This window comes from Ornithorhynchus anatinus, chromosome 13 (genome assembly GCF_004115215.2).
Source record: "Ornithorhynchus anatinus isolate Pmale09 chromosome 13, mOrnAna1.pri.v4, whole genome shotgun sequence".
Taxonomy (NCBI): Eukaryota; Metazoa; Chordata; class Mammalia; order Monotremata; family Ornithorhynchidae; genus Ornithorhynchus; species Ornithorhynchus anatinus.
This window is the reverse complement of record NC_041740.1, coordinates 24890767-25423400: the sequence shown is the minus strand read 5'-3', so window position 1 is coordinate 25423400 and position 532634 is coordinate 24890767. Positions and strand designations below refer to the sequence as shown.

Genomic DNA, 532634 nt, shown 5'->3' with positions numbered 1-532634 from the left:
TCTATGACAAGGGTATGGTCCCAGTGGGTGACACCAGATGTACAGACCCAGAGGGGGATAACGGAGATGAAACTGCCATATGGTAAAACCAAGATAGAGTCAGCAGGGTGGGGCGTCAAACCCATGATCCCTTTTTCGAACTAGCTTGGACCCCAAGGCCACACAACCCCTCTAAGGCCTCTTTAATATCGGCGCGCGAGTGCTTATTGAATGCTAGCTGCTGCGATTAGATTGTACGCCCCAAGTATCCAGCCAATGGAGAAATGGGGTTAGTTGGTGGGAGGATATGCGTTAGGGCTATAAAAAACGGCTTTGCACAACTAACGGACGCACTCCCTGGCGTGCACTCCCTGGTGGACGCCGCTTGAGCAACGGGGGTGGTGCCCTTTCTCATGAGAAAGAATAAAGACTCCTTCTGCTCCTGACTCGGACTGTGATTTCGATGAAGAGGGAGACATCCCACGTAACTCCCACTGTCCCCCCAGAAGCCCCTCTTTAACCTGCCTTTCCAGCCCCTGCTGTTCCCTTAGAATACCCCCCAAATCTGCTTCTCTGCAGCCCTCTGACCCCCTGAACATTCTCCCCCTCTTTTAGACTGTGAGCCCATTGTTGGGTAGGGATTGTTTCTAATTGTTGCTGAATTGTACTTTCCCCAAGCCCTTAGTACAGTGCTCTGCACCCAGTAAGTGCTCAGTATATATGATTGAATGAGTACCCCCACAAACCTGCCTCTCCAACCCCAACTGTTCCCCTAGAACACCTCCTTACCTGCCTCTCCAGCCCCCACTGTCCCCCTCCTGACCTCACTGTCACTGTCCCCATTTTCATCCTCATCCTAGTTCTCACTGTCACCCATACATCTCCCCAACCCACCACCGCTTTTCCCTACAGACAGATGGAGGGTATTTCGCTGCCCTAATCTCTTCAAAACTGCTGAGATTTTTGAGCAGTTCGGGCACTTTGTCCTGATTAGGACTCTCCCGGCCCTTCTGTGAGGAGTTTAGAGGCTGGGAGCTGCCATGGTTATTTGGGCATGCGTCTTATTCATTCAATTGTATTTATTGAGTGCTTACTGTGTGCAGAGCACTGTACTAGGTGCTTGGGAGAGTACACTGTAACAATATGACACATTCCCTGCTCACAAGGAGGGCCAACAACAAGGTTATTCCTGTTGACAACACCGGACTGCTTTTCCATTTTACCTCCTGTGATGTCACCACCCAGGTAAGTTTCTGAAGAGTCTCAAAACCCAGGTACTGTGCTGATTTATTCCCTAACCTGTAAGCTCAGTTGCAAAGGGACCATGCCCATTTTAATATATTTGTACAATGTGATAAATTACAGATGTGCATTAACTGTTAATGGTAATGACCAATGATGGCATATTTGACACCATTTTGTTTTTCGTAAATGTGAGGTCCTTGTGGTCAGGGAACATGGTAACCATGGCTGTTATAGTGTACTCTCCTTAGTGCTAAGTACAGTGCTCTGCACACAATAAGCAATCAGTAAATACCATTGATTTTTTTTTCAGTGTGGTAACCCCATAGCACAGTGCTTTACAAATTTCCCCTGATGGAGAGCCTTTAGAAGTGCTAAGGTCGTTCTGGGTGTCTGTTATCCAGTAGAGGATAACAGTTGTAGACTGTAAACTCGTGAATGTGTCTAATTCTTGTGGTAGTGTACCCTCCCAAGCACCGGCACACAAACTGGTGTCTGTTTGCACTGTGTAAGTGATGGTGATTGTGTGCTTTGAAGACTGATGATTATTTCAGGAAGCTGCAAAAGAAACCACCCTAGGCAAGTCTGAGATGTTCCCTGAGAATTACTCACACTCCTTTTGCTAAAGAGAAAAAAACAATGACACACAAAAATTTGCAATTTAAAGTACACACACACACACTGGCTGACTTCAAAGACCACCCCACCTATAGATGATGCCTTCAGACAGACATGCTTTGGAACACCATGTGAGAATTAGAAGAGCAGGTGTATTCAAATAAACGTCGATTTAAACCACTGAGCTTCTGTAAAGTGACCTGAATGGAACAAATATTCTTTCAATACATACTGAAAAATGATATGCGTAATGCATCATGAGCTCCACTTTCTGAACTCTGGTCCATCTGCAGAATAAAGAAAGGGGAAAAACTATTTCATGGGTATGTCCTCTAACTTCTGAAAAATGCTGATGCATGTGACCATATAATGGCCCTGGACAAATTCTCTATCTTGAGTCCCACTGTACATTGAAGCAGGCATATTGCAATCTGCATTTTATCCGTCGGAATGGCAATCAGTAGTTTTTACTGAGCAGTTAACTGTGTGCAGAGCACAGTACTAAGTACTTGGGAGAGTACAGTACAACAAAGTTGGTAAACAAGTTCTCTGTCTACAAGGAGCTTATAATTTTAACCCTGCTTAAACTGTTCTTGTACTTTTACACTGTATATGCAGCACTAAAAACATGGTAATTACTGTAGGTGTCATTGTTTTCTTCCAAAGAAAAGAGTTATTTTCACAAAAAAACCCAGTGTTAAACCTACTACATTCTATTATTCAGTGCAAAAGTGAAGGAAACCTAAACAGAGATGAGAATCAGCAAATAGTTGAGGAGGAATCCTCCTAAACCAATTAAGCCCTGTGTCCAAAAGGAGTAAATATTTGAGCCAACTGCCTCAAAGTTCCTGCTAATATAAGAGCAGTTAATCATTCAGTGGTATTTATTGAGTGCTTAATGTGTGCAGAGCGCTGTACTGAGCGTTTGGTAGAGTATAACAATATACCAGACACATTCCCTGCCCACAGTGAGCTAAGAGTCTAGAGCAAGGACAGGCAAAATCAGGCCCCACAGACTAGTTCCAATCAGCAGATTATGGAGTCGGGGCCACCTCTGACTAGAGAAAGGTTGCCGCATTTTCTCCAGCGATGGTTCCCAACTGCCTCTCAGCCTATCATCCCAGTTGATCCTCAGAGTGACGGAGGCAGGAAAAAGCCTCAGCTGTTGTTAGTACAGTCTTCCCTTTCATTCATTCATTGTCAGATTTATTGAGCACTTACTGGGTGCAGAGCACTGTACTAAGCTCTTGAAAGAGTACAATGTAACAATAAACACACATTCCCTGCCCACAATGAGGTTACAGTCTAGAGGGGGAGACAGACATTAATAGAAATAAATGTGACAGATGATATGGGCATAAGAGCTGTGGGGTTGGGAGGTAGGGCGATGAATAAAGGGAGCAAGTCAGGGCGGCACAGAAGGGAGTTGCAGTACCTTGAAGACTAAATCTTGCCTTTCTGATTAGACCAGCGATGTTGGATGAATTATGCTTTAAATTTCCCTAGGATTCTCTAACACAGCTTTTTTTTGGATCCCACTGGTCAGTTAATGCTTACTTTTATGTGAGCATCAGAATAATAGAAAAAATAAATAATGCATAAATAGAATAAATAAATAGAACAAATCAGAATGTTAGTCGACACGTATTTATTGAACACCCAGCATGTGCATGAGTTCTTTCTTAGATAAGTTTTATTCGTATGTAATAATATATACATGTTCTCATACATAGTTGTGTATTATTAGGTATGTCTTGTGCCCCCTCCCCCTGCCACTGTGAATACAGCCATCATTGATCTGAATCAGGATATGGGGCATATCTCTGCCCAGCTGATATCTTAGGTCCAGAGTGTTTTTGCATTTTCAAGTCGAATCAGAATCTATTATTCTTCTGTCTTAGTCTGAATCAGCCTATTGTCTGTGATCTGGATAGTCTTTGTTTACCAAAAATGCTGCATGTACTTGTGTGTGTGTGTGTGTGATGTTATTTTGGGAGTTGGAGAATTAGAACAACCTTTATGTTGCAACTTCAACTCGCTAGGTATGAGATGTGGGCAGCTCAATGCGGCGGTTTATTCAAAAAGGACAGGTTTGCCATTCATTGGGATTTACTGTAGAGAAATTTGTGACTTTAGATTGCAACATTAAAGAGCATCATAGAGCTATGCTAGCATGTGTCATAGTCAACCCTCAATCTAGGCACAAAATTGACAGTTGAAAAGTGAATTTTACCCAAGATTTACAAATCTTGCATGAGATTGCTATGGTCAGTACATTTTCATGGGGCAAGGTTTGTAAGGGATGAGGCACAACCAGAGGCAAAAAGGCTGGTTAGAAAGGACAGCTAAAGAGGGGCTCTAGATTGGAAGCTCCTTGTGGACAGGGAGTGTGTCTGCCAACTCTGTACTATTGTACTCTTTCAAGCACTTAGTACAGTACTCTGCACACAGTAAGCTCTCAAATACCATTGATTGATTAACTGGGGCTCTTTACCCTGTTACCCTCTCCACCACTTGTCTGCTCTGTGACTTTGGACAAGTCATTTCACTTCTTTGTGCTCAGTTACCTCATCTGTAAAACAGGTTAAGACTGTGAGACATGGACTGTGTCAACCTGATTAGTTTATACCTACCCCAGCGCTTAGTATATGGTGTGGCACATTGTAAGCGCTTAACAAATACCATAGAAAGGTGAAAGTCAATCTGCTTCATGAGGAAATACAGATAGAAGACTTAATTTTTGTTGTTAATGTTGAAATGAGCTTTATTCTCTTCCAAAGTGCTAAATATAATAAGGGTGGGAAAGAGGGGAGATCACACTACTTGGGTTGTAGGATCAGGTTTCCTGAAATGGGTGAATAGTCATGAATTTCATCTACCGGCCAAAAAGCCTAAGATTACCTAATACGTAAGCTGCTGAATCATTTCCATTAGTTTATTTTACAAATGTTGGTTCTAAGCCAGCAAAACCACACAAGGTTGAGAATATTTCTGTTTGATTGGTGGTACGAATTAAATACTTTTGAAAGGGAGCTGGCTGGCTGAGTTATTATTCCAAGAAGCAGAACTTTTCTGTTTCTACAAAGCACTAAAGACAGATTAATGTGCCTCCTAGATACCAGTAGCAGTAATAGCAGTAGTAATGGTATTAAGACTTACTGTGTGCAGATCACTGAACGAAGCACTGAGGAGTAACAGGAGAGAATTAGACATAGACCTTGGGATCGGAAGTTTGAGAAGGACGGCAACAACAAAAAGTATCGCCTTCCCTGCCCAGATGGAGCTTACCCTCTCTATAGAAATAAAGTAAAAAATAAATAAGTGTATAATTAAATGTAATCAGTCAGTCGATCGTGAGTGCTTACTGTGTGCACAGCACTGTACAAAGCGCTTGGGAGAGTACAGTACAACAATGTAACAAACACAATCCCTGTCCCCTACCAGCTTACAGTCTAGAAAGGGAGACAGACATCAATATAAATAAAAAAAATTACAGATATATACATAGGTGAAGCAGCATGACGTAGTGGCTAGAGCATGGGCATGGGAGTCAGAAGGTCATAGGTTCTAAACCTGGCTCCACCATTAGTCTGCTCTGTGACCTTGGGCAAGGCACTTCACTTCCCTGGGCCTCAATTCTCTCATCTATAAAATGGGGATTAAGACTATGAGCCCCATGTGGGACAGGGACCGTGTCCAACCTGATTAGCTTTTATCTACCCTAGTGTTTAATTCAGTACCTGACACATAGTAAGTGCTTAACAAACACTGTAATTATTATTATTATTCCCATCCCCTTTGACCCCACAGCCTGCTCCAGTTATCACCCCATTCCCCCTCCTGTCTCCCCCCTTCTAGTCTGTGAGTCTATTGTACACAAGGATTGTTTCTCTTTGTTGCTGAAATGTACTTTCCAAGCGCTTCTTAGTACAGTGCTCTGCACACAGTAAGTGCTCAATAAATACGATTGAATGATTTAATCCCCATTTTACAGATCCGGTAACTGAGGCCCAGAGAAGTTCAGTGACTTGCCCAAGATCACACAGCAGACAAGTGGTGGAGCTGGGATTAGAACCCATGACCTCTGACTCCCAAGCCCATACTCTTTCCGCTAAGCCACGTGTGGGATATGGCTTGTGTCCAACCTGATTATGCGGCGCTTAATACAGTCCCTGGCACTTACGAAGAGATGACAGCTTCAGCCAGAAGCTCAGGCTTAGGCACAGACCCGGGGCTCAGGAGTGGGAGTTCACTCAGGTGTGAATTCATTCTGGAAGTCAGAGGGATCTGGGTTCTAATCCCGGCTCCATCACTCATCTGCTGCGTGACCTTGGGCAAGTCACTTTGCTTCTCTGGGCATCAGTCCCTTATGTGTAAAACAGAGATTAAGACTATGAACCCCATGTGGGGCAGGAAATGTGCCCAATCTGATTACCTTGTATCTACCCCAGTGCTTAGTATGGTGCTTGGCACATAGTGTTTAACAAATGCCATAAAAGAAAAAAATCAGAGGGAAGGCTAGCACTGTAAAGGAGAAGTGCCAGATGGAGCACGGAGCTGAAGTGGGATTTTAATGATTTGAAAATTAAAGCTGGACAGGGCAGGAGCCCAGGAAACCACCAGTTTCCCTACTGCAGGTGGTTGCAGGGCTTAATTTTGTAATGAAGTAATGAAAGAGATGCTGGAGCCCAAACAATTATGTCATTGGTTATGATTTTGAACGTACTGCAGTGGCAACATCATCGTTACCAAGGAAGGTGACCCGGCATTAATATACGTTGCCATAAACAGTTTACAGTATTAGAAAGAACAGTCCGCAAGCATAATATATACCCAGCTGTCTTTTGTGTTTCTAGTCGATGCATGGCTGAAAAGGCCTCATTCCATCAGTTGTATTTATTAAGCGCTGACTGTGTGCAGAGCACTGTACTAAGTGCTTGGGAAGGACTGTAAACATTCATTCAATAGTATTTATTCAATAGTATTTATTGAGCACTTACTATGTGCAGAGCACTGTACTAAGCGCTTGGGATGAACAAGTCGGCAACAGATAGAGACAGTCCCTGCCGTTTGACGGGCTTACAGTGTAATCGGGGGAGATGGACAGACAAGAACAATGGCAATAAATAGAGTCAAGGGGAAGAACATCTCCTAAAAACAATGGCAACTAAACAGTCCCTCCTGCATTGCTTTCCCCGTAAAGACAGGTCCTTGCTGGGCTAATGGGTTTATCCTACTGAGGGCCTGTCCTGCCTCTTGCAAGCCACTAGATTGTAAGCTCCTTGAGGGCAGGGATTGTGTCTACTTACTCTTTTGGACTTTCCGAAATGCTCCGTACAGTACTCTGCACACAGTAAATGCTCAGTAAATGCAAATAAATGAATAATTGATCCATATCCAGATTTTTATGGAGCTTTTGCTGGAGAACAACCCCTCTTTCCAGTTGCTGCCTCTCAGTCTGGTCTGTGTACTGTGATGGTCTTCCGGTAGTCCACTGCCCTGTCCCAGTGCATGAATGTTAGATGATTTTTCCATATGTACATTTAATCTTTTGGCTTCAAAATAGGTTTGGAAGGCCTTGAGAAGCAGCATGGCCTAGTGGAAAAAGCAGAGAGGTTTGGAAAGTCATTTAATTAAATCTGTGCCTCAGTTTCCTAATCAGGGATTAAATACCCGTTCTCAATCAATCAGTGAGTCGTATTTATTGAGTGTAGTGTGTAGAGCGTTGTACTAAGAACTTGGGGGAGTACAATACAATAACGGACACATTCCCTGACCACAAAGAGCTTAAGTCTAGAGGGGGAGACAGACATTAACATAAATAAATAAAATTACAGTTATGTACAAAAGTACTGTGGGGCTGGGGGGGGGGGGGGATGAATAAGGGAGTAAATCAGGGTGACCCGGAAGAGAGTGGAAGAAAATCAATCAGGAATCCATCAATCGTATTTATTGAGTGCTTACTGCACGCAGGGCACTGTACTGAGCACTCAGGAGAGTACAATCCAATAAAATAACAGACACATTCCCTGTCCACGTCAGTCTCTTAGACTGTGAAACCCCATGTAGGACAGGGACTGGGTCTGATGGGATGGCACTGTAAATATCTCAGGGCTTGGCACATAGTAAACGTATAATGAGTACCATTATTATTATTCATTTATTCAGTCATATTTATTGAGTGCTTACTGTGTGCAGAGCACTGTACTAACTGCTTGGAAAGGACAATTCAGCAGCAAAGAGAGACAATGCCTGCCCAAAACGGGCTCACAATCTAGAAGAGGGGAGGCAGACATCAAAACAAGTAAACAGGTATCAATATAAAGAAATAGAATTAGAGATATATATACACATCAGAACAAGTCAAACAGGCATTAATATAAATAAACAGAATTTTAGAGATGTATTAGTGCTGTGGGGCGGGGAGGGTGTAGAGAAAAGGGAGTGAGTCGGAGCGATAAGGAGGGGAAGGGGAGCTGAGGAAAAGGAGGGCTTAGTCTGAGAAGGCCTCCTGGAGGAGGTGAGCCTTCAGTAGGTCTTTGATAATAATTATGGCATATGTTAAGCGATTACTATGTGTCGGACACTGTACTAAGCGCTGGCGTGGATATAAGCAAACTGGGTTGGACACAGACCCTGTCCCACGTGGGGCTCACAGTCTGAATCCCCATTTTACAGATGAGGGTACTGAGGGCCAGAGAAGTGAAGTGACTTGCTCAAGGTCACACAGCAGACAAGTGGTGGAGCTGGGATGTTATTATTAATTTTATTGGTTGATTAATTATTATTATAATAAGCAGCGTGTCTCAGTGGAAAGAGCTCGGGTTTGGGAGTCAGAGGTCATAGGTTCAACTGCTGACTCCACTTAGAACAATGCTTGCACATAGTAAGTGCTTAACAAGTGGCATCATTATTATTATTGTATCGCCATTATTCTATATTATTATTATTATTTCGGATCCAGAAAGACCTGAAATAGGCCCTGTGTTTAGCACTGTGGCAACCTTCTCACCTTATATCCTCTCCAGCGCTTAGAATAGTGCTTTGCACGTAGTAAGGGCTTAACAAATGCCATTATTATTATTATTATATCGTTATTTTTCTTTTAATTATATAATTATAGTTATTATTATTTCGGATCCAGAAAGCCCTGAAATAGGCCCTGGGCTTAGCACTGTGGCAACCTGATCACCTTATATCCTCTCCAGCGCTTAGAATAGTGCTTTGCACGTAGTAAGCGCTTAACAAATCCCATCATCATTATTATTATTATATCGTTATTATTCTCTTAATTATAGAATTATAATCATTATTATTTCGGATCCAGAAAGCCCCGAAATAGGCCCTGGGCTTAGCACTGCACCGCCCTGGCCTTCCCTCGGTGCTATCGTCCCTCCTGGCCAGCAGGGGGAGCCGTTGGAGGCGGCAGGGCGCGCGGCCTCTCTTTCCTCCCCCACGCCGGCCACTCGCAGGCTCCAACATGGCGGCGGCGACAGCCATGGCGGCGGCCACGGCGTTGTCCCGGTCCTTGCTGCTGCCCGGGCGGCGGCCGCTGTGGCGTTCAGCAGAGGCGTTTGTCGGCGGCGTCGGCAGGCGGGTAAGTGACCCCCCCTCCCCCCCGGCGGGCAGGTTCGGAGGGCCTTTCCTGTCCGGGCGCGGAGCGCTGAAGGCAGGCTAAACCGGCGGCTCCCGGCAGCCTTTGCGGCCGCGCTGCCTGCCGGGACTTGGCCTGGCTCCGCCCGCCCGACCTCCTTGGCCCCTTTTGCCCAGCGTGGGAACGTAGATTCAAGGGGAGAAATGAGTTCTAATCCCGCGCCATCCCTTGCCTGCTAGTGACCGTGGTCAGGTGCCTTGACTCCGTGCCACAGTTTTCTCATCTGTAAAAATAATAATGTTGGTATTTGTTAAGCGCTTACTATGTACAGAGCACTGTTCTAAGTGCTGGGGTAGATACAGGGGAATCAGGTTGTCCCTTTTGAGGCTCACCGTTTTCATCCCCATTTTACAGATGAGGGAACTGATGCACAGAGAAGTGAAGTGACTTGCCCACAGTCTCCCCCAGTGCTTCAGTAGTGCTTGGCACAAAGCGCTTAACAAATAGCATTGTTATTATGGAAAGGACCACCTCTAAGGACCACTGGTGGTCTCCTTGTTGCTACATCCAACGGCCTCTTCTCCATCCCGATCTTCCTCGACCTCTCAGCTGCCTTCAACACTGTCAGCCACCCACTTTCTCTTGGAAATACACCTAACCTTGGCCGGCCTCACCAATACTTTCCTCTCCGGGTTCTTTTATCTCTCTGGCCATTCATTCCCAGTCCCTTTTGCCGGCACCTCCCCTGCTTCCCACTTGTTAACTGTGGGAATCCCTTAAGGCTCAGTCCTCCTTCCCCTGTGATTCTCCGTCTACACACAGTCCCTTAGAGAACTCATTTGCTCCTGCAACTTTGACTACTATCTTCTACTGTACTAGTATTAATATTGTAGTTTACCCTCATCAGACATTAACTTATGTGCACTTGTAGAAGAATTAACTAAAGCTTCCTCTTGAGTATGAGAATTACCTGCAGAAGAATTGGAATGGAGAATGATTAAAACTTCAGACTACTCTTAATTTCCCCCATTAGATGACAAGCTCTTTGAGGGCAAGAATCATATCTTTCATTTCTACTACGTACTCCAATTCAGCAGTGTTGCAGAATAAGCTTTATTGGGTGATTTGAAGGAAATGAATGGTTGAGTGAGCATGAACATCAGAACGGAGCCAGCTGTTTATTGTATCATGTTGTTGCCTTTCTAGCCGATAAACGTGGGAGAGAAGAGATTCAGAAGTGCTCAGGCAGCTGCACAAGTGGTTTTAAATGTTCCCGAGACACGGGTCACATCTCTGGAAAATGGACTCCGAGTAGCTTCAGAAGACTCCGGGCTCTCAACTTGCACAGTAGGTAACATTGGGGCAGATGCCATTTTTAAATCTGTGGGTGACTGAAAGACCTCATTTTGGGCTGCAGATCTCCTGGTTGGTCTCTTGCAAATGCCTAATTTTGCATTCTGTGGGGAAAAGGAAGTAAGCTCATCATGAGTAGACAGCATGTCTGCTCACTCTGTTGTATTTTTCCAAGCGCTTAGTACAGTACTCTGCACAGAGTCTGAGCAGGTGGTCCTGGAAGTCAGGTATTTTCACAATCCTGGATCGTTCACTGTCCTCCACTCTGAGGTAGGTTCCTGTTTCCTCACCAATTTCATGATTGAAACGGCAGCTACTCAATCCTGACTGGAGGGAAGTGAAAATTGCCAATATGAGAATAGCACGGGAAAGCGGTGTGGCCTAGTGGAAAGAGCATGGGCCTGGGAGTCAAAGTACTTGGGTCCTATCCTCCACTCTGCCATTTGTGTGCTGTAGGACCTTGGACAAGTCACTTAACTTCTCTGGGCCTCAGTTCCATCACCTGTCAGATGGGGATTAAATCCTCCCCCCTCTGATTTAGACTGTGAGCCTCATGTGGGAGAAACTCATTACCTTGTGTCCACCCTAGTGCTTAGTGCAGTTCCTGGAGCGTAGTAAGTACTGAGCAAATACCATTGAAAAAATGGGCGGGAGGCAGTGAGCCAGTATACTCTAGTGGAAAGACAGGCTACTGGGAGCCAAGAGCCTTAGTTTCTGATCCCATCTCTGCCACTGGCCTGCTGTATGACGTAACCTTTTGAGCCTTTGGTTCCTAATCTAAGAAAAGGGATAGTGTACTACTCTCCCGTCTTGTAGACTGAGAGCCACGTAAGGGACAGAGACTCTGTGTCAGATCTAATTAATGTGTATCTGCCTCAGTACTTTGCATTTGACCCAGGAGAAGTGCTTAATAAATTCCCAAACGGATAGATACCGTAATTAAGATTAGGCCAGGTATAGTAGTTTTGAAAAGGCAGTCAGCCAGTCACTTGTATTTATTGAGTGTTTACTATGTGTAGAGCTCTGTAGTTAGTATAAACAGACACATTCCCTGCCCCCAGTACAGTCTAGCGGGAGAAGTGTTATTAACCTCCCCCCAAATAAACTTTGATTCAAGTGTCATTTGTTTTTCCTTTTGGAGGTCGGGCTTTGGATTGATGCGGGAAGCCGATACGAGAATGAGAAGAATAACGGGACGGCTCATTTTCTGGAGCACATGGCTTTCAAGGCAAGTACCGCCCACACGTGACTCATTCCTTCCCTGCAGAAGGGCCTTGAGCATGAGAGCACACTCCCTCCCCTGCTCCCTCATCTCCAAGGTTCCTCACTGAGTTTCTCTGGGATGACTTCAGCCATAGTTCCAGGAGTACACAATGGCCAGTCTGCATATTAGCTCCCAGGCGGAAAGGATGGGATTCATCTGTCTGTGTTTGGTTCAGTGCTGACCAGAGGAGAGGGGCAAGACCGAATAGGGTCCTCATTCCAGTTTATCAGAAGAAAACAGTGGCTGAATGGGAATGGTAAATTGAGCTGCAGTAGCATCGAGAAATGATTCTGTTTTCTACTGGAGCTGAGGAAGTGCAACATAGGATGTGAGAGGGAGGGAAAAGAGAAACAAACCGCCATTAATCTGACCCCAGAGCTCGTGGCTTGGGATAGCTGAGCATCTGCTGTCTGACCTTGGGCAAGATGTTTCACTTCTCTGGGCCTCAGTCACCTCATCTGGGAAATGGGAATGAAATCCTCCTCCCAGATTAGAGTGTGAGCCGCAGGTGGGGCAGGGACTGTGTCCAACCTGATGAGCTTTTATCTTTCCCACCACTTAGTACCGTGCCTGACACATAGTAAGTACGTAATAAGTACCGTTGAAAAAAGAGCGTGGGAGAAGAAAAAAAACATTTTTTCCATTAGGTGAAGATAATTATAAATTACTCAAGGACAGAACTGGGTCCTTTATTCATTCATTCAATCGTATTTTTTTGAGTGCTTAACTGTATACAAAGCATTGTATCCTATCCTACTTTCTCCAGTACCTAGTACAGTGTTCTGCACAAGGGAATCACTTAATAAATACTCTTTAATGTCATTCATTCATTCAGTTGTATTTATTGAGCGCTTACTGGATGGAGAGCACTGTTCTAAGCGCTTGGAAAGTACAATTTGGCTGTGTGGCTAATGTCTGTCTCCCTGCTTTAGACTGTAAACTTGTTGTGGGCAAGGAAACTGTCTACCAACTCTGGTGGACTGTACTCTCCCAACTGCTGAGTACAGTTCTCTGCACACAGCAAGCGCTCAGATAAATACCATTGATAATGATGATAATGATTCAAGACTGCCATTTTAGGGAATTCAGAGCAGTTGAAGGCTAAGATGTGTATAAATGGCTTTTTTCCAACCCTTTGATCTCAGGGCACGAAGAAGAGGTCCCAGCTGGATTTGGAGCTTGAGATTGAGAACATGGGTGCCCACCTCAACGCCTACACCTCCAGAGAGCAAACGGTGTACTATGCAAAAGCCTTCTCCAGGGATTTACCAAGAGGTATTGCCATCGGCACTCGGGCTTGGGCCACACTGGCTGAGAGAAGGGGATCCCAGAAGGACAGTGTGTAGCATGGAGTTCGGAGCAATTTTTATTTTAAATGGTATTTAAGTGCTTAATATGGGCCAGGCACTGTTCAAAGTGCCAGGGTTGGACACAGTCCACACCCCACATGGGACTCACAGTCTTAGTCCCCATTTTACAGATGTGCAGCCTCGTCCCCATTGCTAAGCTCAGCTCATCCTTGGAAGGTTTGTTTTCTTGTCTGCATCCGGGGCTGTGCCAGTCAGCTTCTGACCTGATTTCTTCCCTAAATTTCCTCCCTGGACTCCTGTGGAAAAGTGGTGATGTAGCAGGAGGAGCTGGAGTTAGGAGGATGGGTACTCGGTATCTGGTTTACATCCTACAGCGGACCAGCTCTGTGGAATCATTCCAGGTTTATTTAGGCAACTGGACGGAATTACCCAAATTTCCAGGATCGGAATTGTCCAGTCAGGCTACTTTGTATCAACCCAAACTGCCCTTGCTCTCTTCAGTGCTCCAACTCCTCTTCCGGGCTAGGTCATGCTCAACAAGCTTGAGAAACAGCGTGGTCTAGTGGATAGAGCACGGGCCTGGGAGTCAGAGGATCTGGGTTCTAATCCTGGCTCCACCACTTGTCTGCTGTGTAACCTTGGGCAGGCCACTTAATTTTTCTGTGCCTCAATTCTCCTGTTCTCCCTTGTACTTAGATTTGGTAGCCCCATGTGGGTCATGGACTGTGTCCAACCTGATTAATTTGTATCTACACCACGGCACTTAAAATAGTGCTTGACACACAGTAAGTGCTTAACAGATACCATAAAAATGAAACAAAAATCAGACCAGATAGTTTTTAGGATTCTTGAATTCCTTAATGAAAACTGGAGCCACGACTCCATTGATTCTGCCTTGCTTTTAATATCATGTGGTCTACAAACAGTAATAATAATAATTGGGGTATTTGTTAAGCTCTCATAATATTATGTGCCAAGCACTGCACTAAACGCTGGGGTAGATACAAGATAAGCGGGTCCCTTCATGGGGCTCACAGTCTAAGTAGGAGGGAAAACGGGTATTGAGTCCTCATTTTGTAGATGAGGGAACTGAGATACAGTGAAGTGACTTGCCCAAGGTCACCCAACAGACGAGTGGCGAAGCAGGATTGGAACCCACGTCCTCGGACTCCCAGACCTACGCTCTGTCCAATAGGCCATGCTGTTTATTGATTGGTAGTGGGATCAAGCAGTGGTTTGACCTACCCAATGGGTAGATTCATTCTAGACCCTAAGCTCCTTGTGGGCAGAGAACCTGTATACCAAAACCTTTGCATTGTGCTCTCCTAAGCCTGTACAGTGTTCTGCAGACAGTAAGCGCTCAGTAAATACCATTGGTGGGTCGATTGATCAATTCTCAGTTGATCAAGTGGCCATCGGATCTGCAGCACCGTCCCGGGTGTTAGTTTGGTAGCCCAGTGATTTCAGAGTCATGCTAGGCAACTCAGTTCTTTTTTCTTACATTTTCTTTCCCATCAGCCGTGGAAATCCTGGCCGATATCATACAGAACAGCACGCTGGGAGAAGCCGAGATTGAGCGGGAGAGGGGCGTTATCCTCCGGGAGATGCAGGAAGTGGAAACCAATTTACAAGAAGTTGTCTTTGACTATCTTCACGCTACAGCCTATCAAAACACCGCCCTGGGCCGGACGATTTTAGGGCCGACCGAAAACATCAAGTGAGCACGACCCCTCTTCCCCCGGGGTTCGTGGTGGGTTCCTGTGACAGGCAGCCACAAGGGAAATCATTTCAGAAATGGAAGTTTGTAAAGGAAGATGATTGTTGCTCACGAGCATCCTTCCTCTGCTTACAGGTCTATAAACCGCAATGACTTAGTGGAGTACATCACCACACATTACAAAGGATCGAGAATAGTCCTTGCTGCAGCTGGAGGTGGGTGATTCTGAAAGACGTACGCGGTGCATTCTGATTCTCATTCATTCATTCATTCATTGAGCGCTTATCAGTGGTTTTCCCCTGACACTGGAAGTACCCAGGAGAACAACTGACCGTGCTGGTTTACCTTCCAACGATTATGTTGCCACATAGTAATTCTTGATTTTGTGTTGAAAGCGTAATTTCAGACTATGACATCAGCATGTTTAGCTATGTAGACTGCAGTTGATCCAAACTCTAGGGTGAAAAACTATCACAGACCTCATGGGGCTCAAAGCGCTCAAAAGAGTTGGAACGTGAAGTCCGAATTCTGTCACATGGCCGTGGCGAAGTGAGTACCGATGATTGAATAAGGAAATGGAGTTGGCAGCACCACCGATGGTAGTGGAAATAGTAGTATTCAGCGGTCACTTAGTACATTGCTCTGTATTAGATGCTTGGGAAGTATAGAATAAAGAAGTGCCAGGTTTCCTGCTCATAAGAAACTTACACTCTAATGGGAGAAGCAAACATAAAAATATGGACAAGAGTAGTCAAAATTAAATCTTTGAGTGTCCAATTGAATAGGCGTATATATTCAAGAAAGCTCAGGGTGAGTATAGATAAGTAGATTTGGCTGATGGGCTTATAAAGTATAGAGTACTGGGAAATTAAGCAGGGAAGGCTTAATAGATGGGGTGGGATTTTTTGAGGGCCTTGTGTGGTGGTTTGGGAAAGGAGAGAGTTATAAGCCAGGAGACTGTCATGAGCAAAGGGATGGAAGTGAGAGAGCCAAGAGCAAGGGACAACTTGAAGGTTGCTTCAGAGGAGGGAAGAGCAGGTGAAGAGAGGACATGGGTACAGTGGGGTAAGATGGGGGAGAGCCTTTTTTTTATTAGGCGCTTGCTATGGGTCAAGCACTGTTTTAAAGCACTGGGGTAGATACAAGTTAATTAGGTTAGACATGGTTTAATGTCCTACATAGGACTCACAGTCCAAGTAGGAGACAGGATAATTGAGGCACAGAGAAGTTAAGTTGCTTTCCCGAGGCTTGCCAGGATTAGAACCCAGGTCCTCTGACTCCCAGGACCCTGCTCTTTCCACTAGACCACACTGCTTCTCTTGAGGCCTATTGTGAAGAGTTTTTGCCACGGAGAAACATAGGAAGCCATTGGAAAGTTTGGAGGAGAGGAGAGAGATGGACTGGACAATGTTTCAGGATGATCCAAGGAGCATGGCGCAGTATAGATCGGAACGGGGAGAGGCAGGAGGAACACCAGTGAGGCTGTTTGAAATGTAGAGCTTTCCATTGCACCGACAGAAAAATTGAATTCACGTCTGTTTTGGGTTTTTTTAAAATGGTATTAAGTAAAGCACTTACTATGTGCCAGGCACCGTATTCAGCTCCGTGGTAGCTACAAGATGGTACTTAAAGTTTCCTTTTCCCTTTTCTATAGGAGTGTGTCATAATGAGCTGCTCGACCTGGCCAAGTTTCACTTCGGTAACTTGCTGCCTGCACATGAAGGAGGAACTCCAGCCCTCCCGGGGTGCAAGTTCACTGGGAGCGAGGTAAGCCGCTCCCTTGCGGTCAAGCGACAGCATCTGTTGAGCGCCCACTGTTTGCGGAGCACTGAACGAAGTACTTGGGCGAGTCTAGTAAAATTAGAGAACGTGATCCCTGCCCTCAAGCAACTTACACCGGAAAATCCTCTTAGTCCGTGAGGGTGTTGTGGGGGGATGTCTAGACTGTAAACTCATCGAGGGCAGGGAACATATCTACCAACTCTGTTATGATGTTATATTGTACTCTCCCAAGTGCTTACTACAGGGCTCTGCACACGGCAGGTGCTCAGTAAATGCGATTGGTTGATTGATTGATTTCCTGTGAGGAGAGAAGAAATTTGCCAGCCCGCTTGCTTTAGTGGTGCAAGTGGAGGCGGCCTCCTTTCTGACCCAGCCCAAAGGACATTTTCAACAAGCAACTACTGTGGTATTTGTTAAGTGCTTACTGTATACCAGGCACTATACTAAGTGCCGGGGTAGATGTAGGCAAGTTGGATTGGACACAGTCCCTGTCCCACATGGAGTTCACAGTCTTAATCCCCATTTTACAGATGAGGGAACTGAGTCCCAGAGAAGTGAAGTGACTTGCCCAAGGTCCCACAACGAGCAGTTGTTAGAGCTGGGATTAGAACCAGGTCCTTCTGGCTTCCGGGCCCGGGCTCTGTCCAGTAGGCCATGGGCCCAGTTCCCACGTAACCCTTGTCTTCTGGGTTCCTTTCCCTATTCTTCCATGCTCAGCCTGCTTGAGGCCGGGAAAGCGATCGTCAGGTGGCTCCTGCCACCCCCGTCTCCCCCAATCCCAGTTTAATGGCGAGGACTTGGGTTAGGTGTCCCATTTGAGCAGGTCCACGGAAATTTCCCGGGGGGGATGAACCGGTTCCCAAATGCCCAGTTTTCTGTAACAGGGCCTCTCGGCGAACTTGCGCCCAAACTGAAACCACATCCATTTGTTTCCCACCAGATTCGCGTGAACGGTGACAAGATGCCCCTGGCCCACATTGCGGTAGCCGTCGAGGCTGTGGGTTGGTCTCACCCCGACACCATCCCACTGATGGTCGCCAACACCCTGATTGGGAACTGGGACCGTTCTTTCGGAGGAGGAGTGGTAAGTGGAGAGTGAGAGAGAATTCAGAGACCTGATTCCTCGGTGCTGGCAATCTAGCAAGACAGCCAGATATTAAAAAGTCAGAGACTATAAAGAAATGGGCACGAGCAGCATGAGAGTCGTGGGTAGCCATGCGGTTAGGTGGCATCGAAGTACTGCAGTAGCAGCGGTGGGTTGATGAGGTAGAAATTTAAATCAGAGAAGATCTCCTGGAGGTGCCGTGTTTTCTGAAACATGGGAGAAAACAGTCGTCTGCCAGATGTGAAGGGGGGGAGAGGGGTTTTTTTTAACGGTGTTAGGCGCTCTGGTGAGTACAAGTTAATTCAGTCTTTATGGGGTCCACGGTCTAAGTAGTGGGGAGAAAAGGTATCCCCATTTTACATTTGGAGGAACGGAAGCACAGAGATGTGAAGTGACTTGCCCAAGATCATTCAGTGAGCAGTTGACAGAGCCAGGATTCCTTTCATTTCTCGCCACAGAATTTGTCCAGCAGACTTGCTCAGATCACCTGTCACGGCAACCTGTGTCACAGCTTCCAGTCATTTAACACTTGCTACACAGACACGGGACTTTGGGGACTCTATATGGTCTGTGAACCCACCACCGTGGCTGACATGCTGGACTGCATCCAAAAAGAATGGTAAGAAAGTGAGCCCGGTTTGGGACGTAGTGGGGTTCCTCGGTTACATTAGCCGTCTATATTCCTTATGGCCAATCCAGAAAGAAGAGGTCTTTGCCTTTTTCTGATCTTTGCCCTGGTCCTTTTCAGTGGATTTTTATTTATTTTATGTATTTGCTAAGCACTTACGTGCCAGGCACTGTACTATGTGCTGGGGTAGAAACAGGCTAATCAGGTTGGACACCATGTCCCACATGGGACTCACCGTCTTAACCCCATTTTACAGATGAGGTAACTGAGGCCCAGAGAAGCCAAGTAACCTTTCCATATTCAGACAGCAGACAAATGCCGGAGCTGGGATTTCAAATTCCGGTCCATTTTACACCCAGGCCCGTGGTCTGTCCACCAGCCCACATTGCTTCTGTGCTTGTTTCTTCACTTTCACACTATCTCCATCTCTAACCTCCCTAACCTCCCCCCTCCCACTGGGAGATAGCGATCTTAAATCTCCCAAACTACTCTTTCCAGTTGTCTCTGTAGGCTTCTTGTGGGCAGGGAACATGCCTACCAACTCTGTTTTACTGTAATTTCCCAAGTGCTTAGAGTACAGTGCTCTACAAATAAGAAGCAGTCAATAAATACCACTAGGGTTTTCCCCCATTTTGGCAGATTTGAGGGGGAATGAAGAGGAGTGGGAAAATGGAACAATTGAGCCTGCTCAGTAGAACAGGAAACACTGGTGGTTACCACTGCCTTTCCACCTGTAGAGAATCTTTGGTGTGACACTTTTGAGTTGATTTACCTCCTCTCCCTTGTTAGGAAACATGAGTTTCTAGCTGAGGCATGAGATGTTTTCTTTCAATAACTGTGGGGTTCATCCTGAACAAAATGTATTGAGGGTCTACTCAGCTTGGTGACTTAAGCTGAATGCTTGCAGGTACTTGTGAGAATAGAAAACTTGGAGTCACAGGCTCTTTTAGAAGTCTAGAACTGATAATACTTGACAAGGGTGATTTCCGATTCAGTGTGCTCTGCAGGGTTGGACTTAATGGCATCATGCACTGATCCAGTTTGTTTTATTCAGTGCATATCCTCTTAATAAAAGGCATCTTGAATAGAGACACATTTGTACCCCATGTCATGATGCATTACTGGTTTAAATTGAATATCTTTCACTATGCTGAACACAGAAAATACAATGCGACAGCAAAGGATTTTACAGCTCTCTCCAAACTGCCTTTCAGGATTCGACTCTGCACAAATGTCACTGAAAATGAAGTTGCTCGAGCCAAGAACCTTTTAAAAACAAATATGCTGTTGCAGCTTGATGGTGAGGATCGGGACTGTGAGTTTTATTTTTTCTGTGGACATACCGGTATCTGGAATGTTCTTCATTTCAATTAGGTTCCACTCCTATCTGTGAGGACATTGGCCGGCAAATGTTGTGTTACAACCGGAGAATCCCCATACCTGAACTGGAAGCGAGAATTGAAGTAAGAGCACACCTTCTCTCCCTGCAGCTCTGCCATGACATCAATGTGATTATTTGGTGTTTTCACCTTCATTAATCGTTATTTTAAGCTGAAAGCATGGAAGCAGATTAGCTTTCTTTACCCTCAAGGTATCAGAGGCAATCGGATGATACAAAATGTAAACCAAGCTTATGCATGAATCTCTCCACTTCTAGGCTATCGATGCCCAAAATGTACGAGACGTGTGCACCAGATACATTTATGATAAGAGCCCCGCCATTGCTGCTGTTGGTAAGACCTCTCTGCCCCCTCCTCCTGGGAACAGTGAAATGGGTGTGGGTTTTTTTTGTCCCCCATCTAGTGTATTAATATATTTTTTCTTAATGTTTAGGTCCCATTGAACAGCTACCAGATTATGACCGAATTCGTAGCGGCCTGGTCTGGCTTCGTGACTAAGATAGTGAAGGAAATCTATAATTTAAGAAACAAATGGGGTCTAGTGAGTCTTCATAAAACATATCCCCTCCCTCCCTCTGCCCCCTACCAAAAGACCAGCAGCCCTGTTTCTTCAAGTTTCAGGATAATTATAAATATCAATAAACCTTTAAAGACTTGAGGGTCTTGCTTGTATATAAAAGAGAATGCATGATTTCTGCCTGTAGAGATAAAAAGGACAAATACTCAACCCGGGTATGCAGAGGCTTAAGTTGAAAAATGAAAATTTGTACAGTATTTGCAGTTTTATTATAAAACAACAAAAAAAACCCACAACGGAGATTGTCAATCGAGAGTCATTTCCTGGCTTTAGCAGCATTCATCACTTGTTCTTGGGCCGCTTTCTTGGCTTTCACCATTTCAACGAGTTCCTGAAGGGCAAAGACAGGCTGATTAAATGTGAGCTGAAAACCGTGCTTCCTTTCAAGGCATTCACAACAGAACAAGGGCTTCCTTCGATCCCGCTTTTGCCTTTCTTGCGGGTAGGTGTTGCAAACCTTGAAGGGCCCATAAGGTCCTGTTGGGTCTTGTAAGAGACCATCAAGAGAGCTTTCTCCCTACCCCTAGATGAGTCCCTATTCCCCCTTTGCTTAAGTGGCCCTGCACTCTTCACGTAAAATGAGGAGTTAATGAAATAGAGGTTAAAAAACTTAGTGAGGAATTTTTCTGAATGCTCAAAATGGTTCCTTTGGAATCTACTAAAATTGTCTTGCACCTGAACCAGCACCTTACCCTGAACCAGATCCTGGCCCTCCAAGCTGGACAAACGCCAGGGCCCAGGTGAGCTACCCCAAGTTGCGCTTGAGAAGGAGCGAATCCTATCCTCAACTCACTGCTGACCCGAGCCCTTTTGAATTAAACAAACAGTGCTCACCTTTCAAATCCTACACCTCACTTTTCAATAAGCTTGTTTCTATTACTTCCCAAGGCAAAAAAAAGAGCACACTGAATAAGCCAAGTACTCAACCTTATAACGTTTCATGCAGTCTTTCTTTGATCTGCCAGGAACAGCCGCTGCTATTTTTTCCCATCTCTCTGGCGTATTTACTGGGTAAGTCTTCAGGGCTTGTTCTAAAAGCTTTTGCTCTTCGGTGGTCCAAGGAGTGGAATCTGTACACGGTCCTGCATTTTCCCCCCGAAAAAGACAATGGCTCTCATTTAAACAGAAAAACAAACCTTATGACTTACTGCGTAGATACTGTGAAGGGCTACGCAGGGGGCATCATTTTGAGCTGGGTAATTCTGCCAGTCAGAGAGCAGGGCCTGGTAAACACAGTGTTCTCACCCTCCCTGGGCATTGTAACAAATTTTAAAGTGACCAACACCACCTGCCAGGCACTTGGGTCAAGGGGGTATCACAATTTTGAGATGATTTTATTTAAGACTAAGTTCATTGTGGGCAGGGAAGGTGCCTGTTTGTTGTATTGTACTCTCCCAAGTGCTTAGTACAGTTCTGCACAAAGTAAGCGCTCAAATATGACAATGAATGAACTCCCATTTCTAGTCCGTTGACCGTAAACCCTTTTTTCCGATCATGTATGATAGGCAAGAAACTGACCCCCAGTTTGGACAGAACAGAGTCCCAGTAGTAGATGTTAAGTGATAGGGAAGCAGCATGGTCTAGTGGTCAGAGCACGGGCCAGGGAATCAGAGGACCTGGGTTATAATCCTGGTTCCACCATTCGTCTACTGGGGTGACCTTGGGCAGGTCTCCATAGGCTTACCCCAGTTTCGGTTTTAGGACCACCTCTACCTGGACTCTCCGCCATCACCTCTAACTTAACATATCTAAAACAGAACTTATCTTCCCCATCACAGCAGCGTCACCAGCCTCCATCTCACAAGCCTATTACCTTGGCATCAGACTCATTTCTCTCTCTCAACCCACACGTTCAATCTGTTACCAAATCCTGTTAGTTGGACCTTCACAGTATCATTAAAATCCACCTTTTTGTCTCAATCCAAGCACTTACCACATCCAGCCTAGACTACCACATTAGCCTTCTTGCTGACCTCCTCATTCCAGGCCCCTGCTGCCTGGATTGTTTTTCTAAAAAGATGATGAGCAGCCCATGTCTCCTTAAAGAAGCAGCGTGGCTCAGTGGAAAGAGCACGGGCTTTGGAGTCAGGGCTCATGAGTTCGAATCCCAGCTCTGCCACTTGGCTGTGTGACTGTGGGCAAGTCACTTAACTTCTCTGTGCCTCAGTTCCCTCATCTGTAAAATGGGGATTAAGACTGTGAGCCCCACGTGGGACAACCTGATTCCCCTATGTCTACCCCAGCGCTTAGAACAGTGCTCGGCACATAGTAAGCGCTTAACAAATACCAACATTATTATTAAAAGGATCTAGAGTAGTTACCAATCCACCTCCGTATCAGAAAGAAACTCATTGGCTTTAAAAGCACTCCTATCAGCTCACCCCTTCTACCTTTACCTCGTTATTTCCTACAACCCAGCACGCACAGCTCACTGCTCTAATGCCTTGATCTCGTCTATCTCACTACCGACCCCTGGCCCATGTCCTCCCTCTGGCCTGGAACTCCCTTTGTATCTGCCAGACCATCACTCTTCCCACCTTCACAGCCATATTAAAATCACTTTCCAAGAGGCCTTTCCCAATGAAGCCCTCATTTCATCTATTCCCTTTAAGCACTTGAATCCACCCCACCCCCACAACCCTTATGTATATATCCAGAATTAATTTTAATGTCCATATCCCCCTCTAGACTAAGTTCCTTGGAGGCAGGGAATGTGCCTATCAACTCTCCTAAATGCTTAGTACAGTGCTCTGCACCCAGTAAGTGCTCAATAAATACCACTGATTGACAGCTGTGCCCCAGTTCCCCCATCCGTAAAATGGGGGTTAGGTCCCACTCCCTCCGACTTCTACTGTGAGCCCCATGTGAGACTGGGTCCAACCTGACTCTCTTGCCTCCATTTCAGTGCTTAGTACAATGCTTGGCATATAGTTAAGCACTTTGCAAGTACCATAGTTATAATTACCATAATTGTTAGATCTAAGATCGGAGGTGGGGAGGGATGGTGTGGTCGGCTACTTTTCTTCCCCAACCCGATCTCCTGCTACAATCTCCTAAACCCATCCAGCTAGGCTTCAGTAGGTTATCTCTACTAAGTGAGCAATGAGACCAACCGTCAACTCTTGGGCAGAGCAAAATGGAGAGAATCTTCCCTCCCGCACTTAACTGCAAGAGCTCTTAAACTGTGTTGGGGACTGCTCTAGATTTGCAAAGTAGTGTTATGGGTATGAAAGGAAGACAGGCACCTTTTGCCTTTCCATCCCTGGGGAGAACGGAACCTTCTGGTGCCTACTTTCTGACTATTTGGAAAATCTATTACAGTATTTTTTTTAAAAAAAAAGCCCAGCTGGAAAACTGAACTACCAGAAAGGACTTACTGATGCTCCTCCTAAGGCTCTGCCTCTTAATCAAGCCAAGTGAGCTTGCTCTGTGACCCTACTGGGCATCTCCTGTTCTGCTCTGCCCTTTCCCCTCTGCTCTCCGGTGGTCAATCAGAGGGCCGCATAGACTACCTCATTTTTCTGTGAGAAAAATCTCCAGTTGCTGATGTCCACCCATGTTGGGTTGGGGGAGTTGCAAGGAACTAGGTGCATTTCTCACATAGGTGGCTGGTCAACAGCGGAGCCACCTGAGGTGCCACCAGCAGAGGAGTACTGGCAGGTGGTGGAGATGGAGTGGGGGAGGCAGGCCTCCAAGTTGGATGACGACGGGACCACTATTGCCGATGGCACTCTCCCCACCAGCACTCTCCCCGCCACTCCCGGCAAAAATAACGAGCCCGGCTTACCTTCGAACCGTTCTGAGGGGGCGGCGCTGTCCGACTGAGGCACCACTCCATGCTCCTTCTTAAATTTATCGAACGCTTTTTTATTTATGTCATCTTTCTGATGGGGATCTGAGTGGAATAAAAGACAGTTGAAGTTGGCAATTCAGCACCCAGATCTGGGAAGACTTCAAGGGTTACTGTATGTTCCATGTCTGGGCAACAGGGATTAACTTGAGAATCTTAAAACAACAAGACAGGGACATAAACTAGGAGAGAAGAGAAGTACCAAGCTTTTGGAGGCTCTTTGCCTTGCCAATGACATCCTTTGCTGTTCTCTTTGTTCCAGAAGTAGAGTGCAAATTCATATAATTGGCAATCACTTCCCACCTGCAGCAACAAAAGACGTGCACAGTACCGTCTGGTTAAAAAAAGCCAAAAAGGATGGTCTTATCTGCCACAAATCTAATTTGAAAAACATATAGGACTGGCAACAAACTAGCTTCCACTGCCCCAAATACGCTGTCTCAAAGATAGATTTTTATTTTAAAGTTTGGTCAAGACTCCCCCAAATAATCTGACATAAATTATGATCCATATCCAATAGGGTCTTTTCTAGAAGAAAAATATTTCTATGAAATGGGCCTATCCCATGAACTACTTTGGGCTACCTGGATGAACAGTGGAAAGCCTCAATCTGGCAAGTCGAACATCCCTGAAAGGATTTTCAACAACAAAGTGAAACAGAGGTCAGAGGGGCTTCGAAATTCAATCGATCAGTGGTATTTCTCGAGGACTTACTGCGTGCAGAGCACGGTACCGGCCCCGGTTAGACAGCAACACAGTAGAGTTGGTAGACATGATCCCTGCCCTCAAGGAGCTTACAATCTAGGTTGAGGAGAATGAACAGTTAAAGGCTCCAAATTTTCAGTCAGTCAATTCTATTTATTAAGCCCTTCCTGTGAGCAGAGCACTGTACTAAGCACTTGGGAGAGGACAACTGAATGATGTAACAGACACATTCCCTGCCCTTGGCAAGCTCACAGTCTTTGCAGAATCCTGGCTTATCTGCAAAGAGTGTGTCTTTCTGGAACAAAGTTGGATTTTCCCATTTGTCCAAACAGTGGGAAACAAGGGCTATTTCACCAAATTTTCCACAAGACTGAATCCAAAGTAAATCTCGCTGATACTGTCTTCCCAGAATTATGAAGATTTAGAAAACAATAATAATAATTTTAAACACAGTACCTTGAATTAGTGCCAGCAGGGAAAAGGTTCACAGCTTTAATCAACAGCTGTAAGTCATCTTCGGACCAATTTTTTCCACCCCCTCCACCTCCGCCGGTTGACTTTTCGGTACTCTTAGATGCCTGTCGCATTCGAGCCTCATCTTCTTCCTTCTCTTTCCTTATTTGCTCGTTGACTTCTTCTATCTACACGAACAAGGTGAACAAACCTGTTAATTAAAACCCCGGCATTCATTTATCTGGGACAGGTAGTCCTAGGAGATGAGCTGCTAGGCAAAGCCATCCAGATTGGCCTTGACAGGCCCCATGGAGAAAAACTGGGACCCCTTATAATCAAATTAGGTTCTTTCCATCCGAAAATGGAAGCATCCTCCTATGCCAATTACACGATCCCCATAGCAACTGAAAAAGGCAAAAGGTCCTCTGAGCTAAAGCCAGATTTTCTCCTCAAATAGCCCCATGGCACTGCATCGGGAACCCAATCTACTACTCTTGTTCCTTGGCATGAAGCCCCCTGCTCGCCTCGGGGAGGCAAAAAGATGGCCTTTTTTTACCCTGACAGCTTGGGGGTAGGGGGAGGGAGGCTACTGCTATGCACACCCATCTTTCCACTGCTTGTATCAGCCTGAAATGTAAAAGAGAATACAATATAAAGCCGCAAAGTACCACAGGAAAAGCCAACGTCATTCAGAGGGTCACGGGAAAACCAATCTAGTAATAATCTTAGGTGACTTCCTGAAACTCAGCTCTCTGGAGGGCCCCAAAAGATCCATTACTGCCCTTGGTCCCTTTTTCCTTTAAAACCCACTTGGGTCATTGACCGTGGAGAAACTTACTGAGCCCTGGCTGCAGTTGAGCCCTAAGGACCAGGCTGAAAAGCCAATATAAAAGGGAAGGCCTTGCCAGCCTTGGGATGCTTGTGCCATTTAAAATGGAGCCAGCCTCCTTCCCAAGGGCCTCTGTCTGTCTCTTTTTGTCTATTTGCCACTCTAGGGTGCAGAGGGAGGAGACGTTTTAAGATTACTTTCCATTAACTTGTATCTGCCCCAGAGCTCAGAAGAGTACTTGGCATATAGCGAGCGCTTAACAAGTACCATAATTATTATTATTATTATGGAATACAAGGAAAGGAGATGGGAGAGAGCTGTTCTCTACAACCTAGGATAACTAGGTTTTGGAAAACCAGAGAATCTCGCTCCCTCTTCACTAGGATCCCATGAGCTGGCAGGGTGAGGCAGTCCAAAACATGAACCTCCCAAAGGCCTAGTTACTGGATCAATCGATCAATGGTATTTATTGAATGCTTACGGCAGGCAGAGCATTCTACTGAGTGCTTGAGAGACTACAACACGACTTGGTAGACATGTTCCTTGTCCACACAGAGAGGGAGACAGACCTTAAAATAAGCAACTGATAGGAATAATAAGTTGGGGCTGAGTCTTGGGTGAATATCAAGCACTTAAAGGGGACAAATCCAAGCACGTAGGCCATGTAGAAGGAAGAGGGAGTAGGGGAAATGAAAGCTTGATGAGGGAAGGCTTCTTGGAGGAGATGTGTGTGATTTGAATAAGGCTTTGGAAGTGGGGAGAGTGATGGTCTGTCATATATGAAAGAGGAGGAAGTTCCAGGCCAGAGGGAGGACGTGGGCAAAGGGCTGGCGGGCGAAATAGATGAAATTCAAGTACCCTGAGTAGGCTGGCATTGAAGAAGTGAAGTGTGCAGGCTGGACGTAGTAGGAAATCGGCAAGGTAAGATTGGAGGGAGTGAACTAGATGACCCCAAAACTTTACAGATCCTGGCTCGGGGTCTTGGACACAATACACATGGAGAAGCAGTGTGGTCTAGTGGATAGAGCCCGGGCCTGGGATTCAGAAAGACTTGGGCTCTAATCCCGGCTCCGCCACACGTCTGCTGTGTGACCCTGGGCAGGTCACTTCACTTTTCTGGGCCTCATCTGTAAAATGGGGATTAAGATTGTGAGCCCCAAGTGGGACAGGGACTGTGTCCAACCTGATTATCTTGTATCTCCTCCAGCGCTTAGAACAGTGCCTGGCACATAGTAAGCACTTAAATGTCATAAAACCCAAACAAAACCACACTGTAACAATGGTCACCTAGAATTAGTTACCTGTTTTTCCACAGCAGCCTTTCCTCCTTCCTTGGAAGTCGAGGTCAGTGTTTCATTCAAGCATTGCAGGCTACAAACAAATGATAAAATTTCATCCAAAATCCAATAGGAGGACAGATTGCAAGAGGTAGTGAAGAAGGCAGTAACCATACCTTGCTAATTCAAGGCGATCACACAGCTTTTCCACCTCCTCCATCATTTTAACACACTCCGCCTCATTGTCCGAAAAGTAATTCCAGTTCTAAAAGCATAAACACAAGTGAGTCTCTCAATTTTAGTGTATTGTACTCTCCCAAGAGCTTAGTACAGGGTTCTGTACAAAATAAGTGCTCAATAAATACCACTGATTGATTAAACAGAATCAATACTTTTACATTTATAAACCATGTTCTAGTTTTCAATATTCTCTAGTACATCTTAGAGAACTGAATCACACTCTGGAGAGGGACTGAAGGGAATGTGTGTTATACTGTTGTATTGTACTCTCCCAAGCGCTTAATACAGTGCTCTGTACACAGAAAGCAATCAATTAATACAACTGACTGACCCTGGCCTCACAACCATCTTAGGTGGCAAAAGATGATTTTATTTCACAAAGAATTGAACGGGAGTGGCCAGAGCAAGTCCTTAACTCTCAGCTAGCTTCCTAGAAGATTCCTTTCTCAATCACACCCTCCCCAGCCTGAATGCCTAAAGCACCAGGGATAATAAATTTCTACTCTTAACCCCAACCTGAAGTTTCAAAATCAACTTACCATTTCCACCTGCATTGTTTAGGATTCAAATTAATGAGTCTCAATGAGAGGACAATCTCAAATATTTTCATCTTTTTGCTATGTACTGAAAACCAGCTGAGTCCCATGGAAAAAGAATAAGCTCATTTTTGCTTTCCCCTCTTCCTGTCTCTTTTGATCAAGCTGTTCTCTCTTTTCCACTTGCCTGCTGGGTAACCTTGGGCAAGTCAAAACTTTTTGACTCAGGTTCTTCATCTGGAAAATGGGGATTAAATATCTTTTCTCCCTCCTAATTAGGGACAGAGACTTTCTGACCTGATTAACTTGTATCTCCCCCAGCACTTAACAAATACCAAATTACTACTCCCTCCTCCATCGTTACCTGTTTACCTCTCCTGTTCCTCCCCTTTCATCTTCAGTGCATCCTCCTGTTCTTAGCCTCCCTCTTTTTTTTTAATGTTATCTGTTAAGCACTTACTGTGTGCCAGGCACGGTTCCATGTCCCACATGGGGCTCGCGGTCTTAATCCCCATTTTCCAGATGAGGTAACTGAGGTCCAGCAAAGTGAAGTGACTTGTCCAAGGTCACATAACAGAACTCTTGCAGTGACTTAAGGAGCAACTGGGACCTAATTTCAAAGGTTTCCCCAGCTTCCCCCTCAACACATCCTGGCTCCTTCCCTCCTCCCATTTTCCCGGCCCAGATGCCCTCAAACTGATTACACAGAGCCATCTGTCTCAGATGCAACTATCCCCAGGATACCAGGGCCCAGAGTTGCTTCTGCACGTGGGCGAAGAGGATTCAAGCAGCTACCTCTGAATTGGCAGCCCAGCTCTCATTCACACCAACACCCACAACTAACGCTGCTGAGATTCCTCAAGTACTTCCTGGCCCTTGGGAGCAAGATTGGAAGCAGAGTGTCAAGCCCTCCTCCAGAGGCAGGAATTTCCACTGGAGCCACTGCAACTGAAGCAGAAGAGTCTGCGAGGGTTTTTGGGGCTCTTTGTTTTTTTTTAAACGGTACTTGCTTACTATGTGCCAGGCTCTGTACTAAGCGCTGGGGTAGAGGCAAGCTAATAAGGTTGAACTCTGGAACTGAGGCCCAGAGAAGTGAGGTGACTTGCCCGAGGTCACACAGCAGCAGACAAGTGGTGAAGCTGGGATTAGAACCCAGGTCCTTCTGCCTCCCAGGCCCGTGCTCTAGCCTCTAGACCATGCTGAATTCTCCAGATAGCTCCCTGCTGAAAGAAGCAGAGTCCTGACAGTGGGGGCTGAGTTCGGCCCCGCCCCGCCCTGCCTTCTGTCCCATCATCTCTCCTCAGCCAGAGCCTCCCTTTTTTTCTGCCCTTTGGGACTGTCTCATACATACATGCGCAACTCCAACTGCACACGCATTTTGTCCAGATGCCCAGAGATTCTTTGTGGTTTAAAAGTACATCCCAGGATCTACTTCATCAATCAATGGTATTTGTTGAGTGCTTACTATGTGCAAAGCACCATACTAAGCACTTGGAGGAGTAGGATACAACAGAGTTCTTAAGACACTTTCCCTGCCCACAACGAATTTACAAGTCTTACTGTCTAAAGAAACACTGTGCTAAGTTAAAGTGATAGTCTATCCTTGGAATACGACAGTGTCCTCTACTTAAATACCTTAATTATTATAGAGATTAAATATAGAGTGAATATTTTTTCCAGTTAGTTTGTCAACAAATGCCACCTAGAATGACGCTGTGAAAGGGAATGTCTGCGGTACAGATTCTCTAAAGGTGGCAATACATTTTAAATCAGTTGTTTGTTCAACCACAATCTGACATACCTTGCATGAAGTGCGCAGTTTTTGCCTTTCTTTTTTAATCGCCTTCTTCTGAATCTCCTTCTCTTTCTTCGCCAGCAACGCTTGCTGTCTGACTTCCTCCTCTTCCTTCTCTTTTGCTAACCGAGCCGCTTCCAATTCTGCTTGTCTTTGCTACAATTAAGGGAAAATAGAAATGCCGCAACTCAAGGATGGGTGCTGTCACCGTTCATCTTGAGTGCAGTTTATTAAAATCTTTTCAGGTGGAGTTTCAGCTGAAAAAGTTGTTTGACATCACAGAACAACCTTCAGAAAAATGCTATTTGGTTTATCAAATACAGAAGAAAGAAACTGCCTGTGGAAATATTCGGGGCAGGAATGTGACAGAAGGGTTTTGCTGTTTAGCAAGCGCTGTGATTCCATGAGGTTCTCACTCAAGACTGGTGGTTTATAAGCAAGAGGTCTGCAGGCAGAACCTGACCTTAGAGTTTGCTCATTCATTCAGTTGTATTTATTGAGCACTTACTGTGTGCAAAGTGCTGTACTATGTGCTTGGGAGAGTACACTATAACAGTAATCTCCCAACTGACTTTTATATCTATCACCGTATCCCAGTGAATGCTTACTTTCTCTTTTGCTTCTTGCTCCTTGCGTTTTGCTTCCATTTTTGCTTTCTTCTCTGCTTCTTTCTTAGCTTTTTCCTCTTCCTTGAATTTTTTGATGCGAGGGTCACAGCTGTAGGCATTGTCTACCAAGAGGAAGTAACCATTAGGCCTGACCTGGAACAAATGGAAGCTCTCCCATTTAAAAGACAAACTTTCCGCTTACCGACCAGGGTTCTGATCCTGTTCATTTCTTCTTTCTTCCTCTGGGCCCTTGCTGCTCGATTCTGCTTTTCGATCCACCTCCTCTCATCCCGACTAGGAAATGAACAAGAAACACTGAAACCCTCACTTCTGAGGGCCTTCGCTTCCATATTTCCAAAACGGTCTGCAGGGTTTCTGGGACCGGGGACGGGCGATGCTATTTCAGGCGACGATGCTCAGTGCCGGTTGGCTGGTAAAGAGCACCGATTCGCCAGTGCCGGGTGGTGACGGAGCTTCCCTAAGGCTTGGGGTGGTGACGGGAGTTCTCCAGAATGGAGGTATTTTGGCTGTTCAATGATGCCCAGAGTCAAACCAACACGCTGGAACCCTCACATGTTTTTCCTACCCAAGTTCTGCCCAGGCCCTCCAACTTGGGCTTGATTTTACTAGGAGTTTGTGAGGTAATAATAGCAACTGTGATATTTGTTAAGCACTTACTATGTGCCAGGCATTGTACTAAGTGCTGGGGTAGATACAAGGTGACTGGGTTGGACATAGTCCCTTATCCCACACAGGCTCACAGTCTTAATCCTTATTTTAGGATTAGGCACTTGAGGTCCAGAGAAGTGAAGTGACTTGCCCAAGGTCATAAGTGGCGGAGTTGGGATCAGAAATCAGGTCCCTTTGACTCCCAGGCCCGGGCTCTATCCCAGTAGGCCACACAAGAGATTGATAAAAGACATGGAAAATGCAGATACAAATGAAGGGCATTTTGGAAGTGTAATTAGTCATCTCTGAACAGTTAATGGCTAATTAAAGAGAAATGATCAAATAGCCTTCCCTGTTCAAGACTTTTTACTTACATACCATTCTGCCTTCTCTTTTTCTTCTTCGTCCAAATAAGAAAATTCTCGCCAAGAATCAAAATTATACCTAAGGCATAAATGAAAACCAAAAATGAGACTCAGATGCAAAATGATTTGATTTTACGATGGGAATATTTATTCTTCTGTATGGGCTTACCAGAAGGAATAAAATGCATCCACATCTTCAAACGATGAGTGCATATCCCCGAGTTTAGGAACATTTTTCTTACTTGACCACCTGAAACAGTGGAGCAAAAAATAAAATGCACACAACAGTGACAAAACTCTCCCAACCACTTTGGACTCCCTTGGATTATTCAAACTGAACGGGAGAGCATAGTCCCAAAATATCAGGGGAGTAGGTGGATGGAACTCCTTCCCTCTCCCCCGTTTGAAAAAAATCTGCCAAAGAGCAGCAGACTGGCAGATGTGGTGACGATTGTAAGGAGTTTTGACTTGGTTACGAGGGGACCCTGGAAGCTGGTGGAGGGTTCTGAGGGGTGGGGAGGGCCGAGCGGTGTATCAGGAAGATGATCTGGGCAGCCACACACAAGGTGGATTGGAGGTGGGAGGGGCTGGGCGGTCAGCAGAAACACAACAACGGCTCACACGGTGGTCGTTTGCGAGAACAAGAAGGCTGGGGGCAAATTCAGGAGGTGCTTTTGTAGGAAGAACTGGTGTGCTTCTGGTCCAGATTGAATGTGCGAGCTGAAGGAGTATGAGGCGTCATGGAAGATGACAAGATCGTGGGATTCTGGGTCAGGGAGGACAGTAAGAATACCTGTGGTATTGTTCAGTGCTAGAAACAAATAAGCCCACATGGGGCTCACAGTCTGAGTAGAGGGGAGAACTCTCATTGAATCCCCATTTTACAGAGGAGGAAACTGAGGCCCAGAGAAATTAAGCATCTTGTCTGAGGTCACAGAGCAGGTAAGTGGTGGAGCTGGGATTAGAACTCAGCTCCTCTGACTTCCAGGCCCATGCTCTTGCCACTAGGCTGGTATTATTGACTGAGACAGGAAAGACAGGAGAAGGAATAGATTTAGGAGGGAAGATGGGTAGTTCAGGTTTGGAGAGTTTGTTGTACCTAAGTGGTTTGAGGGCTGGGGAGGGGGAGCAGCGGCAGTGAGTATGAAAGCTCTTAGGTAGTGAGGAAATGCTAAAGAGGCTGTCTGAGGGGGATATAAAATGGGGAGATTAGAAACTATATCAGGAAAAGCCTCCTAGAGATGTGATTCCAGAAGGGTTTTTGAAGATGGACAGCACAATGGTCTGCCAGATGAGAAGTGGGAGGGAGTTCAAGGGAGGAGGGAAGGAAGAAGGTGTGAGGAAGAGGTTGGGAAGCAGCAGAGCCCAATGTGTACAGCAAGAACCTGGGAATCAGAAGGACCTAGGTTCTAATCCCGGATCTGCCACCTGTCTTCTGCATGACCTTAGGCAAATCACTCCACTTTTCTGTGCCTCAGTTGCCTCATGAATAAATTGGGGATTAAGATTGTGAGCCCCATGTGGGACTTGGACTGCCTCCAACCTGAATATCTTGTAACTACCCCAGTGCTTAAGTATAGTGCCTGGCACAAAGTAAGCACTTAAATACCATAAAAAAAAGAAAAACACCAAAAGGCTGGCAGCAGGAGAGATGAGAATGAGGCACAGAAAGTAGGTTAGCTTATCGGGAATGAAGAGGACCAACTGGGGAGTAGGAGGAGGAGAACATGAATAAGTAGGAGGGAGAGTGCTGAGTTCTGGCTGAAGGTCAAGTGTTTCTGTTTGATGTGGAGAGGAATGGGCAGCCATTCGAGGATTTTGAAGGGAAGGGAGGTATGTGCAGAACATTTTACGAAAATGATCCTCCCAACTGGATTAAAAAAGCCATTTGCCTTAACGGTTACCGAAAAAGGAGAGAATTTTGAGGACTGTTTTGTAAACATGCCTGGAACTCACAGCTCACCTGGAATTCCTTTCAAACACAGGAGAAAACACTTCAAAGAAACTGTCCTTTGCTTCACTTTTAGAAGGAACTGAATTATCAAAAGTGGGATCTATACTGTTGAATGCTCGTCTTTTCACAGGGTCAGATAGCATTTCATAAGCTGGGGGGGGAGAATGACAAAGACACAAAAACCATCAAGGTTAACCAAAGTTATGAGTCATATGATACGACAAGAAATACTGTGGCAAAATCTCTTGTTCCTTACATAGCAAAAATCCCAACCCAGTGAAAGTATTTCCTTGAAAATCCTTACCTTTAGTTATGCATGTAAAATAGTCGTTTTCCCCTTCCGCTATTGGTTCTCCAGCTGCTTTCCGTTTGTCTGGATGGTGTTTCAAAACCATTGCCTTATCTAACAGAAAATGAGTCAAGTTTACTACATATTTTCTCCCACTTAAATGTTCCAACTTGAAAAGAACGATGAACTGATCCTAATTTCTGGAAGCACTGTTATTTTTGAACAACACTGAAAATTTAAAACACGGAGTAGATTTGCCCAGCTTTTCTAAAATCCTGAGGCTTTTCAAACATCAGCTGAGCGCTGAAACTCTGAAATTTCGTATCTTGAGAGACTTTGCTTGAGCAAAAGCTCACAACCGAACTCCTGTGGATGGTTTTCCCAAGAGCCAGCTTCAGCTTAACCCAGCAGCATCTGCCTTAAAGGCAACAATCAATGGTATCTATTGAGCACTTGCTATGTTTTAGAGCACTGTACTAAGCGGTTGGGAGAGTATAATACAGCAGAATTAGCAGACACCTTCCCCGCCTAAAATGATCTTACAGACTGGGAGGGGAGGCAGACATTAACATGAACAGAGAAGCAGCATGGTCTAGTGGATAGAGCCCGGGCCAGGGAGTCAGAAGGACCTGGGTTCTAATCCCAGCTTGCCACTTGTCTGCTGGGTGACCTTGGGCCAGTTACTTCACTTCTCTGTGTCTCAATTACCTCAGCTGTCAAATGGGACTGTCTAAGATTGTGAGCCCCTTGTGGGGCATGGACTGTGTCCAGCCTGATTTGCTTGTATCCACCCCAGTGCTTAGAACAGTGGCTACCACAAAATAAGTGCTTAACGAAAGCCAAAGTAATCATAATAATGAATAATTTATAACATATAATTCAAAAATATGCATGTAATTTCTGTGGTTAGGGAGATGTGAATATCACATGTCCAGAGTTCACAGACACAAGCGCATAGATGAGGCAGAAGGGAGAGCCAGCCGGGGAAAAGAGGGCTTAATCGGAGAGATGGAGATGTGACCTTAGTAATGCTTCGAAGATGGACAGAAGTGAAGGTCTGGCGTATACAGATGGGTGGGGCTGAGTTCTAATCCCAGCCCTGCCACCTGTCTGTGTGACCTTGGGCAAGTCTTTACTTCTCTGTGCCTCAGTTACCTCATCTGTACAATGGGGATTAAGATTATGAGTCTTATGTGAGACATGAGCTGTGTCCAAACTGATTAGCTTGGTATCTACCCCAGTAATTAGTACGGTGCCTGGCACACAGTAAGCCCTTAACTGCAAAAACACACAAAAAAACCTGTGGGAGTCCCTCAAGGCTCAGTTCTGGGTCCCCTTCTATTCTCCATCTCCATCCACTCCCTTAGATAACTCATTTGCTCCCACAGCTTCAACTACCACCTGTACATGGATGATTCCCCAAACTACCTTTCCAGCTCTGACCTCTCTCCTTCTCTGCAGTCTTGCATTTTCTCCTGCCTTCAGGACATCTCTGTTTGGATGTCCCGCTGACACCTCAAACTTAACAGGCCCAAAACAGAACTCATGTTCCCACCCAAACCCTGTCTTCCCCAACCTTCCCATCACTGTAGACACCAACACCACCACCATCCTTCCAATCTCAAGCCCGTAAATTTGGCATTATCCTCAACTCAGCTCTAACATTCAATCGGTCACCAAATCCTGTTAGTTCTTCCTTCGGACCATCACTAACATCCACCCTTTCCTCTCCACCTAAACTGCCACCTCATTAATCCAAGCCCTTATCTTATGCTGCCTCGATTACTGCATCAGCCTCCTCGCTGTCCTCCCTGTCTCCTGTCTCTACCTACTCCACTCGTGATTTCACTCTTCTGCCTGGATCATTTTTCTAAAAAAAAACCCCACATCTTCCATGTATTCCCACTTCCCAGGGATCTCCAGTGGTTGCCCACCACCTCGGCATCGAAAAGGAACGCCTTACCATAGGCTTTAAAACACTCAATTACCTTCCCCCTTGCCTCCCTTGATTTCCTACTACAACCCAGCCCACACACTTTGCTCCTCTTAACACCAACCTACTCACTGTACCTCAATCTCATCGATCTTACTGTCATCTCTTTGCCCACGTCCTTCCTCTGGCCCGAAATTCCCTTCCTCTTCAAGTATGTCAGATCACCACACTTCAAAGCCTTATTATAATCACATCTCCTCCCAGAGGCCTTACCCAACTAAGCCCTCATTTCCCTTACTCCCCCTCCCCCCACCCATGTCACCTACACACTTGGATCTGTACCCTTTAGGCACTTGACAGATATCTTTAATAAAGCAGTGGACCCAGGTTTAAAAGAAATCTAATGGTCTTCCTCACCTTTCCCAACCTTTTTGTTCATTTTTATGGAAATTGGTTTCTTGGCAAAAACTTTGAGACTACCTACTACAAAACACTGTCCTTTTTTTTGGCCTAGTTTGGGGCAACAGGTGAATACAGAGGGCAGCATTTGAGAGGGGAGACCATAAATTTTATAAACCTATTAGACTATGTTCTTTCAAACATAACGAGGCCTCTGAATTCATCCTTTATTGAGAGGGCTGGGAGCTTGTTGTGGGCAGGGAATGTGTTTGTTGTTATATTGTACTCTCCCAAGTGCTTAGTACAGTGCTTTGCACACAGTAAGCACTCAATAAATATGACTGAATGGACAGGGAATAGATTATACAGTTGGCATCATCCTGAGCCCGCCACAAAAAGGAAAAATACATTCAAGCACTGCAGTACTTCTGGCTCCAGCAAGCCTGTCTGCATTATCAAAAAATTCTAGAAACTTTGTTTCTCTAAAAAAAGTTTGCCTTCTGAAGAATGTTGTTTGTACTGGTGGGAAACCCCCCAGTCACTGGATGGCACTCCTCCTCCCCCCCTAGCCTGCTTAGACATAAAGAGTCTATGACAATGAATGAGTTGAGTGAGATATACACTGATCAATCCCCTCTAGACTGTAAGCTTATTGTGGGCAGGGAATGTGTCTATTATTGTATTATACTCTCCCAGGTGCTTAGAATGGTGCTCCGTATACTGTAGGAACTGAATAAATATGACTGAATGAAAGTTTTCCTTGTTTCCTGGTTTAGAAGGGTGGACGACACTGAAAATACAATTTGTCTTTCCAGAGTGCATAATTTGCTAGGAATTTTTTAAATTCCCCTCCTGGAAGAACTGTAGGCAGTCAGTTTCCACCTGTACCAGGCCCCATTGGCAATCCTTGGCACCCAAGTCTGCCAAGGGAAGCTAAGAATCCCCGCACGACGCAGCCACGTACAGAGAAAATATTCTATGAGCGGGATTTCCTCTTGTGCTGAACTGCACTGCACACTTCTGGGGCCAAATCCCTCAAATCGTGTTGGCAGATATCATTGATTCTCTTCAGTCAGACATTAGATTCGTCCCTTCCCAGATCTGCTTCTAGCTTTTGCCTTGGGAAAGGTCAGGCTGTTAGGATCTGACGGTCCAAATGGCGATAAACATAAAATACTTACGAGCTGCTTTGATCTGCTTCTGAGTAGCTCTGTATCTTACATGTCCAAGACCAAGAACAGCATAGTGATCCTGATTCTGAGAAGTGACAAGGAGATAGAAGTTAAGGAAAGGACTTAGTTCCTCTATTTGATGCCATGAGAATACCTTTAAAAGAGGATTCTCCCCCTATGTACAAAAGACCTTTATTTCTTCGTATGATGCTAACATTATCTTTAAAAAAAATTATTGCCAGGGATGTGTTCTAATGTTTTACATTTCAAAGAAAGGTGTAGTTCTTAGAAAGAAAGGTCGGAGTAAGAAAACGCCTGGAATTACTTAAGTGAGACCAGTATTTCTACTAAAATAACAACTGGCACTCTACCTTAAAAACAGTATATTTACAGTACCTTCCAATCTTTTGGATCAAGGGTTTTCAACATAGGAAATTCCTCTAACTGCAGTTCTTCATCTTCTGACTCTTCGGACAGTTCTTTCTTCTCCTCCAGTTCCTGAAAAGAGGCTGAAACATTCCTACTTCTCCTCTTAATAAATGCTTCAAACCATCTTCCCACAGGTTCCACCCGACAGAGTGCAGAAGCTGTAAATAATAAAAGCAAAAAAGTATATTGATTTTATCTTATGCTGTAGCATTTCAAAGGAACACTGCAAGGTCACTCACTGGGGGTATCGGAAGAAATGGCAACTTAAGAGTGCTATCTATAAAAATAAATTCCCAAATCAAGTCCTCTTAGCTCAACTGCTAGTTGAGCTTTACAAATGGAATGCCCTGGTATTTGCTGATTCCACTGCTACCACCTGCCAATCTATTCTAAACTTATTACTGGGCAGGGCCACAGGTGAGTTTGGGACTTGCTGAGTTTGGGACGATGGAGAGATATCCAGTAGAGAAGGCCGAAAGAGACGGTAGTAATGTATGTAGATGATGATGGAAATAATGAATATGTTCTCAAATGAGAGAGAGAGAGACAGTACATCCTGAAGTAGCCTGTAGGAAAGTGAATATTCAAAACTGAGGGACTGAGCTTTGTTTCACTGGTCGACTTATCCTACTTCATTTAAAGAGATTTTTGGGAATTAGAGCTTTTAGGAAGAAAAGTTATATAGAGTCTTGGGATGTAAGCAAGCAAATTATGTATTATGCTTGGTAACACACAGCAAACAGTGGGGTTTTGGTTTTTTTTTTTTTAATGACATTTGTTAAGCACTAAGACCCAGGCCCTGTAGTAAGCACATATGTATATATCTATGTATGTAGATATATACATGTGTGTTTTATCTGTATTATTTATATTAATGCAGGTCTCCCCTCTAGACTGTGAGCTCGTTGGGGGCAGGAATGTGTGTTGTTATATTGCACTCTCTCAAGTGCTTAGTACAGTGCTTTGCACACAGTAAGCACTCAATAAATACAACTGAATAAGCACTGCAGTAGATACAAGCTATTCTTCAGTCTATATGACTCCCTGGCCCGTGCTCTACACACTAGACCACTGACAACTGAACCCCACGAACACTGTGGAAAATGGGAATTCTTTCCCATTTCACGGAGAATATCATTCTATCCACTCGGTAAGTGGTAGCAGGGCTTCCTGAATAATGTGAGTGGGGCTTTTAGAGAAACAGCGTGGCTCAGTGGAAAGAGCACGGGCTTTGGAGTCAGAGGTCATGAGTTCGAATCCCAGCTCCACCAGTTGTCAGCTGTGTGACTGTGGGCAAGTCACTTAACTTCTCTGTGCCTCAGTTACCTCATCTGTAAAATGGGGATTAAGACTGTGAGTCCCACGTGGGACAACCTGATTCCCTTGTGTCTACCCCAGTGCTTAGAACAGTGCTCGGCACATAGTAAGTGCTTAACAAATACCAACATTATTATTATTATTTTAAGCACAGTACAGAATGTTGAACAATTCTGGAGTTTTCAACATGTGTCAGCACAATTTCAATCGATCGATGAGTGATGTGTACTGAGCATTACCTGCGTGCTGAGCACTGTACTTAGTGCTTGGTAGGGTACAACACCACATTCCCTGTCCAATCTCCCAACACACTCCTGCCCGGTTTCCCATAAGTTGTTTTCCCCCGATACATCCTTAGGGGAGTTTGGTGAAGACTCCTAGGCCCCTTTGGGGAACGCCCAAGCCTGTAAGCCCCCAAACTGTGTCTCTGGCAAAGGGAGCTAAGTCCACCTGGCCTTGCTGGGTCATCTCTGGGGACTCTTGCTGGTCCAGCCTCGACTGAACCCTGCCGGTCAGCAGAGCTCTGGGAGACAGTGAGGCCGGAGGCTACCCCGGGGAAGAGAAGCCGTGTGGCCTGCTGGATAGAGCATAGGGCCTGGGACCTATGGAGGAGTCAGAGGACCTGGGTCCCAATCCCGCTGCCACTTGTCTGCTGTGTGACCCTGGGCAAGTCACTTCACTGGGCCTCCGTTACCTCATCTGTAAAATAGGGATTAAGACTGTGAGTCCCCATGGGGGATGGGGACGGTGTCCAACCTGATTAACTTGTATCGACCCCAGCGCTCAGAACGGTGCCTGGCACGTAGTAAGCGCTTAACGAGTGCCATAAGTATTATTCTTAGGGGGAGGCCGTGGGGGTGGGAGCCCCAGCCGGGGTCGGGGGGGTGGGGGTTCGGGTGGTTGGGGGTCCCGAGGCCCTGTCCGTCGGTGGCTGGGGAGGTGGGGTCAGGGGGTGCTGGTGATTCAGCACAGGGTGGCGGGGCAGCCAAGCTCCCGGTCAAATCGGGTCCCCAGTGGGTCCGGGCCAAGAGGAGGAGGAGGAGGAGGAGGAGTAGCAGCAGCAGGAGGAGGAAGAGGAGCAGGAGGAAAAGGACGAAGAGGAGGAGGTGGAGGAAGAGGAAATGGAGGAACAGGAGGAAGAGGAGGTGGGGAAGGAGGAGGAGGAAAGGAAGGAGGAGGTGGGGGGCGAGGAGGTGGGGGGCGAGGAGGAGGTGGGGGAGGAGGAGGAGGTGGGGGAGGAGGAGGAGGAGAAAGAGGAGATGGGGGAGGAGGAGGAGGAAAAGGGGAAGGAAGAGGAGGTGGAGGAGAAGGAGGAAAAGGAGGTGGAGAAGGAGGAGGTGGGGGAGAAGGAGAAGAAAGGGGAGGTGGAGAAGGAGAAGGTGGGGGAGGAGGAGAAGAAGGAAAATGAGGAGGTTGGGGAGGAGGAACAGGAGGTGGAGGAGGAGGTGGGGAAGGAGGAGAAAGAGAAGGTGGGGGAGGAGGAAAAGGAGGTGAAGGAGGAGGTGGGGAAGGGGAAGGAGAAAGAGAAGGTGGGGGAGGAGGAAAAGGAGGTGATGGAGGAGGAGAAAGAGGAGGAAAAGGAGAGGAAAGGGGAGGTGGAGAAGGAGGTGGTGGGGGACCAAGAGGAGAAGGAGGTGGAGGAGGAAGAGGAGGTTGGGGGGAGAAGGAGGAAAAGGAGAAGGAAGGGGTGAGGGACGAGAAGAAGGAAAAGGAGGAAGAGGAGGTGGAGGACGAGAAGAAGAAGGAAAAGGAGGAGGTGGAGGACAAGGAGCAGGGAAAGGAGGAAGAGGAGGTGGAAGTCGAGGAGAAGGGAAAAGAGGAAGAAGAGGTGGAGGAGGAGGAAGAAAAGGAGGAGGAGAAGCAGGAGGACGAGGAGGAAAAGGGAGGAAGAGGAGGAGGAGAGGCGACTACTTACCGGCGGAGAGGGCTCGGGTGACGGCCGTGCACTGCCCGTCCGGGGCGCCCGGCAACAGCAGCATTATAGCCCCGGCTCCGGCTCCGGCTCCGGACGAACGATCCTCTCTAGGGCTCCGGTTGAGGCCTCTTCCTCCTCGTCCTCTTCTCCCGGAGCCGGCGCATGGAGGGCCCCGACAAGTCCTTCCGGGTCGGCGCGCTCGGCCGGTCCCGCACACGACGGGGAATCCCACCCCCAACAACCTCTGACCCGCAACGACAACACTCGGGAAAACGTTCCGCCCCCAAGGCCTCGGCCCGGGACCCGCCGACCCTCCTGACGGCCCTCCCTCGTGGGGCTCCACCCCGCAGCCCGACACTGCCTCCACGCCCAAACCTCCACACTTGGCCGTTTACTCCAGTGCTCGGCACCCCGTAAGCGCTCCATTAAATACGGTTGAATTAACGAATAATAATAACGATGTTGGAATTTGTTAAGCCCTCACGGGGTGCCGAGCACTGTGCCAAGCGCAGGGGGAGATGCGGGGTCATCAGGTTGTCCCACGTGGGGCTCACGGTCTTCATCCCCATTTTACAGAGGAGGGCACTGAGGCCCAGAGAAGAGAAACGACTTGCCCACGGTCACACAGCTGACAGATGTTGGAGTCGGGATTTGAACCCATGGTTGAATAGGCCCTGAAATTTCCCGAGACCCGTACCTCACGGAGGAGCCCCATGCAATTCCTCCTCTAAATAGTAATGACTATGATGAGGGGAAGAATCCCCTTCAATTCCTCCTCTGTAGACTGATGATGATCATAATTGTAATAATAATTGTGGCTTTAGACTGATGATCATAATAATTGTAATAATAATTGTGGCTTTAGACTGATGATGATCATAATAATTGTAATAATAATTGTGGCATTTAAGCGCTTACTCTGTGTCAAGCACTGTTCTAATCACCGGGGGCAGATACAAGTTAATTAGGTCAGACGTAGGCCCAAACGGGGCTCACGTCGGAGGAAGAGGGCTATAAGCCCATTTTACAGATGAGGTAACTGAGGCAGAATGAAGTGACTTGCCCCAAGCCTCACACAGCAAAATGGGGATTAGAATCCACATCCTCTGACTTCTAGGCCGGTGCTCTTTCCACTAGGCCACGCTGAACACTCTATAGAGTCTGATCAGAGTGAACTAAGCATCAGGGAGCCCTCGGGATTCTGTGCTGTTTTTTGGTTTTTTGTTGTTGTTTTGATCTGGGCAGCAGGGAAAAGTAAGGACCGGAGGGGGGGAGAGGCTAGATCCAGGGAGGCCGGTGAAGGGAACGAAGCAGTAGTCGAGGCAGGAAATGACAGACAAGAGCTTGAACCAGTGTGGTAACAGAATGGGTGGAGAGGAAGGAGTGAATTCAGATGTGATGAAGATAGAATCCGCAGGATGGAATGGCTGACATTCAGTGTGCAAATTGAAATAATAATAATGTTGGTATTTGATAAGCGCTTACTATGTGCAGAGCACTGTTCTAAGCGCTGGGATAGACACAGGGGAATCAGGTTGCCCCACATGGGGCTCACAGTCTTCATCCCCATTTTACAGATGAGGGAACTGAAGCACAGAGAAGTGAAGTGACTTGCCCAGTCACCCAGCTGACAAGGGGCAGAGCCGGGAGTCGAACCCTTGACCTCTGACTCCAAAGCCCGTGCTCTTTCCACTGAGCCACGCTGCTTCTCCACCCCCCCCCTTGACAGGGGAGGTCACTGAGGCCCGGAGGAGGGAAACGACTTGCCCAAGGTCACCCAGCAGGCGGGATGTGGGGGGGAGCCGGGGGCTCCGACTCCGCCCACAGAGGAGGAGGAGGAGGAGGAAGCGCCAGGTCCGCCATTTTAACTCAGGGCAGGCGGCCGGGCGGGTGACGTCACTTCCGGCGGGCAACCGGAAGTGGGCCAGGTGCTGTGTAATCGCCCTCGGGCTCCAAGGCCTCGACCAGGCCCCAAGATGCCGGATTATCTGGGCGCCGATCAGCGCAAAACCAAGGAGGAGGAGAAGGAGGACAAGCCCATCCGCGGTGAGGAGGCCGGGGCGGCCGGAGGGGCTCGGCCTGGTGGTGCTGGGCGGGGGGGGGGGTCCCAGGGTTGCCCCCCCCCCCCCCCAGGCAGCCAGTCCTGTTCATCCAGCGCCTACTCTACTGTAGTCTACTGGATGAGACTACAGTCATAATGGTAATGTTGCTATTTGTTAAGCGCTTACTACGTGCAGAGCACTGTTCTAAGCGCTGGGGGAGATACGGGGGAAGGAGCTGGTCCCACGTGAGACTCACAGGCTTCACCCCCATTTTACAGAGGAGGGAACTGAGGCACGGAGGAGCGAAGTGACTTGCCCACAGTCACACAGCTGACAAGGGGGCAGAGTCGGGATAATTATGCTATCTATGGGGCGCCTCCTCCGGCTATTTGTTAAGCGCTTACTCTGTGCAGAGCACTGTTCTGAGCGCTGCGGGAGATACAGGGTCATCAGGTTGTCCCACGGGAGGCTCACAGTTAATCCCCATTTTCCAGATGAGGGAATTGAAGCCCAGAGAAGTGAAGTGACTGGCCCACAGTCACACAGCTGGCAAGCGGCAGAGCTGGGAGTCGAACCCATGACCTCTGACTCCGAAGCCCAGGCTCTTTCCAGTGATTTGTCAAGCGCTTGCTATGTGCAAAGCACTGTCCCAAGCGCTGGGGAGGATACAGGGTGATCAGGTGGCCCCCCCGTGGGGCTCTCAGTCTTAACGCCGTTTTACAGATGAGGCCCAGAGAGGTGAAGTGACTTGCCCGGAGCCGCACAGCTGACAAGCGGCGGAGGTGGGATTAGAACCCATGACCTCTGACTCCCCAGCCCGGGCCCTTTCCACGGAGCCGCGCTGCTTCTCAAGCGCTGGCCTCGATCGAAGGTAATTAATTCATGCAATAGTATTTGAGCGCTTACTATGTGCAGAGCACTGTACTAAGCGCTTGGAATGTAATGGAGCTCACCGTCTGCACCCCCCAGTTTAGAGGTGAGGCACGGAGAAGGGAAGGGACCTGCCCAAGGGCACGCAGCAGGATTAGCACCCACGTCCTCCGACTCCCAGGCTCCACCCACGGGGCCACGCTGCTTCCCTTCGTTGAACAAGGGGAGGGACGCATTCCCTGCCCAAAGCAGCGAGTTTAGAGGCAGACGGTAATGGGAATAAATCGGGAAATTAGAAATATGGGCATAAAGCGGTGGGCTGTCTTGTTTTTGTTCGCTTTGGCTTTGCTGTCCCCCCCGTTTAGACGGTGAGCCCGTCGTGGGGCAGGGATGGTCTCTCTCTGTGGCCGAATTGTCCGTTCCGAGCGCTTAGTACAGTGCATAGTAAGCGCTCAATAAATACTAGTGAAGGGGGATGACTAGAAGCAGCGCGGCTCAGTGGCAAGAGCACGGGTTGGGGAGTCAGAGCTCGTGGCTTCTAATTCATTCATTCAGTAGTATTGAGCGCTTACTATGTGCAGAGCACTGGACTAAGCGCTTGGAATGGTCAGTTCGGCAACAGAGACCATCCCTGCCCAGTGACGGGCTCACCCTCTAAACGGGGGAGAGGGACGGCAAAGAAAAACAGAGCAAAACAAAAACAAGACAACCGCATCAAGATAAATAGAATCAAGGGGATGTACAACTCATTAACAAAATAAATAGGCTAATAAATAATCTATACAAATGAGCACAGTGGAGGGGAAGGGGGAAGAGCAGAGGGTGGCCCCGCCACTTGTGACTTTGGGCAAGCCACTTCACTGGGCCTCGGTTCCCTCATCTGCAAAATGGGGATTAAGGCGGTGAGCCCCACGTGGGGCAACCCGATAACCTGGTATCTGCCCCAGCGTTTAGAACGGTGCTTGGCACAGAGTAAGCGTTTAACAAATACCATCATCATTATTATTATTATTAGGAATAAAGGGAGCAAATCAGGACGACAAAGGAGGGGCCTGGATCTGCCTGGGGGTGGGTGGGGGGTCTTTGCCTGGTCGAGAGCTGCTTGGGCTGGGGGGTGGAGGTCAACTCGTCCTGGTCAGAAGCAGTGGCAGGCCCCGGAGGTGGGTGGGGGATCCTCTTTTCCCCCGATACCTTCAACTTAATAATGAATAGTGATTATGTTTGCTAAGTGATTGTCTCTATCTGTTGCCGAGTTGACCATTCCAAGCGCTTAGTACAGTGCTCTGCACATAGTAAGCGCTCAATAAATACGATCAAATAAGTGCTTACTAAGTGTCGACCACTGTTGTTCATTCAGTCGTATTTATTAAGCACTTACTATTCTAAGGGCTGGGCTAGTGCAAGGCTCCCTCTGCTCTTCCCCCTTCCCCTCCCCACAGCACTTGTGTGTGTTTGTATATATCTATGACTCTATTAATTTTGTTAAAGATGTGTATCAATGATTCTGTTTCTCTTGATGATATTGATGCCAGACTACTTGTTTTGTCTTGTTTTGTTGTCCATCTCCCCCGTTTGGACTATGAGCCTGTTGTTGGGCAGGGATGGTCTCTAGCTGTTGCCGAATTGTACATTCCAAGCGCTTAGTACAGTGCCCTGCACATAGTAAGCGCTCAATAAATACGATCAAATAAGTGCTTACTAGGTGTCGACCACTGTTGTTCATTCAGTCGTATTTATTAAGCACTTACTATTCTAAGGGCTGGGCTAGTGCAAGGCTCCCTCTGCTCTTCCCCCTTCCCCTCCCCACAGCACTTGTGCACGTTTGTATGTATTATCTATGACTCTATTAATTTTGTTAATGATGTGTATATATGATTCTGTTTCTCTTGATGATATTGATGCCAGACTACTTGTTTTGTCTTGTTTTGTTGTCTGTCTCCCCCATTTTGACTGTGAGCTCGTTGTTGGGCAGGGATAGTCTCTAGCTGTTGCCGAATTATACATTCCAAGCACTTAGTACAGTGCTCTGCACATAGTAAGCGCTCAATAAATGCGATTGAATGAATGGAAGGTAATTAATAATAATGATGGCATTTGTTAAGTGCTTACTGTGTGCCAAGCCCTGTTCTAAGCGCTGAGCACTACAAAGTCCCTGTTCTACATGGGGCTCACAATCTAAATTGGAGAGTGAAGGATTTAACCCCATTTTTAATGATATAATAATGACATTTGTTAAGCCCTTACTATGTGCCAGGCACTGTTCTACGCCCTGGAGTAAATATAAGGTAATCAGCTTGGACCCAGTCCCTATCTCTCCATGGTGTACCCCCCCCAAAAAAAAACACCTAAAGGAATAGTATTTGGGGTACTGGGTGCAGTTTGGTTAAATCTCCTGCCTAGGGGATTGTAACTGTAACTTATTTGCCCTCTAGGGCAAGTTGTCCTAAATCACAGGTATTTATCGAGCATGTACAAAGACAAATCCATTCTGTCATTGCTCTGTGGAATTCCAAGTTATATTCAAAGAGTGGAATATTTTCTTCTCTGCCTTTCTGTATGGGATATGTTCTTTAAAGGGAAAAATGAGGTTGTTATAGTTTCTCTGCGATAAATCTCATGTGTTATGTCTCTGTCTTTTAGCTTTGGATGAAGGAGATATTGCCTTGCTGAAAACCTATGTAAGTGCTTTGCTTTTAAATAGTAGTTTTTGTGTAAATTTAATTTGCCTGACCCTGCCTTGACACCAACCCAGGAAATTCACGTGATCGTATCGGGTTCGTTTGAAGCTACTGTACTGTTTTTTAAGTCACTTCAGATCTTTGCTGTGAAGACTTAGAAAGGTTAGCTCAGTAACTTGATTGTGTTTCAGGTAGTTGATATGGATCCTTTAAAATAACTATGGAATACACAATACTTTGGCAGCCCCTAACTCGTAGATTGTGAGCCCCATGTCAGGCTGTAAGCTCTATGTGGGCGGGGAGTGTGTATGTGTATTGTTACATTGTACTCTCCCAAGTCTGTAGTATAGTGCTCTGCGCACAGTTAGCATTTAATAAATACAGTTGACTGACTAGGACTGTTATCCAATCTGATTGTTTCATATGCTGCCCAGTGCCTGGCCCTCCCTAAGTGTTTAATAAATAACATCATAGTCAGTCAATCAGTGGCATTTGTTGAGCACTTACCATGTGCAGAGCACTTTGCCGATGGTTAGGGCATTAGAAGCAAGAGATGTAGGGATAGAGGACCAGGGAGTTTGAAGAGGGAGTTAAAAGGCTGAAGCAACTGGCCCGGGCAATGGGCATGGAAGGCAGTAAGGATGGCGAAGGGTGGAAGGGGCAGAGTAAGACAATTGAGGGTGGGCTTGAGATGGATAAGGTAGGCCTGGTATCTGGGTTTCCTCCACAGTGTACGTGCAGGTTAGCAAGATCAACGAAGGGATAGGGAAGCGAGGGAATTGGGTTCAGTGGAGAAGGCAGAGTGGAGGGCTTGGACAAGGTAGGTTGGGTAAGGACAGCAGTGGGGCAAGATGGCTTTTAGAAAACTGGGTGGGGTCAAAAGATCAGAGCTTTCTGGAAAAACAGATTTGGGGGGTGGGGGGGTGGGAGAGAAGGCAGCTCAGGAACTTGTGGTCATGGGGGATATTTCAGAGTTGATGGGAGATTGTACAGTGAATAGAGATGATGAGATGAAGTGTGGGTCCAAGTTGGCGAGGTGGAGTGGAGCGAGGGGCCGGTGGAGTAGGGGAGTGAGAGGAAGCAGGCAGCAGAAACGTTGTTGGGAACATCCACAGGTTTATTGAAGTCCTCAAGGATCAGTGTAGAGGCGAGAAAGAGAGAAGGAAAGGGGTCAAAATGGTTCCATAAATTGGAGGTGGGACCTGGTAATGAGTAATTGGAGATGTCGGTTAGAGGAGGATAATTCAAATGCTTTTGCCGTTCCAGGGCCAGAGTACCTACTCAAGGCAGATCAAGCAGGTGGAAGATGACATCCAGCAGCTCCTCAAGAAGATCAATGAGCTCACTGGTATGTCTATGTTCCTTGTCAAAGTGAACTGTGTGGGTGACGTATGCACGATTTGGATTGACCCTCTTTGGTGGTAGTTCTATTTAATAATAGTGGTATTTGTTCAGCGCTTACTATGTGTCAAGCAGTGTCCTAAGCACTGAGGTGATATGTCTATTAATAATGATGGCACTTAAGTACTTATAATGTATCAAGCACTGTTCTAAGCACTGAGGTGGCATTTCTATTATTATGATAATGGCATGTGATAAGTGCTTACTATGTGTCAAGCACCGTTCTAAGCATTGAGGTAGATATAAGGCATTCAGGTTGGATGCAGTCCATGTCCCACACGGGACTCGAAGTATGTACAAGCAGTGTGATCTAGTCTCACCGTCCATCCTCATGCATCCATTTTGTGCATGAGTGAAACGGCTTCTGTGCCCAGCTGAATTGAAACGTATTTAGGTGGGATGTAAATAAAAAAGCCCTTCTCTGAATTGACTGTTGTTCTCCAACAGAAGAGGAGTCCTCTGTCTCAGTGTTTAATGAATGTGCTTTCTACCCGCCCCTCCCTCCAGGTATTAAGGAGTCAGATACGGGCCTGGCCCCCCCGGCCCTCTGGGATTTGGCCGCAGACAAGCAGACCCTACAGAGCGAGCAGCCCTTACAGGTCGCAAGGTACGGTCAGAGGGCTGTTGGACGTGATTTCCTGGCATCCCTGGGTTGGATTGGACTCCCTAAGGTCCTCCAGTATTGCCGCATTTTCCAGTGTAAATCTCAAATTGATTGGTATTTTAATTTTGCTTGGGAAAGTTTTTTGTATTTGGGCAGTTAACAGGCGTGAAACATTTCCCTGGTGCCATGAGGAGGGTGAAGAGCTTTTCCATAGGGAGGGTTGGAAGAGAAGAGTTCTTCAAATAAAGCTCTTTCACTGTCATTATTTTAGCATCTATTTTTTTGTTTGTTTCTTTGAATGGTATTTGTTAAGCCCTTACTGTGTGCCAGGCACTTTACTAAGCCGCTAGGGAACATGCAAGTTAGTCAGGTTGGACACAGTCTCTGTCCAACCAGGGCTCAGTCTTAATCCCCATTTTATGGATGAGGAAACTGAGGCCGTTATCCTAGTTCCTACTTGCACAGTTCACATGGGGTAGGGGTGGTTATTTAGTGTTTGCAGTGAGGTGAGAGTGATTGATTGAGACAATATTGTGTTCTATAACTTTCCTCTTGTAAATAACTTTCCTCACGGGATGGTGTGTGATCAACCAACTGAAGGATATGGTTGCTTTAGTATGGCAGCAGCATATTTTTAAGCTTTATTTTGGCTGTAGCCATGGTGACGAAAGTACAGCAAAGTACTAGTACTAGTATTTTCGTTACCCTATTTATTTTGTTAATGAATTGTACATCGCCTTGATTCTGTTTAGTTGCCATTGTTTTTACGAGATGTTCTTCCCCTTGACTCTATTTATTGCCATTGTTCTTGTCTGTCCGTCTCCCCCGATTAGACTGTAAGCCCGTCAAACGGCAGGGACTGTCTCTATCTGTTGCCGACTTGTTCATCCCAAGCGCATAGTACAGTGCTCTGCACAAAGTAAGCGCTCAATAAATACTATTGAATGAATGAAAGTGGTAAGGTCAAGTTATGAGAAGCAGCGTGGTTCATTGGAAAGAGCACGGGCTTTGGAGTCAGGGCTCATGAGTTCGAATCCCAGCTCTGCCACTTGGCTGTGTGACTGTGGGCAAGTCACTTAACTTCTCTGTGCCTCAGTTCCCTCATCTGTAAAATGGGGATTAAGACTGTGAGCCCCACGTGGGACAACCTGATTCCCCTATGTCTACCCCAGTGCTTAGAACAGTGCTCGGCACATAGTAAGCGCTTAACAAATACCAACAAATACCAACATTAAGTTCTTGAAATGGCAGTTGGAATTCTCGTAATTGTGCCTTTGAATTACTGCTCTTCCAACAGAATTTAGTAGTCCTTGGAGATAAAAGGTCCCCCGTCCAGGGATATAGTGTAGAAAAATGGATTCTTTTCTATGCTGCTTTTAGGGAGGAGGGGAGAAGGAAGGCAAGCCAGGTCCAGGTGTTGGTTTCCTAGAGTGCATTCCAGATTTGGCTTTGCCTGACTTATACAGGAGAGAAAGTGGAAAAAGGGGACAAGCATTAGTGAGCTGGTAGGACTAATCTATTGAGAGGAAGGAATGCTTATTGACTGAGAGAGACATGAGTTGACTGCTATCTCGTTAGGGGTTTCTTGAGACATAAGATTCATTCATTCAGTCATATTTACTGAGCACTTACTGTGTGCGGAGCACTGATGTTCCAAAGTGCATATTTTATAGATAGGGAACTTCATTATAGTAAGATGTTCAATCATACTAATTTTTCATACGGAAGGTATGGAAACTGCACCTTCGAGACATTTAAGACTAGCTGGGCCAGAACTTTTGTGAAACAAATTTGACTCCCCCTAAGGAGGAGAAACGTGGTCTATTGGATAGAGCATGGGCCCGGGAGTCAGAGGAATTGGGTTCTAGTCCTGGCTCCACCAGTTGTCTGCTCTGTGACCTTGGGCAAGTCACTTCACTTCTCTGGGACTCAGTTCCCTCTTCTGTAAAATGGGGATGAAGACTGTGAGCCCCTCATGGGAAATGGTTGGAGTCCAATCCGATTAGCTTGTATCTATCCCGGAGCTTGGTACAGTGCCTGGCACCTAGTAAGCACTTAATGAATACCATTAAAAAAAAAAAAAAAGACAAAACTCGTTAGGTGTCTTCCCTTGCTGTCTGAGACCCCGTTTATCTTTTCCAAAGCTTCCTTGAATAACCATTTAACAGATGTGGGGCACAGCTTGTTCTGGGGGAGACAAAGAAGTATGTGCACTGTGAAATCTCCCGTTACCTGGCTCATTCATTCTATTGTATTTATTGAGCGCTTATTGTGTACAAAGCACTGTACTAAGTGCTTGGAAAAATACAAGAATCACAGTCCTTGCCCACAACCATCTTACAAGTCTAGAGGAGACAGTAATATAAATTAATAATGGTTGACCAGAAGTTGTACTCTCTCCTTCTAATCAGACCCATTACTGTGCTAGGTGTACAAAGATAATCAACGCCGACTCCGAGGACCCAAAGTACATCATCAACGTGAAGCAGTTTGCCAAGTTTGTGGTGGACCTCAGCGACCAGGTGGCGCCTACTGACATCGAAGAAGGAATGAGAGTTGGGTAAGGTGTCTGTGATGGTCTCATGTTTCTTGAAGAAGCCGGGATCCAATTGCACATTTGGGTTTGGATTGGATTAATTTATTCCTCGACCATTAGGTCCGGGTCATAGCATGGGTGGTGAACTGTGCTGAACTTCCTCTTCTGCCCCCTTTCCCACACAGCTGACTTCTGTAGAGGTCATGTGTCAATTAACAGGTGAGGGCCTTTTCCATTTAGTCCACTGGCCCCGTTTCTGGATTCCACTTTCCCTTTCATCAATCGGTCAGTAAATTGTATTCATTGAGCACTTACTGTGTGCAGAGCACTGTACTAAGCACTTGGATGAGTACCGTATAAGGATATAACAGACACGTTCCCTGCCCACAAAGAGCTTAGGGTCTATAGGAAGAGACAGGCATTAATATAAATAAGTAAATTATTATACTAAATATACTTAGTATTATATTTACTAAATATAATTAGTAAATTATGGGTAGGTACATAAGTGCTGTGGGGTTTGGATGGGGGGAATGAATAAAGGGAGCAAGTCAAGATGACACAGAAGGGAGTGAGAAGAGGAAAGGAGGGCTTAGGGAAGGCCTCTTGGAGGAGGTGTGCCTTCATTAAGGCTTTGAAGTTGAGGGAGTGTCATTGTCTGTTGGCTATGAGGAGGGAGGACATTCCAGGCCAGAGGCAGGACATGGGCAAGAGGTCAGCGGCCCAGCACCCCCTGCACTATAAAAATATCATCATCATCAGTTGTATTTATTGAGTACTTCCTGTGTGCAGAGCACTGTACTAAGTGCTTGGGAGAATACAATACACCAGAATTGATTAGACACTTTCCCTGTCCATAATAAGTTTATATTCTAGAGGGGGTAATACTTTTGTGAAGTTGACCCTGTGGAGATGCCTGTGAATTACAAGTAAAATGAGCCAAGTGCCCATAAAATTATACTATTTCTCATTAATGTTGGCTCACTGTAATTCTGGGGTAAAACTATTATTACTCATTTTTATTTGTTCACATTGTTTTTTGACTGCTGTAAAAGTGAATGTTTTTATGTGTATCTTCCCTGTTCTTGTAAGTTCTTTTGTGGACAGGGTTCATGTCATTTGGTTATCCTGTATTTCCCAAGCGCCTAGTACCATCCACAGTACCAAGCAGGGACTCGGCGAATGCCACTGCTATGTTAATGATTGGGCTTTTCCAAACTGTGTTCATCTCAAGAAACCCTTGTACAAGACCTTGTGTGTAGGTGGGGGATGGCAAAAAAGGATGCTGACTTACCCAATTCACAGATTCAGGACCTAATCCATCTTGAAAATTTCTAGACCTGATCAGAGTGTGTCACATTGCTTGAGTTGTCACTTGGCTCTGACCTTTTGCCCCCACCTCTCCCACAACAGTGAGATCCCGATCTGCCAAGAGACGGTACTACAATCCGTGGTGTTTATTGAATGCTTACTGGGTGCAGAGTACTGTATTAAGTATTTGGGAGGTAGAGTTGGTAGACAAGATCCCTGTCCCCAAGGAATTTTACGATTTAGGGGGTAAGGGATCATATCACTAAATGACATCTTTTGTGCTTCCCCTTCAGGGTGGACAGAAACAAGTATCAAATTCATATTCCTCTGCCTCCCAAGATTGACCCAACCGTTACTATGATGCAGGTGAGTTATCTGGAGGAGGTAGAAGGAAGGGGTTTGCTTCCCATTATCACATTCCTTCCCTCGTGATAGGAATTTAAAATTGATGGCAGATGTATGATTCACTGAGCTCAAACCCATGCGTACCTGTGAAACGGTTTGGGGAGAGTTTTATTGGTTTAGAAAAGTGTTTTTTTTCATCAGTTCTTTCCCCACTACCAATTTTGGTGTTCAGTTATCTGATGGCTGTGGAAGTGCTAAGGGTAATTTTCATTTTTATCCAAATCTGAATGGGCCTCCAACTTGTTTCTTTCAGGAAGTGGGTCCATTTGTTAGTGGTTAGAGCCACTGAACTGGAAGCCAACTGCCTTCTTTGTTTTCTCCCTCAGGTGGAGGAAAAACCAGATGTCACATACAGTGATGTCGGTGGTTGCAAGGAACAGATTGAGAAACTGAGAGAAGTGGTTGAAACCCCTTTGCTTCATGTAAGTGATATTCTAGTGTACTTTCAGTTGGTAGGGGCGGGTGTTTATTGACTCCTGAATGTCAGGGTAGCAATCTACATTAGAATACGGTACTTTGGGGCCTAAACAACACGGCATCATTTGAGTTTGATTTCCAAACAAATTAGGTGCTCAACAAACTTGAAAACTAGATCCAGGAGGAAAGATTAGAATAAATTTATTTAATCCAACGGCGAGAAAAAAGAGGTGACATGTAATTGAGAGTGGTAACAGCTATTTTAATGCAGAACAATTGAAGATGAGCCAATTTTGCCACAGAAAGTTAGTTGCTATAAAAAGATGACTCTTCTTTTGGCATTAACTGCATAGAATTGTTAAAAAAAAGTTTCTACAGAAATGGGCCATCTGAAAGGACGCAGGACTTTATTATGAGAAACTTCAGGCCCTTTTTGATACTTCATTGATCAAGGACAGCTCACTTTTGGGTATAAGAGATGTGTAAAAATTTCATAGATGACAGGAGTAGACCCCTTCAAATTGGTTTCAAAGTGTAGTGTAGACCACAGAATTTAAGATTTGTATATAAGAAGGGTGTGTACAAAATTCACTTGTGTGCAGAAATAGTGAATGTTTACCTTTTCCTTTCCTCACAGCCCGAGAGGTTTGTTAACCTGGGGATTGAACCCCCAAAAGGCGTGCTTCTCTTTGGTCCCCCGGGCACGGGCAAAACTCTCTGCGCTCGAGCTGTGGCAAACAGGACTGATGCTTGCTTCATCCGGGTTATCGGATCCGAACTTGTGCAGAAATACGTGGGCGAGGTAAGGTTTGTCATCTTCTCCCATGATAGTGGCAAAAGGGGCGTAAAACCTCTCATTGGGGGACTGTACCCTGGGTCTGGGAAACAGCAACGAGGGCCATCGAACTTGAAGCCACATTGCATTTACTCACCTATTTTGAGAGGTGGTGCTTTGTTTTAAACCAACCTCCAACCTTTTTTTCCACCCCCCAACAATGGCCTTTGCCCCCAAAGGAGAATTTGTGTACAAGTCTAGTGTGTGAAGAGAACAAGCCAGAAAGTAACCAGACAGTAGACATGTAGAAAAATGAAAAAGGTTTTGTCCCAGGTTAGCAGGTCTGCCCAGCCGGATATTGCCAATCCAAACCTGTAAGACTGGTTCTGAATGCCGATTGGCGTGGACCAGTCACGCTGGTCACTGGTGATTGGAGACATGCTGAATGAGGAACTTTTCAAGCTCAGTAGCAATATAAGTATTTATTGAGTGCTTATTTGGTGCAGTGGGCTCTATTAGAAGAAAACCAAATAGTAATCTCCCAGCAACATGCAGCCTACTAAAGGGGTAATCATGGGAACTTGGTTCTATTGAATCGATTTACTGCTCATTCCTGGAGAGAGGACTTTGTGAATTGGATTAATGGTATTCAGGTGGAGTGAGCTATATATTTTAATATATAATAAACCAATTTTTCACCTACATTTCATGTGACAAATTGCTCTCGTTCTCCTCAGGGGGCCCGGATGGTTCGCGAACTCTTTGAAATGGCCCGAACCAAAAAGGCTTGCCTCATATTCTTCGATGAAATCGATGCCATCGGAGGTAAGTGCATGTACATTTTGGGGGAGTCATTCTCAGCTGTCCCAACATTCAACATAAAACCTCACCAGTTATGCTGTTCCTTATTCATGTTAGCAGAGGTGAGTCACTGAAATTGAGGGAACAATTCCCTCACTAGACAGTGTTCTGTCTAGTAACCAAAAACTAGATTTTAAATTTCAAGGACTGAGTAACCTTACCTTAGTATCTACAACATAGTGTTGATTGTGGGAATGTAAAGGGCTTGGATAAGATTCCAAACCATTTTTAAAAGATGCTTTAACCAACTTAGGCTGGAAGTACCATGTTTTCTTAACTTTCAGCCCTTTGCTAGGTAATTAACTTGTATTCTCTTCCAACTTAAGAGGTCCTCACTCTAGCCTTTTGGGATAGCTTTAGACTGTGATCTAAATGGTAAACTCGTGGGCAAGGAAGGTGTCTGTTATATTGTACTCTCCCAAGCAGTGCTCTGCATACAGTAAGTGCTCTATACTTACAACTGATTCGATGGAAAGGATGCATGCATACAGGCCTTGAGTTGGTCGTCTTATCTCTCGGTTGGTTTTTGTCCCGATTGAATTGTGACTACAGACTTGAAAGTGCTAGAGTCACAGCTCCCTGTCACAATGGGGCCTAGGTCATTCTGATTGTTGCCCGCCCCTTGTGTGACATTTCTGGCAACTCGACTTTACTTTCTAGGAGCCCGTTTCGATGATGGGGCCGGGGGCGACAATGAGGTGCAGCGTACCATGCTGGAACTGATCAACCAGCTGGACGGATTTGATCCCCGTGGCAACATTAAAGTCCTCATGGCCACCAACAGACCCGATACCCTGGACCCAGCCCTGATGAGGCCAGGGAGGCTGGATAGGAAGATTGAATTCAGCTTGCCCGATCTCGAGGTAAGCAAAGCAGCAGCATTGTCTAGGGAAAGAGCCCGGGCCTGGGAGTCGGAGGACCTGACCTGCTCTGTCACTTTGGGCAAGGCACTCAACTTCTGTGCCTCAGTTACCTCACCTTTAAAATGGGGGTTAAAGCCATGAGCCCTAGCTGGGACATGAACTGTGTCCACCCTGACTAGCTTGTATCTACCCCACCACTTAGTACAGTGCCTGGCACACGTTAAGTGCTTAACAAAGCAAGTGGAGGAGGATGCTCTCCCCTTCTCAGAAGTGGCTCACGTCATGACACGGCCATTATCCGTTGCCTTTAGGGTCGGACTCACATCTTCAAGATCCACGCCCGCTCAATGAGCGTCGAGAGGGACATAAGGTTTGAGCTGTTGGCACGCCTGTGCCCGAACAGCACTGGTGAGTAAAACGGGAGGACACGCCTCTCACGGGAACCTGCTGCTAAAGCCCTGCTGAAACTGACACACGTCCCCCACCCCTATCTCTCCCTCCTCAGGTGCTGAGATCCGCAGCGTCTGCACCGAAGCGGGGATGTTCGCCATAAGAGCCCGGCGAAAAATTGCCACAGAGAAGGACTTCTTGGAAGCTGTGAATAAGGTCATCAAATCATATGCCAAATTCAGCGCGACACCTCGCTACATGACATACAACTGACTTTCAGGCCAAAGGTGGGCTTTGTGGATTGGATTAATGGTGGGAATCTTAAAAAAAAAAAAAAATAGAACTCCCAATTTCTTGTGGTCACATTTTAACCATTAGGGGTTGGGGTAATAAAATGAGACTTTTGTGGCACGTGCCTCTTTGCTCCATTATTTTTTCAACACTTTTAGCTAGAGGAAATGGCCCCAATCAGGTGATAGGCAACTTAAAAGTTGACTGAGGCAAAAGCGTAGCTACTTTTTCTCTGAAATCACCACCAGTACAGGAGTTGGTCTTTTCAGACTAGGGTGAGTCACAGGAATAGCTTCCACTCAACATTATTACCTTTGCAGTTCTCCTCTGCCCACCACAGAGTGTTCTCAGCCCCTACTAAATGCTTCGGGACTTGAAAGGGAGCAGATAAACAACCATGAGGCAGAGGCTAGTTGAGAAGTGTGAGATTACCTGTGTAGTACCCAAAAAAAAATCAGATGGGTCTGCATATGCCCAAGTTTCCTCTTTGGCAAATCAATCAATGGTATTTGAGTACTTACTGTATGCAGATCACTGCCTTAAGTGCTTGGGAGAGTACAAGTTGGTAGGCTCCTGCCTGCTACACCACAAAGTGTCCAGGGCCTGGCAGCGGTTGAATGGCTGTGGATGAATTGGAGGAGGGAGGGAGGGTGATAGGTCTCAAGAAAATAAAGTCACTCACCCTCCCTGGATTTGTGACAGCCATGGAGAGGTGGAGACATGGGCCTCAGTGTCTCCCCAGTTTGGGTTCACCTGTGAAAATAACCTCAGCTAATCCAGGTGAACTGCCAGTCCGTTTGCAGGTAGAACTGCCTTTTCTTCCTGTCTCCCTGGACTGTTCTGGTGGGCAAAGCAACAGGTGGTTTAGCATCATTCACAAATAGTTGACAAATAACGGTGTTAGCAGTGTGAGAGCTCAATGTCCCATTAACAGAATCCCCTAAAAGGTGGGAGATGGGCGTGAGTGATATTCCCTGCTCGATACACTCAAGGGAACAAAAGGCCTATGGAACAACATTTATTTTAATGGAAGATGCACACTTGTTAAGAATAGCAGAACCGCAGCATTGACCGGACTGTTGGTGCATAATAGAGCAGGAAAGTAGAAAAAAATTTTCAGAAATACACTGTAAACCATTGTGAAATTTACAAAAGGTATCAAAAGTGTTCTATGCCCAGATTGCCCCCAGAAATTAAATAAAAGCCCCAACTTCCATGCTCTCCACCCAATCTTTCACTCCTACACCTTCCCACCCCACCCCTTTAAACCCTCCCTGCTCCCCCCCAACTGTAACTGGGGAGGTGTAAAACAATCAAACATGAACTAAACATACTTGACAGGTGCCTTGAAGCAGGTTGCTGGAGTCAGTAGCACACACCAGGCTAAATCACCTTAAATAGATCAGAACCCGTGCTCTCTGCACTACACACAGTCACATTTGAGCAGCAAAGAAATTGAGTTCCAAACACTGTAGTTTGGCTACATTAAGAGAGCTGACACCTGAAATGGAAAGAGCAAGAGGTTTGTTAAGGCAGAAGAGGCTCTAAATGTACCTTGACAATTTTAGCAAACTGGTATTCCTATTAAACAGTAGCTGCTAGCCTTTCTGGTCCAGTAATAAACAACATGGCCAAAACACTGTTCTTCAACAGAAAGATTGGCAAGCCACTCTAATGGGGCCTTAAGGATTGCTGCATTAATTTGGGTGTCATGAACAAAGGCCTTACTTTCAAGTCCTCAGCAAACAGATAAACCCCATAGATAATCCTGGCTTTTTTTTCCCTTGAAGTTACCAATTTACCAGGAGGGTTTGGATCAGAGATGTTCCAAAAGGTAGTGAAGTGACTGGACATTTCCAGAGGTCCATCTGGCATCTAGCGGAAGGCATCCTCTCAGGGATTGTGACGGTCACTTCTATTTACTGAGTGCTTACTGTGTGTAGAGCACTGTACTAAGCACTTGGGAGAGTACAATACAACAGTATTAACAGACACACATTCCCTGACCACCTCTAGTGAGGAAGACCCTTGGTCAGGAGACTAGTAATGTTTCTCACTTGCCTGTGTCTGAAGCACCCGATCAGGAGCATCCAAAGGGTCCTGGGCATACCTGTGTTTTCTATGGCTAATAAAGGCAAATGTTATGTGGCCTAAAGTGTTTTGAAGGAAGGTGTTCTGGGTACAGAGAAGCAGCAAGGTGTGGTGGATAGAGCACAGGCCCGGGAATTAGAAGGTCATGGCTTCTAATAGCTCTGCCACTTGTCTGCTGTGTGACTTTGGGCAAGTCACTTCACTTCTCTGGGCCTCAGTTACCTCATCTGTAAAACGGAGATCAAGACTGTGAGTGGAACTGTGTCCAACCCAATTTGCTTGTATCCACCCCACTGCTTAGTACAGTGCCTGGCACATAGTAAGCACTTAATACCATTATTATTATTACCTCAGAGAGGTGGCCATATGCACACTCTCCCATCCCCACACAGGGGCAAACACAGAAATACAATACTCCCCTCCTTCAGCACACAGGGGCACACGCTTTTCACCCCCACACAAGGGCACAACCCCTCCCCCCCAACCCCATCATTCATACACTAAGGGGCAACCATACCCTCCTCATATACACACACACACACACAGAAAAGGGTGGACACTGCCATCTATACCCCATGTAAGAGGCAGCCACTTTCCCAGACCAGAGGCTGAGGCTTGGAAAGCATCAAGCTGGCCACCTGAGAGTAGCCGGGGACCACCTGGACTGGAAACCCTGTCCCCAGCTACGCAGTCAATCACACAGAGCCACAACTTGGAAGTCCTGTGGGAAACAGGATGAGGGGAGGACACTTCGGGGACCAGGAGTGGTGGAGCTGGCCGGAGGAGACTCAGGGCAGGCTGGAGGGCTGCTCAAGGGCTGAGCCTTCGTCGGTGTGTGCTCCCAAAGCAGCATAGGGCAAGGGGATGGTGGGCTGCTCCTCTTCCCCCCCTACAATGTGGTAATCAGCCCAGGACTGGGGCCTCTACATCTGCATCAATCAGTGGTATTTATTGAGCACTTACTACTAGTGATGCAGCGTGGCTTAGCAGATAGAGGACAGGCCTGGGAAGTCAGAAGGACCTCCCAACTCCGCAGCTTGTCTGCTGGGTGACCTTTGGTGAGTCACTTCATTTTGCCTCAGTTACTTCATCTGGAACATGGGGATTAAGACTATGAGCCCCATGTGGGACAGGGACTGCCTAACCTGATTTGCTCGTATCCATCCCAGTGCTTAATACCACAAATATCACAATTATTAGTATGTGCAGGGTAGCAAATATAAAGTCACTGCTGCAGGAAAGTGTCCCTCTCCTCACCAAAACACCCCATTTAAGTGGGAAATAGGTTCATTCTGTCCTCCCACCATCCTAAGATTCTCGGGTCCAACATGGCGTTTGCTGGAATAAAAACATACAGTAGGAACCCATTTCTCCCCTCTCCCGGGCCTGCCAAAAACAATTCATTTCTCAACACACAAGAGAGGATGGCAGCACCAAGGAGACCGATCGGTTTAAACTAGAGACTCAGATCGGGGTTTCTTAACCCGGTTTCAACCCTGGAGCCGGACTAAAGCCATCAACCCCGAGGAGGGGCAGTGGGAAATCACCCCAGAAATACTCAGGTTGAGCAGAAAACACAGGGGAAAGGAAACTGATTGGCTTCATCTGCCCTCCGGATACAGTAAGTATTCCCATGCTCAGACTTAAGCCACAGGTGGAAAAACTCTCCGGCCCCCACCCAGCCCCTCAGCTCCGTCTCCAAAGCCCCTTCCGAGCCACCCCGCGCTCTCGGCGAGCCGTTACTCATCTACGGCTCCGGGCTGTCCAGCTGGTCCGTGGTCTCCTGGGGAGGGGGTGCCAGGGCTGCTTGCTGAGCCAGGGCTTCACGGACTTTGCAGCCCAGGACTGCATCATAGATGCTGTGGAAGAGCATTTCCTTCATGGAGGGCTTCTCGAAAAACTTATTTCGTGTGAGGTCCTCCACCACTTGTTCTGGGAAAGAGGAAATGGTATATGAGCATATTTAGAGGAACCCAAAGGCCCCTAACGTTGAAAAGCACAACCACTGCATACAGGCCGGGACTTCAAAGCCTCTCGGATGGAAAAGACTGATCTGATGGTAAGGTCTTTGACAGCAAGGATGTCTACTAAATTCTGTACGCTCCCACGGCACTGTTCTATGTGTTAGGGTAGATATAAGGTGGGATACAGTCTATGTCCCTCATGGGGCTCACAGTCTTAATCCCCATTTTTACAGATGAGGGAACTGAGGCACAGAGAAGTGAAGTGACTTGCCCAAAGTCACACGGCAGAGGAATGGCAGAGCTAGGATTAGAATTCAGGTCCCAGAGAAAAGTGTGCAATAAGAACCATTGTTTGACGTGCCTTCGTGAGGCAACTATTAGGGGTAAAAAGCAGACCTGTGGCCAACTTCCATAGAATAACCGACAGAGCATCATTTGAAGCCCTTGGCCCACATGGGGCTCGCAATGGCCGTATGGAGATGGCTGCACCCTAAAAAACCTCATCCAAGGTGACTAAAATGATCAAGAAGCAGCATGGCCTAGTGAATAGAGCTCGGGCCTAGGAGTCAAAGGACCTGGGTTCTAATCCCCACTTTGCCACTTGTCTACTGTGTGACCCTGGACAAGTCGCTTTTCTGGATCTCAGTAACTTCATCGGTAAAATAAAAACAATAATGATGGTATTTGTTAGGCACCTACTATGCGTCAAGCACTGTTTCAAAGCTCTGAGGTAGATAGAAACTAATCGGTGGACACAGTCCATGTCTCAAATGGGGCTCACAGTCAATCTCCATTTTACAAATGAGGGAACTGAGGCACAGAGAAGGTAAGTGACTTGTCAAGGTCACACAGCAGACAGGTGGTGGAGCTGGAAGTAGAACCCAGGTCCTTTTGACTCGCAGGCCCATGCTCTATCCACTAGGCCACATTGCTTCTCTAAAATTGGGATTAAGGCTGTGACCCTCATGTGGGACAACTTGATTAGCTTATCTACCCCAGCTGCTCAGTTCGGGACCTGGCACATAGCAAGTGCTTAATAAATACAATAGAGAAAAAAATGCTTTGATGAATCCAGGCATTGCAGAATGACAGTAACATGAAGAATACCTAGATCATTTATCAGTCTGCATCAGGGAAGTTGAACACAACCAAAAAAATCTATTTTGGCAACTCAGTACTAAGTGCAGCCCCCAAATTCTGTTACCTAGGCAACACAATAACCTATGATGCAAGATGAAGCAGAGAACAGAAACAAGAAGATTGGAGGATTAGCCAGTGGAGAGTAGCAGCGGCATGTGGTATCAGGCTCCAGACCAAACTAAAGATAACTGTGGTATTTCTTAAGTGCTTATTATGTGCCAGGCACTATACTAAGCACGGGGGGTAAATGCAAGTTTATCAGGTTGGACACAGATCCTGTCCCACATGAGGCTCACAGCCTCAATCCCCACTTTGTAAAAAGGTCACACAGCAGACAAGTGGCAGAGCTGGGAGTCTACATGGCTGTAGGGGAGTCCTCCCTCCTTTAGGCTCCCCACTTCCAGGCATACTCAACATTAAATGGCATGAAAGACCCATAAATAATGAAGTCAGTGGTATTTATTGAGCGCTTCCTGGGTGCGGAGCACTGTACTATGCTCTTGAGAGCGTACACCATACACTAAGCTCTTGGGAAGCGGCATGGCCTAGTGGATAGAGCACGGGCCTGGAAGTCAGAAGGTCCTGGGTTCTGACTCCGCCACTTGTCTGCTGTGTGATGTTGGGCAATTTATGCACTTCATTTCTCTGCCTCAGTCACCTCATCTGCAAAATGGGGATTAAGACTGTGAGTCCCATATGGGACACGGACTGTGTCCAACCTGATTAGCCTGTATCTATCTCAGGCTTAGAGCAGTGCTTGACACACAGTAAGCACTTAACAAACACCAATATTATTATTATTACAAGCTTACAGGCTAGAGGGGGAGATAGATATTCATTTGAATAAATTACAATGTACTATCCCAAGCGCCTAGTACAATGCTCTGTACCCAATAAGCACTCAACAAATACCACTGATTAATTTTAAGGGTGATTTTCAGAGTCCTAACTAGCACCCTGCGACCTAAAACTGAAGAGAGTTATGATATAAAGTTTCCTTGAATAGACAAGTTCACACAAAGTCAAAGGTCAGAGCAATTTTCTCCATCACAGCAGCCTACTCACCACTGCACCCTGCTACATACACGTAGATACCGACGTCTCCATATTCTTTTATGATCTGAAATGGGTGGAATAAAGTTTCCATTAGGTTGCCTTATGGATAAAATATTTTTTCAGGGACTTATGTCTATAGTGAAAGTGGATTTAAAATGTTCCCATTCCTTCCCTCCTAAGTTTCCCATGAATAATTAAGACTTTGCTTAGCCATTTTTAGTATACTTTAGCCTTCTTTTACATTTTTCATGGTATTCGTCAAGTGCTTACTCTGTGCCAGGCACTGTGCTAAATTCTGGGTGAGATATAAGATAATCAGGTTGAAGACAGTCCCTGTCCCCCATGGGACTCACACTCTTAATGCCTGTTTTACAGATGAAGTAACTGAGGCACACAGAAGTGAAGTGACTTGCCCAAAGTCACATAGCAGACAAGTGGTGGAGCTGGGATTAGAACCCAAGTCCTTTTGACTCCTAGGCCTGGGCCCTATCTACTAGGCCACACTACTTCTCCATAAGTAGCAGCATTACTGATTTTATCCAGTCCACTATCCCGTTTCCCACTCTCTATGAATCATAATAGTAAGTGCTTAACAAATACCATCATTATTATTATAATAATCGTGGTATTTGTTAAGCACTTACTCTGTGCTAAGCACTGTACTAAACACTGGGGTAAATAAAAGCAGCAGGGCCTAGTGACAAGAGCATGGGGCTGGGAGTCAGAGGACCAGGGTTCTAATCCTGGCTCCACCACTTTGCTGTGTGACTTTGGACAGTCACTTCACTTTTTGGGGCCTCAGTTTCCTCATCTGTAAAATGTGGATTAAGACTGTGAGCTCCATGTGGAACAGGATTGTGTTCAACCTGATTATCTTGTATTTATCCCAGGGCTTAGTAAAGTGTCTGGCACAAAGTAAGGGCTTAACAAATACCACACAAATACTTCAAAATGATCAGATCCCACATGGGCCTCACAGTCTAAGTAACAATAATAATAATAGTAATGATGGTATTTGTTAAATGCTTACTATGTGTCAAGCACTGTTCTAAGCACTGGGGTAGATACAAGGGAATCAGGATGAGGGAGAACTAGTACTGAATCCCCATTCTGCAGATGAGGGAACTGAGGCACAGAGAAGTTATGTGTCTTGCCAAGGTCACACAGCAGGCAAGTGGTAGAGCCAGGATTAGAACTCCAGTCTTCTGACTCCCAGGCCTGTGCTCTTTCCACTAGGCCATGCTGCTTCTCATGGCTGGAGGAGACTAGAAAACAATTCATATTTTCTAGGCATGAATGCTCAAAGACCTGGTTCTAGGCTTAACTCTCCTGAGTGTCCTTGGCAAAGTCACTTATCCTCTAACTGAGCCTTGGTTTCTTTCCCTGTAAAACAGAGATGGCAATTCCCACCTCTCCCTCACAGGGCCCGTGAAAGTGCTTTCAAATGATAAAAATTTAACAGCAAGTCAAAGTTTTATCATCAGAACCAGGTTTGCAGGTTGTTCCACTTAAAAGGCAAAGACCCAATCACCCAGGACTGGATAAAATCTAAATTTCGATTTAGGAAGGGATTAAATGTGAAATTAAATACTTACACCTTTTAGAGTTTTTACTCCAACTGAATCTATAAAATTCACTTGCGTGAAATCCAAAATTATAGTGTGAACGTTAGCCCCTGGTGGCATAAACCTTTCCAGTTCTTCTGGAAACGTGTTCTGGACAATCGGTTCAGCTGGGCCTTTTCCACTTTGCTCATCGTTCTGGATTTCCTGTTTTGCCCCACCTTCCCCGCCTCCTTCTGAATCATGAACCTAAAAATCAAATCAAACCACATATCTACAATCAATCAACCAATCGTACTTATCGAGCACTTACTGTGTGCAGAGTATTGTATTAACAGCTTGGGAGAGTACGGCATATAGCTGGTATCAATCAGTCGTATTTACTAAGTGCTTAATGTGTGAAGAGCACTGTACTAAGCACTTAGTACACTATAGCAGAGTTGGTAGAAACGTTCCCTGCCCAAAATGAGTCTAGAGGGGAAGGCAGACATTAAAATAAATAAATTAGGGATATGTACATAAGTGCTGTGGGGCTGAGGGAGGGGTGAAAAAAGGGCGCAAATCCAAGTATAAGGGTGACGCAGAAGGGAGTGGGAGAAGAGGAAATGAGGCCTTGGTGGGTGAATCTACAAATGGGTCAGCCCTAACGCAGCCATTTTCAACAAGACCGATCTACTCTCTAGGCAGGATTTTAACTGCAAAACACTAAACACTCCAGGGAAGACATTCTGAAAATGGTGATGTCCACAGGCCATCCTTAAGGGACAGAGTCAGGAGCATAATTCCCCACTTCCCTTGGAAAAAGGCCCAGGGAAAAGTGTGCAGCTTCCCGGCCCCTGGGCCGAGCAAATAAAGTTATTCCTAAGGTAGTGCCAACCTTGCACTGCACTCTCTCAGGCTTCTTGGATAAAAGAACCTGGTCTACTTAAAACTTTGTTCCACTCCGCAGCCTGGGGTAAAGCTCCGCTATTTCTTCTCAGTTCATCATCATCTATCAGCACCCCTTAGAATAGTTACACAGCATATTAGGGGTTAGAGAGTCTCAAATGGGGAAAAAAAAGGACACTTATGACTTTCACTTGTCAGCTGGGGAAGTGAGGAAAGATAGCTAACCCACCTGGTAAAAGTCTCTGGATACTGACAGTATCCAAGATCTTGTCATTTACAATTGTTTTACAGACTATCAGTGTAAATTACTTCAAAGTCAATCCATCCTTCCACCACTCCCTTCATTAAATAAATTAAATATCATTAAAAAAGGGCTAAGAAATATTCCCACCTGTGGAAATGGGTAGGGAAATATTACCGTTGGAGAATGATATGGTGAGAGAAAAATCTTAGACAGAAAAAGGCCAACTAGTCACAACTCACAACTTTGACAACTGTCGACTTGGGCTTGTTTGTCCGCTTCATTTCCCTGGCGTGCTTCTTCAGGATTTTCCTTCTGGCCGCCATTATGACTGCTGCATTCACTCCGGTCTCATGTGAGGAGATGCAAGAGTATCATGTTATGTGCACAGTAGGATACTAGTGTATGACAATGGTATTTGTTAAGCACTTCTTATATGTGTCAAGCACTGAGGTAGATAATGCGGGCTCTCCCGCTTGTCTGCTTTGTGTCCTTGGACAAGTTAACTTCTCTGTCTCTCAGTTCCCTCATCTATAAAATGGTAGTTAAGACTGTGAACCCTATGTGGGACAGGGACTGTGTCCAACCTGATGAACTTGTACCTACCCAAGAGCTCAGTATAGTACATAGTAAAGCACTTAATAAATACCACAATTATTATTATTATTATTACACAAGTTAATCGGGTTAGACACAGTCCCTGTCCCACATGGGGCTTAGCAGGAGGGAGAAGTGCTACCTACAGTTCAGCTTCTTGGTTTCCCATCTGACTCCCAGGCTTTTCTCTTCATCCCCTCATAATTCCAGGTGTGCCCCGTCTACTCCTTCCATTCCAATCAGGATACTTTTCTTTAGCCTGTCTCTGGATCTTTGTCCAATCTGTCTCCTAACCCTGCATCACCTCCCTCTTTCAAACACCTTCCTTCCTCCTGTCGGTCTCCCTCTCGTCTAAATCCCGGCCACCTCTTCCAGGAAACTGCCCGAGATTATTCCCCCGGCCCTCTCTAACTGTTAGTCCAATTCGGGAGCCACTCACTCATGTAATGTTTATATCTACTTGAAACTATTCGTGTTGGTTGTCTGTTAGCCTTTTTTGGTTCCACTCTTGGTTTACAGGCTCCTTGAGAACATGGACCAAGCCTATTCTTTTAAAATCTGTCCTGGAACAAGCTCAAACAGTATACCTACTCAACTTGGTGAATGACTCCAATATTCTAAATGGTCCCCAATGGTAGAGAAAGAGGAAGTACAGAAATATAAAAGGAAAAGTCGTCAGAGTTCACCTTATTTTTTCAATGCCCGCTGGGAGGGGCAGGGTGGGAAGGTGGAAGGGGGGGAGTGATGGAGGTTAGGAGGGATACTGCACTGGAATTTGTGAGAAATTATAAAAGGTAAAATGACATATTCTCTCCCCATTAGGGGCAAACGAGGCAGATGGCAGAAAACAAGACTGATGCACAAATTAATGTATTAGAAGTGATTGAAAAGCACTGACTTGATGCTCAGAGAGCATACCAAACAACTAAAAGACATGCTACCTGTCTGCAAAGAACTTACAATCTAATGGAGGTAGTAGGCATATATAAGGCAGAGTGACAAGTGAACCAACAAAAGATATGACTGACCCAATGATTGCGAAGGGAAGGGGCTTAATCAAGGAATGCCTCCTGGAAGAGGTGACTTCTAGGAGGGATTCAAATTCACACAGGTCCCAAGGGACCTGCTGGGGTGTCTGCAGCCATGTGGGGTTTACAGCAGGAACACTTTACAGTGCAAACGAGTTGTGAATGAGAGCTGGAATTTGTTTCAGAGGGTGGGGGTGGGATGAAAAAGCATTCCAGACAATAGGAAAGGCAGGGGATGAGGTGGGTGGGTGAATTGGGAGAGGGGAATAGAGGGGGCAAAAACTGGGGGTGGGGGCAGTCAGAGAGGGATGGAAGCTGGCCAGGAGTTTCAATTTAGCTTGAGTCCCATTTGCAGGTTCTCTAGCTCCTAAGGCTCTGACAAAATTAATGTGGGAAGATGATCATTCTTACTGCTATGTGTGTGTATACGTCCACACATGCATACACCCCCTGATCTGAAGGAAGAGGCTGAAGCAGAGAGGACATATAGAAGAATATTACAGTAGTCCAGAAATGAGGGAGGGAGGGATTTGAGCTTGTGCTGACACAATGCAGGACAAGCAACAGGTTCTGGAAACTTCGAGAAAGAATTGGGACAAGCTGGATGTGTGGTTTGAGGGAGAGAGGGGTGCTGGAGATAACTTGGAGGCTTGGGAAGATGGTGATGGGGAAGGGGAAGACAAGATGGGAAGTCATTTTTAGGAGGCAATGGAGATGTCCTTCAGCCAGGAAGAAACTTAGGAACTGGAGTGAATTTGAGTGTTTTAGGTGAGAGACTGAAGATTGGGAGGGGGTCACCTGGAGAGAGACTCATGAAATGGGAGAAAAATCAGGGTCTAGGAAGCAGGCTTGGAAAGCAGTCTCAGATAACTGCCAGGAGGGAGATGCCCTTCCACCCCAACCCTCTGCGGAAACTAACCCAAGACCAGGTTACTCCATTAACTTTTGGAATCCATTTTGTTTGCTGTAACTTAACCTTGCAAAAACCCCTCCTCTGCCCAAGCCTCTCATCTGTGAAGATGAGAAAAGCAGAAAGACATACATCATCGTTATCAACTAGACAGGCAGAATACCAAGGGCAGAGAGTCATTCACTGGTCCCTGTCACAAGTGGGGAAGCAGAAATGTTGGAACAATGTCAGAGAACGTCAGCAATGTTGTAGCCCATTTGCTCTCCTGCCATGACCAGCAAGTGGTGGGAAAAGAAACGCTCTGTCTACCCTGAACTATACTAGACTGCTCTTTACATCTTTAGGGCAATGAGGCCAAGCTCTCTTTTAGAGTGACACACTCTGTCTTTCCTCACCCATACAGATCTGTATTACTATCGCAATAATAAACCCCTTGTGCCGTGTTGCTGTGACTCAATGCTTTTGTAGAACCCAGCACTTCCAAACCTTCCTGCTGCGGACACAGCAGACACAGCAAGAAAGAGTGGGGAAAGCCAAGGAATTAGAATAGAGAAGCATCTTGAAGCAGCATAGTTTAGTGGATAGAACCCAGGCCTGGGAGTCAGAAAGACCTGGGTTCTAATCCGGCTCTGCCACGGCTGCTGTGTGATCTTGGGCAAGTCACTTCACTTTTCTGGGCCTCAGTTTTCTCCTCATGTGAGTCCCATGTGGGTCAGGGACTGTGTCCAACCTCATTAACTTTTATCTACCCAGTGTTAAGAACTGCACTTGGCACATAGTAAGCTCTTAACAAGTACCCTGATTATGAAAGAAGCAACCAGGAGAGAGAGCCAGAAGGACACCATTGTGATGGTCTTCCGCCTAGAGTTTGAATAGAGGCTAGGAATGGGGTCAAAGGAAGGGCAGTTGGAAGAAAAAGGGAGCCGGAGTGAAGCGACATGGCCAAATGGAAAGAGTATAGGCCTGGGTGTCAGAAGACCTGGGTTCTAATCCCAGATTCATCACTTGTCTGTTGCGTGACCTTAGGGAAGCCACTCCACTAGGCCTCAGTTACCTCATCTGTAAAATGGGGATAAAGACTGGGAACCCAGTGTGGGACAGGGACTTTGTCCGATCCGATTACCTTGTATCTACCCCAGCGCTTAGTATACCGCCTGACACATAGTAAGTGCTTAACAAATTCCAAAAGAAAAACACACAATGCTTGTTCCCTTGGTAATGGCTTCTGATGTGCAGGTTAGTTAGGGAAGCAGGGGCTGGCCATTGGCAAAGGCTAGGGAGACCTCTGATCACAGCAAGAGGAGTGCGCTCTAAAGAGGCAAAATAAGACTCTTGTCCACTCACCTTTCTCCGCAGAGCATTATTATACAAGTCGCTGTTGGCATAGTAGATGGGGGCATTGATCTGGAATATTTTAATCCCTGGGTGTTCTCTCACCTGTAGAAGGGGGAAGGGGGTGAGGAGGAGGACAAAGAGGAGTGGCATGCTTCAGCGCTTCAATCAAAAAGCCGTTCCCTCTCCCTCTGTGGATCAGGACGACCCTCAAAAGTCCCTCCTAGGCTTTGGGCTGTAGAATGCAAGCTGTGCCCTTTATCCTTCGTTGGCTGAACCTCTGTGCTCTGGGGATTTGACGCTGCCTCCTGGGCCTTGTTCTAGCTGCCGGGCACCAAGCGGGTGCTTGAAAAAAGGGATGTGTGGCTTGAGTCGTTCCCTGGTTGTGAAAGTTCCCCACTCCAGGCAGGGCATTTGAGAAAGGAAGGGAAAGGAGGAAGTCCTCTTTCCCGAAGAAGAACTAGGCAAGGCAGGAGGCTCAAAGCTGGAGGAGCAGATGGGGAAAGAGAAGAGGGTCACTGTGTGCCCTAATCCCTCCCTGACCTCCTCAGCCTCGGCAGCAAGCAGAGGGAGATGAAGAACAAGCCAAGAGACTGGAGGAGACTTCTCCAGGCACCAGGCCCGCAGGGTGGATGTGGAGGGGGGTCAAACTCTCTCCTGGCTCTCCAAGAGATATCAGAAGAGAGGGAGAAATGCTGTGGTATCATCGCGGTAGATTGCCATGACAGAGAAGTAGCATGTCCTAGTGGAAAGAGCAAGGACCTGGGTTTTAATCCCACCTCCGCCACTTCTCTGCTGCGTGGCCTGCGGCAAGTCACTTCACTTCTCTGTGCCTCCGTTTCCTCATCTGTAAAATGGGGATTAGGACTGGGAGCCCTATGTGGGACAGGGACTGTGTCCAACCTGATTAGCCTGTACCCAGCACTCAGCACTGTATCTGGAACATAGTGCTTAGCGAACAACTTTTTAAAAAAAAAAAAACCGGAGCCAGGGGAAACACCGTCTTGGGTTTAGTTCCATGGTCTTTGGAACACTTATAAGTGTGGACTCCTTAAATCCTCTCATTCACCTCTGAGAGTAATAAGAGAGTAATTCCCATGCTTTCCACAAAAAGTGCAGCATAAAGTAGTAGTAATAAACAGCACTAGTAATAACAGTAGTGGAGTTATTGCACTTATTGAGCACCTGACCGCAGGGCACTATATTAAGCACTTGGGTTCTTAGTATCATTTCCTGCCTGCTAGGAGCTTATGTTCTAACACTGGGGACCGACCAATTGATCAATGGCCTTTTTTGAGTGCTTACTCTTCACTGAGTGCTTACTTTGTACAGAGCACTGTACTAAGCATTGGGGAGAGTACAATATAATGGAGTTGGTAGACATGTACCAGTTTGCAGTCTAGCAGGGGTTTACAGATATAGGAATACCAAATATGCATATTTAGGCAATTCTGAGGATGGGCAAAAAGAAAATAAATTCAAGAGGTGGCTACTGGGTTGTTAAAAATTGGGGTATTAATAATTGGTTGGGACAGGATTGTTGGAAGAGGCGGGGTTTCAGTTGGGCTGTGAAGGAGGGGAAGGCTAAGGTCCTGGGGCATATTGGCAGGGTAAGAAAATGCACATCCTGAGCAATGGGTCCGAGGCAGCCAAAGTGTGAAAAGGGCTTTAAAGATGACATCAACCCACATCCTGAAACATTGGATGATCGTTACACTGCATCTTTAGAAGGGTCCCACAAGGTTTTCAGATAACTAAAAGTTCCCCAAAACAGCACTGTCGAGAAGATGCTAAGACAGGTTTTGAGATCCTCAGGAGAAGGGCGACATTCAATTCAAGGAAATGAAAAACGCACCATCTCCAAAGCTTTCCATAAGAGGCAGCACGAAGACAGCTAGTTTTCTGCCCCAGGATCCTCATTCATTGTGCCTTTCCAATCCCAGGTGACTGCACTGTGACTGCTTTCTGAATACAAAAGGACTTTTTTTTTAAAATGGTATTTGTTAAGCGCTTACTATGTGCCAGGCCCTGTACTAAGCACTGGGGTAGATACCACCTAATAAGATTGGACACAGTCCATGAACCACTTGGGGTTCACAGTCTCAATCCCTATTTTACAGATGAAGGAACTGAGGCCCAGAGAAGTGAAGTGACTTCCCCAAGGCCACACGGTAGACATGTGGCGGAGCTGGGATTAGAACCCAGGTCCTGACTCCCAGGCCTGTGTACTATCTATTAAAACACACTGCATCTCTTTTCACCCTGGCCACTGCCCTGTGGGAGAGGTGGGATCGGTACCAAGAACACTCCCCAGTCAATCAGTGGTGTTTACTGAGGGCTTACTATGTGCAGAGCACTGAACACTTGAGAGAGTACCTTACTACAGAATTAGTATATATGTCCTCTGCCCATAGGGAGCAGAAATTTTCCCTATTTGGAAGGGGGAAAAATCAGTCTTCTGAAGAGGGCACTGAGAGTTTCTGAAGACCAATAAATCTTCAAAAAAGAACAAGTTTGAAGGGCTGGTTTAAGTTAGTTCAGCCAGAGTATCAGTTAATCAATGGCATTTGAGCTTTAAGTACAGTACTCTGCACATAGTAAATGCTTGGGAGAACACAATAATATAACAGACCTATCCCCTGCCCACAACGGGATTATGGTCTAGAGGATGAGTTTACAATGTAGAGAAGTAGAAATAGAACTGCAAACTCCTCGATTTGATCATCTCATCACCCTTACCCCTACCAGCAGAGACTTTCAGCAACAAAATCGCATCATCCTCAGCCTCAACTGCTTTCCCGATCGCTCAAAGGATCAGAAGAAAAAAGAGGTTTACCTCTTCATAGGCATCAACGTCACAATAAACATCCGTGTTAGGGATCTGTCCAAGGACCCTGTACCTTGGGCTGGAGAGAAACAGATGGGAAGGTTAAGATTACCCAATCAGAGGTACTTATTGAACATTGTGTATGGAGCACTGTACTAAACACTTGGAAGAGTACAATATAACAGAGTTGGTAGACATGTTCCCTGTCTAAAGGAGCTCACAAGACAATCAGGAAGCCCACCTGGCTCTGGGAAGAGAGGAGTTAGAATACAATCAATGGTATTTATTGACCTCATACTATGTGCTGAGCACTGTACTAAGCACTTGGGAGAGTACAATACAACAGGTACATAATAATCATAATCATAATAAATAATAAAGATTATATTTGTTAAGCGCTTACTACGTGCCAAGCACTTTTCTAAACTCTGGGACAGATACAAGTTTTCAGGTTGTTCCAGGTGGGGCTCACAGTCTTAATCCCCATTTTATAAATGAGGAAACTGAGGCCCAGGGAAGTTAAGTGACTTGCCCAAAGTCACACAGCTGACAAGTGGCGGAGGTGGGATTAGACTCACGTCCTCTAACTCCCAAGCCCTGGCTCTTTCCATTAAGCCATGCTGCTTCTCTAATCCCAGCTCTGCCACTTGTCTGCTGGGTGACCTTGGGCAATTCACTTCACTTCTCTGGGTCTCAGTTACCTCATCTGTAAAATGGGGATGAAGACAGTGAACCTCATGTGGGTCAGGGATTGTGTTCAACCCCATTTTCTTGTCCATCCCGGTGCTTAGTACAGTGCCTGGAGCTTAACAAATATCACTACTATTATTATTGTTATTATTAAATCAGTTTTTCTAGCTGGCCAGCACCACTCCAAACCCCGGGATTCTGGAAAGACAGGCTAGAAGAAGGCACCCCAATCTGGTGATGCCTCTGGCTGTATTCACACCTTTCCTCAACTCCTGGTGACTGTCAAGTTTCAATTCCTGGAGTGGGTTTGGCGGTGTTAAAATTACATCCAGTTTTAACTGGGAAAGTCTCTAGACTGTAAGCTCGTTTGTGGACAAGGAATTTGTCAGTTTGTTGTTGTACATACTCTCCAAAGCACTTAGTACAGTGCCCTGTGCACAATAAGCACAGCATGGCTTAGTGGAAAGAGCATGGGCTTAGGAGTCAGAGGACATGGGTTCTAATCCCACCTCTGCCACTTGTCTGCTGTGTGACCTTGGGCAAGTCACGTGTGCCTGTTACCTCATCTGTAAAATAGGGATTAAAAATGAGACCCCCCCCATGTGGGAAAACCTGATTACCCTCTATCTACCCCACTGCTCAGAACAGTGCTTGACACATAGTAAGTACTTAACAAATACAATAATAATAATAATGAGTACGATTGACTGAGTGACCGGGAAAGGCGCAGTGCTCTGGCAGCTGGCCGCGTGCTTACCTCTGGGTCCGGTAGATGACTGTCATTAGTGCGATGATGACCGCCGTGATCAGACCATAGTCCAGGCCCAGGAACAGGGAGGAGACAAAGGTAGTGAGCCAGATCGTCTAAACCACAGGCAGAAAGCTCCAGGTTACAATGGCACCTTTCCTCTTCCTGTCTGACAGGTAGGATGCATTCTCCTTGCTTCAAATCCTCATTAAAAGTACACCTCCTCCAAGAGGTCTTCCCCAACTAAGCCCCCTTTCCTCTTCTCCTACTCCCTTCTGTGTCATCCTGACGCCTCCTTTATCTCTCCTCCCAGCCCCACAACACTTACGTTTATATCTGTCATTTATTTATTTCTACAGATATCTGTCTGCCCTTCTAGACTGTAAGCTCGTTGTGGGAAGGGAAAATATGCCTGTTTGTTGTTACACTGTATTTTCCCAAGCACTCAGTACAGTGCTCTGCACAGAGTAAGCGCTCAACAAGTACGACTGAATGAATGAATAGTTGGTTGATCGAACACGGCTGCCCGTGTGGTTCAGTGTGGTTGGAGCAGAGCGAGGCTCTTCGACTGGGGTCCGGTCACTCACCAGCTCGATTTTACTGGTTCTCCAGAAATGTGGGAGATCGGTGAACTGCATCATCATGCCTTTCAGATTCACGATCACGATGGCTGCCAGCACAGCCTGCAACCCGCCACGACATGTTGGAGTTCCACGCGACCTCTCCCTCCGGCTCCCAGCCCCGCCACCCTCCATTCGTGCGGGAGGGTTTCCGCCACAGCCACAGAACCCACCTGAGGCAGCGACTCGAAGAGGAAGCCGGCGGCCAAGATGACCAACAGGATCATTAAAGAGGCTAAGCAACCTGCCAGCTGAAGGGGGCAGAGAACGTTTAGCGGGCAAAATGGGCTTCCGGCTCAGTGCAGGGAGGGCGGAATCAGGGAAAGGGGTGGGTGGTGGGGTGGGTCCCTTTGGAAAGCCATTCCAAAAACTCAGCCAAGTCATCGTTTGGTGTCAAAGCCAATGCTACTTCCCCAGTGCCTTGGCTCCTGAGTTCTCAGCCCTCTCCTCTTCTCTGTGCCTCAGTTACCTTATCTGTAAAGTGGAGACTACGACTGTGAACCCCAAGTAGGACAAGGACTGTATTCAACCTGATTAGCTTGATAAGCCCCAGTGTTCAGTATAGTGCCTGGCATATAATAAGCGCTTAGTCAGTGCCAGGCACAAGTGCTTAACAAATGTCATCATTTTTATTATTAACAAATACCTAAAAAAAAAACCCAAAACAAAACCAACAAAACAAACTCCTCCACTTCCTTCCGACCTCAATCCTCTACCTGGTGGGAGGACAACCTCAGACGCACTGTTGCCTCCCCGCACCCTCCCCGGCTGGCTGCATACACACCTGAGTCTTCCCCCCGGTGCCTTCCTGCACGAGACTCCGTGAAATGGCGCATGAGATGGAGAAGGTTTGGAAGAGAGATCCAAAGAAATTGCAAATTCCCAGGGCAATGAGCTCCTTTCCAGGAAAAAACAGAGAGAGAAAGCAGTAAGGCAATTCTGCAAAACAAAGGGGTGGGTGTGGGTGTGTGATGGGGGGAGAGAGGAAAGGGACGTATGGTGTCTGTTTTCCTGTCCCAGTCCCTCCCTTAATCTGCTGCTGAGGGAGATGCAGAAAAGGTCAGCAGGAGCTGAGGAAATCAATAATATTTACTGAGCACTTACTATATGCAGAGCACTGGCCTAAGCACTGGGAGAGTACAATCCCACAGAATAAGCAGACACGTCCCCTGCCCAAAACGAGGTTACAGTCTAGAGGAGAGTCACAGTAGTGACTTGTGCCCATCAGCCCCCTCTCCCAGCAAGGCTGGGCCCACCAGCAAGCCAAAGCCACTGGACCCAGTTCGATCCAGTTCCTTCCAGCTCCCTGTTCTTAGTGGGGGCCAAGGCACAAGGCCAAGTGGCATGGGCTTTTCTCCTGGACCCAGGAGGGAGAGAGGCCGAGGTGGTATCTCAGCAACACCCATGTCTGCTTGGCACAGAGGAATATCTATTTCCAAGGGAGAAGACTGTACCCTCTTGTGAGGCTACTGACAGCAGCCACGGAAAGAACCTCCAGTGGTTGCCCACCCACCTCTGCATCAAACAGAAACTCCATATCATTGGCTTTAAAGCACTCAATCGCACACACTGCCCCCTCCTACCTTACTTCACTACTCCTCTATTACATCCTAGTCTGCTCACTTCACTCTAATGCCAACCTACTCACTGTACTTCGATCTCGTCTATCTTGCCTCCGACCTCTCACCCACGTCCTACCTCTGGCTTGGAACACCCACCCTCTTCATATCTGACAGATAACTCTTCCCCACTTCAAAGCTTCATTGGAGGCACATCTCCTCCAAAAGGCCTTCCCTGACTAAACCCTCATTTCCTCTTCTCCTATTCCCTTCTATGTCACCCTTGAACTTGGATTTGCTCTGTTTATTCATCATTCCCTTAGCCCCACAGCACTTACGTCCATAGCCGTAATTTACTTATATTAACCTCTAGACTGCAAGCTCATTGTGGGCAGGGAATGTGTCCACTGACTCAATTGTTACATTCATTCTACTCTCCCAAGCGCCTAGTACAGCGCTCTGCACCCAGTAGGCACTCAATAAATGTGATTAATTGACTGGAAAGTCCAGACACCTGCCCACCTGTTTCAGACAAGGGGTGAACATCCCGGAAAAGGAAGCTTCCAGAAAATGCTATCAATTGACTACTGGCATTAATTGACCGCTTACTAGGTGCAGAGCATTGTACTAAGCGCTTGGGAGAGTTGGCTTCAACAGAATTAGCAGACACGTTTCCTGTTCATAACGAGCTTACGTTCTAGAGGGGGAGACAGATATTAATATGAATTAATAAGTAATTTATAAGATAGAATTTAAAGATATGTATAGAAGTTCTGGGGGGTTGGGGCGAATATCAGACGTCCAAAGGTCACAGATCCAAGTGCATTAAGTGCACTGTATGTCGTCCAGCCCCTACACAACACGAGAGGCGATCCTTCAAATGAATTCTGGCCACAATCACGGCCTTCTGCGGGCACGGCTGCTCAGCTAAGCCTGAGACTCCTGCAATGGGTTTGGGCCCAGTTCTCTTCCAGGAGAAGAGGGTGAGGCTCCAAGAGCTGAAAACAAAGAAGATTGGTGCTCGGGATCGCTGAGCACCAAGCCTCATTGGCTGCTCCCCGCATCCAGTCAGTCAGTTGTATGTTCTGAGCATTTACTGTGTGCAGAGCACTGTACTAAGTGCTTGGGAGAGTACATTCTAACAATAAAGATTTTCTGCCCACAACAAGCTTATAGTCTAGAAGGGGAAACAGAGATTAACGTAGCCTAGTGGACAGATCATGGTCCTGGGAGTCAGAAGGGCAGGGGTTCTAATTCCCGGCTCTGCCATTTGTCTTCTGTATGACCTTGGGCAAATCAATTCACTGGGCATCTATAAAATGGGGATGGGGACTGTGAGCCCCTCCTGGGACAGGGACCATGCCCAACCCGATTCGCTAGTATCCGTTCCAGTGCTTAATATAATGTCTGGCACATAGTAAATGCTTAATAAATACCATTATTAAATAAATTGAAGATATAATATATAAATTGCAGATATATGTCCGGACTCGGCTTTCTTTTCATTAATGTGCAGAACAGCTCTGGGCCCTTGGGTTGGGAGTTGGGGACGGTCTTACCTGGTTCCCATCCACCTGGTAGCCGTGCTTAATGGCGAAGATCTTGGCCATCGAGATGGTCACCGAGAAGCCGACGATGGCGATAGCGATGGCATCCACGTAGACCAGGTGGAAGAGGCTGGCGTCCGGGACCGCCGGAGTCCCCAGCCTGCAATGGGACAGCCAGAGAGATCACTCCACGGGAACCCGGGAGACGGACTGCGAGGGGTCGGGCCCGAGGTCCGGCTTTACTGACCGCAGCAGGCTCTGGCCCTTCTCAAACTGGGTGTGCCCACCTCGGGCGGCAGGGGGTTGGGGAGCACTGAAACGAAGGTAAAGGCCAGCAACTTGGCCTCGGGATTAGAGCCCAGGCCTGGAAGTCAGAAGGATCTGGGTTCTAATACTTTCTCTGCCACTTGTCTACTGCTGTGTCACCTTGGGAAAGTCACTTGGCTTCCCTGGGCCTCAGCTGCCTTATCATAATGGGGATAAAGCCTGAAAGCCCCATGTGGGACATGGACTGTGTCCATCCTGATTAGCATGTATCTACCCCAGTACTCAGTACAGTGCCTGGCACACAATAAGTACTTAGATATATTTTTTTTTTTTTTTAACAAGTGTTGTTTCTCAGAATATTTGAGCCCCTTGGATTTTGCTAATAGCCCAAGCCGAGGCACACAAATAATAATAATTGTGGTATTTGTTAAGCACTTATTGTGTGCCAGGAACTGTACTAAGTGTTGGGGTGGATTCAAGAAATCAGGTTGCACGCAGTCCCTGTCCCGCCTGGAGCTCACAGTCTTAATACCCATTTTACAGATGAGGTAGCTGAGGCAGAGAGAAGTAAAGCAGACAAGTGGCAGAACTGGGATTAGAATCCTTGACCTTCTGACTCCCAGTCCTCTGCTCTATCCACTACACCACGCTGCTTCCCCAAAATTCCAACCCTCAGCCTGGGAGTGGCCATCTTGACCGACAGGTCTGTCTTGATTGACCAACCCGAGGCCAAGCCCACAGGAGGGTCGGCGGCTCCCCAGTCCTCACTGGCCCCGGTCACCCGATGGGCGAGGAGGAGACGGGGCCCCAGAGGTGGTTGGAGGAAAAGAGAGAGGGAGGCACCACGGTGCCAAGCGATGATACGAAACCCACTACCCCATGAGAAGACTACACCGGGGCAGCGGCAAGAGAGGAGTTTCTGGAAATCCGGTGCTAGAGGAAAAGGGAGGAAGAAGCACAGACAATCTGGCCAGTCAAAATACAGTATCTGGAGAGTGGACCCGCGTTCTCCCTACCCCAAGGGAAGGCTGCCGACTACATCCAACTTGTAGGACTCCTTCAGATCCAGCCCCGCCGAAACTCCTGTTCCAATCACCACCTAGGAGCAGACATGGAGGCAGCTGAGAGGCTGTAACCTTGTGTCTAGACTGAAAGCTCTTTACAGGCAGGGAATGTGTCCACTAGTTCTGTTGGACTGTCTTCTCCCAAGTGCTTAGTACAGTGTTTAGCACACAGTTAGTGCTCAATAAACACCACTGATTGACTGATAGGGTCACTCACTGAATGTGATCTTTACCCTCAAGGAGTTTACAATCTAGAGAGGGAAGACGGACACTAAAATTAATCACAGGTCAGGGAAGCAACCCACTCCCAACTCTTGGGGTCAATCCCTGAAAGTCTCAGGATTTGCCAGACTGTAAAGCTTGTTGTGGGTAGGGAATATGTCCATTTATTGTTATCTGTACTCTCCCAAGCGCTTAGTACAATGCTCCACACACAGTAAGCACTGAATAAATACGATTGAATGAATGAATAAATGAATTCTCCTTCAGAGAGGAAAGTCCCAGGAGACTCCCAGGAATGACCAGGACCACTCTTCATTTACCATCTGTGGCTGAGGCCAAGACTCTCCCCTTTTGATGGGGCTGGTGGTCTTCCCTCCCTCCCTCTCCCACACTGGCCTTTGACCTCCTCAGATTTGAGGGCTGGCTTCCTGGGCCTGAGGCCAGTATAAGGCTTAGGGACTTGATCTGTGAAGGGCAGCCCCTCTCTGAAAACCTCTAGACTGTAAACTCATGTGGGTAGGGAATGTGTCTGCTAATTCTGTTGTATGGTACTCTCCCAAGTTCCAGGACGGTGCTTTGCACATAGTAAGCGCCCAATAAATACCACTGAAGTGCTAGAGAGCTGGGACAGAGCATATCTGTCTGGGTAGCAGAGCCCTGAGCTGGACTAAGACCCTGCAGCCCTTGGGATAAGCTGGCTATTCGGGGCAGGAGATGGTCAAGGTGGGTGTTAGGGGAGGGGCTCGCAGCACAGCGAAGAAAGCAAAGGGGAGGGAGATTCAGGGATTCCCCCAACCTCTTCCAAACCAACTTACCGCAAAGAATTCCAAAGGAATGGGGGCGGGTAGCTTCTTTTTAAACCGTTCGTTGAACTCCTTGCCACCCAGCAAAATGCCAAAGCAGAGCACCCCCACAACTAAGGAAGCGATATTCAGCTTTTTGATGTTGGTCACCACAGCAACCGTACTCTGAAACGTAACAGAGGACCTGGGTTTTAATCCTGCCTCTGCCACTTGTCTGCTGTGTGACCTCGAGCAATTCACGTCACTTCTCTGTGCCTCAGTTACCTCATCTGTAAAATGGGCATTAAATCCTACTTTATTATTATTATTTTTATGGTATTTATTAAGCCCTTACTATGTGCCAAGCACTGTTTTAAGCGCTGGGGTAGATACAAGGTATTCAGGTTGTGCCATGTGGGGCTCACAGTCTTAATCCCCATTTGACAGATGAGGGAATTGAGGCAAAGAGAAGTGGCTTGCCCAAGGTCACACGGCAGACAAGTGGTGGAGCCGGGATAATCAACCTCTGTTTGAACGGATAAATCAATTTCAATTTCTTCAGCTCCTGAGACTCTCTGTCTGTCCTCAAGGGGTGGGGGGTTGGGGGGGAGCGCTAATCCAAGGTTCAATAGGGTCACAGCTGAGATACTTGAACGACCATTTTTACTAGCAACTGAGTTTGGGAGAACTCAGAACAAGATTTCCAGAGTCCCGCATACTTGTGGGCCCTTAACACCTGATAAGCAAAATCTACAGTACCAGCATACCCAGTTGCAAAGCTCAGAGGATTTCCAATTAAAGGACCAAGCACAAGTAAATTAGTCAACAAATAATCCTTCCAGCTGCCACCCCCTTTCTCAGAATATCTTCACCCTTTCCAGTTTGTAAAGACTTACAAAGAAAACCTGCAAATTGGCTTGGCTCCTTCAGAAGTCAAATCCTCCATCAGAAGGCTCCGACTTTGCAAATCTCTGAGTGAGGCAGAAAAATACTGCAAACAACTGAGAAGCATTTCATGCCTCAGAGAGATTCCTTTTTTGCTTTTCTATGTGTTGGTAAGATACCAGCCTGTGAGCCCCAAGTGGACGGCAACTGTGTCCAACCTGAATATCTTGTACCAACCCCAGAGCTTAGAGCAGTGCTTGGCACACAAAAAAAGCACTTAACAGATATCATAATTATTCATTATGCCATCCTCACTCTCAAGGAGTTTGCAATCTAGAGTGGAGAGATGGACACTAAAATTAATCACAGGTGGGAGAAGCAACCGAATATGGAATGCCGGGGTTGCGGAGGGTATTCAAACTGGGGTGAAATGTTCCTATTCTCTTTGTAGGCAGGGAACGTACTGACCAACTCTGTCAAACTCTACTCTCCAGGTGCTCAGTTTGGTGCTCTGCGTACCATAAGCGCTCAATAAATCCTCCTGATTGATAAGGGGCATTTGCTTAGATTACAAATGTGCCTGACCATCCTATCAGACCTACCAAGGCATTTAGAAAAATGCTGAGGGGCTGAGGTGAGTAACAAAGTGTTTAAGGGGTGCACATCTGAGTTCATATGGATGCAGAGGGGAGGGCAGATGGGAGAGAGGTCTCCCACACACCCAGGTTTCCTTCAGGCCTGGAATTTCCCCCAGCCCCCGCCCCCTCCCCCAGGCACAGACCCCATGGGCTGGATGGGCTGGATAGTGGATCCAGAAGGCTGAGCTCTGAAGTGGACCCACAGTTGCCAAAGATGACATCATCCTCCACCCAGGCCTTCCGATTTATAATAATAATAATAACAAAAAATAATAATTCTGGTATTTGTTAAGCACTTACTATGTGCCAGGCACTGTACTAAGCACTGAGGTGGATACAAGCAAATCGGATTGGACACAGTCCTGGTCCCATGTGGAGTGCTCAGTCTCCATCCCCATTTTACAGATGAAGTAACTGAGGCACAGAAAAGTGAAGTGACTTGTCCAAAGTCACACAACAATGTGAACCCATGACCTTGTGACTTCCAGGCTCGCCCTCTATCCACTACGCCATGCTTCTTCTCAAGCACATATAGTATAGTGCTCTGAACATAGCAGGAGCTCAGTAAATACCACTAATTAATGGACTGATTGATGGATACAGTACAATCAGGTCTGAGACGGTTCCTGCCGCACACGGGGCTTAGCATCTAGTGGGGAGGGAGAATAGGCAGTTTAGCTCCATTTTACAGATGAGGAAACTGAGTCCCAGAGAAGTGAAGTGACTTGCCTAAGGTCACACCCAGCAGGCAGGCAGGTAAGCAGGTCTCCTGGCTCCCAGGCCCAACCTCTTTCCGCTAGGCCACATCACTATTGGGCAAGCATCAGTATTACGGGGGGTGGGATTTTGAAGGGCATTTTGGGATCCTGCTCGCCTGTCTTTATCGCATGATTTCCCTCTCAGGCGATGCCCCTTTCCACACTTTTTTCTGGGCCTCACATGCTCCGAGGTGGGCAAAGGAGGAGAGGGGGGAAGGCAGGCCAGGCGCCAGAGACTTACATAGACTACGGAGAGGGGGCCGCTGTGGCGCTTGGTCTTCACCCCGAGCAGGTACTTGAGCTGGGAGGTGAAGACGTGCACCGCAGCCGCCGTGGTGAACCCGCGGACCAGCGGCTCCGTCAGGTAGATGGCCACGAAGCCGAACCGCAGCACGCCCAGGAAGAACTGCCCAAAAAGAACGCCCAGGGAGACACGTGGGCCTCGCGACCGGCCACGGGCCACGCCACCCACTCCCTCCCGCACCCACCCGCTTCCCACACTCCCAACCCGCTCTTCCGGCCTCGTGCCCCCAAGGGAGTCAGCCGGGCCACATCTCAGGCCGCAAGGGATGGTTGGAGGTCGGTCTCTCTGCCTGCTGCTACTGTGTGAGGACAGATGGGGAGGGAAAGAGGGAAAGGGAACAGGGCACAGAGACAGATGGAGAGAGATGAGCAGGGACTGAGGGAGAGAGAAGGGCAGAGGCAGAGAAAGACAGAAGAGCAGAGACAGAGGGAGAGCAAAGAGCACAGAGAGATAAAGAGCAAAGAGCAGAGACAGAGGGAGAGAAAGGCAGACAGAAGGACAGCGAATGGCACAGATAAAGGGAGCAAAGGGCAGAGACAGAGAAAGAGTGAAGGGCAGAGTCAGAGAGAGCAAAGGAAAGGGCAGAGATTGAGGGAGTGAAGGGCAGAGACAGAGCGAGAGCAAAAGGCACCTAGAGAGGGGGAAGGCCAGAGAGAGAGAGAGAGAGAGACAGAGTGTGTGTGTCTCTGTTTATGTGTTTATGTGTGAGTGTGTGTGTGTATAGTTTCCTCCTCCCAGAATTGCTGTGCTCAAGATGTCCTGCCACAGCTGGGGTGGGGTAGCAAGCTGGCATCTGGGCCTTTACCCACTGTGGCCATCTCAGACGGAATTCCAGCTCCAGTGTTCCCCTCCTCACTCCCCATCCCAAGGACCACCCTCCACCCCACCGCCGGTGACATACCTGGATGATCCCCGACAGCAGTGTGACAGACATGGCCACCTTGACCCGAAGGTGGTCCCTCTCCTCCGTGCTGTTGGTGGAGTTCATCCCTCCGGCGAACATGTCGTCGGGGACCAAGCGCACCGCCACCCCGCCGATCATCAGGCTGATCACCGCAAATGGGCCTGCAACCCAATCGATTGTCAATCGATCCTATTTATAGAGTGCTTACTCTGCACACAGCATTATAGTAAATGCTTAGGAGAACACGAAACAACAAACAGACGCCATTCCCTGCCCATAGAGAGCTGAGTTAAGCACTTACTATGTGCCAGGTACTGTACTAAGCGCTGGGGTAGGTACAAGCTAATCAGGTTGGACACAGTTCATGTCCCACTCGGGACTCTCGGCTTCAACTCCCATTTTCCAGAGAAGGAAACTGAGGCCCAGATAAGTGAAGTGATTTGGCCAAGGTCCCACAGCAGCAGACAAGTGGTGGACCGGGATTAGTACCCAGGTCCTCTGCCTTTCAGGACCATGCTCCATCCACTAGGCCACACTGCTTCTCTGACTGATTTCACATGGTCACCGAATTGTCTTTCTGTAGGACTAACCTAGCCTTCTCTGAGGTAACCCCAGAACTACAGGATCAGGCGGTGTCCGGTGGGGAAAATTCCAATCCAAATAAGCTTCAGGCAGAAGGCTGTGGGACCGTCGACAGGGCGAGAGAGGAGCCTCCCCACCCCCATTACAAGGCAGGAGTCCCAAAGGCCAAGCGGGAGCTTTACCTATGGATATGTGCCGGGAGGTCCCAAAGACGGTGTACATGATGACGGGGTAGAAGGAGGAATACAGACCGAAAATGGGAGGCACAGCGGCCAACAGGGCGTAAGCTATACCTGCAATGACACAAAGTGGGATGTCAGCAAGAACCAGATACTGCAAGAGGGAGGACACTGACACATTTAAGGGGTTTCCTTCTCCTTCCTGGGCCCGACCCTGGCCCCTCGCCACACAGAGACTCAGCCCGGTACCCACGGAATTGACCAGGTGCCAACCATCTGGGAGAGGCAGCATGGCGCACTGGATAGAGCACGGGCCAGAAAGGCAGAGGACCTGAATTCTAATCCTGTCTCCGTTACATGTCTGCCGTTTGAACTCAGGCAAGTCACTTCACTTCTCTGGGCCTCAGTTACGTCATCTGTAAAATGGGGATTGAGATTGTGAGCTCCACATGGGCCAGAGACTGTGTCCAACCCAATTTGCTTGTAATAATAATTATGGTATTTGTTAAGTGCTTACTATGTGCAGAGCACTGTTCTAAGCGCTGGGGTAGATACAGGATAATCAGATTGTCCCACGTGGGGCTCACATTTTTTAATCCCCATTTTTACAGATGCGGTAACTGAGGCACAGATAAGTTAAGTGACTTGCCCAAGGTCATACAGCAGACAAGTGGCGGAGCCGGAATTAGAACCCATGACCTCGGACTCCCAAGCCCGGGCACTTTCCACTAAGCCACGCTGCTTCTCACTCCAGCATCCACCCCAGTGCCCAGTATGGGGCCTGGCTTAACAAATACCACAACTATTATTATTATTAGGAGGGAGACCCAGGTCCCTGACCCAAGTCCAGCAGAGAGGGAAGGAGAGAACGATGGAGAAGGTGAGGCCAAGAGAGCCGGATATTCGGCAAACGAGGAAGGCCCCAGACAGACCAAAATTGGGGAAGGGAGACGGTGGACCAGAGAGACCGACCTTGAGGGAGCTGAAGGACCCCTGTGCTGATGCCCGAGACGATGTCGCCCACGATGTATTCCCTTGGCTTGTAGGCAGGCAGCCATTTGCAGATGGGCAGGAACCGATAGATGATGTGCTTAACCTTCTTCGGAGTGCAGCTGAAGGGAGAAGACAAAGGGGTCTGTTATGGTAATAATAATGGCTGTATTTGTTAAGCACTTACTGTGTGTCAGTCACTGTATTAAGCGCTGGGGTGGAGACAAGCAAATGCCCCTTCACCACTCACATTCCTAAGAGGGGGTGATGGGGACTCTTGTTGAGGGTAATTCCTTCAGATCTCAGCCTCAGAATTAGCTAAATGACCAGTCAGTTGTTTGGACAGTCAGTCAACCGTATTTGCTGAGCACTTACTCTGTGCAGAGCACTATACTAACCGCTCTGGAGAGCACCATATAACAATACACAGACACATTCCCTGCCTACAAGGAGCTTACAGTCTGGGCTGGGGGGAGAGAGACACTAATATAGATAAATTACAGATACATACATAAATGCTGTGGGGCTGGGAAGGGGGTAGGGGAATGAATAAAGGGATTAGGAAGCTAATTGGGTCCCAACTCCAATTCTACCCCTGTTTCCCTTCTCCTTTGAATCCAGAACACCTCTCTATAGCTGGATTTAACACTGCTCAGTGCTGAAGCTCCCTGGAAGATCTCACAGCATCATTACAATTGGAAGACAATTATCTGAGCCAAGCGCACCTGCATTTATAGTACTTACTAAGCACTTACTACATGCTGATAAGAGATAATCACATCAATAGCCCCCGTATCACAAGGGGCCCACGATCTAGGTACGGAGAGGCAGGTAGAGGGTGTTATCCCCATTTTACAGATGAGGAAATGAGGCCCGAAGAAGTTAAGTGACTCACCCAAAGCCACACAGCAGGCCTCTGGGAGATCTGGGATTAGAACTCAGGTTTCTTGACTCTTTAGTCTCAAAATCGGATACTAACAGCAACCAAAAACGGTTCAAAAGGTCAATAAAACCGTCCAAGATTTAGTAATCAGTCGATAAATGTAATTTACCAAGCATTTACTACGTGCAGAGCACTGTAATAGGCTCTTGGCAGAGTACACAGAATTAGCATACACGTTCCCTGCCCACAACGAGCATACAGTCTAGAGGGGATGTTAATATGAATAAATAAGTAATTTATAATACATAAGTAATGTGAACCTTCACCAATCCAAGACCCAGGAGTTCAGGTAATTAATTTTATAGCACCAAGCCCCACTGACAATTTTTACTTTTCATACAGTACCATCTAGTGGCCGGGTCTGGATTTGAACCTGGGACAGTATTACCCAATCAATTGTATTTATTGAGTGCTGAGTGCAATGCACTGTGCTAAGCGCTTGGGAGAGTACACTATTACAGTGTGTAGTCATGCTTCCTCCCACAATGAGCTTACAGTTTAAAGAGACTGAAAGAAGTTTTCATTATCAAATGAAGACATCTCACATTCTCTGTATGCTCTTAGTTCTGCGCTTACCCATTCTTTCAAGGGTTTGAAACAGGCCTTCCTAATTAATCAAAGGAACAGTAATAATCCCTTGACTTTGTGCATCTGACCTTGTCTTTCATGCTGTTTTAGTGGTTAATTGTTTCGTTGCTTGGTTCTACCTTCCCGACATCTCTAAAATCCGCCCTTTCCTCTTCATCCAAACTGCTACCACACTGATCCAAACATCTATTATAATAATAATAATAATATTAATGGTACTTGTTAAGCACTTACTATGTGTCGGGCACTGTTCCAAGCACTGGGTGGATATAAGCAAATCAGATTGAGCACAGTTCCTGTCCCACGTGGGGCTCACAGTCTTCATTCCCATTTTACAGATGAGGGAACTGAGGCCCAGAGAAGTGAAGTGTCTTGCCCAAGGTCACACAGCAGACAAGTGGTGGAGCCAGGATTAGAACCCATGGCCTTCTCACTTCCAGGCCCATTCTCTATCCATGATGTCATGCTGCTTCTTACATCTTGACTACTATTATTATTATTACTGCATCACTTCCTTGCTGACCTCCCTGCTTCTTGTGTCTCCCCAATCCACTCCTTACTTCACTCTGCTACCCGGATCACTTTTCCCAAAAAATGTGCAGCCATCTCCCCTCTCTTCAAGAAGCACCAGTGGTTGCCTATCCACCTCCAGACAAAACAGAAACTCCTTACCACCAGCTTTAAAGCACCCAATCAGCCCACCCTGCCTACCTTACCTTGCTGATTTCCCTACTCCAACGCAGCCACACACTGCACTCTTCTAAAGACAAGCTGTTCACTGTACCTTGATCTCCAACCCCTTGCCCACATCCTGCCTCGGGGCTGGAACTCCTTCTCCTTTCACATGCAACAGACCACCACTCTTCCCACCTTCAGAGCCTTTTAAAAAATCTTATCTCCTCCAAAAGGCCTTGCCTTGACTAAGCCCTCATTTCCCCTACTCCCTCCCCCTTTTACATTGCTTCTGCTCTTGGATCTGTCCCCTTTAAGCCCCTCATAATCACCCCAGTTCCAGCCCCACAGCACTTATGTACATATCCATAAGCCAGAGTTTATGGGAGCCAGAGAAACTGGATTCTAGTTCTGGCTCTACCACTTGCCTGTGTGATCTTGAGCAAGTTGTTTCACTTCTCTGTGCCTCAGGTACCTCATCTATAAAATGGGGATTAGGACTGTGAGGCCCACGTGGGACAGGGACTGTGTCCAACAGGATTAGTTTGTCTCTAACCCAGAACTTAGAACAATGGCTTGCCCACAGCTACCACTTAATACCATTAAAAAAAAAAAGGTCCACAATATCAGCCGCCTCCCTGGTCTCCCCAGTTTCCAGCCACTTCCTTCCTCGGTCTACCCTCTGTAACATGTAAGATTAACTTTATAAGATGCCATGTTTGGCATGTATTTCTCGTTAAAACCCCTCAGTGATTCCACATCTTCCTCCACATCAAGAAAAGTTTCCTGACCATTGGCTTTAACACTCTTTAACAGCTCTCTCCTCTCTTCACCCACCAACGTGTCACAGCAGACATGTGGTGAAGCTGGGATTAGAACCCAGGTCCTTCCAGCTCTATCCACTAAACCATGCTGCTTCTCAGTCTAGAGGGGAAGGCAGACCCTAAAACAAATCCACAGTTTACTTCCGTGAAGACATCCCTCCACTCCGCCTTCCCTCCCGGGCTACGTACCTCAAGGCTTGTTTGATCTTGTCCCCGATGGGCTCTGAAACCTTCTCCTTCTTATGTAGCCTCCCGTGGAGTACCTGGTGGCTGAAGATGGGGCGCTCCACACAGTACCTCTGGGTCGCGGCCAGGACCTCATGCTCCGGGCCGTGGTCCATGGTGCCGACGGGCTTCAGAACCAGCAGCAGGCACGCATGGCCCGAGGGGCGTCACCAGACAAGTGGGGATCCCACCGGCTGGTCACCTCACCAACTCTCCGACTACCGGTCGTCAAACCGGCCTGACCCCAGGTGACCACGTCCGTCTCGGGCCCCCGACTTCTCGCAGTCTTGATGGGTGTGGGCTGGGGGGGACCGGGATTGAAGTTTAGAGAACAGTAATAGTAATCATGGTATTTGTTAAGCACTTACTATATGCCAGATGCTGTACTAAGCATGGGGCACATATAAGCTAATCAGGTTGGGCACAATCCACGTCCTGCATGGGGCTCACAGTCTTAATCCCCATTTTAACGAGAGGTAATAGGCACAAAAATAATGATAATATTCATTCAATCGTGTTTCATTCATTCATTCAATCATATTTATTGAGCGATTACTGTGTGCAGAGCACTAAGCACTTTATAAAGTACAATATAACAGTAAACAGACACATTCCTTGCCCACAACGAGCTGACAGCCTAGAGGAGGGGGGACAGGCATTATTATAAATAAATGACAGATAGGTACATAGGTGCTGTGAGGCTGGTGGGGGGAGAAGAACAAAGTGAGCAAGTCAGTGCAACTCAGAAGGGAGTGGGAGAAGAGGAAAGGGTGGACTTAGTCAGGGAAGGCCTCCTGGAGGAGATGTGCCTACAATAAGGCTTTGAAGGTAGGGCAAGTAATTGTCTGTTGGATTTGAGGAGGGAGGGCGTTCTGGGCCAGAGGAGGGACATGAGCGAGGGGTCGGTGGCGAGAGAGGCGAGATGAGGCACAGGTTGGCAATAGATAAGCAAAGTGTGTGGGCTGGGTTGTAGTAAGAGAAAAACAAGGTGAGATAGGAAGGGCAAGGTCCTTTAAAGCCAGTGGTGAGGAGTTTTTGTTTCATGTGGAGGTGGATGGGCAACCACTAGAGCTCTATAATGTCTTTAAAAGATCTACAAATTCTCTGCAAGAAGAATGTTACCTAAGACAGAAAATACTTCTGCTTGCATTGGAAAACTCTTGTAGTCTCCCATGCCCTTAGTACAGTGCTCTGCACACAGTAAGCGATAAATACCACTGATGATGATGATGCAAAAGCCAGGCGGGAGAAAAATTGCACAGCACTGTACTAAGCACTTGGGAAAGAACAATATAACAATAAACAGACACATTCCCTGCCCACAACAAGCTTAAAGTCTAGAGGACTGTAGTAGTAATAATAATAATTGTGGCATTTGTTAAGCCCTTACTATGTGCCAGGCACTGTACAAAGCAATGGGGTAGATTCAAGGCTCAGAGAAGTGAAGTGACTTGTCCAAGGTCACACAGCACACAAGTGGCAGAGCCAGGATTAGAACCCAGGTCCTCCTGACTCCCAGACCTCTATCTACTTGGTCCCACAGCTTCCTGGAAAGATGTGGGCAGGGCCAACAGAATGGTGATTCTCCAAATCCCCCCAGCTACAAAGTAGGGGATTCCCATTGTGAGCGGGAGGGAGGTCACCTTCACAATCAATAGCAAGGGACCCTCGTTTTCGGAGAGGGGGAGTAAGAGGTTTGCCATTGGTCCAAGTGAGAGCCCAGGATGGGTACCAGATTGAGCAGCAATACCCAGCCCAACCCATAATTTTGCCCCAAGGACCTATGGCTAGATTCTCACTAGCTCTGACCATTCCCTTTCTCTGCCACCTCACATTTCCACCTGCTTCCAGGACATCTCCTCATGGATGTCTCTTCTGCATCATCTAAGCACTTGAATCTGTGACCTTTATGCATTTGATATTCGCTTCACCCCCCAACCCACTTACGTACATACCTTTAAATTCTACATATTATAAATTATTTAACATCTGTCTCCCCACTCTAGATTGCAAGTTGTTTTGGGTAAGTGCTCATTCTGCTGCTAATTCTGCTGTGTGATACTTTCCCAAGCTCCCAGTACAGTGCTCTGCACATAAGCACTCAATAAATACCATCAACTGAATCCTTTTGCAGATGAGGAAACTGGGGCCCACAGCAGTAACTTGCCCAAGGTCATACCCCATGCCAGTGTTGGAGTCGAGACTAGAACCCAGGTCCTCTGACTCTCAAGACTTTAAAAGACCCAGCTGAAGGAGATCTTAATTGGAAGGCAACCTCTGTTCAGTGAGATAGGGTTTGGAGAGAAGAAAGAAAGAGGATAACAGAAAGGGTTGTTATCACTAAACCCGCTGCAAGGTAGGTTAAATAATTAAGCCTTAAAGAGGATCGGTGAAGCTTCTTATCAGCCAGACAGGGGTCTAATGCTGCCGAGAGATTGAATGACCAGAGGCTTCTCACCCATAGCAAAGCTTTCAGTGAGTTGATTGCAATCGGCCAAAGGTGCAAAACTCCCAAAGAAGCCGGACCAAGGGCCTGCTGCTTTAACACCTTTAAGCCGCTCAGCCTAAAATCAGTTTGGGGTGGTTTCCTCAAACCAAATTCCACCAAGTCGGCAGGAGTAAATCCTGGAGGGAACAGCTCAGTGCCCCTGTCCATTGATACCCCATTAATCAGTCAGTCATTTACTGAGCACTTGTGTGCAGAGCACTATACTAAGCACTTGGGAGAGTACAATAGAACAGAGGTTTGGGGGGGGTGGCATTTAGATGCTTATTATATGTCCGGCACTGTATTAAGTAGTTACTAGCTAAGCAGGTTGGACACAGTCCATGTCCCATGTGAGGCTCATTGTCTCAATCCCCATTTTACAGATAGGGGAACTGAGGCCCTAAGAAATAAAGTGATTAGCCCCAAGTCACCCAGCAGATAAGTGGCAGAGCCGCGATTAGAACCCACGAGCTTCTGACTCCTAGTCCATGCTCAATCCACTACACCAGGCTGCTTCCCAGTTTACAGCCTAGAGGAGTATACAGAGATCAGTATAAATACACGAATTACAGATCTGCACATTAGTGCTGTGGCAAAAGACTAACTGTACCTATGCCTGCAAACACACTGTGCTTTGCTCTTTCAATTAGTTTCTTATTTTAGCCTATTAAGGATTAAAAACGCAGGGTACTTCAGAGGTGCAGCCCACTGAGGAGGAGAAAAAGAACCTTGGGGAGCCTCAGCTTGGCAAAATCCCCGGTGAAATTCTTGACCTTATATAGCTGTGCATTCTAGACAACTCAAGGGGTTTTGCAGCCTTATCGCTCAGAGCAAGGCAGGCTGTGGCAGGTCCCGTTACCCCCATTATGCAGATGAGGAAACTGAGACTCCCCAAGATTGTGCGATTGGTACAAGGACACCCAACAGAGTCAAGGGCACAGACAGGACCAACCCAAGTTCCAGGCAGGGGTGGCTATCTGATGCTCCTTAAACTAAAGTGCTCTGACTGCGGTAGAGTTGAAGTTGAGGTCAACTTCAATCCTGCACCCTGGGTCACTGAAGAGCCAGGGTAGCTGATGCCTTAGAGAAGTCTTTGTCCCCTAAGGACAGCAGGTGGGTTACCCAACCACTAAGACTCTGTCCTAAATGTAATAGCAACAACTGATCTCTTTGTTAAGCACTTATGAGCTGAGTGCTGGGGTGATCGGAAGAGAATCAGACACAAGTCAGACACAGTCATTGTACCACACGGGACTCACGGTCTAGACTATAAGCTTGTTGGGGGCAGGAAATGTGTCTGTCAGTGCTGTACTGTACTCTCCCATGCGCTCATTGAGTAAGTACTCAGTAAACAGGATTAAGTAGGAGGGAGAACAGGTATTGAATCTTTGTTTTTTTAGACATGGAAACCGAGGCACTGAGAAAATAAGTTGGTTTTTGTTTGTTTTATGGTTCTTGTTAAGTGCCGAGCCCTGCACTAAGGGTTGGGGTAGGTAATAATAATAATTTAGGTGTCTTAAGCGCTAACTGTGTGCCAGGAACTGTGCTAAGCACTAGGATAGATACAAGATAATTGGGTGAGTCACAGTCCCTGTCCCACATAGGCTCAATCCCCATTTTACAGATGAGGGAACTGAGGCCCAGAGATGTGAAATGACTTGCTGCCTAAGGTCAAACGACAGGCAAGTGGCCGAGATGAAAGAGAATCAGCTCAGACGCAGTCCCTGTCCCACATGGGGCTCAGAGCCTACACAGAAGGGAGAGCATGTATTGAGTCTCCATTTTAGAGAAGAAATTGACACACTGAGAAATTGAGCTTGTTTCGTTTATGACTCTTGTTAGACCCTTACTGTATGCCAGGCACTGTACTAAGCCCTGGGGTAGATACAAAATAATCAGGTTGGGCACAGTCCCTGTCCCACATGGAGGTCACAGTCTAAGTAAGAGGGAGAAAAGGTAATGAATTTCTATTTGAAAAATGAGTTTATTGAGGCATGGAGATGTTAAGTGACTTGCCCAAGGTCACACAGCAAACGAGTGGTGGAGCAGGAATTAGAACCCAGGTCCTCTGACTCCCTAGCCCATGCTCTTTCCACTACGCCACAAAGTCCCTTCTTGGCCTTGGTGTATTGGGGCTCAGAGCATGGTGTGGTAGAGCTGTGGGAAGTTTCCAAAGAACTGTTCTGTTACATGTGGATCTGTTCTGGGCCTTTAAATTCCACAACCCTTCCCTCTTACTGTCATGTTGGGAGCAGATGGGGAGACTTGAGGGGACTCCCTGCTAGACTGTAAACCGCTTGAAGGCGGGATCTGGGTCTACCAATTTGACTGAACTCTTCCAAGAGCCTAGTACAGTGCTTTAGGCAGGGTAAGAACTTAATAAATGCTCCTGATTGACTGAGTTTTGACTTGGAGCTCAACTAGAACCATTTCCTCACTGATCGGGCACCCTTTCTTTTTTCCATCAAACCCCTTGGATTTAGAAGAGAGACACTAAGACTTTTTAAAAAAAATGGTATTAAATAATTATAAATAATAATAATTGTGGTATTCGTTAAGCACTTACTCTGTGCCAGGCTCAAACCCACTTCTCATTCACACTCACCAGTCTGATTCTCCCCTTACAAACCCATGTAGGAGGAATGGTGTGGACTAACACTGACCTTGGAGTCAGAGGTTCTGGGTTCTAATTCTGACTCTGTTGCCAGCCTGCCGTGTGACCCTGGACAAGTCACTCTGCCTTACTGTCCTCATCTGTAAAATGGGGATTCAAGTGCTGGGGTAGATGCAAGATAATCAGGTTGGACACAGTCCTTTTCCACATGGGACTCACAATCTTAATCCCCATTTTACAGATAACAGAGGTACAGAGAAGTAAAGTGACTTGCTCAAGGTCACACAGAACTCAAGGGGAAGAGCTGGGATTAGAACTCAGGTTCTCTAACACCCAGGTCCAAGCTCTTCCCATGAGGCCACACTACTTCTGAGAGGAAAACGGTCAGGGACGAAGCCAGGAACAACTACGGACTCCATTCCAAACTGAGATGGGGAAGAGTCCATAATGAATAAAGATAACAAGGGAGACCACAATTTTCGTCAAAACTGCGGGGGGGGGGGGGTTCTTATCGTTTCTTATCTGCTTTAAAACCTGTTTAATATGGGAGATTAAAACCCCAGATTTTTTTTTCCCATCAAAGCTTGTTGTCAGTGTATAAAGCTCTGAGAAGGCAGGAAGCAGTTTAGATTTCTGGTGAGTGAGGTCAGAGAATAGAGGTCTCTCAGTTCAGTCAGACACTCATGACAAACGTTTTATTGAAACTATTTCTCCCCTAGAGATGGCAAACAACAAAGTGTATGGAGGCTTAGAAAGATCAATGGCCCACCTAGCTAAGGATTTTGTCTCCGACACTGTCAACCAGTCAGTGGGGCAATCGTATTTATTGAGCGCTTACTATATTAAGCGTTTGGGAGAGTACACTATAACAACACAGACACATTCCCTGCCCTCAGCGAGACATTAGGAAACATTGTGTGCTGGTGGCCAACTGTGCATCCATCCTAATGAGCTCCCACAGACTATGTCAATGCCCTTCAATCAATCACTGGTATTTACTGAGCGCCTACTCTGTGAAGAGCGCTGCATTAAACACTTGGGAGAATTCCTCAGAATTAGTAGACATGATCCCTGCCCTTGAAGAGTTTATCTATACCCTCAACATTTCCGTTTAGATCCTTAATTTGCCCACTATTGATCCCTTCAGAATAGCCCACCCAAACACCTCTCTTGAACCAGTGGCCACTTTCAGTTGCACAACTTCTTGTGAGGATAGATTTCCTGTGCTTACCACCTGCTGGGTGAGGGACCATTCCCTTAAGCTTCCACAGGTGTTGCGGGATTTGGTGAACAATAATTCTGTGTAGGTCCTGGCCCCATCCTTCATGATTTTGTAAATTTCAACCACATCCCTCCTCTCGGGTCATGTCTTTTCAGACAGAAGGGCCCTGATCCTTTTAGCCTGACCTCGACAGAATAATCTCTCTGATGATCGTGGATTTACCCAGTAGTTTGGGGGATCTGAGAGGTCAGAAGGAAATTCAGAAATATAGATTTGAATGTCCATCACTTTCAATCAATTGAATGTATCGAGCGCTTACTGTGTACAGAGCACTGCACTAAGCACTTGGAAGAGTACAATACAGAGTTGGTAGGCATGTTCCCTGCCCACAATGAGCTTTCCTTTGCTAACATCTTCTCTCTTCTCAAAGTCCTTCAGAAAGGCATTCCAGAAGGCATTCCTCAGTGAAGCCCTCTGTCTCCTTTAGTCACACCATCCCCATCCCTCCCACCCCCCCGCCCATCTTAATACTCATCTGATGATGGTGAGGATCTACACTAAACTCGGGGATTTGCCTGACAAAGAGTGAGATGTCAAAGATGAAAATGAGGCAGGTTTAAACCACACCTAGGTTAACTCCACATCAAGGAGACATCATGGACCCCAAAACTTCACCTCAATATCTCTGAAGAGTAGAGATGATTCCCCCTCACTACAAACACTTAATTTTAAGGAGGTGCCATTCACACTCCAAAGCTCTGCTTATATGCCCCTTCCATCATTCTCTCTAGAGAATACTTGGCCTGCAAGAAGCAGGATGGTGTAGTGGATAGAGCACGGGCACGGGAGTCAGAAGGTCATGGATTCTAATTCTGGCTCCGCCATCTGTCTGCTGGGTGACCTTGGTCACGTCACTTCATCAGAGCCAACAAAAAATCCCTGCCTTAACCCAAGGCTCCCTCCAGTTATCGCTATATGTCTCGCATACCACTCCTTTTCAAACTCCTCCAGTGACCTCTTCACACCTGCTGCCTCCACTTCCTCCATCTCCACCATGCGGAAACTGCCCTCTCTAAGGTCAAAACAGTCCTTCTAGCCAAATCCAATGGTCTCTACTTCATCCTAATCTTCCCTGACCTATCAGCTGCTTTTGGCAGAGGGAGCCACCCCCTTCTCCTGGAAACATGATCTAACCTCGGCTTCACTGACACTGTCCTCTCTTGGTTCTCCTTCTCTCTCTCAGGCTGTTCCGTCTCAGTCTCTTTCGCGGGCTCCTCCTCTGCTTTCCAACCCCTAATGGTGGGAGTTTCTCACGCCTCAATTCTGGGTCTCCTATCCTCCAACTACATTCACTCCCTTGGAGAACTTATTCACTCCCATGGCTTCATGCCAGGCCCAGACTCTATCCATTAGGCCATGCTGCTTCCTGGGGAATGTCACTTAAAATGCCATAACAAAAGTTAAGCCCTTACTATGAGCCAGGCATTGTACTAACCAAAAGGAGAGATGCAAGATAAATGGGTTAGACAATAGTCCCTGTCCCATATAGCATTCACAGTCTAAATCCCCATTTTACAGATGGGGGAACTGAGGCACAGAGAAGTGGAATGACCTGCCCAAGGGCACCAATGGACGAGTGGCATGCTCTTTCCACTAGGCCATGCTGCTTCTCCACTTCTGCGTGCCTCAGTTTTCTCATCTGTAAAATGGGGATTCGATACCTGCCCTCTTCCTTCCTTAGAGGGGCAGAGACTGCCTCCAATATAATTTTCTGGTATCTATCCCAGCACTTTCTTCAGTGCTTAGCATACAGTAACTATTAAACCATAGTTATAGAACCATACTTATTTGTATTATGACCACCACCTAGGCTAGCTAAAAGTGTGAGGATAGATATAAGTTAATTTGGAAGTCAATGACAGATAAAGAGCTCAGAGAGGTGGCAGACAAGATCGAGATGATGGGGAAATGAATCGCTTCCAAAGTCTGCAGGAAGGAAAGGAGTAAGGGGAGACCATAAAGTCACTCAGGCTCCAAGAAAAAAATCCAGAAAACCCATGTCGATAGCACCACCTTTTTGAAGCAGCTCAGAAAATGTAGCGCTAATGGTTCCGAGACATTAAAGTATTTATTAATCACCAAAGCTTTGTCCAACACTGTACTACACACTGGGGATAAATTAAAAACACAACAGATCAGGCCCAGTCCTTGTCCCACAGGGGGTTCGCAATCTAGGTGTCGACACACAGACAATGGTGACAAAAGTTGGAAATATGCAGTGTGGCCTAGTGGAAAGAACACAGGTCTAGGAGTCAGAGGACCTGGGTCTTAATTCCAGCTCTGCCAAATGTTTGCTGCGAGACCTTTGGCAAGTCATTTCACTTCATTCAATCATATTTATTGAGCTTTTAAATGTGTGCAGAGCACGGTACTAAGCACTTGGGAGATGTTTCAATTCTCTTGTTCTCTCTCCTACTTACACTGTGAGCCCCCTGTGGGACAGGGACTGTATCCAACCTAATTCACTTGTATCTACCCCAGCAAGCTTAGAACAGTGTCTGACACATACTAAGCGCTTGACAAATACCAATTAAAAAAACACCACCATAACAAGTCACTGAGTTAACAAGCTAAAGGTATAATATGCAAACGGGGGAAAGAATGGATCACTGGTGGTAAGGGGTAATCAAACTCACTGCTTCTTCAGATAGACTGTACCAAGCCCAGGGTGCTCTGAGGCCTTCTTTGGCAATCCAGCCCCAGTAATCCAATCTTCCCTCACCCCTGATAAAGTGTGAGGATCATCGCTTAAATTGGCTGGAAGGGGAGCTCCTCTTTCCGTGGCCATTAAAGCCAACGGGCTCCCTCTCCTCACGCAGCCGGGTTCTTCATTAAGAAAATTTCCTGGATGAAAAGGCTGCTAGCAGCTGGCTCAGGTGACCGACCCGGGGGACGGCTACAAGATCGCTGGCATGGCTCCGGAGGCCTATGACAACAGCCTAAATAGCCATCAGTCAGGGAAGGCCAGGGGTGCCCCAGGCTCGGACTGATGATGCCCTTGGAGTTCCTTTGTTTTGTTTTTTTAATGGTATTTTTAAGTGCTTAACTCTATGCCAGGCTATGTACCAAGCACTGGGGTAGATACAAGCTAATCAAGTTGAACGCAGTCCATGTCCCACGTGGGGCTCACAGTTTCAATCCCCATTTTACAGATGAGGGAACTGAGCCCCAGAGAAGTGAACTGACTTGCCCATGGTCACACGGCAGACAAGTGGTGGAACCAGAATTAGAACCCAAGTCCTTTGGACTTCCAGGCTGGTGCTCTATCCACTAGGCCACACTACTTCTAATGGATGGTTGGGATCACTCTGCTTCACCCACTAGGAGGATGGGCCAGAGCTTACTGTGTGCAGAACACTGTACTAAATGCTTGGGAGAACATGCCTCAGTCATAAACAGATATGTTCCCTGACCAAATGAGCTGGTCTAGACAGGGAGATGGATATTAATATCAATAAATAAATTACAGATATGGACATAAGTGCTGTGGGGCTGGAGGGTGTGAATAAAGGGAGCAAGTCAGGGTGATGCAGAAGGAGGTGGGAGAAGAGGAAAGGAGGGCTTAGTCAAGGAAGGCCTCTTGGAGGAAATGTGCTTTCAATAGGAGAAGCAGCATGAACTAGTGACAAGAGCACGTGTTTGGGAGTCAGAGGACAAGGGTTCTAATCCTGGCTCTGCCACTTGTCTGCTGTGTAACCTGGGTAAGTCATTTAATTTCTCTGTGTCTCAGTTTCCTTATCTGTAAAATGGGGATTAAGAGTGTGAACCCTATGTGGGACAGGGACTGTGTCCAACCTGATTAACTTGTATCCACCCTAGGACTTAGAACAGTGCTTTGCACATAATAAGTGTTTAATACCATACTTATTATTACGTATTAGTAAGAGTTTGAAAGGGGGCAGGGGAGAAGAGTCATTGTCAGATATGAGGGAGGACTACTATTTCCCCTATTCTTAGTCTCTCCCCTATAGACGGTGAGGTCCTTCTGGGCAGGAAGTGCATTTACCAAGTGCTTTGCAACCAGTAAGCACTTAATAAATGCCACTGATGAACTGATTGCCTAAGGCTGGGTTCTGTGGGGCTGGGGCCCTGAGGGTAATCTCTCAGGTTTGGTAGGGCTGTTTGCCTTTTCAGAGATGTAGAAATTTCGCACAGCAGGGCACCCTATCCCATATGTTCTCAATTAGCAGACAAATATTTAGGATTTCTCTGGCTCCGTACAAAGCCCTAAGTCTTGCACATTCTAAACTTTTCAGGTCCACTTGGAGAAAGGTTTTATCCTCTTTCCTGATCTTAAAGCCACCAGCCCAGAAAAGCCCGGGCCTGGGAGTCAGAAAGACCTGGGTTCTACTCCCTTCTCCACCACTTGTCCACTGCGTGAACTTGGGCAAGTCACATCACTTCTCCATGTCTCAGTAACCTCACCTGTAAAATGGGGATGAAGACTATGAGCCTTCATATGGGCGTGGACATCTTCTAGACTGTAAGCCCGTTGTTGGGTAGGGATTGTCTCTATTTGTCAAAAACTGTATTTTCCAAGTGCTTAGTACAGTGCTCTGCACAAAGTAAGCACTCAATAAATACGATTGAATGAATGAACCTGGGCTGTGTCCAACCTTGTATCTTTCTCAGAGCTTAGTACAGTGCCTAGTGCATAGTAAGCACTTAACAGATATTAAAAAAAACAAACACCCAACAAACTACATTGACCCAGTAATCACAGAAAACTCCATGTAACTTCCTGGGAAGACTCGTCACACCGGGAGGAACCCTTCCTCCGTGCTCTGGCTCCAAGCCCAACGGCACCCACAACTCTTCACCTTCACCCCACTGGGTGTTTCTGATTTAATAACGGCATTTAAGCACTTACTATATGCAAAGCACTGTTCTAAGCACTGGAGGGGATATAGAAGGTGATCAGGTTGTCCCACCTGGGGCTCAGTCTTAGAACAGTACTTAGAACTAAGTACTTAGTAACACAAAGGTTAAGAAATACCATTCAAAAATTGTAAAATGACTCACCTTGCTTGTGTAGACGGAAGAAGTTAATAAGCAAATAAGGAAGAAGATAAGGCTTGAATGTGACAGCTATCTAACTGTACTGAAGAGTCAGTTTAATGGAGGCGGAGAGGATGGTAAAAATCAGCCTGAAGATGACTTACAGCTGCTGATTAGAGCCATTAACATTTCCCTGCCGGTGCTAATTCAAGGTACTGCGTTTAAAACAATTCCCTCCCCTGCCCCCCCCCAAAATCATGTTCATAATTCTGGAAAATGAGTATCAGCAAGATACACTTTGGGATCAATTCTGTGGGAAATTTGGTGAAATGGTCTTTACTCCCACTGCTTGAAAAAATGGGCAAATCCAACTTGTTCCAGAAAGACAGACAGCCTCTTTGCCGATAGGCCAGGCTTTCGAAAAGTCTGTAAACTCGTTGTGGGCAGGGACTGTCTGTTATATTGTTCTACTGCCCTCTCCTCTGCACCCAGTAACTATTGTGTGCCTCCCTCTACCTTATATGCATGTTTACAGGTGGGAAGGCATTTTGGCCAACACACACAGAGGGGGTCTACCAAGGGGATGAATACTTACTGGCCTGCTAATTCTGTGGTATTGTCCTCTCAAGGGCTCAGTACAGTGCTCTACACATTCATTCAATTGTATTTATTGAGCGCTTACTGTGTGTAGAGCAGTTGGAAAGTACAATTCAGCAACAGATAGAGACAATCCCTACCCAACAACGGCCTCACAGTCTAAAAGGGGGGGAGACAGGCAACAAAACAATTGGACAGGCATCAATAGCATAAAAATAAATAGAATTAGATATATACACATCACTAATAAAATAAATAGAATAATAAATATGTACAGATATACACCAGTGCTGTGGGGCGGGGAGGGGCATAGAGCATAGGGAGGGCATAGGGGCGAGGGGGAAAGGAGAAGGAGCAGAGGAAAAGGGGAGCTCAGTCTGGGAAGGCCTCCTGGAGGAGATGAGCTTTCAACATCACGAGTGCGCAATAAATCCTGGGGATGGATTCTTACCTGGCCTAATTCTATGGTATTGTTCTCTCCCAAGCGCTCAGCACAGTGCTCTACACACCGTAAGCCCTCAATAAATCCCACGGATTGATGGCCTGGCAGAGGCGGGCGTGAGCCCCTGCAGCCCAGGGCAGGGGGGCGTCCAGGACAGTGCCGGCATAATGCTGAACCCAATGTGGCCTTGGACCTCCCCTCCATAATGCTGAACCCAATGTGGCCTTGGACCTCCCCTCCCTACCCGGAGACCCGCAGGGTCAACAAACAGGGCCGGGTTGCGGGTGGGAGCGGGGGAAATGGGGGGCGAGAGGGACTGGTCTGTGCTGCTGGGCCGGGGTCAGGGGTCAGAGGTCGGGGGGGAGAGGGTTTCTGGGTTCAAGACCCTGCCCCCGTCTTTGGGTGCGGGGAGGGGAGGGCGCTCTGGGGCCTAGTGGCCCGACCCCGGGGCCTGGGAGTCCGAAGGTCCTGGGTTCTAATCTTGCTCCCCTCCCCCCGCCTGCTGGGTGTCCCTGGGCAAGGGACTTGACTTCTCTGAGCTTCAGTTTATCTGGGAAAAGGGGACGGAGACCGTCAGCCCCACGGGGGACAGGCACTGGGTGCAACCTAATTGGCCTGTCCCCGCCCCAGCGCTCAGTACAGTGGCCGGCACGTGGGCGGCGCTGAAGCAACGCCAGGCTTATTGTGATGCGAGTTATCATCCCCCCCGCCCCCGACTCACCTGTGCGGAGCGACCCCGGTCCGGCCGGCGGGGGGGCTCTCAGCGGCCCCGCACCGGCCCCGCACGGGCCCCGCAGCCGTCTGACTCTCCACCTGCCGGCCCGGCCCGGCCCGGCCCCACCCCAAGCCCCGCCCCAAGCCCCGCCCCGCCCGCACGAGGAAAGCCTGCACGTGCACAAACACATACACCCAACCCCCCCTCCCCCAGACCCCTCGCTTCCTCCCTCCCATCCCCTTCCCAATCCCTCCTTCCCCCTTCCCCATCTCCTTCCCCCTTCCTCCCTACCCTTTCCATTTCTTCCCTCCCTTCCTCCCATTCCCTTCCCATTTCTTCCCTCTCCCTTCCATTATCTTCCCACTTCCTCCTCCCCCTTCCCACATGTTTCCTCTCCCTTCTTCCCCCCCTTCCTTCCCACACCCTCCCTCCCTTTTCCTCCCTCCCCCTTCCTTCTTCTTCTCTCTCCCTCCTATCCCCTTCCCACTTCGCTCCCTCTTCCTTCACCCTCCCTTTCCCACTCCCTCTCTCCCTCCCCTTTCCCTCTCCCCCTTCTCACTCCTCCCTCCCTTTCCCCCATCCTCCCCATCTCCTTCCTCTCTCTTGCCCCCCCCCCACCTTCTCCCTCTCCTCCCTGCCCTCCCCATTCCTTCTCTCCCGGATGAACTGTGCGGGCCTTATCCACTTGGAGAACCAAACCCAGTCTCAACCTTGGCAACCCTCAGTCTCGCCACCCATCTCGATCCTTGATCTGGTAGGTCAGGTCTTTACACGAAAGAAGAATTAAAGGTCCACCACTGCTCGGGGGTTCTGGACATGTTCTTTATTGAAGCGGGGGTCCGGAAACAGGGTCACCCTAAAGGAAACATTTTTGTTCACGACCGGTCGATTCGAGGCTACGGAGCCATTGCGATGTGGCTGGTGCGGGGACGACTTCATCGGGAGATACAAACGGGGGCCGCAATCCAAACGAACCACAGGGAGAACACGATGAAAACGTTCACTGTTTTACAAATCACTCCGTTACCACAGACACCGAATGGCAGGTACTGGTAGTTAATCGGCCACAGAAAACCATTACTTTAGACAAGGCGTGGGGCCTTTGTGGCGGTGGGGGCGAGTGCGTTATCCACAGCTGCTTGGTAGGAAAAAAAAAATCCGAGGTCAAGCATTCCTCATCCATAAAATGCTATCCAACAGACGTATCGAAGTGTGATATCGAAGGAGATAGAATGTCTTTACATCTGCTTGGCTACTCTTTTCGGGATTAGGTATCTCAGTTGACTTTCGGCAGGGTGAGTAGCCCCCAGAATCGACAGTAAAATATCACAACAACATAATGGGTGAAATACAGTGCCAGTGTGCCATGGCGTCGAAGAGGACGCATAAAGGACGAACAGTGGTAACTTAATCGAATAAATTGTGTTACAGAGCAGGGATACAGCACATTTACATCGCTAAGTGACCGAGAATGGTAAGTCCAGGACTAAGTGTCATTCTTAAACATAAAATCTCATACGTCTCTTGTGCTTAAACTTTTTCTTTTTTTCTTTCCCCCGGTTGAACAGAGTTTGTTGCTTATTCCCAATACTGCCACGGTAACCGATATCACAACAGATCACACGATTTTCACAGACACATCGACACTGAAACGTTTACCTAGGAGACAGGCAGTCACTCCTCATGAGTTCACAGTGTGAGAAAAAGCGGTGCTCGCTCCGGGGTCATATTGCCCGCCATGGGCCTGAGGCAGACGAGTCCCGAGACCAGATGCAGTGCTGGGTTGGAAAAGGGTGGAAAGCACAACACATGGCATGTTGGGAGGAAAAATAAACTTTTCGTTTCTTCACGGGTGTCGCCTGAGTGACCTCCGTCTCCTGTTGTAGAAATGCCGGAACCCGTGTTGCCGTGAAAAATTCATCATGTAATTTTGTTTGCGAGTGCTGTTGGAATCAGAGGGGGAGGGGGAAAAGGACAGGGTGAATCTTCACTCTTTCAGATCAAATGTCTTCTCAGCCCTGTTTTGCTGGGATGTTATTCATTCATTCAATCATATTTCTTGAGTGCTTACTGTGTGAAAACCACTGTATTGAGTGCCTAAATGGATGGAGCAGCTGTTTGGTCAGTGGGGCCTGCTGCGGTGGACTGAGCGTCCGATGCCGCTGGGGCCCTGGACCCAACTTGGATCACTGTGGTGTGATTTTGGGGACCAAAGTCTGACCCGTGGGAAATTCACACTGCCTTGGGGGAACGGCAGAAATGGCTGAAGCTACATCCGGATTTTCTGAGTCACCTTCCTTCTCATCCCTCCCATTCTCCCATCCCTCTGCAGAAGTGAAGTAGATTCTATCCTTCAGCTCATGGTAAAGAGCTTGAATCGAGTGACGTAAGGTAGGGCAAAGCTGGGCCCAGTGAGGGAGGGAGAATCACAATCAATGGTTCGTATTGAGCATTCACTGTGTACTAAGCGCTTGGGAGAGTGCAACATAGCAGGGTTGGTAGAAACCATCCCTGCCCACAACAAGCTTACAGTTTAGAATATAGCAGCATGCCCCGATTCCTTCTCCCGGATGTGCTCAACTCCCCGGCTCAAAGGGTCGAGGGGTTACAATGTTCCTTCCATTGTTTTTAGGATATTCGTTAAGCTCTTACCATGTGTCAGGCACAGTTCTAAGCACCGGCGCAGATAAAAGCTAATCGGGTTAGGCAGAGTCCCTGTTCTACATGGGGCTCACAGTTTTAAGCCCCCATTTTACAGAGGCAGTAATTTAGGCCCAGAGAAGTGAAGTGACTTGCCCAGGGTCACACAGCAGACAAGTGGTGGAGCTGGGATTAGAACCCAGGTCCTTCTGACTCCCCTACACCAGTGCTCTATCCACTAGGCCATGCTACTTTGTGCGTTGTTGGTGACTCCAGGCACCGTTCTCATCACCTTCTGAGGCCAGTATGGCACTCTGGAGTCGAGGCCAATAGCCGGCTAGTTAAGGAGCATTTGGAACTGGGGTGGAGGCTGGGAGAGGGCTAGGAAAAGCCTAAGAGCCCTTAGAGCACATTCTTTCCAAAAAACAGAAGCCAAATAGAAGGGGGGGGGCATTCTGGGTGACGTTGGCTGCCAACGCCTCACCTGGAATCAGCGGGCCCGGAAACGCTTTCTCCCTTCCATTCTATCTTTGGCCTGGCCTCCAGTGGCAAGCCGATGCTTCTGAAATGTTACCGACCGCCTCACTGCCCAGGAACATCCCTCTTGGGCCCACTGACCGAAGCGGCAAGAATCAGATCCAGGATGTCATGTGCCAGGTTGCTTCCTGGCTCAGTGCGTCTCCACCACTCTTTCCTTCAATCTCAGTTATTGAGCACTTACTGTGTGCAGAGCACTATACTAAGAGCTTGGGAGAGTACACTGTAACAGAATAGGTAGACATGTTCCCTGTCCACATTTAGGTGACAGTCTAGATGGGGAGACAGACATTAATATTGATAAATAGATTATGGATACATCCATAAGTGCTGAGGGGCTGAGGGAAGGATGAATAAAGGGTGCAAATCCAAGTAAGGGAGATGCAGAAGGGAGCGGGGAAGAGGAAATGAGGGGGAAGAGGAAGTGTGCCTTCGAAAAAGTTTTGAGGGTGGGGAGAGTGATCATTGGCTGGATAGGAAGAGAGAGGTGTTCCAGGCCAGAGGTAAGTTCATTGTGGGCAGGGAATATGTCTACTGACAGTATTATATTGTACTCTCCCAAGTACGTAGTACAGTGCTCTGCACATAGCATACGCTCAATTGATGGACTTACTACCTGATTAATGGTAAAAATCAATATGATTGATTGATTGAAATGTCCCATAATCTTCAGTTATCTTTCTTCTACTTCCTGCTTGGCCTTACTTTTTATTATGTCTTTCATTTCTGTTGTACTGTACTCTTCCAAGAACTTAGTACAGTGCTCAGTGCTTATTAATGGTAAGAAACAGTACCAGCCAAAGCAATCAACAAAATATACCAAGGAAGTTGAAACCATAGTGGAATTCAATAGAGTTCCCCAGGTTACAGCTACACAAACAGTCGGGGCCAGAATGCATTCATTCTGCCTCAGATGACTTGGGCTACTTTAGAGCTTAAAACTTTCACTTTCAGATGTTCAAAACGAAGCAACACGTTCAATTTTTTTTTTTTTTTTTACAATGGGACTAAATAACAAGGTCTACTCTCCTTGGAAAGAATTTCACTGTTAGGACACTGCTCCAAACCCTCAGGGGCTAGAAACCTCAAAGCTCAAGTTGTAAAACTACTCTGAGCAACCCAAATCCTCCCTTATTCGATTTTGTGGCTTTAAAACACTTGAGAAGGTAAATGGTTTACCACTGGCTGTTTCTTGGCAGCTTGAAAATAATAATTTTTATGATATTTGTTAAGCGCTTACTATGTGCTAAGCACTATTCTAAGTGCTGAGGTGGATGCAAGGTAATCAGGTTGGGACACAGTCCCTGTCCCAAATGGGGCTCATTCTTCATCCCCATTTTACATATGAGGTAACTGAGGCACAGTAAAGTTATGCGACTTGCCCGAGGTCACACAGTAGCAAATCTGTGCCCAAGAATGAGACCCCTTCACAGCTATCTTCAATTTTCAAAGGTGCCAAACCTGGAAAGTGGTCTTGTTGCCAGAAAGTGGCATCAGAAGCCTTCTGCCTCATATTATGGAAGCCCAATAATATTAATTATAATGATAATAGTGTCATTTGTTTAATGTTTTATGCCAATCCCTATGCTAAAGACGGGGCTAGATATAATGAAAAAAAGACCAGATACAGTCACTGTTCTATCTGGCATTTCAGTCTAAAGGGGAGGGAGAACAGATGAGGAAACTGAGGCAAAGAGAAGCAAAGTGTCTTTCCCACAGCAAGTAAGTGGTGCAACAGCGATTAGAACCCAGGTCTCCCGACGCCCAAACAACCTTCTGTAGGTTTAAGGATCGGAGGCTCCTCTCACAGATCTCTCCCGGGCTGCTATTGTGCTGAGTTTAATTCCTGAGTTTAAGTCCTAGAAGGAATCAGATGAATGAAATAGGCAAGGAGATGACTGGGCCTTTGCACTCTGGTCTTCATTACTAGTTCAAATGAAGGAGAAATTCCAGCATGTATGAGGGTGCAGCTCCCTCAGTTGGGGCCAAAAGGGAGAATTCCACAGTCTTCAAGTTATCCCTGACTGGTTGGCAGAGGGCAGATTAAATCACCTGCACCCTCCAAAACAATTCCTGAGGGATTTGGGGGTAGGGCACTTTGGACAGTTTGATGGCACGAGGACGTGCCATGGTGCAAGGACAGTAAGCATGAGATGGACTGTGTATAAGCACTCCCACCCCTCCCCTGCCCCATCAACTCTTGTTCATCAGATTGAGTCAGATTCAATTCATTTCTGAGGGGGTCTAGACTGGGGGAGTCAGAAGGTCCTGGGTTCTAATCCCTGCTCCACTAGTCTGCTGTGTGACCTTGGGTTAGTCACTTCACTTCTCTGTGCTACCTCATCTGTAAAATGGGGATTAAGACAATAAATTCCAGGTGGGACACGTACTGCATCCAACATGATTTCCCTGCATTCACCGCAGAGCTTAGTACATGCGCCTGGCATATAGTAAGCACTTAACAAATACCATCATTATTATTATTGTTGTTGTTATTATTATTTCTAATGGAACTGAGGGGAAAGACCCAGGTAGGAGAAAGGGTCTCTCTCCTGCTGAGGGATCTAGACATTGGTCGAGATTGGTCATTAACTTCCCCAGATGACTCACGCTCAGAGACTCAGAGAGTTCAGGGTTAAATGCGAGGCTGAGGACATTAAGTATGGCAAAGAGTATCTGGTGAAGGGAATCTCAAAATATCTACCAGGCTTCGATCCTGATGGGAACCACCACGGTTTAGCAGTACCTTGGAAATGCCACGGCATAAAGTCTAAGTTTGAAGCAATGGCAAAACCTGGCACAGGGTGTTTTCTTGACTGTCTTCCCCTCTAGGCTGAAAGCTCATTATGGGCAGGGAACTTGCCTGCCAATTCTGCTGGACTGAACCCTCCCAATTGCTTAGTACAGTGCTCTGCACATAGTGAACAATCAGTAAGTACAACTGATTGATTGGGCCCAATTGTTAGTTGCATTTCTTTCTGATTAAGCTGCAAAATATCCAAACTCACAGTTTCACCTGCGATGTCATATGGAAAAGCCCATCCCCAATCCAAGAGTACCACCTCTTATCCACCAGTTTGGGGCAGAACTAAACCCCAAATGAGTTACTACTTTGGCTTTTTTGGGCTCTAGTCATACAGTTACCTTAATCAATTGTAATCAATCATCGTGCTTATTGAATGCTTACTGTATGCAGACCATTGCGCGCTAAGCGCTTGGGAGAGTACAGTATAACAGAGTCAGTAGACTCTGCCCACAGTGAATTTACAGCCTACCATCTACCAAAGTGCCAGATTAAGGAAGGTCAAATGGTTGAGGCTTTACAACTGATCGATATTTCACTGATTTACGAGGGCACTTACCTTACTCTAGTGTAAAACCAATGACAGCAAATAATGAAATACAACACAAGTTAAAAAATGCCTTTCAATGCATGCAGCACTGTGATTAGTCATAAAAGTCTGATGAGGTTTAGAGGCAATATAGGATTTTTCATCTCTTTTGAAAATAAAAATGGAAGAAATTATTTCTTGTTCTTTGGAAACCAATATATATAGATATTTCTTTTCCATGAAATGTAACATGCAATATTTGCTCGCAACCACGTTGCGGAAATACATACAGCTACCGTTCTCGTTTGGCATAAATGTTGTGACCAAATGTGAACACTGCATTAAGGCAATAATCAATCTATTCACTGAAGCTATCATTTTGATTGGTTGTTTTGTCGGTGGGGTATCGATGCGCTTCTCCTAACACACGCTAACAAATGGATTCTTGAAAACCGGAAGTTCTTTATATTAGGCCGTTTGACTCAGATTTCAATATAGGGCCAAGATGTTTACGACAAATGCAATGCCGCCATCTCTACCAATCATTTGTGCCAAAAACGCAACATTGCTTGGAAATGGAGAGCGTGATGGATTAGCTATGGTGGGACCAACATTCTTATCGAAAGCCTATTAATGCATTCCGAATTCCCATTAGCAATACATTGGTCTTCACAGAGCATTTACTAGCTGTCCAATTGGAAAAATCAGAGTTTGCCAAGGGCTCATTATTGATAAAGAAACTAGTTTTCAAGATTGCACACTCAAAACCAGAGTCACCATTGAATGCTGCTGGAGAGCTGTGCCTGACTTATACCCAAAGGGAAATTGGAAGGGCAAATGAAATGTGTTATTGCATTATTGGATGTGGGCAGTTCTTAGGATGTAAGTACCGGGACCCAGCAAATATTTGTGGTGGAGAATCCTTTTGTATCTTAAGAAGAACCACCAGCATGAATCTTGGGAGGGATCCATCCAAAATGGCTTCACCAATGTTTCCTAGACAGCAAATGCCCTGCCCTGGCAGTGCATCCTGAGGAAGCTGGGTTCTGGGCCGGAAATGGCATAGGGACAGATCTGCTTTCCATCATCTAAACTAAGTAGGAGGGAGAGTAAGCACTGAATCCCTACTTGCCAATGAGGGAACTGAGGCACCGAGAAGGGAAGGTGTTTGGCCCAGGTCACCCGGCCGGCAAGTGGGGAAGCTGATATTAGAAGCCAGGTCTCCTGACTCCCAGTACTGTGCTCTTTCTACTAGACCATTCTGCTTCTCTGTCCAGCACCTCACTACCCCTGTGGCCCCTACAGAGTTGACGCCAGGTGTAGACCCTATATTGAGTCATTGAGCCTTTGTCCTTTAATTCCTCCCTTGTCACTGAGTCTGGATGCAAAGCCAACTGTGTTTGTTGTATGATATAAAGGCTCCTTTAACAATAATACCATTAATAATGATATTAATAATGATATTTGTTAAGCACTTATTATGTGTCAAGCATTGCTCTAAACACTTGGGCAGATGTAAGCTAATCAGGTTGGACACAGTCCCTGTCCCACATGGGACTCGCTCATAACCTTTAATTCCCATTTTACATATGAGGTAAGTGAGGCCCAGATAAGTTAAATGTCTTGCCCAAGGTCAAGCAGCAGACAAATGGCAGAGCTGGGATTAGAACCCACGTTCTTCTGACTCCCGGGCCCAGGATCTATCCACTAGGCCACATTGAACCTTTGCAAAAAGTGGTTCACCAAGTGCTTGATGGGGTGAAACTAACACCATTGTCTGTCCAGGAAGAATTGGAAACAGTGATACCTGCCTTGAAAACGCTGTATTTCCCTTCAAAACTGAATGTCCGAAACAATTTACCTCTGGGCTTAGTCTCTCTCCTTTGAGAATGGGCCAACTGGCAGACATGAAACCTTAAGTACGTAATCCTGTTTTTTGCTCTTTTCAAAGGGGATTTTGGGGGAGTTTTGGTACCACATGCCAGGTGATCTTGGTTGGGATCAAGGGTGGATGGGTTGTGGCTACACACGTGGGCCTCTGAGGATCAGGGCTCTGGGGGGACCTTAGCTAATCTGCCTTGGAAGCCTAGAGCAGCAGGAAACAATGGATAGTTTGCAGTCTCTAATGGGTTTAATGGGTTGTCTTTCCTGGAAGCAGTGGTTTGATTCTCAGAGAGCTGTGAGGGTCAGGGGGTTGGGCCCCTCAGCCCTAGGGGACGTGATGATAAAGGCCTCCTGTCTCCCTCTTATGGGATTTTCCCCGGGCTTGGTCCACACAGCCTCTCTTCCTCTCTTACTGTCTGCTGTCTTACTGCTTTGGAAGAGCAGTACAGTAGTACAGTTCTGGAAGGCCAGGGTAGGAGTGAAGGAGATACGATGATTTGAAGGAGCAGGAGGCCAGAAGAAAAAAAAATCTCATAAAAGGCTTTCTGCTCTAATAATTGTGGTCGTCGGTAAGCACTTAATATGTGCTAAGCATTGTGCTAGTCGCTGGGGTCAAGATGGTTGGAAGCAGTGGGGCAACAGGTGTGGCTGTTTGCCCCGAACTGGCTCGGACGGGCTCGGGTCTGGCAACAAGGAGGGCAGTAGTTTAGCCGGCCAAGGCGTAGTTAGCTTGGCAGGGAAGATGGGGGATTCGTGTCTGAAGGTGGGAGGTGTTTTGCTGGCCTCTTGTGATTGCCCAGAGGGAAGTGTGAGGGGTTTGGCTCCAGGAGGCAGGTCTGGTACTCTTTCCATCCCACAGCCCTTCAGTTCCTGCCCTAAAATTCGGGCTACTAGGGCCACGGCCTACTAAACAAAATCTGTGTCTGAGTCATAGTCGGCCAGCCTCGCCTCTCATCCCAAGATGAACTGCGGAAGGACGCCCCTCCCTCCGTTTCCTCCGACTTCGGTTTGAGTTTGTGGCGGCAGAACCCAGCAAGGTGAGCGGAAGCAGCGGAGCGGAGCGGGGGGCGGAGGACGGGGGGTGGCTGGTGATGGGGCAAGTGCTGGGGCCGAGGGCGTTGGGGAAGGGGTGCGTGCCATGCAAGCAGGTGCCTCGGGCTGACGACCAGGGCGAAGGCTGGCTCTAGATTGAGTAATCCAGTTCATGGCTATGATTGAAAGGAAACAAGTCTGGTAGCATCCTACCAGTTCCTCATTGACACTTCACTTTCCAAAATGGCTGAAATCAGTCAAGCGAGGGCTGACTGGGTGAGGCGGGGATGGGAGGGGGGCGATCATCACTTGGCAAACAGAATGAACGTTTGAACCTATCTACCGGGAAGATTCGCCTCTCCTTGCCAACCTGGCCAACTGCCGGGTGATGCCCGTCCGAACCCGTCGAGGCCTTAGTTTTTCCGTTCTACAGGAACTAGATTGTTGGAGAAAAAGCAAGTCATCTCTCTGTGGGAACACAAGCAACCGGCTAACCGTAGAGGGAGACCCTCTTGCTCTCCTTGTGGGAGAGGACTGAGTGCGTGGAGAGTTGGGGGGCCAAAAAGAGGGGTGGGGCTCTGCTTGAGTCGGGGGTCGGAGGAGGGATCCTGGGGATTGAAGCTAGAACTCAGGCTTCAGTTCAGTTTCTGAACTGTATTCTTCCCACTAACAGGGAGACATGCATAGAGCATCAGGGGTTAAGGGCATTTTCCACAGCCTGATCCTCGGCCGCTCTGTACAAAGAATGGGAAGGCTCCTTAGTCTCGGCCTGTTTGTCAGCCTCTCTGTCTCTCTCTCACTTTGCCTGTCCGATGGGTGGAAAATCCATTTGAGGAAAACAGCAGAGTGACGGGGCCTAGTTTATCCACCCTGCTGTCTTATTCAAGTTAATCCATATTTTAAATGCCGAGGCCCTTGCACCACCTGTCGGAATCCTGCAAAGCTGCCTCTCTGACCTGCTACTCTCTTTCAGGTGGGCTTAAAATCGAGGGCTTCTGTAGCCGGTGAAGGACGGAAGCCAGAGTGAGTCGGGGGTGGGACCTCACGGGGACGGACCCTTATCGCGTTCCGGATCATGCCATGTTGAAGGGATTTCTGAGCTCTCTGAAATGGAGGTGGCGTGGCATGAGGCGAGATACTCACAGGACGACCTCTACGTGGTCCAGAGCCCACTGATCGTGGCCCGTTCCATTGTGGCGCGGCTGCCACCAGCGCAGCAGGACTCCTTTCATCCGAGCTTCCCTGGGATTCAAGCACAAGGATTGGGTCGGGTTAATGCTGGGAGAGGGAGAAGTTCTGGTTGTCAGGCCCTGAACCTCAGTACGAGGCTCCACCTGTCTTTTACCTCATCCATTTTGATCCTTTTGTCATTCTCATTAGATTGTGAGCTCCTTGAGAAGCAGCGTGGCCTGGTGGATAGAGACCTTGGGCAAATCACTTTCCTACCCTGGGCCTCAGTTACCCCATCTGTAAAACAGGGATTCAATCCTATTCCCTCCTACCCAGACCATGAGCCCATGAGGGACAGGGACTGTGTCCAACCTGATTAACTTGTACCTACCCCAGTGCTTAGAACAGTGCTTGACACATAATAAGTGCTTAACAACTACCATTATAATAATAAGAATAATAGTTGTGTGGCTTAGTGGATAGAGCCCGGGCCTGGGACCCAGAGGGACCTGGGTTCTAATCCTGGTTCCACCACAAGTCTGTTGTGTGCCCTTGGGCAAGTCACTTCACTTCTCCGGGCCTCAGTTACCTCATCTGTAAAATGGGGATTAAGAGTGTGAGCCCCATGTGGGACAGGGACCATGTTAAGTTGATTAACTTGTATCTTCCCCAGTGCTTAGAACGGTGCTTGGTATATAGTAAATGCTTAACAAGTACAATAATAATAATGGTAATTAATGATAATAGTAATAATAATGGTATTTGTTAAGCACGTAGTAGGTACTAGGTACTGTACTAAGCACTGGGTTGGATACAAGCAAATCAAGTTGGACACAGTCCCCATCCCATGTGGGGCTCATAGTCTGTCAATCCCCATTTTCCAGGTGAGGTAACTGAGGCCCAGAGAAGTGAAGTGACTTGCTCAAGGTCACACAGAAGACAAATGGCGGAGCCAGGATTATAACCCATGACTTTCTGACTCCCAGGCCCATGCCCTATCCACTGTGCCATGCTGCTTCTCATGATAATAATAATAATGATAATAAGAGTCCTGGAATACTCACAGCGGAACATTGTAGGACACCCTCTGGGCTTGGATGAAGTCCTTGGGCTGATGCTGGGCGATGACCTGCCAGGTGATCCCATTGTTGACGCTGTACTGGAGGAGCACAGCCCTGTCGACTGTGTTGGGGTCGCTCAGATTGGTGTTGCAACTGTCCGTCTGGGACGTGCTCCCAATTTGCAAGACGAACATGATTTTGCTGGAAGACATAGGGAAAATCATTTTGTCCACGAGAAAAGACAGAGTTAAAGGGTAATTTCTTTTGCCTCAGTTTCCTCGACTGTAAAATGGGGACTCCATCCAATTAATGGGCCAGACTTGGATAAAGAGGGAGTCAGATCTTTACAGAATCTTTCTCTCTTTTGGACAGTTTGTCAGTCTTGGGGCCTACGGTAGCCTGACGGTAGCCAAAGGCTTGGGACCGAGTCATAATCATTCTTTGAGTTTACTTTGACTTTTCAGGGGCTTGTGAGACTACCCACTGATGTTTACCGCTTCATCTTCCGAAAAGGGTAAGCGAGCAGGGCAAATGTCATCGGCAGTCCAATAACTATCTCTTCTGGTTCCTAGGGGGATTATTATTTTTTTCCAATCGTATATATTCAGCACTTACTGTGGGCAGAGGACTGTACTAAGCGAATGGGAGAATACAATTCAACAATAAACAGACACATCCCCTGCCCAAGATGAGTTTATAGTCTAGAGGGGGTGTTTGGCAGGGCTGCCTCTGCCCTCGAGAGCATGCCAAGATGACTCCTGGCCCAATTTTAGCTCTTGGGGGGGCATCACTCCCTACCCCCTGCGGGAACCCGGCCTCTCTGGGCTATTACCTGGCTCGCGTGAGGTCCAGCGGCTTGGTGACCGCTTGCCTTATCTGACAGCCGTCAAAGTAGAGCGAGTCTCCGTGAGCGTAGGGGGACAGCTGCCCACAGCCGTTTCCTATCACTCCGCCCTGTATGGTTTCCCAATTGCTTTCGGTGACTCTTCCCGACTCGAAGTTGTCCTTGATGGAACTGGGCAGGTCGTGGCTGAAGATAGAGCAGTCATCTCCTGCAGAAAAACAAGCAGACAGGTGACCTCTAGGACAGACTGGAAGGCCAAGGTTCCCTCCGCAGTCCAGGGAGGGTTGGGGATTCCTGATAAATGGTCACAAGGGGCAGCTAATCTGAGGATACAGGTGGAAGTTGTGGGGAAGCAGAATACTGCTTGATTCTGTAAATCGAAAATTTCTTCTCAGTGAAGAAAATCCCACAAAAAGCCCCAGCCTCCTTTCGGCCCCCTCCCGCCACCCGATTTCACCTCCTTGTCAACCACTGTCAGAGAGCCGGGTGGACGCTGCTGCTGGCCGGGCGGCCGGGCAGCTTTGGCCAGGTGGCCGCTCTTGGACAGGAGCGTTTCTATCAGACTTGGTGCGGAAACACTGTACCTTTCGGTGACTGATTCGGAGGGCCCCTCATAAATTGCCCCGGGAGAAGGAAAAAGAGAACACCTCTCTCTGGTTTTCAAGGCCCCAGAATGGCAGATAATGTATGTAACAGATGATCACTTCCCCGCTTTAAAGCCTTACTGAAGACACATCTCCTCCAAGAGGCCTTCCCTGGCTAAGCCCTCCTTTCCTCTTCTCCTATTCCCTTCTGTGTCGCCTGGACTTGCTCCCTTTATTCATTCCTGCTCCCAGTTCCATAGCATTTATGTCCAAATCTGTAATTTATTTACTGATATTAATGTCTGTCTCCCCCTCTAGACTGTAAACTCGTAGTGGCGACTCAGTTATACTGTACTCTCCCAAGTTCTTAGTACAATGCTCTGATTGATTACTGTAAATACCACTGATTGATTACTGTGTACAGAGCATTGAACTAAGAACTTGGGAGAGTACAGTATAACTGAGTAAGCACTCAGTAAATACCACTGATTGATTGCTAGGGCAACGCCTGCGACTCTTGGCCTGGAAAGAGAGGTGTTCCCACCCCTCAGTCTCCTCACCCCCAACCAGCTCCCCTCCAGCCTTGCAGCGGGAAAACAGGTTACAAGGCCAGAGGCTTAGCGGCGATGCAGGAATACAGCATGTGTCAGCACTCCCCGGGACCTCTTAATTCCTGCCTCCGGGTAGAAGATCCCTCCGTCTTCCCGGCCCGCAGCCACTTAACCACCTTATCACGCGGGAAAAGCTTCCCTCCCGTGAAACCTATTTCCCACTGGCTCTCTTGGGAGCAGGGCGAAGGAAGCGGAAGTCAGACCTTGGAATCCCTCATCACAGATGCAGATGGCTCCCGTGGTGCAGTAGCCGTGGCCGCCGCACAGCTTGGGGCAGGCCTCACCGATGTACACGTGATCGATGGCCCAGCTCTGCTTCTCGGCTTCTTCTCCTTTCTGGATCCAGCGAAACTGAGTGGCACTGCAAACACCCCACCGCCACAGGAAGAGAATAACTGTAATGTCTGCGCTCTCTCCTGGAGAGAGCAGGAAGTACCTGGCATCTCCGGAGAGGCCCTTGCACTAGGGAAATCAAGAAGGGCAGCCTTAGGATTTGAGGTGCAATAATCCCTCTGGAGCCATTGTGAAGATGGAGGCAGAGAAAGTTTGGGAACTTTAAAACCCTGCTGGACTTCGGGGATCATCACACTCAGAGAAAGCAGCCTAGTGGAGAGAATGTGGGCCTGGGAGTCAGAAGGACCTGGATTCTAATTCCGGTTCTGCCACTTGTCTGCTGCATGACTTTGGGCAAGTCACTTCACTTCTCTGCGCCTCAGTTACCTCACCTGGAAAATGGGGATTAAGACTGTGAGCCCCATGTGGGACATGGGCTATGTCCAACCTGATTAGCTGTATCTATCCTAGTGTTTAATATAGTGTCTGGCACATAGTAAGCACTTAACGAATACCATTAAAAAACCATTCAGCTTTAGACAGGGCCAGCCCTGATGGGAGATGGGATGGGGTGAAGGGTGCATTCTGGGATGATTCAGCCTGTGTGGGGGGTCCTTCCCCCTCTGGATGTCACCTGTGGGTGTCCCCTATGGGTGGCGAGTGGAAAGGGAGGTGGGAAACTGAGCCTGGGTTTTTTCCCTGGGAAAATGGGAGGCACTGGGAGAGCAACAGGGAGGGGGAACACGGATAGTTGAGAAGCAGCGTGGCTCAGTGGAAAGAGCCCGGGTTTGGGAGTCAGAGGTCATGAGTTCGAATCCTGGCTCTGCCACTTGTCAGCTGTGTGACCGTGGACAAGTCACTTAACTTCTCTGTGCCTCAGTTACCTCATCTGTAAAATGGGGATTAACTGTGAGCCTCATGTGGGACAATCTGAATACCCTGTATCTACCCCAGCGCTTAGAACAGTGCTCTGCACATAGTAAGTGCTTAACAAATATCAAAATACCAACATTATTATAGTGTGAGGAGAAGAGGGGAGAGAGGTTACGGGATAGCTTGCGCTTTTGCAGGGGGCAAAATGGAGGTTGTATGGCTAGTGATGTTTGACTAAAACATGTCTCCCCATGCAGGAGTGTGAGTTTTGAGGGGGGTGGTGTGGGGCAGTCTCTCTGTGTGCCCATATCTCAAGCCCTTTTGCAGGGGGCAAAATGGAGGTTGTATGGCTAGTGATGTTTGACTAAAACATGTCTCCCCATGCAGGAGTGTGAGTTTTGAGGGGGGTGGTGTGGGGCAGTCTCTCTGTGTGCCCATATCTCAAGCCCTTTTGCAGGGGGCAAAATGGAGGTTGTATGGCTAGTGATGTTTGACTAAAACATGTTTCCCCATGCAGGAGTGTGAGTTTTGAGGGGGGGGGGTGTGGGGCAGTCTCTCTGTGTGCCCATATCTCAAGCCCTGGCCTTATCTCCATGGTTTCCCTTACAGGCATATATTTTGGAGAACTGTTGAGGCCTTTTTCTCAAACTGAGTCTGAAAATGAAGGTGCTCTTCCTGCTCCCCTGCTGGTGATACAGCTGTTGTTCCCCACGGGGGCTCCCCTGCTGGTGATCCAGCCTCAGGCTGAGGTGACCCCCGGCCCGGCGCCTACCTAGAGGAGATGTGATCGGGCAGTTGGATGGTGGTCCTCTTCCAGCTGGAGCTGTTGACGGAGTTGTAGATGGTGGCTTCGTGGAACTGGAAAGGGGAGCAGCCAATGCTGTTGGAAGAGGAAGGCAGGCACTGGGTCTGCACTAGCTGCCAGGACTCCAACCTGCCGGGAAGAGAGGGAATGTCAGCTTGCCACATTCTGTATTGGACCCCCCCCAAGCACTCAGTACAGTGCTCTGTACATGGTAAGCACTCAATAAATACAACTGACTGATTGAATTGAATTGAGTAGCAGCGAGGCCTAGTGGAACAGCACGGGCCTGGGAGTCAGAAGGATCTGGGTTCTAATACCAGCTCCGCCACTTGTCTGCTGAGTGACCTTGGGCAAATCACTTCGCTTCTCTGGGCCTCAGTTCCCTCAACTGAAAAAGGGGGATTCAATACCTGTTCTCCCAGTTATCTCCTCAGTAAAATGGGGATTAAGAACTGTGAGCCCATGTGGGACAGGGACTGTGTCCAACCTGATTGGCTTGTATCTACTCCAGTGCTTAGTTCGGTGTTTGGCACACAGTAAGAGCTTAACAAATACCATAAAAAAAAAGAAAAACAGAGAGGAGTAGGGAGGTTTTGGGACTGTTATGTTAAGGGTCTGTCTCTGATCTGCTTAAATTGTATCTACTCCAGTACTAAGAACAGTGTTTGGCAGAGTAAGTGCTCACTGAATACAATAATAATAATAATAATGTCATCCTTGCTGGGTAGGGTGGCTCTAAAAAGACTTTCTAAAGTTGCTTTGACTTAGGTTATGGTTGGAGTTTCATGGCAGCCTATTACCATATTTGACAGTATAAAGCCATTCATCCAAAAGATCATTAATCAATACATTAAATGGCAGATTACCAGTGAGGTATAACTCCTACAATTTTCTCAGCACTTTTTAGCATGCTACACCTAGAATGTAGTGTCAGGGTCCCCCCACACCAATTCCAAATTTGATAATGATTTCAAACAAATCATACTTTTTACCAAAAAAACCACTTTCCATAATTTACAGAACATTTTCAGATGGCTTAATCAATAGAGAAAATGATATAAACATAAGCATTCATGTAAAAACTGTGCCTCACACTTTATGTTAAGTAAATATGAATTTCCAAGCCCAAATGAACATTTTGTTATTGAAAATAGTTGCCTTATTTTACGAGAATCTTGGACTTATATATTCCAATTTTCCACTGGAGTCACAAGACAGTATTTAAATTACCTGGTGTCCTTTGTGTATTCCAGCATGACCGAATGGAGATCGCCACACGAACTAGCTTCGCATCCAACCACGATCTGAAGCACAGTAAACTCATCAGAGACTTGACCAACACCGAGGACAAAATGGAGTTTTCAAGGAGATACAACGTTCCTGGCAATGCTTCTCATCCACAATCCCTTGCTCATTAAGCAGATTAAATAAGTAGGTGGCACAGAAGAGGTAGAAATGCTATTACCAAACAGAGCTGCTGTTAGTAAACTAAAGTTGAATCCCAGTCCTCCCCTCCATATGACAACCACCACTCTCCTCACCTTCAAAGCTTTATTAAAACCTCCAAAAGCCTTTCCCTGATTAAGCCCTCTTTTCTCCTACTTCTCCCTTCTTTGTTGCCTACATACTTGGATCTGTACCCTTTAAAGATGTGATCTTCTCCCTACCCTAGGTCCCACAACAATTATGTACATTTATCTAATTTATTTATTTATATCTACCCCTCTTGACCTTTAGCTTCCTGTGGACAGGGAATAGGTTTACCAACTCTGTTGCACAGTACCCTTCCAAATGCCCAAGTACAGTGCTCTGCACACAGTAAGTGCTCAATAAGTATGATTGATCAGTTGATTATTCATAGATAGAGAAGTCAGAAACATGGGGACAGTGGTGGCCCCAGAGTGGGAGTTACGAGATTTGGGTTGCAGCCCAACTCTGATTTTATGACGTGTCCTGGGCCCTGCCTCTCACCTTTTTCATCCTCCCACCGTAACCCCAAAGTCCCACCTCCCTCCTTTTCAGGATTGCCTCAGCAGCCAAAAGTGAGAAGGCGAGGATCTTGGGGGGCACTGCCTTCTGTCTCTCCAGGACTGGGTGATAGAAGGTTGGTGTAAACAAGAGTCCGGGCGTGGGAGAGAGGGAGCGAGTGGGTGGGGACCGTCAGGAAACTCCCTCCCCCGGCTTGATGGCCTTCTTACTTTAAACTGAATCATGTATCCTGGCTGAATGATCAGCTCCCGGGAAGACAGGATATTATGGGTCTTGTCTTTCTTCTTGTTAGGCCAGTAGAGGTGGAAAGATGGATTTCCACAGAATCCTGCCGTCCTGACAGCATTAGGATAAAAGCTCCAATTCTCTTCGTGGGAAACGCCCTCTGTGGGGATGAGGCAGAGATAGTTATTGACCTGCTGCTCCTAAACCTTGGGCGTTGTGGCTAGACTGAAAGCTTTCTGAGGGCAGGGTTCATGTCTACCAACTGTATTGTACTCTTCCAAGCGCGTAATTCAGTGCTCTGAGGGGGCTCAGTAAATCACATTAGTTGATTGAGGGGGACCTGGAGACTGTATTTTGGATTTGACAGACTATCACAAATCTCAAAATGAGGATGAAGAATCAAACTAACGAGAATTTTGAATGCTAACAATGCTTCCAAGCAACTCAAAAGGAGAGTTTCTATGTCCCAGTCATTTTGGCAGATAATTCTAACTCAAATACCAGCATTGATAGCTAGAAATATAATCAATGGCACCATGACCCCCAACGAAATAAATATGACTAGTGGATATTGCCAATGCAGAAACACATTAAAGATCAGAAACTTACTGAGGACAAGGACTCGGTTTACACATCTCCTCTGCCTTGCCTCCGACCTCTCATCCATGTCCTGCCTCTGGCCTGGAACACCCTCCCTCCACAAATCTGAGAGACAATGACTCTTTCTTCAAAGCCTTATTGAAGGCTCATCTCCTCCAAGAGGCCTTCCCTAACTTAGCCCTCCTTTCCTCTTCTCCCATTCCCTTCTGTGTCACTCTGACTTGCTCACCCCCACCCCAAACCCTCAGCACTTATGTACATATCTGTAATTTATTTATTTATTTCAATGTCTGTCTCCCCTTCTATACTGTAATCTCACTGTGGGCAGGGAATATGTCTGTTTATTGTTATACTGTATTCTCCCAAATGCTCAGTACAGTGCTCTGCACCCAGTAAGCGCTTGATAAATATGACTGATTATTAAAGAAAATGGTCTCCCTTGAGAGGTTATTAAAACCATTCATTCATTTGTATTTATTAAGTGCTTACTGTATGCAGAGTACTGTACTAAGTGCTTAAAACCAGATGCTTGAGAGGCAGAGGAATGGTTGTGGGGCCACCTTTCTTACCGTCATCAAAGGTGTCCACCAATTGACTGGGATTGATTTCTGCTCCTCCGATCAAAATGTTGTCTAGTGCCCACTGGGCCCGCCCCACTCCTGAAACCACAATCCCGTTGCTCAGGACAAACGGTTGCCACCACCGCAGGCGGGTGGTGTTGGTGAGCGCATGTTCCGGAAGCAGGATGTAATCGTGCCGGACTGAGATGTACTTCTGGTAATCCATCTCGTGGAGCAAAGTCCAAGTGATGCCTGTAACAAAAACCATACCAAAAACAGGACTTCGTAACTGGGAAAAAAAAAACCACGGCATGCCCTGCCACTGGAGCTGAAATGTCTGTCTCTGAGATCTCACTGGACACCTGCAGACTGGCCTCGTGGTTGTGGGGGTGGGAAAGTGAAACAAGTGTTATTTCATGATGACAATGAGTGGGTCTCTGCAAATGTTAGCATCATGTTAGCTTCTCAAGGGCAGGGATAGTGTCTACTAACTCCATTGTACTCTCCCGAATGTTTAGTACAGTGCCATGCACAGAATAAGCATGCAATAAACACTATTGATTGAACAATCATGAGGAAAATGGCTTTAACATGAATGTTTTCAGTGGGGAAAAAAGAAGACCAAAGGACTAAATTTTTATATAAAACAGTTCCTACAATTAAGAAATTTTAAATGGTGTACTACTCTCCCAAGCACTTGTTCAGTGATTTGCACAAAGTAGATGCTCACTAACTATGGCTGATTGATTGACTGATCTATCTGCATTTCCCTGGTGGATTCTGAGGGGCTAAGCCAGTGATCTGTTTTTGGATGGCAGAATTTTGAGGGAGGAAATGTTTCTGGAAAAGGACAAGAAGGACTGAAACAGGAGGAGACCCTTAAATCCTACAAAGGGATGGATTATTTGTTGGTAAATCAATTGGTGACCGCTCAGTTATTGAGGAGTAACAAAACTGTTGCCAAATTCTTGGAGGAAACAAGTTTACTGCTGACATATCCTCCAGTTACTACTAGCTTCTTTGAGGCTTTTAGAACCTTCTTATCATTTTGAATTTAGCTTTCTTCAAAAAATCGTCCCCACCAGTCTTTTTTCTCAGTTTTTCAAGGATACCCACTTCCTTTTCTGGTTTTTCTCTTGTTCTGCCCATTTTGGTTTACGTGGTGATCCATGAATTCCAGCCTGTAGAGTGTGTCACCTGGTGACCACATTAAGGCCTTGGGCTGGATTTTGGTGTTTTTGTGGGTCTGTTTCCCCTCCCAATTGCCTTGGGAGTGACTCGTGTGATAACCTGGGGGAGGATGCAGGAGGGGGGTTTCCCTGGCACTTTCAACCACCACGAGTGGCTCAGAAAAGGGGCCCTGAAACTTGCCTCCATCGGTGGAATAGTCCAGAAGAACGCCCTCCTTCCTGCAGGTTGGCCGGTGGCAAGAGGTCATGTTGTTCTCGCTCCCAATCCTTCCCCAGTACTGCAGAAATCTGAAAGGAAACAACCCGGAAGCTTTCCATAAGAGGAGCATTTCACAGCCAATCCCCATGCTCTAGATGATTATCTGACAGATTCGCAGAGACAGGCCCAGGGAGGGAGGCCCAGATCCCAAGAGAGAAAGAGAATGGTAGTGACAGAGACAAAGACCAAGAGATCTATACACGCCGCCTCCACTTCCTTTCCTTGACCCCTTCCAATCTGACTTCTGTCCCTTTCTATCTCTGGAAACTGCCCTCTCTAAGGTCACTAATGAAAGCCTTTTTGTCAAGTTCAGTGGCCTCTATTCCATCTCTTCGTCCTCTCAGCTGCCTTCCACACTGTGGATCACCCCCTTCTCCTGGAAATGGTATCCCACCTGGGCTTCACTGACACTGTACTCTCCTGGTTCTCCTCCTATCTCTCTGACCGCTCTTATTCGGTCAGACCCCGAATCCTCCCCACCCTGGCCCTGCACACCACCGTCCATGGCCATTTTTCTCTGGAAAAGAACTGTATCACAGGATCACGTACTTTGCGCCCCTTAAGTCCAAGTCTTGCGTGATGGCTTGCCTCACGGTGGAGCCTCCAAAATAGAGAGCCGTGTCCTCGGCCAGAATCCCACACTCCGTGCAGGCACTTCCGCCTTCCAGAGACATCCATAAATCAGGTTTGAGTTCTTCATTATCAAAGCGTTCCTTCAAGAAAGTCTGCAACAAACACAGAGACATTTGGAGAAAATGATTTCTGCCATGTTCTGGCCAGGCAATTTGGAACAGGGAGCAGGAATGGTAAAACCAACTTGGTGCCTGTTTTAGAGGTTCTCAGAAATGAACCTGGTTGGAATGACTTTTCTGAGGCCTTGGACCAAGCTTCTTTGTCCCCAACCACTTCCAACGGTGGAGACCATTGGGTTGTCTAGATGGCACCTTGACATGGTACAGTGGGTAGATCATGGACTGTGCTTTTCGCTAGTCAGTCAGTCAGTCAATTGTATTTAAAGAGGTCGTTCCTTGTGCAGAGCACTGTACTAAGTGCTTTGGAGAGGTTAATATACCAATGAACAGACACATTCCTTGCCCACAAAGAGCTTGCAGTCTAGTGGGGAAACAGACATTAATATAAATGAATAAATGACAGGTATAGACATAAGTGCTGTGGAGGCTGGGAATGAATAAAGGGAGCAAGTCAGGGTGATGCAGAAGTGAGTGGGAGAAGAGGAAAGAAGGGCTTAGTCAGGGAAGGCCTGACTTTAGACTCCCTCCTTTGGGGTTCTAGACCAGGAGCTGCTGCTCCTGCTACTACAGTCCAGAAAAATGACTGTTCTCCCCTGCATTAGTACGAGACTAGTACAAGATGCTCTGTTCCCTGGGCACAGAGATTTGGAGGGTCATTGGGCTTGTGTTGTGGTTTTGGATTATTGTCTGAGGGAATTGGGAAGGGTCCCTGTTCCTCCATGCTGGAGAGAAAACCAACAGAAGGATTGCCACTTGAGTTTGGTTTTGTGCTTCTAGTCACTAAGTCAATTGTATTTACTGAGCACTTATGTGTGTAGAGCACCGTACTAAGTGCTTGGAAGAGTACATTATAGCAATAAACAGATTCATTTCCTGTCCACAATAAGCTTACAAACTAGAGGAGTCGGTGAGTTGATTTTCAACTTTTAAACGGATGCCCACTGTCAAATGCATTGGCAATACCCATTTTTATGGTATTTGTTAAGCACTTCTATGTGTCAAACATTATAGAGACATGATAATCAGGTCAGACACAGTCTCTGTCCCACTAGCGGCTTCCAGTCTCAGTAGGAGGGTGTGGGATTTAATCCCTATTTTACAGACGAGGAAACTGAAGCGCAAAGAAGTGATTTGCTCAAGGTCACCCAGTAAACACGTGGCAGAGCCGGAATTAGAACCCAGATCCTCTGACTCCCAGGCCCGTGCTCTTTCCACTAGGCCGCACTGCTTCATACCTTCAGGGTGTGTGTCAGGTAGCAGTTGGGGCCCGAATATCCTGGATCGCAGATGCACTGTTCTTTCAGACAATCTCCATGGCCTCTGCAGTTGTCCAAGCAGCCGGGACCCAGGTAGAAATTGTCCAAGCCCCACTGCATATCCGAGTACTTCTGATAGAGCCGAAACCTCACTGGGCTGCAGACAGAACAGAGAATCAAATTAAGGTACAGTGGTGACTTTTTGCTGGTGAAACGCCAGGCCTGTTTATTTTTTACAGCGATTTTACAGTGAGGCATCGTCTCGAGGAAACACACAGGGCATTCTTCTGGGAAGTTATGTGTAAATGAAAAACATTTTGCAGAGGCCTCATTTCCTAACTATTGGTAGTTATGAAGTGTTAATACCTACTTTATTCATATTATTTAAATCCATTTTTAAAATAGAGCTATAGTACACCCATTTCTAAGTAGCTAGAAGATTTTGGTTTTTTTAATGGCATTTGTAAAGTGCTTTCTGTGTGCCAAATACTCTTCTAAGTGCTGGGATAGAAACAAGCTAAACAGGTTGGACACAGTCCATGTCCCACAAGGGGCTCACAGTCTTCATCCCTGTTTTACAGATGAGGTAACTGAGGCACAGGGAAATTAAGGTACCGGTCCATGGTCACACAGCAGACAAGTGTCAGGAGCCAGGACTAGGACCTCAGTCTTTCTGATTTGCAGACCTGGGCTCTATTCACTAGGCCATGCTACTCCTCATTAAAGGGTTCTTTACTGAAGAAAGTTCTTTAACCCTTATTAAAGAGTTCTTTAATCAGGTCCCTGAAGTTCAAAAATCAGGTTTCTTACGATCCAATGGTGAGCCACTTCTAGTCACCCACCCAATTTGGACTCATTAATAGTGCCATTTTGGAAATGGAACAGAATCCAATCTACTCCCTCATGCTAAAGCTCATCAAAACTCTTGCTTCTGGACACCCGGAAGACCATGGCCCCTGATTTCTGGTGAGTTAACTAACACTCCCCCTCTCAGGGAGGCACCTAGCGAATTTCCAATCCTCTACCAGTCTCGACTGAGGAAGGGAGAGTCAAGCAGAGGCATACCCATTCTTTTCCTAGCTTGGCCAGTGGCTAATCAGTGGAAGGCAATCTGCTACAAGTCAAAACTCCCTGGGCAGCAGTGGCATGAGAGAGTCGGGGACGGAGACTCAAGTTTACTGCATGGAAGGAGGCCATGGTAAACCACTTCTGTATTTTTACCAAGAAAACTCTATGGATACACTGCCAGAACGACTGCAGATGGAGGCAGGGTGTTCTGGGAGAGATGTGTCCATGCTGTCACTATGGGTCAGAGATGACTCGACAGCATAAGACCAGACAAGACAAACTAACACTCTCAGAAATCACCAAAAGGGTATTCTGGGAAAGTCCAAGTGAACAGCCCTTATGTTTCCAGAACAAAAACACCTTCCCGCTGCTCCTGAAGTTAGGTTGAAACCTACTCCTGAAGCCTGACTGCTTTCCTCACCCTTAGGATTTTTCAAACGTTCGCTGTCCTCTGCCACTGGAGGAAACCGTCTGCCTCAGGTGAGCCTTATTCTCAGCGGGTGGAGGACGGAGACCTGGTTCAGGCGGGGAGGGAGAGCTGGTGGAGGTTCAATCCAGTGGTAAAGAATGACTCCCGGCCCAGATCCCTCCTGGGAAAATGGCAGTGCAGTGGTTCTAACAGGATCAAAAACTTCCCTCTTTGACTGAAGTGCTGGGAAGTGGCACTGCTACTTTCAGGGTATCCCAAGGAACCTGAAGGAGGCTTAGATGGGAGTTGGACCTATGGTGCCCACATGCCCTGGAGATGTTAAATCGCAATGCCAGAGGGCAGTTTTACCCCAGGTCTGTTTCTCCAGCTGAAGACCAGTGAGTCAGCATTAGGGTGCTTTCTCCAGGTTAATCCCATGGCTTTTAAAAAAGGCCAGTTTCCTGAGGCTGCCCTGTAAATTCTTTAAGCAGGTAGTCCTCATTTTGAAGGTGAAATTCTCAAGTCCCTGAAATCGAAGGAAGCTAAATACAGGCCGAGGCCTGAGAAGGACAGTTCCCTCACCTTGGCTTCCTACTGAATGAGGCTAACCTCTGTTTCTCAGATGAAGAGACCGGGTTCCGGGTTAGACGAAGGTAAAACTCGAAAGAAACAAATACATCCCTGTCTCTCTGAACTCACAGGCGCAAAACAGAGGGTGGGAGGGAGGGTCGTGTGCTCTACAAGGGGAGGAACTCCTTGTTAGCTTTAGAGATGGAAGCCTTACTCCCTTGGAAGGAAATTCCAGGTTGAACCTGCTCACCTTGCTAAAATCTCAACAGCACAGCTGTAGGCTGGGGGATCAGAGTACAGGCCTGGGAATCAGAAGGTCATGGGTTTTAATCCCGACTCTGCCAGATGTCTGCTGTGTGACCTTGGACAAGTCACTTCACTTCTCTGTGCCTCAGTTACTTCATGTGGAAAATGGGGATAGGGACTGGGTCCAACCCGATTTGCACCCCAGCACATAATATAGTGCTTGGCACATAAGATGTGCTTAACAAATACCACAATTATTATTTATTATTGTTTATCATGTTGGCTTGGCAGAGTTGGGGAGGGAGGAAGGGAGGGAAGGGAAACATCCACTCCACTTAAATAAATGCCACTGATTGATGCATTGATTTCATGGCTCTTTCCTAGAGCCCTGCAGTGGGAGAGGTGAGGAGGCTGGAGTCTCTCCAGGTGACAGATGAAGAAATGGAGACCCATGGAGGCCTCCATGTTTGAAGTCCAGAAGGCTTCCATCAGCTCTCCAGTCTGAAAGGCTTTGTTTGGTAATAGGAATTATCTGAATAAATCTATCCCCCAAATAAATTTTGGCCCAAGTCATTTGAAAAATATGGCAGATGGAAGGGTCTCTTGGTCAAAGATAGTAGGGAAATTGGTGCCTAAATGGATTTTTGGACAACTTATCCAAATAAGCAGCCCATGCTACCATCTGGCCAGAATCCTGTGACTGGTCCTTTTGCCGGGCTAGGGCAGAAGGCAAGACCACTAGACTGTCAGCTCATTGTCTGTTTATTGTTAAACTGTACTCTCTCAAGTGCTTAGTACAGTGCTCTGCACATAGTACACACTCAATAAATATGATTGAATGAATGACCTGTACCTTGTCAGTAGGGCCAACCCCACCCTGGAAGCCCTCAGTTCAGCTCAGGCTGACTGGCCCCGGGCTCCATCCTCCCCTATACTCACTTGCCCAGCAGGCTGTCTGGGAGGAGGTAGGTGACTCTCTTCCATCCTTTTGTCGGAAAGAACACAGACGGCTGCGATACACCCCCAGAGCACTTGGGGTCAGCGGGAAGGCACTGAGGCACCAGGTAACTCCAGGTGACACCAAAGTCAGTGGAATACTGCACATGGACTTGATTCTGGGTAATCTTTTCTGATTCTCTACATCCAACCGAAATCTAGGCAGAGAGAGGAAGCACAACAGAGGGTAGAAATGAATCCCTGGGTAGGCAGGAAAGATGTTTCTGCCACAAACCTGTGGCTCGTAGAATCTATTTTTGGTTTCACGAATGACGTTTAAGTTCTCTTTTCCCGACTCCCTCTCCCTTCAGTGTCATCTCGGCAGCTGGACCTGTGACCTTTGGGTATTTGATGTTTACCCCACCCTCAGCTTCACAGCCCTTATGTATATGACTTGCAAACTCGTTGTGGGCAGGGAAGGTGTCTTCCAACTCTGTTTTACTGTACTGTTCCAAGTGCTTAGTACCATGCTCTGCATATAGTAAGTGCTCAATAAATACCGTTGATAATGATGATAGCTGTTACTTCTTTCTTTATATTAATGTCTGTCTCCCCCTCTAGACTATAGGCTCGTCATGTGCAGGGAACGTGTCTACCAACTCTATTGTACTGTACTCTCCCAAGCACTTAATACGCTGCTCTGCAAATAGTAAGCACTCAATAAATACTGATGATGATGATAAAGATAAAGAGTCACCTTGAATTGCATAATCCATCCTTCTGTGGGCGTTAGGTCATGAGTGACTGCATACACTTCTCGGCCATCGTGACTCCCACACATCATGACTCCATCCGGAGAGTCACAGAATCGTTCTACAGAGCAATCGTCATGGAACAGCCAATGCTCATTCACTGAAAGCCAAACACAGCAAAGTCACCAAGGAGAACAATGTGTAGGTGTGTGTGACAGCAGAGATGAGGTGAAGTTACCTTTGCTGTTCGGATCAGTCCCCCTAACTGATGAGTACCTGTATTATCAGCTGAATGTCCAAGGTGAAAATGACATTGAACAACTTTTCACACCACACTCACTCTAAGTGAGCAGAATATTCATTCATTCCTTCACACAACTGTATTAATTTAGTGCTTACTGTGTGCAAAGCACTTTGTTAAGCACTTGGGAAAGTACAACATAACAACAATAGACATATTTCCTTCCTACAATGAGCTCACAGTGTAGAGAGGGAGACAAGACATTAATATAGATTAATAAATAAATAAATTACAGATATGTACATAAGTGCAATGGAGCTGCGAGTGGGGATGAATAAAGGAAACAAGTCAGTGTGATGCAGAAGGGAACTGAAAAGAGCAAAGGAGATTTCAGTCAGGGAAGACCTCTAGGAGGAGACATGCCTTCAGTGAGGCTTTGAAGTGAGGAACAGATGGACAGGAAGTCAATTTCATGAACAGAGAGAATTCCCTCTGCAGTATCTACATTGGGATCCATGAGTTGAAAGTCAGTGACCTTTCCATAAATCCCTGGAATCTGAATTGATTTCACACAAGCTGAGGGGTCACTTGGATGTGTTTTACATTTTCTACTGAAAATTCATTTGGCTACAATGCAATGGGGCCAAACAAGAAGTGAAACAATCACAGTAAGCGCTCTTAATAAATATGAATAATTGATTGACTGATTGATTCAGAGGCAACACACTGCCCCTGCTCAGTTTGTTTGACAGCGTTCATTCTGCAGCCTGCATCAAAGACCAAGGGAGACTATAATTAAACAGGGATAATTAAAACAAGGAGAGAGATCAAACAATTCTGTATTAACCATTTACAGCTAAGGGATTAGCACAAATTAAGGTGTTAACTGGAGGCATGAGGCTGTTACCATTCTTACTGATGTGTGGGTTGGGCCCACGGAAGGGCATTTACCTTTTGCCAGAGGGACACTAATTTTGGAGCAGAACACCAAGAGCAGTGATCACGGGAGCACTGGCCACTCCTGGGAAGGTGTCATGATAACTTTTTTAAAATGGGCTCCAATAACCTAAATCATATAGTAATAATCATAATGATAATATAAAATAATCTATAGTATAGTTAAGAGTATTTGTTAAGAAGTTACTATGTGCCAATAGTTCCTGCCCGGGGAACACAAGGTGGTGGTGGCCAAGCCCCTCCCCGCCCCTGGCAATGAGCCTTAGTGAGTTGTGCCCTCATCTGCTACTGAAGGGCATGACTGTAAGATCATTGTGGGCAGGGAATGTGTCTGTTATATTGTCCTCTCCCAAGCTCTTAGTACAATGCTCTGCACACAATAAGTGCTCAGTAAATGTGATCGACTGACTGACTGAAACAGGCGAAGGTCAACCTGGAGTGACCCCAACTGGACTTTCTCTGGTCCCGGCCCCCAAGTGTCCCTTGGCTTCCCTGCCCCAGGGAAACAATTACCTGTGGTTTTGTCTTCCATGAACATGTCCAAGGCGATCCTGCCCGTGGGCCCGGCGTCGGCCGGGGTCCGTTCATGCTGGGGCACCGGGGCACTGCTGAAGGTGTCCAACATGACGGTCCGCTGGTCGGCCGAGCCCGAGATGAGCACGTTGTCGATGGCCCAGTCGTTCTGATCCAGCCCGTCGTGCTTCGGCTGCCACCAGCGGAAGCGGGCCACCGTCTCCTTGGCTTCGGAAGGGAGGAGGATGTTCACGAATCTGCAAGGGCGAGGGAGGCGATAAAGCTCTGGTCAGATCTGACTCTCCCCAGCAATATGGAGAGGTGAGAGGAATCACCCTGAGTGACTATGAACTAGACACACATAAGCATGGGGAGCTTGAGGAGTCTGTCAACTAGGGCCATCTATCTGCTCCAGGCCCAGAAATCAAGGTGGATAGGGGAGAAGAGGAACACCATTAGGGCTGATCAATCAATGGTATTTACTGAGCACTTACCATGTGCAGAGCACCGTTCTAAGCACTTGGGAGAATACAATGCAAGAGAAAAAGCAGACATATTCCCTGCCCATAATGACTTTACGGTCTAGGGATTATCAATAATCCCTATTATAAATACCCTATTGTGGTATTTGTTAAGCACTTACTATGTGCCAAGCACTGTTCTAAGCGCTGGGGTAGATTCAAGCTTATCAGGTTGGACACAGTCCCTGCCCCACATGGGGCTCACAGTTTTAATCCCCATTTTACAGATGAGGTAACTGAGGCACAGAGAAGTTAAGTGACTTTCCCAAGGTCACACAGAGACCGGTGGCAGAGCCAGGATTAGAACCCATGTCCTCTGAATCCCAAGCCCTTGCTCTTGCCACTAGGCCATGCTGCATGAATGCATGGAGCAAGGACAGCATAGCCATGCTTCACATTCAGTTACATTCCTGAGATAATAATGCAAAGTGGCATGCTCAGCTGCAGCATAATAATAATAATAATTGTGGTATTTGTTAAGGTCTTACTATGTGCCAGGAATTGAGAAGCAGTGGAGCCCAGTGGAAAGAGCACAGACCTACTAGGAGTCAGGGGACCTGGGTTCTAATCCCGGCTCTGTCACTTGCCTGCTGTGTGACCTTGGGCAAGTCACTTCACTTCTCTGGGCCTCAGTCCTCATCTATATGGGGGACAGGTTTCCTGCTGACCTCCAAACTAAGAGGAGCCTGGCCTGGCCTCTTTGGGAGCAGTCCTGGGGGTAATTTTGCATAACTGACCACACAGTACAAGGAGGCTCAAACTGACAGGCGGACTGGACCCTAGGATGGACAGAGTGGACTCTGTGATGGGCAGGGTGGACACTGGGACTTGGGCTGGACTGGTTCTAGAATCCAAAAATGCTTGCCAACCTCAGGGTTTCCCCATTCCTGCCGACCCTCAGGTTGGATTCTGAAAGCGCTGCAAGACAATCCAAGGGAGAAAGAAGGTTACAAACCCAGGCTTGCTAAACTGGTCGTAGAAAATTTCCATGAGGAGGTTCCATGTGATGCCCCCGTTCACAGAGAATTCCAAGAGAACCCCTTGGTTTCGGTTGTTGGGAGTTATCAGGCATCCGTACATGAAATAGAACTGGATGAACTCGGCATTGGTAAGGTTGAGATCCACAGTGACTAGCAAGCGACTGCAGCCCTAAAGAAGAGAAAGGGAAGATATCTTTAGCGTCGGAGATGTTGGCTAAGTAGGCTAACGTCCTCCCTGACAGGAGATGTAAGACCACATGAATATTTTCAAGGGAAGACGTTTAATTATTCCTGCTCCCTCATTTTGTAAGTAACTCTATAGCTGTCTGTCTCCTTGCTTAATTGAGGGCTGTGATCAGGTGCTCGTTTGTACTGCCCCATTTGCCTCCTGGCCCCACCCCTTCTAACCTTCTAAAACCTCTTGCACCCACTCTTCTTCAGCATGACCTAAGTGGCTAGCGCACCGGCCTGGGAGTCGGAAGGTTATGGGTTCTAATCCTGGCTCCACCTCTTGTCTGCTGAATGACCTTGGGCAAGTCACTTCAGTTCCTCTGTATCTCAGTTACCTCATCTGTAGAATGGGGATTGTGACTGTGAGCTCCACAAGGGACAGAGACTGTGTCCAACCTAATTTGCTTGTATCTAACCCAGCGCTTAATATAGTACCTGGCACATAGTAAGCGCTTAACAAGTTCAGAGGCACCATTATCAGTCATATTTATTGAGCACTTACTGTGTGCAGAGTGCTTGGGAGAGTACAATAGAACAATAAACAGACATCTCCTGCCCCAAATGAACATTGATTGCAGGAGCCATGATCCTCCCGGTCAGCCAAACTCTCTCCCAGTGATTTTCTGAAACTCTGGTTCTCGGCTCCCACTGGGGGTGGGGGCTATGGGCAGGTTCTTACCCCACTGAAATGCAGGGCCATTCCGGAAGCTACGGCACCACAGACTGTGCTCAGTTTCCCCCCATTCACAGTCAGCCAGTTCTGGCTGGAGGGCGCACGGTTGAAGTTGTCTTTGAGCTGGGTCGGGAGGGAACTTTCCGGCTCATCGCAGTACAACCCGCTCCACTGATCATCGCAGCTGAGAATGGGGAAAGACAAAGAAAGAAACAAGTCAGTATTCAGCAAACTTTCCGGATTGATTAGCCCCCTCCACATAGAGAGGGCAAGGCTGTTTTTTCTCAGGTGGATTGAAGTCTTTTCAAGTAGCCATCTTTACTGGGAGACATTCCCTTGGATGGACACCAAACTTACACACAGATCCCCTGCAGGCACCGTCCATGGCCGCTGCACATATCAATACAGCCGTCCCCGATGTACACGTTGTCCAGTGCCCATGTCTGCTGCTTGTCGAAAGGGGCTGGCTGATGCCAGCGGAAACGGGTGGCCTGGGACCTATGGGAGAGAGGGAATTGGAGTGAGAAAAGGTTTGGGCTCTGGTCCTTTGTGCAAGGAGACGATTTCTGGCTTAGGTGGAATCCAAGAACTGTTTTTCCAAGAGAAAGAGAAGAGAGCTCCCTGCCTTCGGCCTCTCTCTGCCAGGGCCAATTCATACTTCATTTTACTGCTTTGCTCATTATTCTAAAAAAAATTGCTCCTTGCATGCCTCCCCACACCACAGAAGCCTTCAGTGATTGTCCACCCACCTCTACATCAAGCAGGAACTCTTTTACCATTGGCTCTAAGCTACAGACTATTCTCTAGATTGTAATCTCCTTGTGGGCAAGAACGTGTCTACCCACTCTATTGTACCATTCTCTCCCAAGTGCTTAGTACAGTGCCCTGAATGCAGTAAGCATTCAATCAATATCACTGATTGATCAGCTTTGCAACCATCAGCTCTCCCTTCTACATATCCTTGCTACTCTCCTACTCCAACCCAGCCCATGCACTTCATTCCTCTAATACCAACCTTCTCACTTTATCTCTAGACTGTCAGCTCTGCCATCTGGCTAACTGCCAGGGTTCCTATCTTTAAAGCCCTTTGAAAATTGCACCTCCTCCAGCAGGCCTCCCCTGATTCACTCTCATTCTCCCTCCCTCTGCTGCCACTGTAGCACGTCTGTCTCACCAGACGTGCATGAAGGCCCTCAGCCAAGCACTGAACTTAGTGTCGGGATAGATACAAGATAATCAGATTGGTCAGAGTCCCTGTCCCACATAAGGCTCCCACTCTGAGTGGGAGGGCAAACAGGGATTGAATCCCCATCCACCTCCACATCAAACAGAAGCTCCTTACTATCGGTTTTTAAGCAATCAATCACCTTGCCCCCTCCTACCTCAACTTGCTGCTCTCCTAGTCCAAACCAACCCACCCACTTTGCTCCTCTAAGGCCAACCTACTCAATGAACCTCTATCTCTTCTGTCTCACAGCTGACTTCTCACCCACATCCTGTCTCTGGACTGGAATACCCTGCCTCTTCATATCCAACAGATACCTTCAAAGCCTGATCAAAGGCACATCTCCTCCAAAAGGCCTTCCCTGATTAATCCCCCATTTCCTCTTCTCCCATTCCCTTCTGTGTCACCCTTGCATTTGGATTTGCTCATTTTATTCATCCCCTCCCAGCCCCACAGCACTTATGTACATATCTGTAATTTATTCATTTATATTAATGTCTGTCTTCCCCTCTAGACTGTAAGCTCTTTGTGGGCAGGGAGGGTTTCTATCAATTCTGGTTATACTATACCAACTGCTTAATTCAGTGCCCTTTATGCAGTAACCTCTCAATAAATACGACTGACTGACTGATAGGAGTGAAAGCCACAAAATTGAAGGAGCCTAATTGATACAAGGTTCCATTCAATCAATCAATGGTACTTATTGAGCACTTACTGTGTACTAAGCACTTATCACTGTACTAGGCAAAGTATATTCTGCAGCTTGGTAGAGTAACATACATCAGAAAATACTCAGGTGCAGGGAATGTCATTTTTGTCCGGGAAGGACAAATAAACCCAAATGTTTCTTTCCACAAGCACTAGATGGCAGCATTATCTTTCCATTGATGGGCAGGAACAAGTGCATTAACCTGGAAAAGTTCCACAGTGGGGAAAATTCCCCGAAATGATTTTTTGGGGGAAGAAATCCAATAAAAATGTCCAAAAGACTACATGAAATAATTGATGAGATGAAAACCCCTGAATGATATGAAACATTAGGCTGCCTGCTCTTGTTCTTCAGTATGATGTCATTGTGTTATGCTGTGCACACCTGCAGGCTTCTGTGTGATGTCATTACATCATGCTGTGTGCACACATGGTCTAATTTAATGACATCATTTGAAAGTCTGCTCTAGCAATCCAAACCTAGAGCGTTTCTATGGGGGTGCCCTGGTCCCCGACCAAGGCTTCAGATCTATTGCATTTCCACCTCGGCCACTTGTCTTCCATGTGTTCTTGGGCAAATCCCTTTAGCCTCTTCAGGCCTCAATTCCCACATCTACAAATTGAAGATTCAAGACTTGTTCTCCCTCTTACTTTAAATGTGAGCCCCATATGGGACCTGATGATCTTGTATCTCTCCCAGCACTTAGTAGGGTGCTCGGCAAATAGTGAGAACTAAACAAATGCCACAATAATGATCATGTTTATGTCTGTTCACACAGGCACTGCTTCCAATGGAAAGGCTCTTTATAATTTTAAATTGCCACTACCCTGCCTGACATCCTGCCATCTCCCCACTGCCGCTGCCTCACATACTTATGTCTGAAGCCAGCCCTGGAAAGACACAACAATAACAGAGCATAAAAACACCGAGACCCTTCAGCTTCGAGTACAACTGAATCCAGGATGGTGCATTTTGAACTTTCTGAGTGAAACAGGTAAACTAAAGTAGCAGCATGGCCGACTGGATAGAGCATGGGCCTGGAAGTCAGAAAGTTATGGGTTCTAATCCCAGCTCTGCCACTTGTCTGCTGTGTGACCTCGGGCAAGTCACTTTACTTTTCTGTGCCTCAGTTACCTTATCTGTAAAATGGGGATTAAGGCTAGAAGCCCTACATGGGACATGGATTAGGTCCAACTAGATTAAGCTGTATTTACCCAGCACTTAGAACTGTGCTTGACACATAGTAAGTGCTTAACGAATACCATAATTATTATTATCATTACTAAGAATTCAGGAGAGTACAATACAACCAAGTTGGTAGACAGTTCCCTGACCACAAGGAGCTTTCCAAGAGAACTAAACACTCTAACCTGAGTTTTCATTAGAACTTTTGGATGTAGCACAATTGACGGAATTAGGGAGAGTTCTTCCAACAACATGAGCCTGTTCTAGGTATAAAAATATCTATCCATCGGTACAAGTAGATTCAGAGTAGGAAAGTGCCAGTGAGTATAGTGTTGGTCAAGGTTGGAATTAATAATGATAATAATAATAATAATCATAATAATAGCAAGAAAAAGAAATGCTAAGAGCTGTGTGCCCTAACCCTGTGCTAAGCACTGTGATAGATGCAAGGTAATCAAGTTGGACACAGTCCCTGTCCACATAAGGCTCCCACTCTAAGTAAAAGAGAGTTAAATTTAATCCCCATTTTACAGATGAGGAAACTGAGGCACAGAGAAGTGAAGTGACTTGCCCAGAGCCACCCAGCAGACAAGTGGAGGAGCCAGGATTAGAACCCAGATCCTCTGACTCCCAGGCTCGTGTTCTGAATGAAATTTAATTCTGAATTAAAGTTCTGGTCTTCCCAGGCTGATAAGAGGCTTCTTTTAGGAAGCCCTTCTGAGCTTCCTCAGTGGACAATGCAAGGAGCGCGTATTTGCCGATCCCATTTTCTTTGCTTCTTTTTTAGGAGCGATCCCTGGAGTAAACCTGGAGGGATTTGCTAGCCAGGTTGTTGCTGGGAAATGAACAGCTGGTGACTGGCTGGGTGCTAATCGGCATCGCTGGCCTCAGCAAACTGCAACTGCCATCTTGCTGAGCTCCTCGACCATGTGGAAAGTGAATGGGGGATCCTTCCTCTTGGGGAGTCATTCAACCCTCATTCAACCCACAAATTCTCATTCAACCCACAAAATTCAATCTGTCACCAAACCTGTCAGTCCAACCTTCGCAACGTTGCTCAAATCTGCCCTTTATTCTCCTTCCAGACTGCTACCACATTAATCCAAGTACTTATGCTATCCAGCCTTGATTAAGAGGAGGACAGCCTCCTCGCTGACCTCCCTGCCACCTGTTCCTCCCCAGTTCAGTCCATACTTCACTCTGCTGCCCGGATCATTTTTCTACAAAACATTCAACCAATATTTTTCCACCCTCAAGAACCTCCAATAACTGCCCACCCGCCTTCTCATCCAACAGAAATTCCTCATCATTGGCTTTTAAGCACTTAATCGCCTTGCCCCCTCCTACTTCATCTCATGCTCTTCTACTCCAATCCAGCCTGCACACTAGGCTCCTCTAATGCCGACCTACTCACTATACCTCAATCTCGTCTATCTCGCTGTCAACTTCATGCTCACTTCCTGCATCTGGTCTCCCTCCCTCCTCCTTATCTGACGGACAATTACTCTCCCTGCCTTCAAAGCTTTACTGAAGGCACAACTCCTCCAAGAGGCCTTCCTTGACTAAGCCCTCTTTTCCTTTTCTTCAATTCCCTTCTGTCTCACCTTTGCACCTGGATTTTCTCCCTTTATCCACCCTCCTTCTGCACCACAGCACTTATGTAAATATCTGCAATCCACTTATTTATATTAATATCTGTCTCCCACACTAGACTGTAAGCTCACTGTGAGTAGGGAATGTGTCTGTTATATTATCTTATGCTCTCCCAAGTGCTTAGTACAGTGCTCTGTCCATAATACATGCTTAATAAATACTATTGACTGATCAATTCTTGATTCACCTGGCCATTGCTTCAAAGCTCTCTGTAATTAGCTACTAGATGGACAGTGATAAGCATTCCTCCAGCAAGATTCATCCTTTGCAGAGGTCTTACTGGAAGACCAAAAAGTGAACAGCCCAAATAGTGAATACAAAACTGTGTTCTCAGAATCTCACTGATTTACTCCTTTAACTCCATTCTGCACAAATCCAAAAAAGTAAACAGCACAAGGAATAAGTATGTTCCATTAAAGAAGGATGTGGCCACCAATTCTCCGCTTCGCCCCCAAAGTACAATGCGTTCAATAATGTGATAAACATCAAGGCAGCTTTCCAAATACAGATTTTAGAATTCTTGAGGACAGTGGTCATGTCTATTAATAATCAATCAATACATCAATCAGTGGTATTTACTGAGTGCTGCCTGTATACATAGTGCTGTACTAAGCCCTTGAGAAAGTATAATTCAACATATAATTTGTACACCTGTATTAACTCTACTGTATGCTACCAAGCGTTTATTTAGGACTCTACAGGATTCTACAGAAGGATAGAGCACGGTCTGGAAATCAGAAGGTCATGGGTTCTAATCTCAGCTCCACTACTGGTCTGCTGTGTGAACTTGGGCAAGTCACTTGACTTCTCTGCACCTTAGTTACCTCATCTGTAAAGTGGGGATTGAGACTGTGAGCCCCACTTGGGACAGGGATTGAGTCCAAATCAATTTGCTTATATCTACCCTAGTGCTTGGTACAGTGCCTAGCACACAGTAAGTGCTTAACAAATACCATAAAAAAATACTCTGGATGAAGTAAGTGCTCAGTGAATACAACCAATTGATCAGTAGATTGCTACAATCAGTCAGGATGGTATTCTAGACCAGGCCAGACTATGGGACACTCCCGTCAAATAAACTCCATTTAAATGCATATCATGCTTCTGGTCAATATAGAGAAATCTCGCTTACATGCTTTTTCCTTATAGAACATCTCAGAAAATAAATGATACCAAGATCTAAAGAGCAACAGTATCCACAACAGAATGTTCTCACACTCAAGTTCCCAAGTTCCCATATACCATTGCAGGGTGCATTGCCTTTTTGATTTATTACATGCAGGGTTCTTTCATACCTGGTGTAAGGGGGAAGAGGTAAAGTGATTCTGGTCCATTTGTTGAATGTGTCTGACACCAGGATCCTCTGGAGATGGTATGTGTTGCATTCTACATTGGTCGGTAAACAGTCTCTCAACAATGGGTGCCAAGATAGTCCAAGGTCAACTGAATATTCCAGTTCAATAGCTAAAGGAGGCAAGATAGTGAATTAGTTTTTAGAATGTCTACAGCACATTTTAAAATTTATTTTTCAGATAACTCTACACATGGCAGTGAAAAATGCATGGTGGTTTCTTAGGACCAGAATGCTCGTTTTTTAATTTTACAATTTGTGAAATAGGGAGGATATAGCCCTGAGATTAAAGCACAGAGAGAGTGTATTAGCTTTTACTTCTGCATTCAAATCTATTGCATGAAAAAATTGTATAGGATTTAAAATATAAGGGCTTACTTTCTCATTTTTCCATCAATCTACTATATTTAAACTGTACTATGTCACCACTGCAAACTCTTTAGGGGCTGCACATATTTATCTCCCGTTCCCTGGTCGAGGCAGAACAAAACTCCCTAACTACCTTCTCTTTGATGGTTTCACTATTCTAAGTACAATGTCAGGATTATATTCTCAACCCTTGCTGGTCACCTGATCTTCCAACCAAAGGTTTTCTCTTAAATCCATGGACAGTTTACACAATTTTTATTCCAGTGATAACAAGATGAAGTTTTCTTGTCTAAATTATATGACACTTCAGATTGGAATATCAAGCTGATTGCTCTTGATTATTCTGAAAATTTAGTAGATTCCTACTGGCTAAATACTTGACACTTCCTGGGTAAAATGTGTTTGAGCCATATAAATCATTCATTAATGGTATTTATTGAAAGCTTTCTGTGTGCGTAACACTGTGCTAAGCACTTGGTAGAGTATAATCCGTCCAACCAGCCAACAATCAATCAATCAATCGTATTTACTCTTTACTCTCTATTTACTCTTATTGAGCTTGTTGTGGTCAGGTAATGTGTCTGTCATACTGTACTCTCCCTAGTGCTTAGTACTGTGCTCTGCACACAGTAAGTGCTCAATAAATATAATCGATTGATAGTTGGATGGGGCTCACAGTCTAAGTAGGAAGGAGAGAAAGTAATGAATCCCTACTTTACAGATGAGGAAAAGGAGGTCTAGGGAAGTCAAGTGACTTGCCCAAGGTAACACAACTGGCAAACGGCAGGGCCAGGATTGGAATCCTGGTCCTCTGACTCCCAGGCCCCCACTCTTTCCACTTGGCCATGCTGTTGTATGTTGAATCTTTAACCTGATCAGGGAGACAGAGGAGGAGAGCTGAGGGACTTTCACTGTAGACTTGAAAAATCATTAATCTATCACCGTCTTCAATTGTTAAAGTTGAGGGTCTTAGGCCCTTCCAGGGACTGTTAATTTCCTTTAGGGATTAGCTGAACATCATATCTTTTTGGAAAAGGAGTATCATTTCGCAGATAGAAGGGCTTCTGTTTCGTACCTGCTTTTAAAAAGGAGTTGAAATAATTGGCAAATTTCAATCAAAATCTTCCTAAACCCAACCTTACCAGTAGTTCGTCGGTCCACTGAGTCCTCTACCACCTCATTTTACTGCCACTGGTCTGGGGAATCTTTCATCAGTCCTAGTTCTAGTGGAGCTGATTTTGCTTCTGGGGCACACAGGCTGGACCAAAAAGTTCCCCACAGTGGTGCTGTTAATGAGTAGCTTAGCTAGATGCTTGTTTGGGCACGGAGAGTTTTTCTGGGGATTACTCCCTCGCTGTACCAATGTGGCTGTTCCACTGACTCCACCCTGTGCCCCTGAAGCACTGTGGGAGCCCCTGGGGCAACCCAGCAGTCGGTCTTCTGGACAATCAGTGGAGCAGGCGGTTATGGTCCTGGAGATGCAGATCCAGGATAAAGAGAACTTGAGGGAGGTTTGTCTGGTGGATATCATATCTGCATAGTGTACAGCAGCAGTGTGGCCGAGTGGATAGAGCTCTAGCCTGAGTTGGCTAGAAGGAGCTGGGTTCTAATCCCGGCTCCGCCACTTCCCTGTTGTGTGGACTTGGGCAAGACACTTCACTTCTCTGGCCCTCAGTTTCCTCATCTAGAAAATGAGGATAAGACTGTGAGCACTATGTGGGACAGGGACTGTGTGCAACCTGATTATTTTGTATCTACCCCAGGGATTAGTACAGTGCTTGGCACAGAGTAAGTGCTTAACAAATACCACAATAATTACTATTATTATTACTTTCCCAAGCGCTTAGTACAGTGCTCTGTGCCCAGTAAGCTCTCAATAAATACCATTGATGGTGCTGATGATCGAGACTGAAGGAGTGTGCATGGAAGCACGTTCAATCCTTATAAGTCTTACACGCTTAGAGAAGCAGCGTGGCTTAGTGGAAAGAGCCTGGGCTGGGAGTCAGAAGGTCCTGGTTCTAATCCCGGCTCCTCCACTTGTCTGCTGTGTTACCTTTGGCAAGTCACTTAACTTCTCTGTGCCTCAGTTACTTCATCTGTAAAATGGTGTGAGCATCATGTGGGACAACCTGATTATCCTCTATCTACCAGCGCTTAGAACGGTGCTTGGCAGATAGTAAGTGTTTAACAAAAACCATCATTATTCTTATTATTAATATCAATTAAATGTGTTTATTGAGCACTTACTGTACAAAGTGCTTGGGAGAGTACAATACAAGAAAGTTGGTAGATACGCTCCTTGCCCACAACAAGCTTACAGTACAGAAGGGGAGACAGACATTAATATAAATAAATTAAGGATATGTACATAAGTGTCTTGGGGCTGAGGGAGGGGTGAAAAAAAGGAGCAAATCCAAAAGCAAAGGTGAAGCAGAAGGGAGTGGGAGAAGACGAAATGAGGACTTAGTCAGGGAAGGCCTCTTGGAGGAAACTTGCCTTCAATTAGGCTTTGAAGGGGGAGAGAGTGATTGTCTGTCGGCTTTGAGGAGGGAGGGCATTCCAGGCCAGAGGCAGGACATGGGTGAGAGGTCAACGACGAGATAGACAAGACAGAGGTACAGTGAGAAGGTTGGCATTAGAGGAGTGAAGTATGCCGGTTGGGTTGGAGTAGGAGGGTAAGTCCTTACCGTAGCAGGAGTCCGTGACAGAGCAGGAGGCTGCGAAGTCCATCTGCAGGAAGGAGTCCTCATTCACAGCCACATCAGTGCTCACCACGTAGCGTGTGCTGGCCTTCTCGATGAACACCAGGGCATCCCCGGTAGAGCCACACACGGGCATTTTGGTCCCACCGGGGTGAAGCAGCCATTTCCTACTATCTAGGGTGGTGAAGTCATCCTCCAGGATGGTGTTCCCAGAAATATTCCCGCCAATGAGAATCTGAAAATGGATGGGAAGAGAGAGCTCAGCTTACAACTGGGAGAGGGAGGGGAGGGGGGGCATTCAACTCTTTCCGAGTTGGCTCAGAAACAGAACTGGCAAAAGGCCTTTGGCTCACTGAGCCCCCAGAAACCCACCACTCAATAATAATAATGGTGATGATAATAATAATTGTGGTATTTGTTAAGTGCTTACTAAGTGCCAGGCACTCTACTAAGCACTGGGGTGGATACAAGTGAATCGGGTTGGGGACAGTACCTGTCCTGCATGGGGCTCACAGTCTCATTCCCCATTTTACAGGTGAGGTAACTGAGGTACAAAGAAGTGAAGAGAGCACCCAAGGTCACACAGCAGACAAGTGGCGGGGCCACATTAGAACCCACAACCTCCTAACTCTCAGACCCCTTCTCTATCCACTATTCCAAGCCGCTTCTCCTCGCCGCGCTGCTTCCAGTCCAGTGCTCTACACGCAGGAAGCGCTCGATAAATATGATCGGGGGCTGATTGACCGAATGATGGGGAGAGGGCTAGGTCCGGAGGGCACTGACCTGATCGATGACCCACGGGCTGAAGAAGTGCCCGTTCTCGGACGGCTGCCACCAGCGCAGGCGAGTGGAGCTGGAACGGGCTTTCAGAGGGATCTCCAGGGCAATGTACCTGCCGACGTTGCTGGAGTTACTGAAGAGGAACTCCTGCATTAGGCTCCATGAGAGGCCGCCGGTGAGGGAATACTGTAAGAGCACAGGTTGGCTCCTGGGGTCTGGAACGCCTTTCCCACATCCCAGTCTCATGAAGAACTGCACAAACCTAACATGGGCGACAATTGCCAGAAAGCATTTCTTCAAAAGAGAATCCACGGAAATTCAGAAGCGGCGGGGAGGGGCATTCGGACCTCAGATGGAAAGGCAGGGGGTGTTTTTTTGTGAATATGATTTGTCGCTCATCAGAGGTTTCCTTTCTGAGTGTGAAGAATGATCGATCGACGGATCAATTAATGCTATTTATTGAGTGCTTAATGAACTCCCTCGGTGGACAGGATGAGAGTAACTGTGTCAGCTTCGGCAGTGACCCATTTCTATCTTTGGACAGCAAATTTGCCAAGAGTGATTTAGGTGCTGCGTTTAATAATTAATAATAATTGTGGTATTTTTTAAAGTGTTTGCTATGTGCCAAGTACTGTAATAGGAGTAGGGGGAGATTAAAAATGATCAGATTGGACACAGTCCCTGTCCCATATGAGGCTCAAGGTTTAAGTGGGAGGGAGAACAGTAATTGAATCCCCATTTTACAGATGAAGAAAATAAAGCCCAAGATCACACAACAGGCAAATGGCGGAGCCAGGATTAGAACACAGGTCCTCTCAATCTCAGGGCAACGTTCTTTCCACTAGACCATGCCATTCTCTGGATTTGGAATTGCAGCATTCCCTGCAATTCAGGCAATATGTCTGATTTGATGATCTTGTATCGACCCCTGCCCTTAGCACAGTGCTTGGCATGTAGTGAGCCCTTAATAAATACTACTGTTAATTCAAGATGCTGACTTCATCCTAGGAAGCCATACCTGGTTTTTTGCTCCATCACCTTATAATTATAATAACTGCGGTACTATGAGCCAAGTACTGAACTAAGCACTGACGTAGGTAGAAGATTATCAGGTCCCAAGGGGGGTTCACAGTCTAAGTAGTATGGAGAATGGGTATTGAAACCCCATTTTGCAAATGAAGAAACTGAGGCACAGAGAAGACTTGACCCAGGTCCCACAGCAGACAAAATGGTGGCAGTGGGATTAGAACTTTATGACTACAGTCCTCTAGACTGTAAACTCATTGTGGGAGGGGAATGTGTGTGTTTATTGTTGACTGTACTCTCCCAAGTGCTCAGAACAATGTTCCACACACAGTAAGCACTCAATAGATTCGACTGAATGATTATGACTAGAGAGCCATAACAGGTAGCTTGCTGTGTGCAAGGAATATGTCTGTTCATTGCTGTATGGTACTCTCTGCACACATTAAGCGCTTAATAAATATGATTGACTGATTGACATGAAGAGAGGTATGTAACAATTAGATTATGAACCAGCAGGTATCTCCTCTTAACAGCCCCCGGAAGAATAGAGAGACTGGACTTTTTCCCTGGAAGGTCCCATCTTGGGAATTCTCTCCTGTTCCTGCTTCCCCGAAATCACACTGAGACCCTGCCCAATGTGACATGTGTCCCTCTGGACTGGTGTTCCCTGAGGAAATTAGAAGTGAGTCAGAGGGCACTGAAAAAAACTCTGGAAAGGTTACCTGGCTTGGGACAAGTCCAGGTCCCGGGTCATCAGCATGCGCAAGCCGTCTTCATTGAAGAAGAGGTTGTTTCCACTGGAAAGGATTCCACACTTCCGGGATGCCTTGCCCCCACTCACCAACAGGAATCGATCGGACTCCAGCTGACCTGAGGGCACACGGTACACTGGTGCTCTGCCCTTTTTTTTTTTAAGAGGTACTTGTTAAGTGCTTACTAGGTGTTAAACACTCTTCTATGCGCTGGGGTAGGTACGAATTAATTAGGCCAGACACAGTCCTTGTCCCCCATGGGGCTCGCAGTCTCCATAGGAGGGAGAACAAGTATCCCAATTTTACAGTTGAGGAAACTGAGGGACAGAGAAGTGAAGTGACAGCGAGCAATTGACAGAGCCGGCATTCGAACCCAAGTCCTTCAGTCTCCCAGGCCCGTGCTCTCTCCACTAGGCCATGCTGATTCCCCAATACCATCTGGACTCTTAGTCCCTGGTAGGGTGTGTTTTTTCTTTCCAACCTTCTTTCCAGTTTACCAGATATGGATTAGCCCCACTCCAGAAAGCTCCTCAGAGCGTAGGCGGGCTGCCACAGGGCCGTACGTAGAGGCCTGAAAGAAGGCCATTCTTGAATGAAGGAGAGTCCCCTGATTCCTGGCTGATGGGGGGAGCTCTGGGGGGAGTTGTATGGGGTTGGTGGACATAGATGAGGTGTTGTGGAATATCTCTATGGAGATGTTTTCAGAGCGGGCTACTGCTCCTCCTGGCTGGAAAAGTGGAGGCCACCCAGGAGGGCACCGGGGATAGGTCATAATTCCCTCTGAGACAGTTAATAATTGTAGTAACTGTTAAGTGCTTACTCTGTGCCAAGCACTGTTCTAAGCGCTGTGGTAAATACAACTTAATTAGATTGGATACAGTTCCTGTCCCACATGGGGCTCACACTCTTACTCCCCATTTTACAGATGAGGTAACTGAGGCCCAGAGAAATGAAGTGACTGAAGTGACTCGTCCAAGATCACAGAGCAGACATGTTGGTGGAGGCGGGATTAGAACTGACTCCCAGGCCTGTGCTCTATCCACTATGCCAGGCTGCTTATCACTCCACCAAGGTGTGGACGGGCAAGGAGCAGAGGGGTTTTTGAAGGTCATTTCCTCTTGAAACTACCCCCTGACCTGCCATTTCCACCCACAGCGAACAAGGGGCCCACCCAAAAGTTGGGCAGGGACGTTCACGAGAGGTGAGTTTTGCATGCACCAGACTCAAACTCCCCTCTCATGTGGCTGGACCCAACAAGAAATCAGAGTGGCCTGAGGAATTTAAATCCTTCTTCTTAATTGGGACCAATCTCAGGATCCCAGGTCTCTACAGCCAAGGTCCAGAACGCTCAGCAATGATGACAGCCCATTCATGAAGTAATCTGTTCCTTTCACAGCTCTAAAGGGACACGATATTTTCCAGTTCAGAATCCCTGGCAGATAAATGAAATGAATGCTATAAAAGGAAAGATAATAACCTTCAAAATCATCCTTGAGGAAGTCAGGGTTTTTGGTGCTTATTTTGCAGGTAGGCCCCGAATATCCGGGATCACAGATACATTTTGTTCCATTGATGCAGCTGCCATGCCCATTACACATCTCCTCACACTGGGGGCCAATGTAGATGTTATCAATGGCCCAAGTCACGGGCTGGGAACCAGTGGGATAAAATCCCTGGTACCAGCGGAATCGGACAGATCTGGAAAAAAGATCCATATTAGCTGTCAGGTTTCAACTGAAAGGGCACCACCTTAAACAAAAGACTGGCTTTCCTCAAATCCCTATGGACAATTATCCCTCATCCTCATATTTATTAAGTGCTTACTGTGTGCACAGCACTGGACTAAGCACTTGGGAGAGTACATTATAACAATGTAACAGACACATTTCCCGCCCACAATGATCTTAGAGTCTAGAGGGGGAGAATTATGGATATGTACATAAGTGCTGCGGGGCTGGGAGGGGGGATGAATAAAGGGAGCAAGGTAGGGTGACCCAGAAGGGAGTGGAAGAAAAGGAAAAGAGAGCTTAGTCAGCGAAGGCCTTTTGGAGGAGATGTGCTTTCAATAAGGCTCTGAAATGGGGGGAGTCATTGTCTGCCGGATATGAAGAGGGTGGACATCCCAGGCCAGAGGCAGGAACTGGATGAAAGGATGAAGGCAAGGTAGATGGGATCGAGGTACAGTGTGTAGGTTGGCATTAGGGGAATGAAGTGTGCGGGCTGGTTTGGAGGAGAGCAACGAGGTGAGGTAGGAGTGGGCAAGGTGAATGCTTCAATCAATCAGTGTAGTATTTTAATCAAAGAGTTGGGAGAGTTCAATACAGTGGGTGGGTTTTAGCACCTTCATCACACTGATAGAAATACAAATAAATAATCTTGCCCTGATCTGCTGACTACCAAACTGCCTGCAGCAGCCCCACAAACGCCCATCTGGAATTAGAATTTTCTTTCCAATACCTGTCGCCATTTAGGCTTGGCAAGGGGAGTGCCTTCCCTGTTGAATTTCCAGAGTGCTGTACTGCGGGAAATGGATGGCTTTTCCTTTGAACGGAAGCCAACGTGGAGTTTTGCCTCCAACCCACTGTTTATTCAAATTTCTGAATACAAATGAGCTCCCTAGGTGGGCTGTTTATCGCCAGTTCACCTGGCTAGACATGAAACCAGAGAACGGTGGGACAAATGGACAGTGGGAAGGTCTCGGGTTGCTGGGACTTCCTCCGACTGAGATCTCCCCAGGGAATGCCAGAGTCTGCAGCAAGTGGGGGTATTATGGACCTGCAGAGGCAAGATCAGGCTTTTGGAGATCAAGGATGGGCCTGCAACACTGCCTCTGGGAAATTAGGCTTTTGTGAAAATAATTGTGGTACTTGTGGGCAAGGAATGTTCCTGCCAACTCTGTTATTTTTATGATTAAATGGTATTTGTTAAGTAGTTACTAAGTGTCAGGCACTGTTCTAAGCACTGGTTATTGTATCTCTCAATCAATCAATGGTATTTCCTGAGCACTTAATGTGTGAAGAGCACTGGACTAAGCATTTGAAAGAATACAACATAACAATAACAGACACATTCCTTGCTCAAAACAAGCTAACACAGTAAGTGCTCAATAAATACCACTAATGATGATGATAATGAATGTTTAACCGAAAGACCTTCCCCAACTAAGCCCTCAATTCCCCTACTCCCTCTCTCATCTGCATTGCCTGGCCTACAGGATAGAGCACTGGCCTGGGAGTCAGAAGGTCATGGGTTTTAATTCCGGCTCCACCACTTACTTGTCTGCTGTGTGACCCTGGGCAAGTCACTTCACTTCTCTGTGCCTCATTTACCCCATCTGTAAAATGGGGATTGAGACTGTGAGCCCCACGTGGGACGGGGACTGTGTCCAACCTGACTTGCTTGTATCCATCCCAGAGTTTAGAACAGTGCCTGGAACATAGTAAGTGCTTAACAAATACCATTATTATTATTATTATTATGTAAGCACTTGATATTCATCCCAGCTTCAGCTACACAGAACTTAAGTACCTACCCATAATTTATTTTAATGTCTGTCTCCCCCTCTCTCCCAAGTGCTTAATATAGTGCTTTGAACACAGTAAGTGATCAATAAATGCCACTGATTGATTAATTCTGCTTCCTATTTTTCCAGAATTTTTTTTTCAATGGTACTTCTTAAGTGCTAACTATGTGCCAGGGACTGTATAGAGCACTGGGGTAGATACAAGATAACCAGATCACATACAGTCACTGTCCTACACAGAGCTCACAGTCTTAATCCCCATTTTACAGATGAGGGACCTGAGGCCCAGAGAAGTGAAGTGACTTGTCCAAGGTCATATAGCAGACAAATGGTGGAGTCGGGATTGGAATCCAAATCCTCTGGCTTCCAGGTCTGGGCCCTTTCCATTAGGCCATGCTGCTTCTGATCCAATTTGAAAAAACCACTGCTCTGAAACAAGGGGACTCAGGCCGACGGCAGGCCCAGCAGTCGGTGACCAGGGGCTTTCCGGTGGGGTGAAGGGGACACCTGAAATATGCAGGCTGCAGGAGGTAGGGGGGTGGCAGGGAGGGGGTCGGGGCGGGGTCTTACCCGCAGAGGTGCAGTTTCCCAAAATGGAGGACCTCCCTCCTCCAGCCCTGCATGGTGCCGGGGTAGTAGGTGCTGCTGGGGTGGTGCTCTGTGGAGCAGAGAGAGCTGGCGTGGCTACTGCTGCTGCTATAGCACAGAGGCAGCAACTGGTGCCAGGTGGCCCCAAAATCCCTGGAGAACTCCAACCTCACCGGGTCCGCAGATGAGCTGTCAGTGGAGCAGCCCACATTGATCTGGAGAAAACAAGTGGTGACACGGATGAACCGAGAGCGACCTCGCTTTTCCTTGTGTCTCTCCCCTCCACACACACACAATGGCACTTGGCTGCTTCCACTGTTCGGAACGGTGAGATCAGTAGAGTTCCCCCATTATTTTTACTTTTGTTTGAGACTCCCAGAACCTCCCCCCCGGCCGGCAAACACACACACTCTTCCATTTTATATCTTGGAGGTCCAAAGCAAGATACAGGCAAGTGAGTGTTTCAGACTAGAAGAGTATCACCATTCTTGATTCTTAATTTTTCAATTCCAAGATTCATGCACACTCGCATGCTCTCCCTTCTTCCTGTTCTCCACAGCACCACATGTGCCCTGCAACACCTCTTCTCCCACAGAAGGTAGAGTTTCTCAAACTGCTGACATTTTTAGAGATTTGAAACAAAAATGAACAAAAATGAAAGAGAGGAAGAGAAAGGGAGAGGGGAAGAGGGAAAGAGGGAGGGAGAGAAAGGGAAAGAGGAAATAAAGGAAGTCGGGGGAGTGGTGAAGAGTTGGGGAGGAAGGAGGAAAGGGGGAGAGCTGAAGGGGGGAAAAGGGGAAAACAGGAAAAGGGGAGAAGTGAAGAGTAGGATGGGGAGTGGAGGAAACGGGGAGAGGTTTAAGAGGGAACAGGGGGAGGAAAGGGGGAGAGAGCAAGAGGAAGAGGTGGGGAGAGAGAAGTACTCAGGGAGGAAGAAGACATTGAAAGAGGGTGGTTTGAAAGATAGGAATTGAACGAGCCAGTGCGAAAAATTGCTCTGAGATGGAATTATAATAATGGCATCCTGTGATTTTGTCAAAGAGAAAGGGAATCCCTAGAAGTAGGTGTCCAGTAAAGTCAACAGGCAATTGTCAGAAAGCAAACAGTGGCCTTGGATGGGAATAGTAAGTGGAGGAGATGGCTTCCAGGTGCTGCCGTGTTCCCTTCAAGACCAAACTGTATGTCATGTTACTGAACGTGCCTTGCCCAGATCAGAGCTATAAGTCAATAGTTTGGCGGAGTCGTTCTCTAATTTCGGAAGAGTTGAAAATGATTAAGCAGATAAATGAAGTTAGACTCGGGGAAATCTCGTTTGCCTTTTCTGTCAGATAGAGACTGATCCTGGGCTGGCTTCAGATGGTCAGAGTGTGTCGGGAGGTGGGCATGCTGGCCCTTCTCAAAGACGGACAACATGAGGCATCTCTCAAAGATGGCTGCCACAGGGGTTCTCTCAACAGTACTTCCTCCTCTCCCACACTTCCCTATCACTGTGGATGGCATGACCATCCTTCCTGTCTCTCAGGCCCGCAGTCTCGGTGTCATCCTTGACTCGTCTCTCTCGTTCACCCCACACATCCTATCCGTTACCAAGATCTGCCGGTTTCACCTTTACAATATCGCCAAGATCTGCCCTTTCCTCTCCACCCAAATGGCTACCTTACTGCTACGGGCTCTCATCATATCCCGGCTAGACTACTGTGTCAGCCTTCTCTCTGATCTCCCTTCCTCCTCTCTCGCCCCGCTCCAGTCTATTCTTCACTCCTCTGCCCGGCTCATCTTCCTGCAGAAACGATCTGGGTGTGTCACTCCCCTTCTTAAACACCTCCAGTGGTTGCCTATCTACCTCCGCTCCAAACAAAAACTCCTCACTCTAGGCTTCGAGGCTCTACATCACCTTGCCCCTTCCTACCTCTCCTCCCTTCTCTCTTTCTACTGCCCACCCCGCACACTCCGCTCCTCTGCTGCCCCCCTCCTCACCGTCCCCCGGTCTCGCCTATCCCGCCGTCGACCCCTGGGCCACGTCCTCCTGCGGTCCCAGAACTCCCTCCCTCCTCACCTCTGCCAAACTAATTCTCTTCCCCTCTTCAAAACCCTACTTAAAACTCACCTCCTCCAAGAGGCCTTCCCAGACTGAGCTCCCCTTCTCCCTCTACTCCCTCTACCGCCCCCCTTCACCTCTCCGCAGCTTAACCCTCTTTTCCCCCCATTTGCCTCTGCTCCTCCCCCTCTCCCTTCCCATCCCCTCAGCACTGTACTCGTCTGCTCAACTGTATATATTTTCATTACCCTATTTATTGTGTTAATGAAATGTACATCACCTTGATTTTATTTAGTTGCCATTGTTCTCACGAGATGTTCTTCCCCTTGACTCTATTTATTGCCATTGTTCTTGTCTGTCCGTGTCCCCCGATTAGACTGTAAGCCCGTCAAAGGGCAGGGACTGTCTCTATCTGTTGCTGACTTGTTCATTCCAAGTGCTTAGTACAGTGCTCTGCACATAGTAAGCGCTCAATAAATACTATTGAATGAACAGTAGTAGCACCACTGCCCTTCTTGAAGATGGTGGTGGGTCAGAAATGGTCTGCTGGTCAGAGTCTTGGAGCTGAGAATTTCGAGATGCTCAGTCAAGGGGCAGTCATGAGGGTGGCATGGCTGAGGGGAAGTGGGTGGAGAAGAGCTCTGCCTCAAAATGTTGAACATGACATCATTATGCCACACTACTTAGGCAGCATCATGTGAGGCAAAGTTGGTGGCTGCTTTGACACTGCATGGGAGCCACCTAATTTCTGAACCTGAGCCCTGGCCTGGTCCCATTACTTTCTTTAATGGTAAGCCCTATGTGCCAGGCACTGTTCTAAGCACTGGCCAGGGATTGTCTCTATTTGTTGCTTTGTACTTTCCAACTGCTTAGTACAGTGCTCTGCACACAGTAAGTGCTTAAAAAATACAATTGAATGGGGTAGATATGAGGTAATCAAGTTGGAAACAGTCCATGTTCCACATGGACCTCACAATCTTCATCCCCATTTTACTGAGGTAACTGAGGTACAGAAAAGTTAAATGACATGCCAAAGGTCACACAGCAGACAAATAGCAGAGCTGGGACTAGAACTCAGGTCCTTCTCACTCTCAGGCCTGTACTCTGTCCACCAGGCTATGTTGCTTCTTATCTGGTTCCTGATTTTGGGGTTTGAAATCTAAAACTCAGCTGTATTTCAGCCAGGGGAGTTGCTTCAAACTCGCCATGGTCCTGGCCCATTTTAAATCAGCCTGGCCTAAAGGCGGCCTTAGCTACATTTCCTCTGGTCTTGTGAGGTTAATGATGAAGAATGCCAGTATAATGACGCCTCAGAAACTGGCTTTCATTGCTTGAAAACACAGTTATCTGCCTATATATTATTAATTAGATTTCCTGAAAAAAGTAAAAGGGCATCAATATTGATGAGACGAACTGAGCAAATTACTCAAAATAGCCCAGCACTCCCTGCATGAGCATTTTATCTCTCAAGCCCTCTGATTTATAAAGATGAATTTTCTACCCTCCAAGCAAAACTGGGCTCTGGCTCAATCCATATTTAGAGGAGTCAATGAAGGTGCCTGTCCTCTCTCTCTGTCTCTGCCTGAGGCCTTTACACCCCCGCCCCCCTTGTCTGCTCCCCAGTATCACGGGTGCCTTAGCTGTTTACTTTTCATTCATTCAACTGTATTTACTGAGCACTTTCTGTGTGCAGGGCACTATATTAAGTGCTTGGGAGAGGACGATATAACAATAAACAGACACGTTCCCTGCCCACCATGACCTTACGGTCTAGAGAGGGTAATATTAACTGTGGTATTTGTTAAGTGCTTACTATGTGCAGGGCACTGTACTTAGCCCTGGAGTGGATTCAAGCAAATAGGGTTTGAACACAGTCCCTGTCCCACATGGGGTGCACATTATTTACCCCCATTTTACATATGAGGTAACTGAGCACTAGAGAAGTGAAGTGACTTGCTCAATGTCACAGAGCAGACAAGGGGCAGAGCCGGGACAACAAACCAGGTCCTTCTGATTCCCGGGCCGGGTACTCTATCCACTAGGCCGTGCTGCTTCACATTTTGGGGTGGCAGGAGGCACCAACGGCACTCCCATGCTGTCGGCAGCCTGTGCCAGTTCCCTCCTCCTGGCATGCCCCTAAAGGTGCTGCCTGCCCTGGGCATGGAAACTGGCAAAGATGAATGCATCATTCTCATGCAGGGCACAGGTGACAACACATTCCTCCTCCCTACTAAGAAGCCCAAAGCTTTGTTCCTCCAGGAAATAAGAAAGTTCATTTGACCATTGGGTAAGGTGAATTGCCTGAATTTTTAGAGCCTTTTGCATTTCTCCAAATAGGGAAACTGGAGGCAAAGCATTACTATTCCCATTTCTCAGATGGAGAAACGGAGGCCTGGTGAAACTAAGTACCTTGCCCAAAGTCACTCAAGAAGCCAGCATCACAGGTAAATCTGGAACCCAGACTTCTCATCCCTTGAACCTGCCTTTTATGGTTATGGCTTTCCTCTTTGAATGTGTTACTGGAAACACTGATAGGTTTTAATTTTCTCACAGGTTAGCTGCGGGCTGTTCCATCCTCTGTATTTTCAGGGGACAGATTTCAAAACCCTGAAAATTTAGGTTGGCAACAGGCAGGTTTAAATGGATCCACATAGGGCACTGCGAAGCAAGCTAAAACAACCATCAAATCGGGGAGAAAATCAGAACCACAAATCAAGAAAGATCTCACAGTTACCAGGCAGAAAATAAGCAGAAACAAATCCCAGTCGGTCATTTGGTTATGGCCATCAAAAATGGGAGTGATGGTTAAGCTCTCTGCATCCGGGTACAAACATGGTACCTTCAGGCCATGCCCAATAGGCCGCCTCCCAACCTATCTAGCCCAGGCCTCCATTTCCAGCAGGGGACAGCAGAGAATTTGGTGGAGCTGTGGGGTTATTGCCCTCCTTGGACACCCGGCCTCCTGGTTTTGGGAAGATGGAATCCATTTTGAGTCCTTATCTGGGGCTTCATTCTAAGCATGATTTTGACTTACAAGCATAAAGTGCTCTCCAACAAGATAGAAGGGAGGGAGTACCTCAAACTGGATTACGGTGTCCTCATTCACACTCAGATCGCGGGTGGTGATGGAGTGTTCGCCAACTTCATTGGACACGAATACCATGGCCGAGTCTTCCTCACTGTCACAGAGAAAAAGCCGTGAAGAAGCCATTAACTCCCAACCCATGAGCAACTAGTTGTGGGGGTGGGGGGAGGCGAGCATTTGTGAGGCAAATTTGACTCGGTTACTCACGGGGCCCCCTTCGAAGAATATGGGCAGTAAAGTCCAATGTTTCCCCCAGGGTAGAAAAACCAGTTGTCCTCTTTGGGTCCAAAGTCAAATGTATCCAGGAGAATCGCGGGATTGTTGAGATTATTTCCATCAATAATGAAGTCGTCTACCAGCCAGATTTCTTCTTTCTTGCCTAAGGCAGTGTGAGAGGAGAGCATTTGCCATAATGAAAAGGGGTGGGCTAATTTGGCTCCTTAGGCAAAATGAAGGCCAGCCGGAACTAATAACCACAAGCCAAGCATATGCTCCCTGAACAAATAAGAAACACAGAATGCATGGCAGCTTATTTACACCCCTTAATGTGTGAAAAATTGTATTAAGAATCTCTCAACCATCCCAAATCGACCTAGCAAGAAACAGACACACTAATTCAGGAAGCTGCAATGTGAACACCACATTAAAACACCACGCCTAAGCCCAGTCTGAAGAACCAACAAAACTCGGGGTAGAAAATAAACACCTTACATTATTGAGGAAATGTGAGATTTGCTCCCCACTTTCAACCCCGACTTTGGCCAAGTCCTCTGCTTCGGGAAATACTGCACTGGGACCGGTGAGAAGGATATGACTTTAACCTGTCTCCATCCCAGAATTCCACGAGAGTCTTGGAACTTGAGTGGGTCAGACAAGGGGGAGGAGGTCAAGGCACAAACAGTAGGGAGGGAACAGTATGGCTGCTCAGGGAAAGAAATGGTGTTAGAAGAGGTGGACCAAGCCCAGGCCAGGTGAGAATTTGGAAATTCCCTGGCGGGACCAATAAGAAAGATTCTTCTCTCCAACCCTGTTGAATGGTGGTGGAGATTAGTAGAGGGCAGCAGATGGGAACCACCACTGAAATTTCAGGAGTTGCCTGGGGTTCAACCCTCTATCTTTCCTTCAGCTAGTGGGGATCTGGAGTTGGTGACTTCCACCAATATGAGCTTAGCCATGGAGAGAAAGGCCTGGAGTGTCTGGGGGAAGTGTTGCTTGATTCTGCTCCAGGTTGTGCCACTGGGAGTCAGCGAAAGCATTGGCCCGGGATTATCCCAAGGGAGCCAGGCTGCCATTAACTGACATAACACCTCAGCAGGAAGAAGCCTTTCTTGGCTTCTCTGGAAAACTAACTCTGAATACTCAGTTCTGTTATTGGGGAAGGTGACTTTTCTACTCCTCCTCACTAAATGTGTGGACTCGCTAGAAGCTTTTAAAATGAATTGGTGGAGAATCCAGAAAAGAGGAATAATTATCTTTGTTAGATGTGGACACCAGTAGACATTGATGGTGCTGATGTTTTCTTTTCCAGTCTCCTTAGAAGACTGGACACTCAAGGTGATGTTTTACATTGAGAGGAATGTCTTGTACATGTCTTTGATGGCTAAAGTAATTTTTATTTAGAGATGTCATTGTAGAGGTAATACTTCCCTAATTTGGGGGCTCATTTATTAACTGTCTACTTTTCAAAGGCCTCATATAATGTTGGTGGTGACTGTGTTTGATCTTTGCTATTTAAAGGTATAGGAAACATGAAATGATAGCAACTTAGGGAATCTGTTTTTCAAAAAACATTGGCACTCGAAGAGATGCGGCCATAAAAGAGGTTTTTCCTCAAACAAGGGCTGCCCTCATTTGTATACTTCATTTAATTACATTAAAGAAGAAAAAGGGTATTTCAACAGCATGGAATTAGTCACACCACATTGTGTGGGTATCTTTATAGACAGTTGCCCTGCCCTAAAATATTATACCATAGTCAAAGATATTCTTAAATCAGATAGACTGTGAGCCCATTATACTGTTATATTGTACTCTCCCAAGCATTTAGTACAGTGTTCTGCACAAAGAAAGCTCTCAATAAATACAATTGATGGACTGGTCGACTACTGGCCCCTGGAAATGCATGGGCTCCACCAGCTCCTGACCGAGGAACAATAGACTCCTTTTTACCGTTATTATATGGCTGCCAAAGCCTGAAACGGGTGGCGTTGGTTTGGGCTGTGCTTGGGAGTGGGACATTGATGAAGAGGACGTTGGTTGTCTGAGTAAAGTAGAACTCATCGATGAGGTGCCATGTGATTCCTCCACTTATAGAGAACTGTAACAGGATGGCGTGAGACCTCTCTGGGGTCCCTAGAATAAGAGAAAAGACATATGATATCATTCTGGTTGAGGAGATGCTGTTGATGAGAAGCAGTGTGGCCTAGTTGACAGAGCAAGGGTCTGGGAGTCAGTGGATGTGGGTTCTAAACCTGGCTCTGCCACATGTCTGCTATGTTATCTTGGGCAAGTCTTTTCAGTTCTCTGGGCCTCAGTTAACTTCATCTGTAAAATGGGGGTTAAGACTTTGAGCCCCATGTGAGACAGGGACTGTGTCCAACCTGATTTGCTTGTATCCACGCTAGCACTTTGTACAGTGCCTGGTAAATAGTAAGTGCTTAACAAATACCACGATTATTATTATTTTTGTGATTATGTCCCAACCTGTTGTGTTACTCTGGGATTTTACACCAGGGAACAGTCTTTATAGCTCAGCACAGTCAGCCTCCTGGCAGGGGCTTATTTTTAAACCAGACATTTCATCTGAACAGGAATGAAGGCTCTCCAAACCCTGGCCAACACTCTGACTCCATTAGAGAGAATGAGAGCTGCAGAACCTTTAATTTAGGCAGTGCCCAGTGAAATCCGTCTTTCAAATGGATCTTGCTATGGGCAGGGAATGTGTCTGCTTATTGTTACATCGTACTCCCCCAAGTGTTTAGTACACTGCTCTGCTCACAGGAAGTGCTCAATAAATACGACTGAAAGAATGAGACCTCAGCAGTTTTTGACAGGCTCGGCAAAGCTCGGGAACCTGAAAGCGGAACCAAAACATGGCCCCATGAGGCGAGAAATTGGTCTCGGTTGGATAAAGAGGGGAAGGGGGGAAGCTGTCCCCCTTTTGGGGAATGGTAGGAGTTTCAGCCTGAGAGGCATTTTGAGACTTGGAAATTGGAGGCCTTAGGAATTGGAGGAAATAGAAAAAACGCACAAACCCAGTTCTAGCAGCACTAGTTCCAGCTTTATAATTAACCTGAAAAAACAGAATGATTTGATTCTCAATCAGTAAGGCAGGATATGTACACTACTTAACAGTGCACGCTTTTCAGTCATCCCAAGCTAGTCTAGTTAGCAGTAGCAGCAGCAGCAGCAGCAGCAGCAGCAGTAGTAACGGTTGTAGTGGTAGAAATAGTATTAAGTACTAACTTTGTGCAGAGCACTGTACTAAGTGCTGGGAAGTAATAATGTTAATAATAACAGTGGCATTTGTTAAGCACTTATGTGCTAGGCACTGTAATAAGTAACTGGGTTGGATACAGTCCCTGTCCTTCATAGGCCTCATGGTCTTTATCCCCATTTTACAGATGAGGTAACTGAGGGACAGAGAAGTGAAGTGACTTGCCTAAGATCACACAGTAGACAAGCGGTGGAGCTGGGATTAGAACCTAGGTCCTTCTGACTCCCAGGCCCGTGCTCCATCCACAAGGCCACGCTGCTTCTCATACTGAGGTGTAATTAGACACAGATCCTGTTCCTTGAAGGACTCACAACCTTACTGTCCCTTAATTCCTTAATGTTCTTCGTTCCAGACTATCCTGTCTCCATCTTCCCTCTCACACCCTTTGCTCTTCCTGGAACTCCCTCCTTCCCAATTTACCATAGCCAGCATAACTAATAGGAAGAATAGGAGGGTGTCGTAAAATCCACCATCCCAATTTTTGAAACTTCCTGGTCACGTCACCCCCAAACTACTTTAAGTCCTCATGAATATATCAAATGATTTACTCAGTATATTGATTCCTATTAGCAGCTGTATCTCCTGTGTACAATTTCTGTCTGCTTCTCTCCCCCATTAGATTATAAATGTTCTGAAAGCAGAGACCTACTCTTTTGTTGTATTTTCTACCTACAATAAGTGTTCAGTTAATAGTATCGAATAACTGAATGATTTTGCATCAACATCAACAGCAACTGGAGAAGCAGCGTGGCTTAGAGGAAAGGGCATGGGCCTGGGAGTCAAAAGGACCTGGGTTCTAATCCTTACTGTGCCAATTGTCAGCTGTGTGACTGTGCTTCACTTCTCTGGGCCTCAGTTACCTCTCGTGTAAAATGAGCCCCATGTGGAACATGGACTCTGTCCAACCGGATTAGCTTTTATCTACCCCAGTTCTTAGCACAGTGCCTGGCCCACAGTAAGTGCTGAAATGCCATAAACAACACAAAACAAATAAAAACAAACTGGTGAACAGTAAGGTTACCACATGCCTCTTGGTGGCAGTCCTGTGGGAAAGCTGATCCTGGGGAGGTCTGCCAGGGAAGTTTTCTCCTGGGCACTTGCCAGGGGAAAAGGAAGAAATCAGCCCTGCCAAGTCACCTTACCTTTTGATATAAATCTTAGTGAAAACTGTATGAAGATGGTATTAGTGCAATCGAGATCTCTGGAAACCAGCATCCTCAGTCCTTCCTGGAAACGAACACATACACAGTAAGTGACCTGATTGCATTGATGACATCTTTTCCTACAGTTAGATTCAGCTGAATGGCTCTTAGTTCCGCTGGTACTTGTTGAAGCGCTTACAGAGTACCAAACACTGCTCTAAGCACTGCAGTAGATATGTTTAATCAGATTGGACAGAGTCCCTGACCCACATGGGGCTCACAATCTAAGTAGGAAGGAATATAATTTAATACCCCTTTTACAGATGAGGTAACTAAGGTACAGAGAAGTTAAGTGACTTGCAGAGTAGTCACAGAGTAGGCACGTGGCAGAGTCGGGATTAGAACCCAGGTCCTCTAACTCCCAGGTCTGGCTCTTTCCCATAGGTCAAGCTGCTTCTCGGCGTGATAAGACCCATTAATGGCCAAGGAATCGAGATGGGTGCTGGTAGGATACCCTCAGTTTTATCTGCCTCGATTCAAGGAACTCCACAATACAGGTTTCCCAAACTGTTGCTCTTCCCTTTCAATTGCCTCCTTTCTTCTAACCCGACATAATTTTTCTCTCCTAGAAATCACATACTAGCTGTGATTTAAAGAAAAAAAATTCACCACAAGAGCGGGAGACAGTGCATCTGAAGGCATAGGTACAACTAGTCTTCCTTTCGCCACAGCACTCAGGTCCACTTAACGTCTGTAACCCCTTCTAGAATGTAAGCTCACTGTGGGCAGGGGAACGTGTCTACCAACTCTGTTTTACCATACTCTCCCAAGCGCTTGTACAGTGTGCTGCATGCAGTAAGCGCTCAATTAATGACTGATTGGTTGAGTTCCCAGCCTGATGTGAGAGGAATAACCGTGGAGCAGATGGAGACTGCGCTGAGTGCTTAAACGAGGAGCCTGAAACTCTCTGGTAACTTGTCCTGGAGACTGAGGGCTTGACGGGGCTGACTTTTCTCTTGGTTCACAGGGGCGACTCGGTGGAACATCATCTTGGTGGCAACAGCCACCTGCTCCTCTGTCTAGTTAAATAAAGCGTAACCATGCAAGGCTCTTCCCACCCCGAGGGGTCACTACTTCCTGCAGAGGCGTTAGGGAGCTAGAGAGAGGGATGAAATGAGCTTGAATAATTTTTCCAGCTCCTCTGCTATTTTTGGTTGCTTTGGTCTGACGGCTCTGGGGAGCCTGTCACCACCACCAGAGTTGATTATCTCCAAGTTTAAAAGCCTCTCTGATCTTCTCAATCCATCAATTGTATTTATTGAGCACTCACTAAGTGCAGAGCATTTACTAAGCCCTTAGGAGAGTAACTGTAACAGAGCTGGTAGACACGTTCCCTGCCCACAAACAGCTTAACATTCTAGGGGGATGAGCTTGGGTATCGAACGTCTACTCAGGGGAGATTTCCAACCTAGGGAGGTAGATCGAGATCAGCTAGGAAGGAGTCTTGGGGGGATTCGTCCAGGTGCCTGCTAGCCACTGAACAATCCGTGGAACTGATTCCTTCCCTGAATCATCATGCTTAAGTGTTGATCGGATCAAGACACTCCCCTTCTTCCAGAAGCCTCCAATGCCTTCTGCTTGACATTCCATCAAACTAAAATTTAAACTTCAAGTCCTCAATCAACAGCCATATTTTCTCCAGGTGCTCTACTCTTCCAAGACACCCCCAACTCCTTAACGCCTAGTGAAAAGAGCACAGGTTTGGGAGTCAGAGGTCATGGGTTCAAATCCCACCTCCCCTACTTGTCAGCTCTTTGACTTTGGTCAAGTCACTTAACTTCTCTGTGCCTAAGTTACCTCATCTGTAAAATGGGGATTAAGACTGTGAGCCCCACAGTCCCACATGAGACAACCTGAGAACCTTGTATCTATCCCAGGGCTTACAACAATGCTTGGCACATAGTAAGTGCTTAACAAATACCATCATTATTATTATTCCTTCTGATTCCCGTAATTAATCAGTTAATCAGTGGAATGTATGGCATGCTTACTGCAAGCAGCGCACTGTACTACGCACTTGCGAGAGTATAATATAATAATTATTATTACACATTACCCCTTATGCATATATTATAACTCTTCCAGTGCTTAGTACAGTGCTCTGCACATAGTAAGTGCTTAACAAACACCAACATTATTATTATGTGCAAATCATTACTGTTTAGTGCACCATTATTTATGCTTCTCTTTTTTATGGTATTTGTTAAGCACATACTATATATCAGACACTGTTCTAAGCGCTGGCGAAGACACAAGCTAATTAGGCCGGATGCAGTCCCTGACCATATGGGACTCCCAGTCTAAAGAGGAGGAAGAACAGGTATTTAATCCCCATTTTACAGTTGAAGAAACTGAGGCACAGAGAAGAGAAGTGATTTGCCCAAGGTCACACAGTAAGCAATTGGCAGAGTCTGGATTAGAACTCATGTTCTCTGACTCCCAGGCCATGACTCTTTCCAATAAGCCAGACTGCTTCTCTTTTCTCCTCATCTGACTTTATGCTTCTAGAAGGCAAATTCTGTGCCTGTACAGTTTCCCTCAGGTGTTCTGTTCCGAACAAACACTCAGAAATGTTATTGACTATCCATGAAACTCACTCTTCTCCCCAAACCCTGTGTAACTCCTGATAACTTTTTTTTTCCCTTTCTCATCATCTAACATCTTCAAACTGTTCTGGAAGCCTACAAAGATGATTACAGGCTGCTGCTTGCCATAATTTAATAAAATTCTAGGACCAATCTCGTTTAGGCTGAAGGTGTTAATCATGTGAGGTTGGACAGAACTGTACACAACAGATCATTTAAAAAACTATCTCATTTACACACCTAGATTAATAACTCCCTCACCATGCTGAGAGGGGCCAGGAGCACCATGTGTTCAAAGCTTTAGAGTTGCCAGCTCAAAGAAGCTGTTTCCCCAATGACTGAGAAAGACAACACTGCTCCCAAATGTCTTTGCCACAGCACACAGATGGATTTCACAACTTGGAGGTTTGGTTCATCAACTAAATATCTGACTTCCTTATGCCTCCCGAGTGAATGCCCAGATTCCTACATTACAACCTCCCCCGCAAACAAAAAGTTTGACATTTTACATTAAATATTTAATTGCCTAGAAAATGTGGCTCCCCAGAAGTAAGATCAGGTCCCAAAACAAAATAGATTTATTTTCCTTCAGAGAGGAATGTAGGAGTTCTGACAGCTGATGCAGAGAAAAATATATTGCGCTTAAATATTTGTAAATAATGAATGGGCTAAACACCAAAGAAAACAGTGCAGGTTGGGGGCAATAATAAAGTAAAAGCAACATGCCCTCTCGTCTGAAACAATTCCAGACAAGTACTTTGGCAGTAAGCCAAGAGAGAAGAAGGGATTCTAATTTCACTATCCAATGCACTAGTCCACTAGACTGAAATCTCTCTGAAGGCAGAGATTGTATCTACTAACACTACAGTACTGTTCTTTCCCAAGCGCTTAATATAGTGCTGTGCACACAGTCGAACATGGCTCATATATTACGTATGAGTACCATGAGGGCAGGGAATGTGTCTGTCTATTGTTATACTGTTCTCCCCCAAGCGCTTAGTACAGTGCTCTGCACACAGTAAGTGCTCAATAAATGCAGATGAATGAATGAAATGATGAACGAATGAGGGACAGAGACTGTGTCTGCCATGACGGTCTTGAATCGTTTCCAGCACTTGGCCCAGTGTCTGGATCTTGTAAGCTCTTACTCTAGACCACCTTAACTGAAAACTCTGAAGCAGAATCTTATCTGACCCCTTTGAAGATGAGCGATGTCCCAGATTTGAGTGTTTCTCCGTTCAGGTTTCCCCTCTCGGCACCGTAGACCTCGGGCCACAGGTCCGGATGCAGGTTCCCGTTGAAATCATCTTTCAGAACAGAGGGCAGAGGGGTGATCGGGACACAGTAAGAACCGCCAAACCCTCTATCACACCTAAAGGGCACAGGCAAGGGGAAACAGGATCAGTTTAGTGAGGTCACACACAAAAATGGGCTTGTTTCATTTCTACAAAACTTGGTTTTTCAACTTACACACAGTGGCCCGAGTCACAGATTCCACGTCCAGAGCACATCCAGGGGCAACCAGATGCTAGAATGACATTATCGATCGCCCAGGAATCAGCACCAGGAGCATAGTCATTCTGAATCCACCTAAAACGGGTCCTGGGGGAACTGACAAGGAAGATATTTGGTTCAGCTTGGAAAGGCGTTGGAATTCAATTTTTCCTTTGACTTGACATTCCCATGGACTCAGCTCTCTGTTCTGCTTGACTGTGTAAGGCCCGGTATCTGAGAATCCAGAAACTTGGAGTCTCAGATTTTTCCAAAGAACCGGTGGTCTGAGAGCTCTACTGTGTCATTACAAGTGGGTTCAGCAAGAAGGCATGATTTGGGAGGTGTGAAACAGGAAGGTTTCTGGTATTTTTCCATTTGGTCCTTCAAAGGAGAAAATGTCACAGAGTTGTGACTCCTAAGATTCCTCCAGCCCACGAGAATACAGGGTGGGAGCAACTGAGTTATAAACCAAAGCTGTGTGACCTCAGAGGACCTGGGTTCTAGTCCCGGCTCCCCCTCCTGCCTGCTGCCTAACCCTGGACAAGTTACTTAATATCTCTGGGCCTCGGTTACCTCACCTGGAAAATGGGGATTAAAACTTTGAGCCCCATGTGGGACATGGCCTGTTTCCAACCCGATTATCTTGTCTCTACCCCAGCGCTCAGTACAGTGCCTGGCACATAATCAGCGCTTAACAAATACCATTAAAAAACTCTGAAAACCAGTTTACCAGGGGTCTGCTCATTTAACTCAGAAATTTTCTGAACCCACCAGTCAGTTACGTTTCACTCTCTGCCTCTAAAATGCAAAACAGAATCCTGGGGTACTCATCTTATCTTTAATTATCCTAAAATTCCCAAGCGGAGCCAGGCTTGCACAAATGAGATGGGAACCCCTTCTAGATTTGTCTGAAGAGCCAAGAGAGCAGTTCTCACATGGTGGAGAGGGGAAGGTAGACAGTGATTCTCTTCCAATTCTGGAACTTCTCCGAGGTGTACACGGAGCTTTCGGTGAAATGCAGGCACCCGATGATGGGCGGGATGCACTCCTTGGTGACGAGATGCCAGTCTCTCCCATTGTTTAGGGAATACTGAAGCTGGACACTGTAGGACTCGCTGAAAGGTTTGCTGCAGCCCATGCTCAGTTCAAACTGCAAGAAGGTGGAGGCAGACACGTGGAAATCCCAGGTTTCAGCATAACGAGGTTTGCCTGCTAAACACAAGGGGGAAAAGATGGTAGAAACCTGGGAAAAAAAATCTTTCCAACATCTCACATGGCGCTTAAACTGCTAAGCTGCGTTTCCAGTGGGAAAACATGCAAATTGTATCTGCTTTAAAGCTCCTTGCTGTAACTGTTTTCATTCACCCCGCTCACTAATTAATCTTTTACATAGAGCCACATAGTTAGTTCCAGCATGAACTAGTGGATAGAGCATGGGCCTGGGAGTCAGAAGGACCTGGGTTCTAATCCAGGCCCCGCCATTTGTCCGCTATGTGACCTTGGGCAAATCACTTCATTTATCTGGGCCTCAGTTACCTCACCTGTACAATGGGGATTAAGACTGTAAACCAAATCTTGGACAGGGACTGTGTCCAAACCCGGATTTACTTGTATTACTCCAGCTCTTAGTACAGTGACCTGGCACATAGTAAGCACTTAACAAATACATTATTATTATTATTCCAAATGCTCGGTGTGGGGAGGGTTGGGAGAAGCAGGCATTAGGCCTGAATCTAGAATTCTGCAAATGGAGTCTCTGCAATTCTAAAGACTTGGCCAGATCAACCCCTGCTCAATTGATTTCCCCCAATTACGTATCAACCATTGTGCGATCCAAATCCTGCTGCAGTGCTGCTTCTTGCTATCACACTTGTGTCTTCCACCCCATGTAACTAAGAAATAAGTTCAAATAAGCATTTGACAGCAGGTGACATGTTGCACAATGTTTTTCTTGAGGTTTGGAAAGCCACTGGCCTCCTCAGTAGCCAAGTAGCCTTTCAAATGAACTTTGATTTGGTGATTAGGCCTTCCCTGACTAAGCCCTCATTTCCTCTTTTCCCACTCCCTTCTGTGTCTTTGCCCCCTTTATTTCCCCCTCCCTCAACACCACAACACTTATGTCCATATCTGTAATTTATTTATTGATTTATTCATTTGTTAATGTTTGTCTGTTACCCCTTCTGAGTTTGGTGTGGGCAGAGAACATGCCTACCAACTCTGATGTACTGTAACCGCCCAAGCACTTAGTACGGTACTCTGCATGCAGTAAGTGCTCAACAAATATGATTGATTGATTGACTGATGGATCGAATGATGTGTACCTGTACTTTCAATGAATGTCAGGGCAGTATCCATGGAAAGGCAGTCGACGTCCACCTGGCCTCCTTGGATCCTGTACCAGTTGGCCTGCAGATCTAACGAGCCATCAAATTTATCCTGAAAGCCAGTCCGAGAGCTGTCGTTCATCCCGATGAGCACGTCGTCCAGGGCCCACTGGGCAGAGTGTTTACCTGAAATCGGGGCAGGGAGAGGGCAATGAGTGCACTGCCACTCGCCAGCACTCTGAATCATTCGACCGTGTGAAAAACCAAGAGCCAGACAGCAAATGTGGAAATTCTTTAGGCAAGTAGAGCGCCTTTTCGGAAGGAACGACTATTATTTGGTAGGTCAGTATGTGAGCCGGGAAGGACCTGGGCTCCCGGAAATATGGGGCAGGAGAAAGGTTACCTACCATGTTGGGGCTGCCACCATCGAAAAGCTGTTGAAGGTGTTTTGGCTTCACGTGGTAATTCTATGGAAATGATCTGAGGTTCCAGGAAAGACAGGAAGTCCAACTCTCGCAGTAAATGCCACACAATTCCATTGTCGTTTGAGTACTGAACCACGAGTCCTGCAGGAATGAAAGAGAAGGGTGACTGCTTAGATGGCTGCTCTCCAAGCCCCTCCAGGGCTGGGACACTTGGACCCACTTTGCCATGTGAAAAGAGGGGCCTGAGTCACCACCCTGATTTCAGAGGAATGAATGGGAAACCTGGATGGGGAAATGACTCGTCTGATAGTTTCCAATTCTCTGGTTTATAGGAAAGAGAGGAGGAGAAGCTCAGCATTTGGACATCAGGCGTATTAGAGGACTCATGCAGGAAGAATATTAATGTCATTTATAAAGAATATGCTGAATTTTTCAATTTCTTTCCTGAATTACTGCTGCATCTTGTGCAATGGAACGAGGAGTTTTAAAGTCTCCATATTTTGAGCACTTGAGATAGAACATCTGGCGGTTTCTGGATTGCTCTGAGTACTTTAGGAACAATAGCTAAAAAACTAATTGAAAATAAGAAAAGAAACATCAACAGCTTGATTGATTGACTGACACATTTATTGGGACTACTCTCCTAGAGGATGGGATATTTTATGCTCCTAGGGAGAACAGACAGGCATTGCACAAGAAGCTGAAAATAGCAATGACAACAGTAAACCTAGCAGGGGTAAACTGATATTTGTTAGGAAGAAATGACTGAAGGAAATGGTAGTTATTATCAAATTGAACAGGAAGCCAAAGGAAGTTGGGTATTTGCAGGGAAGGTGAAATTGGCAGTTTGGGATTACATGTGGTCTTTTTTTTACCTGTGCTCTACCCATCTACTCATTATTGCAACCAATCTGATTATCTAATACCTACCCAGTGCTTAGTTCAGTGCCTGGAATATAATAAGCACCTAACAAATACCATTAAAGAACAACAAAATCCCAGCCAATAGCGAATTGGATTTTTTGTGTGATTCCTTCTATTCTGGGCTTCACTCCCACTTCTTCACTGGATTTTGGATTCTGAAAATAGGGGAAAATGACTAGACAAACTTCAGGGTAAATCCCACATTCCACAAACATCTCACTTGAACCTAAGTCTACCAGCCCTTAGGTTCTTTTTGTGCTGTTTACCTGTTTTGAATTCAAGAAAGATTTACAGACTCTTTACAGATTGTGGTTTGTCTCAAATTTTCACTCCATTTCTCCTCTGTGAACTTCATGTGGGGCAGGGCCTGTGTCCTATCAGATTACTCTGTATCTACCTCAGCACTAAGTACAGTGCTTGGCACAAAGTAAGCACATAAACAAATATTACTGTGGTTATTATTACTATTATTAATAATTACTATTACTGGAAATCCAAATTGATATCTTTTTGCCTTATGGTCATTTAGTGGGAGAGAAAACTGCAGCTTTACCCAAATGCTAGCACCACGTACTGGTTTCCAAAGCCGCATCCTCACTTGAAAAAAAAGTGTTTTAATCTGTCTGGAGAGTGCATAAACCGAGAGACATTCAGCCGTGTAGTTTCTTAGCATCTGCGACGAACTAGCACTTGATTCTCTGGAAGTTCCCCCCTCCTGGCCTGCTGCCAATTAAATCTTGTCCCCAAATTCACGCTTGCTTGCTTTGCTGGGAGCTGCGTGGGCAGACTGGGCACAGCTGAGCTTTCTATTTCACTGCTGTCTGGGACCTGGGGCTTATGCCAAGGAAAAAGCAGAAAACTTCAGGAAGGCTACCAGGGGATGGCCCATCCAACTGATGAAATGTCAAGTTAAAATTGTTGAATCATGGGAAGAAATGCTCGTATCCACAGGACAGAGCGTTCTGCCTGTTCGGGAAAATCTCCAAGCTTCAAATAAGTTCCCGTAAAGGGTATCTACCCCGTGTACTGCAGGCAGGGCTTGGGAAAACGGACAATCAATGGTATTTATTAAACTTTTACTCTGTGCAGAGCACTGTATTAAGCGCTTGGGAGAGTACAATCCAGCTGAACTAGCAGACACAATTCTTGCCCGTAACGAGCTTACAGTTTAGAGTGGGAGAGAAAGCCTGGCCTGTTCAGGAGGTCACTGGCAGAGGCTGAGAAGCCGCTCGGCTCCTTGGGCTTGAAGGCCCTCAATCTGCTCTCCTCTTCCTACTCATTCATTCATTCATTCAATCATATTTATTGAGCACTTACTGTGTGCAGAGCACTGTACTAAGTGCTTGGAAAGTACAATTTGGCTACAGATAGAGACAATCCCTACCAAACAACGGGCTCACAGTCTAGAAGAGGGGAGACAGACAACAAAACAAAACAAGTAGATAGGCATCAATAGCATCAAAATATATAAATAGAATTATAGATATATATATATATAATTAATAAAATAAATTGAATAATAAATATGTACATATATACACAAGTGCTGGGGGGCGGAGAGGGGGAGTAGGGCAGAGGGAGGGAGTAAGGACGATGGAGAGGAGAGAAGGAGCGGAGGAAAAGGGGAGCTCAGTCTGGGAAGGCCTCCTGGAGGTTCCTATCTAACCTGGTTCCTCTCCCACTACAATCCAGCCAACACACGTTGTTCCTGTAACACCCAACTGCTCAAGGTACCTCGATCTCCTCTACCTCACCACTGACTCCTTGCTCATGACCTGCCTCCTTTCTAGAACTTCCTCGATCTTCACATCTGACAGAGCACCACTCAACCTTGACTCCTTGCTCATGTCCTTCTTCCTGCCCAGGACTCCCTCAATCTTCACCTTGACAGAACACCACTCTCTCCATCTTCAAAGCCCTACTAAAATCCCATATCCTCCAGGAAGCTTTCTCAGAGTGACCCCACCCCAATTCCCCACCTCTACTCCCTTCCTTCTGCTTCACCTATGCTCTCGGGTCCATTTCCCAAAAGCATTTTGTTACTCACTCCACTCCTACCCCTACCACGCTTACATATGTATCCTTATATTTTGCTACATCTCCTACCTGCAATTTAGGGGCAGGGCAATTGTCTACAAACTGCTGTATCTCTCCCAAGAACTCAGTAGGTGCTGTGCACATAGTAAGTGCTCAATAAATGCATTTGATTGACTGATGATTTATTTAATGTCTCCTTCCCCGACTAGATTAGAACACACAGAAAATACTTCTGATCGATTGAGAGATAGACACTGCTGAAATGCCATTTGTCTGCTGTGTGACCTTGGGAAAATCACCTAACTTCTCTATGCCTCAATTACCTAATCTATAAAATAGAGATTAAGACTGTGAACCCCATATGGGACAACCTGATTATTTAACATCTACTCCAACGCTTAGTACAGTGCTTGGTAGGCTGTGATTGGCACAGTGGTTCACAGTTCACCCAGGCACTTCTGGGTCACACCCACAGTCCATCCAGCCCAGAACTCTTTGTCAGATAGTAGCGAAGGATGTTTGCTGATGCTGCCCTCCTGGACCCATTCCTGTGATTGAATCTCCTTGAAGATCTCAATCTCTCCCCTCTCTGGTCCACACTTCACTCTCCTGCTTGGACAGTATCATTCCTACTCCTCAAAATGCTCTAGTGGTTGCCCATTTCCCTCTACATCAAGTACAAACTCCTGACAGTTGGCTTTAGTGGTACTCAATCAACTCCCTCTCTCCTACTTGCTTGCTTGCTCCTCTCTACTACACCTCAGCTCACACACTTCATTGCTCGCAAGCCAAACTACTTACTGTGCCTCATTCTTGTCTCTCACCTCTGACTCACACACTCCCTTCAGGCTAGAACTCCCTCTTCATTCACATTCAACAGACTACTACTCTCCCCAACTTCAAGGCCCTTTTGAAATCACATCTTCAAGAGGTCTCCCCTGATTTACCTCTCATCTCTCCACTCTTAAATCCCTCCCAATTGCGGCCTAGTGGAAAGAGTCCGGGCCATGGAGTCAGAGGACCTGGGTTCTAATCCCAGTTTTGCCACTTGTCTGCTGTGTGACCTTGGGCAAGTCACTTAACTTCTTTGTGCCTGTTACTCCATTTGTAAAATGGATATGAAAGCTGTGAGTCCTATGTGGGACATGACTATCTTGTATCTATCCCAACGCTTATTACTGTGCCTGGCACACAGTAAGCACTTAACATATACCATTAAAAAAACCACAAAACTTCAGCACTTCCACTTCAGCTAAACTCTTGGTTGCTCTCCCCTTCCCTGTTTGCACTTATTTACATAACCTTTTATTCTACTGTTTCCACCTACCTATAATTTATTTTTGTGTTTGTCTCCCTCGCTAAATCACAAGCTCCTAGAGGGCAGGGATCATGTCTACTAACTCTATTGAACTCTCCCCAAAGCTTACAGAGCTCTCGATCTCGATTTTGCAGACTAAAAAGGACTTGGGCATGTCGAAGAAACCAGTTGACAGTGACCAAGAAGACCGTACCTTCGTTCCGGGCTCTTGGCTTGCTGCAGGAGCCGCCAGCTGTCTTGCTTCCAATCTGGGTGTAAAACTGAACTAATCTGGGGAGGGAAACCAGAAATCTAATTAAGCAAAGAAAATCCACTTTTTCAATTTTTCTGTTTTTATTTTTTAAATAACAGTGGCTGCTGAGGGCTCAGGGCAATAATACTGCAATAGAATTGAGTTCAATTCTGTCAAAATTAAGCAGAGAGGGCTGACACATTTCACTGTGGGGTGTGTGTGTGTGTGTGCATGTGCATGCGTGTGTGTGTCCGTCCTCAGGCCATTGTGAAGAACTGAACACAATATTGGCCCTTTAAATCTGGAAGGATGGAACTCAAAACCTCTGTCCCTTGGAAATACAAACCATGTGTCAAGCATGGTAGATTGTACAACGCTGACTTCTGGAGGAATTGAGCACTTCATGAACTTCTGTTGGGACCTTCTTTTAGAAAATTTAACAAAATAAAACACCGAGAAACAAAAGTGAACAGAGATCATTGTGGGTACCACATCTGGTTGCTTTACAATAACCTTTGAAGGAGTCACCTGAAGCCAAAATAAGTGAAATTCATTGATACGAGTTTGTGGGAAACATTGGGTATGAACCAGACAGGTAGTGGTTCCAGGACTGACTTGGAAAAACCAACATGTCCTAATGAAAACAGCAGAGACTGGGGAGTCAGGAAGTCTAGGTTCCAATCCCAGGTCTACCACCTGCTTGCTGTTTATCCTTGGGGAAGTCACTTTACTTCTTGTGCCTTAGTTTCCTCATCTATAAAATAGGGTTAAATTGTCTAATCTGTTCATAATGTATTTTAGGAGTGTGGTCTAGTGGAAAGAGCATGGGCCTGAGAGATAGAGGATTCAGGTTCTAACCCACTTAACTTCTCTGTGTCTCAGTTCCCTCATCTGCAAAATGGGGGCTCAATATCTGTTCTATCTCCTACTGAGACTGAGCCCAATGTGGTTCCTGATTATCTCGTATCTACCTCAGCATTTAGTACAGTGCTTGGCACATAGTTAAGTGCTTAACATATACCACAATTATTATCCTAGACCTTAGCACAAAGCTCAATGTATACTACGCATTTTAAAAAAATCAGATCATTTGGGAAGTTGAAGCCTGTTTTGGGATTGGATTCACTTCTGAGGTAACCTGGAGTAAGTTTCTGAGGACCTCACAGGTTTAAGGGATCCGATTTAGAAAAAATACGAAGTATGCAAACTCAAGTCTTCCTCAGAGATATCTACACTCCAAGGTGAGCTGGGATTTGAGTCTGAGGATTAAGTCTGATGTGGCTGCCCTACGATTCTCAGTTTCAGATATGAATGTGGGAGGGAAAGGCTGGTAATTTTGAAGTACTTTGTGACTAAACATTCTGTTTTTTTCTGTCATGAAAAAAATGGACTCATTTTACCAGTTTTACCAGTAGGTGGTGCTGTAGCTATTTTAAATGATCAAAGGGCAATTTGAAAACCAGAATGAAAAGGTCCCACCGATGGGGCTAAGGAACTTTAGGTTCTGACGTGAGCAAGTCTTGTAACTGAGACAGTTTATTACATGTTGACAGAACCAGCCGGTAAGGACCCATGGGTTCACCACTCTGGGGCTCCCAGCTGATCCGGCTCAGTCTGAAATCCTGGGGTGTGTGTTTGGGTTACTTTGGCTGAGGCTCCCAGGGCAGAAAGACAGAGGGAGACAGTAGGGAGGAATAGAAGGAGGGGGAGAGGGGATGGAGAGGAGGTGATGGAGAAAAGGAGAGGAGATAAAAAGAGGCAGGGGGAGGAGGATGAGGGAGAGAAAGAGAGTGATAATGGGGCATAGAGAGGGAGAGGAGCGTGAGGGAGTGAAAGTGGGGATAGAGAGGGAGAGAAGGAGTTGGAGAGGGGGGAAAAAGAGAGGGAGAGGAAGAAGAGAGAGTGATGCCCTTGGATTCGGTTTGGTCTGACTGATCCTGAGGTGGCCACATTCTCTGAAGCTCAAAATGGGATTGGGGACAGAGCCAAAAGGGCAGGAGGGTCAGAAAAAGAGAGACAGAGGCAGAGAAGGGGAGACAGACCAGGAGGGGGCAGACACGGAAACCCACAAACAGAGACAGTGAGACACAGAGGAAAATATGGAGATATACACCCCCCACACACACATGCATACCCTCACAGCAAAGCCGACTCAGAGACATAAGACAAACACTGTGATAGTCGACTGGCATACAACAGGTTTGGGCACAAACACAGACTCAAAGAGGGGAAAAGTGAAAGAGGGAAAAGGGAGGGCGTAGGAGTGATCAAAGCACTCTCGCACAAACACACATACGTACACACACACACATGCAGAAATTTGCCCTCATCTACATCCACACACCCAAAACATTCCCATTCCCATCCAGAACCAAAGAATCATCCACCGCTCCCCAGGGCAGCAGCACAGAATAACAGCTGAATGTCCTGTTTCCTTTGACTTGCCGGAGCTACAACTAAGATCTGAAGCACTGCTATTGTCTTCCCTGATCATGGTCTGGAGGAAAGAGGTCTGGGGGTCGGGAGGCCTGAGTTCAAATCCTGACAGCCCTGTGAAGTTGGGCAAGCCTATTAACTTCACTGTACCTCAGTGTCCTCATTTGTAGAATAGAGATTCTACCTCCTCTGAAACTATGAGCCCAATGTGGAACTGTGTCTGACCTGAGTGCACTGTATGTACCCCAGCTTAAGGCTTGGCACATAGTAAACACTTAACAAATGGCACTATTGTTATTATTATTAATATTATTATGATTATCATCAACTCCTGGGGCTGATCTCTGGAGCTTTCCGAGAGGTGGAAGAGGATCTCAGAGGGTGGCATCTTTTGAGCTCTGGCCTCTCGGCCTGCTACCGTAGCTCCCCAGTCAGTCAGTCAATCTTAATATTGAGCACTTACTGTGTGCAGAGCGCTGTACTACGCGCTAGGGAGAGTACAATACAACAAATAACAGACATATTGAGCTTACACAATGAGCTTACTGTCTGAAGAACCCCAAGGCCCCCACAAGAGTCGCAATCCTCATGTCTTTTTCTCCTTTTCGTTTCTGGGGCTTGAACGTGTCCCAAAGTGGTCAGTGGAAAGGACCTTGAGATTTTGGGGTGTTGTCGCTGAAATAGGGACCTGTGATTCCCCTGAGTCTGGCCAAACCCTCGATTTTCCCAATTGAATCGGTTCGGGCTGGGCTCGGGCCGGGGAGGGCTTGGCCTGAAAAATCTAGCCTGGGCCGAGCTGGGCCGTCGTTATCAAACCTGCAGAAGGGATGGGAGAGTTCGCACCTGCGGTTCTCAGGGGTCGGATAAGCTTGATGTGGGCAGGGAATGTCTCTATACTGTACTCTCCCAAGGGCTTAGTACTGTGCTTTGCACACAATAAGTGCTCAATAAATATGACAGAATGAATGACAGAATGACAGAATGAATGAATGAATGAATGAATGAAAGAAAACTATAACTGACCGGATGCTGGTGGTGTCCAGGGGCACTGTCCTTGCCTCTCGCTTCCCAGGCCCGTTGAAGTACAGAGATTTCCCATCGCTGAGCATCCCGCAGCCTGTTCCAACCTGTCCGCCTGTTATCTTGTACCAGAGGGGGCTGAGTTTTCCCTCAAACCTGTCGAACATCTCACTGTGATTAGGTACATTAGAGACACAGGTCCCATGTGCGGCTTCAGAGAAAAGAAATATACGGGAGATGCTTTGTTGAAACCATGCTGAACACTCGAGGTCAGAATTAGCATCCTGGTAAACAGTGCTACTAGGCTTGGACCAGACTCGTCAGGCAAAGGGTCAGAACGGGATTCCCTCTTCACTGACTGATCAACCGGAAGGGAACTCTTCCCAGGAAGTGCTTCACAGGGGAGGCATGTGGAATGGCCCTCAGACACACAGTTTGGTTCGCTCTAATGTGGAGCTAAGAAGGAGAAGCAGCGTGGCTCAGTGGAAAGATCCCAGGCTTGGGAGTCAGAGGTCATGGGTTCGAATCCCACCTCTGCCACTTGTCAGCTGTGAGACTGTGGGCAAGTCATTTCACTTCTCTGTGCCTCAGTTACCTCATCTGTAAAATGGGGATTAACTGTGAGCCTCACATGGGACTACCTGATTACCCTGTATCTATCCCAGTGCTTAGAACAGTGCTCTGCACATAGTAAGAGCTTAACAAATACCAACATTATTATTACTATTATTATTATTACTCCAGGGTAGGTTGTAATCGCTCTCACTAGTTCTGTGGGCAGCTGCAGCAAGTGAGTATTCCTCCCAGGAAGCAGGTACAACCCACAGTGCCCAGGGCAAGGTAAATGCGGGCCTCCCCGCCAGCCCACAGTGTACCTGGGCAGCCCCGTGAGCACTGCGCTTTCTGCAGAAAGCCCATCGCCCACCACTCTTGCTTATTTTTAACCCCGGGCCAACCCCTAGAGGGCAAGGGACTGAAAACCATTTGCAACCTTGTCAAAATCCTCCTCAGAAACATGAAGCTTCTTTTTAGTCCAAGATATTTTCTCCAGTTTTCCTTTTGAATCTCATTTTAAACTCCCGGCCTTTGACCCAGGCAACTTCTGAAGCAGAGTGGTGTAGTGGAAAGAACACGGGCCTGGGAGTCAGAGGACACGGGTTCTAATACTGACTCCACCACATATCTGCTGTGTGACCTTAGGCAAGTCACTTAACTTCTCTGTGACTCAGTTCCTTCATCTTCAAAATGGGGATTCAATGCCCATTCTCCCTCCTACTTAGACTGGATTATCTTGCATCTACCTTAGCACTTTGTACAGTGTTTGGCACATTAATGAGCACTCAACAGATATTATTATTATTATTACTGTTCTGAAGAGGGTGTGAGCCCCATGAGGGGCAGGGACTATGACCTGACAACTTTGTATCTACCCCAATGCTTTGAACTGTTCTTGACATACAGTATTTAACAAATACCCTAATTAGTATTATTGCTTTATTATCATTAGTATTATTACCATCCTAGATGGAAACTACCACTCCTGGGTTCAATTCAGTAACCTTCCCTTTAAGCACTATAGACACTGTAGAGTCTATTAACTCATATAGCACATCTTTAAGTTAAAAACAAAATGAAAAACAAATCCAACAGCTAAATACATTTACGGGGTCAGGTCTTTCTCTTCCAGCCACTGGAAGATTCAACATCACCAAAGCAGGCTTTGAGGATTATATTTGTGGTTTGCTGTGGGTGCTAATTCCCATGAGCTTTAGGGGAGATGAGGAATGTCTGAACTCAGATCTGGGCAACAGGTAAATAGGATTTCTGTACCTCTCAAGTGCTTAGTACAGTGCTCTGCACACAGTAAGTGCTCCATAAATACCACTGATTGATTGATCTATTAATTGGAAAACAGTTCTCCCTTGGGGGCAACCATACCTGTGTAGCCCAAGTCGCAGAAACAGACGCCGGAGACACAGTCCCCGTGGCCATTGCAGTAACCAGGACAGGGCTCAGAAATATACACTCCGTCGAGGCCAAAAGGGGGTGCGTTCTTCTGTGAGCTGCTCTCTTGGATCCAACGGAACCTGGTCTTACTGCTGGGAAGACACAAAATCCGGTTTTCAGGATTATTTAGTGTGTTGATTGAACACTGGCTTTGTGCTAAGCATGTACTAAGCACAGGGTAAAGGTACACGGTTGATGATTCAAACTCAGTCCCTGGGCACCAGAGGCTCCCAACCTTCAAGAGAAGCAGCACGGCGTAGTGGATAGAGCACTGACCTGGGAGTTCTAAACCTGGATCTGACACTTTTCTGCTATGTGACCATGGGCAAGTCACTTCACTTCTCTGTGCCTCAGTTACCTCATCTGTAAAATGGGGATTGAGATTGTGAGCTCCACATGGGACAGGGACTGTGTCCAACCCGATTTCCTTGTATCCACCCCTGAGCTTAGCACAGTGCCTGGCACATAGTGAGCGCTTAACGAATACCAGAATAATAATAATTATTATTATTATGAGAGGGTGGAGAGGCTCCCTTTGGCCTGCCTTCCCTGTTTACATCCAACAAATAATCACTCTCCTCCCCCTCTAAATTTTAAGCTTGCTGAGGGCAGGGAAATGTGTCTGTTATGTTGTTATATTGTCCTCTCCCAAGCACTTAGTACAGTGCTCTGCACACGAGCGCTCAATAAATACCTCGACTGACTTATCTTCAAAGCCTTGTTAAAGTATATTTCCCCCAAGAGGTCTTCCCTGTTTAAGCTCTCATGTCCTCTTCTCCCATTCTCTCCCATGTCGCTCCTGAACTTGAATTTGTCCCCTTTATTCACCGCTCCCTCAGCCCCACCGAACTTTAGAACTTAGCCGTAATTTATTTATTTATATTAATGTCCGTCTCGCTCTCTAACTGTAAGCTCACTGTGGGCAGAGAATGTATCCATCAACTCTGTCATGTTCTCTTCCAAGTGCTTAGTACAGCAAGCACTCAATGAAAACCACTGAACCAATGATTGAGCTGGCCACGGACACACAAGAAAAAACACAATAAACACAGCCGAACCAATATGTCCACATCGGTGACAGTGACAACAAAAGCTGCGGAACATCCCTGCTGAAAGGAAGCTTCCAGGCCCCATGCCAGGCCCGGCAGGGCTGCTTTCAGACCGACATCACAACCCGCCCCCTCCACTCCATTGTAACGATCGTAACACGGTTGCCGCAGTGCCACCTGGGACCCAAGGGACGGGGCCTGACTCTGCCGATGACAGATGGGGAGAAGGGGGGCACCACAGACCCCGGGGTTCTGTCGGAGAAGGAGCCCCAGGCCACGGCTCTGAGCTCACGGGTTAGTGCGGTGGGATGGGACAGCTCCACTCCCGGAAAATTCCTACTGCTGAGGCTCTGGGAAACCAAGACCAATATGAGCTCGGAAGCCATGCCACTTCCCCATGCCAGCCAAGTTCACTCTTCTAATCGCTCTTCCCGGATTTTCCTCCCGTTTATCTTGGCCTCTTTCCTCACACACCAAAGCTTCAGCCCCACGAGGTCGGGGGTTAATGAGGGACTCTTGGTGGGTCAATTACTCTCTCCACTTTCAAAGCCTTTTTGAAGGCACATCTTCTCCAAGAGGCCTCCCCTGACTCTGCCCTCATCTTCTCTTTTCCCATTTCCTTCTGCATCGCCCTGATTTGCTCCCTTTATTCACATCCCCCATCCAGCTCCACAGCACTTATGTACCCATCTGTAATGTATTTATTTATATTAATGTCTGTCTTCCCCTGTAGTCCGTGAGCTCGTTATGGGCAGGGAACGTGTCTACCAACTCTGTTTTATTATACTCTCCCTGCGCACAGTAAGTGCTCAATAAATATGACTGATTGAGTGGGGACGGAGAAGACAGAGGTGTTGTGATAATCTGTCTCTGTTTAGGTCTTCTGCATGAACACAAGAGAAGCAGCGTGTCTTAGTGGACAGTGCACAGACCTGGACCTGGGAGTCAGAAGACGTGGTTTCTAATCCTGGCTCTAACATTTATCTGCTGTGTGAACTTGAGCAAGTCACTTCCCTTCTCTGGGCCTCAGTTTCCTCCTCTGCAATATGGGGATTCAATACTTGTTTCTCTCCTACTGAGACCATGAGCCCCATGTGGTACTTGATTATTTTGTATCCACTAAAGTGCTTGAAACTTAGTGACAGCTTAACAAATACCACAATTATTATTATTATGAGATGATTTTGCATCAGGGAATTTCTTCTGCTTCCGCCCTCATTTCTCCTGGAGGGGTTGCTTTGTTTTGTTTTTGAAAGGCATTTGTTAAGCGCTTACTAACAAATGCCTTTCAAATGCTACTTACTGCTTGGGAAGCAGCGTGGCTTAGTGGAAAGAGGCTGGGCTTCGGAGTCAGAGGTCATGGGTTCGACTCCCGGCTCTGCCACTTGTCAGCTGTGTGACTGTGGGCAAGTCACTTAACTTCTCTGTGCCTCAGTTACCTCATCTGTAAAATGGGGATTAACTGTGAGCCTCACGTGGGACGACCTGATTACCCTGTATCTCCCCCAGCGCTTAGAACAGTGCTCGGCACATAGTAAGCGCTTAACAAATACCAACATTATTACTATGTGTCAAACACTGTTCTAAGCAAAGTGGGGAGATACAAGTGAATGAGATTGGACACTGTCCCTGTCCAGCGTGGGGCTCACAGTCTAAGAAGGACAGAGAACCGAGGCACAGATTAACTAAGTGACTTGCCCAAGATCACAGAGCAAGCATTTGGCATTTGAGAAGCAAGCATCGCCAGTGAATACAACCTGGGCCTAGAAGTCAGAAAGATCTGGGTTCTAATCTCAGCTCGGCCACCTGTCTGCTGTGTGACCTTGGGAAAGTCACTTAACTTCTCTGTGCCTCAGTGACTTTATCTGTAAAATAAGGATTAAGACTTTGAGCCCTATGTGGAATATGGACTGTGCCCAGCCTGATTAGCTTGTATCTACTCCTGTGCTTAGTATAGTGACTGGCCTACAGAAGCACTTAGACACCATTTAAAAAAAAAGGCAGGATTACAACCCAGGCCCAAGCTCTTTCCACTAGGCCATGCTGCTTCTTAAGCATCTTAAGTTCCCTGCAGCGTGATAGCACAGTGACATTCCCTCTGCTCCCATAGTGTAGTAGATGTCGAACAGGCACTCAGAAAGGAATCATCTCTACCGTGAGGAAATTGGGCTCCATGATACCCAGGCCCCAGCCAACTCCAAGGGGACGAGAAGCAGCATGGCCTAGTGGAAAGAGCATGGGCCTGGGAGTCAGAAGGACCTGGGTCTGCATGGCTCTGCCACTTGTCTGCTGTGTGATCTTGGGCAAGTCACTTCACTTCTCTGTGCCTCAGTTACCTCACCTGTAAAATGGGGATTGAGACTTTGAGCCATATATGGGACAGGGACTATGTCCAACCCGATATCTCGTATCTATCCCAGTGCTTAGGTCAGTGCCTGGCACATAATGAGTGCTTAACAAATACCACAATCATTATAATTATTATTATTACTAATAACTTAGAAGGAGAAGATACCATCATTTTGACACTTAGGCTTCTCAGCTGCCCACCCTTTGAAGGGCCGGTCTGCGAGCTTCTCCACAACAGACCACATCCCTGGCTACAGGGGTGTGTGGCTTATGCCATGCTAGGAGCCAGTGCCATCCATCAACACACGGGCTGCTCTCAAGGAAATCTGGGCAAGTTTCAATGGGGCCCACCTCCAATCTAATAATGATAATAATAATAGTAATAAATGTGGTATTTGGTATGTTCCTACAGTGTGCCAGGCACTGTACTAAGCACTGGAGTCGATACAAGCAAATTGGGTTGGACACAGTCCCTGTCCCACATGGGGCTCACAGTCTCAAACCCCATTTTATAGTTGAGGCAACTGAGGCCTAGAGAAGTGAACTGACTTCCCCAAGGCCACAGAGCAGACAAGTGGTGGAGCGGGGATTAGAATCCAGGTCCTTCTGACTCCCAGGTCTGTGCTCTATCCACTAGGCCCTGCTGCTTCTCAGCAATCTACTCAGAACCCACAGTCGCTACTGTGTTGGGAACCTTGTGAATTTGGCTCGTTTTGTGGTGCTGAAAACAACCGTCTGTTCCTTCTGAAATGTGGCATCTCTCACCCACTCACTGCCCGACCCCTGAGCAGATTGCTGTTTCAGATTCCACCGGATAGAGTCGGCCTTGGAATGTTGAAACGGAAAGCACCAGACGTGTGTTGGTTGGCGCTGGCTTCTATTTACTCTCTACTGAGGAAACGTTCCCAACACTCCCACTGACATTCTCCTCCTTGATGCAAAACACCGGCATATCATGCTTCTTCTCTGCCAGGTCAGTCCATCAGTTAGTCGTATTTACTGAGTGCGTATCGTGTGGAAGCAGCGTGGGAAGCTGCTTTTGGGAAGCAGCGTGGCTCAGTGGAAAAGAGCCTGGGCTTCGGAGTCAGAGGTCATGAGTTCGACTCCCGGCTCTGCCACTTGTCAGCTGTGTGACTGTGGGCAAGTCACTTCACTTCTCTGTGCCTCAGTCACCTCATCTGTAAAATGGGGATTAACTGTGAGACCCACGTGGGACAACCTGATTCCCCTATGTCTACCCCAGCGCTTAGAACAGTGCTCTGCACATAGTAAGCGCTTAACAAATACCAACATTATTATTATTATTAAAGCATTGTACTAAGCGTTTGGGACAGTACAATGTAATAATGATGATATTTGTTACTATGTGTCAAGCACTGTTCTAAGGGCTGGGGTAGATACAAGGTTACCAGGCTGGATGCGGTCTCTGTCCCATGTGGGGCTAACTGCCTTAATCCACTCACTCAATCCAATTTATTGAGACCTTACTGTGTGCAGAGCACTGTACTAGGTGCATGGAAAGAACAATTCAGCAATAAAGAGACACAATCCCTGCCCACGCCTGTCTGTGAGCAGGACATTGTACTGGACTCAGAGAGGAAGGAGAGACATGGGGGTTGAAGGTGGAGGGGAGGGGAAGAGACGTCAAGCCCTCCAGCTTCCTCCAGGGTGATGGGAGACCCCTGAGGGAACTGAGGCCCAGAGGAGTGAAGTGACTTGCACTTACTGTGTGCTCAATAAATAAGATTGAATGAATTTACTAACCGCTGGGGAGAGTACAACAATAAACAGTCACATTCCCTGCCCACAACGGGCTTACAGGCTTATGTACCAGGCACTGAACTAAGCACTAGGGTGGATACTAGCAAATCGGGTTGGACACCGTCCCTGTCCCACTTGGAGCTCACAGTCTCAATTCCCATTTTACAGCTGAGGAAACTGAGGCCCAGAGAAGTGAACTCCTTTGCCCCAAATCACAAAGCAATAAGTGGCAGAGCCAGGAATCGAACCCATGACCTTCTGACTCCCAGGCACGTGCTTTATCCACTAGGCCACGCTTGGCCACATTCCCTGCCCACAGTGGTGTGTGTGTATGTGTGTGTGTGTGTGTGTGTGTGTGTGTGCTGGAGGGCCGGGGAGCGGGGCTGGGGGCGAGGCGGAGGTGTGGCCCCACTTTTCTACCCATTTTGTGGACTGTCTTGGGGAGAGGACAGAATAGCGGGGGAACTCTTGGTGGATAATGGGGCCACCAACCCGTATTTTACACGCACACACATACATGCACACCCCAAGAAAGCCTCCCTCCCCTTCCGTGGACATCCCATGGGCAGATGGCAGAAGGCGGTACCTGGCTGCGAGCGATCTGGGGACGACGACGGTGACCCTGGTCCAGTCTTCGAAGTCGCCGGTGTGGTAGATGGTGGGCTCCCGCAGCTCACGGGCGTTCCCCTCGCACCCCCGGCCCCCCGGGGAGGCCGGGTAGCAGCCTTCCCGCACCAGCGACCAGTAGAGACCCGCGTCGTGGGAGTACTGCAGCTGGACAGGAGCCAGGCTGCTGAATTGGCCCGTGCAGCCGATGTTCAGCTGTGGGAGAAAGGACACGGTTGGCCGGAGAATCTCGGGCCGGGTGGCCGGCTCCTCTGCGGAACCCTGAGGGAGACCGAGCTGGCCGGGGCCTGCAACTGATAATGATAATAATGATAATGGCATTTGGTATGCACTTACTGTGTGCCAAGCACTGTACTAAGTGCTGGGGTGGATACAAGCAAATCGGGTTGGACACAGTCCCTGTTCCATGTGGTGCTCACAGTCTCAAACTCCTTTTTCCAGATGAGGCAACTGAGGCACAGAGAAATGAAGTAACTTGCCCAGGGTCACACAGAAGACAAGTGGTGGAGTTGGCACTAGAACCCATGACCTTCTAACTCCCAGGTCCATGCTCTATACCCTATATCATACTGCTTCTCCATACTGCTTCTCCCTCCTCCCTGGCCCATGGCTCGGCTCAGCTCTAGAGCCTCCTTTCCCAAAAATCCTTTCTAGAGAGGGATAGGTAGCCCCGCTCCCTTCAAACCAGAATTACTGGGCATGTTTTTAGGTGGGAAGACCTAGGCAAAGCTGAAATTATAAGACAGAGAGGGAGGATGATAGAGGAGAGAGACCAAGATCCGCTCGGGCCTGTAGGAGATCTCCAGGGGTCACTTGAGTCACCCCCCTGAGGCAGATCTAAGTGCACATTCTGGGGCATGGACAGTGTCAGATCTGATGGGCAGGGCCTGGCCACCTCCAGATCTGCCAAATCCAGTTTACTACAGACTGGGGCTTCTCTCTCTCTCTCTTTAACATGCCATTTAACATTTTTGTATTCCATTTAAACATCTGACACACAGCTATAAGTTCTTAAGTGCAGACTTCTATCTTGAAGCTCCCAGGGAGGCCTTCAAACTCTTGCTATCTTTAGTTCTTTCTCCAGAAAAAAGAATGTGATCAACTACTGATAATTTTCCCAGCTAAACAGAACAGGTGTCACTGTGTTAATACCAACCAATAAAGAATAGGCATTGTTGCTGCTGCTGCTGCTGGGACAGGCAAACACGGATAGTTCATGATATCTTTCCGGTCGTTCGGAGACAGAAGCATTTATAAAGACTGTGAGTGATTTCTTTATTTAGATTCTACAGCAGGTAAAGATTCCTGTCGGGTGTAACACCTATCCAATCAGGCTTTTTGCACTCAAACAGAAAAGGGTGTCAAGATGAGAAATAGCAGGTATTTCTGAGAAGTGGTTTTTCCACCTTCAAGCTTTCTTGTTTACAGTTTTAGGAAGTGCTAACAAATGAAGATGTATTCATAGGTATTGATACTGATGACTTTTCCTAATATTTTGCTAATCCTTTTATTTGGATAGAGTCCCGATTTACAGATCGGTGAGACTTCCTCTGGAAATGAATTCCATGAACAGTTCAATCTGTGTGAAGAAATGTTTTCTTTTGTTTGTCTGCAGTGGCTGCTCCCTCAGCCTCGTGGTGTGGGATCTGGCGAACCCATCTGTATTCTCTAAAGCATCTCAAAGTGAGAGACTCTTTCCCTCTTGGGAGGATCTAGACTTACATCCCTTTTCCCAAATAAGCTGGCTTTAATGGAAAATGAATAAACTCTTAGGATCCAGGTGCCCCCTTCACTTGGGGTGTCTGGGGACCACTCCCTGCCAGAGCATGGGCCTGGGAGTCAGAAGGACCTGGGTTCTAATCTTGGCTGTGCTACATGATGGCTGTGTCACCTTGGGCAAGTCACTTCACTTCTCTGGACCTCAGTTATTTCATTTGTAAAATGGGGATAAGAGTGTGAGCCCCATGTGGGACAGGAACTGTGTCCAACCTGATTAACTTGCAGCTACTCCAGCGCTTAGAAACAGTGCCTGGCACATGGTAAGCGCTTGACAAGTAACATTATTATTATCATCATTATTATTACCCGGGGGGACAACCACATGGACGCAGATTTACCTTGAACTGCAGGACATAGCCGGGCTTCAAGGCTAAATCCCGTGTGACTGCAAAGCGATCTCCATCTGATTTTCCGAATATCATCGCCGACGGGGTGACTGAGCAGAAGCTTTCGTTTTTCACCATGCCTTCGTTCGCCAACATCAACCACACGCTGAGTTGGTTCATGGGGTAATCGAACGCTGGCTTTTCGTAGAAGTTCTGTTGGGAAGACAAGGCAATATCATTAAGGCCCTGACCTGGCCCCATGGAGGTCCTGCAACTTTGGAAGGGGAAAGGGACATTCTCATCTTGAGAGACGGATCTGAAGGTGCCATCGATCTTGGCTATCTACAAGAGAAGACCCACAAGGGTTATTTTAATTTTTCTTATGGTATTTGTTAAATTCTTGCTATGTGCTAGGCACTTTACTAAGTGCTGGGGTAGATACAATTAACCAGTTTGAACATAGTCCTTGTCCAACGATGGGCTGACGATCTTAATCCCCATTTAACAGATGAGGTAACTGAGGCACAGAGAGGTTCATTCAATCATATTTATTGAGTGCTTACTGTGTGCAGAGCACTGTACGAAGCACTTGGGATAGTACAATACAACAATAAACAGACACATTCTCTGCCCACAAAGAGTTTTTTTGTGGTATTTGTTAAGTGCTTCCTAAGTGCCAGGCACTGTTCTAAGAGTTTACATTCTTGAGAGGGGAGACAGACATCGATATAAATGAATAAAATTACAGATACGTTAATAAGTACTGTGAGGCTGGGAGAATTGACTTGATCAAGGCCACACAGCAGACAAATGGCAGAGCCAGGATTAAAACCCAGGTCCTTCTGATTCCCAGGCCCATGCTGTATCCACTAGGCCACTCTGCTTCTCCTAGGCCAAGCTGCTTCTGAGGTGTACTTTCATTGCCCTCCCCTATTGTCATAATAACCATATTAATGATATTTTACTTTTCTTGTAAATACATACCCATTTTTGCAATGTCACACCCTTCTGAAATACTTCCTCTGCTATGAACTAGTGAGCGAGCTAGCTAACTAACTAAGCTGAGCAGAATGGCCATAACTTTACCAACTACCCCAGAGTCAGATAAAAGATGTTTTAAGATCAAGGGGGAGGCCAGAGGGATCCAGTTGGTTACGGGCCTCATTCTCAACAGTGGCAAATGCAAGTCCAAAGTGCTGGATGACAGAAAACTTAAATTAAAAAATGAAAAACCAGATAACTTTAAAAACTGATTTAGACACAGTGGGCTGTAAGATCTAAAAAATATTCAGAGGTTGCAGGTGCCACCGGAAGGTAGAGAGAGCCCATTCCATCAGCCTTGATGCATTTAGAGAAGGAGAGTGGCCCAGTGGAAAGAGTGCAGGCCTGGGACACAGAGGACCAGGACAGAGGACCAAGACCAGGAGGTCACACATCTGCTGTGTGACCTTGGGCAAGTCACTTCACTTCTCTGGGCCTCAGTTACCACATCTGTAAAATGGTGATTAAGAACACGTGCCCTCTGCCGGACAGGTACCGTGTCCAACCAGATTAGCCTGTATCTACCTTTGTGCTAAATACAGTGCCTAACACACAGTTAAATGCTTAACAAATACCATACAAAAATCAAAAAATGCTCAGAACTGTGCAACACAACTCAACCAGTGCTGAGACCAGGATCATTCAGTTAGGCTCAACTGGCACTGCCATTTTGTCTAGCCATGGGCTCTGACCACAGAGGATTCAGCTGGATTGTAAACCGCTGTGATCATGCCTTTTACTTTTGTTGCATTCTCCCAGACACCCAGTACAGTGCTCTACACATAGTAGGTGCTCAACTAACACTACAGAACGGATGGGCTCCCAGTGCCACCGGTTGACAAATCTGGGCCCTTTGGGAATGGCTCAGCTGTTGAAACAACCTGTAAATTGGAGCAGGAAGTGCAGAAGTCAAGATGAAAGTGCAGAGGTCAAGCTCTCATCCCACCATGGCGTAGTGGGCAGAGCACGGGCCTGAGAGTTAGAAGGTCACGGGTTCTAATCCCAGCTCCACCACTTGTCTCCTGCGTGACCTTCGGTAAGTCACTTCACTTCTCTTGGCCTTAGTTACTTCATCTGGAAAATGGGGATCGAGGCTGTGAGCCCCACGTGGTACAGGGACTGTGTCCAACCCGATTTGCTTGCGTCCACCCCACCACTTAGTACAATGCCTGCCACTTAGTAAGAATTCAACAAATACCATAGTTATTATTATTATCCCTGGTCCTTGGAACGATTGATTACCTGGGGTAGAGTTGGGTTGACGACTGGGATGATCTGTTTCTGTTTTTCAGACAAAATGATGATGTCATCCACAGCCCACTGGTCATAGTCTTCCCCGGAGAACTTGGGCTGCCACCAACGGAGCCGGGTGCAGGGTGTTTTCGCAGCAGCAGGGAGCTCGAGGTAGACGAACCTGGACACAAGCAATTTGCTAAAATTTAATACTACTGGGAATCACGGCTGCCACAAGGCGGGAGATGGGAGGTTCTTCTATAATTCTGGCTCGGTCTGACTGGAGGACAGTTTTAAGAGGTGGACAGATGTTGTTTTTCACACGAGGGGGAACAATATCTCTCAGAGACATCTCTTGGCTATCGGGCCAAATGAAGCAAAATTAGCAGAGAGGGTGTGAAAACCATTTTCTGCTCCTTCATTTGGAACTCCTGTATGACCCTAACTATTTCATTCAGCACACCCCTAACAGCAGGTCATTCTCTCTAGACTAAACTGCCTCTAGTTTGAAAACTCCCTCTGGATTGTAAACTCCCTCGAGCCTGTAAACTCACAGTGGGCAGGGAATAGGTCTACCACCTCTGTTAGACTGTACTCTCCCAAGTGCTTATAATAATAATAATAATTATGGCATTTGTTAAGCACTTACTATGTGCTGAGCACTGTTCTAAGGGCTGGGGTAGATACAGGGTAATCAGATTGTCCCACCTGGGGCTCACAGTTTTTAATCCCCATTTTTACAGACGAGGTAACTGAGGCACAGAGAAGTTAAGTGACTTGCCCAAGGTCACACAGCAGACAAGTGGCAGAGCTGGGATTAGAAACCATGACATCTAACTCTCAAGCCTGTGCTCTTTCCACTAAGCCACGCTGCTTCTATGCTTAGTAAAATGCTCGATACATGGTAAGCACTCAATAAATACAAGCCCGAGAGGCCTTCCCTGATGAAATCCTCCTTTCCTCTTCTCCCACTCTCTTCTGCATCAACCTGACTGGCTCCCTTTTATTCATCCCTCATCCCAGCCCCACAGCACTTATGTTCATATCCATAACTTATTCATATCTATTAATATCAGTCTCGCCCTCTAGACTGTAAGCTAGCTGCGGGCAGGTAATGTGTCTATTTGTTATATTGTACGCTCCCAAGTGTTTAGTACAGTGCTTTGCACATAGTAAGTGCTCAATAAATACAAATGAATGAATGAAAGAATGACTAATTGTCTCAGACAAGACAGCTAGCCAACACCCAGAGAATTTGCTCTCCATCCAACAGGTGCCCCCGCAGTGGTTCCTGGGTGAAACCATACCTGGGCTTACTGAAGTCTGAGAAGTACATTTCAGCCAGCAGGTTCCAATGGATTCCACCGTTGTTGCTGTACTGAAGAAGGATGCCCTCCTCTCTGCTGTCTGGCTTGTTGCAGGCTGGGGTTTCTCCACCGATCTGGATGTAAAACTGGACAAAGTCCACCCATGAAGTGTCCAGATCCCAACTCACCAACAGCCTTTTCCCAGCCTACAAAGGGGACAGAGAAAAATCATATAAAAAAGTCAAGAGAGAACCCGTTGGTGTCTTTTCAATGGAATGCCATCAACTTCCCTTTAATTCCATGTTGAAAATGCACCTGGCTTAGCACAATGACTCATTCAATCAGTAGTACTTATCGAGCACTTTCTATTTCATATGAATAAATAAAAATGTTCCCAATGTTAAAAGATTCATACAAAACATACATCTGTAATTTTATTTATTTCTATTGATATCTGTCACCCCCTAGGTTGTAAGCTTGTTGTGGGCAGGGAATGTCACTGTTTTTTGTTGTGTTGTGCGTTTCCAAGCACTTAGAACAGTATTCCTCACACAGTAAGCATTCAATAAATACGACTGAATGAATGAATCATAATAGTCCTTACCAAAAGCTAGGCATATGTTCATCCAACGCTCTGGTGAGTTTGGGGAGCATCTTTCTAACAGCCAGTCAGCCAGTCAGTCAAGTAGCCGGGCCTTGTGCAGACAGTAGGTAAGCATGGCTTGCCTCGTTCCTGAGGCTGTGCTGTGTTGGGAGGATGTGAAGCCCCCGGAGACCAGAGCTCAGTTTCAATCTCGTAGACCCCCACACTCACTCCTGCTTTCCACCCCTCGCTCCCTATTTCCTTCACTTTCATCAACCATCCTCTTTTTGATGGAGTGGTGAAATTTGAAATGGCTGCCATGGAAGGGCAGTGTCGGAGGAGTCGGGTGGCAGGGATGCCGTGCATGAGCTGTGACCATTTTGGGAAGGTGCCGGTTTTATAGTACCCCAAGCAGCAGCCATGTTGGTAAGGTCGAAAGGGGACAGCCAGGCCCACCTAAGCCTGAGGGCCTTGGGAGGCAGCCCTGATAGCTTCCGTGCTAATCCAGCCCCACAGATGGGAAGACACCTTTAGAACTCTCCATTCTGGCTGGCCAACTGCTCCTGCTAGCTTTTCGGAATTACTACAGGAAGGATGGTCCCAAGAGGAAATGGCAGAACAAACAGGAGTTCCAATTTGGCAAATTACCCCGAGAAACTTGGTGCAAGGAAATGAGACAGAAGGAGAAGACTCTAACGGTGAAAACAATTATTTAACAAAATCCAATTATCACCACGAGCTGGTTGTCACGATTGATCCATTGTGAATTTCACAGTTCATCCTTGTTTTTCCAAGGGATTTGGGTGTTTGTCTATAGAGGGTTTCTTGAGAGGGTTGGGAGATGGAAAAATACTGAACAGAGGTTAGCATGGCTCCAACTGATTTTTCTTTCAAAAACCTGCACTCATAGCTTTCCCTGCTCTAGCAATGTGAATATTTGTAGTTAAAATAGAAAATGGCTACCGGTCAAGCTCTTCTGAATTTCAACTCTGCTTTACAGTTCTTCTGTGCTGAGAGTCAAAGTCTCTTGGTGCTTAGGACAATGGAAGTGAATCTTGCCTCTTGTTTGAGGTATGATAAAATGGAAATCTCGCCTCAGCTTGAACAGAGCAGCAGTTAGGAGCCACAGTAGGGCCCAGATAAAGAAATTGGTCCAAGCTATGCTTCCAATATTCTTTCTCACATTGCTAATTCTCACAGGACCCCCCTGAGGTTAGGGGAGAAACCTTCTAATTTTCACCAGCCTCCAAGTTTTCTCCCCTCCAGTCAATACAAAACACTGGACTGTGAGTCGCTGATCTGCCAATGTTGATTTTGTTTTAGTTTTCTGATGGGCCCAGTTGATCTCTCTGCTTGGCTTCTAATTAATTCTATCAATATTATTATTATTGCATTTATTAAAATGCCTATTAGGGGCAAAACACTGGTACTGGTACAAAATAAACAGGTCAGAAACAATTACTATCCAAAACAGAGCTCATAAGCAAAGAGGTATGAAAAGCTGATATCTTATCTCCATTTTACAGTTGGGTAAACTGGGTCACAGAAAGGTTAAATAGCTAGCCCAAGGAGGCCTGAGGCAGAGATTGGAGTAGAACTCATTGTGGGTGGGGAATGTGTCTGTTTATTGTTGTATTGTACTCTCCCAAGCACTTAGTACAGTGCTCTGCATATAGTGGGCACTCAATAAATACGATTGAATGAATAAACCAACCCAAGTCTCCTGACCCTGTGCTCCTTTAACTAGATCACATTTGTTCATTGGTCTTAGTCCCCATCCATTCTTGAGGAATCCCCAGTCCAAACAGTATAACACATCTTTAACAAACTACAAAGTAGCAGTAATAACAATAATAATAACAATGGTGATAGTAATAATGATAAGAGCAGTGGCAATTTTTCAGCACTTACTCTGTTCCAAGCAATGTGTTAAACACTTAGGTTAGATATAATACAATCAAATAATAACAATAATTATGGTATTTGTTAAGTGCTTACTTTGTGCCAGACACTGCTCTAAGTGGTGGGGTGGATACAAGCAAATTGATTTTATCAATTCCTGATTGGACTCAGTCCCTGTTTTATGCGGGGCTCAAGGTCTCAATCCCCATTTAACAGTAGAGGTAACTGAGGCATGGAGAAGTGAAGTGACTAGCTCAAGGTCCCACAGCAGAGAAGTGGCGGAGCTGGGATTAGAACCCATGATCAGGAACAATCAGACACAGTCCCTGTCCTTCATGGGGCTCACTGTCTAAGGAAGAGGGATAATGGGCACTTAATCCCCATTTTACTGGAAACGTAGAGAAGTTGTGACTTGCCCACGGTCACCCAGCAGGCAAGTGATGGAGTTAGGACTAAAGCAGAGGATAAAAACTAGTGTACAAGATTACTTCAGAATGTTTAAAAAACACATCTGATTACATGCATATATGAGTGTATGCATGTGGGGGGGTGTATTTCCACATCGTCTTTTTAGAGTATTGTACTTTTCTTTGCCTTGTAAACAATAAGGCCACTTACTTGATATCGATTGAGGATAATAACAATCGACAGAGGCTTAGATAGCAATGAATCTGAAATGTGGCTAAGTTTAATTAACAGCCCTCCCGTCTTATTTACTTTCCTCAAGATTGGGTTTCCTCGGCTTCGCTCCCAAGTCAGCACAAGAAATGTGTTTAAATCTCACCTTGGCTTTCCACGTAAATGGATTCTTTTATGCACCGGTATCCTGACCCAACCTCTTTTATCCACCAAATACGGTCAGAGCCTCACCTTGCTGAAATACAGAGACGATCCAGAGGAGATGACCCCACATCCCTGTTCCGGTTTGACCACCTCTCCACCAATCACTTCTTGCCAGTCCGCCTCCCAACCATTCTGGCTCTCAAAATCTGACATGATGGTTGAAGGGAGGGAAGCCTCTGGGTGACACTCGGTGCCTTGAAATCCTCTGTCACATCTAGGGAGAAAGTAGAGTAAGCAAAAGCCACTGACCGGCTCCTAAAGGATCCTAAAGGTTTGTCCTCCCTCCACCCCACCGGGGCATTTTTCCACTTGTAAACTGTCTCAGGAATGGTAACATTATGGTTATGATCTCTCAGATCACCTACTATGACCCAATCTAAACACTCTGCTCCTCTAACACCAACTACTCTCTGTATCTTGATCTCATCTGTCTTGCTGTAGATGCTTTGCCCATGTCCTTCCTCTGGCTGGGAAATCTCTCCTCTTTCATATCTTGAGAGCCCACCACTTTCCTCATCTTCCAAACCCTTCTAAAATCAGATCTCCACCAAGTGGCCTTCCCTGACTAAGCCCTCATTTCTCTTCTCTACCCTCCACTCTGTCGCATTCATTTGGCTGTGTATCCTTAAACACCCACCCCAGCTTCATAGCACTTAGGTACATATATATCTTTACAATCCACTGTTTTCCTTATCTGCCATTTATTTGACTGTCTGCCTCTCCTTGTAGAGTATAAGCTCTTTGGGGGCAGAGATTGTCTCTACCAACTCTATTATACTGTACTCGCTCTGCACAGAGTGAGTGCTCCCTCTGTGCAGGGCAAGTGCTCAGTAAATATCCTTGATTGATTGACTGCTCACTGTGGGCAGTGAATGTGTAAGTTATATTGTTATACTGTACTCATCCAAGCACTTGGTACAGTGCTCTGCACACAATAAGCACTCAATAAATATGATTTATTGATATGATTCTTCAGGAGGAACATTTCTATACTAATTTTGGCATGGGGGACAACATTGTGAGAGGACACTGAGGCTCTTTCTGCTAGGAAACACAGTCGTGGACTCGTTCCTGGAAATGGTTAGCCCTTGCTATTGGGAAGCTAGCCAGCCAGTCAACTGAAGAGACAATATTTCACTGGGTGACCAGCAGCAGGCCTGGGGTAGATCCCTACTTGTTGTGGGCAGGGAATGTATCTGTTTATTGTTATATTGCACTTTCCCAAGCACTTAGTACAGTGCTCTGCACACAGTAAGCCCTCAATAAATATGACTGACTGACTGAATGAATGAATGAATGAATGACTTCCGGCCAGGAGCCCTAAACTACCCAAACCCTGTAACATATAAGACTCGGGTGGCAGGGACAGGAGGGAAGGCGAGAAGGACCCGGAGGTAGAAGCCCTGTTTCCCCCTCTAGATGGTAAGCTCGTTGTCGGCAGGGAATGTGTCTATTGTTATATTGTACTCCCCCAAGAGCTTAGTACAGTGCTCTGCACAGAGTAAGAACTCAATAAATATGATTGACTGACTGACTTGAGAGCTAGAAATGGTTCCAGGGCCTAAACTCTGGTCAGGTGACAGGAATTTAATCTCTTTTATGAAAGTGTTACCCCTAGTGAGCTCAAAACCGTTAGAACTGTGTGTGGGGACGGGGGGAATGTTATGAACTCTGCTCTAAGGGTACTTGGCAGGTAGGAAGTTTGAAGGCAATGATCCTCAGAGGACAACAAATCATCTCCTGAATCATATATTGCAGAAATGTCTACTGCAGGCCTTTAACTCTTCCCAATTCAAAAACAGATAGGTACATAATTTCTGTGGGGCTGGGATTGGGGGATGAATAAAGGGAGCAAGTACAGTGCTTTGCACACATCAGTTGCTCAATAAATACAATTTTATGAATGACTGAATGCCTGAAGCAGAAGGAGGGAAAAAGCAGCGTAACCTGGTAGCTTATGGGATCAGTCCCTTTCTGAAACAATAGCAGACGTGATCCCAAACCTGGACGATTTTATAGTCTAGCAGGGGAGGCAGAAGTTAAAATGAATTACAGGTAGGGAATTACTGATATCCGTGAAAGATCTCTGCATGAAGATATGTCCCAGGTGGAGACAGTGCGAGCGTGCCCAAGTGTTTATTTGTGAGGAAGTGTTTGAAGTGGCAAGAAATAAGGTAGGGAGATGAGAGATTAATCAGGGAAGGCCTCCTGGAGGAGATGCAATTTCAGCAATGGGAGGATGCATCCAAACTGCTTCAGTTGGAGTTCAGTTTGTCTGGTGGGAATGCCAAACCTTTCTAATATTTGGGTCGACATCACCGCATTTCCTACTGAAAGCAGAACTGTAGGGCAAGCCTTCTCCTCACTAAACCTGCCCCTCACTCCCAGGGGTTCTGTATCCAAGAACTTCCCGGTGGGGAGGAACTTTTCAACCACCTGACGCACAAAATCTCCCCCCGGCCCCGTCTCCGACCGTGGGCAGAGCCTGTACCTGCACGATCCTCGATCGCACCAGCCGTGGCCACTGCACATGTTTGGGCAGTGCTGCCCGATGTAAATGCTGTCCAGCGCCCACTCATCTTGGGCTGTGTAATAACTCTGACTCCAGCGGAAGCGGGTGGCACTAGACCTAGATGGGGAACAGAAAGAGAAAACAACATCACCTCCTAACTCCAGCTGGCATTGGAGCCGGCCCAGTGAAACGTAAGGGAGGTAGGATTTCTGCGGTTTGCCTTGAGCCGCCGAATGCTTCCTTAGAAACTGTGAAATGCTAGTGCCTATGGTCTGTGGCATCAGACAGGATCTAAGTACTATGATGTGAGCTTCTTCAAGAGTACAACTTCTTGCATTTTTTAAAAATGGTGCTCATGGTACTTACTATGTGCCAGGCGCTGTACTATGCGCTGGGGTAGATACAAGCTAATCAGGTTGGACATAGTCCCTGTCCTACATAGGGTTCACAATCTTAATCCCCATTTTACAGATGAGGTAACTGAGGCCCAGAGAAGTGAAGTCACACAGCAGACACTTGAGAGAGCCAGGATTAGAACCCAGCTCTTCTGACTCCCAGTCTCGGGCTCTTTCCATGAGGCTATTTTGTGTTAGAAGATGACTAACTTTACAGCATAGAGGATTGGGGGTTTCTCCCTGTCTTCCTTATCTTCCCAGATTACATCTTGGGTTTTGGCCACTGAAGGTTGTGCTGTCATTGGGAAGGTACAGCTAATGATATTCTCCAGTATTCTGTCCGAAAGAACTCTTGAAGCTTGAAGCCTTGGAGCTTGATGGCAACAGGAAGCAGCAATAGATACCTGTAGCTTTGGCAGAAGACATGTTCACCTTCGCTGATGATGGCAAGTAAAGTGGCCTCTTGGAAGCCAGGTGGCATCTCGGTATTTTAAATGCTGGGGAAAGTAAATCTAATGAACTAAAAAGAGCTAATTAAAGGACAGTTATTTACAGTAGCCAAAGTGAGAAGCAGGGCCTAATGGAAAGAGTTTAGGCCTGGAAATCAGAAGAACTGGGTTCTAATCCAGCTCTGCCACTTTTCTGTTGTGTGACCCTGGAGAAATCACTTTACTTTTCTGTGTCTCAGTGCCCTAAAATGGTTACTGAGACCCATGTGGGACATGAACTTTGTCCAACCTGATTATCTTGCATCTATTCCAGCTCTTCATACAGCGCAGGGCCCAAAAAAAAGGCTTAACCCTCTGGGCTGTAAACGTGACTGCTAATTCTGTTGCACTGTACTCTCCCAAGTGCTTAGTATAGTGCTCTACACGTAGTAAGTACTCAATAAAAACCATTGATTGATGAACAAATACCATTACTTAATAAAGGAGTAAGCAGGATCGATATCCTGATTTCCCCTCTCTTTCTCTCCCCCTCCTTTTCCCACCTTGCTCCTCTCTTTTTCTCTTCTCCTCTCATATCTATCTCTCCCTTCTCCTAGAATTTGTGGTTTCTGTTCCTCAAAGTCCTCTTTTGCTCATTCTGCCCCATTTCAGTTATTTTCATTCCTCTCTCACCTCTCTATATCTCCTCTTTTCTTATTTCCCATCTTCCCAGGCTTCAAACCCTGCCATTCCTGTCTCTCACCGACATCACTCATCTTTGGGAAGATCTGGATTAATGAAGCTATAACCCTTACGTAACCATCTTCATTTGAGTTTCCCGCCAGCGCTTTGCTTTCTATGCCGTTTCTTTTCTAAAGATTAGCAAATAGACTTGCACTTGAATTTAAACACATCAATGTGATTGTCTAAATATTTACCCACATGCGCATTCGAAATTCTCCATTCTTAATAAAATAAATTCCCCTTGCCTCTTGTATGCTCTCCAAAACTGAATTACTTTCTTAAAGTAAAAGCAATTTAAGCAGATTATTTGACTGAAAACAGCAATCCACAGTTTTGTATGTGCGAGTTAATTATCAGAAAAGAAAAGAAAAAAAGGCAGAATGCTAGCTGCATTCTCAGTGATTTTTTTTAAAAAAGAAAGAAATTATGGGCAATCTCCACGTTAATGCACAAGGTGTGATTTTACTGATTCACAGCTGCAGTCCAACGACATTTCCTCAATAAAAAGGCTTAAACTTTCCACTTCTCCCCCTTCCTGCCTTCGGTCTTTGAAACTCTGAAGAAATTAAATAGGAGAATAATCAGATTCTTTCTTCTTGCCTGGAATGGATTAAGCCAGGGAATTTGGCATTTTCTGGGACCGTTAGACTGAATTTGTGTTAAGGCTTTCCATGGGACTGTTTTGATGTTCCAAATCCACACTGACAATTCATTCATTCATTCATTCAGTTGTATTTATTGAGTGCTTACTATGTAAAGAGCACTGTACTAAGCGCTTGGAATGTACAATGCGGCAACAGAGACAATCTCTGCCCAACAACAGGCTCACAGTCTAGACCACTGCAAACAAAAACTCTGTCCCCTTTTTGTATTGGATTTTTCTTACCCTGAATTTAAAATCAGAACTACAGTGATGTTGTGTCCCCTCCTGGTGGGTAGGAAACCTGAGGATTCCAGGCAAGTAAAGTCTGATAACATGATCTTTTTTGACTGCCAGAGTTCCTGTAATTACATTTACCCAATTATTCAGAAACTCTCATTCAGTCATTAGGGGTTGATTTGTTTACAAAGTCAGCTATGGGCAGCTGTTTGTATCTCATTAAGCCTTGTTCTTATGCAAATGTCCCTCATAAATGGAAATTCATTTTCACTGGGGTAACAAATATTGCATTCATGCATATACTCTTTGGGAGGGCAGGTGCATACACTCAATATTGACGATATAGAACATGGCACCGAGGCAAGGGCACGCTACCAGGGATATTCAGAATCTTTTTCCTAACATCACAAATCTTTATTATTGTGAGGCCCCCAGAAGATCCCAATTGGCTAGGCACACCACGTTTAGCGTTGCCTACGTTTGAATTAAATCATCGGATCCTGTCAGGGAATCCAGCTGTAGATTCACCTTTCCTTGAGGAACATCTGCAGAGAAAATTCTTGTCTTTCAAATGGTTTCAGTAAAGAGCCCAGGCAGAGTGTCAGAAAGAAATATGAGCCCACTTCTCCTAAAATGTAAAATGCTACTCCTTGTTCTGAAGATGGTGGACAGTGCTGGTGGAGTGAGAGTGGTTGAAAAGACCGAAGAGGAACAGGACAAGCCTTTCTAGAACATATGAAGTGGCTAATGACCATTCTTTTTGAATCATGAGCTTCTTTAAGTCTCTTCTCTAAGTCCTCCCACTTCTAACTGCTGCTTGTCAGAATGGTCTATCATTTGCTGGTGTCTCTCTGCTGTCCACAGCACTCCCACATCAAATGATAATTTGCTTTCCTACATCTTTAACACGTTTCTCCTATCCATTCAGGTCACAGTTTCCCTATTTCTGTTTGCCAGCTCTTTGAGTATCCTGCTGTGATCCATTTTCTGCAAATATCCTGCATATAGCCAGTGTCGGGAAGGGAGAAGTCAAGAGAAGTTGAAGAAGGTTAAGAGAAGTTTCACACGCATCTCTGTTTATGAGAAGCAGCATGGCCTAGTGGATAGAGCACGGGCTTGGGAGTCAGGACCTGGGTTCTAATCTCAGCTCTGCCACCTGTTGACTGTGTGACCTTGGGCAAGTCAATTCTCTGTGCTTCAGCTGCTCAACTGTAAAATGGGGATTAAGACAGTGAGCCCCATGTGGGACATGGACTGTGTCTGATCTGATGACCTTGTACCTACCCCAGTGCTTAGAAATAAGCGCTTAACAAATACTATTAAAAAATCCAAAAAACCAAAAGTTGTGAGAGTTAGTAACAACTAGAAATGTCATTTCTTACCAAGTTTTCTGGGGGAGAAGAACCGTGATTCTTCTCCACTGGGTGAATTCACTGGCGTGGTAGATACTTGCGGCGGTAAACTCTTGGCAGCTGGGCATGCTTGGAAGACATTCCTAAAAGCAACACATCTCCAGGTGAAGGTTAGCATGGCAGGAAAAACTCCATTCTTTTCAGAAGCTGGAATTCTCACATTTCCAGATGCAAACTGCCTCCCACACTAGACTTTAAGTTCCTTGTGGGCAGGGAGCCTGTCTACCAACTCTTGCTGTAGTGAACTCTCCCAAGCATTCAGTGCAGTGCTTTGCACACAGTAAGCACTCAAAGAGAAGCAGCATGGCTTAATAATAATAATAATGTTGGTATTTGTTAAGCACTTACTATGTGCAGAGCACTGTTCTAAGCGCTGGGGTAAATACAGGGTAATCAGGTTGTCCCTTGTGGGATTCACAGTCTTAATCCCCATTTTCCAGATGAGGGAACTGAGACCCAGAGAAGTTAAGTGACTTGCCCACAGTCACACAGCTGAAGAGTGGTGGAGCCGGGATTCAAACCCATGACCTCTGACTCCCAAACCCGGGCTCTTTCCACTGAGCCATGCTGCTTCTTAGTGGATAGAGCACAGGCCTAGGAGTCTGAAGGACCAGTGTCCTAATCCCGGTTCTGCCATTTGTCTGCTGTGTGACCCTGGGCAGTCCCTTTACTTCTCTATGCCTCAGTTACCACATCTGTAAAACGGGGATTATGACCGTGAGCCCCATGTGGGACGTGGACTGTGTTCAACCAGATTAGCTTGTTCCTACTCCAGTACTTAGTACAGTGCTTGGCCACATACATAATAAGCACTTAACAAATAGCATTAAAAAATTCCATTGATTGACTATAGAGCCTGTTTCAGGGTTAGAGCATCATTTTTTAGCACCTATTCTTCACTCTAATCTAATGATCTAAGACTATTTCCTCTTATTTTTTCTTCTGAGTGATGAAATCCCCCCGGGTGAGTGTTACCTTCCAAGAACCCTTCATATAATTGTATAGAGGTACTGTATTGGTTTATGATCAAGCTCTCTTTTCCTGACAATTAAATAACCCCACATGCTTTCAGTTTTCTTCACATATAGGAAGCAGCATGGCCTAGTGAAACAAGCAGGGGCCTGGGAGAAAGAGGACTGATTTCTAATCCCAGCTCTGTCACTTGCCTGCTGTGTGACCTTGGGCAAGTTACTTAATTTCTAGGTGCCTCAGTTCCATTATCTATAAAATGGGGATTAAGACCGTGAGCCCCACAATGGAACATGGACTGTGCTCAACCTGATTATCGTGTATCTACCCCAGTGCTTATTACAATGCCTGGAACATAGAAAGCACTTACCAAATGCCATTTAAAAAACCCCTATTTTCTACCCTGTGAATCCATTTTACGATTCTTCTTTGAATCTTTTCCATATCTCTCAAACTGTGGAGGACGTGATTCTATCATAGTGAAAAGTTATTTCTTGGCTCCTAAAATGCCCTATTTATTAATCCAACCCAGGGTCACTTTACAGGGGTGACCATATTGATTAGTTCTTTCTCAAAGAACTCACAAGGTGTTTCCAGATGAGGAATGTTCTAGTAGACCCAGGAAGTCCTGCATCTGAGGTCTCCAGGTACTGCACTGGGCATAAGCAGCAATAGAACAAGGCTTATCCTAGGGTTACTTGTAAATAGTTAAATTACACGAATAAATGAATGATTTGTTTCATAAAATATTCAATGACTGGTTTGCTTCTAGGGAAAACACATGGCAGAGGCCAGAGGTTCAAGAGAGACTAAAAGAATTTCCAGAAGACGGGCAGTCAATCAGAACTGTAGATTAGGAGTGAAGGCAGCTTCAGCCTTAGGTGACCCTTGAGGGTTCGGCTTCTAGGAGGAAATGGACATCTCTGAAGTTCCTCTGGGCTTGAAGCCTGGTTTGCAATATTTAGTTCAGCATTTAGCGAGTCAATTCGCGCAAACCAACGATGTCTTGGGCCCATGGTGGAAAGGGACTGCTCAAAAAAATGGTGCGAGGTCGGCTCAAGAGAAGCAACACTATCTAATGGAAAGAACGTGGACCTGGAAGTCTCAGGACCTGGGTTCTAATTCTGGCTCTGCTTCTTGCCTGCTGAGTGATCTTGGGCAAGTCACCTCATTTTTCTGGGCCTTGGTTTCTTTATCTGTAGAACGGTGATTCAATAGTCACTCTCCCTCCTATTATGACTGTGAGCCCCTTGTGGGGAAGGGACCGTGTCAGGCCTGATTCTCTTTTGCCTACCCCAATGCTTAGTACAGTGCTTGGCACACAGGAAGTGCCTAACAAATATCACAAGGATTATTTTTCAACGACCCTCCTGGTCCACTACAAAACACGGGGGCTGCAGGGAAAGAAACAGGAAAGGATTCCTCTGCCTTCATGGTGGATGATTTTTCATCTTCTGCACTTTAAAGTACACTACACATCTCCTTTCTTAATTTCAAAGGTGAGGGTGAAATTCCATTATAAGCCCGTCTTTTCCTTGCCTTCAGTCCCCTTGATTTATATGACGAAGCGATCCCTTTATGCCACCGAATTCTGGTTCAACCGCTTTATTCCTCTTCACGTTCACTCTGTTGAGTGCACTAATGGAGAGGCTCTTTGTAGACAGATATTTAAATTTTCATTTATATTCATTATCTCCCTTAATTCTCCTTGTGCAGAGAGCTGGGCTCCGAACTCCAGGTGTGGTTTTACTAGGCTACAGCATCGCACTAATCTCTTCACATTTGTACTCTATTTTTATTCCACTAATTATTCATCCAAGGGTTTTGTTTACCTCACTAACTCCTGCCAGACTCAGAGATGCGGGCTTCAAGTTTCTTGCCCATTATCGCCTCCCCCACAGACTCTTTTCTCATTTGTGGTCTAGCATGAATATCTTTCTTTCCTGGCTTCTAACTTTATCCAGGCAACTTAGAAAAAGCATTGTGGTGATTTGAGCTAGAGCTTGATTTACTTACTTCTGCCCCCAGATTATGGGCAAATCCCCCTAGGTGGATTTGGGGAAAGGGTTTTTACAGAGGATAAAAATCTGGTTTCCAACTGAATCTACATGTGGAGATTCTACATGTGGGTGGCTGCACACAGACAAAGGAATAACCACCGAAATGGGAGAGAGGAGCAGAGCAGAGTAACTCTCCCTGCTGTTGCTTTTCACCAATTTTCTCCAGAGTACATTGGTCTCCCTCATTTTGAAGTCTCCTTTCCCTTATTCTCTCTGGCTTAACTCTTTTGGAACAGATTTGATGGACTGATTTGATTTTACAGATTTTGTCAGGCACCAAAAATTCCTAGTGCCTGTAGGTAGTTTCATCACTCCGTGCTGCTGCTCGTGATTCCAGCAAAATCAACTCTACTTGGCTCAAGTTGGGAAGCAGCATGGCCTAGTGGATAGAGCACGAGCCTGCGAGTCAGCAGGACCTGGGTTCTAATGTCAGCTCCGCCACTTGTCTGCTGTGTGACCTTGGGCGAGTTACTTAATTTCTAGGTGCTTCAGTTACCTCATTTGTAAAATGCAGATTAACAGTGTGAGCCCCTTGTGGGATATGGACTGTATCTAGCCTGATTACCTTGTACCTACTCCGGCACTTAGTACAGTGCCTGGTACATGGTAAACACTTAACAACGACAACAACAAAAATGGTTCCGAGTTATTTACACACTGCTTGAGGGGCTTAGGCAGGGTGGATATTAAGAGTCCCTGATTCTTTTCTTTCTCAAAAAAGTGTACTTGCAACATTTTCGGGGCTGCTGCTATCCTCTCATCAGAACATATCCTCTCATCAGAACTCTGTTGTAATGTGCCATTTTCATCCTAAATTGTCCTGTGCTACCAGCCTGAGATGGAGAGTTCTCAGACATGATTGCTGGTCTGAAGGGACCATTAGCCCTCTTTAATGAGTCAAACAGGGTTCACTTTGCACTCTCTTTTTAGAGGAGTCAATCTGTAGCATTTACTGAGCACTCACAGTGGGCAGAGCACTGTACTAAGTGGTTGGGAGAGTACAACTGTGCATCCGTAGTAACTTGAGGGAGTAATTTGAGCCCTCCCTGACTAAGCCTTCCTCTCCTCTTCTCCCACTCCCTTCTGTTCCCCTCTTACTTGCCCCTTCATTCATCCTCCCTCCCATCCCACGGCAGATATGTATATATCTGTATGTATCTGCAATTTATGTATGTATTTATTTATTTATCTAGCTATCTATTTATTTATATTAATGTCTGTCTCCCCCTCTAGACTGTAAGCAAATTGTAGGCAGGAATGTGTCTCTTTGTTGTTATACTGTACTCTCCCAAGCACTTAGTACAGTGCTGTGCACATAGTATACGACTGAATGAATTAATCCAGCTCAGCTGTCTAATTCTGGTTTCAAAACGAACCCTTTGTTGAAGGCCCCGCAATGAGCAAATCACCCAGCCTTACCTCCTGAACAAGGTGCCATGTGAGCCCGTGATTGGTCGAATACTCCAGCTTCACCTGGTTGTCCATGTGAGGTGTGAATGGTTGCCCGCAGCCCATCACCAAACTGAACTGGATCATGTACGATGCTCCAATTTGCATGGATTGTGTTTCCACATACCGCATGCTGGGGGCCAGTTTAGAGTCGCCTGTAAAACTGAGAGGTACAGAACAGGAATCAGAACCCGAAGCAGAGAAGCAGTGAGGGCAAGTGGATAGAGCCTGGACCTGGGAGTCAGAAGGACCTGGGTTCTAAACCCAGCTCTGCCACGTTTCTGCTGTGTGACCTAGCGCAAGTTGCTTCACTTCTCTGGGCCTCAGTTACCTCAGAGAGAAAATGGGGATTAAGATGGTGAGCTCCATGTGGAATAGGGACTGTGTCCAACCTGATTACCTTGTACCTACCCCAGTGCTTAGAGCAGTACACATAGTAACTTAACAAATATTATTTTAAAAAAAGGAAAAAAAAAGGAAAAACCCTTCCCTCAGAAGTATCTCAAACAACACTTCGATTGTGGGGTGCCAAGAATAACACTTCCAGTTATCACCATGCTCAATTTCAACATCATTATCCTCACCATTCCATGCCTCATGAAAGCATGGGGGCTGGAGTGAGTGCTACCCTATTTCTAGTTGTGATCTAACTGGTCTAGCATTCATTAATTATTTAACCAGTGAGAAACAGCATGGCCTGGTGGATAGAGCATGGGTCTGGGAGTCAGAAGGACCTGGGTCCTAATGTTGGGCTCCACCACTTGTCTGCTGTGTGATCTTGGTGAAGTCACTTCACTTCTTTGGGCCTCAGTGCCCTCATCTCTAAAATGGGAATTAAGACCACAAACCCCGTGTGGGACAGGGACTGTGTCCAACTTGATTAGCTTGTATCTACCCCAGTGCTTAGTTCAGTGCCTGGTATATAGTAAGCATTTAATGACAAAAAAAAATTTCTTTAAATGGAAGAATGGGGGATAAAGATAGGGTAGCCACAGGGCTTGTGAATGCTGGCTACCTTGAATTAATCTGGATACTGAGGTTTATGGTGCTGCCTAAGGGGCAGAGATGGGAGGAATCTTTTACGAATTCTCCATTTTCTAATATAAATGCACATTCACGCAAACGTATATTTTGAAGCTACATCAGAGCCAGGTGGCAATCTGGCCCAAGCTTGAGTGATTCTGCCTCACGCTGATGTTGTGATTAACGTTTACAGGAGCCAATCCAGGCCCCTGCTGTGGGGTGCTGCTGTTCACCTATTACAGTCCAGAATGGGCAAGCTACGCAAGGGCAGAATGGGGAGCATGCATGGAGGGTTCCTTCTGGCCCGAAGCTCAGAAACAAAAAGTAATCTGTGCAGAAGAAACAAAAGATGCACAGATCTGGTCACAGACCCGACATCTTTTTCATTCATTCATTCATTCAATAGTATTTATTGAGCGCTTACTATGTGCAGAGCACTGTACTAAGCGCTTGGGATGAACAAGTCGGCAACAGATAGAGACAGTCCCTGCCGTTTGACGGGCTTACAGTCTAATCGGGGGAGACGGACAGACAAGAACAATGGCACTAAACAGCGTCAAGGGGAAGAACATCTCATAAAAACAATGGCAACTAAATAGAATCAAGGCGATGTACAATTCATTAACAAAATAAATAGGGTAACGAAAATATATACAGTTGAGCGGACGGGTACAGTGCTGTGGGGATGGGAAGGGAGAGGTGGAGGAGCAGAGGGAAAAGGGGAATCTTTTGAACGGGCCGACCCAAATGGGCCTTCTCATCCCGAGAAATCGATATTGCTTGTGACTCTATTGTTTGGTCACTGATTTCAAATGAAAGATTGGGTGGGAAGTTATGAGGTCATCATCATCATCATCATCATCAAAGACCTGGCCTCTAATAACTGCTCCGGTACTTGCCTACTGTTTGGCCTTAGACAAAGCACTTAGCTTCTCTGCGTTTCAGTTCTCTCATCTACTACTGCTAATAACTGTGGTATTTGTTAAGTGCTTACTATGTGCTGGGTATTATACTAAGCACTGGGGTACAGCCACGCTGCTTCTCTTCATCTGTACAATGGAGATTAAATACCTGTTCTCCCTTCCCCTTCGAATATGAACTCCATAGCTATAATAATAATAATTGTGACATTTGTTAAGCGCTCACTATGTGCCAGGCATTATGCCAAGAGCTGGGATGGATACAAGCAAATCACCTTGGACATAATCCCTGTCCCATGTGGGGTTCACGGTCTCAATCCCCATTTTCCAAATGAGAGGCACAGAGAAGGGAAGTGACTTGCCCAAGATCACAGAACAGACAAGTGGCAGAGCTGGAATTAGAACCCATGACCTTCTGATTCCCAGGTCTGCTGTGTCTGGTGTCTATGGATGGTATTTATTGAGCGTTTAATATGGGCAGAGCAGTGTACGAAGCACTTGGACGAGTACACTATAACACAGCTGGCAGGCACATTCCCTGCCCGCGACAAGTATGATTGTACTCCATCTATCCCAGAGCACAGCAAGTACCTGGTGCGTATAGTAAGCACTCAACAAATACCACTATCGATATCATTATTGCTATTGTTATTATCCCTAGAGATGGAGTCTCCGATGGAAACCACAGATAGGCCCGGGTCCTGAGATGTCAGTACAGAGAACCAAGAATTAGAAATTGATTGAACGCACTCTCTCTTCCCTGTCTGTCATTTTCCCTCAGGGATAAGGAGTGCGGTGAGCAAGAGCCAGATGGACTGGAGAGCTATCACTGTTCGGAGGCAACCGTAAAGAATGAATTTGTAAAGGGACCAATGAGCAATGAAGATTTTGGTGTAAGAAGCTTAAAAGCTGACTTTCTCTCCTCTTCTCTCACTCCCTTCCGCATTGCTTTGACTTGCTCCCTTTACTCCTCCCCTCTCCCAGCCCCACGGCATTTATGTTCCTATCTCCAGCACTTAGAACAGTGACTGGCACATAATAAGTGCTTAACAAATACCATAATTATTCATTATTATGATTATTATCTTCTTTATTTGTATTAGTGTCTGTCTCTTTTGACTTCCAGCTCGCTATGGGCAGGGAATGTATCTATTATACTGTACTCTCCCAAGAGCTTAGTACAGTGCTCTACATACAGTAAGCGCTCAATAAATATAATTGATTGACTGACTGAATAAAAGCAGTAATCAGAAGTAATGAAATGATTACTTACTTCATGGTCACCTAAGGACAATGTATCCTTTGAGGTATCAGGGTTGTGTCCTATTTAGTCAGGCGATGAGGATGATGGCATTTGATAAGCACTTACCATGTGCACTGAACTAAGCGCTGGGGCAGACATAGAATAATCTGAAAACTCGTTATGGGCAGGGAACATGTCAGCTAATTCTGCTAATTCCACCCTCGGGGACAGGGGCCCGGCACCACCGTGACATACTCGGGCACAACGGGAAGCAAAGTCATCCCTATCATTCTTTCTAAGAATTACCTAAAGGAGTAAGGCTAGCTTTATCTGGCTAGCTTTATTCTGGACCAGCTGGTTTTCAGCTGGGTAGTCCCCGGTCCGGTAGGGATTGGACACCAGACATTTTCATGTTCACTTTTTTCCCTTTGGTCCGTCGTCTCCCCTCTGTTTAGGCTCCTGACTCTGTATACCTTTGTTTGGATGCAGGAGCCTGGGAGAAGAACGGGGGAGTAATTGTCTGCCGGTTAGGAAGAGGGAGGGCGTTCCGGGCCGGAAGTGTGAGGTCTGCGGCGAGATTGATGGGATGTGGCGAGATAGATGCAGGTCATCTTGGTTACATTTACTATTAAAGATGGCAAGGCAGAGAGGCACACTACTTCATGGAGATCTGAGCCCTCTTCCTTCCCAGCGTGGCTCAGTGGAAAGAGCACAGGCTTGGGAGTCAGAGGTCAAGGGTTCGAATCCTGGCTCTGCCACTTGTCAGCTATGTGACTGTAGGCAAGTCACTTAACTTCTCTGTGCCTCAGTTACCTCATCTGTAAAATAGGGATTAAGACTGTGAGCCCCACGTGGGACAACCTGATTACCTTGAATCTACCCCAGTGCTTAGATCAATGCTTGGCACATAGCGCTTAACAAATACCATTATTATTATTATTATTACATCTCCAATCTGTAATTTACTTTAATGCCTGACTTACCGGGCAGACTGTAAGCTCAATGTGGGCAGGGCTTGCATCTATCAACTCTATTTTATTGTACTTTCCCTGGGGCTTGATACAGTGCTTTGTACACAGTTAGTGCTTAATATATACCATTGCTTGACTGATTGATTGGAAGCCTCTTCTCAGTTCTTGGTTAGAAGTTAGAATTTGAGTACTTACGACTCAAGCGCTTAGTACAATGCTCTGCACACAGTAAGCGCTCAGTAAAAATGATTAAATGAATGAATAAGTCCAAGGAGGAAGGGGGACTTAGTCCAAATTGAATACACTGTATCTATCTACCCCAGCCCTTAGTACAGTGCTTGGCACACAGTGCAAATACCACAATTATTATCATTTGGTTGACATAGGATTTTTAACAGAATAAAAAAAACTTGTATATGTTTCCTCGACCCTCACTGTCTTTCCCTCTAACTAGTCAAGAAACAGTTTTTCATTCACTTCCAACACAATTATTATTATATAATAATATTAGTGTGGCTTAGTGTAAAGAGCACAGGCTTGGAAGCCAGAGGTTGTGGGTTCTAATACTGCTTTTGCCACTTGTCAGCTGTGTGACTTTGGGCAAGCCACTTAACTTTTCTGGGCCTCAGTTCCCTCATCTGTAAAATGGGGATGAAGCCCGTGAACCCTATGTAAGACACCCTGATTACCTTGTATCTACCCCAGCGCTTAGAACAGTGCTTTGCACATAGTAAGCACTTAACAAATCCCATCATTATTATTAATAATAGCATTTGCTAAGGACTTACTATCTGCCAGGTACTACACTAAGCAGTGTACCTAAGGTAGGTATGAGATAAGTGGGCTGGACACAGTCCCTGACCTACACAGGGCTCAGAGACTTAATCCCCATTTTACAGATGAGTGAACTGAGGCCCAGAGAAGAGGAGTGACTTGCCCAAGGTCATACAGCAGACAAGTGGTGGAGCTAAGATTAGAAGAGTCAGGTCCTCTGATCTCAGGTCTGTGCTCTTTCCATTAGGCCATTCTGCTTCTCATTTGAACCCAAACCTGATTACTCTACAATGCACTCCAACCTCCCTTACCTACTGAGCCCTGGGTTTGAACCAGAAAGCCTGAATAATGCCTGTAAACACTGTCCCTAGCTGTTTGCTGGGTAAATTATTCTATTAACCAAAAACAAGAAACTCAAATATCATGTTGGGATTATTCCTGTCTTCAGGAAGAGCCCAAAAGAAATTATCTGCTTGGTGATCTCCAGAATCCTACATTCTGAATCACATGTAACAGTTTGTTATAAAGCTGTTCAAAACTTCGGGCCAAAATAGGCTCGATTTCCGGATTCACTGGAAGATATGAGAGCATCCCTGATAATTTTAAGCAATACTTTCCTTCATTGAAAGCAGGCTCTGGAATGACATGCTGAAAATGATTTATAGCATATTGACTCCAGTTTTTCTAATGAAAAAGCAATTGTCCAACTTTTCCCCGGAGGGCACCCTCCACGTCACTTGCAATCCTCGCTCTCGCAGAGTCAGGAGTAGGAAATGAGAACCAAATGGACTCACAGCTGGGACAAGCCAACAATAATTAATTTAACTACAGCCATTTGAACAGATCCTGTGGAAGTGAAAACAACACACCACCAAAACAAAAAAAACACTGTCCCTAGAGATCCAATGGCTCCAAATAGGGAGATTCACACCCTGAAGAATGAATCTAAACAATACTTTGATAATAGTGTAATACACTCCAAAGGTTTCCCTTCTAGATGTTGATATGCACGTGCTTCTGAATGGAAAGGCTGATTGATTCCCCAAAGGGCTTGGAAATCATTTCGACAATTTTATTTTGAATATTGTCATTTGAACGTCTCCGAAAAACAACGCCTAGTTGTTCTGTAGTCCTATTGATTCCCGAAATGCCTTTCTGGGCGATGAGTGACTCTTTAGCAAGGGAAAAACAATGTCATTAGAAGGGTTTTCACTCCAACTCACTGGTGAAGAAAATGGGCACAGTTTGTGTTCTGTCATGGTGTTTCATTTTAATGAGCACTGAGTACTTTCCTTGTCCCAATTAAAATGGTTAATGTGTAGTATTGCCTCATTATCCCTGTCAGGATAGCAGCTCCCAGTTCTCCCAACCAACTCAACTCTTTTTAACTTGAGAGATGATCAGAAAGTCATATTAAATCGCTCAAATGAACTTGTTAATAAAATTCTACAGTTCTATTCAAGGTGCCCAAGGGGAATCATACAATTATTTATATTTCCTTATGGTTTTCTATAATTACTCTGCACTTTCTCTGAGTAGAGTTATCTGTACCAATGAAAAGCACAGTGTTTTAAAGAGCGTTCATCAAACTTTGATGAAGCTATGCCATTCTTGGGGTTTTGATCAAATGAAAGGTATTGAACTGCTGTTAGCAGACATCAAACCTGACTGCTAAATCAGCCCACTGAACTTCGGAGTGATCTGGGAAAGTAAATATATTACTGTTGTCCATTGGAATACCGGTTATCTGAACTAATTGAGGCTGGGCCGCAAATGACTTAAAACTAAGCAGCGAAAGGGAAATTGTCAACAGGTCTCCAATTTTTTTTTTAATGGCATTTGTTAAGCACTTACTTTATGCCAGGCACCGTACTAAGCGCTGGGATAGATACAAGCTAATCAGGTTGGACAAAGTACCTGTCCCACAGGGGGCTCACCATCTTAACCCTCACTTCATAGATGAGTAACTGAGGACCAGAGAAGTAGAAGTGACTTGCCCATGATCACACAGTGGACAAGTGGCAGAGCTGGAAGTAGAATCCAGGTCCTTCTTGACTCCTAGGCCTGTGTCTATCTACTGAGCCAAGCTTCTTCTCAATTTCCCCAGTTTCGAAGCCAGGTAGGCCATGGTGGATAAGGTAAAGCCACTGACTTGCTTTCGTTGCGCAAGGAGAGTTACTCCCCATGCAGGTTCAGTCTTATAACAAAAGGTAGCTCACTGCTAGGTCATCATTACTCCCTTATGTAAATGCCAAAAGTCCCCAAAGCCATTCCAGACTCACGGCCCATGGAAGAAGACCTCCAAATCGGGTATGGCTTATGGCAAATGCTGGCCAACTCCAGAGCCTCCCCGTAATAAAAGCATTTTTTACTTTTCACTGAATCATTCCATTGTATTTATTGAGCACATACTGTGTGCAAAGAACTGTACTAAGCACTTGGGAGAGTACAAAATAGCAACAGACACATTCCCTAACTTCTCCCACCTCCCTCTGCCACCACCACAAGTTAACCTCCCTCCCCTGCCTTTTTTTTTATACACCAGACACTGTACTAAATGCTGAAATAGACAGAAGATAATTGGGTTGGACACAGTCCCTGCCCCACAAAGAGCTCATCATCTTAATTCCTATTTTAGAGATGAGGCAACTGAGGCAGAGAGCAGTTAAGTGAGTGGCCCAAGTTTGCCCAGCAGATAAGTGGTGGAGCCAGGATTAGAACCCATGTCCTCTGACTCCCAGGCCCAACCTCTTTCCACTAAGCCATGATGCTTCTCAGCATGGCCTTTGATCAGCACTGTGGCCTACCTGGAGAACCTTGGTCTCCTGACCAAGAAAGAAGAGAAGTGACTTGCCCATGGTCACACACCAGACATGTGGCAGCACCAGGACTGGAATCCAGGTCCTTCTGATTCCCAGGCCCGGGCTCTGTCCACTAGGACACGCTGGTTCTCAGCTGATTATTTTGCATCTACCCCAGCCCTTTCTACAGGTCTTGGCATCTCCAATAGAGCTGTATCATTAGGAGGGGCAGTGTCTGTGAGTCTTGAGTGCAGGATTGCTCAACTAGATAATAATAATAATGGTATTTTTAAAGTGCTTACTATGTGCCAGGCACTGTACTAAGCTCTGGGGTGGATACACACAAATTGGGTTGGGCACAGTTCCTGTCTCGCATGGGGTTCAAAGTCTTAATGATAATGATAAGGAAAGGAACTTAAAAGGAATATAAAAATCAAAGGCTCATAAAAGATATGAAGTTGACCTATTTTTGTGCCCTCTAATTCCTTTTGCCACAAAATCCAGAAACAACAGCCAGATAATCTAGCACTCCATTGTCTGTATCCAAGAAAGGGCTCTGCCACTTCATTTTTTTCCACAGAAGGCTCTCACTCTGTGAGACCGCAAAGCACTCACAGCCAAAGCGATTAGCTGTGTTTCCATTTCCATCAGCATTCATTCGGGAGCTAAAATTCCAGCCTGCTGGGTGTGGGAAGTTACTGTACATGTACAATTCCCATCATAGGTAATTCACCGTGCACTGGAGCGCAACATTTTGCCTCTAATTATGATTGGGTCACTGATTGAACATTTAGTGATGTGCACTCCTGGGACAATTACAGTGAAAAGCTTCCAGAGAGCTTCATGAGAAGAAGAAACCAAATAGGCCTGTCAGCGTTTCAATGGTGAACACAAAGAATTCACAGGACTAGAGAAAGCTGGAGCTAGAAAGGATTTTGAGAAATCATTGAGTCTTGCCCCCTGCCTTTGGGAGGAACAGCCCTCAAACCATACTCTTAAAAAAGGAGCATGGCATAGTGGATAGAGCACAAGCCTGGGACTCAAAAGGTCATGGGGTTTAATCCCGGCTCTGTCACTTGACTGCTGTGTGACCTTGGGAAATTCGCTTCTCTTTTCTGTGCTTTAGTTGCCTCATCTGTCAAATGGGGATTGAAACTGTGAGCCCCACATGGGACAGAAACTGTCTCTAACTCTATCTGCTTGTATCCTACTTGGCGCATAGTAAGTACTTAATGATAATAATAATAATTATGGCATTTGTTAAGCACTTACAATGTGCTGAGCGCTATTCTAAGAGCTGGGGTAGATACAAGTTAATCAGGTTGTCCCACGTGGGGCTCACAATCTTAATCCCCATTTTACAGATGAGTTAACTGAGGCACAGAGAAGGTAAGTGACTTGCCCAAAGTCACACAGCTGATAAGTGACAGAGCTGGGATTAGAACCCATGACCTCTGACTCCCAAGCCCGTGCTCTTTTCCACTAAGCCACGCTGCTCCTCTATAAATACCATTATTATTATTAAAGTATCTCCACAAAAGGCACCAGGTCTCTGTCATGTCTGTTGACGCCTCTAAGCGTGAGAAAGGTCCCTCTAAGTCTACCCCAAATCTCCCCAGTTAATCGACTCTCTAAAAGAAAATCTGCGTCTCACCAGAGGGTCCAGTCGTGGCTGCAGTAGGGTTGGACGTTGCCCAGGTAGAATCCGAGGGATTGAGTGACCTCTACCAGGTGGGTGAAGTCGAGGCTGATGCTGTTGAAGAGGACGGACGTCATGATGATCTCGTCGATGGCCCAGACATCTTCCCCCTGAGACGAGTGATAGGGCTGCCACCACCTGAACTGGATTCCAAACTGCTTCGCATCATCAGGTAACTCTACAGAGATGATTCTGAAAAAAGAAGGCCAAGGGGTTTTGAGCATAAAAATTCCCCCAAGCTTCAGGGGGTTTTTTGTTTTAATTTTTCCTAGTTTAAATAGTCCCAGTGAACTCGGAGATAGAGGGTATCATGTTTCTCCCTTGTGCTACTAGCCTGTCTATCTCGATCCTTTTCCTTTGGAAGAGAGAACAGCTTAAGAACAGGAATAGCTTAAACCTGGATCCCAGGGGAATGCAATGCAAAAATGCATCTCCTTTCCCCCATCCCGACTCTCTGGAAAAGCTATCCTAAGAGAAAGCTGGTTTCCCTTCGCAGGGAGGATTCACCTTGCTTTGGGAAGGGATTCCAAGTCACACGTTGGACACAGAATCCGCTTGGGCCTTGGGGCAGCAGGAGTGTCTGATCAGTCCCAGGAGATTAGCCTAAAGGGCAAGGGCCCCGATCATCCATGGCAGCTATGACAACGCACCTGAACCTGACAGACGGCATTGAAAATTAAGAATAATATCTAATTTCCAGCAGCGATTATTGTCCGCAGAGGCAGGGACCATACATTAATTGCTGAGGCAATGACATTTGGTTGAAAGCCCCATAAATCACCGGTACCCTGCTGCTCACACACACAAGGCAAGGTGAGGGGGAAGTGAACGCCAATGGGAGATTTCTCTTCACTGAGGCACAATTAAAACACTGGGAGAGGAGCTTTTAGGTAATACATGTTGGAGGAAGGCTTATTTTTTTTCCTTCACGTGCAAAGACTGGTGCACAGAAGAAAGTCACAAGCCTGGTGAGCTAGTCAGGGTTCGCTGATGGGATTGGGGGATGGGACTGAAACTGACTGAAAGCAGTCTCCTGGAGGTTAAACCTTGCCATCTCCTGATCAAACTGCCTGGAGATGATATCGTTTGTGCCTTGAAAGTTCAGGAGAAATGGGAGATTTAGGGAATTAAAACCAAAAAATACAGATGAGCAGAAAAAGAAGGAAAATTGACCTGACCAGCACCTGCCTTGATGCACACAGGGGGAAAATTAGTGACCTCCTACTGGGTACTTGTGCCCCATTGTTGACTAGGTTATAGCCTTCCAGGAGCCCACTCTGAAATGCAACAATGAGAAAGCTGGGAAGATTCTTACGGCAGTTGTACGGGAGGGGACCGTTCTTTCAAACCCTTTCGATCAGGGTTTGTGAGCCTCTGACCAACAGGTTCTTTCTGTCACGAAGGATCAGTGGCTAATCTGGAAGGAAGGGAGACTAATTTGGTGTTGGGCTTTAACCAAAATCCCAACTGGGGACAGGGAACATTTCCTTTCCTCTTCATGAAGTTTTCTCCATCTTTTACTCGGCCATCGGTAACTCTCTGGCCCATAATCTTGGGGGTCATCCTTGATTCCGCTCTCTCATTCACTCCACATACCGAATCCATCACCAAAACCTGCTGGTCTCACCTTCACAACATCGCCAAGATCTGCCCTTTCCTCTCTATCCAAACTGCTACCACATTAGTACAATTACTCATCCTATCCTGACTGGATTACTGCATCAGCCTCCTTTCTGACCTTCCAACCTCCTGTCTCTCCCCAGTTCAGTCTACAATTCATTCTGCTGCCCAGATTAGCTTTCTACAGAAACATTCTGGGCATGTCACCCCCTCCTCAAAAATCTCCAGTGGTTGCCTATCAACCTCCATATTAAGCAAAAACTTCTCACTGTTGATTTCAAAGCTCTACGTCACCTTGCTCCCTCCTTCTTCTCTTCTCTTCCCTCCTTCTCCATCCCAACCTGGGCAGCAGTGGCACGGGAGAGAGTCGAGGGAGGAGACTCAAGTTTACTGTGCGGAAGGAGGCCGTGGTAAACCACTTCTATATTTTCAACAAACTCTATGGATACACTACTGGAATGATGGCAGATGGAGGTGGGGCATTCTGGGAGAGATGTATCCATGGTGTCACTACGGGTCGGAGACGATTCGACAGCATAAGACAAGACCTCAATCCCAATCCAACTCTTCTAACTGTTTTCTTCGGCTTAGGTGGAGGTACTTGATTCTCCCAATAGTGTGTAAGCTCATTGAGAGAAGGGAACATGTGACTACATTATTCTGGACTTCCTAAGCACCCTGTACACAGCACCAAGTGGGTGTTCAATAAATGCTATTTCTACTACCACCTGGGAAGAGTATGCTGTGTCATTATGATTTTTTTAAATGCCTTCTCTGTCCTGGGTTTGTTATTATGGTATTATGATCATCATTATGTTTATTATCGTTATTATTATTATTGTATTTGTTAAGGGCTTACTACGTGTTAAGCTCTGTCCTAAGCGTTTGGGGAGACACAAGTTAATCAGGCTGACAGAGTGATTCATTCATTTGCTCAATTGCATTTATTGAGCGCTTACTGTGTGCAGAGCATTGTATTAAGCTCTTGGGAGAGTACAGTATAACAATAAACGGACACATTGCCTACCCACTTTTACATGCGGCTTGCTAACTAAGTATGAGGAAGAACAGGTTTTGATAGGGTTTCCTTTGTGCCTGGATGTCCTTGGACAAAAATTACTTCAAATACAACCAACCAAGTTCACATTTAGACCAGTCACAAGTTCCACCCCTTGCAAAAGCTCTTCAAATAACTTTGGCCTCGACAAGAGATTCAGTTGTGTTTCTTAGAAAAGGAGAACTAATTAGGCCCTAAAATATACTTCACTCGGTTTGATTAAAAAAATAATAGCCTCATGAATTCTCTGAACTTAGCTATGTTCAGCTCTTAATTTTTATAAATAGGAAGGAAATATATTTGTAAAATTACTTAATGAATCATGGAGAATTCATGAATGATTAAAAACTCATGGGAAGTCTCAGAGGTAAGCCAACCAGCAGAAATACTTTAGGGTACACATTTTGTTTCCACAGAAATGAAGACTCCGTGGGAAGGAATGATAGTGTTCATAACAATTATAGCCAGCCATTGATACTTTAATAATATAATCTGGTATTGGTCCTGCCTGCATTTAATTTCTTCAGGAAAAGCATATGTGGGATGTACTGTTATGGGCACTGCAAGTTAGTTTCCAGAAAGGCTGCTAAATTCCAAATAGATGCTTTCTTTCATTATTTCACTGAGCGGAGAGAAGGGCAAAAGGTCAAAGAATTCAAATCGACTGACTCATCCTCCTTAGTCAAGAGAGGTTCTCTGACCATCATCACTGCTTAGCTCAGTTCTGAGCTATATCCTTCAAACTAAGAGCAATACCGATCACTGAAGACCTTGACTGCTCTGCTTAGAAGAAAAATGTTGCTGTCAAATGGCAAGCAAGATTAAATCCACCTCTGCGGTAGAACATTAAGTGGGTAATTATTTTTTCATAAGATCAAAGATCAATTTCAATCGGTGATACAGATTGATCACTTAAAGAGGAGTCCAATTTCATCACATTCTATTAGTGGCTTGGGACGAATTAACGTACCAGTAACAACTTTCTATGTAGTTTCATCCTAATCTTCAGTGCCGTCACCATCAATTTATTCTAATATTCCATACATACTTGGCACATGCCATGAGAAATCCTTATGAAATACCTGTTCGTAACATTCATTCAGACCGCTTTGGGCCTCGCGATCTCTTCATATTATGGGATCCAAATTCTTCAAAAGGGAAAAGCTTATTCATTACATTTAGATATCTGAATTCCATAATTAAGCCAGAATGTTGGTTTTATATATCTCTGAGAAGTAGAAATCAGTACTTTCAGGTAGGAAATCCTAAGAGCGCAGGGTTTTTACCGGGGGTGGAATGTGAGGAGGCTAACAGAAGGCCCTGAGAGCCCTCCTCTGCCTAGTTCAGCTGAGGTAGTGAACCATAGCACCCACTTGCACAGCACTCTGGGTGGAAAAACAGTAAGAGTTCAGACCCTGTTACCTTCTACCTCACCTAAGTCTTGCTTACTTTATTACATTTTCCCCAAACTGTGAGCTTAAATGTCAGTCAAAGGAGAAGCATGGTCTGTCCCAGCTTTATTGTTAACAGGCCTTTGTGTTCCTTTTCCTAGGGGTAGGTTAGTGTGTCTGTCTGTCTCTCTCCAGCAAAGGATTTTAATCCCAAATGTATTTTGCAGTATAAAAATCTGCTGAAGTGAAATGGATTTGCAGAAATAGGGTTCATTTCCCACCTCCGCTTATTAGTCTCATCCCTATCTTGCCTTCTCCCCCGTCACCACCCCAATATTAAATCCTTTACAGTATATTGCAGGGAATAGTCTAATTCCACTAAGAAGCAACCGGCGTTTCCCTCTTTCTCCCCGGCCAACCTACCGAGGTTCATGGTAGTTGAGATAAGAATAATGTTCCAGCAGTTTCCATGTAATCCCATTATCATAAGAATAGTGCAATAAAACTCCTTCTCCGGGTTGGTCGGGGGCTTTGCAGGAACTCAGGACGGTCTTGCTGCCCAGCCTCAGCGTGAACTGGAGAAACCTGTATTGGAAATCGTTTCTACAGATTATGTCTGGGTAACATATGGGCTGCTCAGATGTGACTTATAGTATATCCTCCTGCAGGGTTTTCCTGATGGCGGGGAATGAATGGTGCTGATTATTCACAAATTCTGATTAACTGAGAGTAAAGGATGTTCCGGAAATAACTCCCAGAGGTGCGGTTTTGCATGGCTTCCCAGTGAAAGCCGCCAAATTGGGAATGAAGCCTGTCAGTCAATCCTATTTACTCGTTCGTTCGTTCAGTCACATTTATTGGGTGCTTACCGTGTACAAAGCACTGTACCGTCTAGAGGAGCTTACAGTTGAGAGGAGTGCTTACTGTGTGCAAAGCACTGTATTAAGCACTCGAGAGAGTACAAGATACCAATAGAACAGACACAGTCCCTGCCCAAAATGAACTTACAGCCTAGAGGGGGAGACAGACATTAATAGAAATAAATAAATGGCTAGCCTTCCTGTCCAAGACAGTCCTGCTGGATTTATGCATCAGGCCTTAGTGGGGTTGCATTTGGTTTGATTGTACTAGCCCTTCCTTGGCCTTGGGAATGGACTCTCTGTAACTCCTTTTGATCCCTGGAATCCCAATAGGCCAGACTGCACTCTTGGAGGAAATTGGGAATGTGTGTTATAAGAGCTTTCCAGTTGGTTAAGGGCTAGATAAGATAACATTCATTGTGGGCAGGGAATGTGTCTAATTGTTGTACTGTCCTCTCCCAAGCGCTTAGTACAGTGCTCTGCACACAGAAAGAGCTCCATAAATATGACTGAATGAATAACAGACATGTGGCGGAATCCCGGCTCTGCCACGTGTCTGCTATGTGACCTCAAGCAGACTTCACTTCACTTCTTGGGGTCTCAGTTACCTCATCTGTAAAATGGGGATTGAGACTGTGAGCCCTATGTGGGACAGGCACTGTGTTCAACCCGATTTGCTTGTATCCACTCCAGCCCTTAGCACAGTGCTTGGCAAATAGTAAGCTCTTGAATACTACAATTATTAACATTATAAGAATGATAATAATAATTGTGGCATTTGTTAAGTGTTTTCTATGTGCCGAGCATTGTGCTAAGTTCTAAGAGAGATACAATGGATGATCAGGTTAGACATAGTCCCTGTTCCACTTGGGGCTCAGTGTATAAGGGGGAGGAAGAACAAGTACTTAATTCCCATTTTACAAATGAGGAAACTGAGGCACAGAGAAGTGAAGTGAGTTACCCAAGGTTACCCAGCAGTCAGGTGGTGGAGCTGAAATTAGAACCCATGTCTTCTGACTCAAGGCCTGGGCTCTTTCTGCTAGGCCATACTGCCTCTCTGAGCAAAGTGATTTTACTGTAGTCATTTCTGATGTTGTGAGCAGGGAATGTGTCTATTATACTGTTATACTGTCATCTTCCTAATGCTTAGTACAGTGCTCTCCACAGAATAAGCGCTCAGTAAATATGATTGGATGACTTACTATTAGACATTTTTGCATGCCTTCAAGCCCACTGTGGGCTGTGAGAGTGGATGTTTGAAGATTCATAAATATATGTATATGTGCATAAATAGCCACGTGCAGAAACACCAACATGTATGGATTTTTAAAGTAGCAATCACATCAGTACATTATTTATTAGGCACCAAGGGAAGAAAGACACAAAATAAATCTAATCAGCTGCCACAAGCTGTCATATAAACAAAACAAGATAAATAATTAATTAGCGCTTGGCTCTGACACACATTTCAATGCTAACGTTACATGGTTTTTCACCTGAATGCCCCAAAATACTTGAAAGTCTGTGGAGCTTCCAAATTGCATACAGATTACAAGCGTTCAACATAAACGGGCACCCCAAAGTCAAAGTTTTGATTGGGTCAAACTACCAAATCATCAATTGCTAAGAAGCAGATGGTCCAGTGGATAGAACCTGGACCTGGGAGTAAGAAGGACCTGGGTTCTAATCCAAGTTTCACCACCTGTCTGCTGTGTAACCTTGGACAGGTCACTTCACTTCTCAGTTACCTCATCTGTAAAGCGGCTTTAATACTATGAGCTCCATGTGGGACATGGACTGTGTCCAAACTAATTAGCTTATATCTACCCCAGTGCTTAATACAGGGCCTGGCACATAGTAAGTGCTAAATAAGTACCGTAAAAAAAACAACATTAGAGGAAAAACTGGCCTAGGTAGGCAATCAAGGATATCTTTATTGAGTGCTTATTGTGTGCAGAGCACTGTACTAAGAGCTTTGGAGAATACAATATTATAGAGTTGGTAGATTCATGCCCTGACGACACTAAGCTTGCAGTCTAGAGAGAGCTTATGGTCTAGAAGGAAGCAGATAGGGGCTCCCAAAATCCTCCTTAATAATACTACTGCTAATAATGGTAATTATTAAGTGCTTACTTTGTGCCAGGCATTTTGCAAAGCGCTGGGGTGAATATAAGCAAATTGGGTTCCTGTCCCAAATGGGGCTCACCGTCTCAATCCCCATTTGAAAGTTGAGATAACTGAGGCCCAGAGAAGTGAAGTGACTTGCCCAAGGCCACAGAGCAGACAAGTGGCAGAGCCCACTCACGGAGTAACCTTCGTTACTCACGACCTACTGACTCCCAGGCCCATGCTCTATCCACTACGACAGCCTTATTACACCTGCCCCACCATGCCACCCTGCCCTTGTCCGCTTACCTGGACTGAGAGCTGTCAAGAAAAGATGTGATGAGCTGACGCCTTCCATCTTTGTTGAACACCAAAGCCTTCCCACTGGTCAGAACGCCACAGCCAAAGCTGACTTCAGCACCACGGATCGAGTAAAAATTCTGGTATGAAGAGAGCCGGGAGTTGCTAAAGCTTTCGGAGATGAACATCGGGAAGGTCTGTGAAGCCATTTCGCAGGCGGGGCCCGAAAAACCGGGGTCACACCTGCAAGCAGAACACATTCAAATGTCCCACTGAAGTCTCATGCTTTTTCAGAGAGCGCCCCATAGAGGGAGTGTGGGGTGTCTCAGCTGAGGGAAGGAGTTTTGCGGGTGTCGGGGAACACTAAATTTGAAGGATCACCAAGAGGAGTCTAACTGGGATGAATGCTACCAATATATTTTTTTTCCCAGCAATGTCGCACAGAGCAACTTCTGATTAAAACAATAATTCATAGCCCTTGTCCAGCAAATGCCATACAGTTGATCTGCTCCTATATATCTTGGATACATTTCCATTTTACAATAATTTAAATCTGGGAATATTCTGGCCTGCTCATAATTTGGTTCCAGGCCATTCATTCATTCATTCTTCAATCGTATTTATTGAGCATTTACCATGTGCAGAGCACTGTATTAAGCACTTGGGAGAGTACAATACAACAATAAACACATTCCCTGCCCACAGTGAGCTTTCAGTCTTGGGGAGCTTCGTACTGCAGCCTGGACAGGAGAGTTTCCACAGCCAATGTTTTCAGTGGAAACCTTGCCCTCTGCCAGGTATGAGAAGCAACTTGTTTTATGGCCATCTCTTGCAATGGTCACTCATGCTGGGCAGCAGCGGCATGGGAGAGAGTCAAGGGTGGAGACTCGAGGTTACTGTGTAGAAGGTGGCAATGGTAAACCACTTCTGGAATTTTACCAAGAAAACTCTAAGGATCCACTACCAAAATGATTGCAAATGGAGAGCGGGGCGTTCTGGGAGAGAGGTGCCCATGGTGCCGCTATGGTTTGGAAACAACGCAACAGCATAAGTCAAGACCTGCAATGGTGGTGAAATCTATTTTGGGAAGGTGGTGGAAAATTCATTTACATTAAGTTCTGTTCTTTTTCCTGTCTGAATCCAATCAACTATGATCTCACTCCTGCAGAAAGGGTGTTTTTTTTAAAGTTCCATCTTGTGGCTTTTCTGGGAGATCCTGGTGGGATCTTGCACTGGTTGGGATACCAAAGCCCACGTGGTGCTATGACCCAGCTAACTGTCCCCTCATTTTTCTTGGAACCAAGGCGACCCAGATTCCAGAAGCACCCCAGTTTCACAATGTGTCTCCCACTACCTCAAGAAATTTTTCACATCCAGACATATTTTGTTTTTTTCTGCAGGGGCAGCCTCCTTCCCCTCTCTCCATCCACTTTGTCTCGCCACCAACCAGCTGTGGATTCCTCAGTACTCACTTTGAGTCACTTAGATGAACTTGGGGCTAGCGGGAGAAAAATGGATTGTAAGGAATTGTCTCCCAATCCCAGAGAGAGCAAAAACAATGGTCCCCAACTTATTTCCCAGATGGCCTGAGACCTTTGTTGCTGATTTCTAAAATCAGGAGAATCCTCAAGGGGATGGGGTGTGGTGAGGAGACAGAAAAGAGGCTTAGTCTTCCCTCCCATTTTATGTGAGTGGCCAACAAGCCAATGCCTGCCAAACACGGAGGGGACCGCCACATCTAGGAAGGTTACTCTGTGAGTGGGCATTTAACTCAGCTCTGAGTCCACAGAGCCAGTGACTATTACATGAGGTGGGAGGAAAGAAGCTGAATAGTGGAGGTTCCACCTAGGAGGACTTTCTGTGTGAGGGCTTGGGAATGGACAGCCTCAGCCACTGGAGCAGTGCTAGAATTTGAGAAGAGCAGGACTGCAATGCCCGCTTCCATCAATCACAGCTGACGTGGATGGCTGTTGGAATAAAGTCCGATTAATGTAGAGAGGAAGCGTGGGTGCCAAATGGCTCCATCTGTACACCTTCGAGCTGTAGAGAGATTTACCGTGTGAAATAGCCTTCTCCAATACCCTGGAGGGCAATCTGGTAGTCATTTTAGGTCCTAAGTGAATTTTCCAACCATTTTAGGGACATTTCAGGGATCGCCAAATTGCCAACTTCCTTGAACAATCCTCGGGCCGCTTAACCACAGCCCTTCTGTTCATTTGCTTTCAAATGCAATGAGCACTTCAGAGGAGGATGAATTGTGCCAGAATGGGTGAGAGAGAAAACCTGACAATACGATTAGCATAATCCCTTGGAGGCAAAATCATTCACACGTACCAGGAAATAATATCTGTGCAAAAGTTAGTGAGATAGGAGTTGGAGCTTCATCACAGTGCAAATGTTGAGTCTCTGACTGGAAAATAGGGGGAGTCCTCCAGTTCGAAATCTGATGTGGATCCCCCCGAGACCTCCAAGAGTCCCCTTGTTTGGGAGGCTGATCCTAGGGTCTAATCCCCACCCTCAGAGACCAGCCATTCCACTGAGATCCCTTGGGGAACGATGGCCCCGCGGACCCCCCAACCCCCAACCAAAGATTGAATCAGGGATCGTTTTGTCAACTGTAGAAAATGGAAAAGGGAGGAGAAAGGATGCAGAAGTTGTAAGTGGAGATCCGAGAATGGGTGAGATAGTCTGATAAAAGCATCAGAAATGTAGCAGTGTAATTAACGTGCCCAACCTCTTGCATATACAGCCAACTTTCACTTGATTTCATTTTCCTTGCAAGATCAAATAGGCAGCCATTATTTATGACTTCAGTGGTATAACTGTAGGAGGTTCAATCACTTCTTACAGCTCTGGAAGAGCAGAAGTGTTCTCCAGGGCTCTGGAATAGGACAACCCTCTCCGTCTCTCACACAATCTCTCTTTCTCTCTCTTTCTTCTGGAGTCTCTGCTCAGGCCTGGTACCAGGAGAGCCATGGGCAGTACTGGTTTTGGCTGTCTCTTCTTCTTTCTCTAGTGGTCTTTGTTAAGTGTTTACTATGTGCCAGGAACTGTACTAAATTCTGGTGTTGATACAAGGTAATTGGGTTGGACACAGTCCCTGTCCCACATGGGGATTACAGTCTTAATCTCCATTTTACAGATAAGGTAAGTGAGGCCCAGAAAAATGAAATGACGTGACCAAGGTTACATAGTAGACAAATGGCATAGTCAGGACTAGAACCCAAGTCCTTCTGACTCCCAGACCTGTGCTCTATCCACTAGGCCAGGCTGTTTCTCATGCCTCCTGAGGTATCCCCCAATATCTGCCTCTCCCACCTGGATATGGGAAAGCCCTCTGGGGAGCAGAATAGCATTCTGGCAATGGTGGAGAGCCTCTGTTTTCCCACAGTGCTTAGCCTGGTCCGCAGGCCACCTGAAGGCCCAGGATTTTGGAAAGACCCAACTGCTCAGAGTATGAAGAGAAATCTCTCCCTAGCAAGCCTCCTGAAGTCACCAACCTACAGTGCCTCAGGGATTTATCACTGCTAGCTCTCCTCCTGCACAGATGTAGAAATCCTGCCCCTCATGGAGATAAAGAAAATTCTGATGTCCCTTGGGGTGATGTGCCTGATCTCTACTCCATGAAACAGCTGTGAGGATGGGGCGCTCTCTCCACCATTCAAACAGCCTTGAAATAGGCCTGAGAGAAACACCAGGCCACACGGTCCCCATTTTTCCTGCTGCAGCAGCCCCGATTCAATTGTATTTATTGAGTGCTTACTGTGTGCAAAGTACTGTACTAAGCACTTGGTAGCCACAGTGCTACCATGATGGACTTCAATTCTTTTCCTAGGTAATCCCATTTCTTTCTTCCCTGATCACACCATCTGACTTCCTCTGGGTATTTCAGAGGTCCCACCAGACAGATCTGTATACAGACTGGAAGAGGTGGGGAGTGAGAAAAATGCTATTAAGCATTTGACCCATTATATCCACCAATGGCTCTACAGATTAGATTTGTTCTGGTTTCTGAGGACTGGGGCTAATGAGCTGGTGTTTGTTTTCAAGGCTGGCTTAGAAAGCATTATTTCAGAATGATTGCTGTGCCTTGCGAGAATGTTCCATGGCAATGGGAAAGGGACAACCTATACCAGAAGAGTTGAGGAAGGAAGGATTCTGGGTCTGAACCTGGAAATCAGCACAGTGAGAATGGCTAGAATCCCTTCATGTTGGGTGTCAGAGAAAATGGTTAGGTGCTCCTCTGTTGACAAAACAGCCTCATACACTGAGCAGTTTCACACACATTTTACATTTAGATGGATCTTACACTTGTTTTTTGTAGGACTGCAGACGCTGAAATGAAAAGTGTTATATCTTGTAACATGCAAAAGGAATTTCATGACTACAAAAATGAACAAATTATTAGAGGTCTTACTTGCAGCCGTTTCTAGTGCACTGTCCTCTGCCGGAGCAGAATTTGAGGCAGGATGGGCCAATGTAAACTGCAGAGAAAAGAGATTTGGGTAAGCAACAGCTGTAACGTTCCGTCAACAAAACCCATCAACGTCATGTGGAATAATTTTGCATAATACTATACTTTCATATGTGCTGGACATTGGACCGTTATAAGGTCTCCAATTCCAGAACCCAAGAGGGTCCTCGTGTGATGAGCTAATTCTTCATGTTGCCTTCCTTCTGGAACTGCTCTACTATGCCAACTCTGTCAAGATTGACTCATATTTTGGTGAAAAGAATGGAGCCCCATCTAGGCCTTGGCTTGCTTTCTTTTCTATTTTTTTTTTAAATGGTATTTGTTAAGTGCTTACTATACGCCAAGCACTGTACTAAGCACTGAAGTTGAGTCAAGATAATTAAGATGTCTTAATCCCCATTTTATCGAAGAGGTAACTGAGGCAGGAAAGTGAAATGACTCCCCCTCTAAGATAGTTGTGGGCAGGGACTGTGCCTGCCAACTCTGTTGCACTGCAGCCTCTCAAGCTCTCTGCACATATCACTGATTGATTGATCATTTGACTTATCTGAGGTCACACAGCAGACAAGTGGCAGAGCCAGAATTAGAACCCAAGTCCTCTGGTTCCCAGGCCTGTGCTGTTTCCACTAGACCACACTGCTTCAAATGCTGCATTCTGGTACTCATCTTTGCCCCACCATTTACTGAGGCATGGGACTCGCGTTCTCTTATTCACAGATGAGGATGGATTACTGACCATTTTTTTTTAACAGGAGTGATAATGTCCTTTAAGTATTTTGCCAACTGTGGAGCACCTTTCATATGGGGAAAGCAGAATTTTTTAGCGGTCCTCTGGATGTACTCACAGGAGGAGGGAGATTGTAGACTGTGATTTGCAACCCAGCTCAGGGCAAAATCCTTGTGACCCCTGTTCACAACTCCTGCCCCAAATCTATTGAGGTTAAAAAACAAATCAAAGCACATGCGCACACGCGCACACACACACACACATATCCCACCCTCCAGGTAAGAGCAGGAAGGTAGATGTATCATGTAGACCAGGGCATACTAAATTATCCCATTTCAAATCATGGGTTTTTCCCTGCAGGCAGTGGACACCAAAATAAATTCCAGTTTCTGGAAGGAGGGAGAGGATGCAGTGTTCTAGAAACTTCGGTCCAACCTAAACGGATTTAGTCCCTAACAATTCATCGAGCGTCGGGATCCTTGGTACCTGGGGGAAAATGAAACCAGCCCTGAGTCAATCTCCTTGTTCCTTTCTTTCCTTAGAACGGAGGACAGAGCTCTGCACAAAATAAGCAGTCAACCAATGACCGTGCCATCGTCTCCTCCATGTGTCACACTTGCACTGTGCAACCCTTTAACGTTACGTTAGCCTAGGCCGATTTGGCCCCCCAGAATATATTTCCCCTTCTAGATTGTAATAAGCTCTTTGTGGGCAGGACAGTGTCGACCAACTCTTTTGGACTGCATTCTCTCGCAAGGGCTTAGTCAGTACGCTGCACAAAGTAAGCAGTCGATAAATACCATTAAGTGAATGATTTGCCAGCTTAGGCCCTGTCCTAGTTGCCACCAGCAACTATTCATCCTCTGGATTTCACTAACTGTAAATAATCTTGCTCAATCTTCTCCCCAAGATCGTGAGCTTCAGGGCAGGGAGCAAGTGTCTTCTTGTTGAAATCTCCCAAATGTTCAGTACAATGTTGAGCACTCCAGAGATGCTCAGTATATAATATTCATCATTTTTCCCCTGGGAGAAAAAACACATTTTGCAAAGGTCCTTTGTAAGTGCCTCTATTTTGTCAAATAACCCACTAAATCAGGAGGTCCTAAAAACCGGTTTCGGCCAAGGAAATTAGAAAACCACACGATAATTCAGGATCCGCTAAAATGGCTGGCAGATAAAAGTGTAAACCTGTGGCCTGAAACAAATATATGAATCTGCTCAGTGTGATAAGCACATCCTCATCCTTTTTTTTTCCCTCTATAGCAGGCACCTCCTCAATCAATTTTATATACAATGGATAAATTAGGAGATATATGAACACCATACACAAATCCCTAATGTACTGAGATTTTGAAAAATAAACATTATTTTTCTGCAACCCTCTGGTTGGGCTGTTAATTACTTCCAGTGGGTGATTTATAGCTACAGGACTTAGAATGCCTTCTGAAGCCCATCCTCTCTGTGCATTTATTGTGAGGAATGTTCATTTAAGAGAGAGGATGCCAATGTAGGGAAAATGGATAAAGGTTTGCAAAATAATTTGTTCAAAAAGTAAACCCATGAAATTGGAAATAGCACATCTGTGTATTGTGAAGCCATAATTTCCTCCCCCAGTATTGCATAGCATGGGAAAATGTCTCATTAGTGTTCTGGTGAGAACATTTCTTTCTGAGAGACTTCTGTTTCTAGCAGATATACATCCCAGCTGGTGGGCTAGCTACAAGGGGAAGAAGAGGCTTTATTTTGATAGCATAGTTTGCTACATATTTATGTTAATTGCATGAAAACAGTTGAAAGATTTTCCTCATCATCAAAACTGTGAGTTGTGGGATCCTTACATGGTTTTAATGACTGTTCATTTGAACACCCTGGGCTCTTTTATTGCTGATGTCGCTTCCTTTTTCAATTGTGCAGGCCTGGCTGTCTGGCCATTATGCCAAGGCAAAAAGAAACTCCTTACCATTGACTTTAAAGCATTCAATAGGCTTTTACCTTACCTCTCTGGTAAGTAAGTGCTGAATAAGTAAGTAAGCGCTCAGTAAATACCACTGATTAATTGATGGTTGAGGAATGGGTTTTTGATGAACTGGGAGACCAGAACTCCCTAATGACCTGATGCCCATGTAATAATAATGATTGTGGTATTCATTAAGCACTTAAAATGTGCCAGGCACTGCATTAAGCACTAGGGTAGATGCAAGGTAAGTGAGTTGAACATAGTCCCTGTCCCAGATAGAGTTCATAGTTAAAACCCCCATTTTCCTGTTGAGGGAACTGAGACCCAGAGAAGTGAAGTGACTTGTCCAAGGTCACACAGCAGACAAGTGGCAGAGCGGGGATGAGAAGCCTGGTCCTTCTGACTCCCAGGCCCATTTTCTATCAAGTAAACCCCGCTGCTTTCTGTGCAGGTGGAGGAGAGCGTGGACATGTCCTGCAGCAAATGGCTCACGATTGGGCGGGCTGAGGCACGCACTCACCGTTATCGACCGCCCACATGTTCCCGACGATCAGCCCCGTCTGTCTCCATCGAATCCTGGTGTCTCTGGTCAGGGCTGCATTGGGGAGGGGAGTAGTTATCCGGTTCCACCTGTGGGAACAGAAGGAGAGCTGTGTGGCCAGGTTCACGTGTTTTAGCACTTGCTCCTTTTCACTTTATAGCTGTGATTTCCGGATCTGTGGGGATTCTGGCAACGATGGGGAGAGAGCCCCATCTTATTGACCACTGTCAACTTCGGGTCTATTAACTCTGTTACAAATTAGTGACCTGAAGGACAGGGAGGGAAGGGAAGATTTACAGACCAGAAGAGCAGCCACTTCCATCTGCAATGTCTCCATCCAGCTGGGCAGACAGTCAGTAGCCCCTACTGACTGAGGGCTCCCACCTTTGGAACTCCTGGGCAGGTGCTTTACTTTCCCGGCACTACAGGTGCCAACAGTGAGAAGCAGCCTGGCCTAAAGAAAACAGCCCATCCCTGCAAGTCAGTGCTCTTGGGTTTTAATCCTGACTCTGCCACTTGCCTACTTTGTGACCTGGGGTAAGTCACTTCACATCTTTGTGCCTCAGTTTCCTCATGGATATTCAATACTTGTTCTCTCTACCCCTTAGACAGTGAACCCCAGGTGGGACAGGGATTATGTCTGACCTGATTACCTTGTATTGACCCCAGTGCTTGCTAATGTGCTTGACTCATAGCATTTAGCAAATACCACCATAATTATTATAATAATGACATTTATTATTGTTATTGATAATAATAATTATTATTATTAGTGAGAAGAAATGGGTTGGAAGCATCATCCAGAGGCCCTTCCATGAGGAAAAGGATGGATGGGTTGATGATGTTGCTGGCTCCCTGTAGGGAGCATCGTGGCCTAGTGGAAAGAGAACAGGCCCGGGAGTCAGCAGACCTGGATTCTAATCTCGGCTTTGCAACTTTCCTGCTGTATGACCTTGGGCAACTCACTGTCTTCTCAATTCCCTCATCTGCAAAATGGGGATTCCCTACCCGTTCTCCCTCCTATTTAGACTGTGAACCCCATATGGGACCTAATTATCTTGTACTTGCCCCAGCACTAAGTACCGTGAAGCAGAGCTCAGTACAGAGACGCAGCATGGCCTAGTGGATCGAGTACAAGCCTGGGAGTCAGGAGGATCTGGGTTTCAATACCGACTCCACCATTTGTCTGCTGTGCGACCTTGGGAAAGTCACTTCTCAGCCTCATCTGTCAAATGGGGATTGAGACTGTGAGCCCCATGTGGGAAAGGGACTGTGTCCAATCAGTTTTGCGTGTATCGATCCCAGTGCTTAGTACAGTTCCTAGCACATAGTAAGCGCTTAACAAATGCCCAGCGTGGCTCAGTGGAAAGAGCACGGGCTTTGGAGTCAGGGTTCATGAGTTCAAATCCCAGCTCTGCCACTTGTCGGCTGTGTGACTGTGGGCAAGTCACTTAACTTCTCTGTGCCTCAGTTCCCTCATCTGTAAAATGGGGATTAAGACTGTGAGCCCCACGTGGGACAACCTGATTCCCCTATGTCTACCCCAGCGCTTAGAACAGTGCTCAGCACATAGTAAGCGCTTAACAAATACCAACATTATTATTATTATTAAATGCCACTACCACAACCCTACAGTGCTTGGTATACAGTAAGTGCTGAAGAAATACCACAGTTATTCTTACTTATTGAAAAGGGCCTCTCTTTTCTTCCTTTGGTCGGCCCCCGAGGTGATAAAATGAGGGCCTTTGTGCTCCGTTCCCAGCATGCCTTGCCAGGCATGAACGAAGGATGGGTCAGTCAACTCCCTTCACTCACTCTCAGCGGCACCCCCTGCAAGCCCGCGACCCTTGTTAGATCCCACCGAGGATCCACTTACCCGCTGTAGTTTTCTGAGGAGTAGACGGTGCTGTGAGGGAGGTGGGGCCCGGCACAAAGTTCAGGCAGACACTCGGTGTGAAGCAAGGACCAGGAGCGGCCGTGGTTGGTCGAAAACTCCAAACTGACGCTGATGGCGGCCGAGGGAAAAGGGGCAGAGAAGAAAAAGTGAGGCTTGGCTCCCTGGGCTAGGCCCCTTAAAACCAGAATGGGGAAAGCTGATGTATACTAGGCACTGTGCCGCGGGCTGACAGTGGAAGCTGTGTGGCCTAGTCGATAGAGCATGTGCCTGGGTTCTAATCCCAGCTCCGCCACTTGTCTGCTATATGACCTCGGGCAAGTCACTTCTCTGTGCCTTAGCTACCTCATCTGTAAAATGAGTATTAAGACTGTGAGCCCCATGTGGGACCACCTGATTATCTTGGATCTAACCCAGCACTTAGAACAATGTCTGGCACAAATTAAGTGCTTAAAAAATACCATTAAAAAAAAGAAGTAACCAAGGATGGCTCAAGGAGGAGCTCTGAAAATTGACGGATGGGGAAGGCAGCTGTTGGAGCCCACCCTGCTGTTTCGCTGTGTGGCCACAACCCGGACGTTACCCTCCTCCCCCTCCCGTCCCAGGAAAGGGCGAGATCAGCACTAGAATCACCAGAGAGAGAGAGAGAGGGAAGAGGAGAAGGTTAGGCCCTTAGATTGCTAATTGATTTTTGGGGCCGTTGTTAGGGTCACTGGACTTGACATGAGGTCGAGGTCCGATCCCGTTATTTATTTTTCCTTCCCTCTAAGGAATCTGTCCCGGTGGGTGCCTGCTGAGGTCTGGGCTATTATTCTAAAGCCCCATGGCTCCCTTCCGTTAATATCGGAGGCCAGCTGTCGGGTTCCCAGGAAACACAAAGGGCTGTGTGATAGTGAGCCTTGCCCCTGTCTCAGTCTACATAGGCCCTCAAAGGAGAGGTACTTGCTGCGCTTCTAAACCATCACATTTACCTCCTAGCGCAGTTTTACTGAGGAAATACAAACAGCTGAAAAGGGTCTGGGCGGTGTTTTAGCTTAGTAAGTAAGCCTATCTCCAGAGAAGCAGCATGACAGAGTGGATGGAGCACAGGCCTGGGAGTCAGAAGGTCATGGGTTCTAATCTTGACTCCACCACTTGTTCTCTGTGGGACCTTGGGCAAGTCACTTCACTTCTCTGTGTCTCAGTTCCCTCTTCTGGAAAATGGGGATTGAGACTGTGAGCCCCACATAGGACAGGGATTGTGTTCAACCCGATTTGCTTGTATCAACCCCAGCGCTTAGTACAGTGCCTGGCACATAGTAAGTGCTTAAAAAATACCATCATCATCATCATCATCAGAGGCTGCCTACCCCACGAGCTAGCCCCTCTCCTCCCCTTTCTCTCCCACCCACTCCCAGCCCATACCTATTCCCAGGCTGGTGGGTTCCACAGCCCAGGTTAATGGAAAACTGAATCATGTGGGATGCCGTCGACGGAAGCACGGGCAGGATGTGGAAAAAGTCAACAGCCCAAACATTTTTACTGGGCCCCTTGTGGTTCCTCTGTCTTAGACAGAACTTGGTGGCCGGTGTCTGCAGCTCTGGGTTGATGACCACGGAAACCAAAGTGGGAACCTTTAAAACCAAGGAAATGAGCATCAGTCACCCTGAGGCCAATTTCCTCCAGATTTAACTGGGTGGCTTGTCGTCCAAACCTGGGGGAATTCCTGAAGGAGGGTCCACTCCAAACCCACAGGGTAACTAAGAGGTAATGGGCCCCCCCAACTATTTCTCTACCCTTGCACCCTATCCCAGTTTACAGTGGGAACTATTTGGGGGGAGGTAATCTAGGTGCAAATTCAGTCCAGCAAAAGTGTCATCAAGGCTAAGTGACAGCCAACTGATAGCCATTGTTGTCTGGGGAATGGGAGCAACAGGAAAGAAAGGTGTTTGAATTTGGAAGAGGTCTGAGTTCAGCCTAGAACCAACCCACTAAATCCAAAAGGCGCAGGGAAATGAGGCTGTCCTCAGGAGTGAACTATACTAAAGAATGAGCCCGAGAAAGAACAGATGAACAGATGGTGCTTCTCATCCTTAGGATACGGGTCCCTCACACAATTAGAGGAACACAGGAATCAAAAATGGCAATAGTGGACTGCCCAGAGAGACCTCTAGAAGGATCTGATTCAGCCTCTAGAGAGACCCAGGGCTTTCTTTTGGGATTGGGGAGAGGACGTGAAATTATCATTTCCCAGGGCATTGCCCCCATTGAATGTTTACCTTGTAGGATGAATAGGAGAGGGTTTCCAACGCAATGTGCTCCTTCCTCCCTTCGATCTTTGCATACAGCGTGAGATCATTGTCATGGGACTCACCAGGATCACACATTCCTCCTGTATGTTGCATGGTTTAAAGAGAATCAATCAGTCTGTGGTATTAATTGAGGGCCAACTGTGTGCAGAGCACTGGACTAAGTGCTTAGGAGAGTATAATATAACAGAGTTGGTAGACATGTTACCTGCCTACAATGAGCTTACATTCTAAAAGAAGACCTAAGTCGGCTTCATTGGTCTCTTCAAAGCCCGGGTTACTAAAGTATATTCTTGCCAAAATAATCCCTTATATTTCTGCAAAGATAATCCCACCCAGATACGGTTACACTGGAATCCAAACAAAGGAACCCTAGGAGCAGGGGTCAGTCAGAAAGGCGGTCGGGGCCGCTCAGCCGAGTCAGAGAATGAGGGCCCTGCCATCTAGGAAAGCCAATATAACTATTTGCTTAATGAGATGATTGGAATAATACGCCGAATAATGTTTATCTCGGTCCAGGTCAAACCGCATGAGAAACATGTCCTTTAAATTTCAATAATCAGTCTTTTCTTTATAATCCAGGTCTTCATTAATAAAGGCTCGGACCCGCCGATTCTACAGATACATTTAGGGATTGTCTCTATCTTCACAAAACCCAGGACAATATTTTGGATATCCCCAAAGATCCAAACAATAGCATCTCACTGACTAGTTGGGAGGCATCTCCAACCCTCAAAGCCGTCTGATCCTCGTGATCGGAGACCCCCGAGGAATCAGCGAGAGTGGGGGTTGGTGACGTGAAGAGGTCTGCAGGGAACAAGTATGCCAATTCTGTTGTATTGTACACTCCCAAGTGCTTAGTACAGTGCTCTGTACTTAGTAAGTGCTTGATAAATACTATTGATTGATTGATTGACACTCCAAACTGTATACCCAGGTAGTAGATAAAATGCCACTCAGAACTATGGATTCCTCAGGGTCATTCTTGTCTTATGCCGTCGAGTCGTCTCCGACCCATAGTGATGCCATGGACACATCTCTCCCAAAACACCCCGCCTCCATCTGCGATTGTTCCTGTAGCATATCCATACAGTTTTCTTGGTAAAAATATGGAAGTGGTTTACCATTGCCTCCTTCCACACAGTAAACTTGAGTCTCCACCCTTGACCCTCACCCGTGCCGCTGCTGCCCAGTACAGGTTTTGACTTGTAGCAGATTGCCTTCCACTCGCTAGCCACTGCCCAAGCTAGGAATGGAATGGACAGGTCTCTGCTTGACTCTCCCTCCCAAAGTTGAGACTGGAAGAGTACTGGAAACTTTCCAGGTGTGACCTGGAGGGGGGAATCAGGGTCATTACTCAAGGACAATGTGCTTGTTGTGGGCAGGAGGCATGTCTATCAATTCTGTTATACTGAACTCTCCCAAGTGCTTAGTACAGTGCTCTGCATACCACAAGCACTCAATAAAGATTGATTGATTCATATGTGATTCGACAGAAAAAGCTGTAAAGTTGATGGATAGATAGGGATTATTAAAGTCACATCTTGTCTAAGAGGACTTCTCCGATTAAGCCCTCTTTTCCCAGGCTCACTATCCCTTCTGCATTGTCCAGGCATTTCACTCTGTGGTCTTTGGATATTTGGTAGTCATCTCAAACCCACAGCACTTATGTACACATCTCCAAATTATACATTTTAAATTATTTATATTAATGTCTGTCTCCCCATCTAGACTGTAAGCCTGTCATGGGCAGAGAAGATCTCTGCTAACTCTGTTCTAGTGTAGTCTCCCGAGCATTTAGTACAGTGTCCTGCACATAGTAAGCGCTCAATAACTATGATTGATTGATTCATCTTGTGTGGAGGGGCTGTGGGTCCACCAATCCTTTTTACTGCTTGTGCTTCTGCGATTTGGCTCATCATTTGGTGTTAATCAGGGCTTGTAGGTGACACTAATGGAAAAGCTCAAGAAGGCAGATGGGAGGGCCGAGGCTGGCCCACTGCCAAATGGAGGATTGCCTTCAACCACTGCTTGGCTGTCTTTAACTTCAATCTGGAACTTGATACTACTTTGATGTTCTGTTGAAGCCTAGGCCCCTGAGAGGCTGGTTCATATTCTTATTTGAGTTTTCTAGTTTAGGCATCCATTTGTTGCTTTCCCAGTGTGCTAACCTATTAGTCAAATTTGGTGGGGGCTTTTAAGACCTGAACTTTTAAAGAGACTCATTTTCTCAGTGAAGAACTGGGGTGAGAATTTATTAGGTTTTTTTTTTAGAACACTGTAATTAATTAATTAATTAATGTTGGTATTTGTTAAGCGCTTACTATGTGCCGAGCACTGTTCTAAGCGCTGGGGTAGACATAGGGGAATCAGGATGTCCCACGTGGGGCTCACAGTCTTAATCCCCATTTTACAGATGAGGTAACTGAGGCACAGAGAAGTGAAGTGACTTGCCCACAGTCACACAGCTGACAAGTGACAGAGCTGGGATTCGAACCCATGACCTCTGACTCCAAAGCCCGTGCTCTTTCCACTGAGCCACGCTGCGCCACGCTGCTTCACTGTGTCCCTCTGGGACAGAGACTGTGTCTGATCTGATTATTTTGTATCTACCCCAGTTCTTACAATGGTGCTTGCCACATACAAAGTCCTTAATAAATACTATTATCATTATTATTATTATTATCCATACCCATACCCTTGAGCTGACTCTAATCTCCTCTTGCCAATGTGCTTTCTGGATACTGCCATCAGCCCAGAGCTTCTTTAGGAGGGCTCTCTCAAGAGCTTGGGATTTGATTTGAAGCCTTCTTAGATGGAAGGCTTCTTGGAGATGGATAAGAAGAAGGGAGACTTGTAAAATGTTTCTGTGTCATATAGTTGTGGTACCTCATCAATCAATCAATCACTGGTATTTATTGAGCACTTACTGTGTGCATAGCACTGTACTAAGCAATTGGGAGAGTACTTCAATATCAAAATGGGCCTCTTGAAGATCATAGATTCCCTCACAAACCCTCAAGTCCACCTTGCTAGGGTTTCATTTAGAGTGGAGGTTCCAATAACTAGGACCAGGCAATAATGAGAGTCTTATGGCTATTGATAAAGAATCATAAAATTATGGGGTGCCCCAAATCTTTCCTAGCACAGTAAAGGATCACATGACTACAGCCCCAATCTGGGGAGATGCTCCAAAATGGAAATCAGGCTGCTGGGGTTGTATTATCTCGGATTGGGCAAAGGAGGAAGAACAGGAGAAAGCAACCCTATTACTCCAGTGTCACTTTTCACAGATAGGTGATTGGGTAAAAATAACATTTTAACCCTGGTAGAGGGCTAAACATAGAAAAAAACCCCAAATTTACATTGCACAGAAGTAAATTCTTCCCTAGCAATTTTTAACTGAAACAGAGACAGAACTATTGTGAGGACAATCAGGGAGTTTGGGTTGGGGGCATGGGGTACTCCCAAATCCTAAAGAGTAGCTTCAGACACAGCCCTTACAAAAAGAAATGATCAGTGAGAAGAACAAGGTCAATGGCCACGTTTAATTCAAAAAGAACTGGTGAAAGATCCATTCTTGACACTTGCGGGATTGTGTCCTCATTCACACTGTTCATTTAGTCTGGAACTCCCTCTCCAGAACACAGCACTCTCCTTTGTTCAAAGCTGTCATAAAATCCCACCTTCTCCAAAAAGCCTTCCTTGCTTAATCCCAATTCCCAAGTCAGATCAGTCTGACAGCCATCTTGAGCACTTACGTATTTATTTTTGCCCTGCCTCAGTCCTTGCGATTACATGTACAGTTAAGTATTTCTTCTGGGTGCTTCATTTGTAAACATTAAAGGTTTTAAACATTCAATCAGCTCTCTCCCTTCTATCTAACCTCCTACATCCTAATCTGCACACTCTTCTCCCCTAATGCCAAACTATTCCCTGTACTTCAATCCCATCTACCCCACCACAGACTCCTTGTCCATGTTCTCCCCTCAGGCCTGGAACTCCCTCTCCCATTACTGTCTGACTTTCTACCACTCTCCTCACCTCCAAAACCCTCCTAACATCACTTCTCCAATGGCCCTCCTTGATTAAGCCTCTATTTCCCCTATCCACCTTTCCCTCTAGACTGTCTGGGCACTTGGCTTTGTATCCCTTAAGTACTCTGATACCCACTCCAGCCACTCTGCTCCTAAGATTCTTATTTACTCTATTACTTCCCCTATTTGTAATTTATTTTAATGTGTCTCCCCTGTAGACTGTGTGCTCCCTGTGGGTAGGGTTCGCATCTGCCAATTCTGTTGCACTGTACTTTCCCAAGCACTTAGTACAGTGCTGTGCACACAGTAAGTGCTCAATGAATACCCCTGAGTGATTAATTTTTATATATTATGTCTGTCTCCCCTCTTAGAGAATGAGTTCTTCTGTGCAAGGCATGAGTCTTATGCTACTGTTATACTTTCTCAAGTGTTTATTCTAGGGCATTGCATTTATTAGACAGTCAAAACATGCCATTACTATTATGCCTTGGATGAAGCTGGGAATCAATCAATAGTATTTACTGAGAGCATACTGTGTGCAGAATACTGAACTAAGTATTGAACTAAGCACTTGGGAGAGTGTAACCGAAACTCCAGTCTTTCTCCTCCCAGAAACCTTTGCAATACAGGTATTCAAGTCATAGGCATGGAAATTAGTATCCTACGGAATGCCAGATTTTTAAATGAAATAACCTCTGCCTTTGCACGCAAAAATTGTTTGTCATCAAAGCCGTGATACGTCAACCTTTTCCTTCTGGAGCCGCCCCTCCATTTCAGGAAGCAGACCGGATCTGGAAAGGCAAGAACCAATAGGAGGTGAAGGTAGGCCTGGCCTCTGGAGAAATCATCTGCTCCAAAGGTCGAGGCCGGCTCCAGAGTTCAGGAGGTGGATGTGGTACTTGTTTCCTGTTTCTCTTGCAGGTATTTCTGTGACCGGAAAGCCTGGGGAAAGGACATCCTCCCCTTCCTGTGCAGTTTGGATCACTCAACAGAGGAGCTGTGACACCAAGACCCCCATTCCAAAATGGTTCCCAATCAGTCTGAGGCATGTGAAATGGTGGTCAGCCTCAGTCTCCAAATTTAATTCCTACTTCCTCCCTGCATTTTGTTCCCATCATTTTCCAACCTGATTTCAGAAAACATCACGCATTCTTTGGAACCTGCCTTTACTCACATGTTTGCAGAGGCATGAAGACACACGATGTCAAAAAACACCCAGTGCCCCAACATCCCATCCAAGTCACCGTCCCTCTGCTTCCCATCCCAAAAAGACGCACAACAATGGGATGGGTGAGAACCAAATGACTCATCCTGGATGAAGTTTTTTGGGGAAACGAGGCGGGTGTAGTCGAGAGGGTGGACATCCTAGCTGTTCATGTCCCTTTTTTAAAAAAAATGGTATTTGTTAAGTGCTTACTGTGTCCCAGGCACTGTAGTAAGCACTGGAGATGATACAAGACAATCAAGTTGGACAGAGTTCCTGTCCCACATGGGGCTCACAGTCATAATCCCCATTTTGCAGATGAGGGAACTGAAGCCCAGAGACCTTCTTGGTCTGCTCCTGACCAATGGGTGAGGACAGTATTAAGAGTATTAGATCCCTGAGTGGAGTGACCAATCAAAGCTAGTATTTCTTAACGGTAATCAACCAATTGTATTTATTGAGCACTTATTGTGCACAGAGCACTGTACTAAGCGCTTGGGAGAATACAATATAACAGAGTTGGTAGGCTTTTTCCCTGCACACAGTGAGCTTATAGTCTAGAAAGGGAGATGGTATCTGTGAAGTGCTTACTATGTGCCAACCGCTATTCAGCACTGGGGTAGATAAAATAATCAGGTCGGACACAGTCCGTGTCCCACATAGGGCTCAAAGTCTTCATGCTCATTTTTTTTTTTTTTTGCAGATGAGATAACTGCCCCGTGTCAGCTGTGTGACTGTGGGCAAGTCACTTCACTTCTTTGTACCTCAGTTCCCTCATCTGTAAAATGGGGATGAAGACTGTGAGCCTCAGGTGGGACAACCTCATTCCCCTGTATCTACCCCAGCACTTAGAACAGTGCTCTGCACATAGTAAGCGCTTAACAAATACCACCATTATTATTATTATTATTGTTATTATTATTATAACTGAGACACAGAAAAGTTAAGTGACTTGCCCAAGGTCACAAAGTAGTGGAAACAGGATTGGAACCCTGGTCCTCTGACTCCCAGGCCCATGGTCTCTCCACTAGATCACCCAGCCAATATTTTCAGGAATATTAACAGTTGGCCAGGCCTGAGATGGATGTGGGCACCAGTTCCACCATGGGCTCAGGGAAAGCCTCATGTTATCAAAGGCACACCTGACCAACCTCTTCCACCATTTGGCTTCCCCAAGAGCCAGTTCTAGAATCTCATCCTAGTCCTGAATCCAAGTTTCACATGGAGGTCTCTTTTGTGGAAAGAGAGGTAACTTACCCATCATGAGGTAAAATCTGAGGTTCCCAAAACCCGTCGTGTCCATGTACGGAGTGCAGACTTTCCTCTCTCCATCCTTCAGGAAGACCAGCGAGGAGCCCGATTCCAGCATTCCGCATTCGGTGCCGATGACGGCTCCCAGGATGTCCCATCTTTAAATTCAGAACAAAACCCAAATTCACCGGGTGTGAGTGGCAGTCTGGAGACAAAGATGTACCAAACACATTCTGCCACTTGCTTTAACCAAAACCACTTGCTAAGTAGCTTGTCCTAGGGAAAAAGGTTTCTGGGAAAAGCCACTTTAAAGCGCAAACGGAACAGGTCCTTTCAAAGAAGCCTTCTCCATCTGGCCCATTTGCACCTCTTCCTGTATTGAACTAGCAGATTCAATAATTCTGGATCTGATAAAGTTTAAAAAGTACATATTTGTGCTCCCTCACCCCTGGCAGTAGAACCCCAAATCTTCCGACCTTCAGGTTATGGGGTAGGATGTCTCTCTGTAAATTGGCATTTTATGGCTGACATTCCAATATATTCCAGCTGATAAGGGCTCCTCCTATGTTCGGTTTATTTAACTAACCTTTTGAACTGGCTCTGTAGGTGATTTTATCACCAAGGGTGAGATGTAATTCACACAAAAATAAACATCCACTGATTTTTCAAAGCCCCTGTGGTAGTTAAACATTATTATCCTCACGAAACTGAAAATGCTTCAATGGCTTCCTAGAAACACCCCAAGTCAGACATCAGCCAAGGATTGGCTCTGAGAAGTGTATTTTGATCAGGAAAGGAGATGATATTTAACTTATCAGCAGAGGCAGATGAGCCTCAAACTACCCCAGGTAAAGGAGCCCAGAGTCCTTTCCTACCTGTCACCCTCCTCTGGAGGAGAACGGGGCAGCTACTAATGCTCCTTTGCCAATTCTAGCAAAGGAGGAGAACCACCCATTCAAGACACCAGGTTAAGAGCTGTATGTTCAACCCTGCCTACAGGGGGAATCTTGACTGACTGTGAAGCCATTTAGGGAGGAGGGTCACAAGTCAATCAGTGGTATTTATTGAGCGCTTACTTTGTGCAAGGCACTGCGCTAAGCACTTGGGAGAATAAAATACAACAAAGTTAGCAGAAATGTTCCCTGCTGACAACTAGCTTACAGTCTATTCTTATTTCTGCCAGGCAAGGCCAAATGGGTCACTGTGGACAATACTACTGGCGGGAAGATGGGACACAGCAAATTTAGGTGTCCATCCTGGCCACTCAGTCCAGCACTACTGGTCTTAGAACTGAGCTATCCTATATAGCTGGCTGCCCGGGGCTCAATCTAGTGGACACAGTTGAGGTATCCATCGCCAACTCACTCTGCCATACTGGAACAGTCAGACTCTAACAGATTTTTTCCCATCTTGCAGCGGGATTGCAAAAACTCTCATGTTTCACAGAAGCAAAACTGCCCTTCCTTAATAATAATAACAACAATAATAATAATAATTGTGGTACTTGTTAAGCACTTACTATGGGCCAGGCACTGTACTAAGTGTTGGGGTGGATATGAGCAAATCGGGTTGGATACAGTCCCTATCCCACGTGGGGCTCACAGTTTCAACCCCCATTTTACAGATGGGGAAGCAGGTTGTTATAGTGGATAGAGCATGGGCCTGGGAGTCAGAAGGTCATGGGTTTTAATCCTGGCTCTGCCACTTGTCTGCTTTGTGGCCTTGGGCAAGTCACTTCACTTCTCTGTGCCGTATTTTCCTCATCAGTAGAATGGGGATTAAGACTGTGAGTCCCACATGGGACAGGGACTGTGTCCAAGCCAATTTGCTTGTATCCACCCCAACACTTAGTACATTGCCTGGAACATAGTGCTTAACAAATACTACAATTATTATTATTATTATGAGGTAACTGAGGCACAGTGAAGTGAAGTGACTTGCCCAAGGTCATACAGCAGTTGAGTGGTTGGAGCCAGGATTAGAAACCATGACCTTCTGACTCTTAGGTCCGTGCTCTACCCATTATGCCATGCTGCTTTCTTGAAGAATGGGCTTTGAAAAAACATGTTAAAATGCTTGAGCCTCTTTTGGCTGATGGAAGGAAGTCTCATCCAGGTTCAATGGCCTTTGATACGCTCCGTTTTCCAATTAAAACACTCTGTTTACTGATCCTCAAAACCAGTGGGGCCATAAATGATGCAAAGCATGTCTGGCGCTGGGACGTTTCCCTGCTAGGACAAAATCAAAATGAAAAATTCAACAGTCCTAGCTGGAGCCTCGGGGGTCCATCCTACTGGATAATGCTGTCTTCTGGTTTGGGAAAGGGTCTGGGGGTCCCGTCTGGCTGGTCTTTGACCATCCGTCCATTTCCTCACCACTTTTCCAGAGGAGGTCTTTGGGAACTTTTCCAAAAAAAATGGGATTGGATGGGAATTTGGCACTCTCTACTTCAAATTCAGTTTTGGTTTAAAAGCTGACTGAAGCCCCCATTTTAACTCCATCAGCTCTCACTTATGAGTGATGAAAATTAATTAGCAATATCCCTTTCCTTAGGAGACAAGATATTTGAAATCCAGGAGCACCACAACCCCCCCCCCCCGTTGGCTGCTGGGTAGGCCAAGTTTTATGAATTTGGGGCTAAGAACTTTGAATGCCATCCTTGGTCCCCAAAAATCTGCCTGGGGGCAGGACTTTGATAGTGCTCCTCCTCTCCCTCCAACTGCTCTTTCTCACTCTCCTCTGTGGGCTTCCCTTTCTACTGTCATCTTTAACGTGGCCTAATGTCAACAGCACAGGTTTGGGAGTCAGAAGGTCATGGGTTCTAATCCTGGCTCCGTCACTTTTCTGATGTGTGACCTTGGGCAAGTCACTTCAATTCACTGGGTTTCAGTTACATCATCTTTAAAATGGGGATTAAGACCGTGATTCCCTCGTGGGACAACCTGATTACCTTGTATCTACCCCAGTGCTTAGAATAGTGTTTGGCACATAGTAAGTGCTTAACACATACCATAATTATTAATATCATTATTATTATTTTTCCATTTAGCCATGGGTGTTCTGCAAGGATCTTTTTTTGTGGTATTTGCTAAGCACTAGTTACATGTCAAGCACTATTCCAAGCACTGGAATAGAATTAAGCTAATCAGACTGGATACAGTCCCTATCCCACATGGGGTTCACTTCCTAAGTAGGAGGGAGAACAGGGATTGAATCCTCATTTTGTAGTTAGGGAAACCAAGGCAAGGAGAAGCTAGATAACTATCCCAAAGGCACATAGCAGACAAGTGGTGGAGCTGGGATTAGAGCCCGGGTTCTCTGGTTCCCAGGACCATGCTTAGTCTACTCTGCTATGCTGCTTCTTTCCTTGGACTTCTAATCTTTTTGTTCCACATTAGTTCTCTAGGTGAGGTTGGTCACTCACCTGGTTTCAGTTCCCCCTTCCATGGAGTTAACTTCTAAAACTACATATTTGCCCCTGACCTCTCACCTGCTCTACAATGTTGTCTCTCTTCTTGCCTCTGGAACATTTCCAGCTAGCAATGCAGAAACCATCTACCAAATGTGGCCTAAGCTTAAGACATCTTTCTTCCTAAACTCTCGCCTCCCCCTAACTTTCTTAACTGCCCACTAATCTCCCTGTCCCATAAGTCTTGCTGATTAATTTTGACTTCTAAATATCAGTTATCGTCCATATTTGACTTGGTGGTAATAGCAGCAGTAGAATTTATTCAACATTTACTAGGTGCAGAACTCTGTAATAAGAACTGGGAAAGACAATAGAGAAGCAGCATGGCCTTGTGGAAAGAGCACGGGCCTGGGAGTCAGCAGGACCTGGGTTCTAATCCTGGTTCTGCCACTTGTCTGTTGTGTGACCTTGGGTAAGTCACTGCACTTCTCTGGGCCTCAGATGCCTCATCTATAAAATGGGAATTAAGACTGTGAGCCCCATGTGGGACAGAGACCATCTCTGACCTGATTAGCTTGTATCTACCCCAGTGCTACAATAATTATTATTATCATTATCATTAGAGAAGACATCTGTCACTCTGCTTCCTATCCCAAACTTTTCTAATGAAGCAGTGTGGCCTACTGGAAAGAGTGGGGACCTGGGAGTCAGTAGGACCTGAGTTCTAATTCCAGCTCGGCCACTTGTCTGCTGCATGACCTTGGGCATGTCACTTGATTTCTCTGTGCCTGTTATCTCATCTGTAAAATGGGGATTAAAATTGGGAGTCCTATATGAGACAAGGACTGTGTCCAACCTGATTACCTTTTATCTACCTCAGTGCTTAATACAGTGCCTGGCACATAGTTAGTGCATAAGAAATACCATTTTAAAAAATGCCCTCTCTTCTGTTTCACTGTTTCGAGGTTGGACGGCTGCTAGTTAGTGTGAAGGTTAGTCTTGGGTCTGTCCCTGAATTGGATTCTTCCGACACTTTGAGTTTAATTAGTATTGCAGTTTTGTAAGCTGGTACTGATCAACTGCTTTCAGAAAACACATCAGCCACCTATTAGAATTTTGCTTCTAATGAGATTCCTGCTTCTCCCCTACTCCTTATAACAGAAGAATGCTAAAATGTTCCCACTGCTAGGAAGAAGCATTAAGGGATTCATAACCTTTAATATCTAAGCAATCAGTGGAGTTATTAAGCATCAACTCTGCAGTTCCTAGGGGTAAATAGCACCATATATTTTACAGAGGACATGTTAATTGCATAATATGCCAACAAATTACATTCATTTACAGACATATATTTTGATTATGTTCAAGGTGGAATCGTTTCTCCCCACTTCACCTCACATTTTAATAGTTTAAATAATTGTATATTGATTTTTCAAGCCAAGACGTAGATAAATGAGCCAGACCAGAGGAATGCACTTCCCCTGCAGACTATAGGCTTCTTATGGGCAGGGATCATGTCTACCAACTCTGTTGTACCAACTATCTCATGCTCAATAAATACCACTGATTGATTGATTGTTTCTGACCAGTGTTTAGGAATAGCGCATCCACTGAATCCATCTTTAACTCTACTAGAGAAGAAACATGAGCTCCATGCTGGGAAAGTTCCTCTTGCATGACACATTAAGATTAAATCTGATTTAAATCTATTTAAATAATGCTTTCCAAATGTGAGACTGAAGAATTCTGCCATACCAATCCTAATAGGTCCTAGCATTGATACAATGGCTCTTTCTTTTAGAGCCCATCAAAAGCTCATGGAAGATCTCCAGTATTTTGTAATGGACTCTTGGTGACCCGATGTACAGAGCTCTGCACACAGTAAGCACTCAATAAATATGATTGAATGAATGAATGATGTGCTCTGGTGTGCTTCTCCAGTGGAAAAGGCTTGTGCCATTTAATTCCACGAACCCCACCAGGAAAAGGATAGCCTCAAGGCCCCCCCAAACCCATTTTGGACCTAATCACCACAAGTCATTTTCCTTCTAAGAGTGTGTCAGCTGACTCACACTACCTAAGAGAATCAACATGGCCTTGTTGGATAGAGCACAGGCTGGGCAGTCAGAAGGACCTGGGCTCTAATCTCGATGCCGCCATTTGGGGATTTAATTCATTCATTCATTTGAATTTATTGAGCACTTACTGTGTGCAGAGCACTGTACTAAGCACTTGGGAGTGTAAGTTACAACAATAAACAGTCACATTCCCTGCCCACAACAAGCTTACGGTTTGAGGGGAGGAGGGGAGAGACGGACATCAATACAAATAAATAAAATAAAATGACAGATATGTACATAAGTGCTATGGGGCTGGGAGAGAGGAAGATCAAAGGGAGCAAGGGAGATGCAGAAGGGAGTGGGAGATGAGAAAAAGCGGGGCTTAGTGTGGGAAAGCCTCTTGGAGGAGATGAACCTTCAATAAGGCTTTGAAGAGGGGGACAGTGATTGTCTGTCAGATTTGAGGAGGGAGGGCATTCCAGGCCAGAGGTAGGTTGTGGGCTAGGGGTCAGTGACGGGACAGGCGAGATTGAGGCACAGTGAGAAGGTTAACACTCGAGGAGCTAAGTGTGCGGGCTGGGTTGCAGATGGAGAGAAACGAGGTGAGTGAGGGATTTAATACTGTTAGCCCGTGTGGGAAATGGATCAGATCCAACCTGACTGGCTTGTATCTTCCCCAGCACTTAGTAGAGAAGCAATGTGGCCTAGTGGATAGAACAAGGTCCTGTGAGTCAGAAGGACCTGGGTTCTAATCCCAGCTCTGCCACTTGTCTACTGTGTGACCTTGGGCAAGTCACTTAACTTAGTTAAGTTAACTAAGTTATAAATTAACTTAGATGTGCCTCAGTTCCCTCATCTGTAAAATGGGGATTAAGACTATGAGCCCTATGTGGGACAGGGACTAGGTCCAACCTGATTATCTTGTATCTACCCCAGCATTTAGAACAGTGTCTAGCACATAAAATGGTTAACAAATACCACAATTATTATGATTAGTACAGTGCCTGGCACCTACCCCTAAAACAACAAAAAAAACCCATAAAAAATACCACTTCAGTCCTTCTGCTAAGCACTTTACTTCCACTTTTGGGTGGGAGGGATGGGATTCTAGTCAGCGAAGACTTCCTGAAGGAGATAAAATTTTAGTAGGCCTTTCAAAATGGGGAAATTGCTGGTCTGTCGAATTTGTGAGAGGAGGGCATTTCAAGGAGGGGAGAGAGTGTGAACCAGGGTTGATGGCAGGTGAGATGAGAGTTAGAGACAGGGAATAGGTTGGTATTAGAGGAACAAAGTGTGCAGACTGAGTTTTAGTGGGAGAGGAGGGAGGATAACTAACAGAGAGCTGATTGAGTGCCCTGAATCAGAAGATGAGAGTTTCTGTTTGATGCAGAACTGGATGGGAAACCATCAGAAGTAAGTGAGGAGTGGGGAGATGTGCGCAGAAAAATGTTTCAGAAAAATGTGGGCTGGAGAGGGGAGAAGCTAGAAGCAGAGAAGTTAGAGAGGAGGCTGATGGTAGTAGTCAAGTCAGGAAATTACAAGTGATGGAGAGGAAGATGTAAATTCTGGAAGTGTTATGGAAACAGTACAGATTTAGTGACTGAATGTATATGAAGGTAGAAGGAGATCAGTCAAGGATAGTGCCGAGGTTGTGGGCTTGCTAGGGAGGATGGTGGTGTGGGATGGGAAATTCAGAGAGAGGAAAGGGTTTGGAGGAAGCAGAAGGGTCTAGAGGAAAGAGCAAGGGCCTGGGAGTCAGAGGACCTGGGTTCTAATCCCAGCTCCATCATTTACCTGCTGTGTGACCTTGGGCAAGTCAATTCACTTCTTCAGACCTCAGTCCCCTCATCTGCAAAATGGGATTCAACTCCTGTTCTCCCTCCTATTTAGACCTTAAGCCCCATGGGGGAAACTGATGATCTTGTATCTACCCCAGCGCTTAGTACAGTGTTTGGCACATAGAAAGCTCTTAATGAATACCACAGATATTATTATCCTGGTGGCTCTCGTTAAAATAAGGTAAGTATCAGGGATGGATCTGTCTGGGAGGATGACTGACTGATCCAGTCTTTTTGATCCCAACATGGATCCCACAGTCTTAATTTAATCCCCATTTTACAGATGAGGAAACAGAGGTACAGAGAAATTAAATGCCTTGCCCAAGGTCACACAGCAGACAACTAGTGAAGCAGGGATTAGAACTCAGGTCCTCTGACTCCCAGAACCATGCTCTTTCAACTAGGTCATGCTGCTTCCCAGTCGGTGAAAAATCTCCACCACACCCATCTCCAAGTTATGTGGCTGAAACTAAGTGACACATCCGGACTGTAGAAGGCATCTGCCATTTTGGATGAAACCATCCGGTTGAAAAGTGTGGTAACGAAAGAGCTGAAATGGGGTCCTTGGGCATTTCAGGATATGCAATCGCCCAATTTTTTAATCCAAGCTTGTTGCACTCTTTTAAAACCTGAAAATAATCCATGGGAAACATTCTCAGTCCTGACGAAGCAGCCGAATATAAAATAGGTCAGTCTGTCAGCCAGTCAACAAGCATTTCCTGCATTTCTGCCAGCTACAAAGAGCATTTATCCCGAAGCACTTTCCTGCACAGGGAATGAGGAATTCCATTTACTGGTAATGGTTCTTCATTCATTACCAAGCTCCATATGAACAGTGATGATGCGGACTCTAGGCCCTGAAAGCCTTTAGCTTGAGATGATCACAGAGGAATTGACTCTGCAGTCTGTCCGCGGGGTAATACCATTCAGAACACGCAGGGAATGGGGAAGACAAAGAAGGAAGTGAAGAACAGATGTAAGTAGAAAGTAGACTAGCCAAAAACCTTGTCAGAATAGGATCCTCATGGCCTAGTGAATGGAGCACAGGCCTGAGAGTCAGAAAGACCTGGGTTCCATCCTATATTCCCCTTACCGTCACTAAGTTTCCACTAAGCCATGCTGAGGTTGCTTTCTCCTCCCACGACACCTGAGGCGGAGATGCTGTAGTGCCTTGAGAAACTCTCCTGGGGGAATCATATTTACCTAAATGAGGACTTCGGTGGGGTTGTGCCCACTCCCATATTTTGTTACTGAGAAGGGATCAGGACCAACTAATGATGCCTAGAAGCAGCAGCTCTCTAGTAGATATCGCACTGGACTGAGAAGCAGCATGGCCTAGTGGGTAAGAGCATGGGCCTGAGAGTCAGAAGGTCATGGGTTCTAATCTCAGCTCTGTCAGTTGTCTGCTGCGTGACCTTGGGCAAGTCACTTCACTTCTATGGGCCTCAGGTACCTCATCTGTAAAATGGGGATTAAGACCCATGAGCCCTATGTAGGACAGGGACTGTGTCCAACTTGATTATCTTGCATGTGCCCCAGCACTTAGTACAGTGCCTGGCACACAGTAAGTGCTTAATAAATACCATTATTACTGTTATTATAGAGCACGGGCCTGGGAGTCAGAAGAATCCCAGGTACTAATTCCGGCTCCACTACTTGTCTCCTATGTGACCCTGGGGAAGTTACTTCACTTCTCTGGGCCTCAAGTTACCTAATCTGTAAAATGGGGATTAAGACTGTGAGCCCCACATGGGCATGGACTGCATCCAACCTGATTAGTTTGTATCTACCCCAGAGCTTAGTACAGTGCCTGACACATAATAAATGTTTAACAAACACCATTAAAAAAAAGAGTGACACAACTGCTCTGGGCTGCATCTATGAAACCAGTCAACAACATCCGCAGTGCGGCTGATTGAGTTTGGACTGGATAACTCATCTCTGTATTAGTCCAATGGGGAATCACAAAAGAAAAATAAGCTAGAATTTCTGACCTCAAGAAATTGACTACCTATTGAGAGGGGTAGGAACAAACATAAAATGAGATAAACACTCAAATCCCAGGAGTATAAGCACTATACAACTCAAACAGTTTGCAAGATTTCCAGAGTTATTTGGAGATGCTGCAGTAGCTTGAATGGCAGCCATAAATAGATGGGCAGGGTTCCTGGAGGAGGAATTAAAAGGGAAGGTGGAACCTGGCTTGGTGGAGTGGAGAGAGCAACTCATGGTGGGGATGACTATTCAGAGAGGAGAAGCTCACATGGTGGGGCTGGTTGATCAGCTGACCTTGGGAAAAGTGGAGGCAAGAACTAGGAACTAGGTGAAAGTAGGAGGAGAGGAATGTTTTAGTGATTTAAAAAAAGTGAAATCACTGATTTGAAACAAGAAATCTCTGCCTAGCCTTGTCAAAGCACTCATCATTAGCCTTGCTCCTCTGTAAATTGGGCACTAAAATTTCTAGTAGTAAAATGATCTTAAAACATACTTCTACTACATCATTTAATTACCAACACCACACCACTAAATACTGTGATAGTAAGCTCTTCAAGGGCAGGTCCTCTGCTTTTATTTTTATTGTAGTCTCTCAATCATTTAGTATAGTGTTCTGCCTACAGTAGGCACTCAATACATAATATTGAATGATAATGATAATAATGGTACTTGTTTAGTGCTTACTGTGTGTCAAGCACTGTTCTAAGTGCTGGGGTAGAAACAAGGTCATCCCACGTGGGGCTCACAGTCTTAATCCCCATTTTACCGATGAGGTAACTGAGGCACAGAGAGGATAAGAGACTTACCCAAAGTCACACAACTGACAAGTGGTAGAGCCGGGATTAGAATCCATGAGCTCTGATTCCTAAGCTTGTGCTCTTTCTAATAAGTCACGCTGCTAATCAGGTTAGACAAAATCCCTGTGCCATATGAGGTTCACAGTCTTAATCCCCATTTTACAGATGAGGTAACTGAGGCCCAGGGAAGTGAAGTTACTTGCCCAAGGTCACACAGCAGTGGCAGAGATGGGACTAGAACTCAGGTTCTTCTGACTTCCAGGCCCGTGCTCTATCCACTAAGCCATGCTGCTCCTCTTATTGAAGTGAATCAATGAATGAAACCCTTTATTCTTTAACTAAAATATCTTCCTAAAGTAAAACAAGAAAGAGGTCAGATCCTCAACTAAATTGTGAAAATGTAATGGAGAAGGCAGAGGAGGGAAGGAAGAAAAGAGAATAATGTGTACAAAGGCTTAATGTGCTTTCTTTCAAAACATTTTTCTCTCTGAGACAGCCTCAATGGTGTCAGAAATGGTAGCTGCTAATTAAATGAAGTGTTGTGTAGGTTGAAGCCAGAGTTCAGAAACACTCTATCACATAAATTATCAGTGTATCTGTTAAAGTTATTCAATGCTGAAATTACAAATGTGCCCTCATTTCAAAAGGCAAAAATATTCCGGTTAGAAAATACAAAAGGTTGGGGTTTCAGGGAGGTTGAAGGGGAGCCCTAGGTTCACTCTATAATTCTGGAACTGGCAAAAGACCCCAGAAATGAGAGAATGCTAATGAATATTGATGGTTGACTGATTGATAAATAACATCCCTGGGTCCACATGAAAGGGACTAACTAGCGTTTAGTACGGTGCTCTGTCCACAGTAAGGACTCAAATACCATCAAGTGATGAGATGATTGACAGACCCACAGCTAGCACTTACACATACATAATACCATTTCCTCTCTCTGTATTTTATTTTAATGTCTGTCTTCCCCTATAAACTAACAGCTCCTTGTGGGCAGGGATCGTGTGGGCAGGCCTCCGCACGCAGTACATGTTCAGCGAATTCGTTGATCGATTTATAGACCCTGACAATCCATTAACTGGAATCTTCAATTTGCTTAGCTCTTACTGCAAATAATTGTACAAGGGCAAGAGAAGCCATTTTTGAAGCAAGTTTGAACAGATTTGATGTTGCCTGGCATTCCGGAAGAGTACAATATGAGATAGTTGGCAGCCATGTTCTGAAGGTGATGATGATAAACCGGGGAAGGAAGGAGGGAGGTAAGAAGGATGGAGGCAAATCCCAAATAAAGAGTTGGAAAACCAAGCCGCAGAAGAATTTCCATCATTTTGCTAGAACACCTGATCAGTCCACATGGAAGCAAGGGGAACTGCCACCCTTACAGTGGTTTTGGTGTGAATTGGCCGAGACCAACCTGATTATCAAAGCAGCACGGCGTAGTGGCTAAAGCATGGGCCTGGGAGTCAAAAGGTCATGGGTTCTAACTCCAGCTCTGCCACTTGTCTGCTGTGTGGCCTTGGGTGAGTCGCTTAACTTCTCTGGGCTCAGCTGCCTCATCTGTAAAACGGGGATTGAGACTGTGAGCCCCACATGGGACAGGGACTGTATTCAACCCAGTGCTTAGTATAGAATCTGACACAAAGTAAGTGCTTAACAATTATTATTATTATTAGTAATAATAATAATAATAACTCTCTGCCACCCCACCTCTAAATGGAAAAACAGCATGGAAAGAGACTACGTGCTAAAGGTCAGGCCTGAAACCAGCTCCATCACGTTAATGGAAACTCAGGAAGTTGGGAGGCTTAGACTCAGGGCACTTCACCTTTCTGTGAATCTGACTCCACATCTGTAATAGGGAAATAATGATAACCACTCCTGTGGGTGTTAGGGACACTGGGAGGATGGAGGAAGGCATTTATATGAAAGTACTTTGGGCTTTTGGGAATTAGGGCATTTACTTGTATTCAGGTACAATGATGAGTTATCATTATTAATACACAAAGCCTCTCTCCTGGACTGTACTCTCCCTTTTTCCTCCTTCCCATTTGTATCAGCTGCTGGTTGGGATTCCCTCTGCTTTGGTCTATACTTAAATCTCCCGTCAAATTCCCAGATAGCCAAATGGGCAGCAAAAATGCCATAAAGTCCATCAGTGGACTGCCTTCTGCTTGGGGTGGTCTTGGGATTAGACGCCAGGAGAAAGGAGGCCTTGAGGAAAGCTTTTCTTTTTTAAAAAATAATATTTGTTAAGTGTTTGCTAAGTGCCAGGCACTGAACTAGGTGCTGGGGTTAGATACAAGCCAATCAGGTTGGACACAGGCCATGTCTCATAGCGGGTTCATAGTCTTAATCCCCATTTTACAGATGTGGTCACTGAGGTGCAGAGAAGTTAAGTTACTGGCCCAAGGCCATTCAGCAGACAAGTGGCAGAGCCAGGATTAGAAACCAAGTCCTCAGATTCCCAGGCCCGGGCTCTTTTCACCAGGCCACCTGCTTCATGCTGCTTTGTAACAGGGGATCCCCTCTCAGAGACCCAGTGGGCTCTTATGGCAGAAATCTCTGCTGTGCCTCTGTCCTCTCTCCTCCGGAGATGGCCACTGGGCCACTCTGAGTCAGGTGGGGACTCACAGGCTTTGAACAAAGATATGTTGTTTCCCTTAAGACACTATTTGGAGTGGCAATACATGGAGTTGATCTCATTCTTAACACCTTTCTAATTCTCTGCTGTGCTTCAGAAAACCCGTGTGCCAGTGGGAATTCAACTGGATTGCCCATCACTGTAAGATAGCATCACCATCCTCTCTATCATGCAAGCCTTACCGTTATCCTCGACTTATCACATTCTCAGTCAACCCACATATTCAATCTGTCACTGAATCTTGCCGGTTCAACCTTCACAACATTGCTAAAATATGCCCTCAGATGAGGAAACGGAGGCACAGACGAGTTTAAGTGACTTGTCCAACATCACACCACAGACAACTGACGGAGTCAGGATTAGAACCCAGGTCCTTCTGACTTCCAGGCCTGTCCTCGATCCACTAGGCCACACTGTGCCTCCGTTACCTCATCTGTAAAATGGAGATTAAGACTGTGATCCCCACGTGGGACATGGACCATGTCCAACCTGATTAGTTTATATCTACCCCAGAGATACTGTGCTACAGTGCCTGGCACACAGTAAGCGCTTTTCAAATACCATTAAAAAATAACCACTAGGAATAGAGACAAGGATCAAAGAAACCATCTCCCACATCACCTTCAGGCAGAATTTTAACAGAAGTTTTAGTCCAAAGCTATCTGCTCTTTAACTATTGTACTGTAGATAATTTTTATAATGTCATATGATCAGGGGAAGCCATTTGACTAGTACACAAGTGAAAAGATTTCTTTGGCATGATTTTCTCTTGAATAATACATCAAGCACATTCTTAGACTGTGAGCCCCACGTGGGACAGGGAATGTGTCTGACCAACCCGATTAACAGCGTTTGAACCATACTAAGCGCTTAACAAATACCATCAAAAACAAATAACCTTTGTGATTTTTCTAGCGTGCAATCAGAATAGAGGAGACGACTCTTGCCCAAATAGCTCTGGCAAGCACTCACCCCATAGGCTGGCTCTCGAACTCTTCTGTCCACTGAGCTTGGATATCCTCGGTTGAAAGATCGACATCACGAGTGGTGGCAAAGTTGAACTCGCTGCCCTCAGTTCCATGAAAATAAATGGCGTCTCCATCGGACTGGCAGCTATGCTATAAGGGGAAGGGGGGGGGGTACAAAGTGCCATGTTAGATCACTTTTGTCAAATGGCAGCTCTCTTAAGTGTGTACAACCGATGCCGGGAAATCATTTATCATCAGCTCACAAATGGTAACAAAGTACATTCATCCTCCCCACTTCTTGATCTGCTCCTAAAGTTGCGCGATTCTCTTAACAATTCATTTTATTTCCAACCCATTCAATGTTAATTCAGTTATTGCTCCTGCAGAGAGAAGCAGAGGACATATGAATGTGGCTATTTTTTATGGAGCTTAGTAAGCACTTACTATGTCCCAGACGTTGTTCTAAGCACTGGGGTAGGGATGAGCTAATCAGATTGGATACAGTCCACATCCCATGTGGGGCTCACATCTTAATCCCCACTTTACATATGAGGGAACTGAACCACAGAGAAGTTAAGTGGCTTGCCCAAGGTCACGCAGCAGACAAGTGGTGAAACTGGGATTAGAACCCAGAGCCTTTTGATGGCCAGGCCCATGCTCAATAGCCTTCAGTGTGAAGCAGGGCTTTGTACATTGGCTTTTAGTTGCTTGTTCCAGGTCCCGTCTTTATGGGAATGAGGTACAATGAGGTTGTGGCCTGTGGCTTTGGAATTACGGCTGTGAGCTAAATCACTCTGACCTTTTCAGTATTCCACACGCCATTGGCTTGCCATTCAAACCTTCCCCAACTGGTTCGTAAATGAGAGCTGAGGAGAACGGGCGGCTAATCAAAGCATGGAATAACAAAAAGGTCACGGCAGTCACCGAAGCAGCTATATTTCTTACACTCTGCTCTTGGGACAGGGCTGCTGGTGACAGCTATCAATTGCAGGAGATCCATTTACATTGGTGCTATGGTGCCCAGGTTGGAAAAATCACACCCTTTGGCACCTCCAGGGCAAGGTAAAGAATGAGAAATCTAAAAGGAAAATAAGTCGGGGGACAGGTTGCTTACACACATCTTCAGACTTAGTGCAACTGATTCAGAAGTTCACTGGTGGGTTTTTTTGTTGTTGTTGCTTTTTTTTTTTTTAATGGGATCTGTTAGCATTTCCTATGTATCAGGCACAGTTATAAACGCTGAGGTAGATACAAGCTATTCAGATTGGACACAGTCCCTGACCCACACGGGGCTCACAGTCTTAATCCCTGTTTTACAGATGAGGTAACTGAGGCACAGAGAAGAGAAGTGACATGCTCAAGATCACACAGCAGACAAATAGAGGAGCTGGGATTAGAACCCATGTCCTTTTGACTCCCAGGCCTGTACTCTGTCCACTAGGCCATGCTGCTTCTCCAACATGTTCAGGAGAAAGGTGAGAAACACTATCATACCAGTAATGTGAAGTAGCATAATTATTTTGAATCAAGATCCACTCTTGCCCCCTCCCATAAAATTGGCCTCCAGTCTTGAAGAAAGTGTGCCGTTCCTATCCAAGTCCTCTCCTCTCCAAGTCTGTCCAGGGTATCTGACACCCTGGTTTAGGATTTGTGAATCACTTCTCTGTGAGAATTTGCTCATCGATGAGTGCATATCATCAGTGCCTTTTTTTTTCCATTTAGAAAAGTCGGCTAGTAAATACTATTGCAGATAAGGAATAGCCATATACAGTTTAGTATTTGTGAGGTTCGGTCCAAGAGACAATGAATAAATTATATAATTGGAAATGAATTTAGCTCTTGAATGAACTTTGGGCTTTTTTATTAAAATCATGGGTTTATAACCAAATGATCTAGATTCTTCTGGTTTGGGAAAACTGTGCTAAATCCTTCAAGCCACATCCTGGACTTGCACCTTATTTCCCAAGCCATGCGCTGCCAAACCCTTACCCCCAGAAGTCGGCAATGCTAGTTATTAAGCCCTGATATCACAAGTTCTAGATTCTCTAAGCCTAGGCACATTGAAGCCTCTTTTTTTTTTTGACACCTGCATATAATGCCTCCCAGGGTCATCTTTGGTTAATTGCTTCACTCTCATTAAGGACATTCAATGACTATCTTCCCTCTAGACTAGAAGCTCCTTGTAGGCAGAGAACATGTCTACCAACTCTGTTGTACTGTACTCACCCAAGTGCTTAGTACAGTGCTCCTCACTCAGTAAATAACACTGATTGCTTGACGGGACATAGGGAGGGGTGAACCTGAACCTCCGACCTGTTACCTTTGTGGCCTGAAAATGCTAATGCCGTTTCTCAAAACAATCTCACTTGGAGAAGCTCAACTTCCTTAAAAACCTGCTTTAATAGCTGATGAACCAGAGTGGCTTAGTGGAGAGAGTACAGGCCTGGGAGTCAGAAGGACCTCAGTTCCAATTCTGGTTCCACCACATGCGTGCTGGGACTTTGGGCAAGTCATGACTACTCTATGCCTCAGTTACCTCATCTGTAAAATGGGGATTAAGAACATGAGCCCCTCGTGGGACAGAGATAGTGTCCAACCTAATTACCTCGTATCTACCCTAGTGCTTAGAGCAGCACTTGGCACATAGTAAGGACTTAACCAGTATAATAATAATAATAATTATTATAATAATAAATAGTTGTTTGAGAAGGTGGCCATAAGTGGCCTGTTTCAGTTGACTGACACTTTTGCCAACATTACTAATACAGCAGCTAGGGCTTCAATATCCTCGAAGTACCAGTAATTCAATAGCAATTGAGAGAGTTGCGCTTGTTCAGGTTACTTATTATCATCATTATTATCATTTTGGTATTCATTAAGTGCCTACTACATGACAAGTCCTATTTTAAACACTGAGGTAGATGCAAGTTAATCAGGTCAGACACCATCCTTGTCCTACATGGGGCTTACAGTCTACATTTGTGGGAGAAGAGCAGGAAGAACCAGTGGATTTTAAATCATTTGATGATGATGATGATGATGGTATTTGTTAAGCGTTTACTATGTGCCAAGTACTATTCTAAGTGCTGGGGTAGATACAAGCTAATCAGGTTGTCCCATGTGGGGCTCAGTCTTAATCCCCATTTTACAGATGAGATAGCTGAGGCCCAGAGAAGTTAAGTGACTTGCCCATGGTCACACAGCAGACAAGTGGCAGAGCTGGGATTAGAACCCATGACCTTTGACTCCCAAGGCCGTGCTCTTCCCACTAATCCACGCTGCTCCTCATTTCTAAATGTAAGCTCATCCTCAGGATGTAAGCTTGTCATGGGCAGGGAATGTGAGTTATATTGTCCTCTCCCAAGTGCTTCGTATAGGGCTCTGCACATAGTAAGCACTCAATAAATACCATTGCTTGATTGATTCAACTCATTCTATTCTAGTCTACTGACTGTTAGGTCTTTGATCCAATAGTGACTGAAAGTGGAGAAGAGAAAAGTTGTTAGTTATACAACAGTCAGTATTACGCATCTTTTGAAAGTAGAGATGTTATTAGTAAGGAAAAGAGAGACTCTGTTATAAAATTAGGAAAATTCTGTGACTACATAGAGTTCAAGAAAAAGGTCAAAGCAATTACCAAGAGATTCTGGGATCCTGTTCTGCCGTGGGCTATGTTTACCCTCGAAATAATAAGGACTCGACCATTAATGTGTCTTAACAGTTGAATGAGTAAGGGAGGTACCAAAGGACGCACTAAATCATTATCGGAGGAAATGGCACAGACAAAATATGCCCAGTCACTTAACAAGAAAAGAATTTCCATATAACCCTTCTGAGCTATAAAAGGTCACAAGTGAGGTTCCTAAATTGAAGACTGATGGGAAATTCTAAAGCATTTTTACTTTAGGACACCTGTACAGAACATCAGTTGAAGTTGGATCACGTGGTTAATATGGACAGAAAAACACAAGTAGGAAAAGCTCACTGGAGCCTAGGTGCCCTCTCCTGCCCAACTCTAACCTCTGCTTTTACCTTCATCTCCCTGTTTCTGACTCCACCGGCACTCTGGTTTTTTTGTTATTGTTGTTCATCTGTTTGTTTTTTTAATGGTATTTTTTAAGTACTTGCTATTGCCAAGCCTTTTCTAAGCACTGGGATAGATACAGGTTAATCAGACCAGATACAATCCCTGTCCCACATGGGCTCACAGTCTAAGTAGGAAGGAGAACAGGAATTGCTTCCCCCTTTCGCAGTTGAAATTTAGGCACAGAGAAGTTAAGTGACTTGCCTAAGGTCACACAGCAGGCAAAGAGTGGAGCCGGGATTAGAACCCCGGTCCTCTGACTTCCAGACATGTGCTTTAAGTGCTAGGCCATGCTGCTTCCCAGCTTCCCAGCCCACACTGCTTCCTTGTTCCTGTTCACCCCAGCGGCTTTTTTTTAAAACAGAATTTGTTAAGGCCATACTATGTGCCAAGCATTGTACTAAGTACTGGGGTACATAAAAGTTAATCAGGTTGGGCACAGTCCATGGTTAAACATGGGGCCCATAGTTTTAATCGTCATTTTAGAGATGAGGCAATGGAGGCACAGAGAAGTGAAGAGATTGCCCAAGTCACAGAGTGGGCAAGTGGCAGAGCCAGCATTAAAACCCAGGTCCTCCTGACTTCCAAGCCTGTGCTCTATCCACTAGTCCACAGTGCTCCTTCTTCACTCTCCCCTCCCTTATGGCTCCAGGATCCCAGGTCCAAACTCAGGACAAGGACTCAAGACTCAAACTCTTGTCCCAGGTTTCCTGGTTCCTGTCTCCTCTTTCCTCTGCTCTTCTCTCACCTCTCCCCTGCTCTTACTCATCCTGTAACTTCACCCTTCCAGCCAAACGTGGTCTTCTAGACTGTAAGATCCTTGAGGGCCAGGAACAAGCCTACTATGTTGTACTATACTCTCTCAAGTGCTTAGTAGAGTGCTCTGCGCATAGCAAGTGCTCCATTAATAACCACTGATTACCTGATTGATTGATTTGGAGTCCTCTCCCACCAAGATCATCAAAGCACTTTGTGGGGATTCAGGGAGAGGCAGGGTGGCCTAGTGGATAGACCCCCGCGCCTGGTAGTCAGAAGGACCGGGGTTCTAATTCTAACTCCGCCATTTGTCTGCTGTATGACCTGGGACAAGTCATTTTACTTCTCCGTGCCTCAGATACCTCATGGGGATTAAGACTGTGAGCCCCATGTGGGACATGGACTGTGTCCAATCTGATTAGCTTGTTTGTACACCAGCACTTAGAACAGTCCCTGGTACACAGTAAGTGCTTAACAAATACTATAGAAAAGAGAGATACTTTCTATTGTATGTAGCGATTGATAGTTAATTTACTTTTATCATAATTTTAGGTATTCTTGGAACATAAAATTGTCCTTTTCAAGTATAAATAACTAGTCAATCACCCTATTGCTAGTGTTTATATTGCTATTTCATTTTCAATAGATCGTGTATTAACCCATTTATATACCAATTTATACAAAATTATTTTTTCTTATCCAGAAAGAGCAAAGAGATGTAATTAAAAAAATACGAGTGTAGCTTCAAAATGTGCCAGTTTTTATGAAATATTAGCACTGCCTCTCGTCCGGACAAACTGAAAAATTGGGAGAATGATCTGCTGGAGTGAGGCAGGAGGAGTAAATCTTCTTAAGGGACTTCAATAATGAATCCAGGTTGCAAATCCCAGGAACACATCTTATAGCTGACTACACCATTTGTAATTGCACACTTGATAAAAGTCAGCTATTAAAATATACATTATGTAGACATTATCATATTATCCTCCAAGTGTTAGCATATTTTCAGCTGTCTAAAACAATGTTTATTATAGCAAGCATGGAGAAAGCCGTCTGAATAAACACTCAGTTTAACTAGAGGGCCAATGAAGAGTTATATAGAATAAATGATAACGTTTACTATCTAATAACTTGGTGCATAAAGCCTAGAAGATGTCCTATTCATTTTACAAAGTCGTGGGTATTATTAGATTGAGCCATGTACAATATGGTCTAATGCTCCTTCTAGAAGCTAATTTACCATCCAACGGCTGTACTGCCTTGTTAAGCTTAACTTTCTTCCCAATTTAAAGCTTTGGAAGATTGAAAAAGGAGTGCTGTTAGCTAAGGATTTGGGTACACTGTTACTTTACACTATAGGAAAAGTGTGGACTTTCATCAGTGGCCAGTAATTTATTCTTACTGGCCCTTGGGTTCACAGCATGAGAGAAGCAGCGTGTCTTAGAGCCTGGGCTTGGGAGTCAGAGGTCGTGGGTTTTAATCCCAGCTCTGCCATTTATCAGCTGTGACTTTGGGCAAGTCACTTAACTTATCTGAGCCTCGGTTACTTCATCTGAACAATCGGGATTAAGACTGTGAGCTCCACGTGGGACAACCTGATGACCTTAATTCAAGCTAATAATAATAATAATGATGATGATGATGGCATTTGTTAAGCGCTTACTATGTGCCAAGCACTGTTCTAAGCACTGGGGTAGATACAAGGTCATCTGACTCAACACAACCTCGTAGGACATCCAACCGGTTCAGAAAGCGGGGCCAGGGGCCGGGGAGTACCAACTCTGCTGATCCTGCCGGATGACCAGGTCTTCAGCCTAGTCCTCAAATGTCCCACATCCTGATCTTTCTCCCCTTAGCTCTGGTGTGGAGCCAGAAGACTCATGCCAACCGCTGGAAAAATCACTTGGGAGATGGCGCTGGGCATTTCAAACTCTTTAGGTTCAAAATAACAGTAATAATAATAATAGTAAGTAAAAACAATAATAGGTAAGAGCTTACTATGGGTCAAGCACTGAGGTAGGAACAAGATAATCAGTTCACACACAGGCTTCACATCCTAGGTAGCAGGAAGAACAAGTAACTGAATCCCCATTTTGCAGATGAGGGAACTGAGTCTAGACTATAAGCTTGTCATGGGCAGGGACACTGAGGGTAGGGAATGTATCTGTCATATTGTTATACTTTACTCTCCTGAGCGCTTAGCAGAGCCCTCTGCACATAGTAAGCAATCAATAAATACAACTGACTGACTGAGTCTCAGAGCAGTTAAGTCACTGGCCCAAGATCACATAGCATGCAAGTGGCAGAGCCGGGCTTAGAACCCAGGGCCTCTGATTCCCAGGCCTGGGCTCTTTCCATTAGGCCACACTGTTTCTCTAGAGAGAATATAGAGAGCTGAGACTGGGGACGGTCAGGGAGTTGAAAGTTCATGAGCCAAGGTGATAGGAACTGAAGGCCTACGTTTTTTAATATTTTTCATGCTTTTTCCCCTTTTAAAAATACATTTACAAAATCTGATCATTATTCACCACAGACTTCATAAGCAGAAATGAGGGGATACCTATAAAAGATATATGCTTCAACATTTTTCTATTGGATAGCAATCTTTTCGATTAAATCAGTCTCTTAAAATCCATCATATCCCCTAAAAGCCATTACTACTGGGAACTAGAATGAGCCACGCCACACAATAAGGTTCAAATTAATATAACCACCCATGTATTTCCAGAATGGATATGACCCTTAATTAGGATAGAAAACTCTGATCTGCATTCTGGCAGAACCCCAATATCCTTCTCAAAGAAAACTTAATAATCCAGGAAGATGTTTAATGTCGCTTCTCATACAGATGCCTTTCCATTGTGTGAAATCAAGCTCATATACTAGAAAGTGGAGTGCTGTGTTCCAATGATGAGACTGCCTTTGGGAAACAGCTGTGGAGAGCTTCCAAATCCAGTTGTTTGAGTCAAGAGTCTTCAACCAGGAGCCCATTTCTGTGCAATTACAAGTCGGACTTACTTTTCTTTACTGGTATGTGTTAAGTGCTTATTATGTGCCAGGCACTGTACTAAGCACTGGGGTAAATACAGGAGAGTTAGGTTGGACACAGTCCATGTCCCGCATGGGGCTCACATTTTTCATCCCCATTTTACAGAGGAAATGAAGTGACTTGCCCAAGGTCACACAGCAGACAAGCGGCAGAGTCGGGAATAGAACCCAGGTGCTTCTGATTCCCAGGCCAGTGCTCTATCCACTAGGCCAAGCTGCTTCTCTATGAGCTGAAGAGACTTACAAGGCTTATGAGCCTACACCTCTGAAACACAGATACAGTTTGGCTCTGAGAACTACCCATATGCAGAAAGGGCTTCACAACCACGTTTGGCTACTTGACTAATGGCTTCTGACTGTCTGCCAAGATCTATCCACCCATCAGGTGCATGAGCATATTTGCACTGGATCGCGAGCCTCGGTATGGGACTTGATTATCTTGTCTCTACCCCAGCACTCAGTACAGCTCACGGCACATAATAAACGCTCAACAGATACAGTGATTATTATGATTGCTGGATGAAGGCCTGGAGTCTGCACTCAGCACCCAAGTTGCCTCTCAGTAATTTTCCTCTCCCTTGGTCACCACCGATCCAAACGTTAACTAGCCCCTGTGTTTTTTCACCCACAGGATTCCTTATTTTTTTGTTGCCCAAATCATGTGCATCCCGAAGTCAAGCTTCCATTTTGACCCTGAAGTTAAAATTAATGTGGCATTCTGCCGTCCCATGTTAATCAAAAATGGTTTTCTGCTTTGACCGTTGGATGGGTTTCCTCTGTGGAACACGGGGTAGCCAAATGCCGGATGGGGCCATTCAGAAAAAGCATCAACAGGAAACATCGGGCTAAAATTCCTCCATCTTGCAGGGTTTTGGCCTCTGTCCAAGAGCCCATCTTCCCCAGGCTGCTCCCTCCTCTCCTCTGTAAATGTTAATGACTTCACCTCTGCACCGTGTGATTCCCAGTGGTCACCTCCACCATTGTTTAATTAGGTTTCCTTCAAAGACGAACATTAAGGCACCTCTTCATAGTCTCTCCCTGGGGCCTAATGGCTCTGATGATTCTTTCAGACAGCTGTACCCTCACAATTTATTTTTTGGCTAAATCCCTTTTCTCTGGAATGAGGAAGATGGGCATTTGGGCCGTGCCAGCTTGCAGAGAGCTGGTGGCAGATGGAAAGAAATCAGCCCAGCCTGCCTTCACCTCTCCATCAGCGAAGAGTCATCAATTTCTTCCATTAAGGAGTTGTCATTCAGCCCAACCAACTGGAAGCTTCTCTCAGAGAGCTGGTCTGCCTGGTGGTCTACCAGTCAAATACAAAGTACACTTTAAAGGGAGTTCAAACATCATTTGGAGGGAAATTGAAAATGCACGGCACCTACCTCAGCCAATTTTTTAATGACCGTAATATTTTAAGTGATTATTTTTGCCACTTCAGATTGCTCCTTAGAGATGAGAGGTTTTTTTTTAATTAAAATCTAGGCAATGCAAACAGATGAGATACGAGGAGCAGAGGAAAGAGAATTAGGATGAATAAAATTAATTAAAACGGCATTGTCAGCAGAGCCATAAATTAGACACTGTGTCTCGCTAGGAATGAATTATGTTGGCACTTCGGAGTTCTGAGATTTGACGCTTCTACAATATGGGACGGATCGATCTGGAGCTGGTGGGATCAGAGCCTGGAAGTCCGACCACTTCCATGGGGCTCCCGGTCTTAATCCTCATTTTACAGACGAGGGAACTGAAGCACAGAGAAGTGAAGTGATTTGAAGTGAGTCAAGGTCACCAGCTGCATGAGGCAGACCTGGAATTAGAACCCAGGTCCTCTGACTCCAAGCCCTGGCTCTTTCCACTGTGTCACACTGCTTCTCTGAGACTTCTGAGGCAGGGGTGTCTAAGTGTCAAGGAAGAGGCAGAAGAGGAGCAGGAAGATTTTCCCAGGAGGAAGACAGAAGGTCCCTCTTTATCCACATATCCAACTTTTAGGTTATTTAATGCTGGTTAAAAAACGGAAAACTTGGCTAGAACCTAGACCAGGTGCGTAGCAGGCCAGAGAGCACCTTTGCCTTTCCAAACAATGGCTTCAGCTCTGGTTAGAACCTGTTTCCAAAAATCTGCTTTCCCTTGTTTCCTGTCATCCTGAAAGACTCGCTTTTGAAATGCTGTATGCTGAGGATCATAAAAATTATTTTTTTTTCCATTTTGGGGAATATGATGAGACAAGTGTATAATGATTTGGCCACAGTTACAACAATAGCTCCAACATGGAACTGAACAGCATTTTTATAAACTACCTCATAAAGACCAACTTGGCTTTCAAAGGCTCCAGATTTTCAGACCTTTCTCCTCAAATTTAGATGAGGGTTGGAAGCAGGCTGCTTGTTCTCAGAAAAGCTTTGCAGGAACTCTAATGCCCAAACAAAGTAAGCAGACCACCCTCACTGGCAACTCATTGAAAGCCTTCCGCTATTTGCGGTTCCTGTACCTGAAAGGGAAAGGGGCTGAACAGATCCCGGAAGTCCTGTGGACTACCCGATCTCTGCTTTCTGACAGAGGACAAACCCATATTTTCACAGACCAGAGGATATCACAGATATGGGGACCGTCCCCTTCTGCACTAAGCTAAGGTGATTTTTGCTTACCTGTTGTAGTAAGTGGAAGAAAGATAATGTTATCATGATTATTATGGTATTTGTCAAGCACTGTTAATCAGGTCGGACACTGTCTCTGTTTCACATGGGGGTTATTTGAGCAAATCTCTTCTCACCCACTCATTATCCACCCCCCAGACTCCAAAGCCCTATAAAACCAATTCTCCCCGGGGATCTCTACACTGTGGATGAGCACGGAGAAGTAGCGAAGCGTAGTAGAAACAATAGAGGCCTGGAAGTCAGAAGGTCATGGGTTCTAATCCCTGCTCTGCCACTTGTCTGCTTTGTGGCCCTGGGAAAGTCACTTCACTTCCCTGTGCCTCAGTTCCCTACACTGCAAATGTGGATTAAAAATCCGCTCCCCCTCCTGCTTAGACTGTGAGCCACATTTGGGACCTGATTATCTTTTAGCTACCCCACCACATAGTACAGTGCTTGATGCATAGTAAGCAGTTAAATACCATGAGCATTATTATTATTATTATTGTTATTGTTACACAGCAGGGTGTAATATCAGTGATGCACAGTCGCACAAAGGAAAGAATGCCACCAAGCAGAGGGAATTAAGGTGGACAGGATGCAGTTACCCAAGTAGGCATTTGGCCGGGAAACCAGAGTTACCCTCCTATTGCTAATGAAAGGTGACGTGGGAATCTGAAATAAGCATGAGTCCCGTGGAGATTGGCTTTATTCAGGTGGAAAGGCAGCTCCTGTTCGGAGTCCAGACCTCCCGAACACCTGGCCGGGTCGCTTTTGGAAAATCCAAGGCTTGGAGCTTGGAATTCCTCCTACCGCAAAGCCAAGAATACATTTGTCATATTTCTCCAGCCCAAGAGGCCTCCTAGATTGCTGGAAGGCCAAGCCAGGTGCGGTTCTAGCTTTGCCCTGTGGAGGGCTGATTGGGCCAAATGCCCCAGGCCCCTTGCCCTCAGGACCCCTGCCCATTTTAATAATAATAATAATGTTGGTATTTGTTAAGCGCTTACTATGTGCCGAGCACTGTTCTAAGCGCTGGGGTAGACACAGGGGAATCAGGTTGTCCCACGTGGGGCTCACAGTCTTAATCCCCATTTTACAGATGAGGGAACTGAGGCACAGAGAAGTTAAGTGACCTGCCCACAGTCACACAGCTGACAAGTGGCAGAGCTGGGATTCAAACTCATGAGCCCTGACTCCAAAGCCCGTGCTCTTTCCAATGAGCCACGCTGCTTCTCATATTTTGGCTACAGGGACTCTGGAGAACTACTGTTGCATGGGCCATGGGGAAGCCTGGTAGTTGTTGAGTGACCACGCCCAAATCCACCACCACTCATGTAGCACTGGCTCTCCAGAATCTTAGTAGCAAGGAGGGGATGGGATGTGGGACCACTATAATAATTATGGTATTTATTAAGTGCTTACTATGTGCTGTACACAGCGCTGGGCTGGATACAAGCAAATCGGGTTGATCTGGAGTAATCCTCACTGGTTTGTTTAGTGTCATACATACTCTCAAGCCCTTGTCAGTTGTGCTCCCTCTGGAGCGTTGAGGGAGTCAAGGCAGGTCTGCTGTGCAACCTCGGGCAAGTCGCTTCACTTCTCTGTGCTTCAGTTCCCTCCTCTGTAAAATGGAGATTGGCAACTTGCGCCTCATGTGGGACATGGTTTGTGTCCAACCCGATTTGCTTGTATACAGCCCAGTGCTTAGTACAGTGCCTGGCACAAAGTAAGTACTTAACAAATACCATTGTTATTATTATTATATTAAGAGAAGTAGCAATGGTATTCATTAAGTGCTTACTGTGTGCAAAACACTGTAATCATGATAACAGTGGTATTTGTTAAGCCCTTACTGTTTGCTGAGCACCGTTCTAAGTGTTGGGGAAGATACAAGCTAATCAGATTGGACACAGTCCCTCTCCCACATGGACTCACAGTCTTAATCCCTGATTTACAGAAGAGATAACTGAAGTTTAGAGCCATGAAGAGACTTGCCTAAGGTCACAGAGTAGACAAGTGGTGGAGCCTGGATTAGAACCAAGGCCCTCCTGGCTCCCAAGCCATTGCTCTATCCACTAAGCCATGCTGCTACAAAGGGGTGAATTAGATGCGGTCCCTGTCCCTCAGAGATGCTTGGCGCCTGAGATGCTGGTGCCTGTCTGTGTTTCTCTGGTGACGTGGGGCCGCAGTATGGCATTTGCTCAGAGTGCCAGGCAGAGGGGGCAGAGGGAAGGCCAGCCGGGCAGGACCTGCAGGCAGCATCCACAGAACCGCTCAGCATAACGTCTGAGGAAGGGCAACTTCCCCTGAGCGCCGCCCATCGTCTGCAGATAAATCTGTGACAGGGCCAACTGAGCCAGGCACTCGAACCTCCAAGAGAGAAGTGTGTGTGACCGGGGTGGCGGGGGACAGAGGCCGGCTTGATCCCGCATGAGGAGGGAATGGCAGGAGAGCCACTCTTCCAGAAAGGGGAACGGAGAACTGCAGCTGGCACTGAGGCCTCTCAAAAGGGAAGCTCAAACACCTGTCTGACAAATGCACACAGTGGTGCTTATGTCCCCACTGAGCCTTTCTAAACCTGCTGGCTGTTCCATTTAAGGTGGTTATTAGGGGGTGGAAGAGAGAGAAGGAGGGAGAGGGAGAGAGAAAGAGAAAGAGGAGAAGGACAGAAAAAGGGAGAAACAGGGAAGGGAGAGAAGGGAGAGCAGGATAAGGGGAGTGGGAGAGACAAAGAAAGAGAGTGAAAGTGAAAGGGAGAAAAATAGATGGAGAGGGAAAGTGAGGGAGGGAAGAAAGGAGAGGAAGAGAGTGAAAGGGAGAAAGAGGGAAAGAGAAAGGAAGAGAGGGAGAGGCAGAAAGATGGAGAAAGTGACAGAGAGGGAGGGGAGAGAGGGAGAAAGGAAGAGAGTAAGAGGGAGAGAGAAAGGGAGAGAGGGAGAGGCAGAAAGAGGGAGAAAATGACGGGACAGAGAGAAAAAGGGACAGAGAGGGAAACAGAGCGAGGGAGAGAAGATGAGAGAGGGAGAGGAAGAGAGAGGAAAGCTATTGTGGGCAGTACCCTGCACTCAGTTAAGCCCTCAATAAATATGATTGATTGATTGAAGGTACAGAGAGAGGGAGAGGAAGGAAGAGAGAGGGGAAAAAGATGGAATGGAAGAGAGAAAGGGAGAGATAGGGAGAGAGAAAGGGAGAAAAGGAGAGAATAAAGAGGTAGAAAGTGATGGGGGAGAGAGAAGAGGGAGGAAGAGAGAGGGAAGAGAGGGGAAGATAGAAAGAGGGGAGAGAGGAGAAAGGGAGGAGAGATGGGGAAAAGAGTGGGGAGAAAAAGTGGGGGGGAGAAACAGAGAAATGGTGTGGCCTAGTGGAAAGAGCAAGGGTCCAGGAGTCAGAGGATCTGGGTTCTAATTCCAGCTCTGCCCCCTCCCAGGGCGTTGCGGGGAGGGGTGCGGGGGGAGTTTGAGGGGAAGGAGGAAAGTGGGTAAGGGGAGCTGTGAGTGGTCCACAAGGGCTGTCACATATCACCCTTGGATTGTGCGGGGGCCAAACACTTTCTTTCCAGCCCCTGAACCCACCCCTATGTGCAATCAAACCAGTCCCCTGGAAGCACCGGGAATACTAGGGATTTGTTTCTCCTGAGGCTGCACTGGGGAGCACAACCTTGCCCTCAGAAATTGTCAAGTGGGTTATAATCCTGATGTCCCCTTCCCCGATCCTCCAAATGAACCAGGGTCTTCCTTCCTTCCCACCCCCATTTCATTGGTGATTTCCTGGCCTGTCTTGGAGGATAACAAGATAGCCCTTTTCTGACTAACAGCTCCACCCTCTTGGCTGGGTTTCCAGCTAGTGCGGTGCAAGTTCCCCGTTGGATCCTCTGACCGGACATGCTAGGAGCTTAGTGGGGACTGGGCGGTTGTTCATAGCGACTGGTGCTCTAGGGGTAATTCGACCCAGGTGGGGTCAGTTCCCAGCCCTGGGGACAATCCGGGAGCAGGTGGGATAGTTAGGTGGCCCCACATAGGTTCACAGATGGGGAATATTTGGAGCCAGCAAACCCAATCGGTTTGTTTCATGATGATTTTTCTGGGACCGATGAGCAAGAGAAATCCAGTTGGATGATTGAAACTGGAAAGATCTTTGCCGCAAACCCCTCGCAGTCTCAAGAAATTCAGCAAATGCAATATGAGGGGATTATTCTGGAGTACCAAAGTGGCTCAAACTACAGAAACAATGCATGCCCGCCCCACCTTCACCGCCCCCCATCCCCCACCTCAGCCTCATTCCGGAGGGAGCAGGTTGAGCTAGAGCAAAACTCAAACCTTTGGTTTGGGGAATAAATCTATCATCCAGAGGAAGGGAGACCCAGATCAACAACAGACACAACTCATGATTCAAACTTGGAGGAGGACCAATAATTGAGTCACGATTTCTAGATAGACTGGGAAACATCAATAGCTTTGTAGATAACCTACTTTGTGGTAAAAACAGAGTTCTCCAAATCAATGGCTTTTGCACGAATTTATGCCTTTCGGGGCTAAGGAGATGGGGTACTGCAGCATCTCAGAACAATATCGGGGACTTCTTGACTTAAGGTTGGCACTTTGGCTAGAGAGAGAAAGAAGCAAATGGGAGAGGGATCCCTGCTGGGCTTGGGGAAGCTTTTTAGAAACTCTGAGAGCCCTTGAATTGGGGACACTGGGACTGAGGGAAGCCCCCAAGTCTGGTGGAAGATGACTCTCAAGTCAATGAGAGAGCAACTGCTCCTTGCTCATTTCCTGAATGCATCGTGACTTAGAGAAGCAGCAAGGCATAGTGGATAGAGCACAGGCCTGGGAGGCAGAAGGTTCTAATCCCAGCTTTGCCACTTGTCCGCTGTGTGATCTTGGGCAAGTAACATCACTTATCTGGGCCTCGGTTACCTCATCTGTAAATTGTAGGCCAGGGACCATGTCCAACTCGATTTGCTTGTATTCATGCCAGCTCTTAGCATAATGTCCAGCACACAGTAAGCGCTTAACAAATACCACAATTATTATTGCTATTATTATCAGACTGATAGGTGTGAATGTATTCAAATGAAAAATGACTATCTTCAGGCTACTGACAATTCTGTTTTTAAAGGAATTCCCTAGACTGAGTGAATAGTCCAGTCAGACAGAGAGGAATCGCCTTTACCCCAATAATGTTTCCTTTGGTTTTGGAGGATAAACTCATTCATGACGCTTGAAACAGACAAGCGAACTAGGAAGGGTAAATAATTATCCAGTGCCCAAGCAACTAAAGGTACTATCTGCTTTGCTCAGTAGGCTTTGCAGTGGGCGAGGCAAGGAGAGGATAAATGTGGGGTGGGCCCTCTCTACAGGGACTGGCAATCTCCGTACGAGAAGAACTCATGCAGCCAACCGGGAACAGGAATTTAGCTGTTGTGCCCATTATGTTATGTGTGAGTACCACTTCTCTGTTACTGAACATTCCTTGATTTGCGATATTAGGGAAGGGGGTGGCAAAGAAAATCAAACCTTAATGGTGGCCCCAGGAAAGAAGAGCCAGTTGCCCGTGTCCACTGGATCCAGATTGTCTTCTAAAACGACTTGTCTGTGAGCAGAATTGATGATTAAGATGTTGTCTAACGCCCAGCAAGCTTCGTAAACGTCCCCAGCGTGGACAGCTTCCTGTTTCCATCGGAACTGGACGTTCTCGCCTTTGGCATTTTGAGGGAGGTAGAGAATGTGGATGATGGTGCTGACATTGGAAGGAGCACTGCAAAACACAAAGAGAAGCTGCCTGAGACCCCGCCAGGCCAGGCCAGGCCAGGCCAGGCCAGGCCAGGCCCACCTGTGGCACTGGGGAATGTGTTTGTCACATGATTACACTGTAAATTCCTAAGCACTTAGTACAGTGCTCTGCACACAGTAGGCACTCAAAAAATATGATTGACTGACTGACTTGAATCTGGTGCCCTCTTCTACACGAAACAGTGCAAAGCTGCTTAGTACAGTGCTCTGCACACAGTAAGCACTCAATAAATACGATTGAATGAAGGATGCCCAATCAATCAGTCAATAGCATTGACTAGACTGTGAGCTCTTCAAGGGCTGGGAACGTGCCTACCAACTGTGTTACTCTGAATTCTCCTAAGCGCATAGTACAGGGCTCTGCACACAGTAAGCACTTAATAAAAGTATGACTGACTGATTAGGCTTTTCCGGCATACGGAACACTGTACTAAGAAGAAGCACGGCATAGTGGATAGAGCCCAGGCCAGGGAGTCACAAGGTCATGCTCTGCCACTTGCTTGCTGTGTTAGCTTGGGTAAATCACTTCACTTCTCTGTGCCTCTGTTACCTCATCTGTAAAATGGGGATTGAGACTGTGCGCCCCATATGGGACAGGGACTGTGTCCAACCTGATCTGCTTGTCTCCACACAGCAATTAGTGCAGTGCCTGGCACATAGTAATTGCTTAACAAATACAATAATAATAATAATTATTATTATTACTAAGGGCTTGGTAGAATATAATAGTGTTGGTAAGACACGATCCTTGCCCTCAAGGTTTTTATGACATAGCAGGGGAGACAGACACTAAAATGATGTACAGGCAGGGGGAAACAAACAATTTATCAGGGGCCATGCTGATTGGTGGAAATGGAACGTGCCTGCCAACACTGTTATATTGTACTCTCCCAAGCGCTTAGCACAGTGCTCTGCACACAGTAAGAGCTCAATGAATCCCATTGATCGATTGGTGGTGGCAGTTGTGGGGTGATGAGAGACTATTTAGGGATGGCTTCCTGGAAGAAATGTGGTGCCAGGAAGCCTTTGAAGATGGGGAGAAGAATGACCTGCCAACCACACACTTCTGTTGTATAGTATCAACTCTTATAACATTTTGAAAATGCCAAGAAAAGAAGCATTGCGGTAACTGATGAACAAAGGGTATGCTCCCAGATTATAAATATTATAATGGTGGTATTTGTTAAGCACTTACTATGTTTCAGGTACTGTACTAAGTGTTGGGTGGATACAAGCAAATAGGGTTGGACACAGTCCCTGTCCTACGTGGGGCTCACAGTCTCGCTCCCCATTTCGCAGATGAGGTAACCGAGGCATGGAGAAGTGAAGTGACTTGCCCAAGGTCACACAGCAGACAAGTGGAGGAGCCGGGATTAGAACCCATGACCTTCTGACTCCCAGGCCCATGCTCTATCCACTACGCCAAGTAATGAACTGTTGTTGGCTACTTTCAGCAGCGGGGAGAAGACGAGGTACAACTGATCACTCATTGATAACCTTGACTACCTAAATGAATCCAATGGAAGTGGGATCACAATCCAATGTTACGTGATGCCATTTTAGTTGTAGAAATCACTCGCTTCTTTGGCCATTTAAAACACGAGGATTACATTAAAATAGCTCAAAATTCTCATTTGTAATTCCTTGAGTCTTTGGTGTAAACCAATCTTTAAAACATTGTATAATTTAACACGATTTTATATTATATCTGTTTGAAGCTGACATTTTCCACTAGGTAATAAAATATTTTTATTGAACATTTTATCCTTCCAGAGTAGTACCCTGCCAGACTGAAAATTACTGCCTTCTCTGAGATTAAAAGTGCTACTAAAATGCAAACCAGTAGGACTTTTGGGTTTCAGTAAATCAGCTCTCAAAAGACCAGGGCAGACTGGTATTTCTTACTCTGCGGTGAAGCACATATATCTGTAAAAAAAAAAGGCAGCTACTATTATATATGACTGCCCTTCTTGGTGGTAATCAATTGGTACTTTGCTATAAAATATTTTATTGGGACTGTGCTCTCATTGTCAAAAATGGGTAAAAGTAGGTGAAAAAGAAAGTACATTCGTTGTTCAATGAAATCAGGAAAGGAAAAGTACTTTGATCAACAGTCAGGATTGAGGAACCAATAACCACTGAGTAAGAAGTAACAGCAACAATGTATTTTAAAAAAATACAATAGAATATGATTTTAACACAAGATTACTGTAAGTGTAATGTATTTACTGTTTAAAAATCCTTTGCATTTCTGCATAATGTATAGTTTTTCAGGCAGAGGATTTCTCCCCAGATGATAGGCAGTCACATGTTTAAATAAGAAAATGAGTACAAAACCACTAAAAATGCAAAAATAAAAACACATATCCTCAGGCACAAGCTCCAGTGTTTATTCTGCCTCCACTTTAAAGACTTCAATAAGAAGAAGCAATGAATGCAGATTTCTCTTGGGGCACAATGGAAAGCTGCGATCCACAAAATGCCAGTGCATAGTCTGGGACCTAGAGCCGATAGATTTCATTTTAGCCCAGGCCAGGGAGAGGCCCAAGACGATGAATTACAGCCACTCTTCTTGGCTTCTGGCTTGAATAAAGGCTCTTGTACCTCCTTTGGACTGAAGCACCACTGGAAAGCACAGACAAATGTGTTTCCTGGTACAGACCAGTAGCTATCTTTAAGGGCCAGACATTTCTTCTGTTCTGGGGAAGGAAATCTGGATCCTTTCCATACATCGACCAGGGTACGGAAAATGTTGATTTGCTAAAGAAAATGTCCCCCAAAGGGACTAGTACTGTTTCACTAATTCCATCATAGTTTCTTGTTTAAAAACTTAAATGGCTAAAGTATTTCTAAGTTGCTTAAACTTAACAAGAGATAATGATAATAACAATGATGGCACTCGTTAAGCGCTTTCTATGTGGGATATAACAGCCCCATTCCCTGGGGTACGGGGGTAGATACAAGTTGGGTTGGACACAGTCCCGGTCCAACATAAGGCTCACACTCTTAATCTCCATTTTACAGATGAGGAAACTGAGTCCCAGAGAAGTGAAGTGACTTGCCCGAGGTCATACAGCAGACATGGGGAGGAGCCGGATTAGAACCCATGGCCTTCTGACTCCCAAGCCAGTGCTCTATCCACTAAGCTGAGATATTTAGCGGTGATGGACTTGGAAAAACCCAAACGTCGAGGTGCTTTTTTCTAGGCATATAAAAAAGGGGGAGCAACATCTGGTTTCACTAGAAGACTCCAATGGTGGTCATCAGAGACCAATGGGATAGACGTTCCAAGGAATATGGGTAGCCACCTTCTTTATGGTGGATGATAGCCTCTTATCCACTCCCTAAATAAAAACCACTTGCCAAGAGGGGGTGAACCTGATCTCAGAGGTGCTTGATGCTCTTCTACTCCAGAAACCAATGGAGACAGAATCTGAATGGCTTGACATATACCATCAACACTAAACCACTGGGGCAGCAGGACAGCCCAAGTGGGAAATTACATCCTCAGCTGCAACCAGAGAGATCTGCTGTGTGAATCTACCTGGAGAAGCAGTATGACTTAGCGGATAGAGCACAGGCCTGGGAGTCAGAAGGACTTGGGTTCTAATCCTGGCTCCACTCTGGGTCTACTGTGTGACTTTCATCAGTCATTTCACTTCTCTGGGCCTCAGTGCCCTCCTTTGTAAAATGGGGATTAAGACTGTGAGCCCCATGGAGGACAGGGACTGTGTCCAACCTGATTAGCTTGTATCTACACCAGTGCTTTGCACATAGTAAGCGCTTAACAAGAACCTTAATTATTATTATTATTATTATCTGCCCCAAATCAAAGCACATAGATTTCTGAAAGCAAAAAGAATCACTCTGGTGATGACAGAAACAGTCAACCCGGGCAGCTGGGGGGAAACCGATCCCGGGGAAATACCCCAGAACTATAACTGACCTGAGCTTCTCAAGCTGAATCCAGTCGGCGGAACTATTCTTGGAGTACAAAACGACGATGCTGGGATCTGAATAACTAAACCGACAAGAACCTGACCCTGCAGAGAGAAATGGAATTAAAATATTAGAAACCAACCACCAGATCCATTGTCTTTTCATCCTAGGGGCCTAATTCATCTGAGCAACAGAATTTCAAGCTGGGGCACTCTCCCACGCTTAATATAGACCTTTGCTCTCAAGGAGGCCCTCCATAAATATTAGTTGGTTGATTCAATGCTTGGAGAAGAGACGGCTTTCCTTCACACACAGTTGTTTGGATTGCTCCCTTCTAGACTGTGAGCTCATTGTGGGCAGGGAATAGGGCTGTTTATTGTTGTACTGTCCTCTCCCAAGCCCTTACTACAGTGCTCTGCACGTAGTAAACAATCAATAAATACGACTGCCTGGTTGACTGACTTGCAGTCTTACTCTCAAGACCAGGCCTCTGAGCAAACCAAGAAGGGAGGGAAAATTAGGAGTTGCTGAGCAGAGATCCATTAGATTAATGCCACCTCCAAGTCTCATCCCACTTCTTCCCCAACAAAAGTGCCAACCATTTGACCCCGGTCTCCATCCGTAAGTGTGGCACTCAGGCACATCCTCCTCTCTCAACTGATTCCTCGTTGCCTTACTCGTTTTCTTGTATTCTATTACTTTTTATTTAAGATTCAATTCGCTGACCTGCTGAAGATGAACCCAAAATAATGCAAGTTTTATGAGTCAGAAATAATGTAAAAATGATAAATTGTAAAAGTGAAAAGGGCTCGGGTTGGGAGATGATACTAAATTATTCATCCTCCCCCACCGCCCCTGTGAAAAACAGGCATGTATTGGTTGCCGAGGCATGAGATCTAAATATTAGAATATGTCCAGGAGGCTAAAATAAACTTAAGTGACTACAGAGCAGAATAAGGAAGATAAAACACTGAATGGCATGTAAACTTTTTCATCTTCGTCGAAAGTATCATGTGATGTGGAAAATATACATTGGATTCAAAGAAAAGTCTCTTCCAACAGGAAGTTTTTATTGCATGGTTACTGTTTCAAAAAAACAACATGTTCTGTACACATTCCCAACTGTGTCCCTTTTCCTCTTCTCTCTCTCTCCATATATACATATACATATTTATGGTGAGAGAGAGAGAGAGTGAGGTGAAACCAGAGGTTTGGATTGTCGTTATCAATGCTGGGGGGATTTAGTTATCATTACTTGGTGCCTTTAAACTGGGAAATATGTAAGTAAAAGCAAGGTATTAACCCCAAAAGAATTTGCTCCAATGTATTCAACCAATTCATTTAATAAAGTACAAAATGGCAAGTCTGCAGAAAACTCCACAGAGAATTGCCCCCAATATCTTCCAAACAACAACAAAGCCATTGCCAGGAATTTCATTGCATTGACATAAAGGGTCCTTCACCCACGGTGTTAAAAACAAATGAAGCAAGAAACATAAAACATAAAAAACTGCCAATTCTGTTTAACTTTCCTCCATCTGCCGTAGTCGACTCTGTTTCAGCGTCGGCATCTGCTGACAGTTTTTCCCTTTCTCGTTCCTAAGCCTTAAGCAGAGTCATTTAATTTTCCTTCAGTGGAATTCAGTTCAGAACCAATGAATTTCAGAGAGTTTCTAATATCCAAAACTGGCAACTCAATGACAGGCCAAATACAGGGTGCTCAAATTTATTATGGTGGCAGAAAGGCATGAGATGGATACAGTCTGGAAGATTGGCATTCACGGAAAAGCATTTCATTCAATTCAGTCATATTTATTGAGCGTCTATTGTGCAGAGCACTATACTAACTGCTTAGGAGAGTACCACACAAGAAACAGGCACATTCCCTTCCCATAGCGAGCTTACTGCAACGTCGTTGTGGTTAGGGAATGTGTCTGTTTATTGTTATACTGTACTCTCCCAAGCGCTTAGTACAGTGCTCTGCACTCAGTATGTGCTCAATAAATATGACTGAATGAACATAGACCCTGTGCAGTTTTAATTACTGTGAAATACCCCACCTCGCTGCTACTTCTTTAAAAAGCCCTTCCAGCCAATTCTGGAGAAAAATGGCCTCAGGGTGGTTTATGTAGCGCTAACTTGAATACAAACAGGATGGGCCTCAACAGGAAATCAACCGGCTAGTTCTCAAGACTGCCAAAATAAAACTTCTAACCCCAAGATTCCGTAGGGTGTTTGTGGCGTTTTCCATGAGCCGCCCCAGACAAGAGCCAGTTCTTCTAAACTGCTGGATCCTGGTCAGGGTGGGATGTGGGGAGGGGGACTATGCTGAAGGCTAAGAAATGATAGAGAAGCAGCATGCCCTAGTGAAAAGAGCACAGGCTTGGTAGTCAATCAATCAACTGTATTTATTGTATGCTTACTGTGTGCAGAGCACCGTATTGATCGCTTGGGAGAGTACAGAGGACCCGAGTTCTAATTCTGACTCTGGCAATTGCTTGCTTTGTAACCTTGGGCAAGTCACTTAATTTCTCTGTGCCTCAGTTTCCTCAACTGTAAAATGGGGATCATCATCATCATTCTTAATAGTAGTAGTAATAATAGTAATAATATTTGTTAAGCACTTACTCTTGTGTCAAGCACTGTTCTAAATGTGGGGATGATATAAGATCTTCGGGTCAGACACAGTCCCTGTTCCACACAGGGCTCACGAGTACAGTTGGAAGGAAACAGGGATTGAATACTATTCCAGCCTACTTAGACTCTGAGCCCAGTGGAACAATATGATTAACTTGTATTTACCCCAGCACTTAGAACAGTGTTTGACACACAGTGTTTATAATACAAATACAATAATCATAATAATAATAATGATGATATGTGGGAATTTCCTAATATTCATTCATTCATTCATTCATTCATATTTATTGAGTGCTTACTGCGTTCAGAGCACTGTACTAAGCACTTGGAAAGTACAATTCAGCAACAAACAGAGACAATCCCTGCCCACAACGGGCTCACGGTCTAGAAGGAGGGAGTCGATCATCAAAATAAGTAAACAGGCAATGAAGAGCCTGGGCAAGGCTGTAAGCTCATTGTGGGCATGGAATGTGTCTGCTAACTCTGTTGTATTGAACTAAGGCCCAGAGAAGTGAAGTCACTTGCCCAAGGTCACACAGCAGACAAGTGGCGGAGCCAGAATTAGAACCCAGGTCCTTCTGACTCCCAGGCCTGTGTTATTTCTACTAGGCCATGTTGCTTCCTGCCAGGGTATGGGCTAGTGAGGAGGTAATATTAATTTCTCACTGCAGGATAAATCTGTCAACAATTTGGCTAACTCTGCAAGGTTTCTGATTCTGCCAGGGTTATCATCTCCAACTCACATGCAGTGTTCTAAGCGCTGGGGTAGATACAAAGTACTCAGCTTGTCCCACGTGGGGCTCACAGTCTCAATCCCCATTTTACAGATGAGGTAACTGAGGCACAGAGAAGTAAAGTGGCTTGCCCAAGATCACACAGCAAACAGGAGGCAGAGCTGGGATCTGAGCTCATGATCTTCTGACTCCCAGGCCGGTGCTCTATCCACCACATCATGATGCTTCTCAGGTGGAGAGAGTGGGGGTCTGGCGTCTATGGATGGGGAGGGAATTCCAGGCTATGGGGAGGACGTGGGAAAGGGATCGCTGATGAGACAGATGAAATCGGGGCACGGTGAGTAAGCTGGTACTAGAAGAGTGGAGTATGTGGGCTGGGCTCTAGTAGGATATCAGAGGGGTGAGGTAGGATGAGGAGAACTAATTGAGTACTTTAAAGTCAATGGTGAAGGCTTGCGTGGAGATGGATGGATTCTTGAGGAGTGGGGACACATGGACTGAACGCTTTTGTTGAAAAATGATCTTTGCAGCAGAGTACTATGGGAGCGGGGTGTTATGGAGTCTTACTTCAGCACGCAATATAAGTTTCTTCTAATGATCTTCCCATTCGCACAGATGTGCCCCAGCCCCCATCTGCCCCAATCCAGCCCCAGCTCCAAGCCCAGTCCAGCTCACTGCCCCCATCCACTTCTTCCTTTCTGCTAAGTCATACTACTAGGTGAGACCCAAGCCCTTAATACTGTGCTCTGCACATGGGAAGGGCTCAATAAATAACAATAATAATAATAATTATGGTATTTGTTTAGCACTTACTATGTGCCAAGCACTGTAAGCCCTTAGTACAGCGCTTTGCACACAGAAAGCAGTCAATAAATATGATGATGATGATTATTAATAATAATAATAATGATACTAATAAGCACTGGGATAGATACAAGCAAATTGGGTTGGACACAGTCCCTGTCCCAAATGAGAAAAAGTGTGATCTAATAGATAAAGCATGGGTTTGGGAGTCAGAACGACTTGGGTTTTAATACCAGTTTCGCTGTGTGACCTTGGGTAAGTCACTTAACGACTCTGGGCCTCAGTTCCCTCACCTGTAAAACGGGGAATAAGAAGGTGAGCCCATCTGGGGTATGGTCTGTGTCTGACCTGATTAGTTGGTATCTACTCCAAAACTTAGTAGAATGGCTGGCACATAGTAAGCACTTGACAAATACCATAAAAAGTAAAATAAATACTACTAACTGATTGATTACAGTGACCTTTTATTCACCTTTATATAGGCTCTCAGTTCTGCTTTATCATAGTTGTGGTGAGAAAGTTGATTAATAGCACCTAGATAAAATTACATTAGGGTTCTTGCTCAAGATTTTTTGTGGTTACACGGTGGTCAAACTGAGCCTATATTTGGTCGCTTCTGAGAGCTCCTGACTTGCTTAGCATGCCACTAAGGATTCTGGGTAAGAATTTCAGGACCACCCGATCGGTCTGTCATGAGGCCAAAGGAAGTCATTGCTCCAGAGGTTTCACCCAATAAAGGGACACTCTGGGGACCGTTTTATACAGAAGTGGGGGAAAAATCACCATGTGTGAAGTGAAACGAGAAAAACCCAGAGGGTAGTGATCATGGGAACTTACACTATTGCACTCTCCCGAGTTCTTAGTACAGTGTTGCTCATGGAATAAGCACTCAATAAATGCTAATGGCAGATTTGGTCAACTAATCTAATGGCAGATTTGGTCAACTAATCTATGGTATTTATTGAGGGTTCAATGTGTGCAGAATACCAGCGCGTAGAACAGTGCTTGGCACATAGTAAGCACTTAACAAATACCATTCTTCTTCTTCTTATTATTATAGTAAGTGCTTGGGAGAGTACAAAAGAGTAAATAGCCATGCTCGCCACTCTCGGACTTGTTTACCGACTCTATCATATTGTACTCTTATTATAGTATTATATAATTATTATTAGTCATAATAATATACAATAGTAATATAATAGTTTTATATTGTATCCCAGGTCTGCCACTTGTCTGCTGTGTGACCTTGGGCAAGCCACTTAACTTCTCTGTGCCTCAGTCACCTCATCTGTAAAATGGGGATTAAGATTGTGAACCCACGTGGGACAGCCTGATTACCTTATATCTACCCCAAGTGCTTGGAACAGTGCTTGGCACATAGTAAGCGCTCAACAAATACCATAATTATTATTATCATTATTACTCTCCCAAATGCCTATATTACTCTCCCAAATGCCTATTCAGTGCTCTGCATATGGCAAGCCTTCGATCAATAAAGCCGCATGCTCTACTAGATAGAGCAACAGGCCTGGGAGTCAGAAGGACCTGGGTTCTAAATCCCAGCTCCCACCACTTGTCTGCTGTGTGACCTTGGGTAAGTCTCTCCACATCTCTGTGTCTGGGGATTAAAACTTTGAACCCTATGTGGGACATGGACTGTGTCCAACCTGACTAGCTTGTATCTATCCCTGTGCCTGGCACATAGTAAGTGCTTAACAAATCCCTTTAAGGAAAATAAATATCACTGATTGATTAATTGATGCTGCTGTAAGAAAATCAAAACAGCCTCCAGCTTGAGAGAGGATAGCCCGGGGCAACTTCAGGACCGTTATGGGAAAGCCTTTGTCCTTGTGAAGCCTGGCAGGAGGGCTATTGCTACTATAACACTCTCCACATTTTTCTTCCCGGGGAACTGCTCTTACCAAAGTAGCTTGGTACCAAACTAACTGGGTTGCTCTCTGGAAAATTGGGGTGGGATCCCGTTAAATGGTATGAAAGTCTTCCGAGCACCTGCTTGCAGTCGGTGTGTCCCCGGGGCTTCCAGCACTTGTCAGGGTCTGAGGTCTCTGGCGGGTGGCAGGGAGAGGGAACTCGAGAGTGTGACTTTGGGTTCGCGGCCTAGAGGAAAGAGCTGGGGCCTGGGAATCAGAGGACGAGGGTTCTAATCCCAGCTCTGCCACAGGTTTACCGTGTGACTCTGGACATGTCACTTAGCTTCTCTGGGACTCAGTAGTCTCACCTGTAAAATGGGGAGTCACTATCTGTTGTCCCTCTCTAGACTGTGAGCCCCATGTGGAACGGGGACTGTCCTCAACCTCATTAACCTACCCCAGTGCTTAGCACCTAGTAAGGGCTTACCAAATACCATAATTATGATCGAAGATGCTTCCTCCAAGACACTGCACATATCTCTGCTCTAGGACATTACTCCTATTCCCATTCTAAGATCCCCCTAGAACAAAAGAGGTGCCATGACCTTGTAGGTAGCTGTATTCTGACCATTTGTCTCAACGAGGACATCATTTTAATCATCCAAACGTTTTCTCATGAGACTGGGTTGCAAGCAGGATTATGGTTAAGGCCTCCTTGTAATCCACATTTAATATCAGAAACAACTAATTCCATAATGTATGTGCATCTGCTTCCAGGGACTCCATTTTGCTCTCTGGAATCATTTATTCCTGATCTCCTAGAACAACAGCAGGGCTGGCTAGAGGTTCAAAGGGATAAATAAAGGCTAGAGAAACTTCCTCCAGTCCTTGTGATGAGCTCAGCCGAGGCTGCTGGTGCTCCTGTTCCTTGCATTTCCTTTTCCGCTCGATTGACCCCTTCACTGGGGCAGAAATGTGCATCCACTGGTGATCATTACCACAATTAAATGGAGCATGACAGATGTCGACAGCATAGAGATTTACTACCCACATACTGTTTGCAGAGCACTGTACTAGTATCTTTTATATCTGTTTTTTTGTACTCTCCCAAGCGCTTAGTATAGCGTACACCGCAAGCACTCAATAAATATGATTGACTGACTCGACTTGGAATTGACAGAACACAATGATGAAAAAAGTCCAGGTCCTGCCTTTGAGGGGCTTACAAGGGGGTGTTTCTTGTGTCAAGGGCTTAGAACAGTGCTCCACATACAGTAAGTGCTCAATAGCCTGTGAGCCCATTATTGGGCAGGGATTGTCTCTATCAGTTGCCGAATTGTACGTTCCAAGCACTTGGTACAGTGCTCTGCACATAGTAAGCGCTCAATAAATACCACTGAATGAATAAATAAAATTGAGGATTATTCCTGGCTGCATTTAAATAACCAGTGACTATCTGTGAGTTGGAAATGACATATTCAGGGGTGTATTCCCCAAATCTAACCCTATTTGTAGATGGCCCTTCTTCCCAATGGAAAAAAAAAAGTGTTCTTTGCTGATTAAAATGGGGCATAGGCAGGTAACTGTACAGCTGCTCAAAATAACACTTGTTTTATTGTTAACATATCCTGCCTTGACTACTGCATCAGCTTCCTCACTGACCTCCCTGCCTCCTGTCTCTCCCCACTCCAGTTCTTACTTCACCTTGCTGCCCAGATCAACTTCCTAAAAAAGGTTCAGTACAAGTTAAGGTCAACTACCATCTCTAAACAGATGATTCCCAAATGTACCTCTCCAGCCCTGCTCTCTCTCCTTCTCTGCAGTCTGGCATTTCCTCCTGCATTCAGGACGTCTTGATTGGGATGTCCCGCTGACATTTCAAACATGTCCAAAACAGAACTCCCTATCTCCCCACCCAAACCTTGTCCCCAACCGTCTTTCCCATCACTTTAGACAACACCACTATTCTCCCTGTCACAAGATCTTAATCTTGGCATGATCTTTGACTAGACTATGTCCAATTTGATTTGCTTGTATCCATCCCAGCGCTAAGCTTCTTCTGGGAATGGAACATGTCACTTCTTTATTCTGTACTTCCCAAGCCATTCTTACAGCACACTTTCTCAAATAGTCACTCAATAAATGCTACTACTAGTATTACTACTACACACATGTTAATTGCTCCTATCACGTAATAAAATCCCGCTTCGTGCCAGAATGTTAATTTGAGGCACTACATAACGTTAAAATCAATGGAGATCGGCGAGATGCAAAATTACAGTTAGAACATCCTCACCTTATTTCACCTCATTTGGCAAACAGGAAGAAAGAAAAAAGGGTTGCTTAATAATAACTGAATCCCTCTCAGCCAATTTATGAATAGAGAAAAAGAAACCCTTTCTCAAATTTCTCTCTTGGCCCTGGAGACTGATTCTACAAAATCACTCAGAGCAAGAACACAAAATCATTCATTTTCATTCCAATTTAAACCAAATAATATCTCCCATGGCTCTGGGGCAAAATTCCACAAGGCAGTCTGTCACCGAACACTGCTATAGAAATAGTATCAACATTAATATTTTTGACTGAGTGCCTACGTGCAGAGCAGGGTATAGTCAGTTGGGGAACATACAAAAGAGAAAGGAAAAAGAACTAAATTGATTAATATACCCTAGTAAGACACAGAAAATAGATCAGAATGATAAACACAAGTGAATAAATAAAAACAAACAGCTAAACATGGAGAACTGAGGTGGTTTGGGGGAATTCCATGATCCTGAAGGAAGCGAGATCAATCAGGGAATGCCTCCCGGAGGTAGTGTTGCTTTTAGGAGGGTTTTGAAGGATGGGAGGGAGATGCTTCGATGAAGCGGTGGGGGGAGGTGGGGGAAAAAGGGTAGTGATGAGTTCAAGGAAGGAGAGCTGAGAGTGAATATGAGGAAGAAGGCTCGTTTGGAAGATAGGGCTGCATGGGTGTAGCAGGAGATCATGGAAGGTCTCGAAGCCAAAACCATAGGGAAACCATAGGAAAACCATTAACCTTGAGCTGATACCATCCCCCCATTCATTCATTCAGTCCTCCCAGAAAGCCACCTCCACTCCGGTCATTCCAGGATTGAACGCTGATGATTTCTTAGGTAGCGCTCCACCCTTAGAACCATCTACAGAGCTTGTGAAGACAGCCTGAGGAGCTGAGAGGGATTGAAGGGACTGAACTCCTGGAAGCCCGGGAGCCCCTCCGGGCCAGAACTCAGCCTTGAGTTTCCAGCCCGGTGAGTTATTGGGGAGCAAGAGGATATACTTAGAAGATGCCAATTAGGGCCCAGTCATCCTGCACGGTCTCCCCAGACTGCAGTCAGAATAGACAGTGTGGAGCTGAGAAGACGGAGGAAGGCTTCTCAGCCTCAAAAGAATCAGCTTTTTGCTCAGCCTATGGGAGCTGTTTGCCCCATCCTCAACTCTGCCCTTGAAGGTGGGAAGCAGTTAGGCCTAGTGGAAAGAGCACGGGCCTGGGAGTCAGGCCAATTGTGTGCAGTGTGACAAGTTGCTTACCTAGTTGGTGCCTCAGTTTTCTCGCCTGTAAAATAGGGATTCAACGCCTGTTCTCCTTTCTACTTAGATTGTGACTCCAATGAGAGATAGGATTAAGACCGTGAGTCCCACATGGGACATGGACTGTGTGCAACCTGATTTGTGTTGTATCCACCCCAATACTCAGAACGGTGCATGGCACATACTAAGCATTTAACAAATATGACTAGTTGGACACAAGTTTGACACAGTCCACGTCCTAGCTGGGACTCACCGTCCCAGAAAATAATAGTAATACTACTAATAATTACTAATTACGGTACTTACTAAGTGCTTACTATGTGCCAAGCACTATTCTAAGCACTAGAGTAGATACAAGGTAATCAGGTTGGATACAGTCCCTGTTCCACATGGGGCTCCCAATCTTAATCCCCATTTTACAAAGGAGGTAACTGAGGAACAGAAAAGTGAAGCAACTTGCCCAAGGTCACACAGCAGACATGTGACAGAGCCGGGATTAGAACCCACATCCTCTAACCCCCAGGCCCAAGCTCTTGCCACTAGATCATGCTGCTTCTCAACTGGGCAAGTGAAGTGATTTGCCCAAGGTCACACAGAAGACAAGTGGCAGAACTGGGATTAGAATCCAGGTCCTTCTGACTCTCACGTCCATGCTCTATCCACTAGGCAACACTGTTTCTCTTCTTATCCTGTTTACTGGCCACCATGAATCCCGTGGCCACAGCAGCTACAACACTTGTGGGGATCTCCTCTCCTCCTTCACTGACTCACAGAGGTGGTTGTTTCTGCTTTGTTCAAGTTCGGAAGACACCCTCACGAGGCAATGATTGAGCGTAGGAGTGAGACACCGGGGAATGGAACAGGTTATTGAATCGTGATAACGCTTTGTGGCAACTCCTCTCAGAAGCTTTGTGATGTTCCACATGACAGGGTTAGGAACTCTGGCTGAACAGAGCCCAAATGTATTACTTTAATTAAGAAAAGCTCCATTCCACATGAGAAGAAATCTTAGAATACTCTTTCATCTGTCAAAAGTAAATGAATTCCAATTTAGAGCAGTACCGTAAAACATGATGAGAGTTTTGGAATGGATATTGTCAGTCTGCAAGAGGAGACATGCCCAAATTCTTTACTGTGTGGAGGTTAACAAGATATGAGCAAATCTGCATGTAGGTAGCTGTGAACAGAAATGGGAACTAGCATTCCCAGAATTCCCAGAGATCCCAGAAGTGCCGTAACTCACGGCCACCTGTGTGTAGGCCCCTGACTAGCTGTCCTCTTTCCAATCAGTATGACATCATTCAAGGTGGTAATGGCCATTTTGCATGATGTCCATCTCTCTGCTTGAGGAGAGCTCTAGGGAGGTCTCATGGAGCAATTGATAATGGACTTTTTTGCTTTTTTTAAAATGGCATTTGTTGAGCACATACTCTACGTCTGGCACTGTTCTGAGCACTGGGGTAGATACAAAGTAATCAGGTTGGACCCAGCCAATGACCCACAGGGGGCTCACAGTCTTAATCCCCATTTTACAGAGGAGGTGACTGAGGGACAGAGGAATGAAGTGATTTGCCCACAGTCACACAGCAGATAAGTGGCAGCGCTAGGATTAGAACCCAGGTCCTTCTGACTCCCAGGCTCGTGCTCTATCCACTAGGCCACGCTGCTTCTGATGGGGGGTTACACCCATCGAATGCACAGATGGCATGCCCCTAAGCTTGTCAGATTTCATCCACAAATCCCGGTGCCACTGTCAGAGACAGATTACTGGGATCGATGGAACATTGGTATGACTCAGGAATGACATGTCTTAAGATCGTATGACCTTATAAGCAATTCTTCCAAAAGAAAAATTGGCCTAATTTAAGGACTGTAACTTAAAGACCACTTTAAAAAAGATGATGCAATTATAATTTTCACTTGTCACCAAAAACTGGCTCTTGAGGTTTAAAATAGTTCCGATTGAAAAGAGAACACAACCTGATTAACTTATATCTACCCCAGTGTTTAGAACAGAGCTTGGCCCATAGTAAGTCCTTAACAAGTACGATAATTATTATTATTTTTATTATTGTTACTATGTGTTCTTGTTTGGAAACCAGGGACTACTTATGCTGCCTCTGACCACAGGGTTCCTAGTGCAGTACCCAGCACAATTTAGAACAGGGAAGGCCTGGGGGTTTGTCTCTGGAGGGGACCGCCTTGAATGAGCTGACCCCTCCCCATCTAGTCTTTCTGAACCTGAACATGGCCAAGGTTTGGTGGAACTCCTTGTGTTCAGGTCAATACTGGGCTGACCCTAAGATCCCCAAGAGTGTCGATTCCCCCAAAGAAAACATTTATTATATGTGAGAATGCAAGCGCTCAATACGAGAAGCAGCGTGACTCAGTGGAAAGAGCACTGGCTTTGGAGTCAGCGGTCATGGGTTCAAATCCCGGCTCGGCGCCTCAGTTACCTCATCTGTAAAATGGGGATTAAGACTGTGAGCCCCACGTGGGACAACCTGATTCCCCTTTGTCTACCCCAGTGCTTAGAACAGTGCTTGGCACATAGTAAGCGCTTAACAAATACCAACATTATTATTATTATTATTATTACTTACTATACTTACTTACTAACTTACTTACTTACTATACTTACATTATTATTACTTACTATCGACTGACTGTCGGAATGAGGTGCTTCATGCTACCTTCCCAGGTAAACATCCCTTAACCTTCTGCCATTTGATTAAGTTTGATGGAAGTGATACCTGCGAGATCTCCTACTGATAGCTTTCTTAATTCCCTGGAGAGGTTACCTCAGTGCCATTAAATGAAAACTCTATTCTGTTTGCTTTTTGTCTTTAAGAGAATCTATTTCAGAAATACCATTTGAGAAGAAATGCGTATAAATTCACAAAAGGACCTGAAAATTTCAAAATTCTCTTTCTTCTGTTTATCTCTGAATTAGATGAACTGAAGAAAAAGATAAAGGTCTTTTCATAATGAATCAGAAGGCTTTTTCACAGTGAATTAAAATCCCATGAAATTGAAATGTTAATGAGCCCCTGAGTTGGGGAATGACATTGCTGTCAATAGACTGTGAGCCTGTGGTTGGGTAGGGACTTTCTCTACCTGTTGCCGAATTGTACTTTCCAAGCGCTTAGTAACAGTGCTCTGCACTCAGTAAGCGCTCAATAAATACGATTGAATGAATGAGTCAAATAATCAATTGTATTTACTGAGTGCTTATTGTGTGCAAAGCACTGTATTAAGCGCTTGGAAGAGTACAATATAACGGAGTTGGTAGACGTATTTCCTGCTTGCAACAAGCTTTCAGTCTAGAGGGGGACTGTATATATATAAATAAATATAATAAATACATATAAATATAATTACAGATATGTACATAAGTGCTGTGGGTCTGAGTTCTTCGCTACAGTGTAAGCTTCTTGTCATTCTGTTGTACTTTTCCAAGTACAATGTATCAGTAAATGTTTAATCAATATCATTCTACTACTACTTCCACACTAGTATTGCTATTATTAATTTGCCCCATTTTGGCCCAGTTTTAACAAACAAAAGGTTCATAAAGTAGATTGAAAGTTGAGTTTGAATTTCCTCTTTATGGAATTGGTTAAGCTCTTGCTGTGTGCTGTACTAAGTGTACTTAGTGCAGCACTGTACTAAGCGCTGGCATAGAAACAGGATAATCAGGTTGGACACGGTCCCTGTCCCACATTAGGCTTATAGTCTTAATCCCCATTTTGCAAATGAGGGAACTGAGGCACAGAGAAGTAAAGTGACTTGCCCCAGGTCACACAACAGACAAGTGGCGGAGCTGGGATTAGATCCCAGATCCCCTGACTTCTAGTTTTGTTCTCTATCCACTAGGTCATGCTGCTGTTCCCTTCACTTCAGAGATCACACTCACTAACTCTGCCCCAGTGCCATCCTCCTCACCAGATCTAATGGACTCTATTCTCTCCTAATCCTCTCTCTCAAGAGCTTAATGCAGTTATCAGAACAGAGAAGGCGTTCAATAAGTACTATTTTTTATGGTATTTGTTAAGCAGTTACTATGCATAAAACACTGTTCTAAGCACTGGGGTAGATACAAGTTAATCAGGTTGGACAAAGTCCTTGTCCCATATGGAGCTCACAAGTCTTAATCCCCATTTTGCAGATGAGGGAACTGAAGCACAGAGAAGTTAAGTGACTTGCCCAAGGTCTCACAACAGACAAATGGAGGAGCTGGGATTAGAACCCAGTCCTTATGACTTTCAGGTCCGTGTTCTATCCATTAGATCTGAGTAAAGGGTTCAGAGTAGACCAAAACAGTAGGTGATATGAACCAGAAAATTTCTACAGCTCTTAGGAACTCTCCAGATTTTAGCACTGACCTACAGTTCAAGCATCATGGGAACAATGATGGTTCTCTTCCTTTGGTTAGGCGGTGTCCCTCAAATTGCCAGAAAGAACAGGTTTATATAACCCTGGAGCTACAATCCCAATCCATCACTTTCTTGAATGGAAATCAGGATTTGTCAGAGCCAAAATCTCCATGTGCCAACTCTCAGGAAGGACCAAAGTTCAAAATATGGCTTTGGAAACTTTGGGAAACGATTGGGCTAGTAGCCATCTGGTTAAATGTCTTCACTCTCTTTCCTTCCAGTCTCATTTGCCTGAAGGGTTACTTACAATCTTCAGTCAGAGCCAAAGCATATTCTGTTTAGAAAATGGCTTCATTTCAGGGACTTCCAAGGTAATCCCTGGACAAGTAACCTTTGGAAGTCCTAGGGTATGAAAGGAACTAGTTGAGTCAAAAGGTTTCCTATTCATCCTTCACTCTCATGGTCACAATGTAAGAGAATCCCGGTAATTACTCTTCTGTCCAAGTTCATAATTAATAAGTTGGCCAATCTTTAGGTCATGGATAAATAAGGAATACATTAAATAATCACCCTTAAAACCCTGAGTCTTGATAGCGCTCCGCTGAATATTTTTCTGCCTCAAGGGACTGCCCAAGATGAAGGGTATTATCTACCTGGAAACCCAACCCAACGTGGTCAATCTTATCTTGTCATGTACAATTAGCGCATTCAATATTTTCTCCTCAGAACAGCAGATGACCTAAACACCCAGAAGATAACATGCACCCTTCTTATTAATGCAAAGCATCCCGTTACATAAACTAAGCAACAGCTCCTTAGTTGTTTTTGCTACTTCAGTCTTGGGATAGGAAAGGTTTTTAAAGTTCATGAGATGGATAGTATACTGGAATTTGCCAACTGAATTTGCATCCACCTCTCAGTTCTTCCTGGCATATGGATAAAAACAGGATGGTAACGCCCCATATGGTGTAAACAAAAAGCTTCCCAGATGAGAGGTATTATGCATTCTGCTATATATGTTATGCATCTAATTGGGGCCTGTTAGCATTGCAGCTAAGTTCTCACGTTGCTCTACTTCATCCTTCCTCCCAGTAAAAAAATTATATTAAAATGAATCACACTCTGTCTTCCTTTCCTAAACTCATTTTTAATTAGTAATATAAATACAAATATATATATATATATGTATATATATATATTTTTTTCAGGGGTGGGAGAAGCTCTCTTATACTGATGGAATCAGAATTTCCATTTTGCTTCCAAATGGAAGCCTGATGGTAGTAGGATGAAAACAACAAAAGAAAGCACTTGTTCACAAGGCAGACAGTAAACATATGGCATGAGTTACCCCGGGAGGTTTGACCTGCCAAAAATATCAGTCATTTCACCAGGAGTTGGGATAAAATTGTGGACAAGAGGTCCATAAAGGGTCATTGGAAGGTAAGTTAGGATGGCAAAGGGAAACGTACAGATGGATGTGAGAATCCATCTCGAACCTTGGTGATGGATGTTCAGGAAGGCGACTATCACATGACTCCGCCAACTGCCTTGTTGCTGCTGTCAGCGGCAGATTCCTGGCCTGTACACATTGCCACTTGTCCACTGGGTGACCTTGAGCAAGTCACTTCCCTTCTCTGTGTCTCAGGTAAAATGAGGATTAAGACTGTGAGCCCCATGTGGGACAGGGACTGAGTCTAACCTGATTAGATTGTATGCAGCCCAGTGCTTAGAACAGTGCTTGACACGTAGTAAGAGCTTCACAAATACCATCAATATAGTGGTCTAAGCCTGATGTTCCTTATGTACCTATCTTCTTAACATCACTACCTGAATGAGAGTTCCTTAAAACTTCCTTCAGCTTTCATCAAAACAATCTATTTTTTTCCATTCTTTCCAGGCCCACGCTATGCTACCCTGCTGGGATTCATTCCTGGGAGTTAAACATTTGCATCACATATAGGGGCATCTTCTTGACACTGAAGATTCAACTGGAGGTTGGCTTTTTTGCCTGTGGGGGGAAGAAATGTGACATCTATAAAGCTGAGGAAAATATCATTCACCTCTATAAGAGATAATCAAATCTCAGACTCTGTTCTGGTCTTATTTTAACTTTAAAGAGTAACTATTTACCAGAATAGTCTGGTGAAAGGAGTGTAAAGCTCATTTTCCCCAAGTTTTTCCTCTTGAATTATTTTTATCAGTATCACATTTCTTCCAAAACCATTCTCAAGGGGCAAATGTGTAGTTTTATTCCCCAGAGTAAAAAAGCTGGTTTTCACTGGAAAACTGACAGAAAAACCAACATTTCTAGGTCCTACTTATCCTCATTCGTTAACTGCAACATCACTTTTGTTCCAGCCGAAGATGACTTTTCTGAAAGTCCTCCAGAGTTATTTACACTTTGAAAGGGTAGTTAGAGAATACGTGTTTTCTTCCGTCAGATGAGGAAAAGAGAAGCAGGATGGCCTAGTAGATAGAGTGCAAGACTTGGAGTCAGAAGGACTGAGTTTCTAATCCTGGCCCTGCCACTTGTGTGCTACGTGATCTTGGGCAAGTCACTTCACTTCTCTGTGCCTCAGTTACCTCATCTGTTAAATGGGGATTAAGACTGTGAGCCCCTTGTGGGACATAGGCTCTGTCCAACCTGATTACTTTGTATCTATCCCAGGACTTAGAACAGTCCCTGGCACATAGTACGTGCTTAGCAAATACCATTTAAAAAAAAATAGTTGTGCTGCCTGGAAATTAGTACAGTGCTCTGCATACAGTAAGCAATTAATAGGATTGATTGATGCATAGTTCATTCATTCATATTTATTGAGCATTTACTCTGTGCAGAGTACTATATTAAGTGCTTAAAAGTGTTTGCTCTAAGTGGTTACTAAAATTGGCAGAGCAGGCAATCTCATCGACAAGTTATCCTGATGTGAATGGGATCCCTTAGTGGCCAGGAGGACACCAACCATAGAGAACTCAACCCCTGATTTGCTGAGGAGAGAGGCCAGGCCTCCCAGACTTGCCTCCCAAAGCCACAGGAGGCTGGTGGAGACCTAAATGCACCTTTAGAGGAATAATAATAATAGTAATTATTATTATTATGGTACTTTTTAAGTGCTTCTATATGCCAAGCACTGTTTTAAGCACTGAGGTAGATACAAGTTTATCAGTTTGGACATAGTCCCTGTCCTACATGGGGCTCTCACTCTTAATTCCCATTTTACAGATAAGGTACAGAGAAGTGACTTGTCCAAGGTCAAACAGAAGACATGTGGCGGAGCCAGGATTAGCATCAGGTCCTTCTGACTCTCAGGCCCATGCTCTATCCACTAAGCCATGCTGCTTTTCCAGCAAAATAATAATAACAATAATAATTATAATAATACATTAAGCACTTATGGTGCACCAGGCACTGTACTGAGCATTTGGATAGATACAGGATAAATGAGTTGGACACAGTCTTTTCGAAAAGGGGCTCACAGTCTTAATCCCCATTTTCCAAATGAGGAAAGTGAGGCACAGAGAAGTGAGGTGACTCGAGCAAGATCACACAGCAGACAAGTGGTAGAGCCAGAACTAGAACCAAGGTCCAGGCTCTACCCTCTAGGTCATGCTGCATCAGAACTCTGGCCTCCAAGCTTGAGGTTCCCGTGGGTTTCCTGAGAGCGCGGAGGCAGGTGGAAATAGCGTGGCATTTCAGAGAGATTCAAGTCAGTCAGCAGCATATATTGAGTGCTGTGCAATTTGTGCAGAGCACTGTACAAAGGACTGGACGGAGATTAAGAGAAAGATTAAGGCAGGGTCCCTGTCCTTGAGTAATTTACAATCTAATGGAGGCAAGATAAAAATCAGTTCACAGATAATTATGCATACAGCATGAAGGATTAAGGCACAGAACATAAGAGAACCAATAGACACAAATACACGGAACAGGTGTGTGGGTTGGTTAAGCTTTCATGGGTTTGTGTGGGTGACCTTCAGGCCTGCAAAACCAATCCTAATTCTTATCTGAAGTCAATTCCCCATGTTCTCTATATTATATTATTATTTTCATTATGAAAACTCCCCCTGAAGTGTTGATTTTTAAAGACTCTCACAAGTGTTTAAAAAAGTAAGAAAAAGAAATAAAAGTCCATATTTAAATTACGTTAAAAACCCTCTTGCAAAACTGCACCCAGAATCTGCTAAATTTGTTCCAGTGCATCCTGATTTAACCAAAAAATAATTAACAAGAAAAGCCACAATTTGGTAGTTTGAGCTTTTCTAATTATATTTCAAATCTTCAGTGAAAAGCCAAAAACAAGAACACGAACATTTTCTTTCTCAAATGGATCCTTGAATCCTGCTCCCTCTTTGGATTACTTTTATGAAAATAACTTTTTCAAAAGCTAAATCTGTACAAATACTCACCAATAGAAAACTGAAGTGCAGAAGCTGTTGTCGTATTAAGGCCGGTGGTAGTCTAGAGGAATAAATGTGGTAGGAGGGGGAGAAGGAAAGGAAGAAAAAAAGAGAAAAAGAAAGGAGAACTATCAGTTGAAGAGTACATTTATCCCCTTTTCTACTTTTCTGGATAGGCCTGGTTTTTTTTATTTCTGGTTTAAAGAGACAGCTAGTTGTAAACGTATAATTGTGAGGAGACTTGAAACCCTTTTTTTTCCCTTTCATGCATGAAAGTACAGCACTTTTCCCTCAAACCATGGGAAGCAGCATGACCTAGTGGATAGACGAGCTTGTGAGTCAGAAAGATCTGGGTTCTAATCCCAACTCCACCACTTGTCTGCTCTGTTGATCTTGGGCAATTCTTTGTGCCTCCTTTATTCATCTGTTAAAAGGGGAGTAAAACTGTGAGGCCCATGGAGGACATGGACTGTGGCCAATCTGATTAGCTTATATTTACCCCAACACTTAGTAAAGTGCTTAGCACATAGTAAGTGCTTAAAAAATACCACAATTATTGCCATAGCTTCTCTGTGCCTTTGCTTATCCATAAGATTAAGACTGTGAGGCCCATGTGGGACGGTGCCTGTGTCCAACCTGATTACTGTGTACCTATCCCAGTGCTTAGTAGAGTGTCTGGCATATAGTAAGTGCTCAACAAATACCATTAAAAAAAAAACCCCAGAAGAGGCAATCCAGCAAAAGAGGAGGAATGTGGGCTTTAAAATCAGTTGCCTGAGAGAATTCTCACCTGCATTGCAAACTGAAGATAATAGCTCGGTTTGCTGTTCTTGTTCCACAGTTTGTTTTGCCCCAGAAAGTCCTTCTGGACATTCTTTAGGGAGCCTTGGGGAAGGTCCTTAAGTGCTGACTTGCCAAGGCGATGGGCTCGGGAGAGATTACTCAGAGTAATGGTGCATCTTGCAGCCAGGATACGCTCAGATACAAACAACCCAAGACTTCGAGTGCTGGCTTTTTCCACTCCCTGCCACATGCCGGGTTCTTTGAAGCCAAGAGCAGTAGCACTGAGGATTCCCCTCTTTTCCCAGCTGGTGATCACACTCTCGGAGGGATATTAAATGAGGGACAGAGATGGAGTTAGGAATGGAGAAGTAAAGGGAGAAGGGGATGCCTGGGGCCAGGATATCCCCCTGGAGGAATTCCACCCGGGATAACCAAGGGATACAGCAAAAACAGCAACACCATTTATGGCCTACTGAAAAGCGCACAGGGCTGAGAATCAGGAGACCTGGGTTGGAATCTCAACTTCTGCCCCTTGCCTGTCATGTGAACTTGGGGGGCAAGTCACTTTGACTTCTTTGTGCTTCAGTTTCCTCATTCTGTAATATTTGGATGAAAAATCTGTCCCTTCCCATTACATTATGAGTCCCATTCGTTCATTCATTCATTTATTCAATCTTATTTATTGAGGACTTACTGTGTGCAGAATAAGACTAAGCACTTGGGAGAGTACATGCAGTCAGTTGACAGTATTTACTGAGTGCTTACTGTGTGCAGAGCACCGTACTAAGCACTTGGAAGAATACAATATAACAATAAACAGACATCCCCTGCCTATAATGAGCTTACAGCCTAGGCGGGGTGGCACACATTAATATAAATAACTTACAGAGGGCAGAGAATGAACTGAGTGCCTTAAAGCCAATGGTAAGGAGTTTCTGTTTAATGTGGCAAAGGATGAGCAACTATTGAAGGTGGTTGTAGAGTGGGGAAATGTGCACAGAAAAATCATTTTAGAAAAATGACCTGGGCAGCAGAGTGAACTATGGAGTGGAGATGGGGGAGGCTGGAATCAGGGAGATCAGCAAGGAGACTGATGCCATCTAATAATGAGAACAGTTCAAGTTCTCTTTGGGCTGCTGGGGAGCTCAATAAATACCACTGACTGACTTTCCCAACTGGATCGATCAGCGAAGAACTCTCTAGTTGGGGAGACTGGGGGAGCTGATGACTGGAACTTTCTGGTTGACAGGGCTTTCCGGTTGGTAACGTTCTAGGACTCTCATGCTGTGGTGAAGGAGTACAATAAGAGCAGCGCTAAAGCTATGAGCTCTATAATTCTACCACTATACCCACAGCAGATGCAGAAAAATAAATGTTTTGCTCCAGGACAGAGGTTCTGAAATGAGGCCACTTGGCAAGGCTCTTCCAAGGTCAGGGCTGAATCAGATAGATGTGATTTCAAGATCCCTCAATATTTCGTGTAACTCACTGCAAAGATGACTAACTCCATCTATCTCCTAACCTGTAGACAATTCAGACAGTAGTGGAAAATTTACAATTGGTGCTTTTTTTTTGTTGTTGGACAGGTACATGTTTGGTGGATTCAGGTGCTTCTGTAAGGACAGCCTCAGTATGGGTATAACATTTGTCTCGGAAAATAAAAGAGTACCTTCTGAGGCTTGAGTTATGAGTGCCTATTATTTTAATTTGCATTCAATTAATTCTATTGCGTGAGCAGTAATTTCAACAAGAAACTCTTCAATTTATCAATGTTCTGCAGCTCAAATCTTCAATACATTAAATGTATCTATTGCTGGGAAAGAGGTACTCAAGCGGTACGAAACAAAGGCCACATTACAGAAAACTAATTGACTGGCACTTCTTGAAAGCTAAATCTTCTTTTAATTGCTTTCCCTTTTTTTAGCGTGGAACACCGTCTTTCAGGGCCCTTCTAGACTAATGATGACTATTAAAACAGCTTGCGTGGGTGTGCATAGGTGTCATGAGGCGATACAACTTGGAGCTGAATTCTGCCGTCTCTCTTTTTGTGTTCCAACATCCTGGCTCTGCAGGCATCACTCTACTTGGCTTTCCAAAGCTAGTTCAGGAAAGCAATCCAGTTCCGCAGTGTCAGGGGATAACATTTCCAGTGACCCATTAGACAAGCTTGTGGGAGGGTGGATATTGGGAATTCTGGTTCTTTCTGTAGCTTGGTCCACTGTCATCTCATAATAATAATAATGATTATGTTGGTATTTGTTAAGCGCTTACTATGTGCAGAGCACTGTTCTAAGCGCTGGGGTAGGTACAGGGTAATCAGGTTGTCCCACGTGAGGCTCATAGTCTTAATCCCCATTTTACAGATGAGGGAACTGAGGCACAGAGAAGTGAAGTGACTTGCCCACAGTCACACAGCTGACAAGTGGCAGAGCTTGGATTCAAACCCATGACCTCTGACTCCAAAGCCCGGGCTCTTTCCACTGAGCCACGCTGCTTCCCCTGCTTCATACCACCTGAAGAGATGTGATCTCTTTAGCTTTGATTTTCCAAAGCAGAATGGGCAGAAGATAAAATCTGCAACCTCCACCCATGGCCAATGGGGAGACATGGAGGAGGGAAAGAAAGAGCCAAGATTTTAGAGAAGCCTAAGGTGCACCGGTAGGAGAGGTGGAATTGGAGAGGAGCACTTGGGAGAACCAAGGAAGTGATAAAGGACGGGAATAATAGCTGGTGGACTAGAATCTCAAATATCCCTTAGATCAAGGAGGGAGGGTAATTGTGGTATTCGTAAAGCACTTATATATGCCAAGCATTATACTAAGCACTGGGCTAGATACAAGATAATCAGGTCCCACATGAGGCTCACGGCACAGTTTACAGAAGATTCAGAAGAGGTACTGAATCCCCATTTTGCAGTGAGGGAAATGAGGCACAGAGAAATGAAACAACTTGCCCAAGGTCACACAAGCAAGAATGTGATGGAGCCAGGATTAGAACCAGGTACTCTGACTCCAGGGCCCATGCTCTTCCCACTAGGCCATGCTGCTTCTCTAAGCAACACATTGCTTTCACCTTTAAGCAGAAAAGTTACAGAAAGAGAGAGGAACTCCAAGCTGAGGATGTTAGACATTTGTACAGAGCTGAATCTTGTAAGTAAACCAGTTGTGGTTAAAGAAACATGCAGTAACTGGCTCGATTTTAAGTTGGATTCACTTGCCGTTGGGGACGGCCTGGTGCCGGGGATGCTCCACTTTTGAAAAACCGTCACGGGGGGAAAGGTGGGGGCTTTCTGGAGTCCTCAAAATGGGGGATTGGACCTGCACTGACCCAGATCCACTGAAGATGTGCAACTTGGATGCAGTCACCTAAGGTCACTGCAGGCTATGGTGTTACTGTTAACAACTCCAAAAGACACACTAGGGCCATCTCACAGGGGTTCATCCCAATTACCGGGACACCCTCCCTCTTCACATAATAATTATGTATTTGTTAAGCGCTTACTATGTGCCAACACTGTTCTAAGTGCTCTAACTGACGATAACTCTCCCCATCTTCAAAACCTCACTGAAGGCACATCTCCTCCAAGAGGTCTTCCCTGATCAAGCTCTCTTTTCCTCTTCTCCCACCCCGGCATTGCCCTTGAACCTGGATTTGTTTCCTTTATTCACTCCTTCCTCGGTTCCACAGGACTTATGTACATATCTGTAATCTATTTATTTTTATATTTATGGCCATTCCCTCCTCTAAGTTCCTTGTGGACAGGGAATGTGTCTCCCACCTCAGTTGTACTGTACTCTCCCAAGTGCTTTGTACAGAGCTAAACCGATTGATTGATTGATTGATCAAATTGCTCTGTGCTACTAATTAATTAATGTTGGTATTTGTTAAGCGCTTACTATGTGCCGAGCACTGTTCTAAGCGCTGGGGTAGACATAGGGGAATCAGGTTGTCCCACGTGGGGCTCACAGTCTTAATCCCCATTTTACAGATGAGGGAACTGAGGCACAGAGAAGTTAAGTGACTTGCCCACAGTCACACAGCCAACAAGTGGCAGAGCTGGGATTCAAACTCATGAGCCCTGACTCCAAAGCCCATGCTCTTTCCGCTGAGCCACGCTGCTTTTCAGGGCCTAAAGCCCCATTCAAGCCTTGTTGTTCCTCAGCCAAGGCCCAAAATGTCACCGGGTTCGTCAGGAGTCCACCATGCTGAGGAACAGATCCATCTCATATCCTTACCCATCCCCATGAAGGACCCCTATGTGAAGTTTTTTTAAATTATTATTAAATTTAATAATTAATTATTAAATTAATCAATTAATTAATTATTTTTAAATTAACTTTTCAATATTTAACTTCCTGCCAAGTTCAGGAGTGCATCTGAACAATTAACTGAATTTTCTTTAAAATGGGAGCTGTGGGAGTTTTTTGCATTGGCCAATTGCTTGGTCTGGATGTGGCCTCCCAGCCAATCACAAGGCCAAAAAGATTGACCGCCTCTTTACATATAAAGATTGGTGGTAGCTTTTATTCAGGGCTAGATTTGTCACTGTGCCACCCTTGAGAGCTAGGCTTATTTCCTCCTTGCAGCTATAAAAAGGGGGGAAAAGAAAGCATCCTGTCTTGGTATTTGTTAAGCGCTTACTATGTGCCGAGCACTGTTCTAAGCGCTGGGGTAGACATAGGGGAATCAGGTTGTCCCACGTGGGGCTCACAGTCTTAATCCCCATTTTACAGATGAGGGAACTGAGGCACAGAGAAGTTAAGTGACTTGCCCACAGTCACACAGCCGACAAGTGGCAGAGTGGGATTCGAACTCATGAGCCCTGACTCCAAAGCCCGTGCTCTTTCCACTGAGCCATGCTGCCTGAGATGAGCTGACTGTCGGGCCCTGCAGTTGTGGAGGATAACTGGAAACAGAAACCACATGATCTAATAAGAAGGACACGGGTTTGGGAGTCAGAGGAACTGGGTTCTAATCCCGGCTCTGCTTGTCTGCTGTGTCCCCTTGGACAAGTCACTTCACTTCTCGATGCCTCAGTTTCCCCATCTATAAAATGGGGGATTAAATCTTACGCCCTCCTACTTGGACTTTTAGCTTCATGTGGGACATGGAATTTGTCCAACCTGATTATCTTGTATCTACTCTAGCACTTAGTACAGTGCTTGGCACATATTAGGTACATAACATATATCAGTATTATTAGTAGTAATACTATGCAATATATATATGTAATACTATATAATAATATAATATATACTAGTATATGAAATATATAATAATAATAATAATGATGATTTGGCCACACTGCTGTCTACAAATTGTCACCAAGACAGTGTGCGCTGAGTCTGTATGGTGCCGACTGCCACTGAAAATAATCTGTACAGCTGCCTTGTGCCATTAGCATCAAAAAGTTTTCAATTTTTTCCCATTTTTATTTTCTGGAAAACTTGTCACCCCCAAGAAAATTCACCGCTTGAGGCCAAGACCTTAAAGTCTATTGGGAAAACCACCCCTGCTCCTAGAAGGGTTTCCCCAGAAAGGGAGGCCTGGGATTTTATTTCTAGGAGGGATGAGGCATTCCATTCCCATGCTCTTAGGTCTTCCCTTGCTTCGGTCCCTGGCTCATAGGAAAAGAATTTTCCCTTATTTATCCAGGTCAATCTCAAAGCGTTTTCCTTGACTGACATCGATCCAGTCAGATTTTCCCAGAGTCGAAGTTAGGCACCTTTGAAAGGCACATTACCAAACCCTTTCCAGCCAATAAAAGGTCTTTTAATTATCGCTCTAGTAAAAATGAATGGTAGTTATTCCAGGGAGCCCACATAGCCTGGGGAAGGGGAAGGCGCTAAAAAGAGTTAGCACATCTCAAATGGGAGGCAATAATCTTCGCTTCCTGGGAGGTGTCCATCTCATGTAGATTCTTGCTGAATGGCAGGGATTAGTAATCACAGGCCTCACCGGATAAACCATCACACAGTTGGATTTTTAGCAGAGAAAAAATCTTTCAAAAACCACTCCATGCCCCGGATGGCAAAATCCAGGATTTGCATCTAGAGTAAACAAGTTCACTCACCAATTCTCTCGGCCCATACGGCTCACAGAAGGTGACTGCATTGCCGTGCATAATCACCCCACACTGCTCTCCCACCTCGCAGTTGCAACATTCAACCCTGTGAAAACATAGAACACAGTTTAAGTCACAGTCGGACCAAGAACCTAACCCAATATAGTGAGAAAAATCAGATAACATAAAGTGTTTTTTCCACCTTGGCTTCAACTATCACTCAGTACTTCAGTGGTATTGATTGAGTTCTTCTTATGTGCAGAGCACTGTACTACACACTTAGTAAAGTGCAAAATGACAGAGTTGGTGGACACGATCCCCGCCTACACAGAGCATTCAGTCTACAGGGGGAGACAATGAAATAAATTAAGGAGAGGGGAAATAATAGAGTAAAGGGATATTTACATAATGTTGCAAGCTGGGTGAGTGTCAAAGGGCTGAAGAGGTACCCAACCATGAACACAGTCAACACAGAGAAGCGGGCAGAAATGAGGGCTTAATAGAGGAAAGTTGTCAGTGGCTGTGTTTTTTTATGGTATTTGCTCAGCGCTTACTATATAGCAGGCTCTGTTCTAAGCACCGGGATAAATACAAAGCAATCAGGTGGTCACAGTCCCTGTCCCACACAGGGCTCACAATCTTAATCCCCATTTTACAGATGAGGTAACTGAGTCCCAGATAAGTGAAGTGACTTGCCCGAGGTCATCCAGCAGATAAGTGGCAGAGCCAGGGCTACAACCCAGGTCCTTCCGACTCCTGGGCCCATACTCTATCCACTAGGCTGCATTGTTCCCCAGGAAGCTGTTTTACCCAGGAAGCTATGCTGATGTATACTTGGGATACACTGGAAAAGTCTTATTTGCACATTAGTGAAAAAGGGTGCTCAAGCAAAAACAAAGCTATTTTACCCAGTTCAATCGGGTCTCAAAAGAGGAGTCATGGCCAAAGAATGTGTAAAATGCATTTCTAAATATACAGCAGAGTCTAGCCTACCATTGTACCATCGTATCGCTAGAGGGGGTGACTTAAAGGGTTGAACAAAGACAGGGCTCTCAGAGACCATGGAGCGAACAATTGCTAACCCCAACTCAACCTCTGATTTACTGGATTTTCTTGCAAGTTATTTTATATGGTATTTGTGAACCATCTACTATGTGCCAGGCACTGTACTATGCACTGGAGTAGATACAAGATAATCAGGGTGGACACAGTCCATGTCCCATGTGGGGCTCACAGTCTTAATTTACTGATGAGGTAACTGAGGCCCAGACAAATGAAGTTACTGGCCCAAGGTCACAAAGTGGACAAGTCGCAGAGCTGGGATTAGAATCTAGGTCCTCTTATGAGAAGAAGAAAGTCACGGGTTCTAATCCTTACTCCGCCATTTGTCTGTTGGGTGACCTTGGGCAAGTCACTTCACGTTTCTGGACCTCAGTTACCTCATCCATAAAATGGGGATTGAGACTGTGAGCTCCACATGGGAAAAAGACTGTGCAATCCGATTTGCTTGTAATAATAATAATAATGATAATGGCATTCATTAAGTACTTACTATGTGCCACGCACTGTTTTAAGCTCAGGGGTAGATACAAGGTTATCAGTTTGTCCCACATGGGGCTCAGAGGTAACAGACGCAGAGAAGTGAAGTGATTTGCCCAGCATCACACAGCAGACAAGTGGCAGAGCTGGGATTAGAATCCACGACCTCTGACTCCCAAGCCCATCTGCTTTCCTCTAAGCCATGCTGCTTCTCATCCACCCCAGTGCTTAGTATAGTGTGTGGTACATAGTAAGCACTTAACAAATACCATTATTATTATTATTCTTCCCAGATCCATGCTCTTTCCACTAGGCAGACTGTTTCTTAGTGTTAGTGACTGTGCTTTCCCCCTCTGATAAAGAGGCTAGTGCAAGTAGTTTCAGCAAAGGGTTTGGCAAATAACAGACCTCGAGAAGCAAATAATCAAGTTGATGGTGGCTGGAGCAAGCAGAAGAGGGTGCATCTGGGTATTTCTTAGCTGATGTCACTTGAGATGCATGCGTTTGTTTTGCTCCAAGACACTTCGACCTTCCTCTGAAGCACAACCCAACCAAAGGAAAAATAGAACTGTTTCCTTCTCAACACTCCCCAGGAGAGTTGTATCTCATGCAGAAAGAGCGGGAGCAAAGCAGAGGTACTTTCACCTCCTAAATGGCAAAGCTCGTGGAAAGGACATGATACCATCAATTTTGGGAGCTTTGAATTTTGCCCTTTTAGCCACTTAGCTAATGTCAAAAACAAGGTGACGGTGTGTGCAGAAAAATGGAGAAAGGGATTTTTCCTAATAATACTAATAACAATACTTGTTTAGCACTTGCGATGTGCCACCCACGCTGGGGTAGATACCCGATAACCAGGTCAGACACAAATCCTGTCCCACGTGGGGCTCACAGTCTAAGTAGGAAGGTGAAGAGGTATTTAATCCCCATTTTACTGATGAGGAAACGGAGGACCAGGGAAGTTAAATGACTTGCCTAAGGTCTCACAGCAGGCAAGTGATAGAGCTGGGATTAGAATCAAGGTCCTCTGACTTGAAGGCCTATGCTCGTTCCACCAGGCCATGCTGCTTCCTCTTGCGAAACAAGGAGGCAAGGCCACCTTCAGTGGCCAGGGCCAAAACATTGCCTACATCGTCTAGCATAAAGATGCACCCTGTTTGCACTATGGTGAAGTCTGCACTGTTCCTACATTGTCTTTTCAGCCTCAGTCTCACGTCCCACCCAAGGACAGGAGGATGATCAACAGGGCCTAATAGAGCACAGGCCTGGGAGCCAGAGGACCTGGGTTCCAGTCCTGTCTTCTCCACTTGCCTGCTGTGTGATCTCAGGCCTGGAATCTGGTGGCTGGAATCAGGATTCAAAAAACACCCAATGTTTTCTTGGAACCATTGTCAAATTAGTTCACTAGGTGAGTTGCATTAAAAGTGTTGATGGGACCATTCCCGGTGCCTTCTCCACACCTTCTGTTCTAAAAAGGGTCCAATGTGGGGGTCTTTGCTTCCATTTCCTTTTCTCTGTCTCTCTTTTGCAGCTGAAGAAAGCTCACCACAAGACCACTCAATGGGTAACCTCTTCGTCTCCCCCAAAATGAGAGGGCTAGAGACCACAGAATATTCCCAGGCAACCCCAACATTGACCAACTCTCACTCTGACAACCGCCAGGGACCTTCCGATCCTCAGAGCTGCTACTCTGTCCTGAACAATTCCAAACTCATCCAGTGTAAATGCCTTCATTCCTGGAGTCCTGAGGAATATCTTCCTACTATAAAGTGGATAAACAGATTAACTAAATTATTCTTAATTTAACCCCCACATGGTTAAATGAGCAAAGACTCAGCATGTCAGGGTGTTTTTTTTTTAATGGTACTTGTTAAGCACTTACTATAAGCACTGTACTAAAGTGGTGGGGTAGACATATGATAATCAGGTTGGACAAAGTCCCTGTTAGCATGAGACTCACAGTTTAATTAGGGTTTAATCCCCATTTTACAGATGAGGTAACTGAGGTACAGACTTGTCCAAAGTCACATAGCAGATAAGTGACAAGGCTGGGATTAGAACCCAGCTCTTCTGACTCCGACAAAGACCCAGAAAGAATTGGTCTTCCACCATTTCTGCCCTCTCTGTCTCTCCTGATCACATCTCAAAAAATGTCCCTCACCAAGTGTACACTCAGTAAGTGCTACTATTGCTACAACTCACTTTTCCTCTTCCTGGGCCTGCTGCACATCCCAATTTATCTGGGGCAGCCCTGGTGTTCTATAGACTGGCCTGGCCAATTATAGAAAAGTAACCAGATGCCCCAGTATGCTTTGTTGGTCGCCGGGGAGGGGGGAGTTGGTCCATAAGGTTTGGGTGGTGTCCCAGTGGTCCCGCTTTCAACCCACTATGATATGGTTAGCCTCCCCACCATGGAGTGAGTCAGAAATACATCTGAGAGTTTGAGATCCCACTCCTCCCGAAAGAAACAGTCCCACAGGACCCGACGAGTCAGAACAAGGATGAGACTGGAGGTGGTTTTCTTCAAATTTACGATTCAAGAGCTGTGGATTTTCTCAGTATTTAAATATTCCACTCTGCTTTGCTTTTCAACTATATTTCTTCCCCTCTCCCCTGATCATTAGACAGTGGTTTGGATGAACAAAGTGAATGAAAATACACTATTAAATATTGTGGCATGACTGATACAATTATTACTTGTTCCATTATTTGTTCAGCTGCTTCATCCTAATATGCTTGCCCTGACTGTAGCTTTATGCTTGTTCTTTCTCCAGGTTTCGCTATCTGAAAAGAATCTGTCTCCCCCTTTACATCAAAAACTCCTTGAGGGCAGGAAACTTGTGTCTTGTTACTGTTGTGCTTGCATAATCACCTAGTATATCGCTTAGCACTCAATGAGTGCAATTATTAGAGCTTGCAGGCTCCCTTTTTATTTTGCAATGTGCTGCCACAATTTTTAATCTCACTTTTGTCTACATAGCATCACTAAAAGGGAGGCAGAGGCAGTTTTCCCCATTTTACCAATGAAGAAACAGGCAGGGCAAGTAAGAAGCAGCATGGAGTAGTGGATAGACGACAGGCTTGGGAGTCAGAAGGTCACGGGTTCTAATCCCAGCTCTGCCATTTGTCTGCTGGGGGACCTTGGGCAAGTCACTTCACTTCTCTGTGCCTCGGTTACCTCATCTGTAAAATGGGGATCAAGCATGGGAGCTCCATTTGGTACAGTGACTGTGTCCAACCCCATCTGCTTGTATCCACCCTAGTGCTTAGTACAGTGCCTGGGACACAGTAAGTGCTTAGCAAATACCATAGTTATTAAGCACTAGCTCATTCTCAGCCTCTTTTGCAGGTTCCTCCTGGGTCCCCTACTATTCTCCATCTTCCCCCATCTCTACTGGAGAACTCAACTCAAATGACTTCAACTACCACCTCTATGTGGATGATACCCAAATCTACATCTTCCCCTACCTCTAAACTGCTTTAAACAATTTGGACCACACCCTTCTCCTGGAAACTTTATCCAACCTTGGATTCACAGACACTGTCCTCTCCCGGTTCTCCTCCTATCTCACTGGCCTCTCCTTCTCAGTCTTTTCTGTGGGCTCAATCAATTTTATTTGAGTGCTTACTGTGTGTAGGGTACTGTAATAATAATAATGTTGGTATTTATTAAGCGTTTACTATGTGCCGAGCACTGTTCTAAGCGCTGGGGTAGATACAGGGTCATCAGGTTGTCCCACGTGGGGCTCACAATCTTAATCCCCATTTTACAGATGAGGGAACTGAGGCACAGAGAAGTTAAGTGACTTGCCCATGGTCACACAGCTGACAAGCTGCGGAGCTGAGATTCAAACTCATGACCTCTGACTCCAAAGCCCGTGCTCTTTCCACTGAGCCACGCTGTTTCTGTACTGTAGTAAGTGCTTGGGGGAGCCCAACACAATATAATAGACATTCTCTTCCCACATCCCCCAACTGTGGGAGTCTCTCAAAGCTCAATTCTGGCTCCCCTTCTATTCTCAATCTACAACCACTCCTTTGGAGAAATTATTCACTCTCATGACTTTAACTACCATCCCTATGCAGATGATTCCCAAAACTCCAACTTCATCCCTAATCATCCCGTCAAACCCTATTTCCCCTCACTATTGTCTCACCAATGCATTTAGTTCCATTTCCTCAGCACTTACCCCAACTTCACATCACTTAATGGCTGGTATTTACTGAGCACTTACTGTGTGCAGAGCACTGTCCTAAGCTTTTGGGAGAGTACAGCAGAGTTCTTCATTTAGTTGTGTATATTGAGCATTTACTGTGTGTAGAGCACTGTACTAAGGGCTTGGGAGAGTACAATACAACAATAAACAAACACATTCCTTGTCCACTACGGTTATGTATATATAGTGTGCTCTGTTGCTGCCCTTACCTGTAATGTATTTTGAAGTCTCCCCCACTAGACTGTAAGCTCCTTAAAGGACTGTGTCTAACAACTGTACTTTCCTTAGTTTTAAGTACAATACTCTGCACACAGTAGGTGCCCAATAAATGCCACTGATTGATCGATTGGTGCCCTCCTGATGTCATGTCTGATGTGGGTGACCTTAGGGTACTTCAAAACAAGGTGAAACAATCTGCTGAATGTGCACAGGGAAGCCTGCTTGCACTTGATTTATACAACCTGCTCCGGTTTAATTGCTTGTTCCAGCTCTCTATGCCTCAATTTTAGCTTCTAATAGCTATTCTCAATAGGCTCGTGGGTGATATTTCCTCCTGAACATGTTTTGCCCTTGGCCTACTCCTCAGGCCAATGGGGAAATCTGCTCAGGGAATTTCACTCTACCCCACTGGGGACAAACACTAACAGCCTGGATTTCCCATTAGGCCCCTCTCCTGAGGCGGGAGAAAATTATCCTCCGGTCGCTCCTGTGAGGGAGGCGGAGGATTCTCTGGAGCCCAGGAAGGTGTTCAGAAATCAAGAGATTGAATCTGAAAGCTCACAGAGATGAATGTTATTTCTGGGTAAACACTGATCTTGTCCCTCATCAATGCAGCTACAGAATGGAAGTTCGGCACCTCCTACAATGGTGAATTCCATTTCCTCCTGGGGGAAGAAATGTTGGCTCTCATTTGTCTCAAATGAACAGCACGTTAATGTCCCTGCAATGAGCTCTTTTTTGTGTGACCCAAAGCAGAAATAAAAGGACAGAATGTTGGAGACACAGCTCTCTAACAGCCCTTCCTGGGGGACCCCGGCCTAGTGATGGCTGGCATTTTGAGTCCCGGACCCAAAGCAAAAGGGGCGAGCGTCCCGCCTCCCTATGGCATCTAGTTTCCCTGAAGGTCTGTGATGAAGGGTCTCATCGATATTCAACAAGAGCCCCATGGTACCAACATGTATTTCAGCCTGCAAGGTTCTGGTGGGGGCCTGCTCTGATTTTTTCAGCGACTGAGACGGGCACACCTGCTCTTGGACCCGATCTGTAGGACGGCAGGGACATAAATTGTGTCTCCCTGGTCACCTTTACCCTCCATCTTATTGACTTTGGCCAAAAGTGATGTTGAAAACAGGTCAGGGAAGCAGCGTGACTTAACAGGATGGCCAGATTTCTACACTGAAAAACCAGGTCAGCTAAGCCCCTATTCCTTGGCCAGTGCTGACAAATGAGCACAGTTTTTCACTCTGTCACTCAGCCCTGAGACTTTTGGGGTCTGTGCAGAAGAAAGGGCCAAGTGACAGAGAACTCACAAGGGCACTGAGGGAATGGAATGGAATCCTACCTGACATGTGGAACAATTTAAATGCTATACACATTTAGGAATATTTCAAGATACACATGCTGACAACTCACGAGAACTCGACTGGGAATTTTATGCAATTCCCAAAGATCAAACCATGGTCACATGAACTGAGAGTCCCTCCGGTATGAGAGCAGGCTCAATAGCACATCTCTTCTCCCTATTTTCCCTTCCTTTTTTACCACCTGTGCACTTGAATCCTCATCTCTTAAGCACTTTGATACTTACCCCATCCCCATAGCACTTATACTCAGTTGTTTTCCTTACCTGTATTTTATTTTCATCACCAATGGTATTGATCATTATTATGGGATTTTCTTAAGAGCTTACTATGTGCCAGGCACTGTACTAAGTGCTGGAGTAGATACAAGCAAATCGGATTGGACACAGTCTCTGACCCATGTGGGGCTCACAGTTTTAATCCCCATTTCACAGATGAGGTCACTGAGGCCCAGAGAAGTGAAGCGATTTACCCAAGGTCACACAGCAGACAAGTGGCAGAGTCAGGATTAGAACCCATGACCTTCAGACTCCCAGGCCTATTATGGTCTATGCACTGTGCCATGCTGCTTCTGCAGCTTATTGAGCACTTATTTTGTGCAGAGCACTGCCCTGAGCGCTTGGGAGAGTACAATCCAATAGAGTTGGTAGACACGTTCCCTGCCCACAATGAGAAATGACTGCCTTTCCTGCCATATTGTAAACTCACTGAGGGCAGAGACAGAGTCTACCTATTCTAATATACTTTCCCAACAGGTTCCAAGTACGGGGTTCTACCCACAGAAAGTGCTCAATAAATACTATTGATTGACTGGCTGTCAGCAACTTCACCACCTGCAGAAACAGCTAAAGAGCACCAGGGAATTAAGCCAAGTAAATGCAACTCTTTTATCCTGTCTTTCTCTGTCAAATTACGATTCTATTTGGGAACTAAAACATATCCTCTATGTCAATCAAGAGGATACTAATGAACCGGGCGCTCCAACCAGGACTCTGGTTGACTCAGGTAGGTTGTCCCTTGATATTGACATGGGATTTATGCTAAATAATAATAACTGTGGTATTTGTTAAGCACTTCCTGTGTGCCTGGCTCTGGAATAAGCACTGGGGTGGATACAAGCAAATCGGGTTGGACACAGGCCCTGTCCCAAATTAGGTTCACAGTCTCAATCCTCATTTTATAGATGCGGTAACTGAGGCACAGAGAAGTGAAATGACTTGCTAAAGGTGACGCAGCAGACAAATGGCAAGTGTGAAGCAGCATGGCCTAGTGGAAAGAACGGGGGTCTGGTAGTCAAAGGACCTGGGTTCTAATCCCAGGTGTATCACTTGACCTCTGCCTCACCTAGGGGAAATCATTTAGTTTCTCTGAGTCTCTGCTTCTTCATCTGCAAAATGGGGGTTAAATACCTGTTCTCCCCTCTATTTAGATTGTAAGCCGTGTGGGTTAGGCACTGCATCCAATCTGCATATACTGTATCTACTCCAGTGCTGAGTACAGTTGTTTGCACATAATAAGAGCCTAACAGCACAATTATTATCATTATTATTATTACTATTAGGTGAACCTGCCTGATGACGATGATGGTATTTACTAAGCACTTACTATGTGCCAGGCATTGTACTAAGCACTGGGGTAGATACAAGCAAATCAAGTTGAACACAATTCCTGTCTCTTGTGGGGCTCACTGTCTCAATCCTCATTTTAAAGATGAGGTAACTGAGGAACAGAAAAGTGAAGTAACTTTCCCAAAGTCACACAGCTAATAAGTGGCAGAGCAGGGATTAGGAATCATGATCTTCTGACTCCATCCATTACGCCATGCTGTTGTCTTGGGGCACGGGGCTAGGGACAATCCCCGGAAACGTAGATCATGATCCTCTCCTTGAGAGAGGGAGGCAGGAGGGGAACTAGTGACCCAGTCCAATTCGGAGGTTGAGATTATGTAGGGACTGGTTTGGATTTGGAGCCAAGAAGGTGCCTGGAATCTGCAACATCTCATCTTAAGTGAGGTGATTGGTTAATTCCCCATTTGATTTTTCCTCTTGAGCCCCGTGGTTCAATTGTTGAGTTGCTGCCTCTCTGCTGTTGCAGTGGGAGCAACAGGATAGCAAACAACTTTCCACGAGTGAGACTGCTTAGTCTCTTGGTTTTAGCCAACAACACTCAAAACTTAGGACCGGATTTTTTCTGGGCTGAATACTCTGTGTGCTCATCTCTTTGTTTTTGTTTTTTTTATTATCCTTATTGTTAGGCTATACGCACAAGATGTAGACTATAATGGGGCAGCCCGGTCCCAACTCTCTGTGCTTCCTTTCAAATCTGCCACTTCTCTACTGTGAGACCTTGGGCAAGTCACTTCACTTCTCTGTGCCTCAGTAACCGCCTCTGTAAAACGGAGTTTAAATCCTCCTCTGTGACTTAGACTGTGAGCCCATGTGGGGCAGGGACCGTGCCCAACCTGACTACCTCCTCCTACACTTAGTACAGTGCCTGATGCACAGTAAGGGCATAAAGAGAAACATTAAAAACAGAGAATGCCTTTAATCATCCTCTCATATAGATAGGAAGGCAAACCAGTTCTAGCATCCTGCTCCCTCTGATGCAAGCAGTATGCTAATTCCTTCTCTCCTCCATAAGGCCAGCAGTTGTTCTGCTTTAAATCCTCTCTAACGACTGCTTGGGGTAAACACCGCAAAGATGAGATATCTTCATGTTTTCCCTCATTTTGGATGTCTCCTATCCCTCCTGACTCCGCATCAACATTCATCGAGGCCTCCTTCCTTGAAGGGTTGCTGCGATTTTCACCACTCTCTCCTGCCTATCTCCTCTCTCACAGGAGCATCCCATGACCATGCTGGAGGGGAAGCATCTGTTGTTGTCGAGGCACCATTTGTCATCTCGTTTCCCAGCAGCCTCTTTGCCTCCCACTACAGTGACCCAGATTAGTGATAGACTCTATTGCCTGCTGTGATCTTTGGACTGGAAAGCATGAAAGGAACCTGTAAACTCTGAGCAAAATAGTTTGATTCTCAGCGTTTGAGCTGAATGGAGAGACAATGCCATGCCGTTGTTCCTTTTGTAAGAGTACTGACCCCCTTCCAAGCCCCTGGACTGTATCCCCACAGAGCTGAATTCTCCATCCCACCTGGATGGGAATAAGACAGATTCCACCTAGGGGGTGCAGTGCCCAGGCATCCACAGATACACAAGGAGGCAGAAAGGCGGAAGACGAAGACGAGAGTGATTTTGGGGGGAGCTGACAGAGGGAGGGTGGCATCAAGCCTCGGAGCAACTGGTGAGCTACGAAGCAGGAGTGGAATCCAACCTTGGCTATGGCTGTAATATGTGGATCTAAAGCCGACGCCATAATCAATGTTTAGAGCAGTTCCACTGGTGTCATCTGTGTCACTTTTGAGAAGTAGTATGGCCCAGTGGAAAGAGTACAGACCTGGGGGGTCAGGAGACTTGGGTTCTAATTCCAATTCGGCTGCTTGTCCGCTCTGTGACCTTAGACAAGTCACTTCACGTTTCTGGGCCTCAGTTTTCTCAAAATGGGGATGATATCTTTCTTCCCCTCTCCCTTAGACTGTGGAACAGGTGCTGTGTCTGATCTGCTTCTACTGTACCTCAGGGCTTAATGCATACCACAGTATTTACTATTCAATGCTATAACTAATAGAAAAGGGCAGGTCTGGATCTCAGACAACAGGGTCCTGGTAGGCAGTTAATCCACTAGAGAAGCAACGCTTTTCTCCTCACCCCTCACTAGGTGGGACAAACGAGAAGAAGAAACATCAATCAGATAGCCCAACAGTAGCTCTGTGCACTTGGGTTTGTGACTTCTGGCATTTGGTGATCACCCCACAGCACTTAAATTATATAGTATAAATGATTTATTTATAGTAATGTCTGCCTCCCCCACTAAACTATAAGCTCACTGTGGTCACGGAACGTGACTGCCAACTCTGGTGTATTGAACTCGCCCAAGTGCTTAGTATCATGCTCTGCACACAATAGGTGCTCAATAAATACCCCTGATGGATTGGTTGATTAATGGCAAGAATGGCCAGAAGCCCCTGTGCTGCTGTAGGATTTTCTGAGAGCCAACCTACAGTTCTACTCTGCACATAGAAGGGCTTAATAAATACCCCTGATTGATTAATTGATTCAACCTTTCAAATTACAATGATTTCAGGTCAACTAAACCGGTTCCACTTGCCTCTCAGCTTTATCACAAACTTACAAATCATAGGAAATTGAAGGTCTGCCCAGGAAATTGCTATTTTCCCTACTTTTATTCCAAGTGCTTGGCACATAGTAAGTGCTTAACTAATGCCATCATTATCTGTATCCACCTGGAGGAAGAGGAGCTCTGGTTCCTATCCCCGGCTCCATCTGCGATTGCTCCTCTAGGCTCCAGGTCTACAAGTCCCAGCAGCCCTGGGGACAACCATCCATGACTGGTAGCCCCTGGGCAGACAGGCAGAAGGTATGTGGAGACTGGGTTGGGTCATCAATCACAGGCCATTCAGAGTTCTGCTCTACTGACTCATTGCTAGATAATAATAATAATAATAAAATTAATAATTGTGGTATTTGTTAAGCACTTACTACATGCCAGGCACCATATTAAGTGCTGGGATGGATACAAGGTGATTGGGTTGGACACGGCTCCTGTTCCACATTAGGCTCCCAATCTTAATCCCCATTTTCCAGATGAGATAATAATAAAGGTATTTGTTAAGCACTTACTACATGCCAAGAACTGTTCTAAGCTCTGAACTGAGGCCCAGAGAAGTGACTGCCCAAAGTCACACCGCAGACCAGTGGCAGATCTGGGATTAGAACCCAGGTCTTTCTGACTCCCAGGCCCATGCTCTATCCACTAGGCCAAGCTGCTTCTGGATCCCCCAAGAGACATTGTAGCATGCAGTATTGGTGAACTTTCCGTTCTGTTTCTACATCTTTCAAGGGGGTTTCCAGAAAGGCCTGAGAAGTTTGGTAGGAATGTGATCATGGGCAAAGCATCAGAAATGAAAATGTCTTTTGCGATAAGCAGAAAATGGCATCAAGGATGTGCTGAATGATTTGCTTGGAAAGACAAAACCCTTTGAACCAGTTCCCATTAGACCCGCTTTCTCTTATCATTAAATCCCGTTTTCCCATTCCCGAAAGGAGCAACTCAGTAGGCCGGGGATCAGTGGGCTGAAGATATCATTTCATAATAATAATAATTATTATGGCATTTGTTAAGGGCTTACTATATGCCAAGCATTGTTCTAAGCACTGGGGTAGATACAAGTTAATCTGGTTGGACACAGCCCCTGACAACAGGCTCACAGTTTTAATCTCCATTTTACAAATGAGGTAAAGAGAAGTAAAGTGACAAGCGCAAGGTCCCAGTGCAGATGAGTGTCTGACTCCCCGTCCTCTGACTCCCAAACACATGCTCTTGCCACTAGGCCATGCTCCTTCCCATTTCATCTACAAATGGACATTGTAACCAGATTGTCTCGCTCTGTTACTAGACCTGTTGGGGCTGAGACCACTACTGGTCAGTCCTCATTTGAGTTAGACTTTTTTTAATGATATTCATTAAGTGCTTACTATGTGCCAGGTACTGTACTAAGCGCTGAGGTAGATCCAAGCTAATCAGGTTGGACAGAGTCCTTGTCCTTCATGGGACTCAATCTCCATTTTACAGATGAGGTAACTGAAGCATAGAGGAGTGAAGTGACTTGCCCAAGGTCACACAGCAGACAAGTGATGGAGCCAGAATTAGAACCCAGGTCCTTCTAAATTCTGGGCCCATGCTTTGGTGTCTGTTTACCCCTGGCAGAGAGAACTATCCAGATCAGGGGAGGTTGCTCAGCTACAGTCATCTCTCCCTGCTCTTTTCCAAAGTCCCCATACCATCCTCTCTCATCCTGCTCCCAATCGATGGTATTTATTGAGCATTTCTATGTGCAGAGCACTTTACTAAGTGTTTGGGAGAGTACAAGCAGCTCCCCTGCTAGTAATGAGAACTGAAGTCTTGGTTTGTGGGTGTGGTGCATGCAAAGAGCCAATTCCAAACCTCAGGCACACACTCAGAGGACAGTTGCATGAAAAACTTCTCGGGGCTCCTATTTTGCAGGCAAATGATCATGACAGTTAAATAGGCTACAGTAAGTAAAACCACAGGTGCAGGTAATTTCAGAAAAACAATGATCCGCTTTCCAGCCCTCATCCCTTTTTGCAGTCACTGAGTCACCTGTATTTACTGAGTGCTTACTGTGTGCAGAGCACTGTACTAAACACTTGGGAGAGTACAATATAGCAATACAACAGACACTTTCCCTATCATTATGTATTTTGTCTATACCTCATGGTCCTGCTTCTATTTCCAAATATCAAAGAGCTTCAGAAAGTGGACAAGGGCTATCTGGACAAGGCCCTGGCTCCCCAGCAGGGTTACCTGGAGACCACCCACAACTCATGCTGGTCTGTCTTTTCAATCAATCAATTGCATTTATTATTAATATATTATTAATAATGTTTTTTAAGTGCTTACTATTTGCCAAACACTGTTCTAAGAGCTGGGGTAAATTCAGGTTAATCAGTTTGGGTACAGTCCCTGTCCCACATGGAGTTCCCAATCTAAGTCAGAGGGAGTAGAATTTAATCTTCATTTTACAGATGAGGAAACTGAGGCACAGAGAAGTTAAGGGACTTGCCCAAGGTCACACAGCAGATACATGGCAGAGCCGGCATTAGAACTCAGGTCCTCTAACTCCCATTCATATGCTCTTTCCATCAGGCATGCTGCTTTTCGTAAGCTCTTTCCAAGTGCTCATTGAACTTACTGAATTTACTACATGCGGAGCACTGTACTAAGCATTTGGGAGAGTACAATGTAGCAGAGTTGATAGATACGTGCCCTGCCCACAAGGAATTTATGGTCTAGAGGGGGAGATCTCCAAGAACAGTCTAGGCACCCCAGGCCCAGCTTCAGGGAAAGACTATCAGTATTGTAAGCGCATTATGGGTAGGTAACATATCTGCCAATTCTGTTATATTATACTCTCCCAAGTGTTTAGTGCAGTGCTCTGCATATAGTAAGCACTCAATAAATACAATTGATTGATTGATGGATTGATTTAAGGGCCATTTGGCTCTAAATAAAGCACTCTTGATAATAATGGCAATCTTTGTTAAGTGCTTACTCTGTGTCAAGCACTGTTCTAAGCTCCCAGAAAAGTCAGTATGCAGAGCTCCATGGGAGAACACTTATCTGGGGAAACTTGGTCCTGGGACTTACCATATCTTCGGATTCAGAGTCAGCTGGAGGGATGAGTCAAAGTCGTCTCGTAAGATCAGGCCATCGCTATGGATTTCGGCTGAAAAGAGAAATGGAGAGGGGTAAAACCGACTGTCCCAGTGATTCATTTCCCTGCTTCTTGAAATGGAATCTCTACAGGGCAAATGAGTTTGTGGGATTGTAAACTCCTTGTGGGTAGAGAAGCAATGAGATCTCATGGATAGAGCACAGGCCTGGGAGTCAGAAAGACCTGGGTTCTAATCCCGGCTTCGCCACTTACCCGTTGTGTGACCTTGGGCAAGTTACTTCACTTTTCTGGGCCTCAGTTCCCCCATCTCTAAAATGAGGATTAAGAGATTGTGGAAAAGAGACAGGGACTATGTCCTACAGGATTAACTTGTATCTACCCCAGCGCTTAGTACAATGCCTGTCACAGAGTAAGGGTTTAACAAATCCTAAAAAAAAGAAAGTGCTTAATACACTGTTCTACACACAGTAAGCGCTCAATACATACCGCTGATTGACTGGGAGGCATTCAGGGTAGAAATACCCATCTGGGACCTAAATTTGTCCAAGGCAAAAGGAATTTCGAGATTACCAGATTACCAGTCATTATCTAAGTGTGCCCACCATCCACCAAATACAGTCTCCTTGTTCAGTCCTCTCTCTGCATTTCTGCCTGGGCCTGCCAGGCGGGTTGGCATGACTTTACTTCTCAGTCTCTCATTCTGCTCGCCTTCTGGCAATCTCTCAGTGCTTTGTGGGGTAGGAGAGGGGAAAGGCTTGAGGATGTAGAAAAGGGAGAATGACATCAGAGGGTGGGGAAGTGGAGAAATGATCTCCCAGAGGGGAAGGCGCAGAAATACCAAGGAAGTTATCTATATTGCAGATGTTTAAGCAGATGAAAGATTCACATGTCTTGTTGTGTAACTTGAAACTTGATTCCTCTAAATGACCTTCAGAAACAGAGGCAAAGGACAGCCAAATTTGAAAGAAAAAAGAACAAAAAAAGTTTTGCGTTTTGTAAAATTTTCTTTTTTAAAAGGGGAAGGGAGGCTGAAAGAGACAGACATAGAGAGGTAGCGACTCAGACCCTGGGGCCAATTGGCAGGTCAACAAATGTGCCTGGAGAAAATCTTCAGTTGACCTGCTCATAACAAATGACTTTCAGCCAAGTCATATAAGTCACCCTGGAAACCTCTTTGGCCATTCCACATTTGTTGCATTAACAACTGTTTGATTGTTCAGAAAGAGACCCCCGATTCACATCTGGGCACTCCCTGCTAGGACTATATTGTTGTCTTTGCACTTGGCTTTGCACCCTTTATTTACTTCTCCCTCAAGCCCATAGCACTGATATAAATAGCCGTAATTTATTTATTTTCATGTCTGTCTTCCCTTCTAGGCTTTAAACTCAAATGGTGAGCAAGGAACGTTTCTATCAACTCTGTTATGTTGTAATAATAATAACTATGGTACTTGTTAAGTGCTTACAATGTGCCAGACACTGTACTGAGAGCTGGGGTGGATAACAAGCAAATCGGGTTGGATGCAGTTCCTGTCCCACATAGAATTCACACTCTTAATCCCCATTTTACAGACGGAGTAACTGAGGCCCAGAAAAATGAAATGACTTGCCCAAGGGCACACAGCAGACAAGTGGCAGAGCAAGGATTAGAACCCATGACCTTCTCACTTCCAGGCCCATGCTCTGTCCACTATGCCACGCTGCTTCACACTGTGTCATGCTCTGGGATCGCGGGCTCCAGACAAAAGTCCTCAGACAAATTGGTGACCTATGTTGGGATGGCCCAGCACCAGAGGCCTAGGAAGGAACCCTCCTTAGCCAGATTTCTTCCTGCTCCCACATAACAAGGCGGTGGTCTGAAAGCCGACATACTCGCCCAACAGAAGAGGTGTGGAGAGCTAAGCAGTTTACGCTGATGGGATGGATGTCCAGCATCACTGCTAGTACTTGTGGCACTTCTGACAAGAGCCCCCGAAACATTCTGGATAGGACCGTGAACAGGAGGAGAAGGGGGCAGGGGGCAGAGAGAACAGTTCAGCCTTCATCGTTTCATTCCCCAGGCTTGACTCCAGACCGTCAATGCTCTGGGCGTAAAGAAGTTAATCAATGGAGTACTCACCAAGATGTACTTGCGTGGTGGCTTCCGTCGGACCTGGCGGGGGAAAAGAACAGATAAATCATTCATTCATTCATTCAATCGTATTTATTGAGCACTTGCTGTGTGCAGAGCAAATGTGTGTGTCCCCAAAAGACCAGCAAAATGTGGATTCACAAGACTAAACAACACACATCAAACTCAACATGAAGTGCAGAGAGCACAGCCCAATTCACTAAATATGAAAGGGGGGAAAGAAATACTAAGTTAGAGTATTCCGTTATTCCAGTATTCCATTCTTGATGATAAACAGGGACTTTTAAAAGTGAGGTGATACAGACAGTAATTATGTAAGGGGCTTGCTAATTCCTGAGCTGTGAATAGTTATTTAACTGAGGAAGCTTGAAAGACTTGGGATGAAATTGGAAAGATGATATCCAGAAGCACCATTTTCTGGTGGCTTGATCTGATGTGAGACAGAAGATCTGGGTTTTACCACCTCTGTCCCTGATGACACTGGGCAAATCACTTAACCATTCTGGGCCTCCATTTCCCCATCTATGTATGCAGTGATTGGCATACTCCATTTCTAAATTCACCTTTTCATTTTTCCTTGCTCTTGCTGCTATCATTTGCATCTGTGTTACATCTGAATTATTCTTCCTGCTTCCAGTTTCATACAATTTATGTTTGCTCATCTTTCCCATTTGATAGTAAGTTTCTTGATAGGACTGCCTTTAACTTTAACTGTACTCTCTCAAGTACCTAGTACAACGTTTTCTCTTCAGTAGGGGTATAAGTAAATACTACTGAATGAGTCAAAAAATGAATGAATCAATGAAACTGGAAGAATCACCCTGCTTCTCTCCCTCCAACCTCAGATAGATGTTGTAAGGTCAAATGAAAGAGTTTGGGAGCTAAAAGGGCTATAGAAATTAAGGTAATAATAATAATAATAATAATAATAATGGCATTTCTTAAGCGCTTACTATGTGCCAAACACTGTTCTAAGCACTGAGATAGATGCAAACAAATCAGGTTGGACCCAGTCCCTGCCCCACATGGAGCTCACAGTCTCAATCTCCATTTCACAGATGAGGGAATTGAGGCCCAGAGAAGTGACTTGCCAAAAGTTACACAGCCGACAAGTGGCGGATCCAGGATTAGAACCTACGACCTCTGACTCCTAAGCCAGTGTTTTTGCCACTAGGCCATGTTGCTTCTCTCTCTATGTTGTAGAGGTTAATTAGTCAAACAATCAATGGTATCTATTGAACCCTTAATGTGTGCAGGGTGCTGTACTAAATGCTTGGGATAGTACAATATAACAACCTGTATAACACTCTGCCCACAACAAGGTGTAGTCACTTTTGAGTTATGCTATTTATGTTTACTTTTGAAATCTAGGTAACCTAGGTAAGAATAGGGTCCCATGTATCAGCCATTCTGCTGATTATATTGTATTTGAGGGGATTACAAATCCCTCTAGACTGTAAACTCCTCAAGGGCAGGGAATCACATCTTCCAACTCTATTGTATTGTAGCCTGCCAAGTGCTTAGTACAGTGCTCTGCACATACTAAACAATCCATAAATCCCATTGATTGACTGATGGACCCACAGGTCTGGGAGTCAGAAGGTCCTGGCTTCTAGTCCTGGCTTTGCCATTTATCTATGTGACCTCAGCTAAGTCACTTCACTTCTCTGTGCCTTGGTTACCTTATGTCAGTTACTTTATCTGTAAAATGGGGATTAAGACTGTGAGCCCCTTGTGGTACATGGACTGTGTCCAACCTGATTAGCTTGTATCTACCACATCTCTTAGCACAGTGCCTGGCACATAGTAAGAGGTTAGCAAATACCATTAAAAAAATACCACCATTACTATTATTAATACCAGGACAACCAGGGAAGGATTCAATCTTCTCTCTCCCTGGTCTTCCCTTCATGCTGCCTTTAGGCTACATAAAATTAGAAGTGAAAAACAACTCCTCCATCATTCTAGCCTGTAGGCTAATTGTGGGCAGGGAACGTGTCTAACAACTCTGTTATACTGTACTCTCCCAAGTGCCCCTGGGCAAGTCACTTACCATCTTTGTGCTTCAGTTCCTCATCTACAAAATGGGAATTCAATACCCGATCTCCCTCCTACTTAAACTGTGAGCCCTGTGCTTAGTGCAGCGCTTGGCATTAGCAAGCACTTAACAAAAACCATAATTATTATTATTATTATATAGATTAAAAATTGGAAGTGAAGGGCCTCTTATCACAGGCAAAAAGGAGTGTGGATATATGGGAAAGGCTCAGAATGAATCAATCAGCATTGCCAAATATCCTCTAACAGACTTGAGTAGCAAAGGAGAAGCCTGGGAGGCATAACGCTGAAAGTAGGGTGCAGAATGTGTGAAGAAATGGTTTAATAATTTACAATATTTATATATACAAAGTGTGTGTGGCATACTAATGAATTTAAACTTCCCCAAATTGGGTTTAAGCATTAATTTACCCACAAAAAAAGAGAATCACATCTAACATTCGTGAAACTTAATGACTGGCAGCATATAGAATTCCCTGAAAATATACCACAAATGGAATTGTCCAGAGCCTAGTAATTTCACTTTAATTTCAGAATAACAGAGTTGGATAGGACATCAAGAAGGAGTGTGGCATACTAGACAGACTAAAGGTCTGTGAATCAGGGGATATGGGTTCTAATCTTCACTCCACCACTGGTCAGCTGTGAGCTCTTGGGCAAGTCACTTGATTTATCTGTACCTCCGATTTCTCATCTGTAAAATAGCTATAAAATACCCATTCTCCCTCCTCCTCAGACTGTGAACCTCATGAGGGCACAAGAACCGTATCTGATGTGATCATCCTGCATCTATATCAGCGCTTAGTTCGGTGCTTGGCGCATAGTGAGGGTTTAACAAATACCACAATCATTATAATTGCAACTTCCTGTCTCCAGGCAAGTGAAGGACTAAACTAATGAGGGCAGACTGGGGCTGGGGAGCGGGTGTTCTATTCTTTTTTCAATCCATAACCAGGGGATGGAGCTATAACCAGATGGGGGCAGAGGAAAAAGTTGGGACTCTGATCTGTAAAGGTACAGGACAAGGCGGGCCGTGACTGAAGGTGATAAAGTCTCAAAGGGTGTGGATAGGGTAAAGAAGGAATTGTTATTCACCAAGTCCCAGACCGAGGCTAAGGGCAAGCCCACTGGAGTTTGAGGATGGCAGATTCAAAACCGACAAGAGGAAACTCTAACCTAAGTGGGCAGCAAACATATGGAATTGGGTCTGACAGGAAGTTATGTGGGCAGAAAATATCTGCATATTCGTGAGGGGTTTGGAAACTTTCATGGGAAAGAAGTCCATGATGGGTTATTAGGGGAAAGGTAGGGATATATGATGGTTTCCAGGTAATGCAACCCAAACCACGAGGATGGGTGTCCAAGAGGACAATCCCTACACCTCCTCGAAGCAACCCTGGGCCATTGCCAGAAACAGAGTTTTCGGCTCAGTGGCCCATTGGCCTGAATCGGTACTGGTGTAATACTGGTAAGAGTGATATCTGTTAAACACTATGTCACCATAGGCAACAGCTTGGCCTACTGGATACAGCACGGAGTCAGAAGGACCTGGGTTCTAATCCCAGTCTGCCACCTGTCCGTTGTCACAACCTCAGGCAGGTCACTTAACTTCTCTGTAAAATGGGGATTAAGTCTATGAGCCCTATAGGGGACATGGACTGTGAACAGCCTGATTAGGTTGTATCTATCCCATTCATTCATTCATTCATTCAATAGTATTTATTGAGCGCTTACTATGTGCAGAGCACTGTACTAAGCGCTTGGGATGAACAAGTCGGCAACAGATAGAGACAGTCCCTGCCGTTTGACGGGCTTACAGTCTAATCGGGGGAGACGGACAGACAAGAACAATGGCACTAAACAGCGTCAAGGGGAAGAACATCTCGTAAAAACCGATGGCAACTAAATAGAATCAAGGCGATGTACAATTCATTAACCAAATAAATAGGGTAACGAAAATATATACAGTTGAGCGGACGGGTACAGTGCTGTGGGGATGGGAAGGGAGAGGTGGAGGAGCAGAGGGAAAAGGGGAAAATGAGGCTTTAGCTGCGGAGAGGTAAAGGGGGGATGGCAGAGGGAGTAGAGGGGGAAGAGGAGCTCAGTCTGGGAAGGCCTCTTGGAGGAGGTGATTTTTAAGTAAGGTTTTGAAGAGGGAAAGAGAATCAGTTTGGCGGAGGTGAGGAGGGAGGGCGTTCCAGGACCGCGGGAGGACGTGACCCAGGGGTCGACGGCGGGATAGGCGAGACCGAGGGACGGCGAGGAGGTGGGCGGCAGAGGAGCCGAGCGTGCGGGGTGGGCGGTAGAAAGAGAGAAGGGAGGAGAGGTAGGAAGGGGCAAGGTGATGGAGAGCCTTGAAGCCTAGAGTGAGGAGTTTTTGTTTGGAGCGGAGGTCGATAGGCAACCACTGGAGTTGTTTAAGAAGGGGAGTGACATGCCCAGATCGTTTCTGCAGGAAGATGAGCCGGGCAGCGGAGTGAAGAATAGACCGGAGCGGGGCGAGAGAGGAGGAAGGGAGGTCAGAGAGAAGGCTGACACAGTAGTCTAGCCGGGATATAACGAGAGCCCGTAACAGTAAGGTAGCCGTTTGGGTGGAGAGGAAAGGGCGGATCTTGGCGATATTGTAGAGGTGAAACCGGCAGGTCTTGGTAACGGATAGGATGTGTGGGGTGAACGAGAGGGACGAGTCAAGGATGACACCGAGATTGCGGGCCTGCGGGACGGGAAGGATGGTCGTGCCATCCACGGTGACGGAGAAGTCTGGGAGCGGACCGGGCTTGGGAGGGAAGATGAGGAGCTCAGTCTTGCTCATGTTGAGTTTTAGGTGGCGGGCCGACATCCAGGTGGAGACGTCCCGGAGGCAGGAGGAGATGCGAGCCTGAAGGGAGGGGGAGAGGACAGGGGCGGAGATGTAGATCTGCGTGTCATCTGCGTAGAGATGGTAGTCAAAGCCGTGAGAGCGGATGAGTTCACCGAGGGAGTGAGTGTAAATGGAGAACAGAAGAGGGCCAAGAACTGACCCTTGAGGAACTCCAACAGTTAAAGGATGGGAGGGGGAGGAGGCTCCAGCGTAGGAGACCGAGAATGATCGGCCAGAGAGGTAAGAGGAGAACCAGGAGAGGACAGAGTCCGTGAAGCCAAGGTGAGATAAGGTATGGAGGAGGAGGGGATGGTCGACAGTGTCAAAGGCAGCAGAGAGGTCAAGGAGGATCAGAATGGAGTAGGAGCCATTGGATTTGGCAAGAAGGAGGTCATGGGTGACCTTAGAGAGAGCAGTCTCGGTAGAGTGGAGGGGACGGAAGCCAGATCGGAGGGGGTCTAGGAGAGAATGGGAGTTAAGGAATTCTAGGCATCGATTGTAGACGACTCGTTCTAAAGATTTTGGAAAGGAAGGGTAGTAGGGAGATAGGACGATAACTGGAGGGGGAAGTGGGGTCAAGAGTGGGTTTTTTTAGGATGGGGGAGACGTGGGCGTGTTTGAAGGCAGAGGGGAAGGAGCCCTTGGAGATTGAGTGGTTAAAAATAGAAGTTAAGGAAGGGAGGAGGGCAGGGGCGATGGTTTTAAGAAGGTGAGAGGGAATGGGGTCCGAGGCGCAGGTGGAGGGGGTGGCACTTGCGAGGAGGGAGGAGATCTCCTCTGAGGATACTGCAGGGAAGGATGGGAAAGTAGGGGAGGGGGTTGTTGGGGGGGGAGGGGAGAGGCGGAGGGGTGACTTTGGGGAGCTCAGACCTGATCGTGTTGATTTTCGTGAGGAAATAGGTGGCCAGATCATTAGGGGTGAGAGATGGGGGAGGGGGAGGAACAGGGGGCCTAAGGAGAGAGTTAAAGGTCCGGAACAATCGGCGGGGGTGACGGGCCCAGTGCTTAGTACAGTGCTTGGCACATATTAAGTGCTTAAATATCACAAAAATATGCAAAGCACTGTCCTACATGCTAAGGTAGCTAGGGGGAAGGAGACAGGTATTTTATCCCTATTGTACAAATGAGGAACCTGAGGCACAGAGAAGTTACAGGATTTGTCCAGTGTCACACAGCAAGCAAGTGGTGGAGCTGGGATGAGAACCCAAATGTTCTAACACCCAATCCTGCATTCTTTCTGTGAGACCATACATCTTCTCTACTGGTGCTATGCATGCTGTCACATTTTCCCTTACTATTATGTTTCAGTGTTTCATCTCCCTCATTGACAAGAAGTGTTTCCTTATGCTCAACCTAAATTGCTTTTGATTTAATTTAAACCCATTTGGGATGTCAGAATGCATCCAGAAGTATAAGATCAAAATCAAATGCTATTATGATATTTTTCTTTACTCTGGGATATTTCACAATTCCCGACATTTCCTTCTAGAATGGAGAGCAAACATTCTCACTGGGCTTTCTGTTTCAGTATTCAGAATAAATATGAGATTAAAACTACATGGTGGATGATCTAATTATCCTGCTCTTGCTCCAGTACTTGGCACAGAGTAGGAGCTTAATAAATAACATTACTCTCAAGGGTTATTCCAAATGCTGGAGATTTCATGAGACTGAGGCATTATTATTACTATTAGTTTTGTCATTATCATTGTAGTTAAGCAGTTACTGTGTGTCAGCATTGTTGTAAATGCTGGGGCAGACACGAATTAATCAAGTTGGACATAGTCTTTGTTCCTGACGGGGCTCAAGGGAGGCAGGTATTTCCTATCACACAACTACAATTAGGCAGCTTCAGTTTGCCAAGGAATCCCATCAGATGTAGGAGGTGGTAGCTATTAAAAAAAAAAAACCCAAAACAATGTGGTAGATATGGAACCCTGTTTCATGAAGTTAGCTATTTTGTGACATTTTTTTTCTTGAATCATTTCATGCTTCTTATTTTTTAAAAGGTCCTGGTCATTCCCAAGGCCATATCTGCCCTGCATGTTGGCCCACCCAGTCATTCCCTCCTGGAAGTGGACAGGAAGTTGAGGTTGGCCAATTTGGAACTGGACAGCTGGTCTCCCTTCCTACAAGCAACCACTGCAATGGAGGTCAAACTGGTGGTCTGGTGATGGCTGCAGGTGTGCATAGGGAGTCCTGAGCTTTGGAGCAGAAGCAGAGGGACCCTTGGGTCTGCTAGTCGTCCAGATGCCCGGTTGGACCGTGGGTGCGGATGAGACCGCCCCCAGCTGGGCCATCAGGCGCCATCCAGCCCCTGACTCTGGGAAGGTTGCGTTGGTCAGAGCGCCCAGTGAAGGAGAGGTATGGTCTAGTTCTTGCTCACACAAGGGCCAGGAACAGCATGGTCTAATGGATAGAGCATGGGCCTGGAAGTCAGAAGGTCACGGGTTCTAATCCTGGCTCCACGACTGGTCTGCTGCATGACTTTGGGCAAGTCATTTCAGTTCTCTGTGCTTCCGTTCCCTCATCTATAAAATGGGGATTAAGACTGTAAGCGTCATATCGGACAGGGACAGTGTCCAACGCAATTATCTTGTATCTACCCCGGCACATAGTAAGCACCTAACAAAGACTATAATTATTAGTGAGGCTTAGTGGAAGGAGCATGGGCTTGGGAGTTAGAGGACATGGTTTCTAATCCTGGCTCTGCCACTAGTCTGCTGTGTGACCTTGGGCAAGCCATTTAACTTCTCTGTGCCTCAGTTACCTCATCTGTAAAATGGGGATTAAGACTGCGAGCCCCATGTGGGATAGGGACTGTGTCCACCCTGATTACCTCATATCTTCCCTAGCGCTTAGAAGAGTGTATGGTACACAGTAAGTGCAACAAATACCACAATTATCATTTTTTATTATTACTGTTATAAAGATACAACCCTGCTCTTTGGTGAAAGGGGCATTTTGCCTGTGTAGAATGACAGTCCAAAAAATGACCCAAAATTTTGGCATTTAATCAATTAGTGGTATTGCTTGAGTGCTTACTGTGTGCAGAGCCCTGTACTAAGTGCTCAGGAGAATACAATATAACAGAGGTGGGGGACCCTTTCCTTGCCCACAGAGAGCTAAATCTTCATCCCTTCATCCATATCTTTGGTACACGAGAGGGCCCAAAGGAACAGGTTTACAACGGAGTAAAGATCGATTCAGTGGGGATTAAGTAAAACAATGGACACTTCTGGGGAAAGCCCATGAAAATCTGTTTTGAAAAATATTTGGTAGCAACACTTCCTTTTTGTCCAGCTGGACTGCCCTTGAAAGGATTGGCAATTCACCATGAGGTGTGTGAGAAAGAGGGGGCTGAAGTGTTTCAATAAGTCAGTAGACTTACTGAAACAGAGTTAGTGTGGACCGAATAAAGGAAATCATTCTAGGGAAAGAGAGGAAGGGCAGGGTCAGTAAATGAAGCAGATGTGAAATGACCACACACAAGTTTTCATGAGTCAAATGAAGGCATGCCTTTTCTGGCCTCTTCAAGAGCTTAATACAGGACTCTGCACATGGTAAATGCTCAGTAAATACCATTAATTGACTGTTTCTACTTCTACTCACCCAGCCATTCACTCTTTCAAAAGGATATGGAAAAGGAACAGGGAAAAAGTGAAATGAAAGAGCTTTACTAGTCAGAGTTTGTGATGAATCACAGAAGAAAGATCTTTAACTGCTCTTGACTAATGGTACCTAATAGAAAACAAGAAGCTAAAGGCCCATACCTCTTTCTTTGAAATGGCTTCCCCTTCATCACCTCTGATGGGGGGCAAAATTACTTAATATACCATTTCTTCTCCACAGGTCTTATAAGAAAAAAGCCACAACCCCCTGCCTCTTCAGGGTCAAAACTGGGAGATTCATGATCAGTATGCAATTTAGTTTTACTTTTCCCAGAATTCCCCAGCATCATCCAATACAATAATCCGTTACATAACGCTGGCATGTGGTGGACAGCTGTTACCCCTGATTTGCAGAAAAAGAACCAACCTAAAAGAGCTTCAGTGAGTCTCCCAAGGGAACCCTCCTCCCTGAGCCCTTCCTTGATGATTCCATGCCGCTTCAATTTCATTATTTTGTTTGACTTCTGGGTCTTACAGTTACATTTTAGAAGATCAGATTGCAACAGTTCAGGCAGCTCACCCAGCGAAACTTTGGGTCGATACCAATACTAAATAGAAATATGGTTCGCTCAGTGGTGTGGGTATTTCCAGCATAAACAAAGTTCCGATGAAAAGCATATGGATTACTTTCTTCCCATGGATCAATTCATGTGGTAAAACTGCGCTTGAATGAGAATGATGATAATAATCATAATAACTGTGGTATTTGTTAAGCTTTATTCTATGTATCAGCAGTGCACTGAGCACTGGGCTAGATTCCATATAATCAGCTCAGATGCAGTCCTTGTCTCACATGGGGCCCACAGTCTGAACGAGTGAGAGAACAGGTATTTAATCCCCATTTTCAGATGAGGAAACTGAGGTATAGACAGATTAAATGACTTTTCCAAGATCCCAGAAGGTAAGTGGAAGAACCAGAATTGGAACCCAAGTCCTCTGACTCCCATGCCTGTGCTCTGTCCACTAGGCCACACTGCTTACCCATCAGAGCTGCCTAGAGGCCATGACCCTTTGGGAGGGTGAGAATACCCACATGGTCCAGTGGATGGGTAATTGCCTGACTCACGGTCAACAAGAAGAAGAAATTTTAAGCTCTGCCAAAAAGCATAAGATGAGAGGCTTAGTTTCTTTCAGAACTGACTAGCATTGGAGAAAAGCTGTTATTAAAATAGCACTAAGAAGAGGGAGAAGGAGAGAAGAAAGAGAAGGAGGAAAGAAAGAAGAGAAAGCTAAGGAAGAGGAGTTAGGAAATGTTTAACTTGCTGCATCCCACCACTGGAAGAAAGGAGAAGAGGAAAGTGAAGGAAGAGCAGGAGAAAGACACAGAAGAAAAGGAGGAGGAGGAGGAGTGAGAGGAAATGAAGAGGACAAAAAGGGAAAGTAGAAGGACAAGGAAGAGAAAGAGAAGAAAGAAGAATAGGAAAGAAAAAGGGGAGGAAGAGGGAAAAGAGTAGTGTAGGAGAAGGACGAGGAGGAAGAAGAGAGAAAAGGAGGAGGAGAAAATAGCAGTACACTCTTACATGTGGTGGAAACTTTGTTTTTGTTTTAATAGTACTTGTTAAGTGCTTACAAAGTGCCAGGCACTGTCTGAAGCTAATCAGGTTGGACACAGTCCTTGTGTAATTTTGCAGATGAGGTAACTGAGGCACAGAGAAGTGATGTGACTTGCTCAAGATCACACAGTAGACAAGTGGTGGAGCTGGGAATAGAACCCACTTTTTCTGGCTCCTGGAGCTGTGCTCTTTCCCGAAGGTCCAAGGTTCTCAATGAAAATGGCCTAGTTCTCTGTTTCATGGCATGATAAAATCTGCTCTAGAGGCATCCCAAGCTCAGGCAGCTGGCTTTAACCTTTTGAATATGTAAGCAGCTTTGACGTCAGGGATAGAGCCCAGGCCTGGCAGTCAGAAGGACCAGGTTCCAATCTCGGCTCTGCTCTTTGCCTGCTGTGTGTCCTTGGGCCAGTCACTTCACTTTTCTGGGCCTCAGTTATCTCATCTGTAAAATGGGGATTAAGACTGTGAGCCCCATGTGGGATAGGGACTGTGTCCAAAGCCCAATTTCCTTATATCCACTCCAGAGCTTAGTATAGTGTCTGGCATACAGTCAGTGCTTAACAAGCACCACAATTATTATTATTCTTTGGAACAATAATATTAATATTACTAACAATAAATTAATAATAAATTATTAAGAATAATATTGTTTGCATATTGTTTGCAACATTATTATTTGTAATAATAATATAATTAATGTGTGAGGGCATGTGTGAATATATCCCTCGGTGAACTCATTCGCTCTCACGGCTTTGACTACCATCTCTACGCAGATGACACGCAGATCTACATCTCCGCCCCTGTCCTCTCCCCCTCCCTTCAGGCTCGCATCTCCTCCTGCCTCCGGGACGTCTCCACCTGGATGTCGGCCCGCCACCTAAAACTCAACATGAGCAAGACTGAGCCCCTCATCTTCCCTCCCAAACCCGGTCCTCTCCCAGACTTCTCTATCACCGTGGATGGCACGACCATCCTTCCTGTCTCTCAGGCCCGCAATCTCGGTGTCATCCTTGACTCGTCTCTCTCCTTCACCCCACACATCCTATCCATTACCAAGACCTGCCGGTTTCACCTCTACAATATCGCCAAGATCTGCCCTTTCCTCTCCACCCAAACGGCTACCTTACTGTTACGGGCTCTCGTTATATCCCGGCTAGACTACTGTGTCAGCCTTCTCTCTGACCTCCCTTCCTCCTCTCTCGCCCTGCTCCGGTCTATTCTTCACTCCGCTGCCCGGCTCATCTTCCTGCAGAAACGATCTGGGCATGTCACTCCCCTTCTTAAACAACTCCAGTGGTTGCCTATCGACCTCCGCTCCAAACAAAAACTCCTCACTCTAGGCTTCAAGGCTCTCCATCACCTTGCCCCTTCCTACCTCTCCTCCCTTCTCTCTTTCTACCGCCCACCCCGCACGCTCCGCTCCTCTGCCGCCCACCTCCTCGCCGTCCCTCGGTCTCGCCTATCCCGCCGTCGTCCCCTGGGTCACGTCCTCCCGCGGTCCCGGAACGCCCTCCCTCCTCACCTCCGCCAAACTGATTCTCTTTCCCTCTTCAAAACCCTACTTAAAACTCACCTCCTCCAAGAGGCCTTCCCAGACTGAGCTCCTCTTCTCCCTCTACTCCCTCTACCATCCCCCCTTTACCTCTCTGCAGCTTAACCCTCTTTTTCCCCTTTTCCCTCTGCTCCTCCACCTCTCCCTTCCCATCCCCACAGCACTGTACTCGTCCGCTCAACTGTATATATTTTTCGTTACCCTATTTATTTTGTTAATGAACTGTACATCGCCTCGATTCTATTTAGTTGCCATTGTTTTTACGAGATGTTCTTCCCCTTGACTCTATTTATTGCCATTGTTCTTGTCTGTCCGTCTCCCCCGATTAGACTGTAAGCCCGTCAAACGGCAGGGACTGTCTCTATCTGTTGCCGACTTGTTCATCCCAAGCGCTTAGTACAGTGCTCTGCACATAGTAAGCGCTCAATAAATACTATTGAATGAATGAATGAATGAATCCCAGGTCAAGAAGCAAAGCAGTTAACCCATCTTTGGCTAAAAGTACTAACAACTTCTTCCCATACACAACTACAGGGTGAGACAGGCACTAAAGGTACTCTGCTGAGTAACTCTTAGCAATACGGGGATTGTGGTCAAGGCACCCTATCTCCAAAGAGCCGAGACATCCTTGCCTCAGGTATGCTGCCTTCTAATTTGTAATTCAAATGTATTAAACTTCTCGAGCTAAATATGACAAATTAGAGCGGCTCAGTGAAGTTCCTGTTTAATGAGCTAGGAACGTAGACTTTCATCACCCCAGGAATAATTTCCTTTATTACTTTTTATATTTTATTGCAGCACCGAATAGTTTTGACCTTCAAGTATGATAATGAAGGCCCCCAAATGTTATAAATTTAGAGCCGTGGTAGCTTTTTCTGTGCTCAAGGACTACTCCCCTTATGAGTACAAAGGATTATTTAGCATTTCAAGTGAGCCAAATGACACAGGAGCAAGCAGCAAATGAGAAAGCACCACACCACCCTTACTTAAGAGTTGTCCGCTGTGAAAGTGGAAGCAAAGCAAACCCTAAAAGCATGTTTAATTAGATGGAATACTAGTGGGGGAGACAGACATTAATTTAAATAAATAAATTACAGATAAGTACATAAGTGCTGTGGGGCTGGGAAGGGGGAAATGAATAAAGGGAGTAAGTCAGGGTGGTGCAGAAGGGAGAGGGAGAAGAGGAAAGGAGGGCCTAGACAGGGAAGGCCTCCTGGAGGAGATGTGCCTTCAATAATGCTTTGAAGTTTGTCACATAAGAAAAAGGAAGATATTCCAGGCCAGAGGCAGGACATTGGTGAGAGGCCAGCAGTGATAAGTTTTTTACTAGTTTATTTCAATTTCTGGCTTTCCAGTACACCCCCCCCCCCGCCCCAAGTGTTTATTAGGCAACTGCTGGGTGCAGAACTCACTCCTTAGGCACCTGGGAATATAAAATAGAAGTCTCAGTTCCCACCCTCAAGTAGCTTGCAATCTATGTCCCTAAACAGCTTGCCAGTCATACAAAGAGGTTGAAGAACAAGGATTCTGGGTCTGAAAGAATCAGAGTCCCCAAGAAGCCAGGTTGATGGAAGTAATATTTACAAACCATCCACAGCACTGTTACTCCACTTCTGCACTCTACATCTGAATGATAATTCCATCACTTGCCAACTGATATTTCTGAAAGGTTGTTTTTTGACTGGGAAAAAGTTCCCAGACTACCAGATTCTCTCAAATTGATCTCCATGAGGTATAAGAAACCAATTAGTCTATCTTTAGAATTGGTAAATGGGTTTGCTCTTCAAAATAAAAATGGCTTCACTCTATAAAATATCCACGGGTATTGGTTGGGGAATTTAAGCATGAGTATTTTTCTGCTCTGGGAATAGAGTACTTGTCAGACTTAAATTTCCAACATATGTGTAGCTCACACATGGGAAAAATATTTTTCATGGGAAAAATATTTTACCTTTACTCCATGGGATAATTGCCTTCCATATTGTTAATAGTTTCCTTCAGTGTGGGAAGCAGTGTGGCCTGGGAGTACATTAGGCAGCACATGGCCCTGGGAGTCAAAAGGACCTGAATTCTAATCCCAGCTCTACCACTTATCTGTTGTTTGATCCTGGGCAAACCACTCAATTTATCTGTGCCTAAGTTCCCTCATCTGTATAATGGGCATTAAGACTGGGAGCTCCATTTGAGATATGGTCTGTGCCCGACCTGATTAACTTGTATCTACCCCAGTGCTTAGTCTGGTGCCTGGCACAAAGTAAGTGCCTAACGTAATACCATAAAATTAAAGTCTCCATCTCTGTAACCCTCCCTTAAAAGAAATATAAGGTATGACCTGTCAGGAAGGCTCTAGGGTAGAGTAAAAGAACCTAATTCAAAGTTTCTCTTATTTTCCCTCTCAGTATTTACTAACACTCTTTCAAACACAGGTCACTGCTGTAGAGATTGAATAATCTGGATAGTTGCAAAACCTGCCTAGCACCGAGGGCATACAACAGTTCTTACCTCCTTGCTCACACAGCTGCTGGGCTAGGGCATCCTTGAATATAATTTGGCCTCTGTGAGTTGCCGTTGCCCTGGAAGTAGAAAGAGAGGAATGGGTTAGGCTAACCAAGCACTCATTTGAGACTTATTGGGCTCAACACGTTCTCAGAAAAAAATCTGTTTAAAATCAAAAGCAACAAGCAAATTGAGAAGCAGCTTGGCCTAGTGGGTACAGCCAGGGCCTGGGAGTCAGAAGGACCTGGGTTCCAGTCCCGGCTTCGCAACTTAACTTCTCTGTGACTCAGCTATCTTATCTGTAAAATGAGGATTAAGACTGTGAGCTCCAAGTGGGACAGGGACTGTGTCCAACCCGATTTACTTGCAACTACCCCAGAGCTTAGTACAGTGGCTGGAACATAGTAAGTGCTTAACAAATATCACAATTATTATTATTGTAATTGTTATTAATAACAATAGAGAAAGAGAGACAACTGTATTCTAGTAGCCATAGATGGGAATGGTTTGCTGGATAAGAATCAATCAATCAATTGTATTTATTGAGTGCTTACCGTGTGCAGAGCACTGTACTAAGCACTTGGGAGAGTACAGTATAACAGAGTTGGTAGACATGCTCCCTGCCCACAACAAGTTTATAATCCAAAAATTTTGGATATGTATAAAAGTATTGTGGGGCTGAGGGGTGAATTGAGGGAGCAAAGCTCCAGGGCTACAGAGAAAGGAGTGGGAGAAGAGGAAATGAAGGTTTAGGATGGGAATGTCTGTGCGCTTTGAAGTGAGTAAGAAAAAGTCCACACCTGCTGTGTGACCTTGGGCAAATCACTAACTCCTCTGTGCCTCAGTCACCTCATCTGTAAAATGGGGACTAAGACTGAGACCCCCATTTGGGACATGGACTGTGTCCAATCTGGTTAGCTTCAATCTACCTTGGCTGTTAGTACAGTGACTGGCGCATAGTAAGCGCTGAACAAATATCATAAAAAAAATGCATGGCTTTTACCTGGCAAAAGGTGCATTTCAAGGACTGCCCATGGAATCGAAAGGAAGGAAGTCACTGCTCTCTCATTAGCAGGCAGCACAGTGTTCCTCGCAGAGGAAATTCACTCTACCCACCCTCAAAATGAACACCATCTCCAGAGAAACGAGCTTTCCTGCTGGGTCTGACGGTCATTTGGAAGAGAACCATTTCCCCTTTTCTAAGGGGAGTTTTGCCTCCTAATTGTTTGAAAATGAAATACTCAATCAAATGGTTTGATGGGCTATGATTCCTCAGAGGGAAAGAAATAATACTTTCCAGATCAAGTATTAGCCCTTAGAAATGTGTTGTATTCTAGGTCTAAAATAATTAAAAACAGATAAACAATTTTTATCTCTTTTTAAGAATGAAATAGGCAGATATTTCTTACAATGACTGGGAACTATTTATGGATTAATCCGTAGGTTAAATATCCAAATAACTGTGGCATTTGTTAAATTGTTTACTAAGTGCCAGGATGGATAAAAGCAAATTGGTTTGGATACAGTCCCTGTCCCACATTGGGCTCGTAGTCTCAATTCCCATTTTACAGATGAGGTAACTGTGGCTCAGAAAAGTTAACAGACTTGCCCAAGGTCACACAGCAGACAAGTGGCAGAGGTAGAATTAAAACCCAAAGCCTTCTGAACCCAGGCTTGTGCTCTAGCCACTACGCCATGCTGCTTCGCAGGACTGAGGACCTGGGTTCCCCCTGGACTCTTAGCTCATTGTGGGCAGGGAATATGTCTGTTTATTGTTATAGTGTACTCTCCCAAACTCTCAGGAGAGTGGTCTGCAGATAGTAAGCACTCAATAAATACGATTGACTGATTAATCCCAGTTCCACCACTTGCCTACTGTATAACCGTGGGTGAATCACTTAGCCACACCCATGGATAAAATTCACCACTGGTGGGTGTCAGTTTGGAATAAGAAGAACAGTGATTCTCTAGGACAGATTTTTCTTTAGATGGATGCACAAAGGCTCTTTGTTCCATCAGTGAAGCAAACACACAAAGATGGAAGAAACCATTCCCGGAATAATGTTGGGAAACGGACTGATTAAAGTAACTAAGTGTTCAAGGAATATACTAGACTGTATTTTCTAAAATAATAATCAAGGGAAAATTAAAACAGAATACTGTGTGTCATCAGAAAGCAGATGGACTAGTTAAATTCTTGTTTTAAACAAACCATGCCCCATACAGAAATTTTCTTGATGGTTGATGAGTTTCAAAACTATGGGTCTTTAAAAGTAATCGTCAAATGAATTCTGTATAAACCACTGCTAGAATGCTTTCAGAAACTTGGTTGAATTCATTTTGGAAAATGAATTTGGGAGGTCGACAGGGGCTGGGGCTTGACTCTCACTTGTAGACACTGAATTTACAATTGTTTATTTGGTCAAACAGCATTACTAGGTTGCTAGGGATACTATAACATTGTTGAAAGGGTGTGAAATATGCCTGACATCTTTTGTGGGGTAAATATTCAGGTTTCTCTTTTTTACCAAACTAACAGAAACATAAACAAAGTGATATTTACTCTTACAGCTTTACCAGGTGGTAAAATTTGCTTGCCTGTGAGTTCTCTGAGGGGAGGGCCTGTGCTTTTTTTTCCCCTAAGTTAATAATAATGATAATTGTTAAGCACTTATTATATTCCAGGCAGTGTACTAAGCACTGGGGTGGATACAAGTCATTTGAGTTGGACACAGTCCCTTTCCTATGTGGGGGACATACTCTCAATTCCCATTTTATAGATGAGGGAACTGAGGCACAAGGAAGTGAAGTGACTTTCCCAAGGTCACATAGCAGACAAGTGGTGGAGCCAGGATTAGAACCCATGACCCTCTGACTCCCAGGGCCATGCTCTATCCACTATGCAAATTACTCTACCAATACAGTTCATTATACAGAGGGATACTCAGTGATCAATCAATTGTATTTATTCAGCGCCCTGTGTAGTGCACTGTACATGTCTTCCATCTTTGAATTTTTGCTTCACTGATGGAACAAAGAACTTTTGTGTACCCATCATCATCTCTGGGCCACAGTTAACTCATCTGTAAAATGGGGTTGAGACTGTGAGCCCAGTGTGGGAAAGGGACTGTGTCCACCCAATTTGCTTGTATCCATCCCAGCACTTAATACAGTGCCTGGCACATACTAAGCATTTAACAAATACTACAATTATTATTATCATTATTATTCCCAGTGACCCATGTGATCATGAAACATGGTGACCAGGGCAACTGCCCAGATCCCTGAACCCTACAATCTCTGAGCTGCTCCTGGAAAAACTAGTATTTATTATAAAATATAGGTTCAGGTCTTACAAACTTTAAGCTTTTTGCGGGCAGGGCACATGTCTACCAACTCTGTTGTACCATATACTTCCAAGCGCTTAGTACAATACTCTGTACACAATAAGCCCTCAAATACCACTGATGCAGAATATAGGATACCAAAACTTCCTTTATAGACCTATAGGTCAGTAAGGCGTAGCCAGGTGAATGATCTGGGAATCAAATGCCAAAGAACATCCAAATTTAATGATACCAGAAAACTCTATCTTCAATCACTGAAGAAGGGTTTTTTTCCGAACCAGCCCCCAAATAATTATTTACATACCTATGAATGAACAAACACAATTCTCATCTTTATCCCCTTAAACATAAAAGTAACGAGAAAGAGATCAATTCTATATGTTTCTCTGTGGTCCCTTCTCAAATTGGCAGATATTTTCACATATTCCATCTTCGCCTTGTCTGAGGATAACTTTAAGGCAGCATTATATTTCCCTACCTCTGTCCCTCTCCACCTCTATGCCCCTGAACCTCTGAACCTATGAACTTAGTATCTCTACAGTGGCTGGTTCATCTGCATGAACCAGCCAAACAACTAAAGTAGATTTCCTTGGATATTGTACTGAGGGAAAAGACTTCTTGGCAAGGGGATATTGTATTTCCTTTAGATCAGGGAGGTACCATATCTCTAAATAGTTCTCTTATTTGAGATTTTACTTCCATCCAGCTTGGGCGTGGACCAACATCAGGCTGCCACTGTCAGAAACAATCTTCTTAATTTTCCTGATATTTCTGAAATACTTCCTGTCTGTCACTGTTTTAAGCACTGGGGTAGATACAAATTAATTAGGTTGGACACGGTCCCCGTCTCACATGGGGCTCACAGTCCAAGTAGGAGGGTGAACAGGAGAAGTGAGGCATAGAGAAGTTAAGTGACTTGTCCAAGGTCACACAGAGGGTGAGTGGCAGAGCCAGGATTAGAACCCAGGTCCTCTGACTCCCAGGCCCATGCTCTTTTCACTATGCCATGCTGCCTCTCCAGCATGTTGCTTCTTGGGTGACTTCTGACTCAGTAATGCCTTCGCTCATGGCCTGATGCTCTGATTGCTGTTAATGGGGAGAAAAAACACATTGTCACTTTGTAATTCTTTTCTGTTAAGACAGCAACCACACTGTTCTCAGAGTTAATTACTGTCAATACCTTGGGAGTAGGTAATGTAAATTAGAGAATCAAGTCATAGCCTAAAAAAAAAACGCAACAACTCCCTTGTGCTAGAAAAGAGTATACCTTGAGTTCTGATGCCCTAATATTGACAGTGGCTACCTCATGTCCTCTATTCTTTAGATGCTCCCATGAGGGAAGTTGCACAACCTAGTGGATAGAGTCTGGACCTGGGAGTCAGAAGGACCTGGGTCTAATTCCAGCTCTCCCACTTGTCTGCTGTGTGACCTTGGGCAAGACGGTTAACTTCTCTGTGGCTCAGTTATCTCATCTGTGAAGTAGATATTATGACTAGAAGCCCCATGTGGGACAGGAACTGGCACAAAGTAAGTGCTTAAATACCACACAAAAAAAGTTGAGGGAGATTTATGTGCCTTCATTTTGGGGGTAACCTTACACTAAACCCTATTTCCCAGCTTTAAAATCTTTCAGGCAGTCCGAATTGCCTGATTTTGGATAATCAAATTCTTAGCCTAGCCCTGACATCTTGAACCTTAAAAGTCACCTTGCAAACCTCATCTTTAGCATTTTCTGTTGTGAAGAGCATTAAACTGAGACTGCTTATCAGCCTCTTTAAGTCACTCACTCAGCTCTCCCCATCCTACCTTGCCTCATTGATCACCTGCTGCAAGCCAGTCCACACACCTTGCTCCTCTAATGCCGACCTACTCACTGTACCTCCATCTCCTCTGTCTTGTCGCCAATCCCTCGCCCACATCCTCCCTCTGGCTGGAATTCCCTCTCTTCATAGCCAAAAGACCATCACTCTCTCTCTCCATCTTCAAAGTCCTCCTAAAAATCACATCTCCTCTGAGAGATCTTTCTCGAATAAGCCCTCATTTCCCCTACTCCCTCTCCCTCCTTTGGCATTCATTCATTCGCATTTATTGAGCGCTTACTATGTGCAGAGCACTGTACTAAGTGCTTGGAATGTACAATTCAGCAACAGATAGAAACAATCCCTGCCCAACAACAGGCTCACAGGCTAAGAGGAGGAGACAGACAGCAAAACAAAACAAACAGCAGTGTGGCCCAGTGGAAAGAGCATGGGCCTGGGAGTCAGAAGACCTGGGTTCTAATCTTGGCTCCACCACTTGTCTGCTGTGTGAACGTGGACAAGTCACTTAACTTCTCTGTGCCTCAGTTTCCTTAACTGTAAAATGATGATTAAATACCTGTCCTCCTTCCTACTTAGTCGGTGAGCCCAATGTGAGGTAGGGGCCGTGTCCAACCTCATTAATTTGCATCTACCCCGGAGCTTAGTACAATATATGGCACATAGTAAGTACTTAACAAATATTATTGTTCCCAGTCCTGGGCTCTCTTCATTAGGTCCTGCTGCTCCTTAAGTTACAAAACAGTCACGTAAATAAATAATACTATATACTGAGAAGCAGCGTGGCTCAGTGGAAAGAGCCCGGGCGTGGGAGTCAGAGGTCATGGGTTCTAATCCTGGCTCTGCTTGTCAGCTGTGTGACCTTGGGCAAATCACTTCACTTCTCTGGGCCTCAGTGACCTCATCTGTAAAATGGGGATGAAGACTGTGAGCCCTACATGGGCCCACCTGATGACCCACCAACGCTTAGAAGAGTGTTTAGCACATAGTAAGCAGTTCAGAAATGTCATCATTGTTACCCCAGCGCTTAGAAGAGTGTTTGGCACCTAGTAAGCGCTTAACAAATGTCATCAATATTACCCCAGCGTTTAAAAGAGGGGTAGGCACATAGTATGCACTTAACAAATACCAACGTTATTATTATTACTTATTATCAGTTTAAATATTGATTGTCTGACTGTCAAACTCTGGCCCGAGCCCAGCGTGGTTCAGTGGCAAGAACCCGGGCTTGGGAGTCAGAGGTCATGGGTTCTAATGCTGGCTCGGCCGCCTGTCAGCTGGGCGACCGTGGGCAAGTCACCTCACTTCTCTGGGCCTCCGTGACCTCGTCTGGAAAATGGGGATGAAAACTGAGCGGCTCATGGGATAACCTGTCCTTGTAGCTTCCCCCAGCGCTTAGAAGAGCGCTTTGCACATAGTATGTGCTTAAGAAATATCATCATTAAACCCCGGTTGGCCCCAGCGGCTGGGCTCCTGCCCTTCTCCTCACGTCTCAGCCGATGCCACGGGCAACACGACGCCCCTCACCTTGCCACGGCCGGGGTGCAGTATCCAACTGAAGCTCTCTCCTCAGCCGCTTCCTCCCCTTTGCCCGCCTGAGCCCCTCCTAACGCTTCTTTATCCATATCCCTGCAGCCTTATGTTGTAAGCGGGGAGCTGGCCGTCGAGGGCCCGGTGCAACTCACGGATCAAGCCGACCGCCTTCTCACAGGACATGGCCACCGGCACTTGACTCTGTGCTTTTTAAGTACTTAATAGCCACCTAATAGCCACTCCATCCTTAGCCCCACAGCACTTATGCATCTATCATTTGACCTGACATTTCCCCTCTGTCTCCCTCTCCAGACTAAAAGCTCCCTGTGGGCAGAGATCATACAGAGTTGTGCTTAGTAGCGAAGCAGCGTGGCTTGGTGGAAAAAGCACGGGCTTGGGAGTCAGAGGTGGTGGGTTTTAATCCCAGCTCCACCATTTGTCAGCTGTGTGACTTTTGGCAAGTCACCTAGCTTCCCTGTGCCTCAGTTACTGCTCCTCTAAAATGGGATTAAGACTGTGAGCCCCACGTGGGACCACCTGATAACCTTGTATTTACCCCAGCGCTTAGAACAATGCTTGGCACATAGTAAGCACTTAACACATACCATCTTTATTAGTGGTAGTAGTAGTACAGAGCTCGGCACACAGTAAACACTCACTGATTGATTTGTTTTTCCATTTGATCTACTAACTAATCCTAATTTCGATCATTTTCTAATTTGAGAGTCAGTCTCAGAATCAGGCAGAAGAGCTTGGCACCCAGGTTCCTGGGATAGACATAGCAAGACGATTAGAGGTTTCAAAAAAGCCGATTTTTGTTGGCAGGGCACTTTACCCAAAAACATTATGTTGGCAGGATTTCCCCTTACAGAGTTGGGTCATAAAATGTGGATTTCTAGGCTATTTATAGAAGGAGAAATAAAGCCTCCATGGGTATTTTAAACCCACATGAACTGTGCCCTGAATGTTTCTAGCAATATATATATAAATATATATGTACATTTACACCCCGCCCCCCACAAGCATTAGTATTTAAGTTAATCTATGTTTTATAAAGGTGAATGACCAATCTCCCAAGGCATCAATTAATCTGTATTTAATTCAAATTCCCAGAATCCACCCTCCGGGCTAGCGGGAAAAGTGGTTTCATGATTCTACATTTTTGAATTCCTTCCAAGTTTCTGGCAATCCTGCTTCTAGTGGCCTTTGCTCATGGAGAGCAAAGCACCTCTCACAACATATTTTTCCCACAGTGACTAATAAAGTTCCGTCCAAATGGCTGAGGGTCAGGACCCAGTCATTAACCTCAAGAATGACTCTACCTAACAGACGATAACACTTCAGCACCCCCACTACAGGTCAGAAGACGACCATGTTGGAGTTCAAGAAACCACTCAAACAGGAGCAGTATCTTGGAATCCATGACACCTACATATGGGCTAGAGAAGCAGTGTGGCTTAGAGGATAGAGCAAGGGCCTGAGCATCAAAAAGTCCTGGGTTCTAATCCCAGCTCCGCCATATGTCTGCTCTATGACTTGGGGAAGTCACTTCACTTTGCTGGGCCTTTGTTATGCCATCTATAAAGTGGGGATTAGGAGTGTGAGCCCCATGTGGGAAAGGGACTGTGCCCAACCTGATTAACTTCCATTTACCCCAGGACTTAGAACTGGGTTTGGCACATAGTAAGCCCTTAACAAGCACCATAATTTTTGTTATTATTATACTGAGGTCTTGGGTGCCCACAAGAATCCACTAGAATCGGCCCTAAGGCATTCAGACAGCTCTCTCCCGCTACATAGCCTCACTCCTCTCCCATTACGGCCCACCCCACACACACTGCTCCTTTTTTACCAACCTATTCGCTGTCCCTTGCTTCCGTCTCTCTTGCCGTCGACGACTTACCCCTCCCTCCCTGCTGCCTGGAACTCTTTCTCCCTTCAAATCCAAGAGACCTCCACTCCGCACATCTTCAAAACCTTACTAAAATCATATCTCCCCCAGGAAACCTTCCCTAACCTCACATCTCTCCACCCTAATTTCCCCATCCACTAGGTCACCTCTGCACTCGAGTCTGTATCCACTAAGCACTTAGGTATTTACCCTCTCTCCCCTCCATCCTTCATACACACACAAATTGGTATATTCCAAGAGATTAGTACAGTGCTCTGCTCATAATAAGCACTCAATAAATACTATTGAATGAATGAAAAACATGCTGTATGACCTAGTGGATAGAGTACAGGCCTGAGAATCAGAAGGTCCTGGGTTCTAATCCTGGCTCTGCCACTTGTCTGCTGTGTGACCTTGGACAAGTCATTTTAATTCTCTGGGCCTCAGTTCCTTCATCTGTAAAATGGGGATTGAGACTGGGACCCTGTGTGGGACAGGGACTGTGTCCAATCTGATTAGCTTGTATCTACAGGCTCTATCCACTATGCTATACTGCTTCTAGCCTTGAAAGATTTGGAGAAGTCAGTGAAAACGGGCTTGGTGCAAGTCGACTATTTCCAGCTACGCTGGAACTTGGAGATGAATGAATCGGGGAGGTTGGACAGCGCTACCTTCCGTTACTCCCGCCTCAGGGTCCGGGAGCCGATGTTGACAAGATGACGGGTTACTAATCAGAGAAAGGTTAGCCGCTTCCCCTCCGTGCACTAATATTTCAGCTGGACTTAGCTGCCAGGAGAGAGGTAGGCGTGGGTTTCCCGAGAACCATCAAACGGGGTGGGGAAATATTGCTGCTTTTGGGAAAATTGATGGTGCTGCATGGGTGGTGATGTAGATTTTTGCATAGAGGGCAGAACACTCCTGGGATCAGTCGGGTGTAGAGCCCTTAGTTCTCCCAAGGGGCTGTCACCTGGGAGATCACTGAATTGACACTGAGGAAGTTCACTCCAGCTCTTCCATTGAGGGACCCTGTATTCCCTTTTTACTGCATATTTCAAGTGCCAGTACAGTGCTCTGCATACAGGAGGTAATAATAACTGTGGTATTTGTTAAGCACTTTCTTTGTGCCAAACACGGTACTAACCGCTTGAGGGAGACACAAGAGCTCGCTGTGGGCAGAGAATGTGTCTGTTTATTGTTATATTGTACTCTCCCAAGTGCTTTGCACACAGAAAGTGTTCAATAAATACAACTGAATGAATGAAAAAATAATCTGGCTGGACAAAGTCTCTGTCCCACATGGGACTCACAGTATAAGTAATAATGTTGGTATTTATTAAGTGCTTACTATGTACAGAGCACTGTTCTAAGCACTGGGGTAGATACAGGGTAATCAGGTTGTCCCACGTGAGGCTCACAGTCTTAATCCCCATTTTACAGATGAGGTAACTGAGGCACAGAGAAGTTAAGTGACTTGCCCACAGTCACACAGCTGACAAGTGACAGAGCCGGGATATAAGTAGGAGGGAGAACAGGTATGTAATCCTCATTTTACAGTTGAGGAAACTGAGGCCTAGTGAAGTTACGTGTGAACCCAAGTTCAAACAGCAGGCAAATGGCAGAGCTGGGACTAGGACCCAGGTTCTCTGACTCCCAGGCCTGTGCTCTCTCCACTAGGCCACGCTGCTTCCCTCACTAAATATGGATGAGAATAATGTTCAGCAGCGCCATGCTAGTCTACCAGAACAACTCTGATTATCCTATATCTACCCCAGTAGTTTCCACAGAGTAAGGATTTAGCAAATACTATAGTTACTATTACTGCTAATATTAAATGTCTGTCAGATATGTGTGCTTTACTTTGCTTTACTATTCTTTACTTTTCCAGAGTCCACCCTGAATGTGTAAATATTATGTGATCTATGTAAAACTGGTATTGATACCGTACTACAGCAGAGAAGCAGAGAAGCAGAGAAGCAGCGTGGCTCAGTGGAAAGAGCACGGGCTTTGGAGTCAGGGCTCATGAGTTCGAATCCCACTCTGCCACTTGTCGGCTGTGTGACTGTGGGCAAGTCACTTAACTTCTCTGTGCCTCAGTTCCCTCATCTGTAAAATGGGGATTAAGACCGTGAGCCCCACGTGGGACAACCTGATTCCCCTATGTCTACCCCAGCGCTTAGAACAGTGCTCGGCACATAGTAAGCGCTTAACAAATACCAACATTATTATTATTATTATTACAGCCCAGCCCACACACTTTGCTCTTCTTGTGTGTCAGCTTTACTCACTGTGTCCGACCCCTTTCCCAAGTCTACTCCCTAACCTGGAACTTCTTCCCCTTCTATAGACACTAGACCACCACTATCCCCACTTTCAAAGCCTTATTAAGGTCACATCTCCTTCAAGAGGTCTTGCCCAATTAAGCCCTTATTTCCCCATCTGTGAATTTTGTCATTTGGTATTCACCCCTCCCTCAACCCCAAAGCACTTCTGTACATATTTTTAAATTATACATTGTAAATTATTTATGTTAATGTCTTCCCTGCCACTCCCTGCCCCATCCTCCCATCTAGACTGTAAGCTCATTGTGGGACAGGGGACGGGTCTGCTAACTTAGAGAAGCAGCATGGTGTAGTGGATACAGCATGGGTCTGGGAGTCAGAAGGTCAAGGGTTCTAATCCTGGCTCTGACTCTTGTCTGCTGTGTAACCTTCGGCGAGTCACTTCACTTCACCGTGTCTCAGTTACCTTATCTGTAAAATGGGAATTGACAAGGGACAAGGGACTGTGTCAATCACAATTTGCTTGTATCTATCCCAATGCTTAGTACAGTGCCTGACACATAGTAAGCACTTAAATACTATCATTATTATTATTAGTGTACTGTTCTCTCCCGGCTCAGTGGAAAGAGCACGGGTTTTGGAGTCAGGGTCATGGGTTCGAATCCCGGCTCGGCCATTTGTCAGCTGTGTGACTGTGGGCAAGTCACTTCACTTCTCGGTGCCTCAGTTCCCTCATCTGTAAAATGGGGATTAAGACTGTGAGCCCCACATGGGACCACCCGATTCCCCTGTGTCTACCCCAGTACTTAGAACAGTGCTCGGCACATAGTAAGCGCTTAACAAATACCAACATTATTATTATTATTAAGTGCTTAGTACAGTGCTATGCACGTAGTAAGTGCTCAATAAATGCCACTGATTGATTGACTGACTGGGAAGTTAGATGGTAACAGAAAAAAATACAGTATTATGAAGAACTTGGAAATTCTGAGCCCTTTTCTGGTTTGGCCCCACAAGAAAAAATTACTCTTAACAAACAAGAAATAAGATCCAGCAAGTGATCAAGTGATCAGGTGCTAGCCATCACTAAGAAATCAGATCTTGGAAGCAGAGAATTGCTTGAAAGAAACTTGGCTGATGCAACTGTAAAGTCGACACTGATTTAATTTGGATACAAAATAGCACGGTTTATAGATGTGCATGTGGCTGAATTTATACTTAGAATAGATAGCTTGCATGTTCTATGAAGGGGTTTTTGAAATCAGTCCCAAGCTGCACACCAAAGAAGTGCATCTGACTGCATTTAAATAACTGATCTGTACCGATAAGAAAAGGTCTGTTTCTATCGATAAGCTTTAGCCCATAACACACACTGATACCAAATGGTAAATCCAAATATTTTATTCAAATCAACATGCTTTTCTGCTGCTGACAGTTCACTAGAGATCAGCTGTCTTCTCTCACTCTCTGCAGGCTGTTGTGTTTTTATTTTTTTAAGATATTTGTTAAGCTTTGTTCTAAGAGATGGGATAGGTACATATCAGGTCAGACAGAGTTCCTGCCTGGCATGGGTCACAGTCTAAAGAGGCAGGAGAATGGGTGTTGAATCCCTATTTTACCAATGAGGAAACTGAGGCAATGAGAAGTTAAGTGACTTGCCAAAGGATACAGAACAGACAAGTGGCAGATGTGAGATTAGAACCCAGGTCCTCTGACTCCCAGGCCCGTGTTGGCCTTTTCACTAGGCCCCGCTGCTTTTCAGCATGAAGAGGTTATTCTGGAGAGGTTGTCTCAGCCAAGGAAGGATGTCAATCAATCAGTGGTGTTTATTGAGTGCTTACTGTGTGCAGAACACTGTCTGAAGTACTTGGGAGAGTAAGATGTAACAGAGTTGTCAGACATGATTCCCTGCTCTTAAGAAGCTCTTAAGAAGCTCACAGAGAGGTCAGAGAAGCCTGAAGGCATGAAAAGGTGTCCCCTGTGCTCCCATGGCATATCTCCCTTATCCCTATTTCCCGAACCCCCTTATCCTACCCAACTCTTCCTCTGGAGCAGTAATCAAATGCCTGCAAGTTTTCCCACAGATATCTCTAGAATATGCTCCTTCCTCACCATTCAATCTGCTACCATGCTGGTCTGAATGCTTTCCATATCCCACCTGAACTACTGCACTAGCCTCCTCAGTGACCTCCCTGCCTCCAGCCTCTCCCCACTCCAGGAGCCCCTTCACTCTGCACGTCTTTCTGCACCTCACAAACCTCCAGTGGTTGCTCATTCATCTCCACATTAGGCAGACATCCCTCAACAATGGTTTTAAGGCACTCTATCAGCTCTCCCCATCCTAATCTCATTCCTCTCCCACTTCAACGCAGCCTGAACACTTTGGGTCAAAGTTCTGTTTGCCTGCACAGATGATGGAGCACTCCTTCTCCCCTCTGCCTGGCCCAAGAATAATTAATAATCAGGGCAGTGATCAACAACAATCACGATAATCTCTTGTGCTTTCTGGTGAAGCCAGTCTTCCTCAAGGGTTTCAACCTGGCATGGACCTGGGCTCTTCTTACCAGTCCGATGGTGGAACTCGCAGACAGGCACCATCTTGTTGTGGGCAGGGAATGTGTCTATTTATTGTTATATTTTTCTCTCACAAATGCTTAGTACAGTGCTTTGCATACAGTAAGCGTTCAAGAAATATGATTGAATCTTGCTCATTTTTCTTCATGGCTTCCGGCTTCTGAGAGGAATTCACTGACATTGGCACCAGGTGCCTTGAGACCTTCTTCCCCATGAAATGGCTCTCCGGGGGCCCCTTTCCCTTCAGAAACCACTCTGGCTTTATGTGGTCATTATCAAGATGGGACATTTTGAAAAACTGCTCAGATTCACCTTATCATCAACTCCGGTGTCCAATTAGTGGGGTTCTTTTTTGAAACCTGTCATCCTAGCCTGTTTTTGGTTTTGGTTTTTTGCCTGTGACCTGGGGTTATCTGTGGGGAAGGAGGGTTGCAATCCCAGACTGCACATCCCGGTGCCTTCATTAAACCACGCTCAAGTGTATGGGTTCATCACAGCTACAAATCGGTCCTAAATAAATAAAAACCAATTGCATTCACTTGACAAACTCTGTGATTTATTTCTACCTGCAACAGAAAGACGGGTGGAGAGAGTCTGAGTGCAATCAGAAGAGGAACCGTAAACCAGATCTGTGACATCCCCAAACCTGACCCCCACCTCCGTGAGAGATCGGGGCCACCTCATGAATTAAACATAGCTCCTGATTTATGTTCTCTTCTCCCTTATATCAAAAGCTACAGTAGCAGAGCGGTGTCACTGGGAATTCGTTTAATGATATTGATGACACATCTAGCACAGAGAATGCAAAATAACGACCAGAGCCTAGCCGGGCCACATAAATCACTTCAACAGGGTGCGTCAGCCATAAATAACAAGTCATTAATTCACTGCAAGGTGTGCCAAGACATTCAAACTCCATGTGAGTCAGATCGTGAAAAACTTCCACTTTAATATAATGTTGGAGACGGGTAAGATCTGGCATGAAAATTATTTAATCTAAGGAAACTGGTGGGAAAAGGATGAAATCTCTTTGAAGTTTTCCTTTTCGAACATAAATGACTTCATTTAAAATAAGTGAATCCACTTGACTACAGAGCATCTAACCTGTACCCCCTTTCTGATATTCAGTCAAAACGGATTTACAGAATTGCTGCACTTGAATTCCCTCTCCTTGCACCAAACTGTGGGGACCATCTCCCCAGGGCTGTTGGAGGGCATGTTTGAAGAATGTAGAGATGATATTGGGTTTCAAGGTCCTTTTTGCTAAGCATTCAGATGCATTCATTCCTCAAACAACAATACACGTCAAGGGGACTGCACTTGGGTACGTAAAAGCTCTCCCTCTAGGCTCTGTGCTCACTGAGGAAAGGGAATGTGTCTGCTTACTGTTTTAGTGTACTCTCCCAAGTGCTTAGAACAGTGCTCTGCACACAGGAAGTAAATTTGAATGAATGAATCTATAATTTATTTATTTACTTATTTATTTATTGGCTTAGTGGATAGAGCACAGGCGTTGGGAGTCAGAAGGACTTGTGTTCTAATTTCGGTTCCACCATATGTCTGCTGTGTGACCTTGGGCAAGTCACTTCACTTCCCTGGGCCTCAGTTACCTCATCTGTAAAAAATGGGGATTAAGAGTGTGAGCCCTATGTGGGACAGGGACTGTATCCAACCTGATTAGCTTATATCTACCCCAGCGCTTTGAAGCACAGAGCGCTTAACAAGTACCATAATTATTAACTAATTCTTATTATTAGTAATCTCCACACTGCACTGGTCTGGTCCCTGGACTCAGAACAGCACTCTGCTCAAACTAAGTGCTCAATAAATATCATTGATTGGTTGAGCGATATGAAGACTGCAAATTTATTATGCAACTATGATGAGGGATGGGCAGATAAAATGGGTAATTGTGCAATGTTTTAGCTGGGTATGACTTTTTTAAAGGCCTTTTCTCAGTGGTCTGAATTGCTCTAGGTTCCCTTCAGTAACTGGTAATCGAAAAAGAGTTATTTGTTATCTCCACTGCCTTCCTAGGGCAGGATTATTAAGTCAAATAGCTTATTGTTCTGTCTTTGGATTTTCCAGACTCTCTCAAAGCATGGGATCTGGTAGGGAGGTGCTCAAGGGAGAAGGCAACACTCTGGGGCAGTTGGAAGATGGGAAAAAACAGCATTTCATCTCTTGCTCCGTTTTTCAGGCTTTCTGTTCTTATAGCCTCGCTGCCATTCTCTGTGGCCGTATCCAATTTGCTAATCCCTCCCAATTGACTCAGGCTGCTTGCCCTGTTATCACCTTCCAGTTGGATTTCAGCAAATAGCTGCCGTTCAGATTACTCCCTTTCCTCTCCCCTACCTCTTGTCACCCCCACCCCAATCCATTATTTTGTATTTCTGCGACTGAATTTCATTTCATTATTTCCTTCTCTAGGGACTTTTGGCCCTGGTTGTTGGATTGTACCACCTTCCCAATTAGTGTGATCTAAGAATGTAATTAAAGAGCAGGTTTCCCCTCATCTGGGTCACTAATGAGGGTGTTAAGTAAGTCTACCTAAACCCCAGTGCCTAGGATAACTGGCTAGAAGCCCTCTCCCTAATGAGACACAAAGCCATTTAACCTTTTGGGGTCCTCAGTCAGTCTCGACCACTGGGGGGTAATGCCCACATCCCGACCAATTGGAGCGGAGACTTCTGAGGAAGCTTGCATGAGACTGTGGCCCTGATAAACAGGGTGGACAACAAGCTGTCTTCCTACAAAGCCTCTCCAGAAATAGGGGCAACACTTTGCAAATGGCAGATCAGATCTCTCTTGCATCCAGATAAGCATTCTTAGGCTCAGATTCAGCCATATTAGCAGAGGTAGGCAGTTGAAAATTCAGCTAAAGACCTTCTCCCGGTCGATGGTTGATTTCATACACGATCAGGACTCATTTCTATAACATTCTCGGAAATAACTGAGCCTAAAACAAATAGGTGCAATTCTGACAAACTATGGGCATTCCTTTTTATATTTTATGGTACTTGTTGAGCACTACATGCCAAGCATTGTACAAAGCATGGGGTAGATGTGAACTAATCAGGTTGGACACAGTCCATGTCCCATATAGGCTTCACAGTCTAAATCCCCACTTTAGAGATGAGATAACTGCGCACAGGTAAGTTAAGTGGCTAGCCTAACGTGTCACAGCAGAGAAGTGGCAGAGTCAGGATTAGAACCCAGGTCCCCTTAGGCCTATGCTCTTTCCACAAGGCCATGCTGCTTCTCCATCCTGTTTGATGTAAGCCTTTTTGGATAGAGCAAAACATGCCAGAAGAAACAGTTTATGCAAGAACATAACTCCCATGTTAACTCTCTAAAGAAACAGAGTGCAATATTAAATAAGAACAAAACCCATTACTGAGGATACAATTAGTTGAAATTCAACTTTTTTAAAAAATAGTATTTGTAAAATGTTTACTATGTGCTAGCCATGAGCTCATTGTAGGTAGGAATGTCCTTGTTGTTATACTGTAGTAATAATAATAATAATAATGATGATGGTATTTGTTAAGCACTTACTATGTGCCAATCACTGTTTTAAGCGCTGCAGTAGAAACAAGGTAATCAGGTTGTCCCACCTGGGGCTCACAGTCTTAATCTTCATTTTACAGATAAGGTAACTGAGGCACAGAGAAGTTAAGTGACTTGCCCCAAGTCACACAGCTGATAAGTGGTGGAGTCAGGATTAGTACTTTCCCAAGCATTTAGTACAGTGCTTTGCACAGTAAGCACTCAATAAATACGATTGAATGAATTCAAGATAATCAGGTTGGACACTCTCCACGTCCCACATAGGGTTCACAGTCTTAATTCCCATTTTACAGATGAGGTAACTGAAGCACAGACAAGTGAAGTAACTTGTCCATAAAACAGACACGTGGGGGAGCCGGGATTAGAACCCAGGTACTTTTGACTCCCAGGACCATGCTCTATCCATTAGGCCACATTGCTTGTCTACCAAGAGCATGATGGAGACAGTGGTTCTTATACTGAGTTTCACACTAAAGATTCTTTCCACCTAAAAGGGTTAGACTTTTGCACATAGCTTAACATGGCAAGGGGAAGCAGCATGGCCTAGTGGAAAGAGTGTGATCTTGGGAGCCTGAGGACCTGGATTCTAATCCCAGTTCTGCCAACTGCTTGCTCTGTGACTTTGGGAAAGCCGCTTAACTGCTCTGTGCCTCAGTTCTCCTGTTTTCTCTCCTATTTAAACTGTAAGCCACATGCAGGACAGAGACTATAACCAACTAAAAAGAAGGGGAAACAGATCTGGAAGAGAACTATCTGCAAGGTCAGAGGAAGTATTATTAGCTCCTTGAGGGCAGGGATACCAAGATACCACCTCTACTGTATTGTACTCTCCCAAGCACTTAGTACAATGCTCAACGCATGGTAAGTGCTCGAATATGATTGATGGATCATTTCACTGGTTGTAAGAGGTTAGGAGGAGGAATTGGTTCAGAGGTAGTCTCCCACACAGACGACCGACAAGCATCGGTTCAGTTACGGAGATGTCAGAACAAAGACTCTGCATATAGGGATTGAATGATTGATTGATTAATTAGAATGCTAGTAGCTTCTCAGAAACCCTCACATTCTCTCGTGGCTCAGGGGAAAGAGCACGGGCTTTGGAGTCAGAGGTCATGGGTTCGAACCCCGGCTCGGCCACTTGTCAGCTGTGTGACTTTGGGCAAGTCACTTAACTTCTCGGTGCCTCAGTTACCTCATCTGTAAAATGAGGATTAAGACTGTGAGCCCCACGTGGGGCAACCTGATTCCCCTGTGTCTACCCCAGTGCTTAGAACAGTGCTCGGCACATAGTAAGCGCTTAACAAATACCAACATTATTATTATTATTACTCTCACAATCCCAGTCAGATATGATTCTGTGGAACCCTGGAGTGTGACTAGAAAGTAGAGAAGCAAGAGCACGGGCCTGGGAGTCAGAAGGTCATCGGTTCCAATCCCAGCTCTGCCACTTCCCTGCTGTGTGACCTTGGGCAAGTCACTTCACTTCCCTAGGCCTCAGTTCCCTCATTTGTAAAATGGGGATTGAGACCGGGAGGCCCATGTGGGACAGGGACCGTGTCCAACCCAATTTGCTGGTACCCACCCCAGTGCTTCGTACAGTGCCTGGCAAATAGTAAGCGCTTAACAAATATCATAATTATTATGATTATTAGAAACAGCATAGCCTAGTGGAAAGGACATGGTCCTGGTATTGATTCTACCACTGATCAAAATGACCTGGTTGCCTATCCATCTCCATGTCAAGCAGAAACTCCTCACCACTGGGTTCAAGACACAACATCAGCTCTCTCCTGCTCTGTATCCTTGCTCTTCTCTCACTACCACCCAGCCCACACACTCTACACCTCTAACACCAGTCCCTCACTCTCACCTCTACTAGTAATAATTATTAATAATAATAATGATATTTGTTAAGCACTTACTATATGCCAGGCACTGTACTAAGCACTGGGGTGGATACAAGCAAACTGGGTTGGACCCAGTCCCTGTCCCATGTGGGGCTCACAGTCTCAATCCCCATTTTACAGACGAGGGAACGGAGGCACAGAGAAGTTAAGTGACTTACCCAAGGTCACACACCAGAGAAGTGGCAGAGCCGTGATTGTCAACCCTCTGTTCAAACTCTCCCTCCTGCCTGGAACTCCCTCCCCCTACATATCAGTCAGACCAATGCCCTCTGATCTTCAAAGCCCTAGTGAAATCATATCTTCTCCAGGAAACCTTCCCGGACTAACCTCTCGGCCCCTAATTCTGTTTTCCCCTCCATACTGCCTCCCAGCCCATGCACTTAGTCTTACCTGCTAGGCATTTAGGTATGCCCCCTACCTTCATCCCCAAAGCACTTATGTGCTAATTATGAGGAGCGTGACCTAGTGGAAAGATCAGGGCCCTGGGAGTCAGAGAGCCTGGGTTCTAATCCCAGCTCTGCCACTTGCCTGCTGCGTGACCTTAAACTTCGTTTACCTTATCTGGGCCTCAACTGTAAAACGGGATTCCAATCCCTGTTCTCCCTCCTACTTAGATTGTGGAGCCCCATGTGGGACAGGGACTGTGTCCCACCTTATTATCTTGTACCTGCCCCAGCAATTAGTAAAGGGCTTGGCATCTAGGAAGAGCTTCACAAATACCTCAATTATTATTACAACTAGTAGTACTATGTACATAACCTTATATTCTGTTACTTCCCATACCTGTAATTTATTTTAATGTCTGTCTCCCAGTAGACTGTAAGGTCTTTGAAAGCAGAGGTCATGCCTACCACTGTACTGTACCCTCCCTAGTGCTTAGTACAGGGCTCTTCACAAAGTAACTACTCAATAAATACCTTTGATCAACTGACCTACTTAACACATTTCTCCTATTACAGATGAGGTCCTTCAAAAAATGGATAACTTGCCAATTTGTTCTTAATTCTATGCTCTCATTTCTGACTTTCGAGGAAGTCCTATGCAGATCTGTTTCCAAGCCTGCTGAGAATTACTAGCAGGGAGAGGGTGAATTAGTCTCAAACATCTGGAACATCAAGAAAATGACACAACATTTAAAAGATAGCAAATCATCTTTTTTCTCAAGACAAGAGAGAGGAGTGTGAATACTGTTGTGGTATCTCACTGATCTCCATTTCTGAAGAGATCCTAATTAATTAATGGTATTTATTAAGAGCTTACTGGGTGTAGAGCACCATACTACGCGCTTGGTCAATCAGTAGTTTATTGAGGGCTTACCATGTGTTGAGCACTGTACTAAGCACTTGGGAGAGTACAATACTACAGAGTGGAGAGACATATTTTCTGCCCACAAGGAGCTAACAGTCTAGAGACACAGACATTAATGTAAATATATAAATTAGGGATATGTACATAAGTGCTGTGGGGCTGAGGGAGGAATGAATAAAGGGAGCAAAATACAAGTTAATAATAATAATAATGTTGGTATTTGTTAAGCGCTTACTATGTGCCGAGCACTGTTCTAAGCGCTGGGGTAGACATAGGGGAATCAGGTTGTCCCATGTGGGGCTCACAGTCTTCATCCCCATTTTTACAGATGAGGGAACTGAGGCACAGAGAAGTTAAGTGACTTGCCCACAGTCACACAGCCGACAAGTGGCAGAGCTGGGATTCGAACTCATGAGCCCTGACTCCAAAGCCCATGCTCTTTCCACTGAGCCACGCTGCTTCTCTGTTCAAGGGGAATGCAGAAGGGAGTGGGAGATGAGGAAATGAGGACTTAGTCAGGGAAGTCCTCTTAGAGGAGATGTGCCTTCAATTACATTTTGAAAGACTTAGAATACAATACAATCAATTTCGTAGGCACATTCTGTGCCCACAAGGAGTTTATACGTTAATATGAATTGGCTTCAAAAGAATATACATTAGTCCACCATTCTCTCACCACGAGGCTTTAGACAACAGCACGCACAACTAGCATGTTATTTGCTTCTCTTTGGTTGCAAGAAATTTTCAGAGAATAATATCAAGCCCTTTATATTACATTTGTAGATGTTTAAAAGCACATGACTATCAGAAGACCCCGCTATCTATTAAGTAGGTTTGACTACCCAGGAGTATCCAGATTTACATAACCCAGAATTCTGTCACCTAGGCAGTACACTGACAATTATAGACAACAGAGCACACAACTAAATCAAGGAGGCCAGAAGGGAGACTTACAGATGGTGTATAGTGCCAAAATAGCATCAAGAATCAGACCATCTAGTCTTGCAGCCTCATGGGCACAATCATCAACACTGAACAGTTCTTGGATTACTGGCTCAAATTATTTTGATGATGTGCAAAGCTTGCTGGGTTAGAAGAGTTTCCTGGAAGATCCCAAGTCTCCTGGTGGGTCTCATTGTGGCTATCTCCTGGTTTGGAAAACATGCTCTCTCACTTTTGGGGAACTAGTTTGGTTGACTCTTCATAGGCTTCTCAGCAGAAATGGCTTATTTTGTATCCTCTAAACTGTAAACTCATTTTGGGCATGGAACATGTCCACTAATTCTGTTGCATTATAATAATAATGATGGTATTTGTTAAGTGCTTCTGTGTGCCAAGGACTGATTTACAGCAATAAACAGTGGCAATTCCTGCCCACAATGAGCTCACAGTCCAGAGGTGGGGAGACAGACATCAATACTGTACTAAGTACTTTCCTAAGCATTTAGTACAGTGCTCTGTACATAGTAAGCAGTCAATAAATACCACTGATTGATAGATTTGAGGTCTGCTACAAACTCTCCCCCCAATATAAGAACGGGAGGAGACCGATTTTGATATCCACATACACAAACATACACACTCTTCTCACTTTTACACACTGCATTTTCTGCCTGAGCCACATATACATAGCTCCTTCTCCCAGCATTTTGTCCAGATTTCCCTGGACATTCAGGACAGCTCTCTCCTCAACACTGCTCCCGTTAGCCTGTCATTTTCACTTTGCTTTTCTGGGGCACATGGTGGTCATGTAGACTTTCCTCTTTCCTTACTGATCAAACTCCAGTCCTGCTTCAAGATCCGGAGGGGTGGAATAGGAAGGGAACCCTAACTTCCTCCCTGTGGTCCAGAAAGATGTCCAGTAGGCTGAGTGTCTGACATTGCACATTCCCTGACACTGTGAGAAAGTGAGAAAGAACTAGGTGTGGGGACAGTCCCCAGATATCCAACTCCTGCATCTGGTGGTCCAGTTGGCTGGAATTCCACTCATTGCTCCTTGTAACAATAATAATAATAATGGTATTTATTAAGTGCTTAAGAACATGGGCCTGGGAGTCAGCAGGTCATGAGTTCTAATTGCGGCTCCCCCACTTGTTTGTTGTGTGACCTTGGGCAAGTCACTTAACTTCTCTGGGTCCAAGTTATCTCATTTGTAGAATGGAGATTAAGATTATGAGCTCCTTGTGGGACAGGGACTGTGCCTAACCTGACTAGGCTCTATCTACCTCAGTGCTTAGAACAGTGCTTGACACATAGTAAGCACTTAAGAAATATCATCATCATTACTAAGCACTGCTCTAAGTGCTGGGGTAGATACCAGGTAGTCAGGTTAGACACAGTCCCTGTCCCGCATTGGACTCACAGCCTTAATCCTCATTTTACAGATGAGGTAACTGAGTCACAGAGAAGTGTAGTGACTTGCCCAAGTTCACACAGCAGATATGTGGCAGGCCCACGGTCTTTCCACTAAACCTAAGACAGTGCTCTGAACCCAGTAGATACTCAGTAAAAACTTGAATGATTGAAATGTGATTGTCGTTGAATCCACTGTCCAGGAATTTAAGAAAAATCAGATGCTTTGTTCTGATATTCTGGAGCTTAATGCTTAACCATAATGCTGCTTTAAATACTTCCTTTAAGGTTTCAAAGTCATGATTGCCATTAGGTTAATGTATTAGTCTTCTCAAGCAGTCAGGGTGAATTCTGTTGGTAATGGGAGGGAAGAAATGCCATTTGGGTGGTATAATATGCTGATAATAATAACAAAATAGTAATACTTGGTAGGCACTTACTCTTTGCCATGCACTATTCTATGTGCTGGGGTAGATACAAGATAATTAGGTTGGATACAGTCCCTGTCCCACACAGGGCTCATATTCTAAATAGGAGGGAGTACGATTTAATCCCCATTTTACAGATGAGGAACCTGAGGCACAGAGAAGTTAAATGAGTTACCCAAAGTAACCCAGCAGACAAGGGACAGAGCCAGTCAGAAGACCCCCAGGTCTCGGCTCTTTCCACTAGGTCACACTGCTTCCCCAATGCTCAGAAACCACCTCAAGCTCACTATGAAATATTCCTTTCTTGTTCATAATTCCCCTTCCCCCCGAGAGCCAGATTGCTTGAATTTCCCCTTAGAAATCTAAAATAAATATCTTCAAATATTTTTCTATTCTTTTTCACCTCTTTATAGATGCTAGAAATGTTTAAACTGTAATTTTTTTAGATCAATATCCATGTTTCAGGTACCTTGAGCTGACTGGTTTGGGGCTACTGAAAGAAATACACTATCTCAAAAGCCATTGATCAAGGGGTCTAATTCTGAAATTAATAAGGACAAAGCAACCATTTACTTTAAGTACCTGTTAATAATGTTAAGTCAATGCTAAATTACAGGGAATTTCCGTGGAAATACCCATGACACCCGCATTAATACTAAATGAATTCAGTATGATCAGTGCCATTAAAGTGAATGGAAAATGAATTCTTAATGACAAGGCACTTGATGTGAGCAGCAGTTGACAAGAAAACCGCTTAGCTTCACTCTTCCAACACCATTACTTTAGAAGAGGATAAAGACTTAAAAAAAATATGTGAAAGAAAAGCACATATCCTTCCAACTCGAAGTGGCTTTTCCCAAACCCCAAACCACCGTTGGATGGGGATATGGAGAGAGAATTTCCTGACTTTTGTTTTCGAGTCAGATCCAAGATTCTCTTGTCCAAGTGTATTTTGCCAAGAGAAGTGTGCTTAACAGGTGCACGTATAATTAAAAACCCATCCCTGGAGGAATGTAAGAGCATGGGCCCGGGAGTCAGAGAACCCGGATTCAAATCCTGGCTCCACCACTTGTTTGCTGTGTGACCTTGGGCAGGTCATTTCACTTCTCTGTGCCTCAGTTCCCTCATCTGCAAAATGGGGATTCAAAATCTGTTCTCCCTCCTACTTAGATTGTGACCTTCTCAGGGACTGGATTACCTTGCATCTACCCCAGCGCTTAGTACAGTCCTTGGCCTACAGTAAGCGTTTAACAGGTACTACAGTGCATATTTCTGGAGAGATTTTCAGCAACTGCCTTCAGGAGTAGTGAGTTTTTAGTCCTTGCCTCACTTTTACAACCTCTTTGTGTTTGACTTGTAGGTGATGATGTGCATCACAACAGCCCTCTTCCCCGGAGCCTCTCTGGGGATCACTTGCGGAAAATAGGACATTGAGTCCATAATTAAAGTAATCTCTTTCCGGGCAGATGCTTCAGTTGGCCCTGTTATCACACATTACAAAAGGCATCTTGAGGGCTATAAAATGCACCGCAAATAGCTCTGGAGATGAGATACGGCAATTTTTCATCTAATTTTGATCCACAGACATGGAAGTACTGCATGGCCACTTTTTGGGTTGGAACCAAATAGCTATTGTGGATGCAGAAATGAAGCTGGCAGTCACCAGAATGAAAGGGTAGGCCTGCTTTTATCCTCAAAGTCAGAAAAGCCCTTCTGGAATCGTCTTTGCACTTAGCAAATAAGCCTGCCGGCTCAAATAAGAGAATTAATGCCTCTGTGCCGGTTTAGAAGAAAGGGTTTATGAGGCTTAAATCCACATCCATATTTTCTATTTGCTTAAGTTCAAAAAAGTCACATTTTAAAAAGCAGCCCGAGTCCGTTCTGTTGCTTTACAGCACACAGTGGGTGATATTAATTGGAAGGGATTCTACTGTTTATCTTTCGTATACCGTTTCAGAATGTTTGGGGCATTGCTCTTTGGAATGGGTAAATAGGGCCTCTTAAGTCATTTTTCCCGTTATTCATAATCCTTTCCATAAACACGGAGGCTGATAAGCACTTGGTGAGCTTTACCCGGCACGTTTTTGGTCTTGATTAAGGCTTGGGCCATGTGCAGTGAAATCTCCGGCCTCCAATTCATGGGAGCTGACAAAGGGGATAAAGACCGGCTTTGGATTTTGCATTTTTTTTAATAATATTTGTTAAGCACTTACTATGTGCCAGGCACTCTTCTAAGCACTGGAGTAGATATAAAGTAGTCAGGTTGGACACAGTCCCTTTCATTCATTCATTCATTCATTTATTCAAGAGTATTTATTGAGCACTTACTAGGTGCAGAGCACTGTACTAAGCGCTTGGAATGTACAATTTGGCAACAGATAGAGATAATCCCTGCCCACTGACGGGTTTACAGTCTAATTAGGGGAGACAGACAGACAAAAACAATAGCAGAAAATAGAATCAAGGGGATGTACATCTCATTAACAAAATAAATGGGGTAATAAAAATATATACAAATGAGCAAATGAGCACAGTGCTGAGGGGAGGGGAAAAGAGAGGGGGAGGAGCAAAGGGAAAGGGGGGAAAGGGAGCTTAGCTGAGGGGAGGTAAAGGGGAGGGACAGAGAGGCAGCAGAGGGAGCAGAGGGAGAAGGGGAAGCTCAGTCTGGGAAGGCCTCTTGGAGGAGGTGAGCTCTCAGTAGGGCTTTGAAGAGGGGAAGAGAGTTAGTTTGGCAGAGCTGAGGAGGGAGGGCATTCCAGGACAGAGGGAGGATGTGGGCCAGGGTTGACGGCGGGATACGTGAGAATGGGGATGGTGAGGAGGTGAGTGGCAGAAGAGCGGAGCATGCGGAGTGGGCAGTAGAAAGAGAGGAGGGAGGAGAGGTAGGATGGGGCAAGGTGATGGAGAGCCTTGAAGCCTAGTGTGAGAAGGTTTTTTTTGAGCGGAGGTTGATAGGCAACCACTGGAGGTTTCTAAGGAGGGGAGTGACATGCCCAGAGCATTTCTGCAGGAAGATGAGCTGGGCAGTGGAATGAAGAATAGACTGGAGTGGGGAGAGACAGGAGGAAGGGAGGTCAGAGAGAAGGCTGACACAATAATCCAGCCGGGATATTATGAGAGCCTGTACCAGTAAGATAGCGGTTTGGATGGAGAGGAAAGGGCGGATCTTGGTGATATTATAAAGGTGAGACCAGCAGGCCTTGGTGACGGATTGGATATGTGGGGTGAATGAGAGAGCTGAGTCCAGGATGACACCAAGGATGCAGGCTTGAGAGATGGGAAGGATGGTTGTACCATCCACAGTGATAGGGAAGTCAGGAAGAGGACAGGGCTTGGGAGGGAAGATAAAGAGCTCAGATTTGTCCCAAATAGGGGTCCCAGTCTTAATCTCCATTTACAGATGAGGCAACCGAGGCATGGAGAAGTGAAGTGACTTGCCCAAGATCACACAGCAGTCAAGAGGCAGAGCCGGGATTAGAACCCAGGTTGTCTGATTTTCAGGTCCGTGCTCTTTCCACTAGACCACTCTGCTCGGCTCGGCCACTTGTCAGCTGGGTGACTTTGGGCAGGTCACTTAACTTCTCGGTGCCTCAGTTACCTCATCTGTAAAATGGGGATTAAGACTGTGAGCCCCACGTGGGACAACCTGATTCCCCTGTGTCTACCCCAGCGCTTAGAACAGTGCTCGGCACATAGTAAGCGCTTAACAAATACCAACATTATTATTATTAGATTTGGTCATGCTGCTTCGATTAGGAAGGGAGGGAGTTCCAAGCGAGGGGAAGGGTGGGAAAGGAGTCAGAGGTGCACAAAGTGAGAGTGAGATACAGTCTCAAGGTTGACTTGGGTGGAACGAAGAGAGAAAGTTGGGGCACAGTGGTGAAGAAAGCAGAAAGGTAAAGTGAAGTTGTCGATGTTGAAAATGATGGTGAAAATAATGGGGTATTTCTGGTGGGAAACCAAAACCTAATATCAGCTCCCTGGAATCCCTAGTTATCTTCATTTCTGAAAAGTCTTTTTGAAAGCAGTTCAATGTCCTGAAAGAGTGACAAGAAGTGATTCATTTTTGTTTCCTCTCAGGCTCAAGGGGGTTCAGTCCATCATCCGGGGAAAGATGTGCTAGTCTTCCGAGAGAAGTCTAAGACCCAATGGCACCAAATCATCCTGTTATTACATTACCCAAATCCCATAAATTCTCACAAGGACTAGAGGTGTGTGTGTAGGGGTAGAGGGTGGTGGTAGAGGGAAAAGAAGGGGAGGGTTGCCTTCCTGTTTTCCAGACAACTTTGTCACATCTATTTTTGCGTGCGTGAGAAATCTGGAGGAAGAAAATAATTTTCTTGTATAGCTTCTCAAAATGGGGAAATGGATTCTGGTAATAGTAGGCTGTTCCAGACCTCTGCCTCAGTTTCTGACCTGAGCTTTGCCTCATACACACACCAACACACACACACACACACACACACATGCACCCCTGCGTCTCTGTCCTCTCCTTGGATATCCAATCTCATAGCTTTATGGTTACAAATAGTCCTCCTTATGAATTTCCAACTGATGGACCCAGGTGAGAAGCCATTTGTGTTGGTAATATGGGAGATATCCCTGCATCCTAAACATTTCAGACATTAATCAGTCAATGGCATTTATTGAGCGCTTACTGTGTGCAGAGCACTGTATTACACACTTGGGAGAGTACAATATATAACACAGTTGGTAGACACGCTCCTTGCCCACAACGATCTTACAGTCTAGAGGGGGAGACAGACATTAATAGGCAGTACTCAACACTGACCATCCTGAAGGCTGGACAAATGTTGACCCAAGCCAATCAATAAGGAGCCACTTCTGAATGGCCGACTGCATAAAATACCGATGCTTTGATCAAACAACCAGTCCATTACTCAATCCATCAGTGAGAAACTACTGTACACAAACACCAAACTAGGCCCAGAGGAGAGCACAATGCAGGTAAGGTAGGTTGATAGATACAACCCCTCTAAATATCGACCTATATGTAAGTGGTGAAGGTGATTGTTAGGTTGCTCTGATGTGGGAAAACACCCCATCTGTGTCCTACCTCAAAGACTTGGCAGAAAGGCAACTGGGAAGCAGCATGACCTAGTGGAAAGAGCGCAGGCCAAGGAGTTAGATGACCTGGGTTCTAATCCCCACTCTGCCAAACGTCTGCTGTGTGACCTTGGGCAAGTCACTTCACTTCTCTGTGCCTCAGTTACTCCACCTGTAAAACAGGAATTAAATCCTCCTCTCTCCTACCTAGACTGTGAGCCCTATATGGGACAGGGACCAAGTCCAACCTGATTAACTTGTATATACCCCAGTGCTAAGAAGAGTGGTTGGCACATAGTAAGCACTTAATGAGTATCACTAAAAAGAAAAAAAAGTACAAATGTCGACTTTTCATTTTAAGCACAGGACAAACTGAGTGGGGCTTCCAAGGTTCAGGGATTCTGCGGGAGGGAAGAAAGATGCAATCAGAGATTGCAGAGATGCAATCATATTTATTGAGCGCTTACTGTGCACAGAACACTGTACTTAGCGCTTGGGAGAGTTCAATATAACAACGTAACATGGGAGAAACATTTCCTGCCCACGACAAGCTTATAGCCTAGAAGGTAGACAGATACAGACCTTCAGAGCAGTGAGAGTTTTACAACATTCCCGGTATCATTATTTGTCATTTTTCCTCCACAACATTTCCCATATATTGATCTTCCTGTCCCCTGCTTCTCTCCTCTCTGGTCTGGATCACGTTTCTCAAAAGTCATTCCGCACACTTCTTCATTCCTCAAAGATCTCCAATGATTACCCGTTCTTCATCACATCAAGCAGAAATTTCTGACTACTGGCTTCAAAGCATTCTATCAGCTCTTTCCCACTCATCAGCTCTCCTTTTCTGCTTCACTCTCTGTTTCTCCCAAACTAACCTTCTCCATGGTATTTACTGAGAGCTTCTTGTGTGCAGAGCACCATACTAAGTGCATGGAAGAGTTGATTGACAAATTTCCTGCCCATAGCGGCTTTGTCAGGTATTTTTTTATTTCAAATGCCTGAGGATCACTCAACCTTGGCTACTGCCTATTTTCACAGCTCAGAACCAGCAAGTTCAGGCGGGTTCAGGTGGACTGCTGAAACATGAGCAGTGTGGGTAGAGCACAGGCCTGGGAGTCAGAAAGCGATGGGTTCTAATCCTGGCTCTGCCATTTGTTTGCTGTGTGACTTTGGGCAGGTCACTTCACTTCTCTGTGCCTCAGTTCACTCATCTGTACCCTTCCTTTCCAAAATCTTAGAACGAGTCGTCTACAATCGATGCCTAGAATTCCTTAACTCCCATTCTCTCCTAGACCCCCTCCAATCTGGCTTCCGTCCCCTCCACTCTACCGAGACTGCTCTCTCTAAGGTCACCCATGACCTCCTTCTTGCCAAATCCAATGGCTCTTACTCCATTCTGATCCTCCTTGACCTCTCTGCTGCCTTTGACACTGTCGACCATCCCCTCCTCCTCCATACCTTATCTCACCTTGGCTTCACGGACTCTGTCCTCTCCTGGTTCTCCTCTTACCTCTCTGGCCGATCATTCTCGGTCTCCTACGCTGGAGCCTCCTCCCCCTCCCATCCTTTAACTGTCGGAGTTCCTCAAGGGTCAGTTCTTGGCCCTCTTCTGTTCTCCATTTACACTCACTCCCTCGGTGAACTCATCCGCTCTCACGGCTTTGACTACCATCTCTACGCAGATGACACGCAGATCTACATCTCCGCCCCTGTCCTCTCCCCCTCCCTTCAGGCTCGCATCTCCTCCTGCCTCCGGGACGTCTCCACCTGGATGTCGGCCCGCCACCTAAAACTCAACATGAGCAAGACTGAGCTCCTCATCTTCCCTCCCAAGCCCGGTCCGCTCCCAGACTTCTCCATCACCGTGGATGGCACGACCATCCTTCCCGTCCCGCAGGCCCGCAATCTCGGTGTCATCCTTGACTCGTCCCTCTCGTTCACCCCACACATCCTATCCATTACCAAGACCTGCCGGTTTCACCTCTACAATATCGCCAAGATCCGCCCTTTCCTCTCCACCCAAACGGCTACCTTACTATTACGGGCTCTCGTTATACCCCGGCTAGACTACTGTGTCAGCCTTCTCTCTGACCTCCCTTCCTCCTCTCTCGCCCCGCTCCGGTCTATTCTTCACTCCGCTGCCCGGCTCATCTTCCCGCAGAAACGATCTGGGCATGTCACTCCCCTTCTTAAACAACTCCAGTGGTTGCCTATCGACCTCCGCTCCAAACAAAAACTCCTCACTCTAGGCTTCAAGGCTCTCCATCACCTTGCCCCTTCCTACCTCTCCTCCCTTCTCTCTTTCTACCGCCCACCCCGCACGCTCCGCTCCTCTGCCGCCCACCTCCTCGCCGTCCCTCGGTCTCGCCTATCCCGCCGTCGACCCCTGGGTCACGTCCTCCCGCGGTCCCGGAACGCCCTCCCTCCTCACCTCCGCCAAACTGATTCTCTTTCCCTCTTCAAAACCTTACTTAAAAATCACCTCCTCCAAGAGGCCTTCCCAGACTGAGCTCCTCTTCCCCCTCTACTCCCTCTGCCATCCCCCCTTTACCTCTCCACAGCTAAAGCCTCATTTTCCCCTTTTCCCTCTGCTCCTCCACCTCTCCCTTCCCATCCCCACAGCACTGTACTCGTCCGCTTAACTGTATATATTTTCGTTACCCTATTTATTTTGTTAATGAATTGTACATCGCCTTGATTCTATTTAGTTGCCATTGTTTTTACGAGATGTTCTTCCCCTTGACGCTGTTTAGTGCCATTGTTCTTGTCTGTCCGTCTCCCCCGATTAGACTGTAAGCCCGTCAAACGGCAGGGACTGTCTCTATCTGTTGCCGACTTGTTCATCCCAAGCACTTAGTACAGTGCTCTGCACATAGTAAGCGCTCAATAAATACTATTGAATTGAATGAATGAATAAAATGGGGATTAAGACTGTGAGCACTATGTGGGATATGGACTGTGTCCACCCTGATTAACTCACAGTGCAGCATAACTGCTTAGTACAGTGCTAAGTACTTAGTACAGTGCTTTGCACACAGTAAATACTCAATAAATACAATTGAATATCTACTCCAGTGCCTAGTTCAGTGCCTGGTACATAGTAAGCCCTAAAATACCATGAATGAACAAAAATGATGCTCATGGCATCATCACACTCTGCTTGCGCCCAGCATAATGCACTTGATGTCATTTCTTCTTGGATGTCTGGGCCAACCATGGCCACTTTCTGTTCAGGTCCAGCGTGGCTTAGTGGAAAGAGCCTGGGTTTGGAAGTCAGAGGTCATGGGTTCTAATCCCAGCTCCACCACTTGTCTGCTGTGTGACCTTAGGCAAGTCACTTCACTTCTCTGGGCCTCAGTTCCCTCATCTGTAAAATGCGGATTAAGACCCTGAGCTCCATGTGGGACAACCTGATTACCTTGAATCTACCCCAGTGCTTAGAACAGTGCCTGGCACATAGTAAGTACTTAACAAATACCATTATTATTATTATTATTATTACTTTAGTTGTCCATATTTTTAGGTCCATCTCCTCCATTAGAGTAGAAGCTCCATAAGGGCAAGGATCGTGGCATTTCTTAATTCTGTAATTCCCAAGCAACTGGTAAAGTCCACCATATCATTAAATGCTACATAATAATACCACAGCAGCTCCCAGGACCAACTCCAACTCCTAAGTAAAATGGACCTGGACAGGAGCTGCATTTTGAAGTCAGACTTAAAAACATGTGCCTGTACTAACTCACCAGACTGAATTCTATTTTCAACTCACTTCTGTTTACCGCACTGTATGTCTTCATGTTAATCAAAAAGCCCCTGTAGCCTTGCCGAGATCCCAGATAGAGCTTATTTATAGCATTAAACTATATGAAGGTGAAGTTTTCTCATTTTCTTCTGACTAACCTCTAGTTTCTCCATCTTATTCTCCCTTATGCTTCACCTATGCACCTAAAGACCCCCTAGTACTTTTACATGTATCCCCCCCACACACACCCAGAGTCTTAATGTACAGCTCCTTATACTCTGTTGCTTCCCCTAGTTGCAATTCATTTTAATGTCTGTCTCCCGCATTAGGTAATATGCTCTTTGTGGGCAGGGATCATGTCTACCAACTCTACCATACTCTTCCAAGCACTTAGTAGAGTTGCCAGTTATATGTCCATGTGGTCCACACCCCTACCCCTGAAAAGAAATCAGGCACACAAAGAGTTTCCCTTTGCCTGGTCACTCTGTCAAAAGGCTGAGGACTGGAAGATCAACAGAAGGTCTTGAAGTCAGCCAGACTCCATTTCCCTTTGCATTCTCTTCACCTTCAAAAGCCTACTAAAAATCACATCTCCTCCAAGAGGCCTTCCCTAAGCCATAATTTCGCTATTCCCTCTGCCTTCTGTGTCTCCTATGCACTTGATATCCATCCCACCCTCAGTTCCGCAGTACTTATGCACATATCCTTATACCCTGCCATTTTCTCAATTTGTAATTTATTTTCAGGTCTGACTCTCTCCCCCTGTAGATTGCAAGCTCCTTGCGGTTAAAGAGCAGGCTTACCATATCTGTTGTATCGCATTCTCCCAAGCGCTTAGTACAGGGCTCTCTGCATACTGGAAGCACTCAATCAATACCACTGATTAATCAAATGAATAATTTCCAAGACTAGTGGACATTTGCCCAGCAGTGAAACACTGAGGGACATGAAGAAAAACCCAAGCTGTCTGACCCCAACTAATGCTTCCCTTCCAGCAATCCTGGGTATTCTGGGAGTTACAGAACAGACTCCACTCAGTCCTTGAACTCTTTGCCTCCCACTAGAAAAGGGGATCAGGACAAAAGAACTGCATGACTAGACCTACGAAAGAATATGTGGGGCTCAGAGGGCATGAAATTGCTCCCGCGAAATGCAACATTTCCAATTTTCTCTAACGATTTACAAGCCAGCATTTCAGGCTTCCCCGGGGAGCAATTTATTTGCTCACTGAAACACTAATACCCTAAAAAGCCAAAATAATGTGTGTAAGCACCAAATATGGGCTCCCTTATCTGAAGATATGGAATAGGCTGATGATTATTATGTCATGGGATACTCAGGAACCTTATTTCAGATGGTTGAAGAGCAGACCAGTGTGGTTGTGATTTTTTTTTTGATAGGGTTTCCAGAAATACACACCTAAGCTTGTCTCCACCACTGAATTCTCTAGGCATTATAGAATTTCCCCCATCCAAAACTGAAGTCCTCTGAGTGTTCATACTCCACAGCTCTACAAATTCCACATCCGTATTGTTTCAAGCCCATCAGATGTCCAGGAACTTCCGGAGCCTTCCATTTTTAAGATAAATGATCCATCAATTTCAGATTACCATTTGGAAATGACTCTTCTGGGAGGATGGTCTTAAAAGTATCAAGGATCCAAACCCAGTTTCCCTCTTTTCTCCTTGGCAGCCTGAATCAATTAATCGATGTCCCTCCTATCTCAAAAGGCTCACTGCTTTCTTTACTTGGGGCACCCTCTCTTCATTTTAAGATCCATCAAATAATCATTCAAAAATTCTTGAGTGTTCACTGTGGGCAGAGCACTGCCCTAAGTGCCAGAAATAAAAAACATGGTCTTTGCCCCAGTGGACCATAATATATTCTTTCATTCATTAAATCATATTTATTGAGCACTTACTATGTGAAAAGCACTATACTAAGTGCTTGGGAGCATTCACTATAACAATAAACAGACAAATTCCCTGCCCACAATGAGATTACAGTGCAGAGATAATGAGTTTATAGTCTAGAGATGAATTTACAGTCTAGAAAATCATCAGATTTAACACAACCCTTTCAGTTTTCAATTGTCTTTTATAATCTTGACAAGTTACAAAGAAGGTTCTGAAGTTTCATTTGTAACATCAATCAGCTGTAGGCTTGGCCTCAAAAAGATCTGACCTGTGTATGGAAACTTAATCCTCATACACACCCTGCGCTCTACTTCAACCATTTAATTCACAGAAGAATTCTAAAGAGCTTTATAAGCATCAGTAAATCCTCTTGATAACTCGGCTGAAGTCACTAAATACTTAGACCCATTTCAAAGGCACACTAAAAAAAGGGGCATTACAACCTTCCCTGAGTCACATATTGAACCCAGTGGAATAATGAGGTTCCTAACACCACATTTCATTTTCTTTGGTGTCAGAGCCCCATATCCTTTGCTGGTTCTGGCTGTGGCCCTGTCAAACCTGAGTCAGAAGATAATTATCTCCCCCTCTGCCCTTCCACTTTGCCACTGTGCCACCAATTTCTCTTCAACTTCAAGGAGAAGTGACCAAGGATTATTTCTGAATTTATTTATTCTAATGTCTGTCTCCCCCTCTAGACTGCAATCTCGTTGTGGGCAAGGAACATGTCTGTTATATTGTCATACTGCACTCTCCCAAGTGCTTAGTACGGTGCTCTGCATACAGTAAGTGCTCAATAAATACAATTGACTGACTGAATTAGACTTGGACTCAAGAAGTTTAGATAACCGCCAACTCTTCCAGCTTGGTGAGGTTCGCCAATACTAATGACTCTGTAATTCAAAAGTCAAACCTCAGACACAATAGCCTTTCACTTCACTAGAATTCAAACCAGCTGCCTTGTCTACATGATGACTCAGGCCTGGTACAAACGAATTAAAATCGGAGAGCATCCCGAGTCAACATATTATTTTAATTAATGCATTTTATGTACCAGCAACAACTGCCTTGAGGCCAGCATGCTTACCTACATGGCCTTCTCTTTGAATAAACGGTCTCAACTCTGTCTCACGGTGATTATTTTTAACCAAGAAAGGCAGTAAACAGATTGGACCAAATGACTATTTAGTGGAGTGGTTTTTCACTCAGCTAGTAAGTTGCCTTCTCCTCAGTGGGAAGAACACATACAGAACACTGTGTAATTGTCTCCAATTCGGGTTCCTCGTTTCCATAATTCCAACTCTGGGGTTTGGATGGGGGTGACCAGGCTTAGAAATGACAGGCTTTGTGCTTCTTCTTGGCTGTTCACTATGATATTACAGGTTCATTGGCAGCGTTAATGTAGTTGCCAACTCTTACAACCAGCCTCATAGAGGAATGGGAATTGCATTTCAAGAATATATTGAATTTACCAGAATCTCAGGAGTTCCTTAAGTCTTTCCCAGCAAGGGAGTGGGGCTGGAAATGTGGGCAGGTTTCCTGCCAATCTACTTGGAATTCCAGGTTAGGGAATAATTCTCCCTGTAATGAGTGGGAAGCAGCAGTGGGAGTTTTCCCTTCCCCACGACTGCCGGAATATTTCTGGTGTCTGCTAATTCTGTTGTACTGTACTCTTTCAAGCTCTTAGTACATTCTCTGCACATAAGTGCTCAGTGAATATGAATGATTGACCAAGAGAGCTTGAAAGTGCAATTCTGGATCTTCCAGAAGCCCCCTGAAACTTTCCCTTCACCATGCAGGGAGAAACCTGTGCCTGCTATTAACACCCTCTCCGATCCACCCCGCCCTTGCCTTATTTCTCCCACTTTAAATATACTCAAATTTGCACACAATAAACTCTCAATAATTACCACTGACTGATTGATTGGTTTCCCTTTCAGTTCAAGCTGTGACTAAGTTATATGCAATGATAGTGTCTACCAACTGTATTGTACTCTCCCAAGCACTTAGAATTGTGTTCTGCATACAGTAAATGCTCAATAAATACTACTGATTGATTGAAAATGTCTTTAATCCAATTTATGGGCTATTCATTTTTTAAATAGGATTTGCTAAGAAGGTACTGTGTGCCAAGCATTGTACTAAGCCCTGGGATTGATACAGGCTAATCAGGTTGGGCACAGTCCATGTCCTCTGTGGGGCTCACAGTCTTAATCCCTATTTTACAGATTGGGAAATCAATCAATTTTATTTATGGAGAATTTACTGTACGCAGAGCATGGTACTAAGCACTTAAGGGAGTACAATATAACAATAAACAGGCACATACCCTGCCCACACAAGCTTACAATCTAGGGGGGAACAGACACCAATTAGACACAGTAAATGCTCAGTAACTATGACTGAGTGCTTGTTATATTCCCAAGTGCTAAAAAAAAGAGTTGTGACTACCATGGTCATTAGAAATACTAAAGCAGCAATTGGGAAATATTGTTTCTGGTTCAATTGTACATTCCTCACATAGAGTATTTTTCTTGAGTAGTCCTTGAAAATATCCTAGAAATTCTATATATTGTTTTTTCTCTATGACCAAATATATGCCATTTTCTGAACCTACTTACCGTTGTCAGTACCTCATTCATACCACTATTTTCTCTTATAAAGAGCATATATGCTGAGAAGCAGCTTGGCCCAGTGGGAAAGAGCACAGGCCTGCGTGCCAGCTCTGTCGATTGCTTTGTTGCATGACCTTGGGCAAGTCATTTAACTTCTCTGTGCTTCGGTTTCCCTAACTGCAAAATGGTGATTAAACTACCGCTCTCCCTCTTAAACAGTGAGCCACATGTGGGATGGGGCTGTGTCCCACCTGATTAATTGGTATATGCCCCAGCGCTTAGAACATTGCTTGATACATAACAGGCACTTAACAAATATAATGGTATACGCCACATGCAACCTGGGAGAAATAAAATTTTGCTCCCATAATGGAAACTCAGTATTCATTTCTATGTTGCCAAACTGGCAGCTGTAGTCATTTATAAAAACCTCAGGCACAACCCCTGTACCTTCACCCACCCCCATAACAAGTAGAGATTACACTAGGTTAATGGGAAAGTGAAGAAGCACAGATTATAACAGCAAAATCTCACTATGAGATATTAGGAGTGAAGTTATGCAGGGCTATTTCTTTACTTATGTAGTTTATCCCCACCCCCCCACACACACCTTTTAAACAGTGAGCCTCCTGTAGACCAAGAACCATGCCTGACTCCTCCCCAGCTTCAAAGTTCCTCCCCAAGCAAAAGCTTCACCCCTGAATCTACCTTCTTTGTACTTCGCCCCAGATCCAGTGCTCCTCCCAAAGTGAAGGCTCTGCCCCGAATCTCTCTGTTTGAACTTCTCCCCAGGCCCAGTTCTTCCTCCCAACGTAAAGGCTGCATTGAATCGCTCTCTTTGTACTTCTTCCCAGCTCCAATGCCCCTCCCAAAGTAACGGCTTCAAAAGCGCAATCAGTACTAAATCAAAATCAGAAAAATCCACAGGACAACTCGTTAGCTCAAGAACCAACCCCTCGGTCATTCTCTCCCTCCTACGCCCACACAGACAGACAGACACACACACAAATACACACCCCTCCCCTGGCTCTTGGTTCCAGGTTGGTACTCACATGAAATTCACACAGCCTGTGCCCGCTGGCGGAGCGATCCAAACGAAGCTGAGGTTGGTGGTGGGCAGGTGACTCACATGAGAGGCCACGACGCTGCACATGAATTGGTTCCCAAACTGGTGGTCCGACATGATGCCTGTGGAAGAAGGGCAGACACATGATCTCTACTAGCTCCATCCTCAGATGGCTTCCCTGGGGTCAGCATGAGTTCTCTCGCCGCCTCTTACCCTGATAAAAACCCCCACAGCATGGGCTTCAAAGGGGAAGCAGCGTGGCGTAGTGGATAGAGCACAGGCCTGGGAGTCAAAAGGTCATGTGTTCTAATCCTGGCTCCACCACCTGCCTGCTGTGGGACCTTGGGCAAGTCACTCAACTTCTCTGTGCCTCAGTTACCTCATCTGTAAAATGGGGATTGAGACTGCGAGCCCTACGTGGGACGACTGTGTCCAACCTGATTATCTTGCATCTACCCCAGCATTTAGAACAGTACCTGACCCATAGTAAGTGCTTAATAAGTACTATAATTATTGTAATTATTATTACTTTTATTAAATACAATTGAATGAATTGAAGTGACTGTAGACTGTGAGCTTACTGTGGGCAAGGAACGCATCTACCAACTCTGTTATACTCTGCCGAGAACTTAGTACAATGCTAAATAAATATAGGCAATTGACTGATTATTAGGGATTAAGGGTTCAGTCAAGGTGGCAAGAGGGGCCCTGTGAAAGAGACCTGGCACAGAGCCTGAATCTCTGAGCTGCCCACTGCCAAGTCTGTGGCCTTTGTGGGAGCCTCTTCCGTCTCCCCCTCCAAGGAGAACCCGGGGGGAGAAGCAGCCAGGGCTGATGACTCAGGCCTGGTCACACCCTCTGGGCCTGGCCAGACTCAGCCTGGACCGCCAGGAGTCTGGCCAGGGACACCTTCCTCTTTGGAGAGACGAGAAAACCCAAAGCCCCAACCACTGTCTTGTGGGAAGTTCGTCAACGGTGGGCCTAGAAGATACTGAGGGAGGCAGGGAGCGGTCCCCAGAGCCCTGCTTCTAAAGCAAGCTCTAGTCTGCTAGGGCTGTTTGATCCTGCCACCACCCTCCTCCACAATGGGCCCAGAAACTACCTGGATCATCGGGGCAAGCAGATCACTTAGAACTTAGGCCTACCTGGCCCACAACTGGCTGTGATTTGAGAGCCCAGGGTCCAGCCCAGTGCATCAGAGACCCCTACTCTGGGATTTGGGGTGATGCCCTCTTCTGAAGGGGGACCACAGGGTTTTGCTAACACCTAGGGCCCCATCAAAGCTCTGGAAGGACACAGAAACCATGGCAGATGCTGAGGACATGAACCTGCCTCAAGGAGCTTACAGTCTAGTTGGGGAGGTAGACATGGATACAAAAATCACAGATTGGGGAATAATGGCCTAGTGAAAAGAGGACTGAGTTGGGAGTCAAAAGAACTGGGTTCTAGCCCCACCTCCGTCACGTGCTTGCTGTGTGACTTTGAGAAAGTCACTTCACTTCTCGGTGTTTCAGTCTCTCCTTGACCCCCTCCAATCTGGCTTCCGTCCCCTTCACAGCATGGTAACTATCTCCTCTAAGGTCACCGATGATCTCCTTCTTGCCAAATCCAACAGCCTCTACTCCAACTTAATCCTCCTCGACCTCTAAGGTGCCTTTGACATAGCAAACCACTCCCTTCTCCTTAAAACTTAGCTAACCTTCAATGACTCTGTCCTCTCCCAATTCTCCTCCTATTTCCCTGGTTGTTTCTTCTCAGGCTCTTCCTATGCCTCCCACCCCCTAAATGAGGGAGTCTCAGTTAAGTTTGACAATTCTATTTCTGAAATGTAGATTAAAAAACCACAGGCTATCTGACCGCTCTTAATCGTAGAAGCTGATTCAATCATCACTGCTCATTAGAAGCCCTATTTTACTGCCTTTTGAAAGACCCCAAAAATCACGCCCTTGTAAATAGAAAAATCACTAACGTGCAAAAAACCCACCAGGTTTTCAATGTTCCTGCCCTCTGGAAAGGGATGGAATGAGATGGTCAGGGTTTCCATTTATTTCTTTTCATCACTTCAAACATCGTCTTCAAGCTTGGTCAGGGAGCGCTAGGAAGTTTATAAAATTGCTACATCATCTAAAGCAACTTGAGTGCTATGGAATCTAAAAAATGCAATTTAGAATCCTCTTAGAGATTTCCATTTCCCCTCTACAGGGATCGACTTTGTTCTTTCAAAATGGCAGGTTAAAAATGGGGATGATTTTCTAAAGCAGAGCAGGGATTTAAATGACCATGAGAAGCAATGTGGGCTCTACAGCCCAGAACACTGTTTCCATCAGCAGCACCAAGACATTTGAAGGAACCGTGAGATGATTGCCTTCCTTGATATTGATCTTCCTAATTTTGTTGGTCTTATCTTATGCCGTCGAGTCGTTTCTGACTCATAGCGACACCACGGACACATCTCTTCCTAGAACGTCCCGCTCTCCATCATTTACCTAATTTTCTGTGTGGTGGCCCATTGTGGAATTGTCACCTTTTCATTCATTCATTCATTCATTCATTCATTCAATCCATAGTATTCCTTAAGCACTTGCTATGTGTCAAGCAACTGTTCTAAGCACATGGGAGAGTACAATAAACAAACACATTCCCTGCTCACAACAAGCTTACATTTACCCAAACCCCTCTTGAGAAGCAGCATGGCCTACTGGAAAGAGCACTGGCCTGGGAGCCAGAGAACCTAGGTTCTAATTCCAGTTCTGCCACCTGCTCTGTGCCTCAGTTGACTCATTTGTAAAATGGGGATTAAATATAAGTTCTCCCTCCTACTTAAACTGAACCCCATGTGGAACAGGAACTGTGTCTCAACCTGATTAACTCGTATTTTCCCCAATGCTTAGAACATTGCTTGACACGTAGCAAACGCTTAATGAATACCATGAAATAGAAAGCAAGAGAGACAAAGAGACAGAGAATAAGAGAAAGGGAGACAGAGAGAGAGAAAGAGAACACACACTGCTTTTCCTGTCTGTGGACAAAGATTCCATGTACAGACCAACAGTGGGATTAAGGCATGTTTCTTTCTATTCAGTTTGAACCAATAGGTACCCCCTTGTCCTTGTATTCGTATTTATTGAGTGCTTACTATGTGCAGAGCACTTAGGCGAGTACAATGTAATAGTATAACAGATATATTCCCAGTCCACAATGGACTTAGAGTCTGGAAGGGGAGACAGACATTAACAGAAATATATAAAATGACAGATATGGACATAAGTGCTGTGGGTCTGGGAGGGGGGATGAATAAAGAGAGTGGGAGAGGAGAAAAGGGGGAGTGTTAATCAGGGAAGGCCTTTCAAAGGAGATAAGGCATTGCAGGCTGTCACGTTCAGGAGTCACCTTGCCAACTCCCTACATGCTTTTGTACATCTCCTTTATGTCCCCTGTCAGCCTTAGTGTTCCAAACTAAAGGGTCCTAAGCTTTTCAGTCCCTCTGCACTAGGAACGTGGGGATCTGTCAAATAGGGATTAAATACCTGCTCTACCTCTTCATTAAATGGTCAGCCCCATAGTGGTCAAGAACCGATAAACCGGATTAGATCGTATATATCCCAATGCTTAGTATATAGTAAGCATTTGACAAGTGCCATGATTATTATCATTATATCATAATCTCTTTCCAAATGATTCTTTGATGGATAGGTCCCAACTGTGCATACGTTCTTCCAAAGACACGACATAAGAATATTGCAGTAATGCGATCTTTTCTAATGAAACTATTAAGGGTCTTAAAAAAAACCCTTCAAGCTGAGGTTGATATAACTTCTGAGTGTGTAAAGTACAAAGTGAATGAGCTGGTCTATCTTAAGTTGTATTTTCCTGTCAACTGATCTTATGAGGGGGTTGGAGAGGGAGGATATTGTGGATATTGCCTGTCATCTGTTGATTTACCCAAACCCCTCTTGAGAAGCAACGTGGCCTAGTGGAAGGAGCACTGCCCTGGGTTCCAACTCCAGCTTCGCCAATTGTCTGCTATGTGACGACCTTGGGCAAGTCATTTACCTTCTCCTTGCTTCAGTGGTTTAATCTGTAAAATGGCAATTAAATATTTGTTTGCCTCCTACTTAGAGTAAGGGCATTAGTCACGTGTTAGTCAAAGGGTTAGTCAAGTTGTCACCTTGGCTGTTTGTCAGTATTGACTCACTTAGGAAATCAGTAGATTCTCATTGCAGTGAAACTTTATGATATTCCCCAAAATTCCCCCAGCCACAAGTGTTCAGTCTTTTTTTTTTAATGGTCAATCAACCAGTGTTATTGTGTTTACTGTGCAGAGCACTGTACTAAGTGCTTGGGCGAGTACAATAGTAGAGTGTTGGCAGACACGATCCCTGCCCACAGTGAACTTACAGTCTAGAGGGGGAGCAGACACTAATATAAATAAATAATTCGTAATATATAATTTTTAGGTTTTTGTTTAACACTTACTATGTGCCAGGTACTGTACTAAGCACTGAGATACATATAAGTTAATCAGGTGGGACACAGTCAGTGTCCCACGTGGAGTCTTAATCCCCACTTTACAGCGGAAGTGACTGAGGCACAGAGAGGTTAAGTGATTTTCCCAAGGTCACAAGGCAGACATGTGGCAGAGGGAGGATTAGAACCCAGGTCTTCTGACTCCCAGGCTCTTTCCACTAGGCCACGCTGTTTCTCTGTCTATCCAGGGATAAACCCTATGCCCTTGTTTTTCTTGCTGTAACAAGTTCCACTAGGGGCCACGTTGGGTATACTGAGCTCACGCCTGCTCTTCACTGATGAAAGATCACAGTAATATTATGAACCCTCATTTCCAATATTTATTCCACACCTACTAATGAGTAGAGCACTGTGCCAGGCTCCTGGGAGGGTAGGGTGAAGTAGGATACCCAGTCCCTGCCCACAAAGAGCTTGCAATCTAACAGAGGAGACAAGCAGAAAGAGGCATATTGATGCAATAAGGGCAAAAATTAATATATAGGTACAGCTGGTAGATGTAAAATTAAGCAAAAATAAATAAATGCACATCAGTTATCAGAGTGGCCTATGGGATGACTTGACCAGGGGAGAGTGGATTAAGCAGGGAAGATCTCCTGGTGAAGGGGGCTTTTCAAGAGGCTTTAGGTGGGGAGGGATGCAGTCGGCAGATTTGAAAGGGGAGGGAGTTCCAGGCATGGGAAAAGGTGTGCACAATGGACTGAAGATAGGAGAATCTAGATAGCTAGGAGGTTATTTGGGGAGGAACAAAGACTGTATGAGATGGGGTGAGGTGGGAGAAGAGAGCAGAAAGTTAAGAAAGAAGCAGCTGAAGCCAGTGGTCAGGAATTTCTGTTTAAGGCTATGAGAAATGGACATCTTTGGAGGCTTTTGAGTGTGGGATAAACTGAAGAGGAAAGAGGCTAGGCACAGGGAGATAAGTAGAGAGACTGATGTGATCACTGGAAGGGGGCCAGGGAGGGGGAGTAAGAGAAGGAAGATCCAGAAAAGGAGACCTAGAATGAGTTGTCAGAGAAGTAGAATGAGAGCTAGAAGAATTCAGTTTTGGAAAGGCTTTCTGGGACAAACTCTAGGAGAAACCTGTGGAGGGAGGGTAAGATACATATGGGCAGGCTACTAGTATTGTATTCCTGTGTACTTCCTACATACTAAATACTGTGTTTTGCACTCAGTGAGTGCTCAGTATATACTATGACTACTACAAGGAGGTGGAAATAGTCAATAGTGACAAGACAACCGAAAGGTCAAGGAGGATTAGGACAGGAGTTCAAAAGGGGGTCACTGGAGACCTTGGTGAGAGTAGCTTCAGGAGTTCCTGATCCTTGCACTACTGACGTCTTTACAGTCCTTCCCCAGATAGGGGAAGCAGTGTTGCCTAATGGAAAAACCACAGGACTGGGAGTCAGAAGGACCTGGGTTCTAATCCCAGTTCTGTCACTTGTCCACTGTGTGACCTTGGACAAGTCCCTTCACTTTTTTCTGCACCTCAGTTCCCTCACCTGTAAAATGGGGATGAAGACTGTGAGTCCCATGTGCAGCAGGGACTGTGTCCAACCTGATTTCCTTGTATCTACCCCAGTGTTTAGTAAAGTACTCTGCAAACAGAAAGCGCTCAATAAATACAGATGATTGATTTAAAACTATTTCACTGATCCTGAACCAGGTTTTTGCAAAGAAGTTATTTTGGAAAACTATTTCAACTGCAGAGCAAAAAAAACCCCATCTACTTGGGAAGAAGCACTTTAACCTAAACTTCCATTTTGAATGTTCTGCTTTTTCAGATTCATAATTAAGCTGCTATTTCTGGGGTTCTTCCTATCCCGGCAAGCTAGAGCATAGTGAATTCTCACTAAACTGGGGAGGGAGTTCAGCACCCGATCAGATCCAAGTATCAGGAGTTACACCCCGCTGCGGGAGAGTTCCCCTTCTAATTTGCAGCCTTCCCTCAGGGGCTTAAACGAGATTCTACTTGCATTCTGGTTTAGCTGTGGGAAACCAATGCCCAAGGCCAATCATCGGGGAGGATGAACAGATGATTTACAGCTGATGTCTTAAGACATCAGGTCTTAAGGATCCCTTAAGGGGACCTTGGCGACAGAATCTCCACAAGACTCAGTGCATCAGTTTAAGTAAGTTTGTTTGTATTTGGTTTTTAATGATGTTTGTTTAGCGCTTAGTATGTTCCAGGCACTTTACTAAGCACTGGAGTAGAGACAAGTTAATCAGGCTGGACCCAATCAAACCTGTCCCACGTGGGGCTCACAGTCCTCATCTCCATTTTACAGATGTGGGAACTGAGGCACAGAGAAAGTGAAGTGACTTGTCCACGGTCACATGCAGCAGGCAAGTGGTAGAGCTGGGATTAGAAACCAGGTCCTTCTGACTCCCAGGCCCATATTCTATGCACTGGGCCAGGCTGCTTTTCTTGCTAACAGCTCTTATATACAGATCCATAATTTCATTTATTTATATTAATGTCTGCCTCCTCCTCTAGAATGTTAGCTCGTTGTGATCAGAAATGTGTCTGTTGTTATAGTGTATTCTCCCAAGTGCTTAGTACAGTGCTTTGCATACAGTAAGCACTCAAAAAAATGACTGAATGAATGAATCATACGCTACCAAGCACTTAGTATAGTGCTCTGCACATAGTAAGTGCTCAATAAATACCACTGATTGATTGGTACATGTGTTCCTACTAACTCTGTTGTATTGGACTCTTCCGAGTGCTTAGTACAGTGCCCTGAAAACTGTAAGTGCTCAATGAAGACCCCTGACTAATTGATTGAAAAAATGCCACTGATTGATGGATTCTAAGGGATTCCCTGTACACCAAGTGAAATTCAGACTTGAGAAGCTACTCTAAACAGGAGTAGTTGTTTAGAGCCTATAGACAGCTATTAAGGCATAGCGTTAATAAGAAGAATAGCGGTATTTGTGAAGTGCATCCTCTGTGCCAAGCATTGTGTTTAGCACTGAGGTAGATACAGGATAAACGGACCCTCTGGAGAGCTGCTTGGCTGAACCTGGAGTGGGCAGTCTTCAAAGTGCTTTCTTTATCCAGAAAGGGAAGCCTTCCAAACACATAAGTAACACTATAGACAGGAAGACATTCCTGTTTTCAGGGTTTTTAAAATATTTAATAGATAGAAACTCTTCAGTGCCCATTAAATGAAAATGCAGGGCATCCATCACTCCTTTGCTCTGTCGCGCACTGTGGCAGGCCATTTCCGCTGGCTTCAAAGATGAAGCTTTAATGAAAAACAGTCATGAGGTTTGAGTGGTGCTTCTAAAGCTGCAGTCTGATCGTGAATATATCTGTGCCCCCGAGGAAGAGCAGCCTATAAATTCAAAGACTCCAACAGCCATTTGTACAGAGGCAAACTTACTCAAGAAGGGTTAGCACTTTTTCCTCAGGGAAGCAGTGAGGTCTAGTGGAAAGAGCCTAAGTCTGGGAGTTCTAATTCCACCTCTCATTTGCTTCCTGTGGCTTCAACTACCAACTCTCAGCAGGTGATTCCCAAATCTCTGCCTCCAGTCCTCAACTCCTTCCTTCTCTGCAGGCTCGTATTTCCTCCTGCCTTCAGGACATATCTAGTTGGTTGTCCCACCGACACCTCAAATTTAACATGTCCAAAACAGAACTCCTTATTTTCCCACACAAACCCACTCCTCCCACTGACTTTCCTATCACTGAAGACAGCACACCCATCCTCCTGACTCACAAGCCGAAAAATTTAGTGTTATCCTCGGCTCAACTCTCTCATTCAACCCACATATACAGTCTGTCACTAAATCCTGTCAGTTCTACCTTCACAACACTGCTAAAATTTGCCCTATTCTCTCCATCCAAACTGCTACTACATTGATTTAAGTACTTATCCTAGCCCGCCTTGATTACTGATCAGCCTCCTCACTGACTTCCCTGCCTCCTGTCTCTCCCCACTCCAGTCCATACATTTTTTTAATATATTTAAGTGGTTACTATGTGCCTCAATGGGATAGATACAAGCTAATAAGCTTGGACACAGTGTCTGTCCCACATGGGGCTCACAATTTTAATCCCCATTTTACCGATGTGGTAACTGAGGGGCAGAGAAATGAAGTGACTTGCCCAAGCTTACACAGCAGACAGGTGTCGGAGCTGGGATTAGAACTCAAGCCCTTCTGACACCCAGGCCCTGGGTTCTATCCACTATGCCATGCTGCTGTGGTTCACATAGCAGGGCAGGAAGATACTTTCTGGCTCAGTGTTCTATGGGTGAATCAGGAACCATGCACTAGGATCTACTCCTCCTCCCACTTCCCACCTGACCTCTGACCTCAGAGTTGGGCTGAGGGTTACAGGCTCCCTTAGTTGGGATGTGGGCTGTTGGGAAGCAAGGAGACCCTGAACCCCTACTCCCAGCTCTAGCTTGTCATGGCCTTTGTACATTCAATTACTTATTCTCACTCTTCCTGCTGTTCTCAAATTTCTTCTTGTTATATCCCCATACTCACACGTCTATTAGGTATTTTTTTTGTCACTCTCCCTTTCACGCCTAGATCACAAACGCCTTCTGGGCAGGGAAAGTGTGTCTTGTTTCTGGTGGGCTCTCCCAAGTGCTCATACAGCAGAAGTCGGAGGACATGTTCTTATCCCAGCTCCACCACTTGCCTGCTGTGTGAGCTTAGTAAGCGCTTAGTACAGTGCTCTGCACATAGTAAGCGCTCAATAAATACTATTGAATGAGTGTGACCCTGGCCAAGTCACTTATCTTCTTTGTCCTCAGTTTCCTCATCTGTAAAAGGGAGATCCAATACCTGTTCTCCCTCCTAACTTAGACTAGGAGACAGGCTATGTCCAACATGATTATTTTGCATCTACCCCAGTGCTTAGTGTCCGGCACATAGTAAGCACTTAAATACCTCATTTACAGTTGCTATTTAGTGACCAATGCAAACAGATTCTCTGGACAACTGCAGTAGAGCAGGACGCTGACCCCAGGAGCAATCGGGAAGCATTCCTGCCTAAAACGGGGATTTATTTCTGACAGAAGGGGTGGTCCTTAACGCAGGACTGAGTATGCTGTAAGCACCAACTGCATATTATCGATTGATCATCGATTGAGTGACACAGTGACAAACAGAGCCAGCAAGACTGCTGGCTCATATCTGGTGGTGCGTTATCAAACTCCTAGCGTCCCATCTCTCTCATACCTCAGGATGACCGCCTAGTTTCTGCCGGGTCCGATTTCTCCTGCTCTTGACCGTAAATAAGCCTGTTGTGGGCAGGGAATGCATCTGTTTTGTGTTGTACTGTATTCCCCCAAGTGCTTAGTACAGTGGTCTGCATAAAGTAAGTGCTCAATAAATACTATTGAATGAATGATTTCTGCCTCGAAGGTGAGGGAGCAGTCTGCACAATCTGTCCTAGAGCTGGTCACAAAAGGGAGCACTCCTCGGAGGAAGAGGGTGTCGCAGGATCACAGTTTCTGAGGCAAAGTGCAGAGCTGGAGTTACCTCAGAATGAGAAATTGCCACCCTATTTGCTGCCATCATTTCTAAGCTGTAATTACTTCAGAACACAAAAAAATTAATAGCCAGCTTTATGCTAAATGGTACAGACACTAAATCATGTTCAAGTAACCGAGAACTTCCTCCATTATCTAGCTGAGAATTAAGGGCAAGCAAGCAGAAAGCACTTAACAGGAGACTGAAGGCTGAATCATTACCTAGGGCTTTTTGTTTGTTTGTTTTCTAACTAATTTACTGCAATGGGTGAACCAATGCCTTTTTTGCAATCTATATTGTCCCAAGTCCTCATATCCCTGGAAGGAAGGAACGGGATCTAAGTGTGGAAGATTTCACTGGATGGCTGATCCAGGACCCGGGATCTGAGCCTCTTTACTGGAACAAGAAAATGGAAAACCTTTAGCAGACAATTGTATTTACTGAGTGTTACTATGTGGAGACCACTGTAGTATACACTTGGGAGAGTATAATACAATAGGATTGGTAGACAGGTCATTTTAATTGGGGAAGATTGTTGTGTCTTCGCAAGGTTGAATGAGAAAGAAGTGATAAGAAGTACTTTTTTATGGTATTTGTTAAGCACTTATTATGCAGCAGGTACTGTATTAAGCACTGGGGTAGATGAAAGTTAATCAGTTTGGGTACAGTTCATGGTCCTACATGGGGCTCACACTTTTAATCCCCCTTTTACAGTTTAGAGAACTGAGGCTCAGAGAAGTTAAGTGACTTGCCCAAAGTCACACAGCAGAAAACTGGCAGAGTAGAATTAGAACCCAGGTCCTTCTGACTCCCAAGCCCATGTCTGTCTAACAGACTATAGATTGTTGCTTTTCATCAAAGTAGGACCTGAACCACTGAACCTGGCTTGGAATTTCACCTGGTGGGTGTTTCCTCTTTTCACCCGGAGTCCATGCATAAACCAATGTCTATAAATTCCTACCAGTGCTCAGTACAGAGAATACAGTGAGAATACCAGTGCCGTACTGAGAGAAGCAGTATGGCCTGGTGGAAAGACTGCAGGCCTAGGAGATAGAGGACCTTATTTGTTTAGTTTTTACAGAATTTGTTAATTACTTACTATATAACAAACACTGTCTAAATGCTACTAGATACAAGTTAATTAGGTTGGACAGCCCCTGTCTTAAATAGTGCCCACAGTCTAAGTGGGAGAGAACAGGTATTTAATCCCCAATTTACAACTGAGGAAACTGAGGCACAGAGAAATTAAATGACTTTCCCAAGGGCACACAGCAGGCAATTGACAAAGCTGGGACTAGCCAGCTCCTCTGACTCCCAGGTCTGCGCTTTTTCCACTGTGCCACGCTGCTTCCTTAGGACCTGGGCCGGGGTTCTAATCCTGACTGCCACTGGTCTGTCGTGTGACCTTGGGCAAGTCACTTCACTAGACCTCAGTTTCCTCAACTGAGACATAGGGATTCAATTCCTGTTCTCCCTCCTACTTAGACTGTAAGCCCCATGTGGGGCAGGGACTATGTCCAACCTGATTACCTTGTATCTACCCCAGTGCTTATAACAGTGCTTGGCACATGGTAAGCACTTGTATATCATATTATTATCATCAATGTTATTATTACAGCAATCAATGGTATTTATTGAGCACTTACTGTGTGCAGAGCACTGTACTAAGCACTTGGGAAAATACAATAAAAGAGAGTTGGTAGAGGTGATCTCTGTCCACAGGGAGCTTGTTGTCTATGGCTGGGAGACAGACATTAAAATTGATTAGGAATAGGGACTATCCCTGTGTGCACTGTGAGATTTACACCTGCTACGCACTGACTGAATAGTATTATTGATGGAACCTTGACTGACTGAGCCCAAGAAACACAGATTCTCTGAGTCAGCTTTTCTGCACCTTTAAAGTTCACCGGAGCTGGGGATTCATTTGCTTTCAGATCTGGAAATTCTAGGTTCTAAGCAGATGGTGCTTTTTTAAGCCAGTGATTTTCACATACACCTCCAGCAGCCCAAGTGTGACACTTCACCTCTGAGCACAACAGCTCACACATTCTGAATGTCAGCAGGTAACTTTTATTTAGAAATAAATGTTAGCAGCTGAGGTTATTTACAGGACTGTAGGTTTACCCTTGTTTACCTGGCCTCTTCCAATCAATCAGTGGTATTCATTTAGTGCTTACTGTGTCCAAAGAGCTTTCCCAAGTGCTTGGGTGAGGACAATACAACAGAGTTACACATGCTAGAAGTCTGGGGTTTTGGCCACCATCATCAACCCCTTCATCTTTACTTGAAATTTGAAGAAATCAGGCCCAAACTTTATGGTGAGGCCCTGGTGGGATTAGAACTCACAGCCCTTAGAATCTAATCCAGTGATTGGCCAACAGAGCCAGTTGCTAGGAATCTGAATGCCCCATGCCCCTCTAAAACATTGGCTTGATCTACAGAATTAATGTCAGAAGCACCCAGTGACTGGATTTTCCTCCTTGGGAAGGATGAAGGAGGAAGGAAGAGATTCCAGAAGAGTAAAAAGGTATCCAGAGAAACCCCCAAGACTGAAATGTGCTAAGGGATTTTTTCCAACTACTCCAAAGAGACATGTGAAAGTCAAGGAATTACAAACCTGTTTTGAACTAACACCCACAGGTTGCTGAGATCAAACTTTGGTTTCTAGTTAGGATGGGAAATGTACACTTTTCAGCAAGCACAATGTGGAAAAGTTGATGTAATGAGAACTTCAGAATTTTTTTATGGTATTTGTTAAGCATTTACTATGTGCCAGGCACTGGACTAAGTGTTGGGTTGGACACAGTTCATGCCCCACATGGGACTCACAGTCTTAATCCCCATTTTGCAGAGGAGATAACTTGAGGCACAGTCAAGTGAAGTGACTTGCCCAAGGTCTCTCAGCAGACAAGTGGCAGTGCCAGGAATAGAGCCCAGGTCCTCTGACTCCCAAGCCCATGCTTTATCTACTAGATCACATTGCTTCTCTTAGGTTTTAAGGCTTTTGAATTAATAGAATTATTTGAGCACACCAAGAGTGCACTGTATTGGCCACCCTTGTCCTAAGAACTCTACTGAGCTCTTGGAACAGAGTAAATAGACCTGGTCTCTGCCCTCAAGGAGCTTACAGTCTCAGGGAGAAGACAGGCACCTAAATCATTTCCGGACAGAAAGATGGAAAGGGGGATATATAGACGTAGAGAAGCAGCGTGGTTTAGTGGAAAGAGCACGGGCTTGCAAGTCAACAGACGTGGGTTCTAATCCTGGCTCCACCACTTGTCTGCTGTGTGACCTTGGGCAAGTCACAACTTCTCGGTGCCTCAGTTACCTCATCTGGAAAATGGGGATTAAACTGTGAGCCTCATGTGGGACAACCTGATTATCTTGTATCTACCCCAGTGCTTAGAACAGTGCTCGGCACATAGTAAGCACGTAGCAAATACCATTATAATAATTACTATTATTAAGTAGTAGAAAATGTAAGATAGATGTGTACATACATGGTACTGGAGGGTGTGAGTACAACATAGGTGGTGACCAAGTTTGGAAGTGAATATTAAAAATTAGATATTAGAAATGAACTGAGGAACTCCTCATTTTGAGAAGCAGCATGGCTAAGTGGAAAGAACACAGGCCTGAGAGTCTGAGGACTTGGCTTCTAATCCTGATTCTGTGGGACCTTGGGCAAGTCAAAACTTCTCTGTAACTCAGTTTTCTCAAGAGTAAAATGGGGATTTAATACGTGTTCTCTCTCCTACTTATACTGAGTCAGGGGTCTGAGACTGCGTCCAACCTGATTAACTTGTACCTACTCCAGCACTTAGAACAGTGCTTGACATGTAGTAAGCACTTAAATACCATAATCATTACTGTCGTAGTAATGTAAGTCCAAAAAGGTTGCAGTGTCGAGTCCGATACTCTTTAGATACTTGTTTTAAAGCAACAATCAAAGAGCAAATCAACAACAAGACCTCCTGAAGGAAATGTGATTTCAGAAGTGGTTTGAAAATTGGGAGGGCTGCATTTGAAGGGAGAAACAGCGTGGCCTAGTGGATAGATAATGGACCTGAGAATCAGAAGGGTCTGGGTTCTAATTGCAGTTCTGCCACTTGTCTGCTATGTGACCTTGGGCAACTCACTTCACTATGAGCCCCATGTGGGACATGGGCTGTGTCCAACCTGACCAGCTGATATCTAGCCCAGTGCTTAGTATAGTGTTTGGGACATGGTAATATAATGGAATAACATGGAATATCATGTCTTTGGAAGTCTTTTAGCTAAATGCACGGAATTTCAAGACTTGAACCTGCCTTTACCACATAAAAAAAAATCCAAGGAAGAGTGTGTGCATTAAAGGGTGGAGGGGGAAAGAAAATCAAATTAGAACTCTGTCCTTTTTGTGATATCTGCAGGTTCTATTCTTGTATCAGGTGATGAAGGACAGGCCAATTTAGTATGGTAAAGGCTTAACAAATACCATAAAAGAGAGAGACAGAGAGAGATCAACGGGGGAAAAGGCATGAGTGGGAAGATGGAGGTGGGAGAGCCAAGAAAAAGCCTACCGTGTGCCAGGCATCTATGGTGTGCAGAATTTAGGGACATAACCTAAAGAAGTCCACAGAAGCCCACAGAAGTCCAAGAAAAATCTCTGCCCTTGAGGGATTGATTGCTGTGTGACCCTTAGCAAGTCACCCAAATTCTCTGTGCCTCCATTACTTCATCTGTAAAATGGGGATTAAGACTGTGAGCCCTATTTGGGACAGGTACTGTGACCAACCTGATTATCCCATATCTATCCCAGTGCTTAGTACAGTGCCAGGCACATCAATCAATCAATCAATCAATGGTATTTACTGAGCAGTTACTATATGCAGATCGTTGCAGTAAGCCCTTGGGAGAAGCCCCTGGGTTACAAATGTATGGGTTATCTCCCCTGCAGCCTTATCCATGCTAGAGTGCTATTACTTCCCCATTTCCTTGCACTAAATACAATATACGGATCACATTAATGTTTAAGAATTCCTAGAAAGGAGATTTGACCCCATTAGGGAATTGTGTAGACTTATATGGTAGAAGCCTTTCATGGAACAAAAATGCTCTCATTGTAAGAGTAGATTTCTAGGATTCCTTGCCAAGAGATGGTGGCCAAGTGAAATGGAAACACTGTGTTTGATATTTGGACAATCTGCACAAATGGATCCCACAGGGGCATGAGGTACTTTTAATAGTTAATGGATATTGCTTTGGAATACCATGTCTTTGGAAGTCTTTTGGCTAAATGCACTGGATTTCAAGACTTGAACTTGCCTTTACCACATTAAAAAAAAATCCAAGGAAGAGTATGTGCATCAAAGGACGAAGGGGGAAAAAATCTAATTGGAACTCTGTCCTGTTTGTGATATCTGCAAGTTCTGTTCTCATATCAGGCGATGAAGAACAGGCCAATTTATGCTTGATAAGATTTTCCTTTTTCAGCTCAATTCCTTAAAGAATATTGTGCGTATCTCACGGATATTCAGCATCATAGGGAGTTTAGGAATCTTTTTAATCCATACGTGAAAATCTTTCAAAGCTGATTCCTCAATTCAGTGCTAACAGCCGCTCACCTCAATTAACCTTTTTCAATCAAAGGATTATCTTTCATGTAAAAATTAATGCCTATCTTGATTTGCTGCTATGATGAATTATCTCTTTCAGGGAAACATGAAAATCATTCTGATATTTAGGCCAGGAAAATGTAATTCACATTGAACCTGCTCTAAAACATTGTAATCTTATCTAGCAAACAGCTTTAGGATGAGGAACCTATTTTCATATTAACCCTTGCAATGACAAAGACAACCCAGCTGTTCCTCCCAGGAACTATTCACATAGCTAAATTTGCCTCAAAAATGCACCTCTCCCTAGTCATCAGTGAAGTGACTTATGCTCTTTATTCCATCTGGTTTTCTAACCAAGATAAGCCACTGTTACCTCTTAACCTATCAGCTTCCTTGCTGATCTCCTCTTGCTTTAAACCCAAAGACCCTGCTTGTATCCGCACCTCTTTTTGTTTATTAAAATATTTAAGCACTTATTAGATCTTTTAATTATGTATTATAAATTAATGTATTAATGTCTGTCTCTCCCTCTAGATTATAAACTCATTTTGGGCAGGAAACACACCTACCAACTCTGTTGTACTGTATTCCTCTGTTGTACTGTATTCTACCAAGACTTAGTGCAATGCTCTGCATATACTAAGTGCTAAATAAATGCCATTGATGAATTGATATGCCAGGCACTGAACTAAGCACTGGGATAGATAGAGGATAATCAGGTTGGACATAGTCCTCATCCTACAAAGGGCTCACAGTCTTAATCCCCATTTTACAGATGAAGTAATGGAGGCACAGAGACTTTGAGTGATTTGCTAAAGGTCACACAGCAGTCAAGTGGCAGGGCCAGGATTAGAAACCGTGTCCTCTGACTCCTAATCTGTGCTCTTTCCACTAAGCCATTCTGCTTCTCTGTTTCCTGCCACCTCTATGCCCATTTTGAGCTCCCAGCCCAAAGTGAAGCTGCTTAAGCCGAGTACATAATGTAGGTTTCTCCTTGCCCACTTGAATAATAATAGTAACGATAGCATTTGTTAAGCACTTATGATGTGCCAAGCACTGTTCTAAGCACTGGGGAGATGCCAGGTAATCAGGTTGTCCCACATGGGACTCACAGTCTTAATCCCCATTTTACAGATGAGGTAACTGAGGCACAGAGAAGTTAAGTGACTTGCCCAAAGTCACACATCTGACAAGTGGCGGAGTCAGATTTAGAACCCAGGACCTCTGGCTCCCAAGCCCGTGCTCGTTCCATTAAGCCATGCTGCTTTTCTAAATGAGAGTGCACTAACTGAGCACTTACATTGTGCCAAGCACTGGGATAGATACAAGGTAATCGGATTGGACATAGTCCCTGTCCCACATTTGTTTCCCAGTCTAAAATGGTGTGAGAGAAGGTATTTAATCTCCATTTTACAAATGAGGAAACAGGCAGAGAGGTTAAGTGACTTTCCCAAGGATACGCAGCAAGAAAGAGGCAGAGCCAGGATTAGAACCCAGGTCTCCCAACTCCCAGTCCTATTCTCTTCAGAGTGGCAAAGAGCCCAAGTCCATGTGGTTTTATGGAGATTTTTATTGTTCTAGTATGGCAATCCTTTTAAATGTATTTCTACAGCTCCCCAAACATCAATGGCAAAAATTTAAATTGCCTTTGTTTACTCTTTTGCCCATACTAGAGAAATAGGGTGGCCTAATAGAATGAGCACAGGCCCGGGAGTTAGACGACCTGGGTTCTAATCACGGCTTTGCCACTTGGCTGCTCTATGACTTTGGGAGAATCACTTCATTTCTCTGTCCCTCAGTTTCCACATCTGTAAAAACAGGGTTAAATACCTGTTCTCCCTCCCACTTAGACCATGAGTCCCAGTTCCACATGTGGGACAAGGACTGTGTCCAATCAGACTATCTTGTATCCATCCCCGCGCTTGCACATAATAAACTCTTAAATACCACACTTGTTGCATATAAGAACAAAAACAAATGAAGCTTTGCTGTTCTTCGATAGATTCCCTTCCAGACATTGTCTTAGAGAAGGCAGTGGATAGAGCATGGGCCTGGGATGACTGGAAGTACCTGGGATCTAATCCCAGCTTTGCCACTTGTTAGCTGTGTGAGCTTGGGCAAATCTCATCATCTGTCTGCGCCTCAATTCCCTCATTTTTAAAGTGGGGATTGACTGTAAGCCCCATGTAGGCCAGGAATTGGGTCCAACCCGATTATCTTGCATCTCCCCCAGCGTTTAGAACAGTGCCTGCACATAGTAAGCTCTTAACAAATACCACAATTATTATTATTATTGTCATTGAGACTCCTGTAACAACATCAACGTTAAACATACTTTGTTCACCCTTTGGTACTCTCCAGCTACCCATTGCTGTCTGCAGGAGACTCACCGCTCTCAGTAAACAGGCAAACCAGTGAACACCATGGCTCTCTTTTATAAAGGGAATATGAAGGATGAGATATTTCACGCAATTGTGGGATTGAGAAAAGAGGGGATTAATGAAGCTGCAAACCTTAAGCATAACCACAAATGTGACAGTAAACACATTTAATTCAGAAGTCCGAGGAGATGATCAGTTGCTTTGGAGTCCCTCAATATGAGCTTTAGTCTTGAAACATCAGGCAGAAACTACTGCCACCCCGATATTTTCCGACTTCTGTCCCAGGACGGTGAATGTACTTTTGAAAGAAGAATTATCCCCGCCTTCCCGCCTGCCACAAACTAGACTCATTTGTAAACTTTCTTGACCAACATAAACTTGGCACCCACTCAACAGTTTAATTAACTGTTAACAGATTCTCCCAGATATGACTTCTAAGCTGATATTTTATCTTCCTGTTAATGAGTAATTATGCACTGGCAGGGCAAACAGTGTTTCTTTCCAATTACTCCAGAACTCAATGATTATTTAAACTTGGCTAATTAGTAGCGGAGGGCTGGTACATCTTCTAGGCAAATTGTATTTGATAATCCCTATTAAAATATACATGGCGGCTGTTGACATGAAATGGGAAGAAAAAATGGCAGTTCAAAGGGTATTAGATACTGCACAAAGCAAACAGTGGCCCATTAAAATTTTCTCAACTGTTCTAATGAGGATGCCGAGGGTCACCTCTTCCTCCTTTACCATCTGTTTGGTTTCTGATGGGGGTCTCTGGTGGGAAGGGGGAGAGTCCGCAAGTTCGTTTGGCTCAGGGTTCAGGAATTCAAGAGGCTGAGGCAATTTCAGGAGCTTATCATGCAGGACATGAAAGGGTCTTGTCTATTCATGTGAACCTGAAAATTCTGCTGTTAAGAAAGTAGCTGGTGGGTAGCAAGCTTTTCTGTGAAAAGCTCTGAAAATATGGGGAGGCAGTGTGGCCTAGTGAAAAGAGCAGAGGATTGGGAGTCAGGACACAGGTTCTGGTGCCGGCTCTGCCACTCACCTGCTATGCTGGCCTTGGGCAAGTCACTTTGCCCAATTTATTAAGCTCTTAGTTTGTTCGTCAAGTTGGACACACAGTCCCTGTCCCACATGGGGCTCACAGTTTAAGTAGGAGGGAAAGTTAAGTCGCTTAAACTTCTCTAGGACTCATTTTCCTCATCTTTTAAATGGGGTTAAAAATAATCTTCTGCTCCCTTAGACTGTGAACCTGGTGTGTGTCAGGAACTGGGTCTAATCTGATTGCCTCCATCTCATCTATCTCACTGCCAAACCCTAGCCCCCAACCGGTCTCTGGCCTGGAACACCCTCTGACTGATGGTCTGGCAGATATGAAGGGAGAGGGTGTTCCAGGCCAGACACCGGTTGGGGGCTAGGGTTTGGCACCTTCATATCTGCCAGACCATCAGTCTTCCCATCCTCATAGCCTTGTGAAAATCACATCTCCTCCAAGAGGCCTTCCCCGACTAAACTCTCGTTTCCCTTATACGCTCTCCCTTCTGTGCCACCCTTCTGGTTGGATTTGTGCTCTCTTGTCACCCCACCCTCAGCTCCACAGCACTTAGGTACATATCCCTAATTTATTTTAAAGTCTATCTCTCCTTTTAGACTGAAAGCTCTTTGTGAGCCAGGAATGTGTATCAATTCTGTTATATTGTACTCTCCCAAGCTATTAGTAAGTGCTTAATAAATACCACTGATTATCTTGTCTATGCAGCACCTGGCAAGCACCTATTATTAAAATAATAAGGACACTAAAGTCTTCCCTGGAAATTAATTTTTTCTGGCCTTCCCCCCCCCCCCCCTCCCCCCCCCCCATCCATGCTGAACGAGGCAAAATTCTCCTTTGAAGGTCCTATAATAAAACAGCAGCACTCCACACAATCTGTACTGAGGTTAAATCTGATTTGCCTGTATCTACCCCAGCACTTAGTTCTTGACACATAGTAAGTGCTTAATACAATTATTATTATATGTTTGAAATTAAATGTGCTAATTGCTGAGCTGCATACCACTCACACATATCAGAAGAAGCAGTGTGGCTTGGTGGAAAGAGCACGGGCTTGGAACTCAGAGGACATATGTTCTAATCCCACCTCTGCCACTTGTCTGCTGTTTGACCTTAGGCAAGCCACTTACCTTCTCTGTGCCTTAGTTTCCTCATCTGTAAAATGAAGATTAAGACTGTGAGCCCGACATGGGACAACATGATTACCTTGTATCTATCCCGGTGCTTCAAACAGTGCTTGGCACACAGTAAGCGCTTAACAAATACCATCATTATTATTATTATTACATCAGAAAATCAATCAACCATCACCAGACTGCAGCCCTTCCCTCACCAGCTCACTGTGAGGAGATGGGGGAAAAGAGGAGCTTCTGAGTCAAAACCAAAGATGTATAATTGCCCAGAAATAGAAGCAAGGAGCAGTTTGAAGTATGAAGTAGCAGTCTTACATCCACAAATGTCTTCTCATCCAACAGTCAAAGGTCTGGAAACAATCATTAGCTATCTCTTGGGCTCAGCTAAACAGCCTACCCTTTCTTTCACCATGGAGGGTGCAGGAATCCAGCTTGCCCGCTTCGCTCCTCTGATGCTAACCCTCTCACTGTACCTCGATCTCATCCTCTCGCCCATGTTCCGCCTCTGGCCTGGAACCCCCTCCCTCCTCATATCTGACAGATATTTACTCTCTCCTGCTTCAAAGTCTTTTGAAGACACACCTTCTCCAAGAGGCCTTCCCTGACTAAGTCCTCCTTTCCTCTTCTCCTACTCCCTTCTGCGTCACCCTGACTTGCTCCCTTTATTCACCCCCCAGCCCAGCCCCACAGCACTTATGCAGATATCTGTACTTTACTATTAATGTCTGTCTCCCCCTCTAGAGTGTAAGCTCACTGTGCGTATGGAATGTGTATGTTATATTGTACTCTCCAAGCGCTTAGTACAGTGCTCTACACACAATAAGCTCTGGATAAATACAATTGATGTCTGAGGGAGCAACATTCTAAGATGAAAACACAGAACTGGGCTCTCAGGAAGAGCATTTTGCCTTTAAAAAGCTCCCATGGCTATTCCAAATCCACTGTTCTCTCATTGCATTTAACAGAAAAAAAGAATCTCAGATAATCTACTTGGAACAAGGAGGGTTTTATGGCTTCTTGATTTTTAAGCTTGAAAAAAGACCGATTTCAGAATTATTCCCACGGATTGTTGGATTTAGGTAAAAACATTTTAAGAGTAGTTTCCACGTTTGCCTCTAGGAGTTGTGCCCTTATTGCAAGTAACATCCAAAGAGGAAAGCTACCACAGTAAACCCAGTTTGCGAAGCAGGGTGAGTGTGCGAGCTATGCACAAATGCACCTGATATATGTCATCACTCCTAGTTCTATAGCTCGAAGAGTGTGGGTAACATGGGGTAGAACTCACCCTACCTGGTACAACACAAAGGCCACATGTTCTACCACTTGAGTCTATGCCATTTTTTTTGATGCCGCAGTGCGCTGTACTCAAACAAGGTTGAGTACAACCTTAATTCCCTAACGGTTTTTTAGCCAAAATGTGCAATGAAAACACACTGGGCTGAACTGTGTGTTTCGGGCAGAGATCTTTGAAAAAAAATCTCATGGATCTAACACCAAAGAGAAGATCTTGTCTGCCATCTTGATATGTGGTTGAATTATGCTATGTGAAGGTCACCCAGAACTGGCTGACGGATTCACCATTTTTTTGAGGTCCTAATGGCCCTTAAGAAGCTTGTAGGTTTGACCAAGTTTGATTAATTAATATCTACCCCACTGCTTAGAACAATGTTCATCACATAATAAATGCAAATATCACCATCATAACAAAGTATACATAGAAGCATGCATATAGATTTGTATAAGCTTTAATTAATCAATGTATGTGCCTGTACATAGAATCCTGTACACTATAAGCTTCTTGTGGGCAGGGAACACATCCCTCATATCTGTCTTCCTGCATTCTCCCAAGCGCTCAGTACAGTGCTCTGAACAGTGCTTTGGAGTCAGAGGTCATGAGTTCGAATCCCAACTCTGCCACTTGTCAGCTGTGTGACTGTGGGCAAGTCACTTAACTTCTCTGTGCCTCAGTTCCCTCATCTGTAAAATGGGGATGAAGACTGTGAGCCCCATGTGGGACAACCTGATTCCCCTGTGTCTACCCCAGCGCTTAGAACAGTGCTCTGCACAAAGTAAGTACTTAACAAATACCAACATTATTATTATTAACACAGTAAGCACTCAATAAATACAATTGATTGATTGCATATGTCTGTGTTCAGAAGGTCCCCCCTTTCTCACCAAAATTGTAATTCTCTCGGGTTCAGAGGACAGTTCTCCTTCCCAAGTAAAACTGTAGAAGTTCTCTCGGGTTTAGAGGTGACCATCATCACCTATTAAAAAAAGGCCTTTACTGGAGAGACAGAGCGGAAAAAGAGAAAATAGCTCCAGGCACTGCCAACATTAACCAAACCACCACAATGATGGACAGCCTCTCTGTGGGTACAATGAAATAATAATAATAATTGTACTCTTTGTTAAGTGCTTACTATGTGCCAGGCACTGTACTAAGCACTGGGGTGGATACAAGCAAATAGGGTTGGACACAGTCCCTATCGCTCATGAGGTTCACAATCTCAATCTTCATTTTACAGATGAGGTAACTGAGGGACAGAGGAAGTGAAGTGACTTGTCTGAGGTGACACAGCAGGCAGGTGGCGGAGTCAGGATTACCGAGATTGTGATTTCCGCATTGGTCTTTTCAACCCCATGTATATTCATAGGTGAATTTCACCCATGCCCTTTAAATTCTAAAGGCAGAGACAGAGAGATTTTCATGTTTTAGAGATGCTCAAGTTTAGGATCCCTTGGTTGGCAGTGAAATTTAAGTCCTTTGAAAAACTGGGTGACTGTGAATCTAGTTCAACCTACTGCGGTCCCTCTGACACCCAGTGGTGACCCAGAACAAGCTTGGTTTGTTTGGGAGGTGTCTCCCAAACTTACATTCGATATGAAGTAGAATTAATGAACAGGTACTTACTCCAGTACTAAAATGACAAGAGAAAATGATCCAAAATGGTGACCTTCCATTCAGCTAACACTGTGAGGCTTGTTGGCTTGCAGGACTTTGCTGCGCTCCAAGTTTTTGGCAGGACAGGAAGGGGATCCATAACTGAATAACAGACCTCCCTAGAGAGCCAAGTTTTCAGACTCTATTGACAAGCCATCCGAGGTTTCCAAACTACACAGCGCTGGCCTGCTTCCCTCCTTCTCACAGCTTCTGTTTTCATTTCTTCCTGGTCATTAGGCATCTGTTTCCTTTTAACCAATGGGGCCTGCATTTTAGCGTGCCTGGATTTTTATGAAAAGTTGAAAGTCACTTGGATGCTTTGGATTAGATTTGGAAGCCAATCTCTCCCCCGCCCCGAGCCCTGTCAGTGAGAAGAACTCAACAACGATCCCAGCTGAGGGGCCAGAGCCAAGACCAACCAGACGGAGGAGAAAAAGCGGTTTCCTCGCTAACGCATTTATTCAATAAACTATTTTGCTCAGCCTACATGATTAGATTTGTCAAAGCGAGTTACACTTGACTTATCTTGTTTCCTTCTGTAATAGGTTGGAAATTAGCCAACATCTCACATTGGCTGGCTGAACTCAATACTCAACTGCCAGCTCTCCTCTAATTGTTGATGGGTAATTCCCAGGAACTCTCTTACGAATCGACATCTTATCGTGGCAGGAGAGTTTGCATACTACAATGAAGCTTAGAGCTATGACAAAGCTTTACTATTTAGGGTTACCCATAAAGGAATGGAAACCGAAGTGTCAAAGTTGTTTCACCTGTCCTGGGCAGCAGCGGCATGGGAAAGAATCAAAGGTAGATGATCAAGTGACCAAAATGTTGATTAAAGACAACGGCAGAGACTTGAGTTTTTACTGTGTGGAAGGTCATGGTAAACCACTTCCATACCCTTACCAAAAAAGCTCTATGGATTCACATACCAGAATGACCTTGTGACAGAAGACAGGACATTCCAAAGAGGGTGTGTCTGTGGAATCGCTATGGATTGGAAACGACTCGATGGCATTTGAAGAAGAATTCCTAGGAATCTCTTTCTTTCTGGAGGTGTTGCTCAGTACATGTCCTGATGGAACCTTTTCAACCTACAGATTTGGGGGCGGGGTGTTACGGTACTTGTTAAGCACTTACTATGTGCCAAACACTGTTCTAAACACTGGGTAGATACAAGTTAATCAGGGTGGACGTAGTTGTGGACTCCATCATCAATTCGTCAACAAGGTCCTGACTCATATAGAATCTCAGAGAGAGAATCAATTAGTAGTACTTATTGAGCACTTCCTGTGAAACTTCTGTAAGACCCCATTTAAATCTAAGGTTCAATAGGGGACTCAAAGGAACCTGATAAGCGTCTTTCCTGAATTCTACTCGGATTTTGATTACAAACCAAGGAGGAACATTCTCCACTTTAGTGTCCAGAGGGATGGGAGCAGGAGAGAGAGTTCTCATCTCCTCCCCCACTAGATTGTAAGGTCCTTTGGACAGGGATCAGTCTACCAATTTTATTTTATTGTTCTTATCCAAGCGCTTAGTACAGTGCTCTGCAAACACCAAGTGATTAACAAATACCATTGAGTGGACACAGGAAGTTGGGGTTCACTAGAAAGGCTGTAGACCAGCAAGGAGATCTGTCAAGGAATACTTGTGGATGGTGGGGGTTACAGAACAGCAATTAAGGGAACTAGAGCAGTAGCTTTCAGTGGGAAGCAGCTACTATTGACTGACTGATTGAGACCTCCTTAAACTGGCTGTTTCCTGGGCCATTTTAAGATGTCAGAACCTTAGTCTCTGAGACCCATGTGGGACAGGGACTGTGTCCGCCGTGACTAACTTGTATCTAACCTAGCGCTTGATACACAGTAAGCCCTTAAATCTAATAACCACAACAACCACAACAACAATGGTGGCCACATGCTTAGGGAATAGTATAGAGGGCCACCAAGGGTGTCCATCACTTGCCTGGAACTACCACTAACAACCCTGAAATAACCCTATCATGTCTAAACTCCAAGGTAGCAAAAATGGGTAGCCAAAGCCACTTACTGTCCCAGACAAGACTACGGCTTGCACAGGATGTGGGCACAGTGAACACAAAAAACTGTCCCTCACTGGATCCCCCAAAACAGAATAAGGGAAGTTTAAGGACAGCAAGTTCAAATCTAACTAAAAGGAAACGCTTCCTCTCCCAGCAGGAGCTTAGCACGGAGAAACTCTCCCCATGGGAAGCTGAGCAACAGAGAATATTAACAGATTCCAGAGGGTTTGGCTACCTACCTGATAGAAGGGTTCCACAACAGCCCAGCAGAAATCACTTCTTGTAGAAGTGACTTGTGCTTGGCTTTCCACTTCTGAGGATTCGACAGTACTGTTGTACCCTGGTTAGCATTCAACTGACTCCATGAATAGAGTAGAAAAAGCAAAAGAGAGCTAAACGTATAATTCCCCAGAGCATATAAAGTATAAATGCTTTCCCCAAGATAAAAAAAGGGATCAAAACAATATTTTTAAAGGGATTAAAAACTCAATACATATAATTACATGATCAGATAGCAATGTAAATATATATCAATAATGAGAAATTTCTCAATTAGTTCTCTTGGTGAACACAGTAATGCATTTTCAAAGTGTCATCCTTCACAGACTACTCAGCAAAAAGGCAGTTGTACCAACAGATCTGCCATTATCTATGCAAGAGGTCATTTTATAATACTAAGCTGAAAGATGTTTTAAATAACCCTATCAAGTCAGTCAAAATATTTTGAAGAGAGGAGGAAGTATTTAAACCAGGGTTCAGCATCATAGCATTTAAATAATAATAATAATTACTGTGGTATTTTAGCACTTACATCGTCATGAAGGATGTGGGCTCAGCAAACATAAAACTGTCACTCATCAGATCCCACAACAATAGGATAAAAGGAAGTTTGAGGTATGGGCAGTGAATGTCTGCTAATTCTGCTTACTAGACTCTCCCATGTGCTTAGTACAGTGCTCTGATCATAGTAAGCACTCAATAAATACCACTGACTAATTACTGTGTTCTAGGCACTGTACTAACTGCTGAAGTAGACACAAGTCATTTAGGTTGGACACAGTCCACGTCCCAAATAAGGCACATAGTCTTCATCTCCCTTTTCCAGATGAGGTAACTGAGGCACAGATAAATTAAGTGGCTTGCCCAAGGACACCCAATAGGTAAGTGGCAGAGCTGGAATTCATTCATTCATTCATTCAATAGTATTTATTGAGCGCTTACTATGTGCAGAGCACTGTACTAAGCGCTTGGGATGAACAAGTCGGCAACAGATAGAGACAGTCCCTGCCGTTTGACGGGCTTACAGTCTAATCGGGGGAGACGGACAGACAAGAACAATGGCACTAAACAGCGTCAAGGGGAAGAACATCTCATAAAAACAATGGCAACTAAATAGAATCAAGGCGATGTACAATTCATTAACAAAATAAATAGGGTAACGAAAATATATACAGTTGAGCGGACGGGTACAGTGCTGTGGGGATGGGAAGGGAGAGGTGGAGGAGCAGAGGGAAAAGGTGGAATTGGAACCCAGGGCCTGGGTGGCTCCTGCAGGTCATAGGCACCACAATCACACCCTAAAAGCTTCATTTTTACTACATGCCAAGCTTCTGGGAATCCCCTTTCTTGAAGAAGTGGCTAATGGAGCCTTCAACTTTACCCTTTTCTGGATCCAGCTGCTCCCTAAATCCCCAGCAGCCAGTCATCTCCATCTTTCTGAATCTTGTTCCCTCCTTTACCCTGTCACCCACATAGTCTTAGGAGCAAAATGGTCTTGCCATCGCTATGCAAATTTCCTTCTTCCTCATAGCCATGAATTTATAACCCCTCCGGCACACACACCTATTTACAGAACCAGGCAAATGAATGGCAAAGGGCTAGCCAATTCACTTTCCCATCATGCAATTTCTCATGCTGCTTCCCCCTCACAAAAGATAGCCAACACCAAACACCTGAAGATCCTTGGATCGCATTCAACTTACCAAATCCAAAAGCATTAGAACCCCCGATACTCTGGGAAGCTTGGATGCCTGTGGAGGTGTATAGTCCTGTCACCAGCAGGCCGTCAAAGAAGGTACTTGTGGAAACAGTCACTGAAAGGAAAGAAATAAAACTTGTATAAGCACCAGACTTTGAGATTTCTGTTAGGTTTGCTATTTCCCAAACAATACATGATAGTTATCAGGGAGTCATTCTTAGCGATGTCTGGAAGATAGGAATATTATTACTACTTTACTGTGTCCAAATTGACTTCCTTCTATCTGCCCCAATGCTTAGTACAGTGCCTGGCATGTAGTAAGCGCTTAACAAATACCTCAATTATTACTGTCCTTTCTACTTTGTTCCCACTGGAGTACTATGCACAGAGTGGCACTCCATGAAGAGCAAAGTCCCAGAAATAGAAGAACTGATGTCAAACACTGGCAAAGCCCATTTGTGTTTGGTCTTTAAATGAAAATCAATCCATCGACCACTCATTGTAAATATAACCCATTAAGGATAGGGCCAGAGCTAGGATTGAGTCAAGATTTAAGGCTGAGACAGAGGTTATAATCAAGAGAAGGTTTTAATGATTTGCTATGTCAACTGTAACTGGATTTAATTCAGCTGAAGGCAGCCTTGTCAGTTGACCTTCCTGTTTTGGCTTCACAATGTTTGTATAAAGCTCCTAAATGAATAGTGCAAAAGGCAGGAGGAGACAGAATCAGTTTTCAGCGGAAGAATATTACCTGAAGTCCAAGAAGACCTTTTTGAGGGCAAACTCAGCAGGCCACCCTGACTCTGAGTGAGAAATCAATCCTGGCCATCCCCAGTGGAATCTTTACTCTTTCTTAAAAAGAGTAAAGAGTAAATTCCAGAATCCTGCTGGAATTGAGTACATTGATTTGTGAAGAGATTTTTCAAGGGTTCTTTAAACCCTTACAAAGTAATCCCTCCCTGGCAGCTGGAACAGGAAACAATGTGGAATGGATTCCTTTCTTGAACATGTATCCTGGAGCAGAGGTCTCTGTTATTTTTTTGGCCAAAGGAAAGTTGGTTTGGGTTAAGACTCACACTCCACACAGCCCTTCCTAGATGTTACAACTCACTGGAAATACCATTCCATCCAGCCCTTCATAGATGTGACATTTTCTAAGGGCTTAGTGCCTCTAGACTGTAAGCTCGTACTGGGAAGGGTATGTATCTGTTTACTGTTGTATTGTACTCTCTGGGTACTCAGTAAGTGCTCAATAAATATGATTGAATGAATGTACGCTTCACTCGTTACTGGGGAAAGCTTTCTAATCATAATGAAAAGTAAGATACCCTGATAGTTGAGGGGGATCTGGGGGAAAAGAAGGAATGCTTTTCATTAAAGATGCCATGTGGACTTTGGCAATAACCACTTCCTCTCATTTTAGGGTAGAAATGCAGAGGAAAATACAAAAGAGAAGGTATTAATATATTGAGAAGCAGCATGGCCTTGTGGATAAAGCACAGGCCTGAGAATGAGAAGGACCTGGACTCTAATGCCAACTCCACCACCTCTCTGCTGTGTGTCCTTAGGCAAGTCACTTCAGTTCATCTGAAAAATGGGGATTCAGACTTTGAGCCCCATGTGGGACAGGGACGGTGTCCAACCTGATAAGCTTGTGTCTAGCCCAGCGCTTATTAAAGTGCTTGGCACACAGTAAGTGCTTAACAAATACCTTAAAAAATGAGATTGCATATAATAATAATAAGTAGGATTTGTTAAACACTTATGTGCCAAGCACTGGTGTAAATACAATACAGTTAGATCAGACAGTCCCTTCCGCCTCGTGGGGCTCACAGCCTAAGTCGGCTGGAGAACAGGTATTTCATCCCCATTTTACAGATGAAAAGACTGAGGCACAAAGAGTTAAGCGACTTGCCCAAGGTTTCATGGTAGGACTTGAACCCAGGTCTCCGGACTCTCAGCCCTGTGGTTTTCCTCCAGGCTATGCTGAAGCTCAATGAATTTGTTCCACTGCTCCATAATACCAAGCCCTCAAATAGTCCTCAGTAGTCCAGCCCAATTCCATTTAGCAGATTCAGGGGGAAGGGGAAGAAAGCAGTAACAAGTACTGGGGACAAAAATCTCCTAAAGAAAGACACCAAACTTAGTAATGATTAGCAACAGGGAAACAACAAGGCCTAATGGATGGAGCAAGGACCTGGGAATCAGAAGGACCTGGATTCTAATCCCAGCTCCACCACTTTTCTGCCATTTGACCTTGGGCAAGTCACTTCACTCCTCTGTGCCTCAGTTACCTCATCTGTACAATGGGGATTAGGACCATGAGCCCCATGTGGGACATGGATTGGGTCCAACCTGACCCCAGCATTCAGTACAGTGCTTGTCACAAAGTAAGCACTTAAATACCATAAAAAAAGGGGTTGCAGCACTTCATTCGCTTATAATCATGTCGGTGTCCCACTTGTAGACTGTAAACTCTGTGTGAGCAGGAACGTGGCTACCAACTGGGTTATAATGTACTTTATAGAAGCAGAGTGGCTCAGTGGAAAAGAGCCCGGGCTTGGGAGTCAGAGGTCATGGGTTCGAATCCCAGCTCTGCCACTTGTCAGCTGTGTGACTGTGGACAAGTCACTTAACTTCTCTGTGCCTCAGTTACCTCATCTGGAAAATGGGGATGAAGATTGTGAGCCTCACGTAGGACAACCTGATTACCCTGTATCTAACCAGCGCTTAGAACAGTGCTCTGCACATAGTAAACACTTAACAAATACCAACATTATTATTATTATTACTTTCCCAAGTACTTCAGATAGTGCTTGGTACATAGAAAACACTGAGAGAATACCACTGATTAAATGATCGATTTCATCAATCTGCCGAGTAACCCTGACCCAATTAGTAGGAGCGCCAGACCAAGACAGTACTTGGTTCGTTTTGAAAAGGAACAGACATGCATGCCGCAAGCCTGAAATGAGGTATTATAATAATGTTGGTGACATTATGTTGGTGAATAATGCTGACAAGTGGCAGAGCCGGGAGTCGAACCCATGACCTCGGATTCCGAAGCCCACGCTCTTTTCACTGAGCCACACTGCTTCTCCATTATGGGAAGTTGTTGTCGCACTTCATAATTCACCTGTATGGGTGAGCTAAGTCATTCAGTGACAAAGAAAGGGAAGACCCCGTAATATGTAACTCAGTTTTTGTCAGCAAATGGAGCAAGACAAGAGTGGAGGTTAACCCTGTTTAAAGACTAAACTGCAGAATTTGATGACAATTCTGACGTTTAGAATAAATGGGACTCAAATTCACCAAAGCTCTCCTAATAGCGGGCTGGGAAAACTGGCCGAGAAATTTGGTGCCTAGAACCAATCTCCCTTACTGCAGCAGACCTATTGTTTAGTCTGAACAGGGGGAAAATCAACAGCATATCTACCTTGAGTAATATTAGTGGAATATAAAATGTTCTTCAATAGAACTTACTGTAGATGCTCTGATGATGTTTACAATTTCCGTTCTAATTGCACAATGCCTCTTCTCCCAAAAAGCAAATGCTAACTCTGACACTAATTATCAATTGATCTTTAGGGTCCCCCAGCATAGAATTAATTTTCACTTTCCCAAATTCACATCTTTGGGGACATATGGCTATCCAGAAAGTTATGGTTCTCAAGAATTTGGGCTCAGCCATGCATAGGGAAGAGACTGATCAGGGGATGGGGAAAGGAAATGGTGAGCAGTCAATCAATCGATCAATCAATCAATGGTATTTATCGAGTGCTTACTGAGTGCAGAGCACTGGACTAAGCACTTGGGAGAGTAAGACAGAGTTGGTAGTCAATCACTCTTACTTATTAAGCTCTCATTGTTTCTAGTGCTCTGGAAACATATGTTCCCTGTCCATAAGGACTGTACAATCTAGAGGGAATCCTGCATTCTAGAGCAGTCCAGCATTCCTGCTGTTCTAGATTGGGCAGGAAGCGGTGGTGGGGAGAGTTTATCAGACTCTTTCCAGACTGAGCTGCCGATGAAAGCAAGACGGCACGATTTTTTAAATTAGTTAATTTATCAACAGCCTTTACTGAATGTCTACTCTATGCAGAGCACTGTAATAAGCAGAAGGGAGAGTACACTAGAGTTAGTAAGGACAATCCTTCCCATCATGGAGCTTCCAACCTAGGACAGGAGTCAGACATTAAATAAATTACAGATAGGAGGAATCGATAGAGCATAAAGATACTTTAGTGGCAGTAAGGAGGGAAATAGGGCGGGGTGATGACAGATTAACTGGGGAAAGCCTCCTGGAGGAGATGTAATTTCAGTAGGGCGTTAAAGATGGGGTGAGCTATACACTATGAAAAAATAGACGCAGCGAGGCCTAGTAGAAAGTACATGGGCTTAAGATCAGAGGCCTTGGGCTCTAGTCCTAGCTCTGCCAACTTGTCTCTTGTGTGACCTGAGGTAAATCTCTTAACTTCTCTGTGCCTCAGTCTCCTCTTCTTTAAAATGGGGATTCAAAATCAGTCTCCCTCCTACTTAGACGGCAAGTCCCATGTGACTAGTAACTGGATCCAACCTGAATATATTGAATCTACCACAGCGTTTAAATATAGTGCTTGCACATAGTGAACCCGGGAGAACATCACTGAGAGGAAAAGTCTGAAGGGGAAAGAATGTTACACTTTAAAAAAAAAATGGCATTTGTTAAGGTCTTACTGTGTGCTAGGCACTGTACTAAGTGCCAGGGTAGATACGAGATAATCATCTTGGATGCAGCCCATACCTCTCATAGGCTCAAAGTCTTAATCCACATTTTACAGAGACAGAGACATTAAATGACTTGCCCGAGGTCATACAGGGAAGCAGCATGGCATAGTGGATAGAGCACGGGCCTGGGAGTCAAAAGGTCATAGGCTCTAATCCCGGCTCTGCCACTTGTCTGCTGTGTGGCCTTGGGCAAATCACTTCTCTTCTCTCTGCCTCAGTTCCCTCATCTGTAAAATGGGGATTAAGACTGTGAGCCCCATGCGGGACAGGGGCTGTGTTCAACCGAATTTGCTTGTATCCACCCTCTTGCTTAGTACAGTGCTTGGCACAGAGTAAATGCTTAACGAATACCACAACACAAGGCCATGCTGCTTTTACACCCCACACTTTCAAATCTTACCAAATTTTTTTCCTTCTTTTCAGTGCTCTTCAAAAATAGTATGCTCAGAAATATCGTCAAAATGATTTCTCAAACCCTTTTAATCAATCAACTGAATATTCACATGTGCTGCCTATGTTCATAACCCATTTCATGATATTTCTAAGAGGCAACTTCCTTAATTGCTGGGAAGACAAAATGATTGCACCCTGAAAATAAGAAGAAATTAAACTTCATTTGTCCATACTAATGACTCCATTGGAAATATTTCCTATTGCTTAATTTTCTGGAGAGGAAACGAAGCGTTATGAATATGAAAAGCATTTGCAGGATAATTCTGAATGATGCTATTAAGATTCTACTACATTTCGGGTGCCTTTTTCATTAGAATATCGCCTCCCTTTTGAATATAGAGTAGATCAAATAGACTGAGGAATAAAAATGTAAACTCCTTGTGAGCAGGTAATGTATCTATCAATCTTACTCTTTTGCACTCTCCCAAGTCCCTAGTACATTGTTTAGCTCACAATAAGCACTCAATCATTCCCATTGATTGGTTGAGGCAAACTGAGATTATTTACCCCAAAATTTGATCAATCAAAAGTGTCCAGTGACTACTTCACTTCAGACAAACTGCTAGAAGCAGTAGATGCCCGAAGTGAAAACATTTGAATGTGTGATCATTTCATTCATTCAATTGCATTTACTGAGCACTTACTGTGTGCAGAGCACTGTACGAACTGCTTGGGAAAGTACAATAGAACAATAAACAGTGACACAACAAGCTTTGAAGCCAGTTACCACATGGTCCTGAGAATCCAGCTGTTACATGCATTGTACGCCAGTCTGTATGTGTTTCATTCATTCATTCAATTGTATTTACTGAGCACTTACTGTGTGCAGAGCACTGTACAAAGCCCTTGGAAAGTACAATTCAGCAATGAAGAGAGACAATGCCTGCCCACACCAGGTTTATGTATGTGTTTATATAGTTTGCAAGCCCAGAATGGCAGACATAGGGAACAAACCCCAGAAGTGACCAGCAAGAAGTAATAACCCTAATACATGTATAATAATAATAATAATGTATTCAATACTATGTGGCAAGCACTGCACTAAGCACTGGGGTACATACTAGATAACCACGTTACACAAGAGGCTAACAGTCAAAGTAGGAGGGAGAACAGGCATTGGAGCTCCATTTTGCAGGAGAGGGAACTGAGACACAGAAAAAGCTCCATGGTCGAATGGATAGAGCACAAGCCTGGGAGCCAGAGGACCTGAGTTCTAGTCCCAGCTCTGCCACTTGTTTGCTGTGTGACCTTGGACAATTCATTTAACTTCTCTATGCCTCAGTTACCTCATCTGTAAAATGGGGGTTAAGACTGTGAGTTCCATGTGGGACTCGGACTGTGTCCAAACTGATTACCTTGTATCTACCCCAGCACTTGCTACCGGGCCTCCTGGCACATAGTATGTGCTTAACAAATACCACACCCATAAAAAAAGAAGTTAAGTGACTTGCCCAAGAACACACAGCAGGCAAGTGGAAGAGTTGGGATTAGAACCCAGGTCCATGTTCTTTCTACTAGGTCATGCTACTATAACAAAATCAGTCAACCGTACATATTGAGTGCTTACTATTTATTACTGTTTATTGAGCTCAGAAAACTGTACCCTGGAAGCAAATAGAGAAATAGAGAATGTTACCTCTTTCCCTCCCACTCCACCCTATCACATTATCTCTTACTACTAAAGACCTTCTTAGTGTCTTTCCATCAGATGTCGGTCTGCAAGTTACTTTTTATTTGATGTTTCTTAAGAGCTTGTTGAATTTCAAGTGGAAATACTTTTAAAGGCTGAATTTTTGACTCTCTCTCGCACGCGTGTGCGTGTGCATGCATGCGCGCACGCACACACACACACACCACACCAAAAACACAGGAAAAAAAGAGATTTCTAAGAGACACTGACCCTTCAGGACAAAATCTCATTCTTTTTTATGCAGGTGAAACAACAATCAGAGGGCAGGCAGTTTCTCTGAGCATCAGTGGTACAGTACTGGGTCCTTAATGATAGAGTCTGGGCAGCAGTGGCTGGGATTATTTGAGACTGACCCCTTTACCCACGGAGACTAGCTAAATAAGAGCATCCATAGCAATCTGGGGATTTGTTAGTGACTTTGAATTCCCTGTACTTTTCTACCATTCTGTTGCCTTACTGCAGGAAAGGAGGGTTACCTTGGTTTTTCAGAATAATCATTAATACCACATTAAATCTAGCTTGTCCAAAATATCACTGAATAGGGATTCAATGTTCTAACCCCAGTTAAAGTCTGGTTTTCCCATTATTATAATTGACAATTCATTCCTGTCAGCTGGATACCCCAGTGCCCTGGGCAGCTGACCTCTGAGCTTAAAGTTGGACCCAAATTTCACATCTTTTACCTCATTGAGAGGATGGGTAAATGAAAATTTCATAATGTTGGCCCTGCCCTTGATAAATAATTGAAGAGATATGAATAAGAGCGCAGGGCTCATATTTTCAGCAGTTTTCTCCCTTTACTATCTTTACTCTACCCTTTACCCTTATGCCCTTCAATGATATTTATTGAGCTCTTATTCTCTGCAGAGCACTGTAAGAGGCACTTGGGAAAGTACAGTAGCATAGGTAGACAGGACCCTGCCTTCAACAGCTTACAGAAGAAAAGCTGATTAACTTGTATCTAGCCCAGCTCTTAGAACAGTCCTTGACACAGAGTAAGCGCTTAACAAATATAATAATCCATCAGTCGTTTTTACTGAGTACTTACTGTGTGCACAGCACTGTACTGAGTGCTTGGGAGAATACATTACAACAATAAACAAATACATTCCCTGCCCACAACGAGCTTCCAGTCTAGAGGGCTGTCACAATGGAATATATTAGGGGGAAGAGGGGACTGACAGACTCATAAGGAGCGATGAAACAAAACACTAAGATGACATAAAAAACACGGACAAATACGCAAAATAAAAGCAAGTAAAATGAAAGAAAACTCTAAGATAACATTAAAAAAATGGACAAATATGCAAAATTTGAGTGTCTTACTGTGAATCCCCCATTACATCTCCCCAGGCAACCACACCTTTGTGAACACCCCCAAAGAAGAACTGGCATTTCGGGGGGAAATTGGTAAGGGAGGCCTGCATCAAATGTTCTGTGATGTCTCTGAATTTGGTGAGGGGTGGTGTGTGAGGGGTTAGTAACAATACACAGACACATTCCCTGCCCACAGTGAGCTCAGAGTCTAGAGGGGGAGACCTTGGAGAACTCATGTGCTCCCATGGCTGCAACTACTATCTCTGTGTGGATGATTGCCAAATCTACATTCTCCAGGACTGATTTCTCTCCTTTGCAGTCTCGCATTTCCTCCTGCCTTCAGTACATCTCTATTTGGATGGCCGGCTGACACCTCAAACCTAGTATGTCCAAAACAGAACTTTTCATCTTCCCACCCAAACCCTGTTCTCCCCTTGACTTGGCCATCACTGTAGACAGCACCATCATTCTCATAATCTCACAAGCCCATATCCTTGGCTTTATCCTCAACTTATCTCATTCACTCCTCTCATTCTCATTCAGGCCTGGGGGTCAGAAGCACCTGGGTTCAAATCCGGGCTCCACCACTTCACTGCTATGTGAAGTTGGGTCAGCCACTTAACTTCTCTATGCCTCAGTTTCCTCAGCTGTAAAATGAGGATTAAATACCTGTTCTCCTGCCTACTTAGACTGTGAGCCTGATGTGAAAGAGGGACTGTGACTAACCTGATTAACTTGTACCTACCCCAATGCTCAGAACAGTGCTTGACACATAGTAAGAATTTAGCAAATATGATGATTATTATTACCTTAGTAGTATAGTAGCAGAGTGCTCAAGCACTTATTACAGTTCTCAGCATACAGTGAGCACTCAGTAAATACCATTGATTGATTGAGGGGTCACACCCCAATAGAGGAATTTTAGGCACTTCTCTTTACTTCTAAAAAAAGTCCTGCCTTTTGTACAGGTTGTTCTATGCAACAGCTGGCATAAACTCCTGAAGACAATTCTATAAACATCCTAAAGAAAAGTGTGCGTAACCATCTTCTGGTTACAAAGGCTATCTTTTCAACTTTAATTACGTTATGACATTTCTGGGTAATTCAGGGTGATCATTCATTACTACAGACTTCCCAGAGTACAGGATGAAGAATTTACTAACTTGGCATCTGAAGTGGATATCCTATAGCTAAATGAATTGAAAAAACAAAATTGCAAGGTGAAATAAAATGTGGGCGATGCATCAAAATAGTACACTGGAAATACGGATTCAATTAATTCTGTTCGGTTGTCAGGACATCACAAGAAATTAGCAGGCTGCAACTATCAGCTGGTCCAATCAATCAGTAATATGTATTGGGTACTTTCTGTGTGCAGAGCATTGTATCAATGAATCAATTAATGTTATTTATTGAGCACTTATTATGTGCAGAGCATTGTACTAAGCATTTGGGAGAGTACAAGTCTGGGAGTCCCCTTGAGGGATCTATGGACACAAGGAACCAATATATGCACACCTGAAGACTCTGTGAAGATCTGACCCTGGATCCACATTCCTTTAGGAGCAAGTTTAATAAAATGAATAACATCCCCTTGCCACATTCATTCATGGCCACTTCAAATCTTTTTTAATGGTATTTGTTAAGCACTTATTATGTCAAGCACTGAACTAAGCGATTAAGATGGAGACCTCATGTGGGAGAGGGACTGTGTCTAACCTGATTATCTTGTATCTACCTCAGAACTTAGTGCTTGGCACATAGTAAGCACTAAATACACACCACGATTATTATTAGTATTATTATAAAAATCATTCGCAAATACTGCAGCTGTTGATAACAAAAATATATAAGGCTAAATAGTACAAGTAAGATGAATGAAGATAACTAAACACTGCTGGTGTGTGGTTGAGCTCCTGGGGATTAATGACCACATCAAATGGGAAGAAAATAGGGAAGGACAAGAAAGTTCAAGTTAGAAGACAGCCTGAAAGACTAATCAAAACTGCTTCAATCGTTCAAAGGAAATGCTAATGCTTGAATGTGTAATGTGTGAATCATTATCATGCAAGAGAGGATGATCTGAGAACGTGTCTTTTGGAAAGGGAATGTTCTAGAGGGACTTAGGAAATTATTTTTTTTCCCTGGTACTCGGTAGGCATTTACTATGTAGCTGAGGTAGACTGATTGAAAGGCCAGTTGAATTAAATGGGGGTGGAAAAGTGGGAACATCTTCCTTCTCAGATCTGCCAAACCTTCCAGGTTCAGCATCGGCTGCTGCAGGTTTAGCTATCTCTTTCCAATCTCCAGAAGCAGCATGGCGCAGCGGCTAAAGCACAGGCCTGGGAGTCAGAAGGTCATGTGTTCTAATCCCAGTTCCGCCCCTTGTCTGCTGTGTGACCTTCGGCAAGTTGCTTCACTTCTCTGGGCCTCAGTTACCTCATATGTAAAATGGGGATTGAGACTGGGAGCTCCACATGGGACAGGGACAGCATTCAACTTGATTTGCCTGTATCTACCCCAGTGCTTAGTACAGTACCTGGCATATAGTAAGGGCTTAACAAATACCATCATTATTAGTAGTATTTTCTCCCAACTCTAAGTCATTTGGTATTTATCTCCCTCTGGAGGTTCGAAACTCCTTGGGGAAGGGATTTTGGCTTCCAACTCAAGGGCAACCTACCACGTGCTTAGTACAATGCTCTGCACAAAGTAGATGGACAATAAATACTATTGATCAATTGCTTGCTGCTTGCTTGACTGATTGGTAAGGCAAGACCCTTAATGGGATAACAACTGAGATGGGTCCAGAGGGGCTGGTGTTTGAATCACCGCAGCCTGGCTGGGGAAAGCAGCATGACCTAGTGGACAGAGCACTGGCCTGAGAGTCAGAAGGACATGGGTTCTAATCCCTGCTCTGCCACATGTCTGCTGAGAGACCTTGGGCAAATCACTTCACTTCTCTGTGCCTCAGTTCCCTCATTTGAAAATTGGGGATTAAGACTGTGGACATTGTGTTCAACCTGATTGACTCGCTTAGAGAGTGCTTAATACACAATAAGCGCTTAACAAATACCATCATTATTGCTATTATTATCCTAGGCCCAGTGACTTTCCTTAATAATTCCTTCCTTCATGCAGCCTTTTGACGGTATTTGTTGAGTACCTAAAGCAAGCATGCCCAGCATTATACCAAACACTTGGAAGAGTACAACTGAATAAGAGAAATGGTCCCTGACCTCAAGGAGCTTACAGATTAATGAGGGCAACTGACAGATCCAAGCCATTCATAAAGCACTCCAGTTCTTGACAGCTGAAGTATGGCTGGATAAAACATTACATAAATAAGGTTAAATTAACAGGAGTCAAGTGCTAAGTTGTTTATCTGATATTGCTAAGGGTAGCTGGCAAGGTGGAGCTTTTTCAGAGAAAGCTTCCTAGAAGAGGTTGGATTTGCAGAGGAGGTATTTACTGTGGAAAGAGCACTGGACTAGACTCTTTGGAAACTGCAATATGAGTTGGTAGAACTGATCCCCATTCTCATTCCTTTCCCAGGGGAGAAATTAGAGAAGGGCCAAACCTTGTTGTATTATACTTTCCCAAGCGCTTAGTATAGTGCCCTGCACACAGTAAGTCCTCAATAAATACGATTGAATGAATAAGCTGAGCTATCTTCCATCGCCCCCCACTCTCAGTGATGAGAACCACAGTAAAGTCCACCCCTCCTTGCAGACAGGCAAGCAGGCAGCCCCGCCAGGCTCCACAGGGGTGGATGCAGTTTGGCTACAGCAAAAATGAAAGGAGAAAGGCCAAAGTGGCCGGGAGCTGTTTGAGAGGCAAATCCATCATTTGAGACCCTGGCTTGTTTACGTACATAAATTTAGCCGGGGGAGGGTTGCTGGCCAGATTATTGTATTGCATGCTTTCCCCTTCTTGCCAAAGAATAGCCGAGCTTCACTCAGAATTGCAGTGGGGCCTCAGAATTGCAGTGGGGCCACCAGGGAGGAGGGGCTATAAATCTGAAAGGAAATCCATTCTAAGATGAATTCTTCGCCTGTGGGCATTCCACCACTGCCCCTCTCCTACTTCTGTAATCGTTCTCGTGCAGAGTGCTTTGCTACTCCCTCCCCCGCAATCCCAGGGCCCACCGGCCAAAGGCACAGCTTATTACTGAGGTTCCAGTGCGTGGCTTTTCAGAGGAGGGGGCTCCAGCCAGGCCCTCGGCTTGCAGGCACATCACAGAGTTTCACTCCATCACCTTCAGTCAGGAAGGTTTTCTCCATCCCGGGGGAGACAATTAATGGGCAGATATACCTTGCGGGCGTGGAAGGTGATGCTCATTGTTTTGCTAGCACATTCCAGGAAGGCGACAGGCAGTTGCTGTGGGGGAAGAAGCTGCTCTTTGTGCATTTGGACATGGCCTTGGAGGCTTCGATTGACAGCTCGACATCAGTCAGTAAATCATATTCATTATTAGTGGTAATAATAATAAAAATGGTATTTTTTGAATTCTTATTATGTGCCAGGAACTGTACTAAGCACTGGGGTGGATACAAGCAAATTGGGTTGGACACAGTCCCTGTCCCACGTGGGGCTCAGACTCACAATCCTCCTTTTACAGATGAGGTAAATGAGGCCCAGAGAAGTGAAGTGGCTTGCTCGAGGTCACACAGCAGACAAGTGGTGGAGTGAGGATTAGAACCCAGGCTTCCTACTCCCAGGCCCGTGCTCTATCCACTAAGCCACGCTGCTTCTCATAGCTCATCTAGAGTAGGTAGACCTAATCGGAGCATGTCACTCTCTGCCTCTAAACCTTCCACCTGTTCCTCGTTCTTCTCTCGGTAAACAAATCCATCCACTTTAAGGCTCTCTGTCTTTCACACTTTTCTCCCCTTCCCTCTATGCTTCCCTTCCCCAGTCTCTTATTGAGTGAGTGAGTGAGTGAATGGGGAGGGGGAGAGCGAAGTTTAAAGAGACCAGCCGTACCAAGCAAGGAGGAAGACATCCAAAATCTGACCCCCTGCCCTGCCACCCAAAAATCAGCTGATGAAAACCTCAAAGTCTCCAAGGGTGGTCAAAATGGCTGTGACGGGCCAAAGCGAGAGCTATGGACAGTGAAGAGGCCACCCACTCTCCCTCATGGTCACCACTAGCCCCCAAGGTCACTCCTGCTGTCCCAGCCACTTCTACCATCTGCTCCCCAGAGGACACCAGCCCATCCGGAACAGCGTTTGGGTCAGCCGGATCAGTAGCCTCGTAGGTGGCCAAGCTGGTGACCGGCGGAGGGGGCGGGGTAGTAGGAGTGGAAGATGGACAGTAGTCGCTGCCTCTCTTCTCTTTCGCTGCCACTTCTGGACACCCCCTGCTCAAGGCATCCCCTTGGGTGACTGTTTCCGGGTGTGTTTGTGGGCCCTGCCAGGGGTTGCTTCCAGTCTTCCTTCTTCTCTGTTTCTCAGTTTCTCTACCTCTCATTCTTTCCAACTCTGTCTCTCTGAATCTGTTTTTTCACTCCCTTACTCTCTCTGTCTTTTGTAATTTATCGATTTATATGTCTGTCTCTCCCTCTAGAGTAAGCTCACCGTGGAAAGGGAATGTGTCTGTTTTATTGTTATATTGTACTCTCCCAAGCACTTAGTAGAGTGTCCTGCACACAGTCAGTACTCAAATAAATATGATTGCCTGACTAACTTTTTCTATCTCTCTTTCCATTTTCTCTTTTCTGTCTTTTCTCCCCACAATCTTCTATCCCACTAATCTCGGGCCATTGGGCTATACCTAATGGAGGTCCCACCCTGGGGACCCAATCAGACAAGCAATAAATCAACCAATGGTATGTATTGAGCAGTCATAATAATGTTGGTATTTGTTAAGCACCTACTATGTGCCAAGCACTGTTCTAAGTTTGCCCTTTTGGACATCCTGCCCCCTACCCAACCTTGAAACCCTGAAAGGGGGCAGTTATCTGAAACCCAAAGTTCAAATCACCTCCGGTTCTTTTTAGTTCACTAAATCGGCACAAACTGCACTTTTACTGTTTCATTTAAAGATACTGATGATTAACAACTATTTAACAGCTGCCATCCACCATCTTTTGATTATTCATTCTGTCCAGTGCTTGATGAAACAGTGAATGAAAGCAGGGTATCAAAACATTAATAATAACCTCCCACGATAAGGATCACCGTTTAACCCGGACTTGGAAATAAAAGATAGGTTCTGGGTCCTGCAACTCTGAGAGTAGATGGAATAAGGCCTACAGTTTAAATGATATCCAATCAAGGCAAAATACAGATATTAAACATTCATGGATAACTCAGAACTATTATGAATTAATCAGCTCCTGCTCATTTGCATGCTTAATATTTAATGGCAGCGCCTTAAAGTCCCCCGGAATTATTAAACTTTACTCTGCCTCTTTTGGGATGAATAACAATGGGGCCGGCAATATAGTCGGCATATCTGAAAATTCTGGCAATAGAAGCGGTGGTGGCTTAGACTTTGTAGAGAGATGTGATTACTACACGTTAAACTGCAGAAGCAATTCCCCATACGTGCTCAGCTCAGATGCAATAGGAACAACAGGGCTAAATATGATGATAACAGCAATAATATTAAGCAGAGGGTTAGGAGGGTGTCTCGGCTGGGATTGTCTTTCATTCACGATGGATTACTCCTGAGGGCTTACTAAAAACTACACTTGCCTGAAATTGCCTCAACAAACCTAAGTGGTGTGCTATAGGCATTTCGGAAATCACAGAGTATTAGAGTTAGCATGTTAGCCTGGTAAATCTTCAAAACACCAGCTGGGGAAACAATAATAACACCGAAGCAGATTCATTCATGGTAAGTCATCTTAGACATTTCCCAACGCCTGCATTTTAAAGTATTATAATAACACTAGCAATAATGCTCTCTCTTCTAGAGAGACGATCGTCGGAAACCTTAAAAACCCAGTAATATCTCATTATCTCTCTCGCCATTTATTCGATTTGTTTTCCTCCCTCATCAATTAAACATCTTTACCAGAAGAGATTGATTGCAACAAATGAATAAAGGCTGTGTTATTAGTGAAACACAAAAAGTCAGGAAAGAGAAATCATTGTTTCCCAGTGCAACTGCAGCTTGACTACAAAGTGCATGAAAAATTAATATTTGGCATTATCGTGCACTGGATATTTCTGAATTTTATTCTTTTTAAAGTGAGGGTAGGTGGCAGAGATAGGCTTTCCGCTATTTGGAAAGTTTTAATGTCTTGACATGTCTAACCTTAGTGATGACATTGCCTTAATGTAGATTTTGGTCCTGGATTTCCTATTTTGAAAAACTGAAAAGAAAGATAGTCTTTGTTGACTATATGAATTGGAAGCAGTGTTGCCTACTGGATAGAACATGGGCTTGGGAATCATAATAACCTGGGTGCTAATCCCGGCTCAGACACTTGTCTGCTGTGTGACCTCGGGTGAGTCACTTGACTTCTCTGACTTCGTTATTTCATCTGTAAAAAGGGGTTTAAGAAAGTGAGCCCCAGGTGAGACAGGGACTGTGTCCAACCTGATGATCTTGTATCTACCCCAGCTTATAGTAATGTGCCTGGCCCATTGCAAGTGCTTTACAAATACCATAAATAATAAGTAGTGCATTGGATATGAAGTAGGAGGGACTTCTAGGCAGGGCAGGGAGGCTGTGAACAAGAGGTTGGCAGTGGGAGAGATGAGATCAAGGCACAGGGAGTAGGAGGGCTCGAAAGGAATGAAATGAGTGAGGTGGGGTGAAGTGAGGGAAGAGAGAGGACACATAGGGAGAGTGATGATTGAAAGCCTTGAAGCAGAAGGTTAGGAATTTCTGCTTAAGATGGAGAAAAATGAAAAACCATTGAAGATTTTGGAAGCATGATGAGATGTGTGCAGAACACATGATTGATTGATTAATAAATGCCACTAAAAAAGCACCAAAGGGAATGAGTGTCGATCGAGAAGAGAAGGGGACCCAGAACTGAGCCTTGAGGGACTCAGTTAGGGGGTGGGAGGCAGAAGAAAATTGGTGAAAGAGATTGAGAAGGATTGGCCAGGGGTAGGAGGAGAATCAGGAGAGGATTGAGTCACAGAAAGCAAAGTTAGCTGCTGTTTCTAGGAGAAGAATATGATCCACTCTGCCTGGAGTCCCTTAGGTTTGACAAGGAGCTCCTCAGTGACCTTGGGGACGGCCATCTCAGTGGAAGGAAGGAAGAGAAACCCACATTAGAGGGGATCAAGTAGGAGTTGGAAAGAGGAAGTGGAGGCAGTGGGTATATATACAGCACATCTGAGTTGGACAGGAATGGGAAATGGGGCGATGACTGGATGGTATAAACAATCAATTAAAGGTTTTCACTGAGCACTTACTATATGCAGAGCACCATACTAAGAGCTTGGGCGAGTACAACACAACAGAGTTAGGAGACACGTTCCCTGGTCACAGTGACTATGTGCAGAGTACCATACTAAGTGTCCGGTAGAGGCAGAAGACACAAACCAAACCCTCAAGAAGTTTAGGCTCTAACCGAAGACACAGACACAAAATCATTTATGGAGAGGGGGAACGAAGTGTTTAAAAAGTTGAGTATGAAAATCAGTACACAAACTCCTGCACTTACTGATAAATTCTCATCATCACTCTGGTTCTTTGAACATGAAGACAGGTACACAAACACACACACACTCTTCCCAATGGAAAGAGCATGGGCCAGGGAGTCAGAGGACCTGGATTCTAATTCTGGCTCTGCCACTTGCCCACTCTGCGACCTTGGGAAGTCACTTCACTTCTCTGTTCTACAGTTTCCTCCACTGTAAAATTTGAATTATTATTATTACACACGCATACACAGTTTCCTTTTATGGTGCTTGTCTAATCTAATAATAACACTTCACATGGAATAAAAGAACCTCCAAGTAATTAAAAAAAGCACAACCAATCTCTTAAAATGAATGTATTCTCCAAAGTCCAGATGGGGCAATTATCTGGATGAAATAACTGAAGTCAGACAAGTCTAAAGCCAAACTGGGTCCATATGGGGCATTATGAATCAATGCCGAATTTTCCAGGACCTCCAGACACCCAAACCACACCCCCCCGACTCCGATGAGACCCAGCCGATACCTAGAGAAGCAGTGTGGCTTAGTGGAAAGAGCACAGACTTGGGAGCCAGAGGATGTGGGTTCTAATCCCGCCTCTACCACTTGTCTGCTGTGTGACCTTGGGCAAGCCACTTAACTTCTCTGTTCTTCAGTTACCTCATTGGTAAAATGGGGATTAAAAGTGTGAAACCCACTTGGGACAACCTGATTATCCTGTATCTACCCCAGTGCTTAGAACAGGGCTTGGCACATAGACATAGTAAGCACTTAACAAATACCGTCATTATTATTACCTAATGGAAAGAGCATGAGCTTGGGAGTCAGAGGACCCGGGTTCTAATCCCAGCTCCTCCTGCATACCTGCTGTGTGACCTTGGGCAAGCCACTTCATTTCTCTGTGCCTCTGTTCCCTCTTCTGCAAACTGGGGATTCAATTCCTTTTCTCTCTCCGACTTAGAGTGTGAGCCCTGTGTGGGACCTATTATTTTATGTCTACCCCAGAGCGCAGTACAGTGCTTGGCACATAGTAAGGATCTACATAAAACACAATTAGTAGTATTATTATGATCATCAATATTATCATTAACAAGAAGAAGGGATGGGTGAGGGAACAACTCAAAGCTCCCATGTCCTTTGGCCTTAGGACATGTACAGTCCAAAATGGCATGGACATGTTTTTCATTCATTCAGTCATATTCATTGAGCGCTTACTGTATGTAGAGCACTGTACTAAGCGCTTGGGAGAGTACAATACAGCAATAACAGTCACATTCCTAGAAAACTGCCCTTTGGCTTCAGGCCTGGCATAGCGGGGTGCCCATCAGTTGTACGCCCCAATACCTCAAACATGACAACTTTCCACTAGACTATCAAATCTCAAAGAATTTGCCAAAAGAAGTTTCTTGTGATCATCTTTTAGAAAATAATTCTTCTTTAGGTGCTAATGTAAGGAAATAGATAATGACACTTTTCACTCTTGGATTCCTACAGCCATCAAAATAACATTGAGTAAGCCTGAAAATCTCAGCCTCTGATCTTATTTTTAGAGGCATCTGAAGACTTAATAAGTCAATCACATTTATTGAGTGCTTACTATGTACCAAGCACTCCTACTAAGTACTTGAGAGAGTACAAAGGGCAGAGTTGGTAGACTTGTCCCTTCCTCACAAGGAGCTTACAGTCCAAAGGCGAGATAGGCATTAGAATAAATTACAGGTATGTTCTTAAGTGCTGTAAGGTTAAGGGTGGGGTGAATAAAGGGTACAGATCCAAGTGCATGGGGAATGCAGAAGGGAGAGGGATTAGGGGAAATGAGGGCTCAGTTGGGGAAGACCTCTTGTAGGAAATGTGATTTTAATAAGGCTTTTAAGTAGGGGAGAGAGATGTTCTGTCAGATAAGAAAGGGGAGGGAGTTCCATACCTGGGGCAGGATCTGGGAAAGGAGTCGGTGGTGAGATAGATGAGATCAAGGTATAGTGAGTATGTTGGCATTAGAGGAGTGAAGTGTGTGGGCTGGGTTGCAATAAGAAGTCAGAGTGGTAAGGTAGGGGGGACAAGGTGATTGAAGGCTTTAAAGCCACTGGAATGATTTTCAGTTGGATGCAGAGATTGATGGGAAACAACTAAAGGTGCTTTCCTCTTACCTCTTGTTCTCCTTCTCTTTCCCTTTCTTCTCACTCTCATCCTTCCTTTTTTCTTTCTCCCTCCTTTGTTCCTTCCATCCTTCTTCAGTTTCTTCCTTTCTTCTTCCCTTCTCTTATCCCTTTCCCTTCTTTTCACTTCCCTTCTCTTTCCTTCCCTCCTCTCGGAACCCCAACCCCTCCCCACTGAGTCTTTTAAAGACCCAAGTCTGGGTCTTTATTGGGACTATTATCAATGCCTGGGGGAAAGTGCACTGGGGAGACTGTAGAAAACTCATCTTGGGGACAGTGCTACAAACACACACTTTAATAATCTGAGCTTTTTCTGTCTGATGGAAAAAGTGTGGAACACCACCATAAACCGTGTTGGAAAGGCAGGTGCTGTGCTCATTGTTATGCTAAAAAATTCCTGACACACTTCCCCAATAATTGCAGCTGTGTTCTTGCTCTTTTTTTTTAAAATTGGGCGGCAGCTATCAGTCATTAGAAACTGGAACCACCTGCCGCAAACCAGTTGACTATTTTAGCTACGTCTCAGATGAGATGTCTTTAAAATCAAACAAATTTGATCATGTGATGGCACCGTTTGAAAAATGAAATATTCAGGAAGTTGTTGTGGCATATTCAATGCAACCACAACTGAACATGCTGATAAAAGGATTTACTTTTTGTCTAGATATAGTGAGGCGGTCATAATTTTCGGGAGTTTGAATAGGGTAGTTAAGTGAAAAAAAATGATTACATAAATAAAGGTATCAGATCCCCAGTTTAAATACCTCAGCAAATGAATTACCATAGAATTACCATTTGTTACAATATTGCCAAAGAATACTCCTAACAGAGCATTTAAAGCTTTTATGCTCACATCCAGAATTGGTTAATTTGCAAAAATACTATCACTGACATCCCTAAACTTGTCATTTTTGCCCTCTTTTAACTCAATTTAGAAATGCCTCAGTAGGAGAATACTTTTCTCCCGTATTGCACCAGATGAAGGGAACTATCTGAAAATGGAAGCATTTCCATTGTGTTCTTTGCCTCCATGTAAGCTGCATCTCACAGTAATGCAGGCACTTGGCCTTTTTTGACCTTTGATCCCTTTCAGTTAGCTATTCCCCAAAAGAAAATACTCAAGGTGAAAACAGCAGCACAGCATTAGAGATGATATCTACTACGAAACTTCCATCTGTTTCCACAGAGACATTAAAGGAAGTACAATTAATATGAGTTGACTAGTTCATAGCAAGGTTTACTGCTGAAGTCTAGTGGAAGAAGGCTGAGACAGAGAGAGGTAGAAACCTGAATTCTGATTTCCCATTTAACTGTGGACATCTGACTCATTCTTAAATTATTTTCAATTCTCCTGATTTGTTCCTTTAATCAGTCATGAGTTTACTGTTCTGCTTCAGCTCTTCATGGTCTCCTGCTGATATAATTATACTTCTCGGACATGGTAATGTTCCTATAAAGCCCTAATTCACAGGCGTCGGGTTCAGATGTTACCTTGGCACTGTAGAATAGTCTCTGGGGTCTAGAAATAACCTTACTAAGAGTCAAAGAGAGCAGCTTAAATATCAGTGAGATTTAAATCCCCAAAAGATTAAGAAAATTAACTCCAAAGACAAATTCAGTGGCTGTTTCCACATGACAGTCTTCAAACTGTACCAGGGTTGTGGAGTAATAGAGAAGGAGAAAAGGCAGGATAGAAGATCCTATGGTTCACTGCTCTAAAAAGTACAGGGAATTTTTTTTCATGGTATCTGTTGAGCACTTACTATGTGTCAGGCACAGTACTAAGTGCTGGGTTAGACACAAGTTAATCAGGTTGGACACAGTCCATGTCCCACATGGAGCTCACAGTCTAAATTCCCATTTTGCAGATGACGAAAATGAGGCACAGAGAAGTTAAGTGATTTGCCCAAAGTCGCACAGGGGACAAATGTCGTAACTAGGATTAGAACCCAGATCTTTCTGACTCCCAGGCCTGGGCTCTATCCACAAAAGCCACACTGCTTCTTGTGGGGTTTTTTGGATTTTTTTTGTTTTTTTAATGGTATTTTTTAAGCCCTTACTATGTATCAGAAACTGTTCTAAGTGCTGGGGTGGATACAAGTTCATCAGGTGATTTACAGTTCCTGTCCCAAATGGGGCTCACAGTCAAGTAGGAAGGACAACAGGTATTTGGCAAAGCTGGGATTAGAACCCAGGTCCTGTCTCCCTGGTCCATGCCTTTATCCACTAGGCCACCATGCTTCCTGGAATGAACACAGGCTTGGGAGTGAGAAGACATGGGTTCTAATCCCGGCTCCACCACTTGCTCGCTGTGGGGCCCTGGGCAAGCCACTTAACTTCTCTGTGCCTCAGTTACCTCATCTGTACAATGGGGATTAAGATTGGGAGACCCACGTGGGACAATCTGATCACCTTGTATCTACTCAGTGCTTTGAACAGTGCTTGGCACATAGTAAGCGCTTAACAAATACCATCCTTATTATTATTATTACACTGCTTCACTTTAGTTTTTAAAGTCCTATTCCTAAAACATGGTTAGGAATTCCTCTCTAGTCCATTCCATCAGTCACGGATATGAAAAGCGGGACCCTGGCTTATAAGAAGGTTCCTTTCCCCTGGGGCTTATCGTTCAGATGAAGTCACGCTCCTCTGTGATGTCATAATCACGACAACCACCATCAATTTGGACTTCAGAGTTGGTGGGGGAGGTGTTAATCGTCAACGGTTGATTTCCCTTCCTCCCTCCTATCCCGTGGTGCTGATCCGAGCACGGAACAACCCGCTGACTTCAAAGGCTGCTCTGCTCTGCGAGACCACGGAGCAAGACAAGAAACAGGTTTCCAGGAAGAGGTTGGAATCTTCTGGCCTGAAAGTCCTGTTGTTTTGTCAAAGGTCCTGCTTCTGGGGCTAGGGAAAATACAGGCCCTTTCCACCCTCAGAGCCCACACTGTTCTTAAACTTACCTGTTTTTTGGTATTGATTCATTGATCCACTTGTCTTTATTATTTCTATCATCCCTCTTGGCCTAGTAACTATTGTAGAGTCATGATTTTTTTTCTTTCTCCTCCTCTATTAGACTATAAATTCTTAGAGCAAGACATGTGTCTGATACTTCTCTGATGTCTCCTAAGCAACCAGGTGTTTCATCCCCCCTCCCAGCCCCACAGAATTTATATCTGTAATTTAGTTCTATTAATGTCTGTCAACCCCTCTAGAATGTAAGCTCATTGTGGGCAGGGAATGTGTCTGTTATATTGTACTCTCCCAAGTGCTTAGTAGAGTGCTCTGAACACAGCAAGCACTCAATAAATACAGCTGACTGACTGACTTCACTCATAGTGAGTGCTCAGTAGAGTGTTAGACACAGAGCTCAGCACAGTGCCCTGCCTGACAAAAATGCTCAGTACAGTGCTTTGCACACGATAGGCTCCCAGTTCCATCAACTGCACATGATAGGGGCTTGGATGGTGCTCAGAATATATAGACGCCCAGGACAATGCCCTGTTTATTCATTCAGTCATATTTATTGAACAGTTATTGGGTACTATTGGGTACTATCAGATGTCCTGAACAATGCTCTACACATACTATGTGTTCAGTGTAGAACTCTGCACTTTCATTCATTCATTTGCTCATTCATTCATATTTCATAGCTCATTCATAGCACTTACTGAGTGCAAAGCAATGTACTAAGCACTTGGGAGAGTACAATATAACAACAAACACACATTCCCTGTTCACAATGAGCTCACGGTCTAGAGGGGGAAATAGACATTAATACACACAAATAGATAAATAAGTAAATTACAGGTATATACAGATAGCACATAGCCAGTTCTGCCAATGATGATTATTGAGAAGCAGTGTGGCCTAGTGGAAGGAGCATGGACCTGGGGTTCAGAGGATTTGGGTTCTAATCCTGGCTCTGCGACTTGTCTGCTCTATGACCTTGGGCAAGTGACATCACTTCTCTGCACCTTAGTTACCTCATCTGTAAAATGGAGATCGAGACTACGAGCCCCATGTGGGACATGCACTATGTTCAACCTGCTTGGCTTGTATCTACCAGGCTTAGTGCTGGCACATGCTAAGTGCTTAACAGACACCATGAAAAAAAAAAGATTTCAGTGATGGTGATGTTGATGAAGTTGGATTAAGTAGTAGTGTTTGGGTGTTTTTTTTTAACATAATATTTGGCAAAGTTTTCCTCAAAACATGAGTAGATCTGAAAAGACATAGGCTCCTAACTCTATTCCTAGGGATTTCCTGAGGATCCTCCCTGGTTTCAGAATTGTTCTTAGTGATTTCACTGGGGAAACCTGCTTTATACTTATTCTCCATCTGGTTTTCTACTTAAAGCATTGTAAGTTTGTCCTGTAGATCCTAAGTTCCTTGTGGGCAGGGAATGTGTCTATAAACTCTGTTATACTGTACTCTTCCAAGTGCTTAGTAAGCTCATTGTGGGCAGGGATTTTGTCTATTTATTGTTATATTGCACTCTCCCAAGCCCTTACTATAGTGATCTGTACACAGTAAGGGCTCAATAAATACGATTAACTGACTGCTCTGTGCTTGATTGAATGATTAGGGACTCGGGAACAGTCGACTCCACAAAAGGACAGGACATCCCTCCCATCCCGTCTGAGTCTTCTAAAGTGAGTTCAGGAGGACCCGGGGATGAGAGCTAGCAGGGGCTGAAGGACCATGCCATTTTTACCCACTCCCTCCTTCTGTGTCTCTGGTTTTCTGCGTCTCCAAGGGAAAGATGGGCATGCTACCAAACTATATACAGGTGGGTACTTTTTATCATTTTTCTCTGAGACAGCCTCCCATGCCACTTTCCTTTTTGGATATCAGAGACTGATTTCCAGGGTTCCCTCAGCAGTTTGGACTGAGACAAGCAACGTAGCCCTTTTGGAAGGATGATCCCACAGAAGAGCATCATGGTCTGGGATTAAGGAATGGGGTAAATAACATGAGAGAGGAAACATCTAGCTGTTTATCATTTCCTCATCTGTAAAATGGGGTTTAAGACTGGGATTAGAGTTAGTGGCTTAGATTAGGCCCCAAGTCAGTTAGTCAGTCTATCGTATTTAGTGAGCATTTACTGTGTGTAGAGCGCTGTACTAAGCGCTAAAGAGAGGACAACAATATAACAGACATGCTCCTTGCCCACAACAAGCTTACAGTGTACAGGGGAAGAAAGACATTAATAGAAATAAAGAAAGGATATGAAAGTGCTGTGGGACCAGGGAGAGGAGGGCGGCTGGTGATGAATAAAGGGAGGAAGTCAGGGTGATGCAGAAAGCAGTGGAAGAAGAGGAAAAAAGGGTTTAGTCAGGAAGGCCTCTTGGAGGAGATGTGCTTTCAAACAAGGCTTTGAAGTGGGGAAGAGTAATTGTCTGTCAGATATGAAGAGGTAGGATGTGGCGGCGAGATAGAAGAGATGGAGGTACAGTGAGAAGGTCTGCATTAGAGAAGCAAAGTGTGCGGGCTGGGTTGTAGTAGGAGAGTAGTGAGGTGAGGTAGGACGGGGAGGAAAAAGGGGGAGGAAACTGCTCAAAGGAAGGAAGAGAGCGAGGGAGGGGAGAAGGAAGATTAACTGTAGTCAAGTGTATTGTAATCAAACACAAATCGTCTTTCATCAACTAGTTGCCCACTCTTAATTGATCTATATTCTATTTCCTAAGTAACCAAACCTCCTTCCTCTTAATGATCTAAACAAATGAAGAGAAGACTATGAAATATAACTTGCAAATAGTTATTCTTTTAGCATGTCTTCCCCCTTCAATCATTTCCCTTCTCCCTCAACCGCATGCTGCGGACACATCCTGTTCCAGTTTGGGGATTAACTTTCTTTGGGGATTGTAGGTGTACATCAGTCCAGGCTTCTAGGGCGAGCCGAAGAGCAGAATGAATAAATCCTCCTGCTTCTCCAGGACTAAACGATTGTGAACATCCCGAATGGGAAGTGTGGTTAGGCTGGGCCGACACGATGCAATAATCATCTTACATCTCTCCTGTGGGAGCACAAGGCTCTCCTGCACTTGAAGTTTAAAATTGCCCCTATGAAATGGCAAATATCTATCTCCTCTTCCAAATCTTTCCATTTATCATCCACTTGACTTGCACATATTTTTCTTATCCTTTAAAAAAAGGCCTATTCCCTATTCCTCAACCCTTTGAAATAATCCAGTTCATTAGGCATCTCACTTGAAAGAGACCCACTACTTCCTTTCCATCAAACAAAAATAATGGCATTTGTTTTTGAATGGTATTGTTAAGTACTTACTATATGTCCAGGCACTGTACTAACCACTGGGGTAGATACACCATCCCTGTCCCACATGGTGCTCACAGTCTTCATCGCTATTTTATGGATGAGATAACTGAGGCACAGAGAAGTGAAACAAGTGAAGGAACCAGGATTAGAACCCAGGTCCTTCTGACTCCCAGGGCTCTATTTACTAGACAACACTGCTTCCCATTTCCCTAGCTTGGCAATTCTAGAGAGCATTACATTGGAGAAGCAGAACAAAGAGATTTTTCTTAGAATAACGTGACCTTAGAAAGAAAATCAGATCAAGATGTGGTAGAGGTTGGGGTTGCCAGGTACACAGTAAGTGTTTAGTAAATAAAACTGATTAATTGATTTCTGTCATTTTGGGGTATTTGTTTTTCATCATCATCCTCAATGGTAGTGATTAAGCGCTTACTCTTAGGGACTTGGGTGAGTACAGTAGAGTAAGTAGACATAACACCTGCCCTCAAGATGCTCGCGATCTATCAGGGGACACAGATGCAACTAAATCACAGGTAGGGGAAGTAACCGAGTGCAAGAATATGTACATAAATGCTGAGGTGGGTGGGAGGGTAGAGTGAGTACCAAAGTGCTTATGGAAAAGATTGCAGAGTGCAGGCCTGGGAGCTAGAGGACCTGGGTTCTAATCCTGGATCCTCCACCACTTGCCTGCTGTGTGACCTTGAGCAAGTCACTTCACTTCTCTGTGCCTCACTTTCCTTAACTGCAAAATGGACATTCAATACCTGTTTTTCCTCCTACTTAGACTGTGAGCCCCCTGAGGAACAGGGACTGTGTCCAACGTATTTATCTGATATTGACCGCAGCTCTTAGAAGAGTGTTTGACCCATATTAAGGGATAACACCACCTCCCAGTGTCACACCTGGAGAGCTTCCAGTACTCTGCCAGTCTTGACTACGGGAGGGAGAACCAAATAGAGGCATTCCCCATTCCATTCCAAGCTTGGGCAATGGTTAGCGAGTGGAAGGCCATCTGCTACAAGTCAAAACTCCCCCGTGCTGGGCAGCAGCGGCATGGGAGAGAGTCAAGGGTGGAGACTCAAGCTTACTGCCTGGAAGGAGGCAATGGTAAACCACTTCGTATTTTTACCTAGAAAACTTTATGGATCCACTACCAGAACGATTGCAGATGGAGGTGGGGCGTTCTGGGAGAGATGTGTCCATGATGTCTAGGGGTGGGAGACGACAGTATAAGATAAGGCAAGGGATAACAAAAACATAAACACTCCCTGTCCCCAAACTGAAGGTAACTTAATAATCATAATAATTATGGTACTTATTAAGCACTTACTATGTGCCAAGCACTGTTCTAAGTGCCATGGTAGATACAAGTTAATCAGGTTGGACACAGTCCCTGTCCCACAAGCAGCTCACTGTCTTAATCACCATTTTGCAGATGAGTAAGTGATCTGCCCAAGGTCACACAGCAGACATGGGATTAGAACCCAGGTCCTTCTGACTTCCAGGCCCGGGCTCCATCCACTAAGCCACAATCTAGCAGTAGTGCCCAGCAAAAAGCTTTTAAGAACCATCTAGGGATATTATCAGTTGCTAAAGGCTTCCATTAGATTATAAACTCCTTAAAGACAGGGATTGTCTACCAACTATTGTGCTCTCCCTAGAGCTTTGTACTGTGCTCTGCTCCCAGTAAGTGCTCAATAAATACATCTGACTGACTGAAAGATTGCAAGGAGCGCAGCAGGTACGTCAGGGAGGATTTCTGGATTAAATGAAACACTTTTAATTCTGACTCCGAAGATACAATTTCCTCGTTTGCAGTTGGTATGTGAAGCCACTGGAGAATAAAAATGGTAAAAGCAGGATTTATGTCATTTCAATAACAAGCTCAGAGCAGATCAGTATAAGAGATGTGAAATATGTTACAGGGGAAATGAAATATCTGCCGAAGAAAGGAAAATGTCTTAAAATGCCCCATTTTCGTAGTCATACAAGAGCAGTTCACAGCTGTGGTTCATTTTTTTCCCTTATTAATCTGACAGACGATTCTGGCAGTTTTTAAGAGCTACTTCCTGAAATCTGAGAGAGGATGTTCATTTTCTCCCAGTCAACGTCGGAGTTAACAATGCTGGGCTAGTAACTTAAAAACCTACATCTTAGAACTCGGTGAACAGAGCTGTTTGCAGTATTAGAGGCGCCGCGTCTGTAAGATGGGAATTAAACACCTGTTCTCCGCCCACTTAGGCTGCTACGCTATGTGGGACAGAGACTGTGTCAGACCTAATTTTACTGTTTCTAGCCCAGCTCTTGCTACCGTGCTTGACACACGGTAAGTGCTTAACAAATACCACAATTATTTTTTTTAATTCACGCTCAGCCCCACTACACTTACGCAAAGACCATTTCTTATTTTAACCTGTGTTTCTCTGACCAGACAGTGAGCTTCTTGAGGGGAGGCACTGTGTCTCTCCATTGTACTGAACTCTCCCTGCACACAGCATGTTCTCAAAAAATACCATTGATTGACTGATTCTAAGCTCATTCCCCCTTATCCATCACACCTGTGCTTGCCAGTTCACTGCTCTGCAAGCCCCCTTCATTTTTAATGGTATTTGTTCAGCACTTACTATGTACCGGGCACTGTAATAGACTGTAAGCTCTTTGTGGGCAGGGAATGTGACCGTTTATTGTTGAATTGTATTGTCCCGAGCTCTTAGTACAGTGCTCTGCACATGTAAATGCTCAATAAATATCACTGAGCTTCTGACTGAGTACTAGGCACTGTGATAGATACAAGCTAATCAGGTTGGACATAGACCACATCCCACATGAAGTTCACAGACGTAATCTCCATTTTACACATGAGGTAACTGAGGCACAGAGAAGTTAGGAGACTTGCCCAAGGTCACACAGCAGACAAGTGGTGGATCCGGGATCAGAACCCAGGTCCTTCTAACTCCCAGGTCCGTGGTCTATCCATTAGCCAAGGCCAGTCCTCTGAGAGAGTCACTTCTGCAGGTAGAAGTACATGCAGTAAGTGCTTAATAAATATCATCTATGGTGAAATATTTCACGGTATCGCCCAGTGGTGCCATTTGGGGTTCAAATGTGCACGGTGGTCGAAAGGAAGTTCATTTCCTATTTTCAGCAAGAATGGGTGGGAATGCTCTGGTATCTGGAAAACAGCACTCTGCCACAAAGAGAATTAACTCTTCTTCATCTGCTAAACTACTGGTAGCCAGTCAAAGGGGCCAGACCAGGTCATTTGGACTTTCAAATCACAAACAAACAATCATACGTGCCCCCTTCAAAGCCCTACTGCCTTCCCAGACGAAGCCCCCCTTTTCCTCAACTCCCCTTCCTCCCCCACCTCACCCTCACTTGCTCCCTGTGCTCCCACTGCAATTGTGTAATCCCTGCTTTACTTGTTCTGATGTGTATATATTATCTCTAATTCTATTTATTTTTGTTGATGCTCTTGATGCCTGCTTTCTTGTTTTAATGCCTGTTTCCCCCCTTCTAGACTGTGAACCTGTTGTGGGCAGGGATTATCTCTGAATTGTACTTTCCAAACGCTTAGTACAGTGCTCTGCGCATTGTAAACACTCAATAAATATGACTGAATGAATTTTCAATGTTGTGGGCAAGAATGAGTCTGCTGTATTGTTAGATTCTGCTCTCCTAAGCACTTAGGTCAGTGCTCTGCACATAGTAAGTGCTCAATAAATACCACTGATAGACTGATAGATTTAAGCTTGGCAATGAGGGGTGAAAGCATCTTAGACTGTGAGCCCCATGTGGGTCAGGGACTGTTTCCAATCTGATTATCTTGTATCTATCCGAGTGCTTAGCAAAGGGATTGGCTCATGGTAAGTGCTCAACAAATACCATTAATTATCATTGTTATTATTATTGTCAGTTAAATTGCATTTATTGAGCACTTACTATGTGTAGAGCACTGTTCTGAGCTCTTGGGAGAGTACAGTATAACTATATAGCAGACATTACTTGCCCACAATGAGTTTACAGTCTAGAGGGGGGCACCGACATTAAAATAAATAAATTACATAATAATTAATTATTATTGTCATTATTATGACATATCCAGAACACAATGTAGATGGGATCTCAGCAGAGCTTGGACCCAGCATTTCCTAATTTGTTTTTTTAATGGTATTTTCTAAGCATTTACTATGTGCCCGGCACGGTCCTGAATGCTGGGGTAGATGCAAGTTAATCACATTGGATACAGACCATGGCCCACATGGGGGTCAGTCTTCGTCCCCATTTTACAGATGAGGGAACTGCGACCCAGAGAAGTTGAAGTGGCCTACCCAAGGTCACACAGCAGACAAGTGGCAGAGCTGGGATCAGAACCCAGGCCTTTCTGATTCCCAGGCTTGTGCTCTATCTACGAGGCCACACTGTTTTTAAGTCTTCTGAATCCTCTAGACTGTAAACTCGTTGTGGGCAGGGAATGTGTCTGTTATATTGTACTCTCCTAAGGGCTTGGTGAAGTGCTCTGGACACAGTCAGTGCTCAATAAATATGACTGAATGACTGACCGACTGATCTGAAGAAGGATGGAATGTACGCAGACATCCCAAAGGTAGGAGGGAAGCAACTGTTTGGAACTCCATGGATCTCGAGGAATGATACAGGCCTCTGGCTTCGGATGGTGGGGGTAGGAAGGGAACAGGGAGGGAGAGCTAACATCTCCTCTCTTAAGTCTATGGCCACCTTGAAGCCAGCAAAGCCCACCCTCATTTTGCAGACAAATCTCCATCTCACCAGACCTAGGAGGCCTGCAACGGTTTCACAGGTGGAAAAAAATCAGTAAATTCTGTCCCATCATTTCGGGGTGGGCCCCAAGCTGTTGGGTTCAACCCCTGCAGACTTGGGTTTGTGCCCACGTGATTGTACTTACCGGGGGGCCTCCAATTGGCCTGGACATCTGTTTGATTGACAGTTGGGGCCCAGGGGTTCTGGCTGCCTCCTTTGCCTGCTGTCATCCTGCAGGTACACAGATGGGAGTGGCTCCTCCCCCCTCACCCCATAGAATAGTAGGAAGCAGGGGGCTGGAACCCCCAAAACGCTATCAATCTGCTCATCTAACTGACCCGCTGCTTCCGGCACGGATCGGGGTAGGGCCTGTTCCAGAGACGTTACCCTTCCCACTTTCTCCCAGCCTTTTGTTTTTTTTTGAGGGGGCAGGTAATGGTATTTGTTAAGCATTTACTATGTGCCAGGCACAGTACTAAGCACTGAGGTAGATACAAGCTAATCAGATTGGACACAGTCCCCATCCTACAATGGGGTTCACAGTCTTAATCCCCATTTTACAGATGAGGGAATTGAGGCCAGGAGAAGTGAAGTGACTTCCCCAGGGTCACGCAGCAGGCAAGCAGTGGAACTGGGATTAGACCCCAGGTCCTGACTCCCAGATCTGGCCTCTTTCCACTAGGCCACACTGCTTCTTGTTTGGCTCCAGGAATTAAGAGTTCCTAGTGCAAAGTTTTTTCACAAGAGGAATTTTCCACTAGAAAAATCACTCAAAACTACACCTGCTCATCGGCAAATGCAGCCAATAACACATCAAGCGCCCCATCAATTCTTGGTCAACACATTCCTCTCCAGTATTCTGGCAAAAAAATGGGACAGGGAACTTCCCCTGATCTCTGACACAGCTATGCCAGAAGACAATAAAGTTTAGGCTGAAAGGTCCAAGAAAGGAAGGCCGGAGCAAACTCAGATCCTTTTCCCTTTAAGGGAGAGTTTGGGAATTGGGAATTTTTTTCCAGTGGCATTTGTGAAACATTTACTCAGTGGACTGTACTAAACACTGGAGTAAGCACAAGCCAAACAGGTTGGACACAGTCCCAGATCTACATGGGGCTCACAGTCTTAATCCCCTATTTTACAGATGAGGTAACAAGCCCAGAGAAGCAGAGAGCCTTGCCCAAGGTCACACAGCAGACAAGTGACAAACTCCATTACAAGATGGAATTTGTGCAAGCTCCACAGAGCCCTGAGCACCGATTGCTGTTATTCTCCTGGGTGAGTGGAAGACGAACGGAGGCTTGGGAAGGGAAATTTCTGTGCCACTGCATGTGAAAAGCATACCTCTCTTCCCTTAGGGTCAAGGAATCGTAGGCTCTTACACTCTTGGTTCGCATTTTCTCCCTCCGTTTGAAAGCCATCCTCCCCATCCTGAGCAGGGGAGAACCTCTTCTTCCAACCCTTCTGCTGCCTCCTCTACCTCAAGACCGTAGGCTGGTTGTGCCTGTTATACTGTCATATTGTACTCAACCAAGAGCTTAGTACAGTGTTTGCATAAAGTCCTCAGTGATTACTGAAACTGAAGTACTCGTTAACTCGACAGACTCCACAGGTACCCGTTAAGCACTCTGTAAGTACCAATCCCTGACCTAAATGCTGGGGTAGGCACAAGTTAAGCAGATCAGACCAAATCCCTGTCCCACCTGGGGCTCACAGTCTAAAGGAGAGGGATGACAGATATTTAATCTCCATTTTACAGATGAGGAAGCTGAAGTAGAAAGAAGGTAAGCGATTTGCCCAAATTCACACTATGGGCAAGTGACAGAGCCGGCACTAAAATCCAAATCTCCCGACTCTGAGTTCTGCTCTTTTTCCATTAGGGCCCCCTCCCATTCCAAATAAATACTATTCTATTGACTGGTTGACTGATTGACAAGCAGACAATTCAAGCCAGCTGTCTTCCCAGGAGGACACTCTGGGTCACCCTCTCTTCTCATTGAGAGAATAGAAATACAAAGCCTCTTGGAGAAGATGCTCTTTGACTCTTTAAGCAAATACCGGGAACATCATGATGCTTGAAGTAAAGACTCGAAGAGCACTCCTACCGATCTCATTTTAAAATCAATCACTGGTATTTATTTAGCGCTTACTATATGCGGAGCACGGTACTCTGCGCTTGGAAGACACATTGGTAGTGGGTAGATATGTTCCCTGCCCTCACCCAGTTGAGGTTTTGCTGCCAAAGCATTAGGTTTTACAATTTTTCAAAAACTCTTTGACCGCCTTCTGGAGTTTAACAGAGACCCGGTAGATCGATATTTACCTTATGAAGTGCACGTTGGCTAGTAGGCTCTTTCTAAGCCTGTAAAAATAGAATCCCATTAGATTCCGTTTTAATCTGATGGTGGGGGAAAAAAAATCAAAAACCTAACTACTTTTCTCTCCCCAAATTAAAGTTTGATGTCCAATTCACTTGGGCCAGAAATTTCAGAGACTGAGCGTTGTAAGCAATCATCCTTCTGTTGTTCCTGGCTCTGTTTCAGACCGGGAAAACTGAAGGGACCGGAGAGACTCATCTTCAAAGTCCCCGGACGTGGGATACTGGCAAAGCCAAAGGGGCAGTTTAGCCTTTCTGGTACCGACCGGGTATCTGTTGCCCAGAAAATCAAATCATCAGACAAAGGAGAGAGAAGAGGGCAGTCCTCCGAAATAATTGACTCCAGGATTTTCAAGTCAGTGCCTGGAATCTGAACGCCCTCGACTGAGGCGGGGGTGGGGGTCATTTTGCCGGCACGGTAATGTTGTGCAGGAAGGGGGCCTGGGGTATTTTCGGGTTGAAACCGGGCCCCTTTATTTCACATTAGTTGGGATGATGCCATACTGGAGGGTGAAACCCAAATCCAGCTCCTGAAGTCAAGCAGAGAAGGTGTGTTCATTCATTCATTCATTCATTCATTCATTCAATCAATCATAATTTCTTGAGCACTTACTCAGAGCACTGTACAGAGCACTTGGAAGAGTCCAATATAACAATAAACAGACATGCCTTTCCCTCGCTTTCACCAGTTTAGCCTCTTCCTGGGTCCTTTCCGGGGGGGGGAGCAGAGCAAGAATCCGTCCTCCTCACAATGCCACCTTTCCTGAAGGCAGGATTCCTTGGTGGGGAGATCAAGCCGGAGCTCCACTTCCAAACCCCCCTCTCTTTCAGCTGCTCCAGGCAGACCCTTCCCAGAGGGTCGTGGGCCCCGTTTTAAGAACGTGAGCCCCAAGTGGGCTACTCCCCCCAGTGCTAAGTACCGTGCTCTAGACTGCTCTAGACTGTGAGCTCGTTGTGGACAGGGAATGCAATCTGTTTGTGGCTGTATTGTACTCTCCCAAGAGCTTAGTACAGGGCTCTGCACACAGTAAGCTCTCAATAAATATGACTGAATGAATAGGGACCGTGTCCGATCTGATTACCTTGGGTCTTCCCTGGTGCTCATCTTGGTGTGTGGCACACAGTAAGCGCTTTGCAGATTGCAGAATTCTAATTATTACAAGGGACGAACAATGTCTCTACCAGCACCTCAGGGCTCAGTACGACTCTACCCTCTCCCCGAGCACCAGGCAGTTTGACCCTCTGCCATTCAATCGATGGCATTTACTGAGCCTTTGCTTTGTGAGGAGAGCACTGTACTAAGCCCTGGGAGAGCGCAGTACAATGAGGAGAGCACTGTACTAAGCCCTGGGAGAGCACAATACAACAGAGTTGATAGACACGATCCTGGCCCACAGTGAACTTACAGGAAAGAGACCCCAGCTGAGCAGGCATTTCATTCATTCAATCGCACTTATCCAGCGCTTACTGTGTGCAGAACACCATAATGAGCACTTGAGTCCGTACAATGCAACAACAAACACATTCCCGGCCCACTACTAGCTGACGGTCTAGAGACCGGCTTTTCAAAGCCCCCTCCTTCCAAAAGAGAGAAGCGGTCCTGCTCTCTGGACCAGCGTCGCGTCGTGGGCCCCAAAAGTTGTGACAGGTTTTGTTAGTAGCTAAGACTGCCTCACTGGCATTAACAGGCTCTCGCTGCTGACAGCGAGGGGGTTTTAAAGGAAAATCCTCCAGGATTTCCATTTTACGCCTTTACTCGCTTGGACTGCCGGAACTTTGCTCAGGGGTCCCAGCGCTTCCAAGTCCAAAAGGAGGTGGACAGGAGGAAGAATCCCCCCTGCTGCTCACCCCCTAATTAGAGGAGTGGGTTGCGGGGAGGGGTGGTCACAGGCTCCGAAGCCTGTTTGCCAGGCTAAAAAGCTCCACCCTGCTCAAGCCCCGGGGCCCGGCAGCACCGACAAAAGGCCCCGTGAGCCCTCCGACGGCACCCGTTGAGCCAACTTGCTCGCGGGAAACGTCCAGAGCCGCCCAGAGGGGCTGCTTCCACTTAGGTCAATGCCCGGCCCGGCAGCTCCTCTCCCCTGGGTAGGATGAGGGGTTGGGGAGGAGGTCTCACGGCCAGAACCCCGCCTGCAGAGCTTGGCACGTGCAGAACAGGTCCCGGCTACCCCTCAGCTCAACTGGGCAGGGGGCACGAGGCAGGGACCACTAGACAGTGGACAAGCAGTGGGCAGGGGGAAGTGGGCAGGGAGCAGACACTTGGGCTGTGCAAGGGGCAGCTGACACTCGGGCAGCACCGGATGGGGCGGTGGGGAGGGGATGGCAGACACTCGGGGAGCATTGATCAGCGAGCGGTAGGCAGGGATCCCCATTCTCGGCACCGGGTCCCCCAACCCAACCCACCATCCTCCCACCACTTTCCCCTAGGACTCCCCGGACCCCGCTCCACTTCCCGGTGAGAAGGGGGAGCCAGGCTGGGGGTGGGGGGCGGCTGAGGAGGAGAGACTCCCCGGATCTGCTTTTGTCTCCATCGACTCGGTCTTTGTCGGTCGGCAGAGGACGGGGGAATCCCCTGCCTGCCTCTGGGGATGCCAGACCAGAGCACGGCGGGATGAGGCACAGCTGGACGGGGCACGGCTGGACAGGGCTGGGCAGGGCTCGGAGGATCGGGGGTGGAGCATGGCAGAACGGGGCAAGAGCACTTAGTCCAGAGCTTGGTACAGTGCCCGGCACATCGTAAGCGCTTAACAAATACCGTCATCATTCACGATTACTATCGAGCGGATGGGGATGGACAGGGCAGGAGTGGACAGGAGAGGGCAGGGTAAAGCAAGGTTGGACAAGACTGGGAAGAGGTGGGCAGGAGAGCACAGGGCAGGGATGGGTAGAAGAGGACAAAGATGGACAGGACAAGAGAGGGCAGGAGAGCACAGGACAGGGTTGGAGGTGGTGGAGGACAGGCACTTAAAGGGCAGGGCATGTACAGGACAGGAAAGCACAGGACAGGAAGGGACAGGTGTGAACGGGACAGGGTGAGAGTGGACAGGCATGTACGGGACGGGGGGACGGACGGACAGGAAAGCACAGGTCAGGGAGGGGGTGGACAGGAGAGCACAGGCAGAACAGAAAGGCAGAGGTGGACAGAGTGCACAGGATAAGGCGGAGGTGGACAGGTGTGGACAGGAAGAACGGGGCAGGGGTGGGTGGACAGGAGAGCGCAGGAAGAATAGGACAGGTGTGGACAGGAGCTCCAAAGACAGAGTGAGGAGGGACAGAACGACACGGGACCGGGCAGGGGTGGACAGGAGAGTACGGGACAGGGTGAGGGTGGACAGAAAGACAAGGGACCGGGCAGGGGTGGACAGGAGAGTACGGGACAGGGTGAGGGTGGACAGGAGCTCTCGGGACAGGGTGAGGGTGGACAGAAAGACAAGGGACCGGGCAGGGGTGGACAGGAGAGTACGGGACAGGGTGAGGGTGGACAGGAGCTCTCGGGACAGGGTGAGGGTGGACAGAAAGACAAGGGACCGGGCAGGGGTGGACAGAAGCTCACGGCACAGGACCGGGCGGGTCAGGAGCTCCCGGGCCAGGGTGGAGGTGGAAGGAGGGCACAGAGCGGGGCCGGGGGAGGGGGACGGGAGCCCACGGGCCAGGACGAGGGTGGCCGGGGGCGCCCAGTTGGGGCGGGGTGGGGCCCTACCTTGGTACTCGTGTCCGGGGGCGTAGCGCTTGGGGTTGCCGGCGATGTGCAGGGACATGAGGACTCGTCCCTGCTGGCCGTCGCCGTCCAGCTCCCCGTGGTGCGTGCAGAGGAAGAAGAAGGGCGAGAAGCGGGGCCGGTGGGGCGGGACGGGCCGGGCCCCCAGCGCCCAGCCCAGCAGCGGGGCCACGGCCACCAGCACCACCGGCACCGACCCCGCCCGCCGCCGCCCGAGGTCGCGGGGCTCCGGCCCGCGCCGCCGCCCGAGGTCGCGGGGCTCCATGCCGCCGCCCGCACGGGGGGCGCGGGGGGCGCGGAGGGCACGGGGGGCGCGGGGCGCACGGAGGGCACGGGGGGCAGCGGGGGCACGGGGGGCGCCGGGAAACTTGGGCGGGAGTTGGCTGGGCTTGTCCGTCCTTCTGTCCGTCCGCTCGTCGGGGCCACCTCCCGTGCGGCTGCTGTCAGGACTGTCCGTCCAGGAGGGAAAAAGCGGCTGCTCCACCCTCCCTCCCTCCCTCCCCGGCCCGGCCCCTCCCCCGACCCCCTCCCCTCTTCCTCGCCCTGCCCCCTCCCCTTTTCTTCTCTTCTCCCCCCCTCCCTGCCCCCTCCCCTTTTCTTCTCCCCCTCCTCTCCCTGCCCCCTCCCCTTTTCTTCTCCCCCTCCTCTCCCTGCCCCCTCCCCTTTTCTTCTCCCCCTCCTCTCCCTGCCCCCTCCCCTTGTCTTCTCCCCCTCCTCTCCTTGCCCCCTTCCCTTTTCTTCTCCCCCTCCTCTCCCTGGCCCCCTCTTTTCTTCTCCCCCTCCTCTCCCTGACCTCCTTTTTTCTTCTCCCCCTCCTCTCCCTGGCCCCCTCTTTTCTTCTCCCCGTCCTCTCCCCGACCCCCTCTTTTCTTCTCCCCCTCCTCCCCTTTGCCCCCTCCTCTTTTCTTCCCCCCCCCGCCCCATCCTCTTTTCTTCTCCGCCTCCACTCCCTGCCCTCCTCCCCTTTTCTTCTCCCCTTCCTCTCCCTGGCCCCCTCCCCTTGTCTTCTCCCCCTCCCCTCCTTACACCTTCCCCCCCTTACACCCTGCCCTCCTTACCCCCTCCTCCTTGCCCTCCTTTCCCTGCCCCCCTCCTCCTCTCCCCCTGCTTCTCCACCCCTGCCCTCCCCTGTCCTCCCTCCTTATCCCTTCCTCTTTTTCCTCCTCCTCCTCCCTACCCCTCACCCCAAAGGCTACTTCGGCAAGCTGCCCCTTGCCCCTCCCTCATTCATTTATTCGTTCAATCGTATTTATTGAGCGCTTACTGTGTGCAGAGCACTGTAATAAGCACTTGGGAAAGTACAATACAGCAATATAGACAACCCCTAACCGCAAGGCACTCACGGTCTAGTGCTGGGGAGTCAGGCATCAATACAAGTATAGAGATATCAACATAAATAAATGAAATAACAGTCATTCATTCATTCATTCAATAGTATTAATTGATCACTGTACTGAGCACTTGGAATGTACAATTCGGCAACAGAGACAGTCCCGGCCCAATGACGGGCTCACGGTCTAAACAGAAATGTACATAAGTGCTGTGGGGAAGGAGAGGGTGGAAGAGCAAAGGGAGCAAGTCAAGGCGATGCAGAAGTGCCCTCCCGAAGTTGGGTGGCGGGCCGACCCCCAGAGAGGGGCAGCGGCAGGGGCAGAGTGGCCAGACAGGGCAGAAACCTCCCGGTTCCAAGGCGGGACCATCCCGTTGAGGCCGGGCTTCCCCTTGAGGTCAGGGCCACAAAGGGGTGAAGGGACCCCGGAGACAGAAGCCGGAGACAGAGATAACCGGGGAGACACAAGGGCAGATGAACCGGAGACATCTGGCCCCGTCCACTGGTCCTCGTGGGGTTCCCAAACTTGTCCCCCATCCTTCCCAGACCCTCCCCACAGAACCCAAAGCCAGAGGATGGAGCTAAGTCCCCACCCCACAACCCGTTCTGTGCCCCAGCGGTGGGATGGGGTGAAGGGGGGATGAGAGGAGGCAAAAGGGAGAGGGACCTATAGTAATAGAACAAACACCTTCCCTGCCCACAGTGAGTTTAGAGCCCAGAGGGGGAGACACGCACTAATAGAAATAAAGAAATGACAGATGTGGACATAAGTGCCGTGGGCTGGGAGCAGGTGGTGGGTAAACGGAGCAAGCCAGGGTGACCCAGAAGCGAGTGAGAGAAGAGGAAAGGAGGGCTTAGTCAGGGAAGGTCTCTTGGAGGAGATGGGCCTTCAGTAAGGCTTTGAAGGGAGAGAGTGTCATCATCTGCTGGATGTGAGGAGGGAAGTTGTTCCAGGCTAGAGGCGGGATAATAATAATAATAATGGTACTTGCTAAGCGCTTACTATGTGCCGAGCACTATTCTAAGCTTTGAGGTAGATACAGGATTATCAGGTTGTCCCACGTTGGGCTCACAGTCTTAATTCCCATTTTCCAGATGAGGTAATTGAGGTACAGAGAAGTTAAGTGACTTGCCCAAAGTCACACAGCTGACAAGTGGCGGAGCCGGGATTGGAACACATGACCTCTGACTCCCAAACCCGTGCTCTTTCCACTAGGTGGGTGAGAAGTAGGTGGCAAGATAGGTGAGATGGAGGTACAGTGAGAATGACTGGCCTGTGAGGCCAGTGAGTCAGTCGATCGTATTTACTGAACGCTTACAGTGTGCAGAGCACTGTGATCAGAGCTTGGGAGAGTACAATATAACAGTATAAGAGAGGCATTCCCTGCCCTCAATGAGTTTACAGTGTAGAGGCTAGGCCATCTGACAAGAGCCAGCCCTCTAAGAACGTGGGCCTGGGAGTCAGAAGGTCTTGGGTTCTAATTCCGCCTCTGCCACTTGTCTGCTGTGTGATCTGAGGCAAGTTGCTTCACTTCTCTGGGCCTCAGTCCCTTCATCTGTAAAATGGGGATGAAGACTGTGGGACAGGGACTGTGTCCAACCTAATTAGCTTGTATCGACCCAGAGCTGAGAACAGTGCTTGACACATAGTAAGCACTTAACAAATACCATCATTATTATCATTATTATTAGTAGTAGTATTATCATTAGTTGGGGGTCTCTGATCCCCTGCACCCTCTCCGCCTCCACCCAGTCTTCTCAGACCTCTCAGGGGCCGGGTCCACGCCGGGCCGTCTTCCCGATCAATCCCCTTTTTGTGCGCTCTCCGTGTCAGCGTCCAGAGTGATGCCAGGGGGCTCGCCGGTTCACCGAACTCTGACCTCCGAGGGCCTTGTCACCCCCTAACAGAGCCCTAAATGTGAAGCGCCAGGGCAGCACCCGTGCCAATGCTATTACGATATTTCATTTCCTCCCTGGGGATACAATGGGATTTTTTTGTGCTTTCTCCTTGGCAGTCGGGAGCTATAAAGAGGGCATTGGTCCTGCAGGCCTGGCCTCCCGGCCCCTCCCGTTGGGCGAGGATGCCCTTTTCCTGGGTTTTTCCTAGGAAGTTTCAACGTTATCCGGGAACGCTAAAGAGGATACAGGGTGGGCTATGAACCAAATCCTTGCGGTGGGCCGGAGGCCCGGTCCGACCTCCGGGTTACACACCGGCTCCCCGCCGAACCGGGGTTCAAGCATTGATCCCTAATGTCGCAGGGTTGGAAGGAAAAGATATTTCCACATCGACGGATTCACACTCCCAGCAATATGACCTAATGATGCAAGTGCTAAATGTCACAGGTTTTACATTAAAAAGGGATCAAGGTGTCCAGGACAGATGAATGCTGCCGTTTTGCTAATCGGAACTGTTAGCTTTGTAAGAAGCTGGGCCCCGGTTTGTCCCGTTCTGAAGCAGTCAGTCCAGGGGTCGGGATGACTGACTCTGATCTCTGACCTCCAGTTCAGTCCAGACTTCGAGTGGATGCACGAGCAGAAGCAGGAGGTTTTAAACACGGCCCTTTGGATCGCCACAGGGGACTTGGCCTAACTAGCGGATCTCCACATCTACAGAAGGCTGCAGAAGGGAACTGTTTGACTTGCAGCAAGAGGGATTTGAGTTAGACTAGTGAAGTCCAGCTGCATCTACCGCCACGGTGGAGACTTCTAGCAGCCCAGAAACCACAGTGGAGGATGGTGGCCGGGTGGAGTCAATCTCCGATTGACAGGACATACAGAATGGGGGACAGCAAGGGAGCAGAGGAGAGAGGAGTGGGCTGATGGAGACTTGAAAGGACCAGGGAAACGTGGGGAGAGGAAGGAAAAAGAGAGAGAGAGAGAGAGTAAACAGAGCACTATACTGGACACTTGCTGCAGGCGGAGCACTGTACTACTGGGTTCATTTCATTCATTTGATCATATTTATTGAGTGCTTACTGCGTGCCGAGCACTGTACTGCTTGGGAGAGCACGGCAGAACAATGAATAGATTCCCTGCCCAAAACGAGTTTATAGTCTAGAGATATTTGCACTTGCTTGAAGGCAGGAGAGGACCAGATGACCCTTCGCAGTCTTTCCCACTTGCATTCTCGGGTTCTGTTTCACTTCCTGATAATGCCAATAAATAATTGGGCTATTCAAGGGCTTATTACTGTGCTAAATGCTGGAGTTGATACAAGATCATCAGATTGGACATAGTCCCTTTGACACAGGTGCCAGAGCAGGAATTAGAACCCAAGGCCTTCTGATTTCCAGGCCCGTGCTCTATCCACTAAATTCAATCGTACTTATTGAGCACGTACTGTGTGCCGAGCACTGAACTAAGCACTTGGAAGAGTACAATATAACAGTGAACAGACACATACAACAGGCTTACAGTCTAGAGGCAGGAGCAAGGACTAGATGACCCTTCATGATCTTTCCAGCTCGCATTCCTTCCACCTCTCTAGTCCTGGGGCTTGGCTTCTGCTCCACCTTAGCCTTCCTCCCTCCAACCATGCTCTCCCCACTCGGCCAGAACCCTTCCCCCCTCCCCACAGCCCATACCGTTAATCATTGAGCTGCACCCTCCCACCAGTCCTGGGGAGAGGCAGCGGTTCTGGCCCCGGCAGCTGAGATAAAGGGATTTTCCCTGCTCAGCTGACCTGACGGGCAGCCCCGGGACTCCCAGGTTAAAGGTCAACTGGAGCAGAACAGGGCTCCAGGCCTGGGCTGCTCTCACCGGACCCACGGACCCCCGACTCACCCAGACATCCATTCGACCCAGGCTGCGGCGGAGCGGGGGCAGGCACTGTCTGATGTCTGTCCGGATGCTCGTCACGGCCACCTGCGGGCCGAGCTGGCTTTGACTGGTGGGGCTGCCAGGCGAGTCAGAGGGGAGCCTCGACCGCCCTCCCTCCCACCCCTCCACCGCCCACCACCACGTTGGTCCTGGCCAACCCTGAGACCCCTCCAGAGATTTCTGCCATCAGTGACTACGCTGGCGCGGACAAGTTACCCAGGAAGCTAACGACGGCCTGGTCACACGGTCTACCCATTGTCCCGGTACCCAACGGACCCACCTCTCGGAGCCAAAGAGAGCTCAGGGGAAGCAGGGCTGCGAGGGATTGTGGATAGGGCAGCTCCTGCCTCGCAGGTGCAGGCCCTTACTAGGGATGGGATGGTGAGGGGAGGGGCCAGAGGATGTACGAGGAGATCGCTCTGAACACTGGAGCTCCGCGTTGCCGCAAAGATTCCATTGACGGGGCCATTTTCTCGGCTGGTTCCAGGGCCAGGGTCAGGGATAAGAAAGTCAGGGAAGATGGCGCCCAGGCACCCCCATTCCCAGGCACACGTTACATCCCAGAGCTCTCCACAGCAGCCTCAAACTGAAGCTGATTCAGAGCACTAATTTACCCTACAGAGCCTTTGGTTGGGAAATGGCTCTCCCATAACCATTGGCTGAGAAATGGTTTGCAGACAACCATTGGCTGGGAAATGGCTCCCACAAAGCCAATGGCTGGGAAACGGTTTCCAGATTGCCTTGGCTGGCAGATGGCTCCCAGCAGGCCATTGGCTGTGAAATGTTGACTGTTTTAACTGCAAAATCTCTAAAAGTACTACTCTTCCCTTGCCAGACAAATTCCTCCCCCAAGTCTCAGGCTTTAGTGAGACAGTGTTTCGACCTCCCATCTCTTCTCCCGCTCCTTGCCCTCTTTGCCAACACTAATGTGATAATGCTGAAGTTGTCAAAGGATCATCTGACTCGGTGCCCCTTGCTGGTGGTACCTATTAAATGCTTACTATATTCCAGGCACTGTACTAAACACCGGGGTGGATTCAAGCACATCAGGTTGGACACAGTCCCTGTCCCACGTGGGTCTCACAGTCTCAATCCCCATTTTACAACTGAGGTAACTGAGGCCCAGAGAAGTGAAGTGACTTGCCCAAGGTCACACAGCAGACAAGTGGCAGAGCCCAAATCAGAACCCATGATCTTCTGACTCCCAGGCCAGCTCTATCCACTACGCCATGCTGATTCAGAGACTCAGTCAGAGGGCGGATTTAATCCCCATTTTTTACAGAGGAGGTATCTGAAGCACAGGGAAGTTAAATATGATTGAATGAAAATGGCTTGCCCAAGGTCACACTGTAGATAACACCAAGGTCCTCTGGTTGCCAGGTCCATGACCTTTACACTGGTCTGGTAAAACAGCCCCTTGATGACATGGGTTTACTAAGTCTTGGTGGGGTGCACATGTAACACCGTATGACCCAAGGGAACCCTGCTCCTGCTTCTTAAACCAACAGGGCTCTGGTTAATAATACTTAATAATTATGGCACCGTTCTAAGCGCTGAGATAGATGCAAGTTAATCAGGTTGGACATGGGGCTCACAGTCTTAATCCCCATTTTACAGATGAGGAAACTGAAGTGAAGTGACTTACCCAAGGTCACACAGCAGACATGTGGCAGAGCTGGGATTAGAAAGCAGGTCCTTTTGACTCCCAAACCTTGTTCTATCCACTAAGCCATACTGTAAAACCCAGGTCTCTGGGTACAATCCCTTTGATGATTTTAATCCTCTGAGCATGTAGAACAGAGTTTGACACATAGTAAGTGCTTAACAAATACATTAAAAGAAACACAGGTTGGCTCACCTTTGTGAAGTGGGGGGAATTAGGGGTCTTCGTGTAATCACAGAAGGACAGGTTTGGTCTTCATTTTAGAGGAAGACACCACTGATGGTGAAGGCTTTATCTGTTGTTGTTTCCTAAGTGCTTACTATATGCCAGGTTCTGTACAAAGCCCTGGGGTGGACGCAAGCAAATCGGGTTGGATACAGTCCCTGTCCCACCTGAGGCTGATAGTCTCAATCTCAATTTACAGATGAGGTAACTGAGGCAAGAGAAGTGAAGTGACTTGCCTAAGGTCAGCCAGCAGACAGGGGGAAGAGCCGGATTAGAACGTGGGCCTGGGTGCTCCATTCACTAGGCCACACTGCTTCTCAAGTTCTCCTCCAAGTGCCAGGGAGGCTGAAAAGGCCACTGCAGGACTTTCAGAGCTCCCCCATCCCCTTCCCAAACTGGACACATGACATTATGCTTAATTTTGGGGATACAGGAGGGCCTGGTTGGGGATGTTCAGAGTCTGCTCGGGAGGGATCAAAAGGGGAGCGATTCCTTCTTCCGTCTCAGCTCCCGCAGGGCCAACTGCTCTGACAATAATGGATCTCTAAAATGACCATCTGAAGCCTCCAAAGTGATATTAATGTGTTAGGTGGAATTACGGTGGGCCGTTCCCAAAATAAAGCAAAACATCGCAGCTTCTGGGCCTCGAAAAGTATCTACTCTTCCAGCCCAATAGGTGGAAATTTCAGCACTTCATAAATCACGGTCTTCCCTTCTCCCTGAATGCACCATCCCGGTCAGGAAGGAGCCCTGGCAAGATGTGGACTTACCCGAGAAGTAAGAGCTGGGGCCTGAAACTGGGCCGGAAAGAGCAGAAAAAACAAGAAATGCGAAATGTAAAATGACCATTAATCAGGGGATTCTTCCAGAGGAAATCACTCTACCAACTTGAGAAACAGTGTGACCAAGTGGAAAAAGCACAGGAGTCAGAGGACCTGGGTTCTAATTCTGGCTTTGCCACTGCTCTGCTGTGTGACCTTGGGCAAGTCACTTCACTTCCCTGTGCCTCAGCCACCCCATCTGCCAAATGGGGATTAAGACTTAGAGCCCAATGTGGGACAACAACTGTGTCCAACCAGATTATCCCGTATCCACCTCAGCACTTAGTACGGAGGTCGACTGGTGGCTGGCTTTACAAATACCATTAAAAAACAAAACAAAACAAAATGCCTCCTGCCCCTCTCCTGGAGAAAAAAACTGTATAGATTAAAAACATAAAGGGAAAATTATTTGAAGGTCCTATTTAATGAGTAGAGTATTTCTCACTCCCGCTCATTCTCTCCCTATGACACTTCCATTCCACATCCCCTTTTATCGAAAGGTGTTTGTTACGTGCTCACAATGCCTGGGGTAAATCGAAGATAATCAGGACAGGGCTCACTTAATGAACTCCTTCCCTCCTTCCCTCCCTTCCTTCTGCTGTGTGCAGAACACTGTATTAAACAATTGGGAGAATACAATATAGTGATAAACAGACATGAAACTGGACCACTGGCCATCCTCTAAGCTCATGGGTGACAGCTGACTGTAATTTCCTTGAGGGCAGGGATTGTGCCTTCCATCCGATTATCTTGTAACTACCCTGCTTAACATATACCGCTATTACTATATATTATTATTACTAATTCTACTGTCCTCTCTGTACTTTGCATACAGTAAGACCTCTGTAAATACTACTGATTGACGGATTGACAGAGTACATAGGAGTAAACCCTCCTGGAGTATAGTCCAGACAAGGCTGCTGAGCTCCTCAAGGGGTTAAATATAAAGAACCCAGGGTTGGAAGTAAGAGAAAGTCCTCCTTCTGCTGAGGGGGATCAGGCAATAACTCTTTTGCCTCAAACAGGGTCCACTAGAAGAAGCCTGGAATAGAAACTCTCTCCCCTTTAAATCTGCCAAGCCTCATCCTTCTCCTCCTCTTCTTGAAAAACCACTTCCTCCAGGAGGTATTCCCTGGTTGATTCCCCACCTCCTTTGGTTGCACTTCTTCCATCAGCCATCACAGGTGCCACTCATGCAATCCTTGCTTACTTATTTTAAAATGATTCCTCTTCCTCCTCTTCCTCCTTCTCCTTTTCCTCTCCTCTATGGTATTTGTTAAGTGCTTACTGTGAGTCAGACACTGAACCAAGCACTGGGGCAGATACAAGCTAATCAGTTTGGATCCAGTCCCCGTCCCACACATCCCGTAGTCTTAATCCGCAGTTTTCAGATAAGGTAACAGAAGCACAGAAGTGGAGTGACTTGCCCAAGGTCACATAGCCGGCATTAGAACTCAGGTCCTTCTGACTCTGAGGCCTACGCTCTATCGACTAGGTCGCGCTGTTTCCCTCCTCCTCTTCTTCCTCTTCCCTATCCTCTCCTTTCTCTCCACGGCTCCCCGAGGGCTGGCAGTCTCCACGTTTCCCCAGGGCCCCGGGGGAAGGATGCGTCTGGTGGGCTGCCATCCCAGACCGGGAGAGGACATTGAACGAGCTCCAAGAGGAGAGGACCCAACTGCAGGAAAATGACAATTCCTTGGCCCCGCTTCTGGGGATTCCTCACACTTTGGGAAGGAAGGAGAGGCCTAATCCGGGAGCCCGAGGAGCTTTCAGGTGGCCACTAGATGTAGCTGCCAGAGCGCTGGCCCTTCCCAGGCCCCTGGACATCAGAGATAATAATAACGGTATCTGTTAGAGGATGGTCGATTTGGGCTGGGAGGGAACAGAGAGACTGGGCCCAGCCCGGCCCCCTCTCCTGCCACGGTCAGTCAGTCAGTCAATCCTATTTATTGAGCACTTACTATGTGCGGACCACTGAGCTAAGTGCCTGGGGGAATACGATATAAAAAATAAACTGACACATTCCCTGCCCACAATGAGCTTACTCTCTAGAGGGGGAGACGGACATTTATAGAAGTGAATAAATTACATGCATGTACATAACCATCACATAGGTGATTAACAGATCTCAGCTGTGGGACCATGGGCAAGTCACTTTACTTCTCTGGGCTTCAGTTTCCTCATCCGTAAAATGGGGTTTAAGACTGTGATTCCCACGTGGGACATAATAATAATATTACTGGAATTTGTTAAGCACTTACTATGTGCCAGGGACTCTATTAAGAACTGGGGAGGTACAAGCAAATTGAGTTGGATACAGTCCATGGACTGTGTCCAACCTCATATCTACCTCAGTGCTTAGTACAGGGACTAGCACATAGTAAGCGCTTAACAGATGCCATTAAAATATCATTAATAAGGAAAATAATATTGATTCAGACCCATGGTCCATTCAGTTTGGCATTGATATGAATAATGATAGTGCTAATAATAACTGTGATATTTGTTAGGTGCTTCCTATGTGCCAGGGACTGTACTAAGCATGGGGGTGGATACAAGCAAATCAAGTTGGACAAAGTCCCTGCCCCATGTGGGGCTCACAGTCTCAAATCCCGTTTCACAGATGAGGTAACTGAGGCCCAGAGAAGTGAACTGATTTGCCCAGGGTCACCCAGCAGACAGGTGGTGGAGCCTTGATTAGAACCCATGACCTTCTGACTCCCAGGCCCAGGCTCTATATACTAGTTCCGGACAGGGGCACCAGGATGCATGAAGGGATTGATTCCTGGTTAGTCCCCTGGACTCCAATCCTCTTAGAGATGGATCATTCAACATCTTTAACCTTTCTTCCCACACATCCAACATGGACCTATTGCTCTGCCTCAACTCTCCTGAGTGTCGAACGTACGTAACCCTATCCCTCTAGTGCGGGACGCTCACCATTAATTTAATCAATTAGCCTAACGATCCGTCATATGCGGCACAGTGGCCTACACAAAGGATTCATCCTATATCGAGTAGAAGGGATTTTACATCCATCCCGGCACTTACGGGTGTCAGCTCAATGGGGTTCTAAGGTGAAAATGCACTTCCCAAGTGCGCTGAAAAATGGCCAACCGGTTAGATGGGCCCAGCTGCTTTAGATAATCGTGTTTGACATCCCGGTTCAAGGATTTAGTAGATTTATTGATCCTGGGAAAAATGCCTGACCTGAATTTGACCTCTTCATTGTGCGCCGTGGTAGGGCAGCTGAGTGGTTTATAAACGCAATAAAATGGAGCTGTAATGGGGAACTGAACTTGGACAAATTTCCCTGGTGTTGCCAAAAGCCGGGGAAAAAGGAAATACTTTGGGGCAAGATTTTCTTCCTAATCCTCTGTGGAAATGTTGAGGAAATGTTGAGGAAACAGTGGATAGCCCTTCGTGAGGGTAGCCCTTTCCGTTGGGAAGACAAATATTGACCCGTATTGACTGGAACTCTGAGTCTCCTCCTCCCAAGCACAAGATGCATGCAAACCGACAAAGAGCCTGGCCCCCGTCGGAGGGCTGTGCAGGAGATAAAGGGGGGAATGATTAAGCCCCAAGGAAACAGGAATTGGATCTCAGGTTTATGCTCAGTTGGAGGGAAACGGCGGGCTGAGCACAGAGAAAAATAATTTTAAAAATCATTCTCTGCTGAGACTCTTGGGGCTAGTGCCGCCGGGCCTCGCCTTTGAGAATGGACTCTGGCCAACAGCTGAACGGAAGGGGTCCAGGCTGGCCAGAGTGAACCAAGGGGGGCAAGCTGAGATGAGAACCCCGGTCTTTTGGCTCCCAGGTGCCTGCATCCTTTCCACTAGGCCCCATTGCTGCTCAAATCAATCAATGTGTGACTGTGAGCCCCATGAGGGACAGGGACTGGTGTCCAACCCAATTAACTCGTATCTACCCCAGCTCTTAGAAGAGTGCCTGGATGCGAGCTCACTGTGGGCAGGGAATGTGTCTGTTTATTGTTATATTGTACTCACCTTAAAAAATGCTATTTATTGAGCACTTACTATGTGCAGAGCACTGTATTAAGCACTTAGAAGAGGACAACAGAATTAGCAGACACGTTGCGTGCCTGTAACCTCATCTGTAAAATGGGGGATTAAGACTGTGAGCCTCAAGTGGGACGTGGACTGTGTCCAACCTGATTAGCTTATATCCACCCCAGTGCTTAGTACAGTGCCTGACACATAATATGTGCTTAACACATACCACTAAAAAAAGCTTAACATGCTCTATGTGGGCAGGGAATGTGTCTTATTGTTATATTGTACTCTCCCAAGAGCTAGAACAGTGCTCTACACCCAGTAAGCGCTCTATAAATACGACCGAATGAATGAATAACAAATACCATCAAAAAAAAGCCAACAAAAAAAATGAGCTACAGTCTAGATGGGGAGACAGACATTAATATAAATAAATAAGTTTTTTATAACATATAAAATATCACACCCCTCGAGCGGCCCCTATAGGACCAGGGTCAGGACCTCCAGCAATGTTTGCCCCCAACGGTCTCATACTGAAACACTCCCCAGCTCCGGCGCTATGTCTTTTCCCAAATCACCTCACGAGTTGGCGAAGGGAAATCAGATGTGTGCACCATCTAATTTCATGCATAAAGATGTTTGCTGCCAAGCAATTGACAACACTCCTCATATCAGGAGCGGAAGCTCTTTAATCAGCAATTTCTAAAAAAGAACAATTTTGCAAAGTACTTTTTCCCTTTTAAAGGAATCTGATTGCCAATTATTAAAGTGCGGACGGGAGAATTCCCAAGAGCGAGGAGAAAAGGATGGAAAAGAAAGAAATCTCCCACCTCCTCATTGGAACAGCATAGCCTAGTGAAAAGAGCACGGGCCTGGGAGTCAGCAGACCTAAATTCTAATCCCGGCTCTGTTAGGTGTTTGCTGTGTACCCTGGGCAAATAACTTAACTTCTCTGGGCCTCAGTTACTTCATCTGTAAAATGGGGATTAAGACTGTGAACCCCATTCACTCAACTGTATTTATTGAGCTCTTACTGTGTGCAGAGCACTGTATTAAGCACTTGGGAGAATACAACACATTAATAAACTGACACATTCCTTGCTCACAGTGAGCTTACAGCTTAGAGGACAAGGACTGTGTCTGACCTGATTATGTTGTATCTATCTACCCCAGGGCTTGGCACATCCATTTAACAATTACCACAATTATTATTATTTATTATTATTAACTGGGTCCAATGAGATTATCTTGTAACTGCCCCAGTGCTTAGCACAGTCCTGTCTCACGACTTTATCTCAGTTATTTTCACTTTTAAAAAGCCCTAAAGCAAAGAGCACCAGGCCCTGTGGGTGGGTAATCACAGGACAGGGCAGGGCAGGGCAGGGGGTCTTGCTTTCGCCACAACTCGGAAGGGATGGTCAGCCTTGCATCGCTCTTACCCAGAGGGTGGCCGTTTGTCAGGTTTTCAACTGGACAGCCTGCTTTTTCAGCCAAGCTGTTTGCTGAACAGTAATGCTTTCATGCTCTGCATTATTTTCAGCCCCCACCTCTTTTCACCTTGACTCCTGCTGCCAAGTTCATCGGTGTGAAAACAGCAACGCCCATGTTCAGAAGGATCTAGGAGGGAAAGGAATTATGTCTGCATCCCCTCTAGACTGTAAACTCATTGTGGGGAGGGATGGGTCTGTTTTACTGTTGTGCTGTACTCTCCCAAGTGCTTAGTACAGTGCCTTGCACACAGTAAGCGCTCAATAAACGCAACTGATTGATTGGGCGCTTGGTTTTTACAACTAGGTATAACCCAATTTCTAGACTAGCAAAAACAGGGTAGTGGTAGGAGGAAGAAGAGGAGGAGGAGGAGTATTTATTGAGCGCTCATTTGGTGCAATGCACTGTACTAAGCACCTGGGAAGTGGAAAGTAATACATTCCCTGCCCACAAGGAACTTACACTCCATCAGAGGAGAGAGGCACAAAATTATTTACTAAAAGAATAGTCAAGATCAATAGTTTGGGGTTTGTTTTTATAAAAATGGTATTTGTTAAGGGTTTATTATGTGCCAGGCACTATACTAAGCGCTGGGATAGACAACAAGCTAATCAGGTTGTTATCAGTCCATGTCCCACGTGGGGCTCACAGTCTTAATCTCCATTTTACAGATGAGGTAACTTAGGCACAGAGAACCTAAGTGCCTTGCCCAAGGTCACACAGCAGAGAAGTAGCAGATCTGGAATTAGAACTCGGCTCCTCTGACACCCAAACCCGCACCCTTCCCCCTAGGCCACGTCGCTTCTCTAGTTGAAGGGAAAATCCTGAAAGGGTTTCAAAACTGCCCATTCCTCCAGAAGTTCTAGCCAACTTCCACTGCCCGAGAGTCCCCTTTCTTCCGTTACCACATCTCATTCCCGAAACAATATCCTGATGGGGTTTCTCTAATATTTGGGGGTTTGTTTTTGGTTCATACTCAGGCTTTTCCACAGAGGTGCATCTCATAAAGAGGTTTTCAATATCAGAACTGACAGGTGCTGCATGAAGTGCTTTAGGTTTAATTAACGCTATGACAACATCTGGACAACAACACTCCAGGGGAGCGCAGACATCTGAAGGTGGTGGGAAATGACAGGAAGCAGCCTGGCCTAGTGGATAGAGCATGGGTCTAGAAGGCAGAAGGACCTGGGTTCTACCCTGGCTCTGCCACTTGTCCTGTGTGTGACCCTGGACAAGTTGCTTAACTTCTCTGGGCCTCAGTCACCTCATCTGTACAATGGGGATTAAGACTGAGTCCCATGTGGGACACGGATTAGGTTCATCCACAGTGCCTGACACATAGTAAGCACTTAACAAATACTATAATTTAAAAAAAAAGCCAGTCTGGAATTCCCAGTGGCATCACAGACCCAAACTGCTACACGTTAATGATCATAATAACAATAATAATAACTAGGTGCCAAGCACTGTGATAGGTGTAAGATAATCAAGTTGGACTCATTCCCTGTCTCACATGGCACTCACAATGCAAACAGGAGGGAGAAGAGGTGAGCCCCATGAGGAGAAAGGGACTGTGTCCGATCTGATTAACTTGATACTTCCTCAGTGCTTCAAAAAGTGGAAGGAGGGAGAAGAGGAGGAGAAAGAGAAAGAAAAGGAAGAGGAAAAGGAGAAGGAGAAGAAGGAGCAGGAGGAGGAGAAGAAAGACTGAATCCCCATTTTACAGATGAGGAAATTGTGGCACAGAGCAGTTAAGCAACTGGCCCAAGGACACACACAGAAGGCAGGGGGTGGAGCTGGGTCCTCTGACTCCCAGGCCTGTATTCTTCCCGATAGACCAAGCTGCTTCTCTTAGAACAATAAAAACACAAACCAACATAAAAGATGAAGCCCTCTGTTAGCTAAGGTAAGCACCGGCAGCATCCAAACCCTGGCAGTCTATCGCAGCGGCCCACACCCTGCAGAGACTCACTAAGGACAGTTCCCCGACGCCCACAGATTTCGCCGGCTCTTCTGAACCAGGGCTTTGAAGCTGAGGGTCGGCATGTGAGTGCTGAAGGGAAGCCACGTCCATGTTGACGCATGAGGTTGGCTTCCTCCAATGCCCCCCCTCACCGCTCCTCACCAAGGGGACAGAGACCCCCGAGGAAAGTCCAAGCTGCCTCGACCTCCCCGTGGACTTGTCGCTTCCTCCAAGGGATCAATGCCATAACTGTGTGGGTGGCTGGGATCTGCAGACCACCTTTCTCCAGGAGATCCAGTGAGACAGAGACCGTGTCCGATCCAATCACCTTGTGTCTACCCCAGCGCTTAGTAGAGTGCCCGGCTCATAGTAAGCCCTTAACGGATACCACAATTATTATTACCATGTTTTTAATAGCATTTGCTAAGTGCTTACTATGTGCCAGGCACTATACGAAGACCTGGGGTAGATACAACCTAATCAGGTTGGACACAGTCCCTATCCCAAATGGTGGTCATAGTCTTAATCCCCATTTTACATCGAGGTAACTGGGGCACAGAGAAGTTTAGTGACCTGTCCAAGGTCACAGAGCAGACAAGTGGCAGAGCCAGACTCAGGTCCTCCGAGTCCCAGGCCCATGGTCTAGCCACTAGACCACGCTGCTTCCCAAGATGCCAAGGTCCATCTGTCGTTGTGCCCAAAGATTGGAGCGCTTCAAGAGGAGCTTAGAAATTGGGTTCACTTGGCACGTGGGTGAGGCTGGGCACCTTTATGCCCTTGTCATTCAAGGAGGGGATCGTATAGGAGATACACAGAGCATCCAGGACTTTAGTACCAAAGGCAAGAGCATTGGAAGGACAATGCCAATGTAGAAAAGCTCACCTGCAGTGCCACCTGCTAGCAGTGCCAGCACTGTGCCCAGAACCCAGTGGGCATCTGGTAATAAGAGTAACTGTGGTATTTGTTATGCTCTTACTACGTGCCCGGCACTGTTCTAAGCGCTGAAGGAGATACGAGATAATTAGGTTGGACAGAGTGCCAGTCCCACATGGGGCTCACAATTGTAACATCCATTTTACAAATGAGGTAACTGGGGCCCAGAGAAGTAAAATGTTTTGCCCAAGGTCACACAGCAGACAAGCAGTGGAGCTGGAATTAGAAGACAGGCCAGGTCCTTCTGTCTCCCAGGCCCAGGCTTTATCCTCTAGGCCACGAATGGTCAGCACACAGTGGGCAAACAGACTGAGTTTGTTATGGGCAGGGAATATGCCTGTTTATTGTTATATTATACTCTCCCAAGTGCTTAGGACAGTGTTCTAAACACAGTAAGCGCTCAGGAAGTATGATTGAATGAATACAGAGCCCGAGATCCAATGGGCATCTGGTAAAGTGGTCAGCACAAGGTGGGCATTCCAGTAAAGTGCTCAAGGTGGGCATTCCAGTAAAGTGCTCAACATCCAGCAGGCATCCAGCACTGTTCTCTATACACAGTAGAGAACTCCATAGAGCACCCAATGAATGGATGATGATGATGATGATCTCTCAAGTGTGGACTGCATTCCTCTTCTGCCTCCATCCTTCTTTTGAAAGTTTCTACCACCAAGAATGACTCTCTCCATCATGCAATGGGCCATACAGAATTTCAATGCCATCTGAAACTGCTGACACAATTTTGCTTAGAAAATGCTCGGTAGAGTACTAAAGCATCCTTCCTATTGAGACAGTAAATCTTCACTCAAGTTCCCGGTTAAATTCCTCAACTAAACAATCCACTGCTAATATGTTTCTTCCTTTCCGGCAGCGGCACGTTTGGGAGGCCTGGTATAGGAGGAAATGGGAATTCTGTCAAGCACAGAAGATCATAATCAAGACATTCATTCCCATCACTGTTTTGCATGTGGATGCGCAAGGCTGGGATTTCAGGAGGCTCACGGGAACTCCAACAAACCAGGGAGGTGTTAGAACAGCTGTGCCTGTTTCAAATCAGTCATCACCACCACCATCATCATCATCAACAGCAATGACTGAGGGCCTACTGGGAACACAGCTCTGTACTAGACACCTACAAAGTGCAGAGTGCTGTACTGGGCACCTACTGACCTACTGTTTTCAGACTGGGCAGCGTAATGATAGAGCACAGGCCTGGGAGTCAGAAGGTCATGGGCTCTAATTCCCGGCTCCACCACTTGTCTACTGTGTGTACTTGGCCAAGTCACTTCACTAGGCCTCAGTTACCTCATCTATAAAATGGGGATTGAGACTGTGAACCCCATGAGGGACAGGGGCTGTGTCCAACCCGATTTGCTTGTATCCACCCCAATGCTTTGTACAGTGCCTGGCACATAGCGCTTAAAAATATCACGGTTATTAATATTATTATTTTTGATATGGGGATTAAGACTGTGGTCCCCGTAGGGGACAATGACCGAGTCCAACCTGAGACTGTAAGCTCGTTGCGGGCAGGGAATGTGTCTGATGTTATAACATACCCTCCCAAGCACTCAGTACAAGTGCTTTGCACACAATAAGAACTCAGTAAATACGATTAATAATAATAATTTTGTATCTACCCCAGTGCTCCCAACTGTGCCCGGCACAGAGTAAGCTATTAACGAATACAGTTTCAAATATTAAAGACCTGAAACGTCCTTCAGGGGTGGACACATCAGAATCAGAGCCTGCAGCTGGCAGAGCAGGAAAAGTTGAAAGGACCCTGAAGAAGATAGCCGTGCCGATAATTCTGCCAAGAGTGAGTTGGAAGGGTAGACTATGAGTGGGTGGCCAGGGAAGGGAGTTCTGAGTTGGCTGAGTTTGGGCAGTGGGCCGGTTGGAGAGCTGATCTCCCGATGATCCAACCATCCCCCTTTCGGCCAGAGATGGGACGAAAAGAGGAGCACACCAGCTTGAATTTCAATACGCTCTGACATTTATTGTATTTTGCTAGTCCCAGGTCTGAACAAGGCAGCCCGAAGAAAAGCCGCTTCGGTGGGCAACCGCAGAGACTCTCCTATAGAGAGGAGGGGGAAGGGTCAGGCAGAGAAACGAGGGTCATCGGCACATTCCGGGCGCACGGGAGAGGTGGGAGAGCTGGGAGAACAAACTGCAGTCCTAAGGACATGGGTTTTGGGCTATTTCGGTGTTAAGATATCATTAAGAAGAGAACAGATTGTGCTCAAACCCCGCTGTTCGTAATGGACACGTCGCTTCCAAATCCTCCAGGGGCCCCGGGAGCTAGTCCTCTGGTCAACTCCACCTAGACCAATCAGAGGATCTTTATCGGGGCCCACGCTGGGCCGGCACCTGTTGGGACAAATCTGAAGCACCAGAACTCCTCCGACCCCAGCCAGCGACGGAGGTGGAGGGAGGCGGCCAGGTCCGGTGCTGGTCCCGGGGATGGGGGAGCTCGTGTTCACAAGAAATCGTACAAGTATTTTATTATGTCGAAGTTCACCGTCCTACAAACCGAAACAGAGAACACCCGTTAGGTTCCGTCGCCCGGCCTCGGCTGAGATCTCTATCCCCCCGGGGGGGACGGGCACGGAATTCTCCTCCGTCTGTGCAGAACCGCCCTGGCAGGGGGCGACGGACTTAGCCGCCGAGCAACACCGTCACGAGACTGACGGAGGCACGCTGAAACGCTGCACGACGGAACACCGACCAGAGTTTCTGGCCACGCGTGACGTCCTTTCACAAAGAGGAAGTTTAAAGACTCTCCGCTTCAATTATGCCATGGAAAATGTCGACCGAGTAGGGGGGCAATTTGCTTTTTTGTCTAATAAACTGGAGAGGGTAATTAGAGATGGAGAAGTATTTAAGCCTTTTGTGTTTCCGATCATTATTCCTCTTTCAAACCACCTGTTTTAGCATTACACACTGCATAACTCATCTGTAGTCTTTATTCTTTCAGTCTTTTAACACTGGTTGACCTGTGTGTGTATGGTAGCTAAATTTGTGAGATCCAAGAATGAGACTCAACAGATAGAGGCAGTGGATGTGTATTTTTGTACGCTGATGGCAGGCGGAACAAAATAGCAATGGAAAGAGACATATAATTATTTTCTTTTATCTTCAACTCACTCTTCCCTATAAACATTCAGTTTTGGAGGTTTATTATTTGAATAAATGATCAAAATAACTAGATATAATGATCTGAAAATAAGTATAAAATTAAAGGCTTCGACTAGTGAATGCGGCAAAAATAATCACCCGTGTGAGAGCGGCATGTTAAAGATCCGCTAATTGCAGGCCTTATTTATTAAGCCATCATCATCCAATGTTTTTGCCTATCATTTTGTAAATCGCTTTTTAAAAAGTTTCTAGCCAATGAACGATTATCGCATCGATATTACAAAATTCTAGAAATTGTGGGGAGTGGGGAGGACAAAAAAGAGAACTCGAGACACCCGTCTGGTGTCAACTAAAGGGAGGAGAAAGAAGTCTGAGCTTCTCAGGTGGGCTGCTGTAGTCCGAGACTTAGTTCTCCCACGGTTTTGTCCCTGCCAAATCATGCGCTAGGAAAAAATCCGCTCAAGTTCGGGGCCCTGTGACCAGCACCCAAATATCTCTTCTGACAGACACGTGGTGCGACCATCGGTTCCCGGTTCCCTAACAACATTCTGACTGGACCATGTCCTGAGAGAGCTGGTAATGGAAGAAGTGCATAGCCTAGTGGACAGAACATGGGCCTGGGAGTCAGAAGGACCTGGGTTCTAATCCTGGCTCCGCCACTTGTCTGCTTGGTCACCCTGCTCTGTGTCTCAGTTACCGCATCTGGAAAATGGGGATTAAGACTGTGGGCTCCATGTGGGAGAGGGGCTGTGTCCAGCCTGATAAACTGGTATCTACCTCAGTGCTAGAACAGTGCTTGACACACGTAGAAAGCACTTTACAAATACTGTTATGATCATTAAGTGGGCCTGGTGACCGTACCCTCCAAGTAACTATTCCATGACGAATTTTATCTAAATGAGGAAGGGTGAATATGTTCCATTTTGGAAACGAGACTTTCCTAGATAAATTGAAACTTGGTTTTGGGAGACCACTGTCCTGATCCTTTCCCCTTTCCCTCTCCTGTCCCCAGACTCCCTTCTGTCTGTTACTGAGTTATATTGTACTCTCCCAAGCACTTAGTACAGTGCTCTGCACACAGTAAAGCACCCAATGAATACAACTGACTGACCAAACCACGGATATTATTTAGAGGAGCAGAGTGGCCTGGTGGAAAGAACACGGGCCTGGCAGTCAGAGGACCTGTGACTCATGACCTGCTGGATGATTTCTCTGGGCCTCAGTTTCCTCACCTGTAAAATGGGGATTTAATACCTATTCTGTTTAGACTGAGACCCCCACGAGGAGTCTATACCAAATCTAATTGTCTTGTACCTACCACCATCCACTGTAGAGGGACTGGCTGACTGACGATTGATTGACAACAGCCGGCAGGCCTGGATGTCGGCATAAGAGATGGTCTGGGACTATGCTGGCCTCAGAGAGGTCAAAGGGGCTTGGGCTCATGGAAGTCAATTATAAACACGTTTAGAAAATATTTAAAAGCAGACAGCCAATGGCAAAAATGGTCCGGGACAGTCTGGGGCAAGACCTTGTCCTTTTGGCATTGCCAAAACTAATCTCTCCCAAACTCTTGGCTTTTCCAAATATTCTGGCTTTGCCCACCTTTGCCTCTCTGCCACCTCTGAGAACACTGTTGGTTTCAGGGCCCCCTGGCTGGGCAGAGGCCCAAGCTGGCAGGGGAAGGGGAGAACCAGGCGAGGGCGGCATCAAATCTTCGTGAAACTCTAAATTCAGGGGAAAGCTGTCCACCCTGGCAAGCATGCCTGAGGCTGGCACTTGAGGCCAGAGGGCTCGGGGCAGTCTCCGACGCTAGTTCTGGGGAGGGAGGAGGAGGGGAAAGGAGGCAACGTTTCCGTCTTATCGATTCCGATAAAGCCGAGATTCAGAATGGGCCGAATGCCCTCCCGGGGATATAGTACTCTCTCCGCTATGGGCTTCAAATTTAGTTCAACCTAATATACAGAAAGCGATGGTACATTGCTTTTCCTCGATTTGGCACGGTAGCCTTTTGGGAAATACGACAGTCCCTGGACCAAGGTAAAGCTGATAGTTTGGGCAGCGACGGGTTGCTTAGGAATGTTCTTTTAACAGAGTTTCAATGCCTTTAATATGAGCCTATCAGTTTCTGGAGCTACGGTTACAATGCCTTGCTTCTGATCCTTTTCTTGAGTTTCCTAACAATTTTTTCTCTGAGACGCCTGTTTTATTTATCTCTGCTTATAGGAGAGACCTGCAGTTCTTAAGAGTTCACTTAAGAGTTAAGGACTACCTTCTGGTAACTGCCACCCTCCAATGGGTGAAGTGAAAGCAAAATTGAATTATCTTTCATTGTCCTTCCCCACTGACTGAAAAAGGACTTTAAACCATTATAGGCTTTGAAGGTAAGCCAACCGCATTACAGAGGTCTTATGGTTTACTTGTGTGGTCAAGAGTCTGGACGTGAAGCTGCAAAGTGTTGCTACATTTCAAATGAAAGCCTCCAAATAGTAAAATAGACAGAGAGGGACTCCAAAGTTGTCATTAAAAAGGATGCACAGCTGAGTCTCTAGGTAGATCCAAGAGAGGCTCTCCTGAGGCACCAATTGCCCCAAAGTAATTCAGTTGGCTTTCTCTTAGGACTGGAAATCTACTTACGCTAATTTTAGAAAATACTGACCGATAGGCCCAGAAGTCAGGCACTCTCCTGGGACTCACCAGCGGAGAAAGGCTCAGGTTGGTGGTTTTTTGGGTTTGGTCTTTTTGTGTGTGTGTCTGTGTATATAGAGTATTTGTTAAGCGTTTACTCTGTGCCAGGCATTGTACTAAGCCTTGGGAGCACGTGCCATGCTCCAGGAAGATTCAGCCACCAGGCCCCAGAGCCCCTGGCTGGACACTGAGTCTGACCCAAGGCAGAATGAGGGGTCCCCACGAGGGAGTGTAAGTTAACAACAATAATAACGGTATTTGTTAAGTGTTTCCTATGTATCAAGCCCTGTTCTAAGCACTAGGGTAGATACAAACTTACCAGGTTGGGCACAGTCCCTATCCCACTTGGGGCTCACAGTCTTAATCCCCATTTAATAGATGATGTAACTGAGGCTAGGAGAAAGTTCACATAGCAGAGAAGTGGCGGAGCAGGATTAGAGCCCAGGTCCTTCTGACTCCCAGGCTCAGCCTCTATCCACTAGGCCAGGCTAGTTGGTAATTTGGGGGTTTCATCGGTTGCCCGTGAGACCCACGGCTAAAGTTCCTACTAGAGGACCACTGGAACTCCCTTTATCTTTTCCCTCTGTGGGCCTTTGACCTGGGACCACTGGGGATCTCTGCCCTTTGGGGAGGCCTGGATTAATCCATCAGTCAATCAATGGTATTTACTGAGGGCTCAGTGTGTGCACAGCACTGTAATAAACACTTGGTAGAGTACAAAACAGTTTGTAAACTTGAGTTCTGCCCCTGAGGAGCTAACAATCTAGTGGGGAATCAATGAGGCCATAAACTCTGAAGGACTGCATACCCGACTCGACCAAGGACTGGTCCCTGGAAACGTTATAATAATGATGATGATAATAATAATTAATCATTATAATGGTATTTGTTAAGCGCTATGTGCCAGGCACTGAACTAAGCATGGGGGTGGGGAAATAGAAGCAAATTGAATTGGACATAGTCCCTGTCCCAAGTGGGGCTCACAAACCCAATCTCCACTTTACAGATGAGGTAACTGAGGCCCAGAGTAGTGAAGTGACTTGCCCAAGGTCACCTGTGAGCAGACAAGTGGTAGAGCTGTGATTAGAACCCATGACCTACTGACTCCAAGCCCATGCTGTTTCACCTTTAAGGCATATTTCCATTATGGCCCAGAATCCTAAGCAGTCCGGGAATATTTCAAAGACAGAGATCGCCATCAAAACACCCCCAGCCCACAAGGTGCTTATTTAAAGAATAAATAAAAGGGACAAATGGCTGACTTTACCTTACAACCAATTCTAATAAATGCAGTCTTCCTTGGAATAGTAGTTAACTTTCTATGCCTAAACCCTGGCCAGCACTTAATGTCAGTTCAGACGGATTGTAAGTCCTATGAGGGACAGGCACCATGTCTAATTCCAACCTGTGTACTTTTTCCCAGTGCTTAATACAGTGCTCTTCACATAGTAAGTGCTTAAATACCATTACTACAACTATACTACCTCACTCTCCAAATATATATATATAATTATTATTATTATTATGGGATTTGTTAAGCGCTAGTTCTAAGTGCTGGGGTAGATATAAGCAAATCGGGTTGGACACAGTTCCAGGTGGGGCTCACAGTCTCAATCCCCATTTTATAGATGAGGTAACTGAGGCACAGAGAAGTTAGGTGACTTGCCCAAGGTCACACAGATAAATGGTGGAGCCGGGACTAGAACCCATGACCTTCTGACTCCAGGATCGGACCCTATCCACTACGCCATGCTGCTTCTCTCTTATGCATATATATATATATATAGGAAGAGGGGCAAGTACAAGAAACGGAGCTAGCATATTCCACTTGCCGGGTCCAATAGCTGAGTGATAATTTCCAAGGCTGGTTTAGAGGGGAACCTCTGAAGGGAATCCAAAATTATTATTATTATTATTGTATTGGCATTTATTAAGTGGTTACTATATGCCAAGCACTGTTCTAAGCACTGGGGTATATACAATGGGCCATTCCTTAGATGCAGCAGCAGGCAAGGGTGGTGGGTCATATGATGATAATAATTATGATACTATGTGCCAAACATTGTTCTAATCACTGGGTAGATACTAGGTAATCTTTGGACAACATCTGGGGCTCACATTCTTAAGCCCCATTTTACAGATGAGGGAAGTGAGGCACAGAGAAGCAAGTGACATGCCCAAGGTCACAAAACAGACAGGTGGCAGAGGGAGGATTAGAATCCATGTCCTCTAGCTCCTCAGCCCTTGCTCTTTCCATCAGCCCATGCTGCAGGAATCACACCCACTCCCAGGTCAGCAAAGCCCTTTTTGACCTTCTCTTATAAAACGACTGGGAAAACACATCACCGAATATGAAGAGTCGTATTATGATACAAAACAGTTAAGTTGAAATATCCAGGGCTTAAGAAGAAACCTGAAAATACACAATACTTTTGGAACTGGTACGGAGAAAGGCGCCGATGAGAAAGAAAGTAATCTGGCATTCGGTCCTGGGCTTGACTAGCTAGGTGAAGTTGGGTCTTAGGGGTCCAAAGCTGTAAGCTGGAGCCTGCCTGCCTGGCTTTCTGGTGGTTGCTTTTCTCTTTTGAAAACTGGTTTTTCCCCGCGAAGGATGTCTTTGAGGGCCTCACCGGGCCGTCCCAGCCAACTTGTGGCCGCAGCGCGGTCAACGTGTGGCCCGTTCTAGCCTTACCTTGCGACAGCTCGGATGAAGTCCAGAGACACGGTGCATTTGTACTTGGGTCCATCCAGCTGGTCGTCATGGCCCACCAAGGTTAACAACTGAAGGGTCACAAGAGAGGTGATCTGGAAACGACAAGGGAAGCAAAGGATGAAGGGCTTTGGCAAGCCGGGCTGGAGTGGCGGGGATGTCCCGTAGGCCAAATGGGGGGAGAGAGGGGCCGAGAAGGCCGAGTGCCGAAGCGGTGTGATCTAATGGTCAGAGCAAGGGTCTGGGAGTCAGAGGACCCGGGTTCTAATCCCAGCAGTGGGCAAGTCATTTTACTTCTTCTGTGACTCAGTCCCCTCATCTGTAAAATGGGGATTAAGGCTGTGTGTCCTATGTGGGACAGAGATTGCGTCCAACTCAATTACCTTGTATGTACCCCAGCACTTAGTACGTTCCTGGCACACCATAAGTGTTTAACAAATACCATAAAAAACTGCTGAAAGGGACTGTTTCGATTTGCATTCTGGATGGCGTATGAACTGTTGGATATCTGTAATTTATTTATTTACTTATTTATAATAATGTCCCCTCCCCTTCTAGACTGTAAAGTCACTGTGGGCAGGGAATGTGTCTGTTATTGTTATGTTTTGTACCCTCCCAAATGCTTAGTATGTACAGTGCTTTGCCCACAGTAAGAGCTCAATAAATACACTGAATTGAATTGTTGCAGCTCCCGGAGAGGATTGGAGAGGGTTTTCCCCACATTGGCCGGCTGCCGGGATGGTGCTCTGCCTTCCATTTCGTCCACCCAATCAATCAGTGGTATTTACTGAGTACTGACTGTGTGTGGGGCACTGTACTAAGAGCTTGGGAGAAGATGATACAAGAGAATTAACAGACACATCCCCTGGCCATAATCAACTTCCAGTTCTCTGCCAACTGAGATGATGTCAAACCTGGATGCTTAGTCCCTGTCACCGTGACAGAGAGGGAACGTAGAGGGAGAGAGGGAGACCACCAGGCTGCTGACTGACCGAATTACAGTCCTCTAGATGGGAAGCTCCTTGGGGGCAGGGAACATGTCTACCGGCTCTGCTCAATTGTACTCCCCCAAGCCCTTAGACCAGTGTTCTGCATACAGTAAGTGCTCAAAACATACCACTGAATAACTGACTGATTAACTGAAAGGCAGAGATGTACTTGTGAGGAAAGCTGGCTTGGGCTTGGAGGGAAAGTAGACTCATGGCTCCATGGGGAATCTTCCTCCAGGGCTACACAGCCATTAGAACAATATTCAGTGCTTAGAACAGTGTTTGGCACAGAGTAAGCACTTAGAAAATACCATTATTATTATTATTATTATTATTTTTACTACTATATTCAGGGACAAAGGTATCGCAGAGTGAAGGATCAATGAATGAATGAATGGTATTTACTGGCCCACTTAGACTGTGAGCCCGTTGTTGGGCAGGGATTGTCTCTATCTGTTGCCGAATTGTACATTCCAAGCGCTTAGTACAGTGCTCTGCACATAGTAAGCGCTCAATAAACACGACTGAATGAATGAGTGCACAGCGCTGTTCTAAGAGCTTGGGAGAGTACTTTGAGAAGCCACGTGGCCCAGTGGAAAGAGCATGGGCCTTGGAATCAGAAGACCTAAGTGGTACTCCTGGCTCCTCCACTTGTCTGCTGGGTGACTTTGGGCAAGTCATTTCAATTCTCTGGGCCTCAGTTCCCTCATCTGCAAAATGGGGATTCATTACCCGTTCTTCCTCCTACTTATACTGGGAGCCTCGAGTAGGACCTGATAGGTCCTTTCTATCCCAGAGCTTAGTACAGTGCCTGACACGCAGTAAGGGCTTAACAAATGTCACCACTATTATTACCATTATCATTATTACAAACGAGTTGGAAGACCCAATCCTGATCCCCAAGGAGTTTCCAATCTGGGGCAGGGGAGGAATGGATTCCCTCTCTCCCAATCCTTCCAGGACAGGCTGAAATCTGTTTCATTCTTGTTGCCTGAGACTCAGTAGGGGCAGAGCACTGTACTGGTTTGAGCACTTGACTGCAGAGCACTGTCCCGGGTGGGGAACTTACTGTGTATAATAATAACAATATTAATGGTAGTAAGCACTTACTATGTTCCAGGCACTGTACTAAGAGCCGGGGTGGATACAAGCAAGTAGAGTTGGACACAGACCCTGCCCCGTGTGGGGCTCACAGTCTCAATCCCCATTTTCCATATGAGGTAACTGAGGCCCAGAGAGGCCAAGTGACTTGCCCGAGGTCACACGGCAGACAAGCGGTGGAACTGGGAGTAGAACCCATGACCTTCTGACTCCCCGTTCTGAGCTCTATCCACTACATCATGCTGCTTCACAATAGGAGGATAATAAGACACTGTACGGTTGCCTACTGTGAGCAGAGCGGATTCAACGCCTATTGTGTGCAGAGTTCTGTACTGGTTGCCTATTGTGAGCAGAACTCTGAATAATAATAATAATAATGTTGGTATTTGTTAAGCGCTTACTATGTGCCGAGCACTGTTCTAAGCGCTGGGGTAGACACAGGGGAATAAGGGTGTCCCACGTGGGGCTCACAGTCTTAATCCCCATTTTACAGATGAGGGAACTGAGGCACAGAGAAGTTAAGTGACTTGCCCACAGTCACACAGCTGACAAGTGGCAGAGCTGGGATTCGAACTCATGAGCCCTGACTCCAAAGCCCGTGCTCTTTCCACTGAGCCACGCTGCTTCTCGCTAGGAAGACAAATAAAAAGCACATTTCTTGTCCTTAAAGACCTTACAATCTATTGGTGGGGCAGAACTAAAACTGTAAAGGGCTAGTAATAATCAGAGATACTTCCACCTGGGAAGCATTCATTCATTTGTTCAATCATATTTATTGGGTGCTTACGGTGCAAAGCATTGTACTAAGAGATGTCTTTTTGGCCCATTGCAATCCAGGGGGTACAAAAACCTCTCCATACTAACACTGTTAATTACTACTTTGCCTAATTAGGCCACCCCTACCTTGGGGGAAAAATCCGAGTTGGAGAACTCTTCAATAACAATAATTATGGTACTTTCATTCATTCGTTCAACTGTACTTACTGAGTGCTTACTGTGTACACAGCACTGGACTAAGCACTTGGGAAGTTCAATTCAGCAACAGATAGAAACAATACCGGCCCACAACGGGCTCACAGTCTAGAATACAGTCACAATACTTGTTAGGTGCGTATTATGTGCCAAGCACTGTTCTAAGCACTGGGGTAGATACAAGTTAATCAGGTTGGACTTTGAACCCTTACGGCAAGACACGAGGGTTCAAAGTTACTTGTCTCAATGCTGAGATGGGCTCGGCTATACCGATCCTGTTCAGTTCCGTTGCAGATTCTCACATTTCATTTCCATTTTCCATTCTAACCGACCATCCCTCTAGGGCTGACCACACGCAATTTCACAGATGGTTGTAAATGATCCTGCTCGACTTCAACCTCAGCCTTTCCGCCTCCCCTCAATTCTAGTACGAAACAGGGGACTGTGGATTTGCTGATGAGCATTGGCTCGTTTTGAAAAATTAAATTCTGTTTATGATTAGTAAGATGGACAATCTCGGTTGAATCCAATTTCTATTCAGGCCATAAAGAAGCCTAATCTGTTATTACAACTGCGAATTTATCCCTCCGGTGCCTCATCGCCGGCTACTCATTTTGCCGGATTGGCTTGCAGCTCTTCCGTTTGGGGACTACCGATGAAAGCGGGTCACGTCCCACAGAAGGAACGCCATGAGGCCCATAAAAGCCTTCAATGGACCTACTACATGCTCAGACCGTTTGGAGTCAGGCTCATCTAAATACAGCAGAGGAATATCTCAAATGACCTTGCTCTTCTCCACTGCAAACACTGCAGTCTAGATTACGGGTGATGGCAGCCTGTTTTCCATATGCGTAATCAAACAGATGGGACCGAGAAGTAGAATCCGCCTCTCAAAGAACCGGATGGCTGGTGCAGTAGGAATGCTGGCCCAAGTGAAATAAAACAGACGCTTCCTGCCCACGATGAGCATACACTCTCCAGCCAAATCACCACCACGTTGGTCCAAGGACTTCTCGTATCCCAGCCTGAGTACTGCATCAGGCTTCTCTCTGACCTCCCGCCTCCAGCCTCGCCCGTCTCCGGTCCATACTTCACTCTGCTGTCAGATCTTTTTTCTAAAACCTTGATCTGCACGCATCCCCCAGCTCCTCAAACACCTTCACTCAATCCCATTTATTGAGCGCTTACTGTGTGTTGTACTGTACAGGTTGTCTATTGTGAGCACAACTCTGTACTACACTCTTAGGAAGAGAAATGAAAAGCACATTTTGTGTCCTTAAAGAACTTACGATCTATTGGCATGGCAGAATGGGAAATGGCTTGGGAGAGTACAATATAGCAAAGTTGGTACACACATTCTCTGCCCGCAATGAGCTTCTGGTCTAGAGGATCTCCAATGGAGGTCCATCCCTCTCCACATCAAGAAGAAACTCCTGCCCATCAGCTTTAAATTACTCAATTAGCTCTCTTCCGCCCTACTTATCCTTGCTCCTCTCGCTACAACCTGACCCTCAGGCCTCGCTCACTTTGTGCAAGGGACTGTACTGAGTGCTGAGACAGACTAGGCGATGGAGAATTAGACATGGTCCCTGGCCCTCAAGGGGCTCACGATCTAAGAATAAAGAAGAAAAAAGACTGGCGACAGACATGAGGAAAAAATACGATCACAAAATTGGCATAAAAGATGAGGGCGGGGATGAATACAAAAGTGAAAAGCCAAGCACTGTCGGGCTTCTTGCACACCCAGTGACCGCCACAGGGGACTGGCAACTGACACATGAGGAAAAAAATACCAACTCTATCGAATTGGACTGTCCCAAGTGCCTAATACAGTGCTCTGGACAAAGTAAGCGCTCAATAACTATGACTGACACATCCAACAGATGCTCTCCCCAATCTCCAAAGTGATTCTGCAATCACACCTCCTCCAGAAGGTCTTCCTTGATAAATTTCCTGTATCTCTGCCCGCTTCACCTAGACTGTAAGCTGGTTGTGGGCAGGGAGGGTGTCGACCAACTCTGCTATTCTGTACTCTCCCAAGCACTTAGTACAGCACTCTGCACGTAGTAAGTGCTCAATAAATACAATTGATTGATTGCTTGAACTGTCACTTCGGCACTTCTGGGCCACTTAAGCCCTTGGGTGCTCAACCGATCCCATATCACCTACATAGTTACCTTTATAATATTTCTTCCTCTATCCGTAATTTATAGTACCGTCCTTCTCCCTTGCTAGATCGAGAAAGCTCCTTGAGGCCAGGGATCCTGTCTCCAAATTCTACTGTGCTCTCCCCAGAGCATCCAGTAGGCACGTAACCAGTAAGCCCACAATAAATGCTACTACTGATTGAGTGACTTGTATGAAGGTGAACCTCAGCAGATGCTGTGAGACTGATGGATTTAACAAACCTTTAATTGGTCTAGTAACCATGATGGAAACCCAAAGGGAACCCAAAGAGAACCCGGTGGTGTCAATTATTTTGTATTGTTATTTTTAGGCTTTAGGAAAGAAGATGTCAGTCGACTCTTCACGTAAATTAGTGACGGGCAGAAAATCGAGTTTCAGTTGCTGTTAAATTGGCAACTCGGCTGCAGGTGATTGTAACTGGGAAAATGAAATGAGGGCTGGGCAGTGAGTGAGTTCAGGTTCGACTGCCATCAAGGTTGACAGCCACGATTCTAATGCCGAGAAACTTCAGCTTCAGTCTGTCACTAAAAAATGAGTCACCAAATAGATTTGGGAATGGAAGGTAATTATTTCAACCTCTGAAGAATCACTTAAAACTTCCAAAAGGAAGACACCGACTAAGCCGACAGCGGCTTGTTTACTAAATGCTCATCGTTAATGGAGTCTAGAGAGAAGGGGAAGAAAGAGATGAAACCGAGGTTTAAGAGGAGACGAAAATGTATTTTCAGAACACATGAAACGGGAATTTTTTTAAAGTATGCCTTATTTTAAAAACACAAAGGAGAAATCCTCATTCTGAGAAAATGACTCGAAGGTAAAAGGTTTCTGGTGAAAGAAACAAAGACAGTTCAAAGATCTTTGACCTGTGCAGCCTGAGGAAAGGTGAGGAGTGGATACAAGCAGATCAAGGTGGACACAGTCCTGACCCACCTGGGGCTCACAGTCTCAATCCCCCTTTTACAGATGAGGTAACTGAGGTCGAGAGAAGTGACATGACTGGCCCAAGGTCACACAGCAGACAAAGTGGAAGAGTCTGGATTAGAACCCATGATCCTCTGACTGCCAGGCCCACACTCTATCCACTACACCACACTGCTTCTCCTGTCCCAAGTCCCCTAAGCGGCTCACCTTGCTGGTACTTTCTCTCTTGGCTCTCACCGCCTCTACCCCATCACCCGTGAGCTAGTCTTCCTTCAGGAACCCAGAAACAGAACGGGCCTCTTTCCACCGGTCCCATATGCCAAGACATAAATGGGAACCAAGGCAATCTCACGTTAGAATATTTAAGCCACAGTTTAACTTCAGTTGGCTGCACTTGTCCATGACCCACTGCTGCTGGTCGTTAAACGCCTACAGATGTTCAAACCACCGCTACTATGGAACGGAGAACAGTTGTGCGACCAGGTGCCGTTTAGGAAAGACATTTCAGGCAAAATGAGTGTACAGAACTAGTCCCGTGGAGTTAAATTCAATGAGCCCAGCTCAAATTATGTTAGCACAAAAAGTTGTCCAGTGATTCACTTAGTGACTGAACTAGGCTGGATAGGCTGATTCTTTCAAAGAGGTGGGGGCAAGTCCTTAGGAATATAGCAGAGGAGAAAGGTGGAGGGGAAGAGTGATAGACAGTGGACATATCATGCTCTGCCACTTGGCATCTTGGCAGCTGTGTGACTGTGGGTGAGTCACTTAACTTCTCTGTGCCTCAGTTACCTCATCTGTAAAATGGGGATGAAGACTGTGAGCCCCACGTGGGACCACCTGATCACCCTGTATCTACCCCAGTGCTTAGAACAGTGCTCTGCACATAGTAAGCACTTAACAAATACCAACATTATTATATCATGATGGTTCTATAATAATAATTATGACACATAGTAAGCACTTAATATGATTATTAATAATGTTGGTATTTGTGAAGCACTTACTATGTGCAGAGCACTGTTCTAAGCGCTGGGGTAGACACAGGGGAATCAGGTTGTCCCACATGGGGCTCACAGTCTTAATCCCCATTTTGCAGATGAGATAACTGAGGCACAGAGAAGTAAAGTGACTTGCCCACAGTCACACAGCTGACAAGTGGCAGAGCTGGGATTTGAACTCACGACCTCTGACTCCAAAGCCCGTGCTCTTTCCACTGAGCCACGCTACTTCTCTATTATTATTATTATTGTTAGGGAGTGAACCCTGATCCTCAATGTACAATCATGGGCAAAACTAATCCCAACTCCACTACTTGTCTGCTGGGTGATTTTGGACAAGTCACTTCTCCGAGGCTCAGTTATCTCATCTGTAAAATGGGGATTAAGACTATGAGCCCCAAGTGGGATGTAGACTATGTTTGAACTGATTAGCTTGCATCTACCCAGTGCTTAGTACAGTGCCTGGTACATAACAGGTGCTGAGAAAGGCCATTTAAAGAAAAATTGCTCTCTTCACTGTTAATCCCCTTCACTCAGAGAAGAAAGATGACATTTCCCTGAGGATCTGAGAGAATTAACAAGGTTCAGAGGGTGAGTCCGGTCCATAAATGAGGAGCAAATCACTCACCTTTGTAGTAGCGGAACTGCTTTAGACCATTTAATTGAATGCACTAAAAGAGCAATTTACTGCTGTATCCACTCTAGTCCCACTTCTTGCACTGGTTTTACTGCAACCCCTAATTCATCTGATAATTAGGAAATCAATGACAATCTTTTCCTTAATTAAATGCTACTCAATTGATTACCCTTTCAAGTTCTTTTCTAAATAGGTGTCATGTTCATCTCTGAGCTCTTAGAATTTCTCTCTTGGAATTTCTCAACTGGGGGAGATTGGGTGTATTCTAGATCTACACACACTCAGTTACCTTCAGAAAGGTGCTGCCTTTCACCATGAATACGCTCACTTATCTATCAAGTTTTACTCAGGCCTGGGCACTGCAATATACTAAAGTAAATTCATGATTCTTTTCCAGCATCACTGTAGAGGCAGACCCATTTCCACCCCCAATAAAAGAAAGCTGACTTTGTTTGGAAACGATGTGAAATTCCACTGACCTTTTGTGCTGCCGTATCCCATCGAAAATCCCCCTCTAATCTACTGACCCTCACCACCATGGGCCCCTTTGGGCATTTCTGCTTGCCAATTTTCTCCCTCCCTATGTGTTTCTGTGTTTTGTGTTTCTTTTCCCTCTCAAATTATGTTACACTTTATCACGCTGGATCTCATTTTATTTGTTCTTGCTCATACTTTTAACCTCGGAGGTCCTATTACATTCTATTCATGTGCTGACTGGCTGGTTGTCACCGCTCAATTAATTTGGGTTTCCAGACTAAGCCAAATGATTAAATACAAACAGCACTAGGCAGACTTTAAGGTTCAGTGTGGAACCTGCCCTCAAGAAGTTTACAATCTAATCAATCGATGAATGGCATTTATGGAGTGCTTACTGTGTGCAGAGTTAGCAGATATAATCCCTGACCACAAGGATCTTACAGTCTACAGGGGATAAAGACCTTAAAATAGATTAAGAGATAGGAGAAATAGTAGAGTATGAGGATATGTAAGAGTCAGAGGACCTGGGTTCTAATTCTGACTCTTCCAGTTGCTTTGCCAATTGCTTGCTGGGTGACCTTGGGCAAGTCAAAATACATCTCTGTGCCTTGGTTTCCTCTTCTATAAAATGGGGATTAGATCCCTGCTCCCCCTCCCACTGAGACTGTGAGCCCCATGGGGGACAGGGACAGAGAAGCAGCGTGGTGCAGTGGAAAGAGCACGGGCTTTGGAGTCAGGGCTCATGAGTTCGAATCCCAGCTCTGCCACTTGTCGGCTGTGTGACTGTGGGCAAGTCACTTAACTTCTCTGTGCCTCAGTTCCCTCATCTGTAAAATGGGGATTAAGACTGTGAGCCCCACGTGGGACAACCTGATTCCCCTATGTCTACCCCAGCGCTTAGAACAGTGCTCGGCACATAGTAAGCGCTTAACAAATACCAACACTATTATGTCGGACCTAATTAACTTGTATCTATCCCAGCGCTTAGAACAGTGCTTGGCACATGGTAAACGCTTAACAGATAGCATTATTATTATTATACCACTCCTCCCTCAGGAGTCCCCTGTGGGAGAATAAAGTCACTACCCCTGAGGATCCATTCTTGGCTCACTCCTCTGTTCTCCTTCCTGGTTCTATTTTCAAAAAGGAAAAAAATCAGCCCAACCTAACCGTTAGAACACGGGCCTAGATCCTAATCTTGGCTCCCCCACTCGTCTGCTATGTGATCTTGGGCAAGTCGCTTCATTCCTCTGGGCCTCAGTGACCTCATCTGTGAAATGGGGATTAAGAATGTGAGCCTTAAGTAGGATGGGGACTACATCCAGTCTGATTAACTTGCATCTATCCTAGTGCTTAGTACAATGACTGGCACATAGTAAGAACTTGACAAATACCATTACCAAAAAAAAAAGAAAAAAAACCCCATGTGTGACCTTGGGCAAGTCACTTCACTTCTCTGGGCCTCTGTTCTCTCATCTGAAATATGAGGATTGAGACTGTAAACCCCACATGGGACAGGGACTGTGTCCAGCCCGATTTGCTTATATCCACCCCAGCGTTTAGTACAGTGCCTGGCACACAGTAAGTGCTTAACAAACATCATTATTATTACTATTACATGCTTTTCATTTGTACCCTCAGTTTTGCCACAGTACATGTTTTTAATATATGATTTGGCCAGAATGAGATTAAATAATTTCAGCAACATTAAGGCCTGCTGCATTATGGAAGAAACTACCCATGTTGTGCTTATGCAGTGTCAGGACGGGTGACTATTTCAGTGCAAGTTTTCTTTAATGTGAGGTTTTGCAGGACCATGACCTTCATTTTTTAAGAAAACTGAGTGTCTGTGAGTGGTTGGGGTGGTCTTTCCCACATCAGTCTTTCAAGCTACACTTGGTAGCAGATTGGAAAAACTTCTCTGTCTGTGTGCGAAGTACATGTAAGTTTTCTGATGGCCAGCCTTGGTTCATTCCGTCCTGTGATCCCTTCTGGAGAAAGCTGGAGTAAAACTGGCCCATCAGCCAGACAGGCAGACCTCAGCAATTCAACTAGGGCCAGTGATTTTTTTTAGTAGTATTTGTTAAGCCCTTACTATATGCCAGGCACTTTTCTAGGCGCTGGGCTAGATACAAACTAATCAGGTTGGACACAATCCCTGTCCCACACGGGGCTCTCAGTCTTAATCCCCATTTTAAAGATGAGGTAACTGAGGAACAGAGAAGTGAAGTGACTTGCCCAAGGGTACCCTATTTATTTTGTTAATGAATTGTACATCGCCTTGATTCTATTTAGTTGCCATTGTTTTTACGAGATGTTCTTCCCCTTGACTCTATTTATTGCCATTGTTCTTGTCTGTCCAAATCTCCCCCGATTAGACTGTAAGCCCGTCAAACGGCAGGGACTGTCTCTATCTGTTGCCGACTTGTTCATCCCAAGCGCTTAGTACAGTGCTCTGTACATAGTAAGCGCTCAATAAATACTATTGAATGAATGAATGAATGAAAAGTGGCAGAGGCGGGATTAGAACCCAGGTCCTCTTGATTCCCAGGCCTATGCTCTAGCTCTATCCACTGGGCCACGCTGCTTTGCTACTAGAACATAGGTGTAGACTTACTGGGTCAGACCATAGTACTTCCAGCCTAGCAATTTTTCTGTCAGGAGCATCAGAGGATGCTGGGATAATCATGTTAAAAAGAATTAGGTTTCCCCTAAATTTCAGAGAATCACCAAGTGGAGGAAGCTCAAAACAATAAAACAGAAGGAGAATTAGTGTTCTGACCCTTAAAACTTTGCGGGGGGAAATGGTTTCATTTCAAGAGGAGGCGTTCTCAATTTTACGAGTCGCTGGACTGAGATCTCTTCAATCTTTCCTTTTTCCTCCCAGCCATGAGCACTTGTCCTTTCGCCAAGCTCCTCTCTGACTGTTTGCCCTCCTTCCCCACGGTCTCCTGACAACTCAGCACTTAGAGCTTTCCTAAAGATGAGGGTGAAATTATTTGAAGCTGATCTGACAGAATTCTCAGAAAATGCACAGGACAAATACAGGATTCTACCTGCTCTCTCCACTACCCAAATTTCTTTTTTTACTTTTTGCTAAGGATAGGACGGTGACATTTTCAGTGCTCAACAATACTTTTCTGCCCTTTCTGAAAGAGGTGCCGATTTAATAAAGTAGGTCAGTAATGATTATTTTAGAATCATTATTCATTTAATCTCCCGTTACTACTAAAGGCAGACTTCTCTTTTCATCAATATAAGGGAAAGTTGTACTATTTCTTGCAGTAATTACCTTTTGTCATTAGTTTTGCCCTACAAACTTTCTTGTACCTTGAATTTTTTTCTTTTGAATCATAAGTTTTGGTTTTGTTATTTTTTAAATGGTACTTGTTAAGTGCTTGCTATTTGTCAGGCACTATACTAAACACTGAGGTAGACACAAGCTAACCAAGTTGGACACACGTAGGGCTCACAGTCTTAATCCCCATTTTATAGATGAGGTAACTGACACTCGGAGAAGTGAAATGACACACTCAAGGTCACACACAGCAGACATGGGATGGATGCGGAATTAAAACCCACGTCTTCTGACTCCCTGACTCTCTCCATTAGGCCCTGCTGCTTCCATGCTTCTCGACCATCTTCTTTACTTACCTTCTACCTTAATCCCCTTTTTTTGCTCTTGGAAGAATAGGTTATTTTACAAAAAATTCTGGCTAGGTCTCTTTGAGCAACACCTCAACTATAATTCATCCCCGAACATCTTGCAAGATCACTCAATTACTCCTCCCCAAAGGACTTTCCCAAGAGCTCAATCTGACACATGCTCAAGGAGCACAACCAGTAACATGTTTTAATAATAACACTGATAATAATGATTGTGGTATTTGTTAAGCAATTACTATGTGCTAGGCACTGTACAAAGCGCTGAGGGGGATACAAGCAAATTGGGTTGGACACAGTTCCTGCCCACATGGAGCTCACACCCTTAATCCTCATTTTACAGATAAGGTAACTGAGACCCAGAGAAGTGAAGTGGCTTGCTCAAGGCCACACAGCAGACAAGTGGTGGAGCCGGGATTGAAATCCTCGACCTTCTGACTTCCAGGCCCAGGCTCTATCTGCCCCGCCATGCTGCTGCTCCAAAAGCTCAAAAGAGAAGTCCAAAAGAAGCCCAAAACTTTGAGAGGTCCCTCCTTGTTTTGGATCTCTCCCTCTGAACCTGTGAACTCTGAAGGGGAATTTTCAGCCTGCAAAATCTAGAGGTGTTTCATTCTCCATCAACTCAATTCAGAAAGAGACCCGCAACAAGGCCCAGAGCACCAAGACAGATTACGCTCTTTGTTTTGGGGTGAGGGGGGGTTACCCCATTCTCTTTTGCTACTTAGCAACATGTTTCTGGCTGGCAAGGACCACAAGATACTCCTTCATTGGGCTCTGTGGGGCTCTTCTACACACTAGCCCAGAGGAGACACCAAGAGGGAGGAGACTTGTTCCCATACTGATCGTCTCATTTCAGGGAGGCATTTACTCTCCCTTCAAAACCTGGCAGCTCCAAGGCATTTTCTCAAGTGTTGCCTTGTCGCCAAGCCGTTTGGTGCGATTCCTTTTGTGACCCACGGATGGATGTGCTGAAGTCGCAAAGACCGCTGGCTTCATTAGCTAGCAACAGTTTCCAAACACAACTTGCAATACCACCACTAGTCGGCATTAAAAAAAAAAATAAATAAAATCTGATGCCCACCCCCTTAACCTGTCCTCCCCTGCCTCCCCCACAAATCCAAAGTCTCAAAACTAATTTATGGGTAAAAACTTTAAATCTCAAACAGATGGTCAAAATGATTTAGCCATTATTTCAATAAAACAGTGGTAACTTTATTCTAAGTAGGGAAACGCACAGTCTTCCTGAATTGGGTTAATTATAATTCATCACTCTACCTACCGGGCCTCAGGCTGCAAAAGGTGCCTTTTAAATCTCAGGTTTCTCTCTCAAAATATCCCACTTCCTTCGAAATATCTCTGACCTAGGCGGAGACACCTGTTAGGCGACCCTTTCACCTTGAGGGGCCCGACTCTGCTGCTTTCCCAGAAAAAATTTCGATCACTGCCACCCGCTCACTTCCCCGATCTGCCTGGAGCGCTTATGAGCATTCTGTTCCCAGTAACTAAAAGTAATTCACTTTGCAGTCACATTCTGGCTTCATTTGGGGGCAGAATCACGTTGCAGTCTTGACTGCCTACATGGTGGATTCTGCCTCCCTCTGAAGAATGTCTGCGCCAGAGACCGCAATCCTTTCCTTCCTCACAGTTCTCCTGGCAGCAAGGAGGAGCGAGAAAGTGCTTTCGGGATTGCGGCGGGGCCCGGACTCAGACGACGTGGCATCCGTCCCAGCTGAACGGGCCGAAGGCAGAGCAGCCTGGCAGGCTGCGGGCGAGAAAGGAGCAGCTCCTTTCAAGCCAAAGCTTGGAAAGAACTGAAAGGCCAAGGGGCAGAAACAAAATCAGCACCAGGCACCAGAGAGAGCAACACAACAGTCCACCAGAGAGGGTCTTTTGTGTGCGTGGGGATGGCCAGTCTTGAATTGGCCTTTTCAAAGAGGGCTTTCAGAGTGGATGGGGCAATTCTTCCCCTCAGTGCCCTCCGACCATGGTGTGTGTGTGAGGGGGAAGAGTATGTGAACCATTGTCGTCGTCATCATGGGCCCTTTTCACTAGGCCAAAGGAAGCAGCATGGCATAGTGGAAAGAGCCCAGTCCTGGGAGTCAGAGGACCAGGGTTCTAATCTCGGCTCTGCCACTTGCCTGCTGTGTGCCCTTGACCAATTCACTTCGCTTCTCTGTCTTTCAGTTCCCTCATCCGCAAAATGGGGATTCAATAACTGTTCTCTCTCCTACTTCAACTGTGAGCCCCATGTGGGACCTCATGACCCTGCATCTATCCCAGTGTTTAGTACAGTGCTTGGCACATACTAAGCACTTAAACACTTCACCTACTCTCATCAATATTACTAGTGTACACCGTGTACAAAGCACTGTGCTCAGTGTCTTATGGTCACCTGCTAGGGGCAGAGCATTGGACCAGAAGGCTATGGTGTACAGAGCAGTGTTCTAAATTGGGTGGGTTTATTTTTATTTTTAACCTCTCTAACTGTAACTATTTTTAAGTTTGCTCCCCAGTTAGAATTTAAACTCTTTCTGGTTCGGGTATATATCATTTCATTATTCCATACTTTTCAAAGCACTCAGCACAGAGCACTACACCATTTGGGTGCTCAACAAATGCTACTTCTACTATCAGAAACAGGAAATAAAGTGAACTGACAGTCCCTGAATTGCAGAGCTTTCAATCAATCAGTGACATCTATAACAATGACAGTAACAATAATGATTGTACTTGTTAAGCACCTACTATGTGCTAAGCATTGTTCTAAGCACTGGAGTAGACCCAAGTTAATCAGGTTGGACACAGGCCCTGTCCCAACATGGGGCTCACCGTTTTAATCCTCATTTTACATATGAGGTAACTGAGGCACAGAAGTTAAGTGACTTGTCCACATAGACAAGTGGCAGAGCGGGATTAGAACCCAGGTCCTTCTGACTCCCAGGCCCAAAGTCACACAGTAAGTGCTCAATAAATATGATTGAATGAATGAAAATATGAATGAATGAATGATACTGCAGGTGATCAAACAGGCTTCGGACACAGTAAAGGCCCTAAATTCCATCTGGGGAGCAGCTGTCAATCTGGCCAATCCCTCGGCCAATGAGGCGAATTGAATGAGGGCACACATTCACAGCTCCAAATGCCAACCAGCCCAGGTTTAAATGAATAACTCTGTGCCAGTCCCTAAATATTGGAACAAATCCAATGTTTCCTTAATCCCCCTATCGAAACCCTATTGTTGTTATTGTTGAGGTTATTAGGTGGCATTAAATAGTTGAGCAGAAAGGAAATAACAGGGCTTAGGGATTTTCTTTTTCAGAAAAGAGCAGAGGTTTTTGCCCCAGGCGGTGCCGTTTCGACCTCCTAGTTCTTTCCGGTTCTCGCTGCCACTTGCTGTTGAAAGCTAGCGGTTCAAAATTCATGCACCAACTCCTTTGGGACCCAAGCCAAGGACGGACTCCCATGTTTTCTAATTCTCTTCCCCAAAGTGCCAAACGCAGTGCCCTGCGGGAGCTCAATAATTATTAATTGAACCGAAAGGGGTATGAATACAAATACAAACGAGCTTAACTCGCATTCAGCTTTGGATTCCAGACAAACACCACATTAGCGCGACTCTAAACTAACGGAAAAACCATACTGTGTAAAGTGTCTCTCTAGTTCTCATTCCTCTCCTACCATTTCCCCGACTTTGAAAATTTCTCTCAGCCATTTCGGATTTCTCTGCTTTATCACACTCGTTGATAGAGCAGGGTTTCTACTTGCCTCTATTACCTATTTTACAGAGATGTTAGGAGGATGACTTCAAAGGGTTCCAAAGTGCTCTGAGTCTCGGGCCAAGAAAGCAAGATGGCACTGCAAAAATGCTCATCACAGGAAGCTATTGATAAATAATTTCAAATCTCTTTATTTTAGGATGGCTCCCTCAAAACAGATCGAATTTCATGCATACTTGTCTCAAGTGGAGTTGGATCATTTTTGATCAATTAGATCAATATGATCAAAGCCCTTCTCATCCAGCCTTTTCCAATCCTTTCCCTGCTTTAAAGTCAAAGGTGCTATTACTAGATAATAATAATAATAATAATGGTATTTGTTAAGTGCTTACTATGTGTCAGGTACTGCATGAAACAGTATCTGTCAGCACTTGAGGAAAAAAAATTGCTACATTCTTCAGACATAACAGTGCACTCTGATTTGGTTAGTGTGATTATTTCATGGTAAGAGTGAAATTCAGCTAGTTAGGCACCACAGGATTTTTCAGATTATCATGTCAACTGTTTTATCTGGGTGAGGGAGAGGAGAGATTGCAGGCTCCCAGTCAGGAATTCCAGTTCTGCTGGGCTTTCATCAAACAAGTAAGATGGCTGATGATTTTGCAACACATTTCCAAACAGGGCAGCTTGTTTGTGCACTGCCTCCTATATTTCAAACTTAGCAAAAACATGACTCGTAACACAGCACGGTGTAGTGGATAGAGCATGGGCCTGGGAGCCAGAGGATCAGGGTTCAAATCCCGGCTCTGCCACTTGTCTGCTCTGTGACCTTGTACAAGTTACTTCACTTCCCATTACCTTATCTTTAAAATGGAGATTGAGACTGTGAGTCCCATATGGGACAGGGACTGTATCCAACCTTATTTCCTTGTATCCACCCCAGCACTTAGTATAGTGCCTGGCACATAGTAAGTACGTAAATACCATACTACTAATAATAGTTATTATTATTATTATCGTTAAAGGCTTACGCTACATACTGAAGAGGAGGAATAGATTTTTGGAAAAATTCATTTCAAATATGAAGTCAGGGAATACTCCTCTTTGAAAAGCAACTGGCAGCATTTTTAAGATGGTCAAAGTATCTTTGAATTATTTTATGCTATCATTAAATCTATTGTACTTTTTAAAGGGGACATATCTTACTTAAATTAGAGGTTTCTTATATCCAGAATGCTGTAGAGTCTTTTTCAAAGACAGAACTTAAAAGCCCCATCTCCTATCTGCCTTAGGAAACATCTGTTTTTCTTATAGGAATACAATTATGATTTCTTTACCAGAGGAAGTCATTTTATCTGTGCTGAATATCACAAAGGCATTTCTGCATACATGCATGTATGCACAATACCAACCATCCATTTATCTGCATGTTTTTTATGTCTGCTCCTCTCTTTGAATGGGCTGTTAGAGGTTCCCATCAACATTCACAAAAGAAAAAAACTAGCACTAAATAAGGTAACTCCAGAACAAAATCAGGGAAATGAAGAATTAAGAACTGTAGTATCTGCCTTTTCCACTGGTAATTTGTAACACTTGAGAAGCAGCTTGGCTTACCAAAATGAGCAGAGACCTGGGAATCAGAATACCTAGGTTCTAATTCATTCATTCAGTCAATCTTATTTATTGGGCGCTTACAGTGTGCAAAGCACTATACAAAGCACTTGGGCGAATGCAACAACAGACACATTGCCTGCCCACCAGGAGCTCACCATCTAGAACAAGCTCAGAGTCTAATCCCAGCTCTGCCACATTTGCTGTGTAGCCTTGGGCAAGTCACTTAACTCTTTTTAACTCTTCGGTTTCCTTATCTATTAAACAGATATTCTCCCTCTCATAATCGCACCTGTAGAGTTTCCAGTACTCTACCAATCTCAGCTATGGGAGGGAGAGTCAAGCAGCAGCATATCCATTCCATTTCTATTCAATAGTATTTATAGTATTTATTGAGCGCTTACTATGTGCAGAGCACTGTACTAAGCGCTTGGAATGAACAAGTCGGCAACAGATAGAGACAGTCCCTGCCGTTTGACGGGCTTACGGTCTAATCGGGGGAGACTTGGACAGACAAGAACAATGGCAATAAATAGAGTCAAGGGGAAGAACATCTCGTAAAAACAATGGCAACTAGTATAGCCGGCTGTGGAAAAATCATTCAGCCAAACAACGGTATTTACTGAGCGCTTACTGTGGGCGGAGCACTATACTTGGGAAAATACAATTCAAAAAGTTGGTAAACACGTTTCCTGCACAAGGAGTTTACAGACTAAAGGGAAGACAGACATATGCCTCTAGACTCTAAGCTCACTGTGGGTAGGGAATGTGACTGCTAATTCTCTTGTTTTCTCCCAAGCACTTAGAACAGTGCTCCCACAAATAGTAAACGCTCAATACAGAGCATCCAAAAACTAATATGAAAAAAGAGATTACGGCTATAGATATAGTCCTTTGGGGCTGAACTTGGATATTCAGCCTCAGCCAGGACGGAGCAGGACCAGAAGGAACAGATTCACAAAAACTGAGGGTAGCAGCACGATGAAAAAACAATAACTTGCATTGGAATTGGAAAGATGAAAAGATCAACATTTTGTTCAAATGACTATCAAACGACAAGGGTTGGGCATCTGTCTGTTCCAAGTGCCCTGGAAATAACCAACAGTTAATATTAAAACTGCACTGGCGACCCACTGATCACAGTAAAAAATGACCTAAAACAATACACCCTCATATATACTCCCTCTCTTGCTGCCTTTCTCCTCCAGAAATAATATTTCTATTTTACACAGAACCCAAGTAAATGTATTGTTCCCCTGGCCTTGCTCCGTGAGCTGTGCGCCCCTGGGAGCCAAGATACGGAAGGAATCACTTATTCTGCAGAGAAAAAAGGGATTAATGAATCAGAAAAGCTTCTTCCCCCTGAGTTCAGTATAAAACACTCCTGCGAAAATGTCCACGCATTTCTTTAAAATCATCAAAGCTTAAATGAGACAATCACATTGGTTTATTATTAGCTACAACTTTAAATAACCTATAAATATATTCAGTCCAAGGGAGTCTAGTCAGAAGAGAACTATGAACCTCCATAAAGGTTGCTAAATTATTCAGGTGGATCCAAGAGTATCTAGGGCTGGATGGGAGACTGGAAAAAGGCCAAAATAAACCGCTTCACATTTTAAATCTTCCTTAGCAGTCGTGGTCATCTTCTGTCACAGTCAAGAGCATTTATTGAGTGTCTACTCTGTGTAACATGCTATTGGCCTTCTGAGCTAGGTCCCCTTCCAGAATTCAACACACCCTCCCCAGGCATTTTAACTTTGGAAAGGTGGGCTCATTACGGGGTTGATATCACTTTGCACAGGGTGGTGTTCACAGAACTGATAGGAGGAATGGGGCAGGGAAAAGAGGAAGAACAGAACCTCCCTCTCCGTAGGTCAGTCTTATCGGCATTATTGATAATTGTGAAGTGCTTATTTTGTGGCAGGCACTGTACTAAGTGCTAGGGTAGACACGATACAATCGGTTAGACCCAGTACCTGCCTCACACGGGGCTCACAGTCTTAATCTCCATTTTGCAGAGGAGGAAACAGGCATAGAGAAGTGAAGTGACTTGCCCAAGGTCACACAGTAAACACACGGCAGAGCCAGGGATAGTACCCACGTCCTCTGACTCCCTGGCCCGGGCTCTTTCCTCTAGGCCACTCTGTTGCCCTGTTGTCTCTGTCAGACATGTCGGACATGTGCTGTCATGACTCTGGGAAAATCCCACAATAAGAACATAAGTGAGTTTTGATGCCCATGAGGCAAAATTTACTGATTGGGAGCTGGTGCTAGAGCTGTCTCCTTGGCCATTCATTCCATTCATTCATTCAATTGTATTTATTGAGTGCTTACTGTGGGCACAGCACTGTACTAAGCACTTATCCTGGCATAGCTTCTTTATTTCCAATCTCTGACTATGCCCAAAATAGGAAATATTAAAAGAAGTTACCTGATACTACTGAATCCAATTCTTCCAAACACTGAAGGGCATCTATATTCAAGTGAATGCAACTAAGAGAGAGGAGTATGTATTGAGCCCCATATAGGACCTGATTATCTTGTATTTCTATAAAACAATTACAATAATAATGGTATTTGTTAGGCGCTTACTATGTGTCAGGCACTGTACTAAGTGTTGAGTTGGACACAGCCCCCATCCCACAGTCTCAATCCCCAATTTACAGATGAGGTAACAGGCTCAGAGAGGTGTAGTGACTTGTCCAAGGTCACACAGCAGACAAGTGGCAGAGCTGGGGTTAGAACCCATGATTTTCTGACTCCCAGGCCTGTGCTCTATCCACTAAGCCATGCTGCTTTGCTTGGCACATATTAAGTGCTTAATGCCACAATTGTATCAATTCTAATTAATAATATAATAATAATAAAATTGTGGTATATGTTTAGCACTTACTATATGCCAACCACTGTACTAAGCGCTGGGGTGGATACAAGCAAATCAGGGTGGAATCAGTCCTTGTCCAACATGGGATTAGAACCCACGTCCTTCTGACCCCCAGGCCCACACCCTGTCCAGCAGGCCTCTGTAGAAACTGTCACTCCATGTTCCTAAGGAATTTACCCTCTGCTATCCAAGAGAACTGAATTCACTCACCTTTCACACTAAAAGAGAAGTCGGCCCATAGATCTTTTGACCAGTCGGAGAAACTGCACAGGAGGCTACATGCAGGTTAATTTGAACCTGGCCATTTAAAAATTCAATAGATCACAGCCAATTTACAAGTTCCCCAGGACACATTTGCTAAGGGCATCACAGGATTAGAAGCTTTCGCTGCTATTTGAGATCCATTCCTACACTTTTCGACACTTACCCCAAGAAAATGGAGTGTCTCAGGTAAAATTATAGCTGCGTTTCCTTCCCCGGGGGGGAGGGTGGTTCTCAAATTGGCAAAGCCATGTTAGTGGCATAGCTGCGGGAGGGGAATTTCCATGGAAACGGAAGGTAGCCATCATTTCAGCAGAAGTGCCTAGAGCTATCAGCAGCTGTTACTGGGTCCTTTGGGCTCCTGCACCGTTTAAAACCCAATTTGGGCATAAAGGAATTAAGGAGGTCAAGGCAGTGCTAAAGACTGGGGAAAAGGCATACTGGGTCCACATAATCTACCTCTTTTTGAATTATCAGAGACCTGTATTATGGGCAGGGAATGGGTCTACCAGCTCTGTTGAATTGTATTCTTCCCAATCAATCATATTTACTGAGCCTTTACTCTGTGCAGAGCTCTGTATCAAATGCTTGGGAGAGTACAATGTATCAGAATTGATAGACACATTCCCTGCCCACAATGAGCTTACAGTCTAGAAGGGGAAGACAGACAGAGGGAAGCAGCATGGCCTAGTGGATAGAGCACAGCCTGGGAGTCAGAAGGGCCTGGATTCTAATCCCAGCTCCTCCACTTGTCTGCTGTATGACCTCAGGCAAGTTACTTCGCTTCTCTGTGCCTCAGTGATCTCCGTGTAAGATTACAATGTAAACTCACTGTGGGCAGGGGATGTGTCTATTGTTCTATTGTACTCTCCCAAGCATTTAGTACAGTGCTCTGGACACAGTAAGCGCTCAAATGTAATTCAATGAACTGAATGAATGAATAATTAACATCCAAAGGATGGCAAGTGAAAGGATATTAAATCAGCCGCAGAGGTAATCAACACTTTAAATAATAGAAAGCTACTCTATAGTATGTGCTGACAGAGTCTAGCATACCCATGGGATGGGGAGTCCGATGGGGGAAGGTGGGGGAACAGAGAGGAAGCTGTGGGCAAACTGCCTACTGGCTCCCAGAAGGCCTAGGGTGGCGTCACCATCGGTCCTTCGGGATCACGGCCACTGTTTCAGGATTCCAAGGCATGACCCTGGCTCTCAAAGAATAACCCCATGGCCCAGGAGGTGTGGGCGGGGGTAGAGTCAGGTCTAGAGCAAGAGATGGAAGTGGGGGGAAAGGGAGAGTCAGTGCCCGTGCTGTGGCCAGATGAGGCAAAACAGCCCACTTAATGATAATAATGGTATTTTCTAAGTACTTACTATGTGCCAGGCACTGTACTATGCACTTCTGGCAGGCACTTCGACAGTGGCTGGTACTGGGCAGCCCTGACTGGAGCAGTGAGGTATTTAAAGACTATTCCCCTTCCAGTGGTCATACACTGTAAGGTCTACATTGTAAGCTTGTGGCGGGCAGGGAATGTGTCTGTTTATTGTTATACTGTCCTCTCCTAAGGGCTTAGTACAGTGCTCTGGACACAGTAAGTGCTCAATAATTAAGACTGATAGTGTCGCTCGGCTTTTCTTGTCGGGGCTGTTAAAATGCTGTTTTGACTAAAGGGGCCAGGTTCTTTCTCTCCGTTTCTTTCCCTCTCTCGTCCCCCTACCTTCTAGACTGCGAAACTCCCGGTGGGCTACAGACCATGTTTGAGTGGATGTCTTTCACACCTTTCCCTAGAGCTTAGTTCAGTGGTCGCTCCAAGTAAACATTTGACAAAGGTCAGAATACCATACCAGAATCCAACTTCCACAGCACGGGATGCTCGGATTACAATTCCACCCCCCAGTCCCCAAATCCTGTCCTGAAACCAGGCGTGCTTATGTGGCCAGCGGTGGCATGTTCCAAAACCGGATCTCTCAATTTGTTGAAACAAGAATTTTGCACCATCAAATACTTAAGCGACAGACAAGCGATTGCTCTTGAGATACTCTTTGAACAACTTAACTGAAGCACTTTCTTAGGAAAGTAATTTGGTTCCATTTTCTCAGGGAAAAAAGAAGCTTTTCTAATTTTGCTGGAAAAAAGCTTACAATATCACCCCCATTCTTAGTGGCCCATTATCTATGAAGATGTATTCTTTTGTCAATAATCTTCAAATTTGAAGGGAGCTGAACACGGCTTTCCACAGCTGCTTTTCCTTGTCCATTAAACTGTGCCAAGCTCTGTTGTTCCAATTCAGATGATTGAAAAGCAGCACGGGGGGTGGATTATGTTGTTCGAAGTCAGGATCTAGAACGGTATGTAGCCATAAAGTAGGCTGCAAGTCAAAAATACGGAAATAGGTGCAGACATTTACTCTTTCTGTCTTTTTTGGCTAGGCAGTTGCATTTTTCACCCTTCTCAAACTAGAGTTTAGGTTCTCGGTAAACTCCGAAAATTCACCTGAATTCAATCTCCCTCAGACAAAGGAGGCTTCTCATGGCTTCTAAGCAAGGTTGCTGGATTCGAGTTTAAAATAATTCATTAACCCAACTCAACAATGTTCCAAATCGATGTGCATACATTTTTCTGCTGAAAGCGAAATGATATAATTCTCGATAAACAAAGGCTCCTCAAAAAATTCAAAACTAATTTCTTAGGCATTATGATTCCCGATATACACATTCTTAAACAATGTTGTGCAGTATTTGCTTAATTAATCTTTGCTCTATTAACAGATATACCAGATGTACTATTATGGTCTTTGTTCTCATCTACGTAGGGGATGAGCCGATTATTTATCTCTAAACAATAGGAGTTCATGTACCACAGTGAGGATTTTTTTTTTAATCTGAGAGGCAATCACTAACAAGCTTCAGCTGGAAATGCTTGATGTAAAAACAGTGGGAACCTGTTCCCTGACTCATAAATGATGTTCCTTCTGTTAACAAAAGCAAATCAATTTCCAGCTGTAATTAATTTTTTAAATACTCATTATTTTTGTACCTTTACAAGTTGGAACATTTCATCGACTGCTTCTCAACATTACCTCAAATGCCCATTAGAGATTAGCTCCAAATATCAGCCCGTCAATCTCCGCAATAAATACATTGTGGGTGACACCATGAAAGATGCCGTGGTTGACTTGACGTAAATTCTATTTTTCACAACGGCTTAGGTTTACAGAGGCTGAGATGATCCACAATTGGAGAGAAGATTGAGCACCCTCATCAATATCTTGGGCACACAAACAGTAAGGCAGAATACTGCAATGAGGAGTTTATCCTACCACCACTAAAGATGCTGGACCTCTAAAAAATGATTGTGTCCCACTGCCCTGGACAAAAAACGAAAACACTAAGTTCTTCAACCCCTCAGCGACAAGGATTGCCCCACTTTCAACCCCAAAGCACTTAAGCAACACAGTGTAGTGGACAGAGTACGGGTCTGGGAGTCAGAGGGTCATGAGTTCTAATCCAAGCTCCACCACTTGTCTGCTATGTGACCTTGGACATGTCTCTTCCCTTCTCGGTTCCTCAGATACCTCATAGGGGTTGAAACTGTGAGTTCCTCATGGAATTTGCTTGAATCCACCCAAGTTCTTTGTGGATTGCCTGACTCATAGTAAGAGCTTAATAAATACACTACACTTATTATCGTTATGTAGCATAAATTACTTATTTATTTTAATGTAGGTCTCCCCCTCTAGACTGTAAACTCCATGTGGGAGGGGAATGTGTCTGCTAGTTCCATTGTATTGCACTCTCAAGCACACCTAGTAAGCACTCAATAAATACCACTGACTGATCGACTAAAGGGAATATGTGCTCTCAGCCTATTTATATTTAGGGTACCTTAAGGTTAGCAGCACAAAAGACATGCAACCATTTAAGGAACCTGAGGGAAAAAGCATTATTTCCTTTGCCAGCACTGCATGTTTCGGCCAAGGATAATGATAATAATGGCATTTGTTAAGAGCTTACTATACTTCGAGTCTTGGTCAGTAAGCAAGTTATCAAGGCTTCCAAGCCAAAGGAGCGCAGCCCCAGCCCCAGCCCCTCTGAAGCTGAGGGGATGTGGCAGGGATGGATGCAGGGGTGGAAGAAACCCTCAACGTGGCTCCCGGCTCTGAGCTGACCCCAGGAAGGAACACAAAACCCAGTGGCAGGAATGGGTTTTTTGTTTTTCCAGTGGTATTTGTTAATCTATAGTATTTATTGAACACTTTGTGTGGTGCACTATACTAAACGCTTGGGAGAATACAATACATGAGAACTAGCGGGCATGTTCCCTGACCATAACGGGCTTAGAGTCTCTACTAAGCGTTTACTATGTGCTGGGGACTGTAGTAAGTGCTGGGGTACATACAAGATAGGTTGGTCACAATTCATGTCCCAAGTAAGGCTCACAGTGTTAATCCCCATTTTACAGAAGAGATAACTGAGGTACAGAAAAGTTACCCAAGGTCACAGAGCAGACAAGTGGCAGAGCTGGGAAAAGAACCCAGGTCCTCTGACTCCCAGGGCCGTGCTCTTTCCAAAAGGCCAGTCTGAATTAGAAGTATTTGCCGTGCCTGAGGGCAGCCCTGCTGAAGAGCTGGGCAATCCACTATCTATTCCCAGCTTCCAGGGATCCAGCTGCATGTTGGTGGGGAAAGGGGGAGGGAGAAAAATGGGGGAAAGACAGAGATGGGGAGAGATGGAAGAGAGGAGAAAAAGGAGAGGGAGAAGAGAGAGGAAAAAAGGAGATGGAGAGGAGAAAGAGGAGACAGAGAGGAGAGAAAGCAGAAGGGAGAGAGAGGGAGGAAGGGGGGTAGCATTTCTTTCCTTCCCTGTCCTCAGTGAAGAGTCTGTGAACCCTCACTAAGGTCTTCTCATCCAGGGTTAAATGCTAACAAGGAACTGTGGTCAGGGCATTAATAATGGTATTTATTGAGAGTCCTCTAAAGGTGCTGTACTAAGTGCTTGGGAAAGCAGGGCCCAAAGCAGAGACACGTTTCCTGTCAATCAATTAACCAATAGTAGTTACTGAGCGCTCACTATATGCAGAACACTCTAGACTCTACTGCTCTAGTCTGGCTCCTCCGCCACCACCTCGCACATAACTTGGAGGAAATCATCTCTTCCTCCACTCCACTCCCAATGAATTCCCTTCGAAACTGCTGAATTCACCAACCCCCGACCCACAAAATCTGACCCAAATTCAGACCACAGCCTATCTAGACCCTATTCCCCAAACCTCATTCATTTCCTAAAAACTCTTCCTGATACTTGGAGTAGTACAAGTGCTAAGTAAAATTTACTCACAGCGATACGTTTTCCATAAAGTCATGCATACATATGAACACTATATTCAGAATATTTATTAGAAACACTGTCAGGTATGGAGAGCAGTGGATAATATATATATTGCCTCAGGGAAAGTATAGTTACTGACATCATAATATTATTCGGAAGTTGAAAGTCTAATTTATGTACTTTTTTTTGGTTATCCCTAAGGCAGAATTGTACAAGTCACCTTTGAGCTATGGGCTTCATTTCCTGGAGTTCAGCACAAACTACTAAACAAAAAACCTACTTCACTGTACAATCCCTAGAGCCAAGCTGCTTCCCTGAATGATTTGAACAATAACTTGAAAGACTAAACTTTTCTTCAGTCGAGAAAGTGAAATCTTCAGGGCTTTTTAATTATCCCTCCTAATGGCTTCAGAGTAACATTTCCAATACTTTTCCATGGGACTCCCATGCAGGGAGACAAGAGAATAAGAATGGCACTGCCTTTTCAAAAAAAAAAAAAAAAAAAGAATCCTCAAGCCCTTCAAAACAAAACGCAACCCTTAGAAATAAGATGTCTTACTCAAAATGGAACTTCCATACTGGGAAAGTGCACGGTAACAGTGTTTTAACCCCAGGAGTGGTCAGGGATTTGGGAGATCTAATTTATTGCACCAGTGGAGAGTGCGCATTATGAGGAGATGCTCTAAGGTTTCTGGGGAGTAAGACTTGATGCCGTCAAACAGCATCCCTGCTGACCTATTCATCCCTCGAGTGGGCATTAAGGGAGATTCTTATGCCATCACTGGAAGAGAAAGATTCACGGTCTCAGGCATGAGAAAAGTGGAGGACAGACAAGATCAAGGAAAAATAAGTTCACCCGCTAGACGTTGTGCTGGGATTTACTTCAGATCCTCTACTGCTGTTGAGATTTTGCAAACAGAGTTATATTTTAGGCATCAATCCGATATGTGGCATAAATGACTGGAAGTGCAGAGGAAAGATGGAGAGGTGGGGAAAAGGCACAGACTGCCTTGGTTTCAGACGGTAGGAGGGATTGTCATAAAGCCAGAGAACGCCCTAGGGTTCCATGATGATGAAGACACGATATAGTCGATTATTTGGGATCAAAATCACATTCCGGTACAAATTATTTATGGCACTTTGTTAAGGGTTTACTATATGTCAGGCACTGTACTAAGTGCTGGGGTAGAGAAAAGCTAACAGGTTGGCTATAGTCTATGTCCCACATGGGGCTCACAGCCTTAACCCCCATTTTACAGGTGAAGGAACTGAGTGACCTGTTAAGTGACATGTTAAGTGACCTGCCCACAGTCACACAGCAAACAAGTGGCAGAGCCAGGATTAGAACTGAGGCCCTTCTGACTCCCAGGCCCCTGCTCTATCCACTAGGCCATGCTGCTTCTTTGCTCCTTAGTTAGCCCAAAACACTTAAAGATAGAAGTCATCACACTATTCCTACCCAGGTGCACTTTAAATGATCCATTTTTACACTGATACCAGATCAAATAGGAATCGACTCATGGATGTGTAGGAAAAAGGTTTTTAAAAACGATTCTAGACTTAATAAAATCCAAAATGTAGTCATACATAATCCTGAAATGAATTTTCAACTAGTCAGATAAGGCAGAACTTAAATGATCGCTGTGAAATGAAGAAAAGAAGTGCATTTCAAAGCACTAAAATAAATGGTTTTGCTAAAAGCTATTTCCTTCTCTTTTTGAGTGAATTTCACTACACCCTATTTTCTAGATCTAGCTATAGAATATAGTGTTATGACTGATATTTTAGAGCTTATCAAAAGGTTAATAAAATTGATTTGCTGAGGAAAGAAATATTTAGGCTATTATGCTTTCTTTGCCCAAATATTAACATCAGAAGTGGGTTTAGCCACTAAATATGCCTTTCACATTAAATGTTCACACTAAATTTTCAATTAAAATAAGTGGAGACTAAAACAGAACCTATTAAGTCAACAAATCTCCTGTACAAGATTTCAGCCCTCCCCTTCTTTTGGAAGTCTGTTGCCAGTCTACAGTAGTTTCAAAGTTCAGACTTTCAAGGAATCACACCTCCTAAGGATTCAAAAAAAACCCAATAAGAATATCCAAGAGCAGTATAATTAAAATTGATCTCTCCTCATTCTGCTATGGCCTTCCCGAAACTAACTATAACATTACTGGGAAAATAAAAAAAGATGGACGAATAAAGTGAACAAAAAATATCATTCAAGACATCCCAAGGAAACTCATACACTCTGTTAAAAACCCTTCAGTGTAAAATTAGCAGTGTTTACAACATTGCTGTAGGTCATAAAATACTAATTCTGTCTCAAAAAATTAAGATATATAAAATTGTAAATTCATAAAAGACAAAGACTTTTTAAAGAGGTAATGAAAAGAACTTCATTTGGGAGAAATTTCATCTGCACGATGTCTCCCGAGTTCTCTATTACAGCTATCTGGGAAGATGGGGAAGAGAATACGAATGAGAAAACAAGAGGTTAATGCTTTGCCTGTCCTAAAGTACACACACAGTTAGGTGGGAGCCGTTGATTTATATTTTAAATATAATCATATATTTATACATATGTTTAATGAATTTGCCCAATATTAAATGGGAAACATTGGATGGAGTCTCAAATTGCATTTCTACGGCCTGAGTATTTTTCAAACCCTGAAATTCTGAAATCTGCCTGCTTTCCCATCATTTATGGATGAGGCTAACTCTGAAAAGTTAATGAGAAGGATTTTTACGTGAATTCAGCACAGAAATGAGAAATTCAGAATATCAACTAAATAATTTAAAACCAAAAGCAGCCGTTACTAAGTTGATTACCGTTCTCAGTAGGATTTTAATGAACCTTACTGCTTAAACACATTGTTGTTATTTTTAAGACTTCACAGAGAAATAGACTTAAAGCAAATTGCAATGTTAATCAACTACGATTGCTAAAAAAATGGTTTTTAAAATTTTTACTAGTTAAAAGTGTATCCTATAGTGTGCCTTCAGATTCCGCAGGGATTTTAAAATGACAGAGGGCAATAAATATTCAATCAAGGTTAGGTAAGATTTAAAATTCACTGTTTCTATGACAACATAGCCAAAAAGAACACAGAAAATCCTGAAGTATGGGTTAAATAAAAACACCCAAACTCAATGTCCTTTTTGCTGTTTTTTTAATACACATTCCAGCCCCACTACCCAATGCATATCTGTTTCTTCCTGATAGAAAAGATTTAACATCTTCATGAGACTTGCTCTCCCATTTCAGTTTTGTAGACAAACACACATGCAAAAGTACACTGAAGATAACAAAACTGATTTAATCAATAAGCTATATTTGTGGATTTGATGCTAGATAGCCCATTTCCTAAATGAAATCTTCAACTGTTCCTCTAGCTCTAAAATTCCCAGTCATTAAAAGCAAGCAATATTTACTTTTTCCTTTTTTCACCTTCCCTAAATGCTGACTGTAACACTATTGCCATCTAGTGTGCATACAAAGTTGGCCCTTTAAACATCTGAGTTATAAAAAAAATATATTTTCCATAAAACTCATAAACACTGACATTGTGTTATGTATCGTATACACTCCCAGTTGCCCAAAGCACCCCTCTCAGGATCGCACCTGGAGTTTCCAGTACTCTACCAGTCTCAGCTAGGGGAGGGAGAGTCAAGCAGAGGTCTACCCATTCCATTCCAAAGTTGGGCAGTGGCTAGCAAGGGGAAGGCAATGTGCTACAAGTCAAAACTCCCCTGTGCTGGGCAGCAGCGGGCAAGAGAGAGAGTCGAGGGCAGAGACTCAAGTTTATTGCACGGAAGAAGCCAATAGTGAACCGCTTCCATATTTTTTTACCAAGAAACTCTAAGGATACACTTCCAGAACAATTGGAGATGAAAAGTGGGGCCTTTTGGGAGATATGTGTCCATGGAGTCGCTATGGGTTGCAGACAATTCAACAGCATAGGACGGGACATGTCCAAAGCATCTTCTAGTCTAACTGGCAAGAGAGATCTGTAAAACCAGGCAGTTTGCTTGGATTTTTTTTCCCCTTCTTTTTACTTCCTTGTGGTCATAAGGGTACAATTTCCTGCCCGTGATTCCCGTTGCCACCTTGAGACTGAACCATGAACGCCTGAGGCCTCATCTAGGACCATACTGCTCCCAGGACTGGTGAAAAGGAAGGTGAAAATGGGGTGGGGGGTTTCTTAAGAATATTCTTGACCTTAGGCATTTACTATGTGCCTGGCACTGTACTAAGCACTGGGGTAGAGACGAGATAAACGGTTTGGACTCAGTCCCTAACCTACATGGGGCTCACAGTCTGAATCCACATTTTACAGACGAGGTAACAGAGGCACAGAGAAATTAAGTGATCTGCCCAAGGTCACATAGCAAAGGAGTGGTGGAGTCGGCATTAGAACCCCAAGGCCTCTGACTCCGAGGCCAGGCTTTTTCAATCAGTCAACCATTCATTCAGTCAGTCATATTTATTGAGCTCTTTGCAGTGCTCGGGAAAGTACAACGTAACAATATAACAGAGTTGAAAGACACATTCCCTGACTACAATGAGTTTACACTCTAGAGGGAAAGACAGACATTAATATTAATAAACAAATTATGGCTTTGTACAAAAAGTACTGGGATGCTGAAGGAGCAAATCAGGGCAACAAAGAGGGAGTGGGACAGACATTGATATAATTTATAATATACAGTTTGAAGAAATATGCATAAGTGCTGTAGGGTTTATTTCTCTGCCTCTCAGTTACCTCACCTGTAAAGTGGGGATTTAATATAATAATGTTGGTATTTGTTAAGCGCTTACTATGTGCCGAGCACTGTTCTAAGCGCTGGGGTAGACATAGGGGAATCAGGTTGTCCCACGTGGGGCTCACAGTCTTAATCCCCATTTTACAGATGAGGGAACTGAGGCACAGAGAAGTTAAGTGACTTGCCCACAGTCACACAGCTGACAAGTGGCAGAGCTGGGATTCGAACTCATGATCTGTGAGAATATCTGTTCTCCCTCCTAGACTGTGAGTCCTATGTGGCATAGGGAATGTGTCTGACCTGATTATCTTATATCATCCCCTGTACGTACTACAATGACACATAGTAAGTGCGTAAATTATTACTATTAATAGCAATTCCTTTTTTAAAAAAGCTCCTTATGGGAACGGAATGTGTCCACCAACTCTGCTATATCTTACTCTCTCAAGTGCTTAGTACAGAGCTACAATGATGCCTGTCTCCCCATATAGAATGTAAGGTCATTGTGGGTAGCGAATGAACATGTCTACAAACTGCCCTACGGTACTCTCCCAAGAGCTTAGTACAGTGTTCTGCACACAGTCAGTGTTCAATGAATACCACTGATTGATTATGACCCAGTAATGGCATTTGGTATGGGTGGATGCCACATTCTTATGAGCTCCCAAAGCAGGCCTCGATCTTTGCTAACTTGAGCCTTAAATCAGTTCCAGCACCTAAGAATTCATCTTTTTATTTATTCAATTATATTTATTGAGCTCATATTGTTTGCTAAGGCACTGGGGTAAATACAAGCTAATCAGGTTGGACACAGTGCCTGTCCCATATGGGGTTCACAGTCTTAATCCTCATTTTAGAGATGAGGGAACTGAGGCATAGAGATGTGAAGTGACTTGCCCAAGGTCACACAGCCAACAAGCGATGGAGCCGGGATTATAACCCTCATCCTTCTGACTCCCAAGCCGGTGCTCTATCCACTGGGCCATGCGGTTTCTCTCTTGCGTGCAGATCACTGTACTAAGCACTTGAAGTAAAACTGGTTCTACAGTATACTGTGTACAAATAGTGATGATCCTGGAAAGAGAACTTTAAACTTTAAGACTCCGGGGTGTTTTTTAAGTTTAAACTGGCATACTCTCTTTGGATTTAGAAAGTGCTTGTAGCATCAAGAGCTTTCCTGAATTTTATAAACCTAGGTTTCCTATCCCACACACACCCAGATCTGCCAGAATGCATATTTCACCACGTTTTGGCTATAAAACACCTTTAGGGAACTAAAGAAAGTTCTGAGAGCATGATCCTGTCTGGATACAGAATAACACACCACTGGAAGAAGCTTGTGAGCAGTCACCAGGCACTGGAAACCTCACAAGTTTTCCTTCACCTGGGGTTTTATGAAAACAAACCTGGGCATGTAGCTGAACTCGGATGGATCAAAAAAGATACTTCTCATCCCAGTGTCTCATCTGAACTTGGTTTAGAGTAAGACAGCATTCTGTATTTTTCTGGACCTACGGAGGAATCCATTTTCAAAGCCTGAAAAATCCCACTCGCCATTTTCCTTCAAGGGTGAAGCTTTCTCTAGCAAAATGTGAATAGCTCACGTACTTTCAAACTGCTGGAAAAGTTCCCTGGATTCACTTTCCACATAGAACTGCTGCCACCTAGTGAATTACAATATAGAATAGACACTAGGCAACAAGATTATACTGTAAATTTAAAGCCCCTAATTGATTTGGGCCTGATCACATTTCTCTTACTTTCTAAACTCTTCTTGATGACTTCATTATACCCAAAAGAAGACTGCTGCACATCGCAACAATGTCATTAGATACGGACCTCATACGTTCCATCATACGTTTTTCATGAAACGTAAATCTCTAAATAGCATGGAGAGAGGTTCAATTTTGATTTGATGGAAAAATTAAAATTTCTGTTTTACTAATTAGTGAAACTGGGATTCATTCCATAATGAAACCACTGCTGCACAGAAAATTCAGGACTCTTGCTTTAGCAATATTAGCGACGTACAAAACACAGTACAATCCTGGAAACCTGTTTTTGCCTTAAAATTTCCAACACGATGGAATGCAGTCCACTGTATTTGAATTGAGAAAAGATCAAATTCTCCAGGGGCCCAAAATTCAAAATTGCTGACAAGCCATTCATTTTCCACTTTTCACACAATACCCTTTCTGCTTGAACATGAATTACCCTACACTGTCAAAAATAACGAGGCCTGGGATTTCATCTTAAAGACGGTGGCGTTTTCAGGAACTCGCAGAGGATGATTAAAAGCCACCTATGTAATTAAATCTTCACTCACCTGGGAAAATATATTGGCCGTTGGAGCAACTCTGTTGTCCACAATGCTGTATAATATGGCTAACAGTCTGTCCAGCGGGAATGGCTTCGGTCCAAGGAGATGATTGCTCGTCTGCAACAAAAACGATCAATTCAATGGATTTTTTTCTTGGGAATTCAGAGCTTATTTACTCTCCCATATCTCCCCAAAGGCAACATACCTCAACTTTTACTTTTGGAAAAGGGCCAGTGGTAACCCACAGAAAAATACAAAAACTCTTCAATCTAAAAGTCTCTGATAAGTTCCATTCAAACCCGAAGGTCGCTAGACCTGAGCCTTTTGGGTCACGATTTTCAAGCAAGCATTTACCGAGCAGCTACGGGGGTGGGGGGCTCACAGAGGGGGACAGTGGTGGGTTTGGAATATTTCTTGAAACCTTCTAAAATGGCTCCTGTCTTTCAACTCACTTTGTCAATTCGGGCAGGCTTCCAGGCAAACTATCATTTTTTCTTATTATTTCAAATGACAATTTCTCCATCTACCTGTCTTAGAGGCAGTGATTTGCTCCTATCCCCGGCCAAGTAACGGCTAATGGCAGGCTAGAGGGGAGGAATGCTGAGTAGGGGAGAATGTTGAGTTTATCCGATTTTTTCTCTTCTAAGTGCTATCACTGTGACTGCATGTTGTTTTTCAAGTTTTAGCAAATGTCTCATTGCCTTCTGGGTTATTTTAACATCTGCCATCCTCCGTAGACCGGAAGCAAACTGTGGGCAAGGAACGCATCTAAGAGAGCCTGGGCTTCGGAGTCAGAGGTCATGGGTTCCACACCTGGCTCTGCGACTTGTCAGCTGTGTGACTGTGGGCAAGTCACTTAACTTCTCTGTGCCTCAGTTACCTCATCTGTAAAATGGGGATTAACTATGAGCCTCACGTGAGACAACTGATTACCCTGTATCTACCCCAGTGCTTAGAACAGTGCTCTGCACATAGTAAGAGCTTAACAAATACCAACATTATCATTATTATTATTATTATCAACTCTTACTGCACTGCTCTCTCTCAAACACCTAGTACAGTGTTCAGAACACAGTAAGTGCTCAAAATATACTACTGATTGGCTTCTATGTCCTTTCGTTTCTTCTCCCTCTTCCTCACTGAAAGTCTGCTCCCCTTGTTCAGGCCTTTTTTGGTACGTTGCTTTGTGCTTCTAAGCAGTCTGATGATTTTACACTTGTTAGTAATGATAATGATAATCATAACAACTGAGGTACTTAAGGGTTTATTATATGCTCTGGAGTAGCTCTAAGACAATCAGTTCCAATACACATGGCTTACGGTCTAAGTAGAAGCAAGCACAGGTACTGAATCCCCATTTTCCAGGTGATGAAACTGAGGCCCAGAGAAGTTAAGCCTAAAGTCACACAGCAGACAAGTGGCAGAAACAGGATTAGAACCCATGCCCTTCTGACTCCCAGGCCCAGGCTCTACCTATTAGACTGTGCTGATTCTTCAGGAACTGTCTGTCTGATCTGATGATCTTGAATCTACCCCAGCACTTCGGAGAATGCCTGTCACGCAGTAACCACTTAAATACTATAATAATGAGAATGAGAAAGTGATTTGTGGTCTCTGGGCTGTTGTTCCTAGTTTAGGATTTCAAAGATTGGGTGGTTTCCCCCTGTGGAGCTCCCTGCCAGGGGCAAAACACTGCACTGGGCAAAAATAGTCAGTCAGTCAATCATATTTACTGAGCACTTACTGTGCAGAGCATTGTACTAAGCACTTGGGAGAGTCTTGTCTTATGCTGTCAAGTCTATGATAATATTCTAGACTGCGAGCTCATTGTGGGCAGGACATGTCCCTGTTTATTGTTGTATTGTACTTTCCCAAGCCCTTAGTACAGTGCTCCGCACACAATAAGTGCTCAATAAATATGACAATGAAAGAACTTATTACTCATTTGTGTTTATGAGAGCTTATAGTGCACAGAACACTGTTGTAGGCGCTTGAGAGATTACAAACACATCCTCTACCCACAATGAGCTCATGGTCCAAAAGAGGTGATAGACAATAATATCAATAAATAATGGATATACACACGTAAGTGCTGTGGGGCTGGTGGAGGCAGAGTGAATAAAGGGAGCAAACCAGGGCAGCACAGGAGGGAGAGGGAGAAAAGGAAAATGAGGGTTTAGTCAGAGGAGGTCTCTGGCTCCCTCTTCCGTTCCATTCTAAGGAAGATTCCTAATTCTTGATTATCCTGTATCTACCCCAGCACTTAGGGCAGTGAGTGGCACACGGAAAGTGCATAACAAATACCTTAAGTAGTGGATATTGAGTAAGTCCTTGCACTAACAACATGAGAAAAGCCTGAATTGAGCTAATACTTGTTCCGTACCCATTCCTCTCTCCAGGACAGAAAAGATCCAAGTGGCCTGTCCTCAGCCTTTGGGAATGGCCTGTTGGGAGATCATGGGTTCCCAACTGAGCCACTTGTCTACCGTGTGCAGCCTGGAAAGTATCACAGCTGCTGGCTGACAATTTGGACACTTCTTGCAGTGAATACTCACAGATGATCACTAGTCACTATTTCAACAAAATAAAATCCCATCGCAAAGGCTGGAATCTCCAAAGAGACCAGGAGAGTGCAATACCTGAATTCTGATTCCTATTACATGCCTGATTTATTTATATTACTGTCTGTCTCCCACCGTACACTGTAAGCTCACTATGGGCAGGGTACGTGTCTACCACAATTCTGTTGAACTCTACTCTCCCAAGTGCTCTGCACACAGTGAACACTCCATAAATGATTGATTGATTGCTTGAGAGGCACTTACTAAGTGTCAGAGGTTGTAATGAGCTCTGAGGTAGATACAAGATAATTAATTTGGACACAGTCTCTGTCAACTTGGGGCCCACAATCTAAATTTGAGGGAGGAGGACTTAATCCTCATTTTACAGAAGAGGTAACTGAGGCACAGAGAAGTGAAGTGAGTTGCCCAAGGTCACACAGCCAACAAGTGGCACAGCCGGGATTAGAACCCAGGTCAGCTGACTCCCAGGCCCGTGCTCTTTCCACTAGACCACAATGCTTTTTTCTTTGGGTCCCTTCTCTCCCGCTGGAAGTCGGACCCTGTGGGTTGAAGGTTTCTCAAAATCAATGTTCTTCTATTTTTTCCCCAGTGCCTCAGAGTGCTTTGCTCATTCCAAGAATTTGCCAAATATTATTAATGCTAAGTACTCCAAGGTCTGATTTGAAATTCATATAGCTATGCAGAAGCATACATTTTTCTCTCTAAGCTTTGACAGTTCACCCGTTTTTAGTCCACATGGTCTTGACCGAGATTAGGAGTATGTTATCTTTTTAAAAGAAAAACCACGCTTTGTCCCTCTAAACGTCTCTAGTCATCTAGTGATCAAGAAAGCATAATACATTCCCTCAATTCCTGCTACTTCTCCTCAAATCGCTGCAGTAACTTTAAGCATCCAGAAGAGGCTGATAAAATGAAAATGGAAAGTATTTCAGATATCTTTAACAAATTAAAACTTTAAGAAAAATTAAGATTTTTTTCTTTACTTTTGTCCGTAGAAGGAAATAATTTAAATGAACTGAAGTGCAGAACTGTCATCAATGTTTCAACTCGCCAGAACTTAAGTGATTTAAACCAACAGCTCTGAAAGTATTCTCTCATTTGACAATTTCATAGTAAATCAAATAATACTGTTAATCTCAGCTCAGAAATTTGCTCTGAAAATAGTGACTGATGAGGGAGTGTAATGGTCCTGCCTTTTTTTTTTTTTTACAAAGTGCTTCAGGAGTTGAGTTTCAGCTTCCTAACAGTGACAGGCTTCTGAGATCTTAATCATCAAACAGGTAACATGCACTGATGATCAAACAGGTGCTTCAGATGGTAGTCCATGGAGAGACACAAGAGAACGGGAGAAATGAGAAGGACAGAGAAAGAGAGAGAGAGAGAGAGAGAGAGAGAGAGAAGCCCAATGCAGGGCACACATATCCAGCATGTGTATTTGTGTTTATGTGACTGTAAAGCCCAGTGGGCTTCTTCTGGGCCTTGGTTCCCTCTTCTGTAAACTGGAGATCAAGGGTGTGAGCCCCATATGAGACAGGGACTGTGTCCAACCTGATTAGCGTGTATGTACCCCAGTGCTTAGCACTTTCTAAGTGCTTAACAAGTACTATTATTATTAGTAGTGTTGTTATTAATACTAGTAGTAGTCATCGCTGATCCAGAAGTCCTGTAGTAGGACTTTGCTGGCAATAGAGAGTAATGGAGAATAATCATGACTTTTTATGGCATTTGCTAAGCACTGTACTAAGCGCACGGGAAGATAAAGTCTAATCAGGTTAGATGAGGTCCCTGGGAAGATAAAGTCTAATCAGGTTAGATGAGGTCCCTGTCCCACACGGGGCTCACACTCTTAATCCCCATTTTACATATCACTGACGTCCAGAGAAGTGAAGTTACTTACTCTAGGTCACAAAGCACTGAAGTGGCAGAGCCAGAAATGGAACCCAGGTCCTTCTGACTCCCAGGCCTGGGCTTGGGGTCAATTATTCCTCATTGTCTCCAATGGTGTTATACTGCACTCTCCCGAGGGCTTAGTAGAGTGCCTTGCATACAGTAAGCACTCAATACTACCGAATGATTACTGAGCTGCCTGAACAACAGCTGCAGTTTGATCTTTCACCTCTCTACCTGAAGACGGTGAAGACCTTTAGGATCTTGTTCTCCAAAAATTTGCTGAGATGAGGTCATCGCTATCTGTTTCAAGGAGCGTTCCTGCTGTTAGTTAATGAGGCTCACTCTCTCCATGACCCTGGGAGTAGGCGATAGCACAGAAAGAGCAGACCTGAGAGCTCCTGCCCACCAGATGGTGCTAAGAGAACAACCTTCTAATTGTCACCAGTGTAACTTGTCTGTTGTCTCTAAGTCATTTGCTGCTTGCCCTCACCCTTCCCCCCGCACAACCCCCTGCATCACATGAAACTATCCGGTTACCAGTGGTGGGTTTTTGGTTCCATTCCCTAATACGGTTTGGCCAGAAACCTAACTCTCAGACTGGAGAGCTCGTCCCCTATCTGAATCAAAGGGGGTTTCTTTATGAAGACAGATTAGGAATCCGGTTCGAAAAGACGCACATCGGGATGGAATCACTCAAGGGTGGTGCGGACACGAAGGTAACACATCCATTAATTCTGCTGTATTATAGTCTCAAGGAACTCCAGCGGTTTGCCCACCCACCTCTGCATCAAACAAACTCCTCACCACTGGCTTTAAAGCCCTCAATCTCCTTACTCCTCCTACCTCACCTCACTACTCTCCTACTATAACCCAGTCTCGACACTTCACTTCTCTAATGCCAACCTTCTAACTGTACCTCAATCTCATCTATCTCGCTGCCAACCTCTCATCCATGTCCTGCCTCTGGCCTGGAATGCCCTCCCTCATATCTGACAGACGATGACTCTCCCCTCATTCAAAGCCTTACTGTAGGCACATCTCCAAGAGACCTTCCCTAAGACCCACTTTTCTTCATCTCCCACTCCCTTCTGTGTCACCTTGACTTCATCCCTTTAATCATCCACTGCTCCAAGCCCCATTGCACTTATGGACATATCTGTAATTTATATTAATGTCTGTCTCCCCCTCTAGACTGTAAGCTCATTTTAGGTAGGGAATGTGTATTTACTGGCATACTGTACTCTCCCAAACACTTAGTACAGTGCTCTGCACACAGTAAGTGCTCAAAACATATGATTGAAAGACTAGAGCACGGGCCTGTGAGTCAGAAAATCATGGGCTCTAGTAAAGTGCTTGGCATATTGTAAGCACTTCAAAGCACTTAAATAAATTAAAATAATAATTTTATTATTACTATCATTATTAACAACTGCTGGACTCTTAACAAAATAATAACATAATAATACTTACTAAGTGCTTACTATGAGCCAAGCACTATACTCAGTGTTTGGGAATAGTCTGGTTGGACACATGCGGTGTGAACCCGCATGGGGTTCAAAGTCCAGAGGAGTGGAAGAAAGGGCAATGCTCATTCAGGTTCCCTTTTATTTCTTCCCCCAAACTGGCACATTTTAGACATATCAACCTAGAGAAGTAGCAATGCATAGTGGATAAGAGCATGGGCCAGGGAGTCAGAAGGTGGTGGGTTCTAATCCCAACTCTGCCACTTGCCTGCTCTGACCTTGGCCAAGTCACTTCACTAAAATGGGGATTGAGTCTGTGAACCCCATGTGGGACAAGAACTGTGTCCAACCTGATCTGCTTGTATACACCCCAGCGCAGTGCCTGGTGCTAAGTGAGAACTTAACAAATACCACAATTATGAACATCATCACGGTGTTTGCTGTGGACAATTCTTTTTCTCTCAACCTGGAGGTATGGAGGTGGTCGGAAAAAGGGATAACTGTAAATGAGATGCAAACTTTAGGTGTCAAACTGGATCGTCTCCAGGCCGATGATTTTTGAAAACTATTTGCTGGAGGGTTTCCTATTATCTCAGGGCCTGTATTTCCCTATTCATGAATTTCCTTAGGCTTTCCTTCCAGAAGTCCTGCGCAATCTAACCCCACTTCCTCTGCACCTACATTTTACAGCACAGAGCGCACATAACTCTCTGACAGGATGAGGAAGAAGGGCTCTTCTCAGGGTGGTTTTTTATGAAATATTTATTCCTTTTTTTAAAAGGTGGAAAAATTTATTCTAGAAAGACAGTAGGGAAGAACTTTCAGAGTTATCCAGGGTCTATGGGCTCAAGGCATGCTAAGTCAGGAGAATATATTTATTTGAGATCCTTGTTCTGAGTCAGAAATATACATTTCTCTGATGTTTATGTAGTCCAAATACGTGTCTCCCATAACATTTCATGTTATTTTAGGCATATTAGAATTAAAATATGTGCATTTTAAATCCCTTTTTTGTAACATTTATCTATAGTCAAGCCCTTTTCCCCACTGAAATAATTATACAGTTCCTTAAGGCATGCTCCTTTTCCAGACACGGCAGATAACAGTACGACAAGAAACTAAATGCTCAAATTCACATTTCTCCGAACAATGATTCTCATTCTCAAAGGGACAGTTGAGATTTTTCCAGTGGGTTAGGACCCTCAGTCATCTATGCTGAATTAAAAAAATAATAATAATAATAACCAAAACACATCAGCAATTTAAAACAGCTTCTCGTCCTTGTAGATGTCTTGATCTTCCAATTAAGAGGGCAGCTGCTGATGAGTTAGTCTCCCTACGTGAATTAGAAACTGAAATACTCCAGGGGTGGATTTCAAAATCTGACAAAGAATTACCAAAGGAGTTCGGAGGCCATATGAATTTTAATAAATGGAGTGGAATAGTGCCAGAGGAAATGGCTGAGAACACCAAATAAAAGAGCCACGGCAAGGTCTTTCTTTTCCTTAAAACTGAAAAGGCCATATTGTTATTATGGCTGACAAGTAAAATCACTGTATCAAAATGATTAAAAACCAACAGCCTCAGATTAAACAAAGGAGGAACCTTTTTAAGCACACCTCTTTTCCCTCCCCAGAGAAGTGACATTTTGACAGGGGAGTTTGAACAGGGTTGCTTTCTGTGAGTTCCCCACAGAATGCACTGCAACTTTATCCTTGGTTTAGTTATCTCGGTGAATGGGGCAACATGAATAAAGCCTCCAAAAACTGTGTTCCACTCAGTGACAGTTTGGCTTTTATTCCCAGGAGGAACAGGGTGGGAGAGTGGCCCTGTCCATTAGCTCCTTATCTCCCAGATTGCACATTTCCTTCCCTACAGCACAAGTCTCTGAAGCTAGGAGACTGCACACAGGACAGGGAAATTCTGGGGAAGAGGAGCAATTGGGCTTTGTTTTTCTTTTCACAGCATTTGCTAAGTGCTTACTATGTGTCCAGCACTGTACTAAGTGTGTTGGACACAGTCTCACATAGGGCTCACGTTCTTAATCCTCATTGTACAGATGAGGTAACAGGCACAATAGTATAGTGACTTACCCAAAGTCACGCAGCAAACAGGTGGCAGAGACAGGGTTAGAATCCAGGTCCTGTGACTTTTAGTCCCGGGCTCTTTTCATAGGCCATGGGGCTTGTAGGGGGAAGGAGGTTTGGCACACATGGTAGATAAGGAGATGGGAGGTAAAAGGGCCCAGCCACAGGTAGCTTCTAATCATCCCTGGCTAGTCAATCTGTTCCTCTTGCTGACAAGAATTCTCAGTTTGCTACAGGCGAGAGAAGCTTGGGGCCTACCCCACCAGCTTCTTCATTCTCTTCCCTCCTCACCTTCTCTTCACCATTAGTGACAACTTCATGAGGAAGGCAGGGGAGAGGGGATTCTGGGGAGCCAAGATGGTGACTCCACCTCTTTACCACCCTGAGCTAGGACCAGATAGTGAGATGGACAGAAAGCTCCTCTTCACAGTATTTGAGACTGGGTTGAGAGGAGGTGGGAGGTGCTTCCTGTGCCAGTCTGGATGCTTGGCAAGCACCAAAAATGTTGGGGCAATGGTGAAGGAGGAGGAGGAGACAGCACAAGTTTTCCTTCCTCGTTCTTTCCCCTGCTGCATCTCTCCTCTGCCCTCCTCTCCCTCCCAGCTTTTGTCTTGCCTGGCCCCAAAAACTGTCTCCGATACCTGCCCTCGTGATGCTCCACCCACAGGCTCAAACCGAAAAGTCTCCCCCTTTTCCCCTCCCCCTGCCAGCTCAGCAGCAGTCTAAGGGTGAGGGAGGACAGGTACTTCATCCCCATTTTACGGGTGAGGACTCTGAGGCATAAAGAAGATCAGTGACTTGCTCAAAGTCATGTAATAGGTAAGTGGCAAAAATGAGATTAGAGCCCAGGTCTCCTGACAAGGCCTGATTCTACTGCGTGTAAAGCAAGGCTACGGAGATGCACACTCTTCCGAATGCCAGGCTGTTGCTCTAACTAGATTTTACTATAGTTCAAATTCTTACTTAACACCACACCAGGTATTATTTGTTGTGGGCAGGGAATGTGTCTGCCAACTCTGCTGTTCTCGACTCACCTAGGTGTTTCATTGTTTGATAGATCACTGTATGGAAAACAAAGGCCAGGAAGGGAGACTAGAAAGTGCAGCAGGCCAAATAGTCAAAGGGAGCAAGTGGATTTCGTCCCTCTTACTGATTCTACCTCCCGGGCCTGGATCTCCCTTGGTTACTTGGGTTGGGCTGAACACAGCCACTGGCAGTGGCTTATAGTACCACTGCCCAAGTTTTGAAGATCAAAGCTGGGTGGTTGACAGTCACACTAAAACACATACAATTGAAGGGCCAGCTCTTGCTCTCGATCCAGCTAAATCCCCAAGTGTTTGGCAGAGTGAAACAGATCCACCAAAGATGCACAGCCAGACAGGAAAAAAAAAAGACACCCTGATATACATAATCCCAGGATATTAAAATGACACGTGAATCCAAACCAAAGGTCAATAAGCAATACTTTCCAATTCTCTATTTTTTTAAAAATCATCATCCTGATTTTATCCACATACCTTTTCATGCTTTTTCTGAAAATTGGTCTTCTTAATTTTTCCATGATGCTGCAAATGAATAAAAACAAACACTCAATACTCAATCCCCTTGCCCCGGAGACCTCACCTGGCTATTCTGTTACTATAACCCAGTCAGCACACTTTACTCCTCAAATGCCAATCTACTCACTGCACCTCGATCTCGTTCCCCCGCTTGCCCTCACCCTCCCTTTGGCCTGAGATTCCCCTGCTCTCTTCCCGCTCCCATTTCCTATGTGACTGTCCAGCACTCTCTCCCATCTTCAAAGCCCTCCAAGAATCCTTCCCTGACTAACCTTGCATTTCCCCATCCAATTCCAATTTATTTTACTGTCTCTCCTTCATACGAGACTGAAATCTCCTCTTTTTTTCATGGTATCTGTTAAGCGTTATGTGCCAGATACTGTACTAAGCACTGGACTAGATACAAAATAATCAGGTTGGACAGTCCCTGTTCCCATTACAGCTCACAGCAAAATAACAGTCAATGCGGCTACAAAGACATCATAAATTTAGTGAGGGATATGATCTTCCCTATTAATTTTTAAATTAATGACCTAAGATCACAGGAGGGCACTGATTCTATGACAAGATTTGGGCTTTTTATGACTCCTTTTACGGTGGCTAAAGATTCCACAGTCCCTTTGGCCATAGAAGAATATTATCCTGCCTTCTCGATGTGCCCCAAGTAATTACTTTCTGATTGACTAGGTTTTCTTTGCTTGTGATTCAAAATGTTCATGTAAGACTGTAAAGACCCAGCAGAACTCATTAAACAGTAACTGCCTGTCTTTGAGGATGTATTAGACCCGAGCTTTATTAGATCCGAGCTTTAAGAGGCTTGGTTGTGACAAAATAAAAGGCCCCCTCACAAAATGGAACATTGTGATGGTTTAGTTGCTACAGTAAAAATCAGAGTTCTCACATCTCCACAATCATTGCGAACATTAGAGGCCAATTTTTAGGATACGAATGTCTAAGACACTAGAGGAAATCTAAACTTATGTCCACATCCTTTGACTCTGCCATTTCCCCTTAACCGTCATTAATTTTAATATCTGTCTCCTCCTCTAGACTGCAAGCTCTTTGTGGGCAGGGATTGTCTACCAACTCTACTGCGCTGTACTTTCCCAAGCTCTTACGGCAGTGTTCTGCACTCAATAACCACTCAATAAATACCACTGATTGACTGAGTGACTGATTGAAGGGTGGAGGTTTCCCACATCTTTTACACAATGTGCTCCTCCCACTGCCAAATGTGGCTCCCTAGGGGAGAGATTAGGGGCAGATTTGCAAGCGTGGCTTTTGGATGGCCTACCACTGCTTACCTTACCTTTCACCCAAGTCAATACCATCCCTCCCAGAGTCTTCATTTTTTTAATGGTATTAGTCCAGCGCTTAGTATGTGCCAGGCACTGGGGTAGACTCAAGTTAATCACTCACTGTGGGCAAAAGCCTCCTCTCTGCACATGGCATAGGAGTTGCTTTGTCTCTTTTGCTAAAAACTGCCTGCGAGGTACCCATTTGTAAGACTGTTTAAGAAAAAAAATTCTAAATGCATTTTTGATTCCACAGGAAAGTTATTCCTTCTAATTGAAGAATACTCAGTTGGAAACTGAATTTACTGAGGAGCCAGAAAAATCTATCCCCTGGGAAGGAGTTAAAGTAGCTTTTTAATATTTATCATAAAATCCAAAGATGAAACTGCATTGTAAATGAAGGGAGAGAATCTCTGGGGAAGGAGCGTGTCAGTCAGAAGTTACATTCCGGTACGATTTTAGTCATCGCTTACCAGTTTTATCTTGACCCCCATGAAACAAGTTAATTTGTATGGGATAAAGGAGAGAGAATGTATTGTTCTTTCAATTTCAGAAGATACAATTTCTTTGGATCCGTTTTAGGACAGGATTTAATCATCCAATATCATTATTGTCTATTACTGTTATGCTAGGGCAGTTGTTAAACATCTATAATTAGATTATTATTCTTAAATGTTTCCCTTAATCTATCCTCTACTTCCAGTGATCACCACTAAAAATTTTTCAGGGCCCCAAAAAATGTTTTAAAAAAGGAGGGGCTTCAGGGCAGCTGCGTAAGATTTGCATGTAGTCTGCGGTCAATAGAGAAGCAGTGTGGCCTAATGGCTAGAGCATGGGCCTGGGAGCCAGAGGGACCTGGGTTCTAACTGCAGCCCCGCCAATTTTCTGCTGTATGACCTTGGGCCTCAGTTTCCTCATCTGTAAAATGGGGATTATGACAGTGAGCCCCATGCGGGACTTGCACTGTGTCCAACCTGATTACCTTGTGTCTACCCCAGGGCTTAGTACAGTGCCTGGTACAAAGAGCTTAAAAAATACCACTTCTCAACAATTACAGAGTTAGGATCGTATTCACTATATCCCTCTGGAATGGTCTTATTTTTTTCTCAAGAGAGTTGGCCCTTTTCTCATTTTTCTCCCCTCTGTGTCAGCCTCATTTCTGACTGATTGGCCCCATCTCCCTCTACCCCTGGCTAAAATGAAAATCAGGGTGGAAACTCACAAAGTCCTGGGGAGAAATGGGGGCCACAGTCACTGAGGGCTCCACAGGACACAGTTTCAAGGGCCCCACTCCATCATGGAATTTAGGCTATAATAATTGATAATAGCTATTTTTATGGTACCTGTTAAGCTCCTGCTTTGTGTCAAGCACTGTTCCAAATATGGGGGTAGATACAAATTGATCAAGTTGGACACAGTCCCTGCCCACAAGGGGCTCACAGTTTAACATGTGGACAGAGCACGGATTTAGAAGTCAGAAGGTTCTAATCCCGGCTCTGCCACTTGTCTGTGTGACCTTGGGTAAATCACTTCACTGTGCCTCAGTTCCCTCATCTGTAAAATGGGGATTAAGACTGTGAGTCCTATGTGGGGCAGAGATTGTGCCCAACCTGATTTGCCCACCCCAACGGTTAGTACAGTGCCTGGCACATAGTAAGTGCTCAACAAATAATAATTATTATTTAAGAGAAGCAGGGTGGCCTAGTGGATACAGCATGGGCCTGGGAGTCAGAAGGACCTGGGTTCTAATCCAGTTCCAGCATTTGCCTGCTGGGTGACATTATCAAATCACTTCACTTCCCTGGGCCTTCTCTGAGGTACAAAAAAGTGAAGCATCTTGCCCAAGGTCACAAATCAGGCAAGTGGAGTTGCATGGATTAGAATCTAGTTCCTCCCGAGTCCTGGGCCTGTGATCTATCCACTAGGCCACGCTCACTTCTCTTGTTCCCTTACCTGGGTCTAGCTCTGTCCCTCCCTCCCTAGGAAGAGCTAGATGGCCCCGCTGGACCTGGCTGCCCCAGTCCAGCCATCAGAAGCCCTTCAGAGATCCCTGTAAAATCTGCAACATGGCCAGAGCGCTACTCTCCCACTACAACCCATCCCACACACTTTGTTCCTCTAATGCCAACCTTCTCAGTGTTCCTTGATCTTGTCTATCTCGTCGCTGACCTCTTGCCCAGGTCCTGCCCTGCCCTAGTTTGCCCTCCTTCCTCAAATCCGACACTGTCCCCCACTTCAAAGGCTTAAATGAATGCACATCTCCTCCTAGAGGCCTTCCCTGACTAAGCCGAGACTAAGCCTAAGACGAGAAGCAGCGTGGCTCAGTGGAAAGAGCATGGGCTTTGGAGTCAGAGGTCATGAGTTCAAACCCCAGCTCTGCCACTTGTCAGCTGTGTGACTGTGGGCAAGTCACTTAACTTCTCTGGGCCTCAGTTACCTCATCTGTAAAATGGGGATTAAGATTGTGAGCCCCATGTGGGACAACCTGATTCCCCCGTGTCTCCCCCAGCGCTTAGAACAGTGCTCTGCACATAGTAAGCGCTTAACAAATACCAACATTATTATTATTAAGCCCTTATTTCCTAATTTCCCACCCCTTTCTGCATCACCCTGACTTGCTCCCCATCCTGATTTACACATCCCCACTCCCAGTCCCACAGAACTTATGTACATATCTGCAATTTATTTATTTCTATTAATGTCTGTCTCCCCCTCTACAGTGTAAGCTTGTTGTGGGCAGAGAATGTGTGTTACACTCTCCCATGCGCTTAGTATAGTGCTCTGCACACAGTAAACACTCAATATATATGACTAAGAGAGAGGGCCCAAAATACTCTGGCTCCTACTTCCAATGTCCTCTTCCACGGCCTCTGAGCCATCTTTCTTCAAGTCAGGATGGGCCACGCCAGCCCCCTGAGAATCTCATTTGGTTCTTGATTTTAGCACCTCACATCCCCACGTGTTCAGTGACATCCCTTGATTGTTCTTCACCGTTTGCCCCGGCCATCTTATTGTCGACACTCAGTGATGTGTTTTTTGGGGGGGTTTTTTGGATTTCTTTCTTCAAAACAATGTTCACAATGGTCGTCTAGCCTGTAAGATAGTTGTGGCCAGGGAATGTATCTGTCAACTATGTTGTACTGTACTCTCCCAAGCACCTAGTACAGTGCTCTGCACATAGAAAACACTTAATAAATACCACTGATTGATAAAGGTTGATGATGCAAAACTACACATTGATATTAAACAACAAATGTGATCCACCCCATAACTCCTACATCTAATGGGCTTCTTCATTATCGATCATTAATGATACTTGAGCGCTCAGTACATGCTGAGCACAACCAAGTTGCCAAACACATTTCCTGGCCACAACCAGCTTACAGTCTAGAGGGGAGCCAGACATCAATATAAATCATTCAAAATGTATAATTTTAAGATACATAGACAGGTGCTATGGAGTTGAGGGTGAGATGAATATCAAATGCCCAAAGGTCACAGATCCAAGTGCATGGAAGACGCAGAAGGGAGAGGGGGCCATGGAAAAGAAGGCTTAATTGGGGAAGACCTCTTGGAGGGGATTCTATTTAGTTGCCATTGTTTTTATGAGATGTTCTTCCCCTTGACTCTATTTATTGCCATTGTTCTTGTCTGCCTGTCTCCCCCGATTAGACTGTAAGCCCGTCAAAGGGCAGGGACTGTCTCTATCTGTTGCCAGCTTGTACATTCCAAGCGCTTAGTACAGTGCTCTGCACATAGTAAGCGCTCAATAAATACTATTGAATGAATGAATGAATGAATGAATGAATGAATGAATGAAGGGATGTATCTTCCTTTCTGCGAGGCTACCAATTACCAGTTGCATTGCAGTTCACGCTTTAGACCTGAGTCAACATACTGAATGGAAGAAGTCCTGAATACCCCCAAAAAGATCATCTATTTTTCTCTCTTCGTAGGGAGCGACTCTCTTCCTTAACACCTTGCTTTTACCAGTCCCCCCACCTAACCCTCCAGAGACAAGTGAGAATAAATGAGAAACCACAGGAACCCAAAAGTGGAGGAAAAAAAAGAAAAATGTACCTTAAGGAAGAACCTCTTATCTGTTCTTGCCGGGTTGTATGAGGCCAGATAGGCAGCGATGAGAAGGAATTTGGAGTAATAAGGAAGTTCCACATGAGCATGGGCAGAAAGACCTAGAACACAAAACCACTCATGTAGGATTCTGGTGAGCAACCGTCAGACCTGACTGAACCAGCAGCATCCTTGCCTCATTTATCGATTTGAAGTTCCCAGTAGTTACGTTCCCCTCAGAGAAACCCAGACCTTGACATCAACTACTTCCTGTTCCCCAGGGACGGCCTAACCTGGACATTACCTGCTTCCAGGTGAGGGACAATCACAGGCAAAATTTGAATTTCAGATTTTTGGTGGGCCTCCTGTAAGCTCACTGTGCTCAGGGAACGTGTCTACCAACTATGTTATATTGTCCGAAGTGCTCAGTACAGTGCTCTGCACACAGAATTCTCTCAAAATATCACTGACTGATTTGCGGGTGGAAGGGGAGGAGGTATTTTCCTTTATTTAACTTTCTGGGACAAGGAAGCGTTGAAGGAGGAAGATCTGAGAAATGTTAATTCAGGCTCTCTGGCCAGTCAAGCATGATGGTTTCTCTTAAATAATGAGCTGGTTTCACAATGATCCCTCACTGGATCTGCCCGCTCCACTTATCACAGAACTGATTTCCATACCCTAAAGGGTCAGAATAAAATGAAATCCCCTAACCCTACTTAATAGTTTTCATTTTTCAAACCATGGAAAGATATTAATTAAAATAGAATACTTTCTTATTATGACACCACAATGCATTCATCCTCAAATTTACAAGCGGCTCTAAATGTACTTTTTAGAAAAATCATCAAATGCGAATTGGAAATCTGTGTGGAGATGAAAAATTTGACTTTTGAGATGCTCACTGCTTGCATGAATGCTCGTAACTATTATCTGCAGCTCTTTGCCATTCTTTCTGCACGCTGCTGATTAGGTGAAATGAAGCAAACTGGATGATTCAGTATGTTTTTCCTAGCACATTTACTGGAAAATAGCTTTTTTGGATCCCATTCTCGTTTCATATCCAAGCTGACACTGACTTAGAGAATGGTTTGAAGACATGGCTCCATTTTAGTGCTAAAAGGGCCAAAAAAACCTCATTTCAGGTTGAGAACAATATGATAATTTGAATAACTAGCCTGGGATCTTTCATCCTTCTGACATGCTAAGATTAGCTACTGTGCGCTGGCACAAATTCTTCAAATGACAACCCCAGCATTCTGATTTTAATGCACTATGAATTAAAATATTAATACCAAAGTCTGTTGGACCTAAAGTTGTTCTGTCAAGAACCAGAACGTTTTAAAAAACACAACTTAACCCCTTAAAACTGAGGTGAATTGATAACACGGTTACCCCCTTCCTGTAAAACTACCCTTTACTTCATAATTCCTGTTATCTCATCTGTAAAATGGGGATAGGAATGTGAGCCCATGAGGGACAGGGACTGTGTCTACCCTGATTAACTTGCACCTATCCCAGTGCTTAGAACAGTGCTTGGTATATAGTAAGTGTTTAACAAGTACCATTAGCCTGTAAATTTCATGAATATGTGGACAGCTGGACCAAAATTGTGATCCAAATCACAGATGATAAAGGGACAATAGCTGAGAGGTAATAGTTTCGGGACAATGTTTAGGACAATCCCAGGACCCAACCCACCAATTTCAATGAGTTCCAAAATGGGTGTATGAGCTCTTAAGTACAAACAATTAAAATAAGCCAAGCAACGGGTTTCTTGTGCTAGAGCTCGATGTTATACATAGGCCTTCACTCGTTAGATGTTGGGAGTTAGGTTTATGCAGTACCCTGGGTGATCTTTTGCGGAAGGTACAGCTATTCACCAGAATCCCCTTCTGTTGGTGTCTAGGTTTTTCTCTCAGTTTTTTTGAGAACAGATAGAAGAGGATACTGGCAATGTCCTACCCCTGAAGAAAAGAGGGCAGGCATTTACATAACTGGAGAAGAAACAGAAGTAGCTGAAAAATCGTCTCAGTCCATTCTGACTCGCTGAAAAATAAATGAAAAGGGTCACAGATTTTATCCAGAGACACAAACCCCACACGATTCATTTTTAAGAGGGGTCAATTTTGCCAAAGCGGGGAGCACAAAATACGCCAGTTACCTGGAGAAGAGCGAGAAAAGATTTAGCTCGTCTCCCGGGGGAGTCTGGGGCTGCAGGAGAATTACAATCAACTGCACATCCCACGTTACTGCCTGTGGAGTCTGCGAGAGGAGACCTAACCCAAACCCAATCCCTTACAGCTCCAAACTTCAGTCGGAAAAACTTTCCCTCGAGTCGCTGGCCCAGGACACCAGAGATTCCATATTTTCCCAAGGGTTAGCCCTCAGAGCCACATAGGGCTTTAAGCTTTAGGTTTTTTCTGAGATCACAGACTGAACATTCTTTATTCAATTATTTGCAAATTTATTCTTGGATACCACAAGTGGCAATTTTTGCTTCTAGGTTTGAATAAAATAAATTGAATGTTTTTTTAAATGACATTTAAGTGCTTACTCTGTGCCAGGCACTGTACTTAGGCACTGGGGTTGATATGAGCTAACTGGGTTGGACACAGTCCTTGTTCCACATGAGGCTCACAGTCTTAATCCCCATTCTACAGATGAGAGACCTGTGGTCCGGCAAAGTGAAATGACTTGGCCAAGATCACACAGCAGACGAGTGGCAGAGAGGGGACTAAAACCCAGGTTTTGTCAACTCCCTGTCCCATGTTCTATCCACTAGGCCATGCTGCTTCTCGACGGTTATGATACTTCTTCAACATCAGCCACGAAGGTAAAACTCGGTGGTCTTCTAACCCAATCCCATTACTCTGTGGGAGAAGTGTGGTACGAACATGAGTGGATGTGGGAGGCCTCCAACACAAAAGTGTGACAACCACTATTCTACTGGTTAACCTCAAGCTCACTGAGCAGGTGATAAACATCACTTCAATAATGGCTTTCACCACTTCCAAACCAGCACAGACATTTGGGGATAATGGCTCTGACAGAGGAAATATAATCTGTCTGTTCATGTGAAATAAAGACTAACTCAGTGGGCATTTGTCGGGGGGGGGGGGGAACAAAACTAGATACTGGAAAGAGTTGAAAAATAGTCTTTTAGATTTTTAAAGGCATCTCAAAATATTACAAAGAAAAACCTCCTGCGATTAAGTGTTCACTTTTCCCTCATCTTATATATTTTCCAAATTGTTTTCTCCTAACTTTATAATTGACCATAAATCAACGGAGGACGTCTCAATATTTATTTTAATGTTCCTTTGGATACCTTTCACTTGCCCTGGTTCTGTATCTTCTTGCTGCAATTTCTCCCATTGCGAACTACAAGAAAAAGTGTAAGAAATCAATTAGAATTCCAAGGGAAAAATAGCCAATAAAAATTCAAATTAATTGAAAATTCCATTCAATGAGACCTATAAACTTCTGTGTATTTCAAAAGTGGGCAGGCTTAATTTGCCTATAAACAAGAGGTAATTTTGTACAATGAATCGTCTGGGATTTCGATTAAATTTATGTTCCTTTCCATCATGGTTTAGTGCCAATTCAGTCAGCCCCTGAAATCCTCTCCTTGCAGGAATGTAAGGGAATGTAAGACAACCTCCAGATGCAGTCCAGGCTTTCCTATTTGGTATTCATTCCCGGCAGGTGCTGCAGTTAGGCTGTACCTGCTGCTTTAATCTTGGCCTAGAGCCTTCTCGCTCTGAAACCAAAGGAAAACCAGTGAATGGAAAAAAGAAAGGGCTGCAGATTCTGCAGTTTGGCACTTAAAATAAACTATGGATCTTTCCGAGAAGGGATGAGAGGGGTACGAGCTTCTGAGAATGACCTAAAAAAACCAGTAAGCACTTTTTTTTCCCTAAAAGGAATGTGCCAGGCGCTGTTCTAAGCGCCGGGGTAGATACAAGCTAATCAGGTTGGATGCAGTCCATGTCCCGCCTGCGACTCACATCACTATTTTATAGATGAGGTAACTGAAGCGCAGAAGTGAAGTGACTTGCCCAAGGTCACAAAGCAGATAAGTGGTGGAGATGGGATTAGAACTCAGGACCTTCTGATTTCCCAGGCCCATGCTCTATCCACTTAAGCCATGCTGCTTCTCAAACATTTACAGGAGTTGGGGAGGAGAGGAGGGACGAGGTCGATAAAACATGGAATGAATGAAACCTTGGGCAGGGAGTTATTGGCACTTCACTTATAATTCTAATTTGGGCTTATTTTTCCTCAATTCCTCAGTGTTGGGAGCCAAAGGTGGTCTTCTGAAAAGTTAGAGGTAAAGGAGACAGAAGCTGAGGAATCTGAAGACACATCGGTCCAAATATTAACAGGAATATCCTCATTAAAGATGGAATGAGGTTTCAAAAGTATATTGATGAGACTTTCTCCTGAAACAGTCCTGAACAATTCTGTATTCAAAGAAAAGAGTAGCAGTGTGGCCTAGTGGAAAGAGCATGGGGCTGGGAGTCAGAAGACCTGGGTTCTAATCCCAGCTCTGCCACGTGTCTGCTGTGTGATCTTGGGAAAGTCATTTCACTTCTCAGTCATTTCATTTCATCTGTAAAACAGGAATTAAGATTGTGAGCCCCATGTGGGACATTGACTGTGTCCAACCTGATTAACTTGTACCTACCTCAGTTATTAGAACAACGCCTGGCACATAGCAAGTGCTTAATAAATACCATTATAAAGTGAATTTAAGTGTTATGGGCTCCTCTGAGCAGGGATTGAATCTTCTACTTTGTTTGTAACTCACCCCAGAGGAACACCTCCATCCTTCCTCCAGAAGGCACTCCCTGATTAATTCCTATCCTTCCCAGACATGCCATTCTCTCAGCATGTTCAATTATGGATTTACCATTTCATTTGCGATTGATTTGCTTGCTTTTTGTTAACAATGTATTCTCTCCCTTTTAACTAACACTTCATCAATCTTTGTCATTCCTTTCCTAAACTGGTTTTCAAACTTGGAGGGCAGAGACTGAGCTATCTCTTTTGTACATTTACCCAGTGTTTAGTACAATGCAGTGTGCACAGTGAAAAGGAAACAATATTCTTGATTTGAGGTAAATGAAAGGTGAATCTATTTACTTTTCATTATATTCACAACCAGAGGTCACAGCATCCTGAATATTACATTAAATAAGAATCAGCTCTAGGAAACATAACCACATTTTCAAATAATAAACTACAGGGATCAAGTTGCTGAGGCAGGCGAATGACCCAACTACCTATTCAACCATCAATTAATCATATTGAGCACTTACTGCATGCAGGACACTGTTCTGGGCGCTTGGGAGAATACAATATAAAGAATAGGTAGACAAGTTCTCTGCCCACTACAGAACTTAGTCTAAAAGGGGAGATAGCTGCATAATTTGCTCTGTAAAAGGGCAATTTAGTGGACAGAGCCCAGGCCTGAGACTCAGGTTCTAATCCCAGCTCTGCCACTTGTCTGCTGTGTGATCTTGGGCATGTCACTTCATTTCTCTGTACCTCAGTTCTATCATCTGTAAAATGGGGATTAAGAGAGTGAGCCCCATGTGGGACGGACTCTGTCCAACCTAATTAGTTTGTATCTACCCCCACGCTTAGAAAAGTGCCTGGCACATAGTAAACGCTTAGCGTATTCCATAAAAGTAAAAGAAGGAAAGAAGCCATTTCCTAAACCAATCCTGTCACCAAATTCACAAACACTCTACTCCCTTTTTCCCTCACCCCCCAGAGTTTCCACCAGCACGCACCTCTCCTGTCCTACAGATAACAACTGCAAACAGTGGTGAATAGGCTGGTCCCTTGCTCCCCTATCCATTTTCAGAGGAGCGGAAAGTTAGGAGGGTCCCCAAGAAGAGTTCCTGAGACCGAGCATAATAATATTAAAAATAATAACTGTGGTATTTGTTAAGCACTCACTATGTGCCAAGCACTGTTCTAAGCTCTGGGGAAGATACAGAATAATCTGGTTGGTCACAGTGCCTCTCCCACACACGGCTCACAATCTAAGCAGGAAAGAGAACAAGTACTGAAATCCCCATTTTACAGGTGAGGAAACTGAGGCACGGGGAACAATAATAATCGTGGTATTTGTTAAGCACTTACTATGTGCCAGGCACTGTACTAAGTGCTAGGGTGGATACAAGCTAATTAGGTTGGGACACAGTCCAGGTCCCACATGGGGCTACATTGTGTGTACAATGTGAGGTGATTCGACCTGGGGATTCGACCTGCATCGCTTGATGCCCTACCCCGCAAAAGGGCCTGCTTCAATCTCAACATTCCAGCCAGGTCCTGCAGATGAGTAAATTCCACCGGTGGCTTTGCCATCTACACCCTCCCAGCATGGCCTAGGGGACAGAGTAGGGGCCTGGGAGTCAGAAGGAGCTGGGTTCTCCGGATGAGGTAAATGAGGCAAAGAGAAGTGAAGTGATTTGCCCAAGGTCCCCCAGTAGAGAAGGTGCAGAGCCAGGATTAGAAGTCAGGTCCTTCTGACTCCCAGGCCCGCGCTCTTTCCAGTAAGCCACTGCCTCAACAATGAGCGTCACCCCTAAACCCAAACATCAGCCCAATCGGACGGGGTTTCTGCATCCACTCCTGAATGGCCAGGGGTTTTCATTCATTCATATTTATTAAGCGCTTACTGTGTGCAAAGCACTGTACTAAGTGCTTGGGAGAGTACAATATAACTACAAACAGATGCATTCTCTGCCCACAGTCTAGAGGGGGAGATAGACATTAATATACATAAATAATGGCTGTGGGATCCAACTACAGTGGATTCAGTCAATCGTATTTATTGAGCACTTACTATGTGCAGAGCACTGTACGAAGTGCTTGGGAGAGTACAACACAATAATAAACAGACACATTCTCTGCCCACAACAGCGAAAGACATCCTTGTCTGCTGCTTGTTCAACTCATTCACTCACATGACAGGTTTGTTAACTGCCAGGATTGAATCCTATCTCCGTTGCTTTTTCAAGGTTTACACCGCAGAACATCACTAGAAATGAGACTGTAACAGTCTGACTGCCAGTTTAATTCAACCTGGGAAAATTCTTTTTTAACTTGACTTATCCTGTTGCTCTTTGCATTTCTATCTAGAGAACATCAAGTATTACAAGGTTAAACGATTCAGATTTATGGTTAATTAAAATGCCAAATTAAATTGAAATTAAATGCAAAATTAAATCATTACATCTACATGACCCATTACAACTGGATTACAGTGGGATGCATTTTTATATTATTGCCAAATTTCATGGACAATTGCAGACTTGCATTTTTTGTGTGTGAGAACCTGACTAGAACACATCACAAAAAATTGATCATGAGCAGACAGAGCTGTCGATACATTTGCAATACTTCAATCTCCTCTGGTGAATCACATATCTGTTGCCATCCAACATCCTTATAAGCATTTCTTTTCATCACACACTTAGCAGATGGGACAAAATCCAAAGGCAAGATCCCTATGTGGACTAGCAAATATAAAATAAAAAACCCAACTATAAAATAAGAATAGCTCTCTCTCGTTAGTAAAAGAGCTTAACTGAAAGGTTTCGGCTCATTCATTCAGTGGAATTTATTGAGCGCTTACTGTGTGCGGAGTACTGTACTAAGCGCATGGGAGAGTACAATACAACAATAAACAGACATGCTCCCTGCCCACAAGCTAACAGTCTAGAGGGTTGGTTCCCTCTAGACTGTGAGCTCGTTGCAGGCAGCGAGACTGTCTGCTAACTCTGTTGGATTGTACTCTCCCAACTGCTCTGCACTCAGTAAACGCTCAATAAATAGCATTAATTGATTGAATCCCTTGTAGGTACCTTGAAACAATCCACTCTTAGAATTGGCAGTAATCAAGAGACATTATTGGGAATTTACTGGTGAAACAGGGAATGCAAGCTCTCTAGTGGGGTCTATGCAGAACTTGGATAGAGCCAGGATTAGGACACATGACCTTCTGGCTCCCAGCCACTTGCTCTACCCACTACTCCACGCTGCTTCATAAAAGCTCCGACTTATTTACATATCCATAATCTATTTTTTTCTGTTAATGTCTGTCTGCCCCTCTACACTGTAAGCTCGTTGTGGGCGGGGAACATGTCTACCAACTCTGTTTTACTGTGCTCTCTCAAATGCTCAGTACAGTGCTCTACACACAGTAAGTACTCAAAGAGAAGCAGTATGGCCTAGTGGAAAGAGTACGGGCCTGGGAGTCAGAGGACCTGGGTTCTAATCCGGAATCTGTCAATTACTTGTTGTGTGTCCTTGGGCAAGTCACTTCTCTGTGCCTCAGTTTCTTCAACAGCAAAATGAAATTAAATTCTACTCCCTCTTACTTAGGCTGTGAGCTCTATGTGGGACAGAACTGTGTTCAATGTGATAAACTTGTATCTACCCCAACAGTTAGAACGGTACTTGATAGTAAGTGGTTAATAAAAATCACAACGAAAAATCAATAAATGCCAATAACTGATGTCAGTGTTAATTCTGGGGCGTACATCAATTTAGAACAAGAAAGTCTATGGGACAATGTTCCTCATGATCCAATCACACTTACAGCTATGTTTTCCATACTAGTATCAGATAACATGCCTCTATAAAAGCTCTGATTCATTTAATTTTTCCCCCATACTATAGCTCTGCAAACCATTCAATTTCACTTTCAACTCTGCTGATTTTTAATGAAACTATTGCTAAATTAAAAATAAGAGCATTTAGGCAAATGTGAGAAATATAGCTTCTAGGCAACATTTTTTCTCTAGATACATTCTTTTGTCTCAGTACACCATTCCTTTGTCTGTTTAATAATTTAACGGACAAATCCCTCACAACAAATATTGTTATGAATGTTAGTTTTCCAACCACTTTCCCCAGGGAAAAAATGGAATGAAATGCATGTTAGTTTACTTTTCTGTCAGGCAAAATCTTTAGCAGAAGCCCCTCTAGCCCACCCCTCATCAACAACCCCCCCATGCCTTTATTTAATGAACACAAGAGCAAAAACTTGAATTTATCCTTGAGGAACTTTCTAGAGTAAAGTTCTACTGCATAATAAATCTCTGGCGAACAATGTGTGGACGATTACCTTGATATTTCCCTGAGATAAACAGTCTGCATGGCTTTCTTCAAATGAGGCTCAATATTTCTCCAGAGTTTGCGTGTATCTCGCTCGCTTGCTGCATCAAATAAAAAAAAATTCAATCTCACAGGTACAAATTCTCAAAGGCACAGCCCCAGAAAAGCAATTATTACTACCATGTATCAAAAGTGATAAACGCTTACCTTCTCCTCTGACCACAGGTTCACAATATTTAGAAAAATTAAGGGCTGCCTATAGAGAAAAGATAAATGAAAAACAGACATTTCCAAACAACAAATCACACACTGTATTAACCACAATTTCTTCAACCAAATGTTACCTTTGAAAGCAAAACTGGTATCAAGAAAATACAGTCAGGGGTGGGTTCAGCCCTGGAGCTATAGGGTTGTGGCCACTTTCTGATGACTATGCCAGGGCTGAGTCTGTTTATTAATAACAACAATAATTATATTTGCTAAGCACTTACTATGTGCCAAGCACTGTTCTAAGTGCTGGGGTAGATACGTAGTGATCAGGTTGTCCCACGTGGGGATCACAGTCTTAATCCCCATTTTACAGATGAAGTAACTGAGGCATAAAGAAGTTAAGTACCTTGCCCAAGATCACACAGCAAACAAGTGGCAGAGCTGGGATTATTGTTACACACTGTACTCTCTCAAGCACAGAGTAGAGTGCTCTGCACGCAGTAAGCACTCAACAAATGTAATTGACTGACTGCTCTTTAGAGAGCCTCAGCTGATCTCTCCCTGTTTTAGAGGGATTTGCACTGTAGCTATAACAAATACTTATTGGGCCCATGCTGTACACCGTCAGCCCCTTTTGGGCAGTGTTCATGTCCACCAATTCTTTTATATTGTACTTTCCCAAATGTTTAGTACAGTATTCTGAACACATTTAGTGCTCAATAACTACAACTGAATGAATGAAGTGGCGGATGAATCTGCTCACTGTAGGTCCGAAGACAATGTTGGAGTTGTGTTCATTCTGGATGGGCCAAATGACTCTGGGCTCTTTCCCAAGGAATAGTAAAGTTTGCCCACTTGCCTGATTGGCAGAATGCACCTGAGGCTCTTCAGCAGTCCCCAGTCCTGCCCCAATTTCCCACAGCCACTCTGGCTCGCCTCAAGGCGGTTTCCAGAATCCGGCTGACTTAGTTGTGGGAAGAATCCCTGTGCCCGTGAGAGACGCCCAGAAAAAACTCCTCCCTGCACCACTTTAACCTAAAGCTTTTCAGTCCTCTATGGTCACCGGCAAGAAACAATACCGTGGGAAGCCGCCTAAACTAGGATTTCTCTAGGCTTTACGAGATGCAAGGTTTCAGCAAAATGACTCCATTCATTCAATCATATTTATTGAGCGCTTACTGTGTGCAAAGGACTGTACTAAGTACTAAGCCCTTGAAGGGCAACTGGGTTTTCCCTGTCCAATTTGTTTCACTTTTTCCTTTAATAAGCACTGACATCTTTTTATAGTGAATTGCTTCATAAGGAAAAGTCTCTGCTTCAAAAAATATTCTGGCTGGAACTTTCTTCCTCACTTAAATATGGCAGATCTCAGTCCTCCCTGCCTTCAAAATTCTCCTTAAGTTCTCACCTTCTCCAACAAGCCTTCCCTAATTGCTAATAATCTGACTCTTAATAGCTCTTTGGCTAGCTCTGCACTTATGTATTTATTTTTGCCAATCCTCAATATTTGTGCATATATGTAGCACGTTGACTGCACTTTACTAAGCACTTCCAAAATAAGCCAGTGACATATTTCTGGCTTACATGCATTCTAAAGATGGAAAGTTATACAAGTATTTACAGAGTAATCAAGATAAACGGTTGAATGTACAACTGATGAGAATGGGCATGATACTGTACATATATTTCTCTGTTGGTCTTCCCCCTGGGAGAGTTCAACCTCTTAGTGAGCAAGGAACTTGATTTGTACTTCTACTGTACTTGCATACAGTACAGTGTATTGTACTCAGGAAGTGCTCAAAAAGTATCAATACAATCATCACTACAAATGTGAGTAAATGATTAAGATTGTGAGCCCCATGTGGAACAGGGACTATGTCCAACTTTATTAGTTTGTATCTACTCCAGCGCTTAGTATAGTGCCTGGCACATAGTAAGCGCTTTGCAAATACCATTAAAAAAAGTCTAGGTCCTACCAGGTGGGTAAACTATCCCATACTTGCAAGAACAGAGATTTGCTCTTTGCACATATTCTGTGTGTGCAGCTCATTATATTCAAGGTTTCAGAGGGTACATCACCCAAAAGACGTATTCCCTGCCCTCAGTGAACTTAAAATCAAATGGGAGAGATGGGCAGACACACATTATATGCAAACAGTGAGAACAGGAGGAAGAACAAGACCATATGGACAGTAGGAATAGTACATCAGAAAGAAATGGATGAGTATACCGAATATGAATACATGCAAAAGTGCTGAGGTTACAACCTCAGCATTATTAAATGGTGCCTCTATAAAATTAATTCCCATCCAAACTTACCCATTCCTAAGTAAATTATTTGTCCCACTTATTACTAAGCTGCTCAAACAGTCATTGATTGGTAAAAAAAAAAAAATTCAAATCATGATGTTAACAATATCAGTAAATTTGCTCCATATCTTTAGTATTTTCATGTGGCCATGAGCAAACCCTGATACTGTTTGGGCAGGAGCTCACCACAATTTAGGAGTTCAATATTCAACGCCAAACTGAAATTAGATTTCTGAAAAACAAAGCCCTTCAACGTAATAGTAGTAAATTGCTATAAAAGCTTTTAGGCATTAATAATGTGACGGAAATCGATATATGGTATCCTTTACTGGGTAAGAGACAGAATCTTCAAAATTCATTGCATATTTGTATAAGAGGTCACAGCTCAAGAGGATTAGCCTTTTTATTTTATTTTTTTCCCCCTATGTAGAGGGATTCCTATGGGCCTGTACCCAGGAACCCTCAGCTCCTACATATTCTAACTTGGTATATGAGACCTCTTTTTCAGAGAAGCAGCATGGCCTAATGGAAAGAGCTCGGACCTGAGAGTCAGCAGACCTGGGTTCTAATCCTGGTTCTGTCCCTTGCCTGTTGTGTGACCTTGGACAAGTCACTTCACTTCTCTATGCCTCAGTTTCTTCAATGGGGACCCAATACCTGTTCTCCCTGCTACACTGTAAGCAACCAGGGAAACTAGGATATCTTGTACCTCCCCAAGCGTTTAGTGCAGTGCTTGGCATGTTGGAAGCACTTGACCAATACCACAATACCACAATAGGGAAGCAGCGTGGCTCAGTGGAAAGAGCCCGGGCTTGGGTGTCAGAGTTCATGGGTTCGAATCCCGGCTCTGCCACTTGTCAGCTGTGTGACTGTGGGCAAGTCACTTAACTTCTCTGTACCTCAGTTCCCTCATCTGTAAAATGGGGATTAACTGTGAGCCTCACGTGGGACAACCTGATTACCCTGTATCTACCCCAGCGCTTAGAACAGTGCTCTGCACATAGTAAGCGCTTAACAAATACCAACATTATTATTAGTATTACTATAATTATTATTAAAGGCCTGGCGCCTTAGATCCCAAGCTATGTCTCTCTGCCAGTCTACAGATGCAAACAGATGGAACCAATTAGTACAAACTACTGACCTGGACTTTGCACAAATCACTGATGAAGGGAAGAGATACTCATCCCTTTCCGCTGACTATCCGGCGAACAATTCTAGCGTGATTAGCCATTCTTCGTACACATTATTCATCAGTTTCTTTGAATCCTGGGAAATTCTGGAAACTAATGAAGCGACTAAACATAAAGCGTAACTCTGGTATATATATATGCCCCTTTTTACCATCGGGATATTAAGAGTCAGCACATTTCTTTATGCCACGCACGACCAGGCAATATGCTCTAAGAAGCTCTAGCTAATATGGTCTGGCGACTCTGAATTGAAATATCAGTGTTGAGAATTTTCTTCATTTTCAATGGAAAGGAATTAGACCTGGCACACCCATGGACCAGGCTCGATTTATTCTCATGGTCTGCACCTCCCCAAAGTAAACTCGATAGCAGTTGAAAAAAAAAAATGGAAAAGAAAAAAAGGCCTAAACCATGTGTCTTTAAGGGTTTAACCTCCTGGCTCATGTTAGTGAAGTGCTCAATAAATACCACTGATTTGACTGATCGATTAGGAGGATCTGACGCTCGCTTTTACTGTGGTCACTGGACCCGGCCGTACTCGAAAGGGTTGGGATGTGCCGGTGCAAGTGAAGAATCTTTTCCGCTCAACCCCCTTGCCCCTCCTAACTCACCTCGCTACTCTCCTACAACCCAGCCTGCACACTTCACTCCTCTAAGGCCAACCTTCTCACTGTGCCTCCATCTTATCTATCTCAAAGCCAACCTCTCGCCCACATCCTGCCTTTTGCCTGGAATACCACGCCCTTCACAGCCGACAGACCTTAAAAGCCTTATTGAAGGCACATCTCCTCCAAGAGGTCTTTCCTAATTTTCTCTTCTCCCACTCCCTTCTGCATCAAGCTTGGGCTTGGATTAGCTCCCTTTATTCACCCCACACTCAGCCCCACAGCACATACATGTATATCCATAATCTATTTCTTTTAATGTCTGTCTCCCCCCTCTAGACTGTATACTCTCTGTGGGGAGGGAACGTGCCAACCAACTCTTTTGTAGGGTTCTCTCCCAAGCGTTTAATCCAGTGCTCTGCACAAGGTAAGTGCTCCATACATCAGTCACTCAATCGTATTTATTGAGCGCTTACTGTGTACAGAGCACTGTACTAAGCACTGGGGAGAGTAAAATATAACAATAAGCAGACACATTCCCTGCCCACAATGGGCTTACAGTCTAGAGGGGGAGACAGACATAAACAGAAATAAATAAATGGCATTTATGGACATAAGTCCTGTAGGGCTGGGGGTGGTGATGAATAAAGGGAGCAAGTCAGGGTGAGGCAGAAGGGAGTGGGAGAAAAGGAAAGGAAGGCTTAGTCAGGGAAGGCCTCTTGGAGGAGATGGGCCTTCAGTAAGCCTTTGAAGCTGGGGGAGAGGAATTGATTGATTTCCTGAGTGGGGACCCTCACGGGAGCCTTCTAACTCACCAGGGATTGGAAGCTTTCTACTGACTGCCGCTGCCCCAATGAAACCCCAACCAACAGGCCACCAGTCTCCAGTTCTCGGGCTTACTCCGGGCCCCCGCGGTGGCGGGGGAAGCCCCAGAGACTCCGTCGTTGGACAGCTGGTCATCTTGATCCCGGGGAACCTGGGCTGGGCCAAAAGGCAGGGCTAACGGGCTGGCCCTGAAACGAAAATATGGCCCCCAACAACGTGTGCCACTCAGTGGATAGAGCATGTGCCTGGGAGTCAGGTGGACCTGGATTCTAATCCCGGTTCTGCCACACGTCTGCTGTGGGACCTTGGGCAAGTCACTTCACTTTTCTGGGCCTCGGTTTCCTCAGCCTCAGTTTCCTCATCTGAAAAATGGGGATAAGATTGTGAGTGTGGGACTCACATGATTAACTTGCATCGAACCCAGTGCTTAGAAGAATTCTTGGCACATAGTAAGCGCTTAACAAGTATCATAATTATTAATTATTATTATAACAGGCATAGGTAAACTGAGTGGCTGGGGGAAAGGCAAAAGCGGACTTTTTAAGAAAAAGCCCAGTGACACTTGGTTTGCGCCAGATAAAATTCTGAATTGGATATGGGAAGTGCGTATGGAGTCTGAATTCACCTTGAGCTGAATTACCCTTAAAAAACTTTGACCCCTAAGTACTCGAACAGTTTTTTAAAATAAAGAATGCACAATGACAAAATGCAAGCTGTCATATCTAGGACAAGGAAGCCAGAGCTAAGGCAAGATTCACCAGCGACACATTTCCATGGGGGAGGCTTGGAAATAGGCATAAAAGTTTCATTTTCATTAAAAGTATTTCAATGTTTAATTTTCCATGCACTGAAACTGTACCCTTTGGATTTGAATTCTACTCAATGAAATCATCTTCCTTGAAAGGGCCCTTTAATTCTGCCAGCAAGATAATATTCAGCTTTATTAATGAATTAATGAACTTAATGGCAAATTAACATTTGCCCCACACTGATGCTAATAACAAATCTGATCTGTTCAACCGATTAACCTGACTGATTAACCTGAAAGGTTTTAACCGAAAAATACTCACGCCCATATCACTCGGCTAAAAGCCAATGTTACCACTGCTCTGAATCCAAGACAAATTAAACATGAATGTTCCAGAATAGAAGACAAATTCCTATCAGGAAGCTCTGTTATAGTGGGATGAAATGTTCGTTCTCAATTATCATCAAAACTCTCTTCTCTCTTTTTAAATGCCACTGTGTGTTACCATGCTCCTATTTCAGATTTCTTTTTTTCTTTCGGCTCTGGTTTTCTTAACTGACGATATTTTAATCAATCAATAATGGTATTTATTGAGCGCTTACTATGTGCAGTGCACTGGTCTAAATGCTTAGGAGAGAACAAGACAACTGAGTTGGCAGACCTGACCCCAGTTCACAAAGAGTGTTGCCGAATTGTACTTTCCAAGCACTTAGTACAGTGCCTTGCACACAGTAAGCGCTCAGTAAATACAATTGAATGAATGAATGAAAGAGCTTACAGTCTAGAGGAGAGCTTGCTTTGATTACTGTCCATGTCCACTCATGGAAATAGGAAAGTGCCTGTTAACTCTTGTACTGTATTCTCCCAAGCACTTAATGGAGTGCTCTACACATAGTAAGCACATAATAAATGCCACTGATTGGTATCAAAACAGTGGAGACCCTGGAAAATCTTACCCCCGTAAGGAGTTCTGGTGGCGCTGCGGGGTTTAGTCTAGATTTCTGTAAAATGGGGATTGAGACTGTGAGCCCCACGAGGGACAAGTGTTCAACCTGATATGCTTGTATCCACCCCAGAGCTTAATACAGTGCCTGGCACACAGTTAAGCGCTTAACAAATACCACAATTACCGTTGTTATTCTCTGTGCCGCAGTTTCCTCAGCTGTAAAATGGGGATTGAATCCTACTCCCTCCTACTTAAGACTGGAGCCCCATGGGGGCAGGGACTCCGTCCAACCTGATTAAACTTGTATCTGTACTAGTGCTTGACATATAGTAAGCGCTTCACAAATACCATAAAACAACTAAACAAAAGAATCCACTGGGCTCAAGAGCTGGACTGCTTCTTTGTGGCTCTCAAACCATCCCTCTTGCTTGAACAAGCCAGCCCAGCAATGATCGTATTGGCACCTACTTTAATTTCTCCAGGGAATGTGGGGATCACAAATGGATATTTCCAATCAAATTATCCCTCTACGAAATAAGCTAGGCCCACACCATCTCGGCCACGAGCATTATTAACTTCTTCTAAGCAAATTATTTCATTCAGATTTCTTGCACGCTTCCTGTGTGCAAAGCACTGTCCTACACTATAACACTAATAACTCTACCATATAGGCAGCTGCCGGGCAAGTCTCCTGCCTCAGTGCCAACGTTCCTAACCCTAATTGGTATCACCTCTCACTAGCCCCAGAACTGACCACCTGCAGCTTGTGACTACCAGTAAGATAACTCTGGCCCCTTCTAAGACATTCTCTATCTTGCACCACGCTAGTTTCCAATGTATTCTGTCTCCAAATTACATCGGACAACCTCAATGCAGAAATCCTATCCCTCTGTCCTGGGCGAGTCAGCCACCCATCTTTGCTGCCTTCGTTTGTTTGTTTTATGGTACCTGTTAAACTCTTACTAAGTGTCAAACACTGCTCTATTCGCTGAGGCAGATATAAGTAAGTTCAGTCACAGTTTCTGCCCCACAGGGGGTTCACAGTCCTAAGTGGGAGGGAGAACAGGTATTGAATCCCTATTTTAAAGTTGAAGAAACTGAGGCCTGGAGATAATAATAATAATAATGGTATTTGTTAAGCACTTACTATGTGCCAAGCATTGTTCTAAGTGCTGCAATAGATACAAGGTTCCACGTTTTACAGATGAGGGAACTGAGGCACAGAGAAGTGGCTTGCCCAAGGTCACACAGCAGACAAGAGGCAGAGCCAGGATTAGAACCCACGTCCTCTGACTTCCAAGCCCGTGCTCTTTCCACTGAGCTACGCTGCTTCTCAGTTACATGACTCAGTGAAGTGACTCAATCAGTTAAGTGACTTGCCCAAAGTCACATAGCTAAGCAATTGGCAGAGCAATTAGAAAAGCCTGTAATAAAACCCAGGTCTTCTGACACCAAGGCCCGTTTTCTTTCCACTAGGCCATACTGCTTCTCATTCCACAGTCGAGAGATCCAGAACTGGGCCAAATCTTCTCCAACTGCCTTGCAGCTCCTCGGTCCTTTTGGGGAAAAAAAACCTTCCAGCTTTATCATCTTCTCGCCTACATTTGTGCAGTGCTTTTCTTTCTCTTTCTCTCTCCCTCTCATCATCTTCTATCCTACAGTTAGACAGGGCTTTTCTCTCTCTCTCTTTTTCCCTCTCTCTCTGTAATTTAAAGTCTCTCTCCCTCACTAGTCTGAGAGGTTCAGGAACAAGTCTACCGACTCCAAAGTGCTCAAACTTAATAAATACCACTGATTGAAGAGAGGTGGAAAGAAGGGGTTGGAGACACATAAATCAATACCATTTATTGATAATCCAGATGGCTATAACTCATGGATTCGATATAACCGACACACACTGAACTGCAGGAATAAGAGAAGGGTTGCTGTTGGATAGAGGTAACTTTCATTCTTCCGTGAGGATAAGAGAAAATCTCATGAGCAGATCACTATTTTCAGGGTCATTATCTTTTTGAATCTATCTTCCCAGTTGGTATGGTACAATATTCTCTCCCTCCATTTGTTACAGCTATCTCTATAACATCCAGACTGTCCAACTATAGCTTCCCCACAAAAAAAAAAATCATTTTAGTCCTTTTATTACACCAATGAAGTAACTCACCAGATGTCTGAGCTCTTTCAGGTCGCGACAAACAGTGTAGAAAACACCAAGAAGAATATTAATGTAGGCAGCGTAGAAGTCAGCAGAATATTCAGGAGGATGATCCTGGGACAAAATCTTCTGCAGGTGTCCTGTTAAAATAGCACTATTTTTTTAATGATTCACACATCACAGCCTTTTACCTCCTGCTCAGAATATTGAGGGTAAATGGAAATCTAGACCAGGATTCATTTCCAATAAGGCAGCTCATGTCTCCATCCTCAGAATTGGAGGTATTTTGCTTCTATCTTTATTGGCATAATTTTTCATTATGTTTCTAACATGACATTTTTCTATATGTGCTGCCTCTCTTCTCCATCCCGCAAAAGACGCTTTCTGGAATTAAACCTTATAGGCCAATGTTTATAGTTCCTAATCTATAAGAGGCTCAAAGGCAGGGTCCAGGCCTTTTATGTTCTCACTGTAACTTGGCTGGCACTTAATTACAAGCTTTCTATTAGCCAAAGCACTGTGCTAAGTTTTGGGGTATATCCAGCTAAACAGATTTTCTTTTTTTAAATGAAATCTGTTAAGTGCTTCCTATATGCCAGGCATTGTGGTAGATACAAGTTCACCAGGTTGGACACAGTCCATGTCCACACGGGACTCACAGTCTTAATTCCCATTTTACAGATGAGGTAACTGAGGCCTAGAGCAGTGAAGTGACTTGTTCAAGGTCACACAGTAGACAAGTGGCAGAGCTGGGATTAGAACTCAGCTCCTTCTGACTCCCAGGGCTGTGCTTTATTCACTAGGCCGCACTGCTTCTCAACCAGACATGGACAATCTTGAGCTGGGCCTAAAGCTACTTTTAGACCTTTTTGGCTTCCTGCTCTAAGGCAAATTCATCCCCAAACAGTACTGCTTTTCAAAATGTAAACCTAAGATTTCCATTTTGTTCTTCATTGTGATAGGAGATTCCAACAACGTCTCCTAGTTTGAAAAATCTAAATTTCCCACGTGGTAGGCACTTTCTGAGTTTTAGAAGTTTCAGGTACATAATTATTCATGCTTGCTCATGCCGATTTTAAATCTCACCTACCCAGATTTACCCAGAGAAGAAATAAAATGAAAATTTTACCTATGCTGTAGTCGGGAAAATACAAGACGAATGGCTCACAACATCCAGTATTTGGGCGAAACTTTTCCCACACAATCTCGCTGAGGAAGATGACAGTCACGTTTCTGTTGGTCTGTGACAAAGGAATAAAGGTGAACTTGTTTAGAATATCTTAATGCAAAAATTATTAGGAGTTTTCATTCAAAGAATTTCATCAAATTCCCAATTTACTGCCAATTATTTACATATTAATAAGCCAATTTAGATACCCTAATCAAGGAGCTCACATATTTGCAAGATTTTTGGAAACCCCGGCTGTTTTAAATGACATTCTGTCTCCTTTGTGTCTCATGAGGTATCCGAGGAGTATTATTTCCTGCAAATCATGAAACTGTATCAACTTGAATAATGAAGAGCTAAGTCTTTTTACAGGAACACTCGGAGCAGTTCTTAAAAGCATATTTCTCCAGCCGCCAAAATCCCACTGGCTCTGTGTGATTAAGGAAAAAAAAAGGACGAAAAAACACAATGGGCCAAAGTAACACCCTTCTCCCACCTCCTCCCAAAATATTCAAGCTTCCAAGCTTTTTGGATCAATCTGTGGTACTGTTGCCACTGAATACTGAAGAAATCAATTATCTTTATGCAAAATGCAAATTCCGTAAATAAACAACTGCCTCAGTTTTAAAAGGTAAAAAGCAGAAGGCTTCTGGGGTGTCGCCTTTTCTAACTCACCAAATCTTGTTACATGACTAACAGAAAGCCTAGTGTCAATGTTAGCAGAAGTCACAAAATGAGGCATAATTAGAGGAGCCGGCAGAGAAGGGCACAGGGCCAAACCATCAGAGAATGGCAGAGGGGCACTGAGACGCACACAACAACGCACCACACACACTACGTGATGAGTTGGTGAGGAGTTGAATTTCTTAGTTCACAAGCTAAGGCGAATCATTATAATTTGATTTCCCTGGACCCAGAATTAAATATGGAAAAATTGAACTGGCTATGGGGTGGAATGGCATCAGTCAGAGGGTGGGCAATGACTGTGTCGGGCTGGGAAAGCTTTGATCCCAACAGAGGGCTAGTGCCAATCAACAAAGCCAGGAAGCAGGCAGCAGGGTGCACTCGACCCAGCAGGCTGGTTGCCAAGAGGGAGAGAGCAGGTTTTTAAGATTCACAACCCAACATCCATTAAGGGATGGTACTTCATTTCTAGTACAAATCGATCCTAATAAAACATCCCATCGGCAATAGGGCATAGTGCATAGAGCACGGGCCTGGGAGTCAGATGCTCACGGGTACAAATCCCAGCCCCGCCACTTGTCGGCTGCGTGACCAAGGGCAAGTCACTTCACTGCTCTGAGCCTCAGTTATCTCATCTGTAAAATGGGGATTGAGACTGTGAGCCCCAAGTGTGACAGGGACTGTGTCCAACCTGATTTGCTAGCATCCACCCCAATGCTTTGTACAGTGCCCGGTACACAGTAAGCGCTTAACAAACCCCATAATTATTATTTGGAATACCCGGCATGCCATCAGCAATAATCCAAATAAGATGATCAATACTCTCAGCTGGCCAGTTGCCCAGACTCAGTTGGAAGAAACGTAACTGAAAAAGGACAGATGGATCTGGCAGACAGAGAGCGACGTACATGATTTTCATTATGGGTAGGGGATGTGTCTGCTAAATCCACTGTATTCTACTCCCCCCAAGCCCTTAGTACAGTGCTCGGCACATAGTAAGCGCTGAATAAATAATACTGATTGATGGGTTGATTGATTCACCATCATCTCCAGAAGATGGTCTTCTTGAGGGTAATATCCTAAAGACTCTGTAGTTTACAACTACTGCATTGTGTGTGCAATGAGACGAGAAAGAGACATATTACAATACATCATACATCTCATTTCACTAATACATCTGATTTTATTAACGTCTAGACTGCAAGCTTGTTGTGGGCAGGAAATGTATCTACTAATTAGGCTGCATTATATTTTCCCAAGCCCTTAGTACAGTACTCTGCGCACAGTAACTGCTCAATAAATACCACTGATTGATTAATGCAGAGCAAATTATGGCTGGTTGTGGGTGGGAAACATATCTACCAATTCTGCAATATTGTTCTCTCCTTAGCAATCATATTTATTGTTTGCTCTGTGCAGAGCACTGTGCTAAGCACTTGGGAGAGTAAAATATAACAGAATTAGCAGACACGGTCCCTGCCCAAAGCTAGTTTATAGTCTAGCTATATACATAAGTGCCACGGGGCTGGGGCAAATATCAAATGACCAAAATCACAGATCAAAGTGCAGAGACACGGCAGAAGGGAAAGCAAACTGGGTAAAAGAGAGCTTAATCAGGAAAGACCTCTTGGAGAATATGTGACCCCAATAATGCTTTGAAGGTGGGGAGTGTGGTGGTCTGGCGTATAGGTGGCTGAAGGGGGTTCCAAGGTTAGGGGGAGGATGTGGGAAAGGGGTTGGCAGCGAGAAGGACAAGATCAAGGCCATACCATAAAACAAACCAGGAGAAAAGCAAACACTGGCTCTAAGGTGGCAAGCACTTACCAATTCTTGCAACCGAAGAAATCCAGGAAGAACGTTTGCTTCCATGTCTCTTAGATACTCTGCTTTGTCCAAGACCTATCAACAAAAATGCAGTTCATTACTCATACAGTCAGTGCTCATTTATGTGCCCTTTCAAACACAACGTGGCCTAGTAGCTAGAGCTCAGGCCCAGAAGTCAGACGGACCTGGGTTCTAGTCTCAGTTCTATCGCTTGTCTGCTGTGTGACCTTGGGCAAATCTCTTCCCTTCTCTGTGCCTCAATTACCTCATCTGTAAAATGGGGATTAAGATTATGAGCCCCATATGAGACAGGGACTGTGTCCAACATGATTACCTAGTATTCTACCCCAGTCCTTAGAACAGCATCTGGCACATAGGAAGTGCTTAAATACCATTTAGAACAAAAAGAAAAAAACCCTAGAATGTCAATTTGGGCCGGGGGGAGGGGGGAGCAAGTATTTCTAGGTTTGAATTTACTGCACAAGCTTTTCCTGGAGAAAGACAGCCCTGGTCTTATTCATATTTATATAATACAAACTGAAAGTACCTTTCTACAATTTGAAGAAAATGTTCAAAATCCTTATTGTATTACATGAAAGTGCTTTCACTTGAAGTTTTTTCACCTACTTAAAGGGAGTAACAAGCCTTCTAGAAAAATCATCTTAATGAGAGGTGGCCTGTGAATATGGATTTCTGGTACACAGTTTATTCACAAATCTATGCCACTAAACTTGATCTTCTAGGTATATAACCAAGGTGATCAGCAAGATGAACCAGACAAGAGATTGATAGATACGTTATGGTCCCCTTGGAAGTTGAAAAGAGGAAGCAGTAAGGCCTAGTGCAAAGTTTTTTTGATTTTTCAGATAGAACACATTATTTTGTCTCCTTTATTTACTGTAATTGTTAGGTACCTGTGTATAACTAAAAGATCCTTGCAGAAACCACTACATTCACTCATTCAATCGTATTTATTGAGTGCTTACTGTGTGCAGAGCACTGTACTAAGCACTTGAAAAGTACAATTCGGCACCAGATAGAGACAATCCCTACTCAATGACAACACAGTCTAGAAATGAGAGCAACCATTTATCTTCATTTCTTTTCAATTAATTGAGGGTGAAATATTTTAAGTTACTCCTAGAATGAAAAGAAATAAATTCATCTTTCCTGTCCATTTTCCTATTATGCAATTTTCCCATCAATCTCAATTTAAACAAAAACCTATAATCCAGAAAACAGGTTAATTCATACAAATTGATTTTTTTCCCTCTTGTCTGTATTGAGGCAGAACAGAGTTGGGACATTAATTTACCACTTAATCCTTCTGTCTTGAGTAGAGTTTATCCAGTACTAGCCATTATCTTATGGTACTCAATTCCTTGCCACTGGCAATCAATTTTTGAGTAACTTCTAACTTTTGAACAGATAAAAACGTTTGCAAAAAACACCAACAGCTTTTCCCGGTCATGTACAACTGGACCCTCACTTGCCCCATGTGAGACAGGGATTGTGTCCACCCTGATTAACATGTATCTACTTTAGCGATTAGAACAGTGCTTGACACATAGTAAGCGATTAATAAATCCCATTACTATTATTATTGGCCTAGAAATTTGCCAACTGGCAGACAAACTTGCCGGTGGTCTCTTCAGGTGCCTCAACAACCAACCAGGTGGCACATGTTGCCCCTGGGAGAAGTGGGATCGACCATTTTGACAGCGCACACGGAAGTGGTCCCGGGTCCTGCTGCCCACGCCCCCGATGACAGAGGGAGCTGGGGAAACGGCTCTCCTGATTGTCTCGCTGCACCCATGGGACCACCACAGGATCCCTGGGTCCCCTGGCAGCATTCTCAAACACAACTGTGGGGGAGGGCGGCCGCGGAGGGCCCAGATCCCTAAGGTGACCCTCGGGAGCAGTGTGGTTGAGAGGAAAAGAGCGTGGGCCTGGGAATGAGAGGACCTGGATACGAATCCCAGCTCTGCCCACTTGGCTGCCCTGTGACCTTAGGCAAGTCACTTTACTTCCTCTGGGCTTCACGTGCTTCATCTCAAAAATGGAGATTAACCACCCGTTCTCCCTCCTGCTTAGACTGTGAGCCCTGTGTGGGAAACAGACTGTGTCCGACTTCATTATCTTGTATAGAGGCAGCATGGCCTAGTGAATGGAGTACAGGCCTGGGAGCCAGGAGGACCTGGGTTCTAATTCCGGCTTCACCATTTGTCTGCTATGTGACACCTAAAAAGATATGCAAACAGGGACTGTGGGTAAAAAGATATGCAAACAGGGACTGTGGGCACCCTGAAGATTAAATTAAATTAAAATTTAATGCTCTGAAAACAAGAGTTGGACTTTTTATTTTCAGGGTGCCCACAGTCCCTGTTAGCATATCTTTTTAGGTATCCAACTTCTGCGTAACTTCATCCTTCTTGGATGATTTCTCTCCAATATTAATAGCTTTCTAAGTCCATAGTTTAAAGCCTCAATTAAGTGCCTAATCTTATTCAACAACCATTTCTACCATACATTCTTTGTAGTTCAATGATGAGTCCGAAACAAATATGCTTCTAGAGAACCGGGAAAGGGTGGCCCTCAGTTAATAACTGAACCTGGGAAATCTCCAGAGCACAAATAAGTGAATCAGTTGCTGTAATATAGTTAAACGACTTACAATGTACACAGTCTGATCCTCCAAGCCTCGATTCTGAGTTACTTGCTTAAACAAACGGACGAAGTCATTAAGCGAGTCACAGGCAACATTAGACGAACATCCATTTTCGGAAGAACTAAGGCAATCCAATCGGTTTAAGATCTGCTCCAAAAGTAGTTTGACAGTAAAACATTCCACACAGTTCACTATAACATGCGGAAGCTAAAAGCGAGGGGAAAAAAAATGAGAGAAGTTAGCTTATTCCTTTTAGGACAGCAAATTACAAGACAGGATGGGGACAGAGCAACCTAATGCCTTTGAATCCACTTGCAATAAATGGATCCATTTAAAGAAAACATAAACTTTGGGGGTGGGGGAAGGGTTGAGGCAGGAGGAAGGATAAGCAGTGTGGTCTAGTGTGTCCCAGCTGGGATGGGGACTCTCTGAAACCTGATTAACTTGTAACTACACTGGCACTTAGAACATAGTAAGTGCTTAACAAGGACCACAGTAATAATTATTAACCTTACCTCTAATGTTTTCAACAAAGTTTGCATCACATAGGTCTTTCCACTGGCTGTATGCCCATAAATGAAGATGGCTGGAAAGCTGAAATGATGACGCTAGAGGAGAAAGGCAAACATCAATTGTGGAATTTTCTTCATTTGCAAGAAATCTATTAACTTTGATTTAGAGTTAAATGTAAACTTATTTTGTATTGGAAAATAAAACCAAAATATGTTCAATAAGAATGCAGGTGGAATCAGTGGCATCCTACAGCACACACTCCTGATATTTCATCGACAAAACTGAAACCATCAGGTGTGAACACCCTAAAATCTTCCCCAAACCTCTCCAGTCACATCTTCTTCCACTTTCTCCTCCTTCCCTTATCCCTCATTTTCAGGATTGAGGCCTTTGTGACTGCCAAGAGACCTAGCACTGCCTATATCCAAGGCCACCAGTCACCTTCTTCTTGGCCAATCTGACAGATGATGCTCCATCTTAGTCTCCCTAGTCATCTCAGCTGTGTTGATTCTGTGAACAACCTCCTTCTCCTGGAAACATGATCCAACCTTGCCTTTGTGCCACCTTCCTCTCCTGGTTCTCCTCCCCCCTCTCTGGCCGCTCATTCTCGGTCCCTTTCATGGGCTCCTCCTCTGCCTCCCACCCCTCAAATCTGTTCTGGGTCCCGTTCTATTTCCCATCTTCACTCACTCCCTTGGAGAACTCAGTCACCCCCATGGCTTCATTTAGCATCTCTACACAGACGATTCACAAATCCACCTCTCTAACCCTGAACTTTCTCCTTCTCTGCAGTCTCATATTTCCTCCTGCCTTCAGGATATCTCTACATGGTTGGCTCACTGTCATCTCAAACTCAACTTGTCCAGGAACACAACTCCTCATATTCCCATCCAAACCCACTCCTCCCCCCCAATTTCCCATTATAGACAACTCCACCATCCTCCTTGCCTCAATGACCCCTGATCTTGGCATTATCCTCAACTCACCTGCATATTCAGTCTGCCACCAAATCCTGTCGGTCTACCTTCACAATGTAGCTAAAATCTGATCTCTCATCTCCAACTGAATTACTACTACCCTGATCCAAATATTTATATTCCACCTTGACTACTTCATCAGGGTCCTTGCTGACCTTCCTGCCTCCCATTTTTCCCCTCTTCCAATCCATACGTCACTCTGCTGCCTGGATCATTTCATGTTCTCCACAAGCTCCCCTACTCCTCAAAAACTACCAATGATTGCTTATTCATCTCCACCTTAAACACAAACTCCTTACCATCAACTCTCTTCTCCACTAAACTAGCTCATCTCCTATTACAACCCAACCCACACACTTTGCTCCTACAACACCAACCTACTTGCAGTACCAAAATCTCTTCTCTCTCATCCTCCCTCCCCCTACATATCCAACAGTTCCTACTCTCCCTATCTTCAAAGTCCTACTAAAATCATATCTCCTCCAAGAGGCCTTCCCTGAGTAAACTCTCATCTCCCCACCCCAATCGCTCTGCCTATTCACCTAGGTCTGTACCCCTAGAGCCCTTAATACTCCACCCTCAGCCCCTCAGCACTTATCTACATATCCTTCTACTCTGTGGCTTCCCCTATCTGTAATTTATTTAAATGGCTGTCTTCTCAAGTAGATGCTAAATTCCTTAAGGGCAAGCAGCATTGTGTCTACTATTGTATTGTACTCTCCCCAGCACTTAATGCAGTGTTCTGCACAAGAAAAGGGGCTCAATACCACTTTAATCGATTATTGAAATATGGACAGTGAGAGAAGCTAGCATCCCTAGATGTTAAGTTGGCTGTGTCAATACTGACAGCTCCTTGTAGGGAGAGCTGCCTACTGGCTCAAAGTACCTCAACAATTTGCCCCCCCACTTTTTTTAACTAATCTGTTAAGCATTTACTATGTGCCAGGCACTGTATTAAGCGCCAGGGTAGATGCGAGCTAATCAGGATGGACACAGTCCATGTTCAACACGAGTCTCAGTCTCGATCCCCATTTTACAGGTGGCCCTGTGCAGCACTGAAGAGGGGCAATCCTTGAACCCCTCTGATTCAGCTTTGGCCTGGTTGAGCCCAGCCTGTGGGTTTAGGGGCCGTGGCAGACCCAAGCTGACCCCGGCCCGGGCACCCAAGCATCTCTACAGAGGTAAAGCAGAGTGAGGAAGAGGGCAAGACAAGGGCAAGGGGCAAAACCCAGGAAGTGGTGGTGGTGGGAGGTCGGAAAAAGCAGAGTGAGACCAGAGAACATGGTTTCAATCAGAGGGAGGTCCAGCCACTGCGGGAGGAAGGCATGGAAAACCCTGTTCTAACACTGGGGATTGATGACACCTGTACTAGACACTATTGAGAGAAAAAAAGAAACAACTCTGAATATGCCACCTTCCTCCTCTCCCTTGGAGGAAAACCTAGAGGTTTTCTGCTGCTGAACCACGTGCTTGAGGCCCTCTGGTATTGAATTCAGACTACAAGCCTGAAAGGAGTTTTGGAAGCCCTACTAGATTGAGTTTCAAAGCTTCTGCCTCAAACTGTTCAGCTGGGCACACATTTCTTAAGAGATGGATAATCTCAGAATCTGCCATCTTCCAGAGTGGCCAGAAAAACCAGACATTAACAGAAGAATACTCTCTACTATTCCCCCCTCTGTAATTTGTTTACTTCATTTTAATGCCTGTCTCCTCTTGTGTGCTCTTTGTGGTCAGGGATCATGTTCATCACTTCTACTGTACTGTACATTCCCAAATGCTTTAAACAATATTGAACATAAGTGCTCAATAAATACCACCGATTGAAGAATGAAGGTTCTTCCAAGTTGGTCATTATGAAGACCAATAATTCTGCATTAAACAGTGAACAGTGTTTAGAATACTTCTAGACTGTGAGCCCGTTGTTGGGTAGGGATTGCCACTATCTGTTGCCGAACTGTGCTTTCCAAGCGCTTAGTACAGTGCTCTGCCCACAGTAAGCGCTCAATAAATACAATTGAGTGAATGAATGAAATGCAATAATAACGATAATTGCAATAATAATAATGGGTGGGGTGAATCAGCGGACTGATCGGAATACTGTCCTTTCCGCGCAGCAATCAATCGATGGTACATATTGAGCACTTTCTTTGTGCAGAGCACTATACTAAGCCCTAAGTAGAATGCGACAGAGTTGAGAGACAAGTTTCTTGCCCATAAGCAGCTTACAGTCTAGAGGGAGAGAGACAATAATACAGAGAGATAAATTAGGGATATGGAACAAAAATGCTTCAGCCCTCTACTAAGTGCTTGGGAGAGTATAACATAACAGAGTTGGTAGATAGGTCCCTCCCCACAACAAGCTTACAGTCTAGGGTGGGTCATATAATAATATAAATTAGGGATACGGAACAAAATGTTTTAGAGCTGAGCAGTGTGGCTTGGTGGATAGAGTAGAGGCCTGGGAGTCGGAAGGACCTGGGTTCTAACCCCAGCTCCACTATATGTCTGCTGGGTGACCTTGGGCAAGTCACTTAACTTCTTTGGGCCTCAGTTGCCTCATCTGAAATAAGGGGTTAAGCTCATGAACCCCAACTGTGACCAACCTAACTTGTATCTACCCTAGCACTTAGGACAGTGCTTGGCACACAGCAAGTGCTTAAGAAGTACCATAATTGATAATTATCAGCAGCAGCTGAGGAAACCTGGCCTGCCCACATCTGCTCACAGCCCCCCAGCATCTTGCCCAGCACTTTTGGTGTGCACTCATTCAATCCTATTTACGGAGCGCTGTGTTCCGAGCACTGTACTAAGTGCTTGGGAGAGGACAATACAACAACAATAATAATAACAATGGTATTTGTTAAGAGCTTATTACGTGCAAGGCACTGTACTATGTACTGGGGTGGATACAAGCAAATCAGGTAGGTCACAGTCTCCATCCCACATTGGGCTCACGGTTTTAATCTTCATTTTCCAGATGAAGTAACTGAGGCCCGGGGAAGTGAAGTGGCTTGCCCAAGACCACCCAGCTGACAAGTGGCAGACCCAAGGTTATGATGATGATATTTGTTAAGCGCTATGTGCCAAGCACTCTTCTAAGCGGTAGATACAAGATTATCAGGTTGTCCCATGTGGGGCTCACAGTCTTCCTTCCCATTTTACAGATGAGGTAACTGAGGCACAGAAAAGTTAAGTGGCTGGCCCAAAGTCATACAGCTGAAGGGTAGTGGAGCTGGGGTTAAAACCCACAACCTAGATTCCCAAGCCCATGCTCTTTCCATTAAGCCACACCGCTTCTGGTATTTGTTAAGCACTTACTGTGTGCTGGGCACTCTACTAAGCCCTGAGGTGAATACAAGGAAATTGGGTTGGACACAGTTCCTGTCCCACGTGGGGTTAAGTCTCAATCCCCATTTTCCAGATGAGGGAAGTGAGGCCGAGAGAAGTGACTTCCCCTGGGGCACGCAGCAGACAAGGGTGGGAGGCGGAATCAGAACCCATGACCTTCTGAGGCCCAGGCCCATGCTCTATCCACTAGACCACCCTGCTCGAGAGACGGTGTGGCTCAGTGGAAAGAGCCTGGGCTTGGAACAATAATAATAATTATGTGGCATTTGTTAAGCGCTTACTATGTGCAGAGCACTGTTCTAAGAGCTGGGGTAGATACAGAGTAATCAGGTTGTCCCACGTGAGGCTCACAGTTAATCACCATTTTCCAGATGCAGTAACTGAGGCACAGAGAAGTTAAATGACTTGCCCACAGTCACACAGCTGCCAAGTGGCCGAGCCGGGATTCAAACCCATGACCTCTGACTCCCAAGCCCGGATTCTTTTCCACTGAGCCACACTGCTGCTAGGAGGTCAGAGGTCGTGGGTTCTCATCCGGGCTCTGCCATCAATCAGCTGTGTGACTTGGGGCAAGTCACTCCACTGGGCCTCAGTTCCCTCATCTGCGATATGGGGGTGAAGACTGTGAGCCCCAAGGAGGACAACCTGATCACTATCTATCTCCCCCAGCGTTTGGCACGGAGTAAGGGCTTAACAAATACCAACATTATTATTACTGTCACTTCTCCGGGCCTCAGTTCACTCATCTGTAAAATAGGGGTGAAGACTGTGAGCCCCATGTGGGACAAACTGATCCCTTTCTATCTCCCCCAGCGCTTGGCACAGAGTAAGAGCTTAAGAAATGCCATCATCATTAAGTCACTTCACTGGGCCTCAGTTCCCTCATCTGCAAAATGGGGGTGAAGACTGTGCACCCCACGTGGGACAACCTGATCACTTCTATCTCCCCCAGTGCTTGGAAGAGCACTTGGCACAGAGTAAGGGCTTAACAAATACTAACATTATTGTTATTATTAAGTCACTTCACTGGGTCTCAGTTCCCTCATCTGCAAAATGGGGGTGAAGCCTGTGAGCCCCACGTGGGCCAACCTGATCCCTTTCCATCTCCCCCAGCGCTTGGCACAGAGTAAGGGCTTAAGTAATGCCATCGTTATTAAGTCACTTCACTGGGCCTCAGTTCCCTCATCTGCAAAATGGGGGTGAAGCCTGTGAGCCCCACGTGGGCCAACCTGATCCCTTTCCATCTCCCCCAGCGCTTGGCACAGAGTAAGGGCTTAAGTAATGCCATCGTTATTAAGTCACTTCACTGGGCCTCAGTTCCCTCATCTGCAAAATGGGGGTGAAGCCTGTGAGCCCCACGTGGGCCAACCTGATCCCTTTCCATCTCCCCCAGCGCTTGGCACAGAGTAAGGGCTTCAGAAATGCCATCGTTATTAAGACACCTGACTGGGTCTCAGTTCCCTCATCTGCAAAATGGGGGCGAAGCCTGTGCGCCCCACGTGGGACCACCTGGGCCCCTCCTATCTCCCCCAGCGCCCGGAGGAGCGCTTGGCAGAGTGTAAGCGCTTAGGAAGTGCCACGACGGTTACTCGGGGCAACGGGCGGAGCGTCTCTGCGGCGGCCCCCTGCCCCCCCCGCGCGCGGGGCCGGTACCTCTCCGAACAAGGCGCGCAGGGTGGACACCTGGGCGTCGCGGCACAGCACGGCCGCCTCCGGCCGCGGCATCCCGGGCCGGACCAGCCCGCGGCGGCGGCGCCGTGACGTCAGCGCCGTGACGCAAGCACGTCGGCGCGACGTTCCCCGTCCCCCCCCCCCCCCCCCCGGCCAACTGCCGCTCCCGCCAAGGGGGAGCGGCGCGCGGGGGATGCCGGGAGCAGGCCTCCGCGGGCCGGGGGGGCCAGAGCCGCCGTTGCGTCAGCAACCTGGCGTTTGTTCAGCGCTTACTATAATCATTTTTTATTATTAAATATTAAATTATTAAATGAATTGAAGAGAAATAGAAGAGAGAAACAGCGTGGCTCAGTGAAAGGCGCAAGGGCTTGGGAGTCAGAGGTCATGGGGGTCGAATCCCGGCTCCACCACTTGTCAGCCGGGTGACCGGGGGCCAGAGCGGCCGCAGCGTCATCATCCTGGCATTTGTTCAGCGCTTACTATAATCATTTTTTATTATTAAATATTAAATTATTAAATGAATAGAAGAGAAATAGAAGAGAGAAACAGCGTGGCTCACTGGAAAGAGCAAGGCCTTGGGAGTCAGAGGTCATGGGGGTCGAATCCCGGCTCCACCACTTGTCAGCTGGGTGACTGGGGGCCAGTCACTTCTTGGGGGCAAGAGCAGTAGCAGCAGCGTCATCATCCTGGCATTTATTCAGCGCTTACTATAATCATTTTTAATATTAAAATATTAAATGAATAGAGTAGAAATAGAAGAGAGAAGGGGCGTGGCTCACTGGAAAGAGCAAGGCCTTGGGAGTCAGAGGTCAAGGGGTCGAATCCCGGCTCCACCACTTGTCAGCTGGGTGACTGGGGGCAAGTCACTTCTGTGGGCCTCAGTTCCCTCATCTGGAAAATGGGGATGAAGACTGTGAGCCCCACGTGGGACAACCTGATTGCCTTGTGTCTACCCTGGCGCTTAGAACAGTGCTCTGCACATAGTAAGCACTTAACAAATACTGTTATTATTATTTATTTGCTATTGCTTTAATGCGATGTTCATCCCCTTGATCCTATTTATCGCTGTTGTTCTTGTCTGTTTCCCCCGATTGGACTGTAAGCCCATCAAAGGGCAGGGACTGACTCTGTTACCGATTTGTCCATTCCAAGCACTTGGTACAGTGCTCTGCACCTAGTAAGTGCTCAATAAATACTATTGAATGAATGAATAGTAATGTTGGTATTTGTTAAGCGCTTACTACGTACAGAGCACTGTTCTAAGCGCTGGGGTAGATACAAGGGAATCAGGTGGTCCCACGTGGGGCTCACAGTCTTCATCCCCATTTTACAGATGAGGGAACTGAGGCACAGAGAAGCGAAGTGACTTGCCCACAGTCACACAGCTGAGAAGTGGTGGAGCCGGCATTCGAACCCATGACCTCTGACTCCAAAGCCCGTGCCCTTTCCACTGAGCCACGCTGCTTATTTGCTGATTAGACTGTGAGCCCGTCAAAGGGCAGGGACGGGCTCAATCTGTTAACGATTTGTCCATTCCAAGCGCTTGGTACAGAGCTCTGCACATAGCAAGGGCTCAATAAATACTATTGAATGAATGCATAGTAATGCTGGTAATTGTTAAGTGCTTACTATGTGCAGAACCCTGTTCTAAGCGCTGGGGGAAATACAGGGTCATCAAGTTGTCCCACGTGAGGCTCACAGTCTTCATCCCCATTTGACACTGAGGCACAGAGAATAATAATAATAATAATGATGGTATTTGTTAAGCACTTACTATTGAATGAATGCATAGTAATGCTGGTATTTGTTAAGTGCTTACTATGCGCAGAGCACTGTTCTAAGTGCTGGGGGAGATACAGGGTAATTAGGTCATCCACGTGAGGCTCACAGTTAATCCCCATTTTACAGATGAGGTAACTGAGGCACAGAGAAGGGAAGTGACTTGCCCACAGTCACACGGCTGACAAGTGGCAGAGCCGGGATTCAAACCCGTGACCTCTGACTCCCAAGCCCAGGCTCTTTCCACTGAGCCACGCTGCTTACTATATGCCAAGCACTGTTCGAAGCGCTGGGGAGGATACAAGAAGCAGAAGCAGCATGGCTCGGTGGCCAGAGCAGGGACTTAGGAATCAGAGGTCATGGGTTCTAATCCCAACTCCGCCCACTTGTCTGCTGGGTGACTGTGGGCAAGTCACTTCACTTCCCTGGGCCTCAGTTACCTCATCTGGAAATGGGGATGAAGACTGTGAGCCCCATGTGGGACAACCCAATGACCTTGTATCTCCCCCCCAGTGCTTAGAACAGTGCTTGGCACATAGTAAGCACTTAAATACCAAGATTATTATTATTACTATGTGCCAAACACTGTTCTAAGCACTGGGGAGGATACAAGGTGATAATAATAAGAAGTGCCCAATAAATATGATTGATTTGTTTTAATCTAAAGCTCATTGTGTGATTAAACATGACCCCTACCTCTAGATTGTAAATTAGTCCCTCTAGACTGTAAGATGCTTGTAGACAGGGAATGTGTCTGTTATATTGTTATATTGTACTCTCCCAAGTGCTTAGTATAGTGCTCTTACTTATTGGTAAGTGCCCAATAAATATGATTGATTGATTTGTTTTAATCTAAAGCTCAGTGTGTGGTTAAAAGTCCATTTGATTGTAATTAACATTAGACATTTTCTTGTTGAGGGTGCCTTGACATACAGAACCAACTTCTTCCTATATCCTTATTAAAGGTTAATATTCCACCTATCCAATAATAGTAATAAT

General features: G+C 45.4%; 6 protein-coding genes and 1 non-coding gene across 8 annotated transcripts; 2 read left to right on the top strand and 5 right to left on the bottom strand.

The window, feature by feature from the left end:
- Window positions 1–1089: 1089 nt before the first annotated feature.
- On the top strand, window positions 1090–20671 carry PMPCB (peptidase, mitochondrial processing subunit beta). 2 transcript variants are annotated; one of them, XM_029077958.2, is made up of 13 exons: window positions 1090–1224; window positions 10640–10780; window positions 11928–12014; window positions 13196–13325; window positions 14879–15077; window positions 15213–15292; window positions 16732–16844; window positions 17800–17943; window positions 18423–18583; window positions 19807–19892; window positions 19967–20055; window positions 20250–20325; window positions 20426–20671. In XM_029077958.2, the coding sequence occupies exons 1-13, from the start codon at window positions 1123–1125 to the stop codon at window positions 20488–20490; spliced, it is 1473 nt and encodes a 490-aa protein (XP_028933791.2). In that variant the 5' UTR covers window positions 1090–1122; the 3' UTR covers window positions 20491–20671. The 2 variants fall into 2 exon arrangements, with proteins under 2 accessions (XP_028933791.2, XP_001507859.1); XM_001507809.6 differs by lacking the exon at window positions 1090–1224 and adding an exon at window positions 9304–9436.
- A 65-nt stretch (window positions 20672–20736) lies between these two features.
- DNAJC2 (DnaJ heat shock protein family (Hsp40) member C2) lies at window positions 20737–41698 on the bottom strand. Its single transcript, XM_029077956.2, has 17 exons — window positions 41305–41698; window positions 38040–38230; window positions 37653–37728; window positions 34155–34253; window positions 33860–34001; window positions 32066–32146; window positions 31910–31975; window positions 31065–31156; window positions 30863–30984; window positions 30261–30410; window positions 27860–27948; window positions 27708–27777; window positions 25581–25765; window positions 24622–24722; window positions 24357–24464; window positions 21497–21651; window positions 20737–20900 (listed from the first exon to the last, which is right to left on the bottom strand). The coding sequence occupies exons 1-17, from the start codon at window positions 41366–41368 to the stop codon at window positions 20826–20828; spliced, it is 1866 nt and encodes a 621-aa protein (XP_028933789.1). The 5' UTR covers window positions 41369–41698; the 3' UTR covers window positions 20737–20825.
- A 1505-nt stretch (window positions 41699–43203) lies between these two features.
- Window positions 43204–56869, top strand: PSMC2 (proteasome 26S subunit, ATPase 2). Its single transcript, XM_029077957.1, has 12 exons — window positions 43204–43350; window positions 46857–46894; window positions 48161–48242; window positions 48803–48902; window positions 51328–51459; window positions 53040–53112; window positions 53478–53573; window positions 54206–54370; window positions 55081–55168; window positions 55865–56067; window positions 56379–56475; window positions 56573–56869. The coding sequence occupies exons 1-12, from the start codon at window positions 43281–43283 to the stop codon at window positions 56728–56730; spliced, it is 1302 nt and encodes a 433-aa protein (XP_028933790.1). The 5' UTR covers window positions 43204–43280; the 3' UTR covers window positions 56731–56869.
- Window positions 56870–60530: 3661 nt separating this feature from the next.
- Window positions 60531–88669, bottom strand: SLC26A5 (solute carrier family 26 member 5). The gene is made up of 18 exons (XM_029077909.2): window positions 88340–88669; window positions 85106–85245; window positions 84137–84247; window positions 83370–83533; window positions 82406–82570; window positions 79917–80069; window positions 78832–78914; window positions 77561–77708; window positions 75227–75340; window positions 74616–74693; window positions 74410–74505; window positions 73832–73938; window positions 72394–72463; window positions 69570–69662; window positions 65933–66040; window positions 64595–64810; window positions 63009–63063; window positions 60531–60771 (listed from the first exon to the last, which is right to left on the bottom strand). The coding sequence occupies exons 1-18, from the start codon at window positions 88489–88491 to the stop codon at window positions 60587–60589; spliced, it is 2238 nt and encodes a 745-aa protein (XP_028933742.1). The 5' UTR covers window positions 88492–88669; the 3' UTR covers window positions 60531–60586.
- Window positions 88670–102314: 13645 nt separating this feature from the next.
- On the bottom strand, window positions 102315–426571 carry RELN (reelin). The gene is made up of 65 exons (XM_029077379.1): window positions 426289–426571; window positions 390165–390275; window positions 362996–363131; window positions 325598–325668; window positions 311390–311422; window positions 309243–309321; window positions 294613–294709; window positions 287766–287817; window positions 269389–269485; window positions 265167–265407; window positions 249134–249279; window positions 235425–235576; window positions 228897–229009; window positions 228043–228251; window positions 226621–226749; window positions 224724–224833; window positions 221463–221529; window positions 217055–217288; window positions 214203–214364; window positions 209667–209903; window positions 200251–200443; window positions 195773–195885; window positions 191923–192060; window positions 189459–189645; window positions 186104–186309; window positions 184806–184977; window positions 182535–182735; window positions 180377–180612; window positions 174563–174720; window positions 172628–172835; window positions 169130–169206; window positions 164640–164798; window positions 164230–164418; window positions 162844–163117; window positions 161885–162025; window positions 161609–161786; window positions 157770–157854; window positions 155301–155483; window positions 153339–153510; window positions 153123–153225; window positions 147991–148223; window positions 145375–145595; window positions 143868–144015; window positions 142123–142381; window positions 141325–141574; window positions 138213–138381; window positions 132503–132643; window positions 132152–132329; window positions 131217–131410; window positions 129741–129997; window positions 128035–128189; window positions 127281–127495; window positions 124028–124205; window positions 122590–122765; window positions 121963–122069; window positions 120601–120843; window positions 119416–119591; window positions 118448–118521; window positions 117185–117346; window positions 115410–115567; window positions 114000–114219; window positions 113171–113368; window positions 112080–112178; window positions 108051–108056; window positions 102315–103454 (listed from the first exon to the last, which is right to left on the bottom strand). The coding sequence occupies exons 1-65, from the start codon at window positions 426569–426571 to the stop codon at window positions 103358–103360; spliced, it is 10446 nt and encodes a 3481-aa protein (XP_028933212.1). The 3' UTR covers window positions 102315–103357.
- LOC114816290 lies at window positions 230131–230266 on the bottom strand. Its single transcript, XR_003764056.1, has one exon. It is a non-coding gene; the product is annotated as a small nucleolar RNA SNORA7 (small nucleolar RNA).
- A 17960-nt stretch (window positions 426572–444531) lies between the features above and the next one.
- ORC5 (origin recognition complex subunit 5) lies at window positions 444532–529936 on the bottom strand. Its single transcript, XM_001508084.6, has 14 exons — window positions 529839–529936; window positions 523863–523955; window positions 523354–523554; window positions 520680–520754; window positions 518133–518244; window positions 517013–517143; window positions 508222–508270; window positions 508025–508115; window positions 502208–502260; window positions 498889–499001; window positions 493472–493519; window positions 483939–484049; window positions 451077–451189; window positions 444532–445083 (listed from the first exon to the last, which is right to left on the bottom strand). Exons 1-14 carry the CDS (start codon window positions 529908–529910, stop codon window positions 445038–445040), a joined length of 1308 nt encoding a protein of 435 aa, XP_001508134.2. The 5' UTR covers window positions 529911–529936; the 3' UTR covers window positions 444532–445037.
- Between the last annotated feature and the right edge of the window lie 2698 nt (window positions 529937–532634).

Excerpts from the sequence above, each read along its gene's own strand:
- PMPCB (XM_001507809.6), top strand. The coding sequence starts at position 9,320 with ATGGCGGCGGCGACAGCCATGGCGGCGGCCACGGCGTTGTCCCGGTCC. Across the intron at positions 10,781-11,927 it reads CCGGGCTCTCAACTTGCACA|GTCGGGCTTTGGATTGATGC; the intron begins GTAGGTAACATT and ends TTCCTTTTGGAG. Across the intron at positions 19,893-19,966 it reads TATGCTGTTGCAGCTTGATG|GTTCCACTCCTATCTGTGAG; the intron begins GTGAGGATCGGG and ends CATTTCAATTAG.
- DNAJC2 (XM_029077956.2), bottom strand. The coding sequence starts at position 41,368 with ATGCTGCTGTTGCCGGGCGCCCCGGACGGGCAGTGCACGGCCGTCACC. Across the intron at positions 32,147-33,859 it reads GTGTTTGAAAGGAATTCCAG|GTGGTCAAGTAAGAAAAATG; the intron begins GTGAGCTGTGAG and ends CCACTGTTTCAG. Across the intron at positions 25,766-27,707 it reads AGGCTGCTGTGGAAAAACAG|ATAGAAGAAGTCAACGAGCA; the intron begins GTAACTAATTCT and ends TTGTTCGTGTAG.
- PSMC2 (XM_029077957.1), top strand. The coding sequence starts at position 43,281 with ATGCCGGATTATCTGGGCGCCGATCAGCGCAAAACCAAGGAGGAGGAG. Across the intron at positions 51,460-53,039 it reads GAAGAAGGAATGAGAGTTGG|GGTGGACAGAAACAAGTATC; the intron begins GTAAGGTGTCTG and ends CTTCCCCTTCAG. Across the intron at positions 56,476-56,572 it reads CCTGTGCCCGAACAGCACTG|GTGCTGAGATCCGCAGCGTC; the intron begins GTGAGTAAAACG and ends CTCCCTCCTCAG.
- SLC26A5 (XM_029077909.2), bottom strand. The coding sequence starts at position 88,491 with ATGGACCACGGCCCGGAGCATGAGGTCCTGGCCGCGACCCAGAGGTAC. Across the intron at positions 84,248-85,105 it reads GGTCCTTCAGCTCCCTCAAG|GTATAGCTTACGCCCTGTTG; the intron begins GTCGGTCTCTCT and ends GTGTCATTGCAG. Across the intron at positions 69,663-72,393 it reads ACGTTGATGCCTATGAAGAG|GTGAGAGAACACCCAGGGAT; the intron begins GTAAACCTCTTT and ends CCCCTTCTACAG.
- RELN (XM_029077379.1), bottom strand. The coding sequence starts at position 426,571 with ATGGAGCCCCGCGACCTCGGGCGGCGGCGCGGGCCGGAGCCCCGCGAC. Across the intron at positions 294,710-309,242 it reads ACTCTGAATCCGAAGATATG|GGTTGAATGTTGCAACTGCG; the intron begins GTAAGTCCCAGG and ends ATGTTTTCACAG. Across the intron at positions 124,206-127,280 it reads CCAGACAGCCTGCTGGGCAA|CCCAGTGAGGTTTCGGCTCT; the intron begins GTGAGTATAGGG and ends TTCTGTCTGCAG.
- ORC5 (XM_001508084.6), bottom strand. The coding sequence starts at position 529,910 with ATGCCGCGGCCGGAGGCGGCCGTGCTGTGCCGCGACGCCCAGGTGTCC. Across the intron at positions 493,520-498,888 it reads ATAAGAGGTTCTTCCTTAAG|CATCATGGAAAAATTAAGAA; the intron begins GTACATTTTTCT and ends ATTCATTTGCAG. Across the intron at positions 451,190-483,938 it reads CGGCCAATATATTTTCCCAG|ATCACCTCTCTTGTGACCCT; the intron begins GTGAGTGAAGAT and ends TGTCGTTTCCAG.